This window comes from Neodiprion fabricii, chromosome 1 (genome assembly GCF_021155785.1).
Source record: "Neodiprion fabricii isolate iyNeoFabr1 chromosome 1, iyNeoFabr1.1, whole genome shotgun sequence".
NCBI lineage: Eukaryota > Metazoa > Arthropoda > Insecta > Hymenoptera > Diprionidae > Neodiprion > Neodiprion fabricii.
Genome location: NC_060239.1, coordinates 34,567,206 through 35,143,921, shown reverse-complemented (window position 1 = coordinate 35,143,921; position 576,716 = coordinate 34,567,206). Strand labels below are relative to the sequence as shown.

At 41.7% G+C, this 576,716-nt stretch overlaps 24 protein-coding genes, 2 long non-coding RNA genes and 1 other non-coding gene across 62 annotated transcripts; 14 read left to right on the top strand and 13 right to left on the bottom strand.

Annotated features, from left to right (window-relative positions):
• Window positions 1-11,923: 11,923 nt before the first annotated feature.
• LOC124177396 (sodium channel protein 60E-like) lies at window positions 11,924-87,585 on the top strand. 5 transcript variants are annotated; one of them, XM_046559741.1, is made up of 23 exons: window positions 11,924-12,217; window positions 12,519-12,639; window positions 13,498-17,066; window positions 55,121-55,329; window positions 60,924-61,144; window positions 67,195-67,375; window positions 69,922-69,999; window positions 70,316-70,457; window positions 70,677-70,811; window positions 71,980-72,194; window positions 73,656-74,140; window positions 75,043-75,131; window positions 75,497-76,836; window positions 76,970-77,285; window positions 78,066-78,182; window positions 78,318-78,479; window positions 78,777-79,073; window positions 80,105-80,259; window positions 80,462-80,948; window positions 81,054-81,373; window positions 81,453-81,812; window positions 82,663-83,037; window positions 85,037-87,585. In XM_046559741.1, the coding sequence occupies exons 3-23, from the start codon at window positions 15,807-15,809 to the stop codon at window positions 85,413-85,415; spliced, it is 7,323 nt and encodes a 2,440-aa protein (XP_046415697.1). In that variant the 5' UTR covers window positions 11,924-12,217; window positions 12,519-12,639; window positions 13,498-15,806; the 3' UTR covers window positions 85,416-87,585. The 5 variants fall into 5 exon arrangements, with proteins under 5 accessions (XP_046415697.1, XP_046415684.1, XP_046415703.1 ...); XM_046559728.1 differs by lacking the exon at window positions 12,519-12,639; XM_046559747.1 differs by lacking the exon at window positions 12,519-12,639 and having other exon boundaries at window positions 11,924-12,219; window positions 13,839-17,066.
• A 6,275-nt stretch (window positions 87,586-93,860) lies between these two features.
• On the bottom strand, window positions 93,861-95,063 carry LOC124180941 (NADH dehydrogenase [ubiquinone] iron-sulfur protein 4, mitochondrial). The gene is made up of 3 exons (XM_046566908.1): window positions 94,903-95,063; window positions 94,292-94,630; window positions 93,861-94,206 (listed from the first exon to the last, which is right to left on the bottom strand). Exons 1-3 carry the CDS (start codon window positions 94,962-94,964, stop codon window positions 94,029-94,031), a joined length of 579 nt encoding a protein of 192 aa, XP_046422864.1. The 5' UTR covers window positions 94,965-95,063; the 3' UTR covers window positions 93,861-94,028.
• A 1,218-nt stretch (window positions 95,064-96,281) lies between these two features.
• On the top strand, window positions 96,282-97,985 carry LOC124180073. The gene is made up of 3 exons (XM_046565111.1): window positions 96,282-96,466; window positions 96,865-96,993; window positions 97,073-97,985. The coding sequence occupies exons 1-3, from the start codon at window positions 96,431-96,433 to the stop codon at window positions 97,253-97,255; spliced, it is 348 nt and encodes a 115-aa protein (XP_046421067.1). The 5' UTR covers window positions 96,282-96,430; the 3' UTR covers window positions 97,256-97,985.
• Window positions 97,986-98,827: 842 nt separating this feature from the next.
• Window positions 98,828-102,287, top strand: LOC124180068 (peptidyl-alpha-hydroxyglycine alpha-amidating lyase 2-like). The gene is made up of 7 exons (XM_046565096.1): window positions 98,828-99,034; window positions 99,392-99,549; window positions 99,696-99,894; window positions 99,984-100,185; window positions 100,276-100,464; window positions 100,558-100,670; window positions 101,619-102,287. Exons 1-7 carry the CDS (start codon window positions 98,870-98,872, stop codon window positions 101,736-101,738), a joined length of 1,146 nt encoding a protein of 381 aa, XP_046421052.1. The 5' UTR covers window positions 98,828-98,869; the 3' UTR covers window positions 101,739-102,287.
• Window positions 102,288-129,713: 27,426 nt separating this feature from the next.
• LOC124184310 (growth arrest-specific protein 1-like) lies at window positions 129,714-143,406 on the top strand. 3 transcript variants are annotated; one of them, XM_046573864.1, is made up of 5 exons: window positions 129,714-130,096; window positions 139,529-139,795; window positions 139,906-140,117; window positions 140,328-140,629; window positions 143,077-143,406. In XM_046573864.1, exons 2-4 carry the CDS (start codon window positions 139,532-139,534, stop codon window positions 140,623-140,625), a joined length of 774 nt encoding a protein of 257 aa, XP_046429820.1. In that variant the 5' UTR covers window positions 129,714-130,096; window positions 139,529-139,531; the 3' UTR covers window positions 140,626-140,629; window positions 143,077-143,406. The 3 variants fall into 3 exon arrangements, with proteins under 3 accessions (XP_046429820.1, XP_046429837.1, XP_046429829.1); XM_046573881.1 differs by lacking the exon at window positions 129,714-130,096 and adding an exon at window positions 138,304-138,452; XM_046573873.1 differs by lacking the exon at window positions 129,714-130,096 and adding an exon at window positions 139,000-139,214.
• Window positions 143,407-148,793: 5,387 nt separating this feature from the next.
• Window positions 148,794-151,815, bottom strand: LOC124184288. The gene is made up of 5 exons (XM_046573831.1): window positions 151,630-151,815; window positions 151,401-151,526; window positions 150,159-151,291; window positions 149,907-150,078; window positions 148,794-149,761 (listed from the first exon to the last, which is right to left on the bottom strand). Exons 1-5 carry the CDS (start codon window positions 151,777-151,779, stop codon window positions 149,645-149,647), a joined length of 1,698 nt encoding a protein of 565 aa, XP_046429787.1. The 5' UTR covers window positions 151,780-151,815; the 3' UTR covers window positions 148,794-149,644.
• Window positions 151,816-152,408: 593 nt separating this feature from the next.
• Window positions 152,409-158,336, top strand: LOC124184274 (ubiquitin conjugation factor E4 B). Its single transcript, XM_046573806.1, has 8 exons — window positions 152,409-152,681; window positions 153,595-153,885; window positions 154,177-154,602; window positions 154,691-156,057; window positions 156,147-156,294; window positions 156,398-157,084; window positions 157,796-158,117; window positions 158,232-158,336. Exons 1-8 carry the CDS (start codon window positions 152,658-152,660, stop codon window positions 158,294-158,296), a joined length of 3,330 nt encoding a protein of 1,109 aa, XP_046429762.1. The 5' UTR covers window positions 152,409-152,657; the 3' UTR covers window positions 158,297-158,336.
• A 3,010-nt stretch (window positions 158,337-161,346) lies between these two features.
• On the bottom strand, window positions 161,347-165,857 carry LOC124184323 (gametocyte-specific factor 1-like). 2 transcript variants are annotated; one of them, XM_046573893.1, is made up of 5 exons: window positions 165,695-165,857; window positions 163,340-163,543; window positions 163,138-163,264; window positions 162,851-163,028; window positions 161,347-162,702 (listed from the first exon to the last, which is right to left on the bottom strand). In XM_046573893.1, the coding sequence occupies exons 2-5, from the start codon at window positions 163,445-163,447 to the stop codon at window positions 162,471-162,473; spliced, it is 645 nt and encodes a 214-aa protein (XP_046429849.1). In that variant the 5' UTR covers window positions 163,448-163,543; window positions 165,695-165,857; the 3' UTR covers window positions 161,347-162,470. The 2 variants fall into 2 exon arrangements, with proteins under 2 accessions (XP_046429849.1, XP_046429859.1); XM_046573903.1 differs by lacking the exon at window positions 165,695-165,857 and adding an exon at window positions 164,377-164,576.
• Window positions 165,858-168,563: 2,706 nt separating this feature from the next.
• LOC124184302 (ubiA prenyltransferase domain-containing protein 1 homolog) lies at window positions 168,564-170,386 on the bottom strand. Its single transcript, XM_046573854.1, has 2 exons — window positions 170,168-170,386; window positions 168,564-169,835 (listed from the first exon to the last, which is right to left on the bottom strand). Exon 2 carries the CDS (start codon window positions 169,812-169,814, stop codon window positions 168,816-168,818), a length of 999 nt encoding a protein of 332 aa, XP_046429810.1. The 5' UTR covers window positions 169,815-169,835; window positions 170,168-170,386; the 3' UTR covers window positions 168,564-168,815.
• A 698-nt stretch (window positions 170,387-171,084) lies between these two features.
• Window positions 171,085-171,987, top strand: LOC124184342. The gene is made up of 2 exons (XR_006871173.1): window positions 171,085-171,172; window positions 171,539-171,987. It is a non-coding gene; the product is annotated as an uncharacterized LOC124184342 (long non-coding RNA).
• A 1,295-nt stretch (window positions 171,988-173,282) lies between these two features.
• Window positions 173,283-178,139, bottom strand: LOC124184280 (RNA-binding protein spenito). Its single transcript, XM_046573820.1, has 2 exons — window positions 177,639-178,139; window positions 173,283-177,109 (listed from the first exon to the last, which is right to left on the bottom strand). The coding sequence occupies exons 1-2, from the start codon at window positions 177,761-177,763 to the stop codon at window positions 174,922-174,924; spliced, it is 2,313 nt and encodes a 770-aa protein (XP_046429776.1). The 5' UTR covers window positions 177,764-178,139; the 3' UTR covers window positions 173,283-174,921.
• A 1,161-nt stretch (window positions 178,140-179,300) lies between these two features.
• Window positions 179,301-181,650, top strand: LOC124184298 (tubulin beta chain-like). The gene is made up of 7 exons (XM_046573843.1): window positions 179,301-179,468; window positions 179,692-180,000; window positions 180,074-180,192; window positions 180,294-180,511; window positions 180,637-180,809; window positions 180,933-181,246; window positions 181,328-181,650. Exons 1-7 carry the CDS (start codon window positions 179,412-179,414, stop codon window positions 181,488-181,490), a joined length of 1,353 nt encoding a protein of 450 aa, XP_046429799.1. The 5' UTR covers window positions 179,301-179,411; the 3' UTR covers window positions 181,491-181,650.
• Window positions 181,651-182,872: 1,222 nt separating this feature from the next.
• Window positions 182,873-184,598, top strand: LOC124184332 (lysozyme-like). Of its 2 annotated transcripts, none has more exons than XM_046573924.1 (5): window positions 182,873-182,994; window positions 183,158-183,313; window positions 183,547-183,638; window positions 183,731-183,794; window positions 183,985-184,598. In XM_046573924.1, exons 2-5 carry the CDS (start codon window positions 183,181-183,183, stop codon window positions 184,122-184,124), a joined length of 429 nt encoding a protein of 142 aa, XP_046429880.1. In that variant the 5' UTR covers window positions 182,873-182,994; window positions 183,158-183,180; the 3' UTR covers window positions 184,125-184,598. The 2 variants fall into 2 exon arrangements, with proteins under 2 accessions (XP_046429880.1, XP_046429871.1); XM_046573915.1 differs by lacking the exon at window positions 182,873-182,994 and adding an exon at window positions 183,010-183,076.
• A 1,034-nt stretch (window positions 184,599-185,632) lies between these two features.
• On the bottom strand, window positions 185,633-272,302 carry LOC124184250. 4 transcript variants are annotated; one of them, XM_046573781.1, is made up of 18 exons: window positions 272,102-272,302; window positions 255,986-256,017; window positions 207,087-207,139; window positions 195,795-196,170; window positions 195,386-195,595; window positions 194,935-194,961; window positions 194,409-194,537; window positions 194,192-194,317; window positions 193,373-193,777; window positions 192,978-193,142; window positions 191,567-191,911; window positions 190,869-191,266; window positions 190,440-190,635; window positions 190,185-190,346; window positions 189,812-190,060; window positions 189,481-189,670; window positions 188,702-189,376; window positions 185,633-188,616 (listed from the first exon to the last, which is right to left on the bottom strand). In XM_046573781.1, exons 4-18 carry the CDS (start codon window positions 196,116-196,118, stop codon window positions 188,393-188,395), a joined length of 3,825 nt encoding a protein of 1,274 aa, XP_046429737.1. In that variant the 5' UTR covers window positions 196,119-196,170; window positions 207,087-207,139; window positions 255,986-256,017; window positions 272,102-272,302; the 3' UTR covers window positions 185,633-188,392. The 4 variants fall into 4 exon arrangements, with proteins under 4 accessions (XP_046429737.1, XP_046429729.1, XP_046429751.1 ...); XM_046573773.1 differs by lacking the exons at window positions 255,986-256,017; window positions 272,102-272,302 and adding an exon at window positions 232,623-232,977; XM_046573795.1 differs by lacking the exons at window positions 191,567-191,911; window positions 255,986-256,017; window positions 272,102-272,302 and adding an exon at window positions 232,623-232,974.
• A 1,430-nt stretch (window positions 272,303-273,732) lies between these two features.
• Window positions 273,733-363,736, top strand: LOC124178019 (mediator of RNA polymerase II transcription subunit 20). The gene is made up of 5 exons (XM_046561086.1): window positions 273,733-273,900; window positions 274,215-274,357; window positions 354,589-354,848; window positions 362,821-362,931; window positions 363,059-363,736. Exons 1-5 carry the CDS (start codon window positions 273,887-273,889, stop codon window positions 363,149-363,151), a joined length of 621 nt encoding a protein of 206 aa, XP_046417042.1. The 5' UTR covers window positions 273,733-273,886; the 3' UTR covers window positions 363,152-363,736.
• LOC124177964 (facilitated trehalose transporter Tret1-like) lies at window positions 278,156-345,875 on the bottom strand. Of its 13 annotated transcripts, none has more exons than XM_046560989.1 (10): window positions 345,043-345,875; window positions 344,641-344,720; window positions 339,221-341,016; window positions 290,346-290,450; window positions 282,271-282,380; window positions 281,495-281,741; window positions 280,378-280,662; window positions 280,034-280,286; window positions 279,434-279,777; window positions 278,156-279,340 (listed from the first exon to the last, which is right to left on the bottom strand). In XM_046560989.1, the coding sequence occupies exons 3-10, from the start codon at window positions 339,242-339,244 to the stop codon at window positions 279,203-279,205; spliced, it is 1,506 nt and encodes a 501-aa protein (XP_046416945.1). In that variant the 5' UTR covers window positions 339,245-341,016; window positions 344,641-344,720; window positions 345,043-345,875; the 3' UTR covers window positions 278,156-279,202. The 13 variants fall into 13 exon arrangements, with proteins under 13 accessions (XP_046416945.1, XP_046416960.1, XP_046416966.1 ...); XM_046561004.1 differs by having other exon boundaries at window positions 345,205-345,875; XM_046561010.1 differs by having other exon boundaries at window positions 345,764-345,875.
• A 386-nt stretch (window positions 363,737-364,122) lies between the features above and the next one.
• LOC124185077 (vacuolar fusion protein MON1 homolog A) lies at window positions 364,123-367,713 on the top strand. Its single transcript, XM_046575458.1, has 7 exons — window positions 364,123-364,523; window positions 364,600-364,922; window positions 365,123-365,366; window positions 365,666-365,950; window positions 366,026-366,216; window positions 366,288-366,390; window positions 366,531-367,713. The coding sequence occupies exons 1-7, from the start codon at window positions 364,254-364,256 to the stop codon at window positions 366,669-366,671; spliced, it is 1,557 nt and encodes a 518-aa protein (XP_046431414.1). The 5' UTR covers window positions 364,123-364,253; the 3' UTR covers window positions 366,672-367,713.
• On the bottom strand, window positions 366,761-369,328 carry LOC124185127 (pre-mRNA-splicing factor 38A). Its single transcript, XM_046575562.1, has 3 exons — window positions 368,884-369,328; window positions 368,348-368,715; window positions 366,761-368,238 (listed from the first exon to the last, which is right to left on the bottom strand). The coding sequence occupies exons 1-3, from the start codon at window positions 369,045-369,047 to the stop codon at window positions 367,874-367,876; spliced, it is 897 nt and encodes a 298-aa protein (XP_046431518.1). The 5' UTR covers window positions 369,048-369,328; the 3' UTR covers window positions 366,761-367,873.
• Window positions 369,329-371,352: 2,024 nt separating this feature from the next.
• LOC124185056 (SUN domain-containing protein 1-like) lies at window positions 371,353-384,746 on the top strand. 4 transcript variants are annotated; one of them, XM_046575415.1, is made up of 15 exons: window positions 371,353-371,668; window positions 372,018-372,127; window positions 373,394-373,591; window positions 374,374-374,742; window positions 376,186-376,420; window positions 376,545-376,699; window positions 376,808-377,088; window positions 377,328-377,513; window positions 381,197-381,513; window positions 381,625-381,708; window positions 381,789-382,137; window positions 382,310-382,513; window positions 382,599-382,885; window positions 382,972-383,064; window positions 383,193-384,746. In XM_046575415.1, exons 3-15 carry the CDS (start codon window positions 373,398-373,400, stop codon window positions 383,301-383,303), a joined length of 2,865 nt encoding a protein of 954 aa, XP_046431371.1. In that variant the 5' UTR covers window positions 371,353-371,668; window positions 372,018-372,127; window positions 373,394-373,397; the 3' UTR covers window positions 383,304-384,746. The 4 variants fall into 4 exon arrangements, with proteins under 4 accessions (XP_046431371.1, XP_046431367.1, XP_046431376.1 ...); XM_046575411.1 differs by lacking the exon at window positions 372,018-372,127; XM_046575401.1 differs by lacking the exons at window positions 371,353-371,668; window positions 372,018-372,127 and adding an exon at window positions 372,686-373,033.
• On the bottom strand, window positions 371,698-375,801 carry LOC124185155. Its single transcript, XR_006871345.1, has 3 exons — window positions 375,460-375,801; window positions 373,498-373,599; window positions 371,698-371,972 (listed from the first exon to the last, which is right to left on the bottom strand). It is a non-coding gene; the product is annotated as an uncharacterized LOC124185155 (long non-coding RNA).
• Window positions 384,747-386,999: 2,253 nt separating the features above from the next.
• Window positions 387,000-498,164, top strand: LOC124185070 (peroxisomal leader peptide-processing protease). Of its 2 annotated transcripts, XM_046575435.1 has the most exons (7): window positions 387,003-387,182; window positions 446,760-447,517; window positions 447,861-448,030; window positions 448,317-448,429; window positions 448,551-448,719; window positions 451,486-451,785; window positions 451,877-452,234. In XM_046575435.1, the coding sequence occupies exons 2-7, from the start codon at window positions 446,760-446,762 to the stop codon at window positions 451,963-451,965; spliced, it is 1,599 nt and encodes a 532-aa protein (XP_046431391.1). In that variant the 5' UTR covers window positions 387,003-387,182; the 3' UTR covers window positions 451,966-452,234. The 2 variants fall into 2 exon arrangements, with proteins under 2 accessions (XP_046431401.1, XP_046431391.1); XM_046575445.1 differs by lacking the exons at window positions 451,486-451,785; window positions 451,877-452,234 and adding an exon at window positions 497,953-498,164 and having other exon boundaries at window positions 387,000-387,182.
• LOC124185143 (ion transport peptide-like) lies at window positions 391,331-433,785 on the bottom strand. Of its 2 annotated transcripts, XM_046575598.1 has the most exons (4): window positions 433,652-433,785; window positions 394,906-395,195; window positions 393,088-393,208; window positions 391,331-392,020 (listed from the first exon to the last, which is right to left on the bottom strand). In XM_046575598.1, exons 2-3 carry the CDS (start codon window positions 395,193-395,195, stop codon window positions 393,088-393,090), a joined length of 411 nt encoding a protein of 136 aa, XP_046431554.1. In that variant the 5' UTR covers window positions 433,652-433,785; the 3' UTR covers window positions 391,331-392,020. The 2 variants fall into 2 exon arrangements, with proteins under 2 accessions (XP_046431554.1, XP_046431562.1); XM_046575606.1 differs by lacking the exons at window positions 393,088-393,208; window positions 433,652-433,785 and adding an exon at window positions 412,561-413,181.
• Trnap-agg lies at window positions 431,401-431,472 on the top strand. The gene has a single exon. It is a non-coding gene; the product is annotated as a tRNA-Pro (tRNA).
• Window positions 452,072-521,964, bottom strand: LOC124185090 (protein Wnt-2). 6 transcript variants are annotated; one of them, XM_046575512.1, is made up of 10 exons: window positions 511,593-511,769; window positions 511,067-511,437; window positions 507,798-508,236; window positions 479,910-480,130; window positions 457,328-457,442; window positions 456,529-456,600; window positions 455,983-456,070; window positions 454,031-454,210; window positions 453,444-453,759; window positions 452,072-453,305 (listed from the first exon to the last, which is right to left on the bottom strand). In XM_046575512.1, exons 3-10 carry the CDS (start codon window positions 507,872-507,874, stop codon window positions 453,154-453,156), a joined length of 1,221 nt encoding a protein of 406 aa, XP_046431468.1. In that variant the 5' UTR covers window positions 507,875-508,236; window positions 511,067-511,437; window positions 511,593-511,769; the 3' UTR covers window positions 452,072-453,153. The 6 variants fall into 6 exon arrangements, with proteins under 6 accessions (XP_046431468.1, XP_046431477.1, XP_046431452.1 ...); XM_046575521.1 differs by lacking the exons at window positions 511,067-511,437; window positions 511,593-511,769 and adding exons at window positions 508,316-508,400; window positions 510,479-511,058; XM_046575496.1 differs by having other exon boundaries at window positions 511,067-511,769.
• Window positions 521,965-526,870: 4,906 nt separating this feature from the next.
• LOC124185082 lies at window positions 526,871-532,216 on the bottom strand. Of its 2 annotated transcripts, XM_046575482.1 has the most exons (7): window positions 531,942-532,216; window positions 531,366-531,806; window positions 530,791-531,290; window positions 530,501-530,709; window positions 529,111-529,174; window positions 528,805-529,011; window positions 526,871-527,400 (listed from the first exon to the last, which is right to left on the bottom strand). In XM_046575482.1, the coding sequence occupies exons 1-6, from the start codon at window positions 532,043-532,045 to the stop codon at window positions 528,821-528,823; spliced, it is 1,509 nt and encodes a 502-aa protein (XP_046431438.1). In that variant the 5' UTR covers window positions 532,046-532,216; the 3' UTR covers window positions 526,871-527,400; window positions 528,805-528,820. The 2 variants fall into 2 exon arrangements, with proteins under 2 accessions (XP_046431438.1, XP_046431429.1); XM_046575473.1 differs by lacking the exon at window positions 526,871-527,400 and having other exon boundaries at window positions 528,495-529,011.
• Window positions 532,217-532,411: 195 nt separating this feature from the next.
• LOC124185136 (proteasome subunit alpha type-5) lies at window positions 532,412-534,954 on the top strand. Of its 2 annotated transcripts, XM_046575585.1 has the most exons (4): window positions 532,412-532,557; window positions 533,131-533,691; window positions 533,955-534,101; window positions 534,737-534,954. In XM_046575585.1, exons 2-4 carry the CDS (start codon window positions 533,131-533,133, stop codon window positions 534,833-534,835), a joined length of 807 nt encoding a protein of 268 aa, XP_046431541.1. In that variant the 5' UTR covers window positions 532,412-532,557; the 3' UTR covers window positions 534,836-534,954. The 2 variants fall into 2 exon arrangements, with proteins under 2 accessions (XP_046431541.1, XP_046431530.1); XM_046575574.1 differs by lacking the exons at window positions 532,412-532,557; window positions 534,737-534,954 and having other exon boundaries at window positions 533,955-534,332.
• Window positions 534,955-539,841: 4,887 nt separating this feature from the next.
• Window positions 539,842-542,513, bottom strand: LOC124185118 (skin secretory protein xP2). The gene is made up of 2 exons (XM_046575552.1): window positions 542,425-542,513; window positions 539,842-541,445 (listed from the first exon to the last, which is right to left on the bottom strand). The coding sequence occupies exons 1-2, from the start codon at window positions 542,434-542,436 to the stop codon at window positions 540,261-540,263; spliced, it is 1,197 nt and encodes a 398-aa protein (XP_046431508.1). The 5' UTR covers window positions 542,437-542,513; the 3' UTR covers window positions 539,842-540,260.
• Between the last annotated feature and the right edge of the window lie 34,203 nt (window positions 542,514-576,716).

Genomic DNA, 576,716 nt, shown 5'->3' with positions numbered 1-576,716 from the left:
AAATGAACAAATGTCAATAATTGCGATGTTTAGAGGTAAGAGTGTAGAAAAAAAACAAAAAACAAATTAACAAATTACCCTTCCAAGCTGTAAGTTTGTACTCGCTGCAACGCACGCTGTTGACCTTATGACTATAAGGGACAGCTTGTACAGGCGATGTACATTCACCGCGTCGCTTTTTCATCGGGAAAAACAAGAGACACAGCTAGTGAGCCTATTAAGAAGCGAAAGAAGAAAGGTAAAAAAGAACAGCTGGCACGCGATGCGGATGGCGAAATGGCCGAGGAGTCACGATTTCAGATGACCATATCACCTGGAATAGTATAACTACGCCTCGTCGGTATGCCTGCCCCAATTCCGAGGGTAGTGACGGGGTGAGACTTGAAACAGGAGGATGGAACGGCATAAAAATTTAGCGCATAAAAGATCGAATGGGGGTAAACATTGGATGCAAAATGGAGAATGTTACGGTAATTATCTAAGTAAGTGCGTTTCGATAGCTGCAGATTTTTTTATAGGCAGAATAATTCTAACAAACAAAATTGCTAGGTACGTTAAGAGGATAGGGCGAGTAGTTTCACCACGGCAAAATACGATCACGATGAACAAACGACCCAAGCTTTATTGCCGTTTGTTAGTACCGCACGCAGAGCGCCGACTAATTGCTCTACACTAATAGAAGAAAAAAATGCGGTACCATAGGTTTCGACAAAGAGATGCTGAGAGGAAAGCCGTACTTACAAAGGTTAGCGGCGTTGATACATTTTATACTATATCGTATACGCGACCTGTTCTACTTTGCTTGGTTCGTAATATACGTCTCTAAATGTGCAGTGTTGATTTTAACACAGTGCGAAGTGTAATGTTTTGAATAAATAAATTTACGGGAGGCCGCGTGTAAAGATTCGTGTGACCTCTAATTTTAAGCGGGATGTTTTTTTTTTCTTTTTTTCTTTCTTTTCTTTATTATTATTATTATTATTATTATTAATTTTTTTTTTCCTTCCGCTCCGTCTTTTCAACCGTTTGTCTTTGTCCCTTTTTGTCCCATTTCTCGTTTCTTTTTTTCTGCCCCCCCGTTTCCTTTTCATCCATCTATCCACTGTCTCTTTTTGCGCACGAGTTCTCTAATTCCACCATCATTTCCACCCACAGCCTTTAACCGCTTGCGGATTACGTATACTCTACTCGGTCTCGTTACGCGCTCCCTTCCCATTCCTGCAGGGTTAACAGACTTCGAGAAACTAGGCAAACGTAAAACGTCTTTTAGGGCAAAGTGAGAGCTTGGACAAATGCATTGCGACACTTTTCTACGTTTTCAATCGTCGGGACGTCGGCAATCTTCCTCGATGCTCTTGGCCTCAAGTTCAATCCATTTGTTCTTCGGCGGGTTCACCCTCAATACGTCACACTGAGGTGGGTTTATCAAAACTTTCAAGGCGAATGAAAATTTAAGACTTTCTGCGAGTGTTACGACCGACTTCACGTCCCCCGCGGCAGCTTTGATGACAGCAGAAGGAATCGATAATACAGACTTTCGTGACGTACGAGGAATACTTGAAAGCATTGAGAAATTTAACGAATTACTGACGGGTGTTAAACCCCGGCGTGTACGAATTATTGTTATAACATTATTTGAAAAATACTGAGCGTGTTACATATGCACCGGGGTAAAATTGTTCCTGGTCTCCCTGTCGGTACCCGCAAATTGCAGGGAAATATCCCGTGCCGTTAAAGTTCCTTTCCATAAATAATCTATGCGCACACGGTGCGGTGTGTCAATCGATCAACAGCGGAAACACTTGACAGTATAATTCAAGGCAGTGCCGATTTTCATCGACTGCGATGTTTTTCGGTTTGTTTATACGGTTTTCAAAGTCTTCGAGATCGAGATATTCACGATTTAAAATTGGAATTAGCTAAATTAATACGTGTTATTAATTGTAATATTAAAAATAAATTTCCCCATCCACCTGACCCCGAATTATTGCTATTTTTCCCTTATCTATCACCGTTCTCGAAATATTTGCGATTGAACATCCGAATCCTGGATTATTAATATGACGGCTTTCTGATTTGCATCGTATACTTCCCTTTTTATTAAACTCGCTAAAATTCAGTTAGTTCTGCCTTATCTCCTTCCGTTTTTGAGGAGGTGACCCCTGTGACAGAATAACAATTGAAATTATGAATTCGGATATTGATATTTGTATAGATTTGAGAATATGGAACTATCAACAAGTTTATAATACTGTGGAATTATTTTGTTCTCTAAGCATACCAATAAATTTGCTCACCTTTTGTTACATGAATTACAGTGTTATAAACAGAATCGATCAATACTGTTCGCATAGGGAGATACAATTGATATCCGTATCCCGAATCGTCATGTGTGATCGCGCAGCACGTCAATGCGATTTAAATACGTGACCGATCACAGCACGACCGCAATGGTGTAGAAATGTCGTAGGAAACTACATTACCGACGATGTCAATGGTTTTTTCGTATCAAAGAAACGCCAATGGTTTGTTCACTTTATTTTAGGATCATGACTTTTACGTGAAGTTGTAACAAAAAAGCGAAATTATTAAAGGGCTTTTATAATTTTTATTACAATATAACAGGCTTCACATATTGAAATATTTGTAATTTCATTATAGATGTAACAAATTTTTCCTATTTTATTATTAACATAGTACTTGCACATAATATTTTGCTATATGTATCTACTTTATACGTTTTTCAATTTTCCATGCGGCAGCAAGAATGGTCTCTGGAAATTTATAAACTTTCGCTACCGAATCGAATCTACCCCCACCCCATGGGAAGAGTAACAAAGAGGAAGGAAGAATTATTATCTTCCGTCATTCAGAGAATTGACGTAAGACTCTTCTGAGCGCCGTGCAGCATCAGTCGTTTCCGAGCAATCGGAGCGGAATCACGTGTTGTCAGTATCAGTTCGACATTAAAACCGTGTTGATCAAGTCGTGTCGCGTTGTTCGATCAGTGTGTTTTCACCATATTCATCTCTGAATGACACACCAGGGTCAGTGCGTAGCCTGAAGAAAATCCGAGTTACTGAAATAAAAACATTCTACGTACGGTGAAAGTGAATTTCGTGTCTCGAGTTTCCATTGTTTTGTATAACTTCAGATTTCAGTGAAGTCTACTTTTGTTTCGGTGAGTCGAGTGTCAATTTTATTATTTCTTTGGCTGATTTTCGGCAAATGCGCAGTTGCATTGTTAGCAGGCTTATGGCAGTCGGTCCAAACAGACATCAACAGTACAAAAAGTGAGTGTAGAATCGAGTGTTATTGCAGTGCGGATTTTTGGATTACAAGTGATTAGTGAAGATCCAAATGACGTGACAAGTGCGTCGTTTCACCAATAAACATGGGATGCTACAAGAACTACTACATGCGGAAGTGTGGAGCAGCCCCACGTCGAGGTAAAAATACTTATTTTAATTATTGATTGATAATCCAAGGTGCTACGTGTTAAGCCAAACCTTTGTTCTTGTATAACACGCTATATATTAATGAAAAATGAAAAAAAAACTGGACAACAGTGATAATTATATTGAAAACTAAGAAGGCAACTTCCTAAATTAATCCAAATGTTCTGTTTTGTTTTCCGAGTAATTTTTCCATTTCTCGGCAACATTGGTGAGTTTGCACCTTAGGAGTTTTCAAAATCATTAGGAATTATTATTTATAATGGATAAAATGATGTCCCCCCTCCAGGTGATCGCGAATTTTTGCTATTCTTGCCGCATCTATCACCGTTCTCGAGATATTCGCGATTCGAGATTCGAAGATTAGAATAAAATTAAAATTAAAAAATAAAAATCCAGGCAAGTCCTTATGACGGTCTAATTAACGGCCCGATTCAATTTCCCCTTTAGGGAAACTCCAAAATTTCGTTAGTTTTGACGTATCTATCACCGTTCTCGAGATGTTCACGATTTAAAATTGGAATCTCGAAAACAAAGACTTGTTTGCTTCAAGACGAAACTGCATGCTACTCAGACAACTAGATGTCGTGCTTTTGTTGGAGATCATCAGGCGTGTATAATTCAAATAGTGTTGAGATTCCGTCTGGTGCTTTGTTAGTTCGGTGCATCAGAATGGCGGTATTCTGCTTACAGCAGTTGCAGCGCAAGGAGTTTTTTTTCGAAAAGCATTGGAATTGGAAAAGATTTTCGGTCCACTATCGTTCGCTCCTGATTATTGCCCCGAAAAAATTAAAATACAAGTTGAAAAGCGGCTTCGAAAAGAGATTGCGAAACTTGGGGGTTGATTTTATCCGACGCCGAGGGGCGTGAAGGTCTGAGAACTTATAGTGGCTTCGATCGCACAACGGATACAACGAACTGCCCAAACCTGTGCAAAATCTATTTTTGGTAATGAGAGGAAAGTTTTTCGTGTTTATAAAATACGGAACGTAGGATTTATTGTTCACCCCCAGGGTGTTGCCTTATACATTCTCGATTAAGCGCTACTCGTAAGAGCCCTTTGGAATTCAAACCTGTTTTCACTCCTGACCAATTACCTTCACTTACGACAGGATGTGAATCTTGCCTTAAGGATCTTGTACGGGCGTTTAGTCTTCGCTGCTGATTAACCAGAGGATTTACAGAGGGCCAAGAGCCACGGTTGACTTAGTCCGCAGACAGGGGTCTGACGTTTCTGCCGCGCTGTTCTATTATGGATTCACATCGTGTGGCCCACCTTGTCGGCAATATCCAACAACGTGTTCTAGATCTGTGGGCAGTCCTTCCCCGGAATTGGCGGTGGCTAGTTTCACCCTGTTACCTCAAAGGAGCAACGTGATGCACGGGGAAATACAAGACGAGGAATACGAGGTACCCAATTCAAGCACCACGAGAATGAATGCAATATTGATGCAGCGTAAAGCCGTTTACTGTTACACTCCCAGAGTGTATCTCGTGATTTGGTTCAAGATGTTGCATGGAAATCATACATTGATTCACTACCGTTGACGGATAGGTTGTACAAGTCTTCACTTTCAGTGCTAAGAGCTTCCGGCCCCCAGATAGACCAGTGAAACCCAGAAGCCCAAATATTCGGCTATGATAAAGATCTCACATTTCAATGTCAGAGGATTGATCGTGACGAAAACCGCACTGTACTTTTCAGGCTGGTGTACAACAGTCGAGCTCCAGGCGTGATTGCGGCCTGTAATCCCCGACCAGAGCTCCCGCTGTCTGTCTGGCTGGCTGGCTGGCTGTCGGTGTCTTCCGCTTCGTGGAACCACCCACCTTTCCAACCCTCACAGCCCGAGGTTAGCTGTGCAATCAAAAATAGTTGGAGATTGAAGCGAAGCGTGTTTCGCCGTACCGGAAGACAGTATACATGTCGTCGTGAGTGTAGCCAGCCAGAGTATACACACCTGTTCTCCACCTCCGACGTGTGTGTGTGTGTGTGTCCGCGAGTCCGTCGTGCAGACACATCCACAACATCAGACGGTATAACGTACTCTGCACGTCAAAATGTACGTATCTATCGATATGTATCTCAGGTAGGTATACAATACATAAATCGGACCGCCCCGCTCCCACGTCAGGGCGATTATAGAGGCATTCTTCGTCCTCTGAGAAGTTCTTAAAAGGCACGCGATCACGACGGAGACCCCGAGGACTATTACTACGCGAGAGGGTAACGGCTTACGGAGACCTTCTTGCGGGTCGATACATCTCACGGTCGTTGCAGTAACCTAATTCACTTCCCGGAGGAGCTTCGATAGCGGAAATGGCCTGCAAGGTTGATTGACTGAGGAGTACACCGACCCGAAATTGTCTGGTTCAGAGTTCACGTCCCGCTGCGGGATGCCCGTGCCGCGTCTACAATGGAAACGTAAGTTTTTCATCTTTCCATATTGTTAGGAGTTTGAGTTTGAGCGGTTGCAGCAGATCCGCCACCGTATAGTTTCGTCTTGGCTTTTCTTTCAGAAAAATATTTTGTCGTCTGTGATCTTGAGGAATGTCACTAGCTGTGCGGTACATTTCTCCTGGGAAGGATTCATCTCAACATTCCGCACTGGCGCCCGTTCTAACCAAGGACATAAAACTAGACGTTTGATGAAAACGGCAATATCTGTTCTTCAGAAATGTGCAGCTACGCTTGTCTGCGGCCCAGAGCTCGAGACGTTGTCGACGTGAACTCATGTGGCACCCAGCGGTGAGCATTTTCGCATGAAAAACACATCACCCTCTTATGTCGGAACATTCTAGTTCCTTTGACTCATCCTACGTACGTAAAGTTTTCAATCCACGATCATACGAAAATAATAATCATCTAACATAGGTTTTGATTCTGCAAAGCTTCTCGCAAGAAAAGTACTTACTCGAGATGTAACTCACCGATTTTCTTTATTCAGCGATATGTCCTAGTAGGTAAATAAAAAAACCAAGACCCATACGGAAATCCGTCTTATAATAAATAAATACGATAATATGTGCAATATTTTCATCCTCAAGGGTTGCATCTCCTATTCTTGGGGCGTAAAAGACCTTATAAGCAGGAAAAAATTACGCGTAAAATGTTATTTGATGTACTTTTCTAATCGTATCAATAACTGGATAAACGAGGTTCATTTTTCATAGCATCGCGCGGGTTTTCGACATCCTCCATCGAATACCATAGATCACCATTCTCACGTCTCACTACCACCTTGGCGGCCGTTCCACTCGCCTAGCTCAGCCGGTGACCCTCTTCCGTCTGAAGTGGGTCCGAAGAGCCGCGCGGCGTGGCAGGAGACGTTGAAGTCTGAATGCGTCGCGTTTGAAGTTGGAATTCGAAAGCCCAACCGTCGGGCTGGAGGCAGTTGTCGCGTTGTGGAAGGGGGCAGCGCCGTTGCAGGAAATTCATTCGTTGTAGGTGGGAAGAAGAAGCCCAGGGTCGATCAATACGCGGGGTGACTTTGTGACGTAGAGAGATGACGCGGTTGAGGCTCTCGTGCCGGTTGAACGCGGGTCGCACGCTTCCGGATCATGGCTGTCAGGTTGTTGTCGTCGTTGTCGTCGAGGAACTGATGTATCTGCTGAAATCCTCGCGAGGACGCCTGCAGATAGAAAGCGAACGAAAGCGAAAAGGAGGGCGAGGACCGGAAGGCCCGGACCTCGCGGTTAACGCAGCCCATTCAGTCGGGATCTGTAATCGACCCCCGTCTTTATACGCTGCAATTTCCCGCAGCGTTTTTTTTTGCTTTGCTCAATTTTTTTTCTCTTTTTCTCTTCTATCAAAAAGAAACGTAAAACAATTTTTCTTATCGACTTTCCACAGCACGGTTCTCTCATCCTCCAGAAGGCTAGAAGCGTGCATCCATAGTGTCACGCTAAACTCCTTCCTTGATTGTTTCCAACTTTGACGAGATTTTGGTGGCAACTGTTGCTCTGCGATGTTTCCGAAGACCGATTCTTTCAACCAGAACCTGAATCAACCAAGTCGGTAACATCCCCTGTAGACTCGACGTGCGAGGGTCGAGGATTATGTTCACGCAGACGAACGGATGCAGGTGTGAAATTATAGCGTGGAAGAAAATCTAGAAACACAATTACGAAGTGGTAAGTCAAAGTTTTATTATGGTACTCCACGATCGACGTCGTGCAGTTCCTGTACGTATGGTGTCGAGTGAATCGGTCTTTCACGAAACGCGTGAAAATTGTGCTCGTTTAATTATAATACTTCATCTCTGCAGAGAAGTCTGAGAACAGTTACATAGAAGTAAGTTGTGATAGTAGAATACGAGGCGACGACGACGACGGGAGTTGGAAAATTCTCTATGGGAAACTACTCGTGGAAGTTTTGCAGCGTCTGAACAAACTCGAGGGGTGGGTACAACGCCCGGTGTTTGTAAGTTGCACGAGGGTAGCGAACGCGTCACTTTGTCTGGCCGATAACCGGCTGGGGAGGAAGTAGAAGGAAAAAAATAAAATAAAAATGCGCAAAGATCGCCGGTGGTACGGGGCAAGGGGCGAGATGTGTCAGACGGTAAGTAGATTACCGGGCAATTGAATTTCCCTCGTTTGTCGAAAATGAAGCGCGAAGAGAAGTCGGGATTATGGAAGATTAGGACCGATTAAGAACAAGTGCCGTTTTACGTTATACCTACCATCAGCAGCCGAACCGGCTGCTGCAGTGTGTGCCGGGAATATTCTGTCGGGAAACGTACAGCTGTCGTTGAGCCGTTGACAAATGAAAGCTTTCAAGGACGTTAATAACCCCCGTTTATGCCTTCGCACGAGCGACGACAACGACTGCAAACTCCCGGCATTACAACGTTTTTCATTTTGTTTTCGTATTGTGCTTTTTTTGCTTGTCTTTTCTTTATTTTATTTTTCTTTCTCTCTATTTTTCGTCCTTCTCAAACTTTCAACCCATCAACGTTGGACAAGGACCTTGTTGAGCGAACCGGTGTCACGGTCGTTTGACCAGAATAAAACTTGCGTAAAACTACAATCTAAGTGTAGGTGTACGTGGATAATATTACATGTATAATTCTGTATACGTGCTTTTGGTGTTCACGAACTTCACGGAAATTAACGACGCTGTACCGATTAAAATACACCAACATAAGTTTCGACGTACTCTTGAACCTTTTTTTTTTTTTTTTTTTACTAATACTCTCGCCGTTTTCGAAAAGAATTTTCTCTAAATCGATTCGATTTGTGTTTTCTGTACATACGTTGAATTGAATCTTGAATATAAGGTTCAATCTCACACCATAAAGTACGTATAATCACAGAATTTAGGCAGTATCGAGTTCAAACATATTATTTGAAAGTTTATCGTTGTAATGTATTTTATACTCACTTTCTTGCTGCGACAAATCCGAATTGATTTCCAAAGACGAGAGAACCGGGTTTCCGGTAACGCCACGCGACGCGAGCACAGGTCGGACTAATAAGTGGTCTTACTACTGCGAATGCGCCTGCAGCAATACGAATTTGCAAGCAGGACAATTGGGCTACAATTTTCCGTAACCACATGCCAATTTCTACTCGGTCTATGTATGGTAACGGTATCCGCATTGCTATAGTGGGACATTAAATGAAAATGTATGCGGAGTTATCGAGCGGTCATTGTAACAGTGCAAAGAAGTACAAGGCACACTGTCAGTAGTATGAGCATTGTTAGGTCAGCCGCTGGTGGCGTGAGACGACGCTCTGCATTTTTTATCGAGAAAAACCGTACATATAGTTTGTTATTGTAAAATGTAATTTTGCAAATCCTTTGAGCTTGAAAATCGGCGTATATTTTACGTCTTGAATAATTAATCGGCGAACGATAAACCTGTTGTAGGTATTATAATACATAGGGAATTTCATGCGAACCCAACGAACGTCAGATCCTCACCATTTTTGATTTTGTTTAAAATTTTTATTCACTTGGTTAATTGTTTATGAATATTGAGGGTTATTATTAAAAGGACCTTTTAAAATTGTCAAAAAATGTATTTTCTTTTCCAAAGATTTTAAGATGAGGCCCATAGATGGGCTGTTTTTTTTCTATTTTTGTTTAGTAGTGTTAATTCTCTTGATCAAATAAAACATTGTAACGGTCTGACAAATAAAAAAATAATCTCAAAGCTTTTATTTTTCACTTAGAACATTTCTAGAGTGGTTTCATTATAAAGTTCATCAAAAAATAAAGTTGAATATGCCGAAAAATAGACAAAAATCGCTCCATTATGGAACTGGTGGAGAAATGTTTAGATTAGAAAATACAGTTTATGAGATTTTTGTTTGGGAATCTTAAACAAGGTCCTTTTCAAAATCACTTAAAATATTTATAAATGATTGAGCAGTTGAACAAAAAATCTGAAAACATTCGTGGTACTGTTTCAGAATTGGGACAATTGCAGAAATTTTTTTAAACAAAATCAGAAACCTTGAGTGTCTGACGTTGGTCGGGTTCGCATGGAATTCCCCATATAACGTATTCTATAAATGCGATCCACCCGAAAGAGAAACGCGGTGCAGCTGTGCTCTGCAGCCCAAGGATCCTATTCTTTCACTCACAGGTACCGAGCGATATTCACCGAAGTACTTTTACGTGTATCGACTCGAGTACATACTCGATACTCCTGCAGGAATTCGCCCTGAAGTGGTTTCGCCGGTTAGAGGGGAAAAATCGAAGGGATAACGCCGTCAGATCATTTCCCGAGTTTCTCTCGCGGAGAGACTCCTTTCTCTACATTTTTGTAATGCCGGTTCCGCCTTCCCCGCATTCGACTAGAAACGATGCACCGTCCCGATGTTGGAGTGTTTGAATTCCCCAGGACTCTGCGGCCTTCACGTTTCGCCCCTCGCGTGTCACGTCCGACGATTCGCCTAAGTACATCCGTCGTTTCGGGGGTGGAGGGAAAGTCAAGGAGAAAGATACAGCCGCAGATACAGCCGCGAACCCTTTGCGCCATTCCTCTATCTAAGACACGCAATCGAAACTCGACTCGCCGACTGCACGCATAGTTTTTCATTAAATGCAATCTACAAAGTGCATTCGGCCCTGGCACGTATGTTGTAACGCCCTCGGATAAAATATTCCTCTGAAAGAATATCAAAATAGAGGGTTATTTTCTCATTAGTATCGTTTTTACTCCCTTCGTGAGGTGTAATTTAAAGCTTTGCTTGCATTCGCTAGACTCAACCGAGTATTTTCCCTTCGATTAGTTTTTACGGTGACCAATCTTTGAAAGTGGGAAATGTTTAACGTCGGTAGATTGTGTCGGTTCTGAACGTGTTTATTTTATACATCAAACTTTGCAGCTCTCTTCGCAGGTTTACTAACATTTTTATCGCTTGTGTTTAGATTATTGTCAAAAATCTGCTGTTGATTTGTAAAAAAATTAACTGGAACCATCGATCATTTCAATTTTCAGTACGAAGTATCCGAAAACATTAACATTTGTTAAATTAACTCTGCCACGCTTACGTACAATTTCAAGGTTCTGTTATAATATGAACTTGAAATTTTTAAATTTTCGGAGCTAGCAAAGGTTCGTAAACCTGACACGTCTTAGCCGGATCCCCCATACAGTGAATTTTCCTTCAATTTTCATGCGAATATACCAAACGTGCTTCGTATTCTAAGTGACGAGAAATTTGTTACGTTTTGATGTTCGATTTCTGAAGTAGTAAATCTATAAGGCATTATTCAGCCATGATTCGTGTGGACTTAACTGATACCTGAAGCATGTCCCACAACCCAAAACTGCAACATGATTTTCAATTTGGCAAACTGAGAGAGTGCAGGTAAGTTTTGAATCACGAATCATAAAGGCTTCTTACTTTCTTTCCTACAATAATTCATGGAAAAATATTGTCATACAAATCTCTAAATATCGAGATCCACGTGTCTCAAACGAGAAAAAAGGCTGGACACTCCCATTCTACGCACAATTCTAAAGAAACGGCACAAGCTCAACGTAATCGAAATATTAAATTCTTAGAATCCGTGCAATTTCCTTATTTCCACGTCAAATGAAAATACATTGTCGTCATTTTCTTCAGAATTGTCTACAAAACGGGTCCGTCGACCCCTTTTTCGCGTTTCGCATACGCGGACTCCGACATTTCGAGACTCGCGCACGTCAACGGTTTTTTTTCCCGGGACCGGGACGACGTGCCCCCAAAAATTTGTCGCTCAAACTGCTCGTCCAGCCGCAGGTGGAGGGATCAACGTCGCGTTTCTCGACCTACGAAGCTGTTTCGGCGTAGATAGCGATGAAAATCGGCAAAGTGGGGAGGGGGGCGGCGGAAGCTCTCCCCCCCCCTCCCCACCCACCTCGTCGAGTATCGGCGTCCCTTCGGCGGTCGGCGGTCGGCGGTCGGCGTCTCGGTCGTCGGGTCGCTTTCGGTGCGGGTCTGTCTGTCGGTCGGCGGCCGATTTGACGTGACTCCCCAGTCACAACGAGCGACCGCGCGCTCGATAGGCGCGCGCGCCCTGATGTCCCGTTTCTCGCGGACAGTGCCGTTGCGTTTCGGCGATCCCACCACCGGCAGCAGTGCCGTCAGTGCTCTCCGTAGAGGCACCCGTGCGTTTTCGCTTTGCTTGACCGGGTTCCGGAGCCGGCAGGAGGTCGCGGCTCGTTCGGTAACCCCGCCGAGATCTGGAGCCGTATAAACGCGGTCCCTGGAGTGATAAGAAAACATCTACGCCCAGTGATATATATTCTACGGCACATACCATTACCGTGTAATCATCGTTCGGAATTTAGCTTTCGCCTTTTTTTTTCTCCAAATCCTTTCTTTTACTTTTATTAACGTAGCGACTGAGGAGAGAGAGAGAGAGAGAGAGCGAGAAAAAGAAAGGAATACCCCCACGAAATAGAATCGTAAATTGCACGCTTTGTCACTGGCTCGAGAATTCGATATTTATCACTAATGTTCGGAATTCGATACGAAAAATGAAACGAAAAAAATTAAATCGACGAATTATTTTAATCAGTTTGAAAAAATTTATCACTGATCACGTTTCTGTTTTTACCATTCTAGAACTGATTTTTCTCATGTACTGCAGTAATCTTCACCGGTATTTGTCAATCTAATGTTCGGATTGGTTTTTCTTTGTACGATCGTGATGAAGAGAACGATAATATACTGGTCTAAATTCACGGTGAAAATTAGAGAAACAGTAATCAATACCTATATTTTTCATCATTAAAAATGATTTCAAGATATTGAAACTTTCTGTTCGCCAACTTCCGAAAGTTGCGATGCCGCGACCGGCATACCAAGCGTCAATTCTCGTTTCTTATATCAAAAGCATCGGTAGCTTTTTCCCAACACGATATTTGATAAAGTCCAGTGTTGGCCCTTTATTTTATTTTCATAGTTTGTCTCTTTTCTACAAGTTAACAATGAGCAGTTGATTGGCCGGGTTAGCCGGGTTCGCTTACCCGGCTCTCTACCATTTTCTCTCCGTCTCTCACTCACTCTCCATACGTTGAATAATGTTTAACACGCTGTCTGAGAGTGAATCTTTTGTCCGTATATAATGACCGAGCTTTCAAGTTATACTGTAATAAATATCTATAGAGCCAAGTCCTTATCACTCGTTTAAGAGATCCTTAATTTTGTTGTTGAGTTCTACACAATGACTCTCTACGTTTAAAATTGAACAAATTTTAATCCGTACACAATGACGGTGAGGTTTTGACTTAGAGTAATGGAGGGGACAGAGAGAGAAAGAAAGAGACAGGCATAGAGAGAGAGAGAGAGAGAGAGAGAGAGAGAGAGAAATTAGAAGCCATTTTGAAATTGACTGTATTCGATCGTTTCTCGAGCCACGCGACACTTGGCGAACAAGAGAGTTCGCGTTGACGTTGATATTGTTACTGTTGTTGTTGTTATTATTATTATTATTATTATTATTATTATTTTAACTTATATAATATATTTATATATAAGGACGAGGAATAATTTCGAAAATGGGGAATCCGTTGAAGTACAAATGAAAATGATTGACAAATAGGTGTACGTGACAAGAAGTCGTTTATGATCGAACCGCACGGAGCTGTACGGGGAGTATAGAGAGAGAGAGAGAGAGATAGAAAGAGAGAAAAATAGAAATAGAGATAGATAGAGAGAGAGAGAGAAAGAGAGAAAGTGGACGTGACGCGGTTCTTTATCGAGAAAGAATAAAATCGCAATGAGATGAAATACATGATATAGAAATAAAGAAAAAAGAAGGAAAGGAAAAACCAAAGGAAAAGTGTGAAACGTGCATTATGGTGTTCTGTTGAAAATTTTCGACTGGTGCAGTTTAAATTTTTAATACACCGACCTACCTTATACCTTTACCTCCTTACATAGACAGAAAACTCAATAGTTGTGGTCCTCGAGTGAATTATCATTTTGATTTTCCCTTCGGTATTTGTGTATGTGAATATAAAAAACAAAGAAACTACATTTACGTTACACCGCGTTGTGTCTCCGTATAATATGTAACGTAACGTTTGAATCACGCAATTGAAACGAAGAAAGTGAGTGAAAAAGATTGACAAAAAATTAAAGTAATAAATATTATACGACGGTGACAAGAAACAAAGCAAGGAATATATTAATAGTAAAAAGCAATTTAAATGAAATTAGGAAACGGGACGAATACTAAACAAACAAGCTAGTATAAAATTGATTGAAACATAAACAAAAAAAAATTTACCGAGTCACGTTGAATAATGTAATAATAAAATAAAAAAGAAAAAGAAAAAGAAAAAGAAAGCAAACGTGCGGTTAATATTGTATAGAATTAGCACAGATTATAAATAATATTGAGCTGCTTCGCGAACAAGTATAAAAAAACATTTCGTTTGTGAAGTGATGGAATGAAAAAAAAAAAAAAAAAATTTGTCTACGACTTGCGCTGTAAAGGCAACGTGTATATGAGAATGATGTAAATTTTTAACGAATTCAGCAAGCAATATATGTACGTCTACACGTATGTACATGTACGTGGTGATACGAATTAAATTTTTTATTTCCATGCGCCCCACGATGACGGTTGACGATAATAAAACATGTCGAGAAGAATAATAATGCTACGAAAATTCGAACATTCATCATGAAGTGAAAAACAGGTGCGACGTAGTTCAGTACATAGAACAGTATCAGTTTTTATTTTACCCAGGTACAAGAAAAGGGAGAGAAATATATATACATATATACATATGTATGTATTCATGTATATTATATGAATAGAGCACACCGTATGAAAGCTTCGCTGATCGAAACTGTTCACGTTTTCAATATCTAATAATGCGTAATATAAGTTGTACAATTCAAGGCACTTTTAACCGTCACCATTATAGGCATTACGCATACGCAAATGGAAAAGCAGCCCGGCAATTTAAATATCGCTGTTTAAATTCTCGGTTTTAAAAGGACACGTCTACGTTATATTATACGCGGCTGTTGAAGCAGGGGGCAGCGATCTTTTCGTAACTAATTAACATATACGCTCATCTCATGACTGTGACTCGTAGCTTGTAGCTTATAAGGATTGTTTATTTGAAAAGTTGAAAATTTAATAATTATAAATAATTCTGATAGTGAAAATTTAGTGAGAAATAAATAAGTAATTAAAAGCAAGCCAGTGAAATACGCCTGTGCGATGCGTTCGATCATCTTATTATTATAATCTACGGGTGGAGAAGATAAAATAGAAAGTGCAGTAAAACGGATACGAAGAAGGAGCTAAAATTAAAAATAATCAGCGAGTCGTTGGTTTTTATTGGTGGGAATTTGATTACTAATATTAGTATTGCCGAAATAATTAACGAATAGATAAACTTGAGAGTTTTTATAAATTGATAGTCACATGGTGCGTTATCTATAGGATATAAAGTTACGTTTGACTCGGAATCGTGAGGAATGAAATAATTTAAACAAAAGAGTAAAAAAAAAAAAAATAGAATCGAGATTATACCTACGAACAGAACAACATGGAAAATAATTTTCTGAAAATCGTTGAAATTCGACATAACTGAGTAAGGAGAAAATTACGGAAGAGAAGAGTATCGGCGAACAATCGAATCCCTGAAAATCGCGTAAAATAATTAAATCAAGTAATAAGAAAGTGAGAAGAAAAAAAATAATAATAATAATCGCAGGACAAGCAACGTTTCGCAGTGGCTGAACGACCGTAGGTCGAGGGTGTGAAAAATTTCGGTCAATAAGCGGCGCCGAAGGGGGTCACGGGGCGCACGTAAACGTGCATAAATAAAATATGTACGCGGGCAGCGGTGCCGAGACGGGTAAACGGGAGATGAAATCCGCGACCGAATGACATCTAGACAGGGTGGAGGCGGCCATGTGGGCTGCGGGGGCGGGGACCGGGCCCCGAGTTCGCCTAGCAGCGGCTCGGAGGAGAACGGATTCGTCCACCGGCCGCGGGTCGCCGGGCTCTACGCGAACTTGAGCAGAGAGGAACTGGACCGAGTCTCCGAGGAGGGGATATACGGGCCGAACGGGGACCCGAACGAGCGGCGAGATGCGTCGGGGAGCCAGCGCAGCCTGAACCTCCCCTCGATCGGAACGGGGGGCCACCCAAGGCCCCAAAGGATATCGCGGACCCCGCAGCCGCCGCGAAGATCGGCCGTCGGGGCGGGCAGACGGTCGGAAAAGCCGCGGAGGTCGTCGCCTGGGGGCCCGGGACGAGCGGGGCCCTCTGAGGGGGGGGCCTCACTGACCTCGCTAACATCGCCGAGGCCGCGCCGCGCGGAAAAGGGGTCCGCGTCCCGCCGCCCGACGGATTTCGGCTCGGCGGACAGCGTCGCGCATCAGTTTTACCGACCGAGCGCTGGGACCGCGCGGGAGTCACCCCCTACCTGCGGGGGCCTCAGTCCCCGCGATCACGAAATCGGCGACACGCTGTCGCCGCTGTTCCCGAGGTGCAGCGCGCGGCCCTATGCCAGCGCGTTCGGCGCTCGGTACCCCGAGGATTTGGGGCCTTGTTTCGCCGCCTACGATCCCAGGGAGCCGGGGCCCGCCGAAAGGGACGAGCGGTTTCTCAGCCCTCCGGAAGCCGCGGCATCTTGGGGAAACGGTGAGAAGAACCCCGCCGAGGGCACCTCGTCGGCCGAGGAAACCTCGCCTCGGAGGAAATTGGATCCCAAACCGCAGGACGGAACCCGGCTGCGACCCCCCCTCGCCGGCATCGCTGGGACCTCGGCAGATTCGGGAACCGGGGATTCGGGGAGCGCCGAGATCCAGGCTGAGGTTGTCGGATCGCCTCCACAGCCGGTGACGAGCTTCTCGGACAATTTGAGTGCGCGGAATGTCAATCCTGAGAAAAAGTCACCATGCGGTGGTAACGGCAAGGGTACCGGAAATACCGGGAAACAGACTGTAAAACCGTTTACCAAGGAGAGCTTGGATCGGTTGGAAAATCGGACTGTTCAACTTGTTCGCGAGTACGGATTTCAGCCTCGCAGGAAGACGTCCGTTGAAGATGGCGCTGTGCTTCCACACAAGTTCGAACCATTTCCAGCCGATCTCTACGGACGACCCTTGGAGGAAATTGACAATTTCATTTATGACGAGGTACGTTGAGACTGCGGTATATTTTCATAATTTCGATTCATTAGTATACTTTAGAAGGGAATTCTCCACTTTGTTCCAATTTGCCGTGATAAAAAATCTTATAGACAATTCGAAGCGAAAGATGATTGGAAATACGATTTAAAAAATTATTGACGGAGATGAATTTTTTCAAAAATAGCACTTATCGTACAATCGATTGTCTTCCGATTTGGATATTGTTCTATCAGGCCAAGAAAATATTTGGAACTATCTCTCGTTTGGTATTTTATACATGAACTTTTTTGGTCTCACAAAAAAAAAAAAAGCGAATGACGTTTTACCCGATTTTGAACCGTGAAGCCTCCTTTTTGAAGCTTGAGCGACTCGTGTTTACGGTAAAACAGTAGTTTTGATTCTAGTGCAGGTCCGTAAATGGAACCGAGTCTTTCTCTGCTGATTTTTTCAAAGCTTTATTTCTCTTTCGCTTTGCAATTAGCAAAACGGCGCAGTGGGTTAACTCACGTCTAGACGAGCAATTTTGTTTCCAACGAAACTGTGCATGTCATTTGGCTAGCTAGCAGTGACACCGACTTAGCTATGCATGTATAGTCGGACCCTGCGAAACTGTCGCTTCGTTTGGAACAGACAGCAAACGAGTTTTCCATACTTCTTTACTCTGTGCGTATTAAATTCTGCGTTTAGGTTGCCGATCGTTTATGCTTGCAAAAATGAGGAAGACGGACGTTAAAAAGAGGGATTCGAAATTGCTGTGATCCACACCTCAATTTATGCATCCATGTAACCTGGGGGGCGATGCAAAACACGTTTTCATTACTGTGTGAAGTTTTAAGCGAGCTTGTGCAAACTTCACTTACACGAAATGTAAATGAGGTTATACAAAGTCGAGCTGAGTAAACTCTAATGCGGTGGAGAAACACGTGGCTTTCATTGCTTCGGGTTTAACCGTGATCGTGAAAAGACAAAACCTCTGGTGCAATGGACGAGCTATAATCCAGTTATAGCTGAGAAAGTGAAACTATTGTCTGCGTATAGTGCTAAGGCTGCAAACCGGTGGATTCGATGAGCAGCCAAGCTTCGGCGTGAATAATAATTTCTATCCGCATTGTAATTCCATACTCGAAACACCGAAATTCTATTGGCTTTTTATCCATTTTCACCTAATTCTCATTCCGCAATTACGTAGGTCTTTCTGGTTAAGGAGAAAAGCACAAGGCTCGCGGTTTTCGGTAGCTTCGCCGACGCTAAAACGGCCGGAATGTTCTTCAGCGATCCATTCTGGATAAAATGCATAGAGGAAAAAGGACAACGGAAGTAGGGTGAAAGCGAGAGAGAGAGTGAGTGAGTGAGTGAGAGAGAAAGGCAAAGAGAGACGGAGGGAAGAACGCCGGGTGATAAGGTGGTTGTTTTGGTCTACGGAGGATAAAGAGTGCTGCAAACAAACTCTCGGGCGTTTGGATTTAATGGCTTGCGGAGTAACTTTTCGCGAATGGTAGTCACGGGGGCGAGGAAAGAGGACTCTCATAAATCTTTCATTACATTTCTATCGCGTTTCTGTACAAGAATGCGTACCTTCGTGTATTCGTGCGCAGTGTTGCAGACGAACACAGAGCAAGCTGCGAGTCTGTGTACGGAGAAACAAATAGCGAAAAAAGATTCCTGCTCGAGTAATACACGTACACATGTAGAAACATTCCAGATCATATACGTATAGGTATAGGTATCTATCGAGGTATATTAATTTTCGCCGAGTTGGAATTTATTTCCGCAAAAATTCAATCTAAACTTCCTCCCCGGGGGTTTCCTTCCCCGCTCGCGGATCACGGCATTAACAGCATCCGGTCTCGGGATGTGTGCGTATCTACATACGCTAAGGAAAGTTTTATTTTTTTTTGCCGATTAATTTGTCTCTGGGAACGAATTCGGTAAAGGTCAAAGCAGCACTAAGTATACTGATCGCGAATTCAACGTCGCGTCAAGAGGCTCGGTCCGTATTGACGAGACCTCGACAATCTTCCACAAAGTACGATAAAAATGAATGATCCGAGCGATAATCATAATTATTATACTTTTGCCAGTGGCATTGATAGCTACGTTCGATCAACGTGTACCCGTGTATGGTATATCCGATAAAAAGTTTCGCGCAGGTCAAGGAATACAACTTCGCTGCACACTTTCTAAGCAGCCTCGACGGTCGAGTTCCATGGCGAGCAGAATTGATGCTCGTTTAGTCGAGAACCCAAAATCGCATCAGCGTTACGGACGTTGAGAAGGGTTGCGGACTGTTCGACGGTGTTGCGTACACGGATATTAGAGATCGCTGAGGGTGGGCGGGCTTCTCGCCAAAGGAACTCCGTGTGAAAAGATTACTCTGCCTATAGAGTTTATCTTTTACCGACAACATAACAACACCGTAGAGATATGGAGAGTCAGTTTCGAGTCGGTATTAACGAAAAAATACATCTTCAGATCAAAAGTATCTCGTCAGAGGAAATTCTTATCTGTGCAGTGTCAGCCACTAAACTGAGATTATAATAATGTTAGTATACATACAATGCGTGCATTTTCCAGAGAACATTTAATTGTACATGTACTACCAAGAACCAGAGAATTCGTTTCAGTTTACTTAATATACTGACAATTAGTTTCGAAATATCATTTTTCGGTGATATATTACGTGTAGAGAAGAATGTTTTCAAAACTACTTTTTTTACGGATGAATTTTACACGAGCTGATCTCCGCTCTTCCTGCAGGATTCGTCAGAGCTATCCTGGATATAATCCGCAGTTCGTAATTAATATATCCTACTCCACCGCTCCACTGCGCGTTTTCTGCACTGTGAAATACAGTATGAAAGTTTTAGAACTAGCCAGGTTCGCGGACCATGAGAAAAGTTTTCTCACCGCTCAATCCGAAATTTTCCCTCGACGGATTTATATTCATAGCATCAACGAGACATTTATTATTTCGTTTCCCGTCGCCATTCATTATCCCGTTTCATGTCACTGGCAATAACCGATCGTTCATATGTCGCACGATGACTGACAAAACGTTACATCCGCGATCAACGATCTATTAATTACAATTCGTGTAGGTTTTGTGTTTTTGCGATCACCGCATTGCCGTTTCTTGATAGAAAGTTTGCTAACTTTTTTACAAACTCGTATTCCTGAGCTAATGGTCGGTAAAAATATATATATGTGACATATCAATTGTGGTTTACATACAATGTTATATCAAAATGTCGGAGAAAATCTGAAGAACGAGTCGTCAAAATATAAATCCTTGTACTCGAGAACGGGATGAAGAGCTAGAACACACGTAAAATATACGCTCGTAACAATATGCGATTGCATCGCACTCGATCTTCGAGACCTCCGCTAGAATATGCTACGTGAAATTTGTATGTCTTTAGCACCTGTCTTATTCCGCGAAGAAATCCTCTCGCCAGCTATATAGCTCGTTTTATTGTGATCCCATCTTCTCAATCCAATTTTTCTCCCCCTTTTTTTCGTAAAATCTTCGAGGAAAGAATGATTGATTCTCAGACATTTCTGCCCCGCCACTGATACGGGTACGGGCATTATGTATAATAAAGTCGGGCTGATTTTTCCCTTAAAAAAATCATCGCTGTCTGTACGTTATTTATTATGCGCTGTTCGATCGCAAATTGGACGTGCAGTGTACGCATAATGGGTATAAGATATACGACGCATTATCTATGTTTGTGCAGAACTGCATGTCTTCGAAAACTGGGATAATCTCAACCCCCAAAATCCGAGCGTGACAAATTGTGATAAATTTCCGTAGTGACGCATATCCTTATACCAAAGAATAAACAACGCGGTAATCTCGGATTAGAATATACGCAGCCTATGGAATATTTGATTCATGATATAGGGTGTTTTCACGTTTTGTATGAATAAAAGATACCCTCATATATGTGCTCAGAAACAAATCCATGGATTCCGATATTTGTTCGATATTCTTTCCACTTTTCCATACGCACAATTCTAGCGATTGTTTGATCAGCCGTCTTTTGACCCTCGAGCATCGTCGGCGTAGTTTGATATTGCAATGTTCGTTTCGTTTATTATTTCCATTCTAGAATTCCAATCGATCGCCAATCTACGATTGAGGGACGACGATGCAAAGTAAATACGCCGAGCAGGATTAGCGAACTTTCTTCCATTCCGCCTCTTTATTTTCCGAGTCTTGTACAGAGAGCTCATCTTTCGTAAGGATCTTTTTTCTATCAGACACTAAAAATTGATGGGGTAAGAACGGTTTTTTCAAACCGTACTTACCCTACCCTACTTAGCGTACTTTAATTTGGTATCGTCGTCTGCAGTCTAGACGCCATAGAAGCCAGGTAACGACTATCCGCGTAACTCTCCTGGTGGTTTCAGAGATAAAAACGGTATCGTCGTGCGCTGCGGTGTTAATCGTGTAAAAGAGTGTTCCTAACCTCCAATCTGCCTGCCCACCAGCGGCAGCAATCTATATCCTCAGTGTCGAATTTCCTCGGATGGACCAAGTTGAGGGAACGGTGTCTATACATACACGTATGTAGGTATCAGAGTGTAAAACCTGGAACGAATTTGCCAAAGTCTCGCCTCCCTTTTCCCCGAGTTTACCGCAGTTTTATCTCTTCTTTTCGCTTCTCGTCAAATCCTGTCTGATGGTATATAAATTGAAATCGCATCGAACAGAGAAAATAAACGATGAAGTTATACCGATCACGTGCATAAAGTTGAATACGATACTGGATTACTAAAAATGAACTCCCCTGTACAAGTTACCTTCATATCATGGCCGGTGTTAAAATTTTTCTTCTACAGATTAGAATTCCTGTAGTGCGAATGAAAACTCGGTGTGAGCCGTGAGAAAATTGTGAAATAACTGACGCGTGAGTCCAGACGTTGATGAAAAATGATCATGGCCGCCGTTGGTACACACTTGAGATTTTATTTCAGCCAGGGAACGAATTTCACACCTCGGAAGGTGTCAAACGGTGTTGCGGGTGAAAAAAGACGATGGCAAAAATATTTCGATCATAATTTCACCTTCGACGAAAGGCTGTAAGACCTCGGAATTCAGCTTGCAGTGAAAACAGCGCATAGCCTAGATATTGTGCAACGCGCCTAATTGCTCACGTGGTTTACGCCCGATTTTAACTTTTTCCTCGCATGTTTTTATACCCTGCAGCTATACAGGTATACTCATAACGTATATTGTAGTCAGGTAGGTCACACACTGTGCAGCAGCGACATGCAGTTCGTTTCAAGGAGGAAGCTGACGTGTATGGAGTTACCTACCTATAACCTCGTACCTGTGTATAAATATAACCTGCGTACAGAAATCCCACATATACATATGTGCACAGCTATACACGATGTGCAATGATACGATACACGTTACATGTACTCTGCTGCATACCCGTTTATGCATACGAAGACGAGTCTGCGCATCGGTGACGTAGTATGAGCAAGAGGGAGAAAAAAGCATGGAAAAACAACAACAAAAAAAAACAGTATTATAAATGTGATAAAAAAGCTGGCAAAAGAAGGAAAAAGGACGGTTCTTGGAGCGTTGGTAGGTTCTATGAGTACGTTATAGACTTGGAACAATATGTGAGCGAAAAATGTATACGGTGTACTGGTGTAATGCGGGAGTGGAGGCGGTATGAGCATTGTACATTATGCATACACATACACACACTTGTATTTTGTACAAGATATGTGTTATACACAATGCGGGGGGCATTTATGTTTGTCGGCTTGCCTAGCCAGCCTAGGGGAGCTGCGATAGAAATATATATCTATGGCTGCAGAAATGTGCGTGTTACCGCACTGCGCCTGCTGACACAATTCGCGCAGGTGAAAACAGAGGGAGCTATAGCACCTCGCCTAGCGTCCGAGCTCCTCTTCGCGGCTTACTAATTTGCTTTTGCAGCAACTAATTCAGAGTACATATTAATCTTGCAAATGGTTTGCAACCGCGGCGTCGTTTTATCGTTGTCAAAGTGTCGGGGTTAATCGGGCTTGAATAGCCCATCACGTCAACACCCCATAAAAACTTTTCCCGTTTTTCACCTGCGCTTCTTTCTCTATTGGATATCGAAACGATAATTTTACTTATCGAAATACGGAAGGAGAGCGCTACTGCATGCAATTTTTATGTCGGTATAGCGGAGCTTGCAACTAACCGGGTTGTTGAAGAGGACAAAAATCATTTTTCACCGTTTAATTCATCGGTTAAAAGATGTTTTCGTGGAGACTATAGAAAATGAAAGTTAAATTAAGACGAGGTGTTTTTTTCGGTGAAACTACGGACTGGAAATACGGCTGAGTACGTGTAAGATTACTTTTTTTTTATCGCCGAGGATAATTATATTTTTGCAAAGTGATGCCGCTCGAGGGCGGACAGTCGAATACCGCTGTTCTGTTTGGATTAAATTTTACTCTTGTGACGTGTACTTATCTCGGTAGGAGAAAAACAAATTTATAAGCACGGGGATATATTTTTCATCTTTCTTTTAATCAAGTTTCATACCGATCTCTTGTGGTGTATAAATGTTACCGTGTACCAACCACCCGGCGTATAATTTCGGGAGCCTGGAAGTAATTGCTCGAGGTTCGATAATCTGCACACGTTATTATAGATTGAATCCTCCCGCTGCCCTGTTTTCACTGAAAATTTCAAGTGCCTGGTAAGATTGAGGCTCAGCTTGATACCCGGTTGTTAAACATTTGCGGTTGATAAGGAACCAATTTATTTTCAGCCCCTGTAAGCCTTACTTGAAATCTTGCTGATCGGACAAAAGTGAGAAAATTTTTACCTATCGTCGTGACGAAGTGCCCACGTGTCGTATCTTGCAACAATCGTTGTTAGGAAAGTCAGTTATGGTTGAAAAAAATGTCCAAGATTAAAATCAGCCCCAAATGAATAACGTCAAACATTTTATGAATTTTTTTTATTTATATTAATTCAATCATTTCGAATATACGAAATACTTTTAGTTGCTACTGTTATTGAACATAAATCACGCGTCTTTTATTATTGCATACGGTCTGGAGTAACTAAATCACGGAACTAAATCCCTACGGCACTTTTTTTTTAAGAAAGAAAACGAGTTATAAATCTCTCATCCCACTGTCCGCGGATATGAATCTACGGAGAAAATATTCTTCGTGGTGGTTAAACGGGGGGCGCTGTATAAATTACCTTCCCTTGTTATACCCTGTGCGCGTGTCTGTGTATTTGCTCGTACCTTATATACCTTGGTTCCAGGTTATCATAGGTATACGAAAGGGCTGAAAGGGTCAATTGATCACGGCTTGTATGAAAAAAATACAACGAATATCGAAAATTTCAAAATTTTACTCGGCCGCTTAACGAAAATTATTTCCACCGGTGTCGTAAAGGGCTTATCTTTTAACACGGTGACCCTGCTTATCTCTATTTTCCAGCATCCAGCAGCGGGTTGGATTCGTTTTGATTCCTGGATCGTGGATCTTTACGTTTTGTCATAACGCGGTGCAAACATTGACAAGCCGGGCTTGTAAGGGGCAGCGTGAATACTTTAGAGGATGAACTGAAGCGGGGGAAAATGAAAAGGGAAAAAGAAGAAAGGGGCGGATTTAGAAGAGGTCGTGGGGGTGGGGGGTAGGTGTTTCTGTTTCAGGCACGAGTCGCGACCCCCGACCTTTCAAACTAGGTTCCTTACTCGCGAGCAGTGCCGCAGTGCAAGGGAAGGGTCCAATGGGGGGGGGGGGGGGTGGTGAAATCTCCGCATCTCCGGTTTCAGTTAATTTAAAATCATCGCGACAACTTCGCCCTGCAGATTGTGCATGATTATCCATTACCCAAAGTCTCGACGATCTTCGCCAAGATGTAACAAAAATGGAACGAGAATACTATCCGGTAAAAATAACGAAAATATACATATGTATATCATAAAATCACCACTACATGTGCGGACTTTTTTCATCCCGTTTCTCATTTCACGGACGGATGGAAAGTCCATATCGTCAGTTGAATTGTTTTTTCCTTGTTATGTACGACAATGCACCCAAAAATATTTGCTCGCTCGGGAGGAAAAGAAATAATTTTTTTTTTTGGTTGAAATAAATTTCGAACGAATCGAAATTGAATTTTCTCATTTACGAGAAGCTAAGCATTAATCAATAGGTTCATAATCAAATAAAATCTCTTCGTCCCAAAACAAATTCAGAAAAAAAATTTCCGACGTCGTCTGCTTGCCTGACTGATCAACCGTATTTACATACAACTTTCACCCTTAAATTTTAGCATTTCTCACGCGTAATCCGGGTTTCCTTGATTCACAAGCTTTTACGCGTTCTGCGCGATCTCTTTCGCTTTTTTTTTCAGGTCGGTTTTAAACACAGATTTCGATCTCTTCGAGCTCTGTTCAAATATCAGATCATTCCTGCACGGGCAAATATACGTAGACTTGGTAAACAAGGCTGGACGCCCCGTGTATACGAAGCAGGCAAGCGAGGGACAAGACAGTTTGAAAACAACAAGGAATATACAGAAAAACATTCCCAGAGTCTAGACTTGAACAGTCTTATTTATCTCCTACTTAGATATTTAAAAAGACTGTATTTTTCATTCTCACTAGAATTTTTTTGCACAACCTCCATTTCCCTCTCCGTAACACATTTACTTTAAGCTCCGCGCCTCGCCAACGGTAGAATACTTTTTTTTTTTTCTTATTCAATACACCACAGATGAAAATTGCATCCCTCTAACAGTTGTTTTTCTTCTTTTTACAGAGTTCTGAGGTATAAATCATTTATCCCGAATTCATGTGAAAATTCGTAAAAAATTTGAAACGTTAATCGCTGAGGGAATTTAATCAAACTTTTTCATATCCGCAGGGCATTTGCAGTCAAGTGGGCCGATAATTAATCGTCGTGGTAAATTGAATAGATCTGATTCTGCGAATTCGCTTTGAACCTATACATCTGTGGATGTTACGTTAAGTGAAATCTTCGTGCTGAACACGCGCGTCGCCATACCGTGATAATTTGTTCAGGGTTTCTTATTTCAAAATCATTTCTTCATTTTCCCTCTTTTTTTATGTTCCGTTCGCTTACTGCCAAGAAACACACGCACACACGGCGGACTGACAGAATCGCGTGGTTCCGAAGGTGTTTTAAGCCTCGTGTAATGGGCCTCTGTTTGTTCAGACGGAAGCTTCTCCGATGCAGAGGGAAAGAAAAGGGTATGTTTTCCTTGCCAATCCGTAGGCTTCACGTGGCACAAAGGAAGGAGATGGATATGTTGACTTAATATAATACAAGTTTGACTTGTCACGGTCACAGTTCGCGTCTTTCCTTGTCGATCTAACGTTTTGATTTTGTCGTTCGCTGATAACACGTCGTTCATTAGACAATATTATACGTATCCATAATACCGATGGAATTAAAGTTTTGTCATTTGACGAAAACTTTCGTTATCGTCAATTGTGTTTGACGTTTTTTTTTTCTTACTTCCTTTTTGTATGAAATTACTAAACGCTAGGACGATTAATGTTGAAAGGAAAAATTTATATTGCGCAGCGGAAGATGCACGGAGTTTTTATTATAATAAATTTGATAATAACCAGTCTCTGGTTTACAGTTCGAGCGGATGAATTCACTTTTCCACTTCGTTCCACTCAACTATTTTTTTTCGTCTCTTTCTAATTCACCGGAACAGTTTCAAACACAATTGAATTCTTCAGCTCAGCTCGTCCGCAGCAAAAACTTGAAACACGGTCGATGCAAATATGAAGAAAAAAAAAGAAGGAATTTGCATATTGGTGCAAACTAAAACTACTTAGATAAGCGATATAGTTGCAAAAAATCTTCTTAGTTATACAGCGAAAAGTTGAAGGGCTGTGGAGAAAAAGGGGGGGTTGAATATTTTCCCCGATGCAATGTCTGCGCCTGGAATCTCACCCCGTACACCTTATACTATACAGACGGTAAAACTTGCTCGTTTTATAAATGGCATTTCACATAACTAATAACGTTTACAGGACATTTCGCCACTTTATCCTCATTCTCAGTGATTTTTCATGTAATGTTGTAAAATGCGGAAAGGCGTGAGGGAAAATTTTGCACAGTCGATTCAACATCCCATGCGGAATAAAGACCGCGAAACGGCGGAGAATAAAATAAATGAATGAGAAGAACTAATTACTGTCGTGAAAAAAATGATTCGAGTATTTTTTAGTCATTGTTAAAATTGCACCGAGAAATCTTCATCTATGTAGTATTTGAAAAGAATTCATGCCACGTAACTCGGGTATAAAATTACGTTGTTACTGACCCGATGTTGAGATTCCTCAAGAAATTTCATGAATATTTTCAACATCGTGCCGAGAAGACGAAGCCGTTCAGATCTGCCTTTGCTGTTTTAGAAACTTGAAATTTGTTACAAACTGTGTGCCAAATTCCATTGCAAAAATTTTTTAAAAATTTAAAAAATTTATATTACTCATAGCCTGCAGAGTTTCGCAGCTTTAAGAAATCTACGAAGTTCGTCGGTTCGGGTTTTAAACACTTTATAAAAAATTTAATCAGCGTCTATACCTACATACAACAATATCTGCGAATCATGCAGGCGCCAAAGAGGCGCAGGTATGTTTCAAATTCACGATCGTAGTCGTTGATTCCCTTCTCTTACGTACTCGAGTCTGGAAGTTCTTATCGCGCCTGTGTACGAGAGATATTTAGCATTTTATGCGGCAGGCAGCGACTTCGTCGGTAGGGAATAAACTCTACGGTATACCTACACGAATGTCTCCATAATTTGCAAACTGCACCACGGCGTCTAACGGCGAGTCGAACGTACGTAAACCGTGCAGGGACGTCTGAGCTTTTGGTCGAGTTGGTGCTTAGGCATAAATACCTTGTTTATCTCGGGAAAGAGGTATTCAGAGGTCTGCCTGATACCCACCAGTAATGGAATAATGACCAATATCCACTCCAGGGGTCAATGTAGGAATGAAACGCCGCACCGTGTCGATGCTGCCGCTCCGCAGTGCCGCTTGTAGCTACCTAAAACCCGCAAGTAAAAACACCAGCGAACGAAAATGAAATGAAAATCACCAACGAAATTTACAAACTTTCCTCGCGCGACTCTGTCGCGTGTGTTGTTTTTTTTTTTATTTCATTTTATATTCTTTATTTTTTGCTTCAAATGAGCGCGTATTAGGTAGGAAACAAAATTACGCCGCCTGCAGTTTTCATACCGGTATTAGGTAGGCGAGAAAAGTTGGAAACTACCTTTGCACCGTTGGAGTAAATGGAACTGCTCGGGCTTTTCGCCGTCGTTGTAACTTGTTACGTTTGTTATGAATTTTTCCTTCGTTTATCAAAGCCTGACTATAAGGTACTGTAACGATTTTTTCACGTTTTTAACACGAGGGTGAGGTGGAAGCTTTTTTTGATGCTGGTTGATGGGAATTCGAATAACGGCGATACTTCGTACAAAGCGATGACCAGTCCGAAGCTCGTACGATAAAACCTTGTAAATTTAATATAACCGCACGGTTAACGGTCTTACAGGCATATCTAGATCATGCAGTTCAGGCTCGACGTCACGCAGAGCAATTTCGTGATCGTAGGTAATTGTGAAACTGCAGTGAGCTTTAAGGCCTCGTGTGGTCACAGTTTACATTTGAAAACCCGAGCTTTCATTCGCCGTGATTTATCACGGATACAATTGCGCGTGTCGTACAATATATAATAGTTGCAAATCCAACGGCGACGTTAGACGGAAGTTTCTCGTGTTATTGCGCGAATTTTCCGTTGCGATGAAAAATTTTTTCGACACGGGTGAAAAATCAAACAGGTTATCACCGTGAAAAGTAAATTTCATGGGTTTTCTTTGTAACCATGAAACGTGATGTTTATATTGAATCGTTTGCTGGTGTTTCATTTTTCCATTTTCTCCGCAGGCGACGATTTTTTACTTAAACACGTTGCTGATTCTTTTGTTTTCAATCAATTTTTTCGAACGGAAAATTGTGACCACGCAAATTTCAGGTTTGACTTCGGTCGAACGTTCCGTGACTGTAACTTGTGATGGAAATCGGGTCAACCGAAAAGGAATCCCAATTCTAAAAGGGACGGATAATTCTCCACGATTTACATTTTGCGGTATTCGTGTTAATCGAGGTGACGATCATCCGGTTAAGAGTTGTTCAAATACACCGAGAGAGAAACAGCAAGCGACTCGAGACGAGCGAACTTTCGAGTGGATATATTCTCGCATAATTTATACGCTTATAAAGTCATGCGAATTTGTTTAAAAGTTTTCAGGATCACGGACCTCGATTTCGGCTATAAATAACAACAATCGTGTAATAAAATAATTTCATTTAGACGGAGCTTAAATGGTGCTGTTAAGAAAGCGTGTAAAATTCCGCGAAGCAATTGCATATCAAAATCCGTAGCTGTGTTGCATGCAGAAGTAAATTGGAAGAAATGCAGTGCCGGTTATTTTATTCAGGGATCAGAAAAACGTTGGACGGGTGAATTGCGCGGAAATTTTATGGACCATCCGCCGACATTGCCGTACCTGTAACACCAGGCTGCACCGGAATCATCCACACGATAAAAGGAAGACCACGAACAAGAAAAGAACTTGAGGGCTGATTGTGCAGATCTCTCTCCCCCAATTTTACGCCCGTCTTATCGCGATTGTGTCCGTCAGTGTGGCTCGACACAGACACACGCGAGCGTATGTGTGCATGATTTCCAGATGGCCCTCCATAATTCAAATCTCATCTTTCTGCCCGGTTTTCGCCCCTCTTTGCGACGGAGCGGCGCAGACTCAAATCCCTCCCGTCTTCCACCGACTATCAACCCCGTACCCCAACTCATCCCTAACCTCGCCCTCTTTTGTCTCTTCGACGCTATTTTTATCCCCAGGGATCCCCGGCAGGCTGGTTCTTTTTTTTCTTCTCTCTTTCTCTCTCTCTCTCTCTCTCTTTTTTTTTTTCTATTTTTTATTTCATTCTACGAGCTGATTTTTAGACCTCGCGTAACGGCGAATACGTGACCGGATCACCCACTGAGATAAAAAGAATTTAGAGTTAGAGTTCCACGTTGGAACGAGCGCGTTATTCCGTACAAGAAAACACTGCTAAAATGCCTTGAGGAATAACCATTCGTCTTGTACTCGTGGCCGGGGACTTCGAAATCTGGGAAAATTGGGAGAACGATCAATCGGTAATATTGGACTTGAAAAGAGTGAAAGCCCGTAGGGCGCGGAAGAAAGTCTATTCAAGAAATTGAAGTTCGGAAGGGTGAAGTCGAGGCTCAATTGAACTACGGCCGGTGGATTTATCCTTGCACAAAGGAGGAGCCGAAGGATTAGAGTTTCTATCAGGTTGATATCGATCACTCGGAAAACTTTGCAAGTGGAATGTCTTATCGGTAATTTACATAATTAACCAAAAACAGAACAAGTATGCATCGGTATCTCAAACTCAACCCCGTTCCACCAACGAAACTTTCAGTCATAAGAGTCGGTCAATTAAGGACGGGCTTTCATTTCGACCATGTCCTCAATTTGAAGAGCAACCGAACGAAACGACTCGGCGTTCCTAAACAGATTATACTTTATAAGAGATATTCCTAGCTTGCCGACGTAATAATTTGAAAATACTCGGCTAATGAACCACTGTCTCGTAATGAAATTAATTGAAAGAATCGATTTTTAGTTGAGATAAAAAAAAAAAAAAAAATTACCCTTCGGAGGTGTGATCGTTAGAAAACTCTGGCCTCGATTCAATGCTCGAAACCAGTTTCCCTGTGTTTTCATTTTTATATTCCCTGATTAATCCATCAGATATACAATGAAACGTACTTAGGCCCTCTCTCATCAACGGGACGCGAACAACCGCCGGTTGGATTTTACTCCAGAACACAGTTCACGAGGCGCTTCACAGGAGCTTACAAGTTCGTCGGCGCGTCCAACGGGAATCGCAGTGACAGACGGGATCGCGTTTCTCCACCTCTGATTTTCACCTACCTTCGTCCATTTATCTTTTTCACACTATATTCTCGGTATAAAGTCAGAGAATTTTCCACTATACGCGCAGAGTTGATCAGGAGTATAATATTATAATTGTACAGTAGTGTATTTATTCCTTGAGCAGAAAATTTGTTGTACAAAAATCCTACCTCACTCACTATATCATTATAATCTTCTTCGTCAGCCCTTCGGGAGGACTGTAAGCTGCTGGTTCCTTCGAAAAAAAAAGGATGAAACTTTCACTCCGCCCTCCTCGGGTATTCAAATACTGCAGGGTTGTGGGATATCCGCGGCAATGAACCCTCGGGGTGAAAAATGACTCGGAATCAGTTGGTGGGCTTGGAAAGTCGCGACGACATTCAAAGATTTCCGAAACACGGGCTCCTCAGCTCGTGGATTTCAAGAGCCGCGGGGCTGTCTTAACCGGTTGACTAGTAATGGATTATACATGTACATTTTAGAAGAATTCTGATGTTTCTCAATGGATTTGGACGAAAATTGGTACATTTCCATTTTACGGGTCGATGAATTGAAATTTGTAAAATTGGGCAGTTGATCTGAAAATCATCACTCGAGGGTTTCTTGGGTCGCTGATTGCGAATCCAAAATTGGAGAATAAAAAAAAAGAAAAATGACTATAAAGTAATAAAAACTCAGCTCTAGTCTAAATAATACTAACCAGCCCTTTCAACAATGCCAGTCTGTTGCCAATATAAAATAAGGAGTGAAGTTAATTTAGGACTAGTCTCTTGATACGTTGGGGATCATGTGACCATGTAAAAGACGATAGCTGAAACCATGTAGTTAGGTGTCCATTTATTTTACAGAGCAATAAATTTGTAACAAAAAAAATTAACAATAAAACTGAAAGCTTACTCCGACTCACCGGTATTTTCACCCTCAGGGGTTGGCAAATTCAAAAACTTAGTTCTGAAATGAGGTCAGGCATCCCAAAAAAACCCGGGTACCAATTTTGGTGTAAGTTGGTCGGAATTGTAGGTGGCTACCAGTTCTGGCAGGAAAACTGGATAAACTCGTATCAACGAACCGGCTAAATTCCGGCGCCTATATCGGAGTTCGACTCGAGGCGTCGTGTGTCCTTGACGCTCCCTTTTCGTCCTTTTCATCCTCCGTTCTCGATCCGTCGGTCCGCCCCTCTTGCTCCCTTAAAAGAGTCGTAACAGACCAGGGAAAGTTACGAGGCCATATTTCTCACCTCGATATATATCGTAACACAGTTGGCACGTATGCAGTGTCTATGCAGTGCGTATGACGTACGTGATAAATATCGAGAGCTCAAAACCAAATGGGCGTAACCTACAGTTTTTCAGAATTCGATGATTTTACTGCCGTGAGGGCGTATGCAACGAAAATAAAAAGAGGCGGATTTATCTCGAAAATCGAAAAAAAAAAAAACAACGGGTTGCACCCCTTTTCGTTCTTATCCCTCGTACGTATAAGGAAAAGTTTTCTTCATCCCGATACATCCTCGGATCCTCGTCGATAGCTCGGCGAGCAAAACAACGGAATAAACTCCCCTGTCACGGACCTTTCCAACCGATTTCGTACACTCGGGGACAATTTTTCAAATGCTTGAATTTTGCCGGACTGACCATCTGGAAGATATCACATAATTTCGAACCGGCTTTCACCCGCGGGAGCCGAACACAAAAGGAATCAAATACCGGGGGTGGAGGACCATTCGGACAGAGGATCAGGGATGAAAATATCTAACCACCTGAATAGTTAGGGCTTATTTTTACCGGTCCAATGAACCGCTCTACAATCCGTCAACAGGACTTTCCATCGCGTCTGATCGTTCTTCTTTTATTCTTTTTTTTAAAAGAGGGGTACACGAATCAGGCAAGTGACACGTATTCAGCTTATTTGGAACACGGTACTTCTCAGTTACTTCTCAGTAGCCGGCGAGCTTTCTACTTGATCCGATTCCCACATTACAAATCCAAAAGTGTCGCGGTAGAGAATTTCCGCGTGCCAGCTTGACCCGGGAATCAAGGATCGAAGAATCTGGGCGATAGACAATTTTCTCATCGATCCACGGCGAAGTTTAACCGGACAGCGAATCGAGCACTAGACGCCATCAGCAGCGAGTTTGTGACCCGGACGCAATGGCCCGAAAGACCTGGACTTTGTCGAGGAAAAATATTGATATTTTATACGTAAGCGGTGGCTGTTTACGTGTGGAGATCTGACGTCACAGTCTCGTGCCGCATTAAGTATGGCGGCCATGGAACGGCCGGCATGGCCAATCGAGTACGAACCTCGGGTTGGGTATGCCTGCAGACGCGGGGAAGGGTACTCAATATTTTAACGTGTCTACCGCAGAAGGTGGATCAAGCCACTCGCCGGGGGCGGTGAATCAAAACCGGTGCAATTTCCAGCTAGGGATCTGTTAATCATATCGGATTCAGGATTTCCGGATGGACTTGCGTTACGCTGCGTATTGACTGCGTTCAGACTTCGATAGAACATCGATCCTCCGTCACTACGCAATTTGTACTTTGGCCTTGCCAAAGCCGAACTGCACAGGAACTCTTGGACTTGATTCAATTAGGTTTCGAATCTATCATCGCGGGCACTTGACGCGAGGCCAATTGTGTGAAAGGGACACCCGGATAGAACGAGGCTGGTGTCCTTGTCGAGTAACCGTTTGGGAGTTAACGTCTCACCAGTTTTCAATCGCTAATAAAACATGGAAAGAAGAATATTGCAAATATTACATCTCCTGTGGTGAATGTACGGACAGCACTTTTCTGGAGTTAAATCCATAACAGCAATTGTGGAAAAATTTACAAATTCAATAATGAAAGTTAGAAAAGCAATAGTAACAGTTACAACATGCTTGGCCAGATTCATCACAATTGGTGTAGATTTAACTCGAATAAAGTGCTGTCCGCGTATTCACTACGATAGATGTAAAATCTACGTTACATTTTTTACCGCCCACCTTCGCAACTATTATTTATCGATCTGCTTGCTCGTGGCCTCACGGCGCGACTTCGTGCGTGCCTGAGTATGAAAAAATTTCAGTACTTTGATTTTTACCAGCAACCACCGCTTTCTGGTTTACCACTCTGCTTCTGCATCATTTATAATTTCCATTTCACGTCATTATTCATCGCGTTCTCAATAATTTTACTCCGACTCTCGTGTCAACCAGATTCGGAAGATTCCTACAACCTCGTAACATTCCTAGATACAAAGTTTATTTTAACGGTTACCGATTATTCTTGATAAGCATGGAACAAGTAGAAAAACATCGTTGGTAAATTTTGGTTAACATGTTCTTGAAGATAGTATGCTAATTATCCTTGAAGCGTTTCATCGGGAAATCATTCCCGCTAGTCAAACGTCGTCTCGACTCGGAAACGTTTATCGTTAATCGATACCGTCATCAACTTGCCAGGTTGTATTTTATTTGTGTTTGCGTTGCGCCCATTAACGAGTTCGCCTTAGTTCGATTCGATTTTTTCCTCACATGGTCAAGTAAATAAAACGAGCTGCTGCTCCGAGTTCGAATGAAATCAAATGGACGGTCAGCGACGTTCGCAGGGTTCCGAATTGATCAAACCATTCGCGAGGATTTAGTTCAAGCTTTGTTCACACTGAAAGCCCATCATGTTGCTGCGGAAATAGACTGATCTGTTCAGTAGTAACTCGCAGCCACAACTTCTACCAAGTGTTACCAAACTTCGTACGAACGATGTCACGGGTTACCATGATGATACGGAACGAGGTTGAAGTCGGTAACGTCACTGTAACGACGCATTCTTACAAGAAATTGTTGCCTCGTAACTTTTCAGTGATTGTCTGAAATTTAGTAAACCGTAATAAACAAAACATAGTCGTAAAACATACTTTGTAAAGCCAACTCCTTGAAAGTCTTTCTAAAATTGCACAACAACAAATTGTCCCTCTGTCATCTTTCGTTACGTCAACGTTACCAATTTCGACTTTGTGATACGGATACCACCGCATCGACGCAACGTTCCATTATTTCCTTCTTTTTCTTGATGCGACGTCGCAACGTCAACTCCTGCTCTTCAATTAGGACCGTATTGACGGACCGGCGTTGATGACGGACCGCTAATACCTACTCTATTTACTCAGTACCTACACCCGGCATATCTCTGGCGCAGCACCAACCCTCGAGTCTGTCTTTGCCGCTGCTTACTGATCAGTATTAAACGATTCTCTGTCGCGCACAGTTGACCCGATCCATCGACGGTGTCTGGGGCCAATTCGCATTGCTCTAAACGCGTACATTATTGTTCTTGATCGTGTTTTTCTCCGGTTGATCATCGCTTGCGTTCCTTGCACTATCGACGCCAAGATCGACGCTGTGAAAGCGGCTTTACACACGCCAATCGTAGAACGTCACTTCCCTCAGTAGTAACGGCAGTGTACATCGGACGGAGTACAACTGCAAACTATTCGCAGGACGACATTTCGGTTCCTCTTCTGTGGATATTGTGAACAAACCGATAGTGGCATTCGTTGTTTGATTCATCAGGGTCCAATCAAGGACCTCAATGTTGACCTGGATTCGAATTCAGCTGAGTAAGTACGACAAGCTTGATTCAATTTCTTCATCTTCAGTCTCGTTGAAAAATTGGTGAATCTGTAAATCAATGACGTCCAATCGCCCACTTTCTAATAAAACTGCTTTCGAATTTAAACGATCAAATTACGACTCTCCCTAAACCAGATCCTACATGGTGAGCATGATCCAACCCAACCCAAACCAAACCGAACGAACCTGAACCGAGCAGTAGTAACGCGAGAGCTCGGTCAGACTGCCGAAAGAAATACCGCACGTGACAATCGCACGTCTATATTCTCGAATCCGCGATGCGGAATCGCGCGGCAGGAAACACGATCGAGTTTTCAGCCGGTGTCCTATCTTTGCTCCGCTAATTGCGCCTTGGTAGACGAACACGAGTACGGTGGTCATTTATTCAGCTCGAGGTTGTGTCCGCACGGCGTGGCAGGGGTGGAGAGAGCCTCGGTTTGCAGAGGAAGAAACGAATGCGTGCGCAGTAGTAACGCCAGAGTTTAATCGGACACTGCGGTAGGAGACGCGGGTGAAACGCGCGCCGTTTCGATCTGCATTTTCCTACCCCTTCGTCGATGCGGGGGGGGGGGGGGGGGGCGAAGAGGGGGTGGAGCGGGTGATAACGGCTCGCGGGGTTGACGTGGTCCCACCATCATCTCCGATCTCTGTCGAAGCGTGCCTGCACGGGGTGTCGATAGCTTCGGTCTGATTGACTCGAACAATGTTTTCATTTCTCTACGATTCACGGCTCAAGTTCCCGCACAACGTTCGTTTCGCGCAATTCGTAGATATAAGTACACTTTACGCCTGATCGTTAGTTGGTTGTATAGCTTTTATTAATAACTTATTATTATAACCAACGTGCCCTAGAAATAAACAAGAGCATCGTTCGATCGATAACCCCTTTCCATTGCATTGCAGTTATTTTATAACTTCGCGGTAGGTGAAAATTTTATAAATTTTTTGTACGTTGAGTTTGAAAATCAGTTTTATAAATAAATTTATTATTAAGGACTCTTTTTGATCGGAAAGATTTCAATTCACAGTAACGACATTTCTTGTAAGCTTTGAGAGCTGGTTAATTTTTTTAGTTCTTTATCGCTGTAGTTTCAGAAGAAATTTGGTATGCTTATCATCGTTAATTTTTTAATCTAAGCCCTTTGGATTGAGGCTTAAATAGAACTAGTTGAGCGAGGTATTCAGTCGAATTGAGTAAACGAGGCTTTCAACGTTGAGGATTAGTGCAGAACCATAGGTAATCGGCTGTATCGGGTATACATACATTACGGCGGGGTAAAAACCGTGAATTTCTTATCCACAATCTAAACGAGGCAATTCTGTTCACTTTTTCAAACGTCGTTGTGCATTGTGTGTTAAATATTGCACACCAGGTAAGCATGATAGCTGCACGACAGCTGCACCATTCTTACAGTCATTATACCTTGATTTATCGGTCGATAACACAACTTATACGAAAACTCGTCAACCCAAAGAAGTATGTAGCTACTTTTTAAAGACGATTTTTGGTCTTCTGATATGATCCACGAGTCCGTATACGGCGAGAGCTTGATACGTTTCCAGAGTGGACAAAAAGTCATAAGAAAAATCAATTCAAAGATATTCTTCCGCTGAAAAGCCAACGCTGTGTTTTTTCCACGACTCCATAAGCCCGGGGTAAATATTACTCAGTCCGTATGCGTGGAAATGATTGGCAGCTGTGTCTGTTCAGCCAAAGATTTCGGCATTGAAATGATCGTTGCGCCATTAGCGAATGTAGATTGAATGGATCCTCTTTGGGCAGCAAAGCTCTGGGGTAAAGACCGGGCAGGGTTGGGTTTCAAGCGTTGGTCAAACAATGCTTGCGGGTTGTACGGTTTACAGGGTGTTCTGTTAATTTTACCGCAAGGCCTTCGCAACAAAAGCTCGGGACCGGAGTGATTTATTATTCATTGAAAAGATTGTTGCACCCCTATTGTAAGCTCTAATTAACTCCCGCCTTCCCAAGACGCTCTGCATCAACCAACGACGACGACGACGATGGGAATTTGTTTTGGGTAAAGAGGATCGATTTGCCCAATCAACCTTTCGTTTTGATTACACTGTTAAACCGAGACGCGCACAGAAACATCTCTCATTCAAATGGTCCTACGCACCCTTTAATTAGGGACTCGACACTCCGACTTGATCAAGGACTCGTTTAACACCGCGAGGCCTACCTGCCAACTCGCCGACCATATTCTCTCCTCCCAGCAATTATCGATCCTGATGTCAGACCCGGCCTCTCTCCGACTTGGACGACAACCGCAGCGGAATTTTTCACCCCGAAAAATCTGCGGCTTCATTACCAGCCCCACCGAGATTCTTGACTTTGCACCGAACATCTTTCGAAACTCTTCGCATTTTTCTTCACCCTGGTCGAAATATTCGTCGGCTCGACGTGCAGCTCTGATTTATATTCTTCTTCTTCTTCTATTTCCAAACAGGCTATTCTTCGCCCTTGTAATCATTAGAACGACTCAAATTCCGGTGAAAATTTGCTTCAGTGATCATACATCAGAGACACAATTGATTCAATACCACTTCTCGTATCGAGGATCTATTGAGGGCGTCGTACTATTGGATCCAGTCGCTGGTGAGAACATTCCAATCGCTCAAGCCGAACCGAGTCGTTCTTGCCTTGTGAGATGTAATGTCGGGTATCAATCGATGGCACCAGGAACTGTTTTACTGCGAGTAGTTTGCAGCCGCTTTACAGTATTATAACAAATTTTCAAACGTGTGACAGATTTCGTTTTCAGAATCATTTCGTCTACACAACGATCCTTTCTCAGTTCGCTTACTTTACGAGGTTGGTTGGCCAAAAATGCGTTTCCACTTTTTAGTAATTTTATTAGTATATGGAATTTAGTACACTGAGTATTTATCTTAAATTATTATATTTCTAAGCTAAACAGATCTGTTTGCAAATATAAAGACGGAAAATACTGAAATTATAAAGAAAAGCTTGGGTATCGATAATCAATTTCAAATCTCTGCAAAATTGTTGAAAATTTAGTAGATTCGTTCGATTTCATTATAAAATGCCTCACTTTATTTAAAAAAATTCTTTTGCGTACACAGTAACTGAAAATGGATTTCTCTTCTCTCGGCAGTCGATACAATATTGCTTTTTGCTGATCACGATCAATATCGGCGCAACCTTGTAGAAAAACCTGTATCGTTGAATTTGAATAAAACAATCCGTCGTAGAATGTATTTGAAAAAATCGACTAGATTTTGAATCATTTTGAAGGGATTTCAAACGAACCATGCACCAATGTCTAAGCCTTTGCCTTAAAGTCACAGGATTTTCTATTCGTGTATTTTTGAAGAGATAGCTTCAGCGAACATAATAATTTGATAAGTTATACTCAACTTACAACCATCTCGTAATGAAATCACTAAAAAGCATCGATCTTCGGCCTGCCGAATTCCTTACGAAAAGTTCCGTTTTCAACCAAGAAACGCGAGCTGTCGTTCCTTTTCATTTTTCATCCATCATATATTTGCAGGGTGAAATCCGGGCTGAGCATGTTCGATTTCTCCAACAGGTAGATGATATTTAGAGCCAAGCTGTCGCAGTTGCAGGCGCACCGAGGGCGCGCGCCAATTCCGGCCAATTTGGAGCCTCGCTGATATTGGCAAACCGCTCTGCCTATACCATACCCACCTATACCTGTAACTCTCGCTCGACTGAACCGAGTCGTTGGTAAACGCAATCGTCAGCGGGCAATAACCGTGGTTAATGGAAAAATATCACGAGGAAACCATGCAGGAGGATTCGGGTTAAAAATGAATCTAACGCTGACTGGTTCATCGCCGATAGGCGGGAGGCGTTGCTTTCTACAACGAGCGTCTGGCTTGGGTCGAATTCTACCTTTTGACCATCGCGCAGCCAGTTCTCATACCCACGATTTCCTCCTATCGGATATTATCGCGATTATTGACGTCATTATAATGACGAGGGCATAATTCGCTGCTCGAGGTCTGAATGTGTCTGCTGCACGATCAATCTGTAACACGGATCGTTGTTTTATACATGTTACAATCGTCAGTCAGATATTGCTCGAATTTTCGCTCCTGGTTTGACCTCTGAGTGATTATTTACTTCCCGTTTTTTCTCATCGTCGATTATCTTTCATTGTCGGTTTTTAGGTTGGTTTTTTTTTTGTTTTCTTTTTTTTTTTTTTATACAGTCATTTCTGAGAAAGTGAATTTAGTGCCGGGCATTTTTGCAGGTTGATATTTTAGAAAGATAATAACTGAAACGGAAAGAAATAATTCATGTGTATGTGTACGCGGAATCGTCTCTGCAGCACTTGTACCTCGATCCATGCTGCTTGCTTGGTTTCCGTATTTCCCTGGAGATCGACAATTTTTAATAACGTGATGCGCCGCGTATACGCCAAGTGAAAGATATCGCTGTATACCAGAGAAATTCATTGCTTTGCGGAGAAGAAGACTTGAGGAGGCGATGTTCACCGTTAATACTAACTTGTATCGGGCATCTTTGAACCGCAGTCTCAACAACAATAACGCGATGTTGTTATTTTGTCGAACAGAAAATAATATTCAGCGTCATCGTTGCCTGCTAAAATGTCATGCTGGTAGGTAAAGCTCCGTTTCTTTCGTCTAAGGGATGAAACTTTCCGTTCGAGCAGCAGAAAACGAGGACTGAAAATTAAGACTTACTCAAGAGAACTCGAATTTCGATTGTGAATTTTCAGCAGCATGAAAATCGTGCCAAGAGGTGCGTTGTCTGCGACATCAATATTTTTGAATTATTCCGAACGGGTAGACGTAGAGGATATTTTTGAAGGGTGAATAAAAGATGTGTCGTAAGGCAGTCCCAGAAGGGCGGTAAGACGTAAGGTTATTACTCGACTTGCAAAGTATTGGTATATTGCATAGGCATGTACGTATATATATATATGTATGTTGGGAGAGAAAAATAAGAGTAATAATAAAACAAACGTTACACACATTCTTCGAGTATTCTTCAAAGCTGTCAGTAATATCGCATCCCCTGAAATTACTTCGGTGACCTGAAACGTAAAGTTTACCTGGAAAGGATCCCCCGAGGGCGCGTTCACACCGGGCGACAGAAAAGCAGGCAGCCCGGATCGCGAGCAAGCTCGAAAGCTCTTAGCCCCTTTAGGCAATGCCTGATCCGATGGAATTTCCACCTGCGCGCAGAAGGCCTATCGATCGGGTTTACCACTCGGCTGTTTAGCGGACAGATCCGCGTAAACACGACCCAAAGATGCGGCTCCGAGATCCCGGGGCATGATCAGCTCGCCACGTGCTCAACACCGGATCATCGTACCGCGTGTATATAATACATTTATCCCCATTCCGACAATGTACGATGCTTGAAACTTGAAAGGGTCGCAATGACGCGAGAAGCTTGACACACGCACGCTCTGCGAGCTTTTCGATAACGCGTATTTAAAGAATCGATGTGAAATCTGGCCTCTGTTTTTGATTCGTACCGAAGAATCCACACTATGACATAAGAAATACTTGTAAGAGAAGTTACAATGTGGAAGGAAGCGGGTCACAAATAACGATTGGAGGATTATTCTTTCAACTCAATGCAATGCAGGGCATGAAAGCGTCTCTGATAAAGCAGAGTAGCGTATACGAGATGAATGCGGTATATCAGGTTATAAGAACTTGAAAATCGGCTAAGTGATTGCGCAGTTCATCTCATTCCAGCAGCAGTAGCAATCTACCTCTAGATTCAGAGACGGCTCATGATATACCTGTATCTGAAAATTGTTATTTAAAGTTGAAGCGTAGCTCTGGGTTGCGCTCAGTCCTCCGGGAACTTTGAGAGACCAAGATTTATCGGTATAACAATTTATTAATCCCTTATTACTACAATCGCCAACGACCACGTTAAGCGGTGTCCTTATATTTCGTGTTATTGGATTTGGGCGAGCGTCTTTTTACGCATCTTTTCATGGTTTTACGCGTTCGTATAACCCGCCCTAATATCGCGACATTTGCAGACTTATTATACGAGGCCTCAGGATCCTTCATCGCGTTATCCGACGTAACGCGGAAAAAAAAAAAACAGACAACGCAATGAGACAAAGTAGTCACTAACTCATCGTCGTTACGCTTCAGGATGAGAGAAGATCGTAAAAAACGTGTGTGTTCACCCCCCCCCCCCCCCCCTCTGGATTAACTCTATCGTCAGAGGGTGCGGAGAAGGGGACCAACTGTTATTTCAAACCCTTTGCTCTCTGCAACGCGTCTCACGACTCATTCTCGATCCTTATCCTTTGGGGATGGGGCGGCGAATCCTTGGATAGAATCCACAGGATAGCTCGTCGAGGCAGCCTAATTCACCGCTGTACGAACCCCGCAAAAGCAAACCGAATTAACATGGGCCTCGGAAGTCTGAAGTACCGATCCCCTTTAGCTTTTGAAAACAGTGCACACCGCGACCCCTTCTCGTGCTTATCGTTAGCATACATTCCTAGCAATGTTCACTCGTACAGTCGTATTTGGCTAATACTAGTATCTCGGTTAATCCGACACACGTTATTACCCCGTATCTGACAATGTGAAAACACATATTGTGCACGGTGGTAATCGAATTTCATACTGCGGTGGGAGTGAAATTTGAATGAATGAAGTTTTCCGGTATTATATTGTACCCGGTGCACGGTCCGCGTGGTTACCAACAAACCGGCCATATTGTTTTCCAGATGTTAAACGGAGTTAATATCGTGCACCCGCAGTCTGCAGGGGTGGCAAAGTCTTATAATACCTCCCCTGATGTATGTAACTTTGACACGAACATACCGGCGGCGTATAACATTGGGCGGAAAAAAACGGTAAACAGAAAGCTTATACCTACTTTTCACGATACTGCTTGCAGCGAAAGGCACAGGCGTTGCTTTATCTTCAGCTTGCTCAATCAACGATCGAGTTTATCGAAGACTTCGCGCCACCAAATTATACATCCGCGGTCGAAGGGTTGAGAAGTATTCTCGAGGGTGACTCGGAGGCGATCCTACCCGTCATCTCCGGAGGTCCTGCAGGATATCAACCGCCTTGGAAGCTGGGCCAATCGGAAATAAATTTCTGAAACGGCGTTCTGCCCGCTGGAATACCTGATTTCCGCAGTGCGGATCAAGCCTCGTGACTGGGTGGTCGAATTTCCGCGTTTCCTCACGGCGCCCAATATTTCATAGACGAAACGAACGAAAGTTCGCGTTGTCCGCCGTATTTTCCGAGGATCGGATAAAGTACAGCACCGGCACCTTTGCCCGCGCGACTCTTCTTTCCATTGATTTTCACCCTCCGGATGGGTACCTAAGTACAACGTCGTGCACGTGCCACTTCTGCGAATTGTCAATTGCGAATCTTGTACACAACCCGCTGATTGAGACCCAGTCGGGCATTGTGATGTACATTTGCGGGTGGAGAGTTCCCGATCCTACTACCACGCCGAATTATTATTGCATTCTGTATTTTCGACCAGCTTTTACCAAGCAGATTATACCGGCCGTAAGCGTATCAAAGGGAGGCTTTCGCGTACCGGTTTGAAATTAAAAAAAAAAGCTGAACACCAACCGCGGTGAAAGTCGGTTTCCGTTAATAACGCGGTCGCTTTTTATACTTTGCGAAATGTCGCCCTTCCGCTGTTCCTGCTTTATTCATTTATACATCCACTTTTTTTTTTTTTTGAATTCATTTTACAACGATCGCATGGATTAATTTTACACGGTGTATATTTTTTTTTTTTGTCCACTGTTATTTAATATTTGATCAAACGGATCGGTGGAAGCAGGGTTAATCTCGACGAACCGAGAAAATACCATTGCAGAATTATTTGCCGATGAACGAGATTTTTTAAAAAGGTAAAAAATAACATGATTTTTCTCGTGGAGTTGGAAATTTTTCAATTAAATTTTCGGTTGTGTACAACTACGAACAGATCACTAATTTTTTTTTTTTTTCTATCAAAATAACTTCCAAGCTTATTTTAATAGTTTTGAATTCAATTTTTATACTGATATCGATTCGATTTTCGTTTTTATCTCATTTGGAGCATACGGTATGAAGAATTTAGTAAAATGGAAAAGTTCAAACAACGCTGAGAGAATATTTTGTCTAAAAAATTCATGCATTAAATTTCTACTTCCGTTTTTTCTATTATTCGTTTCAACCGAAGGGAAAGAAAACCCCAAGGTTCAGAACTGACACTCAACATATGTATAATATATAGGCTAAACTCTAAGCGTTGTAAGAAGTTGAATAGGTTCCAGTTACTTTATCCCTCGATTCTTCGACAGCCCGGCGTCCGTGTTGTAAAGTTGGAATAAAGCGTCGAAAGTTTACGAATTTCCCCTCCGGCGCACGTACGTTTGCCTGAACGTGCGGCGTTCAGATATGCAAGTCAAGATAAACGAGTATACAGCGGTGGTTTATACGCACAAGTACGTAGAAATCGCGTGGTAACAATCAGTGGAAATTGAATTGTCATAAGTTGTGAGTCCCGAGTGAAGCAATAATTGAATCCGATCGAGCGAGAGAGTGAGAGAGTGAGAGAATCCCTATAGAATCGGGTTTGCACGTCCGAATCGCAGAGTTACAGCCCCGAGAATTCCGAACGGCAAGCGCCGCGTAGATTTTCACAGAGTGTGCAGAATCGTGTGGGGTGGTCGAAAAACAACAAAAAAAAAAAAAAGAAGAAAAATTGGCTCGTCGTTTCGCACGTGAATATTTTAACACCGGATCGAGGAATGTAACGCCATTACGAAGGGCATCGAGAAATGTGTCTTGCGGTGCTGAAAAAGTAAATAAATATTGTTCAATTGGCGATAATGTTCATGTAATTAGCTTACCATTGCGGGAGAAGAACAATTTGATAAATTTCTCTCTGGCAGAACGAAGATAATTTTATTTGAAATCAATTTCGTAACACTTGCAGACGGAGTATGTACAAGCATTTTCAATTTACAGGATTAAGTATATCGGCTATTATAAGATTATTGGAACAAATAATTCCTTTCGAAGCTTTTACTCGCGATACTTTTTACTCTACGTATGTATATTTATACCTGTATTGTACAATATTTCACCTTCGTATGAAAAAATTCACACTTTATCGTGGTGCGCTTCACTTTCTAAGCGGGGGTTAAACTTCTGCTGCATCATACGGGCACGTTTAATCAGTTTTAATTAACTGCGTTGTTATTCGACCGTGCAGAGCTGCAATCTTTATACACTCACACCGACGGCGAAAACAAGCCAGACTAATTCTCGCAGCGAGCACATGCCGAGCGAATTCAACTCCTTTGAAAGTATTTCTAAGGAAGTTGATCCCCTTTTACACATGGGTATTTTACACCACCGGCTGGGCGAGATCGTGCTAGAACTTGGAAGTAATTCAATCGGCCAGGACGGGTGGACGTATTATAGGTATCTATTATTGCGGATGCATCTCAGCACTCTGGCTTATTTTTATACTTTAAATTAATTTTTTACTTGTATATGGACCGACATACCATCAATTTTGGTGCTCATTAGAACCGGAAACATCGGAATCCTGACTTCAGCGCAGTTTTGACATTCAAGTGAGATCTTTTTTATTCAGGATTTTTCTATCTACGAAGGTCTCATATTAAGCTTATCGTTAGAAAACCTCGAGATTTTTTTCAGGTTCAAAGAAGGTCTGAGTTTTCGTCTCGGGAAGATATCAGAAATGCAGCTTGATCGAAAATTTTATTCTAAAAAGTTTACAAAAAATCGATCGATTTTCTCATATATCGTAAGAAAGAAAGGTCCGCGTTTTTTATGGGGTAGGAAGACAGAAAATAACGATACTAGGATCCCCAGCGGAGAAATTTGTATACATTTTTTCATTACAGCGTGATGTATGCTTGTAGGCGTATTTTGAGATCGTATAAAATCCACCCCCGTTTCGACTCTCTTTGTGGTTCTTTTGGTCGAGTTCGAGGAGGAAAAGTCGAGTCGGAAGAGGATTTGCTGCCATTGACGAATGAGTAAGATTTAAGTACAGAGAAAAGACCGCTTCGGGTTAAATACAGGAGAAAGTTTTCTACTCTCCCCCACGGAGATTGTGGTATTCAACGGGTTTTGCGGGTGTTACAGTTCAACTTCGCACCGTGGCATGACGGCTTACGGCTCTGCAGGAACTCCCTTATGTAATCAGATTTTTCACCCCTGTCTGGCGGCCACGACGCTTCCTTTCCTTTCCTTTCCATTCCATTCCTTTTCTTTCCTCTCGGGTTCAGCGCAGTTATTTCGCAGAGGATTTATCCTGCGGTAAAATTCCTCTTCTGCAGCGAGGAAAAAGCTGCCTATAAATTGCCGAAAGAACGTAATGACGACGATATGTAAAAAGCGAAACGCGGCGCAGACTTTGCTCAGACTCGAACTAACGACACATTTTCATGACCTCCACCCTCGCATCCTCGACACGCAACGCTCAAAAGTAGCGTAGTGGACGACTTTTGTTTTTCCTATTTGCCATGTAGTGGTTGTATATAAATAAACATACGTATGCATATATTTATGTACACCGTCGGGCGGTAATTAAGGGTGACTAATCAATATCCGAGCTGAGCCAACGGTCCACAGGTTCGGGGTTAAACCTCGGAACGGATTCGGGAGATGAGAGGGAATTTAACCGCTCTTCTGGGTGTCTTAGACTTCTTTCGTTTACCATCGTGATCGCGATTCAATAAACGCAAACTGCAAATGATTTTTTGGGGGAAAATTTCACCCGGTTCACGTAACAACGAAATTTGTACAACCTTGCCGACCATGTTCATTCTGCAACGCGTCGCAGTATACAAAAAAAAACATTAGACACGTATTTTTGCGTGCTGATTCGGCTGTTTAAGCGGTAAAAACCGTGACCAAAATTTACCCGAAAAAAATAAGGGATGCAACCCCTAAGCGAAAACACACTGCGCATATCATTGGTTATTGATAGTGAATAATGTCAAAGTTGTTTTGTCAAATAGATCTGCGCCATTGACGAGAGATCCTCAGAAATTAATTTTTCGGGGTAAACTTTGAGGGTGCGTGCAAACTCCTAATCGCATCTTTTTTATCGCTTCAAAAAATGAAAGCTCGGTATTATCGAAATTTCACCGGAGTCCCTTCTCAAACGGCTGAATTGGCACGTAAAAAATACGTGTTCGATGTTTTTGATGCAGGCACTACAACACGTCGCGGGATCAAGAAAATCTGCGAAGTACATCTCGTGTACTTTCCTTGCGTTAATGGACATTCAAGCAAATGTATCAGCCACTCCACCATCTTAAATAGGCCATAGCTTACTTTCCGCCCGGGATGCGATACGCCTCGTATCTCTGCGTGCCCCGGCAAAGATGCGCAAATGGGACTTCTTTCTTCGGGTATAGAATGGATAGACGTGACCCGCCATCTTGAAAACTCCTCTAAGCACCATGGCAATTTGTTATCTTTTCGTCAGCTCTGCACGCGAGACGGCTCACTAGCTTTTATACGTATGGGAGAAGCGATGATAGTACAATTTCGTCTAGGATGCACATTCGCACGAGGGAGGAAAAGGGGCGAAAAAATCCGGTAATTGGATTGCCGGTGGAAACAGGAAGCTCGAAACCACGAGACGTTGCTCTCACGGGTCTCCGGGTTAACTCTGTTCGAGTGGATCATCGTTTCTGGAATGACGCCAATCGTCGTTTGGCATCTGCAGACTCTCCGCCAGGGTTGTTTGCAACGATCGCTCGACACTCGTGCGTGACGCTCGAGGAAATCAAGGTCCCGTTTCACGTTTCGCGATTCATGAATTTCGTAACAACCCTGGATTTTTTCACCCGCATAGAAAGTTACTCGAGCGCAGGTGTGTGAAGGGACGATACGAGTCTTTGATGTTTTGCTCAAAAATTCATCAACGCCGAGAGATTTGGGAGATCTTTCATTAACCCTGTTTCACCCGTTTGGCGGGTATGTCTATACCTATATGTCTATGCCTCGCGTATAGTAGTTGAGAACTTAGATTACTCGCGAGAAGCAATCCCTCAAGCCTCACCTCGTTTGGCTCCCTCGTTCACCCCGCGCCCTTCGAGTCTTCGGATATGTGACGGGGCGGTGAATCGTTTCAAGTGCCGGCAATCGAGCCCTTTTATTAAGCCCTCGGTTCAGTAGGATCGCAGTTTGGCTACTCCTGCAAGGTCTTCCGAATTTCTACTTACCGAAAATTCAAATCTTTTCCCAGTGCACGATTTATTTGTAAATACATTTATTCCAGCGCTGATTTACTCGCAGATAATTGCGATTGAGACGAGTTTCGCAAAGCTCCCGCATTATCTTTGGATATATTAAATTGTACGTTACATGTACTTGGCAACTCGAGACAAACGATCCAATGTCTTACCAACTTTAGTGCGAGAGGTGGAGAGCTCCTGTGATTCGGGCGAGGCATACCTTGTAATCTCAGTTGTTCGTACAAAGTCTTTGAAACGGTACCTCCAACGAATACAACCCCGTGGGGTTTAACGCGGAAAATTTCAGTCACGTTGTGCTCGCAATCCGTGATCGCACATCACGGTTATTTCGTTGAGCGTGCAAACGCGCGACACAAACGGGGAAAGTATAAAAATGCAGAAACGCGGGAAGGGGTTCGGTGTAAATTCCAAGAAGAAAAAAAGGGAGAAGAATAATTAAATACAACGGTGAGGGTAAAACGGTGAAAAAGGAGCTTTCAGCCTGGCTGAAGCTAGCGAGCGTTAAACAGGCGAGTGCCGAGGCATCCCAGGGCTTTTGTCTTACTTCCTGCAAGCTTCGCGCGGTGGGTTCTTGCATTCGGTGTTTGGAAGCTCGCGATTCGGACTGCCGGGGTACACACACGTCCTCACATGCACGCGGATCGTTGAGCTTGCGATTCACGCGACGAAAAAGCGGGTGGATACCACCTACCGCGAGTTTGCAAACGCGTTATGCTCCTTTCAAGGGAGCCTCGGAGCCCCCGCCTAATCTAAAGTCCTGGCAGTGCAAACAGCAATTTTCTAAAACGCTTCGAGCTCTCGGTCGACTCTGCTGCTCGCCTATCTGGGGCGCCTGCAACGCCTCTCGCTCCTCTCCTCTCCCCTTCTCTCCTCCTCCACACTTTTCCGCACTTCTCTACACGTATATCCATCTTTTCTCCCTTTTCTCTTTTCTCCTATGCCGAGCTGCCGCTGCTGCTGCTGCTGCTGCTGCTGCTGCAATATCAGCACGAGTATGTAAATAAAGTTCGTGCAGTGGCTGGTATGCGTCGAGTCTGCGCCTACGCCTACCTCGGTACTTCGTCATGCACGGATATTACGGGGTGGGTGTACACACTGCGGTATTTCATACCCGCACACCCCCCACCCCCCCCCCCCCCACCCCCCATTCTCTACCGGGTGTCGTCAAATATTCAAGATCCTACGTACAGACACACACGACGATATCAACGAAGGGCTATAAAAAGTCGCCAAATCTACGTACGTACCGTGTATGTGTGTGCATGGAGGAAGAGCGAATAACAGCGACAAGTTTCGGCATTCTACCATGCACGGATTTGGGTCGACACATACGTACCTACGTCTATGGATTGAGGACAATTTTTCCCGGTTTTCCATTTTCCGTTATACCCACTTCTTCTTCTTTTCAACGGGATTATAACATACATACATGGATATTTCGGAATCGGGGCACGGGGTGAAAAAAATTGTAACTTGCTGTTCTATTTCTTTTTTTTTTTTTTTTCTTTGGCTGTTCTTTCCCTACCCTTTGTTCGGTAAGTTGAGAAGTTTGCAAATTTTATTCACCTTTGTGTTGAAATTTTCTTGTAATCATCTTACGACGGAACTTTGAATTTTGTCGAAAGTAAGAAATTACGGGATAAAAGTTTGCGGGAATAATTCATAACGCTGTGCAAGCTCAGGTACGAATCAACGATACCCGTATAGGATAACGCTTGGTCATGATCGGTCTATCATCATGAAGTGTTGGTGCTTCAGCGGTTAACATGGTAATTAAAAAAAAGTGCTGTTTCACGGGTAATTACACCCAACGTAACTTTTCAAACTCTGTTCGCCTACAGCTGTATTCTTTGATTTAGGAATAATTGCCACAGGATTAAAGGATGAAAAAGAACGAGTCTTACAAAAGTAAAAAAAAGGTGCAGTGGGAGAGAGCCGTGTAATGTCGGGGAGAATATCGCGTGCAGGATTAACTCAGGGGGTGGTTTGTAATGGAACTGGAATTTTAAACTACCTTGTATACATATATTTTTGTACACACGTATAACGCGATATAGCGTCATGTGTATGCGTATGCATGTATTTTTATGATACGTATTATATGTAGGCACGTATACGTGACATGTGTCTGCGTATAATACAACCGGCGTAAGGCGAAAGAACGAACCCGCGCATATGCATATGTGCTCATAAAATATATTACCTACCTTTACACGCGGCGGTTGATGCGCCCCGCTGAAAAGGGGAACATTTAGAATATTCAAGTAAAAAGCTCTTCACCCGACTGATTAATGTACGAAATCGTTACGCTCGCAATCAGACGTCGTGTGTTTGTTCTTTCTACCCGTTTCTTTTCTAATTTTATGTCTCCTTTGTCCGTTTTTACACCCCCGTGTTTTTAGTGCGTGGAAAAAACCAATATTATGGAATAATTAACAACAATTTCCAACTCGTATGCGATTCGAAATCAGTCAAGCTCTGAGTTCTTATTTCATTCTTCTTGTCGCTGACGATTTGATTTTTCAGACTTCCGAGCAACGTAACATTTTTAATCGAATCAAAACTAAACCCGGATTAAGTTTCTACTTCGGTTAAGCCAGCTGCCGCAGACAATCAGTTATATTGATTCATTGTTCGACCGATTTCAGCCGTTCGGATTGAAGAGTTTTTCTGCCGGTGATAATGCGTGAAAGAGAAAGATATATTTTGTCAAGTTATTCATTTCCTTGCGTCAAATTTGAAAACAGATCGTTAATTGACAATAGAATTTCAGCACAATTTCGAAAATCAGCGCAATTTCAAACAAGTTCTCGTGTACAATATTCGCAAATTAAAACTGATCGTGAGCTCGAATTCCACGGACATGCGTCGATAACACGATAATTCATAAAAATTTCATGTGGATTTATCGAGTGATCGAAACCGTCGAAAATGAAAAAAGCCGGTTGAAACCGAAGCTAATTCCCGTTTAACGATGTCCCGAATCTCCCGCCAGCTATTCGAAGTATCGCATGTACGGGTTTCGTCGTTGTGCGTAATGCCTGCAGCAGGCCTCGCATGGTCAGATACGTGACCTGTTAGCCTGACAAATACAGACGTGGGTCGGCCCCTCACGTATCTGGATGATCCGATATGAGCCAGTATATAATATCAGCTGTCCGGCTAAACCGACTCTCCAGTCACCCTGCAGAGCGGGGCAAATTTGGGGATGGACAGTGACCGGCTCTTGGGACCCGAACGACCTTTTCTCTTTTTATTTACTTCTTTTTTTTTTTTTTTTATTTTTATTTTATTTTTTTCATTTTTATTTAGTTTCGTTCCCCGGCGAAACTTTCGCACGGTTTCCCACCGCGCAACCTTTTTCAGCACCCGTGGGATGCGCGTAATACTGGAGTTCGCGTCCACGTGACCAATTCCGGACTCGTGAAGAGTTCTCTTTCGGGGTCGGAGGGCGAGATACATTAACTGCGGGGATCCTGCGGCGGCCCAAAACCCCGCTAGCTTTGATAATAAATTAATTAATATCTCCGCTGCACTTAACGAAGCCATATAAATTACACACCCTCACCTTCCACGCGTGATACAAACGCGCGCGTGTGTGCGTGTTTTTGTTTGTGTGTCGTCGTTGTGCCCGCAGTGGGTTCATCAACGAGAAAATAAACACCGAGGGTTTTCGCGTGGGGTTTAATATACTCGGACGCCCTTCGTTATCAGGTTGAAAAACTTTTCGTCGTGATTTTTCCACATGAAATTCAATCGCTCGCTTTGTTCGTCAACGAATTGAAATAACTCAAGTTCTTCGGGAACGAGTGGTTCCATGTATAAGAAAGAAGCCTTGTCTCGACCGAATTTCATCAGAACTGCAGAAAAATCTTTATATTAGCTTCAATTTTTCTTCCTTCGTATTCAGAGGTACGTGTACCTACAACTTATGAACGAAACGATTCGAAGCGAATAAAAAAAAAAAGAAAAAAAATTCAGGAGTTTGAATCTGTAGAAAAAACGTGGGTATACAAATTCTCGATTTGTTATTTGAAATTTGCATTGAATTTGAAATCCGATTTGAATAAGAAAACAAGAGAAGAAAAAAAAAACTTGCTTCGTTACATTGTAAATCGACGTCGATCAAGAGAGAAGATGACGCGATATGTTTAGTATGCGAGGGGCGCTCGCTGACAGGGATGAAAAATACTTGCAGAGTGGGCAGAAAAAAAAAAAAGAAAAAAAGAAAAAGAAAATTTGCATCAAAAAACGACGGAGATGACTGCGTATACAATCCCGAACACGAGGAAGGAGCGGTAATATTTCGTGGAGCGTGGGTATAAGGTACAAGGTACACTCCCGGAGGCGTGGAATGGCTGACAGTTAATAAAATGTTACCGGATTGCCTTTCAGAGACGTCGCGTCGTCGTCTCTCTTCTGGTTCTAACAATACAGGTAGGCGTCTGGCTGCATTAGCGACGTATCCTCACCCACGTGCACCCAAACGTGTATCCGGGGATGTGTAGGGTGAGTTGGGATCTCTGGGTGAGCCGGGATACGCGAGTTCGACTCCATTTTCCACGAGCATCAAAGCTCTTTTGGGAAAGACGTCATTGAGTTACCTCTCGTTCAGAGTAGAGACGGAGTCCGTGGAGCTGTTTCGGAGCCTTAAAAGTGTCGCGGTACCCGCCATGAGTAGAATACTTACCTATCCTCCACCTATATCGCCAGACCTGCAAGCTCTGTGTTACCGAAACAGCAGCTAGACAGAAGTCGGAAGCACGCGGAGCACTCGATTATTTAGGTTCGTTGTATTTGCAGCCTCGTTTACCCTTAAGAGGGTGCCCTGGACCATTTCGACGTTGACGTTCGTGTCCTCAAATATCGACGTCGACGTATCTCAAAAGCGAAGAAGGGCACAACAGCCCCGTTCTGTACACAATTCTGAACAAAAACACTCCAACATATTTTCATTTGACGCAGGAATAAGGAAGTAGCATGAATTCTACAATTTACTATCGCGATTTCGTAGAATCCGTGCCATTTCTTTATTTCCTCGTCAAATGAAAATATATTGGAGTGTTTTTGTTCAGAATTGTGTATAAAATGGGGCTTTTGAGCCCTGTTTCGCGTTTGAGATACGCGGACATCGATATTTCTAGACATATACGTGAACGTCGAAATCGACCAGGTCACAGGATAAATGCATAGTCTGATTCGAAAGTGAGGGAAAAAAGCTATATTCAAACTTTGCGTCGTCGTCGAACTCTTTATATCTGATATCTATGCTCTACACAATATGAGAACTCTGATATGAACAATAATGCAGAAAAAATACCAGGTAGTTTCACTTCCTTTTACAGAGTCTGGAGTCGTGATTATCCCAATGCTTTCATTTGGATTTCCCAGTTCATCGTTAACACTGTCTAATCATCATCATCGTCGTCACCATCGTCGAAATTTACGAGAGACTTTCGTTCCGCGGAAATTGGCGAAATATCCAGAGGAGAGGGAACAACCGTTCCAAGCATTAGGCCTATCATCGGATTCTTATTATTTTTCGTTGGCTTCATGAACTGCGGCTTGGGTTGTAGAGGGTGGAGGGCGCAAAGTATGGAACGTGGAAAATCCATCGGGACGTTGCTTCGCCGCGCGCCGCCTCATTGTTTATAGGTGTCCTCGGCAACTTGCCTGACGCCTAGACGACGACGAAGAAAAAGTCGAACTTGAGATGCAAAATAGGGTTACATTAAAAGTTGAGTGTCTTGGGTTCCTTAACAAGAGATCTCTTTTTGTTTCGTCTTACTGTCGAATTGCCAAAATTCTAGAAAAGAATTTTCAGCTTCGTACAATTTTCGGAGGAGGTGATTACGGGATAAAATCGATGTGTTTGATAGTAAGGAGGTTCTTTTTTTAACGATCTAATTCTAACGACGATATTTTGTGAAAATAAAAATTCCGGATTTTGCCCAGCTCACCTTCGGAAAGTTGAATATATTACACTGTTGGCGTATAATTCAGTAAATATCGCGACGTATTTATACGCGGACAGTGATTATTTCTGCATAAGTTAGTGTTTTATTCCTCAACTGGAATCGAGATCCTCGCGTTGAGTTTATTCAAGCCGTTCGAATTATTCGGGGATAGCCGTACAGCTACGATGTTCGAAGTTTTGAATTTAAATTTTTAGTGCTCCGTTGAATAAGGATTGATGCAAAATTTCCGAAAGCTTTATATCTGTGCCTTAATTCGTTGCTCGAAGAAGGCACAATAATTATTGTATATTATCTCTGTAATTTATAAATTAAAAGAGCATCCTGAATTTGAGTGGTAATTAACAAATCCTCGAGCTATTTCTACCAGAAATAACAAATGACGTTGATCATCTTCGCCGCTGGTATAACGAGTCTTACGCCTCGGAACATCATCCCTCTTTTCTCGGAAAGGAGTTTAATTCTGTGAAAACTTTAGGCGCCGGAATGAGATCCTATCTTCCGGATCTCGATCTAACAAGTTAAACGAGTTAATTAAAAATAATATCGATATCTTCCGAACCAGCGTCTCCGTATTTCGAGGAGCTTGTTATAATATAATATATCCACGCTGATCAGCCCTCAGCGACATCGAAGCGAAAAAACGTCCGATTCAGGCATCTAAACTTTTCGTCTCACGCGCACAAATCTTTTGCGGTTTATTTTATTTTTTTTCAAGCAAAGAAAAATATTCCACAATTTATTACCAATATACCAATAATAATGTATGATAATTCTATGGTAGAAGTATCGAGTTTCTATTATTATGGTTGGTTGAATTATGTTTTTTAACAGTATTACATTCTTCTTCTTCCATCATCCTTTATACCGAGAAATCGAATCAACCGCTTCTAGAGTGACTTGCGATACAGATATTTTCGTCACTTGAAACGATTTCAATCTCCTGTTTTCGGAAACCACCTTTCCGATTGATTTCACATCCATTTTCAGCTGCAAAATTCAGGAGAAAAATTTACGATCGACGAGAAGTGGGATCAGTTTTTTTTTTTTTTTACCATTCAAGGTACAGGTTTTTCGCATTTTAATGCTTTGAGAAAATGGAGGATAATCAGTTTGTATTTTTTTTTTTCTTTCAATTGTTGCAGACGTTCTGCGTGGTGTCGAAAAGGTTTCGCAAGAATTACATTCATAGGTTCACGGCGACGAACAGTTGGTTCTTCTTCTCGCCTTGGAATCCTGTGAGACGGTGCTGTATCTTCCTGAGTACGAACCAGTACTTCGACTACGTTGTCATGGCCACAATTCTACTAAACTGCGTCTTCCTGGCCATGACTGAAACCGTGGAGGAAGCCGAGTGAGTATATTATGCAACACATTCACACTTCGTTTACACCAAGTTGATATGCACCAAGAGCGAAATTGAGAAAGATGGAAAACTTGCAGGGAGTTAAAATTATGCGAACAATTTTACCTGTCAACCACGGCAGAATTTTATTACATTTTTCCATCTCACCGGACCTGGTGAAACATGTTTTTATCTTTTTTTTTTTTTTTGTTTCTGTTTTTTTCTTTTGTCGCTCTAAAGCACGGCGTAAGAATCGCGGTTTGTACCGTTGAATTCCCGCCGGTATTTTCTGAGCTCGGTTAAGAAAGCTGCAGGGAAAATTTGCATCCTCACCTCTGGAGAAATTTCGTCGCATATCTCCGACGTTCCGAGCCACAGCATTTATCCGCAGTTCATCCGCTGCAGGTTCATTCTCGGGGTATTTTCGATCGCTTCTGCCAAAGGGGCGATCCAATGTCAAGCGTACGACGTCGGCGGCTCCGACAAAGCATCAATATCTACGAAAGTTGAAAATCTTTGAAAATTATTGGCTCCAATATCCGGCGGAGCTTTTACAAGGAAAAGCAGAAGCTGCTCGTACATCCGGTTGCCGTTTCGCTTCATCCGGGAATAATTTCAACGTTTGACAACGTGATGTGCGCAAGGTATCGACGAAGCGTGCTTGATTTGCGGGAACGAATATACTCGATTTGCAATTCCTTAGCTCTCTCTCTTTTTATCATCTCGTTGATAGGCGGGTCATTATTTTATCAGACAAATCAATTCCCTGGGGAAAATTCTTGCACCACCTTACCTTAGTCGAGAGAAATTTTGACAGCCAGGTGACAAATGTCTAAACGCGCGTGATCGCGGCGCGACAAATTTCCGGTGGAATTTTTTAGTAGTAGCTATAACGGAAGCCGCCAAATCCTCGAGGCTTATCGTTCAGGCTCTGAGAATTTCGTGCTCGGAGGACAATTCCCGCCGCGGGCATATTATACGTATGTAAGAAAAAACTAAGGCGATACTATCGCATCGGGTCAATTCGTCTGACATTTATGCTCAAGTCTCTGCGCTCAGCTGATGACGGTAATTTGAAAATATCATTCTTGCTCGGGGAATGATCCTTGAGTCCAATTTCCTCCTTCAGTTTTTAATACAAGGATACGGAAATTACCAGACTTCAGACTCAGTGACAATTCACACCTCGATGCGAACGATCGTCACGAAATCCGGTTGTAACAATTTTACTACTTGAATATATCCTGCCTCATACTGTTTGATCATTCGTACGTCTTTTGAAATGTGATTGTACGGTAAATTGGTCCGCATCAATTCTGTGCAAGCTCAACGGGGAGAATAATCTAAATTTCGAACACCCGACTTGAACGGAAAAAAATATCTGCTGTCGATTGGTTGACGGATGAAATTATTTACGGGGAGAAAAAAAATCGGCGTGTGTGGAAATATTTCGGTGAAGCTAAAAATGTAGAAAGATCGAGTTTTGAAAAACTTGGATATGAGTTTCCTACAATTTTCAACTGTATAAAGTCGAAGATTCGTTCGACGACGAAGAATTCTGACGATTCTATAATATTTCGGCTTTCTGTACTTCGATCTCACGTTTTGAAATTCTACGAAACGGATTATCGCGTCTCTGACAAATCGATACGGGGACCTTTCTCTCTAATCTTTCTTTCTAGCTTTCTATCCTTTCACCCTCACCTGAAATGTTTTATTGACTTTATTGCAGTGATCGAGTCCCGCACAGCAACGGAAATTCCGGTTCCGCGGGTCTGTAACGTGTAACATCTGTGACAGATCGATTTTTAAAAAGACTTTCGACTCTCCCGCGAACTCCTTTGAGCCTTCAGCCTCGCGTTGAATCCCCGATTTTCCCCGATTTGAATATCCGGTCGAGCATCCAGAAAATATAATTTCCTGTAAAATACCCGGAAAAAAAATACTTCACTGGGATATCCTCGAGATCTTTCGTCGAAACACAGACGATCCGTTTCACCGGGCAATCAATTTTCTGAAGGTGCAAAAATTGATTCGCAACTGCAGACGCGTCGATCTGTATAATACACATCTACAGCCCGGCAGCGTGTTTGTGGGTTAACTATAAATGCGGGTGGGTAAATCTTCCTCCGAACCTCCGGAGGGATCCCGGGTCCTTATAAGATATTTATAAGAATCGATTCCTGCAGCTTTCGCGCCGCGCTTTTGGCATCGAACATTAATTACTCCCTCGTATTCCCGCCTGTCTGCCTGCCAATCTTTTTCCTCGTTCCTTGCTACCTCTGCCGGCATATCTCAAAGCAGCTCGAACATCGTATGTGACCATCGGGATCAAAGTCGAGACAGCAGATGAGGGGAGGGAAAAAAAGGCGCACGGCTTACGGAATAGATACAAGAATCCAATCATCCGTGAACCTGAAGATTAGCTGATACGAACACCGATCGCGGCGATCGGTTTTGTCGCCTGTTTCCGGCCGTTAAACTTCCGGTCCGTTTATTTCGATAACGACAGTGGATGGCGAAGAGCAGTTGAAGCTCAAGCCTGACCCTGAGTCCGCCATAGTTTGACATCCACAGAACGTGACTATTTATGTTTAAAATTTAAAATTAAATAATTGCATTTCGATTCTAATGGCAATACTCTGCCACAAGTCTCAAGTGATTTGACGGATATCAGCCATCTCTTATTTCTCTTCACGGATGTGCGCATCCCTATTCAAGCATACATCCGCACATATAAAGGGATATTTATGATACTGTGCGAGAATTCCGGGTTCTTTTATCCTCTGAAAGGGAGAATAAGGGAAAAAAAAGAAGAAAGGATGTGGGAGGGGAAGATTGACAATCCTTGAGTGCCGAAGACGAATCACGTTCACTCCGCGAGTCAAGATAGCAATAAATTTATTGCACGTCAATATACAGCGCTGAGTGATAACGGAGGCAGCCAAATATCACAACACTTATTTCGTACCATTTGCAATGGCCGAACAGAGAGAAGCAGAAAGTTCTTGTTCAACACGACGAGCTTTCAGCGAATACTTGAACGAGGATAAGCTCTGAGGTCGCAAGTTTCGGGCCACCGCGCTCCAATTATCATCCACCCTGCAGAGAGAGGTGAACTTAGCGGAAGAAGCCTGCAGCGATGCAGATTTTGAGGGATAAATCGCTGCCTGTTGAGAAGCGTGAAATGATTATTCCAGGCGGGATTAACCCTGACGCAAAGGTGGAACAATTTCACGTGAGATTCGATCGGAGTTCAAATTAATTTTATTTACTTCAAAAACTACTTCTAAAGATGAGCTGTTGCAGCGGCTCCTCGTCCAGTCCATCAAGCTTCGGGCTAGTTTTTTTCTCGAAGCCAGAGTACGTGATTTCGAAGCAATTTGGCACTCGTCCATATACCCTGCACATCATTGACGTCGATCTCAGGAGAGGAATAAAGTCAGTCAAGCGACTCGACTTTTTCCCACTTGCAGACTCGAGGCAGTTTTGCCTGACCGGTCGCTGTATTCGGTGAAACGACACGGGGGTGAGAAGCGAGATTAGTGACTAGTCCTTTGCTCGGTGGGTATTCGTTTTGATCGCGTCGTGTTTTTGTAGAGCAAATAGATCGCGTGCCAATTTAGTACCCACAGGGCCGCGTTAGGGTAAAGTGGCAGTTGGTTAAGAGGGAAAAACACGTCCTCTGGTGATTATTCGGAAAAAGTCGTCGGTTCTTGAAACTTTTTCTTTTAAGAATACATTCGGACCGTCTGAATCGCAAGTTGTATCAGGAGAAAACACTGGTTGAAATGTCTTCAGTAACGTTGTTCGCGTCAATGATTTACGGTGAACATGAATGAAACATGCCTGCCATTCGAATGTTATATGAATTTACTCGGATTCAGTTCTATTAAACAATGATGCAGAGATGTTGTTTCTTTCGTACCATCGTTTTAAAAATAGCACGAATTTTTTGGTCTCCAATTTTTATCGTTTTTGTAAATCTCGATATTGCAAGACTCCGAAATTTGCGATTCTTAATATTCAGCAAATCGAATATAGTTACGATATTTTAATGTGTCACTAATTTTCTGCCTCAATTATCCCAAATTTTGAAACTTCTTTCTTCTATAAGATTACTCGAAGTTTACGGATTTCTAAACTCGTGAATAATTCTTGTCTCACTAATAATAAACTCCGTTATAAACTGGTATAGCAATTATCTCAAGGTTTGAAAACTTTTAAAACCTCCGCTGAGTTACTTGGTGACCAAAAAATTTCCGCCGTATAATAACATGATTAATAATAATCAGCGGTAATGCGTTCCGAACGAAGCGACAAAGATTCGTCAATATTATCGAACGTTATCCCCCGTCCTGTGTGCGTTGATAATAGCGTATAATAAAATAAGAGCACGCGGAGGCCGCTAAGCGCTCGGCTTATCTTTAAAATCCTCAATATTATTCAGCTCACGCCATATCACAATTTTTCCTACCATTCGGGGTGTAATATAGCGCAAGGTTTTCCCCAGCTATCAGATTCGTATCAACGCTGATCACATCAGCACCGCGGATTTCGATGCAACGTAAAACGAGCCGCGCTGCAGCGACGCGTTCCGTCATAAAATAAGGGCTCCGTAATTGGCGAGAAGTAAAAATACGCGTAAATACCAATTCGCATGATTTTTCAACGATTTATCGTCGAGGATAAATTTGACGACTTTACCTAAGCTGGCTTGACCGAAATTATCTCGGCACCTTGATACTGACGAGCTTTTTAACGCTTTTTACGCTAACGATTATCGTAAGGAATACGTGCATGTATTCGTGGTACAATTATCCATGGTACAAATGATCGTAATTTCTCTGGTTGAAAATTTTCTATTTCCGCCATATTGATTAGTCTTATTCACCCCCCCCCCCCCCCCCCACTCCTTCCACCCTCTGTCAAGCTTCGCTTTCCTTCATTTGGCATTCGCTCCGCTTTGATGCTCTGTTTCTATAGACGTGATTAAAAAGACTGATTGCTTCGCTGTTGTAAAAGAGAAGAAAAATAAGATTCTTTGTCATTAAAAGATTTTTACCCATTAATTAAGGTGTCTACGGTGTGATAAATTATTGAAGGCAATACATCGTTGTTACGCTGTAAAGTTCTTCGAGGAAAGTAATATTTTTTGTTCTTCAATACGGCTGGCTTTACTGGCCAGGATACGTATATCGTTTGCACTGATATTTGGCGAAGGGATCACGGAATTTTATGTACGGATATTGTACTTGAGCAACTTTGATTACAAGGTTTAATCTTTGACAAGGATAGCAAAGGCAGCGGGAAATCCGACGAGGAATAATTTATTAACGCTTGGAAAGAAGATGTATTATCATCCTCTTGGACAGATTAATTTTCCAAGAACAGAATGATCGAGAATACAGATATTGGAAATTTTTATTTCCAATCTAGATTGTACAATCAGCTTTCGGAAACTAAATTACTCGTTCAACTCGCGACTCAGCGCTTCCGTTCCGAATTTCTGTACGAATAGAAAACAAGAAAAAATAATTAAAACAGGAATGATCTTATAATGAATAACTAGTCTGAAATCGGAATATTTGTATTTTTCGCAGGTATATCTTCTTGGCGATTTATACGGCGGAAATGGTGATAAAGTCTATCGCCAAGGGGTTCATATTGAACAAATACACCTACTTGAGAAATCCTTGGAACTGGCTGGATTTTTTAGTAATAACCAGCGGCTACGCGACGATCGGTATGGAGGTGGGAAACCTGGCGGGATTGAGGACCTTCAGGGTGCTCAGGGCGTTGAAGACGGTCTCCATAATGCCTGGTGAGTACATATCGGATTCCCCCGAGGGAATTAAAATATCGAACAGATGCGCGGGTACGATTGAAGGTACGCGATGCAGAGAGACGCGCGTACCTGGTCATAAATAATCAGCGTCGATGGCTGTCAAAAAATGCCAATATACCTACCTAACTCCGCAAACTGCCGCGGGGCATAAATCTGTGAAAAAGTGTACGTAACAATAAAAAAAAAAAAAGAAAAAAAAAAGGAAAACTCTTCTATGGATTCGGGAAAATCCGACTCTGGGGAAAGGATTCTGCACCGACATCAGATTCGGTTTGTATGGGTAACGTTTGTTCCCCGTGTAAATACCTCTCTCCAGGTTCACAGAGTTTGGTGCTCTGTCACCGTGCCTGCGGGTATAATTGATGGAGCATTTCTCGTCCCAGCGGAGAAACCGAACCGCTACGTTATAATGGATTATACATGACGGCTGGGTCCTGCCGTTTTCCGCCTTTCTATGGGGCGTATTATATACATATAGAACCACGGACCGTGAAAATCCGACTACTACATTGGCTGCTCTGCAACCTGCTTGACTAAAGCTCCCGATAAACGCTTTTCAATTCTCCGCGCTGCTAGACGAGCGAACTTTAATTGTTTCAGTCGAATCGCACCGAGTTTTTTGTTTGCTCGTCAATTTACAACTAGGATTTTCAGTGAAACGGGGAATCATCGCGCAAACGATCGAGTTTCAACGCGGTTTTCCCTGAACTTGAATTATTTTTTTAACCATCACGCGAAACGTCAATCAGGTTCAATCATGTATTCATTTTTATTTTCGTACGACACGGCTTAAGGAATTAACAAAGTCGTTTTTCAAGCAATTGATATGCATATCGTATTTCGTATTTCGATGAAGTTTTCTTACTGAACCGCATAATTTTTTCACTATTGTAGATAAACTTGTAATAATGCGTGAAAATATGGGTGGTTACACGATGAGGTAAAACACGTGATCAGAATCGACGAGAAAACTTCTTTTCCAGTAAAATATTTTTGGATGCATTTCGACGTGATCAATCACAGCCCGCTATCCAAATATAACACATCGATTTCGTCAGTCTTATTATCGCAGAAATCTAGCGTTAGTTTACAATGAATCAGGCACGTGCTGTAGCGTGTAACCAATGCGAGAAATTCCAGGTATTTTTCAATCTGATACGTTGCGTAGTTTGGCATCAAGCAGACGAATATATCATTCGTGAAACAATTTTCATCAAGTTTTTAAATGAAGAGGAGCTTGAAAACCCGGGATCATCTGTGTATATGATACTCAATCTTCGTGTCATCCAACTATTTAAACAAAGTGAAAATTAATTATTGTGTAGAAAACTTTTGGTCGAGTGATAATTTTAGTCGATAATATAGATAAAAAGGGGTAAGTTATATACGTTATGCAGAAGCGAGCAGACGTAGATTATTCAAAATTCAAATCTGAGTGCGTGTACTTTGCAAGGCTTAAAAAATATTTGCCCGCACGATGAAAAATTGCTGTTTGCACGAAGCGCTCCGCGGCTTTGGGACTCTACATTGAACGTGTATAACCAAAGAGTTTGGATTCGAGGCTGAAATTATACAAGTTCGCCGGTGGTTTTCGGTACGATCCTAAGTGGTAGCGGCGTGAGTACCGATTATTATCAGGCTTCGAAGATATTTACCAACGGTAAGCCCGTACGGAGTGCCAACTCAAGCTGTATTTTAATTTTTATGAGAAAAGTTCTCGTGTATGTGTCAGAGTTTTGCGTTATAGCCAGCTTGGTATACAACGCGGTGTGGCTAGAGTATTTCTTCGAGCTGTTAATTAATTAAGGATTATTACAAGGTAATGGTGTAAGCGTAACAGCAAAGCGACTTTCATGTATATAATAACACAAACGTGCAGGCGTAGGCGCCCTGTGTTAAATAAATTATGTCACTTTAAGACCGTGGATGTGGGCTTAGTAACAAGACCAACATTTGTTCGATGTCGTCCTCGCGGCGAGACCTGCACCCGTATATACCGTATAAATACATATCTCCTTCCGCTTAGTGATATTTAAATTTCGCGGTCACGTAGTCTCGCCGCTGCTCGACCCTCGTTTCAGCCGACATTTCGCACGGTGAGAAATAATCCACGTCGATTTCAGCGATATTAACGCCTACGAAAATCATGAGCCGATTGTAACAGCTAGATATATTTATCATAATCGAACAAAGAGTTAAGGATGGTGGATTTGCCGAGAATCGATACGATTTATTAATTTTATTGCGAGATAGTCGTACATTGACTACTTATCAAATTATGATGTTCGTAAGCTGCGAAGATCTCTTCGAAAATATAAAAATAAGAAAAACTGAAATTACAAATAAAACATTTGTTATAGAATTATCAATGTCTTTATTTCAAATCGCTTAAAAACACTACTTTTTTTTCATCATGTTGGCATCGCTAAATATGTGATTTTACATAATTACACTTCACATAATTCGTAACGATCAACAAATGGAAATTTTGAATTGTGTGTGTTGAAAGAAACGTAAGTTCGTTTATGCAACTTCGTAGAAAATAGTTTTTTGAAAAAAATAAACCACCGTAGAGTGAATTCGAACAAATCTACTAAATTTTCCAACATTTTTAATCTTTTGAACGAAAAAATGTAATAAATACTGAATTTACGGCTGTCTCGTTAACAATTATTAAAAAGTATTCTTCCTCCGCCAACCAACTTCCTTGAGGAGAAATTTGGAATTTTTCAGCACGCCTCAGGCAATTCCTCACCGATCAACCGAGGGGCTGGTGTATATCGCGAATATATACCTTATCGCTAGACTGAGCTGGGAGGCCACGACAGGGTTGATTTAAAATTCATTCGACACATATATCGGTGCGACACTTGCCTGTTTTCGAGTCGCTATCGGTCCCCCTCCATCTTGCTGTGAAATAATTGAATGATAAGCGGAAAGCAAAATACCTGGCCATGCCGAAATTGAAGTGAAATTTAGTGTTCACAAAAACGGTCTCTGGACATTGATCTATTTTCTGCAGGTATTACCAATATATTTCAGGTCTTACCGCGTGCGATAAACAATAAAAGTGGCTCGAGAATACATTTCTTTTTTCGTTTCTCTCCCTCCCTCCTCAGCTAAAAGGTGCTACAATTCTAAATTTAGCTCACGCGGTGTGTTTTATAAAGGCATGAGAGTGTGAGAGCTTTGCGAAGCGTATAAAAAAAATTAGTCCGCGGCCTAAAACACGCTCGAGAGAAACGTTCGCGTCTAATAGTATTTCCACCCATTCTTGACCTTTGCCATTAAAGGGCCAGAATTATACTTGGAGGAAAACAATAGTCGGTCTTCGTCGTATGTATTCATTGGGCACGACGTTCCGTCGACCCTTACAAGTCTCGAGACCCGCACCCTCTTACACCAGAAACAACCATTCGCCGAGCCACGACGACCTCGAAGTTGGGGTCGATGACCCGAGAGCTTTTGCAGGGTGACGCGCACTCTGTGATCACCGCGTTCGAGCGAAAAAAGTAGGAATGAAACAGGGCAAAAACGAGGAGACGAAGGAACAGAGATGTAGAAAGGAAGGAGAATAAAAAAGAGAAGAAAAAAACACATCCGTCGAATAAAACTGCAGAAAAAAAAGACCGGCTAACCAGAGAAACTTCTCGCGCTTCTCTTTCCCTGTCTCTCTCTCTCTCTCTCTCTCTCTCTCTCTCTCTCTCTCTCTCTCTCTCTCTCTCTCTCTCTCTTCCTGCTACCCCTACTATACGCGCACATCTCTGCAAGTATCTTCCGTAGGTATAGAAAGGAGCGACGTTCATCCCTCGCCTCGGCCACGTACCAGGTGCACACGTTACCTATAGACGTATAGGTATATAAATGTATAGATCTTTTAGATAAGAAATAAATCACGCGAAGGGGGCAGAAACCGGGATCGTCGTGGTATATTTTTCCTCTTTCTCGTTGCTCTATTCCAATCGACAGGAATTATTCGCATGCATGTTATCTCTTCTTTTCGCACCGTATAAAATCGAATCCACACGTTTGTTTTCAAACGTGGATATTCCGAGCCACGCAGTCGCAAGCTTATCATCATGTGGCGTACATCAGGTTATTTCCACGTTGTGCCCCCATAAAGACCCCTAATTATAGGCAAATCAGGCTACAAGTCCATTCCGAGCAGCTCCGATGCTCATTTGTTAGGACGTGGATATGTACCTTGGTTTGCCTATAATCAGGGACCCCTATGGGGCGCATCACGGAAATAACCCGGTGCCTACAAGGTGTTCAGGCTGCTTGTGAGGAATTGGCGGTACAAAGGAAAAGGGAGGATTAAGGAAGGCGGGAATTGCACCGAGCGGGGATGTGCTATTGACCTAGTCACTCGCGTGACACCGGATTTGATGTCGAGCCGCTCGTCTTCTTGCCGAGAGTCCCTGTATCCACCCTTCCTCTGCTCTCCCCCCTTCCCTCGCACCTCTTTCCTCTTGGTTCCCGGCTCTTGTCCCTCCCTCGCGATTCTCTTGAACGGCATCGTTAGAGGGGCATTCATTCAGCCTCGGTTAAGACGCTCGCGAAATCGAACGTCGAGAGTTCTGCTTGTATTCTCTATTGTCCCTTCGAGTACCTTCCCATCCACCCATCCCCCGCTTTTTCACCAGCTTCCAACATTATCGACGATTCCAACTTCTCATTCGTATATATAATACGCTATGAAATGCGCACGTGGATTATATCGGATAACGGATTTGACTGGTTAAAGGAATTAATTTTTAACCACTCTGGAATCCAGCCGTATTTCTATGCTATGACTATGTCATTGTAGTACCGAAATCTGACACCCGATTTTTATGACATTTTCTCTTCCGAACCGTTCTGCTGGACGTTTTACAAATATTTATCTCGCGGAAATATGACACAGTCAATTCAACAGCTGAATTCATCCTGCATTTATGCAATTCCCGATACAATTCAACAAAATTCGCCTGCACTGCGACAACCAAGAGTACATATTTGTGAAATGTACCCTAAATTGCATGGGTGCAGGCGGATTATGGTAAAACGTATCCTGTATTATACAAATGCAGGCGAATTTTCTCTCGTTGAAAAGCCCAGTGACATCTCCACAAATTAACCCGACATATAATGTACTTAGTAAGAGGTTAAATATAAATAAAATATGAATTTTTTCAGATAATAAAAAATGAACGTGCATTCCTTTATAACTTGTCTGGAGCTGATGTGACGATGTTGTATTCTTCCCGGACGTTCATTTTGGCTCCCGTGGCTGCGTATATCCGGGAATTCATTATTCAGAATTCAATTTTGTTCAGGATTGCAGGTCAATTTCAGATCTCAAGGCGCAATGGCCTCGAAGATTCCCCGCGCGAAAGCTTTACTCTTGACGCATAAAAAAAGCACCTGGTACTCTCCTTTCCTACTCATTTTTATTTTATTTTTACTTCTTTTCTTTTGGAACGACGTAGTCCAAGCACGATTCGTGAGCAGTGCGACAGACTTTCGGAAGGTAAATTCGTGCAATAGTCGATCCCTCAATTTTCGTTGCTGTGTAATTTAGCAGCTGTAATACATCGTGTAAATGTAGTCGAAAAGACGATAGTTTAAACTTTTTCGGGCATCACTAATTGACGTTTTGTCACTTAATTATGTACCTGACTTTGTACTCTCTACAGGCGAACGAATCATAAAACTTGAAAACATTTTTCCTGCATCATTATATAATTAAAACTTGAGTCTTTCCGCACTAAATGCCTTAGCGGGGTTGTATATTTTGAATTCTGTATAAACTTGTAGCTTGCATGCAGGGTTATGGCTGTTATCATTTCATACCCTGCTCATGGATCATAATTTACGAGTATTTTTTATAATAACAGACCTGCAGGAAAGCTGTCATTATAACTCTGTACCGGTATAAAACAAATTCGTGTACCTTAATTTTTACTCGTGAAAAAGCTTTCGTGATAAACTTATGTATTTAATCATGTAAGAAGCTTGATATTGGAATGACTTCTGATCCGCAGGTTTGAAGACAATCATAAACGCGCTGCTCCACAGCTTCAAGCAGCTGGCGGAGGTCATGACGTTGACGATATTTTGTTTAATGGTCTTCGCCCTCTTCGCCCTTCAAGTTTACATGGGCGAATTGAGAAACAAGTGCGTCAGGCAGCAGGATCCGAACGATACCCAAGTGGACTGGTACGAGTAAGTATACCATAGAATTTAAAGAAGAAATCTTGAGCAACGGAACGAAGTCGCCCGCCGTATTGGGCGAATTGATTTTGCCCCCGGAGAGAAGAACACCGAATTTAGCACTCTTTATGTACGCGGTAATATAATAATAAATAAAACCGTCTGGAAGGTTGAAAGAATAAAAATGAAAGCATAATAAAATGAAAAATAATAATAATATAAATAAAAGGCAACCGGTGTTCCCGACGTTTCTGTGGATGAAATTCATTATTCTTCTAGCGTGCGAAAATAAGGGCGAACCTTGCAGACCGAGTTGTATACTCGCGGCGTAAACAAAGGGGAGACAAATCGCGAGGCTAACTGCGTATAATTATTTGAGAACCCCTCAAACATTACCAGCCGACAAAGTGCGGAATGGCAGCCCGCGACTCGACTTGATCATTTATCAGGTCTCAACACCCGGGCCTCGATGAATCTTCCTTAAAATTGAGCCTCAGATAATGCCCCTTAAACTTGTTGACGGTTGAACCTAGGCAGGGTGATGAATAATTTACAATATACCGGCTTCTTTCTTTACCCGCCCTTCTTCTCGCAACGCCTCGACCGGATATCACGTCGTGACGCTCGGGCACTTCCGTTGCTAATACGAATTCATCAGAATTTCCGCCCTAGCTCGACTTTCATTCCTGCAGACACTGAAAAGCCCAATTAAGAACGAGGCATACCCCGTTTGAACTTGGAGGCTAAAGCTTTTTTCCCCAAAGCTTTGTTGTAGATTATGTTATTTTCGTCGATAATTTTTCAACGATATTTTGTATTCAGCGAATTCTTCTATTCTTCGCTTGTTTGGCACTCTATTACATCATCAGGTGAAGTGGAAATTACTTCAAATTAATTAGAATTTTTCAATTACCAGTGGGACTGTTTAAGACAAGAATAATAATTACGCCACAAAAATCTGGAGGAGCCGTATTACATACAAACCTTTTCGGTTCCTAAAAATATTCCAAATTTTTGTCCATTCGATCTTAATTTACATACATTTCGCGTGATAATTTATACCCACGCACGATTAGTTTAGCCATAGATTCGTCGTGCCAAATGGGTATAGAGTGGATGAAATGTCTGTATAATAATACAATCCAAGAGAAACAAGCGCGTGCCTGTCCGGACGAAAACCGAGGGTGCGATAAATTCCTGGGGCAATAATTATTCGGCGCTCCGGTACGAAGCTTGCGAGATAGGTCTTTTAGGCCTTGTCTAGTGCCGGCGTTGTTCGTACAACGGTCACGCGATTATCCGTTCAAAAGCGCCCTCCACCGGTTGTCCGCAATTAATCAAACAACGCGTCAACGTCTGTTATGACCAGTCGAGTTGGCCGTCCAAAAACCGTCGTGCAATAAGCCAATTCCACCTGCAGCCCGGGAACAGTATCGTTAATCAAACGATTTGTTTATCGCGATTTTATTCTCACACTCCGACGATTCAATTTATCGATACAAATACGAATTTCCGGATTTTACACCCCGCGGTTTCGTGACACCGCAGCTGATGCAGGAGTGAAATGTTCACCACTTTGGCAATTGGTGGTATCCGATCATTCGTATCTTATGGCCCGTAATTTTCTTACACTTTACAGAGCAGCCCCACTTCTTCGCGCTTAAACAAGGAAGTTTATCGCCTAGACTCTGATCCCTCGTGCCGAGACACGTTACACGATATTATCCCAGTCCCACCGCTTATCCATTACTTTTTATGACAGTAAAATTCGCGCGAGCTGTCGTAAATGCAGGACGACGACTACGGCGTCTTTCGCAAATTGACTCCTCCACTCTCTAGGCATATTTATACGGACGTTAATCTCGCGAACGATACGGAGTAGACACTCTGAAATTTCGTGCAATAATTTTTTGAACAATCGATTCTCCGGCTTGCTGTCAAATTGATTTCGATCGCGTTGACAGCATGCGAGAAATGCATTTTTTTCCCCACGCGTTCGCAGTCTCGCTATCTGCTTCAAACATGGGGTGTTGAATTTACGTGACAGATTCTTTTAGCAATCTAAAGCATATTCTTCCCGAGCTGTCAAGGTCACTCTTACATCCTCAAAGTTTTGTATCGTGGATCGAGAAAGATTCAACGACCTGTGATAGAGCGCAGTTTTTTCTCCTCTTACACTTTCTGCTCGGTCATGAATTATTCACTCTTGAAACTCTGTGAACTCCAATTTGAAAGTAAACTTGTAGCGGTTGCCGCCTATAATATTCTTGAACGAAACGAATCGGGCGACAAAAAGGTAAACTCGACAAGTTCTGAGGGTAGTTGATAACTTAGATTTGACCAAAAGTACACAACTGTGATATACTGGATAATATTGTACGAATTTCCGGGTGTATTCGAACAATAAGCAATTCAGTATCGCGCATAAGAAAAAGAAAAGGAATAAGAATAAAAAAACCGCTAGACCCCGACCGACTGAAGTGTCGCAAATAATATTAACCCTTGGCTTCGCAGCTCTTCGGCAAGAACTAAAGAGCTTCTTCTTCTATCGCCAACAGGTGGAACTGGAACTCGTCCAATTGGGCCTTCAATGAAGCCGAAGAGCCCATCATTTGCGGCAACGTAACTGGTGCCAGGTTAGCTTTAGATTTAATTAGTCCTCGAGTCAAACTTTCTCCCTATATACACATTATACTACATACTTGTATGTACTAACTGTATAAATTGATGCGCCACTCTCCTCGAGCTCTGACGCACCGCGAGGCGATGCCCTCGTAAGTTGATGGATTAGGTGTAAGAGAGCCGAGTCTCGAACAAGCCGGAAAGAAAAATTACCCACCTTCTGTGATAATAATTTTCAAGAGATGGTTTTTTCTCCTCTACAATTTCTTTTCACGACTTTTTTCCGCTATCAGGAAGTGGTAGCAAATTATTTTAACGTTGTAATTTTAGACACTGCAACGAGAGCTACACGTGCCTGTGCGTCGGCCCAAATCCTAATCATGGATATACGAATTTTGACAACTTTCTGTGGTCGATGCTCACCACCTTTCAACTGATAACTCTCGACTACTGGGAGGATGTCTATAACAAGGTTTGATATCAATGATAGAATAGACCGAATTGATACATTGAAAAGCTGATTTACGTGTTGGTTGAAGGAGTGAATTTTCATGTTACATGTCCGTAAGTCACGATACATACAAATTGTATGCATATAATATTTTCATTTATCGCTTGGTTTGAAATCTATAAATACGTTTTGGGAATGGATTGAAATAAAAAAGCAAAACATGAACACAAATAAAAACAGGTATTGTCGGCGTGCGGACCTATCAGCGTCTCGTTCTTCACGGTGGTCGTGTTCTTCGGTTCGTTTTACCTCATCAACCTGATGCTTGCCGTCGTGGCGTTGAGCTACGAAGAGGAAGCCGAAATCACGAACGAGGTGAGTGCTGGCATTAAAACATCATCGTAATAACATTGAATGGATATTTATAGACATATGTTTCGCCCTGTAATCCCAAGGTCGTGTGAATTACCCGAGATGAAATTAATCTACGATTAAAACGACAATTACAATGACACACTGACACACTGTTACCAGATCTCTGTGAATCGCGAAATTTTTCATCGATTCAAAGTAGAATCTCCCATGCGCTTGATGCGACCTGCAGATATAGATGAAATTGCGGTTAATCGATGTGTCAAAACTGCTGCTCAAAGCCGCGGAAGATGGAAGGGTTGACATTTTAAAGGGCGAAAATACGTTGCTGTGGAAATTTAAATTACAATGTGTCAAAGTTCGATAAGTAGGAGAAAATAGGAATTAGTTTACACCGATCGCTGTTTTACATTGAAACGAAGCTAGCTAGGTACGATGAAAAAATCATCACACCGATGATAATAGATCTGATTCGGGTTTTCCGAAATTGAACCTCGCCTGTATCGGTGACTGCAGGATTATCGGACGAATAATTTTTAAAGGAAAGAAAAGTTTTCTAAAACTGGTGTCGACGTCGATTTTTCGACATCAGGTGGAAAACGATGCGAGGTATGGATCTGGAAGCGACGTGTATCCAACGTCTTCGTGCTTACCAGGCTTGTATCTTCTCCGGAAAGTGTCCTTCTCGCGAAAGTACAGCTAGCAGGCTTTAAGTCCTCGTAGTCACAACCCTTTTGCCACTTTTCGTCTGCGCGGACACGCAATAATTCGCAGGAGAAAAAAATATCTAACGCGTAGAAACGCGGGTCGCGTGTTTTACCGACAGGTGTACGAAATTGGTGAACGAATCAGCAGCTATCGGCTGAAGCATCGACGTCAGCGGGTTTTCGGGCTTTCTCTGGTATTCCCCAATTTTCTTCAACCACCCATTTCGCCACTCGTGTTTCTGCTTTTCCTCCGCGACCCGCTGCATAAGTTATCCGATCCGATCCATTTCGCTGAGAAGTTTGCGATAATGGTCGCAAATTGTAATTATAATCCCGCTCGGAAGGAAATTCAAAGTTATACGAACTGCAAGTTTGGATGAGAAATTAGGCGAGGCTTTATCGTATCGTCCATCGTTAATGAGCAGAATTTCGGATCGTCGTTATACTCTTCTATTCCGTCCCAGGAACGGAGAAAGGATCTTACCGACCACCGTGAGGACTCGACGTTTAGTTTCGACCCGACAAAGATCAACATCAAGACCCTCACCAAGGATAAACAGAAGAAAATTGACGCACGTAAAGGTGTTCTGCTGAGCAGCTACACGAGGAAGAAAACCCGTAGAAGAAAACGCGGCCGGAGTTCAGCTGGTCAGGAAAAAAACGGCGGCACCCGTAGCAGGTTCGTGATTGCTTTCTCTGTTTGCCCCAGAGAATAAAAACTTTCATTTTTACGTGTAAAAAAAAAAAAAAAAAAAAAAAAAAAATCATCCGCAATGGGCGGAAATGTTGTTTTTTCAGTGCCGCATGATTTTTGCTCGTTTATTATCCGCCAAAGTTTAACGTTGCAGAAATGCATACTGCCGTTCTGCATAATTGATTCGAATGCAGGGTTAATAGAGTTGGGAGTTAGAGCTTACTCGTAGATTTTCAAAGTTGAGACCTACCGCGAATTCATTAGTAAGTTTCAGTTTACGGGCCAAATATGATTTAAGGCGGGCTTATGAATTATAATGCAAACCGGAATCCGTCCCTGCAGCAGCTCCATGCTTCTATAGCTCGCACCCGTTTCCGCGGTTTAACTCTCTCCAAACCAACGCGCAACACATATCCTCCATAAATATCACTCTTAGCTATAGGCACACATGTATTGTATATTATACACACCATCCTATTCCGCGGTAGCGAAACTGCGCACGTACAGCTGTGCCGAGCTCTGTTCGGCGAAAATTTAATATGCTAATTTTTAGCGTTCTTAATCGTCCCGCAAGGTCGGGGCATAATTGCAGGTCAAAATTTTCCCCATTTTGTTGAGTTTAAAGTTGAGCGGGCTTCAGATGATTTGCACAACACGTGGCAAAAAAATCTGAGTGGCAAGTGATGTCATTTACTCGATTAAGTCGGCTCAACTAAGCGATTGAATTCAATTATTTTCTATTTATTAAACGGTCGTTCAAATTATTCGCATTGTAACTCTACTAGAATATTATTTTATAGATTGCGAAATGTTGGTTGATCAATTTCTATAACGGATGTTGAATTGACTAAAAAAATGTCATCGTGGATTGTAAGATTGATTTTCCAAAATTTCACGAACGCAGCCGAAATTTTTTTGTTTTTCAATTCACTGCCCGTGACTCTTCGGCTTTACAAAGTAATTTGAGTACTTTCATTTAACATGAAACAACTTCACTTAATGCAAAGAAATATCATACATCTGATACTTTCTCAAAGCTAGCTGCAATAAACAATCTTATCAGATTAAACAGAACTTTATCGATTAATTTACATAAAGTATGAAAATTTCACACGCATAACGTCAATTCTTTGACACCGTTGTACGAAGTTATTTCACAAAATCATTGAACCCCTATTGAGTTTAATAAAATTACTATTAATCTGTTATGAAATTTTTTTTTAACGGGGAACGAGTAAATAAGTTTTTCCAATCGAATGAAACCAAAGTACTTCCCATGATCGAAGAGTCACGCTTCCGGGTGTGGCTTGAGAAAAATTTTTCTCCGAGTACCGTGTCTCTGAAAAAACATTCTCAACGTCGGTAACCCTTCCCTAACGAATTACCCGCGAGCTTCGGTTGAAAAGTCCCCCTGGAACACCGCATCAAATGGCGTTTTTCCGTCAGGTCAGTGACACCGAGCCCGAGTCCGAGTCCTCGGCACTCGAGTGTTCGTCCGTCTCATCTCCCGCTGCAGGTCGTCGCCGCGACGCGAGCCGTGGACCCTGGGATAGTCCACCGGCTCGCGCCGCACCGAGGAATGTTGCACTCGCGACAGGCGAGCAGCAACAGCAACCAGCAGTCGTCCCTGGACGACTCCGGGGTCGTCGACGATCACGAGGGCGATCACGACGGCGACGACGTCACTTCCGCCGAGGAACACGAGCGGAGGGAGCATCGGGGCGACCGGCAGGAACGCCTCGCCCTCGAACAGCGTCGCCTGGAGGTAAACGAGCAGCAGGAGAGACAAACGTCGGCCGCTCCTCCCGTCACCGTCGCCGTCAGGACGACGAACCGGGAAATCCGGGTCCTCAAGTGCAACGGTATCAAAACGAAGAAACACAACATGTACACTCTGCCCCCGGATTACTTGTCGCATATCGTAGTTTTAGGTGAGTTGACGGAGTGGAGAAGTCGAAATATCGCTCGGAGAAATACTCGGACAATTATTGGCCAATGACCGTGAAACTGAATTTAATAAAAACTTTTACGGTATCTCTGTAACGTATGGAAAGAAAAATTCGAGACTCTGGAATTTCAAATTAAAAAGTTGTATCAGTGGTATAATTTTATAATTTCATATCGCAGGCTAATTGAATTGTGTGTTCTGTAATTTTTTGACGTGAGATTGAGAAAAGAACAAAAAAAAAAAAAATTCACTATCAAGTAAATCAAAACTGAACTTTCTTCGTTTGGATCTGCGATTTTTAACAATTTATTCGCACGTCAATTACGACAAATTCTGGGTGTGATGAAATTCAAGCGAATCGATCAACTTCGGTCTCACTCCTCAAATGCTGAGTTCTTAACTGGCATGAAATCCGTGGACAATACAATATCCCCTTGAATCGGTAACAGGCTGCTTTTATGCACGTACCGCATGGCTGCTTTCGTGGTTAATTTCACCAAAGCTTCGGAGCGAGCATTGCTTGTTTCACATAAAAGCTTTCACGGATGCGCTCCGGTAGATACGAACAACGCTTGTCATCCGACAAATGACGCATGCACCGGATTGGATGAACTTTAGGATGTGTTCGGCAGCGTTGGATGTAAAGCCGAGTAATCCGAGCGCCGCGTCTAACCGTCGATTTTACCACCGCGGACGTTCCAATTGGTTCGGCTGATTGGGGTTCGATGAATTTTGTCGCCAGTTCACTCAGGGTTTGAGAAGGAACCGCTGATTCGATAAAAAAAAAAATAAAAAAATATTGTACACCAGCTGTCGCTGGCAATATGTTATATGAATTCAATGCTGCGAATCGAATATAAATGAAATTTTATGACTGTTTCGCAGATGATCTTCCAGATAGAAATTGCGACAAGTGTATCCAGTGCTGTGTCGACTACGACGGGTGGCTCAGGTTTCAGAATTGCCTTTATAAGGTAGCTATAAAGTTACTCACCCCCGTTCGTCCCCCTCTTTCTTCTCCTCTATTTCATTCTACTCGTCCATAACCGTTCGTTTGTCCTCCACCCATACACACGCCCTCCACCAGCCAATAACTCGTATCCTTTTATTTCACGTATTCTCGAACAGTTATTCGCTCTCCACGTTCTATCACCCATCCATCGAAGGTTGTATCACCGTCTCTAGACGATCCCGATCACCTCCGTGTCTTTTCATCAATTTCTTTCACCCCTCAAGACGCGATACGTTCCTACGGTCAAATCGCTTTTCGATTAACTCCAACGTCGTCCGCGATCGCTTGACGCGAGATAATCAGACATCGACGTAATTTCATCGTCAGGTGGTGAGAGACCCGCTGTTTGAGCTGACCATCACGTTGTGCATCGTTTTGAACACCGGGTTTCTCGCAATGGAGCACCACGGGATGAGCGAGAGCATCCGGCAGGCGTTGAACATCGGCAACAAGGTGTTCACCAGCATATTCACGTTCGAGTGTTTTCTCAAGCTGCTCGCTCTCAGCAAGGATTTCTTCAACAACGGTTGGAACATATTCGACCTGATAATCGTCTCGGCCTCTCTAATCGATCTGACCTTCGAGCTGGTCGACGGACTCTCCGTGATAAGGGGCCTCCGGTTGCTGAGGGTACTCAAGCTCGCGCAGTCTTGGACCACGATGAAAGTGCTGCTGAGTATCATCATATCTACCATCGGGGCCCTGGGTAACCTGACCTTCGTGCTCGTCATCGTGATATACATATTCGCGGTGATCGGCATGCAGCTCTTCAGCAAGGACTACACCCTGGACAAGTTTTACCCCGACCCGGTGCCGCGGTGGAATTTCAACGACTTCTTTCACTCGTTCATGATGATATTCAGGATCCTGTGCGGGGAGTGGATCGAACCCCTCTGGGACTGCATGAGGGCGGAAAAGGACGAGGGACCCGAGACCTGCTTCGCGATATTCCTCCCGGCGTTGGTGATGGGAAATTTCATGGTCCTCAATCTCTTCTTGGCGTTGTTGCTCAACAGTTTTAACTCCGAGGAGCTGAAGCAGAAGAAGGAGGAGGTCGGGGAGGATTCGAAACTCGCGAGATCGTTCGATCGCATAAGATCGATCGTTAGGAAGAAGAAATACCGCAGGGAGAATTCCGAGAACGAGAAGAACACAAGACTCGAGCAAATCGTTCGGGAGGTTATGGACAAATCAGACAAGGAAAAGTACGCGATACAGGAGACGGTGCTCAGTCTGCCGAAGGAAAACATCTACAACCGATCCTACCAGGAGAGCCTTAACCAGCCGGTATTCACCTACGACCCCCTCTACCGTCAAGCGACGGTAACGACCTACAGTCAGAGCAGCCAGGAGACCGTCAGAGAGAATAAAAAAATTGAAGAAAAGGCGAATCCCGAGGAAAGCATAGAGCTCGAGGTCCTTAAGGACTCGAGCAAACCTGACGAGGAAGTCGCCATGCTGCCCGAGAAAGAACCCATTAGAATGGACGATCCACCCGAGAAAAGACCCTGGCACGCTCTCGTCAGCTACGTCGACGAATTGACGGTCGGGGGAAGGAGGGACAGCAAGGGAAGGTACGTCGACGGAATGGGATCCTTTCCCGGCTTTGGAAGAAACAAACAGCCAAAGACACCGCAGGATTGTTTTCCCCAGCACTGTTACCAGAAGTAAGTATCGCCGGTTTCTTCGTTTTAATACCGAGGACCGTTGTTCCCGACCGTAAGCCGCAGCCGTGCGGTTTTATCGCCACGAGGTCCGAGTCCGAAACAAGTGGTTGGTGATGATTGATTGTTTGTACAGATGTTCCTGTATCGATCGTTGCATCGCCACGGACCTCGGTAGAAAATGGGTCAAAGTTCGTACCGCAGTTTTGTCGGTGGTCGACACTCCAGCGTTCGAATGGATGGTCCTGGTTCTGATATTCGCATCTTCCATAACGCTCTGCTTCGAGGATATATACCTTGACGATAATCCCTTTTTGAAAAAGATACTCTACTGGACGAATTTGGGATTCTGCGCTCTGTTCAGTATAGAGATGCTCTTGAAGTGGCTCGCCCTTGGATTTTGTAAATACTTCACAAGCTTCTGGACAATATTGGATTTCATCATCGTTTTCGTAAGTAAAGGAATCCTTCGTTCGACAAAAAGAAAGAGAAGAACCTCTTAATTAAAAACCGCATATCGCTGTGGCATGCGTTTTTCTAGTAATTGTACGTACATATTTGTTACATCACATTATACCTGTGTATCTTTCATCATCTTATACCGTTACGTCTTACATATTGCTTAACGATCACATGGTTAAGTCTGTTCGGTTTAGGATATTATATGGCATTGTTGAGTGTGGTAATTCTTTGAATGTTGTTTCCGTGTTTTTTTCTATGTTTTATGTGTCGCCTCATGGACCCAGGTACGTGAGTTATATACGTTTTATCCGTAGGCGTCATCACTGTCATACCGCTGTTCTTATTTTACATTCAATTTTGCGTTACGCATGCGTTGAATATCTTTCATTGCAATTTCACTACTACCCAGATAACTCGCTCGAAAAATTTTACGTGCTGCTGTTTTTCGCCAAGTTGCGAACGTAAATTTCTATCATTCGACGCAAAAGCATTGATTTTTCGAACTTATTAGAATAGAATAGATTAGAATTAGGTATTGCGTAAACTATCATCGATATTCACGTACAAAAAAAAAAAAAAAAAAAAACGCGAGATTTTCCCAGCGAGATATCGCGGAAAGTTCATTCGTGGATCTTGCGTTGCAGATTAATTTACGAGGAATGTTTCGTACAGGGTGTTATGTTTATTTGTGAGTGCATATGAAGCGATGCTGTGCTCGATGACGTAGGCCAGTATTAACGGACGTACAATGACAGTTTACCCTTTGACAGGTGTCCATCTTTAGCCTTTTGATAGAGGAGAATGAGAATCTGAAAGTGCTGCGCTCGCTGAGGACTCTCAGGGCACTCAGGCCGTTGAGAGCAATCTCAAGATGGCAAGGCATGAGGGTACGTGTTTGTTGTGCCCGGATACCTATACATATACCTGTATCACGGTGCCGACGTATCGATGAAAAATATCAGACCTCGGGGCTCTGAACGGCTCATCTGTAAGCCTGACATGTTCTCTTCTCCATCCCTCAGATCGTAGTGAACGCGTTGATGTACGCCATACCTAGTATTTTCAACGTGCTCCTCGTCTGTCTCGTGTTCTGGCTCATTTTCTCCATAATGGGGGTGCAATTTTTTGGCGGTAAATTCTTCAAGTGCATCGACGATAACGGAGAGCTACTGCAGAATTTATCGGTGAGTATGTTATGTTTTTATGTTACACTCCTGCGGTGAAACTAAGGTAACTGGACCGGTTATTGATCCTTTTATTTTACAAAATTACAAACTTACGACACAAATTGTGAATTTCTCGACGACTAAAACCAGTTGCTAGATGGTTAGACATTGCGGATTTATTTTCTGGTAATCTCAGAATTAACGATCGAACGGATACGACCGAAAAAGGTCAGGGATTGGGACAGGGTCAATAACTGGTAGACTTATCTTGTAAGCGATTAGAAAACAGATATGATTTGTGAATTTGGGTTTCAGTTAGTAAATACGAAACAAGACTGCCTCAATCTTAACTATTCCTGGGAGAATAGTAAGATCACATTCGACCACGTGGGCATCGCCTACTTGGCTCTGTTTCAAGTCGCGACCTTCGAAGGGTGGATGGAAGTGATGGAAGACGCAGTTGACGCCCGAGGCGTCGATCTCCAGCCTCAGAGGGAGGCAAATTTGTACGCGTATCTTTATTTTGTCATTTTTATCGTATGCGGTTCGTTCTTCACGCTCAATCTGTTCATCGGAGTTATTATAGACAACTTCAACATGCTCAAAAAGAAGGTGAGACCGCCGGGAAACACGAGATCCAACACTCTGCACCTTCCTCTTCACGGCCGTCGGCTTTACTTCTTCACTGCGTCTTTTCTCTGTTAACGTTTCGCCACTATCAAACGGCATCCACAGCACCGGTTTATCATTCAAAGTTACGTCTCTTAATGAGAGTCCCTACCAAGATTCTTTTCTTTGCCTGTGACAATCGCTGATATCGAAAAATTCGTGAGGCTTACGTCAGTCAACCTGTTGCACTGCTCAATTTTTGCTCTTAAAATTTTTTTCACCGATTTTTCTGTAGAATTACACTGAAAGAATATTGTTTTTCCTTCAAAATGTGTCCCGCATTCTGTGAGATTAACCTTCCGGAATGTTAAATTCAGTTTTTTGAAAACCACTACGTTTCTCTCTAATCTTTGTCTGGTTTCTTTCTTGAAAATTTCTATCTCTCGTAAATTTTTCTCTACCTTCAATAGGTCTTGAAACATAGTATAGGTCAGCTTTCAACGTACGGAAACTCACGATAGTAATAATATCTGCGTAAAATTTACAAAATTTGCAGAATTGTTCAGAAACATGTGTAGAGAACAAGATAATGACGTTGAGAAAGGCAAAGAAATCATAAGATTTGTTGGAAAAATTACAGAGCTTATTAGAGAAGCTTGAAAATTCGTGACAAATGTCCTTGCCGGATTTTTTTTTTCCGCCAAAATATCAAATCACAGACATCTGCAAAGGTAAAGTATTTAAAAAAATTTCACCAAGGTGAACTGGACTCTAAGCAATATAAGGGTGTGAAAAAATCTCACGTTTCTAAAGTGTACGGGGTGTAACAGGATGAAATCGGAGATTCTTGATAAGGGCGGTCATCAAAGGTGAACGTTGAACGATAGAACCGCGTGCTTGTACACACAGATCAAGATTAACGAGGAGCTTTAATACGGTCATAAAAACACGTCTTCTCCGTATGCAGAAGCAACGCAACGCGCGGCAGCTCGAGAAGGGCGTATTAAATTATTTTCCCATTTTTCATTTTTCAGTACGAAGGTGGAGTGCTAGAAATGTTTCTGACCGAGAGTCAGAAGCACTACTACACTGCCATGAAAAAGCTCGGCCGCAAAAAGCCGCAGAAAGTGATTAAGCGACCGATGAATCAATTTCTCGCCATGTTCTACGACCTGTCCAACTCTAGAAGGTAATTACAACCATTGTTGTACACTGCTTACACATTTCTGGGGCAAATTACCAGCGCTCCAACTCTACACCGAAACAAAACAGCGACACTAATACCTACCCATTCGCAAAACACACAGGAGGATCAATTTTTGTGGTATATAGGCGTACAGGTAGTTGCGAAGAGCGTTGAAGACACGTTTTTTTATTTGTTTCTTTTGCAGATTTGAAATAGCAATTTTCGTATTGATATTTCTGAATATGCTGACGATGGGAATCGAGCACTACAGCCAACCGCACGCCGTCTTTTTCATCCTCGAAGTATCGAACGCATTTTTCACAACAGTCTTCGGGCTCGAAGCTATCGTTAAGATAATCGGGCTTCGATATCATTATTTCACGGTACCCTGGAACCTGTTTGACTTTTTGTTAGTGTTGGCCTCGATTCTCGGCATTCTAATGGAAGATATCATGATGGACTTTCCCGTGTCCCCGACGCTCCTGCGAGTCGTGAGGGTGTTCAGAATCGGAAGGATCTTAAGGCTCATTAAAGCTGCCAAGGGAATAAGAAAGCTACTTTTCGCGTTGGTCGTCAGTTTGCCGGCGTTGTTCAACATCGGCGCCCTTCTGGCCCTGATCACGTTCATATACGCGATCATCGGCATGTCCGTTTTTGGTCACGTAAGGAAACAGGGCGCTCTTGATGACATGGTGAGTGTTATCCTTGTTTCCATTGTACGATACGTCCAACACGCGAATTCAACGTCAGTGATTTTCCTTCCTGTTTACACGAATTTTTCTTTCCCACAATAAAAGGTAAATTTCGAGACTTTTGGACGAAGCATGCAGCTGCTGTTTCGACTGATGACTTCGGCTGGATGGAATGACGTCCTCGAGTCTCTGATGGTCCAACCACCGGACTGCGATCCAACGCCTAATAGCCGGCAGTCAAACGGCGACTGCGGTTATCCCCTCCTGGCGATAACGTACTTCACCTCGTTCATCATCATTAGCTACATGATCGTGATAAACATGTACATCGCGATAATACTTGAGAATTTCAATCAAGCGCATCAGGAGGAGGAGATCGGGATAGTCGAGGATGACTTGGAGATGTTTTACATCAGGTGGTCAAAGTGAGTGATGACGGACGTTGGTTCGAAGGATTGTTTTTGACGCGTATCGATTTACCCTCAATTTTATCATCCCGCACAGGTACGATCCGCACGCGACCCAGTTCATCCGGTTCTCGCAGCTGAGCGATTTTATCGCGAGTCTTGACCCGCCGCTGGGAATATCAAAGCCCAACGTTGTTGCGTTGGTAAGCTTTAATCTTCCCATTGCGAAGGGTAACAAGATCCATTGTCTGGACATCCTACATGCTCTCGTCAAGCACGTTCTTGGACACGTTGAGGAATCCGAGGATTTCAGAAAGTTACAGGAGCAGATGGACGTCAAGTTCAAAAAACAGTTCCCGACTAGGAAGGAACTCGAGATTGTGTCTTCCACCAGGATTTGGAAGCGCCAAGACAAGGCGGCCAGGCTGATACAAAACACATTCCGGGAATACGTCAGGTAGCCGTCGTTTCTCCGACATTTTATACTAAATCTTTCAATGTTCCAGTCAAAATAGGTCTGAATAAAAAATGTTCGTAGTATATGGCAGTATTTTTGTTTACAGGGGTTTTCGACCCTCGGTAGCTCAAATCTAGTCATTTTTGCGCTGCATAAATGTGTCGTTTTTTGCGTTTTCCTTATAAACTGCTATCGATAAATGAAAAATGACTCGACCAACGTGTAGAACGGACAATTCTATATCCAATTACGTCCTTATACGTCGGAAACGGAATCGGATTAAGATTAATTATTGAGAAATAAGAAATTATTTCACAAAAATTCCCCAGATGCCGTCCATAAGTAGAATTCCCTTTTTTCTTCTTAATTTGTTAACCCGACTCAGTTTCCGACGGATGAGGACATAATTCGATGTAGAATTTTCCGCTCTACGCGATCGTCGAGTCATATTTCACCTACCGACAGCAGTTTCCAAAGAAAATGCAAGAAATGTAATATTTTGTTGTTTCCTCAAAACTTGGGCTATATCGCAGCTGAAAAATGACTTCAGATACGATTTCCCGATGGTAGAAATTCCCTATGAACAAAAACGCAGCCACGTACGCCGCGACTATTCTTTAATTCAGACTGCCGTTTTGACTGCATCATCAAGCTCCGTTTGGCGTAAAATACTAACTACGATTAAACAGGATTCATCCCCACAATACCCCCATAATCATATAACTAAAAATCCGGGGTTGACGGGTCAATTCCGACGCTATTCTATGAAAATGTGAAAACGAACTATCAACACTAATTGTAAAAGTGAAACCGAAACTGACTCCTCCCTGTGGTGTCGAACCCCCCGCAGGATGAAGAAGGAGCGAGAACGCATCGCCCACGAGGTCGACTCTCAGACCCAAACCTCGAGTCCGGGCGGCGGAGGAAGCGAAGGTAGGGGCGGGGGTGGATGGGGCGGGAAGCTGTCGGCCCTGCTGCACGTGCACCGGGGCAGCCGGGCCAGCAGCCGCAAGTCCTCTCGGGCCAGCGACGCCAGCGATCTCAGCGAACTCGGGACCGCCTCTGCCTGGTTATTCCCGAATTTACCGCTGCTGCTACTCTCCGGCGCCGCCGGGACCCACGACGACCTGCAGCCCCCTGCCCTGACCGTGTCCCGCCCCTCGCCCACCACCGAGCAACCCTCGGCAGCGTCCAGCTCGGGATCCGACTCCCACGGCACCGTCAGGTCAGTCTCATCCCCCGATCCTCGACGTCCAACCTCCGGCTGGTGAACAATTTTCTCCACTCGTATCCGTAGGTATAGCGTTACCGTGATTTGTTTTTATTTTTATTTTTATTATTTTTTTTTCTTTTCAATAATTTATATCTATTCTTCAGGATTTTTTTTTATCCTTATTATATCTTCCCGCGGTACTTACCTTGTATTCGAATACCTGTACATGTACTCTAAGATTTGTTCCGATCCATTTTCCCCCGGTTATCGCGATTTTATGTGCCTGTATTCTTCCGTTTGGTTTGGCAATTCGTACATTTCAATGAGGTCAACTTTTTCAGTACTTTCTGGAAAAATCAATCTGATTTGTGGCAAAAAAATTTTCTCTGTTAACGTTCGATGCGATTCTTTATCGAAATTCTTTATTGAGCTGTACCGATTATGTCGAAAATCTTTATAACCTTTTCCTCTGAGGGTAGATTCTTCTTTTTCTTTCTCTCTTCAAGATTCTTACTCAAAAGGTAAATTAAAATTGATGAGAAATTAATTAATTATTTGTTTCATTTCTTTTGTTACAACTGTACGCCTGCACGTGTAATTGATACGATAATAAGATTTGCAGAAAATAATTTCGGCAAGGTGATCTACGCAGGTGGGAAATGAGACTGTTTTGCGACCATTGTAGCAAATTAATAATGCGCGTGAGCTGTATGATTTATTATTGAATTTTATTTTCTATTATTGGCTTGTGTATTAATTAATGATATTAAATTTTCTTCGTTTCAAACTGCCGAAGGCAAGGCAATAAATAGGTAAACGGTACAAAATACATATAAACGAGAATACATACATATTACATAGGTATATATGTTTTTTTGGTGGCTTACTCGCGTTACGACTAGTTGAGTAACCGCCGTTTATCGTACTGAAAACATACATAGATTATTTATTAGCGTATTCCATATACTTACAATTAGATTAGAAGCCTTTTAAGATACATAGTGAGTTCCCGCTGTACGAGTATAGAGTATATTATATCCTCATCTGTTAATAATTCTCTCCCATGTAACATAATCCCGTTTACACATCCATGTACGAAATATCGTATCGTTTAATGTGTATCGTAACATCATCCATCAGTGCTGTGGCTACTCGTATAAAAGAACTTCTATTGTATACACACGAGGTTTCATATTTCGTTTCTAAGGCAGGAGCTTTCACCCGAGCCATAGATCCTCCCTGTTTTCTTTTCCCCTCTAATCGTAATTTTCTTATACATGATACGCTGGTATCTCACCTACAATGAAGAGCTTGTTCTATATTTTCTTCATTATCTTCAAACGACGTTTCGGGAGATCTATGGAGCTTAGCTTTTGCACTCGGATTTTTATTCAATTTACGAACGAGCCACTATATGTTACTAGCGGGTTTATACTCAAGCGGCAACTTGACGAACTTGGGATCTTCCAGCCTCCGAATACAAAAACTTTTTTCCGGATTAGTGTCACAGGTCACACTCGCTTATCAGCTACCCCACGCTCGGCGGAAAATTCCGTATAAAACCCCACCATTGTCGCGAAAAATCGTAGCAGAGATATTCCGCAGAGAAATTCGCCTAATCCGACGCAGGTTTCACAATCGAAGTAATTCGAGCGATTGTTCCGGACAGAAAATTATAGAATTTCGATATAAAATATTACCGAAAAAATGTCCGACAATAATCGGAATCGCTTTGATGAAATCATTCGGAGAACCTGATCTCGATAAATTGGGATGCAGAATTCCTTTGCAAGAAAAAAACAAAAACATGCATGTTGTTGAAAGGTGGCACTAAATGATCATCCAGCTATGACGACTGTTCGTTGAAAAATGCTTTCATCATCCGTAAATTATACCCAATAAATCCTAGAACATCCCGATTAGACCAATTGTAAAACCGTACTGGACGAGTTAGAAATTAGACAATGAAACCGGATTTCCAATTCGCATAAAAACTTGTCGATTCCCGCAGATCGTCAGGGGCGATGTTAGGTCGTCAGGACGCCGTCGAGACCTACGCCGACGAAGATGTCCTGAGTCCGCCGACGTCGAAACGCGGTTCCTTACGTCCGAGTGGAACGGCTCTATCCTTGAACATGCTCCAGCGGGACATCAAGGAGGCGTTCAACAGACGCTGCGGGAGCCTGAGGCGACGTCCGGTTCCGGAACCGGTTCCGCTCCCGATCGCCGACGGAAGTGACGTGAGCATCCTGGTGACCGAACCAAGCCCGGAAAGCACAGCGCCGCCGAGCAGGCCGCCGCTTCTTCGACAGCAATCCGAGGCGACCGTCGTCCACGTCCTGGTCCACAGAGAGAGCGAGGAGTACCACGTTTCCGGCGACGATAGCTGATCCCTGCATAATGCGGAAGACGCGGTCACCCGCCCGGATTCTAAAGAGGCAATTTATCAAGACTTGAATCGTTGATAGAGTTATATTATACATAGGCGATCGTTTCTTCTCAAATTTGTAACTTATTATATTATATATTTGACTTTCAACATGTTGGAGAAGAACGAGAAGAGAGAGAGAAATAGTCGTAGACACGATGCGTAATGGGATCGTCTCTTGAAACGAATTGCGTTTTTTAATGGGGCATGTTTTTGTTCCCATTGCAATGCCGTTTTATTTACCACTTTTGTGTAATGAGAAGTCTTTACTTGCTACCAGGATTCTTCTGCTTGAACACCTTTTGGCTACTGGCAATTAATTCACTCTACTTTTAAGAAATTTTGGCAATAGAAATTTCAGGAGAGTCACAGAATTTTAGAACACAGTTTAGGATATACTTAGAACCAAAACCAAAGGACAAGAATAAACAATACGCGGATACCGTTTCAAGAGACATTCCTTGTACACTTACAGGATACCCAAAATAGAGCAGATACTATAATTTCATACAACACTCTGCTGTTCTTAATTACAATCTAGAGTCATAAATACTTACGTCAACTTTATGCCAATCTCAGTCAGTTAAATTTGCAGTTTAACATGCAATTTCATATAATTTTCATACATTATGTACTAATACGTTGCAGTTGAACTTGGCCCGTAGGTTTATTTATATTCATAGGGATTAAATATCGAAGAAGAGGAAAAAGGATAAAAATACTATTGTACAGTTTTACGGTCGTTTTTGGGGAATGTATTATACACTTTGGAAGATTTTCCATTTTTCCCTCCTCGTACACCATTTTTCAACTCTTCCCAGCTTCTACATTCAGCAAATCGTTTTGCATGTATGTATATTCGGGTGATTTAGAAAAACATTTCATAATTTTTGGGACTTTTTGTTCATCAAGTCGATTGTATGTTCCAAAATTTCTAAAAGAAAAAAAAACTAGATCAATACAGAGATCCCGATAGATGCATTCGGAAACACTATTAAGTTCAGAAATTATCTGTCAGTTCAGCAATGGGAATGAAAATTTGCACAAGCGTAACGTTAAAAATAAAAAATAAATGATGCAGATAAACACGTTTTTTTTTTTTTGGAGAACACCCTAATTTACATGCGCAGAAACGTATATTTGCACGGTTAACCTACTTTTCCAGCCTCTCTTTGCGAACCCAAATTTTACATTTTACAAACCAGAGTATTTGCCTTGGCTATAGTGTTACAACTTTAGCAAGTATTTACATCGCTTAAATTTTGTCGCAGTTAAACGTAGCGTGATGTTATTTATTGAGCAGAAGTGAAAAAAAAGTCCATAGCAGAATAATGAAATTAAAAAATAAAATCTACTGCCTCAATTACTCACGTAGCGTGTAGAGAAAGAGCGTGTGAATTTTTTCAAGAGAACAAGGTTTGAAACACATTTCCGCACACACCTTTTTGTGTTTTTACGTTCCATCGTTTACTTTCTGTTTTAGCGAATAACAGGCTGACAGATTTAAAATCGTTTGAAATTCAACTTTTCGAATTTACAACTTCAGCAATTGAAACTCGTCAAACTGCTAAATCTTTCTGTGAAGAATTGTTTAAATAAATTACAGTAAGTGACGGAAATAACTTACCGGATTTATATGTTACACGATTTTATAAGTTTACAGATCAGATAAGGCGTCGCTTATACGTACGAGATATAATATTAATATTATTATTGCTATTGGTATTACTATTATTATTATCACTATTATTAATTTTTTTTTTTATCTTCATTACTTAGGTGATGTATACAATACAGTTGTGAAATCTAGACGTTGAGAATGATGACGATTATATCTAGGCATGTATAAAAACACGCAGTTAAGTAGGTGTAGCTACGATACATTATTATTATTATTATTGTTATTATTATTATTATTACTTGTATAGATGAAGGACTGTTACAATCGCGGTTTATTATCGGCTGACCGAGTGACGTCACGGGAATAAAGGTAAAATAACAGAGCGGTAGTTCGCGGGACAACGAATTTTTCAAATCACATTAAGTGAAAAATAAGAAGATGTATAGGAAAAAAAAAAAACAAGAACAACAAAAACATTAAGAGATCGTTTTATCGGCTGGGTTCAAATAATTGTTACGTGTATGAGGCGGTACAAGCACTTTTCATGTATGATAATGTTCGCGATTGATAATTCTATGTTATTGTATAATTCTCGTTATAATTCGGAGTTTTACAACAAGAGTTATATAATTATATATATATATATATATATATATATAGACAGACTTGCGGGATGTGTCGAGTAGATTTTTTTATTCCTTGTGTAGTTGCGTATATTCATATGTGTAGAGAGAGAAAGAGAAAGCGGTTCATAAAGAGGATAATAAAATCCGCGACGTCCTTCGGCTAGCTTGGGATATTCACGAAGCATATATTAATGATAAAATATAAGTCAATTAATGGTATATATATATATATATATGTATATATATATAATAGGTATATATAGAATATACCTAAGGTATATATATAAATTAGGTATATATAGAATATACCTAACATGTTTCAAATCTTTACGCGGGAAACAATGAAACACGAGCAATTGCTTGCAAAAGCGATGGTATGTACATGTATATATACATATATAAATAATGTGAAACGAAAATGTCTCAAAGAAACTGTACAATCATGGAGGTGCTTCTAGAGTGCCGTTTAGAGCTGCGTTATACATATACATATATGTATTTACGTAAATACGTATACATATAAATAAATATTATGGGTGTATATTATATATATGTATATATATATATATATATATATATATATATAAATATAAATATATATATAAATATATGTTATTATTATTATGATACCTATTAGTATATAATAATGCATATTATAAATTGTAATGAAATCAGTAATAAATTACATAATTCTATTATATAAGAATAATTTATATTATATCATGTTATATATACGTATATAATACATGTATACATAAAAAGGTCACTATTGCGTATATATAACGTAGGATTATTGTTATAATAATAGAATTAATATCTTGCAGGATCAACTCTGAGTTTGGTTTTTGCGATTTATTAATATATATAGTTGGTACTCTCTCGTTCGAGATCGTTAAACGGCACGGTATTGAATTAATTTCGAATTCACTATTTCGATTTGCGTAAATTGCAAAGACAAAAATCAACGGAGAATTATAAGTGACGAAAGTATATTCGGTATAGGTAATCGGACTTGAAACTCGGGGTGATATATTCTCTCATTAAAATCCGAAAATAAAAGACACAACTACAGGTTAATTGTCGGCTTGCAGAGCCGCAAGGGTCCGGGCAGGTTGTATATTATCAGTCTTCCGTTCCATTTGAATAGGCGAGAGCGCGGCGCAATCTTCGTCTTTCATTCGGGGCAAGGGATCGAGGATATAATTCCTCCCTGGGCATCTGCCGTTCTACTTAACGACATGTCAATAAAATACAATAAGAAAAAGAAAACGCCACGTAAATACGTCTGGAGAGAGAAGCGCAGAAAACGATGAGCTTGGTAGAACAAGAGAATAAAAAAAAATAAAAAACGAAACAAAACACTAATAAACAAATCATAAAATAAAATAGTTGACGAGCGGTAATGATGTTACATCCCACAATCGGAAAACAAAAAGGAAACGGTAATGAAAAATGTTCGCACGACTATTATTCATGTATAATATTATAATTATCGAGGTATTATGGTAAAACATTATCAATTAACCAAATTATATAATAATAATAATAATAATAATAATAATAATAACAACAACAGTTATTGTAATTGTAACGACAAAATGATTGAATCGTAGAACGCATAAACATAATAGCATATCAACGAATGGAAATTATTACTCGAGCCTGTTGTTTACACGATATAAATATACGTATTCATCTTTTCACATTATGCGGGAGGAGTACGCGATCAAAATGTTACATCACGTTAGAAAGAAGTAAAATAGATTGATAAAAATGTAAGAAAAATAATCTTACTAGACGCAGATCTTCTGAGCTATAACATTCGTATTATTACGATTTTCACCTTTAAATACAAACTATATCTGTATACGTTAGAGAACAGAAAAGTACACACGCAAACACACACACGAGCACACACACACAAACGTACTTTCGTAGAATTTGTACCGGTTGAATGAAATTTGTGTGTACTATACTGACATAGAAATACAAAAATATTGATAGCATTTTCCAATTTTTAAAGAAAAACATAACGACAAAAAAAAAAAAATTAAAAATAACAAATACACAAATGCAAATGATATAATCATTCGTTTTCCTAATTGAGACAATGTATGTTTAAAAAATGCTAATTACTACATAAACTTTATACTGGATCTGCCTAAGTATAGTCATCAAGTTATATAGTTTATCGAATCTCAATTTTCTCCAATAATTCTATTTCTTCAATAATTGAACGGTGATAAAAATTAAATACGTAAAAAATTCATTAATACGTGCAAAGAAAGAGAAAAATCATAGACATATACATGTGAATGGAAATTTTTGTGACTGTGTACTCCTCAGTCTTCGCAATTTATCGCCTTTCTATACTGTCTTTATTTACAATGCATACAATTTTCATACACGTGGCATTTGCAGATATATATATATATATAATATATATTCATATATACTATGTATAAGCGCGTCAAATTCAAAAAGCGAAGGAATACAAAAAGTGAAGAAAATTTTAATGAAAAAAAAAACAGATAAAATTTAAAAGTTACGCAGGCTGATGACGCCGAAATTGCTTTATTCGATTCTAAGGAACCACATATTATACGCGTATATATTAACTCGTTTAAATTTAGAGTGGCACCAGAAATGTGATAGCACCCTTCGATCCGACGCTTTGGATTTCTGTCGTATTTCAGTTTTGTTTCGAAATAATCAACTATCACGGAATTACCGCTTGTTACCTCATTCTCGATATTTAATTCGTGAAAATCGTGGAATTACCGTATTAAAAATAAAGGGCGAAATAAGAAAAATAAAACTATAAAAATTGATTCGCCGCGTATAAAGAAACGCGGGGCGCCCTAACTACGAATAAGTTCTCATGTCGACCCCGGAATACGAGAGTAGCACGCAAATGTCATAAATTCACATTCCCAGCAATGGCACGCAAAGCCCGGATACCATGTAAAAGAATTCGAAAAGATACTTCACGGAAAGACCTTGTTGCTTTACGACATTTTTACTGACGTAATAAAAATCTTGAAATCGTTGCTTATGCATTGACGTCGCGCGTTTTGAACTCGATAATTCTCACTTGCAATTCCACCAGAGTTGCAATATTAAATTATAGCTGAGAAGTGTTCCAAATTTGAATTTAATTATAAGAATGAGATTGCCCCGACGGTGAATGACGTTATTCGCGAATATAGTTTTCACGGCAAAGAGGTTTAATACTCTCATCGATTCAGCCTGTGTTACATCATATATGTATATGTATAATATATCAAATTACGATCGTAATACTTAGTAAACATCCCATCCTTTTCCACCTATCCACTTTACTTTGAAACTAATTTCAACGGTGCGATCAATCTTTGGGTATATTTAGTAATAAAGCGAAGGGTGAAGGGTTAATTCGATTCGTTACGAAGCGGAGCTGCACGCGAGGTTCGCGCGTCGTGATATATAATAAAAAAAGAAAAAAAAAAAAGATTCTTAACGAAAAATTAAAAAAATTGTACATTACGCGATACATAATTTGATTAAAAGTTAATCATACCTTTGTTTAGCTTCGTACATTACGTATAATGTTAAGAGGTATAATGGCATTGACAATATTTACCACGCAAGATTATGAAATAGGAAGAACACAAAAATTAAGTAAAAATTAAACAAAACAAGAGAAGAAAAAAAAAAAAAAAATGAAAAAGAAAACACATGTAGAAAATGTGAAAAAAAAATTATGACAAAAAAATATAAAATTAATTCTAAATAAAGTTGTATGAAATCTACAATCAAAGGCCTATGTAACGTTAGCGGATGTGGCGTTAATTAATGTCTTCAATATTGTATAATTAAAATTGATTTACCATTAAGATTATCCGTTCTCATTGTATCGTTTACCCGTTATATTAGTTATACATGCGTATATCTAGGTATTATTGATGATATTCGTCGTGACTGAATATACGCATGTTTGACGAATAAAGAATAGTGAAATATTATTTATTGCAAATGAATTACGCGACGGAAATGCGTATATTTGTCACGGTCGCATGCACACACAGACACACACACACACGCATATAGCGAGTAAATAAAACGTAGATAGTGTAAAATTTAGTAGCCATAGAGTGGGGCTATGTCCGAAAGATCAATATATAATAATATAAATAATAAGTGCGTTTTCTCCGTGCTGAACGGGACTCAAGTTTCGTGATAAAATTAATTTTAAATAATTTAGTCATTAATTTGTACATGCAGATAATGATATAAACAATAGATATATGTTTACATGACAGGATATTTAAAGAAAAAAAGTCAAGTTTTAAAAAACTGCGCACGGTGTCTCAAGTTATGTTGTGCGACTACGATACATGCGGTTTTGGTAAAGCTGCGTTTTCGTTGTACTGAAGTAGAAATAAAATAAAGAACAGCAATTTTCTTAACAAGCCAAATTCATTTGTGAACAATTGAGTTTACTCTACGAATAGATTGAGTTTTGGACATTTTCACAGACTTGGAAATATTTTAGCGCTTCTACCGATTGAAGCTTGAATAGATCAAATTCGAACATTAGTTTTCTTATTTGAATCAACATTTAACAAATATCTATAGGTATCTAGGCGACCGTTGTGAAGGTATATAAATACTCTAATTAAGAAATAATAGTAATAACGATAACAATAATTTGACAGAATGAATAAAGTCGAGAATATTATACGGTTTGAAATCGTACATAGAGTAATATTGTAAATTTATTACCTACATTATAATTAAATTTATAATATAAATAATATATAATTACCTGTTTTTTTTTATGCTTTGAGGCAATCTGAATCGAGCATTAAACATACGCACACAATTTATCTTGGTATAATTATTATACATACATATGTATATACATATATACATGTGATATCTCTAAACGATACTTTGATAAATAGTCAGCTTTTGTTCGTTGTCTTGCAACAATTCCACTATAATTGCTGTACATACAAAGCAAAAGCAAAAAAACAAATCGTGCGTACGTTTGGCTCAAGCATGTGTAGATATATATATATATACATATATATATATATAGATAAAATATATATTGAATAATTAATTCTCGTTGGCTTGTGATATACATACAATATATACACACACATGACTTATATATATATTATATACATATATACACACACACGCATATATATACATACATGTATATTTAAATTACACTCGACAATTTGCGGACAGAAATCAGTGAGCGCGTTGATCGCTTTAATTATTATTGTTACTACTATTACTATTATCATTGACGCTGTTAATACTGTTAGACTGCATATAATCATTATGACAAAAGTCAAATATATACGTAAGCGCATAACTGCGTGTGTATCGTTATAAGCAGACAGTGACACCGCCTCGACTGTCCGTGAATCGTGAGAAGTTTCAATCCCCTTTTGGGCATCTCAGAGATGAAAAAACATAAATAAATATTAATAACATTACTATAATCGACACGTTCGACAAGTCATAGGATCCTCTGTCGTGTCAAGTTGTTTTCCTTACGGTAATTCGTTGGAAAGCATTACCTATACGTTACTTGTATGCAATTCAAGTAGATATGCGTGTAAATCTAACCGGCGTGGCGTGTTTGGAGTATTTTGATAAGCTCACAATCAGAGAACGTAAAGCTGGGATCTTGTGACGTTCGATTACGGATGTAATAATTATAGTAATAATAATAATAGGAATAATAATAATAATAATAATAATAATAATAATAATAAAAACAATAATAATGATAATTAAATCAGCAATATTATACGCGGAGTAGTTATTTAGTCAGATATTTTATTAAAAATTATTATTATTATCAACTCAGTACGAATAATTATAAATATTAAACGATGAGAATGATCAGTTAGAATTTATCATTATAGGTAAAATTTATGCTTGTTTTGAATAATGTTTAAATTATTATCACATTATAAAGAAAAAAAGTAAAAAGCAAAAACACAGAAAAAAGAGAAAAAATAAAAAAAAAAAAAATAAGAAATTATTATATAATCATTACTAAATAATAAATAATGGAGTTTATTGCTACATGGAAAACTTTGATTTTACCCTCAAGTTTTCCCTCCAGAGAAAAAAAGACAGTTTGAAAACAATATTCATGAACAATATTTATTCATCAATATAATATATGTCTATACATACTTTATACTTCACATCACTTAAACGCACGATCGATACACATGCCGATGGCATCGTGCGATATCGACTATTATAATATAGGTATATGATACAGAAATTAATTTAATGAAAATAAATTTCCACCTCACTTTGTAGAAACCCGAGTGCGCTTGTCCCAGGAAAAGTTTACTCCGTAGCTTCTAGGCTTTGGAGTTTTGGCATTGGGTTTCTGAATATAATATCGCCATCCCATTTTCTCACAATGAGCGATCGCCTCCTCCTTGGTAGCGAATTCAACCTTCAAGTTGGAATGTGGATCCCCGCTAGAAAGCAGCATGCATAAAAGTCAATAACTAATTATCGAAAGACTAACGATCCCAATCTTTACGACTTGTCGCTCTTCCCTACCTAGAAGTCCATCCCATCAACGGATTCTCCCATCGTTCGCGAGTGTCGAAATCCATCTGCCAGAAGTTGATATTGTTTGTTCCAGATTGCATCGCGTTTTTTGCAGGCTCGTATATACGAACGGTACGATTTTTTATGTGCTCTTCAGGCACACCGGAAAGTACTGCAACATTTTCAGGCCCCTCAATCGTGATATAGCCTTGCAGAGCTCGCTGCTTCTCATATTCCGTTGGATTCAACTCGATACTTGGGTCTTTCACGGCAGGTTCACGCACGCTCAGCGCCTTGTTAGGATCGTCTCCAAAGCGAACGCTACCTGTGGAGAGGCTCTTGGCGGTCCTACGATCCGAAAACAGTTTGTTCCGTGAAAACAGTGTTCACACATGTGTGTACATTTATTTTTCCACATTTACAACTAATTTCGCAATTCGCGTTGGCCATAGTTTTGTGCAGTTATGTGCCCCCTTGGTTATATACGTTATATATAACACGGGAGATTATTCAAAACAGAGTTGTATGTGCGATTACATAAAGTTTATAGGTTAGGTTTGGACGATAAGTGAAAACAAGGGACGGTGTCTGGTAGAAATTAAATAACACTATTTACTCACCATTGTTGATTACCGTTTTTAACAATGTTTGTACAGTTCCTTAGCAACAAACGAGTTGCCATTTTTTTACCAGTCAAATCTCACGACGAGTAACCAATATCCTGGTAGCAGAAGACGTTGCCAACACCGTGCAGTGTCAAATGCATATGCACAGCACACGGCACGCTAGCGCCTCGTGCAACTTTGGGATAACTACCAGATGCAGCATTGACTCAGAAGGTAAGATCGGCAACTGGCACATCGACTACCGCCAATTTTGATTTTCATTCGGATTACATGTCATCCTAAATTTGTTTTCTGCGCATCTATAATCGCGTATTCTGACTCTATTCATTTTTGTATCACCATGATCTTATACTTCGATTTCGTATCATATTTTATTTACAAGCATTTCTTTACGTCTTCTCCCTCGGAGTATCTTGGGACAAGAAAAATTCTACTTGTCTATAATTTAACAATGGCGTTCTTTAGAAATTCATAACATAGCGTTTGTGTTTACTGAGGAAAATTGTGATTCTGAAAAAATGGTATTCAAAAGTGGTATTTAAATTTATTTCATTATCCTTCACAATTCTCGCAATAGTGTTTACAACCGACAAGACGAATCCATGAATCTCTTGACTCTATTAAATCCAAGACCCTGAATCCTTGTCAAGTTCAACTTTCGTGTGATTCACAGAGACTGTATGATTTCTAATACCGCTAACAATTTACTCACTGAATAACAACGTACAATATTTTACGACTCGTTATGCGCATTTGAATATGTCCAATCCAATTTATTAACGTAGTTACACTTGCTCTTTCGTATGCGCATCTGTTTTGATGAAGTGGGTTTATTAGTCTGATGTTATTAAATTTAAATCACATACACGATCTTACTCAATGTAACGTAATGTACACTAATTTCAATTCTGATTGCGATTAATTTACAGTTATACTGCCCATTCTAAATAACCGTTCCTTTTCATTCCCACAGTGGAAAAATTTACTATTCAGCACAGCTAAATAGTTTGCAATAGGTTCAAGTTTCCGGAACTAATTTCTTCCGAAATATCGGAGCAAAACGTAAAAAAACTTAATTTAAAAATATTCTTGAATTTTTCTGAGAAAATTGAGAATTGGGTAAAGTACGAATGAGCCGACGTTTCACAAGCTCGGGCATCATTGCACGCGAAGCCAATATTAATAGATAATTCCACGGCGTCTCGGAGCAACTCCTCACCCTGAAATTCATTCGAAAATGAGTCTAGAACGAATTGAAATAAAAATTTGTCAGATCTGTTCCTTCCGTCGGTAAGTAGACCTATCCTAAATCAGTCAGCTAGATTCTGGGTATCGCAGCTTTTTAGTAAGCAGGACGCATGCTCGGAGGAACTCGTTGCGGCAATGTCGGCCGAGGTCGGATCATGTCGTTTTCCCTGAGTTTCCGTAATCGTAGGGCCATGCTTATCGAGTCTGTTCATATTTTTAGTTTCCACCCTCTGGCCTAAGCTCGCCTGTCAAACCTGCTAACAGGCACGCAATAATGAGCTCCAATAAACTGAACCGGATTTGTCAGGAAGTGAGTATTCGCTATCCCGATATCAGCTATCTTTACAATTTCATTTCACTCGATTTCACACCGCAATGGTATGGGCACAAATATCCCCCAGATGTACGGCCGATCGATCGCATGGAACTGTTGCTACACTAACAGCTGTTGCGCACTTTTTCCAAATGCGAAAAATATTAATGCTCCGTTTTTTCGGCAACTGCATCTCAAATTTTTACTCAATTTACATGATATTTTTCTTGCCCTTATTCTTCGTGTGCAATTCTTCGACCATTTAAAACATTGAAATATCAATTCCTGAATTCTTTATTGTGATTGGGAATTGTTGTGTTTACCAAAATTCATCTGTTCGTCGACGAGGAATTGTGTAGTTATAATTTTACGAATAATCTGACTTTTTGTTTCAGAATGGGATCAAGCTTTGCCTCCTTCTGCTGTTGGCGATTTGCACGCGAGTGATCTTCGCATCCCAGTCAAAGCACGTGATAACGAAGCGAAACTACAGTGACCAAAGCGTCAGAGGATATCTGGCGGAGGTAGGCGTTCCTCTTTCACTTCGTTTGTTTCTTTGATAGTCCGTAAATTAATTTGCGACTATTTTCAATTTTTTACCAGAGGACTTGCTGGTGGAACGAAGTTTGCAAGGAGGAATTTCACAGCAAGTTTCGTTGCCGATGTCCACGATGGTCGTACTGCAGGGCTCCGGGTCGCTACTACGACGCTCATTGCAGCATGACCAGGACCGGGTACATTTGGACCCAACCGGAGACTTCCTTGGCACGAGAAATTCAAAAATAGTCCATCAGGGCCGTGATGATAAACCGCAAAGACGCTCGGTTTAATTCATCCAGATTGACGGACTTCTAGCTAGTTGCATGGACACCTTTTCTGCACAACTTTTCGCGAATCTGACGGTTCACTTGGAGTAATCGTTGATAAAACTTTGGTATACCAGGGGAACAGAACCAACGTTGTAATTAGTTGGTTGAATGATGATTTGTAATTTATTTCGTATTGTTTTGCGATCATTGCACTTTTTGCGGTTGAGGGACTAATGGCTCGGGTGAACGATGATTTTGCAGAGAGAAGCAGGAGGAAGGATTGACATTGACGTTTATGAGCCACAATTTAGGTCGAACAATGATAGACTAAGGTTGAAAAAATTTTACATCGAGGATTGCGATGAAAAGAGTCGAACAAACTTATAACTTATTAAACGAACATGTGATGCAACGACTATCAGTAGGGAAAATAGATGAAAATATAAGATTGCGGTAGAGGATGAGATTATCAATTTTTCTTACAATTTTAGATGCGCAGGCATAACATGTGTGTACGTGTACTCATAGAATTTTAATCGTTACAATTATTGCCGCGATATTCGCGCAGTAGAAGGAGAAACAAGTTTACGACAATATTATTATACTGTAATACTATAATAACGTAGGTGATATATTAATGTTTATTCGTATATATCATTTTCTTATACCATCTCAATATTATACAAATAAAACGAAGAATTGGTCAATTTTGTGAATTATTGCGATTATGTAAGTTATTCGTTGCAAATGAATGCATCTACTACAGCTAACTCCAAATACTGCCGGATAGAATGGAAGAAAATTAAATGGAAAGTCAAGTCGAAATTGTCGAGTGTGTCTTGCACGAGGCGTGATCGGTCCTCGCCATCGGGGCTGCCAGCGACAATTCAGGTTTCGGAATTTGAGCCCCAAAGTCGATTTGTTATCGGGTAGAAACGCGCGTTGACCCTCGTCAAGCGCTTAGCAAAGCTAGAGATCCCATCCCGGCTCCCTGGGGCAGGGTGTTATTTCTTTCATTTTCCTCCTTTGAAATTTTTCGAAGCGAGAAAGACGCGGGGTGTCAGCAAGTGTTGGAAATAAATTTATCAGACGAACCGCCCGACCCGGGGAGATTTTTTTTTTTCTCTCCTTCTTTTTCTTCCTCTCCAAAAAACATCCCTTGCCCGAGATCGAACACTGTGAATGCAAGTTATACACAGACGTGTACATCAGTTTCCACCTGTCTTCGCTATAACTTTGAATACCATAAAGATGAGGCACCATGGTTCGATTCGTTACAGTGCGTTTTCATTCGGTTTAGCGAAGAAATAAAAGTACAATATTCGCTCTTTGTACGCAGCTTCAATTTGCTACTCGTAAAGTCTTTGAAAAAACATGCGCGATTTGGTGTCACTTTTCTAAACAGACGCGAGACGAATGCCGACGACGGGTCGTTGTAGGCGTCGCTGTCGTATTGTCACCTGTAAATTTCAATCCAATCGAGAACCGGACCGGATAAGTCGCGGAGCTCGATATCGTCGACGGTTGTTGCGCATGCCGCTATCGACCTGCTTCCAAACGTCCCACAAGCATCGCCAACGCAGAAGAGGCCATGACACTTTCGACGAGTTACTTGACGCTCTTCCTTCCCCTTCTGGTGCTCGTCGCCGTCCTTAGCGAGGCTCGAATCATCAGCAATTACGGTAGACCCCGTCTCGGCGAAACGTTCTATGAGGAGATAAGAGAACTTTTGCGACAACGACTCGACGAGATAGAGGTGAGTGCAGTTCAGCCCATTTAGCGGCAAAAATCCTACCTCTGTAACAAAAAAAAAAAAATTCGTCACTCTTGACGTTGGAATATCTCATTTTTTAAATCGAGGCCAAGGGAAACCAAAAACTTGTAGAATCATTCGATCTAATGTAAAGCCCAGATTACAAGAGACGAAGAAGTTCTTCTTGATACCGCAGATCTTATCGATCGTTTTGTTCGCTACGATACAACTTTGCCGCTAGCTGCAGATTACGTAGAATTACATACCTAAGCCTACTCGGCATCACGTTAGTATTCCCCGTTTTCACGACCTACAGCCCTTGCGTGTTATCGAGAATAAATCTTGCTACGCAATCGACAGAATGAAGTGTCAGTGTTCGAAGAGGAACAACCACCTCGTCCAGAGGAAAACCCGACTTGGCACGGGCCGGAGAGTTTGGGTCAAATATCCGGTGTCGCCGTGGATCGGAATGGAAGACCCGTGATTTTTCACCGTGGTCATCACACGTGGGAATATTCGTAAGTATTTTCATTTAAGGTAAAGCTTCGTGGTTTTCATAGATTCTCAACGCGAAGTTCCTCCATCCGCATCCTCCAAGCATCTTGCCGGCCATTAAATTTGGATCTTGCGTAACGTCTTGCAAACATCACTTTTCCGATCGCAGCACGTTCAACGCGAGTTATCACTACCAAGAGCTGACCCGAGGACCAATTCTTCAGAACACAGTGCTTACCCTCGACCCTGTAACCGGTGAGGTGATCGAAGGCTGGGGAAAGAGTCTCTTTTACATGCCTCACGGTCTGCATATTGATGTCTACGGCAACGTGTGGTTAACGGACGTCGCCCTCCACCAAGTGTTCAAGGTAAGATTGTAGAGAAGATGAGATCACCGACCAAGGGAAACCAGAGGATGAACAATTTTTATTCCAACGTTGTCTTCATTACATAACAGTTTCGGAGGAATGCCAGAAATCCGAGCCTCGTACTAGGGCAGAGGTTCCAACCCGGTAGCGACTCGGCCCACTTTTGCCAGCCAACAACAGTTGCCGTTGCACCAGCGGGAGAAATAATAGTCGCAGACGGCTACTGCAACAGCCGAATCCTGGTCTTCAATGCTGCGGGAGGTCTACTCGAAGTTATTCCTCAGCCCGGAGGTCAGTCTGCAGAAATGTTTTTCATCGTTGTTCCGGTGGTCGTGAAACGTCGCAAGTGGGATAATTGCTCTCGTTATATTCATTCCGCAGAATTCTTATCACTGCAAGTACCTCACGGCTTGGCTCTACTTCCGGAACTCGATGTCGTCTGCATTGCTGATCGAGAAAATATGAGAGTTACCTGTCCAAATGTCGGTCTTAAAAGATCGCGGACGCGAAGTCCACCCTTAACCATTCAGCAGCCCGATCTGGGAAGAGTGTTCGGTGTCGCATCGTACGGTGAGGGAGTTCAGGATTCAAAGAACTCAAAGGGTTTTTAGGATCGGATGATACGTTAGAATGAATTACTCAATCTTGTTTCCATACCGGCAGGTAATTACATCTACGCCGTGAACGGTCCAACGTCGCCGATGATTCCGGTGAGAGGTTTCACCCTGGATCCTAGAACGGAAAGAGTCGTTGATCACTGGTCACCGCTATCCAGCGTAAGGGAATTATGAAATTTTATTTCGTTTACTCGAGGTTTTATTCGGCGGAGCTTCAAAGACATCGAATCGATAGCGGTTTGTACATACATGCGTAGCAATTTAGCCACATCTGCAGAGCCATTAGGCTTTAACCGCTGGAGGAGCCGTTCCGTATTAGCGAGGTGATTAAAATTAGCGACGCTTTGTAAATGCAACTGGTTACCTAATTGAATTTTATTAAAACGCCAGCCACCTCGTGAGCAGCCAGGATATTTTTGCCTCGAGAGGTCCTGAGCATAGTTGATGGGTGAAAAAATAAAATTGCCCGGGCTCAGACCGCAGCTCACGATCGGGCCGCGCGGCTCTCGGGCCCCGTCTTTTAAAAATCGCGAACCCAAGCACCGACCGACTTCCGCCCATGTGGCGCAAGCTCACGATGAAGACATTAAGGGGGTTTAACGACGCCGCGCCGTCATTTTCCTCGGGAATGATTGCGCCCCGAGGCGAAAATGAATGGTTCTTTGTAGCTATATTCAAAAATACTGTAGTATATGTGTGTTCGGAATTACTAATTATGATTATACACTGGCAGACGCGAAAGATCGGTTTCGATGATTGCACCTGCACAACCTAACCGAAAGCTGAACAGCCCAGTTCGTAGAACTTAACTCGCGAGCTTCTTTCCTTCGTTCGAATGATTACTGTCATTTACTTTTTCTCACATAATAATATCATCCATGGCTCTTTTTCGTCGCCGTGCTCTATACCATGCCATCGAGTTCCGGAAACTGTCGGGAGTCTCTTTTCGCACGTCGCGTTTTCGCCCATTTTTGTTAATTGCATGATTGCCCGTGTCAGGAAGGTTTTTTGGGTTCGTTTATCAAGGGGGTAATAACACACGTATCACTGCCGCCTTTGCATCTTAATAAACCCATTTCCTTATACCTGTGTATACGTTTTTTTCAGAAATTTACACAGCCCCATGCCATCGCCGTTTGCCCGAACGAAACTGCTCTCTATGTCGTTGAAATTGAGCCTAACAAGGTTTGGAAGTTCGACCTCATCCGGCCCGATTCTAAGAAGTAACAACACAACCGACCGATGACTCTGCAATTTAATATTCCCACCGGAATATCTGAGCAACTCTGCATCTATCCTGAAAACAAATATCAATCCGCAACGAGAAGACGATCGTGTTATCTGTAATTTTTTTTTTTTTTTGTCATACCCGGGTATTACCGCAATTTCATTATGATTATGGGTAACGTACGCTGTTAGAATGCGTAGCGATTACCTGACCCTTTCTTCTTCGCCGGTGACGTCACTTCCGGACCACGATATACGCGACCAATATAATCCTATAAACGCCGATATCAATATATTCATATTTTAGCATTGAAAGTATAGTAACTGGAGGAAAATATTGAATATTTTTGTGACAACAAAGGTGTGTAATTGTATTCGATCACATAGAAACCTGTATATGTACAATTTGAATTCACTCGTAATATCGTCAACGGGTAATTCAGGTAATACATTGTGTACCTGTTATTTAGAAACCAACCAAATACGTGGTACCAGAACTCTAATCGAGCTTCATATCTCTGTGTAAGAAATATATCATTTTACCGATTACGTTGTCAAATGACGAAATGTGTAAAATACGAATACATTTAACATCCTTGCATGCATATAAGTTGTAAAGTCGTCTACGGAGCGTTCCGCGTTTTACGTTTCAACGAAAGAATCCAAATGTTTTTCGATTGTGTTCTCTGCGAGATGCGATCATGGGTGAAAACTTTACGATGTAAACAAAAGGAAAGAATCGATTTTTCTTCTTTGCCCTGCTTAATTCAACCTTCTCAGCGAGCATACCTAAAAATCGGGATTAAAATCGAAGGGGACGAAGATTGGACGTCCCTGCGGTAAAAACCGGGATGAAGGTTGTTTTTCTTCGCACCTCATTCTGCTTTACGGAGATGGGACAATTCCGTAAATTACATTAAACAAGAACGCGAAAAAACGAAGACGCAGCTCAATTCCGGCTCTCCTCCTGCGGATTCGACGTATATTTACAAGAAGCCTGCAGCTTTTCTCAAATATCATTAGTGGCTCGGTAGAAGCGTCACCGCCATCTGCTCTTTGTGTTCAAAGAAAAGAGAAGAGAGGCGAGGGAAAAAGAGTTCAGAAAAAGACGCCACTAAGCGAAGGAGAAATTTCACTGCTGTATATGCGGCTCCGCGTTTAACCGTCGAAGCATCTCCTCGTCGCGCGTCGCCTCGGTTCAAAAACTGCTCGAAACCCCTTTTCGTCTTCTTCCCTCCTCATCTCAGGTCGCTCTCCTTCTCATTCCTGTCAGCTTCCCGACGGCCTTTCAAAAGCGGAATACCGTGACAAAATTGCCGCAAAAAGTTCATCGAAGCGCGGCGGCTGCCGCGACGCGTAAGCTGTGTCTAAAAACTAAGTAAAATTTATAGAAAAACCGATATTACGTCGAGAGGGGGCATTACGCACCTCTCTGACACTAATTTCTTCTTCGCATTGGTCGAGAAAATCCGCTGTGTGAATAACATCAGTCGGCAGGATCTTCGGAGAAGCGTAATCCACTGTCTGTAGCAGGAGGATGACTGGAGCCGGTGTTATTACCCTAGTTTTTCGATAATTATTTTGACTTGTCGCAAACCTGACGCTTCCTACAGATTATTGGCGTGGTGGGGTTGAGGCATCAAAGAAAAGGGTTGAAGCGATGCCTGGATCGTATCATGTATTTACGGTTTTCACCGTGGAATCGTACAACGTTACTATGCCAGTTTACCGCAACTCGTGCTGGTGTAGAACGACGCGTAGTTACGATGATTTGTTAACGTGTTTCGGCTGCTTTGATCTCGCCTCCGGAGCGATGGGAACTCGAAGCAACGGCGTCAGAGTCGAGGAGCCGGGAGCCGCGAGTCGAACGCGACTTTCGAAGGGAATTTTTATCAGTTTTTCAACATCCGTCGATCACCGTACGCAGCGACGATGAGGACGTACACGTTGAGGTGGTAAAACTCTTTACCTACGTAATTCACGAAACGGGACAGGCGTAAAATTCCTATGTGCCCGCATTCACTTCCTCCTTTACTGCAACGCAGCGAGTCACATCCGGTGCTCGTTAAAATTGTCGAGATGAAGAATTCGATTCGCATCGACCTGTCAAGCCGAAAATTATCGAATCGCGGACATCGAGGCGCGCAGAAACCGTAATAATCGCAATAAATCGTACACCGGAAGTCGCGAGACGATCGTCCTGAGACGAGGACGATGTGTCTTATAATAATACCGGGTGTAATTGCTCCTCCGGCAAAAGACCTGAGGCGATAAACAAAAACCGATTAAATTTCGATCTCAATTGGTTCCTACGACACTGAAATTCGACGCCAATGTCAGGGTCGAGATGCTGGTCTAATGAAGACGTGCCGGACCAGTCGTCTCCCCTCTCTCTCTCTCTCACTCACTCCGAACCTCTCTCTCGTTCCCTCCGCCCTCCCATTTCCACTCTTAGACTCGCTCTTTCTCTTTCTCGTTCTCTATCTCTCTCCCTGTCTCTCCTCCCCACGCTGCATCTTTCATTTTATACCCCTCCGAGGATCTTTCTCTCTCCAAACATCTCTGAACTGGTTTTGATGCGAGGCTGCAGCGGCAACGCGAGATCGCGCGATGTCGAACCCCGAGAACCGGCCACGAGAACAACCTCATGGACAACGCGAAGGCACCGCCGAGCCTTTAGCCTCTGGCTGTGTGTAGATCGGACGGCGTACAACTCGAACCTTCTTCTTTACCTTGGATCAACCTATGTTAAATTCTATGTACAAAGTATGCAAGCTTATATATACTCTTCTCATTCCTCCTCGCAACGAAAGCTTTTTGCGGCTGTGCTATAGTTCTTTACCATTATATTTTACGATTTTAGCTGCGGAAGTATTGACCTCTAATTCCTGGTGCTTCGATACGTGGAACACTGTATATGTATCCAGATAAATTGCGGCTATGGGTGAACCGTCAAGGAAGTGGATATAACGCGCATTTAGTCAGAGTCCGATTTTTTTCTATCGACTTCGTTACGGATGATGACCGCAGCTCTGCCGCTAGAGGCGTACAAGGTCCGGTGACTTGAAACGAGCCCGTATTTTTAAAACAAAAACCGTGACAACACCTGCTACGTCGAGTGGCTTAATCCTGAAACTGCCCCGAACACCGGCTAGTCCCGCATCCAACGCGTCCGGTTTTCTTCTGCAAGGTTGGAATAGAACACCAACGAAGAACACACGGCATAATATCGGTGTCGGGGACAAAGATGCGCCGAATCAAATGGTCCGGCTTTAGCTGTCTGGTAATTATTCGGTACGTGCGTAATTTGAACTCGAAATCCGAATTACGTTGCGGTTCTCGAACACTGGAATATCTGGCGTAAATGATGTAATATACCCGACCCCGATACCACATAAATCGATTGATATCCTCACTGAATTCCACTCTCTCTTTATCGTAAGCCCGAAATGTAGCCGCGAGTGAAAAGGAACGAAAAGAGAAGCGGATGAGCGGCTGCGGCGGGACCAGGCGATGGAAGTGGAGGTGGAAGGGAGGCAAGAAGTAAAAGGTGAAAAAAAATTCGAGCGGCTCGCTCTATCGTCAGAAATTAAGTTGTTAAGATGCTGCCTTGAGCGTAGCGAACCCAAAGAGAACAGAGCGTCGCGTCGCTCGGCGAATGGCTGTGTAATGGCGGTCGACACAGCGGATGCTCTTTTCGTTCCCCGGAGGTCGCGACGATTGCTTCTTCTTCTTCTTCTACGACATCCGGTTGTTTCGCCTCTCCTAATCGCGAGCTAAGGTTAAATTGTTGCGCCGTTTTCGAACGTTCATCAGCCTGGTCAGATCGGGACTGTACCTTAATATATTCGAGAAATCTTTCCTCCCGGAGAGGATGAACGGAACACCTTTTTGACCTATTGTTATTTTCTCCTTCTCTCTCTCTCTCTTTCTCTTTCGCATTCACGCGCACTGCACGCCGTGCAATCTCTGTTTACAAACATATCACAAGATTAGAAAAGGGTGAAAATTTCCGAGAAATATTTTCAAACATGAATAACTCGCCAGTGTAATCTGGAGTTCAACGAACCGTCGGACATTTGACAACAAATCGTCGTGCCTCGTACGAGAGATAAGCAGCTGCGGTATTCGCGTGCCTCGCTAATCGTACAGCCGTCGTTCACTGCCAGATGAAGAGGTCCTCCGCCTCCGTCCTCGATTATTTACACTGGTAGATTCCTGGGAGTCGTGCCGTTTCATCAACCAGCTCGTATCTAATTGTCACCCTCGTACCGCGAACTGCAGACGAAACGCGGCGTCCATATGTTCCGCGAAATATCCATCAAAATTGCTACGTGCTACGTAATAATCGTTATTTAATGAGATCGTCTGTTATCCCGCGCCTCTTTAGTCCGCAGCAAAAACCCCGCCACCTGGCACAGTCTGCCTCTGCACCTTGATCCTTCTTTCACTTCTGATCACCAAACTCGAGATGAGATCGGGATTAATTCCCTCATCGACTCGCGGCTCGTACTTGCTGCATAAATAACTTGTATGTATACGTCTGTATTCTCGGCTTCTTATATACGTTACCTCTGAGAGGCTTTGATGAAAGATCGGGACCGGGGCCGATCAGGCGTTGCGCCGGCGAAAAAATCGCTGAGTTAAGTGGCCGTTCCGGAAGAAATATGGCTGACACCACGGCCAAAACTTCAAAGAGACCGACGGACAACGGCCGTGGTCCCGATGCGTCGGAACGGGATTGACCAAAGAATTGTGAACGGGAGAAGAAGAAGAAGATGGCGAAGTCTGAACAAGGAACGGCTGAATGGATAAGCGGACGAAAATCGGATCGCAAAGAAGAGGTGAAACGTATTTCAAACTGATCCTCGCGTGCGTTTCCAGTGAAGGCGCTCATACGCGTTCGGATGAACACCGATTATCAGCGGAAACATTTCATTCTTATCTTTGACCGTCCATGATCTCGGATACAGAGAATACACTGGCTCACCGGATGCAGATTAAGGGTGACGGATAAAAACTTTATAGTTTCATTTACATTTTACCACGTAATTACATACCCGTCATCTTATTAACGCGGTCCGTGGACGCGATGACCTCCCTTATCAGCTTGAAGTTGTGGCAATGAAATGTGAAGAGTGAAATTTATCATCGTTAAACAATCTTCCTCAAGCTTTTCTAGAAGTCGTAAAGAATTCGATGGGAGATCGAGTGAGTTTTTAACGAACAAGAAAATCTTCTCCGCGGTTCGGTCATTGCGGGTACGATAAACCGCAGGTTGCGGTCGACGGCGTGAAAATAAAAGGAAATAACGCAGGTAATGGAGGGTGAAAAAGGAGCGGAACGTTCGCGGTTTCGAGAGCTTGAAAGATTAAGGACGCGTATACCTAAGATGGTGTAACCGGACCTCTCTGCAGGACCGACCGATTCCAGAATCGAAAAAGTTAAAGGGGTTCATAAATTCGAATTATGAGAGAATGGGTTCCTCTTTAAGGGCGTGGCTGACTGCCGGACCGGCGTGAAAAGTGAAAGAGGGACGCCGCGCAGCGCATTGAAGATGTAAAATATGGCCGAGAGGCAGGTGCCAGAGGCTGGGATGCTGTGCCATGCGGCTGCGATGCGCAGCTTCGTAGGTACCTACATCGGTATCCGTGATATCGGAAGAGCGAATCGTTCGTTATATTAATACGCTCATATATCGCCTCTTTACACGGAGTACACGGCCCGTATAAAACCCGTATAAAACACTCGTAAGGCCGAGAATGGCCACAAAGCAAACCTCGATCTCTCTCTTTCTCTTTCTTTCTCTTTCGCTTGCTTTATACTTCTACACCGTAAGCTCTCGCGCGATCATTACGACTTACTTCTGCACGAGAAGCCCGATGAATGAGACTCGATCAATTAACTCACTGCAGCAATTACTCACGACTTCTTTCGAGATAATCCAGATAAAGAAGTCGATGAGAAGTTATACGCTTAACGGAAGGACCGTTAATATTGTACCGATAACTAATCACCGCCATGGATCTCTGCGAAATACTATAAATGGACAAAAAACGGAACTGCTATCGTTCAGAAGTTGGGAACCCAATTTCAAATACCTGCATCTCGATGCATTTAATGCAACACGGTTCAGGGTACAAACGAGAAAGAAAATTTAGTAATACATCAGTTTTTTTATGTTTTGTCCACTTAAAATTGTGATTTACCTACTTGAAGAAAGTTGTTAGAAAAAACGGAGAAACAATTGCGTTTCCTTATTGTCTGTTCCATTACTATCATTTATCTATTTTGAGCTTGACTTTCCCAGGTGTAATCGATGTACGGAAGCGCTTTCCCACACGTTAGTTTTTTGGCTAGATATATTGATCCACTGTTCGCAATGACTTTAGATTACGAGCAATCGTTTTGTTTTGTTTTTTTTTTTGCGAAATGACGACGTTTCTAATCTGCACGTCATGTCACGTTGTCATCAAACCCGATCAAAACCTTAACAAAAAATGAAAGGCGTTTGCCTTGGTTTTCGTTCTAGTTTTAGGGTCGAAAACCTCTATCAGTTTTGATGTCGACTCTCAACAGTCTCTTCTGACTAATTCGTACTTACGGTACTTAGAAAACACAGCTCACGCAAAATCGAACCAGCAATTTTTCGAAATCGACATCATTTGTACAAACAAAGAATACTCCGCCAAATCAGGTCACTAATTTTTACATTTTCAGCACCATTTTGAAGCGTGTTTCTCAACATTGTTAAAGTACCCGCTCGCCTGATGTGAGCGCAAAAGAAGCCAAATGATAATGATGACACCGATTAAGATGATTATGATGAAGGTGAGAATAAGAAACCGATTCGACAAAAAGATCGTGGTTTCGTTTTTTATTTTTCTGTACGTACATATCTCGTACTACAGAACTCACAACGTCACGTCGTTATCTCCGGAGCTCAAGCAATCAAGCCGAGAAGTTGAAGCCGGCTCAGGTCAACGTTTGAACACGATGAAGCCAATAGTTACGAAGAATGAAGAAGGCATTAACCGCTGCATGTACGTTCTCGCTCTCTGCTGTAAGAGAGTGGGGAGGTGTAGCTCTATGGGGAGGAGGGAGGTGCGAGAGGCGACGAAGTAGGAGCGAGAAACTGCGGAGGAACAAGGAAAGGTGCGGAATGGTCAGGAGAGAAGGAGCAGGAGGAGAGAAAAGGGGAAGAGGGACGTTGGAGCAGACTACACCAGACTACACTGACAGATACATCTTTATTGCAGCAAGAAGCAATCCGCACGAAGCTGAAATATTTCCAAGCCTTTATAACGCTGGTCGAAAAACTAGTTGGAAAAAAGTTACCGAATAATTTTTTGGTAGAAATTTTAGTTAACGTTCATCTCACTCGTTGGCAAGGATAATTTCCCACCTAGAAGGTGTCGGAACGTAATTTCTGGATCACACAGTGATGATGATGACCCAACGTCGGGACAATGAGCAGATCGAAGTTCGCTGAACGTTTAGTTTTGTCCTACGTATAGCCACTTAAATAAATACAAGCTCAAGCAGGAAATAATGGACACCACTTACGGGCCAGCTCTCTTAAGGACGTCACGTCTCACCCTCCTTAGCAAACGAAATCAGCTTTCACTCATATGCGGGCGTTTAATGAATTTATGACGCTCCGTGTTATATGTTACTACTATTTAGCCTTTGTTGGGTCAGGTTGGGATTAACGCCGGATCCTCGTGCAGCAGGCTCTATTTGCGTCATTGATTAGCATTTTTAAAACTCCCTCGTCGACAGCTGCTCGAAAAAGTTAACTTAACCACGTCGATTCGCTGCACGTATACGGTTATAGTGCCTCACGCCATAGGCCGAGGAGGCTGTAAATCTATAATCTTAGAGCTATAAAACCTCACGCTTATTATTACGGTCTGGGAAGAGTTTTGTCATTTTTTGCAAAACTTCACGCTGCGAAGTATTGCAGCATATGCACGTTGAAATGCTTGAAACCGGTTGATTTAAGCTTATAAAAATGAACGGAGGTTGGATGCAAATTCTTTGGCTGTTGAAGCCAGGTATACGCACAAACTTCGAATGCTGATCGTTTCGACGGGATAAGGGTTTTTTCGTTTTTCTTCTTCTCTTTTTCAGCTTTCTTCTGGCTAGGACGTAGGACTCACTGACGAAGACGAGGTCGAGGGCTGCGCGAAGGGTAAAATGTCTCTGGCAGGCACAAACTGCAGTCATTGCTTGACATCTTACTTTACGAGTTGGGAAGGAAAGGGACAAATCCTCTGATTTATATCCAGACAGGCATCGTCGAACCCCACCGGCCGCAGGTGCGTCCTTTGAATCCTTAAAAAGCCTGGAATGGAGATAAGCGGTAGATAAGTCGGCTTTTTCGTATAATTTTTCCTTCGAAAGGCATCGCCTGGCTCGCTAAGTAGCAGTCGACCAAAAAACCGCTTGTCCTCGACGCTCTGCACGGCGACTTGTCCACTCCGTCGCTTCCATATTAATTGTGTAACGAATAAACGGGATGATTTATGGGTCTCATTATCGAATTAATTTTCACTCATTGTCGGGGTAGACAGTTCTTACCGGAAACGCATGTCTCACGTACGAATTACCGAATAACGAACATCCTGTGAAAACGCTCCTGCATACTCATGATTCAAGAAAAGAATTAACAAGTTAAATCTACCTATGTATGACAAATTTTTTACAGTGTAATCCTGGTTTCAGCAATGATCATCTCACCTTGTGTAAATATCGTTTCTTATTCCCGGCTCACCGATGATTCCTTCAAGAAATAAATGGCCGTCATTAACCAGCCGGTGCATGAACTGGTCACTCCGTTGTTTTTCCCCGTGCATATGAGCTCTAGTCCAGGCAAAACATATGTCCGTTCTATCCAAGAATATGTTGGGACTGAAAATTTGTGGATCACCAGATTGGATGCCTAGGAAGAGATCCCTGGGTTTTCAAGGAGAATTGTGAAAGGTTTGGCCGCAAAGTATGATAAAGAATTAAAAAAGCTCAATTCGATGGAATTTTTTTTTAATGGGGTATGCTTTGTATGTCCTACAGTTTAGCAAAAATAACCGATTTCCTAAGATCCGAACTTGCCGGACCATTTCTCTGTGAATGTTTCAATTTATGTATTTGATGTCCGAACTTTCGGAATATAACATGAGATGTTGATTTTTTTGTGTCAAAAGTACATTTTTCGTGAAAAAAAAATCTTTCACGTCTAATCAAATAGTAATAACTTTGTCAATTCTCAAATCACCATGAATAATCTTGAAGGAACTGATGGTCTTTTTGAGACGCTTTTGTGAAGTGAATTGAATCGCTTTATCTCCGTTAGAAAAAGAGATACAAATAGTTCGACCTTTGATTTGTTTATAATTTTTGTAATTGACAGTTTCGGTTGGATCAGAAGCTATGGCAATTCCAGAACCATAAGGTGCGATATTTTTCGAACCAATTAAACTTCGGAGATCGTAAAAACGGGATTTCAAATATTGAAGGACGAACAGCTCAGAAAATACAGCGAAAACAGTAAGACATGAATTAATTATTGTATTCATTTCAATACAGATTACATGTAATGGTAACAACGTAATGTCATACGTATCGTTTTCTGCATAGAGATATTGCACCTGGACGCACGTTGGACCTTGAACTATACTCGCAGACGACTACAATAATTGTGTCACACAACATTCTGCTGAGTGTATGGCGCATTTTTTTACCTACATAGGAGGTGGATTTCTTACGAAACGTTTAATCATTCTTTTGCATTTCTGTGTGTCTATCACTTGAATACTATTTAGCACATAATTGAAATACTAAAATACACTGACACCAAAATAATTGTATCATGATTGAGCATTTTAAATAAACTAAAACTACGACTTTATGCCTATGTGTTTGCGATTTCTTTTCCTCTTCTCGTAGAAATGCTGGAGGAAATTGATTGATTTTGAGAGGTACCTTTTGACCTACTGCTCGCTGTGACTCTAGACCATATGCAATCACTTCCTCTTGCAAAATGACGTCAACATAGGGAGACAATACATTAACGTTATAATTTTTGAAAATCGGCCATTTGTCGGCGAAAAAAATCCAAAGGGGTTAGCCTTCCTTTTCCGACGATTTTATGGCCGAAAGCTTTTAGTCTTGGCATCGACTTATATGACCCTTTCTAGACTAATTGCGCCTCAAGGAAACCAGAAAAGATGATTAAAACCTCGTAGGAACAACAGCTGCAAAGGAACGAAGGAAATTTGTGATTTTTCGGCAGTAACTTTTCACCAGCAGTTCGCGGCGATTTGAAGCAATACGTGATCGATTCCTTTCCCAAAATTACGTCGGAATAGTGCATGACAGAATTGATTCCAGCACTTTTCAAAATGTCGAAAATTTTCGCCAAAAACACAAAGGGGTTAGCCTTACTTTTTTTTTGGGTAAAAAACTTTTGGTCTCAGATTTGATTTGTATGACCATTTTTCAACTGATTGGACCACCAGGAACTCAAAAAACGCAGCGAAAAGAGTGTGGGACCAACAGGAGAGAAATGGCGAGCGAAAAAGCACCTGCTGAAAAAGTCCTAAAATTCAGGTTCTGGTTTTCTGGCTGTAACTTTTAATGCGTTGATCGCAGCGTATTCCGACTGCGCCCAATCGATTTTTCTCGCAAAAATACGTCGGAATAGTGCATGAAAGAATTGATTCCAGCACTTTTCAAAATCACGAAAATTTTCGCCAAAAATGCAAAGAGGTTAGCCTTACTTTTTTTTTGGCCGAAAAACTTTTGGTCTCAGATTCGATTTAAATGACCCTCATCTGACCAATTGGACCCTCAGGAACTCAGAAATCGCAGCGAAACGAGCGTAGGACCAACAGGAGAGAAATGGCGAGCGAAAAAGCACCTGCTGAAAAAGTCCAAAAATTCAGGTTCTGGTTTTCTGGCTGTAACTTTTAATGCGTTGATCGCAGCGTATTCCGACTGCGCCCAATCGATTTTTCTCGCAAAAATACGTCGGAATAGTGCATAAAAGAATTGATTCCAGCACTTTTCAAAATCGCGAAAATTTTCACCAAAAATGCAAAGGGGTTAGCCTTACTTTTTTTTTGGGTAAAAAACTTTTGGTCTCAGATTTGATTTGTATGACCATTTTTCGACTGATTGGACCACCAGGAACTCAAAAAACGCAGCGAAAAGAGTGTGGGACCAACAGGAGAGAAATGGCGAGCGAAAAAGCACCTGCTGAAAAAGTCCAAAAATTCAGGTTCTGGTTTTCTGGCTGTAACTTTTAATGCGTTGATCGCAGCGTATTCCGACTGCGCCCAATCGATTTTTCTCGCAAAAATACGTCGGAATAGTGCATGAAAGAATTGATTCCAGCACTTTTCAAAATCACGAAAATTTTCGCCAAAAATGCAAAGGGGTTAGCCTTACTTTTTTTTTGGCCGAAAAACTTTTGGTCTCAGATTCGATTTAAATGACCCTCATCTGACCAATTGGACCCTCAGGAACTCAGAAATCGCAGCGAAACGAGCGTAGGACCAACAGGAGAGAAATGGCGAGCGAAAAAGCACCTGCTGAAAAAGTCCAAAAATTCAGGTTCTGGTTTTCTGGCTGTAACTTTTAATGCGTTGATCGCAGCGTATTCCGACTGCGCCCAATCGATTTTTCTCGCAAAAATACGTCGGAATAGTGCATGAAAGAATTGATTCCAGCACTTTTCAAAATCACGAAAATTTTCACTAAAAATGCAAAGGGGTTAGCCTTACTTTTTTTTTGGGTAAAAAACTTTTGGTCTCAGATTTGATTTGTATGACCATTTTTCGACTGATTGGACCACCAGGAACTCAAAAAACGCAGCGAAAAGAGCGTGGGACCAACAGGAGAGAAATGGCGAGCGAAAAAGCACCTGCTGAAAAAGTCCGAAAATTCAGGTTCTGGTTTTCTGGCTGTAACTTTTAATGCGTTGATCGCAGCGTATTTCGACTGCGCCCAATCGATTTTTCTCGCAAAAATACGTCGGAATAGTGCATGAAAGAATTGATTCCAGCACTTTTCAAAATCACGAAAATTTTCGCCAAAAATGCAAAGAGGTTAGCCTTACTTTTTTTTTGGCCGAAAAACTTTTGGTCTCAGATTTGATTTGCATGACCATTTTTCGACTGAGTGGACCACCAGGAACTCAAAAAACGCAGCGAAAAGAGCGTGGGACCAACAGCAGAGAAATGGCGAGCGAAAAAGCACCTGCTGAAAAAGTCCGAAAATTCATGTTCTGGTTTTCTGGCTGTAACTTTTGATGCGTTGATCGCAGCGTATTCCGACTGCGCCCAATCGATTTTTCTCGCAAAAATACGTCGGAATAGTGCATGAAAGAATTGATTCCAGCACTTTTCAAAATCACGAAAATTTTCGCCAAAAATGCAAAGAGGTTAGCCTTACTTTTTTTTTGGCCGAAAAACTTTTGGTCTCAGATTTGATTTGCATGACCATTTTTCGACTGAGTGGACCACCAGGAACTCAAAAAACGCAGCGAAAAGAGCGTGGGACCAACAGCAGAGAAATGGCGAGCGAAAAAGCACCTGCTGAAAAAGTCCGAAAATTCATGTTCTGGTTTTCTGGCTGTAACTTTTGATGCGTTGATCGCAGCGTATTCCGACTGCGCCCAATCGATTTTTCTCGCAAAAATACGTCGGAATAGTGCATGAAAGAATTGATTCCAGCACTTTTCAAAATCGCGAAAATTTTCACCAAAAGTGCAAAGGGTTTAGGTTACTTATATAACCCTTTCGAGACCAATCAGGCCTCAAGGAAACAGAAAAAGCATTCAAAACTTCGTAGATGTGATGGCTGAGGAGATGCGAAAAAAATACAAAGGAAATAAAGAATCAATTCATTTATTCTAGTACAGATTACATCAAATGGTCATAATACAATGCCATACATATTGTTTTTTGCATAGATATCCCACCTGCAATGGACGCAAGACGAACCTTAAACTCTACTCATAAACTACTACAATAACTGTGTCATACAACATTCTTTACATTTTGCCTCATGTTCGTTGCACTATTTTCCGTATATAATAGTCGGATTCCTTACGTCACGTCGAATCATTCTTTTACATTCACCTGTGTCCTTCAATTAAATACTATTTGGTCACTTGTTCAAGTACTACAATACACTCACACCAAAACACTTGTACTGCGATTAAGTAAACGTGAATAAACTGAAACTCCAACTTTGCATTTATGTGTTTGTTATTTCTTTCTCTTCCTCGTTGAAATGCTGGTGACAATTTCATGTCGTTCAGATGTAACTTTTGACTGCTTGCAGTGATTTATTAGTATGCGCAACGGATACCTATCGCAAAATTACGTGGATAAAGTACATCAAGGAATTAAAACTAGCATTATTTTAAATCAGCAAATCTGAGACTGCATAAAATCGAAGACAGTCCATTTTCTGCGATTTTCGGGCCAGAAATTTTTCATTTTGAATTTGATTCAAACGTCGCTTCTCAAAATAATTGAAACTAGAAAAGACATTGAAAACCTCGTGGGAGCAACAGCTAAGAAAATACGAAAATAATTTCATGTATATCATTGCGGGTCAGCAAAGTACTCTGGAAACGAACTGGTTCAGTCGATGTAACGCACTTATATGACAATCTTGGTAGGCCTGTGTCACCCTTCTACCCACCATGCTGCATCCTGAACATCTGCTTCCACAATCCAATTGCAGACCCACCTTCCATGGGCCCAATGCTCACATGCCTACAGTAATACTGAAACTGCCAATTGTTTGGACAGATCAATATCAATAGCAATTGGTTATCAACCCGTAACAGGCTGACATCTAATTCGTTATTATTTTAAGGGAGGGGAGGGATCGTATTTTTTAACTAAGCATTCTGATCATCGATGCGCTGAAACTAACAAGTACAAGATTTTTGGACGGGATTTATTCTCTAGAAGATGTCACGTTACGCAACTTTAATGTGAAAATTTCTCTCCAAACTTTATAGAAAAAAACTTACCTTGAAATGACGTGTTTTTGATTGTTCATAATTTTTTGTGGTCAAACACGTCGCCATATTTTTCTTTAACTCGATGATCCCTTTCTGGTCATCCAATTTTGCGAACAAAAACTTCTCAGCCATAACACGTTTTTGATAAAACTCTGCTAAATGACTAATATTCCGATCAGAAAACTCAGAGTCCGTCCACAGTCGTGTTACGCCATCGGTTGCATACGAATCCAGAAAGAATCTACAGTTCGGAATGGGAGCCGGTTACGTTCGACTTGTGGCTGTTCTCTATTTCTGAAATGCTCGAGTATCTAAGCATACTGGGAAAACTGGCTTAATAGGTACACAGCCAGGGAGAAAAAATTGCTCGAATGAAAAAAACAAAAAGTAGAGGCAACCGGCTACACAGGATTACCGGGAACAGCCTATCTCTGCATGAGTGGGGCGAGGAGGTGGAAGAAGTGGGTGTGGAAAAATGCAGATTAGCCAGATACCGAGCAACGCCAAGGCCCGCGATCTACACGGGTAGCAACGCCGCGGTATCGGCCTCTCGGCATCTTTCGAGCGAAACGCCGCGAGAGAAGCTGGACTACTAGCATCCTCAAGACGAGGCAAAAGCGTAAGACACGAAAGCGGGCAGGGAATTGGCTATAAACATACAGCCGCGAGGACGTGAAAAGAGTCGTGCAAACCAGAGCCGAGAAAGAAGATCTTTCTCACCCCATGAGCCGGCCAGCGGCGTAGACGTCGAGTTTTCATTTTAAGGAAAATTTTGCAAAAATTCCGGGGATTTTCATTCTTTCCATTTCCACGTTTTTCTAACCGATAGCCAGCACTGGAATTTCCTGGAAAAGAACCATCGGCTGACCCGGAGAACAACAGTTGCTTTTCAACGACTCCAAGGGGCAGCGAGACGAGGTCTTCATTCTTGCGACGCCCATGAAGCTCGCGCGAAACTTGTCACGAAATAAAGTACCTTCCCCGAGCAAAGGCCGAAGACAAGGCAGAACAAGAACAGCACGTGGCCTGGACATCAGACATTCAAAATGGCGGCGGTGCGGCCAACCGTGGGTGTCGACAGGTTTAGAGATCTCTTTTATCCGTTCGTGATTCATTCGTCTTCATTTTAACGCTCCGTAGTGTCGATATTAAACATTTAATGGCTGCTATTATACCTGGCACCGAAGACCTTCGATGTAATGAAATTAATTTCGGCCGCAAAAAGTGTCGCTTTTTTCGAGTTTACGAATCGAAGACAATTTTACGTATTATTAATACCGCTTCACGACTTGTTATCTGGTTTCACTATTTATGACGTCATGGAAATGTATGATTTCAAATTAGGATCGATGCGAGATTGACGGGGGTGAATGACGCCTGATTTATTAACTCGTTTCGAGCAGATTACGAGGGTCCTGTACAACCCATGCGCATAAATCATTTAGGGCCCGATATCAATTTTATTACCCTAATCACGCGCTCGTTAGGCTCGTAATCCCAGAAAGTGACGTGAACTGCGGTTATGATAGGAAAAAGTCAAATATACTTCTACTGACAACTAGCTGCGGTAAAATGCTTAAATTACGCATAAATAAGTATACGCTTATCAATTTCTACTGCTTGGTTAATTGAACTCTACTAATAAGAATATCGTCGGAAGCAATTTCATTTGATAACCGTCTATGATGTATAAATGGTGAAACAGCGTCAACGATATCAGTCTTGATTATAGTTGCTTTTTCTTGCTTTCGAAACTTCACGGTAGTCCGTCCAATGTCCAATTTTTTTCAGTGGTTTTTTGCTTGTTAAAATTTTGTTCCGGAAGTGTATACAGTGGCGTTCTGGAATTAGGCTTTCTAAAAACACCCTCATCATTGTTGCGAGTTTCGGACCCCCGTCGCCCTGCTCCCTGGCGTGACATATAGTGCAACAAAGAAATCGACATAGGCACTAAACTCCGAAAACGCTGAAGAATAGGCGCCGCTTTCGGTGAAAATCGCAAGGTAATGGGAAATGGCGCACGGTCACTTTGAACTTTTATCGGCAAATGTTGGCCGAGGCTTGGCCCCATTCCCTGTAATTTCAAAAGAGTAGTACGATTGTCAAGCGTAACATTCATTTTCAACGGGGATCATTGGACGGCAGGTTTGCTAGTAACATCGGTCAAAAAACCAACATTTGAAAAGGGAAAACGACCATGCCACGTCTATCGAATAAAGAAGATCTCAAAAAAAAAAACAACCAGAAAAAAACTGACATCGATTGTGAATTTCTTCTAAATACGCGTTTAGGATCACCTTACCATCTGCAGGTACAGGATCACAACACATTGTCGTCTCAAGGATTGAGTGATGAGTTTTGTGATTTTATACTTGAAAGGGCGGATCTCGATGCGCTCGATTACCTTCAGTGGTCTTTGCATCGACGCTGGTTCAAAGTTGTGCACGCGATGCGAGTTTTAAGGTTTCTCAATTTCTTTGTGGCAGGGATCTGGACCGATATTTCGTCCCCGGACAGAAGCTTGGTGCCAAATGGCGAAACCCAACTCGTTTTTAGGCCTTTACCGAAACAGTTTTCAAAGGCCCCTTATAGAAATTGCATTCGAACCTGAAACCCAATTCATCTTGAATTTCAAACGAAGCGAGCTGAAAGACGTCTTTGTTATTGTCTTTTGCGATCTGTTCGCTTAGCAGTCGTCGAAAAAGCAGGACTTCTCACCCGAGTACCCGACGGAGTGCAGACTCTTGCAGGAGGAGGAATTTTCAATGGCTGCGGCGAGTAGATCGTCGAGGGTGCACGTTCCCACCGAAGAGTATTACACGAACTGCCAAAGACCGTCAGAGGGCTGTTTTGTGTCAAAGACAAAGAATTTCTTCCTGCCAAAGAAACCCGTAATTGACTGTACTTGAAATCCACTCACCTGCCAGCTGACTATAACCTGCATCGCACGCAAGAAGAAAGCCTTCTCCAATTTACGTCTCACCAATTTCGTGGATGGCGAGTTGTGCCTACCATGCGCAGAAAAACACAGACATTATTAGCGATGATTAAGTTTTTATTATGTACATCAAATTTCTCTCACACATCTTTTCAAATTTTTCATACACAAGCGCTTTAATCGTAACAAAATTCTGGAAATGATAGAAATTTTTCGGACTCGTAAGAAAAAAAATATTACCCAGAAACTTACCGAATATTACGTGATTGATCCTAGCAAAATTACAACATGGCCGCCATCGGATCGCTGGCAATTTTATTTTAATCATACTGTTATTTCTATCACTCGTAAGTGGTCGAACGCTCTTTCACATTGGATAGAATTATGGCAAAAGCAGTTTATAGTTGTGGTTCCTCCTTCGATGAAAGCTGGTGAATTGAAAATTCTGCTTGAGAAATTAACGTGCTCACGCACACAAACACATACTTACGGTCAACTTTGAACCAGGTGCGTTCCTTCATCTGTTTCCACAAGGAGTTACGTAATCGGAGCGAAGAAAAAGGTTTGATTCTTCTTCCATTGGATTTGTCAAGGAAAGGATGATTTCATAGTCACGCGTGTTCCTTTCTTTTTCCATAACGGATAGAAAAATCTGAAAGGGATCTTCGAAGCCTGAGCTGCAGTATCCTTGGCGTTGAAACGTGACTGTCTGAAAGAACGTACGTCTCAGCTACGAAGGTCTGCCTACCGCGGTCGTAAAACAGACACGCGATATAAAAAGTCGTCAGCCAGCACTGCCTCAGGACGAATGACGTGATTATTTTTAACGACAACGTGGAGCCCAGCCGATGCAGATGATCTGCGACAGTTAGGGAGCCCCAGGAGGACTCATTCAGGGTTTTACTATAATTTCAGGCATCCTGGGACTCGGGGTCCTCGGAACAAGAACTCCTCAAACGGTATTATATTTTTATGGATTTAGTCGTTGGGATAATCGTTCGAAAGCCGCTCTAGCTTCACCAAACTGTAAATAATAATAGTATATTAATATTACTTCGAAGAAACGCGAGATTGAATTACATTATAAGCGGAAACCAGCATAGTTACCTTGAGGCGCTACCGAGAAACCAAAAATTATTAGCGGCCACTACTTGCATGGAATTACTCTAATAATTGAATTCAATCTAGGAGAAAAAAAGAAGAGAACGGCTGGTCAAACAAGTCGCATTACACCAGTCGCGTTCGCCGTTGAAATTATATCCGAACCCTTGCCGTGGTCATTTCATCTCACGAGTAACCGTTCTAGTTTTATTTCTTTCCCCTAGCATTTGTAACAGAGTTGAACACATTAACCACCTTTATCACTGTTACTTCCAGAGACTCGAGGCCATTCAACGGCTGTAAACCGACGAGAAACGATGCTTCAAACGTTTCTCGAGTCCTTTCGAGCTTTTAAGTCCAGCGAGCAAGAGAGAAAATACGGGATTACGACTATTCAAGCAGCCATCGCGCGTCCCTCGTGAATCGCGTCTACAGGCAACGATACGGTTTTCAAAGAAAGACTGCTTCGCGTTGAGGCAGCAAAGAAATTTGACTTCTTCTGACAATTGGAGTCTGAAGAACTCGCAAGTTATTGTTGATTAAACCCGTATCTTGCAAAGTTTGTACGGCACAGAAAGTCACTGAGATGATAAATTGGACCATGCCCGGACTCCGAGGCGTCGAAACGAGCCGTAGTCTTCGGAACATGAAGCAAATGGAAATAAAAATTTGTCTTTCGAGCTGCAGCTGCCACAGAACGCATCAGTACCATATCCAAGAGCGTACCTTGCTCAGCGGACGAAGCTGTCATCGCCTAGATCGGCTTCGAGATTAAATCGACGGGAGAGTAGAAGGCTTGAGGAGAAGAGGAGCTGAAGAACGAACGCAATCTTGGGGCCCAATATAACGGAGTGACTGGCTGCTCCACGGAATTAGAAACAGAGTCAGATAGGCTTTAGTCCGAACGGAATTGTCGGATACGTGGGCTTACAATGTCCATTCGACGTTGCGTGGTTCAAGTTCCTTTTCCCCCTCCTGCTCCTTTATCTTCGCCCCGCTGGAGCACAGTCCAAGGAACTTGACGGAATTACCACGTCGCGACGTCGCGGCGTCAAGTCGTCAAGGTGTCGAGCCGTCCGACTCGCAGTTCCTTGAAGAGTGGTCATACCTCCCGATGACAATCCCGCGGACTGCTACCAGCATTCGCATGGAGTGAAATTGCGATTCGCGCCGTATTCCGATCCATAAAACGGCGCGTTCCGAACGCTGTTCAATTTGCTGCGGATATCAGGATGTCGCCGCAGATTATCGGCCAGAGCTTGAAGGATTTTTGCACTCCTTATATATACGCGCGGCGTTACTTCCCGGAACGACTTCACCTTCATCGGCTGACCGGTCCACCGGTTTTCAACGGCGCTTGTGGTTACGAAACCTTTTCATGTTTGCCGAACAATTTCCGTTGATTGGAGGTGTTATAAGTTACAACCTAACGACTTAATGGACGCCTCGTATAATTTCCGAGATGTACGCTAGCTCCCTCCTTCGTCTCCTTTTTCATTCGGCCAAGTCCAGATGAAGTAAACAAGTCGGTGTACACAGAAACACGTCGCCGTTGCTGCTTCTACCTTTTCCATTTTTCTCAATTTATTACCCACGGATACTTTTCAAACCCGTTCCAAGACGTTATACCTTGAGAAGGACGCTGCGCTTGTAAATGCACGAATCCCAATTACGGTGGAAATTCGTATCAACGTCCGTTATACACGCCAAGTGGGTTCCCTGCCACGAATGCACGGCGGAGAATGGTCTTGGAGTTTAATAAGGGTCTAATAAGGCCGTCAATAAACGAGGCTGTTGGAGCAGTTTGGGTCATTTGAAAGGCTCGCCCGTTGCAGTAAGGTTGATCGGTCCTTATCTGTACGAGACTGCAGCACCGGCGTCCAAAGGTGTTTGGCTTCCTGATCTAAGCGTCGCCGACTAACGAAGTAAGATTTCTTTGTCCTACGCTCGGCTCTCCTCGTTGTCTTCATCTTCCTCTTTCACGGTACCGCTTTGTACGCGCCGACCGAACGCTCCCGCAACACATCTCGAATCCCCGGTGTATCCCGACTTCTCGATGCCCGTTGGCGTCTTAATGAAGCAATCATCAAGGCCCGTCGCTTCTACCTCGCGCAGGTACAAAGCTGTATATTGAACATCGAAAAGGAAACACGCACGGTCACCAGTCCCGTGTGTTGGTACCCTGCACAGGCAACCACTACCTGGCATTGAGAGGCATCGATCTGGGCGTGTCTGGGCTCCGCTATGTAGAACTCTGCTTGCACCGAACTGCATCCGCGTCTATCTGCCGACCCGACGCCTCTGACATCTCCATCTTCATCGTGCTCGAGCGGTCAAAGTGAGATGCATCGCGGTCTCAGAAGCCCGGACATCACAAAGGAAATCCTGGAAGCGGCTCTGGAGGCTTAACTAGACCAGCCGGCAATCTACGGGTTCACTTCTACCCGCCGTAGAATCGTTCTCGAGTACTGCATACGGTTCGGAAAGAAAAGTCGTTGGGAACGCGGTAATCATCGACGGAGATACGGGGAGACCATTTTCTTTAGTGTTTGAAGAAGAGGGGTCATTCTTTGGCCCGTTCCTATTCTTTTCCTGTCGATGTTATGTTCCTACGGTCGTCGTTAATGAACCAGAAAATGCAGGGACTCGAGCTGGAAGTCGCACGGAAATGAGAGGGTCACGAGATAAAAAGACACCACATTTGTACTCAATATCAATTCCATTAATTATCAGTGTTCTCGATCTGGGCCTATACGGATGCTATATTGTGCCGTCAATTAACTACGGTTTCATTCTTCCTCTTGCGACGGTTCAAATGAAAACCATCTACTCCGATATGCCGTGACTAAACCTACTTTTCCGATTGGCCGTCTAATCGTTATCCTCCATACTTATGTGCCGTACAGAATCCCCCCAGCTATACCTCTCGCATGCGGCGACTCTCTGGACCAATTATTTTTAATATCAGGCCAGTTTCTCCGACCGGTAATTTTATCCGGGATTTTACCTCGCCTCACCTCGGACTCATGCACCCAACTCGCCGATGCGTGTAGTTTAAAAAGACTTGCGCTTTCTCCGCTATTCATACACGTTATACGATTCGTGCAACAGTTACCATACGATTGTTACGCCATCCGTGTCACCTATTACAACATTACACCTACGTCACTTCCGTAACCACTTGTGACATTTGCACGTTTGATATAAATTCCAGTAAATATAATACATTACAGCACAAAATTATGTATAATGTGTAGACGCTGATATTGTGTGAGTCAAAAAGTCGGGTCAAAGAACAGCGAAAAATTCCCTCGCAGCTATAAAATCTTGCAGGCGTGACTGAGTTCGTGTTGTTGATTATTAGGCCGACGTCGATCGCACGTTTTCAGTAGTGTTATGATCGTGACTCGTCCACGCTCCGTTTAGCATTCAAATTTGCACCGCAGATGCACTTTGCAGAGTAATCCTCTAGAGAAAAGCGGGGGGCTGCAAGACTGCAAGATCGTGTGTCCCCGTTCGGTCTATTATTAATACGGTACCATAAATATTTCAGAGCTTGTGTACGTGTAACGATGTGATAACAGAAAGACCTGCTGGCTTAGCTCCAAAACTTGCACTTGTCGTATTACCGACTGCGGACAATAAGACCGCGTGAATAATCTCGTTGTATATGTAACGTGACTCGGAAGTCATTCGTCAAAACATCAGTGACATCATCTATCTTCGTGAGAAATTTTTTTCTGTTACCGTTTATGTGGATGTGATTTCAAAACTGAATAAAGAATGCATACCGTTCCGCGGTATCTTTCTTCAGAGATAATTTCACATGCAGGTAGAATAAAGCGTCAGACTGAAATTAGATGGCTCAGAACCTTTTATCTATGGACGAAGATCGATTTTTTTTTCCTATCGGTGAGTCCACCTTACCAACAAAGGTTAGGCTCTCGGCTCAATATCAAATTTTTTTTTTATCCATTTTGTCTTCGTCTCACGTCGGACGGGATTCGAGTTTTTTTTTTCTTTCTTCTTTTTCACTCGTCATTCTTTTTCATACGTCTATGGTGGAAGGTGAAGCCACGGCACGCTTTTATGTCTCAATTATACTTAGAGATTTCAGATAGGAGATTTATGGCCCGAAATTACAGCGTTGCTATGCAAATTACAGCTTCCTATAATCACATGGTGCATCCTGTAGCCACAGGAAATCGATAAAACAGTTAACTACTCACGAGTTACATGTTTTTCGTTTGTTCGTAATTGTATGGCTCGTACCTTCGAACTTGTTGCCCTGACGGAAAACAAAGTTTTATGTAATTCCACGCGGTTTGACAGCCTATAAGTAAACAAATTGTTCATTTTTTTCTTGCCTACTTTATTCCATGATCGTCTAAGAGTTCACTCACATCATGTATAAGTTCGGTTTAACAATCAAACCTGTTGCTTTACATAAAAATACACAGTCATAGAGGTCGTTTCAAAGCATCGCGAGCCTTATTTTTTCCCATGTTCGGTACAGGGAGAAACAAATAAGCGAACAAAAATTTTTCCCTAGTAGACTTATCCTGTCTTAGCCAACAAGGTGACAGCGGCCTGACATGTGTAGATCGTAAAATAAGATTTACAGGTACAATCGAATATCTTTGAGGTTTATTTAAATTTTTTTTCTTTTCAACCGGCACTACACGTTCAGCAGCACTTAATACCTGACAGAGGGTTCTAAATCGAGATTTCGGTGCTTGATTTTGCTTTACATTGATTTATCAACGAACGATTCCATTCTCGTGATTAAGAATTTATAGCGAAGATATAGGTATGATACGCGTGTGTTAGGCAGTAGCCGAAAGTATTAATCAGCCCTTTCCACTTTCCCACATCTTTCGTTTGAAATTTTAAATTGTTACTATACACGGACACCGAACGAACCCATGATCATTGCCCATGAAATATCGGGCTATCGAGCCGCATCCTGTAAGACAACTCAGATACGAAACACGGAGCAGACTTGTTTCACTTTTCTCTTTCTATTCCCGGAAGATTTGTTGCAGCCAGACTGAGGAGATGAACAGAATCGAAGAACACGGCGGTCTAACCAGGGTGAAAGAAACGTCCATACTTTTACGTCGAGGAAGGTTAAGCCAGTCGAGCGCCTCTAGGTGTGTCCGTTGGACACCTTCCCAGGAACACTGCGTCGCCACAGGGGTCCTCAGAATTCTGGCCATGGCTCCCGTTCGTCCCGATACACTCCACGAGCAATGGACCAGGATCCTTCCCCGAAAATCATGCAGAGTTAAATCACTCCTGTATGAAATAAACTTCTGTCGCAATTACATGAAATAAAAACATATTTTAAAAGCGTACAGATAATTTTTATAAAACTTCTTTGCCAATACACTGTCTATTCGATATGTAATTATAAAAACATTTGAAAAGAGCATCAAGATGTCGGAACAAGATGGCTGCCATTCACACGCTTCAAATTTCTATTCAGCTGCACAATTTGTTCCAGCACTCATCAATCGTCGTGCAGTATTCCACGTCAAACAGAATCACGGCAAGACTGGCTTAGGCATAATCTAACCTGTGATGGGGGCCTAGAATACAAGAATTTAGACCGTGAAATTTAGCAGTGTCTATGTACTTCCTGCGCATGAGTGTTCAACTTGTGCGTGCGGAATCTGTATCTATCGATTGTTCAAAAAAAGAAATCAGGCATCAGTGAAATTATTTGATTACCCTACCAACCGAGTGCAATCGCGTACCCAATGAACAAACCATGCGCAATTACAGTTGTTACAGCGGCGTACAATTATCGATTAGCCTGAGCAGTTTTCAGTGCAGACAATGAAGCTGTTCAGCACGTATGTGGTAATTGCCTGTAATTGCGCGATCAGCGCAAGGCTTGCGGTTCACGCACAATGCCTGTGCTGCACCGACGTGTGGCAGTGGGTCGAAGCTTCGTATTTCTGCACACGCTTTGGCAGTCCATACATGACGCGAACAGGGTATGAAGTCACAATCGCATGGCACTAAAGTTTAATTGTCTCATTATTGGTCGGCAGTGCGCCGGTACTCTCGGCATACGAATAAGCGTCAGTTGAACCGCGATGCCATTTCACCACGAATATATAGATATGGCAATTTGCTCCTGCACGTTCCTCCTCTGCTCTCTCCTCCGGTTCTCGGACCGTAAGCGGTTACCGGAAGTTAACATCACTCATCGCAGGCTGCATCAATCGCTGCATGGTGTCCATCATCGACTTGACACGTGCCACTCGACCGATCGTTGCATCTACGGACGGTGAATAAAATTTCCTTACCACCGCACGTTCTGGGGCCGAACAATTCATCGGACAAAACTCCCTTCCACGATGAATTCGGAATTACATTCCTTGGGAGGAACAGGCGATACGGTGCTTCGAGAACGGGCCGTAGAAGAGGCAGGCAGACGAACGGACGGACACTGGCTGTTCCATGCAGCGATTAAAAATGCACCGAGCGCGTTCGTTCGCTCTGTTGTTCGAATCGCTTAGCGAATCGGAGCACGCCAATCGTAACTTTGAATCGAGTGATTTACCGGCATTGACGCAAGACTGCAGCTTGTCGTGTGTAGACGTATCCATGTGCACCTGCTGCGGCTAGACGCGCATCCTAAGTAGTCAACGAGCCGGTCTCATACCGATGATGAGTTACGGTGAGACGGCGCCGTGATGCTTCCGAGAGAAAACCTAGAAACACGAACCCGAGAGAGAAAGAGAGAAAGAGAGACGCCAGAGAGAAGAGATGAGAGAAAATAAATAAAACAGACAACGTTCGACGCTCTAGTCGTTACATTACGTTTATTTTATCACACTCCTGCCTGCCAACCGTATTTCTTAACGATATTAGAGGCCTCGGAGCTCGGAAGAGCCAACTAATTTGCCAGTCTGTTCAGCAGGCTCAATAATTGTCACCCCGATTGTTCTTGGTGAGAAAATAAATAATTCTTTACGTCAAACTATATTTTCCTTCAGCTTTTACCCACACTTCACAAATGGAATAATAATTTAGTTTCAAAAGTTTCTCGAATTTCAATAATCCTCATGAATCCTGTATCCTAATAATTGTCACAACGCGCCGTATGATTTTTGTAACGCCCGAACCATCCATCCAGCTGCTGTCGTTACGTACCGCCATTATCACGATTACTCTACCAAATCAGACACAGGATACGCATGCAGATTTATCAGCAGCGACAGATGCTTAGATAAGGAGAAGAGCGGGCATCGAATATCTGCGATAAAATTTATTTAAGGTATCAAATGATACCTGACAGATCACGCGTTATCTGCAACGAAAAGAAGAAAGCCTGGATGTGATCTTGATCGCGGTGATAATGAACGGTCTGAAAAGCCCGAACGCATCCAATCTACAAAATCACCCTGTATCCGGTTCATGATATCAGTCGACAATTTGTTTTTTTGCTTTCGTCTTTTCTTTTACTCCACTCATATTATTTTCTCAAGTACTTCAGAAGCCGCTGGAGGATTAAGGATTGTTTGTTCAGTCCGTCCTACTCCAACACAACTCGGCAAGTATAGCCATATATATATACATCTTTTTCACTCAATCCCCCCCCCCCCTCTCTCTCTCTCTCTCTCTCACTGGTTATAATACTCAAATATTTCACACACAGTTGACACCATATCGTTAAGTATTTGTCAACTTCTTTCACCGGACAGTTTCGAAGTCCAACTTTATTGGTGGAAACAAATTAGCCGAATGATGATTTTTTCAAATATTTACTCGATTACATGCCGCAAGACCGCACCCCGCCTGACCAAAGTTAATATTCAACTACGAAGGACTTCCGAAGTGACCGCGGAAGAAAATAAATATAAAAATTAGGAAAAAAAACAACACTAATAATAAATATACACAGAGAAATGTATAGGCATGGCCGTTATGCGCGAACGAGAATATTTGAGGGAATGTTTGATCGTTGGCTTTAGGATGCGCGTGCCGCGGTTTGCTTAGGACACCTTTGCGTGAACGTTTTGCTCTTCGTTTTTCCTCTCGTCTCTCATCTCTCTCATCTCAGCCCCTCAGATCTCGGCTCTCTCTTCTTCCTCGACCACTTCCACCTCCATCCTCCTCAACTACTCAGTTCTACACGCTCTTCTGCTCAGACCTCCTCCTCCTCCTCCTCCTCCTCCTTCTTCTTATTCTGGTAAGATGAGGTTTGTTTCGCTTCAGCTTCGTCGGGTTGGGCCTGGGTCTGGGCCTGGGACCATTGTCCTGCCGAAGGCTCGAGCGCCCTACCAAAAAGAGATAGAACAGTCCCTTTCCTGGGGTTCTCAACCTGTGTACATTGCGTTTTAGACTATGCAGACCGCAGCGTCTTGAGTCGAAGTCTTTCCAAATTCTAATGCACAGACTGTTGACCCTGCGAGGTTTTTTTTTTCACCAGTCCGAGTCATTCACGCTAGTTTCTAAGTATACGTAAGCACGCACACGCATCGGTTTTGCTATATTCTTCTATCGTATCTTCCTTCGATGTAACTTGATACGATGGAAATAAAACACGCGGCGACACCTTGACTCCGTTAGAGAACCGATCAAGAAGAAGAGATTGGAGGACTCCGGGTTTTCATGTCAATCTCGATATTTTCTTCATACTTGAACGCCTTCATTTCGCTGCATCTGTACGTCAACCGTTCAAATTAAACATTAACAACCGAGTCGACAGTTCCGACTCGCTGTTATACCTTTCAACCATCAAACTACACAATTCACTCCGCGATGTCAGTTTTAGATACTACCAGAACTTGGCTTCATCCCTAGTCATCCGAAATATTTTGTAAGTTATTGTTTTTCGCATGAATATTCCAACGTCCAAACATCTCATTCTTAATTTCTTGCGTTTTACGATGATTTAGACTTGATAACCAGACCTCTGTTCAGGTACCGTTGACACCGTCTTTTCTAAGAAATACTACTAATGTTCCTCCGAGGCAGCTGAGGTGACTTGACTCTTGGCCAAATCGAACGGTTTATTCCGGACTTTAATGTGGATAAGAGAATTGACTCGTTACGTCGGGGATCAGAAGCTTGACAATGCGTTGAAATAAATTGAACCTATGTTACATATCATTACAAAATTTTGCGCTACTCTTTTTTCCGATGTACCGAAGCGAAAATGAGTGTGCTTACGTAACCATCGACAATCGGACAGATATGTTAATCGTTCGCTTCGTAGGTATTTCGTTCACTACAGATCTTCGCGCCACTGCAGTGTCAACGGACTCGAGTATTGCACGAGATTCAGATAACGTTTGAAAATAACTTTCACGAAGCCCGCATTACAGTAGGTATACGCTGACCTTAAGGAGAGTCGGTAGAGACGAATTTACGGGTAACGTACGTACGACACACGTATGTAGTTACACATAACGTACATGACACGCGGTTATTCACAGATTCATCGCTGACGTGAGCACGATGCAGGTAGATATAAATACCAACAAAAAAAATTCTGGCACCTTGTACGTAGGTTCATGGCTCGTAAAAGTAGGAATGGAAATAAATAAAAAACGAAAAAACGAAAAAAACTGAAGTTGAAAAATAAGAAGTAAAAAATGGGGCTGGGGGAAGCATAATTGAGAACCCCGGGACCCCGTTCCTTCGAAAAGAGGAGGGAAATGAGGGGATAAGAGGAGAGGGAGCTTCGTCCAAAGGCGGAGAGGCGGAGAGGCGGGTGGGCTGGGGCCCAAGCGCTGGTATCTCAATCAGGCAAGGGCCACAGGTTGGGGCCCATGGACTCCTGCGGGCGGAATGGCGGGGGACGAGGAGTACGAGGAGTACGAGGAGGCCTCGACTCGAGACCCGACATCAACTCACAACTCAATCTAGTCCGACAGAGTCCGCGGTGGAGTACGCACGCAAGATTTTTCTCCGCTCACCACGATGCGAATACCGCGCAGCTGCAGAGACGGGCGAACGGCTCTTTGATAGATTCTCGTGCGATTTAAATTTTCCCGCGCGAAGCCTCGCCTCGCACAACCGTTGAGCGTTTGAATATTTTCGAATTATTCAACGTCGGTGTTTCGGGGAAGCGTAATTCTACCGGTGTTTTCGGATTCAAAGAGAACGTTTTTTCTACGTTACCGCGGAGATCTCCGTTTTCTTAAACGACGCTTATGACAAAACCTTGATAATCGGTAACTCGGTGATGGTTTAACATTTGTGACAGTGTCCGAGGAAAACAATGTGATAGCGAACACTAGAAGTATATAATCCAAGGTAAGGGAAAGCTCCACTTGTTATGAAATAACTTGTAAAACTATACTTCAAGGTCTTTTTGAAATCGTTGATGGTTTCTCGGATCATGGTTTATGAATGGAGTTTGCGTCCATCGTCGGTATCAATTTCAGTTAGAGAGCCGATAATAGAGTTGGTTAAACACTTGCCGTACATATAAGCGGAGCAATAAGTACATATTTAATAAATTAGGCTTTACCTCGAGTAAATAAGGAGCAAGAATAGTGACTCCCATAATGGCATCTATATCTAAGAGATAGTTGTACAAACAATCGACGTTCCGAGCGTGTTTAATTAGGCATATTTACCAAACACTAAAGAAGCACGTATTCGGGTACGCGCAGTTCGACGTTAGCTGTCTTCGGGTCAACCCACGCATTACTTAATTAACTGTGAGATTAGTTACGATGCTTGAGCGTATAGTTTATTCAACAAGTTAATAAAGCGAACGTGTAACGGGCATAATGAATGAGCGGTGGGAGGAAGCTTGAAAAAAAAAGCACGTGGAGGGCGAAAACGAGTCTGACAAAAAGTTGAGAAGTTGTTCAGCGGCTATGATAATACTCACCGTGCGACTCGACAATTAAGAGAATCACAAAGGATGCATCGATTTAATTGTATCGATTTGTCACTGTCATCGAGGCTCGATCGATCGGTACAACCAAATATCATCCGATCGACAACCACGACTGGCTGATTTGCATAAGTTGTCTATAGCCGCAATGGCCGCTTCAGTGACCAAAATACGAACTGATTCGTGCTGCAATCACGTATCGAATATATCAACGAATCAGGCTGCAAACATATTAACTCAATTAGAGTTCCTTCCTTGGCACGAACCGATCATTCGTGGACAGCTTTCTGCGACGGTGAAGTCAATCGGTAATTGAAATTCGACAAGCGCTGCATCGGTCGGGAACTACGATTTCAAATGTTAATTTAGAATCACTGCACGTAGATGCCAAGGTCTCGAATCTCAAATCACCGGTAAAACGTCATCTTGAAAAACATCCTTTGTTGCACTGCTGTACATTTTTTTTTTTTTTTTGCGTTCTTGTTTTTGTTTTAAATAATTTTACCGACGCCTGTTAGTTCTGTTCAATGATTCCCCAAAGAAATGACCCCATAACGTATATTTTCTTTAACAGTGTACCATGCTACAGATAACACAAGTACAAGTAAATTTCACGAGTCAAATTTTCAGTTTTCGAACATTCATTGAAGATGCAATAATAAACAGATCATTCATGATGTAATTCTGTTTGGTATTAAACAGGACTCAATAACAGATGAATTTTAGAAATAATAGCAAACCCAAAACAAAATTGGAACCGTGTCGAGGATGTTCACCTTGATTTAGGGTTAACAATAATTCAATTGACTCGTAACTTTTTCCCATACCTCTACTTTAGTTCAGAGCTGAATATTTGTATTTTGAAAGTAGTTTCATCAACGTAGATTCGAGAGACATGTTCATTTTACTGTTACATGATTCACTCTTGGAAATGGGAGATATTAAGTTCCGTTTACGACAGGGTACGAACTGCGATTCCGGGGAGTAGCAGTATTAGCAGCGGTAGATATTATAGGTCCATTACGCGAAACCGGAGCTGCGGTTCAGAGCTTGGATCCATCGTTTACGTTATATTACGGTCCGAGGGGCGTTAGCGTCGAAACGTAAAGAAGTCAGCTCTTGTCCAACTCGAGTATGTGACCAGCCGCGTGGCACCTCGAGGTAGTTAAATGGCGAGTGGTTCAAGCCTGAACCGGATTACCTAGAGCTTCGTACCGCGTTCCTAGCATCGTGGGCGGGTTTGGAGTGACGGACCGAACGGTCCCTGATCGTTAAACCCGAGCGCGGGGAGCCCCCGACTTTCTCGAATATGTGTCGAACGAACCGCGCGGTCCATCCCGTACACATATACGATACGTCGCGGCGTGAAGTTGGAGTATTTCAGATAAATCTGTCGTAAATGGTAGCGGGACCGACAAGGAGGACGAGGACAGGCAGTCTCATACGGGGCGCAAGGTATAAGGTCGAGAGTGTGCCCAGTTCCAGGAGAGAGGTTGCAGTGTCTGCAACGAGCAACGCTCGTTAGCCGAGCGACGGGCGAGAATCGAGATAAATTTATGTGTTCTCGTGCTAATGAACTTGATCCACATCTCCGCTAACGTCCGTACTCACTCTTCGAGAGAGAGAGAGAGAGAGAGAGAGAGGGTGAGGGAGAAAGAGGGCAGCCTGCACCGCGAGTAAGAGAGCCGTTCCGTTCCGTGACTCTCGTGACTCCCGCGACTCGTGACTATCTGACTCGTGACAGCCTCCTCGTCGCAGCTCGGGTACTTGAGACATAACTTATGCCGGGTGACTCGTGGCTTCCTGGGCACACGCGTTATGCATACAACCCCGCTAAGTGCAGCCGTTTACCTTGCGTTTGTTTGTCTCCTTCACATCTCTTCGCGCATACCTACCCTGGTATGTGTTGGGTACGAAGTGTGTAGGTATAGAGGAGGTACGAGGTACCTGCCAGCCCGCCGCCTCCGGCCAGCTGTATAACCGTCACGGCGTTAAGGATTGCCCGCGATATTCCCGGACAGATAAACCCTTCGCGGTGCCACGGTACAGCGCCACTTCGTTCTCGGCTCGATTTCCCTTCACCTGAGCCTCTGCGGAGGTGGTGGAACGCCTGCAACGCGGATGTAGATAAGACCTAGAGAGTTACATTTTGCCTCGGCTAGACGAAGAGGCGAAGAGACGAAGAGCCGATCTCTTGTTGTTGCGTTTGTTTATCTGCGGGCGTATAATAACTCCGGCGATAAAGTATCTCGACGATCCTAACGCCTGCAGGGTACTTCGTTCGAGAACGCAATAATAAACCCCCCTCCTACAGCGACTTCCATCCCGAAGGCGAGATCCTGGAGCGGAGGCGTGGGCGCGATTCCGATTTGACGTCGTGAAAAAGGAAGGAAATCAACCCGGCTCATGCGGAGATGGTTGTCGAGTTCGGTCGTTTCCATCTAGATTCAATCTCCGCCCACGCGGTCCACTCTGTTTACGTTTAGGTGCTTCGACCACTGGAGCAACTGGTTGCCGCTACTCCGTGCTGAAACATGACCTCCGGGGGTGGTCGGCAGACCGCGAGCTGCAGCGATAATTCGCGCCTCGAGCCGAACGTCGTCGGGTCCATTACCCGCCTCAATAAAGTGCCAAACCAGACGACAAACTGGATCCCCTTCTCTAAACGTGAAAAAGTTGCCTGGCCAGAACCAGAATTCGAAAAAGTGTACCATGGAAATGAACGCTCAGACGAATTCGCGGTTTATTGATCATTGGAATTCGTTGTCAACCATCAGGGCATATTGTCTTGGATGTTTTTTCCTTCTCCGTAAACAACTGTATCCTGACGGTGAAATCGACGTGGTGAGATGTTACATTACGTACGGAAATGACAGTTTAAGCAGAGGAATCGGTATCGGAACGGCAGTCGATGCGGAGAAATGCAAACCTTCGTGACGTACCATCCGCAATCGTTGCATCCGCCGCGTGATGTTCGATGTACCTACACGTTCTCAGACGCCCCCGGAAACGACAATGTGCCACCGTGTAATTCCCATCTCTCACGACTTCCGACGTCTTGATTAATCATGGCTTCTTTCATGCGTTGAAAAATTTTCCAGTCCAACGTTTGCAGCTATATATTTTCCATCTAATACCTTTTTCCTTTTCCTTTTCTGGGGACCACTTCCTCCGTATGGTTCTGGCTGCTCCGCAGGTTAAGGTACAGGTGCTGATAATCCTTCACACTGACTTTCAGACACGACGCCATCTGTTTTTAATAATAAAACCCGAGGTTTCCTCGCTTTAGTCGCCATGTTGGCGAACTCCCCTTGATTCCTCTTCGGAATTATATGTCCCGCTTTGCAGCCGGCAGGATGCTGCGACACAGACTAAACCCCAGGCCTGACCGGGAATAAAATCCTTGTAAAAAGTTATAAATAGAAGGAAGTACAAAATAAACATACCTAAAAATTCTGTACAACGAAATTAATGTGGATCATTTTTTATCTTTAAATTTTTTCCATTTTGCCCTGACTTTCCAGCTACCCTCTGATAGTTCTTGATGTTTCACAACTTCGTGTCTATTATTCCTTGTTCACGTACGAATTCAGGCCAGCTGAAAATATTTTTCGGTGATTCACTTACTCGAGAGCGGGACTCTAGACGACCTTGAGTATCCTCTACAGTCGGCTCTTTGTGCAGCTCTAAAAAATATAGAACCTTAACAGAGAGACATCTTGGAAAGAGGCTTTGGGAGATCCGATGATTAATACTTTCCTCTACATCTCGAGGGCGTCGGTGATGATGAGCGGGACTTTGAAGAACCGGTGAGACAACGTTGGTCTTGTTCATGCGCCCCATCAATCTCTGGGGCAGAGGGAATTAATCGTAATACTTAACAATTCCAAACTCTGAGACAGAAATTCACCATCAAGATTACCCAATTGCCTATGACTGCTCCGTTTCACTGCTTAATACACGGGAATCGGGGAATCGAAAAGTCTGGATGAGAGGCAGGAAGGAAATGATATTTATTAGGCGGTCGTGAGAGATGTGACTCGGGGCCGTTGAAGCTTTCAAACAAACAGTGATATAAAAAACGGGCGAACTAGAGGGAGGACGCGGGATATATAGACCGGGGTAAAAATGTCGACAAAAATTTGTCAGGTGCACCGCAGAGACGTGAACGTGAAGAAGACGCCCTGCACGGGCTGGCCGCGTGCCAGGAGACGACGTCACGCGTGCAGACCGCAGCCTCGACGGTAGTCGGTGGCGTTTGAGGGGTCGGCAAGACAAACAGACGAACGGAACGATTTGTTTGCGTCCCAATGAGATTCATCACCGCTCGAGTAGTTAGTCGAGTAGCTAATTCCTCCTCCCCCCCCCCCCTCCCCCCCATCCATAATATACCCGCCATCCACCAAGCCACCGGTACTCTCCCTCCCTTCAGCCCTTCCTTCCTTCCTTTCTTCCTTCCTTTTCCATCCACTCGCTTAACTCGCCCCAGAGCTAATATTTACATGGCGCTAACGACTACCTCAAATATTGTAAAACACTCGACATACTCGAGGCGACGACGAGTTGCGGCGGTATATAAGACCGCTTGCGACGACGTTAACCGAATGAAGCAATATTTGAACAACCACTGTGCAAATTGGTCAAACAGAACGAGCCCCGTCGTGTGTGTGTGTGTGTGTGTGTGTGTGTGTGTGTGTGTGCAAGTTATATGGATCATATTGTCAGAGTAAACAACCCTCTCAACGTTTCTCAGACGAGCTATATAACCGCCTACAGCAGCGTGACTGCGATGAAGGTTTACGCCGATTGGCAAGACCCTGTGATGACCCCTCCATAGGCTACCGGGTATAGCAATTTAGACCCCGCAGGGCCGTTCATTGTTCGTCGAAGTCGTCCGTGAAGCTCGAGCATTACGGAACGAGTGACGTTGAGAAACTTCTCGGGGGTCCGTGGTTGGGCCTGCTGGACCCTCAGCCTCGGACCCTCGGATCGACCCACCGGAACGGCACAGACGTGGCAACGAGGGACAGATGGTCGGCTCGAAACTCCCAGTGATCTCCAACTCGGCTCTCTCTTCGCTATAACGAACCGCCAACACTTGTTGTTGCCATTAAGCTTTCGAAACCTCTGCACGCGCTCCGAGTAATCAATCTTCTCCTCTTCTGCGACGGTAATTACCTACCAGTCTCTCTAACTTTTCGTGCATGACATCGGAGAAGCCAGCTTGGAGGTTCCAAATAGCAAGGACCGCGTTTATACGGATCAACGAGATTTTCGTCGGATCCGAAAATATGACGAGATGATCATTTTTTTATTTTTAATTTATTTTTTTCTACTTCTTGTGACATTTCTGTAACAAATTGAATAAGATCCTACAAAATCCATACGGAAGGTATTAATGACAAGTCCTTAAATGCTATTTATTTTAAAATTTATGATTTTGGGCTACAAGGGGTCAAGAGACAAGGCTTGGATCCAAAGATCTCAACCAAGTGAAAATATTAAGTAACTCACAACCAGAGCCTCCCGGGCGAAGTCTCGACGAACTGTTCGGTTGAGACTTCACTGGAGGAACTGAAAGCCCTCAAGATGACCAAAAAATGGTCCGGTTTTATTCGACCGCGTCTGGTGCTGGCACTAAACAAGAGAGGCAGCTTCAGCCCCTTATGTGGTCCATCGGACACGTGGCCAAACGAAATAAAAGTCGTCGCGGTTGGAGCTCAGACATCGGAGCGAGTTCGTAGTCTGAAGCAATGGATAATCACATTGTCTGTTCGCTTTGTTTTTATTTTCCTTTTTTATCTATTACGTTTACCCTGCGTCGGAAAAAATGGGCTCAATTCTGCGGCGTGGTAACGTTTTATTTATTTTTTTAATTAGGCTCGTTCCAGTCAAGTATAAATTAAACGAGTATGGCGGTGAAAACTCGGGGGAATATAAAAGGAGAAAAAATTTGCTACGGGTAACCTGCAGGGCTCTTATTGCTTTGTCGTCAGGAACGTTCGACCCAATAAACTTAATCTTGATTTATTTTAGCTTGAGTGGTTGCGCCGGACTTGGGTATACAGCTACGTCAACCAGAAAAAAGCAGTAAATTGATCGCAAATATTTATGCCATAAGCCAACTCCCACGAAGGAGAAACTAATGAGCAATTTAGCCGCTTTGACTGAACGGCTTGAGGCACATTTATAGGAATTTCCTGAGCTGCAGTTCAATTATTACTAGTGCATATTTTCAAGCTTATACTGCTGCTCGGTCACATAGTTTGAGCCCGTCAAGAAGTATGAAAAAGCAACATTCGCGGATTTACTACAGATATTATTAACACATATGGTGAACTTGATGAATTTCTGGTTGTTGTTCTCTCATTTTTATAACGATAGGAAAGACCAATTTTGTTTCAATTACCTTTATAGTTGCGAAATTCAACGTCTGACTGATTAATTATTGGACTTCAGAGGACTAGTGAGCCGTCGTAATTGGGCTGTGGGTATAAAAAATATTCGTGAGTCAAACCAGTTATTCAACAATATAGTTATGAAGATAATCAAGTTGACAGGTCTTACAAATTATTTGGTCACCAATTCCGATACATTTTGTTCCCATTGAATTCAGGCAACGTTTAATAGATTAGGGTTGTGGTCGTACTCGTTAATCCTTGTGAACATTGCGTGAAGCGTCTTATATAGTGTCATCCTAACTATTTATAATATCTCCGGCGTCAACGTATTCCTAAAGTATTCAATTGAATTCAGCCGAAGAATATGAGATAATTACAACCCCTGACCCTCGTAACGTTTCCGTGGAAACGCGCACTGTGTCGTCCGTACGTCCGTAACTGAAAAATGAACCGACCCAAAGACGTACGAGGGTTATTTGAATTTTCGACATTATTCAAACCCCCTGACAACAAAGACTTCCTCTAACTCTCTCTCTGCCCGACTCCGACAGCTCACGAGACTCCCTTCTATTCGTGGATGACGTATTTTTAGCGTTTAACTTCCAAGTGCCGGTGCTTTCTGAGACTACGACTACCGACAGTCCGGGCTGCCGGAGCTTCTCGCCTATCGGAAGCTGTGCCAAGGAGCCGGAGCCTCAGTCCCAGACTCGATAAGACTCCTTCGACGTGCTGTACAAATACAAATTCATACGCGTGTTCCCAACTGCGGCACAAAGGGTGACACTACGTAGCGAACCCGGATCCACGTTGATGCGAACCGTAAACTCCACTCTTTGAATACCGGAGATTACATTAGGGTGGAGGGCACAACGACCAGATTAATTCTTCCGTATAGCTACAACGACCGTAATGAAGTGACCGAGAGGAAACGAAATCACGTGGCCGGTGCACTTTATCGTGGAAGAAACACGCACGCGTCGGTAGAGTCAGTCACCTCTATGAAGAAATAAAAATAAGAATACCTGAGACCGTTCGAAATTTTTACATTGACGACTACTTAGACTCAAGTTACAGGTCATCGTATGTGGCCGTAAATCTCGGATATTTCTGACGTGTGGCTGCATGGCGAGTTAAGTACGAGGATGAGACGCACACTCAACTGCGAACTTGAAACTCAAGACGCTTTGCCCATTGACCTAGAGGATTGATAACGCGGGATGATGTTGGAATCAACAAAACTCGGCCGTTTGATGCCAGTTCTGTCGAAGAAGCGATAAGTGGTTGGGTGTGTGTTGGTTACACGAGGTTACAATTATACACTGCCAAGTATTCCGCCGCGGTGATCGATTGGGACGCAAATCGGGTAGGGATTATATCAAATAAAAGGTTCAAAAAGTAACTTACGTCAGGTCAATAATGCTCATGATTCACCGACAAGGAAAGTATCTCACTGTAATTTCCATGACAAGCCGGATCTAAGCACACGGTAGAGAGTTCCAAAGCAGAGAAGCAACAGCGTCAAACTATGAATCGAGAGAGATTATTCCAATTACTCTCAGTTGTACATACGATTGGAAATAATTACTTGCATGATAAAACCAATTAGAGTTCTGTATTTGCTTGTCCGTAATCGATGTGTCAGACAGTCGGTTCATCCGTATCCGACTTGAGTTACAAGCGTCCAAACGTCGATCGTCACGTGCATAAATTAGTGAAAATTAAATTGTTGCCTCGCTTGGTAGTCGTATCATGTGAGAAACGGTGTTCACGTGATCAGTAAAAAATATGCGAGTCGTCGTGCAATGGCGTTATTACGTGAGTCGGTGCCGCGAAACACGTGACTACGCAAAATTCTTCGACGTAGGCCAATCACTGCGATGTGTACGCAGACATGCGTGTGTGTCGTCGCTGAGATTCATCAGTCTCTTTTGCGGTTCATTTTTTACGGCACAATCGTCGCGAGCTTCTCAAAGACGAAAGAGCTCAATTATCGCTAAAGATTAATTGGCAGTACCTTATACCGATACGACTTGTGCTCGTTTACGCCTTCGGCTAAAACAGATTGAGGGGAAAGTTGTATTCTCACTGACGTATAATTATTAAGTTATACCGCACGAGACTCAAGGTGAGATTAAATACCACTGAAATTACCGGTTTTTCAAAACTTTTCAAACATTCCTTCATCCGAATACGTACGTAAATTTATTCATCACTTTTAATTGTTGATAGTGAATCCTATCGTATACTGCACTCGGTGGTTACCAACACTATTATTGTGTCATATCGTACGCTCTGTAGATACCGCTGAATAACTAATTTACACCTTGGTATAACCATTAAATGTTCTTGGACTTGTGACATGTGGATGGTAATTTGTCCGAACATGTGAATATGTGAACGTACCCCAAAAATTCACAGATCCTTTTCGTTATCTTACAGGCTATGTTTCGCGGGGCGGGAAGGCTGCGTACAGCCCTGGTTTCTCTGATCCTGTTGGCCGTCTGTACCACAAGTACCTCCGCTGTGATGCGCTGCGAGGATGCGAGGCTTCGGTGCGCCTACAGAGCCGGGTGCGGGATGGCCCTCCAGCATTACGTGACCAGATGTTCCTCCGTCTTGGGAGGCGCCGGCGGTGGCTGCCCCGAGACATGTCTTCACGCCCTGATCGCCCTGACCAGTACCGATGAGGGCAAAGAATTGATGACTGTAAGTTCGAATCTCGGTTCTAGATACCAGAGATTACATCGGATGGTACAGCCGGTGACTGTCGATTCAATCATCGAATCTTAAGTCCTACCTCCGATTCCTACTTTCAGTGCAACTGTGCCCGGGACGATCGTCTCTGCGAACAGTCCAAGCAGAGGGTCGAGGTATGCAGGCCGTCCGTGATGATAGAGATGAACAACACAAGGGTGTCCTGCAGGATCGCTACCTCGATATGCAATGCCGATACTCTCTGTGCAAAGGCTCTGGAGTACTACAATGGCTTCTGCGGAAGCATGTTTCGCGGGAAGAAATGCACTAAAAGGTGACCCTCAGAATTTTGTCTGTCTTCAAGCGACGGCGATAAGTGTTTCACATTCTCTCTTGCAAGCTTCAAGCGACGAAAATCGCATTCTCATTTCGACTGTGTATTTTCGCGGCGAATATCACTCGGGATGAAGCTGGATTTGCAATTTGTTTTGCTTTTACTAGCGATCAAAGATCCCGTGAATAAAGTGCTTACTCAATTTCGCAGGTGTCGTAATTCGATCAACATCCTGAGGCGCCAGGACAAGGCCGCAAAGCTAATTACGTGTGTCTGCGACGGGGCTGAAGACTACGACTGTACAGGTATCCATCGGAATATGAACTGGCTATGCTTCGGAAAAATTCACCACGATTATCACGACACGAAGAAGATTTTGGGTGATACACGATCCAACGAGATCCTCAGGACCGACGCCCACAGTCGCGGCGCCGGCGTCGCAACGTCCGTCGGCCAAACATCGACGGCTTTGGTGCCAATCTTCCTGCTAGCTCTGCTAGTCAGATAATAAGGTGATTCATCAAAGATACTTATCTGGTCGCTCTTTGCCGCTAACTCTTAGTCTACTAGCAGGATGCAAAATGGAGTTGTATGTCCTGTAACAAGACTGATGATAACTATTTTCATCCTAGGACTCACCGTTAGGATGTTGCGAAAAACCCGTTCGTACCTGCCATTTTTTCAAGATCGCTATACCTTCGGAGGTGTTTCGATCTCGTAAAACTTGAGATTTTTCAGACTCTAAAACAATGTATCCAAAAATCAAAGGTAACAGACCTTTTGCCAGACAATACTATCCTGCTATTCTGAACTTTTAGCAAACGAAAAAGAAAACACACAACCGGAAACGGTATTTCTTTACTCTATTTTTTTATTCTTCACCTCGAGATCTTAACTTACTGGATCCTCCGATGTTTAGGGTTCATGTTAACGACCGACGATAGATTGTAATAGTAGTGTTATTCCACGTTCTCAAATATTTATCGCAGTTGTAAAATCGAAGTAAAATTTCGAGCCGTCGTTGACGAGAATAGACCATGACGAATATGTATGACTGTAGAGACTGGCTGTCCGAGAAGAGTTGTCCTGTACAATAAACCTGAAGAAGATTGTTTTTATTCTCTAATGTTTTCGGAACTAGAGCTTTGCCAGGGGGTTGACAAGGCACAAGACCATGCAGTCTCCGACTTAGTACCCCACGTACGTTCGCAAAGAATTAAAAAAGGATAGCAAAAGAAAAAAATATGGGTAAGAAAAATTCACAACGTGATATCGCGAGGACATTTTTAAAGTCGTAAACGCGCAAAACGGATACCGCAACAACCGTGCAACGGTCCAGAGAGACCGGGATACAGCGGCGTGTAGGTATACTTGTACGATGTGTGTAGGTGTAACCGAACGACGAGAAAGACATAAATCACCCGCGCAGATCCAGGGATTAAATATGCTTGCAGAGAAATCTTGACGACCAGCGGACGGACGGAAATAAGTACGCGTTTGTGCCGGCGTAACAGGCACGTGTGTGCGTGGCTACGCATGCATGCGTCCAACCGTAGGAGAAGAGACGAGAATGCGTTATACGGGCGCACGCTAAGGGATCCCCATATTCGTGATGCGGCGTGGGTTGCTGCCGCTTCTGGGTTTTCTCGACGAAATCGCGCCTCACACAGAGCTGAAAAAGTTTTGACCGTAGCGTGAATTACGTGTATTCCAAAAGACGACCACGGCTCTTCAACTTCCTGTTCGTATTTCGGCCGTGCCGCGGCTAAGTCTCAGCGGCCGCGTTCTTCGACTCCTTTTTCTCTAATTCGCTCTTTCCGGTAGGACACCTGCCCTCCTCAGAGCCCGTAAGCGTTCCTCTCAGTTCGGTCGAGGTTCTGCGTTTTTTATTTATTTATTTGTTTTTTTTTTTTCTTAAATCCTTTTCTTCTTCTTCTTTCTTCGTCATCCGCACTCACGCACACACGTACTCGATGGTTTTTGTTTGTTCTAAGAACGGACCGCACGAACACGCGCACGATTATTTATATGCGTAGGAACAATGCCCGCGTGAGCTTAATCTCTTTCGTCGGGGATAACCAGAGGATTTCGATAACGAGCTCGACCCGTTCACGCGCTGCAGGCTCGACGCGCGCTTGCGAAAGATGTTAAGACCCCGGTATTCTTCGCTCTTGAAAGATGCGGTGCCTGCAAGCTCCGCGAAGCCTACACCGACGGCTAATGGCTGCACGGGGCCAGGTGTTTTCTTAGGAGTAGAGCAGAGATCCGTCCTGCAGACACCGTGCCGCAAGAGTCGTTTGATAGCCGTGCCCTTTTTCCCTCTGCCTCCGCCTCTCCTCGTCTCACCTCTTTCATCGACAACGTCTCTCTACCGGCATTCAGTCGCTTACTAGGACTTGGACCAATCGAAGTTACCGTATCCTGCGGGATTATCTCTTCCAGGCCGGAACATCTACAAGATAATCACTTGGAAAGTCCATATCGGTGAACACCAAATCGTACCCAGACTAAAAGTGCGCGCGTTCGAACTTCCGAAAAGTTGCTGATGAGTATTTCTTCATATTCAGGCTATCGAAAGTTCCGTTCTTTCATTCTTCAGATCTATGATCTACCAAACGATACTATCGATTGTTTTCGTCATTTGCGAGGGCGAAAAACAGGTAACGTCGTCGAAAACTCGTTGCCAGTCGCATCGGTGCGACGTGCGCGAAATTCAGCATATTTTTAGACAAATGGATAATATATTATACATAGCTTGAAAAGTATGAAACTATAAAAAAAAATTTAATAAATCGTGTACATTTTCAAAGTATATCACTGATATTCGGTGTGTAAGGTATTCGAGGCGTATGATAGAGGGTGTCTAGTGAATAATTGCTGCAGTACTGCAACTGGCTAATTGTAAGTTTTACTTTGATCTCTCAAATAATCAAAGTATTTTCTATCTGTTATTTTACAGACGATCAAGGAGAAGGAAGCACAACGAGTTCTCAAACAGTATTCCGTGAGTGAAGACCAAAGACTCGAAAGATTACCAGTTATATAGTGCGTTTAGCAAGTAGGCGGGGCGGGAGAACCAATTTAACTTTACCGCCACGTGTTGGACGACGAATAGTATACGATGTAACTACCAATTGATTACGATTACACGCGCAAGAGGGTAGAAGAAAGTAAATGAAAAAATGTCATCGTCTACAGAAGGAGAAGAGAAAGAGAAATTCTTGAGCAGGATCGAAGCAAGGTTCATATTTCGCAACTGCGTCAGAATTTTTCTATCGTATGTATACTGTAAATTTCGATAAGTGTATCATAGAGTTTTAAATGATAATTATTATTTTAACTTAATTTATATCGAGTGATTTGCGAATGAGAGAGCTTGTGTATGTAAATAGATAGAATTACAACTACCTGTTAATTAAGCGCACTACAGTTGCTGATGTTTTGTATTGAAGGGAAATATAACAGGAAAACGAACAAAAAGAAATTCTACAAACCATGTAGATCAACGCAAAAACTCCCTCCGCGCATATAAATTATTGACAAATAATCCCGTGTCACGGATTATGAAACTGAACCGCTTAATTTATCAGTAATTATCATTGGATTTTTTTTTCCAAACAACTGTGGCAATTGTACACAATAAAGATAAGAACAACGACGGGAAAAACTTGGCAAGAAATGTTTATTAAGTTTTTTTTAAAGCTTTTACCATCATTGTATTCTATAAATACATTCACAAACCTGTGCGGTGGCAACTGATCAACAGGCTATGTGCGAAAAAAAAAAAAAAAAAAAAACCTGGCCGGAAAAAATGAGTAAAATTTAACGCGGGAAATGGGAACTTGTAACAAATTAGTTCATGGTTGCAAACCAATCGAGCTAGTCCATTTAAAACGAGGATGAGAGATCAGGTGAAAAAGAAAAAAAAATGTCAGCGGGAGAGAAGAGAAAAAAAGAACAAGGCGCTGGAATGATGGCGAAATTTTCTACACGACACGCGTTTAGCCTGACGTCCATTGTTGTCGTTGTCGATGTCGAGAACCGGGAGCTGCTCGGTTCTGCGGGTACGAAGCGAGATCCACCCTGCGGTTGAAATCGGCCACACACGTTGGTCCGACCGTCGGTTTTGGCTGCCGTCGCGGTAGTCGCCCTGGGCATCGTCGCGATGCACCTCGGAGTAGGTTGTTCCAGTTTCGAACGGTGGATTAGAGTAAATTAGGTGGTTCCGAGGTGGGGGAGGTGGATTGTTGGATGGGAGGGGGTACAGCCACGCGCGATATTTCATTCCACAGAACGAGGAATTCAAGGCGCGTATGCTTAATTGGTTTGTCTTCGAGTTAGGATGCAGGAACGCGTTACAATGTAGTGCGCGTACACGTAGAGCGGAAAGGAGACGCGAATGTTCTTCCTCTTCCGCTTCCTCTTCCTCCTCGCAACGCGTTGACCAACCGTCGTCATTGAAATTACACGACACGACGTCGTCAAACTGCAGTTTTCCATCGAAACAGGTTCGTATATACCTAATTTCCTCTCGGCTGAGGCGATGACGGCCCGCCTCTTTCCTCTCTTCTCCGCGTCTTCCGGGTAGACTGTCGAAACCTCCACGAAACCTCCTCCCACCCTGCAGGGGATGACAGTGCGGGGCGTAATTAGCGCTCACGTAGACGTGCCACGATGTACCCCGTGCCCGACCTCGCCGGGGATCGTCGAGGCCGCGTGGAACCGAGTCGGTCCATTCGTCCGAGAAGATCCAGCACTAGGAGCAGCGACGTCAAGAGCCGAGACTCCTCCGGTGGATGGAGAGCAGCCAGCATCAAGGTGGGTGGTCCAGCGCAGGGCCTCCGGCGCCCTCCCCGCGGCACCCCTCGTCCCTACGTTCGTCCTCGTCGCACCCGCGGGTCTCTTCGTTATTCCGGCGTGCCTACAACGTGTGTGGCCGACACTAGCGTCTCTCTTCCACACTCCTTCGGCGAGGAGGCCTTCTCTCGCCCGCCAGGAGTAGGGAAACGAGCCGAGTCTCGCCGTGTCGAGCTTCGACTAACCACGTGGTATCCACAAATTTAAAGTGTCCAAGACTGATTTCACCGACCTGCCAGCAATGCGGCAGACGTTTTCGCGGAGGCCTCGTTACGCGATCGAGGATATTGCAGGTTCAAATTCACCTATCACTCGAATACGTTTCGTCAAATTAAACTGCAGCGATAAAGCTTTACTGGTCAAACACCGTTCATCCTCGTCCTCAATGGACCGATTATCCATACTTGCGTGCATTGGTAAGTTCAGTTACTTTGAAGAATTTGCGATTGAAAATTATGAATTACTCAAAGAATGTGAAATATGGATACACCGGCACCAGCGCGGAGGTTCGAACTCCTCCCTATATTATCCTTATACGACCAGCATCGTTGAGTTTTACGCACAGAGTACGTCATTCACGCTGGTCGGAAGTTGAGAAATTGAATGGAAATACATGGTCCTGTCTACCAGCTGGCTTTCTCCTCCGGCTAATTACGTTAGCAGCTGTCGTTGCTTGACGCAGGATTTTTTCGAAAGTGAAAACCGATTTGACAATCTGTCGAAAGTTAGCGGATCGGAATCAACGATGAATCTCGGAGTATACGGCGAACCAAGCTTGAAGGACTAAGGCAGAGGACGAAGATGAAAAGAAGGAGAAGATGGAGAAGAAGGAGGAGAAGAAGAAGAAGAAGAAGAAGAAGAAGAAGCTGGGCATAAGGAACCCGCGGTAGCTTCGGCCGTATCATTAAGCCCGCCGCGCACCGCTGAGTTCGCCGCATTCAACTTCGTTAATCTTGATTTGATGTCGGACGAATGCGCCGCTTTGCCGAGCGGTGGTTGGTGGAGGTTGCCGCTGAGCTCAACATTTTATTATACGGTACATCCTTCACCTGTGAAAGAGTCGATTTCTCCGCGATCTTTCTGGATCCTCGCGATGCTCGCTTTTCACTCTTCTGTGCGAGCTTCCGAGAGGATGAGTCACAAGGATACGATACCCGGCAGAGTGAGTAAACTATGTTCCACCCTGACGTCGGTTTTTTTAAACCTAATTTATTTCATCGCCTGCTCATGGTATCCGTGGATACACACACTTGTACGTACATAGTATACTCTTTTGCGAGATATTTTTTCACATTTGTATATTCGCGTTTTTATGGCGATTTTACGCCAGCGATAAATCACCCGCGAAATACGTGTATTTCAGCTTCCCAAGAGAAAACAAATCTGTTTGCAAAAGAAACCCGCTTCCGTTGCAAACTTTTCCTCTCTTCCAACGCCCACTCGGTAACAATGCAGTTACGTCAACGGATGTTCTTCGACCTCCGAATAGAACCAGGAACCCGATCAGGACTCTCTCAACGTGCCAATCACTGATTTCCGCCGACTGCGGTAGGCGAATCGGTTCTGTGGTCCGCGGCGCAGGCGACCATCAACCCCCATCAAAGGCTGATGTCCTTTTTTGTGAGGTCGGAGCTAGGGCTATTCACCGTGACGAGCCAGTTGGGTGAAACGAGCGTTCTTACTTCTGTCCAAGTGGAAACCGCGCACCGGGTCCCGATTGAAGTACTGCACTGCTCTGTGCAGAGTATTTTGTAAAAACTCACCGTCACGAGGTCTGCTTTGAGCCTCTCTCGAACCTCTCAGATTACATGAGGGCCCATATATCCCGTGAATCGTTGCAGGATGGAACACACCGTGCATAGAGATACCGAGCCTGCAGTCCTTTTGTCCGTTCTCGAGTTGCAATTCCTCTATATCTTTCTCTCTCTAGTCGATCCCAGCTTTATGCTTATGCGGGTTTAGGGGCAGGTTGACGTCGTTGGGGGTTTCACGTAGCCAAACATCCCCAGACTCGATCAAGTCTCGTGTGTAACGCGCACGTTATCTCGCTTGTATAACACTGATACACAGTGGTTTTGTTGCCCTTGATATTTGAGTGGTCTTGGTAAGATTTAACGTCAATGACCCAAGGAGTAAGCGTGGTTTTTCGAAATTGGCTCTAATTGTTTATTTCGTCGATATTTTCATGTATAACTAAGAAAAGCAATATTTAGATAAAAAATTCAATTTTCTATTTCAATACATAAAGTTTATCAAAAAAATATTACACAGCCCACTAAAAAAAAGGGCAGCAAGATTCGTTTTTCTGTTTTTTTTTTTTTTTGTTTGTGCTACAACCGTTTTTTTCAATCGTCGATTATCAATCTGAGGTTGAGAATGTTCAAAATCTAGATAATGTATGCTGGTATCGGAAATGTAGAATTTTATAGCACCGACACACTTTTTAATCACTGAAGTAAAATAATTGTCAGGTTTTTTTCTCAATATACGGCGAAGTATAATGGTAATCCTTACAGCGATCAGGAGAAAACGAAGAGTCTTAAATACAAAGAAAATGGAGAGGGTAAATTATAATATAATAATAAAATGAACGAACCGTACAGCAAACGATATTGAAAGTGTGTTACATACGACTCGCTCCTAGCCGTATGATTAGCCATGCAAATATATCCTGTGATGTGGGACACGTATAAAGGTGTATTATTCAGTCTCTCGGTGTGGTTATACCGGTTAATAATGCTGTAATCACCGATCGCGGATGACGGCCGAAGTTTATACTAATGAAGCGTAAGTCCACGTGTCTCAAAAGCGAAAAAGGGCTCAACACTCCAACATGTTTTCATTTTATTTCAATTAAGATTTCGTAGATTCCGTGCCATTCCTTTATTTCTGCGTCGAATGAAAATGCATTGGAGTGTATTTGTTCAGAATTGTGTATAAAATGGGGCTGCTAAGCCCTTTTTCGCTTTTGAGATACGTGAATTTTGATATTTGGAGACGCATATGTCAATGTCGAAATCGACCAGTGCACCCCCTTAAGGGAGCCAAGAAATTATGAAAGAGCCTTGCGTCGTGATTCGCGCTGTTAGATGCAATAATAGAGCGAACTTGTCGGCTGTTTGCACGTGTTTGTGGTGAGGAGCTCGTCTACAGGATGAAGTTGTTGATTGCTTTTTACCCGGAGCCACGTACGTGAAGGCTGCGGCTATGTTACATGCGGAATTGAATCCGATTAGGACGTGGGGATCGACACCGATGGCACGGCCTTCGACAATTCCATCAAAGAGTATTTACACCGCCCAGCAACGGCGGAATCACAATTTCATATCGACAAAAGTGGTTTATAACACACGTGTAACTGGTAACAAATTATTGTTTTTTTTTTCGTTCCGCAATCCTGACATCGGTCCCGATCATTTTGAGACTGAATCTTTTAAGAATCTGGTTTCTGAAAAAAAATTTCAATGAGCCTTATTACAACCTCCCGTAAAAGGAATGTAATAACACGTACGTACCAATGTACGTACTCTATTGTATGTACTCTTTAATTTCCATAGCAAAGTATTATTGCCAATACAATAATAAAGAGAGGTATCAAAAAATGTTGAGCTTTTCCGATAATGGTTTGATCTCAGAATAAGGATCATAATTTTGAATAATCGGACAGTTGCGAAAAAAAATTATCATCTTATTTTGTAGCATCCCTATAATATAGGATTCAATAAAGTGCAGATGGTGTCTCTGTCGTTGAGAAGTAATGTCGGCGAAAATAATTAGTAAATACTTATTTAATGTTTATAAACAATAACGAATACTGAATAGTTGTATTTCAATTTAATATACATATCTACTGATTATTTCGTCTATGTTGACGCCCAACTTATTATTAACCTTATTATCGGCAACTGAGCAACTAATACATCCAGTTACTTAGGAAATACTATCACACTTCAGTTATGTTCACAGATTCGTAAATTGGGGGAGAAAATATTATCAATGTACAGAGATACAAACGTCGCGGAATAATGCAGATATAATGTGTAGGTAACAGGTATGTGTTACGTGATTATTCTTACCCACGGCCAAAGCTGGAAATATTTTTCAAACTCATATACATGATTGACGTGTTTAAAAGAAAGACGTGTTTTGAATATAAAGATACGTCTGATACATTAGTTAAAAATATATCACACGTATCGACCCTGTAGATTTTTTTAATCTTATTTTTTGTTTATTGATCAGTGATCATGTGATATTTTTATAGACTATTATCGTAGTCTAGTAACAAGCCCAATCGCGTTTTTCCGAGAAATCGTAATACCGGGACACATCGATTGGTACGAACAACAGAGAAGCGTTTTACTACATAAGAAACACGAGATTTTAGCGAATGGTCGCGGTATTATTCAAAGCTATGTTAGAAAATGAATATAACAGCAACAAGAATACCGATCGATATCTAATGAAAAATATAGCGACAATATTTTTATCATAGATAAATGACGACGAATATGGAAATCGTTATTTTGTATAAATTGTAAAAAAATATTTGAAATGATTAGAAACAAGATTGGTGCTGCCAGTCTGTAAAACCATATTTCAGATTAGATATATATATCATTAATTTTCCGTGAGTTTCTTCGAGACACGAATACATTCTACTTATCTAATTACGAAGGAGTCAGTACATCGTGCATTGCATATCTCCAGGTCCAGGCTCTGGCTACATCCTCAAACCTTTCACGATCTTTTAAATACATCTCACCCAATTCTGGCTCCATGCAAACCTGCGAATTGATAAATATTAATAAAACTTAAAGCTCTACAAGTATAACATGGGAAAAATATCAGACAAAATAATATCACAATTGTTGGTCAGGAATTGCAGACAAATCAAACAAACAATCGAATGATCTGTGAATCGGCACTTACTTCACAATATGGATCCGTGAGTAGACTCTGAACACTGATCAGTACCTTCGATATTGTGAGAGCTAAGGACCAGTTATGGTGAATAGAATCAATGCCGACGTCTCCATGTCGTGATACATTAGGATGCAAAATTTTTGTGAGAAATCTCACTACCGGCGGACACATTGGATAGCTGTAAAGGAAGGAGAGTCTCATAAGCTCAAGTTGAGAATTGACAAAAAAAAATGGTACAGTTTCGGGACATGAATTCACCTGTAAGGTACTTGTAAGTATAAGTAGAAGAGTCCACCCTCGTAAGGGCTGCCGACTGGTCCAGTGATAGTCGCTTGCCAATGACAACACATCTGATCCAACGGGGTAGCCTCAATTCCTTCCGGAGGATCGATTCTGAGGCTTTTTAATTCGCTCCTCAGTCTGTTTCTCCTCCAAGAGTTTTCCTCCATTCTCGGCAGTCTTGTCCTTAGAGACGTTTGAACCAGACAGGCTCTGCAGGGGGCGGAAGAAGCAAGGTAATCGTATACTCTGTACCAATTTCCAACGTGCCCAATTGGCCTGTACAAAGGCCAGCGTAGTTTGACGTACTGTTGCCACTGCTGAGGCGTTACATGTGTCGAGAGCAGGCCACACCATCTTCTACACACTTTGCTAGCCGACCATAAGCTCATGTCATCAAGATGAGAAAATACTGCGAAGAGAACTTCTGGCGGCAGCCTGTCCACCAGGCCAGGTTCATTTATACGCTCATGTTCCAGATGTTTGTGATTGGAGAGCAAATCCAGTCTCTCGGATAAGCTGGGGGGGCGTGACGGCTCCCCAATATCACCATGTATTTGAAAATTCCATCTGTACTGTCTATTCTGAACATCATTTCCAAAGTTCTCACCTTCTCCAAGTGGAACCAGGTCTTCTGGGCTGGGAAAATCATCTTCGGCAGGATCGTCTGCCCGGTTGTTTGGGATTTGAATGTTTGGAATTGGCGGTGGTGTATTTCTAAGATTATTTGGTGGGTTTGGTGGGTTAACGTTAACCGGGAACTGACATTGAGCTTGGTCGTTGCTTATGTTATTTTGCACAAATGGCCAATTCATTTGCGGATTTAAACTTGAACTGCTTTGAGGCACCAGATTTTTCATATGTACACCAAGATTGATACCTGTGCTACATCCGAGTGCATTGGGATGATTACATCTCAAAGCAGGAACATTTTGAAAGGGTGAATATGGTGATTGATTCAAATTCAATGCTGATATTGGGGCATTCTGATAATTTGCAGCTACTGGATTTGAATTCTGTGGAGAATTGTGTTGTTGCTGACTCGTGCGTCGCTCAGGGTTGTAATAAAGATCTGTAGGCTCGTCATTGCCAGAGTCTTCGTCGTCAGTTTTCTGTTAACAATAAGGGTGACGTCAAAATGATTCAACCCTGATAATTTTTCGCCATTTCCCACCTCACGTCACATAAAAGTAAAGAAATAGTTGTCATAGTAATACTGACCTCGCTAAATATCGGCACTTGAAGTAGCCCGATATCATCTGGGAATAAAAACGCGTGGCAGGTCGCACAAACAGGCTCTTCGAAACAAGGTCCGTAATACCCGTTGCAAATGTAACAGGTTGTTGTCTGCGAGATAAAAAGGAAAAATATTAGAGAATGCCCACCAGAATCCAACGAAGGACGCCTGACGAGCATTTGACAATGAAAAAAATTATTGAACCGAACTTACGGCAAACTGAAACTCCGGGTATGGTATATTTTCGATAGCGTCGAGATAATCATACTCCAGGTCGGTATTCAGCGCTGAATCACTGCTGTCACTCGTTCTATCACAATTTTTGACGTGCCGAGAACTGGAAGCAAACTTTTCGCCAGCCATGTTTAACTGACTATTAAAAAACGATAGTAGGTCAACAGTACATCGCTTGCTGGCGCTTCTTGCATGTACTTCAGAATTTCCGCGCGCCTTTCAAACTACGGATTCTGATTTATCGACGCCCCAATTTTCACAAATGGACCTTCTCGAACAACGAATAATGACAAATAAGCACTATACTGATCTTAGAGAGATCCCGAGAATGCTTACAGCTGCTATATCGAATACGTTTGCAAATTTCTATTATCTAAAATCGTTTTATCTGTTTTTGTCTACGTTTTTGGATTGATGAATAAGGTGTTTTCAATTAAATTCTCGAGATGGCGCACGTTGACTGATTCTGGACCAGGGATAACCTTAGATCATATACTACTGGGGGTAGCTGCTCATGACGTCAACCGCGCGAAAACTGTGACCGTGGTGACGGGAAGACAAGATTATGTATCCATGGCTTACCCTGGATACTTCGTCTCTCTCACTCTGCATGTTATTGGCTAAGAGAAAACGCATTGGCCAACCATTTTGTAGAGCGAGAGAGATAGGTTGTACATGGCTTGCGTGCTCTGTCTACTGCTCTATCAACCCCCCCCCGCCGATTATGCTTTTTGTACACGCGCGGCTACTTCCAGTGGTACATGCTCTAAGGGGATAGCTCAGCTGTTTCGAACAATTGACGTTGTGTCCGTGAACTGTAAAGAATCGCTAATCTACCGTCTAAACGCAAACAGATGTGGAGTGACTGTCCGAATTTCTGACACATCTCAACAGCTACGGATACGGATTTTGCGAAGCAGAGATTTTGTACATTTATATAAGTAGTAATTAGATTACGGCCTACGAGGTGTAGAGCGCGTTTCACCGGGAATAGAAGAGATATCGCCATGAGCGAATTAAGTCAAGAAGAGGTGAGTCCGATATTACGCTAGTTAATTTATCAACGATGATCTCGTGGAAAGTAAGCAATCCAAAGGGTTAGGAGGGGACAGTAGAACCAACCGATGTCTCCGCCACAGATTTTGTCGACCTTAAAATGAATATAATAATAAATAATAACAATACAACAACCATTTCGATTCCCATTAGTTTTACTGCTGAATAGCTAATCATGATTTTCTGTTAAAAAATAACGGTATCAAGTGATACCACGATTGATCTTGTATCTTAACACTCATCAAGTATGCAGGATCCTATAATTGTCACAAAAATGAGAGTCATTCGAAGACATGCTTGTTTGTTGTCAGTTTTTCATGCTTTTTTGTGTCTACCTACAAGAGTACTTCGACCAGATTTAGAGTCTAGAATTAAAGTGTGTAATTCAGTTATGTTAATCACATGCTTTTCAAACATACAAAAATTAATCCTGAAACATTTGATTACTGTGTAATAACTTTGCTTTCTTGGTTGGAATAACTAAACAACAGAAGCTAAATATAGATCTGGCAAAGCAACTCTTGTTTACTTGGCTCCCAAAAAAAAAAATCTGCGCAATATTATTTCCTCTCCTTTGTCAAGAACAAAAGATGACTGACCTGTATGTACAATACTACATGTTTGCCATACTTTGTGATTTACGTTTAATTATAACTTGAAAGACACTGCATAGCTTTTTTTGTAAAGTAATGCCAAGTATAATGATACTGATTTTTACAGCAATCAGTGTTCATTGCTTTTTTTTGCAATTCGATTCTATTAACTAAACTTTGTTTGACTGTAACGTTAGCTTTTGTGTTTTGTTTCGATTTATTGCAATGACTGATCTGTCATTTATTTTTTTTTTGACCAAAGTTCTATCAGGTATATGTGATAATTCTTTCTTAGATGAGGAAAAGGCGGTTAGCCCGCCTTGCAGGCCTGGAAACCAGTATTTCCACTAATAGTTCAAATAGTGGAACTGGATCCATTTCTCCTGGCACTCCGGGTCCCTCAAGATCGTCTTCTGGTCCAATAATGTCACCTCCAACACAGCAGTTACAGCATCCAGAACATCCTATGGAAGTTGAAGACAGCAGTGAAAAGCAGTGCAACACTTCTGGCGTCGATGTAGATTCTGGAATTGAAAATATGGAAGTAGAAGAATCTGATCGCAGAGAATTGGCACCACGCTCCAGGGTGTGTATTAGGATGCTCTGAAGAAAATGGACGTAATTCACTTAACAGACTAATATTTGTTTAGTGAAGTTCCATTTTTTTCCTTTCTTTGTTTACTAAGTGACTATAACATTGCACAAAAAGTAAACTATTCGGCTCAGTGAGTAGAAAATCAGTATTCTTTTCAGTTCTTAGAAACCTAGTTAAGAAATGCAATCTTGGGATTTGAGAAGAACAGTACAATATTGTTGCGTTGGAAAATTGGAAACAAATGTGCGACATCAATCATATGAATCATTTTTACCTTAACAGACAACGAGTTCCAGTACAGAGGTAACAGTTGACCAAATTCACACAGTGGTCTCACGCGTCCTCTGTGTTTCATGGAAAGAATCTACGGAAGGTGCAATATTTCTTCCTCAAACAGCAGCTAATGCCTTGGAGCATGAACTCTCAGATGTTACTGATATTGCTAATCAGGCCCTGATGGAAGTGCTCTGCATGTTCTCTCGAGGCGAAGATCCACTGAAAGAAATAACATCGGATGCTTCTTCCGATCGAGAAGGCAGTCCCAGCAGCCAAGCAAGCCCTTTGCTGAGCCCTGTTGTTACTCTACCTTCCTGTCCTGTACCCACACTACCTCTGCCCACTGCTGGCAAGTCTCAGCAGCCAAAAAGTCTTATTTATTTATTTGAATGCTACTCCAGAGTTGCTGTAGAAGAACGGAATCATCCTAAGGTAAAATCCTATTTACAACTTTGAAATAAATTCGCTAAGCAATGAATCTGCCTTACAGTTTCAATCTAATTGTGTTTCTAAATTGCAGAGATGTAGCACCCCTCCGCTTTCTGAAGTGTTAGCCACACTGCGGGCTCAGTGTGTGCAACATGCAAGTTTAGTTCTACAAGGCTTGGTTGGCATCTGCCAAAGTGTAATACCGTCAACGCCATCCCCGTCACTTCTCTATCCAGTGCTATCGCAAAACCTACCTAGAGGTTTCCTGCATGAACTTGTGGCTAGAACTCACTCTAATCCTCACGTGTTCACCAAGATTTTCACCCCGTTACTCCAAGGCTTCTTTCTCTCTATGCAGCAAGCAAGCCTGATTGGTAACACTCACCGCCGGCCAATCGAGGCCTTGGAAGAACTAATTGAGATACGCTGTGGATCCACTGGCAATATTCGTCCAATTTGTCAGTTGATAACGCACCAAACCCAGTTTTTACCTGACGTTTTGACGACTGCAGTTGGAAGAGAGCTTGCCAGAACATCATTCTTAGGGCCTTTCCTTTCCGTCTCCGTATTCGCGGAGGATCAACCCAAGGTTGCGGAAAAATTTTTCAGCGGAAATCCTGCAACAGATAAGTCAATAAATTTAACTCTACAGCAGGAGCTTGAAAGCACTAGATCGTCGCTTCACAAAATGTTCCATGCAATTCTTGCAAATAGTAGTAGCTGCCGAGAAGCTACACTGGCGTATCTGGCAGCTCTTCTTCGACACAATGAAAAACGTGCTCAAATTCAAACAGAAGAATTTGCCCTTGCAGGAGATGGTTTTATGCTCAATTTGTTGTCAGTTCTCCAGATGCTTGCTGTCAAGATTAAGCTCAACACGATAGATACGCTGTATCCGTTTCATCCTTCTAGTTATGTTGAAATAAAAAATGATACTAGATTAAAGCTCAACTCACAGGAAGTGACAGAGTGGCTTGCGAGCTTGGAGTCAACGCACAAATGGACAGAGGCAAAGTTTCCAACTCAATGCTGGTTTTTAACTCTTCACTGTCATCATCTGGCGCTTTTGCCAGCTTTGCAAAAATATCAAAGAAGATTGAGAGCTCTCAGGGAGCTACAGAAGATGCTGGATGAACTACAGGCAACTGAGCCGCAGTGGAAAGATGCTCCTTTTGCAGCGCACAACAAGGAGTTAATGAAACGATGGAAACAACAGTTGAAACGACTCGGTAGATCAAAATCTTCCGCAGATGCTGGATTGATAGACCAAGTTCTTTTAAGGCGATCTCTTCACTTTTATACGTCTGTTGCCGACGTTCTGCTCGGTCTTCTTACCCAGAGACCTGCTGGTAGTGAATTACCTTCCCTTCCGCTTCCTCAACACGTTCCACCTCAATTTACTGCCTTACCTGAATGGTATGTCGAAGACATTGCAGAATTTTTGCTCTTTGCACTTCAGTAAGTTTCCAATTTTGTCTATCTACCCCTGTCTTGTCTTGGGGAAATTTCTTCATTCACTGTTTTTTTTTTTTGTTTTTTCACAATAGATTCAGCCCCACAGTAGTGGCCAATAACATGGATAATTCGCTGATTACATGGCTACTAGTTGTGATATGTACGCCACACTGTATTCGCAATCCATACTTAATTGCTAAAATTATTGAAGTACTCTTTGTGATCAACCCCAGTGTTCAGGTACGCTCTAAGAGCTCTACCTCTTTATTACTTTATTATTGAACAAAAAAGTGCATATCTCGCTAAGGATGAAATATCGGTAAAAGTTTTTATTGTTTAACAGGGGAGAACAGAAACTCTACATGACCAAGTGATGGCACACGAGATATCAAAGACTTTCTTGGCATCTTACCTTATGAAGTTTTATACAGATGTAGAAACAACTGGTTCCAGCTCGGAATTCTATGACAAGTTTTCGATCCGTTACCATATTAGTTTGATATTGAAATCCATGTGGGAGAGTCCTGTTCATAGAGCTTCCATCGTCAACGAAAGTAGAAGTGGAAAGCAATTTGTCAAGTTTATAAATATGCTGATGAATGACACAACGTTTTTATTGGACGAAAGTTTGGAATCTTTAAAACGAATTCACGAAGTGCAGGAACTTATGTCCAACACTGCAGCATGGGCTGCACTACCTCAAGATCAGCAACAATCTAGATCAAGACAATTAACGGCCGACGAACGTCAGGCGAGATCTTACTTGACTCTTGCAAAGGAAACTGTTGCCATGTTCCATTACTTGACTGTAGATATCACAGAACCATTTTTACGTCCTGAATTGGTCGGTAGACTCAGTGCCATGTTGAACTTTAATTTGCAACAGCTTTGTGGGCCGAAGTGTAAAAATCTAAAAGTGAAAAAACCAGAAAAATATGGATGGGAACCAAGAACATTGTTAAGTCAATTAGCCGATATATACTTGCATCTAGACTGTGATAATTTTGCTGCTGCTCTGGCTGGGGATGAGGTAAGAGATACGAGTACATATGTACAACTTTGTTTTGGAATTGGGCAAATAAATTTTTCAACGTTTCTATTACAGTGGTTAGCTTTCAGTAACTCTGGCCTTCTTTCAGTGACATTTACCACTTGGAGTAAAAAAGTGAAAAAATAAATCTGTTAACTCATTAATACTACCCTAACAACACAAAACAGTGCAGAAACGATACCGATATATATATTTAATGTCCGTGCTCCTAGGAAAGCGAATGTCGTATTCATACACTTGACAGAAGAGCAGTTACAGTGAATAATGCAATTATCTTTCTTCTCTTTTGTATTGTTTGGTAAATCTTTTATCATATACATATTCAAAACCCAATAGAAACTGTTTGTTTCTCATTTTAATTGAATGAGAAAAACAGTGAGTCACCTGAAACATCTCTTCAAAATTTGTAATACAGCAAGGACTACCAATGTTGAATATTCTAATTTCAAAGATAGGAATGAATTGTTAAATAACAATTAATCGCAAAATATTTAATTCTTCGAATGTATTATATGAAGTTTAATGTGAAATTGATTAATATATATATTTGGCTATGCAGCAAACTTATAAATTAGAGACCTTAAAAATATTCGATACATCAGACTTCTGCTATTCACAATATGTGCAAGTTAATCGATATATCTAATGAATGTGACAGTTCACTCACCATTTGTGTTGAATATATTACAGCGCTCATTCTGCAAAGAGCTATTTAATGATGCTGCGGGTAGAATGGAAAGGACTGCAATTAAGACTGTGACTGAAATTGAGCGGTTTCGAGCTCTAGCAGAACGGGCAGCCGCTATTGCAAGGGATAATCAGGCACGTGATGAGGATTATGGGGATGCACCTGAAGAATTTCGTGATCCTCTCATGGACACGCTTATGGAAGAGCCTGTCAAACTTCCATCTGGTATCGTCATGGACAGAGCAGTGATCATTCGTCACCTACTCAATAGCGCTACAGATCCATTTAGCCGTCAGCCACTTAGTGAAGATATGCTGACACCTGGTCAGTAAAACTTCATCAGTCATGTCCTGAAAAAATAACGATCAAACATTTATTAATTATCATATTTTGTAATTAATGTGGCAATAAATAATTATTCACTCGTAATTTTCACAGTCCTGGACTTAAAAGAAAGGATCTCTGCATGGAAACAGGAGAAGAAAAAGTCTGCAAACATGTAAGTGCTACTAAGAACGTGATGAGTTATTTAAAATTTGAAGAGGAATTTGAAGAGGAATTTGAAGAGAAAAAAAAGACAGAAACAAAAAGATAGAAAAGAAAACTTTGTCACATTATTCGTGCAAATAAATACCAGGTGGTGCATTCCATCGGTTAAATAAATGCCGCCCTTTTACGTGAACGTGACTACAGTGCAATGATCTGTGCAGCTGTTGCGCTCAATGAAATTAACAGTTTTCATACGACAAAAACACTGACTGCAGCTAGGAAACTGCCAATATTAATCCAAGCGTGCGTTTATATTAGTTTGTAAATAAAGAAACAAATACTGGCTATGTTGTCAGTGTACAAAATTCAATTTTGTTCATAGGTTTAAGTGATTTTCTTCGTAAAATTCAAATACTATACATACGTGCGTACATACATATAATCTTTTAGTACCGAATAAATTCATAATACTTATCCGAATAAGACAACCAAGTCTTTGACACAGGGTGATATTGATTATGGCATTGTATACATTTGAAAATAGAACAAAATACCTACTTCGTTATATAAATTTATATAAAAAAATAAGAATTAGTTTCGGAAGATTCACCGTAATTGGCAGTAGACATTTTCGGCATGTGAAACACGTCAGTAATCTGTTTACGAAACCCTATTACTAATCTTTAAGAATAATTTGACGTACGAAAGACAGAGAAATGAAAGTATTAGTTCTAACTCCCAACTATTCGCATGGAGTAACTTCCTGCCGGTGATATTCAGTGACCATTTTTTTTTCTCCCAAGCTCTGCACTCACTGTATGAAAAATAGATTTATTGAACCTGTTGAACAATGAGATATCCGTCATTTGTCAATATAAATAACAAATAACGACCGATATAAGTAAAGAAGAAAAACTATTGACATACTCACAGGCTTTTATCAATAAATAATATGTGAATTTTTTCATTTCTATTGCATGAATCTAAGAAACTCTGTGAAAGGGGGAAAGCAATATAAATAATACAACTAAATTGTCGCTAAATAACGGAACATACAATGAAAGACAATTTTTAAAGTTACAATCAAATGTATATACTTTGGAAAGTTTTCGTTAATAATTTAGATCAATTATATTTGCTAATAAATTTTAAATAAAAATCAATATGTATTCGACTTAGGCAAATAAAGATCTCACTACCACTGATCATAACTGTTAGCACTTTGTTACATCTGTTATAATCTGAAGTGATACAAGTGGATCGTCAATATTTGTCTATACTAGCCAATCAATGCACGAAACAGAATAAACGATGTGTGCCAGCTGCAATTGGCATTGACTATTTACGATTTGATGACTGTGATGTTCCAATTCCCAGTATATTCCTTATTGTTTGCTTTTCATGAATAATTAAACCACGTATCTCTTTTACAGAGAGTGCAGAGTACAACTAATCTGGCGTCACATTAAACAAACCAAATCATATACATTCAGTTATTATTACGTATATTGATATGTGCATAAATTATACTTCTAATATTATAGTTATTTTAACGAATGACTGGCAATAAATTACTCAATAGCCAAATTCGTAATAGTACTATTTCATAGATTTTCACTCTGTCTTTGCAAGAAAATATAGCATTTCCAGCAGTAAAGTTCAGTGAACAAATGGTAACAGTGATCTCAAATCCATTATATTGATAATAGCTAATTATTATCCGCGTTCAATGACTACTATTCTCCCAACTCGGCACCAAGATAATCATTAGTATCTAGTTGAAACTTCATAGATACGATTTTATAATCTTATTTGCCTCGGTGGTGAATGCTGTATATCCTAACATGAAAAAAAACTGGGCGGGTCAAAGTCATAAACGGCAGAATTTTTAAACTACCTAACAATTTTATCGGAAAATGATAGGATACAATTTAATTTAAAGAATTTTAATTTCAATTAATCAAGATGTAAATAATCAGAATCTATTGTATTGTAATTAACATCGCTAAACTTGCTAAAAAAAAATATGATAATAATAATAATAATAAGTTAATAGAAATAAATGAATTTTGGATCTCTACACTTTATCTTCTCCACTTTATTATAGAACTCAATTAATTATTTCTCCTCGAAATCATCTTATCACATAATGCGATTTTGTCAAATATCTCTTATGTTTCTTCAAAGAGATATCTTCTCAAATTCAGTTTATCTGTAATTTAAAAATTTTTTTAGCATCATGGTAAACACGATTATTGTTTTTACGAATTGCATTCACCCTCAAATTTATATTTCATACGTGATATGTTATTTGTTGCAAAAAGTTGAGCTTATTCAAATCATTAGATAAAATTTATGGGTTGACAAAGTCAAGTTCTACTTCATATTTTGAGTAAAAATTCTTTTCCATTTGAACAATTATCAATTGCTTATTATCGGTCTACAGTAATTTTACTGAAACAAAGCTATCCAAATCTTAAATGGAACTGAATTAAATGTTTTACCAACAGTAAAATTACAATAGAAATGACTGTCAATATTTTATAATTGACAATAATTAACTTTAATCAACCAGACCTGTAGAAATACGGAATAGAAAATGTTAATACATACCTTGTACATTTAAGAGCGCAGCAGCTTTGCTATAGTTTAAAACAATGATTCATAAAATTGTAAGGTTGGTGTTGTATAAGGTATTGGATAAGAATAAACTCCGATTCTAGTTCTACTTATTCAAACAATTTGCAACAAAAAAGAAGCAGACTTTTTAGTTATTATTCAATTAGTGATAAATGGCAATCTTGAACAATTAATATATTTTTTCATATTAATTTTTTTTGTTACCCTGGAAACTCTACATACTCTCAGTTCAGCATATTTTAGATAGTTAAATACTTATTCATAAGGAGTCATGTTAAGAGTGTACAGAGTATAAAAAAAAACCGCACACTTATTTTAATTCTACGTTTCTGAGGATTAATAACGTTTTTAACATCCTAAGTGTTCTCATCTTATACAAATAATCTCTATGTTTCATCACGATCTTATAGTTTTTTCAAGGTTCATATATATAAATTCTTCAGATGCTACGAACGCAATAAACTTGACCTTGAATCTGCAATGCAACCCAACATTTAATAAACATGTATAGGTATATGTACTTACATACCTACATAAGTATATATTTATGTATTGCACGGTATTTGAAGAGTTAATTATTCAGCGGTTACCATGAATCTGCTGATACAATCTACAAATTTCTGTATGTCTAAGAAATTTCAGGAATGTAGTGAAATGAAAAAAGTAAATTCTCATTATTTTTCACTACACATTCTGTTGTCGGCTTGAAAAATATTTGCAGTAGTGACTCTGTTGATCAAATCCCGGAAACTAAATAAATTCGGTTTTGAAACCAGTCAGAACACTCATAATACATGGCAAACGTTAAGCTTCTCTAGAAATTATGAATATCCGTTATAATATCAGGTCGTTCAAGTTTCTGATAATTGGAATAGATAATGTGCAACGTTCACAGTAGTTGTGTAACATATTTTGATACTACTTATACGTGCTTTCTTTGATAGCATAGATTGTATGATCTTAATTTTAATTGTACATATCAGGGCAAATTTGAAATGAAGAAATAAGCTAAACTATTTGGAGATGCTGAAATAAAATAGACAGTGCTAACGATATTTATGTAAAACACTATCACTATAAGAATCTGTAAGTGAACTAAAATGACGAGTTAAATTTTGTTTGATGAATGATATTAATGAATATAAATTTAGAAATAACTGGAAATACACTATTCCATTGATCTAACAACGAATATTTTTATCTTTGCGGATTTGACAGATTTCTGCCAAATTACTGCTACTACAAGTGAATCACAATATGTGTATTCGCATTCAACTGAATGACGTACCACTTTTGATATTTTATGAATAAAAATAGATTATTTATTTGGTAGTTTTACCAGTACAATTTGCACGTATAAGCTAATTGTAAAACCAGAATGTAAGGCCATTATATAGGCTGATTGTTATCTTGCAGAATAAAATTGTACATTCAGGCCTATTAGTGACCAGGTTATCTGGAATACGCTAAATAATTATTAAAAAAAAAATGCTCAGCAAAAATATCACTCTTCACTTTATGATCTGTATCAAATTTGAATCGATGGCTCTAGTCATTTCTTGGCAGAGATATTCCTCTACCAAAGCTGAATGGTTTCTTTAGCCGCAGGTGCGCTGATGGATTCTTACCACGCCCAACACCCATCACACTGATAACTGATTCCATATCAGACGCGTCAGCTTTATCTGTTTCTCCTCCAACCAACATTGCCTCTGAGTAACCAAGAGGACGACGTAAGTCCTGATTAGGGTCAATGAATTTTTTGCATCTGGACTGATCCCTAGAATTAATAATTGTTAATTAGGAAGCAACGTCAAGGATACTAGAGTAAATATTATAGAAGATCGAAAATTACACAAAATAAGGGCAGAAACAATATCAAATGATCTACTTGTGTGTGATTTATAAATTTTTTGATTTTACATCACCTTGGTTGGTGAAAATTTGAAGTAGTGTTACTGTCTATTATATTAGATCGTCCATCAATTGAGGGAATCCAATCCCTGTTGGATTCTTCATCCCAAGATTCTCCATGATCTATAGTGCTTGTTACAGCCTCAGATCGATCCAAGAATTCGGTCATTGTGGACCCATGGTTCCTAATGACTAAAACAAATGATAGTATACAATAAGATTTATAAAATTGAAACCCAATGTGTGTGGCCAACAATAATTTTCTTTAAACCATTTTAGTCTACAAATTGAATAACCATACACTGATGCTTTTCAGGTTCTAGAACCATGCGCTGAGGACAGTTTTGAATATGATCGGTTAATTCGTGTTCAAACAATCTATGTGTTGCATCATACGGGCAAGTTTGTTTGTATCCTTTTGGATAGTTCTGTAAAAAAGACAAAGCAGGATGAAATTTAAAAAAATGCCATACTTGTTTACCTTGACTTTTGACTAAACTAACCTTCTCACATTTAACAATGTGCATTTGAATTTTTGACAACGCAATCCTGTGGTACTTGTCGTACGGGCAGGTGACAACGGGGTCCGAATATATTGATGCGGTATTCATGATTCGCAGCTTCAAGGAGCGGAGAATTAACCGACGTATGTAACCGCAAGTAAAATCGTGGATAACAGAGTTTAAGAACCTTACTTCAGTCGTTGCCTGAAAAATATACAGACAGTTGTTCTAATGGGCTTCGGTGTGACAACCGAAAACCGTCGTGCCCTTGCGCTGCCTAAGATGTTCCAACGGTAGAGTTGAAAACTTATTGCAGAACATCAGAGTTACCGATTTCGATATGGTGCTGGCTGCATTCACCTTCCGAGTAACACAGTCTACGCAATGGTAAGCCCAAGCTAGTACTTAGCCTGTGTGTATTTACCGACTTATCGGCGATACAAGAAATTAATAATGGGAATAAGTTTCTTCCAAAATTCGTAGCAAAACAGTGATTTAATTAAAGTTGGGGCTCCCGAGAGAATCAGATGTGATAATGATGCAGAGACAAAAGAATATATATGCATATGCGGTCAATGTACGGTATTAATATACATGATCCATTTACGATTAATATGTGACGCATACTATAAATTGTATAATTTTCCAGACGTTATTGTCATGTATTCCTATGTATACAATGCCAACCACTCAACAATTGCAATTTGTTGATCCTGGTCGTTCAGTGTTTTTTCCGATTCAAAAGGTTATCTGAAGCATGTATATTGGTTTGATAGTACAAAACATGACGTTTTCAATAATCAAACATGTAAACTTGAAAATTAGTCTTGAAGGTTAAAAGCAATCAGGTAAAGGACCTGGACAGCCAGAACTACGGAGCACATTTCCTGGATGTCAAAATCCACCAGGTGGCGGACCTGGACAGCCAGAGCTACGGAAAATTAGTCGTGAATGTCAAAAGTCATCAGGTCAAGGACCTGGACAGCCAGAACCACGGAGCGCTTGTTCTGGAAGTCGAGTTTCACCAGGTAGTAGACCTTGAGCGCAGAAACTACGGAGCGCTTGTCCTGGAAGTTGAGTTCCGGCAGGTAGAGGACCTTGAGCGCAGAATCCACGGAGAACTTGTCCTGGAAGTCGAGTTTCACCAGGTAGCGGACCTGGCGCGTAGAAATTACGGAGCGCTTGTCCTGGAAGTCGAGTTGCTCCAGGAAGTGGACCCGGAGCGCAGGATCCAAGAGGTAGAGAACTCAGTACTCAAAATCTGCGGAGCGCGATTCTCATACGTCCGCTCGACTGCGCGATTGTTTCCAGACTGAGGAATTTGGCTAGCTGAGTTTAGATCGATGACGTCAACAGAAAAAAAAAATTGGGTGACGTCACTTTCTGAATATCCGAACATCCAAACTTTGGTTTCGAACTTTAATACTATGTATGATGTATAATGTATGATGTATGATGTACGACATATGATGTATGATGTATGATGATTTTAGTTTTTACATTTCAGTCAAGAAATACGCACTTTATCTTTCCTGCCGATTCCAGACTCATGCGGCTAAGCCCTTCGATGGTCAGCCGTTGACTAAAGATGCATTCTTCAGTTAACGGGTCAGCTAATAACGCTGCTGTTCTGCGACAGTTGGATGATACAATCTTTTGCTCGTACCTTTCAAACGTGTGTCAAAATACGCTCAAAGTTTTATGAAGCATCGTTCTACTATCTCTCCCCATAAAAAAAAAAAATCGCCGACAATCACTTTCTTAGGTCTTTAAATCAGGACACTGCGTTAAATACAGTCTCGTATACGGAGCATTGATTTCATCTCGATCAAAATTAGCGCATCCGTGATGTATTATAGTTACTCTGAATTTGTTTCCATACGAACACTTTTCGAAAAACAATTCTGCTTCTCTACCTAACGTAGATACTTCACTTGCGACTAGCTAAAATAGCGTTTCGATTCTGTGCCTACGAAAATTCAAGATCGAGAGAGCAAATGAAAAGGTGTTCGAATATTTACGAATATTAATGTTATAGAATACATGGCGGAGCAAGGGGACGAAGAGGACAAAAGTGGTCGGAGGTGGTAGGGGGTGTTAGGGGGTGGTCGGAGGTGTTCGGAAATGGTAGAAGGTGGTAGGAGGTGGCAGAAAGTGTCTGGAGGTGCTCGGAAGTCATCGGCGGAGGTCGTGGAGGACGAAGGTACTTGGCGGCAGGGGGAGGTGGTTGATGGAGGTTGGCGGTGCTTGGAGGTTGTTGGGGTGGCTGGCGGTGGCCACGGTTACGCGTCTTCTCGGGAATGATCGAGCTGATCGACATTTTTAAATCGCAGTCAAGTAGTCGTACGTACTCACTTTGTGGTGACTCAATCTGAAGCTTTCATACCGACACTACTTTGGTTGCTACGAATGTCGGTGTTAGTCCGTTAGGTAGAGTCCATAGAGCAGAACCCTCCTACGCTCTCAGGCCCACCTGGGCCCAGTTGCCCGCCGAAAACTGGTCCCAGAAATTTACCCAGCGGTATGCATCTTTATATTCTTCAATCAACGCCGCTGTGGTTGAAAAATAGTGTTCAGAAATTTAATTGGTAGGAAATCAGGGCCATCTTTAATCCCTGAAAACAGAAACCAATTAGATCTATTTATCTCAGTTCCGCGAGAAATCAAAACATTTCTGCTTACACAGAACTCTCGAGCTCCACCCTCGCCACACGACACTGGTTCCTCTCCCAGGAAAACGAGCACTTGATATCTCCGCTTGGTTGATCAGAAAAAAACTAACATTCGAATGAACAGATGTATTAAAATTGTGACTACAGAAATTTTCGAGTATGTTTCATGTACTTGAATAAGATTTTATTTCTCAATCGAAACATTGATTGATAAGCGCCCATCACTATTTTAGAAACTTAATAATCTGCAAACTAAGACTACAAAAAAGCAATACAAAAAACTCAATCAAATATTGAAATATTGATAAACTAGTATTATTGAACTAATGATTACATCGTGTAGTAGGGAAATTCAGGCATTATCATTACTTTTCTGACATGTAAATTGATGATGTTATGTACAAAGTAGCAATTGCTTATTACATTAAGTGGGATATTAGTAATATGATAAATATCAGCCTGTATGCTTGAGTATGGTAGTTATGAAACATATGTGATTATTTTTTTTCAAAGAAACATAGTGTGATGTTTTTTTCCTTCTAAACTCAAAATCCATGCAAATTGTTCAATGCAAGAAGCTTCAATTTCTTGGATGTGTGAAATTACTCACATACATTTGCATTGACTATATATTCTTTGTCAATGACATTTGTTTAATTTATAACCTTGTTGATCATACTGTAACTTCAAATTTTTGATACATTCATAGTACAACTACTCGACAGTAAATTTCTGTCAGTGTCGCATTTTTGTTTTTTAATTACTGTTTATTGTTCGACACCAAATTGCGAATGGTAAAAAATATCATGAAACAAGGTTCGTGTGTATTATATAACCATTCTGTATAACATATCAATATTGCAAAAGCAATAGAAATGAAAAATTCTGTGTGATGTGAACGTTGATGATAAAATAGCCAATGAGACATAAACATGTCGACAGCAACCGTCGCAACACCTCTAAAAAAGTACAAAAATCAGTTGAGAATTCGATATTCTGGTTCGAATGGGTATATTAGTACGATTTTACACTACCAAACTGTTGTTATTGTCATTCACTTGGGCACGAGTATGAAAAATTTCATTATTATTTATTGTACTTTTGGTTCGCTAATAAAATAAGAATTGTAATAACAATTATTCATGTATGGTACCAGTTGTATATCATTAGCCTCAAGTAAACTTGTTAAATTTTCTCTCAAATTTTCTCCAAGGTTGTTCGAATAAAGACTGTACAGAATATGCAATAGCTATGGAGTCTAGAATGCAGACTCACTGACTATTTTCTTTCATTGCTTTAATATATGCGATTTGCGATTAATACAAAAAATAGTGCTGTTAGTTCCATCATTTCTATAATTATCAATTAAGCTGTCTACGATTTGAAATAAATAATCACTATTGTTCATACCTATTAAATATTTATTAAAGCTGTCAACCAGCGGTCAAAGCGGCTTTCTTGACCAATGTGAAGGGCTTCACATGAATATCAGGCAATCTTTCGAAACCCATATTATATATATATATATACACACACAAACACACACACGCCACAGATATATATATATATATATATATATATATATATATATATATATATATATATATATATATATATATGTATATATGTATATATATATATACATATATATATATATATATATACATGTACATACATATATACACACGCACACACACTATGCGACATATTAATAATGCATAAATAATTTCAAACGTAAAATAAATCATAATAAGCCTCTCCCTAGTTATATGAAGGAAAAAAGTATGTAATTAACAATAATTATGCAATGATAATATTAATAATAACAGCAATAAGAAATAATAAAAATTGATGCCAGTATTGGATCTGAATGTTCTGCAAGAAATGTCGAAAAATTAAGTTTAAGGTTACAACAAACTTGGACTTACAATTTATTCCTAATGTAAGCATAGCTCCTAGAAGATAAAATGATCAATTCTTTTGTTCGGTATTCACATATTTGCCGTGTTCCAATTTGCTTTGAATATAACGCAGACGTTCGATGCTAATATTCTCACTTGCCAATGTTGTGTAGAATTTAATTTTCTTACGTAACAAGAATAGCGAGCAAGTATTTTCATATCTTCTGCGGTGGTAAAGCGACAACAACTATGTTGTAACCTAATCTTGGATTTTCAATAACACGTATCAACAAACTGTAATTACACAACATTTACTTTTCTAAACAGGCAGCAATTGTTACATACCTATACGATAGTTGAAAAAAATAACCAATGTAATATAGTGTCAAGACTGGAGGGTTTGGACTAAAACTTTTTTGGTAATGGCATTGGTGCTACTTGCCTTTGTACTTTGGGCAGAGATTAGTAAGGCAGTAATATCGCACAATACTATTTACAGTAGTGAAAATATTAAGTCATATCAAATGTATTGAAAACATCGTTTGAAGACATAGCCCTTGCCTCTTACCATCTATTGTAATTCAATGATTAAATAATCATTAAATATCCATGAGCGACAGTCCAATTAAACTTCATAAGCATTGCTGTCGATTAGTTTATGATCAGTTTATTTTAGTACAACCGCATTTCAAATACTGACAATAGAATATAATATGCATGAGTGATTTTTCATTCATATGCATCTTGACAAGATCACTTGAGACATTGTTTCTACACATTTCAATTCACTTTATAACTCGATTGCATTTTGGGAGGCAATCTAAGCTGTCATTGCTTTACAATCATTCCTCACATATTGTATCAATATTTGCAAGTGCCTGTTAGCTGATAATTGAGTTACATTCAACGAAGGTAAGGAAGAGGGTCGATAAGTAGACAAGCTACAACGTACAATATTCCAAGAAACATATTTAGTCTAGCAGTTTGCTTTGGTACGCCCTGGATAGTTTCTGGAGATCTAAATTCTTTTTCTATTCGAAATGCTGCGGGCAATGTGACCAGCGGTAACAAAAACCACACCGAGTACCTCAATGCAAGTACAACGAACGTTATGTAGGGCGAGAACAGTAAAAAGGCATACAGAACGTGTGACGCTGTGTGACCAATCAAAATTGCTAAAGTTACTATTCCGACGCGTCTGTCACTCTCCAAATCCCTGGTATTGTTACTATGTAGAATAGCCTCTGTGTTTAAGGCCAAAGGTATGGCATAATACATTGTGCCCCATTCAACGTATCCAGTCTGTGCCATAAATGCAAATAAAACGGATATCGGGCCGAATATGACTAAGATCAAAACATCACCTAGAGCTATGTATTTCAGGCCGATACCACCGGTATACAAAAACGAGGATGACAAACCTCCGAAATAAACGAGAGCCAGATGCTCCATTTTAGCAGGTGAAATGGCAGTAAGTAAAATAAAGCCTAGGCACCCTGCGGCATATAAGATTGCACCCAAAGATACGAGCTCATCTTTAGATAAAATATGATCGACCAATATTCGGTCGTCGCTTTTTCGACTGTCCACACCTTTGACATAGTCAAAGTATGTGTTTACAACGTTACCCGCCCCGTGCACCGAGACGATCGTGAATAAAGTAAGTACAAGTGATATCCAATTAAAGCTCGTTAATCCTATTAATCGATAGGCAAGTGCCGATCCAAGGAGAGTTGGCATCAAAGAAGCACTTAATGACCATGGCCTAAGGGCCAAGACGTAAGAGGACAATTTCATTAAAGGAGAATCCAGCGTTGACGATGTGGAGCTGGCGCCATCGAAGCTGGGTGATGGAGGGGTTGGATCCATCTCCGCATGGGGATTTTCGACTCCACTCAACATTTTGCTCAACGTTCTGGTATCCTAATAATAACGGAAAATTAGCAACAGGTTAATCGGTGAAAAATTACTATTTGGAATTAGACGTTTTGTACATATCACCAGAAGACTATACCAGTAAAATAGTTGAAAACTGTTTATTTTCTTCAATTTTTCAAGTTGCGACAATAATTGTTGTCTTAAGAGAACTTTAAATCAGCTATAACCAATGATTCCTTACGGTACTTATATTTTTGATATACTACACATGCACATTACACGTCGTCCATAATGCGATTAATATTCATGTTAAGGTATTATGCGAATGATTTGTATAGTAAATATTTCATAGAAATATGTATGAAAATGCTATTCACCTGTGATACTTGAAGATCGGTAAAAGTTAGGTTACAGTGATGTCCATACTTCCGCTGCGAGCATTAAACATCCGTTTCAAAATACATCGGTATAATTTGATCTGTTATTCACATATGGGAACACATTTATCCCTCAGTCGTTTGACATTTCTGTGCGTACATTTAAAAAAAATTCAAGCAATGTCTAAGACTCGAACACACTGGTGACGTGTTGCGGCGTTTACCACGCAACCCCGTCTACCTGCCATACAACGAACTAATTATTTTCGGTTCTCTGGTTTTGGATCTCTTCCAGAGAGAAATCTCTTCTAGGCTCTGATGAAACGATGCCGCCAGCGCTCCATCGTTTCCTGTGCTTTCAGACAAACTAAACTCAAAGAACGGCTGTAAAGCGTATTTCCGGTCGGTAAGGGTAGTTGATCGGCAGATTGACGTCAGACTTTATATTTAAAACACGACTCAGCACTATTCGGGAGATTTTTAATGAAAATTACTGTATTTTTCGTATTCAACACGTGAAAAATGTCTCACCTCATTAAAATCAATTTGCAAAACTGTACAATGATTAACTTGCAATGTCACGTAAGGGGTCTTCTACTCAAGTAATCATGGTACTAATATGGTTCGAAATGATTTCATACTCTCCGAAATCACACTGAAATCAGCAATATTAAAATAAAATTCTACTTTGTAATGATTGGTAGTCATGAGAAAACGAAATTATATGAAATCTTAGAAAATGTAACTAATCATGAAATATTTTAATCATGGTGTCATTATTTTCTCAGTGAAACACGCCTTGATGTGACGAGTGTCGGCGATGATAATTCGTCAGTCAACGATACGTTTAGTCGACTTTAATGCGTAAATATGTCTCCGGCGGCAACGGTTCCATGTAATACGTCACCGTTTGCAGAGTACCGACGACTTTTCCTGTAGTAACGGCTTTCACGGAGGACTGACATATATTCTTCAATCAACGACTGACATCAATCGATACTAAAGGTATAAAATCATGCAAAATTCCAAAAATCTAAATTTCGGGAAAAAATAGTCATTTTGGAAAGTCATTTTAAATAATCGCGCAATCACATTTATTTAATCATGACGCAGTATTTTCAAGCAAAAAAACTATCAGCAAAATTCGACACATCGAACGATTGTTCAAATTGTCAATTTCCGTTAGATGTGGACGTATTCATTTTTTTTTCTACGAGTCAAATAGAACGTTCGGTACCGTCGATTTTTACAACCGATTTGATGGCATATTCTATGACAGCACAGAACATTAGTTACCGAAAATTGAACATAAATTAATACGTTCTTTTACACTTTTAAGTTCGTGTATAAAAAATCACGTTTCTATTTCAGATCTTTGTACAGAATTGAAAACAGAAACTCGAGAAATGGGTTTGCGTCATGAGTGTAAAAAATCGCTGAACTATTATAAGAAATGTTTACAATCATAATATAGCTGATAGTGTAAACATGTTCAACTTGTAGGTGCGTCATTTTATGTTAGCTTTTTCTGAATAACGATAACAGGATTAGTGGGTATTTTTGTTTATGTACATCAAAAAATGCTTTATTTATGCAAAGATTGTAGATCATACAACATCAATCTTCATTTGTAGTTCGAGCATTCATTAAAAGCTTCTGATGACATCTAAGTCCGCTGGATTTGGCAGCATTGTTTAGAAATCTGGAACATAAAAAAATATCTCCCGGCGACCCAACTTACCGTACAATCCAAAAAATCTGGCTGAACCATTATTAAGCTACGATCAGTATGTGGTTGAGGAACAAGATCCTCAAGTATCTCTGAGAGGCAAAAACCATAATACTTCTACGCTTCAGCACTATTAAAATTTCTGGTCTCATTTCAATCTTATTTTCTTTTATTTTTATGTGGAATTGAAAATCATGCGATGATTTCTGCCTCTGAAAGATGTTAAGGCCAGAATACCTGGAAAGCGGTCAAAAATCTGAAAAAGAGAACACCTCACCAACTTGCTATTGAACTAGAGAACCACTAAACTCACTTCACTAGTGCAACATGCAAATTTTCTGGACTTTCGTTTTATTTTGAGGAAGTTGTGCACTGAACTTCCAGACTTAATAACAATCGTGTCAATACGACGAACTAACAATAGTCAATCTTTTTCTCTCTCCTTTAGTCTTTCCTTTTTACAGTTTCATTTTCCTCAAAAATGAGTAAGGAAGAAAGCGTAAATTTTAAACAATATGATTTCTTTCACTATATTGATAACTTGGGTACTTGGAGAGCAGTGTCGAAAACTTTTTACTCGGAGAACTTAGCACCCAGAGTTCCAAAACTATGAAATTAGCAACGATCTTCGAAAAGCCAGTTTATAATATTTTCTTCTTTACCAATAGAAACTTTTTTATTTTAATGTAAATGATGGAAAAAAAAAAATAAACAAAAACTTGGACAAATTAATCACAAGCCACATGATCACTAAAGCACAATTATCTCTCTGGATTTGCAATATGATGACTCAGAACCAATATTTCGCAACTACTTTGTTTAGAACAAGAAATAAACTGGCACAAGCCACTGGTTACACTGAGATCATTAGTTTCTTTTTGTTTTTGACAAAACTCGTATTTTCTTTTTCCATCTGTCATTAGATTGAGATCGATCAGCGTATTAAAACATTGTCGAATAACAAACCACAACACCAACTTCACGACCACTGAACTAAAATCAAAGAAAAGCCGACAGAAAAAAAATGGAGATAAAAAAACGACCAAGGAACAACTATGTTCTTCTCTAAGCACAAGCATGCATTGTTTTATCAACCGAATAGTTTGTTAATTTTGGCGAACTCTGTTTTAAAACTTTGAATATCCTAGCATAACTCGAAACTTCCATTTCCTTCTTTCTTTCTTTCGCAAACTTGATTTTTTGTTTATGAACAAACAATCACAGACGTAACTCAGCTATTGATAATTTTCAACCACTAATTGAACTAAACTCATTTCAACTTGAACTTGATAGGTGGGCATATTTTTTTTTGACATATCTAAGAAATTAAACACAATCAATAGTTTTGTCTGCAATCGGCTCTATTTTTTCATTTCATTTCTTTTCTTTTCAACACCAGATACACTTTACCACCGCACCTTAGTTCGCCTCCGAGTGCGATTTGGACTTTCTCATATCTCAGATGTTCTGAGGGTTCGATTTCAAGATCGATGTTATTTTCATACCTTCATGATAACACCCTCGGAGGCGAGAACACAAGCACTGTTTTACATCACTGTACACAATTGGAGATTTCTGTAGTTTCTTTTTTTAATACCACCAAACACAGTCCTTTATGGTAAAGTTCACAGATTTCTTAACATGTTGCCAATGATTCTCGCGGCATTAGACGAAGTTTTTTTTTAGGGTTTTAGAAGAGATTTTGCTGTTCGTTTTTCCCCACGGCCACTCAATCACTGTCCATGTTAACGAAATTCAATATCATTTTCACAGATAATTTATAGCACAAACACTTAAATCTTATGCATCTAAAATCTAAATCATATAAAAGTAAATCAACTGAATTTAATATTTTCATTATACGATGTGACCGTTTGATATTCTTTAAATATAACAATAAACTAGTAGTTAGTTGTTGACCAGTCCTTTCGCATTTTGTATAAGAATAACAATGATCATTATTTACAGAAATCGCGATAAAGAAAAAAGTATATTAATGTGTGAGGTAAGAAATACTTTTGCCATTATTTCTCAGTTTGCAGACACCTTACTTTAAAAAATTTTCATCAATTAATGTAATTTGCAACTCTTCATAAGTATATGTATACATTTATATTTATATATACGCATGTATATATAAATCCTAAGACGTTTATGCACTGCAGCAAAATTCGTACAATCACAAATGTGAAAGAACTGTGTACATGATAATTAACTGAGTATGTATACTAATTAGAATAGGTTCACTACAATTAAGTTATGTAATAGATTATGATTCACCATTATATTATATGCCATAACGGTCCAACGTTTATGGCCCGGATTAAGAGAAAAAAAAGTTATGCAGAACATTACTAAAATAATGTTTCATCTTCATAAAAATAAGTATTCCATTTTTAAATCAATCTTCGGAAGAACTTTGCAACTTTTCAATGTACTGTTTTGTTATCAGAGCGCTTACCTCGTGAAGCTATATCTAACATTTCGTAACCATAAGTTATTATTTCCATGCTTAATACATGTACTTCTTCTATGAGCCTTGTCAGAACTTTCAATTCTTCTGACCACAGCAGTCACTTGATATCAACATATTATTATGTCCTGGTATTTGGCTATTGCATACCCCCTTGGACGTGGTTTCGTCAATTTTTACAATTTGGCTGATTCTAAAAATGAACCGATAAATTTTGGGCTTCTGAAAAATGAAGCTATACAAGTTCCAGATTTTGTTACTCATTAGTTGAATAATTAAAATCAAATAATTCTGCAAGAGCTTTGCTTTGAGAAAAAAAAAAAGATGTGCACAATCAGATGTAATATAGTGTGATTAATTTGAGACAATCTAGAAACACTGATCTGCTAAATACTCTGTGTATAGACCATCTGTACGTTAATCGTAATTAGTTACTTTCCTTAAAATTCAACCAGAAATTGAGGAAATCAGCCAAATTTTTGACCGAGTAATGTAATAGTATTGTAGTATTCAGCACGTTTACCTTTAATAAACCTTATGAGTAAGCGTAACTTAGGCACTGCCGCCTTTCACCACAACGATAACTAAGTGATCCTCTTTCAAACCCTCCTCGCTAAGGCTGGGACAAGTTCTTTTCAAAAGTTCGGTCGAAAAGGCGCACGGCGGGAAGGCATACAAGACTCCGGTTCCTTCTGTGTCTTTATTCAACAGAGATATTACTCCCGCAGCTTCTTTCTGCTTGAGATATGACACTAAGTTTCTTAGAGGTCGAGTTTGCACGTTTGCGTCATCGTTCGTGATGGTAGCGCTAGATCCGGCAAGACCTAAAAATATAGCATGTGAACTGGATGTTTGTATGCGTTTAGAAACGTCATCTAATTTTGGTTGGTCTAAACGAAGACGCTGCGTTATTCTCAGCATATGTTTCCCATCCTCATCCTTCATCAGCGCATCAATTATCTCTGTATCTCCATCTGTAAGGTGAAATTTAGCTGGAAATAAAGAATTTTTTAATATCAAAGCGCCTTGCCAAACTGCTATAGACTTTCGTGCAACTTCAGGAAGAGTTCGTGACGTAGACAGCATCCCCGTTCTAGCTGTTTCAGAATCGGAATCTGAATCCACAGGTCTTCTCCGCGGAGAACGTGATCTGGATCGATCTACACCTGGTTCCCGAGACAATGAGCGCCTCAAGCCCCTTGGTGATTCATATTCGAGCTCAGGTGGTGGCCGGCGGCTTGGCCAATCAGATTCTTCTCTCACATATCCCTCAGGATAAGCAGTTCCGCGGTATCCCCCTCTGCCTCCTCCTCGTCTATCGTGCCATGGGGCACTTCCACGACCCCTGAATCCCCTTGGAGCGTAAGCAAATTCACCTTCAGGAGCGTAAGGATCGTAAGGAGATTCGTATTCCACTGGTCTTGGTCGAAACTCAGCTGCGTCTTCTGGGTACGGTCTAGGTTTGAACCCAAACCCGGGAGTAACATCAGCAAAATCAACCCTCAGTCTCCTATCTGGTCCCCCAAGCGGAAATCCTCTCATTTCTTTCACAGCAGCTTGGGCTGCGTCGATGGAATCATATAAAATGTATGCATTGCTATCTCCCTTGATATAATCAATCTTTTTAATTGCCCCAAAACGATCAAACTCTCTCTCCAGCTGAGGCACGGATGTCCATGGCCCCAAACCGCCAACCCAGATACGAGTCGTTGGGGTAGCTTTACCATACCCAATTTTACATTGAAATTTACCAATGTATTGGCCAGATAATTCAACTTTGCATCTATGTGCCATATCCAAAGTCTGGAACCTGACAAAGGCATAAGCATTTCCAGTACCCGGTGGGGGTCTCTTGATATCGATGTCATCGACGATTCCATACTTGCTAAAGATTCTTCTCAGCTCTTCCTCGGTAATATTTATCTCCAAATTACCGGCAAACAAGGTTCGAGTCGCCAGTGGATCATCCTCAGGTGAAACATGATGCAAATAGTTTGGAAACTTGTCTTTCTTATTTTCAATTCTCTCAAAACCGTGAACAGGATGACGAATCATCATGTGTCTGGGTGGTCCATAATGATGCGGAGGACCAGGGTGAACATGTGGTGGTCCATGGTGTAGTGGTGGACGAACAAATTCGTGATGAGGAGGTGGAATTGTTTCTCTTCTGAGCTCCCTGTGAGGTGGAACTCCAACCGGTGGTCCGTAAACTCGTTCGTATCGTTCAATCGGTCTGTGCCTCTCTGTGGGCCCAGGTGACCTGGCATAGTAACGTTCGTAATCTGGGGGAGTGATGGATCTGGGTCGTCGGTAAGATTCGGGTCTTTCATAAACAGGTTCAACCAAGGCAAGCTTGTCGTATAAAATAATTCTTGGTTTTGCATGTTTCGCGTCTCTCGCATCCTCGGAACTTCTGAAGCAAACATAAGCAACTCGCTCGTCCAATTCATGAGAGATTCGTATGGAAAAGTCACCAAATTTCTTATACTCCCGGTAAAGGGTATCTTTTATTACTTCGTCGCTTGCTTTTGGATGTATCGAACTCACGCAGAGGACCTTGTAGCTGTACGGACGCTCAGGCGGTATCTCTCTGGGTGCTCGCATATACTCGTCCCTGTGAGAACTGGACTCAACGTATCTGGCATGAGAGGATGCTCTGGGAGGACTCGGACTCCGAGCCCCTCTAGAGCGCCGTCTGATTCGTTCCGGTGTAATCCTCTCATCGCTCGAATCATCGTATCTGAAAAAATGGGCAACATTTCTTGTCAAACAAGTAAAGAAACATAGTTTAGAAAGAACGAGAATATTTTAATTATCAGAAAATTACGAAACTAATCACATATCGGGAATTCATAAGAGGTTGAAAACAGCGCATGAGATTATACTCTTACTCGTGTAAGAAAAAAAAAACCGATGCTTCACATCAGCAGACCGCGAGTGGAGGTTATATTGACCATAAATACTGTGGTCAACAAGCAGTAAATACCGGATTTATGCCGCATTACCGTGAGATTAGGGCAATAAAATGTTGGTAAGGATTTCAGAGCAATGAACAGAAGTGTTGATTCCAGGGATAGTTGTGAATCATATTGGGTAGAAGCTTGATACTAAGAATTTAAAAACAGGCAAACCAGCGACTTCGTCGTGCGTAAGAAGTAAACTAGGGTCGTCGGACCGAATTGAAATTCAGTGAAACGTAGCAACTGACGACGAGTGTAAAAACAGTTTGGAATTTATGATACCCTGAGGTGGAACAGCATTTGGCATACCTTCCCATGGAGGATCTGGATCGCTTGACACGGGGCGGTGGAGTGTCCCGACTCGAGCTCCGTTTCATATTATTTCGGATTTTAACCGTTATTTTATGGCGGTCGTCGCGCGGAATCCCAATCATCAACGCTGCAGAAAACCGTAAATAACTGACAAATAATTAATAAAATTATCCGCGTTAACTAAACGCACTCCACTCAACAGACGCACAGCAAAATGGCGGTGATCATTCGTCTCCTGACCGTGCCTTGTCGCGTCTTCCTCTCCCCTCTTTAGCGACGGCACAATGAATGTCGGCTCGTTTGGAGCACCGCTACTTACCGCTTCCGTTTGTTTACGCTATGTTTTTAGATATAAGCGTGACACGTTAACGCTTAATTATTTTTTCATGACTATTTTAAAACTTGAAATTTTATTTCCCGCTCTTTGTTGCTTTAACAATCTTTGTAAATATCGCTAATAATTCTGATCTACTTGTCAACGCGTAGCCGTTCGTCGGCCGACGCCTTACTGGTTACTGGCCTTGCTAGCGTAAGATTACTAAGGAGTATAGTTGTACTGCATCGGTAACAATTCGATACCATTTTATGAATTCTAAAAGTTTATGATCTAAAATGTTTTTGGTAATGGGTAATTTTATCACCATGATACCATTTGAAAATCTAAGTCGGCGGATGAACGATCTTCTACGGAATTGTTAAGATGTCGGTAAGGTAGAATTACAATTAGCATTGACTAACATTAAATGAATCCTTGGTAAATACCTGTTAGACTGGTTGCAGCCTACAGAAGTACCTAGGCGTTTTCGGCGCTACCACGCATTTTCAAAAATAAGACTACGGTACTGCTTCAGTTGAAAATGAATGAAGAATCATTACTTGGATGAAGATGAGCCCAATGTGCTTACTTACTTCAGAATTATTACAGCACCTGCAAAAAAATGTCATTTAGAAATAACTGAACAATTGCCCATTTTGGGGTTCGCACGAATTTTTCTGAACCGAGGGACAAATGATACTTTACGGTATCCTCATACTCGCAAGAAATGCCCCTATTTTTGGGAGGCTTTTTGAATCGCCGATCGTATAACGTGTGACTATGTAACTCGTTCAAACCAAAAGAAAAAAAAAGAAAAAATTATCCACACATCTCATTGGTGCCTGAAGTTTGAATCGAACATTCAGATCTGTTCGAATACAGAATTATTTGAAAATTCATGGCCCTAGAAAAATAACACCAACTACTCGGTAACAAGACCTTTTATATCTGATATTACAGTGGTAGCGTTCATAGTTTTGTGTATCTACATACCTATAGGTGTATTATTGTATTACCCAATTCTGCTCACTGCCCAATGTTTTGATTGGTTTCAATAACGATGACCTTTCGAGCAGATATAATCCACGCTACAGGGACGGCCTATTATACGTTTCTAGGCTCTGGGTATTTTGTCCCGTTCTTCCCGATGAACAAAGAATTATCGGATAGACAAATTCTTTTGATTCAAGCCTAAAAATTTAAAGCAATGCGATGTACAACATTGAGCAATTGATTGAAAATTTGAGTCACGTAACAATTATGAGGAACCCTATTCACGTTGATCGAAATAATTATTAGACGGCCCTGTATTAGGTATACGAGAGGTAAGTGACCAATAATGACAGCAGGCGTCTTGCAGTGGCAAAAAATCAACTTTCGTGACGGTTTCAGTTCAGTCTGGCATCAGTTGATAACGAAAGTCATTCGAAGTATCATCGCCAAATTGAATCAAGATGAGAGAAATTGTTCACGTCCAGGTGGGCCAGTGTGGCAATCAAATCGGTGCACGAGTAAGTCTCTCTAATTCTAAGGGTTTTTTACTATTTTGATAAGATGAATTATATAAGGATCGTGCGAAAAATTTAGTCTCAGATCAAATTTCGTAGGACAAAATGGCTGATACGCGTTACATATAAGATTCGCACCTCGGTAAGATTCCAAAAAAAAGTGATGAGACTTTTGAGATATATGCAGCATATACATTATTTTTACTTTTTTCCAAACTTTGTGTAGTTTTGGCACATGATTTCGAACGAGCACGGAATAGATCAGACAGGAAAGTATGTTGGTAACGCGAGAGATCAATTGGATAGGATTAGTGTGTACTACAACGAAGCTGCAAAAAGCACATATGTTCCCAGGTCGATTCAAGTCGACCTGGAACCTGGAACCATGGACTCAGTGCGGTCGGGTGAATTTGGTAAAATTTTTCGGCCAGACAACTTTGTCTTCGGGCAAAGTGGTGCCGGTAACAACTGGGCTAAGGGTCACTACACAGAAGGGGCGGAGCTGGTTGACTCGGTTCTAGACGTCCTAAGAAAGGTAGGAAAATTATTGTCCGAACAATAGTCAAGCGAGTGATGATCGTAATACAGAAAATTACCTTGATATGCAGGAAGCTGAAGGATGCGACAGCCTTCAAGGCTTTCAACTGTGTCATTCCTTGGGGGGAGGAACCGGGTCCGGAATGGGAACCCTCATAATGTCGAAGGTCCGCGAAGACTTTCCCGACAGGTATGTTATACATATCTAAAAATGATCGAATTTTCTCGTCAAATATGCCGCTGCGGACATTGATATTTTTAGACACAATTTTACGGCACTTTGTTCAACAGGATCATGACGTCCTTCAGCGTAGTACCAAGTCCGAAAGTGTCGGACACCGTAGTCGAGCCATACAATGCCACTTTATCCGTTCACCAGCTCGTTGAAAATACGGATGAAACATTCTGCATTGATAACGAAGCACTGTACGATATTTGCTTCAGGACGCTGAAATTACCGTCGCCCACCTACTGTGACCTGAACCACCTTGTGTCCCTAACGATGTCTGGTGCGTAAGATATATTGTGGCAGCTGAGGGTACAATAATTACAGCGTTGACGAATAATGGGGTTCACTGTGTCTTTAGAACCATCGTTCGATATGTACAATATAAAGATTTGCACATGTTTGTAGGAATTACCACCAGTCTGAGATTTCCGGGACAGTTGAATGCTGATCTTCGAAAGCTGGCTGTTAACATGGTACCGTTTCCCAGGCTGCACTTCTTCGTTCCAGGGTTTGCTCCGTTGGTTGCGCGAAACAGTCAACAATACCAAGCTCTCTCCGTGCCTGAGTTAACGCAGCAGGTGAGGATATCTCCATTTGAATCATAGGCAAATCATACAATGCTAATCAAGGATGCAGCCAGCTATAAATGTTTACAATTTTACTATACTCAACCTTCGATACATTTTACGATCACATGAAAGATGTTCGACGCGAAGAACATGATGGCAGCTTGCGATCCTCGCCACGGTAGATATCTTACAGTGGCGGCTATCTTCCGTGGAAGAATGTCGATGAAGGAAGTCGATCAACAAATGACAAATATACAGAATAAGAATAGCTCGTATTTCGTCGATTGGATTCCGAATAATATAAAAACAGCCGTCTGCGACATACCGCCTTGTGGCATGAAGATGTCGGGTACTTTTCTCGGGAACACCACTGCGATTCAGGAACTCTTCAAACGCATATCTGAACAGTTCACTTCCATGTTCCGACGAAAAGCGTTTTTACATTGGTGAGTTTATAGCGCACGTAGCAACCGCATGCCTGCATCGTCCCAGCAATGATTTTATACGACTGATTTTCATCATTCCAGGTACACCGGAGAAGGTATGGACGAGATGGAGTTTACAGAAGCAGAATCAAATATGAATGACATGGTTTCGGAGTATCAACAGTACCAAGAAGTCTCTGCAGACGAGTCAGCGTTCGTGGACGACGAAGAGGTTGAAGGGGATGTAGAATTCAATGAAGACTAGTTTCATCCAGCGTGAAATTGATATGTAATTTTCGTTAAATTTTGATTACTTATTGTCTTTATTTTGCGGTGCAAATATAAACACATACCTGTATATGCCACTGATGGTGATGTATTGTAGTCGTACTCGTATTGTTCATGATATTTTGAATACGATTTCTCTGTTGCATGAAAAAGTGTCGATTGTTCAACAATAAAACGTCAAAAGCTCCTATTTTTGGTTCACCAAGAGACGATTAACCATTTTTGCTCTCATCTCCTCTCAATTTCTAAATTCCCATATCGATTTCAGATTGAAAGCTCGCGTGTGAGATGATTCTGAAAGTGTTTCTCAGAGATTAGTACTGCACTTGCATTACACATACTTACAAAATGTTAAAAGAAACAATGATTTGTCAATTGTTTCTCGCAAAATCAGTATGTTACGATTTAGTGTGATGAAATGAAATGTGAGTGTATAATTCACGATGCTACGAATAAATGTGACACGTGTATATACATCATGGTTTATATTAACTTTTGTAGCGTTTTCCCAATAATCAATCACTAAGCGTATCAATTATCACCACGATTTCCTTCGGCACAAGTGATTGCTCGGAAACGAAAGTGTTATGGAAGCTGCTACGTTACAGGTAAACATAAACTCTATCATTGTTTCTCACATATCAGAATTTAATTTTAATGCTGAATGCACCAAGTCTTTGTAAATTGACAAAAATAGAAATATGCTTGCCACGAAGGTGAATATTGAAAAAATCATGTGTGTTCAAATCCATTCAGCAAGAAGAAAACACATAGGTATAGATTTTTTCTAAAATGCAAATACGAAATGCACATCGAAAAATCATCTTTATGTAACACAGTATACATGGTTTACGCGTCTTTGCCTGCGTTCCGAACGTCAAGTGATCGTTCCAGTACTCTTTTCTGTGCTAGGCTATAATAAAATGTTTGTAAACCACCCTTTTGATATATAAAGTATCGACTGCACCATGGAGGCAACGTCTTTTTCGTCTTGCGTATTTTCAATATTCCTGCCGTATTTGCCTGCGACTCATATTGCAAACTTGCGCTCGGCGTAAAGAGACGTTGTTATACTTTACCTCCTTGGTACACAATCTACGATTATATATAAAAATTGTTTTTCACAGCTTTTAGACGTTGAAAAACAAATCATAAGATATTTTGTGCATATCATTTTGAAGACTTTTAGATTTACGCTATCTGTGACCCTGCACAGAGATTCTTTCGGTCAAGGACTTCAATATCAAAACGGGGAATTACAGTTAGATTAATGGGCTGGGGGAAGTACCAATAAACATAAACTGTAATCGAATTTTTGCGTATAAATGCATGAATGATAAATCGAGGCATTTCAGTAACATTTGTATGTGCCGCGGGTTAATCAGTCGGACCGTCTGAATCAAAATTCAGTTTTTTTATTCGCCACTTACGGCAATCTCGTTAACTTTAATTTTCAATCTTGGCTTATCTTCACGCATATAGTAAGTACGCAGGCATAAATAGCAACAGGGCAATGGAATATTATCTCAGTTTAAAATAAGCTGTTGAATTATCATCGCGTGGGTCAGTATTGACCGTCACAGCATCCGACATCGGATTAAAATACATATACTAAACTTTCATCCCGTTTTTATTTGAAATCAGTTGCCCGAGTAAGCTTGGACATCATGAAAGCTTCATTCGTTGTGTTGGCTCTACTTCTCGTCACTGTCTCTCACTGTACAGGAAAAACATTTACGCGGTGTGAATTAGCATTAGAATTAGACAGACAAGGCTTAGATCGTGGAAAAATGAATGACTGTGAGTATGACTGCCGTTTAATTACGTAACGGCATTTAACGCGTATTTCTATCACGTATTCATCTCTATCCTTAATATTTTATGCATAATATAACAGTTATTTAAGGAAAATTTCCGATGAAAAGTATGTGGTACCAAAAAGTTGCCATGGCTAAAGGAAAATCCATGTTGTGTATAATAAGAACAAAATCACATGGCGATCTGGTTATTAACAATTAACATCAATTAAACAGGGGTTTGCTTGGTGGAAAAGGAAAGCGCGAGAAATACGTCAGCTATTGGCGGGCCGAATCGTAATGGCAGCTACGACTACGGATTATTTCAAGTAAAAATATAAAAAAGTTGACGAATTACGCCGCAAAGTTTGTCGAAATTGGCCAAATAGTTAAAATCTTTCTCTTTTTCATAAAATTACAGATTAACGGAAACATTTGGTGTTCATTGGGTGTCGCAGGGGGTGATTGCAACATAAAATGCGAAGGTGAGGTATAACTGCATGCATTGTTTAAGATTGAAAGTGCAAAGTAGTACCGAAACAAATTTTGCAGTTTCGATGTTCTAATTTGAAAATTTATGCACGTTTCATTCATCCGTTGTGCCAACTATTCAGGATTCCTGATATTATTCTGATCCACATTCATCCGCACTGATAAATTGTTGTACAAACACAGATTTACTCGACGACGATATAACCGATGACGTACGATGCGCTAAAAAGATTTATAGAAGACATAAATTCTACGCGTGGAATGGCTGGAAGAATGGCTGTTTGAACAAAGTTATTCCGGATGTTCATTACTGTTTCAATTGAGTATTTAAATGAAATTTTTTTATTTCATATTCTTGTAGATCGGAAAAAAATATTTTGGACGTACTTTTTATTTTTTCGATTGACTCAAAATTGCCATTAATATAACAGATTGAAAACTATAACATTGTGACGTCACCCATGCTAAGATATATCTATATATATATATATTAAAATCAGTGAAATTCAATCACCTATAACATGAAAAACTATCATTTTTAACGAAAAACAAAAAATACGTCCTCATTATTTTGGCTTGCACTGCATTATGCACCCCTAAGATATGAAAAAAAATTTCATTCAAATACTCAATTGACCGATCGGAAATATGGCCGATATGTAAAACTGATGCGCAATCTATTTGTATAAGTAACATTGTGTACTCGTAGTAAATGGTGATTGCTATTTGGACCGATCGAAAATACAATATTTTGCATTAAGGTTCTGTCAAAATAATTCTATAATTATACATCAATATTTTGTAACTTATGTTAAGATTATTAATAAAATGAAATAAATAAATACGTCAGTATAGTTTTATGTATCTATAATTAATCTGTGAAATATAATATATTTGCGTAAGAGATTTAACGATCCTTTTTCTGTTACTAATAATACTAATTGTAAAAATAATATTTACCGTATCCAGAAGTCCAATACATATAATATTAACAGGATTTTGGAAATAATGCAAAAATATTTTTATACCCTAAAATGACTTTATTAACTCTTAACTTTACACGTGTTGAATATATATATATACTTGTCAGATCTATCTGTATACGTGTATGTATATTGTTTCAATATTTCACCATATATATTACCAACATCATATGATATAGCAGCAAAGTAAATTTGATAGATTGTCTACTTAAGATTTCATATTATAATTCCTTTAGCATTATATATAAGAAAAAATTTTAATTAGACACCCTATATAATCGATACAAAAGGTGCGTCTATACTTTTCTCAAGTATATTCATATACAATGTTGGTACTGACGAACGTATTACCGTGAAACCGTGTCATAAAAGCGTTTCCGAGAAACATAGGATTATTTTTAATAATTCCGGCCAATTATAGTATACAATTATATCATATACGCGATATCTTTATTCGTAATATATAATTTGTCGCGAAATTTCATATGCGAATTCATATACATATATGTCTTTGAATATCAATCGTAAGAATCGTTACAGCTCTGATATGACACAAAATAATTTCATACCAGCCTACATTATACAATTAGGAGACTGAGACATTTGTTCTATTGGCCAAAATCTACTATTGTCATTTATCCCAATGAGACAATTCGTTATTATATTGTATATAAAATTAGGCTACTAACCATAACATTGAAACTAGTTCACAAGACTACGTAACGTGTAAAGTCGTTAGCGGTAAAAAATGTCAAAAGAAAAAAAAAACTTCACATGAAATTCGTCGTTTGGTTTTTATGTAATTGTTCCTTTCTCTTTTCTTTGTCTTGTGAACCTCTGTAGTCCCCTTTGTTATATACGGACTTAGGATCAAACGGTGTTTTTGATCATTAGACCAAATATCTTTAGATCTGATTACTCAGATCAAGTATAGAAATACCACAATCACAATTTTTTTTTTTACAAATACAAGTTATGTCCTTCTATATTTTTAAAACGGCGATTCAAACACACCGACTCAAGTATTTTATGCACTTTTTGAAAGTTTAGTATATATATTTATATATACCATATATGTTTATATGATACGTAAGTTTTATTTAATATAATATGATGTGGCGTTTGATAGATATGCATAAAAAGATGATATGAAATAAGAAGCAATGATATGAGAGTAACGCTTGTCTATCGCAGATTTTCCGTTGCACTTCGAGTATAAATTTAAAAAAACATTCGCACCGTCAATGACGTGAGTAAAACTGAAATTAGCTGCCCAAATCAACGTGTTCCACACAAAAAAAAGTTGGAGAAAAAAGTATCAAATTTACATTGCTGATCAAAGTTCTTCCAAAGAATTTTAACATCAACTCAACAACAGATTACGATAATCGCAGATATTATCCTTCATTGCGACTTGAACAGACTAATATACAGATTCTAATGGAAAAGAAATTTCGTATAATCTTGAAAACTTGATGATACATAATTACAGGCAGGCGTTTCTGTGCGAACTGACGGCGATAAACAAGGTGTGATGAATAGTGCTGAGTTAGTATACATGATAGATTTCCTTAGTGTCTAAGTTACGAATGAATGAATTAATACATTATCGTGTTCATTATTAACCATAACAATATTTCATTCACGGACATATCCAAACATTTATTCATTAGTACGCATACATTCAACGGCATTTGTGCATGTATGTTTCACAAGTGGTGCCAATTCGCAAAAATTTTGCCACCCTAATTTTCACGAAGCAAACTTCGAGACACGGACACAAAGTGTTTCGTTTTATGTTTCTTTTCAAAAATATTGCTTTCAAAAACTGTTGTATGTCCATATTCGCACGGCCTGTACTTGCTGAGTAAATCTGCACTTTTATTAAAAACTCATTCAATAACATCGTATAGTTAAAAAACATTACGAAATTGTTATAAGATTAAAAAGGAATTTATCCAATAAGTACAGTACCACACTGTGTATGTACGGTTATCGTTTTACTATTTTATTTACCTTTTTATATTAGTTATTTTTTGGCTTGGTTACTATATAAAATCTAAATTAAATAGTTTTTTTTTTTTTTTTTGTTTTTCATATATTTTTTTTTTATTCCGTCGTTTTAATATTGATAAAGATGTTGCGTTTATATCAGGATTTTATATCTTAACTCTGATTCAAACTCGCCAATGTCACTAATCTTAATTTATAATTATCATTATCATTATTATTATTATTTTCGTAGCGATATAAAAATGATACAAAAATGATCAGTGTTGGTCAAAAACGAAATGGTGTAATAGATATAAAATCAACACCCCTGACAAAATTGTGCGCTGATAAAGATATAAAGAAATAGGGATGACAACGTAAAAAAAAAGAAAAGAAAAGTTAATAAGCTGTTCAAAAAGATTATTCTTCAGCAAACAACATAAATGCTAACATTGGTCTATCGTATTTAAATTTCTATCGCTTCAAATACTGTAGACAAAAGTAACAATTATTATCGAACGTAGACAAATGTACAAAAGATCTTGAGATATATGCCATCTCAATTATTGTATATACGTCACTACCCTTATTAGATCTTTGACGTTGTTCCTATCACTAATAAGTAGTGAAATGTTCCATTGTGTTAGTTTACCGTCATGTATCTGAAAATACCTTTATACATTATCATTTTATTTCACTCTTTTTATTGGCTCACACAGTGTTAATGGAAGCATTTTCTGTCACTCCAAAACGGTATTGTGTGAATAACACTTTGAGTCACATATTTTTTAGAAACTTTCCACATTCTGATAAAGGTATCAGTTTTCTAAATAAGAGCAATAATTCAACGAAATTTTACAATTTCCATCTGGCAGTGTTTTACATAGTAGTATATCAGTAGTGGTAGTATCAATAGTTTGCTGTTGTAGTAGTAGCTGTGGTAAGAGTGATAGTAATTGTAGTAGCAGTAGTATTAGGAGTAATAGCATTAGTGTTATAGATTTTAAGAGATTATCATTATACTTAGAGACTGCCTATCACGTAGTAAATGTTTATCAGATTTCGCAGTTATGTCTTATTATGATCTTACCTTTATTGCTTTCAGAAAATGGCACTGAATATTGAATGTGTACTTGAGATTTGAGTATTGTTCAATGTATGAATAATTTTCAACGGTACAAGAATACGTGTTATATAACAGGATTGAATCGATTCTGATTTTACATATAAACGACCACGCTGGAATTAAAACCGAATAACTTATCCAAGATTTTATTCTAGAAGAGTTCCGTTACAAAAGGCAACGCGTGAATTGTGTTGAGTATCCACTATAGAAATTTAATAATAATTAAAAACTTTTTCTTTCATAATACCTAATAACGAACATAACTGTACTTCAATTTAAATCGCCGTATGCATGGAGTGGGTTAAAGAAAGGTTGACTTAAATTTTCACTTCGATCGATTGTTATGAATATTATTATGGGTCTCATAGCTATCCGTATGATTATTAAAATGATTCTGGTTGTAAGCGTCTGTTTGATTTTGAACGTGCGTTGGGGAGTCTCCGAGCATTGCTAGCATGTACTTACGCGTTGGCGAATGCACCGTGTTTTGTTAGGGGGGTACATATGGAGGGGGTTTTCTGTATGTAGGAGTCGGTTTTGGTCTGTTTTGACGATTGTTGTCGCGATTTGTGGCAAAAGGTGGTGGCGGCTGGTACGGTTCTTCAGAATTTTCACTCTGCAGCATGGGCACGTCTGCCCCGTCTTCAGTCTTTTGATACTCGGGAGGTGGTAGCGGTGGTTTTTCTTCTTTGAGAATAACTGGCGACTTGTTACCTGAAGAGTAATATTACATGATAGTGTCTTTACAGAATGCTACAGCCCGAAATAAAGAGTTAGGTAATTAAACTCCAGCTTTTACCTGGGTCCGGTTTCTCATCCAATTCGTCTTGGAATATCACAGGGATTCCCTTATTCCTGAAACTCTGTCTTTCATCATCTTGTTCACTGACGCTCATCTTTCCACTACGCTTCCGTCTGTACAAAATGCAAGCAATAATAGCAGCCAAGATTAGCATAGCAGCGATTATTATCGCTGGTACTATGAATGTGATGATAACGTCATCGTGCGATTTTCCAACTGATGTCCCGCCTTCAACTGGAGGACCAGCACTTGGCGAATATACACTTGTAGATTCATCACCAAGGCACAGACCAGTCGGCGTAATAGTTATTTGTTTCACTGGAAACTCCGAACCCATAACGTCTCCCACGCGTTCAGTCAACATTTTTTCATCTTTGACAATCACCTCGCGTAACTGCGTTATCACGTTGTGCGGACAGGAGGACGTTACCAAAGTTTTATTGTGCCACGTGACAACTGTGCTTTCGGTAATATTATCTATAGATATGGCACTTGCGTCTTTGTCATGGAATAGCTCTCCCAGTTTCTCCATAAATTTACGCTTCTGAGCGGCAGAATGCACGAAGTTTTTGTAAGGAATTTCCAAAGTCATAGAAAATTCTACAATGTGCTGCGGTGGCGACGTGTTTGACGGATTTACGACAACGATAAGAGCGTCTGTTAGACTTGCGCCTGAAATACGCGTAAAGATTGTTCAGTGTTCATTTTCAGAAAACTTACTCATCAGTTATACGGAGCGGGAGTTGGGACTTTTGGATATTTTCACTATATTATACCTGCTGAATCTGTGACGATCAATTGGTATTCTTTACGCCCGATATCTTTTGGCATAGGTACTCCATAGAATTGGTGGTTATTGCTGTCAAATTGAAGCCAGTGATCATCTGGAATTGGCATTCTTTCGCTGGTCATCAATGACATCTTCATGTTGTGAGCTGAACCATCCTCAGCGTCAAAAGCCATATCCTGTGATAGAAATGATTTAAAAATTAATGAAAAATCGAATTTGTGAACTGATTGTGCTTGAAATTTTTTTTTCAGTGGAACAATTTTATTCAATTTTTTTCGTGAATAAAGTAGAAATTCGAATAAAATGTAAAACCTTACCTCGGGAACAGTGAATACAAGCAATTGTCCAACCGTTGCATTAATGCGGTCTACTTGATTCCTTGGCACTGGAGGTTGGTTTATCTTGGGTAGTAGAGGTTTCTCAGTCACAATTGCAGGCGGTTCAGGTTTTGGTTCCTCTTCACATTGTCCAATTTTATGCAGGGCGACGTGTCGAGCCTTTATTTCAGGTGCAAGAATTGTTTGCAATGCAGTACTGGGCAATCCATTTTCATTCTCCACCAAAACCTACAATATACAATGGAATTTGCTCAAAGAATCACATTGTATGTAATTAGCATAGAATGGCAATTTTTACAACCTGAAAAGAACTACAAGGAGATAAATTAAAACTTGGCGAGGTTTTACATACGTCAAATAATTTACTAATTTCTTCTTCGGGGCATTCGATGCTTCGAGGAAGACTGTCATTAGACCACGTAAAAGTAATATGGTCACCCACAATATTGATTTGTCGAACTGTTATTTTGGATGTATCTTCATCTCCGTAAAGTTTGGCAAGACCGCGAACGACCTGTAAAATATTTTTAACGTTAGCATCTCTAGCGAAAAGAACGATTGAAAAACCTTGTTAAAAGGGTGTCGTTGCATCACAAATTGTGTTTACCTTAAATTCCCAATCCACGTTCGTCGGAAATGCACTTCGTTTATCAATTCTCAAAGAAATATTAAATTCGTGATTAACGGATCGACTTTGCGGATGTTGTTGGACATGAACATCTAGAGTTGCATTCGCTCTTAGTCCTTCGCTATCTTCTGCCACAAGTTCATAATCCCAGACCGAAATGACATTTTCAAGTGGTCTGTTTGGATGAACAGAATTAATTTCATTAAAACAATGAAATACATATGTCTGTGAATCATAATAATGATAATTACGTCGGCTTTGGTAAATTCTTGTCACGAGTATATCGCGTTTTTGCTTTTATATGACTACCATAGAATCCCCAGCTTTCATAGTTGGTGAAAAAAAGCTCAGTTGCTTCGGCTTAATCATTTTAGTGAAATACTAAAAAAAAAAAAACAATATGCTTACAATCCATAAACTTCCTGCGTCTGATTGTTGAACTGAAGCCAGTGATTGTTCTTGATTGGATTGTGTTGCTTATACAAACTCAAGCGGAGATCCCTAGCATTTCCATCTTCCACATCGACAAAGGTGTCCTCAGGAATAAGAAAACTGAGAAGTTTTCCGGCTGTTACTTGTATCTTTTGCAATCGTCTATCTTCTCTGGGTGGGAAATTGAGCTGTTCGAGATCAATTTTATCCGTAATCTCTGGCGTTAATTGAGATGTAGTTCTCGGTTGTGTAGTCATCCGCTGGGTAGTCGATACAGAGAGTGGAGTAACCGTTGTAGTTGCCTGTGTTGTTGTGGTTGATACAGTTGTTGGTGATGGCATTACTATCGTGGACTGATTGCGTGCTCCAGTTATCTAAACGAAATTACACCACAGATGTGAGTTTAAATTGCCAACAATAAATACGCCGACAATACCTGTTTGAAAAAAAATTTAATAATCAACTACCCACTGAGTGTCAATCATGAAAACATACGATTATGAAAGATACAAGAATGATAATGTGAAGATTAGGAGTCTTGAGAAGAGCAGTAGATGTTTGTTCTTTTTTTCGATAGAAGAAATGAAATTTTTTTCAGCTTCATTACTAAGCCTGCACAGATATATGGATATGACTCAAACGACATTGAAAAGCGCTAAGCGAGTAAGCATTACCTCTTGCGGGATGGTTGTTTGATCATAGACCACTGTCGTCTCAGACACAGGTTTTATTGCTGAACCGCTAGTCGATATTACATTAGTTTCACTAGTTTGGAGAATGGTTGTTTTAGGGGGGATTGTCGTAGTTTCTGCAGGCACTGTGGGTACGGTTATAGAGATTGTATCAATTCTTTCAACTTTCTCTTTCGGCACTTCCACCGTTTCTAATTTCGAGGACTCTGTTGGCGGTACGGCTGTGGTGGTAGTAGTTGTGGTTGTGGTCGTTGATGATGTTGGTATTACTGTTGTTGGTGCCTGAGTTGTGGTCGATGACGAGATGGTTGTGGGAGGCACGCTTGTCTGTGGAATTGTTAGTAGTTTTGCGATGTATGCCATGAAACATTTGTTAGTCAACGTATAGTGAGGCAATATTATGGAATAATGTAGGAGATTTCGATCGTGGTAAAGATTCCAACGTTCATACTGTCTCTCAATAATAAGTCACATATAGTATTGAACCATCTTACAGAATTGGTGGTATGGTCAATTATGACCATTAAACCTCTAAAAACTAATATTTTTACTATTTCGAAGTATTTGCGAGCAGGCTCAACATTCATATCATTTATAATCACAGGAAAATATCTAATCAAAGGTATGAGACTATGTACATTTGGTGTCGAATATATGATGCTAATGTTTAGTTCGTCAGATAAGATGGTCAATGTTGCCATTCCAATACAATAAAATTAATATAAGGTTGCAATATGAAAAGTACGAGGCTGAAGCTAGCAGCCAGAATTACCAGCTAAACGTTTCAATGTTAATTTAAATAAGGTAGTGAAGTCCGAAACTCAAAATTTTGTGACATACCTTGAACCCCCGATACTTTTATAGAACTATGAAGATAAAACTGAACAGTTTTTTTCTATTTCCAAAAAGTTTGACACGTTTGGCTGCTAACTCTGGCTGACAGCTTCAGCTTTATATGAAGAGTGCAAATTTGCTCAGCTACACAGAAAGCCCGTAGAGACAGTATAGACAAATTGTTCTTAGAAATTAGTCAGTTTGGAAGTGTTACCCAACAATCTAAAATTGATTGAAACATATTGAATACTATTTGTAAATTCCGATCAGATGTCAATTACCCATAAAAATAGCAAAACACTAGAAAAATTCATTCATTTCGATTATTTAATTGGGATGAACGATATAAGCGAAGCTGTCCATAAAAGATATCAAAGATATTAAATGTGAATGATCAAACGGTGTGAGAGAAAATGATTTTAGATTTTTGGGTGAGAATAGGGAGAAGTAATGAAATATGTGATATATGTTTATGCCAATTTATAGAATTTACTGTACAAAAGATTTTGAATTCAATTAGATTAATCAGGTGAATTTTTTCGCGAGTAGGAAAACTTACCGGCGCAAGTGTCGGCACTGATGTTGTGGTATTTGTTGGAATTGATATTGGCAACATGCCTAGTACAGGTACTTGCTGAGGAGTTTCTCCAGCATTTTCGGCTGTAATCCCAATTTTGCTCAAGATACCCGGGTAAAGGTCTTCGGCATCGATTTCTTCTTCTAGCTATGATTCAAAAATAAATTTGCTAACATAGAAACAATATCTCATCCCCACTTGATGAGTTATAAGATATTTAATAACTATCGCTTAATCGGGTACTATTTGGCTGTATGCAGAAAGTATTTTGTGAATAAACTATTAAATTGTGTAGCTTACGAGGAAATATTCAGCGAATTTCTGACCCAAAATAATGTTCCGTTTATCAACTGGAGAAACAACAAAAATCCACTTACTTTTGGCTCGTTGGATTTTTCTCCATGATGATGTCTGTGTGGCCGACCAAATTCGTCGACAAGCATTTTGGATACTGCGATATTTGGCTGTTCCGTAATCGGTTCGTTGTCATCACCATCTTCGTCGTCACCTTCGACATCACCACCGTTTATGGGATTGTTCTCATCTACAATATCCTCTTCATCTTCGTAATCGTCATATTGCTCATAATAATCGGGATCAGTATTGTAATCCCCGGACCCTGTATCCCTACGATTTCTCAACAAAGAACTGGAATCTGTTTTCACCCGCCAAAGTAAAACTGGTTGTTCTAAAACTTCGGCTAAAGTACCATCTCTAGCCTGATCTCGCAGCTGATTTACCAAATCAGTTTGGTGATGCCAAAGACGACCATCGCAGCCCACCTGTTCAGATGTTGCAAACAATCATGATCAAACTCTACTTACATGCACACTATAAATCTGTAATCCTGTGCGTATTTCTCATGTATTTCTATTTATTCCTTGGACTAGTTAAACTATAACGTAGGAACAAGATTAATGAGCTTCCATTAGCTTTGCGTGAGCCTCTTGGATCGAACCTTGTTATTGAGAATCTAGTCGAACTTAATGACACCGCTTTCACATTTTAATAGGATTTATGTGTAGAGTTTTTGCGATGCTTTGAGAGGCACTCGACTATATACATGCTGCTTCTCTAAGTCAGTGAGTTTCCACGGTTTTATACGACCGCTAATTAATAAAAGTTAATTAAAACAATAACCACGTTTAATGAAAACGTCTACCGATCTGGAAAATAAGAAATGCGTTTTCACATACCTGCCATTGGATAGCCGTGGGGTGTTTTTCTCGACGCCGTTTGACATTGCCAGGTCCCGATAAAATCACTGACGCGTCTGGAGCTGAAGTTTCCTTGCTCACATGAGGGTGCATCGAAAAGGCACTCTAGAATAATAATTAATGGTGGAAACTAGTAAGTTTTATCAATCTATAAAACTCTTGAGAATCAATATATTTATCCAGTAACATAAATTACCGTGTGTAAACCCAAGAATCCAGCCAGATTTTCGATTGCATTTACTCTTGACGCCGGCTTCAAGTTCTCGAACCTGGTGTCTAAAACGATTGTCAGAAGAGTCTGGTCCTCAGATTCGTCGCAGTGCGTCTGAAAATGAATCGAATCATTGATTTTTGGAAAGTATATTCACGCAAACAATGAACAATGTGACGATAGCGAGATTTTTCATCCCAACTTCGCACTCTGGTTTGTTATTAGTAATCAGAATATCTAAAAGGCTACTCTTGCAATTACTCTGGCAACGCATTGTGTGTGAGAGACTTTCAGAAGGGCAATGACAGTCACGTTTACTGTTAGAAATTTATATACTTGATGGGACAGATTAACAGTGTGTGTGATACCAATTGGTATCAATAAGCAAAAGTCAAAGATCTAATTTATTTACGAGATCGCAATGTGACTGGATACATAAATTCGTCTCTGACTACAAATGAGCCAAGCTACAGCGAGATTTTTCTTGTATTCTTTTTCAGTTTCAACTTACAACGCATTCTTCAGACTCCAAGTCCATCTTGATAGCACAAAAGAAAATATGCTTTAATTAAAAAGATATTTCAAAGATCAAGACTGAGTTATGTCAATTTCAGAAACGGTGAAAAAACCAAATGAAAGTTTTCAACTTCAAGCGAAGATTATATTATAACTTTGAGATTCTGACCGCAAAGGTGTGTGTGTATATATATATATATGTATAGAAAGCTGTTTGACATCCTTTACAACAAAGTGATACGAATGATTTAAATTAATTTCTTTACGCAGAATCGTAAATATTTGTATTATATTTAGAAAACAAGCAAAAAGAAAAACATTTTGCAGGTTTGAAAAAGCACGCACACACACAGACACACTCTTCTTTTTCGTTTTCTTCTTCCTCAGGCAGAATAAAGTCAAGAAAGGTATATAAGTGCCGGGGGAGGTCGTCAAACTCGTCTTACCTTTCCATCTTTGTGCGTTATTTCGTGTTTCTTCTCGGGCACGACGTTTATGGAAAATACGTCTTTCGCGAAGTCGCCGTGCCTTCCGACGGCCTTGATCATCACGTTGTGGAGTCCCAGGTCCTTCCTCGAAGGGATGCCGACGAGCGTGGAAGCAGGTTCGTCCCAATCGAGCCAACGCGGTAAAGGATGCCCGTTTATACCCCGAGCCTGGTGAAAAATAATGAAAATTGTGATAGCTGCAGGTGTAGCCAAAGAGAGAACAAAAAAAAATTAAAAAACAATCAACAAAACAACATAATACCGAAATTAGTTTCAAAGAGAAATTTAAATTCAAGGAGTATCGAAATCCACCGATAAAGAGACAGTAGTTCTGGTGAATGGGGCAGAGGTATCAAATCCTATATACCTCGAAGTGATCGACGCTGCCGCTGAAGGCTTGCTTGAGAATTCTCATCTTAAATACGTGACCCACGACGACGAACGTGTTAGGAATCCCCCATAACCGTTCGACGTTGTGTTTCTTGCCATCCCTCGATCTGTCGCGTTTCCTTTCGTTATACTCCTGGTGTTCCTCGTTGCTGAATATCGAGGGACCCGAGGCTGAGGCGGAGGGCTCGCCGACGTCGTCGAAGACGAGATCGTCCTCTTGCAGGGTCAGGGTAAGGGTCAACGGGAAGACGAGGAGGAGGATCAGGAGGAGGGGGGAGAAAGCGAGGAGCAGAGGTTTCATTTTGGGGGTTCTTGAGATCAAGTCCTTATCATATCATGCTGCAGCCAAGGATCTGTAACGAGAATCGAAGAATCCTTCAAAATTACGTTTACACGTACGTAGGCATACGTAATCAGGTAAGACTGAAAGAGAAAAAAGACCGATCGTTTGTATTCGACGGATACGCGCGGATGAAGGGAGACGGGTTTATTCGGCAAATTGTGCAGGCTTTGCGCCTGCAAGCTCATCATGCTTCAACGAAGAAGCTCATACTCGGTAGGTATAATGTAGATGTAACAGCGAGTCAGGCGAAACCGAGGCTTTTAGCCAAATTAACCATTTGCAAAACGAAGATCGTGGAACGGAAGAAGATCTCGCAGTTTTCCCGGTTAGTCGGTGAGGTCTGTTTAAGGAAACTGTGGAAAGAAACACTTGGTTCGCCATTTCAGAGAACTCGATCGTGCTGAATGCACGCTCCAAAACGAGATAGCTGATTACAGATCAATGAACTCCAGTTTTTTATCGTAATTTTCTCTTACCGGAATTCGCAATTCAATTATTCACAGATAATCGGTATGAAAAAATTGCTATTGCTTTTGTTAACAGTGTTCAAAATAAAGTGTTGAAAGAAATTAAAAAAAAATAAATAAATTAATAACAAATAAAATCTCCAACATAAAATATTTGTGCCATGAGAAATAACTTGGATGGGTTTGGTTTCTCTGAATTTTTTTAAAATCTTATTTTATTCTTATTTTTTTTTTTTTTTGTTTTTAACTTAAAGGACGGATCGGAATGTCCCGGGGACAAGGCTTAAGTCAAAGACGTTTTCAGTGGACAATGAACACACGTACAAACGTACGCGGTACGGCTTTCAGACCGCAGGTAAAAGATAATATGTATACCTATATCCCTTGGGAGTAAAGTACCGGCGGAAGATTGTGGGCGCGTTCGAGATGCATGCATTATTCATTGCATATAGCAAGCGTGGAGAATTTTCTTCGCTAGGCGCAAAGGGACTTTACAGCTAATGTTTCAGACTTAGCGGCGGGGCGGCGGAATGCAAAACGAATTATAAGAAACAAACGCGGTATATGAGTATTATTGTACGTATGTATGTGCGAGGCGTATCGCCTCGATCACTATTGTCCAACAGCGTAACAGGTACTACTTTAACACTCGCGTAACAAAACGCCGAATGGAGGGACGATGGGGTGATCAGAGTACGTCGGTTATAATACATTTTACACATGCCTACTCGAGGTAACAAGCTCTCTGTGCAACGGTGCGAATCGATCGATTTGTACGTCAGGAAGAAAAATAAACTTTCCTACAAACGTTGCGAGAACGCAAGTTTATATTTCACTCTCATTGGACGAAAGATAGTGAAAGTAACCGGGACGATCACCTCGTGTCAAATTTTCAAACTCCTGTAGAATAACGTAAAGATTAAATTTAAATTATTCGTAGTTTTACGTATAGATATTTCCACATCGACGATTGTTATTTGTAAAACAAGTGTCATTTCGGGTACTAGACGCGAAGTTACGAATTGACGAAATCGAGGCTTTCACGAGCAAGAAACAGAGTTCAAGCTCATGCAAGAAAATTCCGTCGAGTTATTTTCTGGAAAGCCAGTAAAAACACAATTCGACGTACGCGGTGTAATTAAGTCCGCGTGACGACGCGTCGCGACGTGTGCGGTTTCGTTGAAAATACTTGAAAATATCTCGGCAACAATCAGGTTTGCCGTGGTTATATTTACGAGTCAAGGTGCAAAGTCGCCTTCCGCAAGATATTCCGTGCAATTTTAATAACCGGACACACGCGTGCGGTGTCAAGTCTTACATTAAAGCCGGAGTCTCCGAGTCACCAGAAGTGTGCACGCAGGAGTGGAAATATCTACGTACGCCATAACGCAATCATACTCGAGGCAGAGAGGCAGAGGTTGTAGCGATGGAACAGAAATACCCAGGCACAAGTAAAGGGGCATCGCAGCTGCGCGACTTGCTCGCCGATGGATGTTCTTATAACCCCTATTGACGCCAATAAACTCGGGTTTGCGTGCAACGCACTCCGTCACGTCGCGACGTCGACGTCGACGTCGACGAGCCCCTCCCATTCGAGTTCATCACTCTCCTCGATTCGCCTCAACTTTATACAGACGGTAAAGTAGCCTAATGAACGGCTCTGTTTCTTGGGTCTGGTTAGGCGCACTGAGAGAAATTTTTAATTCCGGTTACCGCTCAGTCCTCGACTATATTCATTTTTTACCGCAATCGAAAAATATAGTTCTAGGTAGAAATTGAAATTTATTTTCCTAGCTGTTACCGGAAAGTCTGGTATCCGTTACTGTTCTTTTTCATTACGATCGCTGTTGCTGTATTTTCTTGCAACTGTTGCAAAAATTTAATGCTCGTGCAACGATAAATTGACGTCAAAGCCTTGTTTGACTAAAAAAACTTGAGTAATCCGAACAAACTGACTTTGCGTTGCATTTACCAAAAAAGGATCGACGATAGCGCAAAATTGTTAGGCGTACCTCGTTTTTCGTAATTCCAACAATATTCAAACAGTTTTTTTTAACGATACCTATTTTACTTTTATAGTTGCTGTAACAAATAAAATTTTTCCCAGTGTGTGTCTTTTTCTTTTTCTCTCTCCCGACAGACGGTATGAGCGTTAGTTTTTGCCGACGTAAAATTTGCTACGGCAAAAAATTATCAACAAGAACAAAGAGAAAGAAATAAATAAACGATAAGAAGGTCCGGAGTTTCGGTAATTACGGAAATAGCAACACGCGAGCGAGCCGCAGCAATCAGTGGAACGAGTTACGTTATTCGCATGTGTGCGATTACGTATTTATTTCCGCGTTACGAATCAGTACGGTATAATAGGTCTATAGTTGGATTAGATAAGCGTGTACGCAGTCGTTCGGAGAGGGAATTCTAGTAGCGTGTGCCAATGAATGAATTGAAACCAACTGACTAGACGTAGGTACGTACGTACATACCTATCTATATGTATACCTGCAAGTGTAAAGCGGTCAGTCAACTTTTAGATTCGAGATTTCTATCATCGCACTGCACGTTACATGTACCTACGTGAGAATTTTAGGTCACGCGTTGATTGCTTCTCACCTACATTTCAAGCATCCTTGAGAATTTGCGCTCTTGGTTAATGGTAATACAAGCTAACAATGGAAACTGTAGACATTTTGCCAAATCGCAAATATCTCTTCAGTTTATAAACATTCAGGATATAAAGAAGTGTAAAACAAGCATCATGAACCTTTGCTTATTATTACAACGCTGCGAAATATTTTAACACACTAGCACGATATAATATACTTTCAACATCGTAAATCATCTGTCTTGGCCACCACTTGTCACGTAGCGCTCGTAAAATTTTAGACACAAGTATGTGCCTAGTCATTTTTTCGTTTACCAAAATGATGATGTTATACTATAAGCGTATCTATCAGGCATATTTATAATACATAAGAAGCAAAAAGTTTATATATGTATAACCCAGATCCATCGCTTCGATAAATATTAATCAACCACTTATAACCAGTTCAATTTTAATTTTTTTCCCCCTTTCTTTTATAACGTAAGCATATATTCTCTCATAAAGTTTCTCAATTTGTTATTCGAGGTTTGATCCATCGAGTAAGAAGACCTCTGCTGTACTAACAAGGATTATCAGACCCTCGGATCCTGCTGAAACTTTTAGAGGGGTGTTCCTTTGTCCTGAAATATTGAGCTTCCGACGTGTAGTTTAATCCATTAGGCTCTGCTTCGTCCAGGTTGTAATAGATTAAATTAGGATTTTAACGGGTGAAATGCCTTGTCAAACGGAACCTCTTTTATATTATTGCCTGAGATATTAACTTTCATTATTTCATCTCAAAGTTTTGATCACAGGTCCCCGCATAGATTCAAGTGTAAAGTCGAAAGAAGAAAGGCCAAATACATTCCTACAAGCATCGGCAGAATCTGTGACACTCTCCTTGTAAGTTATAAATGTAATCGCATGTAAGACAGCGTATAAAGAATTAACGCGATCGGCTTTTCACGATTTCGTTAGTGTAAAATGTGTGTGGTTAATTACTTTCGAGGCCACGAATGGCAGAGATATACGGCTTAAATATCCGCCGTTAAATCGCGTCAGCGGCTTGCGTTGAGAGCCCTGCCATGAAGTAGGGAAAGACGTGTCTAAAAACGCTATTGCAGCACATCATCGCCGTGTCTCAAAGACCGCGGGCACTGAACAAACATTGTTTTTTCAATCAATTTTTGCCCTCCATTTTTTTGTTCCTCTCTTCTTGCACTTTAAAAAATTACGCCGTGTTTAAGCACATTACATGACTTGTGCTACATGTGTGCTGTATTAAATAAACAAAAAAATGAAAAGGGTTTAAATTTCGACGGTGCATCGCTCCATTGTAGCGGAATTAAGGAAAGTTACTTGTATCTGTAAAAACGTCCAAAAAAATGTGTGGTTCTTTGACACGTTTTACTATTTCCACATTTACCGCATTTCAGGGACCAAAAAGTGCATAGCTGAGATACATTTTGGTATTCCGGAAAGAATGAGGATTAAAATGAGCCATCGTGAGACTGTTTTCATGCAATATTGAGGTCGCTGGACGCGACTTAAGAATTATTTATATTTATATTATATTTATAATTATATTGAATATAGGAAGAAAAAGGGTGAAACTCAGTTTGCTCGGTCGGTAAAGGTGCAACAGCCACATGCTCTTAATTCTAATCAGCCAAGGTCATTCGTTGCGGCTATCCTGCGCGTAATCGACATCGTGTTCTTTTTTTTCCATATCGTAACATTAATTATCTGTATACGCCGGTTCCAGGGTTTGATTACAGAGAGTCAATCGACTTATCTAAAATTTGACATACGGTTATAATTCATGCCGCAGGGCTGCAGGCTGCTGTCAAAAAATCCAAACTCAAGATGTTTGAATGAAAAAGTGATTGATATACTCTTTTAAATAACGAAACATCGGTGTGTGGATTTAATAAAATCACATGAATGAATATGACGGTCTGATGAAAGGATGACCGTGATATACTTTAAACAGTGACTTGGCATGTGCCAGTCTTTCCGACTATCAGTTTAATGAACGTGAAAAATGATTTCGAAGATAGACAAGAGATCTATGAAAAAAACAAAAAGAAATAAAAAAATAACGCATCTTCACACGTTGCGTTTGATTGATAAATAATTCTCGTTAAAGTTGTAACAAGTTAACGATTTCGTGTAAAAATTAAATTCTTATCAATTACATTTACGCTTCAAGTGTAAATTAAGTTGGAACCGGCAAATCGTACATGCAGCAACAAAGTGTTTATCTATAAAGTAAATCCCGCGTGATGACGGTAATCGACGTCGGATTGAATTAATAATCGAAATACCGAATTAATCATCGGAATCATCATTATAAAAGCGTAGTTTTTCATTGCATCAGTATGCGATTAAACGCATTCCGAACGATCGTAACGAGGATCAGCCGCCGAGATTGAGACACTGTCACGCCTTTGAATGGTGACTGAGAGTAACGCTCGTTACAATTAATCGTCGAGTTGGTGCTCGAAGCCAAGATCAGAAGCCTGCGACAAGAAACAAAAAAAAAAACCCACGCAGACACCAAAAAACCCGATCACAAGAGCTCGGAGTTGAAATTCTGATCGTGAAACTCGGACGGATCATGAGGATGTAAAAGTTCATAAGTTACGAACGGCGGTGAAGCTTCGCGCCGCTTTGCTCTTTGCTGCACGTGGCTCGTCGTCACGTAAAACTGTGTCATTTATTTTTCCCGGTCTGCAGTAGAAGAGCTGCAAGCAGTTCGGTCTGACCCGGAACAAAGCTTCATTCATTATATTGAGCGAGATTGAGAGAGTGGGAGAAAACGGAAGAGAGAAGTGGTAGAAATATAAATGAAGAGAGAAAGAGAGAGAAATTTATTTTAATCCCTTGCACCGAGTCGTTTCATAGTATCATTTCCACGCGCACACACGTACACAGTTATCTTTAGTTATCTTTTAGCATACGTGTCGTTATCATCTCGTTCCAACATAGATACCTATATACGATACATACAGATTTCGCTGACGCGATGATTGCTGATTTTATCGCACAATTCTAGTCTCTCTTACGATTACTTTACCGAATGTAATCTATATTTTATCTAGATTTTAATATATATTTTAATTCCGCGTGACGTGTTATAAAGTCAATTTCTCTGTATAAATTTGTCACAAAATTTAGCGATCACGCGGGATTTGCTTGTAGTTGAAAAATTTGCACATTTTTCATTACTTCTACGCACTAACTCTACTCAAGTTCAACTCGGTCGATTCTACATCACTCGCCATTTTTTTTTTTTTTTTTTTCGCTTTTACCTCGCACTGACACTTGCGCTTATGTCATATCACGACATGTCGATTAGGATAAGATCGATTTCAAGACGCATTGCGTCAATGTAGCTCGACAATTTAGTCCGAATGGCAAATCGCGTTAGATCTCACCGTCGGTTCATCTCTGACGCACGATAGTCGATTGGATTGGATTTAAAAGCCAGATCTGATCCGGGCGATATCTGTGTATTAGGTACAGATATTCTAAAGAGAAAAAATCTCATCATCTCGATTCAAATGTGAGATAACAATAAGAGAGACAGAGAGAGAGAGAGGAAGAGAGAAAAAATTAAAGGAAAAATTACAAACGATCGGAAAAATCGTGAAGTGAATAAAACTTCATTTTTCCTCATTAAAGTTTCAATCCGCTCAATGATCGTAAATTATACTTGGCAAACCTATACACGTATATAACAATCATAAATTTTACTACGGGTAGAATGCGCGTTCGTCCAGAGTTTCTGTAAACTTAAGTAGGTGGATATTCAGGCACTAAGGTGACTCACACAAGTTTATAAATGAATTGTTGCATGTATATGCGTATGACGTACGTGTGTATTATACGAGAGAGTTGAAATAGAATTTATGTAATTTCGTGCCATAAATTAGCAGCGAATTGAAAAGGATGCTCGTAAATCTAGGCGGTCAGTTTGACTCGAGCCATACACGTAACACGTTTGTGAACACGAATCTCCATACCGAGAATTACGGGGTACGTTTTACGGGTTAGGAAAAAGACGTTCATCTCGCTCCCACGCTCTACGATTTCAGAATAAAAACGTCTCATCGACGTAGAGTTTCTTAGCGCTCGATTCAGGTACAAAAATAAAAAATTTGTAAATGGTTCAGCCGAGGGATCGATACATATACATATATGTGTGTGTGGGTGTAACTTTGATATCGTGTTGGAATACTTTGGAAAGCATTCTTTTTTTTCCAACATCAGTCAAAAGTTGGAGTATGGAAATATTTGAATTTCATTTAGGCGCAATGTTAATTTTTGACCAATTTTACGGTTCTTCAAACCAGAAAAATAAAATGTCGAAACAGAACCTGCTTTGTCCGTAAGCCAAAATGAAAAATGAACTTTCTTATCCGTAAATATATATATGTATACATGCAAAGTTTTTTTTTTTTGAGTTTTCTTACCACCCGAAACAATATCGGCGAGATGATATTTCAGAGTATAAAAGAAGGAAAATTGTTAGAATTAATATTTTCTATCCGGTATTGGACTCGTTTAAATTCGGCGCCAGCTCGTTACGACGCTGGTAAAAACGAACGTCAAATTCGTTCGTTCGGAATTCTAATTCTTATTCCGTTTGTATATCGCTCGTAAAGCGTCGTCAGTATTATCCGCTATGACATAGTGCCGATTGTTACCTATCGGAATGTAAATCAGTTCACTGTCCGATCGTGTCTAGTGACATAATAATTAAATTTATGTACCTCGTTCAAGGTTTGTCAATTTCTATTGTCCCTGCGCCCATCCAACTATATTCGATGCACGTAGATTAAAACGATACAGCGTCGATGCGCGTGATATAAAATGTTAATAAAACCGCAATTAACTTACGTCTTTAGGCAGTGCGTAAAAAATGTTACACAGAAAATAATCATATCATTATATGTTATACCTGGGATAGTATCGTAAATTCATCGGTGAATTATAACTATAGAATCGACACCGAGAAATTATATTATTTTCCTTTCGGGTAATACAGCGAGGTTCGATACTTTCGAATACGAAATGCGACAGTCAATAGTCTGAAACTGAATTGAAAGGCGGTGAAATAAATAAGACTAAATATTCTTTCTTCACTCCACCGAGTCCCTTTATCCAATATTTAAAAGAGGCCTTCTTCTCAGTTGGCTAGAACACGATAGTTCCCCCAATATATATACATACATATATATACACACCATATACGATGAATATATATACAAACATGCATTGCAGGGTTATCTTTTTTACCCTAGCGAGTTTTGGACGTCGTCTTGATGCATCGGAGAAGGGTACCGTAGACGTGAAACAAACTCGAAATCCTTTACAAGGACATCGTTAAAGTTTCATCAGTACCTCAGTAACCCACGATAATACAACGGGGCTTTGAAAAAGGATATTGGATATATACACACAGAAAAATTCTTACACTCCCACGGTTGTTCACTTCTAATTCTCGTCCCACGCATCGGGGATAGATCGACTGTCTGACTGACTGACTTACTCACTTATCGACTGAGCGACTACCGAAGGGATTGTTTATTTTTCTTTCGTATAGGCATTATTTCCTTCCCACGTAACTTATTGATCACCTTCTACAAGTACGTGCATACCAACGCGCCGAAGACTCGAATAGAACACTTTCGTCAGGTCGTTATATATCGAGGATTAGCTTTTCGGTGTGCAAGGGAGGGCGTTTTCCTTAAAGCAGGCGGGAAGGTAACAAATAGCTACCTCGATATATGCCCCTTGCATAAGTTTAATATCGACAAATGACGTTTGAACGTTAAGGGAAAGCGAAACAGGCAATTGCAGAGAAGAGGAGAGAAAAACGTGCTTTGCAGACACTTTTGAGGAAATAAATTACACTGCCATTATCGTTATATAATATACTACACTAATGCTGCAAGAAAAATTCACGTAATTTCCACTTTTGTCACACAATATATATATATATATATATGCAATTAAACTAAAGCTTTATACTCGCGGGCAGCGAGCCAATATGGCTTAATCCCGTTGTAACTGAAGGTATAATGCAGAAAATTCAGACTATATTTGTACGCCCGCTTCGTACGAATATATTATGCTTACTTAGGGAGGTTTTTGCTTCTGTAACTAATGCAGTAGGAAAGAGGTAAAAAAAAAAACATTTTTTTCATTTTACAAATTAAAACCAAAAGTCGTAGAGGGGAGAGGTCAAGTGTACGAAAAATCGCGGAATATGATGTTATAAATCGTGCAATTGTGTACGTCACAAAAAAAAAAAAAAAAAATCTCACCCAACTTGACGCGTGATATGAAGAGATAAAAATATCGTTGAAATGGAAATAATTTGCAAAGCTGGACACCCCGTATATACGTAATATGCCTACGTATATACATACATAGATATATATATGAATGACAAGAAGAAAACAAAAAGGGCGAATCTGATCTCGCGCAGTGACAAAGATGGCGTGACTGGCCCGCGGCAAAGATCTCTCTTTACATACTACGTGTTACATATGAAGAAGGTATACGCGTTGCGTGTATGCATGTGTTTGTAAATGCAGATTGTATATGGCGGATAGTGACGCATCCACATACGGGAAAGGAAACGTTTTCAGTCTATACTAAGAATTGCCAAGGCAGCACGAAATCTCCGCGTGTCTGCAGCCAAGGGACCACCATAGAATAAATAATCGGGTTTACGTACGTATGGTGAATACGTACGCTGCTCGCTCGGTATGTATAACAAGTTAGACAAGAGAGATCATACATCACCTACACGGTGGAATGACGAGACGGGAATACGAGATAAATTAACACCTTTATTTACGTAAACAATGCTACGCACTACGCGCATACGGCAAGAGTTCAATTTTGTTTCCGAAATTTCATTTTTTTTTTTTTTCTTCCTTTACTTGCAAGTCATGTATCTTCGAATACGTCATACAATGACGGGAGGAACCAAGAATGCAGTCTTCTACCTTTCATCTTTTTCAATTACCTGCAGTCTACGTAATTTCATTGCTATGCAGTAGAAATAAAAGGGAGCTTATACGGAGGAGAAGAAATTAGTTACTCTTCTCTCTTGTACTGTATACATACTTATATATATACAATATAATATAACCTTAGAGCCAAGAAGGAGAAAAATCCTGCAGGCGATATTACGCTTCAGACTTGTACACTTTTCAAATGTTTGTTCTACCGGTAAGGAAGCGAGCTGGCAAGCAGGGCTGTATAATATTAATCGTAACTGTTTCGACGTAGTTCGAGAAAAAGAAAAAGTTTCATTATATACGTGTAATCCGGCAACTTTGCAGCCGCTCCGTAGAATGTAAAAAAAAAAAAAGCACAAAAGTCCGTTTTAATTTTACTTTTAATATTTTATATTATAAGTCGAGTGACAAGCCGGTTTCACGGTCTTTGTATCTGTTCAGGATTAGTCTAGCCTCGTTTCGCGATATAAACGTGACTAAATGTCAACTCGTGCAGGACTTGGACGATCTTGGATTCGTCCAACTTCCGGTGTAAGAAACACATGCGGGCCATGTATATACATACATGTATGTATACATGTATATATTTAGATAATGTGTATTATAGGTAGAGGGGACGAGGCGCAGTTCCAAGAATGATAAACGGAAACCGAGTCGCTGTATCCAGCGAGCCAGACCAGCCTTGGTAAATCTTTACGGATAAAAATTTGCACGCGTTGTGAAAATTAATAATAATCAAGTGACAGAGTGGATTTTAAGGAGATTGCAATCATCGTTAGTTAGATGTTATTCAATAATGAGGCAAAGCGAAAATCAAGATGAAAATTGCGAGACTCACCGTTACTGGTACAGCATCCTCAATCACAAAGGTATTGCAGTAGTGAATGAAATCTGCAAAAAGAAAATAGAGAAGATATAAAATTTATGACATGCTTTTGGCGAAATAATAGCCTGAAAATAATTCATAACGAATGTAATTAAACGAAGGGTCTTTACACACAGCTGTTCTCTGCAAAAAAAAAAAAACAAATAAATAAATAAAGGAATTAAAAAAAAATCACATCGTGTAAATACATAAAGCAGAGCGGGTGCAGAGTTTGAGAAATTCCACAGTTAAACGCTATGAAATCTAGTCTGGCCTCTCGATTGATTAGCGAGTTAATTAATTCGGCGCCGAGTCTATATCCAGAGAAAAATAGTTAACCCACCCAAAGCCATAAGCTGCACACCGATTACTGTTATTAGGTCGATTTCGCGTAGCGATTTCACGGTATGATAGGTAGGTAATACAGAAATCGCGTGTCGATTCGAAACAACCGAAATTCCGGACTGTGCCAGCCTATCGTGCGTGCGATATAGGTGAGTCTCTGCAGGATACGTTCTCGTCCTTACCTTATTGTATTATTGTTCGAGCGCACGCAGGCGCCTTGGAAAACTATTAGTTTTACTATAAATACAGCTAGCTAATGCACGGAGTCGTGGAGAGCGGTTCGAAAGCGACGCCTTTGACTCTGCCTAATTTTGTACACCTCAATACACGACTCGTCGTTTTTGCTTCATTTGCACCGGCAACCCAACTTCAATTTTATATCGGTATTTCGAATCAGTTTCGCTTGGCTTTCAAAGTCTGAACATGGATATAACGTATTAGCAGAACCACGTGAAAAATACCAATGACGAGTTGTAGATTTAAAAATTTTTTTAACAATTATCATTAATTGGGATAAACAAATCAAGCGCCAACATTTTCAACGTGGTATAAAAAAGAAACGCTGAATTATGGCGTTGATGCATTTTCAAAATTGCTATGAAGTCAAAGTTCACAGCGTTGATGTAACGATGCAAAAAATTGCCCCAAAAAGAGAAAATCGTGATTTTTTAATTTTAGTATGTAATTCTGAAATAATTGATTAGTGATCCGTAATAAAACAAAATATATGTTACGCACATTCTGTGTAGTCTTGACCCATTCAGAGTCGTTGTATAGTTGAAAAGGAATGATTTTTTCTTTTTCAATCTCTCGTCGCGCCAACGTTGTTACTACGTCATTATTAATATTATCATTACGGTTATTTTTGCTCCTGGTATCGCTAAAATTATGTGATAAAAACCAAATGTTTTAGTATCAGAAACCGCCTAATTAAGGATAAGTTTTGATTATAAAGTACGTATATATAATTATCACACAACGGTCAAACTAATTAAGGAGCTGTAAGTTTCGTTTTTGGCACATGCACGTTCAATCTTATCGATATAGCTCGGTGGCGTGAAACACTTCGTTTAAATGCAAAGAGCAAACCTTGCATGATCGTTTTTCAAGGAAGCATTGGAGCACAGACAAATTAGAAACTGAAGATACTAATAAAAAACGAATATCATGGAGTGAAAAATTTCCTCGATAGAGAAGAGACACTTCAAGATACCCATAGAGATACCAGCAATTTGTCAGAGTCTTCGCAGATCGGGACCGATCAAATCCGAGGATAAGAAGAAAAGAAGACGGTAACGAACAAAAAAAAAAATAAAAAAGAAATTTGACGGGGGTAAAAATTGTGACAATCTCGACAGCCGCGCGAGTCTCTCTATACCAACCCTTAATCCCGTCTGTATGAAAAATGATGAAGAGGATACCAGAATCTATGAGGATTTGGTCGTCGTCTATATTCGGCAGAGACCTTTTTACTCTCCTTATTTTCCCTCCCGTTGTCAGAAGGTAGTAGTAGTATGTAGTAGGAATAGGTTATACGCACACTTGATTCGAGGCTCGAGATATGATAGTTGCTCGGATGGAAGGGGCACGCCTAAAAGGCATTGCTCGTTTTGCTCGATGGAGTCGACGGAAAGGGCCGGACGAGAGGGAAGAAGGTGAGTATTTCAGCCCTGGCAGGCAAGCAGTCAGTCTTTTATCCTCGAGTTGTCGCAGTTGGCTGCGGGGGGACCGAATATTGACAGGCACGCACTGCCCTGGCTGGCTGTTTGCCTGCCTCACACCCTTCCGACCTTACAGAAGCCAGTCCAGCCAAGGCTGCGAACCACCGTTCGGTACGAAGAATCGAGCAAAAGCGCCGGCTCTCGTTATGAGAACATGCGCGGGGCTGTCGCCTGAGCGCCCTCGCAACAATGCGCAGAGCGGATGCGCGCGCATCGACTTCTGCTATCATTTAACCCTTTCGGTAACACATTTTTCAACTCAATATTTTGCCCTGAAATTTTTTACTCCAGGATTTTTGAGGTTATGCGAAGTAACAAAGATCATTTCTAGTAGTAAATTGACTGCGACAAGGCTGGGGTATAGACATTTCTGAGGTTGGTCACCGAGCATCCCACTGTGACTGAAAGTTTCGAGCCGCAGTCTCGTCGGGAATAACGATGCGTGTTTATTTGACCAGTTTTTTCCCTTTTTTTTCCACTGCGTTCGAGGCACCGTTTCCTTATCTTTTTTTATTTCTGTTTTTGCTTCTCCTTTTTTGCTTATTTCTTTTTCTTCTTTTTACACAAGCCCGGGAAGGTTTGTGGGTCGAAGCTTTCGTTGATGCAAAGAAGCGGGAGAATCCAAGGCCCCAACTCAGCTGGCGTAATGCTCGAACACTAAAATACCCTTTGAACTCATTACAGTTTTGTACGCGGTTAGCAGACCTCGGGGTTTCTGTGGTTTGTGCAACGCATTGAGTGCACCGAAAATACACTTCGTTATTTTCACACCTCGTTAATTGACTTTCAGCGTCACCCGTTGCACCCGTATTATATTACCAACATAATATCGTTTCGTTCCATTCGACGTGATTTCCTTGACAAGATTCGTTGTCTCGCGCCTCTGGTATAATACATTCGATATTTTAAAATAACAAGAGAACCATCACGCTAAGGTATATATAACACCTTATACCCATATTTCATAGTAAACTTAATCATTTCACGAACTACAGTCAACGCACAATTTTTTAAACTCTAGGTAATAATCTTTTTACAAAATCAATTGGTTGGAATTGTGGGAGAAATTTCGCTTCGCTAAGTATTATCACCTTGTAAGAAAAGAACTATGCGATTGAGGGAGGAAAGTTAATTTTGTTTGAATTCAATTCCACAAGCACCGACAGAAAATTGAGCAACGATCTTATAATTTCATTTGAATTTATCTCACAAAGTGGGCGGTCCGGCTCTTGAGATAATAAAACAATGAAGATAACTTCAATTCCCGTGATGGAAACACCGATATTTTTCATTTCCTTAGTGGCTATCGAAACACGTTATATACAGTGGGTTTGAGTTGTACAAAAAACAAAAAAAAAAAAAAAAATCAATCAAGTAAATCCATCTCATTTGGGCAGCGGGCATAAGAGGTACAAGAATATTTTACGTTCAAATCGAGGATGCCGTGTGTACTTGTGTAATCTTAAGAGAACTCTATACATAGACCCTCTTATTAACTAATTAGGTCGCCGGGGAACAAGCTAGACTTGAAGATAAATCGGTCAACTTTTAATCACTGTAACCAGAAACGAAGCGACGAGTCGTTATAACGCAACAAGACGAATAAGGAGCGGAGTGGAGATTGACACGAATTCTTTTCACTGGAAGTAAGTGATGCCGTGAAGGATGAAAAAAAAATGAAAAAAAAAGAAATAAAAATTCATCATCTATACTACGGAGGCTGTATCAAACAAGTTGTGGAAAAAAAAATGGATGAATGAAATGAAATAAAAAATAAGAAAAAGTCGAAAAAAAAATTTGATAATTCACGATGCGCGATTGGTGAACGAGACGGGCATCACGGAGGCGTTAAACGTCAAACCGACCAATTAGTCCAAAGTTTAATCAACCGAACCGTGAGATGAACGCAGCCAGACGACGAGCAGCCCTTCTACAACGCCTACGCCAGACACGAGCACCTCCGATAAAACGATAGATTAGCTAATCCCAGACTCTGTTGATCTTGCCCTCGGCTCGAACAGTCCTCGAGGTCGATGACCCGTCATTCCCGCACCTCGGCTGACAACGAGCGTCGTCTAGCTTCGACTTATTATTTTGATAGGTTCGCGGCGTCGTGCAAGACGTGCGAAGGCATTGTTTATGCATGCTTGAAATTCGGTAAGTTCCAAATTAACTCTCCGTTGATTCGCGAGGCGGATGTGACTGGAGGCAGAGATGTTGTGAGACCACCTCTGACGTTTTCCTTCCGGTAAAATACATGCTTACTTTTTTCAAATTCGTTAGGTTTCTGTAACACGATTAGGTACAGCTCCTCGATGTTTACCGCGTGAGAAAATTCATTGTCACAACAACGACGACCGACTGACGAGGAGTAGGAGGAGGAGGAGGAGGAAGAAACGTTTATAAACGACTCAACTGCACGCACCAAACTCTCGTCTTTGCTGCAGTAAGACGAACGGTATTCACGCTTGGATTTCCAAGAGCTGTACGATGAATAGAGAGCCAGAGAGAATCACTAATTGCAAGTAACGTACTAATTAGCAGCGTTGAGACTTTCGAAGGGATTATTCACGGTGTCCAGTAAAAAATCCGTAACAAGTTCAACAATATTTCCAGGAGATATCCAGGATATCCAAGGACATTGAAAATAGAATATTTCCAGGACACAAGAAAGATTCAAGGATAGTTTCCAGGTATTTTAAAGTACAAGCAAAATTCAAGGACCTTTCCAGGACCACTGGACACCACGATGATTTTCCCACTTATTTTTCGTCTCCTTCTCTCGCTTCTTTTTCTTCCTCCTATCACGTCAAGTCTCCGCTCTTCCACGCGGTGTCTGGTTCCGACCCTCGCATCGAGGCAATGCGATACCGCATTCGTAATTCGAATTCTCCACCTTACACCAAGTTATCGATTAACGCGTCTATCGCGAGATCGAAGGGCCGTAGAGGTTGTTCCTCCTCGATTTTACACCGTCGTCACGGTCGTCTTCTTCGTCGGCCGAAATCGTCGGCCCGATCTTTATCGCCCACGCTTGCCCGTTCCTGCCTAGAAGCGAAGCTCAACCGACTCGAGCTTCACTTCCTGTTTGTTCGTTCACCTCGGTAAATACCTGCCTCCACGATTTTACACTCGGACTATAAATATCCGGAACACCTTGTTCAAGGCTTTGCTCCTGGCGCTGCAGGAACGATTTTTTCCAAACCCTTTACCAATTCATGAGTTTCGTCGGTTCTGGAGCTTTCGTTAAACATGCGAAGTGTTATATCGGAGAGAGCCGGTGGTTGGTCTCTTAAAGTTCCTCGTATCCCGATAGTGGTTCTTGTGCTTCTTATTGTGTTCTACAGGCATCAGGCGTCGCGGGTTTTCTCAATGGTTCTATTGTGCGAGTCGATGACCCGATGGTGTACACAGCCGCAGTCTATACACGTATCTCGTCCATTTATGGGAGAACCTTGGCCACGGTAGGCATTACATACTTGCCAACTTGTTTCCCGGCTTCTGTTGCCGCGCTGTCGACTGACCGCAGTGCGATGCAGTTTTGCGTTGCCGTTAAGAGATCACGATCGGCAGTGCAACTAGAATTCCGAATACAACAATTACCGTCGATGTTTCCTTCGGCGTTTCTTCGTTACCGTATTGTTGAAATCAAGGTCCTTTTGTCGTAGAAACACTAGGTAAGTGTAACGAAGTTTCCATACACGATCCACCTTGCCGTCTTTAGAAGCCAACGTCTCTTCGCTCCTGACACTTTTCCATTACCTTCACCATTATGAATTCACGAGGGAGGATCTCTCCGGGACGCGATATGAATTTATGCGGAAAAAAATATATAAAAAAAACGAATAAGAATAGATATGAGAAAAGTTGCAGGAGATGGGCGTTCAAGTTTTACGACTCGAACCTTGGCCTGGTGTATTTGCGTCGAGTGCTGATGCACAAAGGACGAAGCATCGTTCGGTAGGATGTTTGCATGTTTGCAGTATTCCAAATTTAAACAAGTGTAACGTAACGGAAGTCGTCATATTTTGAAATTTGGTAAAACAACCTTACGAACAATGTCGCAAAAACTTATGTCGCGTTATTTTTCGGAATATCTTGAAAGAGATGTGTAGAGAGAGAAAGAGAAAGTTCCGCGCGATCAACTGTCCAGTGTAACGAGACCAGCCTTGAGGGGTATCTGATCGCAGTATCAGCTGGAAGAAAGTCAATAAGCTAAAAATTGTGGTTATGATTCTACCGTACGTACGCCAACTAAAACCGATGTAATCTTGCGGTACCGTACACGGTCAGCGAGAGGGTATCGAAACCTTGGATCGCGAGTATGAAACGCCACGAAAACGTCTAATGGAGCATGGAGAATACCGAGTTTACGAGACCACCTTTATTCAGGTAGCTAGGTAGTATTAAACCCATGACAACACAGACGGAGGCAAAGAGATTCGAGATAAGGACACGTGGCACGATAAAGCAATTAGTGTAATTACCGTTGGGGATAATTAATGGCCAATTGAACGAGAATCGTCGCATGGAGAGCGTTGCGTGTCTCTCTCGAGATGCGTGTAATCTAAATTCACCGCGTACAATGTATTTGTACACCTATAAAATACGCTTGCTATATGTATGTGCATATATACATATATGTATATATATATATATACATAGCTAAGCGTGCGAAAAAAATCGTTTTGCACTGTCGCGTGAATTCGCTGCGGGGGGATGAAAACGACGAAAGGGAGAAAACAAGAGGATATCATGCGATCTGGATTTCAAAGGCTTTTCGTTTGTCAAACTTGATCTGTTCTCGCAACATTCGAAAACGATTATCGGGACGTTGTTTCCAACTCTCACGATCTCGAGCTGTTGTTCCGAAAAAGAATTACCTTCATCGTTACGTGAAGAGAGAAAATTTTCATTCGAAATTGATACCCCATCGAAGTAAGGTTTGTCTCTCTCTCTCTCTCTTTACTACATTATATAGATTAATTACCCATGGTGCAAAAAAAGCAGCAAAACTTTTCACTTCTCTCCTTGATAAATTGAAGATTTTTATTTATTAAAGAAATATCGTCACGAATCTCTATCACTCCCCGTCCATTTCACAGAGTCCGGTTTCCTCGTAAGTGATCAATACCACCGAACCCCATGGATACAACGAGGAGCCCCATGAATATCGTGTTACCTGTGTCGAAAGACCCGAGCTTGCAGAGGGTCGGTGGGGAGTGAAGATTGATGAAATCAAGAGATTTTTCGTGTGAAAGTGAGGGGGGCAAGGCAGGGGGGAGAGGGGGGGGGGGGGGGCGATAAACTCGGTAGAGTACGAGTTGCTCTCTCGCTCTCTCTCTCCCTCTCTCCCTCTCTCCCTCTCTCCCCTCCGCTCTCTCTCTCTCTCTCTCTCTCTTCTCTCTTTGGTTCTAGCTTCTTTCGCCGTTTCGTACCTGCAAGAGAGCGGACAAACGATGTGTCGTCGAGTGGAGAGCATTGCAGCAACAGCCTTAACGACTCGGGAACCGCGCGTGCAACGCAGAGACGTGATTTGTCTAACGAGTGCGAAGATTAAAACGCATAATTCGTCGCCGCGGTTCAATTTGCAGTAACGAACCAGCGTAAGTTACAAAAATAGCGACATTACTCATCTTTCATTTAAAGCACACATCGCCGCTGCTGTTACTCTCGTATACGTGCAACGAAAGTATAAAAGCCGCGTCGCGTGTGAATGTGTATAGAATTTCTTTATCGCCGTCGCTTATTATCTCCTCTTCTTCTCTTATATAAACTTGATTGTCAACCCGTGCACAGACAGCGCCATAAGTCGGATATTATCTTATCGAAAGAGAAAAAAAAAAAAAAAGAAAATAAAAAAAGGAAGCGTATAGAAGTCGTAATTCAAATGACCGTAAGAACGATGTTTAACCCGGTAAAGAAAAACCTGTGCGCCAACCAATGAAGTCCGTATCCTTTCTTATCAAAACTCTTTTGTGTACATATACAATATGGTACAGAAATATACGTTAACATCGAATCGCCAGAGTGGGCGGTAAACGAAAGAGAAGAAGAAAGTAAGGAATAAATACTACAAGATGAAATCCGATTTGGAGAAAATCGCGAAAGTAACACTTGAATTTTAATACTTTGCACTATAAAAAAAAAAATATATATAAATATAAAAAATTAATATTTCGATGGTACGTATATAATTGACACAATGATGTAATATAAAATAGAGTAAATTTTTACGAATATCGTGTAACGAAAAAAGTTACTGATTCTATAATTCGTTGTTCATACATTTATATACTTTTTTTCACCTTGTATTACATGCATCCTGTAACGTATCAACTAATTGATTAAATAGTCTCGAAACGAAGATCTAATAAATTCTAATTCAAACCTTATTCTCAAAAGGCTTTCTTTTTACAAGAATCTCTGTTCTCTCCACCTCTCCACCTCTCTACCTTTGTATCTGTTATTCCCACACATGCCGCAGTAATACAACACAACATCCGTAACATATCGACGCGTACACAACACAGGACCGCTCCCACCAAATTTTCACCTAATCAAACAGGCGGTTTTCATCCTGTGTAATATTCTTCGATAAAACAGAGGAAAGGTATTCGTTATTTGAATATCAATCTCGACCTCGCCTCGTACAGAGCCGGATATCAAGGATGTTAGGTACAACAGCGTATAGATACCGGGTCGCGAAGCAGAGCGTTGGGAATAATCGTAGATCCGGTCGACAAGAGCCCGGTGAACTCTCCCAAGTCGATTTAAATATATTCAAATTGACTCGCGCGTGTGTGTCTGTGTCACGTGAAAAGTATTACACACGCACACACATACTCCATATGTACCTATATGCAGGTTACGTAGGTACACACATACAAGTATAAAGTATGGGTCGGGTGAGGTCTCTGGATTTACATTGTACGATGTAGGACGAGGAAATTGAATTTTTTAATATCAAATTTGACATTCGCTCCTCCTCGGCAGCACGCGTGGCGCACACCTTATGCGACGAATGGTTGAAAATTGTATCATTACTATATATATATATATACATATATATATGTACATATATTATATACCTATATATACGCAAACGACTGGCCATTAATCGAGCGGCGCCAGCTGTAACGGATTGCGAAATCTGGCCAACTCATTTCCTTGTATGATTTGAATTTCGTTTCGCGGCTTTTTTTTTCTTTCATTCGTTACCATTATTTTCATTATCATGCAGATGAATAGATGTGTAAGCGTTCCTTGTTTCTCAGATAAATTCGTTATCGCATCACGACGGAGCAGCCTGTAAGTCGCGACTTGTAATAAAAACGGGAATCTTCCGATATAAAAGAGAAATAAACCAAGCCTGGGCGTAATAAGAAAAGTTTTCGAAGGGTCGACGAATTTTAGAAGGGATTAGGCGCCGTCGAAGAATAACGCCCCCGAAAATAGTAGCCAGCTCCGAATATTTTTCCAACCACATTCCATCTTTTAACAATGTTTTTAACAAGTTTCCAAGTTTCGAAAGATCCTTCTTTACTTCGTGCGACTTAATAATTGTTTTCACCGATCAAATTTGGTCCAACAGAGTTTCGATACGGTTATCGAACAGGCACGTACTCTGATTTAATATTTAACGATAATATAACCAGTTTGCGTACTCAAAGGTTGACTGATCACGTCTTGTTCAACTGAATACTGGCGGTAATTTGAAGTTCGATAAAGCTTACAATTAGATCGATCGAAATTCTGGTTGTAACATCTTTCTTTCCGTTCTCATACAATCGAAGTTTCATGACCTCAAGCTCAAAGCTCAGAATAAATTTGGTGGGTTTGTATAAGATGTGATTAAGTAAACATTGAGATTACCTATGCACGGCAATATATGTGAGATAAAAGGCATCGAAATAGTGTCAAATAAAATTGTGCCCAATCGTAAAAATCAGGGAAAGAAAACCAAGCGTTTGAAAAATTGGGTGAGCGGAAAGAAATGGCGGTCGGAAAATATAAAAATGCCTCTGGATCATCAGCGGCAGCGGCAGCAGCATGATGAGGTTGTCCAAGATTAAAGCCAATTAAAATATTTTCTCAGTTAGTTGCGTGGTGGCGTTATCATATGTAATGTCGTTGGCCTGGCAATAGAGTTAATCAAAAGTAATAGAGCCAGCGTGCCCATCTATTAATAGGGGCACACTGACACACACACGCACACATCGGGGAGAAAGACGCCCTCCTTCTCATCCCACGGCATCGCATTGCTACAACACCAGCATCGATCAGTCCGATTGTAAGACAGATCAATAACAACCGAACTCTCGGAGTTCTCTACGTCTTCAACTTGTGCTGCGGAGCCTAATGTACGCATACGTGTATCCATACACATGTATACATGTATGTATATTAACGTGGTGTTTTTTTTTAACTTTTTTTTCCACCTACGCACTCTTGGGAAAGTTAGTTTTTAGCCCAAAACAAAGGCTCGTGAAACCGGAACTCGGTAGCGAAATTCTAAAAGGTGCCTCATCCGGTTTGAATATTTCAAACACACTTAACCGAAATATCTCGAAAATTATGCAAGTCGGAAAGCTGTTCTTGGTTTCATTTTGTAGATAATTAAATGTTCCTCAAAAACTGTCGAGACTACTATACAACTAAATGTTCATCTTGTATTCGATACGAACGTTTATAGGTGAGTGCATTGAATCAACGAATGAAGATGCTTATCACTTTGTATATTTTTATCTCACCCGTGTTCTAAGCCGATACAAATAATGTCACGTAATAGTAACGACATTTTTCAAAAGAACATTTATTTATCTAAAAAAAATAAAACCGAGAACAGCTTCCTAACTTGTACAGTTTTCGAGATATTTCAGTTCAATTCTGCTCCAAGTTTTCTTTTTCTTTTGATTACCGTCACCTTTACGATACCTGTAGACATACGATTCTTTCTAGTGGAGTATTTTTTTGCTAAGAAATTCCGCAGAACAAAGATGAGTAAAATCGATAAGTTGAACAATATACAATATATTTTTGTACGTAACGAACATTTGAAAAGCTGCGAATACATTCGATCTAGTAATTGCGAAGTAGGTACGTTCGCTGGGTGAACAAAATTCAAGATTAAGAATCCACGGAACAGTTGATAGACGAGAATAGTGCTATTTGTTTATCTATCCAACTTCGATGACCAGTACGAATGATGCACGCTTAAAAATACGCACGTTATATTTGCCCGGTATAAACATGAGGATATTTTCAGACGAGATCAGATCCGCGAACGTTGCAGAATAAAAAGAATTTCGCAGAACGCGGTAAAAAGAATGATAAAAAAACGTGGATTACTTTCTTCTAAATTTATACAATGTACTTTAATACGTAAAACGATAAGCTCTGATTCGTAAGAATTTTCAAGAATTTTATTTACTCGCATCTCATTGTCAGACCTTTCAGCTTTAATCTCTAAACAAACGGTTCTAGACTCTGAAAATCCAAATGAAATAAAGATTGTTAAATGTTCCGAAAAAACTGTAAAAAAAAACGTGTCAAAAAAAAAAAAAAAACAAAGAAAAGCAGAGCGATTCCCAAAATACACTTGTGCATTGGTATATGTATAATATTCGACATCACGACGAACTTTGTTCACCTGGCGACAATTATAATAGAGTATATACGTGAGTATATGTAAAGATATAATAATATATAGTGTGTCGTTTCAAGTGTGCCACTCTCTGCATTTATTTATTCCTTGTGCCTCGAAATACGTGTGTCTCTTTTTTTTTTTATCTACCCCTTTTTTCCTCCTCGTCCTCCCCTCCGACGAGATGCGGAGGAGGAACAGCGCAGATGTTTTTTGTGGGTACAGTGACCGTGGGGTGATCGAACTGCTGATCAAATGTTAAACATTGCGTCTTCGACAGGGCTACGCGGAATTTAAACGCGTTACATCGCAACGATAGAACGTTTTAATCAGTCTTTTTTAACGGTGAAACAATCGACGCCCGCCAGTGCATTTCGGGGCCCTTAATTTGGGCCCAGAAACACGCGTGCAGGAGACAATCATCGACGAAACGGCGAAATAACCCTGGCAGGCAATATTTCTCTCGATGCCGATGGCTTCCGGTGCAAACAGACAAAGTAAAATATCTCGATGAGTAAGTCAGCGTACGCGTGTGCCTTCATTCAAATATCAAGGATGTTCAATTTTTCGTGACACAGGTCTACTGTACAACAATTTTTGGCCAAATTTTTAAAAGACTTGCGACTAGAAAAATCCTAAGCTTTGTATAATTGTGATTCGATTAACGACGCGGTCAAAATGAACGCATGCTTGTTTTACATTTTTATTTTTCTTTATTTTAATTTATTGCCATGTAAGTGAAATAATTGAACGATTAAATCTGACGACCTTCCCGTGTCCAATTTATTAACTTCTTTTTTACCCTACTAATTTTCACTCGTCATTCTTCGAGAAGGTAAATTTAATAAACTTGGACCCTCGAATCATCCGTCAATTATTCCCATGAAATTCTCCGAGAGATAAATTAACATCTCTTTGATCGCGTCCGTCAGTCCGATACTGTATAAACGGTTCCGAGAGAGAAGAAAAAGATTGATGAAAAAGAAAAAAGAAAAAATTGAATCGAAAAAGAAAACTCTCCCGGCTTATTATCCCGTCGCGATCGTTTCATTCGACAACTCGAGAGAGAGGAAGAGAGAGAGAGTGTAAAGTACCTCCTTGTGTTACGGATATTTATTTTTATTATCGTTAGGAGCGATCAGTAATAACGTTAATTAACAATTGGCTTTTCAAGAGGCTGTTTGAGGCATTTTTATTCCAGACGTGCAGGATCATGCTCGACGGTGCTTTTTCGTGTATAAACTAACGGAGATAAAAATCTTTCGACCCTGTTGCGCGGCTCGCTTGAATTGACGGAGGATCGTCGAGGACTTGGTTCGTTAGGCGCGAGATTGCGGTTCAAGTGTGTTCCTACACAACTTTTACACGTGCCTAGACGATTCAACATTTATATTACATGGATATATGCACCATGTTTCATACATCCGACTACGTGTAAGTGTGGGTGGTATCGTATCGCCTCGATATCAGCTGTCGAACCCGAAGGAGATATTTATAGGAAAGGTATGGTCGATAAGACGGCGCCACTTTGACCTCTTGAAATTTTGAATAGGTACCAGAGTCGTTGTTCACGGTTCAATTCAGGCGTCAATTTGACGCCAAAATTAATTCGTCCGAATTTCTGGATCAGCTTTTTATTTCATTCCGATTGTTTGAATCGCTTTTCACTTTTCTCATTAAAGGTACGTAAATATATGAATATGTAGTTAATATGTATTAGATATGTAATTATACAACAGGCGAGAAACTAAGAAGAACGGTTTTTTATTTATTTTTTAATATCGTTTTTCAAAGGCGAACGCGTCTGTTTCTTTGATTCAATGAAAGTAAAGGGAATCCCGATATTTTCTTTTCATGATCGTAAAGTCAATTTAGAGCAACACTTCAGAAACAAGTTACGTACGGAATTACAGTATGTGACGTTAAATTTCATTTCAATTTATTTTACCTGAATTAATGACATAATATTATATTGACTAAGGCGATTTATTGACAAATTTGTAGAATACAGAGAAAGAGAGAAAGAAAGAGAGAGAGAGAAAGAAGGAAGGAGAGAGAAAAAAACACGTTCTTGATAAACGGCAGCTTTTCCCCCACGATTTCCTCTTTTTTACGTTTGTCTTTCTTTTCCCTTCTTTTCCTTCCTACGTTAAGAGCACATTTCCGTGCTCTCCGGATTCGCAATATCACCTGCCTCCCGAATAAAACGGATAACGCGTGAGTCGTTAAAGTTTCGTTAGTTTTCGAAGAAGGAAACAACGTCCTTGTCCTCGTCGTAATGATGGCAAGTCGTAACCCGGTCGACCTATTTAACACTTAACACTTAACACCAGTAATATACCTGCTCACTACTTACATGCGAAACGAGAGAGAGAGAGAGAGAAAGATAAAGAGAAGAAAAGGAGACTCAGGCCGAAGGCTTAGCACGTTCTCGCGAAAAGTATCGACCTCGTCGAAAGAAAATGACGATTTTCAAACTACAAGTTGACAAATTGTCGCGGCACATTGTGTAGAATTTTCAGAAGTTCTAACTAGCACTGTGCGATTAATCGATCGATCGGTAGCTTCGCTTGATCGTTTTTCCAATTAATCGATCAACTGATAGTTGCGATTTACATACCGACTGATTTGCGGAATTATTATGAGTCAACTTCGATTAACCGATGAATCAAAGTTACCGATTACTCGATTAATCGTGCAGCACTGTTTTCTAGAAACTCTATACGAGACACTCAAGTTCCCAAGAAATTCCACATACTCGGTACAAAAATGTCCCGATAGGTTCAATTTAAATCGCAGACGACCGGAATTCCTCGCGAAATCGAATTCTTGGTGAAGATTTCTCTTCCCCCAGATGAATTTGTACACGGATTAATTTGTCGGATCGGTGTTCCAGGGTGTTATGTTTACAAGGAATCACGCGAGTTTTGAAACCTTAATAGTTGGGTGGCCGGCGGGTGTCGAGGATAAATGAGAACCGCAAGACACGGTGGCTTAGGAGGAGTATGCGATACGTTAGCTCTTGTCGCGGTAAAGAGATCGAGTTTCCGAAGCCTAGACGTCGTCGAACCGAGGGTTGGGTTCCCTCCTGGTGATCCATTCCAGCGTGGATCGACGAGTTGCTCTATTGCGAGCTTTTCGATCCCCGCATAAAATGAAAATCAAAAGACCCGAGGGCGCGGGGGGAATAAAAAACGGTCCGAGTAAAAGGAGAGAGATCGCCTTGTGAACCAACGATGATCGTTATCTGACGTATCTGACGTATCTGACGTATCTTGCGTTATACACCGCCTGCACATTACTTCATGCGTAAGTTAAACATGCAGCCTGAATCGCCAAAGTAGATTATAATATTATACTTGCAGCAGCTTGTAATATTTTGTAATAGGATATATTTATCACCTTGTTATACAGATTTAAAAGATTTTTGGATACTTTATACAGAGGATGACATTATCGTGAACGCTTTCGACTCGATTTCGCAAAGGCGAATCAATGTTTATAAATTTAAAACGCCTCAACATAGCTACGCGCATAAGGCAGTATCGGTTTCGTGCGTAGGACACAATATCGCGTACCTCCAATAAAATGTTACAGTAACTTGTTTTTTGAGAAATCGAAACCGGGAATTCTAACGATTTATACTAATATATATGGGAATAATCGGGGTTTAATAATTCCGTTTTATTATTATTTTATTTTTATTTTTTAGTAGATAACAAAAATTAGTTATTCACGAACGAAGGTGAACGGATTCTTCATAATTCATTCAACGTCATCGATGAGAGTGGACAATTCGTCATCGTTATTACCATAAATAAATATGCATGAATTTCAAGATTATAGAAAGATTTGCGTACCTTCAAAAAATAGTGACGTTTAAAAATTGGAAATAATTCAATTATTTGAAAAAAAAAATTCGGCGAAACAATTTTTTGCCAACTTTTTTTTCGGAGATACGATAGCGCAAAATTTAGAAGACAACAAAATTAAAAAAAAAAATTGTCTACATTTTTATAACTCTTGACACGGTGTAATATGTACGTAAAGTTTGTTATTTCTGTGACAATCAGCATTGCCAATTACAGCGAGATAACAAGATAAATTCTTCTCTTCTCCGTTTGCAGAAAATGAATATCCTAAAATATTCTTCCTAGAATTGTTTACATTCTCGCTTGCGTTCACGTTATTCCATTTATTTTTTCACAGATGGATAAATATATTTTTTATAAAAAGCCGGTATACGCACGCATAGACACACGACGAAAGTTTCTCTCTTGCTTTACGTATTTTTCAACGATTCTTCAGCTCATCTCTTCAGCGTTAAAGATATTTTGCGTGCGAGCTACGTACACTTGGTGACAATGAATCTGAGACCGCTAATTTTTTACCCTAGACAGGTTACGTTGGCAACACAGAGCAACCTACAGCGCCACAGTCGGCCGAACGCGAAACAAACTCAATCTCAATAAACGTAACGTAACCCATGACCGTAGAATCTAACCTTATTGTTAGAATACCGCAGGGATAATGACTTGTTGGATTGACACGTCAATTCTAAGGTTAGATTCGACGGTCGGGGGTTACGTTATGTTCATTGAGATTGAGTTTTTTTCGCGCTCATCCGACTGTGGCGCTGTAGGCTTCTCTGTGTCGCCAACACAACTGTCCGGAGTAAAAAGTTAGCCGTCTCAGATTCATTGTCTCCAAGTGTACATACCTATACATACGTATACATATTATATATACAAGCGATCGCTGAGTGATTCACTCGCTCTTCTTTCGTCTTTCGATATCTCGACCGATGAATGCTGATTTTTAACGCTACGCAATAGCCGGTGGCGATTTTTTAGCGCTTACTCAGCATTGGGCGTGCATGCGAATGTGTGTATACAGACACCCTGGATCTATCTATAAATAGATTACCGTTTATCGCCACGACGGCGCTTCGACGTGTTAGAGACTTCGTATCAATGATTCATGGCGTGTGAGGTTCCCGCCAAGGCGCCAGCCTAACCCAAACAATTATTATTAAATGATATAAAACTGGTATCTCGAGCCCCCCTCGTTTCTTCGCCACTTTACGTGTCTTTTTTTTTCGATTTTCTTTTGTTCCGGCTGTTGTTTATTCTTTATTATTTTTCATTTCACTTCGTAAAGAAACTTGTAATTAGCTGAATTAACGAGCTACTCGTTTATTACAAGTCCGAAGACTAACAAGAAGCTGCCCTTTCAGTTTTACAACCTGCAGCGTTCGTTAATTGAGGTTCGGAGGGAGAAAAAGGGAACAGAAAGAAAAAAAAGAGAGAAAACGATATAATATATTATAGGTGCAGTAAAAAATCTCCCTCCTTCGAACGTAAACTTTGCTCCAACTTTACATGCATTTTTACGAACCAAAAAAAAAAAAAAAAAAAATCGTATTCAAGCATTTCTGGGCACTTTCGCTATGTATTATACAAATTTACGACATACATATATGATATACGTATAACTATAAAAAATAATGAATCGTCAAGAATATATCATCAGACATCAAATGTAATAATTATGCTGCGATTAACATTCGGCAAATTCAAGTTATAAACGAGAGAAAACAAAAAAAAAAAAAAGAAGAAATTGACCGTTAGATTTCTCTGACAATGAGTTACTAGATCGATGACAATTCAAATATAAGAGAATACGGGAGTCTCAAGTTACTCGACGTTCAAGTATCTATGAAAGCTCGACAGAATAGTTAGATAGGTACAATGAATGAGAAAACCGAATCGAATAAGAGGCGGAATGCACAGCGTATTATAACCGATACAGATTGAGGATAAGCAATAACAGCGCGCACTGCGCATTACGAGGAGGCAGAAGAAGAAGAAGAAGAAGAAGAAGTAGCAGAAGAAGAAGAAGAAGAAGATGAAGCAGCAGCAGCTCCATTCATAAATCCTCAAACACTGTACTCGATTCACAGACGTTTCACGGATCAAGTGGCGACTGTATTAAATATAGTCAGCGAGTGGTCGGAGGTTCGCGGTGAAAGACAACACACCGCATTTACGAGTAAAATCCGCATCTGCGGTGGCGGTAAATTTTTATCAAATCACGTAGTTTGAATGCAGTGAATCTGCCGTCTGTATGTGGTTCAATATCACGGCGCTTAACGACCGTCTACTGCATAAACCGAAGGAAGATACACGCGTTGTAAACGTCGAGACGTATATATATATATATATATATATACGAGGTATAATATAACGGCAGAGCGTATAATAAATTAGGCATATATACTGCTGCACGATTTCTGCACGTGAGGGAGTTTCGAGAATTCTTGTACGACGCGCTATCGCCGCCCTTCATTTTCCCTCATTACTGTATCTCCCCCAGTAAGCATTTACGTGACGCCCCTGCCGAATTCGCGATGTGGGATGCTTGATGGAAAACGACGAGAATTTGGTGCGCAATTTTGTTTTTCGTCATGAAAAGATGATTCTTCGTTTCCTTTTACGTAGGTTTTTTTTCAACTTTCCGTTTTTACGTTCTCAGAGGAAAAAGGTAGTTATTGTGATCAGCCCGATAGTCATAATTTGAGTTTTCGCTAGATTTCCACGTATTGAAGTTTGGAGAATCATCTCTAATCAATTTCAAATTGACATCTGGATTTCAATTATTTTCGACTCGATCCACGCGACTTTTCCAAATTTAGAACTTACTAGATTTTGACTTTAAACGGTTCGGTACTATTTGAATTATTTTAATAACAAACTTCCAAAATATGAAATAAAAATTATATCTTGAGAATGGCTGAATGGATTTGAATTAAAATTGATACCGTGAGATTTTCTGGGTCGCTAATCACGATTTTAAGGTCAGATTTGCGAAATTTAAATTTGGCATGCTCGATAAACTGGAAAAAAAAAAACCAAAAACATTTGGATTTTTATGAAAATTAGTACTCGTCGATGCGTTAGGTGGCTGATGACGAATCTGAAGTCGGATTGCGACATCCAAAATGGCGATCCAATATGGTGGAAGAAAGTCTAAAAATATTCCGATTTTGGTAGAAATTGGTAGGCGGAGGTTTTTTGGGTCGCCGATATCGAATCCAAGGTCAGACTTTCAAAATTTGTAACGGTGGATCCGTTACAGTGATTCAAAATAAAAAAAATTTGTAATAATTTCATGTAATATGGTATCCGAGGGCTTTAAAATCGTTAATCACGAATCTGAATTTGCAGTTCGAAATTTGAATTGGACATTGTTCTTTTTTTTCTCTATAAACTTGGAACCTGCAGTGTGAGAACGTGGATTTCGAGGGTTGGTTTATGCTCAGTCGAATGCCGCCTGTTTTTTGTGTTTCTTTTTTTTCCTTCTTTCCCCCTCTCTCGGACTGTTAAAGACCGTACGTCGTTGTTTTCTCTCCCATTTATTTTTCTTCCCTTTCTCCCCACCGAAAGTGTATAACAATTTGGAAAAACGGTCACGTCGACCAGACTTATATAAGTATCACTGCTGGGCATTCGTTCGTCTCTCCCCGTAAATCATTCGCTCAAATCGCTCGACCTCGCCCCGCGAGTTCCCAAAGGCACGAAAGACTTACGACGTCGTTTGAATATTAAAAATCATCCGAGATTTTCCTTGATTACATTATTTTTCCTGTGGTTAAACACCCTCTTTTCGTATTATCATTTTTACTTCAACGCAGGAGATGAAGCATAATTCTTATCTTACGCGCGATTTTGAAATCCTCTCTTATACAGTCGTGAGGATTATCCAAGAACTTGGAAAACCTCCTCGCAGAATCTTCGTCGAATTTGCGAGAGACTTGAAATTTGATACTCAAACTCTTGTAACGTTCAATCAGATATTACAATTTCATCGAAACACATTACAACGCACCTGTGTGTATGAAACATGAGCTTTTTAATGAAAAATTCGACAGATTTATAAGTGATAAGAAGTGCGAAGGCTTTAAAATAAGACTAAAAATACATTTCGTAAAGGTTGAAAAATATATATATATATTGTTTTTCTTGCTTCATTAATTATTTCAATTTCATCGGACACAAAAAGTGTCTAAAAATGACAATTTTGGATAAGCGGCAAAGCAGGGAAAAGTCCGGAAATTATACAACAAAAAATCAGTCGCAATGTACCTTGAGAATAATTCTACTCTTACGTAGAAATTTGCCAATTTCAATACACGTCGAAAATAATCAAGATAACTGCACGATTATCATATTTCATCTCGATAGTAAAAAGCGCATGTCAAAGATGCAAGGCAAAGTAGCCCCGAGTAACCATCGTTGTTCACTGTATTTAATACAGGCGGCAAGGCTGCTGTTCTTTCATTGTTGTATATTATCTTACAAATTTAGACGAACAAACCCTGGACGTTAATACACGTTGGTACTAAGGACGGGCTGAATCAGGGGAAAGATACGGGGGGGATGGAGGGCGGTTGTTTATTTTTAAAAAGGCGTATTTTATTTCGGGTTTAAGGGCAGCAGCAGCAGCGGCAGCAGGAAACGGAAGTAGCGATAGAGGTTGTCTGTACATCGCGACCCTCCGTGACCTTTGGCAAGTGCATGCTCCAAGAGCAGGAGGATTTCTACAGTTTTCAACGTCTTAGGTGAAAAAACACTGCCGCTATGCAGGCATTGGCCTCTTCGCTGTTATAAATAGGCAACTTATACATTTATCTAACGTCTCCGTTTCTATGTTTTTACTCAAACAATGGAGAAATATCGGGCATGAGAAGAGAAAAAAAAAAAAAAGAAAAATTTAAATAAAATATAAATACAATAATCGTATGTGTATACATGTATTCGCTCCTGCCAATCAGTTCACGATTAATGAGCCTAGACTCGATAAGGACCAATTTATGAATTGTTATTACGTGTTAATTATGCGCTATACTTTCAATTTTCAATTGATAGCGTCCAACAATAGCAGGATCCTTTGTGCTTTGACGCTGTCAGTTCAAGATATAATGTCATTTTTTGAACATGCGTTTCTGCAGCTTCGTAGCAATTACGAGGGAAAAAATTTTCAGTATCACCGATATTATATCATTGTGATGAGATATCACAGAAAAGTTGTACGAAAGGCGTAAAAGTTGACAAATTTTGTTTCTATTCTCAGACCTGTGCAATCATTTTGCATATGAATAAAAAATCTCCCTTTGAATCTACACGCAGTGTATATTATTGTTGTTTATTCAAACTGTATTCTCCTCCGTCTTAATTTACGCATATTGTACGTAATTGAAACAAAATTACACAGCCGTGTGATGTTTGAGATATTATCGTACAAGGGTTTTTTTTTCCTTTCCTTTTTACATTCGGACATACCTAATTACAGGTTATACAACAATTACACTCCCATTTCCGAAAATTCTCTTCCAATTATCGAGTTTTCCTCGTCTAGCGAAAATGCTCACGTAATAATAAACTGCTGCGAAAGATACCGCACCAAGTAGCGAAGCTATAATTTAAGGAAATGGTAAAACGGCAGAGAATTATAATGACAATAAAAGCGGTAAATGTCGTTCAAATGTCAATTACTACTTAGGGAATAAAAGGGTCGATTGTTTCTCGAGTTCGCTCGTGACAATTGTAAGCCTTAACGAAGAATTTGCAATTCGAACAATCAGTAACCAATTGTTAAATTAATTTACGATCAGTACGATTCGAATTACACGATGCTGCAGGTACACCATCGTCAATATTTTGAATTTCGGTGTATCAAACCGACTGCCCGATTCCCCCTTCGATTCTCCGTCACTCTCTCTTTCGCTTTCTCTCTTTCTCTCTCTCTCCCAACCTCTCACCTACCTCTTGGTTACATAAAATGCAGAGGATTGATTCAGGCCGCAAAAAATCCTGCATTCGTAATACGAGACGCGACAGGTTAATTTCAGTTCCGATATTTACACGGTATTTCGATCCGTTCCCGATAAAAGGATTCGTTTGATCTTCGGCCCGACCATTCAATTATCTACACGGTGTTTCGAACATTAGCGAAGCAGGAAAATGAAACACATTTCGCAGTATTTGTCCGAATAAATTTCAATCCCGTTTCTCACTTCGTGACTGTAAATTGGTGGGTTTTTGGAGGGCGGAGGATTCGGAATTGATTAGTCACGTAACAGGCATCAGGGAAGCGTCGCATAGGGGTAATAAATTTCAAAGACTCTTAAAGCGCAGTTAAAACTTACCCCAAACTATGAACGGTTTACCGTATAGAACAGTAACGGCCTGTCTAAGCTGGCGGACAATCGTTTGGGGGGGGATCCAACTTCCGCACGCGTATAATACATATAATCTCGTTATACCCGCATCCCGATAAATTAGCTGCTTTTCAAAGCCTCGATTACCTACACGTATAACCTCACCTAATTTTCCGAACAATCGTGTCGGACGATTTATTACGATCTTCCTTTTTCCGTTTTCCATTATAATGTATTATAGGTGACAAAGAAAAAAAAAAAATTCCCTTGTTTTAATTTCGGTGAAAAAGCGTCAATTGTAGCAACAATTAATCCGAAATTTTTTTCCAACAAGTTTAACACAATACAAGATAATATGATAACGGAAACCATAAGCGGTGGAATAGAGTTGTTCAACGAATGTTCAGCTGTCCTCATAGAATTATTTTGTGCAAAGTGGCATTTTCCCACATCAGCTGGCGCGGCTAGTAGTTTACGGGGCTGGTGGGAGGGTGTTTAATTTATTATCGGTTAAAGCCGCGACAGCACCCCGTGTAACGAGCGGATGGCGTTGCACACACAATCCCACGTCCTCGCACGACAAAGGCGTTGAATTTACGCATTTGCGTCCTTTCAACTGCAGACTGACGTATTACAATAATAGACAGGGTGGGATAATACCGTTAGTATAATAGAAGCATATGGTTCGGCTTGAAACCACTTTCGCTGTTGATTCGTGATACGCCCGTCTATTCGAGGTGCGCGGATAACGCACGCTTCAATCCCACTCGTTGTCAAAGGCGATATGCGCGGGGGAGGAAATCGAAAACAAAAGGAAAATTTCCTTGGTGTGTTATTAAACGATTCCGGTATCGAAGAAACGAACGGAAAATAAACAAATGAATAAATAAAAGCAGAGGAAAAGCGAGACAATTTTTTGCACGACGTTTCAATAAGTCATTCGTGCATTTTCAAATACAATTGCAAATTCACCGTCTCTCCCTCTCTCGTTGTTTCTCTCTTTTCGTTCTCTCGACACAATTACTCAATTCGTTTTTACGATCGATTCGCCGATCGATATGTCTTGATCGATGTAAGTACGATCGGTTATTTGCTCACACCGATCACGTCTTTAGTTGGAACTACTGGATTAATCAATAAACGAATGTTCTGTACCGAGTATTTACCAAATCAAACAACATGATCGATAATGTCAATAGATCAATATTAACCAGATAAGAATGCACGTCCAAGTGTGCTTTCTTTTTTACCCAGATCACGTTAAATTAGTCAATAACCAACGAAATCGAACGTCACGCAGAATCTAGCTGAAAATCGGTCATGGACTGTCTAAACTTTGACGAAAAAAATGAATAAATAAACAGAAATTACAGACAATCTTTATGCAGTACGGTAAAACAGTAATTTAATTTTTCATTTCACCGTAGTCAGCGTTAGCAAAACACGCGCTACTGCATTCGTCGGCGATATCGGACACGCAACAAGTATCTCATGAGGTGTATAAGAGAGGTGTACAAACTGTGTTCCGCGATGCATCGAGGGGTATTTTTTTAAAACGGAGCAGATGTTTCTCCGGGCGTTTATGGAACAGCAGGCAATATCTACGTGGGCAGAGGGTAACGACAAACGTTCGGCATGATTTTCAATGCAGCGAATGCACCGTAGAGGGATCGGCAGATTGCTCCGGAAACCGTAGGAAATCTGGCGTAGGAGTTCACGTTCTATGGGAAATTTTTGTTTACCTATAATACGAGGATCCAGCGAGCGTCTTTCTTTGGAACCCGGCGGTCAGACCCGGATTTCACCCTCCAAGCTTCCTAGCTCTTGACAAAGGACCAGCGATTTTGGAGAATCGATGAGCGTAGAATAGCAAATAAAATAATATACATAAAAATGGAAAGTGAAAAAAGTGCAACGAAATTTATACATAATTTGGGCTTGAAAAATTTTTGTATTTTTAATAATGCATCTTTAAAAAGACTCGTTACTTTGTAACTTTGGGATTACTTGGAATTTAGTAAACCGTTAATAAATTATCAACAAACTCAGATTTCATAAATTTAACTTCTTCGGTAACCCTCAAGGTTCGGAGTACGAATTTTTATTTCAACATTTCGATGAGTTAACGCTGCTAACTTCAGCCTCGTTAGGATAATCTTATTTCCGCTTAGATTACGCATATCCGTTGCGTAAAATGATTTACATTATTTCGACAAAATGATAGAAAAAGAGAGAAAAGAGAGACTTGAACTCTGTTGAACAATATACCTGTGATATGTAATAATTCATCGACATTTCCATAATTAAAGAGCGATTTCGCCACCGTTTTTCGAGACTCACCCAGAATAGTGAGGGACGATTCGTTCGCATGTAGGAACGCTGTTTACTAATGGGGGTCGTGCCCTTTAGTTGGACATTAACCGTAAGTGAATTTAATTGAAAAGTTCCCTTTCAATTGGCGTGAGAGAGAGAAAGACAAGGCGGAGAAGATACGTTGAAGCTGCAGAGAACTCGCACTGTTCGAGAAGTTAAAATATAACCGCTATTACACCAGCTTCTAAACTGCATCTCAACTTACATGATGATGAGCATGTGTGGCAGACGTTACGTGAACAATTGGTCTCCGACTTTTCGGAGTAGGTGTCGAATTTTTCACGAATCTCTTCTACCGGCTATATATTATATTGTTTCCACAAAAATACTCCACCATATAATGTAAGATATAACGTAATTTTGTTGTTAACTTTGTTTCAACTCTTTAAAAATCGATATTCTTCGTCAGACATTGATTCAAGACTTCGAAGTTTTCGAAATATTTTCTCGGATGCTTATGGTAAAAAATTTCGTCACGCCACAATTACTTCGACAATTGTGAAAACCTCGTATAATAACGATATTGGTAAATAATATTAATATTACGCGTGGAATATGCAATCAACAGTTTCCTCCCACAGTTATTGTTGCACCTACGGTGCATATTAAACAAACATCGTACACAAGTATCACCTCGACTACTTTCGAAAGTGGGTCACAGTCAGTAAGTCTTACAGAGTTGCAACGCATTCATTAAACGAGCAACAACAACAACAGCAGCAGCAGCAGCAGCCCTTTATTTATTAAACAGATGCAAACGTTTTCATTGAACTTAACTAACCGAACCGCGTCTGACAATGAGGACTTTTTAAGTGTCTTGGGTAATTGAACCTGCTGCTCGCTGCGCCCTTCGAGATGCGTCGCGTCGACGATTCCATTGTCTGAATTAACATTCACAATTCAAACTCATTTTTGCGACTTATAATTTTGGGTAGTCCCGCCTAAGGAAAGTATTAAATACACAAATATGACAACATTTTTCACATACTCCTCCATATTTCTTGTCTCGAAATACGAGGTAATTGACATCAGGATCGGATACGTACGTGGGTATGTACACGTACACAAACCAGCTGACAGCGTGGCGATATCGTTACGTTGTAATCGTGGGAGATTGAAGAATTGCAACGTAAACAAGTTTGAGATACGACAAGTTGAACGACTGAGTAAAATAAGAAAAGTTTAAAACCGTTTTACATGCTCACCCTCTGACACTCCCTTTTCGAAAATCCTCTGCCTCTGTCACTTGTAACTTAATACGTGAGTGTATATATATATACATACACAATATACAGAATCACGCACAACGTTTTTTGCACACTATCACTTAACGTTGTAATTTACAACCCGAATAGTCTCCAAAGAAAGGAGAATGTAAAAAACAATAGTATAAAAAAAAAGTAATAATAATAAAAATAACGAGGGACCGGCGGAGTCGGAGGAGAGAAATGGGGAAAAAAGAAAAGGATGATGGAACGACGAAACGAATTCCCGATATGTTGTCGCAAAACCGCGCTGAATCAACGCTCGCTCTTCGAACGCTGCTCGCGTACTGTTGGCGTGCAGCGAATGCCAGTATGGCGACCGACTCGACGAGGCGCCCCCGGATAGATGCCTTTGTCCTCAGTTTTTACCCCCACTCGGATTTCCGTTGGAACCGAGCGCTCCGATTGGCGGATGGCCGCGTTTGTTTCCGGTGGATCGGAGCGATTCGAGCCGGCAGCCGAGCCGCGCTTTTATCTCCTCTCGATGGAAGCTCCGAGGAATAGCTCGATAAATTTCACGGTTATATTTGCATTTTAATCGTCACGAGGTGTCGCGGCTCCGATGACGTCGTAGAACGATAGCGAGCAGATCCGAGGAGGTGTTCGAATCGTGGCCCGGTCGATGTGCGAAAAAAAGAACACCCGAAGTTGAAGTTTCAAGATGAAACAGTTTTGTTTTTTTTTGTTTTCGCTCTTATAATCGCTAGGAGGGGTCATCGGTTTTATGAATTCAGAATTACGACCAGATGCTACAATTGCTTCGGTCGCTGTCTTTAATTCGCACGGTTTAATTGCAAGTTAGAAGATATCGGTTGTGGAAAAAATAAATAAGTAGTTGTTACGAACAAAGATATACAGTAGCGGGATTACATTTTCTACAGTTTTAGTTACGATAGTCCTCGGGAAAAATTTGAAAACCGACGAGTTGTTTGACAAAATAAACAAATTCCTGCATAAATTCAAGATGGTGGTCGAAGAAGCTGCTGTTTGAATTTGGTCGAAATTCAGGATTCAGATTATCAATGTGATAATCCCCCCCCCCAGCGATGGGAAAAATGAAAATTGTGACATCGCAAAATTCTTGCAGAATTGATGAGGCTGTAATATCAAGTGCGTAACTTAATTTGCGCGGTTCTTCGAGTATCTAAACGCGTTGTCGTACGACGTCTATAAGGCAATTTTTCTAACCGAGAGTCCAAGGTAGGTACTCAAGACTCTACGGATTCTCTTTCCCACCGTGAGCCAGCACCTATCCTCATACCTCTGGAGGAAATTTGATATTTATTCCGAGTGTTGACGAGGTAGAATTCGAAGCGGAAAGCCTAACCGGCCAGCCAGCCGTGAATCAAGACACTAAGGCAGCGTGATGACCGAATAACTGGCCCTCTTATAACACTAGGGGAAATAAAAATCCGCTTTTTGTTCACGCAACCGATGAATTTCGCACACCGTTCGGCGACCAGGAGAAATTATTGTTCGTCACGAGCAATTTCTTGTCTTCTGAGTCATTCTGAAATTGTTGAGCAATTATTTATCTACCTGATTTAGAAGTGCCAATTTTGAGAAAAATTACTTTACCGAGAAATGTCGAGTTTCGGTACATTCGATCATGTAAGCACCGAATCTAAAATCCAAGTTTTTGTTACACGATATACAACTTTAGGTTGAATTCACAATTCCACACTTGAACTTTGTTCGTACATACATGCGACAAAATTTAGATATTTAACACTGATTTACGAATTCAAGTGATGAGTTTTGTTTTTCATATTATTTTGGTCAAAGAGACTGCTGCCCGAATCTCGTTTTCAAGAACGTTTGACAGCTATTGTCAATGGATCTGTCAAGTTTATAACATTTTTTTCTATTTTCCATTTCGTTTCAGTATGAACTTGAACTCGCGACTAGTACAAAATTCTTTTCGTCCAACAATTGACACTTGCAAGAGTCATATTTCTCTTTAAGGAAACAAAAGAAAAGAAGAGAGAGAGAGAGAGAGAGAGAGAGAGAGAGAGAGAGAGAGAGAGAGAGAGAGAGAGAGAAAAGAATAGAACCAAAAACCAAGAAATACTTTTTACTCAGACTTTTCCTCATATCAGTATATAACCTCAAGCCTCCTCCAAAAAATCCTCACATCCCCCTGACCGTTTAGATATTACATCAACGCTATATATATATAAAAATATCGAGTATACGAGAGAGAAGAAAAAAAAAGTAAATAAGAAAGAAATGAAAGCGAGACGGGGGATAAACCCTGAACAAGTTTTTAGCAATAGAGGAAAGAAAAGAAGGAAGGAAGGACGGAAGGAAGGAAGGAAGGAATAAACTTTTGGCCGAGGCGTTTTTCGTTCTGATTTTGATGGCTCCGAGGAGCAGAGGCTTCGCAAAGTCTCGCGAACGGAGATCGCAAGGAGAAAAAGAGAGAGAGAGAGAGAGAGAGAGAGGGAGACTCGGTGGACCAAGGCGGGTCGCTTTCATCTCGGATGATGCTGGGCCGGGGTTCTCAATTCGATAACTCTGCAGCCGCGGGCGGAATTATGCCTATACAGGCGAGTACCGTCAGCTTCGCAGAGCGTGTGGGTGAGTTATACCTTCGGCACACAGGTAGGTGCATACATTCGGGGTATTTACATAATTTATTCCGCCGCTTGGATGTGCCGCTTCTGATGCACACGTGCCTGCTGCAGTGTTCGTCATCACTGTGGGAACGAACGATTTTTCCGATCTTCGAACGCCCCGCACTCCCCTCGGTGATGAATTACTGTCCTCTTCTTCTCACCGGGTCCATTCTATAAATTCTCTATTCAGATTTCTAGCCTCGCACGATCGCGCCGCTTCTTGCAGCAGACGCGGCTGCGGGAACAGACCAGAAATTCGTTTCGATTAGAACGTTTTTTTTTCTTCTACTTTATGCTTTACACACTCCCTCCTCTCGATCGCTTCTTCTTCTTCCTCCTCCTCTTCTTACGGTTTCTTTTTCTCTTCTCTGATGTGTATATATATATACATATATATGTATATATATATATACCTATTTCTTCAACGTCGATAATGTATATCCGTCAGAGTTAGATGAAACATTCGACGGCATGTTCGATTAGCTGGCTCGTATATAATCGAACAATGTCAACTATTGTACGTTGTTTACACTTCTGAATAACGCAATACAAAAATTTTTCGTCCAATTTGACAATCGGAGCAAAAATTTTTTATTTCGTATTGAGGATGAGTAGCTATACGCGACGGTCAGTCCTCCTCCCGTTTCGCAGAAAAATCGTATTGGTTTTTCGTTCTGCCAAATTTGTTACAAAATTTCTCGATTACCCGATTAAGAATTGCATAAAAAGCATGACGTAATCATTTCTGGACAAGTTAGCGAACGTAACGTTTAGTTGAGATCAGAATGATGACGGACTTGGACGGAACGCTTTTGATAATATGGCCGATCATCGTTGAAACGAATAGAAAACTAATTCTTGACCTCACAATATTCTCGAACTCGTAAAGTTTTCTTTTAGTGGTATTCAGAAATCAAAGAACTTGACTAACACATTTTTTGGATCTCGTTGTTAGACAGTAAAATTACCTGCGAAATTACGAGAATGAATTTAGCAATGTAACCGGAACGATGAATATTTAAGAAAAACCGCTAGTCCGCACCTTTGTGACTTTTCGATATTTAGTAAATCATTACAAACAAAATAAGCCCTAATTTTAAAAATTCAATCCTTGTAAGTCATCTTAAAATGCCCAACAATGATTCCTTCTCCTGACGTATTCCTACGTTAACGTCAGTAACTTCAGCCTCGTGCAAAATCGACTTCCAGTCAACACAGTTATTTCCAGCACGATGTAACTCAAGGCTGTTTCATTAGCTCCAGGTTATTTTATTCAAGGTACGATACGAGCCGTACGCACATCCACATCCACCTTGTCAAAACTTCCAAAGTTCTGATCTCTGACCTGTTTAATTTTCCGTGACAGCTCTTGAACCTACCATAAGGTTTGCCCCTGCAGAGCGAACAATTCGACGCGAATGAGAAGAGAAGTAGTCTCGGGATGCACTCACTCGGCTGTACTTGCATAGGTGTAGTAACATACATCATCCTCCTCCGCCGCTTTCTCCTCACTCTGCTTCACCGGCGTCCACATCGTCTCTTCAAATTTGATTTCACCCGTGAAATGGGGGCGAGCCATGAAACAACACATCGACGTGTAGAGTTTCCACCCTTGTCTCGCACGTCGGAGTATTTGGTCGTAATTGGTGTAACGTATATGTAAGTACGTACCTATGTAACGTACGCGTTCGTTGTGCAAGCAGCGTTTAACGGTAGGTAATTACCGAAATTTCCAGACGAGGACTTGCCGCAATGTTACAACGGAGAGTGCAGACGAATGGGAAGAGAGAGGAAGGCATCGGGTGTAATACCGGTTGCCTTGGAGACGGCTTCTGGCATGTGACGTCACACCGCAGCCCCCTCGTGATCGCGAATACACCCCATCCAGGACTACCATGCTATATTACCACTCTGCTCGCCCTTCTCGCCATCCTCTTTATACCGACTCCTCTCACTTTCTCCGCATCCCCGAATGTCCAGGCGACTCGTGTAGGTGCCAATTTTTGTCCTTTTTCACGTTGTGACAACCGATATGAACGACCTTCGTTGTTTCGGTTTATAAAAATTCTTGCCATCTTGACACTTTGTTGGAGGGTACAACGAATACTCGTGCGATCGTTAAGTACCCGTAGATATGTACATACGTACGTACGTACGTAACTAAAAATGACAAGACATAACGTGAGACCAATGAATGGAAGAAATATGAAAGGTCAATAATATGGTTGAAGGTAACCGGACGTTGTAAAACGAATCAATTGGGTCATCGAACAAAAACTGTACACGTTATAATTCACGTGAAGGTAAGTGTACCGGATATTGATTGACGCGTTTACAACCAATTACCGACCCTTTTATTTTACAAAATCGTAAACTTACGGCAGAAATTGTGAATTTCTCGACTACTCGAACCAATTACTACAGGATTAGACACTACAGATCTATTTTTTGGTAATTTTAGGACCAACGATCAAACATATACAACCAAAAAAGGTGTCCCAATAATTGGGACAGGGTCGATAACTGGTACACTTACCTTATACCTACGACAGCAATGAGCAGAAAACGTGAAATAAGGAAACCCATTTTTGCAGTAGCGACCCAGTTGTAAGTTAGTGAGAAGGTCAATTAGGTCTGGGAGAGGTCGATAATTGTCTGTCAAATCAACAACAGAACGAGACGAATTATCGCAGTACAACGATACAGTTGAACGTAATTTCTGCAGGGTTGAAAATTGGCAAATCAGTTGGGTATTGTTCCTCCGCGAAGTGTCGGTGGTGGCAAATTTGCTGGGAGTTTGCGCGGATCTCCGGAGACAGCGATCGTCCACCAGCGTCCAGAAGTTGTTCGCGGAACAACTGGAAGCGATATTCCCCTGACAAACGAGGGGAAAATTGAAATTTCGGGGACCTTTATCGGCCGCGGGATCTCATCCGCCCCTGTAGGATGATATCTTCATGCCCTCGCACCCTTGTGCGGTTTTCCGCCGCTGCTCAGGCGACGAAATGAAAAATATTCTTCACCACGCATGCGATAAGGCTGCACGGAGTATAAACCACATACGTGCTCTACTCGATAAATAGACTACGGTGCAGCAAGTGCGCAGCTCGGTTATAAGGTATAAATACGATCGGTTTATTTCCTTCGTTATTTCGTCGGAATATCGAAGCCGAGGCTCTTCTGCGTTATAATAAACTCGGTGAATTATACGCATGGAAGTCAAACTACGCACGCTGCGAATAGGTTAAAGATTTCCTGTTTGAAATTATGAAATTTTCTCTGTGCTCATTCGCGGAATTTAGACAGCTTCGGGCGACGTTTCGAAAGTCCAGAATATTTCGACATGATTCGACTTTGGAAAGACACGATTCTAAAACAAGCTTCCGGAGGTATTAATTCGTATAAAACTTTGTTCGGAAGTTTGTTGCTTGGGTAAAATTGGAACTGAAGTTGGAATTGGAATTGCGTGAAAGTATTTACCAGTTAATTTGTTTACCGAGTAAGAACATAATTATATCCTGGAAAATATTTATATTACAAGTACAAATATGAAAAAGTTGTATAAAAATCGTATTTGCCGACTGTGAAATATACGAAACTTTATTGTTTCTTTTTTTTTTTTTTACAACAGTCAAGGTAAATAAGCATTTCGGAGCATCAAATATATGAAATATTTGCCAAATATCATACTATTGAAATAAATATTTGATTGTGTGTTTTTATTTTGGTAACTCAATGTTTTACACAGACAGCGAATGGTCGGGAGATTTTTTCTCCTTTCTCTGCACTTGGTGAAAATCAATGTACGAACGGTAAAACCGGAGAACAAGAAAATTGATGAATAACGTTGATCGCAACGATTTTTATCAGAGTTTGGTATGCAGAGGAATGAAATTTACTCGAATATAGTGTGCATATAAGCTTTACGATGATAACGAACTAATTAATCCTTTCATTCTCTTAAAATTTTGCATTCACTGGCTTTTGGGGTCGCTGATTACGAATCTGAACTCGAAATTCAAAAATTCAAAATGGTGGGTCCAATATGGCGGACATAAATTCAAAAATATATTTCACTTTGATAAAACTTTATTTTGAATGGTTTTTGGGTTCGCTGATTACAAATCTGCACTCGAAATTTGAAAATTCAAAATGGCGGATCCAATATTGCAGGACAAACAAAAACAGCAAGAGGAGAAACATTTTTTGGCGTGTATTTAGCCGGTGCAAAAATTGCAGAAAGCAGATTGCAGAGTAGCACAAAATACTTTTAGCAAAAAAAAAAAAAAAAACTCGGCATTCGTGACAAAAAAAATAGTTAAATAAATAAAAAATAAATAAAGGGTTAAATACCAGTCCACCTCTACAAGCTTCAATATCATACTGTGTGTATACATGTAACATTGTTTTAAGCCGATAGCAGGAAAATAAATTAACCATAAATACCAAATAAAATATGTTATCTATTCGAGATGACATAATTAGCCGAGATTGGTCAGCGGTCGTGTATTTATGTAATGGATCGTTGGCTTATCGGGAGCAATGCGCGCACATGCATAACTGCAGTTGCAGATAGGATGGGAGGGCTAATCAAAAATTTATCCCGGGGAATATATTTTATAATTTCTAATTACTTGCGCGCTCTCTTCAGAGTTCGAACATCGGAGCGTGGAACCTCTTAACTTTATTGCTCGCAACCATGTGCGTGCGAGTTTTCACCCATGAATATAGAATGCGCGTGCGTTTGAGCGTGTGTGTGTGTGTGTGTGTGTGTGTGTGTGTGTGTGAAGAGTAAAATATTCTCCGGGAAATGTATTTGCTGTATCACATGTGTGTGGCTTTACGCTTGTATCTGGTTCACATACGTTCAAACCCTTTCGGGGAAATGAAAATCGGGGTGGGCCAAAACAAAGGGTCGTTTTAACTTTTACTTCTAGTTCGTTTTTTTTTTTTTTCCTTTTTTTTTTACCTGACTCATATCTATAAAACCGACCCTGCCTCAATTTTCTTGTTAAACCCTGCTATTTACGGAAAATTCATCACCGTTGTAGAAGTTACTCTGTTTATTGGTAAACAGCTCGAGAGAATTTAATAAAACTGGTATTCGGAGGTGAAAACAAACACGAGTCAAAAGCTTTTTGGAAAATTATTGGTTTCCGACGTTTTTCTTTCAGCTCTCATTTATATTCGTTCTTTGTTAATATATTGTTAGAAATGGTGAATTCACCTGTTTTGCCACCCCTTCCAATGGTCCAGTAGTCATCGTAGATAAAAAAAAAGCTTAAGCTTTCATGTATCATAAAATGAATATGGTGGCTACGTCAAACAGCGTTATTGTAAAAACAGTCCTGTTTCAGACTTTCGGCCGTAAACACGAATTGCCAATAAAGCATTTTTTCTCGTCTTTTAATTTCGCTGCCTGTTTATTCGGAACTTGTTCTTTTTATCCTGTATCGCCTAGTTCGTTACAATATAATCCATAGCATTCCAATTCGGAGCCTCATCGACGAGTGTCGTGAAATTTTGAAAGATCAAAAAATCAATGTATAATTTTCAAGTATGAAATTTTATCAAACATTTATAAAATCAATCGTTTGCGATTATCAATTTCGTCACGGGTCGAGAAGTATTTTCAAATGAGAAGACTTAAAAACTTTGCGTACTGATAAAAGTAAACGAAAAACCAGTTGATATATTTTTACTATCGACATTCGAAAAAGGGCAGAAAGTTATCTAATTAAAATATCCGCAAGTACCACGAATTTAGCATTTTTTACAAATATAATTTCGAAGCAAAAATGAAAAAAACATTCTTTAAAGTACAAGGTACAAAGTATGTAGACCCGATTTAACGCCAATGGTTACGATCACGCTTTCCCTAATCGCAGAATTTTTTAAATAACGCGAAATAAAGTGGAACGAGTGAAAAAATAGTGCAACCTGTTCCGTACACACGCCGAGAAGTTTCTCCTCATCATCTCATCTCGTTACGTCGTCTAACTTTTGCGGCGAAGCTGTTCTCGGGAGCCCTTGGATTCCTTCGAGTGGTACCGCACGATCCCATGCCCCGAGTTTCTCCCCCATAAGAGGACCGGAAGTGGGTACGAGCCCTGGGGGTGAAATCTCGCCGCGAGTAAACCGTCGTATACGTGCGCGTTGACAAGACCGAGGACGCAACCGACAACAAATACAAACCCGTATACGCAGCCAGCTTGCATTCCATTCCATTCCATCCCATTCCGATCCCAGCAAATCGACGTTATATGTAGGAATTCAACCCTCGCGGCGTAACACGTGCAAAACTTCAATCTCCCGTCTAGCCGTTCAATTTTTACTCGGTAATTGGCGACGATCGTCCCGTAATAACGCTGATTACATATCCTTAAATACACGCGAGTTTTCCGATTATTCATTTAAATTTATATTATTTAATATCATTTATACAATTCCGGTCCGGTCGTTGTTACAAAAATTTCGGACTGTCAAAATTAACGCCTCGAGAACATTTTTCGTGGATAATTAATCAGAATCGTTCGAAATTTTGAGTTTGCGGCAGTTTCTACTGCACCTTATACCGCAGACGAGATTCGATGCGATTAATTTCTCATACGATTATGATACATCGATAATTAATTGCATTGGGTTAACGCACTGAAAGAAGATTCATTTTGTCAGTAAAATAATTATCTTCGCAACTTAAACTTGGATTACAAATTATTGTTAGAGTTACAAGAAAATATTATAAAAATAACAGTCAATTAACACAAGCTTTAAATTCCCCGATCACAACTACCGGTATAATTTTCATATTGTCCTCGGCGTGACGATATGTTTATTTTATTTGTTTCTGCTCACCGTAAGAATCGAAAATGTCAAGGATCGTGAAGTTCGTTAGAATTAGGAATTTCTTCCCGTAGCGGTACGAACAACATAATTACAGTGACGAGAAAGTGGAACAGGAAATTCGACTTTCTACACCACTGATAACGACTGCGTCAAGTATGAAAGCCCCGAACGCATCGTTGAAGTACGTAAGTAAGGCAGACAATTTGCGAGAGACCGTAATCAAGCGGGTTGCTCGTGTTGAACCCGCAGGGTTAAAATATCCCGCCGACCTTCCGGAGTAAATTTATTTGGGCTTTTCGGCCCGGAGAATCTGCATATTTCAACGCCTGCAGAGGCGAGAGAAAGACGGAGGACGGAGATCTCCCGAGTCGATTCGAGGTATCGCAGTGACGGTGCACGTCAGTGACCCTCGAGCCTCTTAACCTCGAGAAACCCTTTGCCGAACCCTTGGAGGTAAACAGGACGCTGATGTCACTCGAGCGCTTCTCGTTATCTTCAACATAGTCTCTCTCTCTCTCTCTCTCTCTCTCTCTCTCTCTCTCTCTCTCTCTCTCGAGTCGCCGAAGACACCGAGCATCGATTCGTCGTGGGATCTGGAAAGCCATCGAGTGGTCCAAAAAGCGAGACGTCGTCGTCGCGTCTGAAGCAAAGTCAGCCGTTTGGTTACACGTATACCACTTTTCTCCAATTTGTAAACCCCGGCTTGAACGAGCTCGCTCCTTTAAAGTTACGCGCGATGATAAATCAAGCTTCGAAAGCACTCAAAGTCTCGTCTGTTTGACCAGATATAAAGACAAACATGCAGCCCGTCAAGTAACCTTGAAGGAGGCGAATGACTCAGGAGGATGTTCGTCGCAGGCTGCGGTTTCCAGTCGTCTTTTCGACCCTACGGATGTGCGTTCTCGTTGTACCGAGAAAAGTATGAGCTCGTCTCGCGCCGTTTCACTTGCAAACAGAGCAGAGCGCATGTACGGAATACCGATTTATTATTGCGCTCACGATAAGATACGCGAATAACGAAACTATGCATAATCGAGAGGCGGTTTCATCGGACTGGCGTCTTTGTCCGCGGGATGACGGAAGGAAGTTAGAATTTCGGTGATGGTTTGTAAGGACATCTCGAGAATTACGATCGATTAACGGATCTGTACAGGATTGAATTTGAACGAAGATCATACGAGTGCGATTTGTTGGGATCCGAACGCTCGTTCAAACGGCGAACGCAACGATCGGTTGATGGGTTCGATTATCCGGAATTCGATCGTCTCCTTTGATCCGACGAGGAGGGCGTCTACGGCGGTGAGTAATAAGCTTCGAGTACCGAATGCGATCGGCGATTCCGTTTGATCCTTGGACTGCCTCGATCTCTAATCTTGCGAGGAGGGTAACGATGCACTCCCGAAGTGCACGGTACCTGCCGATTGCGGGTGCATCGAGAACGTCGTCGTTGGTTGCATCGCGCGTTAAAACGCACCCTGGGTTACGGTATAAATAGCTTCGAGGCTTTGGTTCGTTATACTGGCTTGAAGCCAGAGATTCCTCACAAGAGATGGACGACTCGTTGCTCTGCGGCGTATAGTTTTCGGCGCGACATAAACGAGGTTGAAGTTGGTAACGTTGTCGTAACGAAACGTCGGGGAAAAAGTCGCTGTTTTCTTAATTTTGGAATGATTTTCAAGGGGATGAGATTTCGAAATACAAGCGTGTCTAGTTTTATTACGGTTCACTGAATTTCGGACGATTCGAAAATCGCGAAATAACGTTTTTCCTCAGCATGAATCGTTACGGTAACCTTACTAACTCCGATACGTGGTTAGAAAAAAAATGTCCCGGCAGGTCCTCTAGAAGTCTTGGGTTGATTTAACTATTTTTTAATGCATTACCAAGTCAAAAGAAAACTCAAAATTAGAAATTAAATGTTGATATGACTATTTAAATGTCAAAATTGCAATAATTTGTGTCATATTTATCGACAGAAGTGTAACAAGTAACTCCAACACAAAGTGAACCTTTTGGGACATCACGTTTAGTTACCTTTTTCCAACAATGTACGATCGAAGTTTTCGTTCGCTTTTTAGAATGTGAAATCTTTTATTATCAGCAACATCCGCGTGAGCGGCGATGATTGAACGATTGATTGAGATGGATACATCAAACCATAAATGAGTTACGATTTCAACTCTCTCTCTCTCATCGTCAGTCAGCGGTGCTGCAGCCCGCGTTTGTGCCGATGATGATGCGATATTTCAAATTTAGAACCCAAGAGGCTGAAACTAAGACGCTTAATTATAGACCAGGATTTACCCTGCATCTTGACTCTTCATTTTCACCTTTCTCTTTTGTACGTTGCGAGCCTTGCTCGTTTCCTCAACTTCCAGTGCGATCGAACATCATCTGCATCATCGAACCGTTCGAAAACCTCGTACAATTATATCACGACGGTACCTCGTCTCGATCTCTGACGTCACTGGGGGATGGTTAAAATACCGGGAGAGTAACGATCCTCATCGAATCTAGATCGCGATTTGGCGTAATTATCTAGTAGCATACCCGCTGCCTGTCAAACTTCCTCGCAGGCGAACTAGGCAAGCTTTGTTCAGCTCTTATACAATCACCCGATTATTTGAGCATACGGAACAGGTATGTGGAGAGGTGTAAAAAAGATAGAGGGCACGGTGCAGGCGCGTGACGAAATTAAAGATGCGTTTAGAGTATATAGAGTGTGTGATGAGGACAAGCGATAAGGTAAATCGTGCGTAAACATATACACGATAAATTTTAGTGACGGTTCGTCGCTCGTTATCTTCGGTACGTACACGAACTGTGAAAGAGATGCATTTTTGCCAAAATAAAAAAAGGTAATGATTGAAAAAAAAAAAAAAAAAACAGTAACTTGAGGGTGTTGTACGCGGTGGCGCGAAAATTGCGGCAGAAAAACAATGCCGATGCCATTTTCGCTGATTCAATTTTCACCGCCAATATCACCCCGCTTATAATCTTTTTTCGATAAAACAACAACGAGGTATAATTGTACGACTAATAAGCCAACGTATTTATTCTGCACTCGTTTCGAGTTTAATTGAATTAAGTACCTGCTGGGTAGTTTGTTACGATCGATATATATTTTTCAGGGTGAATGATGATGTCGATTAAGCGTCTGATCGTCGTTTGACAGTGTGGTAAAGAAAGAGGTGGAGGGAAAAAATGAATTAAAAAAGTAGAAAAATGTTAAGATCTTGGGTTAATCGAATTGAATCTAATGATAAAGTGGAATTTATGTGAATTGGCCCAATTGCGGCTGATACAGAATTAAGGAAAAGAACGGCAATACTGTGGGAGAAAAAGAATCATAAGCCCGCGATGCATAAGGGCGTTACAATACCCACCTACTTTAATATAGGAAACCGGAAGTAAGCCATAAACATCACGCACTCGCACGGGTCACTAAGCTATTATTTACTCGAAGTAGTTCTCGGACTATGACCCGTGTGAAATTGCCTACTTTTCCTTCTCAACTTTTGTTCGACCAATTTTCATCCAATCTCACACATTCTCGATAAATTAGTCGAGCCAAATGATTTATGGTGATGCTACGAAGGTTGACGAAGAAGAGAAACAGAGTGAAAGAAAATTTTGCTCGCCAATTATCTTTCAAATTATTATTATTTCATTCGGCAAAGAGCGACTCGGAAGAGTCGCAACATATAACGAGGAGTATTCCCAACGCAGACGTCGAGGGCAATGAAATTATTCGAGCTATCAGGGCGAAAAAGGCGCACCTATGGCAAACGGTTGCAATTAAGCGTTGCTGCGCCTACTTCGATTGTCTGAATCGTAATGTGTGCTGAGCCGACGAACGGAGAGACCGCATGCAATATGCGTACGCTAGTACGTGGGTGTGCGTTACACGTATCCACGCGACGCGTTATGCCACCTAACGTTGTACGTACATACGTCCCGATTTGAAAGTTCAAACACGCAACACCCGCCCAAACGCAAAAGTATTCATGGACACGTATGAATGTCTATTAAGCCTCGTGTACGATGCAGCTTGCAGTGCGGTGTACGCGTACACATTTGTGCGGCAAAAAAGGGCAGATGTAACCAGAAGCAGAGGGAGGGAGGGAGAGAGAGAGAGAGAGAGAGAGAGAGGAGAATGCACGAATGAACGCGCGATGCAGCAACGCACGTACCGGGTGGTCGAGTTCAATAATGTCTTCGAATAATCGCGACTGGAGGTGCTTGTCGGGAATAAAGAAAATCCATATTTCAACCTCCGATCGTACCTCTGGGAAATAATCTCTGTATCTCTGTAGATTTCGAAGAAAGTGAAATTTCTGATTTTCATCGACGGTTCGATATCCAAGTTTTCACCGTTGACTCGCATCTTGTACTTTAATCGTGATACGAGATGTATAATAAACTGTTCAATCAAATCGTCGAATGAATTCTTGACTCAGAGTCACGCGTTGTTGAACACGTCGGTTTTTTCTTCCTCTATTACAGAGCTGTCAAAGCTTTATCATCGGTGCTAGAGCTAAATTGTATGCGAGGAGGATAAATCTTTCCACCCGAGGCATCGTGCCTGGCTATCATCAACTAATCAAACGTATAATCATGCTTAGAAATTATCATGGCTATGCCAGATTACTCATTCATACGGAGTTACACTTTAACCCGCGCAACCGAGATTCAAAGTAGGACAGTTTACGTAACAATGACAAAAGTACTCGATTATTTTTTCCCGATCATTTTTCCTCACAAACGGTTTTCGTTTTTTTACTACCATGAACGAAGCGATACAATATCAATTTATGTGATTAGAGTATCAATTATTATCGTTGTCTTGCTTAGGAAGTACCCATTTGATACAATAAGTGAAAGATAAATTAATATTTTTACCTCAAGTTGAAAAATATTTTGAATGAAACTATAATTCATCGCAAAACTTTTCCGCTATTAATACTATATTACTGAAATTTACGAAATTTTGGTTTCACATGGATTCCAAAAATACGAAATAATCGATTAATTTTTATCGATTCAATCGAGTCATGTTCGATTATTTTTTGGACTCTATTAAGCGATGCATCAATTATGTTTAGCTTAGCAGCCATTGCTACGTTTTAGAATAAAACAGTTCGTAGTCGTTGAGGAATTCACGAATTTTGGATAAACGTAAAAGCTTATCTCTACAGCTTTCAGTTGGAAGTTTACTCGACGGTAAAAATCAGCAGCGTTTCATTTCAACCGACCTCAATCCTCTCCTAAAATATGACGTGATATTCCCAAATATATTGAGTTCACTATTTACTCGTAATTATTTGAACAAATATTGGCTTAATAGTTCAGGAATATTCTCGCTCGGTGCAGGTAACCGCAAAATAAACTTTCGTTCAAATAACTGGGCGCAATATTAGATAAAAAAGAAAAGAATAAAACCACCGCGCTGTTTCGTATCTCGTAAGCAAGGGGCGAAATTTTTTAACACCTATTGCAGAAAATATGTCATCGACGGTAAAAAAAAAAAAAAAACAAAAACAAACTATAATATCTACATCACGAGTGTATAATAATTATGAAAAATTATTAGAAGAACTATGATAAAATTCCGATAGTTTTCAAAGGTAAAAAATGGAATAGAACAATGAAATATTTTCCCGCTCTCTCCGAACGACCACGATTATATTTCACAGGAATTTCATGTTCTAACTTTGTTGATTCAAAATAACTTGATTCTGGATATTTTATGTACGATTTATTGCCCGAATTCACTTTTCAAGGAACAGTTTCTAGATCCTCTCGTTTCGAAAACACAAAAAGTATTTACAACGATACTTTAAACGTTAGTTATTCGCGCCTCTATTTCCCGTTGGTTTCAGCGAACCGACCAATTCCTGATAAAATTTTTAATTTTTATTTTTCTTCAATTTCAATCGCGTTGAAAATATACGTACCAAACGCAAAATCGTTTTCCTCCTTCCTAGTAGTTCGCGTATCTCGGCCGAGTGACGAAAGTCACAATTATAACGCATCTGTTCCAAAGAAACCAGCAAGCATGTGATCCAGCATAGAAACGCGGAGCGAGGAGAACGTCAGCGATCCACTTTTAGCTGATTCTCAGCAATGTGTTCGGTCAGCGCCTTACGCGTGACTCACGCTGCTCCATCATTTCTCCCTGCAGAGTTCAACCAATTTACCGTTTAATTTCGACTTTTTCACTTTCTGTACACCAAGCATGGAAGAAAAAACTCATTCGTACTTGTTGGAGTTTCGTATAAATTGAATAGACTCGTTAAAATTACCTCGCTTAGTATATTTAGTAAAAATATTACTGCAACAATTATGTAGTCACTGGTCTGGTTTTCCCACGAGTGTGAGGAGAAAGAGAAAAAAAAATTGAAAAAAAAAAAAAAAATAATCACGCACCAGTTTACCTGAAAATGAATTTAATCTCCGGTGTGAATTTGCTCGCGACGTAGTTTGAAATAATTAAATTTCGTCGAGAACTAGTGCGAGAAACACGTGAAGATAAAAAAATATAAAATAAAATAAAATGAACGAATAAGACGCGCTTCGCATAGTCAAGTGGTTTCACTTGCAAAAACGAGTACGCGTAAACGACAACACAAAAAACATAGAAGCGTAAATAATTAGACGACAGAAGAAGCATTGAGGGGCGGCGAATGCAGCAATCTTGGTGTAAAGAAAAAAAAAAAAAGGAAATTAAATGAAACAACGACGGTTTTACATTCGCAGTTTATCTCGGAGACTTTTGCCACTGAAATACTGCAGAGAGATTTTGTTAATACTATAATTAACTCTCTCGCACTTGCTAGCGAGGATGAGATGAGTCAATTTTACGTGCAGCACGAGTTATTCCAGTCAAACGGCGAATCGACGCTTTGTTCAACTTTCTAGCTCTGGATGTCCTCATACCAAAAGAATTCCAACGTAGTAACGCGAGATTTTCCTCCGATCGTCTAGCTTATGCCAAGATTGAATATTTGTTCCAAAGAATTTGGTGATTTTTTACCCAAAGAATGATCCGTCGATCAGTATAGTTCTTGGTAAAAGAGATTTTACCAAGTTATGTTTTAATTCTGCGACACGAAGGGAAAACCGTCAACGATCGTAATTTACTGTGCGATAACAATAATATGTAATTGAATCTCGTTCCGCACCTGCTGTAGTAGGCATATTAACATATATCCATAGTCAAGTTTTGATCATAGCGGCAGAAGCCGCGCGGTAAAAAATAAGCGAAGAATGCTTTTCCCTGGGCCAAGAAAAAACGAGAACGAAAGAAAAATGTCCTACGGGTTCAAGATTAAAGTTCCGTCTCTTGCAACGCGGTAGCTCGGTTCATATTTTACGAGAAAGAATCCCTAACTGTACACATAAAACAGTAACGAGTACGCAACAGCGTCTGGGAAGTCGCAGAGTCGAGATAAATCGATCGATGCTTTACCGAGGAAAAAAATTGGACGACGCAATTTAGTCGGGGAATCCGTAATCATCGGTGATTGGAATGAGACAGTTCCTTTCTTGGTAATTAATCGGCCGACCTCTGATACACAAAGCAAAAATCCACGAGTCTTTCACGATTTTTCCGTATTCTAAAAATTGTTCAGAAGTATTCAGATCTTCCAGATTCATTCGTTGCGTATATGCCAACTCGGTCCTCAAGTCGATGCCCGAGAAGTTTGTTCGGCAGCAACAGACCGATCGTTAAAACTCGTCAGAAGTTAAACGTTAAAAATTCAAAGTGAAAAGTTTTCCCGCGGGTTTACGCAGCTCCCTTTCTCTCAACTCATACAGAGCGCCTTTTTCCAGCCCGACAAATTGCCGCGAGTTCAAAAACTTCTCCTCGTACTAAAAACTTGTCAACTTTTAGTGGCTTGCCGGTCCTCACAGCTGAGCTACCCTCGTTATCCACGCCCTGCTCCAATCCTCCTGCACGCGTTTTAAAAACCGGAGATAACCTGGCCTAGGCGTCAAAAAGATAGAGAGAGGAAGAGAAAAAAAAAAAAAAAAACGAACAAAATTCTGTATACACACATCCCGATCAGCAAAGAAAGCCTCGTGCGGTTCCTCCTCAGGATATTCCGGAACAAATACGACGCGTGAATCTTCTCGAGGAGGATTTAAAACCGTAAGGACGGGAGATAAATGCGTCTAGAGTCTGAGAGTCTGTGCAGATCCTTGCGTGAGATTGCAGGATATCTCTCCACTTCGAGCCATCGGATATCTAGCATTATTTCTTTGCCTCCTATTCCAACGATTTGCAGAACTTTCTCGTTTCATATTCAAACCCAGGAGCTGGTTTGATCGGTATCAATTCGGTGTATCGAATCGCGGTGATGTCATGGAAATTTACAGTTTTCACAATTTTCTACATCGCGACATACAGCGCTTTTTCACTGATCCTGATCATTCTTGTCGGTACTTTTCCGAAGGATATATTTTCCACCAGAGAATTTCCAGTGGGCTCTCCTGTCGTTGGCAGTGATAACGGACTCGCCTGATCGAGGTCTGACCCTTAAGGTGCCCTGCACAAGGCCACATGTCGTTTCTCCCCGGTACATCCATTTTTACCAATAATACATGGTAATTTCTGGTGGATGGAATACTCCTCCATGATTAAACTCCAGGAACAACCTTGTACTCCCGATAATCGTGGAGTCGTCGGCCAAGGCGCTCCCGCGGACCCCGATGAATATTTAAATGGGTAATACGATCATGTATCCTGCATGCGTCCGATGCACGAGGCACATCGTGGACATGGTCGCGACTACCGTGAACCGCGAACATGGCATCGGGTAGTACAAGACAGAGAATCGAGGTATAGAGGAGAGTAGGTAATACCTATCCGTGTAGCGAGGTGGTCGAGGTGAGGTTTGGCGGCGGATGCACCAGGTTAACAAACCCATAAATTCATAACGGGTCCCTAGGGACTTTCGACTGCTTGGCGACGCGACGCGCCTCCGCACGTACCCGTCCTCACATACCTATTACCAGTTTGCTGTACGCGTGTCCTGCGCTGGGAAGAGAGTAAAATTAGAATACCGATCGAACCGTATTTTCGCTACTTGCGAGAGTGACGTCAGGTTTATTTTTGCCAGTTACTTTGAATTTCTGCCTGTATGACAATCACAAGCCCACGGGTATCACCGCAAAGATGGATTACAGCACGTTTCGCAGAAACTCTCCAACGAGTCCGGCTTGAGCTCGCAACGTTTCGCGAATTATTCACCGCAAACGAGCTGGTCTGATGTTGACTCGTTATAAAAACGGTATTTGCATCGCTATTTTCAAGCATACTCTAATGGAGTAGACCGAGTTTATCGCTTTTTCTTTATTCCTCTATCTGACGTCACTGACGCAACGACGTACCTCCTCAACATTCCAGACTCGGCACATGAGGGTATTCCGGGTATCGCAGCTGGGTGCCAGGGTACGCAACCGGCTCCTGAGATATTGAAATTCTTCTCGATTCTGCATCAAGTGCAGTCGATTGAATACTGGAAATGAATTTTCCACTACGATTCGTCGTCTTGTATGCGAGTTTCTACATGTCCTCATCTTTTCCAAAGCATATCGATGTCGTTCGTGTAGCTAGAAACGATTCTCAAGTGCTGTAAAAATGATCTCCACAAACGTAACGTTGATATACCAACACATATTTTCACAGCGCAATATCGTTATCTGAAAATGATAAGATTACTTCGTTCTTACTACATTACATTGTGTCACAACGTATCGTCATCGAGCAGAGAAGAACGTTTGTCCCTCTTGTTTAGCGACGACATTTGACGTGTGCAGGTGAAACGGTCATCGGGTCTAATTCTCTGTCAGAGAAGGAAGTTGAGTCTGAGTAGAAACTGGCCGTTCACCCCGGGTGTCTGAGAATAACTGATGCCATGAGGCCACACCGCGGTTCTATACCTATTTGCCTATTTGTCCTGAGTGCAGAGGGCAGTGGTGCTTTACCAGTTTCAGACGCACCAAGAGCCGTCAGGATCAGCCGAAGGGTGAAGTACTCGATGGTGAAAAGCGTAGTTGAGCGTCCATGGAAGTCTCGTACGGTTCCGCTTGTTGTGCTTTGGCGAGCGAGACGAGGACTAGGATGTCCATTAATTGAGGTGACTTGGCGTCCATGTGAAAACTGGAAAAGCGACGAGAGTCGAGTGCCGATGTTACCGCTTTTCCATTTTCCCGTGTCTTCTTCAACGCGGTCAGTTTCCGAGATGAATTAATATTCAGCCAGCGATCGAGACGGTGGGTGGGTGGAAAGAAAGGATGGTCTGACCCGGTTAGCGGTGCATTCATCGTTTCAACTCTCGACGGATGCGGTGATGTCACGATGAAGCTTCGGTGCAGAGGAAGCCGCGCACACACATGTAATTGCGCAATTGCGGCGCGTGTCACGACCGATTCGGACAACCGGAGTGTTTGTGAAACGCGATTCCGAAGATGAACAATTTGATAAGCAAACGACAATAACAGCTCTCGCATTAGCCCGACAAACTCGAACCGCTGCATGACCACGTTTCGAGTTTAATTCTATGGCGGTGCAGACACCCGCGATTCGTTGAACAATACTCGACTCTTGGCGGAAATCAAAACGCGGTCACGGAACCCTGAAGCTCCAGAACGGCCATAAATTTACCGGCTGTCTCGGCCACAGCCTGGTTGTTGAATCCGAAATTCAAACGGTCCTTTGTTTCACAGCGGTATCTAGACGCGAATAGTTCCGGCAATGGCTAATTGTCTGGATAGTTCGGTAGTGGGTCAACCCGTTAGGCGACTGCCGCAAACAAAAACACCACCTTTCATAACTGACTCGGAACAAAGTACAGGTATCTGATTTAAAATAACGCCAAACATGGTGCGCTGCTGATGTGAAGGGTTGAAAGAATGTCATGTTTCACCTTTCGTTGGCTTTGTTCGCCGGTATTCCAACCGAAACTGTTGAAACGTAGCATCGGGTAATCAGCTCTGTTCTGTCGCAATTGATAGTAGGAACAAGCGGTGACTTTCAGCAATGGAGAACAAGGGAATAAGGAAGCTGCAAAACTTGATCTTTACAATGCAAAATTGGACTGAATTCGACTCAAAGATGTTGAATACTGACCGGTTTCGATTGAGTAGTGGAGACGGCACGAAGCCACGATTCACGTATGTGAAATGGTTTCATCTACCATCAGACTACGTGTGAATCATCGTCTGTGGTCACTGTTTAAAGTAATCTTGCGAATTTTAAGTCTACTCATATTACAGGTAGGTGAGGTAATTCGGTTGGGTTATTTTGACGGGAAAAAAGTCAGAAGACTCTGACCGACGTTCGTTTTAACGTAAAAAATATGAAGCTAACCATAAAAGGATGTATCGTAGATACGGAAACTGATTTCTATGTAATTTTCGTCTAGACATTACTCAGGGTTCGGTAAGCGCTTTGAGGTTAAAAGATTCTCGGAAGCGATGGATCTCGCAGCTTGCAAAGAATTACACTTGTAAGGCATGTCAGCTGCTTTTCCGAAAATTCGATTTCTCTGAGCAGCACTGTTAACACATACGTTGAACGTCGTTTCAAATCACCGCCTCTTTCCAGCTAATCTACCCAATTATTGACGTTGAATAAGAGCATAGTTGCTGCTCTCTAGGTTGTAATCAACTGTCCTGATCTCAAGATTTAGGTTTCAGATTTGCGCAAAAATTTTGAGCTGTTCAGCAAAACACCGGAATAAGTTGTTTCTTTCGCCATGTTAATGCGCGTTTCTTCAGAGAAAGCGACCGCGATCAGTCCCAAGTCGATCAGGCGACGCATAAAACGTTACCGCCGAAAATTCCCAGTGAATTCCTGTACGTTTCTTAGTGTGAGAAATATCAAGTTCGTGGAAAGGGCAGAGAAACGGAAGACAAATAATAATGACACGAAGAGAAATCCTCAATCAGCATCTAAAGAGCATCTAATTATACCGTACCCATCGCCATGGTCGATTATCCTGACATGGCTTTGCTGCTGATATTACGCCCGTGAATTATAGAGTATGAATTAAAATAAATGAAAAGCAGGCTGAACAAGAAGAGAGGACCATCAATAATCGATATGAAATGTACATTTCTCTTGCAGGTGGTCCTTCAAGTGTCGAGCAATAACTCTGCGTCGCTTGGCACCGATAAAAACTGCATCTACATATGACATCCTCTTGGATTCTGGCAAGACGTTCAGTATCGATACGATGCTTGAGAGTGCATCCACAACAGCGGTGAACGAAGAAGAAGCTTCGCAGAGAATAATATCAATGGCGTCTGGTCGGTGATGAGTGCAGCTCCTGCGACTCCAATGACTCTCTGACTCACAATCAACGTACTCTACAGAGTCAGTCTTACGGTTTCCAGCTGCAGAAGCAGCAGTTCTTTGCATCCGTCGCGTTTCGCGTCGTCGGATGCAGGCTTCAATTTTACATACATGCGCATACACGCATAAAACGTACATATGTGCACATAATATATCTGTATCGCAAAGCGCGATTCTCTGAAACGCGTGCTCCCCCTACGCAATGCGTTTGTACATCATCAACACGCACGCGTTTCTCCCTTTCCTCCAACACCCGGATACCCCGGTTCCCTTCCCTCCAGCTGCAGTCTGCGTCGTTGCCGAGAACAAATGTTCGTTAGCTCTGGCTGGATTAAGGTAGCTTTTACAAGCCTTTCGACGTGGTTTAAAAAAATGAAATAAAAATAAAATGGTTCAAATTAATCGTACAGGATTATGCGAGCAGCCTCTTGTTATTCGTCAGAATCAGAACCGGTTTGTTTTTTTCTTGCTGTCTTCAATTTTTGGACGAAAAAAACCAGCAATCAATTTACCAGAATATTTATAAATATGCTGAAAATATTTTCCACGCGCAACTTTGGAATCTGCGCCTAAGATTTGACCCAAATAACAATTACCATAGTATTTTCGAGGTGTCAGAATTAACAATTTCAAATTGCAGAGTAATTGATCACAGCTGTTTCTACCGAATAAAATGACAAACACCAAAATGGACTGTACCGTACATTAGCGGTTGATCACAGAAAAGAGATGGTAAATGCGGTATTTCTAAAGGAACGAATAGCAGCTGTAGTAGTAGCGATCAATTTTGCAGTCCAGAGCAACGACTCGTAAATATTGAACGAGTATCGATGCTCGTTTCATACACACATGGAGGTTCAATCTCGCAGCATACGCCCGATGGTAGGACAAACGCGGCGAGTAACGAGAACGCGGTTAGTAATTAAAAGCGGCGGTCATGCGGTCGCTTGTTTTTGAACATCGTCCCGAACAACGGCGGATAACGAACTCATTGTTCCGAATCATTCGAATCTTCGATTGCGAAACTCGACATACCACGCCGCGAAGTTGCGTGTGTGTTTGAAAACCGCGGCGTCGCAATTGATCGAGAAGTTGCGCAATGTCGAAGATCTCATCTTGTTAGGGAAATCGTAGACGTTGGTATGAGCGAAAATCTGTTGATGTGAACATCCGGATGCGCGCGAATAAACTCTTGCAAGCTCAGCGAGAGGAAAGGAAATCCTTCGTGATGGTTTACTCGAGGGTACAAGCAAAACAGCCGCAGTTGACTTAAAACTGCAGCATTGCCGGACCTTGAGTCACGTTTAAAAATAGTTTTACTCCTAATAATAACGCGATGAAGGGGTGAACAAAGCAAGTTTCGAATCGTCACACATCTCACGAATCATGTAACCACAATGAAATTTGTACTTGCGATCGAAATGGAAGAAAAAACGAATGGATAGCAGACGTTGCATTGATTTTTGGCTGCTTACCGTTGTGCGCTTCGGTTGACCAAGAACGGCGTCTGAAATATAAAAAACGATTCAATGACAATAGGTACGTTATCACGATAAAGCGGGTTTTGGTAAGAACAGATTAACAGGGTGGGTGGGTACAGCTTGGATTTTTTTTAATCAAACCTATTTTTAGGAGTTCTTTTTGAAGATTACAAAAACAGTTAGAGCAATTTGAGTACGAGGGTTTTGTTATTTATAGTTTCGACAACAGTTTCGAATTTGTTCATCGAAATTAATAACAAAATAGCGTTATTTAAAAAAAAAAAAAACTCCTAAAAATAATCCAAGCTGCCCCACCTCCCCAAACTAACCACCATAACCGCAGTTTGACCCATGCATCCATTTTTGATGATGCTGAACTGTTCAGTTTATACATTTTTTCTTTTCAATTTAAAATCCATTTCTAATCAAGCTAAAAATCTGAAACATCCAACATACTGTTTTTTCGTCATTATCAGTAGATTCCAGGGTCGAGAAGCAGATGCTAGAAATTAACGAGCACCCTACAATGCACCTAAAATCTATGTATCTGTGCAGGTAAAATTTCGTACTACATTGTTAGGCGAAGCACGGAACTGAGACGCTGATAATTTTTGTATTTATTACAGCTGTGCACCTGATACTCGTGCGCTCCATAATCGGCGGCAATTTAATGATTTAATTCCTCCATTTGTTCATGTTTGTTTTCAAATTTTAACGAGTTGTATATATATGCGTGCGATACAAAGGGGTTCAGCCTCGTTGAAAATCCCCTAAACACCGACACATTACGCGTCGTAGGGTGAAGAAAATTTGATCGATTCTTTCACGTGTTCACGTTCAACCGTGTAGGCCAGTTCCTGAGCTTCCGGTTCTGCGGATTCTTTCCGACAAAGCGATTTCCGGTGATCGTTAGTCGCACGATCCTCTGTATAACAACCCCGTGTTTTCATCCCGGGAAAACGTTGCGCAGTCACGCATTAACGGACACCTAATTGTTCTTTTGACACAGTCCATCGCTGCACACGTCATGCGTTATACATCAAACATCGCGATGGAGAGAAACGTTGCGGCGAGAAAAAGAGAAAAGAAGCGCGAACTCCGGTGGAAATTCTTCAAAGACTTCGCGTCCGCGAGTATGCAGATTGCAGATATGAAGTGCCCGTTTAATGTACTTGGTAGTTGTACATATATACATATATTTATATACGCGAACATGATTCATCGCGAATGCGACGTTTCCGGTGATAATTCTGACACACTTTTGCACATGCGCCCGATGCGAGACAACGAGGCAACAGTGCGAAACGGTTTTGGACACGTCCGTATAAAGCGATCGTAGCGTTTCTTTGTTCGCTGACCACATCGAAGGATGTAAAACACGGGAAATCTTCGAAGAAAATTTGCTAAACGATTGACGAGAGTCGTCTGCGTTCGGGATGGAAACGATTAAGATCTACTAGGAATTTCGTTGCCTGACCTTCTCTCGACCTCTACTATCGTTGCGGTACCAGAAAAAAGTGTGTCGCGTAATGGGTTATTAGAAAAAAAGAAAGAAATCTCGTTGATAACGCCGAGTTTAATGTGGTACGGAAAACAACACATCGCATCGATTTCGTTAGCTTTTAACGACCCGCTACTGATCCTTACAGTGTGTTTTAAATAGGGAAGCTTGCAGCAACGAGCGCGGTCGTTTATATGCCCATAAAAATCTTTGCGGGATATTTGTCACGTAAATAATGGCCGATTCATCAGCGTCGGTTCAGGGTTCACGAGAACGACGACGACTATGATGAAGAGGTTGAGGGGGGGAGGAGGAGGTGACGTCACCGTGAAAGAATTGGTCCATCGCTTCTCTAAAGAAGCGTTCATCGTCTACGTTCTGTAGTATTATCTTCTTCTTCTTCTTCTTCTTCTTCTTCTTCTCCTTCTTGCATTTTGTCAAGTGTCCGTGAGTTGAACGACGCGATGGTCGAACCCTCGAAGAATGTTTATAGGCATGCCAGATGTTCTCGCATATTCTCCCCTCTCCTCCCCCTCAAACAGCTATGGCGTTTTTTTCAACCTATTTCTTTTATTCGACAAACCGTCAGAAACTAATATTCTCTCTCTCTCTCTCGGTCACGATATGGTTAGCTTTATGAAAACTATGTTTCGTACTTTTTTCCCACAAGGAAAGAGATCGTTTATTTTATAATCAACGACGAGTGAAGCGGAGGCTACGATCATTAGGATGAAACAAAGTTGTTGGTATGATTCACACTGGCACTCGGTGAACGCATGATCATGCATTACGCGGAGCTGAATATTTCATAATATGTGGAAATAATAAAAAAAAAGGAAATATAAAAAAAAAAAATACACACGCACACACACGATATTTTGCCGTATTTTCTTCCTGCCTCCTTCATTATATTTCTCTTTTGTTATGGGACTTTATCAGCATTGCAACAGTCGGAGAGCAATAAACTCGTCGCAGCTGGGCTGTTTCCGAAGTCTTTTAATATACTTTGAACGTTGCGCTGTCGATGATGAATATAGGGGCGATACAGGTGCCGTAAACGTATCGTTCTTACTTGTACGAATGTGACGAGAGGTTGGAAAGAGTGAAACCGACGTTATGCGGTTTCCGGCCCCGGTTTATGCGCATCCAAACAACGCGGTCTGCGGGTCTGCAGTCATTGTTATCTAATTCTGCGTCACGTATTTCTCCTGCACAATCTCTAATTCTTCGTAATAAATGAATTACTCACAGCATACAGACCACAAAAGATGAGCCTCGTACAGTGAGATAAATATTTACATTTGTATTCGTCGGTTTGCATAAACATATAACTATTTACAAAGTATATTTATACAAAAGTTGTTAACAACGTTGATTGCCGCGTGACCAACGACGATGCGCAGGAAGAAAGTGAAAGTAAAAAAGTTGAACGCAGTTTTCGATCTCTTTCAACACTCGACGCTATTTTCTCGCTTCGAATTATTTTTAGCCTGAAAATTTCTTTTTCCGTTTACCCTTCTCTCTCTTCTCGATCTTCCTCCAGGTTGCCCGGTCGCACGTTTCGACGTTCCGGGTTTCATCTTCCTTCTCGCGAGTCAAGTGTCGCCCTAATTTCCAGCCCTCCGCCGCCTTCGTGATTTGTCGCCAAATCAGTTCACCGTGAAATCCAAGCACGGATTCTTCGCCTGTGCGTAAACTTCTTGCAAGTTTCTCCGTACAGCTGTAACTCTCGTACGCTACTGCATCCGCGATACGCGGTTATGGACGACGACCCCGTTCGTGCTCCGCACACTCTTCTCTGATTCTAAAGCAGTGAAATATATTCTGGTAAACGGTCGCAGACGTAGGTGCATAACTGTCGCCGCGTCGACCCGTATAACGTGCGATGCGCATTCACCGTTGGTCCCGACTGCATAAAATATCTCCCTGCTGAACACTCTTCGTCACCTCGATCATCGACCATTCGTCAACAACGCCGCAACCAACAATTTAACAATTTCATCGGTATAGAAATAAAGCGGATACATATGAATAGGACAGGACCACTGCTGGTATCGTTGAATTTCTTTGAGGACGGAAGGACAAATTATAACTAACAAAAATCGCGCAGAAGACTGAATGTATAAACCATTTTCATCTTCACTGAGAGAAATTTTTAGTCTCGTTTACCGCTCAGTCCTAATCTGTTTTCATTTTTTACCACAATCGAAAAATACAGTTCTAGGTAAAAAATGAAAATTAGTTTTCTAGCTGTTACCGGAAACTCTGTAATAGTATCCGTTACTATTCTTTCTCATTACGATCACTGTTACTAGATTTTCTTGCAACTGTTACGAAAATTATTAGGCGTACCCCGTTTTTCGTAATTCCGACAATAACCAGACAGTTTTTTTTAACAATACCTGTTTTACCAAATTCTTCTAGTTACCGTAACAAATGAAATTTTTCTCAGTGTTCCTGTTATTTCCGCGATATTATAACATTTTTCGATGTTAAAGTTTGTTTTACTTGAACATATGCACGTGCCCAGCGAGGTTCTGGGTTCAGGTCATGTATCAGCTGTTGCCTCCAGATAACAGAACTTGGGGGCAACGCTGTTGTGCACGTATGCATGCGAGGGTATAATTACCAGCAGGTTGAGAGACATTGACGGTGTAACCACACACGCGACGTGCTTGCTTTCTGTTTAAACCATGTGCGTCATGGTGTTGGTTATTACACCCGCGAGGGTGGGCCACGTATCCGACGCCACTGTTCCATTATGTTTGGAATTTCGTTCTACCAGCATCCGCGAGACTTGCAATAACATTCACGTTCGTACAGCAACAGCGTGTGTATAGGTACCGTATTGTACTTTGTTCGCGATAACAAGAATGTTGCATCACCTTCACGCGGCGTCTTCCGATCGGAATTTTTATACACACATACAGCGATGCGGTCAGTGCATCGGCATTCAACATTCTGATGCAGTCAATCGTTGAAACAACGCTTCGACGCAACTGTGTCAACATTAGTGCTCGCACGTGGATCCAAACTGTTCTACACTATCCGGATATCCGAATCGCTCGAATCCGTCTGTCGTGAAACTTCAGACCCGGTAATTTGAATATCCGGATAGTTGGTATATTCGTATATAAAACGGGTGTATATTTTTGCAATACAGTTTTACAAGATTGCGAGTTAGCTGCTGAATTCACAGGGAATGTATATACATATAGGTATAGGTATGCCGATTCCACTTTGCTGTACGGAAATATTGTATAACTCTTGTTCTACTTTTGCGTAGAAAATCTGCAGCGAATTGGCAAAAATTTTCGCGAGTATGTACACGTTGTAGTAGTTATAATACCCTGGGCGGCAAACCGAACTATTCGCATTATTCGGATAGTTATAGTACCCAAATAAATTAAGTGCTCTTACTATTCGAATAGTTCGGATTTGAAGCGTTGGATCCGGTGGATCAGCGTTGTTCGGATAATCTGGATACCTGCCCGAAAAAGTAGTGGCTCTATAATTGACCCTCTGAATCGTAGTGTCAAGTATTCTTACCACCTATTTTATATCAATTTTATGTATATTTAGAGAACTGTTCGATACATTTCTTCGCGGTTTTTTGCTATTTCTGATAGTATACTAGTAGATTTTCATTACTCGAGAGAAATTATTGCGATATAATGTAAATTATTGTTGCGAGAAACAAATTGATTGGAAGAAAAAAATTGTGAAAATTGAAGGGATAATTCATTTTTGACAAAGTTACCCCTTTATGCATGTTCACGTTTTACATGAATTATGAATTTTTGGGGTCGCTGATTACGAATTCGATATTGGATTTCATAAATTCAAGATGGCGGATATAACACGACGTACTATAATTACAAAATCGATCGAATCCGGAGAAGAAACTATTGTCCAGGGGTTTTTATGGTCGCTGATTACGAAGCGGAAAGCAGATTTTGAAAATTCAGTATGCCGAACGCAATCAGCGACTCCGAAAACTCCCGCACATAGTTTTTCGACCGTATTTGATTGAATTTTAAATTTTCGCCCATCGTATTGAATCCGCCACCTTGAATTTTTGAAATTTGATTTCAGATCTGTAATCATCGACCCCAGAAACCATGGATTATCATTCATCAATCATTAAAAAATCGCCGAAAGATCGTGCTGGATGGATTCGCGCTACCACGATGTAATTAAAATCCAACTGTACAATCATCATCGTCATTCTTGCATCCTTTATAGATATATTTGTTACTTCGTTTTAGAATCGCTCACAAAGTTGTACAGGTACGGTAAAGAACGAGCCCCGGCTCTGCGAGGTACGCTGCAGGTGTTCCTTCCCATTTTGATATAAACTTTCCTCGTCCTGGTCTATATATATTATATATATATACATATATATAATATTATGTAGACATAGCGGAGCGCATATATGTGTAATACCAACAAATGGAATTTAATTCGTACCGGCGTAGGTATTATCGAAACTTGAGCGGTGTGTAACTTATACCCTCAAATACGTATGTACGTACATACGTACCTGGCGGATACTGCGGAATATCCACGTCAACCTCTGCGCAGGTACCTGGTATAGTTGCCGAGAGCTAACAATGAGGTTCGTATGTAAGACGGTCGATATAATTCTTGTTCGCCGGGCTTTCAAGCCCCAGACGGGTTTGTTTATTTATTCAAATCATCACTGGACATCAAAGCGTTCTAGACTATAGACGCTGACGTACCAGATTCAGGCTTGGATGGAGGGAGTCGATACCTGTGCAGCATCTCTAAAATTACCCTCCCATGTATATAATGTAATGGCTACATACATTTTTTATACGTTTCTCAACGTTTACGGAGCTATCATGTGCGATACACACGCTTACATCCAATACGTGACCAAAGCCACGCGATTCTCCTCCTCCTCCTCCTCCTCCTTCTCCTCCTCCTCAGTTTCAGTTTTGCGACAGCTTTCGGCAACGTCGACTGGGTAAATAGCTGTGCCGATGACGAGATATTTTCATGGGCCAAAAATAAAGAAGGTAGAGAAAGAAAGAGGGGAAAATAAGTAAACATTAGCGCAGAGAGAAGGAATTACAGTATAACGTAGTATCCAACGATGTTTTTACACCACGACGAACGCCGGATGCAGATGGTCGGGAAATTCGAATTCCCTCTCGGTCGTTTTACCTAACCCAGATAACAAGATACGGCATTATCAACGTGGCTTGCTCGCACCTCGACCATGGATCCATCCCGCGGGCAATGCGAGGCAAGAACGCCTTTTGTCCACGGTTATATGCATTTTTTTTTTTTTTTTTTTTCAGAATATACGCCCGCCATTGGATTACGAGCGTTTCTCTCTCCCCTTGCTCTTCCTGCCGCCCGTTAGAAACCTTCCGCCATTATGAGAGTTTAATTCCTTTCAACTCCATTCTTCCCCCCTGTAATCCGGAGCTCGAATTCGTCGGCCTTCGGGCCATCTTCTGTATCCTCGAGGCTTGAGAAGAGGCAAATTTTACTTTCGCACGTCCGAGATGGTCCAGTTATACAGATTGAAGCGTCAGTTACTCACCCGCGAAACGAGGGGAACACTCGGACAGACGAGTAATTAGACAGGGCTCGGTTTTGTTTGACTCGGATACGTAATTACTCCGAGTCGGAAGAAGATATCGGTGAAACGAACGAGGGTTGGTTCTTACGGAAATCATGATCATCGACAAATCGTAGACGTGGAGTGTTTTGCCAAATCTCTACACTTCCAAAGTAGTCATTTGCCTCGAATATCGATTCGAGGGCGAGGTTGAAGTTCCAAATTTGGAAAGCTCTGCAAAGCGCCTAATTTCGAATTATTTGGTGGCGAAACTTGAAGTAAAGAAATCAAACTGTTACGAAACAACAAAGTTTTGAGCGATCGGAAAGCTGACGGCTTAAGATTCGGAATTGCAAGATTTCAAAAATTCAAGTTAGGATAAAGCAAAGTTCCGAAAAGTTGATTGCCGATATAGCAAAATTCCGAAAATTAAAATATACCCACACGTCGTAGTTGACTCAACGAGTGGTTGCAAAAAATCAGGAAAACCGAAAATCAGAATTACCTACCAAGATTCTAAACGTAAAAATATCGAAAATCCAAAACAGAGAAATATTCAAATGGTAAAATTTCACCAAGCCGGAAATTCGCCGAACCGAAAATCTCCGATCATTTAAAATTTCTCATCTTCGCACTTCCGGAACTTTGACTTGTCGGAGTTACGCCCTTTCCGAACTTTGAGCGTCGGGTTTCGGACCATTAGAAACTTTGATATTTCGTCAAAGTTCGGTATCCTGACTTCAAGTTTCGCCACGAAAAGATTCGTAATTCGGCGCACTCGGATATCTTCGAATTCGGAATTTGAACCCCGTCCCCAGTTTCGCCTGGCTGTGAAACAACGTAATATTTCCTCGGACCTACGAATCTCGCCTCGGGAATTTACAATTTCATTTATTATACAGGATTGCATCGGACAATACGCCGAAGCTGTAACACGCCGTAGGCGTTAAACGAGCAGCGGGCATTGCGGGGCGAGGCGAATACAGCAGCTAAGTAAGTGAAATTGGTAGCAGCTGCTGCCGTGCCACCGAGCTTCAACAGTGTAAATCAGTTTTTACTCGTGCATACACGTACAGAAAATATCTCGACTAGTCGCGAGTTGGCCGAGAGATACGTGCAAGTCGATGCATCGACGTGTGCGCGACACACGCGCCGGTCGCTTGGTACAAAAACGGTTATTATCGTAAGGTCAGAGACTACAGAGCGGACATTCATCTTCCACGCTTTAATAATAAAGAGCAAACAGCGTCACGCCACCTCGGACGTTGCTTCGTATGCCCCGAGTTTTCGCTTTTCAACGCCGCGCATAGACGGGACTAATTTTAAGTCAATTTACACCATTATGCGGCACAGATTTCAAGCCCATTCAGCTCGACCGGACAGATCAACGCACAAGGACTCGAGTATCTCGATCTCTTTCTTTCCCTCGCTCAAGGCCGTCTCTTACACATTATTTTTTATCACAGCCTCGTTTACTCCGTTTCACTTATAAAGCGCGGGTTTTGAATTCGAGTCAGTTGAGAGAATCTGCGCGTTAAGACCGTGGTAAAAATTATTTTTGTTTGAGAAGGAGACCGTTACGGTGGCTCCTGTCCGCGTGATCGAACCAAGTTCTGCCCACGGTATTTTTGCTGATTTTTATACCGCTCTATATTTTCTCCAGACGTTGAACTTTGTAATAATCGAATCGTGCGGCGGCGGTAAACTTAGGCGATAAAATCGCCTTGCAAATAAAAAACAACTCGGGCGACATCTCGACGCGTCTTCTGACAATCATCGTATCACCTCATCGTCCTTTGTGCAACGTTCAATGTGCAAAAAGAAGCTGAGTTTCGCAGGTGGAAAATTTCCGCATCGATTATCCCGTTATAGGTGTACATGGAATATACATACATTACGTATCCCTATTTTCATCTCTTGTTATAGAAGGCGAATTGTATATATACAGGTTATACGATTGTACAACTATGTAGGCATACGCCGATAAAGAATCCTATATTTCATCCAAGGTAGTCACGCGGTCGGGCCGTTTGTTACGTGGCAGCAGGTAGGTTCGACGGATTCGATATACCTTATATAACTCTGTGTATACCCATGCTACCGTCTTATAAAGCCAACCATCTGGCATCACCGGGATGAGAGGAAGGAAGGAAGGAAGGAAGGAAGGAAGGAAGGATGAAAGCGATAATCTCGGCAATACGCAGCCAAGTGCGCGGCAGGCGACGAGCAAATGTGCTTCTGGGTACCTAAAATGTATAAACCCGTCAATCGCACGGTGAAAACGGTTCTGCTTCTGGCAGACGTCCTCCTCGACTAGCAGTCAGTCAGTCAGTCAGTCAGTCAGTAAGTCGTATTTCTTTCCCTACATTTTCCACCTCTCTGGCCAATACGAAAAAATGTCGAAAACTGTTCGCCGTTTTATCACATGCAATAATCTAGTTGTCAGATTTCATGCGACGATCTGAAAGTCAGCGAACCTGTCGATGATTTTGTTCAAACATTAATTTCGATTCCAAATTTGCCTGTAAATATTTCCTAATGCATGCGGATTCCGGTTCAATATCTCGATGGATGTTTCAGAGTAAATCGATTGATTTTATTTCTATAACTAGATAAACAATTCGTACAATCGCGACAACAATCGCGGACGAACCAGGAGCGCAAGAGCTGATACTCGGTCCTTTATGGTACAGATTTTGAGTAAAGATAGTTGAATCTTCTCGGACGCAGCAGTTTCTCCAGGAATTTGTGGCTGTAAGATCCTGCTTAATTTCGCAAGTGCGGTATGAACGTTCATTCCGCGCAGTGCAGCCGCAATGCGGAGGAAGAGGAGGTAAGAATTTTCCGTTGTACACGTAACGCGACTTATATGCATGCATAACCGACGCCTTCGCGCGGACTGAGAATTTCCGTACGTTTCTGGAGAATTTGTGTCAAGAGAGGTTTCGCCTCCTACGGTCGTTACTCGGTTCTTGCATACTCGTCGATGCGTGTAGAACGAAAAAGAAACTCGGGCGTGAAGAAGTATGAGTAATGAGGAAGTGGAAAATCGTATAATGTTAATGAAATTGGGTTCGTTACGTCTTTTATTTCCACGTGAAATGTTTAGCGATGAGTCTGAGATGAATCTAATAATTAGATATACTCGTATCAAGCAGGCAAGTATATGATAGGACGTATCTCGAAATCGTGATCTTTAAAGACGGAGATCTAAACAGAAGATATTTGTGGAAATTTCATTTTGGCAGACGACCTCTTTGAAAGGCTGCTGGATTCTGACATGAAATTTACAATTTATAGAAAAACGCAGTACAGTTTTATCCTCGTAATTCTATAAAAGTGTTGGGGTTTAATTTTCTACCAATCTTTTGAAATTTCAAAGATGAAATCGATCAGGTTTACACCGCTTCATGACCGAAATATCACTGCAACTTGTTCAAAATTTCGAATTTATGATTATTCGATCGCTCTTCAAGTTTTCAACGTTTCATTAGCTGACATAAAAATTCACTGAAATTTCTTTGATTTTCCTTATTTTCAAGGAAAATCTGACCGATACAGCCAGTTCAATTCAGGCGAACTTTGGCACCTGTCTGAAAATATATCCTCAATCATACGCGATGCAATCGCACGTACGCAGCATCGCTGGTATTTGCTATGAGAGATTTGGCGCACCCGAAGGGAAATCGAAATATGTACCTCGGATGCTGCAGGCTCCGGGCTTCACCTCGCTCGGATTTAGTTGAAAATATTCAGCGGTCGTGCTGGCCAATTTCTAGGAATAAGGATATTGCCAGGATTTCGCCCAAGGATCTCTCCGATCGATAACGCCAGACGCTTGCTATCAACATTCAAAGTTCAGGCGTTTCTCTATCCGCCGACCCGAGTTCACGCAATTCTTCCAACTCACGCGAATTCCCAACGATCATCGAAATTTGTTTCAATCAACGATCCGCAGCGCAGATTCGAAACCGAACAAAAGGGATGGAGTTTATTTTTTATCACTTTATTCGAAGCTCAATGAATCAAGTTGTGAACAATTACCGACCGACGAGTGTGATAATAAAGTCAGGCGAAAGAAAATTTGCACAATGATACACTAAGTGACATAAGTCTGTTGTAACAAGTGATTATTGTAACATGAGAATTAATTTGAGATGGTTCTTGAATGAAAAGTTTCAAAAACTCTCGTTGGAATATCGCGAACACCTGAATTTTCACGAAACCGTGGCGACCTTCCTCAACCACTTTGAAACGAGTTTCGAATTCGATTCACTTGCAAACGAGCTAAAATTTCGAGAGTAAAGTGTCGTTACTAAACTAATTGTATACGTGAGGATTAGCGAACAGAAGATATTTTTAGGGAAATTTCGCCATCTTTTCACCTTCCTCACAACGAGGATTACACAAGGACACGTTCAACAATATATGGCATTGCATTGCAAAATTAAGTTTCGAGTTATCCGTGTAACATGCCAGACAATTTCTAATTACAAGGGTTGGCAAAAAAAATTATTTGTTTTTTGAGTTTCTATTGAGATAATAAATCGAATAATAACCAAAACCTTTATTTATTACTTATAGAGTTTGCTTTTGTCTTTTTTACGTTGATAAATAAGTCTTGGAGTTTTTTGTTGATAGCTAATATGGATGTCTATTCAGAAGAAAAGGGACAACGTTTTTACCAAGATGCGTTGAACTTTATCGTTATTAACGTTATCAGTGGCAGTATAATGAGAGCATGATGGGAGATTACGTTTGGAATTTGATACGAGAAAGTTCATACAAAAACGGAAGAAGTACGAAATATATTCATTTTTAAATTTTGTTTATCAATCCTTTATTTCCTTATTCTTTATGTTTTAATAAGATTAATTTAAATGCAAAACTGAATTTTTTTTAATTGTTATTTACGGTAAAAGTTTAAGAAAATATGCAATTTTTCTTAAAATTGGAACTATCGTTCCGGTTTCTACGAAAACTAACTTTATCTAAGAAAAAACTATTATTTCACTCATCGGTTACGTATAAAAAGAAATCAAAATTTGACATCCAGAAACCAGACTGAAAATTCGCGCTAACCGATATTATCAGCTACAGCGCCGAGTTCGCGTATCGCGAAAAGGACCTGAAATCCGACCCTTGACGATCCGGTTTCCGGTGGATATTGCTGATTTGCAGCTGTATGTACGATTATGCACATATCGGCAGAGGTGTGTAGGGGGGGCGTTTCGAATGGTAGGTGGTAGTCGGATTGTAGGTGGTGCAGGAGGATAGACGACCGGAAACGCGGCCGATACACGTGTGCAATTACCAGCTACAATACGAGTATACCGTATGATCCGAGTGGTATCGTGTGGCGAACGATCGTTTTAGCGAGTGCAATTGCAGAAGAGAGATGCAAAGAGGCCAGGGGGACAGGCCGATTCATTATACTCTCAAACCCTGATACCTGCTGGCGAACGTGAAAATTATAAACGATTACGGTGTTCGGACAGCATGTTAATTACACCGAGTTTCTTAGGTTCGAACGCTTCCCTGGCGGCGACGACGATACAAGAAGACGCCTTTCAGATTTTCCTCACGTTACCGCGTGTGTATCGGTGCTAGCAACATCCGGTCGCATCTTCCGGTCTTCGTGCCCTCCGCTTAATGATGCATTATCTTTCGTTTTTCGATCCTTAATTTTTTTCCGTAAATTTAAGACGTTACTCGTCCGTCTGGCCCAAATATAATCCTACGGGAGTTCGTATTGCAATGAATAGTATTTATTAATGAATAAGCAGGCCTTTGCATATCTTCACATTACGCGTATCATTAAAAACTGACGCCGGTTGTCGTCGGCCATATAATGTTGGTCATTTAGAGAGGAAGCATCGCGTACACTTATGTGTGTCTAACTTGTCGATCGGAACTTGGTCTCTAACTATTTTGCATTCAATCTACGACACATTTAGCACGCAGACTCGAACGGCAGATCGAAAATCCGAACGATCCTTAAACGGGCGCGCGCCAATATAACAACTAATTATTCAAACGGCGAATGATGCGCGTGTGCTTTTTGTCTGACTCACGTTAACGGTACGCGTCGTTATTCATCGTTTCTACAACGGTTCAAAATACCGCTAATTTTTTTGTTTTTTTTCTATTCTTCCCAATTTTTGGCGGCTAAGATTGTTTCGAATTTCTCACGTGAGAAAGCATTCAATTTTATAGAAAAATTTCAAGACTAGTGTCGGAAGTAAGCTGTAATAATGATGAAAAATTATCAAATACAGTCATTTTTCGCCAAGCTGTGTAAGCTCCGTGGTTCCGTCAATGCGTCGTTAGTGTAGTATAAAAGCATAGATACAATCGTGTCTTGAATTACCGGTCGGATCGATGCAATCGAGAGTTATTTCCCTACGCTCGTCGCCCTTTCGTCGAACCGCGATCCTTTAAAACAATGTTCCATTGTTCAGAGGGAACGCGTTTGTACTGGTTTCATACGTTTCGCGGTGTATTTGCGCGCTCAATTAAGGAATATCGAGATCAAAAACCGAGAGAGCAAAACTTATTGCAAAAGAAATATGAAGTGGTTGTCTATAACGAATCGTGTACGTAAAATATGCACAATAATGTGCAAAAGATGCGTAACAACGCCGCGTTTTGGCAATGACAACGGAAAGACAAAAGTATTCGCGGTCCCGACAAGTGGAAAACCTTGTCACAATTCCGAATCTGCGGATTATATACGTGCACTGTCACCCGGCACGAACACCGAGGCAAAACCTTTTCGTGGCAAATCGAGCGAGCGACACGTGCAGCAGCAGCAGCAGCTTTGTATGTTTGGCCGCATTGTCTGCAGCCGGTGTTCTGCAAATTGCCTCCGCAATTTTTTTCTTTCGTTCCTCCTCTCTTCTCGCCTTCAACCAGCTATCGTTTTCAGTTGACTGGCCTTGTGAACGAGCCGCAGGCGCGGCTTTCCAGTTGCAGCTACTGTTGTTATAAGTGAATATACTCGAGAACTAATTTTACTCTAATTTTTACGGTTGTACCGCGAGCTTTCAGCCGCAAAGAAACCCGCAATAATCTTATGGGAACTGGGTCTCGCAATCAGTGAAATCGTCTGGATTTTTTTCTATGGGTCCATTTTTCCATAGAAGTACTGAAAATATCTATTTGCACCAGGTAACGTCGTCTACAGGTAAAATCATTGAGGTTGGAGGAGGGTATGAGTCCATAGACTTCGAGTCATCATGTCCGATACGTGGAAATGTTTTATTTATTAGAAATAGCTAATTATTCTTTTCTTAGTTTATCTTGAACGCTTTTCTAGCGCCCAAACTATTCGTAACTTAGGATTTGTTTAAAATTCCACGATCTACAACGTATAAAAAAACGAGACGATATCACCGAAACCCAATTCCCATAAGATTATCGCGGGGTTCTTTACCCACAATTTTCCGCCCGCCAAGTCTCGCTCTTCCTTTGAGCACGAATTTTTTGAGAAGCTGCGACGGGTCGAAGACTGTTAAAGGAAATGCTTTGTCGCAGTGAAGTTAATGCGCTTCGGAATGCGAATTTAAAGAACCAATTTTTTCGATGAAAAAGCCTCATTTTTCCAAAATCCCTCTAACGAGGATAGTATCAATCTTTCGGGTCACAGATTTTGCTGAAACTAAGGATGTTTCTTTGCCCCAAAATATCTAGCTTCTGATGTGTAGTGTAATCCACGTCAAATCGTTCTTCACTCCGATTGAAATTAAAAGTATCAGCAGTTTAAGGAGTGGAATGCCCTCATTAACGAAAGCTGTTTAATATTTTTGCCTGGAATATTAATTTTCATTATCTTCACTGGGAGTTTCGATAACAAGTTTTTATAGACTTATTTGTGAGTGTAGCCGGATATATTATTATTTCATAGCTATGGTGAAGTGTAATCTGCGAACATTCAACAACCCAATGTATTGTGAATCAAACGAAGAAAGGTCCAATGGTTGAAACTACGCATTAGAAGCTCCGTATTTCGGGCTAAACAAACATCCTTAGATGTTTTAGCAGGATCTCTGATCCGTCGGTTTCATGCCCTCCTTATACTTGAGTGAATTCTTACTCCAGTGTATTTCTCGTTTGTGCAATACGAAGTCTCGTTAGATACATCGAGAAATGAAGAGCTGAGCAACTCTGCAGGATACTTTTCACTCCGAATCGTAAACGTCGCGCGTTGATGAAATAAAACGCGAGGCGTGATTTCGAAATATTATTTATTATTGTAGGCAGTTCCAAAGGATTCCGCCGCTTTAATAATAATCAGTACATCACGATGGTTACTTTCGTCGAAATTTTATTATAAGCGAAACGCCGACTGAAGGTTTCGGTCATTAATTTATAACGGTATTGCCGATGTACAGGGTCGCTTTTCGGACCGTAATTCAGCCTCATCTTCTCACACTTGAATCCATTAGGAGAGTTGGCCGAATAAAAAGCCACGAAATTACACCTAGTCCTTAATCCTGTCCGCGATAGCTACTCCCAGTTGTCACGTGTTTAATTGACCGATTAAACAGTTCGTCAATCTCATTAGTCCGAACCAAGCAGTCAATTCTAATGTAAGCTGAGCCAAATGCCAGCCGAAGCGGTGTTTCCTACGAGTTTTTCGTCCGTCGTCGGGGTTTCCGTACAATTTCTCGGAGCGACTCTCTCGGGAAAAGAGAGAGAGAGAGAGAGAGAGAGAGAGAGAGAGAGAGAGAACGAAAGGCGTGCGCGGCGTCAACCGGGAATGACAGCCGTCTTGTTGTCGAACGACCCTACGAGGCTGGGCGCCGGTCGCGGGTCAATTAAAATTGCCAGGATGCGAATACGAGAGAAAACCGCGAGCGGCAGAACCGAGCCGAAGAACGAGCAGGCATAGGCGAAAGGTGAGAGAGGCGGCAGCCTTGATCAACGCCTAATACGGATAAAGGTCTCTTCCGAATCGAACGCCGCTAGAGTGATAAACCTGATCTTGATTCCCGGCTGAAATGAGAACTCTCACCTTGGTCGAGGATCCCCTTGTCACTCGGTTGCCACTCTGTAAGCCTCGCCTCACTCACTGATATGCTCGGATTGTTAAGGCCGACTTCGCACACTCGGCCCATCCACGCCTAGGCCTTGCAAATCACTGACAGCTAGTTCGACTCAACAAATCTCACAATTCTATGTATACATGATTGGAATTCCGAGATGAGCTCGGAAGATTGTTCACCTCGTGGCCCCTTGGCACGGTTCGTATCGTTCGATTTTGGTCACCGCGCTCCGCGCGGACCTGCGTCTAACTATTTTGGTTCACCTACCCCGCGCCAGGTGGTGACACCTCTCTGAGCTTGCGCGGGGATTCCCGGGGTGAGTTTTGTAATCTGTCAAGGTCCAAGGTCCGTAGATAGACGAGCGGACAAGGAACGGTCTTTGCCTGGTCACCATTTGTGTTCCAATCTGTCTATAGTGTGTAGGTTTTATACTGCAGTTTGACAATGCAGTCGTTGTTTTTGTTCCTACGGAAAATTCGTCATGCAAAGAACTTAATTCCCTTGTCCGCCCGTCTATTTGTGGACCTTGTCACTGCTCGCTCTGCAGCCGCGAAGCGTTTCACGAATTTCGCGGTTTGGACATGTTCTCTGTGACATTTGCTTGAAGCATATACACTGCTCTAAGATTACTCGAGTGCTCGGAGAAATAACAAAATTTAGATTCGCAATTGAAGCAAAACCGCGTGTCGAAATACCCTGTACTTTCTAATATCCAACGATATTACATTATTTTGACTGGACCGACTGGACGAACAGGGTACAGAAAATCGGGGATTTAATCCATTATTATTTATTTCGTATTTTATTCCATTTCAAACCATAAAGAACGTTGACTGTACATCTTCGGTCAACGCGATGAATGAAAATTAAACCGGTAATATTTATCGGCACAATTACGTTCGCTGTATAAGCCTACCGAATTACAGATAGCAACGTACAGCTTGTGAATTTAGCCACGCATTAAATTGCATAGATATGTATACAAAATAAAATATCTGCGGGCAATTCATACTATTTAAGGGTACGGGCAGCAATGCAAATGGTCGGTGGTCGAACTGCCGTGATTTTTGTGAGAGGATGAGGTGAAGCTGAATTTTCAATAAGACAAGGTACATTAAAATACCGGTCGGTAACCGACTTGCATAAACTGTCCAGACACCTCGAAAATTAAATTGAAAAAACCGCAAATGTAGGCTTCTTCAGGCTCTTTCTGACCTTGCTTTCCAAAAACCGCAGAATGACTGTAGCTATGATTTCATGGCTGAAAAATTGCAGGCATTGGCTATAGACTTCAGCGTGCCGCTAAGGAAAACTACGCAGCATTCTGCTGTACCGCCACGATCCTACATTGAGATCCCATAAGACGAGTCGGTAAGTGCAAGGTAGTGGAATTTCCCTCAAACCCGTCTGAATCCGGCAATCCATTTCGAAAAATAACACAACAACCCAAAGCAGTCCTCATACCAACTCATATGAACTATATTTTCAGTCAACGTCAAGGGAAACTAAAACGGAAACTGTACGTAGCGACATCTAGCCGATGGATTGCATAGCTGCGTTGAAGCATCAGAGGAATATCCATCTAAGCCGTCGAGTTTCGAACTGGCGGAGCTTCATTGTCACTGTCAGGAATAGTCTAGATTGTAAACACAGAGTTGCCTACTCATCTCTGGTAAACAAGTGTCTCGTTTCTATCAGTTGTGTGACTTGAGTGCTTTTTTTCAGTTCGATTATTTGTTGACAGAAAAGAAACAATGGGTGTGACAGTGTGAGTATCACGTAAATAGCCTCACAAACAGGTTTGCTGTCACACTTGTCACGGCATGCTTCGCATCAAATAATCCTCAACCTCGCGTTTGTTGAACGATTTTAGGTTATGCGGCTTTTACGATTACCGGCTATTGCCGTTGAAATGTACCACACCTTGATATTCTGCTACTTCAATCTGTCGCGCAATCGTATTGCGGTTATAATCGTCTTAATCTCAAAATCGAGGCCCTAGCGGAGCTTCTAACTTCGAATTATTCTTTGTTCAAGATTGATTGAGCAATGTTTCTAACTTCGTGAAACCTAATATTTCAGGCTACAGCAATTTCCCATGTCGGAGAACCGGACTGGCCCCCAGACGATCGAATTCCTCACAAAGCGAGTCGTCGCCCTCGGAGCTGTTCAGACAGGGCAGTTTCTGGTCGATTGCGAAACTTACCAATCGGTGCCTCAGTTAGGTGAGTGGCTGTTCGATTTTGTTTTAAATTTGCCTTAAGTTCAGTGACTCGTTGGAAAATATACATGAGCAACACATTGATATTGTTGATTGAGAAAACTTGAAAAGGATTGTTAAAAGAGAAGGGGATCCTTTTCCGTTAGAATTCAGTGTAGTTCGTGTGATTTCGTAGAGATGGCGCCACTACGAGCTCTTGCTGATGAATTTTCAACTGTGGGAAACATGGGGATTTCTTCAAATCTATTGATCCGAAATTGCCAGGGAATTTAAATTGCTGGTTGTGTTCTATTGAACCTGCAATTGAGATAGGTTTACCATACCAAGTAGAGGCTGACGTTCGCTTTTAGTTCATCTTCTTTATTCTATTTAAATAACTTTCTGCTATTTGGCTGCAACATAGTATACACATCTCTATACAAACATACAATTTCTTTCGCATTAGTTTGACACTCTAGATTAGGCATATGTATATGCGCTTTCATCACTTTCTACAGAGGTACAGACATAAAATGGGCAATTATTCTTCCTCTTAACCTGCATCTGTCAAAGTTTAATTAAGTACTGCGATATATTGAGCTTTTTAGCTTGGAGCAACAAACTGATATTTATTTCGGCAGGACTATTCATTTTTTAATTATTCAATTTGTGCTACGCATTATCCATCATCTTCACGTCGATCTACCGTACATAGAATTTATATGATCTACGTTACATGCCTGACAAGTAAATGGCAACCTTTACTTGATTTCTGTAGTGTAGTTTTTGATATTTTACAACAGTCAGGTACCATGAAATCTTCCCGGCAGCATTACACTGGGAATTTTTCTAGTGTCAGCGTAAATTCGTTCGGTTGTTTACGATTGAATTTCGCGACACGTGATACATACAAGATACGATACAGTATTCAGACAAATACTTCCTTCTATTAATTACTGGTACATTTAACGAGCAAATTTCTTCTCTTTTCCCTTTCTTTTTCGCATCACGCGCACAACTTATTTAATTTCTTAAGCTTAACAACAGATGGTTTTATTATTGTCTAGTTAGCGAATAGGCGTATATTATTGGAAACATGGCTACATCCTAGGCGTTTTTACAAAAATATTAAATCTAGCAAGCGAAGCTAGAGAAGTATTTTATTTATCTGATTTTTCTTAAGTCGTTGCACATTTTTGAAAATACATTTTGATATTTCTTTTTTGATAGATAGAATTTATGATTTTAATAATGTTTTATTCATTTTTTTACTCACATGGCCAGCATTGATCGTATATATATATATGTGTGTGTGTGTGTGTGTGTACGTATAATACGATATATTTTTGAATATATAGTTTTTATTGTCGCGTAATATTTTATATTTAATTGTATATACGTATATACGTTATCTCAATATAGAAGGATTGTTAGAAATTCGTAAAATACTACAAGCATCTCTGACGTATAATATTCATGTTTTTTTTTTTTTACGATAAAAAAGTGGCACGCTTCAATCGTTATCTGACGGTTGATTTAGTTAAAGTTTTAAAGTACAATTACACACGCGCTATCGCACAGAATATATAATTTAAATATACCCTTGTATATGATATTTGTACAATTTTCAATATTGTCAACTGGGTATAATAGATGATAATAATAAGAATAATAGATCTTCAATTCACAGAAGTGCATACTGCAGATTTTTTTTCCCTCCCGTCAACTTATTAGTTATACAACTACGGACATTCTTTTTTCATTCGATTATTATTGGAAATGTAACGTCTTGCTGGAACATGTTGGTTCGGTGTTGTTTTTTCAAAGCGTTCTCCAATTTAACAGTATTTTATAAAAATTATATATAGATCCTCGGGAACGATAAGGTTTTCGAAAAATTATACATTGTTTGATATGAGTGTAAATAACTCAAATTTACGATAGCAATTGTTTGAAGCATTTTTAATTTTGATAATTCACTTCGTACGGTTTCATATTTTTTTTTATCCCACTTTCTTCGTGAGAATTATTGAGCGAAATTTTAATAGTTTTACAATTATCATTCCTCGAGTATGAACAATATTTGCGTATTTGAAAGAAAAATTTGTTGAAATTATTTGTATTATTGATTGCAGAGATCTACACCGTATAGATATTGCCCTATCGCTACACATCTTAAGTACATTTTTCTTGCTCTTTTTCTATAGCTTCGTACATACGGATTCGAAAACGCTACTTAATTTTATCAATCAAGTATTCAGATATGGCAGGGATATGATTCACGGATTCAGAAAAAAATATATCATACATACTGCAATAACGAGACGCGATAATTTCACGTATCATAATCATCGTGGCTCTTGTTGCAGTACCGCTATACGTTATTAATTATACAAGTAATAAGCTAGTTAGCCCGTGATTACTTTTACTATCAACTATATAAAAATACAAAATTTCAAATGCAAATCTCGCGAGATTTTTCTCTACAAACTGCAAAGGAAGGCTTAGAACCTTTTTTTTTCTTTTCTTTTTACCAGTTGCACATGGTTATTTTGATGCGATATATGTATACGTTTGTATACTTATTATATATATTTCTATATAATAATTTATTCTTTCTCTGTTTATTATCCTTGCACGATCTGCATTTAAGTATATATATATTTGTTATTTCTATATACGTGAATTTTTTAAGTATATATCGGGGGGGGGGGGGGGATTTTCCTAATTTTTATATTTACAAAGTTTGGCAATATAGTCTGTATTGTCATATGTTAATTCTATTGTTTCCTTTTCCTCTTCTTGTCTTCTTAAAAATAATACGTGATATAGGCTTCACATATATACTTACAATCTAAATATATCGTATAGTATAATATTATTTATATCAAATACACCGTACTACAGTATTGTCAAGATTTCCGAAGTCAATTATGCTCGTCATTTCGCGCGTACGATCAAGAGACAGACAAGAAATTTTATTTATGCTTCATTTCTGTTGCACGCTAATAAAAAGTCCATGCAATCGTACGTATATGTTTCATACTTATATCTATATCAGGGTAATACATCGTTTTCTTTCGACACAAATATTTTTCGCTTCGCTCCAAAAATGTAGCAAATAAAAACAATGTTTTTATACTTTTCTTTTTGCTAGAAATATTGGTCGAGAGGTTTTAATTATCAATTGAAATTACCGTAAATTCTGATGAACTAAAAATTAGTTTTTTGACAAATCAAGGTTATCGATTGTTGGAAATTCACGATTAGTATTGGTGTTTTTTTTTCCTTCTTATAAATCTAGAATTTTGAGATAGTAGAAAATATTGCATCAATCAGGAGCAAATAACTCAACGACCCTAATATAGACGTACAGCCATATTTTAATACCTATGTGTCTACCAATAAATATAGATCCATAGGCAACTCTATTAACGCAATCTAAGAATAAACATGTTCACGAAGTACATATTATTATATATATCTTTCTAAATACTTATCTCTCCGCGTATACATATATATTAAATATTTAATTATATTTAATAATATATATGATACGTAATATTGTCGTGGTTTTTATAGGAAGGCACGATGTATGGAAGTTCTGCCTATACAAATAGTCGCTTTTTAGTCTACAAGATCAAAATTAAGATCCATAATATAGAAATTATAGAAGTTTGAAAAATTCCTTTTTTTTTTTCTTCTTAATTCAGGCTAAATACAACTGAGCATAAAAATATTTTTCCCCAAATAATGTCGTTAACTTCTTCAGATTTGCGTTTTTTTACACATATAACTGCCGAAAAATACGCGAAACGATATATTTACGTATTTTTTTTTTTTTTTTGTTATTTTTTTTTTTTGTTTTTTCGGGTTGTATCCTAACCGAGGATAAAAATTTGCCGATACAGCGACATCACAAGTAGCAAGTTTTATAGTAAATAAGCGCGACCGTGTCCTTACCGTATATCCTGTACTCTCTCTCGTAGTGAACCCGACCGGGTGCATAGTTACCGATTTCTCTCGACAAGCTTTTGTTCAGTCTTGCCAGAGTGCGATGAATCCTCTCGTTGTTTTCGGCCTCGTCGCGATTCCCGCGCCTGGAATTCCTTCTGCAGGAAGAGTTCCTCCTCGTCATGTACGGAGGATAAGTGCCCTGAGTCAGTATCCTGTCGATTTCCAACGCGGTCAGGTTCTGCACGCTCCTCGGATGCAGCCGTCTGCAGTTGAGATCCATACTCGGCGTCCTGGCCGAGTACAAGAGTTCCTCGAATCCGTTGCTCCTGCTCCTCCTGGGGATCGTGGCCGAACGAATTCCGTCAGCGTCGACGTCGCCCCGGAAGTTGCTCAAAAAATACTCCTGCGGGTCGTCGTACCGACGTTGAGGCGTCTTCCTCGGGGTGGTTCTGCAGGCCACCTGATTCCCGCAGCTCCTCGACGTCTGCGGGCGAATATTAGCGTCGATTTCCTTTGAGGCAAATCTCTGACGTTGAATTTCTTCGAGGATTCGGAGATTCTGGGGTATGTTCGAGGCGCGAGTGGCCCGTCTCAAGGCCGCGTCAACCTCGAGAGGTTCGTTTCTGCGGTAAAATCGTCGACCCTGCGACTGCAGGTAGCTGCCAAAATCACGGGCGAATTTACCGGTCTTCTCGGTTACGAAGCCGCAGTAATCGGACAGCTTGCGATTTCGCTCCGGGAATATCGTCGAGTAGCTCAAAGCCGCCGTCCGCGTTTCGACGCCGCCTTCTTCCGACGGCCGACTTACGTCGTACAAACCCTGGGGGTGGTGCATGTTCGGATACGCGCAACCCGGCAGCGGTTTTCCCGTCTTTTCAAGGTTCGACAGACCTCCCGTAAGGGAGGCCTTATACTACCGGGCTTGAGCGTAGTCGGGATTCATCTCGTCCAGCTGCTTGCCCTTCGTCTCGGGCACGCAGCAGACCACGAAGCACAAACCGCACACCGCCATCGCTGAGTAGAGCCAAAACGCACCGTGAAGTCCGAGGTCCTGCGGGTAGTCGAGAGAAGGAAAGATGACGTTAGAAGATCCTCGGAGAGGGAAGCGAGTTCGGGGGATAAGATAGAATTAGGTATGCTGTACCTCTTGGAAATCGACGAACAGCTTGACTCCCAGAAAGGCACAAGCGTAGCTGAAGCTCGTACTCAGGCTGGAGCCCAGGCCTCGATACTCGAGGGGGAACAGCTCCCCAATCAATAGCCAAGATATTGGCGAGATGCCCAAAGCCAGGGCCGTCGTGAAGACGAGGACGCAGAGCAGAGGTATCCAGTCGTACTGTCCCGTAGGCACCACCTCGACCTGCGTCAAGTGGGATAGTTGTACCTTGTCGTAGTACGCGAAGCTTCCAAAACCGGCCAGCGCCAAGGACATGAACACCGTGCTCGCTATCAGCAACGGCAACCTGCCGACTATGTCGATGAGGAAACCTGGAAGTTGAGAGGGTGGGTCTTTGGATTAGAGAAACCCTGTGAACACTCGGAAGTATTGCGGTGCAGACTTCCAAAGACTAGAATTTGGCGTCGATCTAACATCATCCAAAAATTTAATACCCAATCGGTATCTGATCTCAGTCCAACATCATCCGATGTCAAAGCAACACTACCAGATGCTATGAAACCGAGCTCATCACAAAAATTGTCCTATAGTATAGTTGATTTGTTAAGAAGTGCAAATCCATTTTACCTGAAAGCAACGACGCGAGTAGCTGAACAATTCCGATGGCGATTGCTGCCCAGTGTGGGTTCATGCCTCCGAGTGTTTGACGGAATATTGTCACCGCGTAGAAGGTGAACGCGTTGGCTCCGGAAAACCGTTGGAAGAACATCAGGCCGCAGGTTATGGCAATGGGTTTGTAGAGGCGTGGGTTTCTTATGCTCCTGCTGAGAGTGAGGCCGTACTGCGTTGCCCTCGCTGCCGAAACGTTCGTCTTGATGATCTGCGTGGAGGTGGGAAACAAACAAGTAGGTAAACCCTGCACTCGAACCTTTTTTTACCATCGGACACAAGATCGAATGACGCTCGTTTACCTGCAGCTCGTAGCTGATGTCGACGTGCGGTCCGCGCAGCCATTGCAGGCTTCTGGCCGCCTCTTCATCCCTGCCGTTTAACACCAGGTAAGATGGTGTTTCGGGGATGAAAAGAGCCGAGATGAACAGCATAAGCGGCGCCACTGCCACCAGCATTGCGCTTTGTCTCCAATTCAAATACGCCCCTGCGATGTAAGTCAGTAACATTCCGACGTGACCGACAACCTTCAACACCGCCGAAAGACAGCCTCGGATTCCCGGGGTAGAAATTTCGGATATGTAGACCTGGAATGACGAGAGGAAACTTTGTCTGGGTTGCAGGTCGATGAGAGATCGACGAACGTTTTCGCTGTCTCTTGACATTCGAAATTTCCTACCCCCAAATCTGTGTTCAGAAACGTTTCTTAATACGGCTTAGAACTTACTTCTACCCTCAGTGATAAACGTGACTTTGATGGCTTAAAGACGGACTTGTCTTTCAGAGACTTTTTATTGAAAAGACTGTACCCGTCTGCGATTCGCAACAAATGCTCATTTTGGGAGGAAAACGTTATTTGTTCGTTCTTTTTTTCTTCTTTCCTTTGGATTACAACCAATTAGGGGAACGACATTTAGCGCTGCTTCAAGTCTCTCGTGAGGGGTTGAAAAAAGAAACAGGGGATTAAAAAAATAACGAAGAGGATAAAAAAAAAAGTCGGGGATGAAAAGATCCGAGATCACTGCAGTGGAGACAATGAGGCCTCTTCTCCACTGGCTTTTATCTTCAATTTGTTGTTTTTACCGTACCTCAGATCTCAGTCTACTTTGTTCATCCACTTTCTCGATTTCGTTACATTTATTTAATATTATCCTTCATTTTCGATTTATTATTACAAACACTGCCCGCGCACCGAAGAAATGCAAAAATCGAAGGAGCCGTGAATACAAATTTACCCCGAACGTAGATAATATATCTTTGTGAAAAAGAGCTTCCGCTTCGCGATATTTTATCATCGAGCTTATCAGCGACTCCTCGGAGAAGGAAGATCGAGGAGCCCCTTGGGTCTATTCTCGTTCCCCGCGTTTCTTCAGCGGCGAAATTTTGAATGACTCTGACTTGAAAGAGACTCTTTCTTACCTGCGTCACCATCATGATGATAGAGCAGCAAAGGCCCCCGATCAAGCTGGTAGTGTATATCAGCTTGACCGTCGGCGCTACCACCGTCAGGACCCAACTTGCTGTCAGGGGCAGAGACGTTACCAGCAAAGCGAGGCGTCTTCCTCGTCTCAGTATCCACCCGCCGATAATGGCGCCGAAAAAAGCGCCCAACATCGAAAGCGAAGCCACCCATGACGCCTGTTGTTTCGTTACGGTGAAACCGGGCCTTGCAACATAATACGTGACCAGATTTGTTTCTTTTTCTTCCATGCGTGTTTCTCGTTTTCACGAATTCTCTCACGTCCTAGGGTCAGAGAGCTTTTTGTCGGTGCCGCGCTCGCTCGTCGTATATGAACTATCGGGGAAAATGTCTCTCGAATTTCTCCGAACATCCACTTTGAAAAGTCTTGAGAAACGTTGACGACTACGCGATTCTCGATAAGAGAAATCACTCGAATTTACGCGTGAATGTCTAATTTGTATTTCGATTCAAGTACAGTAACAGGAACTCGTCCGAAGTTCTACTTGAAGCCCATTTAGTCAAGCCAAAAGAAATTACGTGTGAATTTACATTACGCCACTCTGGTTCCTCCTCGAGTCTTGAATTTGCCGAACCCCAACAAAATACATTTCAGAGAATTGCCACCGCGAGTAAAAATTGTAGAATAAATTTCTCGCCTGGGTTGAATTTTCAACTTTGATTTACAGAAACTATTCGTTCAACTTTATAATACATTGAAGTGCAGCGTACTCACCATGTTTGATTGTGATGCTCCTCTTGGAGAGAAGCTATCGCCGGTGAGGTGTAACCTTTTGCTAAACCAGCAGCGAACGATCCCATGGAAACTGCCAGCGTTGCCCATACCTGAAACGAGTATGGTCCACAGTTTTATATTCACACGTCAAGCGTTACAACGCTCGTTAAATTTTATGGATATTGGCGCTTTCCGTTTTTATCAGCGAAACGGAAGAGGACGTTAAAAAAAACATTTAAAAAAAAATGAACGGGTTCTGTTGCTTCCCGAACGACGACATTAACGAAGTTTAATCTTTTACACCAGGGCCCGTTCAATGGAAAAAATTGAAACCATTGAATTCAGCGCCGAATGCCGACTGTTTTGTGACTTCTTAAAACGGAAAAAGGAGAAGATGGGTAGAAGGGGGATATTTTTTTTTTTCGTTTGCGTTCAGTGAAAATACTTTTGATTTCTTTATTTCTTTTTATTTATTCATTTCTCTTGTTTCGCTGTTTTGGAGTAGCCAATTTTACCGCCACGTCTTGTCGATGTACGACCGAAACGACGTTCTGAACTGTTTCTATTGGCCCTTCGCGTCTCGCCCTTCATCCGAACGTGTCTCGTGAAATTGTATCGGGGTTTCGCCGTCCGCCGACAAATTGCATCTCACAAATTGAAAGCCCATACATTCATACCGTGTTTCCATACATATGTATTATACACAACTCCGGACAAAACCTCTGGAATACTAAATAAACATTCCTCAACGCCTCTTGCTTAGCTGCGGTCGGTTTTAACCCGCAATTTTCAGAAACATTTTCCTCTCCACCCTCGTCATTTATCACGGGTATTATATTTCGGAAAAATTGAGACACATTCTCGGAAGTAAATCCGAGACTTGAATAATAACGGTTGTATTCGTACGAAATCGAAAGATTGAAATAATTTATATCGCGACTTTTATGTCGCGTTTTAAAAGTATTTTCGTCAATTCCTTTTTGCGCTTTTCACCGGAAATTTTCTGCCTTTTCTTTTCGCATTTCTCTGCGACTCTTTCATAAAATCGTTTCTCGGTATGTACTTGGACGAGGGAAAGGGAGAGAAAGAGGAGATTCGCCGTATGGTGCCGGGAAATTTACAATGTTGGATATGGAACGGGGGAACGACGTGGCTCTTTCGGCCGGATTTCATGGCTCGAGTCACGCCGGAAATTTTCTATTGAGACACGACAGGTCTTTTGTTACGTTGGTCGCATTTTGTTCGAGACTTGACTCAAATTGAAAAGCGACCCGGGGGTATTAAGGCACCGGTCCTTTTAAACGCAGATTCCCCGAGTCAGTCTCATTCACGACGAGCTTCAGGATCATCTCGTATTAAATTATAGGGCCGATATTATCACCGATAACATTGTCCTAGATCTGGGAAACGAATTGGGCGTGCTTTCATCGAAATACAATGATGGTCCGTTTAAATTTCGGATTTATTATACTATATACATTATACATATATGTCATAGAACAATAGTCGAGAGGAGTTTGCGATTTGGGAAGCTGTAATACTTGGGGAAGAAATCTTGGGACATAATCGCAGATGGTTGTAAATTTCGTTCAGAATTTCGCGAAACTTTGATCAAAGTGTAACTTAATTTTCACAAGCAATTCGCAGCTATGTTTTTAGCGAATTGATATTGCGCGAAGAGGCTTGATTCACAAGTCTGAGAACGAATCTTGACCGGAATTTATACAAGAAAGGTATTCTCGTCCAATCTGTGATTTTGCACGAATCTGAGATCCATTCACGTATTCGAGAAATGGTAGGAAATTAGTATAGAATTAAATTGGGGCAATATATTTTGAGAATTTCTTTTCATACCCAACTCCAAAGATGATGATCATCTTTGAGCCTCGCCTACGTTCAGATATACGTCGGGAGTGTATATTTTATACGGTGAGAATAAAAGAATCGAGGATATCTTGACGATGACATCTGTGAAGCAGATGGCTGGAGAGAGGGGGGGATTTGTACCGAACGATGGAGTCGGAGAAGCGGCTGCGAGGTGCCGGTCTTTTCACACACGCGCATGCGCATATGTGAGCACGTGTATCAAAATGTAAGAGAGCCAATCTGTAAAAGGATGTCAATTGCACCTGCTATAAATTCTGCCAATATTTCCTGATAAATTTCTATAAAGGACGAGATAGAATCGAACGTGCCCCACCTCATCGCGTATTATACACAAAGCACATTGAATTTACAAGCGCGCGATTTGGTCTTGGGATTAGAAAAAGAACGTATCCATTTCTCATACGAGTGTATGAAAATCAGAGAAACGCAAAACAATCAGGTAAGATTTTTTCCCTTTGATGTTACAAAAGTAGCAATTTAATTTCACTGATTTTCAAATACGCGTATCTACCATATTCAGATTACAAATGGATGACGTCATAACTGTCCAAGTTTCCAATCCACCGTTTATTTGCTTCAATTTTTGTTGACAATTATCTAAAGGAGAAGAAAAAGTGTGATCCAATTATTTTTAGCCCCCTTCCAGTGTAATAATCGTATAAATTTTTTTTTCTTCCCCACGTATATAGACCCGTTTCAGCGTTCAGTTATCGTATAATATGTGGAATAAAAATTGTGCACAATTACTACCGTGGTGTGTGCACGCCTGCATTCCACCCCGTTGAAGAATTTTAGACACTCGTTTCATTGTCATTCCTCGCGACGTTCACCAAGTTTGCGTTGCGCAACATGCACACCGTGATATACAAACATTCGGAGGTACGTAAAAAAAAAAAAAAAAAATCGAGGTATCATTTCTCACCGATTTGCATTATATGTAAATTTGTATTGCTCACGCGTGTTACATATGTATATAAATTACGTGATGCGATCGTACATTTATGAAGATATGGGTACAACAGACGTTCTTCCCATGGTGGCACGTGCTTGCGTAGCTACATGTGGGACATAATTACAAAATTGCCGTGTGAAACAGCGTACTTTTTCACCCCGTTCGTTCACCTCTCCGTATTTTTCTCCATCCCCATCACCGGCATTAACTTACAATCAGCCCCCGACCAGGGCTAATGTGTAATTTTCCAAAGGTCACGCGAGTTCAGATTCTTGTGTAGGTAGATTACATGAACAGCTGTTCACTTCTGTCGAATGGAGAAAAGGATTTTTTTTTTTCCTAAGAGTTATAAAATATCTGATAGCACTCGTAACGCTCGAGGAGATCTTGAAAATCTGCCATGGTATATCGAAAGAAGGGGAAACTCGATAACAAGAAAGAAAAAATTTTAGCAAACTTTAGAGTTTCTTACAAATATCAATTTCCTTTTATTTTTACGTAACAAATGTTACGCTATTCCCCTTGATAAGCGTAATTATCGAATATTCTTTTCTGGAAAGTGGAATGAAAATTAAAAAATTGAAATCAACCGATTTTTTTCTTCTTGATATGATATGATAACAATAATACTGAATTTCCAATCCGAGAACATCGTGCGCACGAATAATGCGTGTCGGTTTTCATTGCCGAGTTCCCGGGGTCCTTTCGGAATTCCGTCGGAGGTCCTGCAGGACTGCCTGGCGAGTGCAGGATGGTAAATTGTGATTTACGTTGGGCCTCGGATCGGAGCGGGTCGTCGTCTCCGGGTATAATTCATCCTCGGCGATCTTCTCAAAGGTGTTATTTTCAGATGGAAAAATTCAGATAAAAACCTCGAGGTATTATAACTGCTCCGGCGTGGCCGACGAAGAGGCTTTGGAGGGATCGCGGAGCCGGTGGGTGTTTAATGCGGCTCTGATAATATAATCGATTACAAATATGTGCGAGTAAACATCGTTGAACGGATTACGGTGAATATGGATATACGTACAATATATCTATACAGTGGACGGCAAATATTTATAGATCGTGTCGCGCGTATTCCGCAGTTAGGTGTGTATATATATATATATATATATGTGTGTGTTTGTGTACGTATTGTATAAGCTGCGAGGAGGAGCTAGAAGCGCATTATCATTAGTATTGAATAACGTTAAATATAGCGCGATATCTTTATCCCGAGGAAATTATTACAGTTCTATGGATATTAGGGTGTTTGAGAAAAAAATTAATTACGATTTTCCCCGTGGCACACCCTAGAAAGTTTTTTTAGGTTAAAAGAAAGATTCACTTTTTTCACATTTTCATTTTTGAATTTGTGAAGAAACACGTTGCAGCATTTCAATTGTTATGTCTTTTCAAACATTTACATCCAACCCAATAATCACGATTCATAACGCAACGATATATCGTCCGGGAATCTCATTCTCCTAAATTAAAAGTTCATATTGAACTACAACTATTTTATAAGATCGAATTAATAATGAAAAAGTCGTCACGTACGCTTCTGAAAAATCAAAAGGAGACTTGATATTACAACTGTGGGTCTTCTTTGTGAAGTAAATTGATATTATGATTGATGTAAGCAATAAAAAAAAATCTTATTAACGATACTTGATAAACTTAAAAAATTGTATAGAAACGAAAAATCAACTGAGCGCGATCTTCCACTTAAGAGGTAAAACGCTCATCTTTTCTTTGCTGCCGCATCGTTGCAGCCTTAACTTGACGGCCTTTCATACACGCTTTTCTCTTTCACTCGATAAGGGTGAAGCAACGCCTCTGCAAAATAATGAAATATATATCATCCACCTCCGATCGTTAGGCGTTAAATTCAATCGATGATTACCGTGCTACAAAACATCAGTTCCCTTCAGCGACATGCTCGACAACTTGTCATCCAAGAGATAGATACCTTCCACTTCCGTCTCTCTCTTTTCACCTCTCGAATCGATTAGCGGTATTTAATACGCTCCGGGGGAAGTTAAAGGATAACATACACGAGAACGCGGTGCGACTTGTTTTTTTTTTTTTTTTTCTAATTAAACATGTTATACTCGGTGCCAAAAGTGCTCTGTGTGTGTGTGTTTGTATTTTTGTTTGAACCGTTTTTTACGAAAGAAACAAACGTAACAAAGTGCCGAATGTGTGATATTTGTAAGAATAAACGCTGAATAAAAGATGCTTACGATTTAGTTTTTGGTTCCAGCATTATTGATTTGATGAAATTCAATTTGATACTTATTTTTCCACATTCTAAACTGTGTTTATTTCACTATTTTTCTACTTGTCTCCAATATTTCTATTATGCGAAACTACTGTACAGCACCCGATATGTTTTTAGCGAAAGTTGTTGGTTCGATCGACCCGATAAAGAACGAAGAATTCATTCGAATGGTAGTTGTAAAAAATATATGCGCGCGTGTGTGTGTGTGTGTGTATATGTATATATGTATGTACTTATATTATAGATACAACCATCCCTCGACGGGCGGAAAATTATTTTTGATTCATATCCGGCGACCCTTTTGCGCTCTGCAAAAATATCGCGCACAAAGCGTGAGCGGCATCCTCCATTATTAACTGGTTTACAGTGGTGATAATATTCCGCAACGACGCGGTGTTGCAAAATATATATGAACTAAGAAAAAAAAGAAATAAAAAATAAGATACGAAATTAAACGAATATCCAATTTAGGCGAAATTTTTCGCTCTATATCGACTTGGGACGACGACGAGCTTTTCAGAGGCGGTGCTTTTATACCTTCGATCTATCTGACGAGTGACGCCTTGTCAATTTTTCCCGGGCTCTTCCGCAGTGTCGCGATCAAATCGAAAAGTAACGAAATCAAGTTCTACCCGGAGATGAATGCAGAATGACCGATATTCGAATTGACAATGTGAGATTGACGAATATACGTATTACATCGTCAGTTTGAGGTAAAACTTCGAACGGTGAGAACTCGTGAGGCTGAAGTTAGTAACGTTAACGTACCGGAAATATCAGGGAAGAAATCATTATTGCACGAGTATGTTTCGTTTATCATGCATAGTTGACTAAATTTCAAAATTTCAGACAATCCGCAAGGCGCGAAGTAACGATTTTTTCTAAACATGCATCGTTGCAGTAACGTTACTGTAAACTTCATTCTCGTGAAAACTCCGAACATACGATGGCTCTGATTACCGGATGTATCAACTTTCGAAAAAACTTTCGAGAGTTGAAGTATGATTTTCGAGCCTTACTGCAGCGAAAGCTCGAGCTTCTGTTTATTCCGTCAACAAGTTCGAGACATGTGAGAGATTCTGTTTCGGACAGGGTCGAAGTCACGGTTTCCGAGCTGTTATTTTTCACGCGAAAAGTGAAGTAGAAGAATAATAATAAGAATAAGAATAAGAAGAAGAGCGAGCTGCCTGTTTTCCTACACGCGTTTTCCGCGGACGGCTTCCTCCTCCAAACAACGATCCCTCGTCCCCGGTTCCTGGCCCCTGTCAACGAGCTTGCAGCGAGGCTCCTCGTGCCCCAAGAGCTTGTAATTTCCGGCGACATTTACCCGCCACCTCCACCAACCCTTTTTATACGACGCAGAGTGTTTGCCACGCGAGTCTCGCCTGCCTTCCTGCAATGTCACTTAGCGATAGCTGCAGGCAGCACCGCGATACGTTGTTAGTCGTACGCGATTTAACATGCAACGCGTGTCGCTTATCTCAAAATGATGCGTGTTTTTCTTTTTTGCCTTTCATCGTCGTTTATCATCATCGTAATACAACATGGTGTGACGTGTGTGGACGTGGTAATAAAAAAATTCATCTATTATATACACATATTATATAGGTATGTATATTTGCAATCGGAGAAAGTTCAATGAAATTAAAAAGTGAATAAATATTGTTAATTATAGGTACACGAGCGCGTCTAATCAATTATGTGCTTGATTATATACGTTGGTACTTCACATGCTCCATTTCCGGTGACAGTTTATCTGATTTATTTACCAACCGGTTCACATATCTTGAAACTAGCTTGAAATTATTCACATTAAATCACATGACTGTCGATTTGATTTGACATTTTATTCTTGTTTTCCGAGTATAATAATTATTTATTCAACTGTAGTGTCCACCTTTTTTTGTGTCTTTAAATATATAACCTTAATCTCCAAATAAATCCGGTATATATACTAAAAAATAATCGATTTAACCAACATTTCGGTATATCGTTCAGTTACCGTATCATTGTATTTTATCATGCAGACCGCTTTCTTTAAGCTTTATTGCTTACTAATATTTTAACAGCTTGAAAAATTCGGTACGAGTTTTCATCGTCGTTGGTGTGAAAAAGCAAGTCGTTAGTTTTCGTGTAAAAGAATATCAGTTCGGAAAAGAAGGGTTTCGAAGGAAAAAGCTTTGAAAAAAAAAAACAAAAAAATCCATCGGATTATGGAAATGCCGGGCGGTTGACGAGGATGGCAGACAGCTACAGAGGATAGGATATAGACGATGGTTCGAGTGGTTTATAGAGCACGAAGCTGGAGGTCCGAGCCAGCTTTCCGAGGTTCCTTCGCAGTTTAAGTACGGGCCACTCAATTAACTCGGTATCTTTGGTATTTGCATTTCAATATGGCCGCGAGCCAAAGGCTCCGCGGTAGAAAATTCAATGAAACCTTCAGCCGGTCCGCCTATTAGCTTATAAGGTACGTTATATATCCATAGATAAGTGTATCCGCCATAGATAGGTATATACGTATATCCATCCAACCACCCCCAAGCTAACCGCGTACCTATATTATGCCGGGGAGCTCTCAGATTGAATTCCCGCTGCAACCAAGTTTCATTCTATCCTATTTTCATCCTTCTCTCGACTCTCCTCCTCTCGGTTTTTAACTCCAATTTCAAACCACCGGATTGGATGAGACGCGGGTAAAGTCAATTCGCGATTTTCTATACTCACAATCGATCATTCGTCATCATCATCTCGACCAGTTTCAATCGACTCGTAGTATATTTTTTTCCACCTTCAAATTTAATCTCGTTACAAATGAAAGGGACAAAACGTTTCTACGCATGTACCAATTATTTTCTCGCGCGACGAATGGTCTTTAAAGTCCGATGAAAGATCGATTCGGAGTTGTTAAAAAATGACTTTTGAACGCAGTCCGCGTCCGGTTTACAACGCGTATCAGATTCAAAGACATACCTGAGCCATGTTGCGTGGTCTCCTCACGGATGTTGTTACGTGGACAACGGATGCTCGTGGCATTTTGTAGCCGTTCCGATTGTGGTCCGCCGGCACAGCAGTAACCTGGAAACAGAAAGCAGACTATGAGCGAATTGTCGCCGATCGACGTATCGCTGATCGGGTAATCAATCGGGATCCCGTCGAGTTTTTAAAGGCTGTCGAAGCTAGAGGAGCCGGGAATGGATAAGGTTAAGAGCTTTCCATTTGGAAGTGGGGTCTGTTGGAATTCCTCTTCGTGCAGTCAGTCCATCGAGCGTCAAGGGTTTCTTGACTTGGTTTCGGTGAACTACGTTTACCAGTGATTTCCACCCGGTATTTCGCTCTCCTTAAAACTCCCTCCTCACTTCTCGGTTTTCGGACTCGACTTCGGCTTCTGTTCGTCTTTTCATCCGAGGGTCGAGACACAAAATAAAAAGGACCGAGGCTGACAAAGGACTACGGCGAAAACTCCTCCCTCCTTAATTGGCTTCCTATCGTTCAACCGAGTGGCCAGTCTGCCCTTTTACCCGACTTTCTTTTTCTCACTCGCGTCTGATCTCTCGGACCGTTTGTCACCACCAGACGAAATGCACTTCCAATCTGCTCACCATCGGCAATATTAACCACCCATTTCGTTCCTGAGTGGCTCATCCGTCATCTTCCATTTCTCCTCGGCGCATCGCCCCGGCGATACAACTTTCCGAGATCATAGGTGTCCCTTTAGTTTCGTACTGTATTTATATCTTTATCTCCTACAACAGCCCCCTTGTTAAGGTTTAAGACGTTCCAACCGCTGGGTTCGTTTGAAAGACGAACACGCTCTCCGAAGTGGTCAGTCCCTTTGCTCTCCTCCGCTTTCGTTTCACATATCACGAAAGAGAATGGACCTAAATTTATACATTGTAGAAGGGCAAGAGGGATGGTCAGAGGTTCAATCCCTTCCACCCGGATGAACCGTATCACCAGGGATAAAATAATATGGACACAGATATAAATTCTACCTTTCCGATGCTTGGAATGAGGGTAAAAAATGAGAGAAATTCCTGATCCTCAACGGAGACATTCCTTGGTCTCTCTTTCCGCGTCGTTAGACACACCGCGGTTCAATCTACGAAATATATATCATATGAAAACTTGGAGGAAGACCCGCAAGATTGAGCCCATCAAGGTAACTGATCTGCTACTGTTTCATTTACGTCCGTAACTTGTAGGTCAGATACCGTGACCGTATGTAAATATCCTGCTATACTCGTACTTGCGGTGTCAACCATTATAAGTACACGCTCGTGGTTTTCACTCTCACGCTTCATTTTACCTTTTTACATAATTTTTCGTCACCGACATCGATGCAGGCTTGATCATAATACCCGCATACTTCTGACCATACGATCCACGAACGAGCCCACGAACTTCCTCGTCCGCATTCCCTCATGGTAGGAAAAACTTTTCGTGCATAGATTTTTTTTATTACCTTTTTACTCGCGAGTTCTATATCGTTGAGAGTGTCTTTCTCCTCTTTCTCATCGCTCCTTTTGAATTTTACCCGGCTCGGATCGCGTTTGTTTTAAACTTTTAAGAAGTTTTTTTTTTTTTTTTTTTTATCCCCTCCTACTTGAAGGGAGAACGGAGAACGTCGGAGTTGTAGTATAGGAAAAAGTTACTCAAGAAGGTTCAAGCTGTAGGTAGAGGCTGAGCCGAGCCTCAACCTAGCTCCGATCTGCGCCAGCCAACGTCTCTCACACTTTTAGCCAAAAATGTTATTTCGCATTCCCAAGGGCGGGAGGGAGGAGAGTAATGCCTGGGTACAGAGCCACCTTCCTGACATCCTTCGTGCGATAAGTCACACCCGGCGACGCGAGGAACGCGGGATACTTGATACCAGAGACGATGCTTCGTCGTCCAAAGGGCAGAGACGACTTTATTCGAAAATTGAGTGTAATCTTGCCGTGCAGATATTCTCTACCGCGTCAAAGAGAACCCTCGGCTGCATCGAGTATGCAAATTTGACTGATTGAACAATGAATAATCAAACCTACAGGCGGAGGATGAAGCCGCTCGAGTATATCCGGCTGGATAATTGATGATCGTCGTGTTCTGAGCCCAGCTTGTAAGTTGTGTCCATGTGTAAATAAATAATGAATAGCATCGATCACTCCGCCTGAAACATTTCGGACACTGCGCAGGGATACCGCGGAGGTGTAAACTCGGTGTAAATAATCAAGTCGAACATTTCACCCCGCAGTGGCCATAACTCGAATTTCTCCCTATGCCGCGGTGGCTTGTTTACGCGGTTAGATAGACGTATATATATATGTATGCATGCCGTAGGAGGAACGTCCCAAGTTTGTTTTTGGAATTCTCCTACGGAGTAATAATTAGAATAAAGCTGTTACTTTTAAATGTTAGCTTTCTCTTGGCGCTCAGTCGGGGTGGAACTGCGGCTTGGCCAGCACCGATTTAGCCCAGAAGTATCCGATACAAGAAAATTAGTGCCGGAGAGCTTGTTGTTTCTATTACTCGAGAAATTCCAAAAGAATTTCGATGTAGGTCCTTACCTACGGATAATTCTATCCAAAAATGTGAAAAAGTGACAATTGTCATTGGAGTCGAGTAGATGAACCATGTTCATATGGGACATTTTTCAGGTCTCGATATTCCGCGACCGTTTCTCACATTAGGTAAATCCTTTCCACGCCTGTCGAAAGTCCGCAGAGAGGTCTACAAGTATTTCGCGTAGCTGGTCTCGAGCCGGCTAAATGATCCCTCGAACCTCGGCTAAGCATGGTTAAATTAATTGCACGCCGGGTGTACGCGCAGGTATCGACGAAGCAGCTCCCCTCGTCTCGTCAGATCGTTGTTTTCCTTACAAATTGCTCCGGCAAGCGGAAACTTGGCGCCGCGTTCGTTTGCCCAGAGGGTAGTTTCTGACGGACGAGGAGAACGACCTTTTCGCTCACCCATTTTCATCCCCACGGTTTTTATCAAATTGATCTTCTTCAAGCTCGCTGAGAGCGCGAGCGGCAGAGAGGACCGCGTGTATATAATAAATATTTTCCATATTACAATATCGTGCATATAACATAGCGCGAACGGCGGCGAACTCGAATCCAATTATCGGGTTTTCCCCGTTTTGTTTGCGTAACAGATTTGGTTACGTGTCGTGGGTGCCGGAATATGCGTATATGATGTGGTAATGGAGAATTTCGACCAAGATGCGATAGCCCGAAGAGTGATCGACCGGATTTCATAACGTCGTGCAAACTAATCTCGCCTGCGGGGTCATTTAAGAACAGCTGAAACGGCGATGATTTCTGCTTTGTTCGGATCCGATTCGTATCGTATTGTCTTCGAAAATGCGACGCGATCAAGATCACCGTTTACGTCAGGGTGGTTCTTATTTAGGGTGTAGACGAATTTTTTCCGCCCCACCCCCGAAATCAATTTCAAATAATTCAAAAACAATTGCCTATTTTTTTTCAGATCTTTACCTCATCTTACTGAGATAGTTTGCACGGTGATCGAAGTTTCTTATGGAAATAACATGCAAAAAACTGTGATTTTTTTTCTCGATAGTAGCACTAATACCCACTAAAACCTCGCAATTATAGATTATTTGTAACATTATAACTTTTAAAATAAAATATATACCGAGAAAAAAAGTTTTTCTCATATTATTTCCATAAAGAAACTACGGTCACAATGCAAACTATCTTAGAGTTGAGGTAAAGATCTGAAGAAATTAGGCCATTGTTTTTGAATTATTTGAAGTTGATTTGGGGGGTGGGGTGGAAAAAATCCGTCAACACCATAAATAAGGGCCACCTTGATATATATGTATGGATATGCAGTCGCAGATTTGCTCGCACCTCGCGAGCTTTTGAACTAACAATGAGAAAGACTGAAAAGCTGCTGAATAAATGAATCGAGGAAACTCGGCTGCAACTTATTCGACGAAAATTGTTGAATTAACCCTGGAAAATTCACCTCGTTTTTAACCTCGTTCTTTTTGCGAACATTCGGGTCAGGTGCCTCAGCTATGAATATCCGTCCATGTCACGTGACGGCTGTCTAGTGCAACTGCTCTCTACTGTTATTAATGTCCCCCCGGGGGCTTTTACTTTCGTCTTTTATTTCCTACCAGAGTATAATACGATGGGTGAAACGGTATGTGTGTCGGTGGATTTTTCTCCTTCTCTCTAGTTTAGAAAATGGAGGACTTGCGGAGTTTTTACTTGAGACTTACGCGGCGTATCCAGAGATGTCTAGTCTGGCCAATTAAACGAGCAGCACTCGAGCTACACCGGGTTAAGAAACACCTGATGCCTTTTCTCGATTTAGTATATCTCCGTTTTATCCCAGTCCAATTAAATTCTTGTCGAATTTCATTCCATTTATATTATTATTACGAGATTGAAAAATAAGTATTGAAAAAGAACACAAGATAAATATCAACAACGCCTGCGGCAAAATTTCATCTGCTCTTTCATATTTCTTCGACATGAAAAGAACCGACTCTCTTCTACCCTGTATAATCGCGAGAATTTTTCTTGGTCTAGATGCATACGAGAAAAGTATACAAATAGACGAAGATGAGGAGAAAAGGCGTCGTACAAAGAGACGAGTAATAAAGGTGCAATGATTCAGCTGGCTGGTGAACTTCCTTGGTTGTTTCGGTGACTTCGGCAGACGTAAGCAGCACGCTATGAAAGTTGAGTCCTCTTTTGCCCTTAGAAGAAAAGAACTCTTACTTACGTACTTTTGCTTTCGTTATACCAGCTGAGCTAGACGATTTTTATTTTTTTCACCGTCTCGTTTATTTCGGTATACCTACGTGCATACCTACGTTCGTTCGACTTTGTCCCGCGACCCGAGAGAGAAAAGGTGTCAATGACTGGCTGCGGATCCCGCACCACGTTTCCTTCTCCTCCTCCTCCTCGTACCATTTCCTACCCCGTGCATTACTATTTCACGTTAGCGAATACAGGGTGTGTAGGAAAGGCTTGTTCATTGGTTTATAGTTCGTAAATTAGTTTTAAGTTAATCTAGAGTGATTTTTAAATGTTTGATTGGTAGAAAACAAGTTCAAGTTTGATAAGCAACTCTTTTTTTCACGGGATTGTTGCGGAAAGAGAGGACAAGGGATTCGGTAAAGTATGTTGGAATAACGGAGACGTTTTGTGAATAGCGAACAAAGTTATTTACGAATTTCGTATCGCTGGTATCATCAAGTGCGCTGGAATAGTTTATGCGAATTCATTATTCAATTTAAGTCGTTCCATCTCTGTTGTAAAAGTTCATCGGAGAGATTCTGGCAACTTTAGTTTACCCAAAAGGAAAAGTCTTCCGGAGAACTAAAGACCAGAATTTAACCACCAGCTATCGATTTCAAAACTCGCAAAAATTTAAAAGCAAAAACCTCAAACACATTACCAATTTATCTTGAGATGAATCGATGAAACTTCTCGCAACGAACCAAATAATTAATTAACCGTAATAAGATAAAGTGGAATGTAGAAATTCGAGAGACGACATCTTCCCTTTGCTCGGTACTTTCGTTTTGTTCACAACTAATTTCCTTATCGTTTCATTTGTTTCACACACAACCACACCGATTTTTCCTTGATCTATTCGTCGACATTGACAATTCGCAACGTTAAGACGTCAAACAACCCACTCGTCAAGGTATCGCGTCACCTCGTCGATAAATATCCCACGAGCGTGGGATGTTACAAGAGTCGGTGCCCGATTTGGCCGGACGTTTAATCGGAGGCGGTCACCCGTTTCTCAATCGACCCTTTGTTTCCGACCTTTCGCTCTGATAACAATTCGACCGTTCGTTTCCTTTCGTTTTGACGGCTGCTGGTCGCTCCTCGACGCTGCACTGAAAACGTGCTGCAGGGGATCGGCACGTGTTCGGAGCGGGTTTCTAAGTGTGTTATAGGTGCGGCATGCTCTACACACGTGAGAAACGCTTCGCGATCCACCCACCGCCACCCCCCTTCCCCCATCTCCCTCTCTCTCTCTCTCTTTTTCTCTCTTATTCTCGGTCACACCGCTACAGTATTATAGGTACGTGGGTGAAATAAACGCGTTCCCGGCACAGACGGATCACCGGAACAGCAAGAAGAGAGTTATGTACTGCGGGACAGGAAGGGGAGTGAGAAATGAGCCCGGTAGCTAGAAATTGCGCAACTTTTGTACGTGTACATATATTATGCGGTACTCCGGGGGAAATGATCCGCGTAATTGTTGCGTTTTGTATGTTATTTAGGGTGATGCGATTCCCTTCTTTTTCTTACACCATCTTTATCCCTATCGGCCGGAGGCATTCTTCATTCGGTCAGATTCATCCCCCCCCGTAAGTGATATGTTCAAATATCAGTTTTGGCTTTCTTTGTCGCTTCACCTTTGCGTGATATTTTATTTGTCGTTTGTGTGTCGCGCGTTTCAACTCGTAAAGAATCATCGTACGAAATATCGTACGCGGAAGTTGCAAAGTCGAAGAGGATACGGGAATAAACGCGTGTCGCATTAACCGCGATGGTTCCGAAGCGCAATTAACGAATCAGCGATTAGCCGCGTTTCTCTGTCGAGCGAATCTCTGCAAACGTGAGAGATTTCAGACACGCGATAATACCTACTCGAGAGACGACGCACTTTGTACGCACCTCGTAGTAATTTACTTCTCATTTTGCGCAGGAAATTTAACATGCGTTGAAATTGACCAGATTTTAGAAACGATCTCGGTCAGTGATTTACTTTATTTGATGCTTATATTCACTCAATTATATTCGCTGCATGCACGATCAATTTTCATAAATCAACCAAGTCGTTGAACGAAACGCGAGGTTTAATCGAATCAAAAATTCCAACTATCGCTATTCCGTTTACAACAAGCATAGCACGGCAGTGAGACATCGCGGTTATTGTCAACGGTAAAAATTTGCTCCCGCAAGCAAGAGTAATTTCTTCGAGACGCAATTCGGCGTGCATTCGCGTGTAATAAACTATATTTATTACAACCGTCTCTGGGAGTGCAGAGAACTCGTAAATATACTCTTAAGGAGACTTGAGTCTGACGTTTCGGTGTATAAGTGCAGGCCAGCTGGAGCCGCGAAGACGCCACTGGAGGAGATCGGCATTGGTACGTAATTGTAATTCCCGAGTTCAGTGGCCAATTAAGAGTGAATTTTCAGCAGTTTCGCCGCTTTGAAGGAGAAGAAAAATGAAAGGCAATCGTCTCTCGTTATAAGGCCGGTCACGGGGCTGTACCGACATCGCGACGGTGTCAATTTTTTATTGTAATTTTTTTCTTTTGGTCTTTTTTAACTCTTCAACGCCTCAACGCGTCCGGAATTCGCACCGCATTGGTTCAAGCGCGTCGGATATCGGAATGCACTTTATATCGTTGATGCCAGTCACCCCGCGTGCTGAGTATATACAAGATGTTTGTTTTATTGCGAAACTAATTACACGCCGTAGAGTCACGCCCTCGCATATATCGTAGGAGTTAATCCGACGTTTGCTGCAGCGGTTGTCTGTCCTGCAACACGTGTGGATATACTATTTCTTCTATTCGCTGCAATCCATCGATAGGTATAAATGCAGTTTGATACGGCGCGTCTTTATCACGGTTCAGTTTGTGATATTTGCTGCTGCTGCTACTGGTGCTTCGGGAAAAGTGTCAACCGGAGAAAGCGATTTCACCATTTTTCAACCCTTGCTCAACGCTCGTATGACTTCTCTTAGTGCATTCATGAGACCTTCGTCATTTCCGTATTAATTATCGAGAGTGTCGTGTGTACCTTACGCGTGTTTCAAAACAGCGAGTATGCGACTCAAAGAAAAAGAAAAAAACCTATCTCAGGAGTAAATTCTCACCCACAACTAATCTGTGATAATGCTAAATTCTCTTGAGAAAAAAGTTGAGGGTTTGTTTTTTCGTTAGGGCAGAATCGTTAGTCATGGGAGCGAAATAGAAATAGAAAGAGAAGAGTTGTAATTTTCCGTTCCATGTTCACCGTGCGTGTTTTCTTTCTTTTTTTTCATTTGCAAATTTTACCCGCCTAATTTACGACCGCGTGTAAAATTCGCGCCGCAGGGAAATTTCCTACTGCTCATTTTCTACCGTGCAAATATTCCGTGGTTGGTCAGTGTAGGGGGTGTTTCTTTTTTTTTTTTCTTCTCCTTCCTTCCTACTGCGAATCTGGTCTATCTACATCGGTCTCGTCGTAAACTTGCAGTCGCAGTATAAACCTCAACCAGAGTGACTTGTGCACATGTCGCATGGAGCGCGTATTTTACATACTCCGCAAAGTGTAACGTATAACGGTCTATATTCACGTGTTTGCTGACTATTCTTTATCCGGGTTAGCACAAACTACTTGTATTATCTACGCAAAACGTCCACTTGAACATTATACGACGAACGAATGGGGGGGGAGGAATAATTGCGGGTTACACTTATTATTATACGTACATTTAGCTCGGCTTTCACGCTCGTGTAGCGTTTACTACATATCGTGCGAAAATCTACCGACTGCCAAGATATATTCATTTGCTTTCTTACACACTCGCTTAATCTACGATACTCGTTTAACGACGTAATACCCGCTATCGGTATAACTTACAGCTTTTATTATATACGCACAGTTGTACCTATGAGGTTAACGTCTACTGCTAAACTTGTCTTACGGTTATTAACCACTCGTTAAATATCATCAATATATCACCGAGGATCTTTGGTATTTGCTCAGCTGCGTCTTTTCACAATTTCTTCAACCCAAACACCTCGGGAATTTCATTCGGTGAAAAGTTTTTCGTTTTTTTACTTCTTTTCTTACTTTTCGAAAATAAGTCGACGACACGACGAGCATAAAGGATCATTTTCTTTTTTTATCTTGCAACCTTTTTTTTTATTATCTTTATCGGTTACTCAGTTCATCCTGCGACTGTAACGAGTTGGACACCAAATCTTCTTTCTCCAATTAGTTCCGTAGGATTTAACCACGTTGTGCGAGTTTCTGTAGCGAACCTCATTTGTCTCCTTCAGTATAAACTTGGAATTTCGTTTCTGGGTACTCGGACTTGTTTCAAATTGAATTCACATGGGGAACGAATTGTGCACGTGTTGAGAAACGGAGGCGAGAAACTGAGTGGGAAAATATAAATGTTATTGCAACTGTCTTCATACAAGATAGCCTCGACAATTTCGTGAAATTTCATAAAAATCTTTCAACGCGGTTTCAAATTTTCTTACCCGATTTCGAATCCGACTTAAAATAGTCTGTGAATTTTTTGTTCAAAAAATCATATCGAATTTCCCGAGAACGATTTCTCGAAGAAGTGAAATACCTTCTCCGATAAATAATATAAATACAACGTGATAAGTCGTCTTCCATCAAGAAGATTCAAAGAATTATCAACATCTCTAGTGCCACTCGTGGCTATCGACAAGATATAACCGATGACGAGGTAAATGAGATGTTTTCATCGCGAGACGAGACGAGTCCGAGGACCCTAATTCAATCTTTACGCACATCAATCCCTCGATAAGGAAACGAGCTTATCTCGCGACTCCGAAAAAGACAACAAGCACGCATGTGAGAAAAAGGAAAACATATCCGCAGTCAGCCAGGGCGACTCCAACACTTTCTCCTCCTCTTTTTCGGGGTAAATATTTGTCCGACTTCTCGATCGGTTTACCCGTATATGTATACCTACGTGAGGAAAATCCTTGGAGCAAACACGGGCTTCTTTGCCGAGCACTTTCTCGCCCCTGTGCAGCAAGCGTCCGCAGCCGAAGGCGAACTGACAAGTTTACGTTTGCTTCTTATACGAGGGAAATTATCGTCGAACGAACGAGTCGAGCAGTGGCGATTTTGGGAAAATGGCTTGAACTTACGGAAACGACGTGATACTTGCAATTACATATCAGGGTGCTTCACTTTTCAACGTTTTTCTTTTGTTTTTTACGGTGCCACGGAAAAAATTTGAGATAAATACCGACAAATAAAAAATTGTCGCAACGTCTGGAGGAGGGAGAAAATATTTTTTTTTTCTTATCGTGGTCCAATTAATCGTTCACCAATCAACAGCAAACTGCGCTTAACAATTCCGCAGTTGGCTGTCCTCGCCCTTCATCCGAAAGATTAATCGACTCGGAGAAATTTGGACAACAGTTTTTGTTACCGAAATAGTCGTATCCGCCTCATTTTAACGTCCCTATCTCGTTTTCTGTACTGATTTTTACCAACAATGATTAATCGGACCACGATGCGAAAAAAATAAACTAATATATATATATATATATACATACAAGTTCGTAAGGTGTACACATAAAATTGAATAAAAAATATAAAAATAATTGCTAGTGACCTACAAATATTTTCCTACTGCCTACAGGCTTTACGACAATTATTTTTTCACTGTTTGTGATGAATTTTTCATATCGCACTTCGAAATAAAATAAAAGCTTAACATTTAAAAATGAACCACCCTATTGTGTATGTATAATACACGTATGTAAGTTCAATACATGGCAACTTTTTTTTCATCCCGATTCGGAGGTAGGGGATTACTTGTTTTCCGTTAGTAGTAAAAGGGCCGGATCGCGAATTACTATCGGAAACCGAGATCACGGGTGACTTCTCCTCCGAGTCTCTGTTTAGACGTAATCGTATTATTCGGGATTACCTCGGAACGCCAGAAGCTGCGTGTATGACTTGTGTACATATATATATATATATATGCATACACACACACACACACATACATACTATAGATAGATATACACCATGTACCTAGCCATTAGGGATTCTCAATGCAAGGCATCGCTAAGAATTTACAGGATTTTTCGATCACGGATATTGTTTAAATATACCGCGCAAAATGTTCTCCGTTATGAAAATTATCGGAAAAGTTTCGTTCTCTCGATTTCCTCCTTCAAGTACGCGTACATATTTTGAAATCCTGATCGCACCGCTGCAGTTTGCGTAGAGAAATTTTATAAAAACGTGCCGGTGGTTATTAAAATATCACTCGAATGATTTTCAGATAATCTTTTTCGGATGGTCGAGCTTATTGATAAGCCTCATAGCTGCGAAATTGACGTACTTCAATGCCAATAACTATATATCCTGATCGGCTTATCCGTAATATCGGATGGAGGTTTATACGGATATCGCTGCTCCCGGAATATTCATCCTATTCGCAATCGTGGTAATAACATTAATAGTGAAAATAATGGCGGTGGTAGTTGTGAAAGGAATCAATAATTGATGATTGAAGTTGACGGAAGGGAAACAGGAAGTGAGAAATAATACAAAACAAAATAATATATGGTTTAAAAATTGTCTCTGAAATTGATTGTAACGAATAATTCATCGAAATTTACTGCATCGACTCTGACTAAAAATATACGCTAGAGACATAAAATTTGTGTTTACTCGCGTCCATTTTTTTTTTCTTTTTTTTATTTATCTCTTTTCACACCATGTGCTTCATTCTTTTTTTTCTTTTTTTTTTTTTTCACCAACATTTTTACTCGCCACATGTTACAAGTCGCCGATCGTTCGGTCGATTTTACGACGAGTTTAACGACTTGTTTGACTGACTCACAAGACACATCTTACGGTGATAGTAGTAGCCTCAATTCGATTCCATTCTAAAAGACGACGCGTTGTATTACAACGAATATAACCGCATGGTTCCAATTGCTAAATTCGTCTCCTGTAAGTTATTACCATAACCGTAAGTAAAACGCAACGTAATCGATGGGAACATAAATGTCACCGTTGGAGGAACATCCGATTTGTTAATTACGAAGATGGTAATTTTTCAATGTCATATCTCTCCGTACACACTATAAGCCATTCACCGTATATCGGAAGGTGAACTGATTAGAATTCGTGAACGTCAGATCCGTAAAGAAACACGGATGAAACCCAATCTCTGCTTTGCAATATTTTCAAGTTAGTCAGTAGAGATTGAAACTGCGAAATATTGTAACTAAACCTTTTCCAATTATTGAAGCCACTAATTAATTTACAGTATACTGTATTGAAACACGGCGATTTTTGCATTTTTAGGTAGCGTTTTCACTACGTCTGCCCGTGATTTGCGGGGTTGATTTGAAAGGCGGAGAAGGGTGGCAGCCTTCTCTTCGAGCCCTTTCATTAGCACGTCAGCCACGCGACTCACGGTCCGAAAACTCGAAACGCACGCACGCACTGAGATTCACGTATATCGGAACAAAAGTTCCTTTATCTATTGTCCGCATTTGGCGTACGAGTATAGACGACGCAACGCCACGTGCTAAACCTCCCGAAATCATCCCGCCGTTTTTTGCACACACTTTATATATATATATGTACGTAAATTTGCGCGAAAATTTTTCACCGCTGAACAGCTTGTCGTAGCTTTGTTGTATGTAACTAATTGTAAGCAAATTTGTTCGTCGAGTTTGGACATGATAGATATTTTTATTCAAAGTTATTTGTCTTTGCGATGTTTCGGCCGGAACCAGCCGAGCATCGTGAGGCTATCATTAATTAAAAAAGAAAAAAAAAAATTATCGTTTGACAGGACATTTTGTTTTTCTTGTTAACGCTGTCTTGTAATTAGTTTATAATATTCTTAAACTGCATTACGAATCGTATCATGTTTGTAGACGCGTTGTTTGAATCTTGACACTGAGATTAAGTTGCGTGTGTAATGTATGACTTTTACATAGAAAATACGGGTTTGATATGGATATTAAATTGAAAAAAAAAAACGAAGAGAGAAATTGGCTAAATTATAGAACAAGTGTATTAAAGAGTAGAATGTACACGGATTACTTACAATTTTTTACTACCTCGAGGACGCGATGGTGTTAGTTTGCCATTTTTTTAATTTCATAACGACAATGACTTTTATTCCTGAACATGTTTTGACGGGGGTTTTTGCTCCGTCTCAACGACACGACGTTTTGCTTTCACGTAAATACCGCGTCGCGACGTTCAACGTCCAGTTGTCATCGGCCCAGAAAGACACGGACTAGATCCTTGTTTGGCTTCGTTCCGATTCATCCCGATTTGTTCCTAGGCGGAAGATGATGAGAAAGAAAAGTAGGTTTCTTCAACCAATTTGCTAGCTGCCACTCGAGCTGTCGTAATTTATCAATCTTGTGACAGACGTATGGAAGAATACGTCGGGGAAATAGTTGAGAAAATTTGTTAAAAAAAAAAAAAAGGAAAAAAAATTACACACGTGTACAATATTCGCGTTTGTTCAGCTGTCTGTAATCTTGTAACTTCAATTTGTTCAAGACGAATGTTATCCACCTTTGAAAACATCAAACAAATAAAAAAAATAAATAAATAAACATGATACGTTGAAAAGCGTTACGTACACAATTGCAATATCGAATCGTGAAGTAGGTATTGAACTCCTTCAATGCGTTTCGAAGTTAAAGTTCAATTTTCACTCTCATAAGTCAGACAAGAAAGGCGGACAATTTTTTCTGTGAAAAATAAAACACCGACTAGTTCCACAAAATTCCAGTCACACGTTTCGATCCTAATTAAGAAGATCTAAAGAAGAATCTAGATAAAAAAAATACGCCTTTGCATACATTTCGAGCAATCCTGCACGTGTAATTATTTGTCCCGTCCTCTTTTTTTTTCATTTGTTTGCTTTTGGCAAAAACGAATCCTTGCCTCGGTTTTTTGAAAATTCCACGACAACGACAACGACCGGCACGCTGCTTAGCTGTTGTACAGAATCGCGTTGCAACTAACGGTGGCTCATTGTGAAAATGGAGCACGTTCCAGATTTTTTTTCCCTGAATATTTAAGAGGAGCTTACTACCAAACACCAAACATCGAGCTACAATGGTTAGGGATTTTTGCATATTCATCCCGTCGCGGTCAGGGCACCCTTTGCTTGCAGGAGATTAAAGGTCCCAGTTCCCTCTGTCGGAATTTCTCTCCTCCTTTTTCTCCCTCTCTCTCTCTCTCTCTTTTCCAGGCCAAAGTGGAAACGCAGACTGCTCGCGGTCTTCTTGCAGTTCTTCTTTGAACCGCGTGTAATACATACGTACCGTATACGTACACGTGTTTATATACGTGCGGGATTCTGCACATTGTTTCGTAACTCTGCACGTTTCGTTTCCATGACTGATTCAGGAGGCTAAAACGGATATCAAAGTCATAGTGGATCTCGGTCGAGACAGCGATGCTGCTCGTATCGTGTATATCATACCTAACCTTTTGCGGTTTAGCGATATAATAAAAAAAATTTCTAGTAAAAGACACTCTTATTCGTCGAACTTGCGGTTAATGCGAGGAACATATTTTACCGCTTATTCTCGATCCGTGTGCGTGGAAAAACGATGACTGACGAGTATTGTGATGGATAAATAAAAAAAAAATTGAAGTCTGTGAACGAACAACGTGCGATTATAGCATTGTGCGCAAGTGATTGCGCAGTTACGCGAGTACTGAGAGCGAGATTGAAACGTTGATAGCGTATTTATTTTTCCTTTAACACGTGCCAGTCTGAGTCCTCGGTTTTTCACTTTGCCTTCCATTTCACGCCTCTGTGTTTTTACTACGATATTTCGTCACTTTGAAATCCCTAAATTTCGGTCATCTTCGGTGAGTGAAAGTCGACCGAGGATAAAGAAGAAATAGAAAGAGAGAGAGAGAGAGAGAGAGCGAGAGGAATGAAAATTGAGAAGTTAGAGAGGATGAGAGCCGTCGAAGTTCTGCCTTTGAAGTTTCAATAGCTACCCATTCCGCAGAATATTTGTCGAAGATGCAGGGTCGCTTATCAATCCTTGAATCTCTAATCTCCGGATTTCCCGCCCTCCCAACTCTCTAATGCTCCGTTTCAACTATACTCGAACATTCGTATTCGGTTGGATTCTCATCGTTCGTTTTATCAAGTAATCAAACTTTACATCCAAGTATCTAAGTTTAAACGCCGCGTTAGCTGTCTTGGAAGTATGTATATGTGTTTACATTTTATTACGCTCATAATGATCGTTAATTATTATGAAAAAAAAAAAATTGTAATAACATTAATAAAAGTATACAACGAAATCTAAGAAACGAATGAGTAATTAATGTGAATTCTCAACATCTTTATAAAGTTACTTCTCAAGTATAATCTCAACTTGTTGCAAGTTACAAGAAAATAGGCTGCACTAATTATCGTTTAAATTTATTATATCAGTGGATTCTGTCTCGTAATTGCAACTAAGCCGAACTTCCTGTTCAGACCGAATAAGTACAAGTACACGATATCTTGTCGCACGATCAGCGTAACTTGCGACAAAATCAAACTCATCCAATACGCCAAAGTTCCGTAATAATTTTGACACAGGAAAAAATCTCGCCACAGATGATTCCTCCTACATTCTGACGCATATGAATATGTTTCGAAAAGTTAACGTCATCGGGTATCCGAGCCTGCGTAACGAAGTGCAGCTCGAAGAGAAGGTGCAACAACGGGGTCAGTTTAAGGCCAAGAGAACAACGATGATCTATTTCAGTTGCTAACCTTGTCGGAAGTCTCACTCGACGTTCTTTTCCTGCACCGATAAAGACCTGCACACTGCACTGTTTGTTTACCAGTATATTTAGAAACACTGTAACCCTGTGGCAAACTCGAGTTGCCAGTCACGATGCGCTCGAATTTTCGCGGGCGATTTTTAACTCGGGATCAAGATCGATACCGGCAAGTGATAGGATTCAGTAACAGCTTCGCATGATCTATTCGTATATTCCCGTCATATTCACTGCTCCAGCTCTGATGAAGACCAAACCCCGTGAGTACATGTATTTTTAGGCCCCCGGACCGAAAAAAGCTGCAACAAGTTTCACCATAAATATTATTCACGCGTACTTATCGTTAGGTTTGATCTATAAACTGCGAAACTTCTTGGGTGGATTTCACTCTCTGATTTATTATATAATCCGATGGATCTATGAATCCTGATGCAACGATCGTGTAACAGATTCCACCGTTTATAGTCGAGGTCTACAAACCTGACGCGCGAAACGTGAAAGCATCATTGATAGCTATTTTCGTATATCGTCCCAGGAAATACGCCGAATACCACAATTCGGTCTCCGTTAGCTCTTTCCCTGATCACGACCTTGCGAAATATTTTGGAATTCGTGCCGATTCTCTCTGGCCCTGGACAAAACCGACGCCAAGTCGTGAGAATCTACATCCGCTTACTCGCGACAGAAAGTTACAGGAAAAAAAGCTTTTGATTAAATACTTCTTTCACTGCGTAAAATTCATTCAGTTTTCCCAGCTTTAGATAAAAATTGACGATTTCGGTAAATCTCTGGTGGATTTTATTTACTTTCTTACTCTGTCAATTCCTCTCTCTCTCTCTCTTTCTCTCCGTCTTTCTCTCTTTTTTTTCCGCACTTATCGCTGCCCAGAATCGTAAACGTAGCGACGATTTGCGGTTGAATTAATTAATTTATCTCCCTTTTCAAATGTAGTTCACGTGCGATTGTGTTAGTTATACGTTCACGTATATCAATTAGCGTTGCTGCGAGGGTTCTGTTGTCCTGATAATTTCCGCTCGCACGTATGCAGCCTCACGCGTTTTCGCTGCAGTTATTATATCACCGAGAGACGATAAAAATTCTTTCGAAATCCATTTTTCACTCCACGCTTATATGACGCCGGAATCACGCGTATCTCTCCCAACTCGCTGCTGCTTCAGTCGTGTGCCTAGATTTGTTACTTTTAGACAAACATTTCGGCTGGTATTTCATCCACTCCGACTGCACTTCCACGTTCCTTTACACGCATGCAGTTCTGTATACACGAAGGCTGGGGCATATAAACCTAATCTTGAGTTGAATCAGGGATTAGAACACGCCGCTTTTTCTAACACCCCGATTATGTCTGTGTGTAAGTATATAAGTTATTCCATCCGTGGCTACCATGCGATAAGCGCTTATAGACAAACAGTTTTAAGTCCCACTCGTATATCTAATAGGCCTCGTCTTCGCTTGGATTCAGGGAACTGCAGTTGTGCAACGAATAGTTATTCTTTTCAGAAAACAAAACTTTACGAATATTATAGTGAAAGTTTTGCGTTTGTTTTGTTTTATCGATTTATTTTTACAATTCCCCTTGAGAGATATGTGCTGAAAGAATTTTTCTAGCACGGTTCCTATTTCTTTGGCATCTTATCAAGTACCGTTTTTGCGGTTAAGTTGAAATTTTCTCCGGCGCAAACAAGGCTCACGTGCTACGTGGATAGATATCGAGGAAACAGCAATTCGTGTGTGAAATGTTATATACGGAAAATACATGCTGTTGAGTTGAGTTAATAATTCTACATTCGGAAAAACATATATTTATGTGGTGTTAAAAAACTAGAATGGCCGATCGATAGAAGGATTTTTCAAAGACGCGAAAATCTAAACCGTAGAAAGTTCATGTATAGAAAATTGAAAATGTAGAAAGATCGCAAGATAGAATGGCAAAACCTAGAATCTGTGTACGATTATATATTATTGAGTAGAATTTTGATAAATCTACATTTTGGCATTCTATATTCTGACCTTTCCATATTTTCACCTGTATGTATTTGATCCTACGTTGAGAAAAAACGATTGATTACGACCAGGAGTAATTCCGGATCGTGACCGAATGACTGCAGATTATAGATATACTCACATGAAAGCACATTTGACGCGCGTCTCCACGTGCTCGGTTATTCGCACTAAACTTTCTTCTCTCCTTACGGCACGCGCAAATGTTTACGTTCGGTACAATCGTACAATCGTTGGGTATTGTAACGCGAGCATAAACGAGAGATCGCTACGAACAGACGGTGAAAAGCTTCGATTTATCGGTTAATAAACGTTCCCTCACGCACACCGATATTCGAGGTCGAGTAGAATACGAGCTGTCATTGGGAATAATTTGACACGACATTAAAGAACCGTTGACACGACACGGCAGTCGAACATTGAAATTAAGGATTCCACTATTAACAACGACTGTTTCCGCAATCAATTCACAAAACTGTTTATATCGCACACTTTTCTAATCACACCGACGAAACGATTCGAAATGACCGAGGTCTGCAGGATACGGAGGTAAGCACGACGACGGGAAGAAGGATCGGCCGAATCGACAGGAGATGCGAGATAACAATAAAGCGATTTGCGATTGAAACGCGAGGCTGATGGAAGGTGGAAGGGGGATAATACCGAGATTAGCAATTAAGGCAAAAGCCGAGAAGAGGGAGTCCCAGAGCTTTGAATCGAGAGAAAGACAGAGAGAGTTTTGTGGAGGAACGCGACGAACCGACTCGCACGCTCTCTGGACGAGGCTGACAGTCTCTGACTAGTCCGCAGTCGGGTGACCATCGCTGCACTGACGGTGGCTTTGCCTCCGAGAGAGCTCTGCTTATAGGGTTTCGTTCCCGCTCGGCACGTTTCACGGTACTGCTCTCTCACCCATACACCCGCCTATCATCACGCAGTCACGCACACGGAGATTAATCTAAAATACCCCGGAGTGGAAGAGGTGGGACGACGACGACGGTCCATCGACGAGGAGAGCGGGGAAAAGATGCTGGGAGGGAGGGGGATGAGAGGAGACGGGAAGACGACCAGGTACTCCTTGCCCATTCGAAACAGACTCACTCGCCCGCTAGTCGGACGAAAGATTTTTTTAATCAAACCAGTTATGAACCGTGACCCCCCTCGTCATTTGTCCTCGCCCCTCCCCCTCTTAGTTTTAGGCGTAAAAAAATTATTGACACATGGGTAGGTACGTCTGTTCGTAGAGTGGTCAAATGGAGGTTTGCTCAATCTGTAGACAGAACTTGGAGTTGATCAGTTTTTTCTCATTTGTACACACACACACACATATAGGCATGTATTCACTTTTTTACTCTATTCTTTCGTACTTGTCGAATCGGAGGCTTGGCTTTCTTTCGTTGATATGTTGTTTTATTTATTTATTTTTTTTTTATTCTTAACCTCAGTTCGAGTTCCCTTTTTCTTCGAATAGACAGGAAAAGATGGAAAAAATTAAGCGTTTGATTTCAATCTTTGCGGAGGATTCTTTCAATGGTTTTCTAAGGCTTTCTTTTACCAGAATTGACAGTTGAGATTAGATTATATCGAAACCTTTACTTCCGTTCGTCAGGCATTTTCGACAGGTCACCGGTATATAATCCCTCACCGTGATTCAACTGATTACAATTAGTCACACTTAAGATAGCCTGATGTGTTTGGTTTTGATTTATGACCGTAGAATATCCAATTTGGTGAGTCGTTTTGTTTCGACATAGAAATTGAGTCAACAGTTTTCAAATTTTCTTGTCGACAAGGTCTTTTCCAAGGTCGCATCGAATTTATCTTTTAGAGGTTTAGAAACTTGTCGAAATTTAACACTAAAAATGGTATTCTTGGTATTCGGCTCGCTTCTTTTCGTTGAATAAAAAAGCGGCCTGGTATTAAAATTCGATGTAAATTCATGTTTTGTAGAATACTCTCTAATCCGTTCGTCGAAAATAAAGAATCAATGAAACTATAAGCAGAACTCGTAATACAAGAAACCCTTCACGCCCGTCCACGAGAATCAAACAGTAATTACCTATCTCGATTTTTCCTACATTCCATGATTTTGATACGCTAGCTCCAAAGTTCTAATCCCTTCTTACAGTCTCATCCCTCGCCAGTTGATCCTGCATAGGTTGTCGGAAGGGGGTGAATCAGACTAGACGTATAATATGATCTACATTACGCCTCGCCTAGCGGTATGTAATTGCTCGAGTACGGCAATGAATTATATATAAATGCAAATTTCCGAGCTGTGTCAGTCGTGTAAGATAGTGATTCGGATTCACGTACCGTTACAGAGTAATGGATACCTTAGGTGTATAACGCGTCTTAGGTACTTATAGCACAGGGGCTCGGCTCTGACTTGCATATCTTGAAAATGCGTTCTAATACCCGATGTGGGCATTTATACGTGATACTTAGAAAGCATCTAGGAATTTGAATAAACTTCGAAAGCCCTTCTCTCCGAATCAATTCTCATTCATCGGACCTCCCTTCCTCGCTTCACTTCTGGCAGCCTGCGTTGCCTGCCTCGGTGGACTTCAAGTGGCCGTTTTATTGCTGAAAGTAACCAGACGAGTCACTTTTAACTATAAATCTTTTTTAAAAAATCCCAAAGCGTTTTGTGAACAGATAATGTGTCGCTGGGAAAATACAGAGGAACTATCTAATCTCGTCGAAATATGACGATTATCTCTGAATCCTTTTGAGAAAAGTCTCCCGTGGACAGAAAGAAAAGTGAACTGTCAGATAAGCAAAATACACTCATATTTTGCAAACTCAGTCGCTCGAAAGTCATTCCCAAGTTGAAAAATGCTGAACTTTTCGTAACTTTAACGTTACTAACTGAGAGAAACCGGAGGTATCAAGACTTTTTTTCAAATAACGTAAGAAAAAACTGTTTCATTTTTTCCCGTAACAAATGGCAAGAAGAATTGTAACGAAATATTGATATCAGCACTTGTTAATCGCCAAGCATTTCAAAATGGTCCTCTTTACAATTCATTAGATCCCATCGAGAAATGATGCGGTACATTTTTGGGTACAAGAAACCACCATAAGGAGCTCTTTGACCTCCGCAGGTTGAACGACCAATGTCGGCCAATTATCATTCGCTTTAAGTTCATCCATGATTTTGTTATAATACGTGCCCGAAGAGTCAGGGACGCAATCCTCGGAAATGACATATTCGTGCGCAGGGTTGAAAAGCAAGCTTAAGAACCGGATATGTACAAGTGACCAATGCGTACCTGTTATAAGTACCTGCATCCTCAACGAGGATCTACGTGTAAGTCACCCCCCCTCCAAGATCGATCCCTATCTAATTTCTTATTAAAGCTGGGACTTCCACCTAAGATCATACTCGGGATTACATTCCTACGGGACATTTTATTCCATTCTTATTTTTCCCTCCGCAGCAGCATATAATCGGGTTGTTAACAACTGCGTGAGAAGATTTTTTCAAACTTTATTATAGCCTCGAGCTTAAGAAGAAGGAATTTTTATATCTCTTCGTCATTGTGCCTTTGGTTTTTGATTAGAAAATTGTTTCGATTAATTCTGTTTAGGATTCCTACAACACTTGACTGTGGCAACGTACAATTGAGAGAGGCTCTTTCATCCTCCTAATTTAGCTCTCTTTCTTTCGTTCTCGCTCTTTCTCTCTCTCTCTCTTCCGTTGGTTCTTTCACGGTTTCGGATTACTCCCGAGGGGGTGCACCATCACGAAGCGGTACAAAGTTCGGAATATTCGGCATGTGGAAAAATACAAGGCTTGGATTGCCTTTCAGGTGGAACCGCCCATCGCACATGCCGAGCCGTCTGTCATTTCGCTCGAGTCAAGCTTCGGAGGGGGAGTTAAAATAAGGGGGGTGGGGGTGAGGCCTGCAAGGTAGCGGTCCCGCAGTATACCTATACATAGCATAAAATGGCCCTAAAACGTACTCGTGTCTGGTTTTCCAACACTAGCAACCGAGCTGCGGGTGGTCGTTACGTCACGTAGACAGAGATAATTTCGTTTTGGTTTATTTTTTTCTTTCTCTATTTCTACACGCGCATCCACGTTAACCGGCCGGCGACTCGCTGGAAATTACATAGACGTCGGCGGTTTTACATGGAAAATCATAAGACTCGCAGCCCCCGAGCGATGGCCAAACATTTGTTCGTTTCAATCTACGCGGCGTATGACGTATTGTTTGTATTATCAATGGGGCGAGCCAATTGGCTTAGAATTCTTCGAAACCACGTCGGTATTCAGTTTTGCTAATCACGCTGGACGGACACACTTTGGTACGAAGGTTTACACTCGTTGAGAATTCAGTGTTAAATTGCACGGTTTTTGTGGGCGTTTTACCATCGTGCGGTGCGATTGATCAAGTGGTCGGGTTTATAATACAATTGTCTATATTTTTCTGTCTTCGCGTCGTGTAAGTCGCATATAACGGCTACAATTTTATTTTCTTTTGCTTTTACCCTCGGGGTTTTCCCTCTCTTCACTTTCTTTCTCTTTCTTTTTGTTTTTATTCTTCTTTTTAAACTCATCAATTCGTTTTGTCGAGCCGATAGTGGATGGGGTAAAATAATAAACTCGTAACTTTTGTTTATTCTGAAATCTGGTTTACTTTTAACGATGGCTGATATTGAGGTTTGTGAGTGAAAAAAAAAGAAAAAAACTTTTCAGAGATGGGTGGGGAGGAGAAAGACAGGAACACCGTCTTACGACCCATGAAATCCTCCTCTCGGGTTTCTCATTAACATCAGTCTTGGTATGTGAAATGTCTTTGGAAAAAAAAATTTTACTTCACATCTCCATGTTTAGTTTAATGTCTATCTCCCGCCCTAAACTCTTATGGTGGCGTCGAAAAGTTAGGAGGAGCTTTCAAAATTCTATCCGTTAACGTACTTTGTTTCCATTCAATTTGTGCACGAGACTTGCCCTGTATTGGAAAAAAAAGTCTCCCTCCCACCCGCGAGTGGCACGGAATAAGATTCAAATTGCAAGAAGCACGTTGAACAAAATTAACGAGTCTTTGTAACTGAGCTGACAATAGGATACGTGGTTACAGATCTACGTATATCACAAACAAGCATATATTTCGCTGTCTCGACGTGTGTTGCGGCAAAGGCTGACAGCGGTATCCATCATTTTGGCGAAATGATTAAAATTCCACCGGGCGTAGATAATTGACAGCGAGTAATTTCACTCTGCAATCACTTTCTCTCTCTCTCTCTCTCTCTCTTTCTCTGGCTCTACAACTCTGTCTTTTCTTTATGTCTCTTTCTCTCGCGTGTATTGAACTCCACCGAGGTGTGTAACAAACAGTTTGGAAATTACTTGGATCTGGACTGATCAAGCTGTGCAAACATGCACGCAGTACTGTATGTTCAGTTCAATGTCTTATCACTATTATATGTGTACGTTGCAGAATGATAAACCGACCAACTCGTCATGTATTTTACCCGTCTGGCTCGTTAGTCCATCTCACATTATTTTAGGAAAAACCTAAAAATCCGAGAACTCGCAGGTTGTAAGGGAGGTTGTCAACTCATTGTCAGTCGCTTCACGTCACTTTTCTTTGTACGATTGGTCTGGAAATTTGTATCTTTGGTTATCTAAGCGCAGGTTACTTTGTTCCGTCAATTTTGGAATGTGGATTTGAAGGTTTTTTCCCTACCGCATCCACATACCTTGAATGGTTTCCGGTAGTTGGATGATTATGAAAGCGGAGTAAAATGCGTCTGAACATTGAACTAAAACACTGAGTAAAATACGGGTGTAGTTTCAACGTCAAAGAGGTTAGAAACCGGGTATTCCACAGCCGGAAGCCGAGAGGGGAGTTCGAATTCAACACTAACAAACACTTTGAAATCCATTCTTTACTTAGCCGAGGTAAGTGTTACCGGACAACCCCTCGTACAAGAGAGCGCGTAGAGTTATTTTTGAGGAATGAAGGAAAAAAAAAAAACACAGGGAATGAAAGTGGAAGAAGGAAAGAATTATGAAAGGAAGAAAAGGCTACAAATACCGTGTATAATACGTTGTACACGCTTCTGCGTATAATCTAGCGACTGTTTACCACCTTCAAATCATCGCCCAAGAGTCAAGGACCTGAGGAAAGGCTTTGAAATAATATTTGGCCTGACAACGATGAGGCTGACCTCAGACCATGCGACGATGAAATGAATCCTGAAGTTCCGAGGGTGCAGGCGACAACGTCGAGGGATACGCTATCTGAAATAGTCACTTATGGTCGACGGCATGACGGGCTTCAACATTCGTTGAAAAAAGTAATCGTAGGCTAGATTTACTGGTTAAATGACGCGTTGGCAGGCGCAAGTTCTCCTGAATTCGCTTGTATTTTCTCAGTATTTGTCTGTGAATTAAACCAAGATTTAACAGACGACGTAATTTATTTAAAATCTGGTAACATCACAAATATGGTTCACACGAGCTTTGAATTATTAGATACAAGTGGATCTAATAAACCGGTTAATTACTGACGCATAGCTAAACGTGAATTCAAACAAAGCAAAGTAACTAATTGTCGGTTAAAAAATAATATAAGAGAGTAAAAATGTACTCAATGAGTTGCATCGTTATTACCGTGGTCGAAAGTTCACGTACTCGATGATGACGGACCACTTTGCTTCAGTAATGTATGCATCAGGCTATGCAGTCATTAGTTGGAAAAACCCAAAAACACTGACGTCACACTCGCGAGACCCACTGCTCAGTCCTACATAGCCCAGGTGCACCTTAGCTATATCTGAGTAATATTTATAAAGTTTTGGATAACCGTTAAACTGATTCATAGAATCTTTCGCACCACGAGGGCAACGCAATTCTAGGCCAGGTTTGACCCTACGGATTTATCACGTGCCTGAAATTCACGTCATTCAAATGCACGTTAATTCACGCGTCAGGACACATTCGGTAAATTTTGGACCTCGAACTTTCCTCGTTTATGGAGTTCATCCGGTGCCGGGCGCATCGCCATGGGTTGCCGTTTCGTTCCCACGCCGATAGCCTCGCGAATGTGATGTAGGCGTCTTTGGGTTTTCTCAACTCCAACCGGATCGCGCATGGAGGTAGCTGGTATTGCCTCCCATCCTTATGGGTTCAGTCTTTACTGCCTGATGGATAACATTTTGTTTCCACCATCAAGGAGGTTGCCAGAGAACCATCGTAAAGTGGACTTCTACTCCGGTTCTTTCGGTGCAATTCCCTCAGTGGCACTACGGTATGTTGTACAGTTTAGTAATGATCAGTCAGAATCAGCTTTACGAATATTCGGTAATTTTAACTGGTAACCTAACACAAACTTTCATGTAGTCTTAGTCGAATCATGTAGTCTTAGGAGAACCTGCTCTTGCTAACGCGTAATTCCAACATGCTCGGCTTGGGATCCTTAGCGGGAAACTTAAACTGGAAAAGCTCGATGTCTGAAATTCGTAGAACGTCAAGAGGCGCAAAACGTGTCCCGGCTTTTGTTTCTTCTGGGTAATTTTCCAGGCATGGTTATTCCTTTAAATAATTGTTGTGCCTTCTTTATGGCACTTGCAAAACTCGAAGGGTTAGACCCTGCCGTGGGACTCGATCCGTTGTTGCGCCAAGCGTTGCTGCCAAGTCATTTTTCACTACCAAGCACCACTCGAGCTACTAAATAGTCGGAAATTTATTATTTCCCGAGAACTAACGAATCCGTTTGCGCTTTACTGTACTTCTGGTTAATGGTCGGCATATACACGGAAATAAAACCTCGTTTCGTTTCGTTAACGTAACGCTTTGACGTTGTGACGAATACCTCATCAAATTGTCGCGTGAAGATGTCCAGGTATTTGACAGATAATGGTTCCCCGGAAATGACAAAAGGGAAATAAAATCCGCCGTTTGAAGTTGCAGTCGCGCGTTTTATTTGCGTCGATCGTCGTTGAGGCGCCGTCCTGGATCGACAGTGCAGTTTTAACGATCCTCATTACTGCAGTTCGAGTGTGAGTCGGATGATATAACAGCGAGCACGTGAACGGCTCGACGGTTTCCTATCGTACCAGAGATCGTAAACATTATCCACAGGATAGGTATCTACGCGTTCTTGTCGATAGGTATGGTGCACTCGTATCTGATATTTATAAACAATGTCCAGTCTCCGGGACATCCGACGCCGCTTGAATACTAATGGTCGTCTATCGGAAAGGGGTGCGTTGGTCGAATACCTCTGGAAATATGCGCAGGCTCCAAACCGTTGCTCAGAATTTAATGAAGAAATTATTCCCCGTCAATTTATTCATGCGTAAAAAGATTTTCAGATAAAAAAAGATCACTTCTGACGGTGAACACCTAGGCTTGAAGTAATTGGGTTACGTTAGACGAAATTGCTCCTAAAATGTTTAGTGCCAACGCACTCAGCTCTGGCGGGTTCTCCTTTCAAACAAATGAGTTTACGATTCGAAGGTTTCAAGAAGAGAGTGAGACTCCTTCAAACGGCGACCGCATTAAATGCACAAGTTATAGGGGCCTGTCTGTATACCATTTCTAAGTAAGAGTGTCTATTACGGTTAGAGCTTCACGGTGGCTCGGTCTTCGTAGGTACCTAACTTCGCTCTGCACGTAGGACATAAATGGGCAAGTATTCTATACTGCGCGTAGAATTTCATTTGTAGGATAAAGCGAGCCGCTAGTAGTATCTTTAAATCCATCCCACTACTCTCGAGACTTGTGGAATTGAATGACGTAAACCAGCCGATCAACGATATGAAATTGATTTGACGAGAATAAATCGTGTCTCCAAGTTCCACTTCGTACGTCTGAAATTATCGTTTAAATTCGATTCTTCAACTCCTTGGAAGAACCACGGTCTTACATAATTGGTAAATGCAGAATCGGTCAAAATCGGTAATTCCGCATGCCGTTTACAACTTGAAAAAATTTCAAGGAATTTACTTATTGTTTTGAAAGTTTCTTTTTTCTCCTTGCGCTAGAGTAAAAAAGCACTGTGCACACAAAAATTTGTCAATTTGTCCGTTTTCAAATCACCAATTCTAAGTATAATATAAATGTCTCGTTAAACTTTGACTAACTATGATTTGTGATTGTGACATAATCCTTGCACGTATTCCTATCAATTTGGGAAACAGAATGTTTTGCTGAATTTCGTCACTTGAAATTCAAAAACAGTAACCTGACTCGCAGATCACGCCGACCGAAGCAAAGTTTACTAATAACGAACAGACAAACACTCAGAGATTTCACCTCGTGCATGTGTTGAAGCAACTGGAACGTTCACCGAAGGCATGCCTCCACACTTACCGACTATAATTTTAATTTTATGCCCGTCATTGACTCTCGGAGTTCCTTCATGTCGCGTTTTTGTCGGTGTATATAATATAACATGCGGAGGACTCCCCGCCGCGGTGGAAACGAGCCTGTATGAAGATGAAAATAAGAAGAACAAAAAAAAAAGATGAAAGAAAAAAAATGAAAACAAGTACAAGCCGAGGAAAGAAAAAGGAAAAATGTGAACAAAAATAAAAAAACCGACAACGGTAAAAAAGGCTTTGTTTTCCGATCTTCGCTTTCTGGACCCCGATCCACCGGAAACTCGCGATAGCCCTTCCTGCTGATTACCCTACATTATCGCGGCTGTTTTTCCCCGTTTCCCAACCGCGTATCTCGGGACTCTGTGAACGCTTCGCACGTTTGGTTGAATCGCTAGCCAAAGAACAAAGAGGAAATTGGAAATTCACGGGCCCATCTATAGAGTGGGTTGAATAATATCTGCGGTAAATCCTCCAACACGGTGTAAAACGAGTTTACGACGGTACCTTCGTTGCGGCATATGTTACACGTGTTGGATCAACGGTTACGGTATCTGTGTTTACCCCCTTTTTTCGGGACATCGCGATAAGAATCGAAGAATGGAAGCTGGAAATGAACGAGGGACCGATTGTAAAGTCAAGATCCGGCGGTATGTTACAGAGGGACCAGACGTAAGACGGAATGAACGAGTGGGTTAAAAATACGCAGGTAAAGGAATGATTGAGACGTCTACACCGGCTCCCTGCTGTTTCAGTTGACTTTTCGTATTATTCTTCGGGTAAACTTGTTCCCAGAAACAGATAAACCAGATGCAACGCGTCCATTTTACCAGGATTCTAGATCCCCAATCCTTGCTTCCCACGGCGGGACGCCACGGCGACGATTCTCTTTTAGGCAGCGCTACGTCCCGTTTGATCACTGCGCCAACTGACACCACGAAACGCTGACCCTTTCACTCGCGTTGCTCCTTGTGATCAAGCCGGCGAAGATCAGATTGGGTTAATAACAGTAGTTTTCAATCAACGTTCTCACATGTAACATTAACGATCATTTACTGTGGCGGCACTCATCGTTGTCTGATCTGGATAATTGAACGTGTCCAAGAACGTTAGGAGCCACTCGCAGAAGTACTCGTGGAGCAAACATTTTGAAGAACAGTCGTAAACTAGGTTTGGGAATAACATTGAAAAATTATTTGAAACGTTGTAAAACGGTCGAAAGACGGCCTCTTTGTAAGTTATATGCAACGGAAACTAATTATCAATGTGAACGAACGATAGAGAAAGATACGAGCTGGAAATCATAAAACCGAATCGTCCGGTGCGATTGAAATTTACGTTTTGTATGGATCGGTGACCCAAAAACTCGTAACCTAACTAAGCACCTCACCGATCCATATTATACCTGCCTCTCTGTATTCTATTAGGAAGATCATCGTAAAAGCTAGCTGTATATTTCAACCGGCCTGTGCAGCGCACGAAACCCTTTAGAGGGAACTTGTGAATAGGCTGATTTTTTGTTTTCTCATTCATTTCTGTGCCTAGGTACATAATGCTCCCTCGCTTCTATACCGCACGCGGCTTCAGAGACGTTCATGGAGGAATCCAGTTTAGGTCCTTGGAACGTACGGAATATATTTGCACACGTTACGGCAGAGGAAGATCAAAGTCACGTTTACTGGGCAAAGTGAATGAACAAATCCTGCTGCATTTACATTTGCCAATCGCCAATACTTCGAATCGAACCACATTCGACAATAACTGCAATGTTACAGACACGTTGAGAAACTATGAAATGAAGAACGGTGGTCTCGAATCCTTTTCCGAAGTAAAATTGACTACCGCCCGCTTCAAACGCCTGATAAAATGAACAGTGAGATGCAGACGAGGTTTGCAACCAGACATCTGCACCCATCAATTGACGTTGAAAGCATTCCAAAGTCTTAAACTCGCTAAACTCCACTCTGGAATAGAGTTCGATCAAATGTTTATGAATACACAGTCATAATAGTGCGCACATGCATTAAATCTGCACGTGGGATAGAAGCGTCGACTGAATCGGCGATTAAGATTCGAGGGCTGTTTATTTTATTACTATATTCATGTAACTCCCAGTGAGTCTGGAGTCAAAGTAAGGCGCGAGCCAGTTTTGCGCTGTTGAAATTGTCCAGCCTCCGGGGACTGTGGCTCTCATCTTTTCTTGTGTGCGAGAACTGCTTTTTGTGCCTGCACCCGGTGCAGTGTATCAGTAATCTCTGGGGCCTCATACTCGGCGCCCGACTTGTTTCAGAGTGCAGAATTCGCATGCAGGCGTGAGTTGGACGTGTTATATCGGCGCGACCGTACGTTCTGAAACCCTGCGAAAGCCCTCGGGCGTTTCCCTTCGTGGCACGCAGACATCTTCTGGAATTCGTGCAAATATCTTTGAGAGCTTTTTTTCTGCTGTTCTCTTCTTCTTTTAGCTCCGTCTCTTTCTACTCTCTTTGACAGATTCGATTCGATCACGCCCAGCGTGACTGAATATATCTCGCAGCGTGTGGGAAATTCTCATTACCAAATTTCACACCCTCTCGCAACACAGCCGTACATCTAAAGCGGGGTATTAAAACGGTCCCTCGTCGCCTAATTCACGTGAAAACCAGATCGATGCTCACGGGTTCTCTGCACTCGCTGGACACAATCACGACGGTTGGAATTTCGATCCTTGAGCAGCATGCTCGGTCCGCAAAGAAACTCGAAAGGAGCAGCTACGAATATTCACTCGAAATCTCGAATTTCAACCTTCCCAGGCCTCCACGTTCTTCTAGGTTTTATTTTTTGACCTGCACTCTCTCCTTGTGGATATACCAGACGTGACCGTTACGCGATATGGCGCTTCGCGAGTCCGGGAAAATCCCGGCCCGAAGATTCTTCGAGTTATTACCTAACCTTGTGCTCGTTACAAGGGCCTTAACACGCTGCCCGCAATGACTACAATTTTTTAGAGGTTCTCGGTATCGTAACAGGAACATTCTATGTAGGATCTTAAACTACAGTCCTGGTTGAGCGAAAGTTGGCAAAAGTATTTTTCGCGCAGTAGCTGTGTCAAAGTTTCTTCGATACGTGGAGGTTTACCGGTCAGGGTCAAGTTATGTCATCGTCAAGAAAAAATGACCCATTCCAATATGCAGTTTCTAAAATTCAACACTTGACGTAGGCTCGAGAATTCCGAATAGTTGATGAAAAAGTCGGTCGAGTCCCGATATTATTTGAAAGACCGTTTGGATTTCAAAGTGTTCAGTTTTGACAAGATCCCAAATGGTTAACGGACTCTCGGATGCATGCCTATGAAGCATGAGGGTATTCGGTACATCTCAAAAGCCTCGACACGTTCGGAAGTTTTATCTTAATTAAGTAGTACTAGTAATTAATGCTCTTCGGATGCTACGGTGTGATGAAATTGGGTGTGGTTCCGCTAAGGGGGTTTTATTGCTGTTCAATTAAAATCGAGAGAAGACTAAAACGACGCGTAAGCAGGAAGGAAAAAGGAGGAAGAAAATGAACGGATTACCTACCCGTACCTACGCACGTGCAGTGCAGTCCAGGAGGGCCCTCAACGTCCAACTACGACACAAGTGTGAAGATGCGAGTGTTGAAAAAAGGCAAATAGGTAGGTATAGTCATTTTAACGAGATTTCATCGAGGCCTAAACTTTCTCCGAGTCAAAAAGTCCGGCTCGTTGGTCCGTCGGATGTTTGGCTTGTCCTCCGTTCGTCGTTAGGTCGGTCCACTAGAATTATTAATTGAAGAATGCATTTCCTGACGCTTCGAGTGGACTGCGTCGACACTCATCACGCAACCCTGGCGCAACGGAAGCCGGCGAGCCCGGCGAGGCTTGAATTCAATTTAAGATTCTATGCGGATGAGAAGATGTCTCTGCTTCAGGCAGGCCTGTTCATGAGCCCGGGTGACAGCTGCCTCGATTTGTTTGCCAAGCTGTACGCTACAGAAGCGTCTGAAGAACGTCGACGACGTTGTCGGTAGTCCGTCAGAGCTGTTCGTAATTCCTGAGTTGACGACGACGATGATGCCCTTAATGGGAACGACACTTCCCGGCGAATGGTAGAGTCATTTTTTAACGTCGTGCCACACGCACGACGACGCGTGACACGTGCCGTCTTTGTTGTGTGCGTGACACGCGACAACGGGAACCGTGAAAATTCATCATCGTAAATTAACATCGACGTTCAAATTGCCCAAGGAATTACCATTCGGTGACCATGCGTTGGTGGGAGCTGTTAATTACCCATCTTGACACATTCGAGTTTCGGTTTCACGTCGACGCTCGCAAATCCGCCGCGGCTGTAGACGATCCGTGGTCGAGCATTAATCACAGCTCTCTTCAACTCCGATACATACGCGCATACGCACGTCAAAGAGAGAAGGAACTTTTTCCCTTGGATGTCGATTCGCCTCTGGCACAGCGCTCGTACTTCTACAAATGAAAATCCTCGATTCTCACACGAAGCGGTGTTGATAATTCAAATTTCTCAACGCTGTACCAACACTGGATGTACTTGTTATTGATCTTCACGATTTTCAAACTTTTCCTCAATTTGTACCACATAGTTGTCAAGTGATCAGTGTGCTTCTTTTAAAATCACATGACGAATTTCCATCCATCCGAGCCTTTCCAAAGAACGGACGTGCAACGTTAACACTTCTAAAATTGTTAGCTGCGAGGTACGGAGAGGATAAATAATCTGCTAGATGTCATAAAAGGCGGGTGTTGTTAAGCGGAATTGGTTACAACGAGAACGGGAAAGAAGTTTCATTCAGAGTTCGAGCAACACAGCCATTATGCTAAATGCCTTCAATTAAGTCGAGGGTTCTCAACCGGCCGACATTCGTTCCTCGACCTTATCTCCCGAGGGAATTGCTTCTTCCTCGTAATATCTCGCCCGTTTCATCACAGGCAATTCACACGCGCTAGTAATGAAGGTACTATGGAATTGGGAACCGTTTATTCTAATTGACGCACACCGAGAATACGTCTAAAACGAACGGGTATTTCTCACGCCTAAATTCCGACCGAAAAGTTCTTCTTCGAGAGCCGGATACTGGACATTTTCGGTACCGGTTGTCCCGCATGTCATGTGCGTGCAGCCTTCCAATTCCTTTCACATCGTTACACGAATTTTGACAGGAACTACTCATCGAACGTTGCGAAACGGCAATTATAGCTGTCAAATTATAGCTAAATTCGCGTTTCGGCGTGACGCATATTGTCAATACAGTCGTACAGTCTGCCATGTTTTTTTTTCTTTCCTTCCGTAACCTTCCGAGGATTGAGAGGCCTTGCTTTGTCCCTGACCATCATCCAGGAAATAAATCAGTCGGCGTTTATTTGTTTTTGCAATAAATATACTACTACTAAGCTGTGTCGAGCGGACTTGTAATCGTTCCGCCGAAAGACCGACTCACAGACCCTCGTCTTTTTTCCACGCGAGGGTTTAGCGCCAAAAAAGATCTGTTTTGCGTCAAGCGCTAAATAAATATAAATCGGTCGGAGAAGATTCATGGAAGTCGTAAAAATTTGTAAACTCGTAGCAGCAGCGTTACACAATATATATACTTATGCATACATATACGCATGTGTGTGTATATCTCTCTGTACGTATATCGCCAAGTGCCGGTTCAGAGTAGGTATTTCTCGTATTCAGTTCTGTTTTTTTTCCTCCCCGCCCTTCTCTTTTTACGAGGGATTCTCTGTCTTTCAACAGCTTTTAAGAAACTGTAAAAAAAAATCCGTTCCGCTCGAACTACCCGCGTTTACGGTTCCGTGAAGAGTCGAACGTTCTTGACTCCTTGAAGAGGACGTCCTTTCTGTTTACCCAATCCTTCCACATAAATCGAACGGTAACTTCGATATTGCGAGAAAAATACGAAACATGCGCTATTCTCGCACCGCGCGGTGCATGATCGAGTGCAGCGGAACGGAAAACGGAAGGGGTTTCCATATCCCCTCTTTCTATCCTTTCGTACGTCTGCCTACGAAGCACGGTTATATTTCAATACAAAAGCAATTCTGAGGCTACATTATTCCAGCCCCTTATCTCGAGGGTTGAAATAAATTTGAGGAGTGGCCCTTAAGGGTGAATTTATCAGACCTTCAACCCTCCGGGTAAATAAGCACCTATACATCAAAATATATATCTCATTCCGGTTTTTGGCTCGAGTCGTCGAAAACTTCCGCTATCAATATTTATAAGCGTCGTATATTAGGTACGTATGTATACACGAGTAAAAAATTCTTAATTATAGCTTTTGCGATAATCCCTGAACCCTGTGTTCGCGGTATTCCTGCGACGATAGGATGTATACAACATTCCCCTGGGAATCGTGCTCCCTGGAGTACCGCCGTTGATTTCTGCCACCGTATCACTTCCTGATTGGATTTTATAGCAGGGAATATAACCAGGGTGAAGCTGGCTGGTTACCTGCGGATACATCCGCCGTTGCAATTACGATACGCCGGTACGGCCTGCCCTTTGCGCTCCGTTCCGAATGAGTAACAAGAACGTTCGAACGATACAGTTTACTTCGCGAGACGTGGGCACAGAAACGGGCTCCTCCAGTGAGGCCCGGATAAGTCTCTCAGGGTTGGCCGTGGTTTATTGCCTAGGAGCGTTTACTCTCCCGGCTATCGGCCCGTTGTCCAGCTGTAATCTTGAAACGATAATTATTGCGCTCGAGAGAAAGAGAGAAAAGAGAAAAGAGAATACGAAAGAGGGAAAGACAGAGAGAGAGAGAAAGAGAGGGGGGGGGAGGGAGATTTACGAGCCTCTTTAATTGATTAAAATTAAGAAGCATCTCCTTGCGAGCTTCGCTCCAGGCCTCGTAATCGACGGCTCGAACTTTTTGTCGGTATAATTTGTGCGGCGTATACGTCATACGCTTCGTACACAATTCCGGCATCGAGGGATGTTGGGATTGAAGAAGCTATCGTGATCCAACCGATGATAACGTAATGATCATTAAGGGGCTAATACGAATCGTTACGTGACGCTTATTGAGCTTACGTGAGTAATAGAAAATTACGTAGCTTTACGATACGGAGTAATGATCGTCATTTTCTGATCATGTCAATTCTGACACGTCAATCAAACATCTCCATAATTTCTCCGCACCTACGATATCCAGAATAAATCGTCTACAATCCATTGTGAGTAATCGCTCACTGATTTGCGCCTAACCGAACCTCGCAGGGATTAAGGTGATGTCGCTACATTTACATTTGCGATTAAGATTAGATTCAAATAAACTCCCGCACGTATTACACAAATACAATTTCTCCGTCTTGTCTCTCTTGTTGGTAATCGTTTCAACTACAATTAGTGGCTCTACAAAGGTACTTGGAAAATTGTTACTTATTATAATTGTTCTTCTCAATTCCTGAATTTAATTCCGAGAAACTATACGCTATTCGTGCAATATTGTACGTGAAGTTTGGAGAGGAATTCGGGGTCCATCCTGTCGTTTTTCACTACATCCTCGCGGCTTGGAAGGAATTTTTCAATTTCGCTAGGGCAAGGGCGAGAGCCCGTACCTACCTTGATTCGTTCGTCCGACAGCTAAGAATGACTGAGACTGATTTAAACTCAGGCCGCGGGCGGGACACCCACGATTTTGTACCGCAACGGCCCTCAACCATACTAATCACTGTAATTCTTGGCGCCCTGGGCCTTCATAGCCGGGAGATAAGCGCCAAAGCTGACCAATACTATCGCTTATTTAAGTAAATTGACCAATCAGAGACCGGCTTAGAACCCCCGGATTATCGCCGTGGGTGGCAATTGTTGAATTAGCTCGCTATTTACGATCGACTTATCATTACTGATTTTTCTATCGCTCGTTCGTTGGCCTCGTATGCCACTCCTTGTACCCCGGGAGAGAAAAAGTGGCTACATCGATATGCCTAATTTTATAGTTGTGATAAATAATTTTATTGGGGAATAAACTATAGTAATCTTACGCCTTTAGTTCATACTCACTTACACCACTTACTCAGTTTTAAATTTTTGAATCAACGCCGTTATACCTAGTCGGATAAAATCGCGAACGAATATTTTCACGAATCATTAAGACGTGGACGAAGGGTTTGCTCCTAATACAGACTATCCTTACCGTTTTTTTTTCCACTCCTTTCCTTTACTCGACTACAACGGCCGAGGCTTGAGAAACACTCGAGTCGAGCGGTGCGGGAGGCTGGATTGAATTTAATATAATTTCGTAAAGACGGGGTGGAAGATTTTCAGAGGATCGTAGTCTGGCGGCAGGCAGTCGACTTGACGACCAAGAAAACTCGTTAGTATGAAATTAGGTCACTCTTGTGATTTTATCAATGTGTTGAAATTAATTAAAACAATTTCCGCACAGCTTGAAGAATCGTTATAAGCGGTGTATTGTCATAAAACGCTTTTAACCCTTTCAGTCACTGTAGTGGTACCTTTTTTTTTTCCCGTTTTGTCATTGCTTTTATATTCCATGCAAAATCCTGATGTTTTTCACACTGTCATGTAAACAAAAATTAAACCTTGGAATTATTAGGATCTTTTGTGAATCTGTAATTATTTATTGTTATAAATGAAAGTATGCAGAAAGAAAAAAAAACGTATTCTCATGAATGCAATTCGTTAACGGAGAAATTTGATAATAAACGTTTACTAAGAACGCTTGGAATTCATTGGTTGACAAACAGAGATATCAGAATCCCCATTAGATTTACAAAATTCAATACATCGGGGCAGTTTTCACCCTCCTTAGGGTGCATATAGATAGTATTGGGGGTTGCACCTATTCTCGGTCTAAAGTCGTAATGTCTCAAAATAAATATTCATATAAATGTCATTCGAGAACATTCTCTAAAACAATGTTGATAATCCATTCCTTTTCACCCCATTTTAGGGGTTGTTTCTGGTTTTATTAAATTATTTACATCAAATTCGCATGCAGGATATTCGCGGCGTAATTGTTGAGACAATTCTGTAATAACTCGCGAGTTCCTCAACTGTTGAAACAGAGTTTCAGTCTCTCCTGAAACACCGATCGGCGGATCAAATTTAGGTGGCTTCCCTCGACTTGGGGCATTTAATTCTTAAGCTTCTTCCTACGCGATAATTTTCTTTTTTTCTCCGCATCTGAAACATGCACACGGGCGTTATTAGAAGTACCGAACTTTCTTATTAACTTTAAATCCTCGCCTTTCGCAATCGGGCAAACACCTGGTCCGTATTTTTAAACCTCTATGAATAATATGTCTGTGCAATATTCCCCTTTCATTCATTCATTACTCAACATTCATTGATTAAATTTGTTCGTGTTCATTCACCGGTTGATCCTTGTCTAAAGTTGCCGGGAAAAGTTTCGACGCCTTTGATTGAAACAAATTTGTTTCCAGTAGCCCTGGAAGAAATCGATGCCACAGTCACGATGGCGGAATTTGACGGGCACCTACGCGTATAGCGATGATGGTCGGACATTGTTCGATATGTGTTGAGAGTTCATCCCGCCCTGGGAGGGAAACGTTTTAAAGGATCAGGTCTCGTTCCTCGACTCCGGCATATCTCGCTGTCGCACGCTCGCCGTTTTGAAAGGAAAATCACGGGGAAAATTCAACCCGTAATGCATTAATTTCATCAAGGCTTCATCAAGGCATTAATTCCGTCATTCTCTTCCAGCGAAATGCCGAAAAAAGGAACGCAAAACGACGGTTGTCTCTCCTAATGTACTCTCGACTTTGAAATACCTACACCTCGAGCTTAATTGGCAGTCATAACTCGTTGCCAGGTGAAGAATAAGCACAATCGAGCGTAATAACCTCGACTCAAGAAAGACGATCTCACTCGGATTTCGTCGCTGTTCCTTCCTGTGTATTATTTCACAATTGAACAGTGTCAGTGTTCTTCCCGGCATTGGCAGAAGTTTCACATATCATTCCACGAGGTACAAACGCTGCTGGATAAACAGAAGCGCTGATATACTTCGACCAACTTCCGCAGCAATTGAGAGAAATTTGCAACAGATACATCAAGTTCGTACGTAATTTAATTTGTGACGAGAACTGAGTTTCTTATCATTTCAGGAGAGCTACTTTCGTTGTTCTTGCATCTGTCTGGTGTATAATATCAGAGGTTTGGAACGAAACTGGTGTAACTCAGTTTGACCTAATTTTCTGATTACTAGCAATTCCGGCGTCAGGAAAATTGTATTATTTTATCTTGTTCCATGTCTTAACAATTGCAATTGTTCAAAATTACTGCTGCTAGAATATCAAGTTTATATTGAAATCAGACCCGATTACCGAGGTCCCGAATGATTTACACCACTTCCATTCTCACCCCCTCATGTTATACACAATATATTGTTGAAGCTTGTAGTTTTCTCAGATACGAATTACGACCGATTCCACGTTTACGAGAGTTTGAATAAAAGGAAGGTTAAACCGAAGTTGGCACAAGGATGAATAAGCCGGGAAAAATGATAAAGGAAACTGTAAATCATATCTGAAAATAGCCAGCCGGCTAGGTAGCTCATTAATAAAGAGTCCGGTAGTTCTCGGTTGGCGTTGCCTCGGACGATTACTATGGAACTGGCAAGACACCAAGTCACGAACAATGTACACGGCACAGGGCTCGAGGCGTGCCTCCACGATCGCTATTCAACTAAGACTCGAGTCTTCGGTAGAAGAGACTCGTGGAAGGAGGTAGAAAGAGTTTTCGAAACGAGGGTGGGACGGTGAAAAATGTTTCCTCCGTGCCGGGTACGCTTCTCCTCCTTGGTTCATCCTCTTATTAAATATTCGCGAGAAGTTCGCCCCCCACCCCCTTATAATTTCCAGTCTGCGGGTGGGGGCGGAGGAGGCGAAACGTGACAAAAGTATTTACACGTAATTACGCCACGCGGCAGTCTTCCTCCCACCGCCACGTGATTCCGTTCGAGGCTGCACGCCGCCTCCTGTTGTCTTCCGTTTTCCTACGCTTTTCTTCGCCTTCTTTCGAGACCCTCCCCTTTCCACTCCTCGGCTCTTTTTACCTCACTTTTGTAAATCCGCTCAGGGATTTTTTGTGGTTTCTCTTCTTCTGTTTTGTTTTTACCACCTCGAAACCCACGGCGCAACTTTTTCGTTCGTTTGTTTGTTTTTGCTTTTTTTTGTTTTTTTTTTTTTTACACCTCGCGCCAACCTCCGACACCCTTATCACCGGCCAGTCGCTATGCCGGGACTGCTTAATTATCCCGCAGGCGTTAAAACGCCTCGGAAGATCGCACGGTTAAAGTCAGGGAAAACGTGTATTATCATTATCGCGCTGTTTTCACCGTACCCGATTAAATTTTTCCAATATATTTTTACCTCCGACAAATCACGCATGAACATCGCCCCGAACTTTGCAAAGCCCTCGTTTTAAGCACAGGGTGCGCGTAACGACGCGCTATAAGCCGCAAGCTTTGACCGTTTATCGGTCGAAGTATAATCTATATATCGGTAATAATTCTCTACCCCGGGCTACGTAATACCCGGTAAGAATCGGTGAAGAGAAACAATTTTACGAAATATTCAACAATCTCGAAAATTCAAGGTATTCTTTGCTCGCCTTTCCGCTCTCGTAAACTTCCGGCGATCCCTGATTTCGAAATATTTTTGTTACAATTTAATATCCCTGTCAAGAATTGTAAATAAAGGAGTGGAAGGATGAAAATAAAATTATCTGAAAAAAATAACTGAGAAAATTTATTTATTAGAGCACGTCTCGGAAAGTTGGATGATTGTTTAGGATTCTGGGAAGGGATGAAAATAATCTTCTTTAGGCCTTGAAAATTCTCGGCGTCGTCTTGTGGCTCCTGTGAGCAGATTGGTGCCGGATGAACATCGTGGAAACTGGTAGCAAGCAACGGTTTGCGTGCGAAAATCTGTTATACAGCTTATCTAACCCAGCGTTGTCTCTTGATACGGAAACGTATAAGCGAGGTAATTTTCTCTTCCTGGCACAAATTTCAGCCGGTGTTAAAGTCTGCTTTCCACGTGGGACTGATAAAATCTTCACGGGTGTTTACCACGCGTGTGTATAATGCTTCGGCATATCCGCAAATTAGAAGTCGACTAACCGCGAAAATTTCCACGACCGTGGCAATCGATGACGGTGAAATATTTTCACGAATCATAGGACTTGAACTTTGGTCTGTTTTTTCCGCTGCGGGAAATTTCCCGTCCGAGTTTATGTATCGTCAGTTTGTTCCGCGCACCGGAAATTGAAATCAACGAATAAACGAACGCGACTAAAGCGTAGCGTCGAATTTACCCAACGGAATAAAATAATAACAACAAACGGAACTCGATCACCGTTTTATTTAGGTCAGTTGAACGAGGTGCCGCCCCACGCGGCCAGACGCCTGCCGTTGATCAATCGATCGATTGCTATTGAAATATCGATTTGATTATCTGTATTTAGCCAGCGGTTCCCCTCGGCAATGGCCTGGAAGTTGCGTCGGAATCGAATCACTGACTTTCCGCTTTCTTCCCCTCTCTCCCTGTCTCCACGCCTTGCATCATTTCCTGCGCAAACACAGAGCGCTTGTCTCCTAACGAAATTTAAAATCGATTTTTAGTCGAAATTCTCGAACTGCCGGCGGATGATTTCTTGGGACCGTGGTTAACTTTCCTCGTAAACTCCACCGAGGTCACAACCCTTCCCCTAAAGCATAACCGAAAGATTTGTTCTCATAAAAGAAGAAAAAAGCAATCGATTACCGGCTTGCATAGTAGGTAAAAAAACAAAAATTCCACAACTGCATGGAAAAGAGCAGTAAGTATTTGAGGAAATACGTCTTGGGGCTTGGGGTTGGAACAATGAAATGCAGGCAACGTCGAGGGTCACCGTTCAGACGAAGTTCGGGGCAAGAAGGGGTGGCACCCCCGTATAAACCAGGCCATGATTCTGTTTAAGTACTTTCGCCTCCAGGGGGTGGGGGGTTCCTTCCCCGGCGTAACAGGAAAGCCCGCATCTCGGTCGGTCAAAGTTTCTTTAAGGTGAGTTAAACTCCGGTTGAGTAAAACGGGACCTGAACTCCGGCCGTAAGGACGAAACGTGCAGGATGCAGGATGTGTGTCCCTCGGTTATACCGGGACGCAGTTCTGCGAGGAAAGGGACAAGTAGTTATCGAATGGTCGATGAGAGCCAAGTTTGGAACGTGGGATAGGATAGAGAGTCCCGGTTCGTGCCGTCCTGCAGGACCAACACCGCGAGTCCTTCCGACCTTCGGCTGCGTTCGATCGATCTACTACGCTGGGGAATTGCTGCCGCATTTGGCATGAAAAGTTCGGAAACTTGGGACTCCGCACACAAATGTATCTAGACGTGAAAAATGTGATCCTTTATCTTTTCGTATATCCGCGTGCCTAACGCCCTCAAACGTCACAGCTGAATATTTCACCTTCAGTCTCCTATCAAGATACCGTAAGGACGAGAGGATAAATAAAAGTCGACCCTGAAGACCAGAAATTGTTCGGTTTTAGAACGGAGTAGGAGACTCGATGTTCTCTCTATTTCCTGTCAAATGAATTTTTAAATGGGAATCGTTCTCAATGCTCTCCGTTGTTCGTTTCGGACGTTCTTTGATCTTTACCGACCAATATTTATCCATCATCTTTGAGCGTCACTGACCCACTTGTGGCGGCAGGAAGTCAAGGTAAGGACTCCTACCCTCCCATATATGAGCCATGGAGTCGGGAAATAGTACCATAAATCAAAATTTCCGATGCCGATCGGTGTGCCTTCGGGTTTCGAATGCCCCGAGGCCTTCTTCTCTAGCCGTAACTCCATCTTTCCGAAATTTTATGCCCTCGTATACCGGTTCTCTCAGTCGATATCGACGGCATATGTGCATCGGCTAAAAAGCGTCAGAGAATTACGGCCGAAAACAAAGTACCAATTCCTTTCAGCCCGGATCTTAACTCTCGAGATAAAGCCGTCATCTCGGGCAATACCCGAGGCTCGTATAAACACTTTGATCGTGGTAATTAATTCCGGACAAATCTTGTCTGTCCAACTTGAATAACTCCCAACCATCCTCGAAAGTCAGGTGTAAACTCCTGGCGAGAAGTTGTTTCCCTTCACTCGAAGTCGCGTCAAGTAACGCGAAGGCACTTGAAGTCAGGTGTACTCTCGTCGCAGAATGTTAAGTAAAACCTCTTGAAGAATTTCGTTCCGCTCAACTACTGTCCCTGTCCACCACGAAGAGTCATTTTCCGAACAATCATTCGTCGGTTTTGTTACCGACCCAGTGTCAGTCGGTTCATTTCTGACCCGACTCCACGTCTCCTTCTCCTTCGGCGGTCTCTAGGTGCTTGACCAAACCTCATCTCACCTTGCAGCTTAGCCCTTTGCCTTCTCGTCTCGCCTCCATTTGCTCCCCTCCCCTCCTCAAGTCACGTTGTTCCACTGACCGCACACTCCGGCGAGTTAATGCATTTAGTTAGGTGTTAGAGGGTCGGAGCTTCGCCGAGGATGGGGTCAGCACGCAATCTTGAACTTTGTTATAATGCTGTTATATGTACCTTTTATGAAAGATGAAGTCCTATGTAACCCACGTTCCGTGTCACCCCTGGATCAGTAATATGCATAAACGGATTGTCCCACTAACTTGTAAGGGTTAAGTTTACCACCGCCCTTGTTGTCGTTGCCCGCGTAATTGTCATTCGCGTTTCACCGACGTTATTACCGCCCGCTACTCGCATTTTCAACGTCCATCGTTTGCTACAACATTATTTCAAATCCACAGAATGTGCGTTGAACCAGGGATACAGGAAGGGGCATCATTGAATCGTTGGAATTGCATCACTTGAGACTTGACCCATTAACGATATTCCTCTTTCCTTGATGCACGTGAGGTTTCGGACGTACGTGGGGGAGCACTAAGAGAGTGTTACCGCTAGACGATGAAGGGGGTCGTCGACGTCGTCGTCGTCGGAGGGAACCGTGCTCAGAGCCGCTCTCCGAACGCTGACTGGCTAATACTTTGAAGTTTTCCCACTCCCCAAGCCGCGTTAAATTGTTAAGTAAGCACTTTGCGCTCAGCTTCTCAAGCGTGAAGTTAAGAATATACTCGTGGCTTTCTGCAAACCTGCCCGAGCTTCTGCACTTTTTGTATTGTCGTTTAATCACGAGGCCCGTGATTAGTAGGCGTATTGCGATAGCCCCGATGTGTTTCGACTTTGTATTTCGTGGTTCGAAGAAACGAAGCCTTCTCATCCTATCGCTGTCACAATTTCAACTGTCACGGCTCCAAATCTGAATTTCAAAACTCCGCAGGTTGCAAATTCGAGCGTTCGCGGATCACGTTGTTTCGCTCACTGGTTACGGTAACAATGCAGTTAATTGCCTACAGCTTAAAACTTCGCACAAACAATTCCCATTCAAACTACACACCTCCCCAATCTATATACGATACACTTCTATTCGTTGGATTTCACGCTGCCTTATAGCTCGCCAATATTGCAGTTGAATGGCTCAATCAATGTGAGAATTTCATCACCATTTTCATTGAAGTTCAGATACCTCGGAATCGTCGAGGCTTTTTCTGCAATTTTCACGATGCTGTGCAGGAAAAGAAATTCACGTCTTGTTGCCAACTTTGGCGTTCGCTACGAATAATTGACTGCATGCACAACGTGACGTCAACATCGTACGTACAGTTACCCAGGTAAACAGTAGTGCCGGTTTTATCGTCTGGCCGTATGACGGATACACCTGATGACATAAAAGTTGAGTTGATACCAGCGAAAAGCTGACAAACATGGCAGAGGAGTTTACTGATCCCACTTCGAAGCTCTCCGAGCAGATTGTCCGTGGTAACAACGCTTAATCGCCTACCACTTGTTTGTCAATGCGGGAGGTTACCGGCCTGGATTAACGAGCTCATTCCCCAAACGCAACTTTCCTAATTAAGGTGTAATCTCCAAGTCGTAAATCCGTTATCGTTCTACACGAGCATTTGAAATATCGAACTTCCTTCGATTTCCCGTTGCGTAATCCAGACTGACATACGGCCCGCAATAACCAGCTAGCCTATCTCATTTTCCCGTTCACCGACCGTACAGCTCAGAAGTCATTGACAAAAATTCGATACCTCGTTGCGATCAGCCGGTTCAAAGGCGGGCTTAATTATTTTTTCCAGGCTAAGCTCAGGGGTTCGGAGTGCCGAAATAGCACTGTCTAATTTATGGGCATCCCCCTGAAAGAAGAACGGGCAGCGCCTGCTCCAGACGGCCGCCGCGGCTGAGCCCGGTGATGTTTTAGCGCCGGCACTCAAGGGTGAAGGATTGGGGCGAAGGGAGAAGGACGCGGAAACATTGACCTTCCGATCCGCAAGCGGCCCTCGGCTCAAGGCGCGGGTCGGCCGCCATTGAATTCATTTATATTCATCAGATTAACGTTAACTTTAGATTAAATTAGTTTCGAACCTGCGGGTTTTCGCGTTTGAATATATATTTCTCTCGCCTACGGACAGATTCTCCAAGTCTGTTGCCTCTTCTCATGGCCACTGGCCATTGGCCACTTGCGCAACCGCCTGAATAATTACACGGAAGTCCTCACGTCCGGTTATTCCGACGACACATTCCAACTGCGACTTCTCTACACCAGACAAACTGGCGTCCTTAGATCCGTGAAACAGGTTGAACCGTCGCCTCCAGGCCCGAAATCAAGTTTCGGGAAACACGATTCGATGGCCGAAGTTGCACCTGTGCTCTCATCGAAGAAAAAGGTTGGGAGAGAGTAGGCATTTATTGTAATTTCTTGGAGGAAATCTAACGGTGCTTTTCTATTCGTTGAATGAAAATCGAATTGTAAATTACTGAATTCGACGCAGTGCCTAAATCTTGTCGACGTGATTCGGACTTTTTTTGTCTGTATTTAAACTGCGTATAAATTATTGACATATACGTTCGAACACCTGACGCGAATCACCACATTTTTACCCTTGTTATAAAGAGTCACAATTTACCATAATGAGTTGAAACAGGCACGCCCAAAGACGTTTCGTAATTGGCACCGAAATCGGAAGTAATTTATCGACAAATTCATAATTGGTTCGTTCGATTTCAACATTGGAAACCAACTGCAGCTTAATATCCTCAGAGGTTGACTTCAAGGGTTTCCGAGATTAGAGTACCGCGGATTTCACTGTCTTCGAGAACCGGTGTGTTCTGGTTGATCTTCTTTCATCGTACGGAACCCCGCGAATGACGGAACCTGCATAGACGAACAGAGAACGGAACCGAGTAGTCAGCTATTATTCTCTTTGCTCCGATGCAAGCGCCGTCCCGTTGCCGGTGGTTGATAACCCCAAACGTACAACGAAGAAGACCGCTATACGGCGGTTGTAATTGTAAGTGCACTTTAGGCGGGGTGATGCATCGAAGCGTATGGAGCAGGCCGCTGCCGAGGGCAGAAGGAGGCGAACCTATCGTCCTCCGAGTTCCCTCCGGGTCGGTCGGAGGAGCAGCAGCGGTGGGTCGATCCGTATCTGGGTCGCGGGTTTTGGCAGTAGACCCGCACGACTCGGTTTTTCCTCTCCTCGCCCCGCCTCGCGTTCCCTTTTTGCCCCGTTGTACTCAGTTTTTTCATTTTTCATTCTCTTTTTTAATCTCTTTCGTGGCTTAGCGGGGTGGATCTCGGTGCTTTTTGCGCTCCGGCTTCGCACACGCCTCGCCTCGGCTCGGCGCAGTGCCGAGCTTTTCGTTCTCGTACGAGTTAAATACTCGCCAACATGTTACCGAGTAATTTACTCCTAATGCGCGCAACGACCGGCATTTACGGATTACGGGGGGTTCTTCATCGGCGGATAAATCTGATGACAAACTTTCCTTGCGGTTGTATTTCGTTAAGTAGGATCAGCCGTGGGAATGAGACGCCCCATTGGACAAGCCCCAGCTGCAGACTCCGCTCGGGATCTGGATTCGGTCCTCAGCGTTCCTGGCCAGTTTCCTCCTCCGTAATAACTGTTCCTCTTATAATCCACTGGATTTCGTCAGACGGTGTGCTTGACGTTTATTAATCGTACCCTTGTCCAAACTGCCTGCCGACCACCGCCTCCTCGCCTACGGGGCGTTGACGCGTGTTTTCCTTTGTTCCTTGCAGCCACTTTGTTTTCATCGAGGCACTGGCTGGTTCTTGACGATGTTTCCTCGTACCTTCGATTCAAATACGAACCAAATATTGATCGCTCGCCACTTTACTTCTCCAACCGCGTGATAGCTACGTGTTACGAAATGATGTACGGCAGAAGGCACGCATGTACGCTTTAATCGAGATTCCCATCTGGACTAAAAATGTAACGGAAAATTAGCTCGATGATTAACAACTCTTCACGCTCAGAGATAAACCCGGGAGATACGATATTTTTAGTCAATTACTCTCGATGCTCGGGGCTCCTCTTCCTGTCTGATCCCATAAATTTTTAGGTGAAGGACTCTCTTTCGACGATCGTTAGAAACGATCTACGATACCTGCATTCGTTCTATTTGAATACGCCTATTTCTTTTTTCAAAGTTTTTATCCTTTCAACTTATTTAATGTACTTATACGACAGTCACTTTATCATACGTCTTAAAATTTCGAAGCTTTTTACAAATTTTGACTATCCTCTGAACACGATGAAATTCGTTCAACCCCGAACCATTCTTCCGAAATATTTTATTTTTTATCGAAAAATTTGATCCGTGTCACGAACTTCGTAGACTTCGCCACGGTTTATGATCTTTGATCACGTGCAATATGGATCTGAACTTGTTCGTTTGAGACACGTTCGGCTGCTCCTTGGTTCGAGCCAACTTTCTAATACTTTTTTTGCGCGCCATATGGTTCTGGGTGAATCAGGTGGCGGATGAATTAAGTCGTTTTATACACATATACATGTATATAGAAAAGTTGTTGGCAACGATTCCCGGGATAGAAATTGAGGGAATGTACGGTGAGTGAGAACGATTGGCGCATCCGGGCTGCCGGCCGCAAACCAATTTGTAAAAAAATTTTTATCTGGCACGCACAAAGCCACTAACCCTTTTATGTACGATGCAATGTTATCATAAACCAGCGTGGAATATCGCCGGCCAAACAGCCTGCCAGTCGGTTTGGGCACGGATGGCGGGTTCATGTTTTATTTTTCGTCCGACTCTGTAACGCCCGCACCACCCGAATTTCGAACTCACCCGGACGGGCTTTCCGTTTTACGTCGGTTTTACGCTGGTTTTACGCCGTGGAATACAGACGTATTACCTGCCGCCTGCTCGCCGGGGCTTATAGTATTTTACGACGAGGTGGTAGCTCGCTGAAGGGGGTTTCCCATTTTTCCCTGCCTCTTTCACTGCTTTGTTCGATCGCGTGGAAAACTTGAAAACTAGGCAAAACCTCGTGACGATTTTACAACCCTCCGTGGCGTAAAACGGAAGGATCATGTGTACCATCGGGTTTCATCCTACACGGTTTTCTCTCTCTCTCTCTCTTTTTTCACAGACTATAAAGTTTTAAACACGACTAAAACAATCGACACGCTGTACCGTGCAAGAGATTTGAACAAGTAAGGAAAAAAAAAAAGAAGTACCGAAGAATAAATCAGAGGAATAATTCACCGAACTTTCGTCGCGAGTTCATCTTTCCTGAATAAGTTTAGGCGCGAGTGTCCACTACAACGTTTCGTCGCTCTGTCCCTCGACCCGGACCTGCGACAACTGGTACTAAATTTGTTAAATATATCCTCTCACTCGGCGCGTGGAGATCGCGCTATATTCAGAACCGCAAAAGCGCGGTAGCGATTTATCACAGTATATAATGAATCGTTATTTGAAACACTTGCGCGGTGCTAATTTGTGGTTAGAAATTATACAGACGCGCCTGTTCTCGGAAAGCAGACATCTTAGTTTATGTCTCAGCCCAAGTTGACATCGCTTTGATCGGTGTTTCGTGTGCAAAGATACAAATATCGAGAAGCTTACGCATTATCTATCATCGCTGGGTGCTCAAAAGCAACCTCGAAAAGTTCATTGTATACTCAAACGCGTCGTAGTTTCGGTAATTTTGTCGCCCCTCCTGATAACAGCGTCGCAAGTTCATAGCGCGGATCGTAAGAAGCGAGTCTTAAAAGAAAAGCGGTGACAGCGGTGGGATCAGCAACAGCAATCGCCTTTCGCGCGAAGATATGCTTCATAAAAATTTAACCAATCTCTTATCGGAAAACTAGGGGGGAGCTTCCACGATCTTCACCACGGGGAAATCTCCGGGGACCTTGACAGAGGCGATTCCCGAACGATGACTTGACGCGAGTTCGGTCAGGGCCTCTTTAACTACTCGACGAGGCGTGCGGTGGAAGGAAGCAACGAGGAAAGAAGGCGGACGGGCAGCTGGAGGCCACGCGGGCTCTGGAACCAGGGTCGTCTCCGGTCGATATCTCGTACAACCACAAGGAAGAGGTCGTGCCTCGCAGGCGACGCAGCGTCGCGACGCTCCGGCTAATCGCAAACACTTCTCAAGGGATTTTGCCCACTGGCCAAGCCGCGTTTCGCTCTGTGATACACCTGCCTTATTATTCGACCGTCGTACGGCCGCGACGCTTTGCTTGTCACCGAAAGCTTTTTCAACAACTCTCGTCGACTGCCTAATCGAGGACGACGATATCGATTGGCTCTTGGCCCGCAGACCGAGTCGATTAAAGCTACCTTCTCTTACGATGATCAAAGGATTTCACGTTACACTGGCCCACCATTTTTTACAGCCTTCAATTAATTCTTCCCGAGGAGCTATTTAGTTTTTGAAATCGAAAAATCACCCTGTCTGAAACCATTCCGGTGAAATCCGTTGAAAATTGTCTTAACACACTGAAAATTGTTTTAAATCGTTTAAGCTCAGGCATAAATCGTTTAGAATTTGATCGAAAATCGCTTGGAATCATCTAAAATCGTTTAAAATCGCACGAAACTGGTAGTCTAATTATTGGGAATCGCATAAAATCATAGAAATCTTGACATCACTTGTGATCTAACCCATAAGCGATTAGCCCTTTGTTTTTCCTCCCCACCGCAAATTGGACGTAAACAGTGTTTCAGCGGTTTTTAGCTGCGAAAATTACCGCGAAGAAGCTGAGGAATTTTTCCAGAGTCTGGAATCCAGAGTGGGAAATTACCATATGTTTCATTAATGACCCAGGTGTTGCGACAAAGTGTTTTTCTTCAGGTTGGACTTCGCTTAGTGCTGTGATTTACGTTCCGAGTGGTCAGGCAAGCTATTGGGCAATTAACGGGCCGAAGAATCACCTCCTCACAAGATTCGCCAGTATTTTACGATCGGGGACGACTTATATGTTTAATTTCATAACGGAGGGTAAAATTTCCTCTCCCAACGAATCACGGCTTGTTACAACGTTGCAAAAACAAACCCAACCCTGCGGTCAAAGAATGCGAATAAACGGTAAAGCCGTAACATATTGCTACGTCATAAAAGCGGACTGCCTACGCTGGATATGTTCCGAGTTCCGCTTGCGCAGCACGCGACGAAACGGATATCGCCCATAGATACGATATAACTGGTATCTATGTACGTACAAGCATTCCTCTCGTCAAGATTCTCGATCGATTTCGAAGAGTTTTAGGTCCGCTCGCAAGCATCCGATCCAACCACTTTCCAAAGATGCTTATAACCGATAGTCCCAACTACGCCCTGCAGGCAATAAGCCTCGCAACTTCAAGGGGTCCTCTGCTTTCCCCTAATTAATCGTATAATTGCTCCCAAGGAAATACATGGGCCGGGAAACGCGGCACGACGCAGATGAGTTATCGCTGCAACTAAACTCGGCCGGGTCCAATGGGTCTAATGGATATGTTCGCAAGTTATTGCAGGAGGCCGCGGAAATACTTACGTAATACTGATGGTGCAGCGACATCTCTTCGGCTCTCTCTCTCTCTCCCTCTCCCCGGTTTCCCCCTTTCTCTTTCTCCTCCCTGCTCTGTGTCGATGTTTCACCCCGTAAGGACGTCGAGTCTTCTCTTCTTCCTCTTCTTTTTCTTCCTCCCTTTTTATTCTCCCTCTTCCTGCCCTCGCTGCTCTTTACAACTTGCCTGTAAAGTACACTCGCATGATCGCGTAAATCGCCTATCGTTCAAGCCAGGAATACTTCTACGTATGCTGCACATCTGCACCTGGTTACGTAACACGTGCTTGTTTTCCTCCTCCGAGTCAGCGCACGGAAACCGTTCTCTTCTTCCCCCGCACGAAGATTCCTCGGTTCCGTGCATCGGCGTTACTGCAACGCGTCATATCTGTTGGTTCACACGTGGATTACTGGTTAGAAATGTCGTTTCTTACGCTCTCTTGACGATAAATCTTTATAATAAAGAAGTCGGCGAACTTCGATTACATATCGGACCGCATAGAATTCCGTTATCGTATATTCGCGTCGATGTCGCGAATCGGTTTGCTTGTTGTCGAACGGGTAAGTTCGTTGCTTTGATTGCAAGTATAATCCTGCCTTATCGCTTCGCGTCAAAGTCGTTGTTTCTCCTTCTTCGCGACCCTGCGATACGGCTTGCTCGTTAATTACTCGTAACTCGACGTACAGTCATATATCAATCCACAATAGAATTGTTGAACAGTTGAACCATAAAATCTTTCATCCGACAATAAATCACGAACGTGTGTATTATCATATCTTCTTTTCACCGGCGTTCCACTTACTCCGCGTCCCTGCGTCTTCGTTCGGATTTCTTATCCCAGGTATTTCATTTCCAAGAAAGTTATTCCCTCACGAAGCAATTTCACTAATGTGTCGCACACCACGTGACGGACGTTTAAATTAGGAATCTCTTATTATACCTCCCTCTGCCTGCCGCGTTTCAGCCGTGGTCTATAACCGGTACAAGTTTAACGTTTACATATAAATTCAGCCATTATGCACTTTCACAACGTTATTTATATCGCATTTTAAACTTGCGGGAATTGGTGCTTATTTCGATTTATTTTTTAAACTTACACACGGCCTTGGTTTATTTATTATCGTATTTATTTTATTCTCTTCTTTCCGCCTGTATAGTCGCGAGTCACAGGCTCGTTTTGTACATTTACCTTTTACATTTAAGTGCAAGCGGTGGATCGTCTTATTTATACTTGTCCCTCCAATTTGACTAATCTCCGTAGTTTATACAAGGTGTAAATAATTCTTAGTATAGAATGCTCGTTCATCTGAGAGATTTTCAAGACTCTTTAAATAGTTTGAATCGTTAGTTTTAGGCCGTGGATTTCAACGTCTTCTTCGTTTCAGAAATTCATTCGTTTCGTTGCCGATTCGCACGAGATTCGTTAATTACCAGTAATTGTGGTGAGATTTTTTCGGTCGTTTAAGATAATGCTTTTAACTTAAAAAATTATGAGCACGCGACTCGCCCTCGTGCAGTATCGGTATAATTTATTATTGTCATGAGATATTTTATTCGAAAACAGTTGCGTTCAAATCCATACTGCCGATATTTATTTTCGTTTTACATTTTATTTTCAACTTTTCATTTTGTATTTCCCCGTCTCTTCTTCACTCTGAAACGTTTCACTTCTCTCTTGCTTCGTTTGCTATGCTCATTAGCGGCAGGGTGGTTTGTTTTTTATTTTCCCTCCGGCGCGCGGTTTTACTACGCGAGGAATTAACGCTGACCGATTAATTAAACCCTGGAAAAAGTCCTTCGTTAACTCGCGTAATCGAATCAGTCACAAAAAACGACATCCAAACAAAAAAAAAAAAAATAAATAAAATAAAAATAAAGAGACAGAAGAAAGAATAAATCACCAAGGCCAAAAACTCGACCTCGATAAACAAAGAAAGACGGAGCTTCTGTCGCTGGCAAGGAATCAATTCGAAAGGGTCACTCGCTGTCGGAGCTTTCGAGTGCGGTCAGTGGAGCAATTGAAAACGCGATAAAGACGCGTGAACGATTTTCATCGCTTCGCGGTGGTCGGTGAAAAACAATTCGCGTCGTTCTTTCACAGGATTTCATCGTCGACGGATAAAACGTGATTTCCTCCGCTCTCCCCTCTCCGCCTGCATGATACGCGAATCGTCATTTGTCGTTAGTCGTTGATTGTTTATTGATGCGAAGATGTGAACGGCGCTCCCTTTCCCATAGAACACTCTCGTTCACCGATGCGTTTTCCATTCTATTACAATATCGTCGTCACGCTGCCGCTATTTATCGAACTTCCACGCTGATATAACCGGCCAATAAAGAGGTCACCGAATCGTGTCGACGACAAACCGACGCGCCTACCTATAACCTACACTTCTTGTCTCGGACAGAATGACGGAGAGGATGAATGGCACCGATATCTGTTTACCCCGTACCTTTTCCTCCGATTCTCCTATCAGACCTTCCGCGTTCTGTGTTCGATAATCATTGTCTTTGGTACAGCGACGAAGTTACAAACTCCGGACTTGTACAGCTTGTCGATTTCACTTTTTCTCGAATTAACAATTAAATGAGTCGACGAACGACTAAGAATGTTTTTAAAAATCGCTCCCGCTTTGAAAGCAAAAAAATTGTAGGAATTGTTTATTTTTTCAGCTAAAATTGAAAGAAAAAACTCACAATCAGCGTCCGAAATCGGATAAATTGAAAGGGTTACTTCTCCATTTCGGTAAATTCGATTTCATATTACGAATGGCTGAAATGACTATCAAAAAATCTCGAACCGCCTATTCGTCGACGTCATATTATTCTATAAGTTTCTTTACTGTGCTAAAAAAATTTCAGTTCACTCCTCGGACAATAACATCGTGACCGACGCTGTATTTTCCCAATTTGTCAAAGCTGCCCGTCCGGATCCTCCCGCGAGATATCCGGTTCACCGAAATAGCTAATAGGGGTGAATTTGTCGATAGTGAGAGTGAATAGAGCGTTAAATCCGATCGGCTGCTAGTTACCACGGCAGTTAGTAATGCACTTTTTACCGAGAGTGACAGGCGGCGGCAACACGCCCACCCGGTTTTTAACCACGTCCGGAATGTTGCACCGTGGTAATTGAGACGTATCGATCGTTCGACGACCGGGGCTTAAAGTCGGGATCCCGTCGATTCTATTCCGAGCTTAATGGTTCGGTGCATTTCTTCAACCTTCGTTAATCCCGATGTTATTTTCATCACTACCGCGCGATTAACCTGCACGCCCGCCGGGAATTTGATTATCGATAGATCCCATCCTGCGGACAAAAGGAATTCTCGGACCTCGAACCCGGTTATTTGCTTTTTTTTTTCTTTTTTTTTCCTTCTTTTAAATTTTCTTTCGTAAACTTCGATAGTTCGTCGGCGCGCATAAAAATATCATAACAAGTTTGCCTTCTTATGTGCGGTAACGCGCGGAAAGTCTCCATCGGAGAAACCAAAATCCCGAAAGATGGATTCATAAATCCCAAATATCAAGCTACGAAATGGTAAAGAGCCGCGGTTTATAGCCAAAGGTGGTGTTCTTTTTTCCTTTGAAGTTTATGCTGACCACGCAGTGCCGATTATACGCGGTCCGAATATTTTCCTCGCTTTTTAAAAGCCTGCTTGAACGGTGCAATACTGCCGAGGCGTATCGATCGAGAGCACCCAAAGTTGGGTTGACTGAATTTGACGGGTAATTCTATGCCTACTGATCAGCGAAAATTCAGCGGTCTCGTTCAGCGGGCACATTAATTACAAATCGTTCAATCGATTATCCGAACTGTGTGCACAGTTGTTGTTAATCTTTATTCGCAACACGAGCTTATGTACGTATTTTGAATGAGAACCTATCAGGTGAATGTTTATTCCAGTAGAAAACACATTTTCCGGTAAAGCATTGACGGGAATTATCGGACGTTGTGAAATTTTAATGGACACGTTATTCGCGGTACAAAGTAACTGGCGCTGTTCGGTATGCCGAATAATTCCACCTACAAAGTCGCTTCGAGTCGTTGACCGAAAAGTTGATGATTGATAATCGATGCAAATAAGCAGATTTCAGGAGGGTCGAAGTGTGCGGAACTATTTAGCAATGCGTGAGTTTGATTCGCGCTTGATGCAAGTAATAATCGGGTACGATCGAAGCGGTGTTTCGCGTCATTCGGCAGCACGCTGACTGCCGATGTTTTGCTCTTACAGTCCGATGATAACGGGTAAAGTCCGTGAACCGAAAGCAGGTAGGCGGTAATCGTATTATCACTGCTCAACAGTGGTTTTGTTGCCCTTCATATTTGTTTAGTCTTGAAAAGGTTTGATGTCAACGACCCCAGGAGCAAACGTATTTCATCAAAATTGGCTCTAGTTATTTATCTTATCAACATTTTCTTGTATGACTCAAAAAGACAATATTTAGATGAAAAATTCGATTTTTAATATGTAATATTTAACAAAAAATAAATACATTTTTTTTTTTATTTTAGTTGCTCCGATTTTTTCCGTGACTTTTACTGTTTGGGAACGTAAAATTTACGATTAAAATCATGATTATACTAGAAACCACAATCTTCTCCAATACAATACTACAATGTTTTTTTTCCTGAGCTGTATTATTGCAAAACCTAGCTTCATAAAAAAATATTTAAAAAAGGAAGAAACAAAAACAACGTGAGGTCGGGAGGCGATAAATCAAGCGTTACGTTGCGCCGTGCACGATTTACAACGAGCCTAAATCAGGATGGATGTTTAAATTCGCGCGTATTGTACCCGGTTGACACTTGAATCTGAATAAATTGGTTGCAATTCACCGGAGGGAACAAGCAGCCGTCCGTTTTTCCGTCGCACCGTTCCTCGAAGTTTTTTCTATTTTCTCTATTCTCTCCGCTGTTACGTCGAGACGAGAATTCGTAAATAGGTGAATCGCATTAGCTGATTGGACCTTCCGGTACCAACCACGAACCGCAAAATGAATCGAGCCCGCAACTTCATCGGCCGCAATTCACGCCACGCGGAGCGCGAAGAGCGGAAATTAATTTCAATATCAAACTGGGATTGTCTCGAGTGACATTTAAATCGGGATAAATTGCACGCCGTTCACCAGGAGCGATAGTTACTCTCTATTCATTTTTTCGGTCTTCCCTTTTTCTATTCCTACTATACAGCGCTGCTCTTGCGGCGAATAATCAGCTGATTCTTTCTTTGGATCGTGTTGTCGGAATGTTGGATGGGGTAGTTGACCTTGGCCTAGCGAATGAATCCTGCCGCGTAAAGAGAGCGTCCGATTTTCTTTTGCACAAATTACAACGATGTGAAGAATGAATGTAATACAAAAAAATCACGATCGTGATTAATTTCTGTAGATTGTAATTTGAATTCACCCCGTCGGAATTTGTCGTCAATCATTTACCTCCCAGCAATCACTCGAACTCGTTTCCCTCGTTTTCTGGTTTCGTAAATTCTGTATCGCATTAACGAAACATAATCCAAGAATATAATATTTGCATCCCGACGGTGTCGAGCAGCAGAAATTGTAGCGAATAAAGCGACGCGTTGGGTAGTTCGGAACTTTAAAGGGTTGACTCGATAGCGGGTTTAGGTGTTTTCTCCAATTCTTCACACCCCCGGCCAATCAATCGCCGCTCGTTAATAATTGAGAGCCGCTTTACCGCGGTGATTGACTGCCGACGAACTTCATTCACTAGCGTATCAATCATAACCGCGGAGAGTAAAAAACCTCTTTCCCCATTGCCTCTCTACCCATCTCCATCGAAATTGCATACGAATACTCAGCGAGTCGACAACCGCAGTGCACTGGCTTCGTGCCCACGATTCTCACACAACGGGCACAGAAATTGCACGTACTAGGTTACTAGATACGCGATCATTTTGCACCGCGGCGTTATCCCCCGCTGTCGCGAGACATTTAAATCGTAATAAATTACCGCCTATTCACCGGCCGATGAGGGAGGCTCTCTCTGCTATTTCAAATTTATTTCCCTCCCCTGTATCGTTGTTAAGAAATTTCCCTCTTGTTTATCATTGGTAAAGTACCAGTTTAAAATTCCGAAAACCGAGATCTAACTTGCCCGATAAAATAAAAGAACAAAAAAATTAAAAACCGTATGCACGGGGTGAAAAGAAGAAGAAAAAAAAAGAACAACAACAAACGAGAATCAAATTTTTCTCGTTGACGAAAAACGCCGTGTGACCGATTCGAAGTTTGCGAAAATTGAAACGTTTCCCACCGCGGTGGGTTTCGACCTATCCACGTCAACCGCGACCCGATAACTGAACTGAAAACGTAACTAATTTTCGCGCCTCCCTCTCCCCCTTCAACGGGGGCTGCAGTTTCGGGACTCGAGGCTCAGCGCAGCCTTTGTTTGCCCGTCCTCCGAGTGTTAAGATAGGCCATGACTAGGTCGGGACGGGCGAGACTAGGCCACGCTGAGCGAGAGCCTCCAGGGTGCAGGAGGGTCAGGGCAGGGCTGCAGGGTGACCGACCGATCGCTGTTTCAAACCAACGACAGCTGAGAGGGGGTCCGGGTTTCCCCCACGCGGATTCGCGGCCGACTGAACTACCCCGGCGACGCCGAGGTTGGACCGCTCCGTCGACACCGCGGTGTGGGCAATGCGCTAGCCTGCGCAAAACTACCCCTCGACGGGCGCCACCCTCCCCGACTCCCTCGCCCACCTCCTCGCCCTCGCCCTCACTCCCATTGGCTGCCCTAACCTTTGCTAAGTCCCGGTGGTAGTGACACCGGTTCCTCGTCGACGGGGGTGCGGAGGTAGAAAAAATTGTGCGGAAAGAGGTGTCGGCTTGTCGTTGGCATAGGTCGGAGTTCTAGGGAGGGGGGTGGAAGGTGATTGAAATTTTCGTTAATTTCTTACGTAAGGATTACGAGAGGGGTGGAGATTGGCGCGTGGCTGGGAGATGGATTTTTTATGTCTATTATCTGCGTTCAATGGGTCAGGATTCATCTGTACCCAACTACCTGCACACCGTGTACGTGTGTGCGAAGTCAGGGTTTCGTTGGGCACGGTAAGCCGCGAGGCGGGGAAATTATTGCCGTACACTAACGGAGACACAATGGAGATCGGATTTTTGTCGATAAATAAGGGACGCGAAGGTATTAATTGATTTTGAGATGCGGTGGACAAATATTTTGGTTTATTAAATCGAGGGCCGCTCGTGTCGTTATTCGGTGCTGTAAAGCGAATCGGGATTACCGTATGCGCTGTTTAACGCGGGTTGTATGACCCCGAATGCGTCAGAGACGTCGAGCCAACTACCGAGTATGACAGTGACGATTATTTCTCGGAGACCCGACGTTGTGACCCAGACAATGTAACTACTGCTGCTTGTACCTCGTTGATTCTGAACATTCTGAGGTCTTTTACTCGTCTTCGTGCCGTAGAAAGAAATTGTTGAGGTAATATAGCTAACAATAAGGTTTTGTCCGCAAAAGTTTCTACACTTGAGTATAATAATTAACACATTTTTTTTACTACGTTCCGTGGTGTTATCTGTAGATGGGAAACGGCTCGGAAATTTTTCGTTTGACGGAATTTTTTCGTTGGTAGAAAATTAAGGAGAAATAAAAAGTTTTCAGAGTAAATTTTTTTTTAACCATATAATTAACGCGCGGTAACTGATTCTCATCAGTCACTTTTCGGTTAATTTTTAAAGTCGAGTTTTACGGTTTTCTACTTTTTCTTTTAAGATGTTAATCCAACCCCTTCGCGGGCTGCGTGATGATGCTACAAATCGCTGGGGTTTATAATATTCATTCCATTAGAATCGACGATGATATGATAAATTCTACGTATAATAAAATACGCGGATAATCCCGTATTGTATGCATTACACCGACGCGACGTGAGAATGCATTTTTTCCATCTCTATCTGCCGCGAGGATGTTCCGGCATAGGAATCTATTAAAGTTTGACGAGTGACAGGCACCGGATCGTCCCTTCGTCGCGTCGGACGGTCCTGCGTGTACCGAAGGGGGCGTCGAAGCTTTTTTATAACATGCCTTCGTCGAAGGGGTATGAATACGAATTAAATTACACGACAATAAAATCTCATTTGAAGCACCGCGTGTGTGCTTGCGGTCGTTCCGCACCGGGGCTCCACCCCTCCTTCCTCCACTTCAGAAACTCCCCCAGCGGGGGGTGCCATCCGGGAAATGCGCCAGGTACGTACGATAAACGCGGAGAAGACCCATAATGCACCCTCTGCGTTTTTGACTAGGTATATGGGTTTGGACCAGTCAAAAACTTCTCTGTATTATGGACACAATAGAGGGAAAACGACGAGGGGGTGAAAAATAAATAGAGGGGTTGACCCAGTGTGGTTTTCGACAATTGTGTCTTTTTTATTCATTTTTTTTTTTTTTTTCTTCATCCCCTCTGCTTCAGGGTGAACGGATACACCCTTTTAACCCTCCGTACTTTGCGCCCTCTGCAACGACTATGAGAAGAATACAGACAGAGAAATACGTGCGTATAAGTATAGAAACTGTGTATATATCGAGATACACAGCATTCAATTTTTGCCAAAAATCGGCCAATTTTCCGCCCCATTTAGAACACGATAGCTTCCGAAGCCGAGCGTGTTTCGATCTTACACCATTCGACCGTGTAAACAGCCCTTGGCCTTCCGCAGTTTCGCAAAGCATCGGGGCTGTGCGCGAAGCGTTGCTGCACGACCGAATTGGCGTTCGTTCAAATCCTTTTTTTCACAAGTTAATTTTATTTTTCACAGGGTCGGCTTTTTCCTCTGTTTGCAATTTCGTCTTATTTTATTTTCGAAAACGGCTCGGTATTATAAACTCTTGCATCCAGGGCGGATAGTCGCACGACGGTAGCAGCTGCAGGAACTTTTAATAAAGTGATCGCAAATCTCCTCAAATAGGAAATTCTCCCTCGACCCGGAGGTCGGCGTACCCTCAGGTTCCAGCGAACCTTACGAGATTCCGGTTGTAGTTTTTGGGGATTCTATGGGGACCCCGAACACCGTGGTGAACCCTCGCGCAATATTATCATTAGCCAGGAAATAGTTATCGAACAGCAATTTCGTCGCGGATAATAGCCCTCAGCGATATGGAATCCCGTACTCGTGGTCGAGGAAACAGAGACCCCGGAATGTACTTGATTCGTCATTCGTTGGCCACAGACGATAAACTGGATTTTGTTTCGTCGAATTCGCTGTCTGGCATCCCTTAGTGATAAGCAAATGGACTTACCGGACAAATATAAGAACCGGGGGTTCATGAATCAGCCTGATCAAAGCTGTCATAATCGCCAAGTCACCGGTAGTCGTAAAAGTCACGTGTCTCATGGCACGCCAGGTTTGTCCGTCGACGTTGAAGGCAGCGGCGCGATGAATGAAAACGAAATCTCGTCCGTCGCGGCGCGCGGCGCCCCGGTTCTTTGAACCTGGAGTTTAAATATAATTTTGTAAAAGGCCTGAAGCACACGGAATGAAAGAGCCTGGAGTATCAGGACGGAAGGATGCTGTTGCTGCATTAGCTGTGTTTCTCTTCCACGTCTTACGCCGCAGCACTCGTTCCAGACCTTCCTTTACTTCGCGTTAACCACCATCAGTCGGGGATCACCAGACGGAATTAAAAACGACACCCGTCACACATCTGCTCTTCGTACATACACCTTTTCACTCTTAGTTAGACACAACGCACCCTGCAATGGCCCGAAGTCACGATGCTCGGATCCAGTCATCGTCCAAGCATTGGCTCAGGATCCTGGTGTTCTCGCTTATAACATTCCTGCTGGTCCGGTAAAGCCTTTGCTGCCTCGTCAACTGCCACTCTGTCCGAAAGGCTTGTTGTTTCAAACCATTGGAGAGCAAATTTATGTAAGTGTATGTGAAGTGGAGTCGTTGAACGCGGGAAATTTATTCCCATTAGCAACGCACGCGCGTTTTGCCCTTGCGGCATCAGGGGATGTTATTCCGCCGGAAGGACGCTCGGCTCGAGTTACGTCCAAAGTTATTTGGGGCGAGTCGGAGAAGGAGAGAGAGAGAGAGAGAGAGAGAGAGCGACGCTAGGCTTCGAGGTTCGAACCCGGGCTCAAGTAGGTAGACCTCTGCAAGCCAGGGTTGGTACATCGTCAGTAACTCATTAAGACAGCAAATCGCTCCGGCGTGGAGAGAGGCCTTCTGGTGCCAGGGTCGATAGCGAAGAATCGTACCCACCACCTTCCTACGTGTTATCAGAGTCTTATTACGGCCTGGCTTGAGGCCCCCTTTTCGAGGGGTGCCTGAGGCGGAAAAGGGGATCGCAGACGAGGCCTCCGTATAGTGAGAATAATCGAGAAGAGGGAGGGAGGGAAGATGCTGCGGGGTTCTCGAAAAATACTGCCTAAAAATACTTGCGCGACCTCCTCCAAATGAAAACTGTCTGGCTATGGGCTCAGGGGAATGAAAAGAGGCTGACACGAATTCTACATATATACCTTTCAACGTGCAGGGGGGAGAAAAAAACTTGTATTAAAAGGGAGCGACGCTTGGACTACATGCCGCATCCTGCATACTCCTCTCGAACGGTCCGATGGCCCGTGAAGATTCTTGGTTTCTTCACTTCTCGGAATCCAGTCTGCGATTCGGGTATTTTTGCTTTCGAGCGGAAATTCTTCATCCACCATACTTCAGCTATCGTACGAGAATCCAGCGAGTAAAGTTGGTGACTTTTAGACGAAGGTTGTATTTTTTTCGGTATATTTTAAACGCGTTTAACCGATTGAGAAATTTTTTCAAACTTCGTAACGAGCACCTAAACAGCATCTCGATATATTGCCACCCATTATTCGGTTTTCCGCCATGGCTCTACCAGTATTATCCACATTATCGCATTTCTTTACCTGCTCTCTTTTCTTTCTGCCTCTTTGTCAGCAATCGTATTAATCCCATGCTCCGGAATCTCGCACCTCTCGCAAGACAAAATCGTTCAACTAACTCACATGTTTACAATCTAGACCTCTCACTTGGGCCACGAACCAAAGACTCCACTGTACGGTAAAACAAGAGGAAGAAAGCCCGCCGTAAGAAGCTTTGTCCACAAAGTAAACCTCTGAGTGCGGAATAAGAGCTTTAACGCGAATTGGATGATCACTGTTGGAAATACATGCAGGGCCTTCCGAGGTCGTATACAGCATATTGGAACACGCCTAATTCTTTCACGAATAAATGGTGCAGTGGGTTAAGTTCGTCGCTTATGTTCTGAATCGCCTGTGAATGAGAGATACAGCAAAGAGTGACGTGCTCTAACAGCATCAATTGCTATCTCCTGATCTGTGTGCAATGCACTCTCCCTCTTAGCGAGTAAAGCGTATCTACTTAGCGATACCCTTTGCAACAGCTTACGCGGGAACCATAGCAACACGTGTAGGAGCTCTGCTCACGTTTCAATTTGCCGTTTGATCGGCGTGCTTTATTCCATCAGCCGCAAGATCGCACCTAGCATTTCATTCTAGCACACACTCGTTGAACAAAGCCCGTCTCATTCCAGCTTCTAAATTATCGTTTCCAGGGCTCGGACCCAATCGCACTGTCCACCTCAGTGTTTATAAGCTCTCGAAAAGCGCCAGCATGCAGAGACTGAGAGATAGAGAGAGAGAGAGAGAGAGAGAGAGAGAGAGAGAGAGAGAGAGAGAGTGAAGGAAGGAAGGGGAGGGATAGAGACTCCCCCGCAATGCGCATGCATATCTGAATCTGCATTGCATCGAGGGATGCATTGTACCGCTGGCTCGCTCCTGGTGTAAGCTCGTGATTTAGCGCGTAATTGGCTTGGTACTTGGTTCCGCGTTGTCCTATAACCGCACTTACACAAGCGAATCTACTTGCACGAATACCGACGTCTCCAAATAGGGGAAAGTCGGCTAAGTTGTATTCCGGCCGGTTAGTCCTACCATTTTAATATCTCGAAAAGTATGGCAAATAACTACCGTATCGTGAATCGAAATTGAAGTCTGAGTGAAATGAAACACCGATCGAAATGAAGAGGCGCGTCGAACAACTTTTCGCGAATGCACTTTTAATTGTTTATTTACCTGGTACTTGATGTGGTTTTTGGAGGTCACCAGTCAAGCCACTGCGATCATAAGAAACCAAATAATACATTGTAGCATTAATAGTATGCAAGTTTAGTTTCCTCCGGTTACTTTGATGCTTTAACATTCAGGTTATGATCGCCGAATGCGAAGTAAGGAAAGTTTATAGGAAACAGTGCGTAATCGGATAACTCGTACCACTTTCAGTCTCTCTAGTGAGACTCAGTCTTACATTGGTGGGGCTTTATAAAAAAAATTATTCATATTTTCGTGAATTTTACGGTGGTACGACTTACCCTACCAGTCTTTGCAGAGATTAAAAAAAAATGTCTTCCTTCCTTTATTTTCAATTTGAAACTACGCTAATTTTTATAGTTATTCCTAAAGAAGTGTAGAGTATGAAAATTATTGGATCAGTGTCGTTTGAGAGATGGGAAAAATTTTTAAAATCGGAAAATCCACAATGGTACTACTTAGCCAACTTTCTCCTACTATACATGTACATTGTCAACGTACCTATTTACTCATGTGGCGTAGGCATGAAGACCCGCAGGTTAACGGACGAAACGTATTGTTATATCGTTCGAAATAACGTCGCGCTAATTTTCCGGTTCTTCTTGTCAAATTGATACAGTTTTATCTTTTCATTATTTCTACATTTCCTGCTTGTGATGATTTCTGATCTATAGAGCCGATCACCTTTTTTTTCAACTGTGAAAACTGGCTTTCTTCTTTAAGAAGCCGTCAAATGTCTGGAATCATGATCCACTGTTTAGGCGAGACGAAATGAAATCTTTCGTGGATAGCCGACCGTCTCCGAAGTGAAAGACGATTTCGAGTTATACTCTCCCTACGCAAAGGCAACGTCAAAGTCAAACTCCAAGTTACACACAAAGCCCACAATCGTATAACCGCATGTCTGTTTGCCTGTGACCAACGATGCAACTTAAACGTTACGGCTCCAGGCTGTGATAGATATGAAAACTAGAAATTATTACGCATATCTCAAGCTTATCCTACGGTTTGATGATCGTGAAAATTACCACCCGCGAAGACTTGTAAATACAAGAAAATTTCCTTGAATCCAAGTATCATCTTTTTCTTCAATCGCGGAATAATATCGATTTCAATCTCAAAAATAAACTGAAACGATTTTATTTTACTCGGTGATTGAAAATGCGTCCAGTATCAGAGAATTTGTTCTATAAATTTTTCCCTCTTCGGCGGTATTCGTGTAATGACAAGAAAGCCTCACGAGGGGCTGCGGTAACCTAATGGTGCATGCGTTATCGGGGCGTTTAGTGACCTGGAAAACTGAAAAAATCTCCGGAATCTTTACACGCAGGAATTTCTTATGAAATTTTGAACATGTTTCTGAATATTTCAAGTGATTCCGACTATTTTTATTATTCAATTCGACAAGAAAAAGGTCTTGAAACGGTTCTCTGCTCTCCCTTCCGTTTCCGGCCGTATCTGCCGCATACATTTTGTACTTCCAGAACAGTTCCTCATACGCTTTCAAACTCGTCGCTGGCATTTGAATACATAGGTATATAACAAACATACGTTACGTGAGTATTTTAATACTCCAGTGAAAAACTGGTATTGAAGACGAATACGTTTACCTTGGATAAAATCGAGCTTTTGCCCCAGAAAATTCTTGACTTCGATGAAAAGCATGAACAAAGGACATAGTCGAGTCGAAATTCAAATCAGCCGATAGCCAGTGCGCGGATTTATTATCAGCTCGCTTTTGTTGTTAGTTGCAGATACTTGAAACAGACACCCTGCATAGCAAGGGAAATCATATCGAGATACCCTGAACGGCCGAGTTCGTCACTGCACCGTTATTCGATTCCCTGAAGAATCGTTGTAACCACGATCACCGGGGCATAAAACGAAAGAAAAACGAATCAAATAAAAACAAAACGACGGTATAAAATTGCGGTGAAGAACCTCAAATTAGGGGTTATAAAATGTCCATGACTCGGCTCCGAGACCCGTAGTTGTAAGGATTTTGTCACTCGATGCAGCCTCGCCTTTACCAACACCGAATCCGCGCGCATAACCATCGTGCCTACGGAACGGCGAATCTTGCCCTCTGACTCTTGGGGCACAGGCATAAATAATTCATACCACGAGCTACCTGCGTATACCAGGTTCCGTGCACCCACACTACCAACCCAAATCCATGTGCATCGAGACGGGACGTCTTTGCAGGGTGTGTATGGCGTGTATAAACGGGGGCGGGTCTCCGCGCCCCATCGCGACCCTCTATTAAGCAGAGGGTTTATGAATATTCAGGGCATTTCGCACGTACGTTCTTCGTTTATCCCCGTGCAACGTGTGTAGGCGATCTGCGTCTCCCAAGCCCTGCCGAACCGCACCAAGACCCGGATCCATCACTGCAGTTATTAACTTTACTCGCAATTTTCTTCCGTCGAAGGTTGTAACTACTCGTTTACCATCAGTTTCGTCGTCAATTGAGGATACGTCGAGAATCAGAATCGAAGGGATGGACGAAGAAGAATGATATGTAAAAGGGCCCGACAGGTTTTAAAATCGTCGAAAGTCAGCGACGTTTCATGAAAATATGTTTGGTGTTTCTTAACCCAACATCTTTGATAAAACATACCCTTCCTTTTATGAAGTTTCACCAACTTCTTCGGGGTGACTTTTGGACCAATATGGATTTGGCGAGTAATTTCGTGCGGAGAATGGACAGCCGTCACGGCGTTGTAGCAAACAGCGAGAGAGATGAGCGGAGAGACTAGACTTGATTAACTTAAGCTTGTCAGGAAGCGCTGTCGCGAAGTTCCGTAACAGTTGAAGATCACCCTCGAAGGGACGTCGCTGACTCGTATCCGCGTTATCCTTCATATTCCAACATACGCGGAGAGTGGCATCGCTGCATTGCAATTGGCACAGCTTTCTCGTTAGACATTGAATTCGGTAGCTGAAATTTTTTGGACTGGGAAAACTGGCTCTGTTTTAAAGTTCGGAGCTGTGATATAAAACGACAAAAGAGACACGAGGTCTGGTGAAGAGAAAAGCGGTGCAGTTCGACCTTTGCTCGGATATCGCGTCCAAGTTTTCATCGCTCTTTATTTCTTTACACCTTTTTCCACTCGGAGAATATCTCCGCTGGAGATTCTAGTAAGCCCGATAAAAGCTCTGGGAACTGAATTAAAATATACATTGCAATTAGCGGGTGTATGTAAGTGGGTAATTAGCTTCTAAGATCCAATTTCCATTTTCAGGTTCCCCGAAGACCGTCCACGTCCTGCACAACTCCGAACAGCCGGCCTCCGTTTTCGCCGTACTCGAGTCGGGGACCAAGGTGGTTCCTCTTATCGCGGACGGTCTCTTTGACCTTCTCATGCTGAAGATGACCAGCATATACACGAGTAAAAAGCAGACCAAGGTCGAGGCCAAGGGACCGAGATTCGAAATCGGCGACTTCTGCGTTAAACTCGGAAGCGTCACGATGAGCCAGAACTTCAAGGGCGTTCTTGTCGAGGTATGACTTGTCAAAAATCTCTCATTTAAAAATTCGCGAGGCGTTGTGCTTTCGCGCGACTTCCCTGCTGTTTTTCATTCCCTGCTACCCCAAAATCCCTCAACGTTTTTTCTCCCGCGCTTGATTGATTTCTTGTGCCGATCCGTTTCCCCGCCAGTCTAGGTTCGCGACTCCTGATTCCAACTGTCGCGTCGGCTTGTGAACGGAACAAGGACGCGGCAATGAACGCCTTGCATTGCGATGAGTCTAACGAGATACCGAATCGGCGATTGCTCGACGCTTCTCGACTTTTTCTTTCTCGCTTGAGAACCAAGGGTGGCTTTTGCACACGTAGAGCAGCCGTTCTGCTCCCCAAAATCGATAATTCGGCGTCAACGCCTGGACCAAAATTAGGTACCTCAATGCTTCACAAACTCCACTTTTCACTGAATCTTAATGTAGCTGTACGTACTGCACAGGGTGAAAGTAATGTTTTCTAACGCATCTTATGTTCGAGATCGACGCTGGGGAGAGGTTTGATTTTTATTCCTGGTGTGTTTTTCTCTGCGGTCGTGAAAAGAGTCGCCGCAAAGTTCCGCCCGGGATGTAAACGTAATGAATTCAACCCTCGAGAGACGCTCTGCAGAGACAGTCATATTACCACGAAGGCCTGGGAATTGTATTTTTTGATAAATTGGAAAAATTCTCCCTGGTCTTGTGCCGGGGGTTTATTAACGCAGCAACTTCAAAGAAGGAAGACCCAAATGCGAAATGAGAAAAAAATGGTAATTGAACAAAAATATTATAAATATAATATCCTGACTTTAAATACATGAATAATTCATTAACTGTCGTCGTAGATTAACCTTTCATTAACGTTATAAAATATGAAAGGACCAAGTCAACTCTTTCATACAGCATGATTTCGGTGTCGCTTAAGGGGTAACCACACTCTAACGGTCGAAAAAAAAGGCCCAACTTTGATGACTTATTTTAGGAGTATAGAGAAAGAAATAAGGTTTTTTTTTCGATGGTTTATTTAACACATTATTGAAGTATGGGAAAAAAAATTGTTTATTATCATTTCCATACAAAATGATGGTGACAGAGCCAATTTTTGAAATCACCTTTTTTTAAAACTCCGTCACGGGAGAACGGATTCCTCGTAAAGTATTAAACTTGGCACAAGAAACCAAAAAATTTTGTGATCTATGTACGATTGCCTATGGAAATACGTAAGGTTTTTTTTTATTTTTTTATCAAATTTTGTAGAAATGAAAATAAGCACTAGATTTGACATTAAATTTTAAAAGAAGCGGCTACGTCATTCCATAGAAAATGTAATTGTGAAGCTACTGTCAAAATTTCAAATCGATCCACGCAACGGTGTTCAAGTAATCTATCGTCCTAGTTTTAAAAAAGTGATTTCGAGGAAAATGCGTTTTAAGTTTTACGAGCATTCAACGCGCGATCCGAGGCAATGTCGCAAAATCGTAAATCGAACCTTTCAAAATTTATTTTTTCACTTTTGGACCAACTGGATATTGTTTTTATGACCCTAAAATATATTGTTTAAGCCAAGAGGAGAAAAACGAATTTTCTAAAATCCTGGAGTGCGCGTTTACCCCTTAAATACGATAATAACCCGAGATATTCAATTTTCAGCCGCACGCCTCGCGGAGAACGTGTTTGGAACTTTGATCTTAAATTTAACAGAGCAGCCGGTTGCTTTCACTTGAATAATTTGAATACCATCGTTTGTCCGTGAACCGTTGAATTATTATTTCCATTACCTACCGCTGTACCAAATTTCCTACCGATGGATTTTCCACTACTAACAATAATTGATCGTTAAACTTATGTAACTATGTGATCCTCTGTTTACCACGGAGATTAATTACGTCTGAAATTATTTAGTCACATTTACATCAGAGTCTCGCCGGTTACATGAACTTTGAAATTTCACAACTCACCATATGCTTTCATCTTTTAATCAATTTTTTGCCTCCGGCAACCTCAGTTTTCCAATATTTTCATCGTATGTCAAAGAACCTCCGAAGTTCCTATGTCTTTAATGCGGCTACAAAATATTTACACTTTTGATAAAAAGAAATACGGAAATTTCACTTCAGTTACCTAATAATTCAAATAAACAGTTTATTTTCAGAATTAGAGATTAATTGAGGTTGAAAAATCGTTTGATGGTATAAATCATCGCAATCTTTCTTTTCATCCGCCCACCCAATCTTGATTATTTGTGCAAAAGTTTGCTTTTCTCGACCGCGTGACGATGCTCACGCAATGTTCCGACAATAAACGAAGCGAAGATATCTGTAACAAACTTACAAACCGGATGAATAATTCGGCAATCGTTTTGCAATTTTTTTTTTCTTTTTTTGCTAAATTAACTATTCAACTGTCGTCTTGTCTGGAGAACCGGAATAAAAACGAGAAACCTCTCAACTGTGATAAAATCTGAAGTACGATCGCTTGTCGAAATCAGTTCTAAATTCACGATGATCATTTCCAGAGAAGACTTTACGAGACTAAATACGAGTCCTATGCTAAATCAATGACAGCATTGACTTAAGTATCGGGGCAAACGCCTTGTTCCTTCTATATTCAAACTTTTCGACATGCATGCCGTGTAGCGAAGGATGGGGTTTGCGGGTATCTAAGATAACTACACGTTATCGATCGATCGCAGACTTTACCCACTTGGGGGGTGGTGGTTGACACCCTCTCTGCGTCGTAGGTGTTGCATGCATCGCCTATTTCCAGCGACAAATCTTCCTCCGACGACACAAATAGCCGCCCCTCAACCCGACTTAAGTCATGTCCGCTTAAGGGGATGCTAGGAATACTGAGGCAGGAGTTTGCACCACCTTAGGGCGATTCGCGTCGTACCAAAGTCAAGAAAACGTTATTCGGAATTTGGTCGTCAGAAAGATATCGAAATCACTGACGAACCGCACTTTTATCCTGCAAGAAAATACCTCATCATCGGATATCAAAAGCTTGAAGCCATTAGTAACGTTAACGTCACGAAATATCAGGAAGAAATTCATTATTTTGCGATTTTAGAACGACTTTCAAGATGTTGACTTTTCAAGAATATGGGTATATTTGGTTCGGTATGGTTTACTCAATTTCAGACAATTCTAATGATTCGAAGCAAATATTTTTCTTGAACATGCATCGTTACAGTAACGTTACCAACTTCAGTCACATCGGATGTCCCTTGTAAAGACGCTGACTGTGAATCTGGGAAGAAACACGTGGATTATTGATACATGCCTGCGGAACAGCCTCAGAAACTGTATGGCCGTGGTTGCAGATGGGTATCGGAGGACCTGTAATACCTCGGTTCGCCTCCCTGTGTTAATGTACACGCGTATAACCGACCTGTATTATACTACACAACTACGTATCTATTATACGTATTCATGCGCGTTTACAGATGGCGTACCCACCCCGTCTATGTACATACATATATATATATATACATATATATATATATATATACGTTTATACATATACATATATGCGTGTAAGCCTCCGGGGACCCCGTTACAATTTGTCGCTTCCCAATCCACCTGGGACGTTCGTTTCGTCCTTCGTCTATAAGTACGGAACATGTTTGTTCTCCCTGCAGCGTATATATGGGCGCATCGTGTGTCGGCTCGAATGCAAGCGCAGCTTACTTGCACAAGTTCAATATGGATTCAGGGATGCAATTCGGGGCAGGTGTACGTATACGTGTGCCTGGTATTCGAGTCTGCACATAACGCGTTAAAAATCATAGCGTATTATGCCGAAGATTTGAATCTTTGAAACTTTTAGGTATGCAATAGGGTTTAAGGTATAAGGTATATATATGTGTATATATATATACATATACATATACGTATATGTATAGCGGGAGACGGAAAAGTTTTTAGAAGTTATTCAATAATTTTACTGCCCGTGCGGCGGCTCAATTTGTACGTTAAACGTTTTCGGTGAATAACGTAACGCCGGTGAGACTCCATATAAATAATTCACTTTTTACCAAGATTCACCCCCAGAGAGATCTGGCGAGGTTTTACTGCGCGCCGTTTCTCCCCCTCAAAGAAAACAGTTTCCCTGATCCTACAACCTTTCTTTTCTCTTCTCTGCACTTCTGTTATTTTGGGTTTGACGAGGTCAGGCTGGGCTCAGCTTCATCATCTTCCTCGGATGAAGAAACCAACTTTATCCACCATAAGTAAGCCAAGGAACGACGGGGTGCAGTAAGGACGTTAAAAAAAAACTCTTCGTTTCCGTTTAGTCGCAGGAAGAGGAAAACTCGGGGAAAGAAAAATATAACCGCTGTCGTTGGATGGTTTAAATTTTCACCCCGATTCATGTATGAAATTCTTGACTTTTCGAAATAGATTTCATATTTTACTGCGCCGCTTTTCACCTTCCTTTTTCATTCTAATATCATTTTCTCTTTAGCTCCTTACGGCAATGTCAATACGCTGACTAATCAGCGTTTTATCATATCATTAATACCGAAATAAACAATCTGTACGGCTCGGCAAATATTGTATGTACCAATTTTAATTCTTTCTACGTCGTTATGGTTTCGCGATTTTTTTGGTTTCAATCCAATCCTGCTGATTTAAAAAGAAAAAACAAAAAAATGAAAGAGAAGAATTAATTCTCCGCGCGAATGAAAAGCCCACGAGGCAGAATCGATTAATACAACTACGGACTGCCTCCGGTGCTGCTTCAAAAGTCGGTCGTTGTTCGGCGAATCGAGGATAAAGGGAACCTGTATAGCTTATATGCGAATTTTCATTCGTCAATTTTCCATCCCCATCCAGGATAAAAAGTATTGTCTATTGCAGAACAGACCTGAATTGAAATCTCCCAACTTTTGCAACTGCACAATTTTTCGGCTCCGGAACAGTACAGACATTTTTACAAAATCATATACGTACATTCGTTCCATTATCAGTTTCATTTTCGATTGCACCCGGTAATGGATTAAAAGAATAAAAAACACTTTACGACACCGAGCAATCAATTGACGATCACGTCGATAATTTACACGTTTTCAATATAATTTCATGTCGGTAATTTGGTCAAATAAATGTCCACATTTTTTACGAATTATTCACACGTAAATCGTTTATAGGAATTTTTCATCATTGATTTACCTAGTTGGTGCATGGTAGCGTTGACTAATGTTTTCAAAAACGCGAAGCGCTGCAAAATCGGTCTTTTCTTGCCCCAATAGCGCTTCAATTTACGTATCCTTAGCTTCGGCATCATGCTGAGACTTGGAATTAGGCATATACATGGCTGATGTCACATAATTTTTCCGATATGTTCCGCATACCGATCATTGTTATCTTCTAAGACTTCCGATGCAGCGTTGCGACGTTCGTAACGATCTTTTAGCCGAGCGTATTTGAAACGAAATTTTACTTTAAGGAGACTGTGAAAGAAGGTGTGCGTCTGATACTTGCACAGGTAATAAATCCCGTGTGAATAGAACCGCTTCAAAGCCTTAATGAAAAGAAAAGATGAACGAGGAGAGAAAAAGTGGAAGAAGGGGGGAAAAAATTCAAGCACCTCTAATCCGAAAAGTTTCCCCCTAAAAAGTTGCGAGACCCTCCACGCAGTAGCGCTCTTAATCAATCCGGATTAAATTCGTCGCTTTGTTTCCATCCCGGATCCGTGGAATTCGCGACTCCCAACGTTCAGCAGACCGCAAAGATAATTGAGCTTATCCGCGCGTTATAGATTTTAAAATATTACTTCCACCCGCAGAACGTTGGCATTGCAGCTTTTACCCCGAGCCTTCGGTCTGCGAAACAATCTTGTGAACTTAGTTCAGATCTAAGGTAGAATATCGCCAATCGCCATTGAAAGATTATAAGCGTTTAATAACGCTCTAATACTCTGCGCGAGACTCAACCGAGACTCTTTGTTACACGTTATTACTATGATCCTTCTTTCACTTCACTTTTTCAACGTTATATTCTGATGATGCTCCGGAAAGAAAAGGGGTTTTATCCACCCAACTATTATACCTCGTTTATCGGAGGTTCCTAGTCGATCTATCGCCCCTCTAAAAGCCGTCATTTTTAATATAACATTGCGTTCGGTCGACTGGCCGCTTCGGTTGAGGATTTGACACACCGAACTACGCTGCAAAAATTTCTAATAACTTTCGGTAAACAAAATTTATGTCACGTACTCCTGCATGCGAATTTTTTCCTCATGATCCTGGATCTGCGGCCAGATATAAGCTCGAGAGGAAAAAGTTTTTCGCTGTGCGATATCCCTTAAGCTCGTGTGTAAAAAATAATATTACTTCTTGGTTCCGGTTGCCGAGTTATAATCCTGAGGTTGACATTATTTTTTATTTTTTTTTGCTTTTTCTCTTCTTCAATTTCTTCTCTTTTTATTTCTCCTCCCCGCAAGCTGCCGAGCGATATTACAGCGGTAAAAGAAACATCCAAATCTTGCTATGAAACATCTCTTGTTATGGGCTTAGAAGAATGAAGAAAAACATGTAGGAAATAAAACATTAGGGGGAAAAAACGGAGGTGAGCAGAGGAAAAAATCTCATTATCTCTGATACCCCGGATTTCTTGTTCCCTGCATATTTTCGTGCTCGCGTGATTTTTGCTTACCAAAAAGCTCGTAGCTGCGGCGCTGAATAATCGGCAAATGGTATGAGGTTCGAAATGGAAGCTGTCGAGATCAGGTCGATGTATGTGTACAGAACCAGCCCGCGTGCACACAGATATGAAAAATAAAAGGGGGAACATGCCGAAGAATACACGAAGCCCTGAACTCCTCGATCTAAAAAATTATTGCATTTTCATGCTTTATTTGAATCGCGAGATCGTTCTACGCATATAATTCGTAAATTGAGTTGCGGAAAAACGTAGATTTCATAGGTATAATAAGGTGGGACGTACTTTTTTATCGTACAGAAATTTCCCAGTAGTGGAGTAAAACGATGAAAAATAAGGTACCGTCGGTGAGACAATGCGAAGAGCTGGGTGAAGACGAGTACTTCAAAAAATACCGCGGCGGAAATGGAATTTTTTCAATGTCGGATTCTCGCGTCTCTGCTATCCTGTATTATTACACATTTCGCACAACTTTCCGCGAGGCTTCACGGTGAAAAAACGTTTGTAGCGTGTGTAAGTAAATTTTAACCGCAATGCGTGCACGTACCTATTTAGATATGTAATTGCATGCTGACCTTACAAATGTCTTAGGCTGATTGTATTTGCGGTACGCGAGAAAGAAGAAGGACAGTGTGATGATCTCTGTTTGCGATGAACTTTGGAATCTATGTTAGTACAATTATGTACATATCAGATTTCTTCGAAAGCCTGTCGCGAAATGTCGTCACGTTCATATCAAGCCGATGAAAAGTCCGCGAGCTTTAATCTCTCTACGTGGAATTCTACAACGCGGTTACGCAGCTCCCTGGGTGTTATACTAATCAGCAGATTGGCGGTTAAACCGAGGTTCATAACAGAAATCTTCTTTAAATCTAAATATTTAGTCCCATTGACGTCTCTGCGTCGTAGGATAAATTTTCAAGCCTCTAAACAACGTTGAGCATTCATTTGGCTAAATCAATATTTCTGCATTACACACAACCGGCGAATTACGCCAACGCTATGAAGGTTCTGTTGATTTAAGAATAAGTTAGAAACGAAGTCAAAAGGTGCGCGAATATCATTGTTTTCTTCAAGCTGACGTAATAACATTTCTCCTGTAATAAATTTCTATCATACGGTTCATCGAACCCCATTTATCGATCGCCTTCTATGTATATTTATAAAATAATTTCTTTTGATCGAAACATTACGCTTCGGGGGGATTTTTCTTCACTTTTTTTTTTTGCCCAATGGTTCGCTTCATCTTAAAAAATGATCGTGTCATCCTGAGAAATAATTCATAATAACAGATTTGAATAAACAATCTTTCACAGGTCGAATATCGGCCCTGCGTCATTCCGGGTAGCTCGTGGGAGTTGATGAGAGAATTTCTACAAGGTTTCCTCGGATCAGCTGTACCGAATCAAGCTCCTCAGTATTTACAAGTAAGATAAACGAAGATAATATATATACGACTCTCCTTTTTACGACTGAAATTTGAAAATAAACCCCTGGCAATTTATAACTACGGGATAAAGTGAATTGTTGTAATTTGTTTAAAATATGTTACAGAATCGAATGAATGAGATTTATCAACCTATGGATACCATACAGCAATATTTGGAGCATTTTGGACAGTACAGAAAATCTACCAGCGTCATATAAGCTACAGTCACTTATCGTCAAATACAGTGTTACAACATCCCAAAAAGACTTAATCTCTGTGTCTTATTCAACTTTATGATACTTGTAATCGGGAGATTAAATAGAAATCCAAAAATCTTACCCGTCTTGTATGAATTTTTAACATAGACAATTATGCTCAGTATTAAAATCTATTGGTATGTCATCGCATTCACGAATAAAGAGTTTCGATCGGCATGTAAAAGCTTCATTGAATTAATAAGAAGAATTTATGAATGCTCAAGGCGTCTTCCAAGTTTTATTTTTAGGCAGGGGAACCTTGAAGAATAGATCCAAAACTTTTGAAACGAGATTATGTTTCTTCCTAATCACACTGAAGTTGACAAATATATGTAACATTTATATACGAATTGATATTGTGATAAATAAGTAAGTTCCAGAAATTCCTGTCACATGCCTACAAGTTGTTTTCGATAATTTTTTGCATGTAATATATTTGACTTGTGCATACATAGTGATAATCAGCAGGTTATGATTAATCAGTTTCAGACACAGTAATTTCAAAAGTTTCTGATAACTCTTCTGAAAACGCGATTGAAAATAAAAATATCCATATGCATACTGATAATGTAGGTGCGTGTTTTTTTGTAATTTTTCGTCCGCACATTACGCAATTTTCAGTCAAGGATATTGTGTACGAATCATCGATATAACGGCTATTGTATGTCAAAGAATTTCCCGCACGCATGCAAATGACTGAAGTGAGAATTGAGTGACCGAATTCTTTATTCGATCCATACGTTTCAAATATTTGTTTGACAATTATACGTAATTGAATTTTAATTTTGCGTTGGACACAGCTTTTGCTCCAAGGACGGAGTTCGAACCGATTGATATATTCCCGCTGATAATCTAGGGATATTTTGTCAAGTCGTTGCATGGCGTTGGCAGCGGTGCGCAATAGCAGGGGCTCCCAGTGGGCGACGTGCATAAAGATAACAGCGACGACGTGATGTTGGTCGCAACATGTTGGCCGCGCTGTCATGGCCGGCTGATGATTGACAAACGTCAATTTTGTAGGAAAAGTGTGAACCGTGAGTCGACTAATTAAATTAGCGTAAAAATGGCCAATCCCGAGGCACCTGGTGTCGACGACGTTATAGCCGAGCCAGGAATCGAGCCTGGGGCTTCGGCCGAGACGATGCTAGTGACGACTGATAGTTTCGAGGAATACGAGCAGGAAATGAGCAACAGCATAGACGACAGGCAAATGAAGGAAAGCACGACTAGCACGATATCCGAACTCCAGGAGGACATTCGAGAGGCCCCGCCGACGCCAACGGCGGTCAGCCCCACGGAGCCAAAGCCTGAACCTCCCGACGATTTGGAGCTCGTGAGTCTCCTAACCTCTAACCTGACAGGAGGGGTCGAATTCAAATTGCTCAGTACGCAGATTTCCCATTTTTTAGGAGGACAACACGCAGCAGCTCAGTTTGAATAGTCTGGAAATTGACCCACTGAGGAACACGACGTGGCTAGCACAGAGAAAGCATATATTCATACTGAGCCAGGCGGGAAAACCCATTTACTCGAGGCACAGCTCCGAGGATAAACTCGTCACACTTATGGGCGTTATGCAGGCGTTAGTTTCATTCGTTCAAGCTGGTAACGACATGATCAGATCGGTCCACGCGGGCGATACTAATTTCGTTTTCGTTGTCAAAGGTCCACTTATCTTAGTCACTGTATCTAAAACACTGGAAAGTGTGCCGCAGCTAGTTTTACAGCTAACGTGAGTTTATTGCAGAATTCATTCTTACAATATGCAATTCTTTATTACAGAGTCATGATACTTATTTTCCTCAAGATATCGGTATTTCTAATTATGTGTGAAAATAGAAATAAGTTTAGTTTCTTTTTAATATCTTTGTTCATATTGTTCACTGACTATTTTCATTGAACCCATTCAATAGACCTAAATTTTGCTTACAGATATGTGTATAATCAAATAGTTTGCGTCCTCACACAATCTCATATGACGAGGGTTTACGAACAGAGGCGAAACTTTGATTTGCGAAGATTATTGACAGGCAGCGAGAGGTTAATCGATCATTTGTTGAATTTTATGGATAAAGAGCCAGCCTTTTTTCTAGGTGCTATTAAGTGCTTGCCTTTGTTGCCCTCCATGAGGGATGCTATTAGTCAAACCATTGTTCAAACTTGTGGCAAAATTAAGGTGAGGAAGCACAGTGTTTGTGTACCTTGAGTGATTCAATAACGTAACGTTCTATATTTGTCTCTCTTATCAAGCCTGTCTTTTATTATTATTTTGTTTGTAGTACTCCCTGTGTTGTAAATCTTCATTTCATTTCTTCTTCATTGTGTCACGTATACTTGCTTTGATTCACCATCTTATCCAGCATTGCTATGGATAAAATAAAAATATCTATTTATCTACCTGTCTTATAGCAAAATTTATATAAAACTTACATGGGATAAAAATAACAATGAGCTCACTGATAAAAAAAATTTCAGAATCTGGTGTTTGCGATACTACTGGCTGATAATCAGCTGGTAACATTGGTCAGAATGAAAAAATATTTCATACACCCTGCTGACTTGCATTTGATCCAAAATTTGGTCGCCAGCTCGGAGTCGTTCAAAACGGTAGAAAGCTGGACGCCAATATGTTTACCCAAGTTTGATCCCAATGGGTTTATGCACGGTCATGTTTCGTACCTGGCAGAGGATTGCCAAGCTTGTTTATTACTTCTGACTGTTGACAAAGACGTGTTCTATTCTCTATCGGATGCCAAGCAAGTAAGCAAACTCTTATGAATTCATTGAAGAAGATGATCTATTATTGATTATCATATCTTGCTAATTTCTCATCAGAAAATAGTTGAGAAATTACGAAGGACAAATTGTTTGGAAGCCATCAATGAGTCAATGAACAAAGCATCCATCACAACAGCAGAAATTGGTTTACCTGAGATGCGACATGTCTTGTACAAATGTAAAAGTACGGCACAATTCTGGAGTCCTGGTTTTCAACCGCCATATACAACAGATGAAGAAATCGAACGGTAAATTTTTGTATTAAAAAAAAATAATATGATTTTTAGCAGTGCATTAATATTTTTATTATAAATTTCAGACTATTGGGACTCTATCAGTGCCTTCATCACAGACTACATGCCCCAAATCGACCACTGAAGTTGATATTCCAACAATTGGACAAAGAAACAATGTTAGCATGGGTAAGGTGTAGAATAATTTGTTTAAAGTATTTAAAACATTTGCTTCGATGATTACTAGTATCAATAACGCACTAGTATTAGTATGAATATTCATATTTCATTTGTGACAAGATTTGCAATTCAGCTTTGATTTTTTTCAGGTAACGTCAGGTTTCGAATTGTATTTGACTTTTGAACCACTGGTGACTAAACCAGATGCGATAAATTCTGTAAGCAAATTGCTGAAATGGATAAAGAAGGAAGAAGAAAGATTATTTATATTGAATTCACCAACGTTCTAGCAAGAATTTGAAATTATGGACAAAAAAGGCTCAAATGTCTCAGCTGTTGCACTGTAGTAACTGTGAATGTGCTGCAAGAAATTTTGTTACAAAGTTTTGGTATCGACGATGTATGAAAATTGTAAAAATTGGGAAGGAAGAAAGGTAATATAACGTAGAATGTATAATTTCAAAAGGCTATGACTAGGTACGTTAAGATTTAAGAAATGCAGCAAATCATGTTCAATTTGATTTCGGTTGATGGAAATATTTATTTTTGAGATGATTTCCTCCATCCGTATATTTGCGATCGAAAAACCTATTTTTGACGCATCCGAGAATTGTATTCCCTAGAAGCTCCCTAAATATAGGAGTCTTATACGTGACTAATTGCACGACTAATCGCCCATTCCTTCGTATCTTTAAGTGTATATTGTATACTATATTTTGCTCACTATTTATAATTATGAAATTTGAGATTTGGTAGTTACTTTATTACAAAGTAATATAATACAAACTTAAAATATGTAAATATCGCATAAAATAGATGAAATATCGGTTATTTAGATATTACCGACTTACGCAGTTCAGTGGCATTATGGCCATGTTAAGAAAATATTCTTTTATGATTATGCACTGTTTTTACCTTTGATATCTCGAAAATCCAAAAAGAATTTGCAATGCTACTGCAATGTTTTGAACCAATCTGTACATTCTAAAAAATGTATGAAACCGAATTTTTCAATGTCGGTTATTCGTATACAGGCATAAAACATGAAATGATCCACAATCTGTAATACTAAATAGCTTTCCCAATTAATTCGATACCCGAGTATCGTGGATACTCACACTCCACTGAAACAATGTTCGGGTAAGCTACTATGTAGCAGTTAGTTAAAAAAATTATGTAATTTTAATATTATTAAACTGTAATTAGCTAAGTACAGTTATCGTTTTATTTTAAGCTCTGGCAACTTGAGAACAAAGATATAACAAAAAACATATGTATGAAATGATGTATTTCAAATCATTTTTATGCTAATTACAGAATCTTTCGCTAGAATGATGAATCCCTTTTCAATATTGTTATGACACAGAATTCTTTTAATGATCAAGGTGTACAAGTTGATCTCGTTAGTCATACAAATATGAAGTTACTTACAGAAATGACAATTGGTATTAATTTTTCATTGTAAATTTGTATTCTCTCATAGTGAGGTGTGTTAGTGCCTAGGCCGCTCTCGTTCTCTCCGACGATCTCGATCTCTTTCTTTCTCCCTGTCGTCCCTTCTGTGCCTATCCTTATCACGATCTTTATCTTTGTGTGATGATGAGGAATACAGTTTAGGAGATTTGCTTCGTTTACGTTCTCTCCTGTCTCTTTCCCGCTCCCTACTTCTGGACCGCCGTTTCTCCCTTTCTACTTTTTTCTCGGGGCGAGCATGTCTCTTTTCTCGATCCCTGTGACGCTCTCTTTCAAAGTCTTCTGTACGTTTGCGAACTTCCTCCTTTACTACGGGCACATCTTCGTCATCTGAAGACTCAATTCCCTCATCCATGTCGTCCTCGAGTGCGGATATTTTTCCCTCTGAAACAATTAAATCATTTGTTTATCACTTCCAATTAATGGTAATATAGATGAGGGAATTATAAACGCCTTAAGTTTGAATAAAATTAAGTGTTCATAAAGTAGTAACCTATTTCATTATTTTCTTCTAGAACATGGCGCTTCTGTATTCTGGGTAAAATAACATCGCACGATCTTTCCTCTCTGAGTAGCTCATCAATGAATTCGTCCATATGGATCAATTCATATTGACCCTGCTTATTCTGTCGTCTCAATTTTCTATTGTCGTTGAATAAAGGTTCCAAATATTTGTAGCAATCAACAGAGGTGCCAGTTAGTCGCATATACAAAGCTCCTAAGGCACGTACATACTTAAATTCTTCATTTTTGATGAATTCGACTATGATATCCTTTTCTGGTTGGATTTGAAGCATTTTCAGAATCAAACAGAGGAATGGCGTTGGCTTTACATTGCCGCCAAACACTCCCCCGATATATCTAAAACAGAAAAATAAGTAGTTAATTCATGTGTTGTCTATAAAAGTTTTGATTCTTTTTCATATAATTAAGCCAAATTAGGAGACGCGTGAACCTTATGATTCAACAAATATAAACAAACAAGACCTGTTGTGTCAAAATGTAGGTTAGAAATGTAACTGCACTCACTTCAACTCCATCGCTTTGTCGACCAAAAGTTCGGCGGTTAACGCAAAACATTCTTCTTTCCAATATTTTGAATCGTATATTCGTGATCTGATTATTTTTTCTACTAAATACTGTGGATTTGTACCGCGAATAGACTTCGCGTCTTTTACCGTGCGGTTCGCCATTTTTGAAGTTCAGAATTTACATTTGTCACTAGGACGAGGAACTAGGACTGTAACTTACCATTGGAAATAATATGGAATTCATCTATTAGAATTGAGTATGAAAAAACGAATTGGAAAAAGTTTACACATGTATGTTTTCACTGAAATGATATCCTTATCAATTCGTAAATCCTTACAAAATTTTATTAATTGTCAGAACAAATTTATATCATCACCGCAGAAGTCTACACGTTCGGTTTCGACGAATCGACGGTCGCGGCGCTGAGCCAAAGTATTTCTTTCTCGTTTCCCTTTCCGGTGAGTGAGATGTCTGTTTTGACAATAATAAATAATTTTATATCGATCATCCGTGCAATCCTAAGAATTGGTGCAAGAATATGATCAATAAATATCACGATTACTTTAATGGAGGCCTTAGAGCTACTCTTCATTTTTTATTTATTCGAAGTTCGACATTTTATGACGATTTCAGTCGCGGCTAACCTTAAAACTTCCAGGCCCTAGCTGCTCAGTCAGGTAACATTATTTTTCTTTTACAGGTACACGTGAGAATACCCAGAAATGGCAAAGTCAAAGAATCACACAAATCACAATCAGAGTAAGTAGATTCTTTTAATATCAGAAATACTCTATAAATAAATCTTACATAGCTGGATCAAAGATTCAAATGCAGGTTAATATTTCCCTTTATCTGTGCTAACCGTGTCAAGACATTAGGTTAATGAAGTTCGAATTATCCACTTTAATCTTATCATTTAACCAATTACCTTAGGCACTTGAAAGAATTCTGGGATTATTGATTTCTAAAATCTGGTGGATTTAAAAAATTTGTCTATGCAAGTGTTAATATCTCATCGTGTGTTTGCGTCAAACAGGGGTAATTTTTTATATATCCTATGCGTCAATTACAGGCAGAAAAGCTCATCGCAATGGAATTAAAAAGCCAAAGAAGTACAGACACGAATCTACCCTTGGTGTAAGTTACATTTATTCTCTACACCCATATACTTTCAATTTAGTTTCCTCGATTTATATTTCCATCGGCTTCTATTATGAGTTGACTACGATTGTCTACTCCTAATTATAGCTGTATCATCATTCATATCACTGTGGATTTATGAATTGTGTATTAGCCGTATGATGCACAAAATATGTATAATCGTAAACTTCAATAACCAGTCATTCTATGTATGACATATACGTACAGACAACTATCAGTGAATGTGTTGATAAATAGTAAAGAGCAATATTAAATTTAAACTGTAGATGATAGATGAGATGTTATCACACAAAAATTTCACTGAAAGCCGCTAATTGTATTCATTTCAAACATTGCAGATGGATTTGAAATTCCTGCGTAACCAGCGTTTTGCTAAGAAGCACAATTTGAAGCCTAAGGCACAGCTCAAGAGAGCAGCTGAACGCAAGGCTGTCCGTGAAGCCAAGAAATAAACTTCTGTCTATTCTCATGTACTTCTTAAAATAAAAATTTTAAACTAATTTACTTTGCATATACATTTTTAGTTTCAATATTATAAATAAATTAGGAAATTTAATGTGGTGTAGTGCTATACGTAGCGGATTTGAAAAGCTTAACATGGCAATGAAATTTTTGTCCCATAAAAAATATGAATGGGTGTGTAAGAGCTGTGCTAGTGATAAAATGATTTGATAGGTTCAAGTGAAGAATGTCGGGTTAAAATGAATTCAAAAAGAAATTATTCATCAATGATGCGTGATTGAATACATTAATAGTATCACTGAATACTGTTAGGAAATCAAATTGGAAATTCTAATTTAATTCCATCCACAAACTCCTCATTCAGAGCGAAAGTTCAGTGTCAACCAAGGTTTCTTTTTTTCCAATTACTGATTTGGATGTGAAAAGCTTCTGAAAGTTGAAAAAATTGAATATCCCAGAATGTATTGTGATCCCGTGAGTTTGAAATCAATAAAATCAATTCTCTATTATAATCTTTTTCAATAAAACTGCACCAAGTTGTGGCGACGGTATTTTCACAGCTGCCAAATTGCGCGTGAGCAACAATCAACAACGCATTTCAACCAACGGTTGCGACGACTTACATGGAGCGCGGGGGACGGGATGCTTCGAACAGTTCGAATCGACCGCCATAACGATTGACACGCGGCATGCATGAGCCAATGAAATTCCTTGTCTTGAAAAACTTTCATATTGTAGGCGTTCTGATTGGTTGTTGTTCTAAGGTTATGTCGACGCCGCGCGGTTCCTGCGGCACAGATTTGAACCTTAAACTTTCTATTCCCCTCCCCCCCAAATCGGGGAGCGGAGCTCCGACGCATTATTAGTAGAATGACGTCATCAGTGTTGTGCGTGTAAAAGGCACGTATCGTATCGCTAGCGTGAATCGTACATCTAGTGGCGGTTGTTTGATAGCTGACCAGTATTTTTCTACCTATGAAGTAAACTAATGGGATTAGATGTGTTCGTTATTCTGTACATACTGTAGCTTATGTACTCGTGTTATTTAAGTTTAATTTATGTGAACATTTTTTCTGTGAAGTACACGCGATAATACGGTGTTTTATGTACCCGTAATACCAGCGACACCGCGACTCTCCTGCACTTCGGGATAAGCTTGGTAAGTTGTCTATTTTTAGATATTCTGTAGTCGATTTACGTGGAACTCTTAGTAGTATTACGGGTGGCGGGCAGCTGCTGTTGTTCGTCGCTGCATACGTATATGTACACGCTATTCTTCCCCTTCGTTTGAATTCAGTCATGTCTTACGCATCTGCCTACCGTACCTACTTCCTCGGAGTATAAGAAATATCCTTAATATTTCCGAGACCGTTCCACACCTTTCACTCCGAGCGTGTTGTAATTTCTTACGTTTATGTTATGTCTGAGATTTTTTCGAATACCACGAAAATTTACTGCGTCTACTGTAAAAGAAAATAAATGAATGCATGAAATTTTATTCGTTGTAGGTATTATCACCGTCTAAATGAGAAAAAAAAGATTTGAAAAATTGAACAGTAACAATGAAATAAAATTCTTCTTGATTGACAACATTGTCGGTCATTTCCATTTTCCACAGGTATTTTTTATGCCTAATTGTTGCAACCTTTACTAGACCTTAATTCTAAATCTGAGCGGTATTTTTGTTTTCCTCATAAACAAATACCCAGTTGATGACTAAGTGGCAGAACCAAAGTACAGTGCTTTATAATGTTATCTGGTGTCACTTAGAAATTTCATCAAACCCACTTAGCATGGCTGGAGACATGAATGAGAAAATGAGAATTTTGCATGCATGCTTTATCAATACATATACGAAGGGGTATGTGAGTATCAATTGCTAAGCCAGTGAAGCGAGCTTGTTTAATATCCCTCTGGGGTGTTCAGTATTATTTTGTATTTTTATGCTTCTTATGATCTAATAATAACTCGAGAAGTGAAATAACTTAATTATTGATAGCTAATAAAGTAGTAGTAATTATTATTTATCGCCTTTCACCGCGATAGAAATAACAATGGGGAAACGAAGGGTCATGCATAATTGCCATGTTATTGAAAGTTCTGAACGTAATTTTTGTAGCCAAGAAACTCGTGAGAAGCAAGCAAAACCCTAACGCTCCTAGAGAAGCCAGTAATAGAAATCATTACGTAAAAGAGAAGCGGACCTTAGAGTCAGACACTCTTAGCATGTGGTAGGACATCCTTATTATAGGTCTAAAAAATTCAGAGTCAATGTGGAGGCTGGGCTTGGAGGGTTCCTTTGGGGAGGCAGCTATTTTTACACCACATTTCAAGCACAGACTAAGGAAAAACCCTAAAGAGGATCAGAATTCTCTTTGAGCCTGTAGATCTTAGGGTCTTACGTACAATTAGTTTGGGCACGTATGGCACCGTCTCTGGTTCTCTTGCTTACGTTCCATTAACTCCTCAAAAATTCAATGGGAACTATCGTTATCAATCTTGAATAAACAATGCCGAGAACTAGGTAAATTTACTTATCTTATTAATGATATCGTTACTAGGGTACAATAGTGGTATAATAGTATTCTGTGTCAATGAAGTCAGCCAAACTTTAGGGTATCATCTATCATAGAAAACACTGTTTCAGGATTGCGTTTAAAGATTTTAATTTTTCAAAATAGGATCTGTGAAGCTAGTATAACTCAAGTAACTAACATATTCTCATTACAAAATTAACACAACTGAATTTTAGTCAGCACAAATTGCTTCAAAATGTATCTGATTTTGAATGGAGTACTCAGGAACATTTTTATAGTCTCACATATTTTCATCATTTTTATATTATCGCGATACGAACTCAACATATCTCCATTAAATATTTAAGAAAAATGGAAGGTGAGCAACATCACTACGAACTCCGTAGTAGGAGTCGGTCCCGATCGCAGACACCTCAGGTTTTGAACCGTAGTTTAAATGACATCGAATTACCTGAACATCATTATGATTTGCGAAGCCGTAGCCGGGAGAGGTCTCATACACCAGGGGAAGTGACCAGCAGCCGTCGATCAGGGTCTAGATCATTGTGAGTTGCTATAAAATGAAGTTATCTTTACCTTTCTATTAAAGTTTCGGCTTTCAGAAGTCATATTCAAAGTTCATAATACTATGTAAGCAACAACGCAAGAAAATATAACGGGCTGTAAAGAAAGATTGAAGTATTAACAAAATTATTTGCCTCGTGTCAGTCAAGGCATTGCAGCTACAAAATTTAATCAGGATTCGGCAAAGGTTATCACTAGTATATCTAGCGACGAGTAAATAATTGTCAGCTAACTAAAATTAAAATTACGATCCGAACGCCTATCTACGTGGATATTTTGGCAGTCATTCAGATCCTAGGTTCTTGAATTGTGTAAGATTGTAAGCTGTTAACCTCGATGGATAACTAATAATAATTCCTTTCCACCTCGGTTTTAAATTTATTATATTATTTGCCATCCATTCCAATTATTTTATATAATATTTGCGCCGTTTCTTTGCATTAAAATATATATGCATATTACTATCCTAACTTTGTTAAGTCGTTCGTGTCTTTGCGGTAATGCAAGATTTTATACTCTCTACTCTTGTGATAAGGACTTTTATCAAAGTTACTCCAGATTACCATTGTGGTCAATTATTAACATACGTTTTCATTAACAAGCATTGGTTTGAATTTAATTACTCTGTAGGCGTTAATTTTACATTAGAAATTTGCTTCTCGCACGACCTACACAAGTTTTTGAATTGTGTAATGCATAAAGTTTTAACGTAGAAACAAGACCTCAGCAAATGGATAATAAACTTTTTGTGAACTTGATACAGACCTGGCAGTATTGGTAAATCTCCTGAGAAAAGTATGGAGACTATAACAGAACAGAAGGAGGAAGTTGAGAACCAGAATCAACAAAATCAAACGACGAAGTCATCGCTGAGCGTAAAGAAAGTCGAGCGTCGTTCAGAGCGTCAAAAAGCTAAGAGACAGATATTCTCAAATGGACAAAGCGAGACAAATGAAAATAGAAACAACTCGAAAGCAGAAAGGGAAAGACAGAGTTTGACGCCAAGGCGAATATTCACCAGTGATTATTCTTCCGAAGAAGGCGATCAAGAAGATAGAGAGGAGAGAGAAGACCCTCCAAGTAGACCTGGTTCAGCTTATGAAATCTACAAGCAAGCTGGGGATTGGTGGAAGTAAGTGTACCCTCTCAAAGTTTTGTATTTACTGTGACTATGTTCTCCATATCAATGAGTTAAAAATCAAGAAATTAACAAGCAGTAATTGATGTAAATCAATCTGGGTGTGGTCGAACCCTACTTCTAATTATACTTCTTCACGGGCCACCTGTTAGAGTAAATATGTGCATTGTACCATTTAGTTTGGTAGCTGCAGGAAATCGTATGTTTATGCATTCGAGGCACACCCACAGTACAGTCGTAGGGAAAAAAAGGAAGCATGAAATTAAAGTGTTTAGAGAAGGTACTGCGGTGCGAGGGTTCAATAGGTCTATTTATCGAAACCCCTTTCTTTTGGCATTTCTAAACTTTAACTACTCATCGATTTTTATATCAATTTATTTCTGTTTACTTCCCTATTTCTTACTGAACGAATCGAAACTTATTTTGTCAAGGTTTTATGATAAATACCTAATCCTTGTGTACTGTGAAAGAATCAACTTTACGATTATGCTAGTTATATTTAGTGTTCCTTCTATGTTATGTTTGAAAAAGTATGAAGGAATCTCTCATCTCGAGCACATTAAAATTACATTTGTTTGGCAAAATTTATGTTTAATTTGGTTTTATAAGCTTTTGAAAATTTATATTCACGTTCTGTAGTAGAGGCATGTGTTATTTTTGAACTAGCACATCGACACTGTGAGAGTACCTGCTATACACACCGACACATACCATTCCATCTTAATCCCATGAGTCCCACATGTTTTCATAATAGTTCCCTTAATTCGGCCTTTAAGTTGACATTTGAATACCAAGTCAGTGGGATTTTTCAGAAGCATATGATTGCATCGATCAATTTTCGAAGCTCATCATCTAAAATTTCACAATTTAGCTGAAATTGTTGACCAATAAAAACTAAGTCTTGAACAGTAGTAAAGAATCACTTAAATGTAGTGTTATGTATCTTGTAACTTGGTACCGTCACCTTGGTTACTGTGCTACTTGATCCAGAGCCTGAAGGTGCACAGGTAACAGAATAGTAATACATAATACAATGTTTTGTTCACTGGTACAGAATGTTGAAAAGAGAAGAATAAAAAGAGATTACGTATAAATGGTCAAGGTCTCAACGTGAGATCATTATTTATTGTTAATCTGAGTTTCTATTTACTTATTCAGAATTATATATCATGCTAATTTTAATATTGTGTAACTCCATCCAGACTTTTACACATGGATTCTCAAGGTTACAAAATATTGCATCACTTTTACTACTAGGTTGTTTCACGTGTAAATTCAACCTGACTATGACCTAATCGTATAGCTTCACATGTATTAACTGAACATTTTTTCTATTTATTTTATGATCTTTTCAAGGTTTTCAATTTGTGTAAACTATTCAATTTGTGTATACTAAAAATCTATTTCACTAATTGACAAGATTTTTTTCAATTCCAGTGTATTCCCAAAAACTGATTACACCTATTCCCAAAAATCGCAATTCCGATACGAAATTGCCCCAGGCGTTATGGCCATGCCTAACATGTCGCGTCGGTCAATTCACTCCGACACAAGCAGCACTCATGGTAGTATACCATCAACGAGTCAACAAAATCTCAGTCAATCGTCAACCCAGTTACTAGGAGACACAATGAGCCAAGTAAGCAGAGAAAGTGTTGGCAAGGAATTGTCGGTAAGTAAAAATTGTATAAAGTATTCTTCAAATAAAATACTCGAATATGTATCGATCAAGTTTAATTCAAGCATGTCATGGTCGATTGCAAGCTGTAGTGTATCACTTTTCTTCTCTTCAAAAGTCTGCAGATGATCTGTTCTTGCGTACTCGGCAATCGGATTCAATAGCTAGAGCCAAGCTGTACAAAACTACGCATGTAGAGCAGTACAGTAGTCGCAGGGAAGTGATTTACTCCAATTCTGGAGAGACAAAGCCGGTACTCGGTTTACGCGATAGGTATGTTTGATAAAATATTAATGCTAAGATCAATGCTCTTCGATAATCACACGTTATTGTATCATACTTATAGCCACCATTTGTATGCATGATATTATTTTATTTCAGATACTGGGATGACTCTTTTGCATCGTCACCGGTGTCACGCAGATACGAACCTCTCTTACATGCTGATTCTGATGTAGATATAGATGATACCATATCTTCAGTTGATGGACACAGAAGATTATACATGGAACGGCAACAAAAGGAGTTGAATATATTTATGAAAATCTACACCAGCGTTATTACTTTTATGCTTACAAGCTACACCAGTCTTAAGAATTACGTTGGGCTTGGTGAAAACCGAAGGTTGTACTCACCCTCTTACAGTTACAGACAGCAAAGTGGTAAGTTTTACGAACGATTTGCCAAGATATTTCATTATGTTATCAACTGTTTGATTATCGCTGATATAATATTTTGATGAAAAAAAGTTAACTTCTATAAAAACACAAAAGTTTTCCGTGTGAGGGCAGTAATTTTCAGTTTATCAGAGGCAGAAAGAATTTCTATTACGTGTAGCGAATGTGTTATTGTGTCTGGCACGTGTTCATATGAACTCAATAATACTGTTATGTCATTCTAGAATCGAGATGGACCAAAGCGTGGCGTTCAATTGATAGCGTGTTACAAAATTTGTATTCGTTATGCGTGCACTTTTTATTCCTGGATACATGGCTTCTGAATCGCACCGCCCCAGTAACACAGCGGATTCCGGATCGTCGTAGAAAACTATTCTGGATTATACTACTACCGCTACTTCTTCTGGGTGGTGAGTGACGTTTCATTGTTACTGTAGGAAATAATTTACGTGCGAAATATGTTCCCTTATGAAAGTGATAGTCAGATAAATGCAGTTCAAAATGACTGCACAACTGTTCTATTCATTTTTTACTTCTTGGGACATTTCTTGACAACTTGATAAACTTGTTTTATTTATGTTTTAATTACCAAAACAGGTAACTGTTTAGTGATCTCTGATTAAATCTTCCGGTAATATCGCGAATCTCATAATGAGAAATAATGCGACAGGGTAGTAATTTAGAGCGGTTTCGAAAGAGGTCTATGGTTGTTGGCTATATATAGCATTCGCCGATTTTATGTTTCAGGAGCTTACATCATGCACAAATATACCTTTCCCTATCTGGAACCCCTGTACAATGTTCAGTCAAACATTGTCGATACCACTTACTATTACATTAATGATATAACCAACGTGACATTTGTAGACTACGACTTATTTGTCAAATATCTCAAAGGTCTACAGAACTTTTCGCTACCTACCCCAGACATTTCATTGCCTGCCATGCCTAACATTGGCTGGAACATTACCTGGTCATAATTTCACACAATCAAATTTTCCATATCATATTGTCTTTCCCTTGTTCTAACTCAGGTTTAGGGTTAAGAAAAAAGAGCAAAGTCCTGAGCACTGCGGCTTTTTCAGGGCCCTTCTTGGTAACTTTTGCAATTGACTATTTATCTGACAGGGATGATGATAATTTGGCTTTTATAACCATCTAATTTGCTTGTCTGATAGTAAGGCAGGATTTTCACATATTTTGAATACTCTCCTAATGTTCTTATCAGTGCATTTTGATTCTTGTATCGATTGAAGTTATCTAGTTCTTTGATTGGTGTTATAAGTAACGTCAAGATGAGAAACAAGTTGAAGATCTCTATTTTCGTTTTTGACAACTCCCGAGTGAGCAACCTTTTTTTTCTTAGTTATCTTCTTAACTAATGTGCACGATATAATGATAATAACGTACTAACATTTGCACTAGTTAGTCACCGATAGGTACGTAGACTCTTACAGCATTCATTTGGTGTTTCACTATCCAGCAATATAATTTATTTTTAAGTAAGGACTAACAAATCTGGCGTTTGCGTATCACCCATAAAAGATATGATGTCAACCAAATCGTCACTTAGTAATATTTGCAAATGTCCAGTAGCCATTTTTAATGATCAAACATTAGCAATATCTATATTTGGGTATTGGTAAATTGAGGATTGATTGTTCATTTCATTTCGTTTTATTCTATTATTTAATAATTATGCTATAAATCAGAGTAAAACAACCGTTATGGAAAAAAAAATAATATATTGATTAATATATTTATGAAAGATGAATAAAGATTAAAGTATATTATTAGAGGTATATACAGAGAAAAATATTTATGTTCAAAAATTTATTTCGAATTCCACACAAATAATTTGTGAGATAACTTATTCATATAATCACTTCATATACGGATTGATTCATAAGTGTTTCCATTTAGCGAAAGGTTAGATTTCCCTTGAAAAAATGAAAACATTGGTTTCCGAAATTACAAGTATTCCAGATAACAAGAACACTGTAAGTGAATATTGAACAGTCGGCGAATTGTCTTCGTAGGCCTTATCTAGAAGATTATTATTGCTTCGGGTTTCTGTCAAGCGAACATAATCCCGAATTTTTTTTTCTCAAAAAATCTAGCCCTTGGTTGAATGTTTGCTGTGATAAGTCACCCTTTATACACTTACGTACATACATACGTAAGTTGTAATTTAATTTGAAACACTTTATAACGTATCTTGAATCTATTTTTAATTTATTTTGACTGAAGTGAATTGAATACACTTCTTACGTAACATTTCGGTACCAATTTTTCTACGGGACATTTCATCGTAATTTTTATAAGCAAATTTATCAATTTTTCAAAAAACAGTGCTAATCACAATTCGCGAACGGTTTTTTTTTTTCATAATAATTAGGTTATGGTTTTATGCGTTGACTTAACATTTGTTCGTACTAACAATATGATATGACAAGAAAAAAAAGAAAAAGAAACTGAAAACTTGAAGTTTGTAGTTGAACAAAAATACTTAATCTAATATTATTCGTATCTCAATTTCAAGTTGTTGCTAACATTTTTTTTATCATTAATATTCGCTGCATTTTTATTACTTTAATAACACGCATGCGTTAACTAACAAACACACACGAGTATTATGGCATTACTTTTCTTTGCGTGCACATATTATTTGGTTTTTGAATTAATTCTATACACAGTATGTATATTTACATTTTATTTTTAATATCATGGTCAATCGTATAATTATGGGTTGAAAATTAACTATCTTTAAGGAAAAACAGTTTTCAAACTGCGATAAAATAAATTTCTACAATCTTTGTAGATATAACACAATAACTAACTAACACGCAGTTGGTATTTGTAATTCTCCAATGAAATTGAGTTTTGAGGGAACTTGAACTTTCTCTATAGATTAATTGAAATGGATTCTGGAATCGTGCTCAATTTTTAAAATATCAACAATCATATTTACTGACAAATGAGAAATGTACAATTTACAAGTGGCTTGCCAGCATTTAAAATGTCTGATATATTTCGATTGAATTACTTAAATGGAATAGTTGATGAATGGTACAAATTTCTTCTGACAAACCCACCGTTGTTAGTTATTTTTTACTTTATCGGTAGTTGTAGATTGTGGTAAAATGTCATATGTTGTCGTACCGTGAGGTACAATACATACATAATTATGCATGACATTAATATGCAGTACAATACTGATTTCGTGTAGGATTTATACGTTTTTACAATACACATGAACCTTGGACTGACCCCAGGTGTTTACATACATTTTTTTCTATAAAAATCCATATTAACATGTATCAGTGTTTGAACCAATAAAAGTATTTTCAATACGGCACGAATTGGTTTGAAGTTTACAACACTTTCTGAATTATTTTTTAAATGGTAAGTGTATCTCCTTTCTAGGATACCGTCGGAATTTTTCAACAAACTGTAAGGAAAGGTTCTAGCAGGAATTGATTTCCAAATTTACCAAATCAAAGTTTATCAAAGCCCAGATAGTGAATTTAGCATGTTACTTTCTCATGTATTTTACTGTCTGGTCGTGTATGGTAATGATGATTAGAAAAAATTAAACTATTATGTATACGAATGGCATATTTATTTTTTTATTTAATGCTAATCACTTGTGGGAGAAGGATAGAGAAAGGGTAATATCATTGCGGACGATCTCTAAGGGTTTGGACTTGAAGGACATCGGAATATTTCAAATATTATTATATCAATTGATGCAATCAAAAGTCGGGAAATGAATTTTCGATCGACGGATGGCATCTAAATGGTGAGTTCCTTTGTCTATCCTTCTCTCGGTTACCGTATTGGCTCTAAAATAAAAAAAAAATGTCATGTTACAAACTATAACGCCACTTACCGAATTCGTTCATCTCGATGATCCCAATACGGTAACTTAGGAAGGATGCAACGGTTTATGACACATTACACTTTAAGATGTTTTATTGAATTTCATGAATCTGCTACTGTACCATGTTATCAATAGACTGCAAACATCTATCGCACATTTGATCAATCATATTCAAAATAATTGATATTCACTTCAATTCCATTGTTACAGGTCTATGGCTATTGTCATACAGTTTTTCAAACTTAAGCTCCGCGCTGCCACTGGTCACTTACCCGATGTCAATTTTATCATCGATATTTTATTCTATGTCAAGCAGCAATCAAATCACAGATGGTTCTAGAAATCAAGCAATCGTGACACCAGTGAAAATATCATCTTCTGCTGACTCTTTGAAATTAAGCGATACACAAAATTATGGGTGGAATGAAAAAATTGTGGTTTCACCCGTTGCCAGTAGTCTAGGATTTGATAAAGAGAAAGAAAAAGAATTGGATTCTATTATTTCACTACTGGTTGAAAGAGTCAATGTGAGTTAAATTTTCAAATTAAGTCAAGTTTAAGTTCATTAAATATCTCATTTTTCTGCTGCACGGCTTGATTTTACAATCATTTCAATTGAACAATTGTGTTGCTTGCAGGATGCTTTGACCAACATCAAACAAGACCAAGATGTCATTGTATCTCAGATCGGCAGCTATGTAGACTTAAGAAAAGAATATGAAGTAAGTTTTAGCCAATCTTAAGTTTGTGAATTTTCCTTTACAGTTACGCCATTTAACATTATATCCCATTTCCATTCCAGGAAAAGTTGGCTGCTATAGAGAAAAAACTGGAAGAGAAGGAACAACTGCTACTCGCATCTAGTGCAAACGATATAAATGCTATTAAAATTGAACTACATTCATTGCGTGAATTACAATCAGAGTTAAAATCATGCTGCGATAAAGCAGCCGTAGTGCCTGAAATCGAAGTCGAGAAGCATGTTAGCAATATTTTAGCTGGATATTTTGGTACCGAAAATGAAGGTGGAACAGTAAAACTGTCGAAAGAAGATCTTGCCAACACCATAAAGAACCTATTTATTGCTAAAAATGATTTAGAAGCAAGAATAGCCAGCATCAATTCAACTCTCGAAATTAACACACGAGACGGTGAGTGCAAAATGACCATTTTCTATAAAAAGTTGGATTAGAGAAACTAATTATACTATTTTTCTTTTATTTACTTATTCTATTTGTTTTAAATACAGCTTAAGTCCATTTCTGTCGTTCATATTTCATCATACTTCCTTAGGACTATTTTCTTATTTACTTTATTTTTTAGTTCAAGACTTGGCTGACAAAGTAATGTCCGAAATTACCAACAAAATAAATACGAGATACTTAATACGTAATGATGGCGGTGGTGACGAGGGTGATAGTAATGGAGGTTTAACGGAAAGGGATGTTCGTAAAATTGTGACAAATGCTTTGAAAATCTATGATGCTGATAAAACTGGAAGAGTAGATTATGCCCTGGAATCAGCTGGTGAGTAATCTACCGAAATTGCGTTAAATTGTTCACCATTGCAATTCTCATTCACCTTAAAATACTTGCAATGTAACATTTTTAGGAGGGCAGATCCTCAGCACACGGTGCACCCAGAAATACAATTTGGACACAAGGGCGTACACAATTTACGGATACATATTATTTTACCAAAACACAAATCCGCAAACCGTTATACAAGGAGATCCTATACAGCCTGGAAAGTGTTGGGTATTCCAAGATTTCCCGGGATATTTGCTTATTAAATTGCGAACCATGATAAACGTGACAGGTTTCACCATAGAACATGCACCGAGATCTATTCTTCCAAATAGTGACATGAGAAGCGCTCCACGAAAGTTCAACGTTTGGGTGGGTTTTAGATTTCACAAACTAATGCAGAGATTGCTTTTCAATACAGCCTATTTGTATCAATTTATTTTTATACTTGGGTTTAGGGATACAACAATGAGAGTGACAAGGAACCGGTACAATTCGGTGATTACGAGTTCAAGGATTCCGACGAAAGTTTACAGTATTTTCCTGTTCAGGTAAGTTGCTAACATTAACTTCCGATGAATTTGTGAGTCAGGTTACAGCACGAAACAATTAATTCATAGAAAATTAAATAGTAAGGCAATTCCTGATATTTGTTATTAACTCAATTTCTTTTCCGCAGACTACACTAAACAAGTCTTACGAAATTGTGGAATTGAGAATTCACAGTAATCATGGACAGATACATTACACCAGTCTCTACAGATTCAGGGTGCATGGCATACCTGCATAATTATTTTAAAACGATATAAATAATGCATAACTACCTGGAATTGCGTGAGTGCTTTTGTAATATAATATGAATATACAGTTGGCCTTATATGTTTTTCGTCATACAACCGGGCTGATACATTGTGATCTTTGATGGCATGGTCAGCATTTGGCCAGGTTGGTATTGTTGAAAAGCATACAATTCTATGAATACATTGTAATTATTATGATATTTGACAGCCACATTGAATTCATATGATTGTAATGCAGGCCTGTGTACAAACAAATTACTTGTTAAAGAAACGTGATGGAAATCTGCTACAACAAATAATACACGCTGCCTGTTCGAATTAGTTTAGTTATTTTAACCAATCGTGACATCAATTTATCTAATGTTTTGTAGTCGTATTCGTTCATCATCAGCATCATCAATGTGCGGTACTATGGTCATAGTTTTACCAAAATGAAAGCAATAATTTTTCGAGCAATTTCATACATGTAGGATCGTTTATTATGATAAATTTCTGAGTACAATAGGAACGTGGAATTTTATGAAACATTCTGTTACCAAGGCGGCTATGTCTGGCGAATATGTAACATGCTTGCAGATAACGTGAGACAAAGAAAAAACAGTAAGAAAGGATACAAATGTCTTGAATATAAAACATAACTTGCAATTCAATTTTCGAATAATTTTTATTCTCTACTGTTGAGTCGTTATCAATGTTTTTGTTTCACCTCACATTTTTCTTAAATGACTCCTGAATCATTCGAATAAATAGACTTGACACATCATGGTTACGAAATGACAATAAAAGAGGCATACTATTAATTCATTTCTAAGATGGCAAATTTAAAGAGCATCTATTTAGAAACGACTCAATATTTACACAGATTTGTATATTTTTAATTTGGATTACGGATATTTATGATTCGAATAGGGTACTCTGATTTATTAACTATTTAAGAACCTAGTCATAAGTAGTGCTTGCTAGAATTAAAATTAGTATACCGCGTTATTTAAATACTTGCATAAAACTTGGTGTCGCATAATTATTCGTTTTTTTTCCTTTTTTTTTCGTGCTGATTCTAATTATTTCACACGCTCAATTGTTTGAAATATCTTTAAATGTGAGGAAATAATCACATGATAAAGCATAGTCTGTAAACTGATAAGTATGTAATTTTAAGGGCCAAAAATTAGGTTAAGAACCATTCTTAGTAGTTTCGAAATATTAGCATTCGATTAAAACTATCTTACTTAAGGGGGTGTCCTAGTGGATTTAGATGTCATATACATCTTGAATTATCCAAGTCCTCGTATCTCAAACGTAAAAAAGACATAACTAAGCTAAGGACATGACTAAGCTAAGAATGACCAAAAATAATCGATAATTTTTTCCTCGCAATTGGTTTTTATTTTTTGACTCCCATGAACGATGCAATACAATATCAATTTATGTGATTACAGTATCAATTATTATCATTTTTTTTACCGACTAAGTACCTATTTGATATAATAAGTGAAAGATAAATGAACATTTTCACCTGAAATTGAAAAATATTTTTAATAAAACTATAAATTATCAACAAACTTTTCCGCTATTAAGAACATATACTGAAATTTACGGAATTTTGGTTTCATATGCATTGTTTCAAAAAAATACGAAATAATCGAGTCGTGTTCGAATCGATGCATCAATTACTTTTAGCTTAGTGGCCATCGCTACAGCGATAACAGCTTCAATCGACATGCAATTCTGAACAAAATCGTTCCAACACATTTTCATTTCACGCGAAAATAAAGAAATGGCATGTCGTAGAAATCATGTTATTTGTTTATTTTATCGTTAAATGAAAATGTGTTGTAGTGGTTTTGTTCAGAATTGCATGTAGAATGGGTCTATTATGCCTTTTTTCCGTTTGAGGTACGTGGACTTGATTCATTCGAGATATATGCAACACCGAAATCGACTACGTCCCTCCTTTAATCTTTGATGATGAGTGCAGTAAACTACGGACAGAAGTATTGAATATGAAATACCATGCAAATCGAATATGGCGTGACGTTGAAGTTAGATCATAAAACGTTTTATTGAATAACAAATAGGATATATATATATTAATTTTAGAATCACAAAGCACTTTGTTTGCTATGTGTATGTATAAGGATATAACAGATCTATTTATTAAGCGTGAAGCTACAATGAATCAAATGAAACTTTTTATACATTTTACGAATTTTATCTTTATTTTTGAATGCAAACATGATAGAAGAATTAGCTTGACACTATATTTTTGTACATTTTAATGAAAACGCAGTTCTTAATGTCTGACGAGTAACGACCACGCTGGAAATATCGACCCCAAAAACAAGCTGTCTTGAATCAAAACAATATGCCTTTTCAAAATTTTTGTACGCATAGTGTAGCTAAAAATATACTAGTGATAGTTACTGATTTCTAAAGTTACCCAAAGTTAAGAGTGTAGAATAATTTATTTTCAACGCCAGCTAACATTAAAAATCATAATACTTAAAACAGTACAAATAATAAGAAAAATATTACAAAACAAATAAAAGACTATTACAAGCAGATACTTTTTTATAAACTGTAATTGAATTCTGTTCGAACATTATTTTATGCAAAAGCTGTATGATATACATGTGGAATTTGGATTGTTTTTTTTTTTTTTTCTATACGTGCACTTTTAGCACCAGAACATATAAATTGAGTGAAAGTATACATATGAAATTTATATAAAATAGAATTATATTTAATAATGTATTATATTCTCTATGAGAAATAACATTTTATCATTCGTATATATATATATATTATATCACATAAATCTTATGCACATGGCATTATACATTATATATTATATTAGTAACAACTTCACTCAGACACACGGTGTCAAGAAAACATATTTGCATAACATTAAAATAAGTATCGAATGTACATACTTCACAACCTTGAAATTGTAAGACGAAAGATGATATCGGCTATCGAAATAAAATCCGGAGTTCAAACTAGCGATACATATGTATCAAAATTAGCAATATTTGAGGTTCTTTTTTCAATTAGTTAGAAGTTAGTACTCAATTGTTCGATACAAACTCCTGAACTTTTGTAATAACATTAGTGATTTTCATTAGTATCTAATGTTTTAAAAATAACATTACTATAATTATTCACGTAAAAGATTTTAATTTTGTGAATAAAGAGTATAAGAGAGAACTTTTACCGCTTACTCCAATCTTGATTACGCAAAAAATGCTATTTAATCTAATAAGAACTGGTCGTTGTTGGTTTGCGATTTTCATTTATTTTTCAAGTATCCGTCGTGAAGAAAAAAAAAGTGACTAGTATCCGACTGGACGTTTCAGTCATAAACACGTGGTCATCTATAGTCGGTTTTAAGAATAACTATCAACGAGATTAAAAATGTTTCTCATCTCCTGGTCTTTAGCAACTAGTTCTACGTGGAAGTATCACGTTCATAGTACTTGTCGCGATTAGGCGTTGCGAGAAATTTCATGCCCTTGATTTCGCCCTTGGGTTCGAGATAATAAACAATCGTTACGTGATACGACGCTAACTTGACATTGTCGCAGTAATTCTGATCTGTTGTTTTGACTTTGCTCGGTGTCGCAACGCGTATGACGTACAGATAAGCCGGTTTTTGCATGTTTGCAGAATCAGCAGTTCAGGTATTTCGAGTCGTGCGCACGCGTCCTCGCAGTGTGTTCACGTTTTCAGACTCTACGAGTTGAACGTCGTCGCGCAGCGCGGTTTGTTACTTATCGAAATAAATACGCTCGGGCAAAGTGATTTCAGGTGTCAAGTTTTCAGTTTGTTTATCAGGTACCAGCGCAGCACCCGACGTCGTAATTTCAGAGGTAAGCGGCTTTTTTCGTTTAATATAATGCAATTCATTTTTGTTTTGCTCGGTAATCTGTCGGGGGCATGGCGTCACATTAGTTTCTCTCTTACTCGACAGATGGGTTTCATAGTTTGAATCATCGTCATCGTCGTCACGTGTTTCGTTTACGGTTCGCAAATAATAGCCGCCACTTTCTAATTTTTATTGACATAAAAATTCTTGAACAACCGATCGACACTTTGTATAATCAAACCACCAACGGAATTAATTTCTGATGGTCGAAATTGACACAAGGTTGTTTTGCTGTGTCGAGAAAAAATTAAAGGTATTTTCTCTCAACGACTGAACCCTGAATTACAGAAATTGGTGTAACTCTATCGTTTTGAAATAGTCGATAATTGCGATAATTTAATGCATTGTGTAACGAGACTGTGCACGTCGCTTATTGCGAAATGATGGGTGTTGTTGTCTTGTGCGAAAGGTCACGAGGTCGACTGCGGTCATGCTGTTTTCCGTTCGCTCCGTTAATTTCCATCGTTGCGAATGCTTATTAGATACGCTGAGATTCAAATAATACGCCGGTACAGCAGGACGTTGCTCTGATTGGACAATGATGCAAAAATAGAATCTGAAAAGGAAAAAAAAATTCACCTCGATACCCACACTTTTGTACGCGAAGCAATACGAAAATGTGTACTTCTTAAAATTGTTCGTATTAAGAGGATGCCATAGTCAGTCCTCACCGATCGAGTAAAATGTCACTGATTGTGGCTATTATCAAAATGCCGTGGATAGCGTGATTCCACATTTAACGCCGAATAAGGAGACAAAAAAATATTTTTATTTACATTTGCATCAATGGTAATTGAATTACACCAATAGATGTTCTAGCATTAATTGTTGCATAATTTAAATACTTTTTCGGGTACTTATATTCAGCAATGCATGTAGAATATTGCCTTAATCGCAACTTTCGTTTTACAATTTACAGAACAAGTGACGTTTTATTTGGTTGATAAAGCATGACTATAAATACCTTGCAACTGGATAAAGCAGGTCGTTGACAATTCGTTTATTACGATTTATCGTATCTTACTTTGCGGGGTTGCTTTGCTTTTTGTTTTTTCCCCCCCTTCATTAATTCCTTTGCGTTGTAAGACATTGAGTCATATTTAAGCGCTTAATGTTAATGATTTGATTTGACTTTTGAACTCTGCAATTGATTACCGCACTCACTTACATCTAACGGATCTGTTGGTTTTTTTTTTTTTTTTATCAGATTCATGTATACAATAAGCGTAGTGCATTCAAATGTATTTTGTTGCTGTAGGTCAGAGATTGTAATGTATTACGATTTACTTAAATTAGTCTGTATTTCTAATGCGACTATAATCAGACCCATAAAAAATTAAAAATTCATTTTCATGCCCATAGTGTAACTTTTCAATACATACTACAGAGTAATAATAAATAAGTTCAGGTAAAATAAATTGGACAAGGTCGGTCAGGCACATAAAAAACTTACGAAATCGAGTTACTTGATTCGCTCGTTTATTCGTTTAAACAAGTATGTGTATATGTTTATACCATAATTGTTATAAGATATACACACATATAATGGGTAAGATATATTCATATATCGTACATAAATAATAATAATTTTTCCTTCGTCGAATAGTTATTTTATTTTATGAATTTAATTTTTTCTCTCGTTCATTTCACTCAATATACTCAATACAATGTCTATACATCTATAATAAACGAAATATAATAACCATTACTATATTATATCAATGCAGTATAAATTAACCTTCGTGAAAAAAAAATAGGAAAAAAAAATAAAAAAATAAAATGATGTAAAAATAAACTACGTACATGTTTATAAATAAATAAAAGCTACGCACGAATATTAGTCTACCTATAGTGCATTATACTTATTCACGAACTAACAAAACGATCAGCGTATGATGCTTAATAAGTAAATTATATTATTATATATTTATAAAGAAAAGTAATACAATCGTGTGTTTAATAATATTCGTACGTCGTATAGTAAAGTTGTTGGCTCGATTTGTTTGTTTAAAATAATAATAATGATATTAATAATAAATAAATTTATCCGGGCTAAATAAGTTTGCTTAAACGATCTTAACGCACTGGTAGATAATTGTGGGGTCAAGTGGTTGCATGGAATTATTTTCGTTGAAGAATACATGTCAAAATGATCGATAATGGTATTCACACGTATAGTTACGTATGAACACACCGATTGGCAATATACAGGTTGCAATTATTTTTACTAGTAGGTATACAATTGCATACGTGTATTACTTGTAGGAAATGAATTTTGAACATCATTTTAAAAATATACACTCATTTTCTGCAAAGCACATCCAAAGTATATTCTTGAAATTCTGTCCAACATACATTCAAACTACAACTAATAAGAATACGGATTATCAATACTGACGTTGGAATGATTCAGATCTCTTTCGCTGTGAATGTTTCTATTACGAATATTATGGTTTAAGATTGGCTGACTCATGTCGTGTGTACTGTACGTCTTTTTAAAATTACGCGGATTTCCAACTGTTGAAATGATACTAATGCCTAATGATATTACACGGTGCGAAGTAAAAGATTCAATTTGCGAATGTGTGCAAGCATAGAACAAGAAGGTAGATACTTTACAAGAATTTAAATCCAGCCAACAATTTTATAATAAAAACAGAGATTTAAAAAAATCTTTCTCCTCTATTGCATTGGGGGACAAGTATTTTCAGATTCGGTGAAATATATTCTAGCAGAATAATATGATAACTTGTGAAAATTTTGCAATTTATAGAATCCTTTTCCCAGTTATAATTAATATACATGCACTTTTAATTCGCGGTAGAATAAAATTTTCTTCGCATAATATCAGTATATACATATACACACACATACATGATGCAAACACACACGAACACATCCGTCACACACGCGCCCATAAATATCTATACATACCGTATATAATATGCATTCACCTAATACTTTAATCAGTAATTTTTTTATTTCTCTTTATTAAGGGTGAAAAAATAAATAAATATTACACAATGCTAGTATATACTTAACAAAAAATTAACCATAATTCAACTCGTGATGCTACTCAGTAAATATTCTCAAACGGTATGTACCTTTTTTTTCACCTCAACTGTTTTCAAATTTTTTTTCAAATTTTTGCTCTATGTTTCTGTCAACGTATCGGATCTAGATTTTTGACCGGGTTAGCTGAACACGTGTATCGCCACCGCAAAATATGCCAATGTTATTCTGATTTTTTTACCGTATGTCACATACAGGCTATAAATTCCGTATTAGTATGCGTCAATTTCATTTATATATTAACCATTATAGTTACGTGATATAAACACAACATAATGTATCTTATTTATAATATATCGTTTTAATATTTGATCAAATTATGAAAATAATCGCAATGATGACGTGATTATTAATAGTATAATAATATTAGTAGTAGTAATAATAATATTAATAATAATAATAATATAATATAATATAATAATATATCGCGTAGATATCTGTGGACTAGAATTCGTGTGAAACCTATTATGGGTCTCGCGCTATACCTATATTATAGTTTCGTTTCCGTATCGGGTAATTCAGTAGTCGTCGGGTTGTAAATTTTTTTGTTTTTAATTGTTTTCTCCTGTATAAGTTACATTTACTGCTTGTCTTGTGTTTTTCTTCAATTTTTCCGTGTTGAATTGATCATGTGAAGTCTTGATCGTAATGCATCCCTATTAACTGCTCTCTATTTTTCACTCAAACATGCCAATGACTAACGTCGTAGAAAAAGAAATTAGATTAAAAACAAATTGTAGCTACCTGCAGGTTTATTCATCTATCTGGAGATATAAAACCAGTAATGAAATATTCCTAATTCCTATCTCAATACCTTGTTCGGCGAATGAATATTTTATCACTGCTTTTGTTGATGTGCAGTCGATATAAGGTATTTTATATTGTTCGCGAATCATCAGGCGATGAATTTTATGCAACCCTCGATTCGCTACACTATTTTGCGGTGTTCATTTGATTTTTGATATTAAATTCGTGAAAAATTTCATTCGCTTACTGTTTAGATAATTTTTACTATTTTCATAATTATTTGCTTTTTTTGTTTTTTCCTTCCAGAAGATCACTTTTAGTGCAGATTTTTTCGGCAAAATAATTATTTCCGTAGCATCACACGTTTTATACCATAAAAGAAGGGGTAAAAAACAAATTAAAAAAAAAAAAGAACACCAACATTATATATAATTGTAGAAAATAAATAGGTGGAGATTGGTGGTGAAAATTGACGTGTGGAAACGATTGAATCTTTTCGAAGAGAAAAGCGAAACATGAAATGAAAATATCAATGTATAAAAACGGAACATGAATTAGACAAATATATATATATGTATATGTATATATTTTGATATTCGGCTAACAATAAGCGAGGTGTTGAAAAGACAGTATATAGGGTATGTGTATAATAATATTGTATAATTTTTGCTAAAATTTCGGTTTGTAAGTAGGTGGTAGGTAGGCTGGTACGTCGAGCGGCACAGCACTCGCGGAATTAAGGCCGCGTTCACGCCGCCGCGATTATTTTCAAAATACGATGTTATACTGCATGTGTGCACGACGACGCGTTGCCTCCCTCTACGTACGGCAAGCTTCCTTTACCTTTGACCTTACTTCTTGCGTCCCAGGTACTCGACCATCTCCTGGAACTTGTCTTTTTCGTCTTCAAGCAGCAGCACCTGGATACAGCTCGTGAAGTATTGTGTGCTGAAGCAGTCTTGTCTATAAAAACACACGAATAACGGGTTGAAAATTGCGAAATTTTACGCACGTTTATCGGCGGTACGCCTTTCAAAAATACCGAGCTTTCGTCACACGTTGACGCGTCGTATCAAAAAGTGAAATTTGCAGCTTCGTTAACTAGTCGCTTACGATATAAACGTTTACTTTACGACCATACGTAGATATAAATTATATATATTCACACGTATGTATAAATATATGTGGTATGAATTTACTGCAAATCTCTTTTACGATCGTGAGACGGAAGCTTGTCAAGTTATTGTGCATCAAAAATACATTATTGCGCAATTTGGTACGTGTCGTGGAAAAATATCGGTGTTAGTTGTTGTGCAGTGCCTCAAAAAAACAACAGCTGCCGTAGGTTAAAAATTCGGTTCTGAAAACGACGTATCCTGTAAGGTGTGCAAAAACTCGTGCAGTGGCTGATAAAATTTCTCCAAAAAATGAAACGGTAAAAAGAGAACGTGACGTTGCCTGCGAACGTCGATAAGGAAAATGCAAAAAATAGCGTCGTATCAAAAATGATTTGCAGCGACGAAAATCGACGGATTAAAAATTTCAAACAAGTTCAAAATTAAAAATTATTGTCAGTCGTGGAAGAATACAAAAAAAAAAAAAAAAAAAAATTACGAGCGATGAATAAGCATTGGACTATAATTGTCATTTGTATATTTGAAGATTTTGAATATCAAATTACCTAAGCTTTTTCTTTTTGAAAGGCCGCGATGTGGTGTATTGTATTGCAACGTTCAGCGAAGAGTAATTAACATACAATTTCATTATAGAATTATATAATATTTGGGTGTAATAATTGCGGCAAAGAGAGCTTTATAGATTTCCGTTAGCTTGAAGCAAAAATCTCGACGGGAAAGAATAATCGTTAATCACGATAAGTGTATTAGTAATAATAAATAATATTGGAACGAAGCGATAAAAATTAAATACCAGAGAAACAACCGGTGAAAAAGAAAAAAAAAAAATGAAAAATCAGAACATATAGAAATAAGATTAAAGGGACAAATCATAAACTCAAAATAAAAAGCTACCTAAACCCCGGGGTCAGCGCCGTGGAGTTGTTTGATCCAAGTTTGTATTTCTTCCATCTCGTCTTGAAGAAGTAGAACGTCGAGGCATCCCTTGAAGTAGTCGGACGTGAAACAGTTCTTGCTGTAAATGGTTAAGAAGAATGTGGTTTGTTGTTTTTATTTTTTATTTATTTATTTTTTTTTTTTGTTCTTTTTTTTTCTTTCGCTCATTATTCTTGTTGTATAGTAGGCGTGTAAAAATCTCGTGACATTCTTAAAATAGCCGTTTCCAGCTCTGCCGCAGTATACACAGAACACCACATCCTTTCCCCCCACCCCCCCATCGCGTCTGCGATTGCGGTTGCCCTGCACTTGGAATACCCGGACCATTTCCACCGATACTAGGCGAGTGTATGAAAACTAGAGTTGCAGTTTCAGCTGCACCTCCAGGCTTACTATGTCCGACCAATATCGTTGTTGTAATCAATGCTCACTCGTTGCATAACTCCGCCTCTGACCAACTACGTTATTAAACATAATGTAACCAAGTCGCTTGCATGATCGTTTCTTCCGCGGTTGTTTCAGACTGTAAAGCTTCTGTAAAATCGCGGAATTTATCCATGGCAGTTGAAAATTTTCAGAGATATAGGTACGGGTGTTTCTCGATCGAAAAAACATCTTTTGATTTGAAACAGAGTGACGAAGTTTGGCCCTCAGATTAAACTACGGTCGAATGATACAGACCGCGCGTACTTAGTGATTGATGAAAAAATTGAACGCTGAAGAGTCTGAAAACAACATCCGGAGGGCGTTACGTTGACTTAATAATTCGAATCAATAATATCTTAATGTAAATTTACACACTTTCAACATCTTCTATCTAATTCCCGCCATGATGTTACCGAGCTCCATCCGGAACAGGCAAATCCGTTCGAAACGCGCTGAGACTTTAATGCGTCTCGTGAGAGATTCGAGTCGCGAGGTGACACTGGAGCAACCATTTATACTCCAATTCTCCGAACAATGAAAGCATCGAGTTGTTACCGGATCGAACCGGGAACATCTGACACGTTTCAATCGCATCACCTAGGTCACGTGCCAGCGGCGGCACGTTTGGTTCTCTTTCGAATACATGTCACGGTCAAAGGTCATAGGTTAAATACAATATCCTCTGCCAAGCCCACCGAAAAATTGAAACCGATCGTAGCAAGGCCGTGAGAAAACTATGAGGACGAGACTGAGGATGGTCGGAATGATTATCCCACATCGCGGGTTAGCAAAAGCTACGTGCGGATACGACCGAGGTACAAATCTTCGCGCATTGTGCATTTAACATGTACCTAGGTTGGTGTACCGGAGTTTCTACGACGATGCGGCGCACTCGCGAGTGCATGAACGATTATATTATAGTGCCGCCGAGTAGTCTCCGTAGGTACCCACGATCGTGGAGCGCGGTTCATGCCATGCAATAAACATCAAACGAGTGAGTAATGGTGTGTACACACGGGTGTACGCGTTCTACTATATAGGATGCTGGTTGGCATTCGCTCGTAAGTTATAAATAGAAGAGAAATCTCATTCGTTTCGATACGCGTGCCGACGTCGCTTTTGCAACAAATTACGATCAGACTCAACGCCCTCTCGCGATACGCCAGCCAGCCAGCCAGCCACCATGGACTTTGTTGTGGCTTTCGCGTCTCGGTGGAATTTTGACGATTTTACTATCGATGGTGGAAAATGGTTTGAATAAATTTGGTTGGTCCGGCGTCGCGCCACGTGGATGCAGGATGCATCGTGTACAGCGGGTGAGACGTCGTCATCGAGGAACGGGTGTTGTACCTGCAGAGCGAATGCAGCTGGGGCTCACGGAACAGATTGTAGCAGTCCTCGCAGATGCGGTCAAGGCGCGCGAAGAGGCTTCTGTCGTAGACTCCCTTGCAGTGAATGTCCAGGAATGACCTTTTGCCTAACGGGTGTCCCATTAGGACTCCGGCGTCGGCCAGACCCAGACTCGAGGACAAAAGAAATACGGCCGCTGCTATCGCCAGCGTTCTACCGGGCAGGGACCTCGTGAAGCTTGATCCCTGAGCGCTGCAGGAGGAGGATGATCGCCTTTGCTGATGATGCATCTGCAACAGGAAGCGTCAAGATTTATTAGCGATGCATCGGTTGGAAAACTGCGTGGGAAGCGTGAAGACGCACGAACAATGACACCGGAAAAGAGGATTGAACCATTCGCCGATGCGGTGTAAGGCGTGGATGGATCTTGGTGACCAATCTAGAGCGTAATGGATCCACCCAGTACGGCGGGGATATTATTAGCCCTACCAGATCGTTGGATCTTGAAATGTTTTCAATTAACGTGGCAGCGAGTACGACGACATGCAATAAATCTGCAGGTTGTATCCCGATGAACCAGCCTCGGGTTTTTGCTCGAGGATAATAAAAATGCGTGACGTCAGGTGCCCGCGGTCCGCACCGTTGCCAGTGGTGCGTTTGCGTCGTGGAAAAAATCGAAACTGGTTGCAAAAAGAAAGTTTACTCGAGCAGTTAAGAGAACCGAGTGAAGTGAAGTGCATTCTGACCAAAGAAAGATTCGCTTCCAGCAGCATCTGGATCTTGCGGCTTAACCGAACCACCGTCGTTCCCGGACTTGACGAAAGCCTCGTTAACCTTTGCCCACTTTGATTTTATGTCGTTGTATAATTTTGCTTATCTCGCCGTCTAAGACCATGTGGAGTATAATGGACCGATGAACCGACCGACGACGGAAATGCTACCGAAGACTGTACGCGAGGTGCACTTATAGTTGTGCGGTCAAGTTGTGTTAGCTGATGGTTGGTGATCTTGTGGGATGGTCAGCGGAGCACGAAAGATAATTGGACCGGCGTTGAGATGAAAGTGCGGCCACCGAGCTCAGTGAAGTTAGCTGATCGTGAGATGCTGTGAGAGGTCTCAGCTCCTCCGCCAAGTGAGCGAACCTCGCTCCAGGGTGGAGTTCTTCTCGAGATCCTTGTTAGGCTGCAGGGATGGATTCGTTCTTTTCACGGGTCAAAATTAATTCGCCCCCCCTTCCCAAAGAGCCTCGTCACGGTCCGTTAAGCCGCGGTTGTGCCTTAACGATTCAGCGGTCGCGACTTCCGGTACGTTTGGACAATAAATCAGGATGCACCAGCGTTGCTTATGACCTCGGGAAGTCAATTTCTATGAAGATGAAGGTAACGGAACGGCGTCAAGAGGCTGGAGTTAATCCGTATCCAAGGACGGCGCATCGATGAAGCAGCACCGAGATTTCTCTCGCATCAACTCGACGTGCGTCGGTTTCTATCGTCCACGTGGCTTTTGGGTGTTAAAAGTCAAGGGAACCAATATGGCTGCTGGGACCCGTAGTATTTCTCGCCACATCGGTGTTCCTCGTTAAGCGAAGATTTACCGGCGTCGCCCGGTGTTTTATCAATGAATCTTGCTTTCGTTCTACCCTGCAGGTTTCGTGAGTCCAGACCGCGTCCGGTTTCCTCACTGTCCATTCAATATTCCAGGAACTTCTGCCGCCTCTCCCGGTCCTCTCACGGATACCTTCTCGAGCTCGTCTATAATGCAGAAACCTCGTGCTGCTCCGATGCAACCTCTCGCCGATGAAGAAAGGCCCACCGTTTTTAATGGGACCGAGTCGAAGACTTTCGAACGGTTTTCTAGATAGGAACTGAAACCACCTCTCTCATTTCTCATCGCTCAAAGACAACTCCGGATTATAACAGCCTCGCCAGACCGCCGCACGGCACCGCGTAGGAAAGGGGACAAGATGTAGGAGATGTAAAGCAACTCTTAACCAGTCCTGGATCCTGTGAATGGACCACACGCAGGTGGTCCCTCCTTCCTCGTCCCCGTTTCTCCCCTCACCCAAGCCCCACCCCCAACTGTAAACGTTCTCAACCGACAACTTCATTAACCAGACCCCGCGACGTTCCCGCGTTCCCTTGGCTCGTTCCTTTTTTCGGGACATAATCGCTGCTCCCGGGTGGGATTTTATTTTTAGACGGGGCAGTTCTCAGAATTTTTGCACCAGCTATCGACCTGGCCGGTTTGTCGTAATTGGCTCGCGGCGATAATTTGCCTCGAGTGGTCGCGATCGTTAACCGTCAGATGGACCGTCTTACGATTGCTCGATTTTTAACCGACGTATGGCAAGACAGTCACGGGACATCGAGGGTCGAATTTTCTTCAATTCCAGCTTGGATCGCGTTACTCCAATAGTCGCCAAAACCCAAAAGAACCGAACAACGACCGTTTTTCTTCAACCTATCACGGTCAACCGTGATCGCGATTTACTCCAACAGTCGACCAACGGTATCTTCGCGTGCGTTCTTCACCCTGTGACATGTGCAGTGATCGCGTGTCGTTGAACAGTCAAAAGGCTATCCACGTCGCGGTGAACGGTTTAGCCGGGAATCGCACGATAATGGAAGCGAATAATGAAATTCGGCAAATCGTAGCAAAAAATTAGCGTAACACGATCGGTCCGCGATCTTCGTCGCGTCCACGAAACGAGAAGATGTAACGAAAAATACATTGGAGAAGAGACAGAGTCCCAAGGGGCCGTTGAAACGAAGGGCCCACCCTGACCGAGCATGATATTTCATCCAGCATCGCCACCGCCTTATAATTTCACGCAGTTATCCACCTATCGAACGATGCGTTGAAAGCAGTCCTCTTTGCCTTTAGGTTATATCATAAGATCACAGGATAGCTGCCGTCTTTCGTACATATACCGTAGGTCGCATACCGTGGTTCATACCCGACGTCCCTCTCAAGGAGGTCCGACTCTCTGCCATTATCGACGCACACGCTACGAATCTCCATGCGACGAGTTTCTACTTTTACGGATCACCGCCGCGCTATCTCGTTATCTGCATGATTCTACGTCCGTGGAGTGCGTGCATTGGCTCTTCAGCTTTGTCCCGGACTAGAATTTCTCACGTTCGAAAGTCCCCCACCTCTACCATTCGGCTTGCACACATAAGCAGGAGCGGAGTGTGTCCGTGAAAATCGCGGACAGACTTCAATCGGACGAGAGTAGCCGGAGGAAAACGCTTCGCCATTTATCAGTCGATTCGATATAAATTACCGGTGGACTCTTAACCGTGAAGGTTGCCGCACGCTATATTTAGCACACACGACGGTGGCGCACGGTTAGCTGCCGGGCACGCACACTTCCAACACTCGGAAAAAACAGACACCCGTCTACGTTCACCCATACGCGGACACATGCGGGCGTGGAAAGCCTACGGCGCGATAGTGAAGCGGGGAACTCCTTTTTCCTTACCAGCCTGGAGCATGTCTTACGAGATACGCTTGCGGCAAGCAAGGAGGGCGCTCGACGGAGAGAGGAGGAATAAAAATAAAGTCAATGGGGACCGGTTGGTCAACAGGTGGGGTCCTTTCTGAGGTTGCAGCAGCCCACCGCCGCGCCACGTCGTCGAGCACAGGTGTGCAATCTGAAAATTCTCGAGCAAAAACGGACCGACCACCGTTCGCGAGACGCGTAGGCCATAGGTGTAATATACCTAAAAGTTGGTACGCTCGAACGAGTACGTACGACGTTTGTCGGTAGGAACAGGGGAATGTTTCAGGAGTAGTCAGAGACGACGATCGTCATCGTCGTCTTCGTCGGCGTATTTACCGCGTCGTTCTGGTTCCCCCGTGAGGATAATGGCGCGAATCCGAGAGGTGGATTTGCCTGGATGGAATCTCCACGTGAATTCGTGGGTATCTTGGGTTTCCTTCTTTCTGGGTGGTGCCGGGTGAAAGGAACATCGTCGGCGTTAAGAGATATTCCCAGAGTGTGTCTTCGGATCGTTAATGGGTTTCGTGATGTCCTAATCGTCTAATGGGAAGATCGGTCCGAGGTGATTCTTCTTTCATTTGGCCCGGGGACTGCGCGAGGATTTATCTCGTCACTCTCGGAGGACGGTCCTCGTATTCGGGTAGGATCAAACGGAGAGAAACTTTCTTTCCCGCGAACCATTTTATACTCTTTGCCTTGTGTGTAAGTACTCGCCTTACTCGTAGAGATACGAAATGATCGATGTCCTGACGATTATCGGGTCAAAATACACCTTCCCGAGCACAATGTCAGCAGGCGGCAGGTTATTTCTTCGCGGCGGCGTGACAAACGCCGCGCCACCATTACAAGCCTAATTTATGAATGGACCATCCCGTGACGGCTCCACAGCCACCGTGGGAGTCGGTGGTCCCTGGACCGATAATCCGGGACCCACACGAACTTGGCGCTTAAACCTCGTCCACCGTGAGACCGGTTTCGCCGTCGTCGCGCGGTCACCAAGGTGGGCGAGCTAATGCTTCGACGACGTCAAACCACCCGCCTCTATATTCGGTCAAATTTCTCGCTCCATCGGTTCACTGGAGCACCAAGCATGGCCTTGATCGACGCGGGAGGCGGGCTAACTTCGAGGCGGAAAAACGCGGTGAAGGCACATTTCGAACGGTCATCATCCACGATGCCAACGAGGGCGAGTGTTCCTGTTATACCTGTACACTATAGTTTTTTACCTCGGTGGTGGAGATGGCCTATGTACAATGTACGTATAGTTGCAACGGTAGGAGAAATATACAACGTGGTCAACGTCGTCGTCGTCGTCGGGGATATGGGAACCGGTGTGGCGGGAGGTCTCGGCCGCATAACCGGTGCACAGCAACATCGGCAGCACCAGCAACAGCACCAGCACACGTGCACCGCTGCCGAGAGATCCGGATATATACCTGAAGTAAGGGAGAGGAGAGGAGAGCCGGGCGGACCGTGGTGCAGGTATCGTTAGATCGATCAACGCTTGCCAGGTGGTCCCCGCGGTGGATGACTCAATCGTGAGAAGGAGGCAAGACGCAGGGCGCATCAAAGAACTAAAAGACAAGACAAGCACGCGAGCTCGGATATACGCGGAGGAGCTTTGAACGCCGAGGAGGAGGTGGAGGTGGAGGTGGAGGTGGAGGTGGAGGTGGAGGAACGGGTATATAGACGAGGATCGAGGTAGTTACCGGGCCCCTCTAATTAGGCACTCGGCCGCCTGAGCGGGCCCCCCGGGCCTCGTTGGGCCCGCTGTATGCGTATACGGGTGGAGAGATAGAGAGAGAGAAAGAGAAAAAGGAAAGAAACGACAGGGTTGTAACTCAAACTACCAACGAGAGACCCGGGGCCAGGGTACCGCCCAAGTCACGTACGGGGTTCGCCAAAGAAAGTATAACACGCGAATTATTGACTCGCGACTTTTATTCCTGCCCCCCGCATCCCCCTGCAGACGGGAGGCACTGTATGTAGGATACGCGTTGTTTGCCACGCCGATTCACGTACACACCTACTTTTGCTTATACCCGGGACGGTGTGGCCATGCTTAACCGGGCTAAACGCGTTTCCTTATCTAGCCTTATCTGTAACGAGGCGGATGCCCTTATTTACACTGCTGAACGGTAGTGCCGTTTTGCATATTGTCATACGCTGGCAAGGTACGCACGTCATATCTACGTGGCTGGAGAGCAAAACGTTTATACGGATCTCTCTGTACGTTATATTTTTTGTAGCACCACGCTTCGGCAGGTATACCCTGCGCACCAAAATTGAAAATATATTTACAAATAAAAGTCTCTTTGGTCACATTTGCTTTCATACGTTTGGCGATAGTCGTAGGTAGTACAGTGAGAATCGTTATGAATTTGATGCAGGTACTTGTGCGCGTGAAAAGAAAATCTCAAATCTTCCAACACTGCTCGAACAGTTTTCTAAAATATACGGCATATGAGGTGAACGTTTTTGGTGTACGTTCGACGACTAACGCCAAGATCAGGAAGTGTCGGTTTAACGCTTTCCGTACCACATGTAACCTTCCTGCAGTGCAAACGCTGCGTTTTGCCTGAATCATTCGATGTCCACAAAAACAGGACCACGTCAACAATATTATTGAAAGTGATGTAATGTTTTCAAGACTAATTCTTATTCGAGGCGTTCCTTGAGATTTTTAAGTTGTACGAAGTGGCTGGAGATCGAGCGAGATTAAGAATCGACTATAACGCTCTGAGCTGTACCGCCGTGATAACTCGGACTTTGCCGTGTAATAATCTCAGCCGGAGAATGTTGCACCGTGAATTTTTATAACTGTCACGGCGGTGCGCAAACCCGTGGAGTTAATCTAGCGTAGATAGATTGATCAGATTGCGCGGGTTGTAAAAATGTCGGCTGATTAATAAAACGAGCCTTGGCACAAGCGGCAGCGTTTATAATTAGAGGCTGTGCGGTAGATCTCTGATCATCTTTCTTCCCCCGGTTGTGTTGCACTTGCGCGCACCGTCTCTGCAACTTGTGTATAATATGTATATACGTAGACGCTCACATTTAAAAGCTCGCGAGTCGACCGTAGCTGAAACGAAGTGTGCCGGAGGTTCTACAGCAGGGCTGACGAAACAACAAGACCAAAGTGCAAAAAATAAAAGCGAATCTTTTCGCGAGAGATTCAACCGGCCGCCCATCCTCTCCTTCCTCTCCTTCCTCCCTTCCCTCTCCTCACCTCTCATCTCCTCCGAGGTACAGCATCTGTACACGTCACACGGCGCACCTGGGTGGCACATCTCGTGTGCGTTAAATTATCTTCATGTCGGATCTCGCGAGTATGAGCCAAGAGACGTTACTTTCGCACTCGCGAGTTGGATGCATTTGCGATCTTTCTCGGAGATACTCGCACGGTACGTTTTGCCGATCGATCGATAAATACACCGAAGAGACGACGCTCGTGCGAAAAACCATTTCCTCCGATGCACCTGGATCTACTCGATACTCCGGAAGATCGACGAAGAAAAAAACGTTTCGACGATGTAAGGCTGTAAATCATGGTCGATTTCTCAGTGCTGACGCGCACCCGACGTTCGGACACTGGTTGTGAAAATCGCCAGGATTAATGGAGCCGATTCGTTTAGCATTCGATGAAAAAGCAATTCCCCTCGTGCAGGTTGGGAAGCTTGTCGTGCAATTATCGCTTCATCTATTGACGTCAAACCGCGGTAGATAGGTGCTGCAGTGTTTTCGTTTTATCCACTTTTTACACACGGTAAAGCAGCCGAGTTTTTTACAAACTTGGACTTCGTTTTTTACCTCAGCAGTACGGTGACGTCACGCTGCGACGGTTCGTTGTGCAATCTTTATATATATATATATACATTTAATATATAATATATAGTATATTGTATATACATACATAATATACATACCTATATATATATATATATGTATATATATATAATTCTAGCCTTTTGTAACAATTGCGGTACGGTGCGCTGCACATGTAACTAATCCCCAGTCGGTACATGCATATATTTTGTTATGTAATACTCGATGTGATTACGATGGGCGGTCTATTGCGGCAATCCTGCGTCACATGTCGCTGCACATGTGTCCATGCATAGGCATGTATCGACGTATTAACGTACAACGTCGTTGCATCGAGAGATGCGGGAGCTCCACTTCGCTCCGCTCCGACCCGGTCACGCGGTCTTTCCCCGTATCCCATTGATAAATATTTACCGACCCAACAGCCGGAAGTCAAGGGATCATCGATAACAAACACTCGAGGCCTTACCGATCTTTATCGCCCTCCCATTCTCCCTGCATGAGAATCGGAAGGGATATCATCGACCGCGTGTGAAAGAATGTCGCGTGATAAATTTAATCTTGCGGTTTGAAAAAACGAAGGCGAAACCTGTCGCGAAGGTCGAGATTTTACCGTCAAGGTATCTGTAGATATTAGCGATCTACTTTGTATTATCGAGGTATCGCTGAATTTCAAACACACATCTCGCGAAAGAAAATGAATATTCTGCAAGCCCGATGTAAGTTTATTGACATCACGGAGAGAATGAAGCGCGTATTCAACGGACTCGCGATTGAGAAATTGGCTGCAACTGGCTCAGCAATTTCACGTGCAAATGCTTAATCGTATTAACGCGACTCGTGTATAACACGCTTAAATGCCGTATGCGTATCCGTTTTATTAATAGAACTGCGACGATTGTCATTTCCAACTCACAAGAGCGTGAACCGGAGATTTCAACGCCGGTTTTAAACCCTGACGAAACGAGCCTTACCTTATACATACTATTTGTATCCAGCTCTCGGGCCATAACCTGAGTCTACAAACCCACTAGATCTGGAACTTGCGCACCTTTTATGGAAAAATCACTTCGGATTGCGCTGATGTCTTTGTGTACCAAGATGGTGGTATCAGTGATGAATATAAATTTCCGTATGCGTTTACTGGAATGAATTTCAAACGATCTTTATTTATCGCAAGTCTTTTCTCTGCGTGAAGTATCCGTTTTATGCTGGGAATGTTTGAGACAATTTCATACCGATAAAAATAATACACAACGTGCCGAAAATTGTTCTCGATAAATTCTTAACGCTCTGTAAGTATTGTTTGAACTCGGTATTCGCGCGTTGGAACAAATTTTTAGCAGCGATATGCGGTTGCAATCTCCAGAAGTCGCGAACAACGTGGTTAAGATTTGTTAAGTAATTAAGTAGTGTTTTGCAAGTTAATGTCGTTTGAGAATAGATCACCGAATTTGAATTTGAATCTCGTTCGTCGAATGAAAAAGGTAAAGATAAAAGAAAGGAAACCGATACTCTGGTTTGGCATTACGCATTGCCCATGGAATACAATTGCATGTGAATCACGAAATGTTTTCACGGTCGCGTTTCGGTTCATCGATGTGTGTGTGTGTGTGTGTGTAAATCATAGACGCATACGTTTACGAGTAACCCGCTTATCCTATATGCCACATGTAATTCGCGTAGTTGGCTCTCTGTAACTATATCCGTGAAGGAATGTTCAACAGGTGCGCCTCTACTCGTGGTATAACCATAGTCTCTGTGCCGCTCGTTGAAAGTTAATTCAAGAACTCAGCGCGTATATAAACGGTGTTAAAATAAGTAACGACGACTACGAATAAGTCCGTATACATGTAAAGCAAGCTGTGTTTATACGCACTCAACGAGAGCCCGGGTATTTAAACACTTTTATCGTTCGCGGTCTGGTATTACAGGGTTTCAATTATTCTCAGGCAGTATTAGGCGTACCCACAATGATACGAACGTTGAAATATTTGCGGTAGAAATTTTTACAAGCCTCTAATCCTACACCTCGCGTCTAAGATAATATTGATTCGCCGAGTATATCTCTGCATCCTGTGTTCACAACCTTCCAAGAAGACGCAGCGTTGCACTCATCTGCCAAAGTAAGAAAAATAAACACGTGTACGAGGGAGGAATATCGGCGAGAAAAACCCGATCCGCTTGTATTATATCGTCGAAAGAAAAATTTTGCACTTCAGGGCAAGGGGGAGGGAGGGAAGTAAAAAATTTCAGGGTATAATACCTACGCCATTACGTGTCAGCTGTGAACAGGGAACGGATGCTGTCGCGATGTTTACACGATGCTCGAGGGACTGTAAACAGTGTAAAATACGATATGGCGAAAGAGAGGAAAGAAATTTTTCCCACGAGTGCCGTGGGCGAAATAACCGCAGTTTCCGAGAAATCGTGGAAGAGTTTCGAGAATCGTTGAGCGCGATTCTTCGATCAACGCACTTGGCACGATACTTTACCGGTTGTGATTATCCTCGCGGAATCTCTGGACGACGGAGAGTTTAGTCGTTAATTCTTAGTGAGTGAAAAATGGCGGAGTGACGGGAAGATTGAAAAGTGAAACGTCATCGTTTTCCATGCATTTATTTTCCTCGTCTCCAACCCAGCGGAGCGTACAACAGAAGATCCTCTGTCTCGTACGTGAGTACCTAACACCTATGCGTCTACGTACGTAACGTTGCACACGTAGGTATATTCGTAATCCTAATGAACGTAACTCTTATCTTCTGGCTGGGGATTAAAACGTGGACGGAGTGAAATTGAATTCCCTAGTTAGCTTGCGCGATGTATAGGATGCGTTAGCGAGTTATATCCAACAAGGCCTGCCTCTGTGCTCTCGAGTGGGGGAAGAGAGGAGAGGAGGTTCGTTCTGGCAGACAGCTTGGCGTCTCTCGTACGGCTTCGCGTTACAAGACGTAATAATGAACTCTCGGTCAGACGCCATCTTCCGTCTTGTTTCACGGTTGTATTAAAAGCGCGTTCAACGCTACACGTTATGCCCACGAATGCCAGCGTAACGCGTGCGAGCATCGAGTAGGTATTTTATCATATTCCACTAATTATCTTGCTCCACATTTTAATCGCCTTACTTTTTTACACTCGGCTTTTGTAATAATATAGTCTGCTTACTTTCTGGCCACCGGTGCTCTTCCGACACCGCGTATATTAATTATCGAGTCCCAGCTTTGAGAAAAAATAATAGAGTGTTGCAGAGAGCGAGCGGTCTGTTACTGAATCTACGTTCCCTCATCGTCGGTTCTATGTTATTCCAATAGTAATTACGAATATTTTTCACCAATTTTTCTTCCACGTTCAGTTTTTCATCGCGATGCGGGAAGTAAGTGTATCGGTTGGTGACACGTTTAGACCCGGTTATTTGACCTTTTATTTTTTAGAATTATAAATTTACGGCACAAATTTTCAATTTCTCGATGACTAGAACCAATTGCTAGAGGGTCGTACAGTAGGACTTTACTTTTAAACAGATACAACCAAAAAAGGTCAATAACCGGTACACTCGTCTTACAATGCGGATAACTTCCGCATTCCTCGCGTCGTCCGAATAATAAACCGGATCCGATCTTTTGGTTGCAAATCGTATTTAAGAACATCGGTAAAGTCTCGCGTTTGGTACTCGAATTTAAACGGTGCGTTAAACAATTTGGCGTGAAAATATTTAGATAACGGTCTACGGCGTTGCGATGCTGTCTGTTAATTCGAGCGAGCATGTAAACTATTAATCGACTTGAAGCTGCACTCGTTTTCCCGAGACGCTGGTGAACCTCTTGAAGACGTAACCTCAGGGGAATTATCATTCGGGCTTAAACGACTACGCGTATTAACCAAAAGTTTCACACAGTAGCCGCACAGTGCGACCCTTTGTCATTGGGTTTACGGAGTTTAAGGCGCGATATATTATACTCGATTCCGAGTGGCTTGATAAACATTTTTCTTTACACTCATTTCATTTTTCATTTCAAATTTTTCTGTCCACAAGAACACCAAGTGAGGCCGACAGAGATTACAGTCTTGATCAATACGGTCAATGCATTAATTACAATCGATCCCAACCAAGGATTCATCGGATATGAATGTAAAATGAAAGAATGATCATTTTGACTTTGTCGCGATTCCCATGAAGCCAGGTCCAATGGCAACGTGTGAAGTAGAAGGTTCGAGAGCCTCGTGGCGTTGTATTGGTAATTTTTAACTTTGAAATTGAAATAACTCGCCAGAGGGAGAGAGACAGAGAGAGGGAGAGAGCGTAGTCAGACGCGTTCAATTTAACCAGAAGAATAACGCCCTTTTAATTAGCCAACTGCACGTCTGAAAATACACACACTCGTCTTAAACTTCAACTGTTTGAAATTAGTGCCAATTGACGTGTCCCTGTATAGTTTTTATAACGCGTGTACGGCATGCTGTGTGTATTGTGTATACGACAAAAGTATGTTCTTATCTCTCGCGGCTTGAAACGGCTACGCTGCAGGCTGCGTATTACATACGAGCAGGATTCAAGTCCCTCTCTCTTGTCTCACAGGTTATATATTGCAGCGAATGTATAAATAAATATATCAAATTAACAAACAGCGTACCGGTTGCATAATTCATTATAGCTCATGGACAGAATTACACGGTCACAAATATGTTTCCGTCATTCAATACCGCGATAACGTTCGTAGCTCACATGCCGCACAGTCGTTGACCCCTTGGGGCTTGAGCCGTCATTCAAAGTCCTCGAAATCGATCCTCGAGGTCAGTTTTTCCATATTTTTCGTACAACAAAGTCACGACCGCGGATCAATGCCGTAAATTAAAGTTGGTAAAGTGAAAATATACGCAACGTGATATAACAATAAACGATATCTTTAACCGAATGATTCCAAATACGCCGACACGGCACGTGAAGTACGCAAAACGAATTCGGGCGGAAACTTGGAAGGCTGGACATTGCAATCCTTAACGGCGATACAAAAGTCCGATGTCAGTTTGCGATAAGGTCTCGCTGGGCTTTCTTTCCTCCGTAGTACAACTAATTGTAAAAGGCCCTGGCTCCAGCAGCTGTGCATAGGTTTCGGTTGAGTAATCCAACTTTAAGGTCAAGGCGGTAGTCGCGGGTACGTACGGAATACTGACTTTCATGAGTCCATGTATACCTAAACCCACATCCCGCCTCATTGCCTGCCCATGAATAAGAATCTGTAGGAATATACGTGTCACAACGAAATGCCGAGGTGATTTTTCATCCTGGTTTTACCGTCATGGCGGGACAGCAGAGTCGTGGAATATACACTGACTGCATGAATATGCAAAGTAAAAGTGAGAGTCGCTCGGAAACGCTGTTGCAGTTTGGCTAGCCAAGCGTAAAGGGCTTCGGGGATCGCTGTACCGTGAATTGGACTATACCTACTGTCGCGAATTTTATTCAAGGTACCATACATTGAAATCACCGACGAGTGGTGACTTTGATCGATCGATCGATCGAACTTCGCTTGGCGATAAGCGATTGAGGGTGAACCTGGGAAAGCTGCTGTCTTTTCTAACGAACCTGTCTCGGTTCAACGTCTGAAAAGTGTTACTATTAGGTATCCTACGTGCGTGAACTACGGACAACGTCGAGTGCGGCGGATGTATTACCGAACAGTGTGAACCACCGTAATGACCCGTTATTTCATTCTCAAATTAACGATAACATTTCTCATTGTCTGTCCCGAGTTGGCAAGGCCATTCACACCGGGTGTCTGACTTTTGGACAGTCATAAAATGATGTTCGTTACAAGCTTTGGCCCGCTTTAACTAACTGTCCGTAGGAACGGTACAAATGAGCTCTGGCAAAGCGAGCGGAGAGTCGGTCGGTTATCAGCCGCCGACCTCGAGTTATCACTCGGAGATTTTGGCTAGTTTGGAATTCTTGAAAGACATTTTCAACGGCGTATCGCCGGAAGAATGCCGCGCCACTTGTCGAAGGTGGGACGTACGTACAAGGAAAAGTCTAAGCCTTGAAGCTCGTTTCCAGCCTCGAGACTAACTCACGTATTTTCCGCGTTATAGAACCTGGACACTCGCCCCGTGATTCGGAGTAAGTGTTGCTGGAAACTGATCGTGAAGTTGGCGTGAGATTTAGAATTGGCGGATGCTTTGCGTTTTTAGATTTTTATGAAGAATTTTTCTGTGAATCCAAACAATCCCGATTTCTCATTTCGCATGTAAGTTGAACTCCGGTCGCTGTAATCGAACCGGCGCAACGGATCTGATCGACATTTTAAACCCCCGACGTTGAGACGGTTACAGTAGCACAAATCGGATTGCAGGATAAAACATCTCTGTATCAATTTCGAAGAGTTGAAGAAAAAAAAGTAGAAGATTCTTTCACACCGTATAAATTTCGCGCTAATGGGCCAGACCGTGAACGAGTAGGTACAAGGTTATGGGGGTGATTTCAGTGGCGAGGCAAAGAACGTTTTAGCGTCGAAGGAGATTATTGTGTATAATGAAATTGAGGATAGCCAGAGCTTCGAACCGCGCTGCGGACAGTTGAATTGAATTAATTAATCAGACGGTCCGGCATCTGCGGGCTCGAAAAAGATAGAGCAATAAGGGCGGAGCACACGTGACGTATAAACGAGACTCTGAATCACCTCGACAACATGAAAATTCGTAAAAAGAAAAATCGTAGAAATTCACCACGCAGGGCGCATTTTCTTTTCAAGATCAAACCTGCCATTCGCTTCTATCTGGGGTTTACACGGTGTAAGGCGGCTCGTCGACGTAGCATATTGCCAATTTGTGATGACGGAAGTTGGCCACGAAACGGAAACTCTAAGACTTCACAAGAACCGTAAGGCGCAGTTTTTCCAAGCTTTCATTAGAAAATTTCTATGTATAACGTATATGCATATTAAATTTAGAGTATACTGCACCGTATCGTTTGAGTTTATAGATTTGTTGTTCGCGAAACTTTCATTGTAAGGTCCAATTTCGTTTTTTTTTTTCTCCTACGGATTTCCCCACGCCTTATAGTTTATTTAAAATTTCATTTTCACCCACATTAAATCAATCCTCTTTCTCTCTCCTTCTTGAAATCCATTCGATCGAATGAAAGCGCGAGCGACGAAAGTCCCTGGCACTGTGTGCAGGCCTGAGGCCCGTACGTCCGCACTCAAGATTTGGGACCGATCCTGCCGAGATACGGAGTAGTAGATACGAGATCACGGTCTGCCGGTTTTTGGCTATGAAAAAACGGAAAAGGAGGCTTGACGAGGGCGTGACCCGCCCCCTTTCTCGTCCCCACCCCCCTCCCCCCTTATGCGTTCGGTTATTTCGAGAAATAATTAAGACGGACCCCCCGACCATTTCGGCTCGTCAGCCCGTCAGTCCGTTGGACCAAGAGAGGGGAAGAGAGAGAGAGGGAAAAGAAAGGCTGGGAGCCGTAGTTCCTAGAACACTTGTAAGACTCTACGGATATTTTCGGAGCTTCTTAGCTCCTTTGCCCTCCTCCTCGTAGCTGCAGTCAGACGGCTCTTATGCTTCTTAGGTTCTATTACACTAACGAAGTATCGCGCGCGTGTGTAGAGACAGAGAGAGAGACAGAGAGAGAGAGAGAGAGAGAGAGAGAGAGGCGATATCGTGTGCTCTTGGTATCTTCTAGCCACCGCGTGGCCCCGAACCCCCTTTGTACTATTTTAGTTATCTTCGCTTCTTTACCCGCGCTTTCCGAAATAATAGTTACAACCGCGGGTGCGAACGTGAGAGTTATGCCCGCCTCAACGAGGTATAGATCTTACTCCGTATCAGGGGGAGGGAGAGACTGACTGTGGAACACGAAAAAGCCAAGCCGTAAAACGAGAGATAAATAACGATTTCTCGTCTACCGCGCGTGTGGGAGAAACTTTGAGACAACTCGTCCGCTGCCGATTGTTATAAGAGACAAATAAATACCTGTAGGACAGGCGCATTTACAGCAAAGCTCTTTTTTTTAATTATCCTAACGGTATACCCAAAAAACAGCCCTGTCTCGTTATGAGATCGCTGGAGGGGCTGGAGGGGAGGAAATTCGGACCCCAGCCCAACTTAAATCGTTCCTAAGCCCCGGACAAGAAATGGACGGTTTGTTCCGTCGAAACGAAAGCCGGATGACTCGAGTTCTCGTCGAGTCAGAGTGCCACAGGTGGTTATAAGTGACACGCTGCATGCGAGGCAAGACTCCGCCGAGAGGCTCGGCAACCCGCGTACACCGACGAAAGTTTCTTTTTTTTTTTTTTTTATTATATCTTTGTTATCAACATTTAATGGATCTTAATTATACGCTGGGATTTTTACCCATTGAAAAATAAAAATTAACATCGTACAGATGTTTTTCAAATTTTTGCCTATTAAAATTTATTACAATCTATACTGTTTCAATAAATATCTGTCACTATTGTCACAGGCATATTTAATGAAATGAAATTTTTCTCATTGTCAGTGTAACGTGTGTAAGAAATAGGAAAATGGTATATTTCAAACGGTTTTCTCTATTTTTTTTTTTTTTTCTCACTTTTACCCGATGTTCAGTAAATTTTCAATTTTTCACGTTTTTGTTTTCTTACCTGCGTCTGATTGCGCGGCCGTCAAAGAAAATCGTGAGCAATATATGCGCGATGACGTGTTTTTGGGGAAAATGCAATGAATGAAAGTGCATTACTGAATATATATCTATATATATAGATTTTACGCACAGCTGCGGAATTTAAAGGCGGGGTTCGCCGAATTTTTTCTGTGCGAACCCTGCAGTAACAGAGGGATGACGCAAGGTATATATATATATATACATATATATATATATATATATGTACTGCACTGATCTTCGTGACGCAATTGATGCACGTTGTCTGATAAAAAAGGACTAGTCGGCAGAAATATTTTTAGCTTCTGCAACAGCGTGCTCGCTTTCTTTCTTTCTCTCTCTTTCTACTCGTTTATCTCTGTCCGTTCGTTCTAGTTCCTCTTTTTTTTTTATCCATTTCTGTTCTCATTCAATTCACGAGATAGCTCTCCGCATCATCGTCTATAATCCACACGATCTGTGTTAAAATTCTTTAAAAAGAGTTTGTTGAAGAAAAATAAAAAAAAAAAAAATGCGCAATTTTTAAATCGAGGATAAAAATTAACGACGCGTGACACAGTTTGACGGGAGTGGAGATCTCTCGGTGGTTTTACGGTGGTGAGGTTAGTTGGGTCCCATGGGAGTGTCATCCAACACCATCGGTTCTATTTTTACCGAAAAACCCCCACCCTGCAATAACGCCAGTGACCCTATATGCTTTACAAATGTGTGGGTGTATGTATAACGAAGTTGTATTATATCTCAGTGTTTAGAAGAGGGGCGAAGGGCTTAATTTTGCGTATTACCTGCGTAATTTCATCGGCAAGTTTTCCCTCCCAGTTAAACTCAGCTCGTTCCTTTCCGCCGCTTCGTACCTAATCTTCAAGACAGTGTTTTATGAATCGCGTGTCGGAGGAATGTGTTTATGTTAATTTATTTTTTTCACCATCAGGCTACCCAAACGACGTGCTCGTTATCGTTTTCTCGAAATTCCATATCGGCGCCGCTTTTGTCTCAGAATCACGACACGTGTGCCTAAGTAAAAAATTTTTCCAACGACAAAACGGAACCACTTACCAAGGCGTTAGAGATCTTTCCTCATTGTCAATCGAGAATCGAAAGGTCGAACAAACTGCGAGATTTTCAAATCCAAAGTTCCCGTGTTCAATCACGCGAAGCTAAACTCTAAATCTTCTACGATATTCAAGTGCTTTTCCAAAGGGTTTCAATTCGTATTCCGCACGCGGAATCCACGCGCATTCAGGCGGCGTAGACGCTGCCTGGCACCCGATATTCTCGATGCGTTGTGTCACATGTCGTCGGGGTTTAAAAGAGACGCGTGTGACGGACGCGGTAGAATTCTCCGCAGCCTTGTTGCCCACGCCACGTGAATTATCACAGATACGACGATTCGGGAATCAGGCGTGAACCGAAGACTCGCCGATAAAATTATACAACTTTTTCGATGATATTTGAAGAGCAATTTTCACCGAGTGACAAACATTTTTAACTTATTCGTACGATCCTTACTGATTTTCGGCTCGTTGTCAGCTGTCAAGTTGCTCGAGCCGCGACGGATTCGAGACCGAATCTCGTTCACCCGTCGTTTTACTTCCCGCCAAATTTCACTCGAGCTTCAAATATCAACCGCACGTGGATCGTTAACGATGTTTACCATATCAGTTTTAAACTTGAATCAACTTACGTTTTCTCCGTCTAGCGTCGCGTGTTTCTTCGATTATCTTCCCTCTCCGCACTTGCGACTCGTCAGAGTTCGGGTTTCACTGCAGGTGATGGATATATATCGTTTCTCTCTTTAGATATCTTCGAATTATACAGTGCGTGAATCGGCGAGTAAACTGGATGAGACAATCGTTGGAAAATTTCACTCGGATCTATCGGCCGCGATCTCACAAATAAATTCAAATATCCAATAAAACGAGTGAAAATAACAAAGAAAAAGAATAATACAAATACAACTGTTACCGGACGAGGAAAAATTTATAAAATAAATTCACTTCACCGACACTTTGAGAATCGATATTATACGTTTACCGTATAATTGAAAGAATTATTATCCGCGATACGTCGCCGATCGAATGATTATATTACGTACACGTGATGATGTGCGGTGATAAAAACAGTCAGCAGCTGCAGAATATCGTCTCTAACGCGACTCGTACGTACGGCTCGTCTTCTCAGAGTCGTTTAATATTTTCTCAACCAACGATATTTTTTCCCTCCTTTGCGGATCGGTTAAGGATTGACAATTAAGTAGCGATTATTTGGATGCTGGGTCGGAGATGTGCGTCTTGTGGAAGTATAGCCAACATTGCCGCGCTGGGTGCGCGCTGCTTGGAATATGGCTGAGCTGTCGTCCAATCAGAGCTCGCGGTCCCCCCACTCCCTCAACCGTTCGTATATTATTGTTAACGATTGTTACTTTTTTTTTTTCCCTCTACCACTTCTTCCTTTTTACTCGCCTTCGTCTTCTCCCTCTGCCTCTTCCTCTTATATTTCCCTTTTCTTCTTATTTTTATTTATTTACTTTTTTCCTCTCTTCCGAATCGGTAATTAATAGGCGCGACTCCGCTAGTCGACCGAAGACAAACTTATGCACACACTCGCGCGCGCACACATATATATATATATATATATATATATAAATATATATACATTTCTCACGCGTTATATACACACGGCTAATTTATTACCGTCTCTCTCGACTTTCCTATAATACAATTTACATTATATTCTACCGATTTTCTTCCAATTTTTCTTCATTCTCCTTCCATAGCCCGCAGTTTCAAATATCTACGGGATTTTTTCGAAACATTTCACAAATTTTTATAAAAATTGACCCTACCTCACGTACCTCATAAAATCGATTATCATTAAAACTTATTTTAATTCTCTGACCAATTTTTTACTCTCTCTCTCTCTCTCTCTCCCTCAATATTCATTCGTTTACAACGGTGCAAGCTTGGACTGCGATTGCGTCATTGTCGCTATTCTGTCAAAAAAGAAAGAAAAGAAAACAGTAGTCTCGGTGAAATACCTTGAGTTAAATCCGATTAATGGAAATGCTCGCCCACCTTCTTGAGCATATTTTTTTTTCTTTTCTGGAAAATCGCGTACTTTTCCGTGAATTTCCCCTATCCGAAAGTTTCGCTTTACGGAATCTAGATAGACGCCCCCCCCCCCCCCGCCGCCCCGCGTCCGTTTCGCTCGCGCCCGGCCGTTCCAATTATCCGTTCCGCTGCAGAATGACGCAAATCTGTAAAGACGGATCGTCAGCCTGCCGCATGCCGCCACAGATCGTCGTCGTACCTGGAAGGTGGTAGCGAAGGCTGGCGTTTTTGCACGTATCTCCCGAGTGCATGATATACGTTATAGCGCGGTCGGTTGGTCGGAGAGAAAGTTCAAATTCTTAAGTTAAACGCGCGTCCGTCGAAGGTGTATGCGTGGTTCCTCAACGTTATACGTTATTGCATACAATCGCAGAATATTCCGTTACACACGCACTTCCGCGAGGCGTTATAAGTCGAAAATCGAACGATCGCAAAGAGTCCGAAAGTATCGAGGATTTTGTTTTTAGCTTTTCTTTTTTCAATCTCTCTTTATTTTTCTAGGATTTTTCTATCTTCGATGAAACTTGTCGAACTTGTTGTATTACGGATTTTTAGAAGCAAAATATACGGTAAATTTTCTCCGCACGCGCTGCTTCGGCGTTTCACGGTATACCGGAAATGTATACGTAACTATTCATAACACATGCAGAAACATGAGAAAAATCGTTCCGCGAATCAGCCGTTAATTCGGCAAATATTCGACGTTTATAAATCATTTATATAGATCGGTTTGAAAGTTTCGACAGAATTATCGGAACGGCTTAAAATCTCTCTCAACCATCGGGCACTAGAGCTACGAAACTTGAAAGTTTAATTTTGTATTACCGCTGTATAAGCGTGAGAGCTGCGTCTAGGATATCTTTTAACGACTCTGAAAGGCTGCTGGTTTTTATTTATTTTATTTATTTTTTTTATTTAGTGTAAAAGATATGTAAGGTAGCGACTTTGAAAGCGGTTCATTCACCGTGAGATCGTCGTAGGTAATTCGTGCAGGTCTGATCTTCTCGCCGCAGTTGCGAAGCGAATTATCGTGATAATATTTGTTACGCGATAATTAGACTCGTGGTACAATCGATTCGGAGATTGGTTGTACGAGTTTATCATGAATAAATGAAAATTTCGCGATTCCCGGGAAACCGGCCGACGTTCGTCAAATTTATTGAAAAATATTGATCATCGACCGGATATCCGGTCGAATTGGGTACAGTTACTTACATACGTGCGGCAAACTACGTACAACAAATTCAACTTAAATATCGCGCGTCACGTTTCTGGTTCGGAAATCTAGTTGTAATTTATTGCAGTGCTCATTGACCTTTGGGGAAACCCTGGCCATGCCGTGGAGTACATCTGCGGCCGAAATTAGCTCATCTGGTTCGCTGCTTTGGTTATTCTCACGCAGACGGCGGGCTAAGCTCTAATAAAAGAAGAGCGAGTCGGGGGCGAGGGGTGAAAAGAACCGATCGCATTCCTGGATCCAAGGAAATTTTCGGGTTCAGGGAAGAGCGACGTGACGTGTCGGTCCTTCGACTTATACGGACGGACGAAGCTCCGTGAAATTCGTCCTTCTTTCCAATGCGTCAAAGACCCGGCAGCCGGTGGTCCATTCCTTGACGGGGAACGATGTCGAGCCCAGTTTTGCCTCTCGGATGCTGCAGGGATCCTGTCCGCTCCGTTTCGCCGTAACCTCAGGGACCCTGATCCTCGGACCCCGATAGAAAGGATCGAGTCACGTGACCCGGAGGTCTCCAAATTTCGGCCGATTGATTGTCCCCAGGCATTCGGCTTCGCCGATTTCTACGCTTCTCTCTCCGATCCCTCTTTTCCGTACCCTTGATTATTTATAATTCCGCCCCGCTGCCCGGGCTCTCGTTTCTTTCGCTCTCTTAGCCGATGTCATTTTTCACTCGGATTCGGTCACCCCGCCGATCGGCCGATGTCGATTCGGGATTAATGCGGCGACCGTGAATTAATCGTGCACTCGAGCTGATGAAAACGAATGAATCGCAACTCTCGGCGAATATGTTTTGCCGAAATATTCACCTTCTTTCGCCGAGTCTTCGATACCGTGACATGTACTTGTTACACTTGTGCGATTTCGGTTATTTACCGATTCGATAGTGAAGAATCTCGCACGTAAAAGTCTCGGTAACTTGTCGTGCGTGAAATCTGACGTCATTCGCGAAAAAACCTCGTAGAATCGTGAGAAACTCCTTTCACAAAATTCGCAATCTCATAGTGATTAGATTGGCGCCATTTCCAAGTCTCGATTCTCGGTATAAATACTACGCGGAAAAGTTAAAGCCAGAAAGGAAATTGTAATGATTCAATTATTCTTTATACATGCCAATAATAGATGGACGCTGTTATTTTCTAAGAGCTTTAAATAACCGTCGCGTTTGTATATATAATTGCCTCATTGATTTAATGGTGACGTCATATGTAGTACGAGCGTCGCTTAACGATTCCGATATATCGCTTTGCTGAGAATTGTGGAAAGCTGCTGTTTGCGGACGGTGATTTTTTTCCTTCGTTTTTTTTTTGTGTGTAATTACTATTTCATTTTTTTTCTTCCTCTCTTTTTTTACCGAAGTAGAACCTTGAGTATAACGTTTCTCTCTATACCGAGGAATTTGTCGGATGTTGTGAGGTTAATTGGAGTGTTTTTCAAATATGGAAAATAGCCGATAGAAAATAACTCTGTACCTTTGTACATATACATATATATATACATATATATATATATATATATATATATATATATATATATATATATATATATGTGTGTATATATATATATATATATACATACATGTATATATAGGTATTCGAGAAACACTCAATTTCCGTCTCTCTTATCTTATCCGGCCAAACGCCGCCTTGATTTTGACGTAACTTATCACTTTTTACCACTCGGTATTGTGTCGCAAAAAAAATTGTAAGCAAAATTTTGGCCGTTGGTTGGACGTCTGCAGTTATTAAGAAACTCTGCACGTCCAGAACTCAAAACGAAATGGAGAGACGGAGATGAAGAAAAAACAAATGATAAGAAAAAAGAAGAATAAAAAAAAAAAAAAAAGAAAAATATTGACGGGAAAATCCGTTCGTCGTAATGTTTTGCACACCTGCGCCAAAAACTAGAGTTTCAAGCATGTGAAAATAAGTATAGCCACGCATAGATAATTCTGTCGTTAAAAGTAACTTGTTTCGATTTGGCAAGCGTGTTGTAACTTAGTCGCGTTTTGCACATCTGGGAATAATCAATTTTCCCTATTTTGCTCTGATTCAAGATCAATTTTCGTATACGTACGTTTTTTTTTATTTTCTTTTTTCTTTTTTCTAATCTCGCCACGCCGCCTATCGCAATATAATAAAAGTTGCCTTGATTCGAGCTCTGAGGATGACAGATATTGCCCAACTGTTCTCCGTACCCTGGTTTCAATTACCCATGATTTATCATTATCGACGGTTTTTCCTCCTCGTTATTTTATTTACATGACAAATTCTTGGCGCCACTGACGTATTTGTTATTTTGTGCTAAGGTTTTTCCTTTTCATCTCAAGCGCCGTTTTGCGGTTTGGAACAAGTTTCCAAACTTCTGGTCTATGACATTGATCGGAGCAAAACAAGATGACGTAAGAATTTAAAAAACGCAAATTTTTGTTCACCTTCATCGTCACAATTTACCCGTTACGTTCCCAATTACTTGACGTTGTGCATTTTCACTGGTAAATCAAATTTCTCATCATTAGAGTTATTGAAATTCCGAAACGAACCTTTAGTTACACTTGACTTTATGAAACGAAGCGCGTAAAGACAGAATTAACATGTTGTCGAGAGAATTTTATGCAAAAAAGTATTTATACCGTGACGAAAAAACGTGGCGCCAAGAGTTGACGACACTTATGTTTCGTTTATTTATTTTCTTTCGCGTCTTCCTTTCGTTTCCTTTTATTTCCTGCCTTTGTTCGTTTAATTTTTCTCGACGAATATTACAGTATCGAGTGACTCGTATTTTTTAACGTAACAATTTGGCTTCATCTTTTCTTTCGTCATATATCTGCGTCAGTGGCTACATCGGTCTGTGATATTCCATTTAAACAGAATTCTCTGGACAAATTGACCGACCATTCTATTATGTAATATAATGCTATACGTTTACAAGAATAGATGAATGCACCTTGAAGCCAAGCTCACCTGTGACGGTGGAATGAATGGAAACGTGTCTTGTAGATCATAGATACGCGTATATCTGTCTGTCAATATTGCACATTTCGCATTGTAATTATACACGTGCTGACGGTTAGTAATTACAACCAATTTCAAAGATAACGATCCATTTCTCACATTTGTCTATAATTCCGTTGTGCGGGCTACAAGCTTTTACAAATGTTTCAAGTAATAAATTGTTTGGAAAATTTCAAGCCTACCAACAGCTAGTTGCTCGAAATAAAAATTTTTGTCATCGGTGTAAATGGTAAAAAATAAACAAGAGTGATAATTTGACTTTAAATTACCAGAAAATTACAGGAAAAGAAATTCTAAATCTCAAGTGTAACAAATAATTTCCAACCTCTCGTACTAAATTTGAGAGCTGAAGCTTGTTCGAGGGAATTAAAATTGCCCTTTTCTCTACCTTATTCGTATTTGTATTTTTATTTTTTCTCATTTATACTTTTTATTTTACCCATCTCCCTAACCACACGGAATGTGGGCTTAAATCGTGGCGGAATTCCGCGTCGACGGGAATGCCGGTTTGTCGAAGCATTAAGATCGGCGGTTGAAGAAACGAAAGAATGACGCTTGCATCCGGCTGACAATGAGTCGTTGAGATGCCGGCTATATCGGTACACGTACCCGATGTATATGATCTATACCCACATGCCTAAATGTTACTCGGTATATGAACACAGAACCTCGTGGCATTGCGGCTTGGGTATAATTAATGGCAATATACCTTCTTGGTATATAAATTGTGTCTATTTGAAAGAGGCGTCCCGTCCTATTATAAAATTCTCGATGTATTTTTGTCGGACGTTAATAATAACGTACGTTTCCATTCGTGTCGTCTACGCCATACGCGTCTAGTACATTGCACGGCTACGAAACGTCGATACAATTGTAAATGCCACTGTTGTGCGAATGAAAATCTTTGCCCGCTTGTTCGCTATCAGGAAACGTTTTATAGCGGTGTAAGAATTTGCGAAGAAGAAAAAGGCGTGTTTTAACTCGGAACGCCAATTGTCAATTATCTGTTCTCTATTATTTCGATTTCGTTGGAATTGCCACGGTTAAAGATGAGAAAGACGAACCAGGTATAGATATAATTATTCGGTGATTTCACATCACTTGTCATTCCAACTTTTCCCCAATGTGTTTTCGTTCTAATTACTTATTTTTAGAAATGTTCGACGACTTATCTCTTATACTCGTAATAAGAATGGTCTGTATAAATAGAAAAACGATGTCCCACGGCCAATCTTATCAAACTGGGTCAGCCGTGATCTATTTTTCGAACGGACAGGTAACCGCAACGCACGGGAAGTGGGTACCTAAGGGTACAGTCATTCGGTACACGCAAACCGGAAACTGAAAATTTGAACGTGACGAATGTGTGTGCTGTTATAGTTTTGAAATTTCTTCGAAGTTATGCCTCACCTTGCAGAGCTTCTCCGAATATACATCTCACAGTGTGTTATGTGTCGTTTTAAACGTGCACACGACTGATTATATACTTTTAAAAAAGCGTGCAAATGACGCGAATTATCGTCAGACGAATATTTGAAAAATCGAAGAACCAGTAAACGATAGTTGGTACGAAGTTTCCTCTTTTCACACCGATACACCTATGTGTACGAATATACGGTTAAAAACAAAATAAGAATATTATGAGAAAAACCGAAATCTAAGGTAAAAAAGTAAACGGCTGAAAAAGTTGTATCATGCCTACGACAAACAACAGGCAACGAACTCTCCTGAGCCTAACCTCGGCTTATTTGTTGGCGTGAAATCGTGCCGGCTGTATAGCCGAGGGTTTATATCGATATATACGTATATCTATATGATATGTTTTAATTTTTTTTTATTGCCTATCCATTGGCGACCTTCGCACCGTGTCGACGCTGGCCAATTTTCATACGGCGTACGGACGCTAATAGACCCACCAGAAGCAGATTACCTACGGGGTGTTGAAATTGTATAATACTAAAACCGACACGGTGTCGAAAGGCTTGATAGGTCGAACTCCAAGTCGGGGAATATTTGGAGACAAGAACGATGGATAAATGGATTGAAAAAGGGGGCGATCGGGTAAGAATTGGAATACCAATAATGATCTCAAACCTCTACGATCATTATAAATTCGGTGTTTACAGTCAAGAAGAGTAACTGATTGATGAATGTTTCGATTTTTCACGACCGTGGAAACCCCGCCAATGATCCATCCAAGTTTGAAATTCTAAATCATCTTGTCAAAAGTTGTATTTGCATTTGGACATTTTACTAGAATTATTATAGTCAGCTGGAGGAACTGGACACGCGACTTTGGCAGTGACAGTGTTTCGTCCCGATTAGGTTCGGCCTTGTGTTAGTGGCGCGTTGCATCAACGACTCATCAAAGTTCCCACAGGGCTATTTTATTTCGCACTAACGAGGACGAGGACGAAGGAAGAGCTTTCGATGTACGTTGGTACACATCGCCTACCCGCGGCGAATGGATCGGTATGAAATTGAGGCCTCTTGTGCAGTCTGAAGAGGATATCGTCGTCGAGTCGAGTGGTGCGTGCATGTCGTCATTCGTTGCCGAAATTCGCTCATTCCATCAGTTCTGCTATAATTTTGGCGATTCGGGAATCTCGAAGCTGCGAGGTGCGTGATTTAGGATTTGCCATTTGAAACACAAATTTTGCGTAAAGGTAAAAGCAGGTTTATGCGTTTTTTGCAGAAACCTAACACGGATAATAGAATATTTCGATAAGCACTTGTATCGAAAAGGTTTGGATTCCAATTTATATCCGCGACGTTTTCGTCGCGTGTCGAAACTCAGCGGTTTCCAAATTGAAAATTTCGATAAACTCATACTGCAAGTGTAACTACGACTTATCCAAGAGAGTTTAAAATAACTTTTTCAGTGTTGTTTCTGGTCTCCTCACCTTGGGTAAAAGAAGCTGCAAAGGAAGCAGGCGCGCGCAGATCCTTCACCGTCGGTTAAATATCAAATATAGTATCAGAGGGGCGAAGATATTGCGTATGAGATTGATTGAAATCACTGGACACTCGAACGGCACTGTACGCACTGAATATCGAATGTAGTTTATACAGTTGCACAGCGCTCCGGAGTTCAGCTTTTTGCACAATTTAATAAAAAAAAAAACAGTCCCGAGACGGGATTTTTCGCTCAACCGTTTTCACTTTCAAAACTGACGTAGCAGATCATAAATTTCGGTCTCGATTTCATAATCACCCTGTAGAATCGCTCCATCGTGTATTTCGCATACACCGTTCACCGTTATTCCACCATGTTTGCCGGACACGATGATGCTCGTTATCAGCTCCTCACTGTCGGATAATATTTCCCGCGGTTCAATTTTCACTTCGGTTTTACGCCTCGCTAGCTGCGCCGGCGCGTTCGACTTTCGTCTAAAAAGTAGCAGCTTCTTTCGGTTCTTCTTATTTTCCGTCCGTCGATCCCCTCGCTTCCGATCAATTGTTCATCTCGACTTTTTCCCCCCACTTGAGAGTCCGCGCAACTTGTCATCCAAGCAATTAGCAACAACGCGCGCTTTTTGTCAACCCCTGTTTTCAAAAACCGTATCGCGGGTCTCTCTTCGGCGTTCCGTAAGAACAGGTTGCCCCCTCGCGTCAGTCCGACACAGTGTGAAGAACTTTGGTATTGGGGACTGTATACCGTACACACTGATGGGTTAATGTCTGTATCCGTACCAGTCGTCGGCGTTCAATTTACGTAGCCAATTTTCTCACGCCTTTATATCCGACTGCAGCAGTTCAATACGTATTATTCAATTAAAACTAATCAAACAAGATAAATTGAAGATTGACAATTGCGCGTCGGAAGTTTCTTGCCTATCGATGCGAACGACGATCAATTCAATATCCGGTGTATGATAAATAATTCCTCTCGGCATTGCCGTTACTTCGTTCTACTTCGCCACGGTTTTCGACGTGACAAAAGGTCCGAAATTCATGTCAGGGTTCAAAATTTCACTTCGCGACTCGTCGGCGTGATTCTCGACTGTACCTTTGCTTCCGCGATAATCATCACTCGACTCTTTCATACTTGGATTTCTCTCAATCGGCACAGGCAGTTTCACCCTTTAAAAAATTTCTTCCCCTCCTCGAAAAAACAGGCACTTTTCTCAGGACGTAGGAAGCCTTCGACGCACAACGCCGGTTTGTCGTTCAGAGATTCCTCCACGTTCGCTTGTACCGAATCATTCCCGATCGCCTTGCTTTCGAAACGAAACTTTATCGTCTCGACGTCGCACAAGCTTTTCCGGCACAGTGTCTACCTGCAATTCTGAGTCTCGGGAAAGGAGAATAACAATCGAGACAAGCGGTGGAACGAAGTCAAAAATAGCTACGCGAAGCCTGCTGATAACCGTCCGAATCACTGATAGCCGGTATCTGTTGTTTTTGGCTTCTGTTTTTCGATAGTCAGCGTGTCTCAAAAATGACCGACAGATTTCCCGACCACAGAGTCGTTAATAGCGCGTTCGTCCACCAGCATCCTGATAAAAACCGCACATTGGTCTACGATCAAGACGAATATTTATAACGGGGTGAAAAAAAATCAGCTGTCTCTCTTTTGATGCGTTGGGCAACCGACGTTGCTGAACTGAAGTGATGCTACGGACGGCAGCCTAGACCCTAACCGCATACATGCGGTACGGAGTAGGCTACGTGTAATGAGCTGAGAGTGGCCCTAACTGAAGCACTACATACACTCCTACGCTCCCGTCCTACGTTCGTCGTGTTGAATCGTAGGTACGCGACGTACGTGAACGTATGCGGAGAGTGTGCGAACCGATAGAATTGCCGGGAGAGCTGGGATCTTCGGCACATGTGTCGGTGTGCTTGTCGACTCGGAGTTACAACTAGAATTGCTCGAAAATATAAAATATTCCTGAAACGGATATTACGTCGGGGTTTTAATGGAATTGGTCGTCAGGGTGAGGTCACTGCGATTTTATCGATGACTGCAGGAAAAGTCGGAGCAATTTTTACGGTCGTGGCGTTGAAATCGTGAGAAGATTATACAAAGATACCGGTACGATGTGTTTAAGTTAGGCGGTCTGGATTGTTCTTATTCGATTTTCGTACCGTCGTTTTGTTGCTGCCAGGAGAGGAAGTAATGTGCTAAATTTTAAGTGGTTAATATCGTCAAACTTTTGTCGCGACGCTTCGTGCATTTTTTAAACTGACGATTAATGCGACGACTGCCAAAACACTGAGATCATCGTATGAAATTACAGTAATATTTTATTCTATCTTGCTTCGGAGTGTTGACGGAATAAACATTAATTTTTGCATAGAATTGAATTCCACGAGAAAATCAAATCCGTGAACAAAAATGGATTTCGAATTTAGCTAATTTAAATTCGCCGTTATTTTTTTCTTTTTTTTTTACGATACTTCTCAAAGTCAAAATAATAACTAAACTTAACTTTTGCCATCACTTTCTTTGGCACCGATTATTAAGGCTGGACAACTAACGCTTACCGGAAATAATCGTGTATAGTTGACATGAAATCGCAACCGAGTCAACGGTCGTCATGTTGACATTGTGATAGCGTCTTAATTGGTCCGAAATTGAGTTTTTTTACATTGCGCCGTTTCCGTCGAGATGCGGTTATTTTTTACGATAGCTTGAAATTTGTTTTTTGCGAATCTCATCCTGCTTATATATCGATGAAACATTGTAGGTAGAATGCCGGAAGGAATTTGGAGCCGCGTTAAAACATCCCATCGAAAGGGCAGAGCCAATCGCAAAATGAGAAGAACTCGATCGTCATGCTGAATTCCTTCGTTTAAACGAATCTGACGCGCAAGTGCAAGTTGGAAAAAAATCGTGTAAAACCGAACTCCGTACAGGATGATGCATAGAGAAATGCAGAACAAGGCCGAACGACGTCGAGCTCAACGAAAATGTTACGTGACGATTAAAAATTCGTCCCGGTTGTTTCGCGGTTCGTCGCTGCACGCCAGGCGATGAAATTGACGGGCGGACAAAATATGTTACAGTTTCGCATTACGCTTAATCATCGATCGCCACGTCGTAGTCTATTAATAGAACGATCACTCGAATGCTTCTCTCTTCGCGATGATTATTTTCCTCTTGCGAAACGCCGCTGCTACTCTCGTTACGTCGAGGTCGTTATTTTGGCCTTCTTTCTTCGTTTACCCACGGCCAATTTATGGTTTTAAGAGGTAAACCGACCGCCGACCTCGTACGCTCGATCTCGCATGCACGAGTCGCTTGCAATTCACCGATACTTTTATTCGAAAGTTGTGAAAGGGGGAAAAAAATATGCTCCAGGAAATCATCGCTAAGCGTATAGAGTAATGGATATTCCCAATTTTTGCACAACATTTTCCTGTACGACGTAAAACTGAGATCTGAGAACTGAGTGGGTTTCATTTCATTCATGACTGTATATACCGCACGACGATTTTCCTACCAACTGGCAACGAGCCCAAGTGATTTCGCGTCCTCCGTTTCCTGCTGGCGCAATAAACAATTTTTGTGTATACAACATTGGCTGGTATCAGTTATTTATCTCGCCGAGAACTGAGAAGAAGTGGCCGAGTCTAGACTGATATAGACGAATGTCAAATCCGGTGGGGTCCACGAACCCCTTCGGCAGCAATCCCACGAATAGGCATCTCATGACCCTGCGATCGGCAGGCTCTACAAATTGACTCTGTATTATAACGCGAGGCGGCGCGTCGTTGGATGAAAATTTAATCGCACGTCAAACATCGGGTATACCTAACATATTGACTATATAGGAATTTTTGCGATCAATTTTTGTCCTTAGTATCGTCGAGAGCAGATCGTAAAGATTTCTTTACGCGCGTTCTACGTACGAGATTGCAGCTTCCGGCTCGATTGTCCTCTTATTTCCGTTTCCTCAAGCCTGCAGGCTTATACTTAGAACTCGTCGGTACATCGCACCGTAATTGTCAGAGTTCGATGGAAAAACAGCTGCCATTGAGACGGTGATAAAATCTGTGTCGTTGGAATTGCCAGCCTAGCTCTCAGGCTTTGACATATGTAATTACTACGTGCTAATCTGTCTGATTGTTGGAGGATGCGAGATGAGCCTTTTAATTTTCACGTCGCAACGAAACCATCGATGCTTATAGCTCGATGTTCGGGAAGTGAACGATTCGTAGAGAGAGGTTGCAATTTTTTTTCTTTCTTAAAATGGTTCGACTTGAAGGAAACATCTCCTTTTTGACCGTGTCCAGGACCTGGACAGTAATTGACCAATCGTCTGCAACTTGCATTCGAATCGCACTTGATTCGGTACGTAATACTCGCGTTAGATTTTTCGAGTGGGCAAAGTAAAGATGCGACCAATTATTTGAAAAATCTTGATTGCACAGGTAAGGCGAATAGAAACACACGCAGTATATGTCTAATTGAGTTCCGCGACACGAGATCAAGTGGTACATTACTTTTAATGACGGCAAACGAGTCAATTAGGGAAACTTCAATAAGAGATCTTTCTTCGCCGAGAGGTGATCGAGGTGCATTCGTAAAACTGGTTTCTTAACTTCTTCTCGCACCTATGAACGAGGATGTATAGGACCACCAAATGGCTTGACCCGAGGTCGTCATTCGTACATTGACCTAGACCTGTGCGGACTCTTGAAAAATAATAAATACTCTCGTCGTGGTTCAGACTGATAATAATCAAATGTACCTTTCTATCCATATTCCGAGTTTCAGTCTATCAATTGTTCTCTCAACTGGAATGCTTAAGAAGATTTTTGTCGGAGTGTATGTGATTCTTAAAAGCTTTCGAGAAAGAACTTGAAATGGGTTGAAATAAGTTTTCGCCAAGTATTCACCGGAAGCTTTACTGTGAACAGAGAAAAGTCGAATCTGCGAATTGGGCCCGTATGCAGAAGAGATTTGACCCAGGGTCGATCATGGCGTATATGGGTCAAGCCCTGGAAGAGCTTATACGCGAGATCAGAGAGTGTAGATATATATACAAGTTCAGCGACGCGATATATTACTCGGTAGAAATTCTTGGCTGTGCTACAACGTTGTGGAAATCGTTTGGTTCATATGTGATGTACATGCACGTGTGTATGCGTGTGAAGAAATGCCGTGTGTCTGATGTGTATGTGGCGATAAAGGTGCCGCACACGCTGGGATGCTTTGTCATGTTAGCTGTTGCGCACACGCACCGATTATCCATGGTATTTGCATAAAACACCTCGTTTCTATGTGTGTATAACACGCCTTTGCTGTCGACGAAGTTCTACAGTACGAAACACGTGGCCGGTCACGTAGACCCAGTTTTCTGCGCATGCGTGCGCGCGTACGAAGTGCAACGAGGCGCGAAGATCACGCCGAATAACGTGCGCGCGAGAGATAAAACCGATTTCATTCATAATACTCTTATCTTCCGAGAAACGAAACGCTAACGTATGATGATATTTTGAGAACGACATACCTTGTACATTGAGCCCTGCTACGATAACGAATCAAAGTATTGTGCCACCGAATTAAGTCGCGTTGCATCTGCTGTATACTCGTTACCGGTCTTATAATCTTTGGAACACGCGCAAACGGGTGTCGAGGAGGACGCTGAGGAAAAAAAGTTTGAAATAAACGCTCACGTATAATCGTGATACCGGTAGGAGAGGAGGAACATCTACTGCGCACCGACGCTCAATTTTACGTTGTAAAAATATACCAGACGATGAAGTAGAAATCACGATTTGGTATATTGATCAGCAAGTGCCAAAGTCTTTGGGGATTTCAATAGTCTTTTCACGGAATTTGGTTCTGTATTAAAATTGTGTTGGATGCGTTGATGTTACGAACCGAGAGGAAGAATCTAAGAACTGTAAAAATTTCAGATTTCTGTCGAAAATGAAAAGTGTCCGGCCTTTTTCGAAACGCGACTTGACTCGCTGCTTCGACCGCGGTGCATTAGTGTAAAGAATTTGTCACGTAATGAATTATCGGAATTGTTGTTCGGAGCGGTCGTATTTTTAGATCATCGTTTGAAAATTCTGAGAAGACAAACAACGAGGTAAATCAAAATTCATGATTAGCAGAATAAGAAGATATAGAGAAAGAAAATAATGATGAAAAAATAAAATAAAAAATATGGACTAAAAACACGTGAAATTGGGTGGTTATACACGTGACAGTATCACGTTGTAGGTGCCGGCCGTATGCCGAGGGATACTTGAAATCAATTAACCATCGGTGGGAATAAAAATAAAACCGGTAGATTTATGTTCACTAATCGCGATATCGCTTCCGTTTCGCGTTGGGAAAAAAGGTCTTGTCGAAAATTGACTTGAGAAACTCGGATCGATCGTGAAAGTCTGCAGAAGCGTTATAAGACTTTCACTGCTTTTGCGTGTGGACGCGTTTTTACGCTCCGTTCTGACAACGGTTCTAATTATTGAGTAATTTAACGAGCACGGTCGTCTTGGAAAATTTTTTCGTATAACATCCGGATCGAGTCTCCGTGTTTCTCGATCACTGCGAATGATAAATCGGTCCCGACACGCCGCGAAAGTCTTCTCCGAATCCTTCCCGGATGATCCTCTTCCATTCGGTATAATCCTGGACCCGGAACCTGCACGTATGCTAATAAACGAGCTGGCCTCTCATACAATACGTGTCTGCGAATTACGTTAAACCGTTTTTTGCTCGAAGCCAATTAATGACTTGTCAGCAATAAAATGACACAACGCTGTACAAAGTGCACACAACCGTTCTTCGAAGTGTTCAAAATTATCACTACTTTTAAACCGTCAACGCGGGTTTCTCCCGTGTTTTCTTTTTCTAGACATGAAATATTCGAAAATATTTTTTCGCGTGTAGCAGCCAGCCATTGGATCGTTATTCGTGTATCTTATCTCATACCCATTCCATTCATAAACATCTTATTACTCAGAATCGCTAACGTAACTCCATTCAAGGAAACGCGCAGGCTAGCACGGCTGGGGTGGAGGATGATTAGGCGTTGGTAATTATCCTTGACTTGACCTTATTTTACGGCAAAATCCACCAGCCCGAGTCACGTATTCATCAAACGTTGATCTGGAAGTGCACCAGCTGGTACGTGGATCGTTGTCGACTGTGCGATAATTGAATGTCTCTCGGTGTGAAATTAATAACCCTCTATCACAGAATGTTGGTAATACGAACTCACGAGCGTGACAAAAAAATTTCAGAGCTTGTGCCAAAGCCTAGTTTCACTAATTGGGAGAACGCAAGTTCGGTCACGATTCGTGTTTAAAAATGAGTTTCGGACGAACAACATTGATGATCGGTAATTGAGGATGGAGGAAATACTTCCAAAGTATAACAGCCCCGTTTCCGAGGAGGCATTCGAAAAGAGACCGACGTCTGGACCTGCGATTTCGTCACGACCGGGTAATTCGGTTGCGTAACAGCGACTTCGAAGCGAACGCCAATTCCCGAAGACCAGTGAAAACTGGTCCCGCATGCGTCATTTCCGCCTTCGGGATGTTGTACACTATGTTGCAAACCTGGACGAGGAATCGGGCAAAGAAGAGGCGCGGACAAAGGTTGAGTAAGAAATGGTCGATGCGAACGCTCGCCGGTGTAACCAAGAATCGAATCGCACACCGTGCATATTTGGCATTCTTTCTCATCGAACAAGACGCTCCAGCGATGCTCTTCACAGAGACGAAGGGGGCGGAGGTTCCACGTCGCATGGTGGAGCTTCGTGTCGTCAGCCTCAAAGTCATGAGGATATTTTTCACTGGATACCACCTGCGCCTGGATATATATAGCGCAATACTACGGAGCACAAGACGAGTACGGTCATGGTGTGTGAGCATGTGTGAGCATGTGCGAGCATGTGCGAGAGTGAGGGACTCGCTTCCCGATTGGCTGATCGTGGGTCGCGCGAGTTCTACTTTACTCCCATATGAACAACGGCCCTAAGCTGTATGAGGTTCGTGTGTGCCTCTGCACCGATTTCCACGCAGACATATCCGGAGGGACGTTCGCCATGGGTTCACCGATGCGTCAATTTTTCTACATGTGCAGGGGACTTACCGCGGCGCCGCGCCGTGTGTGGTGCCCCATCGCTTGGTAGGGTATAAGGTCGAAACCGTCCGGCCAGGCTCATCGAAACGCTCGTTTTGTTGCCCGACTGAACAGGTGATCGAAATACACGAACACCATTCCGTCACATCGCCCCTCCTCGTTCCTCTTCATCCCATATTCGACTATCGCGACAGGTATATTATGCACGCTGATCCCGTGATATTCTACGGTCATTCTATAATAACGGATAACCTGGACACGAGATGTGGTGTCCACTTGGTATCGTCCTCGTCGTCGTCGTCGTCGTCGTCTCGACGTATCTGATAACAACCTGATCTTACCCTGCGAATATCCTGTCAGGGAATCGCGCGGGCGGAAGTTACCGACAGATGTATGATGATGTTACATGTTTTCTATGTGCTACGGTTTTCTCAAGCTCACAAGTGCGAAGGTGGAATCTCGATTTGATTGGGATAAGGTAATATGCCGAATGATGAGAACTTTTCTTTGAATTTTAGCGTAAGAAGATCGCTGAAAGACGATGCGATTGTAAGGAGTGCAGAGATTTGTTATTCATGCACCGTGTCAATGATTGGGCAAATTTTGAAACGCCTAGTCTTGATTTCGTGTGAATTTTCAAGTATATGTTAATGAGATGCGAGTAAAAAAGTGTTGAACGGTACAATAATGAATGCAAATTACGTGGTATCCGATATTGAAACAATTCGGTAATTAATTATTCATAGGTTATGCCTGTACTGGATTGGTGCAAATTTTTTCTCTCCAAAGTTTGCGGTTATTACATGGGATCTTAACCTGTCGTGTATCTGGAGCCGAATGAATTGAGAGACGACAAATAATTACGAGGAAGTGTGAGAAAAACAGGAGGACAGAAGACAGGGACTCGATCAGTTCTGTATCTTGTATAGACGGTCAATCAGCCGGAACGAGTAATGCGGTGCGTCACACACGCAGACACACACGCACGCACGTTAATATACAGCAATAAATAGTTGAACTACATCTATTAATATCGGTGATATCACCCGGGTTAACTGATGTTTGGTACAGCCAACCAATGGCTTAATTATTATGTCCAAGACAATAGAACAAGCCTGGTTGGTAATATTTCTGATCGATTGTAACACGGTCTGTCGATTAAGGACACACGATGTTATATGTTATACCGTGGCTTCGACTGATCAGAGAATCTGCGAAACCGCTAACAGAGAAAAAAAAAAAAGACAAAAAGAGATACGAAACAGTAAGTTGTACAGTCGTTTTGTTTTTCTCTCTTAGGTATTTCCAAGTTTCAATCGCTCGAAGAACCGTAGTGTCCAGTTTTACAAAGCTTTGCTCCGCAAGCACGCGGAAGTTTTAATAGTAAATATTTGAATCTCGAGTGTTATTCCGACGAATAATTCGCGGAAGCTTTCATTGCGTGGAATAATTATTTTCAGGATCAAAGAACCTTGCGGTTTGTATAAATGTTTACGAGCCTTGAATGAGCTGACCGACGAGTAAGACTAAACGCTGCATTACGTCCTATCATTAATCACAGATCCCTAATTTTTTCGAAACTGAATGTTTCACCAAACGCTTCACCTCAGAAACTATCACATGGAATTTCCGTAAAATGACGTGGCCAGTTTTGGTCAATCATCTTCTGGAAGAAGCATGGAAAACTTTTCTCCTCTTCTTAAATCACATCGCCAGTCGAGATTCCACTTATCAATTCGTTAAGCCCCGTATCTTTTAGCTCTTCTCCAGTGCAGCGTCGCAAACTCGGATGAGGGTAAGCGACGATGGGGTGACGTGTTTACAGTCACGTAGTCCTTAAGGAAGACGTCAAAGTCCAGAGAAATACGGTAGTCGCGTTTAGTCATACTAAAGTTATAGCACTAATCTTTTTTCTCCTAGACGTTACAGGGATGTGACCAGATTCCAAACTAACACTTCCTAGCTTTGGTTCCATTTTATTTTATTTATTTTTTTGTTTTTTCAACTGTATTTTTTACCCTTCTTCTTCGACAATTTTATGAACGCCATGACTTTGGACCGAAAGTATGTCAGGCCACTTCATCGGCGTGAAAGGCAATGGTCAACCGATATACGCGGCTCGTTGGTCTAGGGGTATGATTCTCGCTTAGGGTGCGAGAGGTCCCGGGTTCAAATCCCGGACGAGCCCAATTTTTTTTATTCAGTATTTTTACAGCGGTCATAATTTTTCAGCACTTAATATCCATTTCGGTTTGATTTTAAAGACATTAAGACTGGATTGCCACGGTTTGTCATTCCATTCTGCCTATTTACGTCCTCGTGTTTCTTAAGATCCAATGCGCGAGTTGAGTTGAGTTGAGATACGAATCAAACGAGATCCGGAATTTTGTAATTTAAACAATTTTTTTACCGAATTAAATACAACGCGAGTGAAGGGCAATTCCTCGTTGTACGTAAAGCGTGACGCGCGGTCTCGTTAGGAGGTCCGACGAACGGGTGTTGCGGATGACATGTCTGTGATATCACGCATCTGTGGAGGAGTGACAAGAAACAATTGAGATAAATTAAAGTTATAATTAACGCAGTGAACCCTATGCTGCAGTCACAGACTGTTGGACGCTGCACGATTAAACGCCCGCATTTCCAATGCTTATTTTATATTTTACTGTAAAGCGAACTAACCGATTCATGCTTCACTCGGTGAACGTTTTGATACTCAAACACGATTCCGCGTGAAGTACAATAGAGGCGAATCACTTTTGGATCCAGCAAAACGATTTTAGTTAATTTGAGAAGCTATCGGTCGAGACAATCTGCTTATTGAACAACTTAAACGAATCAATTAATATCGAATGAATCGTGGTTGACAAAATTATGAATTAGATTGATGAGACGGTAAGGTTTCTCAAATTAAAAAATTCTCCACGGTCAACGGTGTGTTTTGCGTGTTAGATTGAACGATATTCTCAGTTGAAAAGGCTAACCGCGGTAATAAAGAGAGCGATATATGTATTTTCGAATTTTGCTTAGGTAAGACCGAGACTAAAAGACGATTGATCGTCAGTGTCCAGTGTAATCGGAGACTTGACAGCCCATTGGAGAAACACTCGGGACTATATAGCGCGATGATCAGAGTTCGACGATAAATTGAGATCTTTTAGTGGAAGTTCCCGGAGCTCCAAAAATGAATTCCTTATCAATTTCGTGCAGATTTATTGTGCCATTTCATCACCGAGCAACGGCGCTCGGCGACGAGCAGTTTAGCTCGGTCGGGATCGATCTATCAAGCATCGATCTGCATCTTGTTTATAAACACGAATGGTTTATCATCTGGGTCAACGGTATAAACTAGACACGGACTAGATGCTCCTTCTTGAGATCCGGTTTTATCTCAATTGCAGAACCGTGCACAGTGTGCAGGTTCTGCGGCGCGGTACAAGGTATAGAAGTACAAGGAGCCGGATGAAAAGATAAGGTTGAAAAGCTCTCGAAAAGCAACATCAAAGAATCGGCAAAGTCACGTGGCGCGGCCGAGTCGGATCCCCGTATCAAGGCCTCAAGTGCCCATCGTAAGCCTGTATTGGCACCAGACCCGCAGACGGAGAAACCGATATCGCGCATCGTCCACCATATTCGCCGATTTATTTTTGAACCGATGATTCGCGAGTTCCCTCTGCAGCCCGGCTGTTAAAACGAACAGGAGGAAGAAGAAGAAGAAGAAGAAGAAGAAGAAGAAGAAGAATTAGTAACAGAAGGACTTGTGTCTGGGGTATATTTAGCCGTGGGACAGAACTTTCCTCGGTCACGATCCTTCCTTTCCTCCTTTCGAACTCGTTACGGGACATCAATATTAAACCGCGTGAAAAAATCGAATCTCGAAGCGATAAAATCGAGCTCCGATCCCCGGGCGTTGCGGTACAAAGAGATAGAGCAGCTCGCGGCGCAAGAAACAACAAGTAAACAAGTCCGGTCAACTTCTGGGTGATCCAACTGGATCTGCAGGTTTCCGATTCGATTATAACGCACGCCAGTCTTATTATATCTTATACGCAGGTGGTTCGCGTGTATCGGGATCAATTTATATTTAGAGTAAAGATCGTTTGTTAAATCGTTGCTCCGAGCCATTTCGCGTTTCGTCTTTCAGCGAGCAACGGGATTCTCCCCCCAATTGCAAGGACCACCCTTGGCCCCCATTCGCACCTCTTCCATCTCGGATCGATCGGCACTGGCGAAATTTCACTGACGATACGTAAACCGAGATGGAACGGTTCGAAACAAGGTCGGAAACCGATTTCAATGTCACTTGGTTAATGGTTGTTTCTTTTCTTCTTTTTTTTCCCCCTTTCCTTTTCTAACTGATATCTCACCTTGACGTTGACTCGTTGTTGGCGGATTCGGCGAGGAAAAGATGCTGCGGAGGGCCGATGGCTTGGATGGTCTTGGATGACGGTGCACGGGGTTGTGATGGAAGCCTGGAGACGTCCTGCCTCTAATATACCTCGCGGTGGGCGACCACGTCCTTACGACAACCACCCCCTGCACGAGCTTGCAATTGTGTTGGTTATACGCCGTCGATTCGTGCCTACACAAACTTACGGCTGATGAACTTGCGCCTGTGTTTATTACGTCGGTGTGTGTCCGCTTCGCTGTACTTATCAGCATCTTCGCGTATCTTCGACTCTTCATCCCTCTCTCTCTCTCTCTCCCTCTCGAGGAGCTTCACAGAGGCGTATAATCACCCGCAGATGTACTTACCCAATTCCCGTACAGGTCAACTCTTTAATTATTTTACTAACGATAGACGTAGAAATGGAATGGATACGCGTGCATGCAGCCATCCCAAAGTCTGCAACAAAGCTTGCGTGGAGCAGAAACAAATTTCTAGATTTTTTTCTTTTCAAATTTCATTAAGCTACTCGCATTCCGAACGATTTAATACATCTTCAGCTGTATAATTGCGGTAGGGTTCGGTCTATCTTATAGTATAGTTTATACTTAAATTCGAAAATTATTTTTATTCTATTTTCGGCTTGCAAATATTGCTGTCCTTTGAAATCTATTTGCTATTTTCAGGCTGCCGTTTTACGGTGAGTGTTCTTTTCCACGCGTCGCAATCACCATTTATTATAGAAATTGGAGAACTGTACATTAGGTATTATATGAGAAAATATCGTTTCAACAGGTAAACTCTTTACTCGTACTGCAGATATAGAATGTTTAAAAGCTATTATATTGAAAAATGTACTAATAAAATCTGTATATTTTCATTCCTACTTGTAAAAATGGTTTTATTTCCACCAACGACAAGCAATTGCTCAGTACTTTTCTCGTTATTATTTCAGAAAATTTTCACGATTCATTCGTATATAAATTTTCCAACAGCTTCGTACATCGAAATTAATAATTTTTCAGGATGTGTTTGGCACAAAGTTAAGTCATCTTAATAAGAATTTTCACTGTGAGTTTGTTTTTTTAACTTACATAAAATATTCTCGCAATTTTTAATCATTTACCTGCGTTCACAAGAATTTTCTCGTGTAACCATCGATGCACGTGGTTTCGTATACTCACGCATGCCTATAATTTTGCAACTCACTCTGCTGAGAAGAATCGTCTCTCCAAAAATAAAGTACGAGTGTCGTAATAATGATGATACTTCCTGCGCAGGTGAACGCCAGGATTATACATACACCACTACAACGAATAAAAAGATAAAGTGGAAATAATAAAAATTAAGCGTTTATCCCTCGATGTAGGGCGGCTCCTCCTCCTCCCGCCACCCCCCCCCCCCCCTCTCCATCTTTCTCTTTCTTTCTTTCTTTCTTCAATTCGCCTGCCATCACGTAAGCTTGCAGCGAAAAGAAAAGAGAGTAAGAAAATTGTGTAAAAAAAACGTGTAATTTGAAAAGCATTCGCGAAGTAATTCTGCAAATTCCCCGCGATGCTCGCCCCACGCATATAACGGTAATAACGGCATCGTGTACACGTGGATTTTTTTTCACCCTTCTCCGTTTTTGAAGGATCGAGTAGCTCCACGTGGCCTGAGAAATGAAAGAAAGATTTCCCGGTTACGACGTATCTAAGAACGACACGTGCTCGAACACGCGCGCCTCATCCTCTCTCACGGCTAATCAGTTTCATCCTGGAAGTAGATCCTAATTGCAAAATAGACCCAAATAGAGCCGAGGTACCCACGTCGTCTAGGCGGCCGGAGACGTTACATCGGCTGCCACGTCACGCGAATGTACGTTTGGAAAACAAACAAATTATACCTACCGATTCGCAACACGTGGCGCGTATACCTCTAATACTTACCCACTGTAACAGGCAGATTAAATAGTTTCGGGTATACACGTTATTCGCGTCTGTCTGATTATTCCACTGCCTGGAAACTCGCTGGCGCGTCAATTTATCCGTACGAATATCTAATATGATAATCTTTTTGCCAGAAATTACGGCCCATATTTCAATCTCGCAGCGTTTCGGCTTTACAATGCGCACTGGCTTATTTATACTCTGTACGAGATGTTAACAGGGTAATTTCGCTAACTTTGTTTGCCAATTTTTTAGCATAACAAGTTGATGGGTTGGATGAAATTTGGAAAATTTCAAATCCCCAGTAGCGTGTTCGTTTTAGTGTATACTGATGTTGATCCGCATCTGTATCGAAAGTAATTACAACAGTGACTGAATCTGTACTTTCCTGATTAGTCGGAGTTAATTCAACAACCTTGGCCTTACGCGTCATTATACGGTGCACGAGCGACTTGACGAATGAATCGAAGTCTATTTTTAAAGAAGCTACGTAGTTAGATCGGAAAATCATCTACGTACGCTGGGAGGCGCGAGATCAAAGGGGAAAAAGAAAGGGGTTCGAAAATTGTAGAAAGGAAGAAAAACAAAGAGAAGGGGGGAATAAGAGGGTCAATAACGAAGTTGATTTGATGAAAAGCTGTAAAACGACGGGCTGCCGTGTTCCTCGGGTTCTAATCATCCGGCAATGACGAAGTGTCGCCATTTACCTGATTAAAGAGACATAACCCGACGTCAGAGGCAATGTGGAACGTGGGCCGTTCCCACATCATGAATGGGTTTCAAATAAGAAGTGGGCGATTCCGCTTGATTGCAAGAACCCGCGACATATTTTAGCTCAACGGGGGTGAAACCGATACCCGTGTCGCTGCCCGCAACTCCGGCTTTGCGACGCGGATGTCTATCTTATCGGTATAAACACGAGCGGCATCCACCCCTCACAGATCTCGCCGAATGCCATTAGGACATATATGTGAATAAACAAAACCTGTGTAATCAGCGTCGAGTCGAAGCAGGAAGGAGCAATCAGGACTTCGTTGGTTCTCAGTTATTTTTTTTTTTTTTTACATTTCCAAGTAACTCGATCTCACACTCTAACCCAAATACTTGAGACGAAATGTAGCAGGTATTGAAACAAGAGCATGAAGTCTACGATTGTCAAAATTGACCGGGAATTTTTTCTGATAATAGCCAATTTTCATTACCCCGATTTGTTTTTTCTTCCCGATTCACAGGAGGTACATAATTATTGGATGTTATTATTTTCTATAATGGGTTTTAAAAGTCTTGTAACACGTATGACAGATTTGTTGCGATTCATTGAAAATGTTGTCATTGAGTAAAAATTTTCATTTCAATATCTCTCGGAAGATCTTACTCTATTTAAATACCTGCCGCTCAATAATCAATTCGTAATTGTTGATTATATTCAAATGTTGACTTTATGACTCAGCTCACATTTTACTCTACAACTTCGCCGTATTGACACTGATATTATGCATGAATAGACATCCAGGCACGTCTGCATGTTATGCACATTGTTTCGATTTTCTTGTTATAATTATTTTTTCAGTCAACATTTTTGTTTGCTTGTCTGATCATTCATCGCGTCATTTTCAGCACGTTATGCTTCTGCATCTATGGAATTATTCTAAGAATCGTTGAACGTATAATTTCTGTATTACGTGCCTTTTTTTTTTAAATTTCATATCCTCAAGTACACACGTGCAATTTTTATACGTATTCAGGCGATACGCGTGTGTAAAAAATACTACATGTTATACAATATCGTATCAACGAACAGCAAAATCGGCATCTCGTATTGTCCAAATCTCGAATGAACGCTGATGAAATAGCGGAAATAATACGCGTGCAACTCGACGTATTTCACAAGGTATTCAGATAGAAATAATAACCTGGCTGTTTTTCACATGACGCTGCGGAGCACGTTAAGCTTTATAAAAAAAATGACTCAGGTATAACAACCATTTCAACGAATATTTATACATCTCCATTGTATCGCATAGTATAAAAAGACGCTCGTACAAACTGCGTCATACGTTTGCAAAAAATTAGGTGATTTTTACCATATCTTTTTGGCAAGTCTCGCACGTAACTCTGTAATTATCCGAACCGTCTTCATGCTATGCGACGTGGTTACTCATCGCAGTTGCGTTGCTACAAAATGAAGTACTTTAAAGGCGAATTTAAATGTGCTTTTTATACTTTCGTAGCTACTGATGAAAAATTTATGAAAGACTTGATCACAATACACGATGCACAAAACTATTTCCGTGGTGGTACAGATCAGCTTTGATTGTTTTATAATCGAATATCAAAATGTTGTTTCGATAATACTCACATATTTTCCGATGTACCAATAAATGTCGAACAAATGCGATATGATTTTCTGGCTGAAAGAGTAAGGGTTGTGCTCAGGATTTTAGAACTTGCGATTTCGAGATAACTATTTGTTCGAAAATATAGACGTGTACGATGTAATGTACCGATTAACCATCGTAACAAGTAAATTTGTAACAATGACGAACAAGAACCGCACAAAGTGAAGTATATTCTTATTCGCTTTTAAGAATCAGTAGAATCATTTGAATCGAAATTTAATAATTCTACCATTACGGAAGAGAATTCGCTCGTCGTTAGCAAGTATAAATATTAAATGTACAGATCTTAAAACAGACATCGCAATCTCGACGCATATCGAAATTATAAGCAGCAATCAACGGGGAGATCTCTGTGGGAATAATCGGAGGGTTTTGCGCACCGCATTACACGGACTTTCCCTTTTCAGCCCGTTCATTTGGCATGCGGCGCGACTCGTTTCTGCGGACGTTGGAAAAGCGAGCTGCTGCAACAGGTGAATTCATTCGAGGATCGCGCGGCGTCCGCCTTCGCGTATAACAGCGAGATATTACAGAAATGCAGGCGACATGAACACGAGTCCACGTTTTGCGAGAGGATCGAGTATAAGGCTCGCTGAAAGTGCATCAGAGGCGTCAAATGCATGTGCACCGTGCAGTGTGCGCAGCGAAGCTCGACGATGATTTCCTCATTCGTCCCACCGCTTGCGGGAAGGCAGGCAACGTCGATTTCAAACGGATTGGAAAGGCTGCCAAGTAAGACGGAATCGGACGGTAATACGTTGTTGAAGAAATCCCGCGACGGGCAGACAGCAAGGAGCCAATACGGGGTAATAATATCCACCAGAGGCCTCAACCGCGTTACCAGCGTTTAAGATCCAGAGCTGTCTCGAATACAGACTAACGATCAGAGACCGGCTCGTGTTTTAGACGGGGATATATTTATTGGAGGAGACGAGAACCGAGATGGGAGACTCGAGCCGCCCGCGAGGTTATCGCACGATGCTGTTGCTTTTGCCGCCTCAGAAATCTGTGGAAAAATACGGGAAAACTTGGACGACTGTGAATCGTTGAAATCGCACATTTTTTTCGTTTTACATGCCGTATTATTCCAAAATTAAGCAATTTTTTTTTTTTTTTTTGTACACACGATACCGCACTTGAAGAGTCAGCGAATTCTGCGAGAAGCAGAAGATGTATTTAGTTTGTTGTAACTCACGAAGATTTAAAAACTAAATTTTAACTGGATCTGGCGCGTATAATACCTGTAATAGTACAAAGTTGCCGAAATATTGCGTAGTTTTTACTTCGTTTGAAAGAAAAAAACAAATCCTTTCTGATAAAGTATCGAAACTTTCGCACCATAAGATCGTAAAAGAATGTAACATATTTCATTTACAATATATAAGAAAATAATTGATTCGAAATAATAATAATAATACTCTAGTGTCAGAAATCTGATTCTATAAATTGAGGCGAAACATAATTTTTGTTAGAAACAGATATATTTACGCAGCATCTTAGTCCCTCGACTTTCGTTGTCTTCGATTTTTTAACGCGGCCCGTAGCTTCGGGGTCAAGAATCGGTCCGTTCATCGAGCGGATGGTTGAATTTTATTCAACGGAAGAGACTCTGACATCCGCACGAGGAACCGAAGACGGGATTTAAAAAAGGTAGGAAGGGTAATAAAAAAAATGTCGAGAAAAAACAAAGAAGCAAGGAAAAACATTAAAAACGGTTCAAAAGAAAGGGAAGAATAAGAATAAAAGGGAAATGTGTCGACAGGGGAAGAAGCGCGGCGTGCACTTTTCTCGACGGCAATCGTGCGGCAGCTGTAGCTCACACATCTGCACTCCTGCATCATATCGTGGGTGTGTTACACCGCGTACGTACGTGCGTATGCTGCTCATATATATTTACATGGTGAAAGAGACTACGGGAGCACGTGTCTCTGTATTCTCACCCGAGAGGAACGAGAGGTTTTTATAACCAAGAGGGGAGACGACGGCATTTCGGTTACACTTTGGGTGCGAACAGTGGCATGGCGAGCTCAAAAGTGGCCCTGGTGAAGAAGCATCGAGTTGCCCTCTTCGAATCCGACTGTTATTTATACACCCGGACGAAACTTATTTTTATAATTTAATTTTATTCGGTTCACCGGGTCTCGGTGTCAACTCCAACAGGAATTACAAGAAATCGCGCCCAAATACTTATAATAAACCGTCTGCACTATTCTATGAATATCCTCTGATCCGATTCCCATAGCTCGATCCTAGGGTGGCTCTCCCACGCTTAAAAAAATCTTCACACTTTTCTCGAGGCTCACGCGACACGTGCGGTCTGGTAGATTTTCAATCCGGTTTAAGGATGATCGAATCCGCTTCGTCCGAGTCAAAAGTTGAGGAAAGAAAAATAACCGTATCTCCGGCATTGCGGACGAATGAAACGACATCGCTACCGTACGTATCGTGCAATAAGTCTTACAGTGATACAAAACTCCACAATTTTAAAATGTTCATAATTTGAGGGACGGTTTCGTAATTTGAACGTTCAAAATGATCTCGTCGTTTTCACCCGACTGTGATATGTTTCATTTTGTCAGATGTTCGCCAAAAATTACATTTCGGCGTTAAAACTGTACACTAAAATTTAAGGTCAATAGAATGTTTTTTTTAGGAAATTTGCGGGGATCTCGTTAGCGGACAAAAACACTAAAACTTGATGACTTTGACGTCGATTGTGAAACATCTTTTCCAACCGTTGATACGATCCTACGTACAAGCTTGCGTCATTCAAATTCATTCGTGTTCACTATCATTTTTGGAACTGTTTTTACCGTTTTCCCAACTTTTATCTCAAACAGCTTTCGCCCCCAAACACTTTTATCGCGTGATTAAATGCGTTTTAAATTCCAGTATCGAACAGCACTGCTGCCCGCAGGCGTTTCTATCTGGCCAACGGAAATACGACCTTGTAACGCCGTTTACGAAGGCATTTTACACGCTGTTAGCCCGCAGGAGACTCCTTGTAACGACATTCCTGCATCCTCCGCAGGAGTGCATAGGCATCGCGTATCCTAGTCGACCCGAAATAGTCGGACCTTCGTAAGCTAGCCACTGTTATCCTCTGCGGCTATTCATAGGCTGGGGGCTCGCACTCGGTTGCCGACAATCCGTGTCCGTGTCAAAGTTCAACGTAGAGAGTGATATCGATAGCGGTGATAACTAGAAATGACAATCAGCGAGTGCCTTGGAGCGAGAAGTTGAATCAAAAATAAATTTCATTTCATCCGCATTGTTCGAATAATATCTTGGAATTAATGATATACTTGAAAACGTGCATCGATTATTTGCATTTGCGATACTCTCCGGTCTTCGTGCCATGTATACATATAACCGAGTAAAATGAGTTGGAAATACCAGCGAACGATTGGAATCAGTACCTATCGTCAATTTTGGTCAGTTGATGAAAGGATGTGCGTGATCCTAGTTGTCTGAAACCGACTTGCAGCAACGCGCAAACATCGACAGGTACGCCGGGGCGATAAGCGTGAGCAATAAATAAACAGAAGTTGAATCATTATCGGGATCGGTATAAGGTGCAGTTTAGGGAGATTTGCCGATGGCGCAGGTGCGAGGCCGAGGATTGTAATAACATAAAAAGCTCGACGGAGGGAGAGAGGGAGGGAGGGCGATCGGCGGTGTTCGAGTCGTTGCGAACCGCGATGCGGTTATCTTACCGAGAAATCTCGAACGCGGCATCTTAACGAAGGGAAAACAAAGACAGCGCCAAGGATGGAACACGCTGGCAGGCAGCGCCCGTTGCTGCAGACAGCGTGGCACCGCGGACCGAGATCCTCTCTCCGGGCCGACGACGTCGAGCTAGTCGTTCCGCTCCGGCTAGGCGGCTCCGCGTGAGGAACCGGGTGCCGATGTCCGATCAGGGCGGCAGCCGCAGCACGCCGGTTTCGCACTCGATTTCCCCTCGATGTGATTTTTATCTCGATTCTCGTCGTTTGCCCCAGGCATTAAGCCGAGTCGCGGGGCGTAACGGTACGCATGCCGACGTTGCTCGATTTCGAGCCTGGCTAGGATCGCTCCGCGATCGGCGATTCGATCGAATAGTAAAATTGAAACTATCCCAGTCCGGTTAGAAACTCGTCGGCCGTGATTAAAGGATCGATTTACCATTTGATATCGTTACGGCATCCTTATACTTGTCTCTCGACCTGTACGCTGCTTCAGGCACCATGCACCTGGTCCCGGACTCGGATCTTGCGACACTATCGGGTGGCCCAGCCCAGACCGATCATTCGAGCCTGCTGACCGCCGCGATTTTATCTTCTCTTCTGGTCCAATTATACAGTCGAGACGGTAATTATGCCCAGTACCAATTAAGCCCAACTTTAAACGCGAAATTCCGTTTCGCGTATTACAGTCGTGCGCGTAACGATTACTGCGGGAATAGCGAAGCGGACTTTCTAATACCGCTAGCATGTAATTATTGCGCCTACTCAGCGCGGTTGGCACGTCACGTATACTTGGGGGTTTGTTTTTTTTTTTTTTTTCGCATACGCAATACTCAGATTTGGTAAATCAATTCGTACGGTATCACCGGATGAATCTCGGGTTGAACTCTTTCTTTTTCAACTCAGCTTCGTTAGGGCGGAACCGAGCTACCGATCTCCCATTGAGAAACGCCGGTGGAGGGTGTTTTCGGTTAACGGGTTCAAAAGTTACGATCAATGGATATTGTTCCAAGAATTTCTACCGCCGCTCCACGGTCACACGATGAGGGCGCGATTCTTGCCCTGGTACACAAAAAGAATAAAGAAGAAAAAGAAGAAGAAGAAGAAGAAGAAGAAAAAGAAGAAGAAGAAGAAGAAGCAGAAGCAAAAGAAGAATAAGAAGTGGACGCGGCCGGGCGAGGCGTGGCTATTTAAAAACAAAAGGTTATAAAAGAGATCGCGAGAAGGGCGAAAGGTAAGAACAAAATGCGCACACCACGGCACAAGAAATAAGCGCAAGAAGAGATCGCAACGAGAAAAATTGTATCGGTCGAAGAGCCTCGGAGAGGCTGTTCCGAGTTATACGTGTAGTATGCCAGTCTAGATCTATAGATCTACGATGCCGAGTTGTCTGACCGGTTTTTGCAGGGCATACGTAGACTGCTTGGCACCGGCGGGCGCCATTATGTTTTATCTAGTTTTTAACTCGCCACCGTTCCAACACGCTATCTATCGGCCTTTCAAAGGCCCATCGCATCAGCCTGCCTCTGCGCCTCGTATACGCAACGGATCCACGGGGCGAATGTCTCTCGATCCAAGCTCGAGTAAATTATTTTACGCTTTATGGTTCACGATTTTCTCGATTATCGAATTTTCATCACTGTAATCGCTGGCCGAATTTGCAACGCCACGGGTAACTTATTAACCCAAGTTTCACGGAACGTGGAACCTGCGTGTCGGGTTTCTACCAACATGAGATCAGCCCTGGCTCGAGGCTAGTTTGTCCTCTTTGCCCCGGAATGAGATTGCCTTTGTTACACTCCCTGTTAAAACTTTTTATGGAATGACGTAAGGCCCCGCAGCGTGTGACCGACCCCTCACCCTTTTTTTTTTACACCTCGAAACCTAAGGTAAGCTCTATTTATAGACGGTGATTTAATGGACCTGGGCATTACATTGTAACGGCTTTCTCATTCTGACAGGATCCGTCCAATGATCCCGTTCTGATCCCAATTGGACCTCGATAAAGTGCAGATCTTATCCAAGCACCGGGTACAATACCCGAAGGGCATGTTTCTCAATTTCTCTCGTGTCTTGCGAGAGTGCCGCCTTTCATCTGCCGCCCGATACGTACAGCCATAGTGATTAAAATTCAAAAAGCTTCGTGGCACACCTTCACCGATCAATCGATTTGCCAATCAGACTTCCTCTGGATGTAAGTAGTTTCTTTGCAATTCTGCTGGTCCATCAGGCGAATGACTCTTCTGACCAACAATAAGTACATTTTGTGAAATCAGAGAATTCGTTCTAATCGGGATACCTGAATGCAGTATTATAAGCAGTGAATGACATTTGGTCCCATACTTGAACCATGCTTCTCCCTTTAGATTTGAAAACTAAGTTTAGCTCCAAAGTGTACTCTTATCATACTTTGCGTATCCTTGATCTTGACCTATGCAGCTTAGCCGCCCATTCAGTGACAAGATTATTTGTGATTAAGTGTCGTTTTTAGTGTCACCGATAAGTTGTCGAGTTACTCCTTGGTACAATGGTTATCGCTGGTTATTCTTGGATTCAATGATCTAATTTTGTTAACAGCTGCAAGTGATAGGGCACCCAATATACCTATCTCATCATCCCCCAAGTGCCGTAGATCGTCCTTCGATGCAGTTAACCGTAGCTGAAACAGCCTGCGGAGCTGCCTTCGGTGCTTGCTTACATTGCTGCAGGAATTAATTTGACCTGAATTACCGCGTCTAATACGTAGTTATACGTTTCGAGTGGTACAGAAAATTGTTCGAATGTCGAATATTACATGTCTGCGATCTTAATCAGTCGCTCTGACAATATGCATACGGTCTCAACTCCAAAGTGAACGGACTGCGGTTCCGTCTCGTTAACCACCGGATCAATTTCCCTTCTAAATAACAACCAGTAATTAACAGCGGATGCAACGTACCCATGTAGCGGAGTTCTGGTTCAAACCACTTCAGAATTACGGGTTTTGCTGGACTCTAAACTCCGCTACAGGATATTATGCATGTAGAAGTAACCGGATTTTCCTTGTGCACACTAACGATTTAATATGCTGGATGCTTTGCGCGGCTTGACAGGCTTCAGATCTAATCACGAACGAGTCACTGACGGTTTGACAGAGGTGAACACATATCCAAATCCAAGAACCTTCGAATGCCTATTTTCTATCGCCGCTTCTAAGTCACCTTGGATAATCGCGAATGACAAATCTGAAGGTTTCGTTTTCGCCTGTGCCTCAGGAATCAGGGTGAGCAGTGGTCAGCTCGTTCCGAGCGACGGAGGCTGGTGAATTTCCGTCGCAAAGATGACCATCGCGAATAATCAGCGTACGATCGCATTGTGTGGAATTGACGTCACTGCGGCAGAACACTCCGGGATACTGCCGTATAAACAAAAGAACGTCACCGATTTATTCTGTAACGAAATTAATGATGATTGTCGTAAGAGGATGACGAAGGATTCTCGAGATCGGCATGTCTGCAGAATAAGACAATTGCGATTTAAGTAAGTTCCTAGGGTATGAGATAATGTCCGAGATTATATACTCAGATTCCATTCGAGGAACGCGATGGATACAGTGTAATAATGCCGGCAGATCCACGGCCCGCGGGAGCCATGATCTCTCTGGAATATTCTATAACAGCTCGAGGATTCAACCGAGGTGAGTCATAGGCGCTGTTGAAATTCATACACCATACACGTGCGTGTTAATACGGATCGAACTTCTAGAAGCGTGGAACTACGAATGACTTGCAAATGTCTGATCAAAGTAATCGTGAGTCACGGGTGTGTTATGCATCACGTGGTCCGTAATGATTGAAGTTGTAATTAAAGGTTCCAAACGGGTTAATGCCAATCTCGGCGTGCCTGGTTCTCAAGCGAAAGGAACGTTCCCACTTCAAACAGCCGACGATCAAAAAAGATGGAATTAAAAAAACCGTTCATGGAGTACGAGAGCGTTTTTTGTTACAAAAAGAATTCCGATCTTGTTACTACACCGTTGAGAAGCCCGCCAATTACCATAATTTTCCCATATTTCGATCGTGCAAAGTCTTCCTCGTGTTACGTAAGGGAATTTCATTTCGACCCCAAGTGTCAAGAACCGCGTGTTCTGAATATGACAATGAGGTGACAGTGGTCATTCCGAACGGAATTGGCCTACGACGTACGAACGACCTCGAAGAGTTCATCACAAGGTTAGAAGTTAAGGATATTCTTGGGAAGCATCGTGAGCCGAGCCCAGACTCCTCATCAAGTGCCCGTTGTAGAGCGTTGGAGTAGCTCGTCAGCAGATTCTCTGGAATTTGTTGACTGTTTTTTTTTTTTTTTTATGTTCGTGTGCGCCGTTGCGGAGTCGGAGGAACGGAATACGGCTCTTACCGCTCTTCGTCAGACGCTGACTTTGATCCCCGGAGGCGACGAGATCATTTTAGAGATTGATTGGAATATCTGATTGATAAGTGACGAGCGTTATTCGCTTCTACGGAATCCATGACGCCCCGCATGAGGTCCCCATCAATTCATCCTATTGCCAATGCCATTGCAATTGGATGATTAATAATACACTAATGGCCTGGAGTTTGCGGTGTGAGCTCGCTCCCTCAACAGACTCGTTCTAATTTGATGTGGATTCTTTCCCTTGTTTACCGCAATTGTTATGGCCGCCGCCAATTACCCCATCTTGATACGAAACTCGCTGTATTACCGCTGCTGTTAGTCCTCGAGAAGACGTCGACGAAGGTCGAGCTGCAGAAAAAGCATCTCCTTGATTCTCGTTTTACGCTCTAATTATCAAGCTCGAGACTCATGCTTCAAAGTGTAATCGCAGAACGATGATCAAGTAATGAGTCTTCCCGCAATGTATAAATGAGTACCCCACTGTTGAACCGCATCGCAAAGAATCTCTTGGGATTTATCGACTAAAGCCACGCTGGCGATTATATTACTCTTTTGCAAAAATCGCTAATCTTTCCAAATTATGAAATTGGTATTTAAGAACTTTCTTTCTTTCTATGTTTCAGATGGAGCCTACGAGTGTTCTGATATCCTATATAGTACATTCCCGGGAGGATACGAAGAATATTTTCGGCTCCTCAGGCACGTTGATTTCGGAGAACTGGGTATTGGCCCATGGAAGTCTGCTAGAGCCATGGACGTTGCAAAGTAACCAGTTGCGCTCGATCGCTAAAGACTTGAAGGCTGGAGTGCTGACTAAAAGCTCGGACAGAAAGCCTTTCATCGAGTTTTCGGTATCTTGGGAAGTCAAAGACACCGGAACCGGGTCACCGCCATGTTGCGGCGCAAAAGTAATTCCGAAAATGAGCAGGATCTCGTTGTCGGACGAAACGTGCGATCGACCCGTGCTGACTTTTAGGACCAAAAAGGCTCGCCTAGCTGCGGTATGGAAATGTCCACTGCTCGCAGACGCTTTCGAAGGAATCCTCTCCTCCTGGAGGTTCTGCGAAAACGTCGCCGTTGCTGACAACGAGTTATTCCCACTGCTACTGCTCCTCAGGATACAAAACGGTGACGCGGCCAGCTCGAATCCCATCGTCGAACTGCGGGACGTTCTCAGAAATTTCGTCAAAGTCTTGGCACTCCCACAGAGAGGTCAGGAGGTCGAGATCGAATCGACGCCCTTCGGGAATCCTGTCTTCATAAATTCCGTATCTACCGGCGTCGTCAGCAACGTTTTAGGACCCTCCAAATCTCTTCTGCTGACCGACACTAACGCTGTCATCGGCTGCGAAGGCGGGCCGATTTTCATCAAATATAAAAGGTATGTATACTTGCTATAACAATATCTATCTACTTCTTCCAGCAACCTGTAAAAAGCCGCCAGGCGTGAGATTTTCTTCACCACGGTCTGATCTGATTCGACATTCGACGGAAAAAAAGGTCGTCGTTATATTTATAACGCCAATGTTGACACGTTTCTCGTGATAATTGACCTTGGTGTTCGATTCGCTAACCGATTAGACAAGGTCGTAGAGCGAATTGGTCTGATCGTGTAATGAATTGTGTAACGTTTCGCTGCGGACTCTCAAATGCCCACCTAGCAGGCTTGAAAAATGATTCTTTACAATACCTCATCTGATGCTTTTTCAACTACCCTTTAATAGCGGGCACAGAGCCGTTTCTGGCATCGTGATCGCCCCGCTGAGTTGGTGTCGGGGTGAATGGGTCGGCTATACTCTAGGGGTGAGTTTGATCCCGTGTTTACACCGCATCCTGGATATTTCTGGCACAAACATCATTCTCAGATCACCTATTTTAGGCCCCAGCACAGTCAGTAAGTAACTTGCACGTAAGGACAAGTGCAGGGGTGTAAAATTAACCGTTTGCGCTTGATTATGATCCCTGCTACTGCAAAAATTGAATAAAATATCACAGACATCCTCCGTATCTTAATATGTATACAATAAACTTAATTTTCTGTTCGTAAATTGTTATCTCACACACTTTAAGCATCCTATTTACCGGTTCACGATCTTAGCGCAAGGGGAAAAATCTGAAAATCTGAAAATTTCATTCACTTTGTTATCTCATTTTTCCGACGCTATTCGCAACCTATGAAGGAATGCTGGATAGAAGTGTGGTCGTTGTGAGCTGCGGATCAGTCTGGGGATCAGGTGTTTTAGTTGATAAGGCGACTGGGACGTTTTTGACCTGCTCTCACGTGGTGAAAGAGGTAAATATTTTCATCACTTTTTTGTATCTCTCTAATGATCCATCGTGGTGGCTGCAAGGCTGTGTGTGATATTTGTCCAACAATTCATGTGCCAATTATGAATTATCGCAATTTGTTCAAGGCGCCGAACAGCAGGATAACAATATCCAATGTAAATTTCTCCGCGCGAGGTGAACTGGTCTACAAAACGCCAAACGAGAAATCCTACGACTTGGCAATCGTACGTGTAGAGCCACAGGAAGTGGTCTCTTTGCAGAACGTCTCTATGGCCACCACGCTCATCCGAAAAAGTGAGTTTTTAATAGCCATTTCACGTTTATGCTTGATGCTATTTACAGAGTATCGTTAACACGCCTCTTCACATGCTTTTGTTTTTATTTTACACCCATCGTTCAATTTTCTGTAAAATATTTACTTTTATTTCACTTCTCGGACAATGTATAACAAGTTACGAATCTATTGATGCAGGCTTTGTTATTGCTATTCTTTGTAGACGCCGTACAAACCGATGGAAAAACAATGCTTGATCTCATCCCCTCATTGTTTGTGACAAATATTTTGAAAGTCTTGCGTCTGCAAAGTGTTTTTTCAGTGCAGCGTCTATCGCGATCGTTAGCCAACGAATTTATATAAGACCATGAAACATCGATTTTTGAATCATCCAGCAATTGTTCTACATCGCGTAAAAACCTAACCGCAAATTAGATATGCCACGAATGAATTGTGTGTGTGTGTTTTTTAAATAAAAATCGCACCGTTGCCCTCTTCTTGATTTTACGAGAAATCACTGATTTCTGAGATGTCTAACAGGCAATTATTCCATATTCAATTACTATAATTTATCCGCTACGTAAACAAACGGGATAACACAATTCTCGAGACGTTGAAGCAGTCGTCAATTGCAGTAATTTGCGTGTCCTAACTCAACGATTAAACAACCCCCAGAAGTTTTGCTATTCATTTCGGTCGTTCTCAGGTCGTTATACCACAAAATAAATTCTATTCATCGAACATAATTATGTGAGAGATGGAAAAATTGGGTTTTCGAGCGTTTTCAAAATGATCTCACAAACACAAAAATACGTATGTTCTAAATGGCATATAATTGTGATGCATGATTTGCAGGTTTTGGTAAGATGTTTATGCGGTTACATGGTACCATGGTTATACAAACATCTCTGATTCCGCGTTACTAACTATAGGACAGTGATGCAGAATACCCTCAGCCATAGCAAGAAACTTTTATCATTCGTATTGGGTCTCTCTTATTTTTTTTCTGGGAAATAAGTTCACCAAAGCAATGTTCAGATGACGCTTCTTGTTGCGTCAGTTTGTGGTTTCATCTCGCCAAACGATCAAGAAGAAAATGATAAATCCCTATCACTCGTGGTACACGGGTTGCTTGCGATTAGGTGCAGGTTTTTGCTAAACTTTTCGTTGGTTTTTTAAACAACACGATTTGTTGTATCCGTAAAGTTCAGTGGTCAAAGTTCAAAGGTTACGCGATTGCCACTTTTTTTCCGTAGTCACAATTATAGTGAAACAAGTCTGAAATGTCACATTGCGTACGTGATTTATTACGGTTTTGAAATGTTTTTTCGAAGCTCACCCGTTACTTGCCCATCAATTCTTAGTCCTACCAATAAGACAAGGCGAAATGAGTTTTTGGACCTCGAGAATGTAGTATTCAAACTGTATTGAAGTGCGTTTGAGTACATAATACACGAAAAATGCACTGGGATTCTAGAATTCTGTACTCGTTAGGTATTTGATAAAAAACTATACGCCTGATATTCATTAACAAAAATGGTTTTAATGATGTGTTATTGATACCATTGGATTAATTAGAGTCACCTACCTTGATAGCTGATAATTCGTATTTACGGAATAAGATATCACGTATTATCACAAAGTACAGAAATTCTGAAAATATGTCTCTAATTTTCTCTCGCGTCCCAGAGATTGTCGATTAAAAATGTATGTCCATTAATTTTAGACGATATATTATCCTCTTGCAAATATTAATTTCTACGCAATCTCACAGTTTTCTTGGTAATAATTCAACGGTGTAACCCATTTTCTCCAAGGCGTCTGAAAATAATGACGAAATTTCAACTTCATCAATTAATATTCCCTGTATACACATTATTCATCGTCAACCAGTTTCACATTCATTTGTATTTTTGCTTTTCAATGGTTTGGATGGTTTTCAAGTTCCGAGTAACATATATTGCCTACGCAGCGAATAAACAGACTAATCGTAAGTTTTCAAGTCAATCATTAATAAATTTTCAACACTGAAATTGAAATTACATGTATAGTGGGTTCGATTATTACCCACGACATATTTCAGTGGTTGAATTCGATGCCAAAGAATTCCCCAAGAAACGTAAGGATCGTAATAGATTTTTACGTATACCTTGATCCCTTTGCAGTCGACGCCACAAGTACAATCTATCATTTCATGATTACTGGGCATGATAGGTCAGCCCTATTCAATATTCAATATTCTTCTCGATCGTCTAGATTTTACGTACTCCTCACAGAAAATGAAATAATCTTCATTGATACTTGATTTTTCATTTAATCAAAAATACTAACAAATCATATGTTTGAATATATTTTAAATTTAAAAATCACTATCTTAAGGTCGGATTTCCGCAGATTTTCTTTGATGCCGTTAATAAAACATATTTACAAATTATTCATTTCGAAAATCAGAAGAATAATAGTACACGGTTCCCAGAAAACCACGCTATTCGTCATAAATTTGAATCATGCACACCGATGCGTCAGTGATCAATAATATTGCAAACATTCACTTGATGCATTGCATTACAAATCTTTCCCAGTCTCATTCCATTCAATCTCACGTGAGTTTTATCCGGCAGAGCTCGTGATTTCCAATGTTTTACAAATCTGTTACTTACACATCGGAGCAAATTATCGGAAATTTTCAGTATATGTAATAACAGTATGTTCAACCAATCAATTGACATTGGTAGAAGATCCGACAATAGCTGAAGTAAATTACACAATGCAATTCAATACTCCAGGAGATGAAGTTGTATGCGCCGGTTTCCCGCTATTCTCAACTCGCGACCAGCCGCAAATCCTCCCAACGGTTACACGCGGAAGAGTGTCTCACGTGTCGGTCGGAATGTTGCAAACATCGTGCTGCATCCAGAGCGGCGCAAGTGGTGGACCGGTTGCCACTTGGCCAGGAGGTGAGCTGGTAGGAATCGTTGTTTGCAATGCGACCTCAGCCGGTAACAAAGCGCTCTTTCCCCACGTCAATATGGCAGTTCCCGCTACAATTTTCGAAGGACCGATCCGCGAGTATCTTCGAACGCAAGGTAAGCGGAGGTGCATGGATATACGCTCTCTTACCAGCTGTTGCCTTTTGGTTTTGAATATCAAACAGGCAAAATCCTTTATCTGTTTCAGACGTAAAATGTTTAAGCAAGTTGGAGAACAATGATATTATTATTCAGCAAAGGTGGAAATTGAATCCAGCGCCGTTAGCTCATTTATAAAACGTGAAATATCGTAATTAGGATAAATATTTAAAAAATCAATTTCAAATATTTTCACCGAGGTTTTAAATTTCTGTTAGCTTTTCTCAAGAATTTTGTTGAATAAGCAAGTCTGTCGATACTTTAAAAGACGTGTGCGCGCGTGTGCGTGTATACAATAAATATGTAAAACGAATGATGTGGTAATCGACGGGGAGACATTACATTACAATTACTTGCATGCATGTACATTGAGTATAATCTATTCGCGTTCTGTTTACTTTTATTTTTATGTTTTGTGTATCTTTTTTTAATAAATAATAATTTACGTAGTACGCCGCTATTAAACATGAATTAGGTTCTATATAACGCTTTCACTATCATCATTATTACAATTAAAATTATCGTTATTTCTACCATTACGTAACGTCTAATCGCTGGTATAATCTTATTTACGGACTTTTCTGTAAAATTATTATTCTCATATATTATACAGCCTAGTGTCATGTTGTCTATGGTCACAGGTTAAGTACATTTATATTAAAATTACATAGTCATTACTGCGCTGATTATTATTAACGTATAACTTATATAAATATACATTATAAAGTTAATCATTCAGATCGAGTCAATTATCGTAAGTACAATCGATTACGGAAAATGTTGCAGTCCCTGAGATCCGGTGTCGACGAGACTGTGTAAAAAATTAATTCGCGGTTTTTTATTTGTTTCGTTTTCTACGCCATAAAATATTTTGGGTGATTAGAAACCTATGAAATTTCATACAACTGTTATAAGTATTCGTATACGACTATAGCTATACACGTACTAATGACATTCATATGTCTATCGAACAGATCTATAAGTTTTTGGTTCGTGTTTCAATTACATAAATTTAATAAAAACTTGCCGCAATTTTCCGAAACAACTTGTACTTATGTACATTATAAAACAAGGTAAATATGATACTGAAACCAACGATCAATTGCGGTGAAGTAATTTGTCTAAATTGGTTGAAGGGGCGGTGTTTTCTATGTATAATTACGAGTTACAATCATTATGCGAACGCGACTCTTGTCGCGCTTATACGTACCTATATAATATATTACACATAATTGTGATTTGAGAAACAAAACGAGCGCAATTGTACTTTCTCTTACATTACATAATATGTATATAGGTGTGAGTTTACGCGTATAATGTAACGCGTTACTTGCACGTGTATTCCTCGATCCGATCCGTACACGTGTCGCACTTGACGAGACAGCACCAGTGGAACTTGCAACGGCATTGGAAGACTTTCGTGTACTGGTGAGTATTGTAACCCCGGCCGCAACACATCAGATCGCATCCGTCTGTATCTAGAAATATGAGAGCATGAAAGAATAGTCGTCGTTACTCTGGTTAAAACGAGTTTCCGTCACTCGGCGTATCTCCCTCGCGAAACGCGAATTCGCAATATTCCGATGCCCTTCTTCGAGCGAATCGTCGACCCTCACCTCGGCTAGTGCGATTGCAGGTGCGGCCTTGCGTGCCAAAGCTGCCGTGGGCCAAGTCCGGCTCGCAGTAATTGGGGGACGGCTGGAGAAACACGAGTTCACTTCGTTTCGGGATCCGTTTTGGTCCGTGGCCGGGTCCGCTGCTGGGTCTGGGCCTCTTCAAGACCAAATGCGGCCTTCGTGGTTTGTTGCCTTTTTTCCTTGGCCTACGTTCGCGCCGCGATTTTGCCGGATCGTTCGCGGTTTTGCCTTGCGTTTTCGCGTCGTTGCCCAAAATCGGCGTCGTATCCGACGGCGGGGAATCGCCGGCGAAGCTCTGAAGAGTGCCATCGTTATACAATTATTTCTTTGGGCTAATTGAACGGAGGGAAGTTGAAAACGGCTGTGAAACCGATTTTTTTTTTTTTAATCAATTCTACAAACGAATTCAAGCATTGAATAACTATGCGAATGAAAAACGGTTTTTCTTCGTTTTTTTTTTTGGTTTTCAATTTACTATTGCAGGTACGTACAGAGTTTTTTTTTTTTTTAAACTTTTGTCTTCGATTATAAAAGACGAGAAGTCAACGATTGGAAAAATTTCCTACCTGTACGGTTGGTGGCAGAACTGGCGTAATCGCCAGTACTGGACGTGCACGGTGATATTTTTTCATCAGGGCGTCGCCGATTTGCCGGAAGCTGGGCAGCTTTCGCCAGCATGTTCTTACCGTGCAGGAACCGGAAATACCGTGGCACTTGCATTCCGTTTGTAGAAGGGCCTTCACCATCTCAAATCAGAGAGAAAATTTGATCAATTATCATATCATTTTTTCGGGGACGATTTAAATTTTACTCGATACACAGGGATCATTCGAAATCTGCGAAATTCTCCCTGACCGAAGGCGTTTTTTTTTTTTGGAAACCGAATACCTATGTACTTGGTGCCAATAACGAATAACGCAATGCATACCAATGGCTGGAGATGGCTACCATAAATTCTGATAAGAAACGGCCCCGTGCAACGCGTCTATACCGATGTTATTCAAGGTGAAGGGACAGCGGTGATGTTTTAATTGGAATGGTTAGGCGCGGTGATAATTACGACTCGAGATACGCGCCGAGGAACGGACGGACATTGTCTCCCGGTCGTGATTGGCCCGTGGTTATATTGGTCAGTAAATCAGTATTGATGGAGTTCGAAGAGGGACTGAGTAAGCGATATCCGTGCTGACCCATCGACGGACGGTTCCTGAGCTCCTTCTCGTTAATATTCACGACTCGGTCTGCATTACGTTCGGCCGGATCGCGTCGCGCTTCGACTTCGCTCGCGCATGTTCATCGGAGATCAAATAAGTCCGACGGGCGATCGGTCGACGGAGTTCCCGGTGCACTTTGAACTTCCTCGACTATGGAAGATACCCACTCAAGACACTTGTCGTGACTTCGAGTTAAGATTGCTGCGCGTAGCTGTAGCGTAGCAGGCATGCGGTCTCACTTCCAAAGTGGTTAAGTAGGTACGTACGTGTATGATTGCACGCATCCAGACGTACTATACGGCGGAAGAAGGTCTTCGGGTGGAAAGTGATTTATCACCCGGTTATAGGATGAAATTTTTACTGCCCATAAAGCGCAATGAGCTAAATACGTAAAACAACTATAATGGGACGATGCAGCCGAGCTGCGGTTAATTGCATTATCGGCTCATCTCCGCGCATCGCGAGTTTATACTTTTATTTTTCATTCTTTGGGTCTTGTTCGAAGGTACGGTCTTTAAATCCCGATATATACTCGAGGGTAACTGGTTTTCTAATTCCGTCACCTCCTACGATTCGAAAAGCATAACGTATTGCAATATTGCATTATCGCGATAAACTCTGTTGTCGAGCATTAAAGTTTAGTTACAATTTACGTTTGTGCACATTCGCAGACACGCGCACGCACGGCTTTCAATTCACTCGTTTGCCTTCGATATCCTATAAGGCAACTTAACGCGTCTGCGTTCACGGAACTCGAGATCAAAAAGCGCGAGAGAGACTTGAATTCAATACTCTCGTGACCTGTACCACCGTAAAACTCCAATGAACTCCTGACCGCATGTTCTCAAGTGGTTGTAAAGCGGACTAGCCGAACCATTAAATTTATCTGTACAACGGCTACTCCTTCACGCGCTTCTTCGCTTTACTGCCTCACTAACTGGCCCTAATACCGAAACCAAAACGTTAACTTTCACGGGAATGAGAAGCACGAAACCGAAGCTTAATTGTATTCGGAATGCAGAACCAATCTTATTTACGGTTTAGTTTTCTTACGAGATCTGAAATCTAGTCTTTTATCACATTCACGTTGCTTCGTTACCGCAATGCGGTCAAAAGTTCGTGAACTTACTCATTCTTTACACGTACTATAACCTTTCGGAGTAAAGTGGTTCGAAAATTGAAATTCTCTGAAACAGCGATTAAGGAAAGAATTGCAAATGCAGATTGAATTTTTTCTCGGCACAATCTGTTTACACTTAAATAATACTGAAAAGTCTACGTAAAATGGCGTATAAAATTCTTACCTTTCGTCCTGCCTTGTTGTTGTGAAGATTCATCAGACTTCGAGCGTCTCCCTCGATCTCCCTCGCGTCGAGAAACCTACGCGCGAACCTACCGTTAAAAGTATTCGTTTAAAACAAGACGTATGGACATAAAGTTTAAATTAATCGAACGATTACGACGTGTTACGTATGATAATCACGGAATACATCCACGTTATCTCTATAGGCGAATTGCGGCATAAGATAACTGTAAAAAAAAAAAAGTAAGCCGCGCACACCCAAAGATGATAAATACCGAGATGATCTTACGTCGAGAAAATTCGAACGCCCCTTAGCCAGAAATATCGCCTTAACTCATTCGCCAGATAAACATGATTGCAGCACCTTCGCGCGAGCTGAGGATCAGCTAAGGACGTACAATGTACGTGCAGATGCTCACGTTCAGATTTAGCACATGCTCGGGAGACCGCGTACGCTGGCTGTAGATCTGCCCTCTGATATTGCGGTATGATCTTCCGCCGTGCACGGAAGATAACAAGACGGTGAAAAGAGAATAAAACCACTCACCTCATGCCGTACGTAACGTCAGCGCTGCAGCCGCCCCATTGCCAGCCGCTAGGAACTAGTTCTTTGCTGGTTCTGCGACAAACGTGTAACACAAGATGTAGCTAGGCTCCCAACAATCGTATTGCTACAAGAAACTTGTATTCCGTATCTTTCATTTAAACGCGTAGACTCTCTAAAGCCGTACAATCGTCTTATGGTAGTTTAAATAAAACAAAACCAATCCAATGTTATCGAGCAGAAATCGGTTACATGCAGGTGATACGATTACACGGTATCTGTAAAATGTCGCTAAGGGATCGATTTGATAAATCTATGTTTATTCGAATGTTCTGATTACGGTTTTACCCAGGACGACAGGAAAGTAACAAAGTATCAAAGAGAAGAAAGTATCCTTGAACCCCTTTGAATGTAGAATTGACGATGTAGGCAATCTGTTAGAATGTTGACGATTTTTTATCCTGATAAAATATGTTTATATAGTTGTTGAACGAGGAAAAAAAGAAGAAAAATCTGAAATTCCACTGTTGAAATAAAAATTCCGCTGAAAGTAGACCACTGAATTTTATCGCATCTTTAAAAGTGATGCGAAGAACTTTTTTTCCTTCAAGCGATGTATATTGTATAGTGTAAGAAATTCCAGCCTTCAGAAGTAAAAAAAATTATACACTGTTTTCCGATTTTATATTTGCAACGGTCTTCCCCCCCCCCCCCCCCCCTCCCCTCCAACCATAATAAAATTTCATGATAATCTTACAACGACTGCAAGACACGTCGATAAATGTAAAATCTCTGTGCGTACCTTACAGCCGATTCACAACCGCAAGCCGTAATGTTGCCTCTACTGCACGCAGCTGTGACAGTGTACGTAACACCAGCCGAGCTGATGGCGTAGGTGAACGCAGCCTCTCTGCTTCCTGCGAAAAAAGAAAGAAAAATTAAGAAACAATGGAAAATTCGAAAACCGAAACGGTACGAGGAAAATTACAACGAGCCGCATCGCGGAATTCGTTGGCGGGGAGAAGCTGGACCAGAATTTATTCGACCGCGATTCGTTTCCGCGGGGATCAAAGCTCTGTCTGGAAAATAAACTGCGGTTTCATGTAAAGCTCGCCGGTTGCGATTAGTTCCCGCGAACCTTTCAGACCCACGCGTATATAGCGACCTTCATTCTACCCAAGACCGTATAAAGATCTCCTCTTTATCTCTACCGAGTGTCCCTGACATTTTGCGTTATCGCAATTCACCCGTTTTCAGCTCTCTCCCACGCCATATGCGGGTCCCATTGTTCCCTAATCTGTTCGGAGTCAAGTCCAGTAATCAGCTTTTAACGGATCCTTTCTCTTCCTTTCTCTCTATCGGTGAATCGTGAATCGGGCTTCCATATTCACCGGGCTGAAATACTCAGCAATTGAACCGACTTCGAATACGCCGCTAATTCATTCGCGAATCAATTTTTTCACCGCATAATTCATCGTCTTTTCCAACGCCGGTTCAATCCTCGGTATATATTGAGGTGGTTCACCGCCCACGAAAATGTTTTGCTCGTCGTACCGTTTATTCGATTTGATATAAAACTGCAATCCTATGAAACTTGAACATCTCTCCAATTGAAGATTAGCCATTTTACGTAATGGAAAACAGTTTAATCACGGAGTGGGCTGGTAATAGATGAATGATTTTTAAAAAGTGGTTATAAAATAATGGAAACGCGTGTTATAGTTGGACACCGATAAGGTTGGATCTGTATAAGTCGAAACGTGTGGGCCCACCTGACATCACGAGCGCACAGTATAAACGTGGCGACTGCAGCGCGAAGCGAGTCTTTCTATCATATTAATTTACGGCTGGCCGAGTGTAGCAAAGCGTGAGTGCAATTAATTGCTCAGCTCGTTCCTCGTGTTTCTTCGTGTATTCTATTGCGTCCCTGCCTCGCGACTCAGTCTCTGCGATGCAAGCTGCGCCACCGCAATGAGTTACTGTTCGCTTGAAATTTTACTCTCTCTCTCTCTCTCTCTCTCTCTCTCCCTCCCCCTTCTTATTCAATCTTTTCCTCTGTTTCTTTTATTATTTATTATTATGAATTCCCGCCTACGCGAGAGCCTGTCTCATCGTCTTGATCCACATCTCTCCTCTCCGGCACTGCAATGGCCTGCTGATGGTGCTGCTGCAGCCACGCACCTCAGCCATGATCACGCACCGGCTATAACATCAACTTGAAAACGATGTCGAGTCGACGAAGCTCACGCTTCAAAGGATCCATTAATATCTTGTACGCGTTCCTTCTATATATGTATACATCTACGTACGTAGGCATCGTGATCGTGTGTCTGTCTTCGGATACTCGGACCCACGCCCTCGGTGTCTAACACTAATAGCTACAAACGTACGTAATTCCCGTAGTCCGGTGGAAGGATTTCTGCCCTTTTTTACCGCTCTCGGTTTGATCGAACAGCTAATTTCTTTGTCGTATCTAATTTCCCAAAGGAGATTAATTTTCCAGAGCTAACATTTTTTTTTTCAAACCAATTCGCTTGTATAGTCTTCACGAGGAAGGTAAAGAAAAGACAGATTCTTAAAAAGATATACGTTGACAGTGAAACGTCCAGTTTAGAAGTGCAAGACAACTGGTTATAAAATCGTTTCCCTTGAGCCAAAGGAAAAAATGTAAAAAGGGAATAAAAATTCATTTACTGCGAATAAGAGGTATACGTGTGTAGGTATACAACAATACACAGATGCGAAAGTAAAACCAGAAGCTGTAAAAGTTCTTTTCCCTTAACGGCGTCGTCGCGTGCCGGTTAAATTGACGTAGCGTCACAACAGCGTGCACGCAAACTTCTGCCCTGCAACTGTACCATATTATAACTTCTGCAGCTGAGGCAAAGACGCAGCATCGCCAAGGAGAGACGAAGGGACGGAGATGATACCAATCTCGAGGCGCCTTATAAATCAACGATCCGATCTCACGATCAGATATCGATCTTGCGCGCGTTCTGCGTTGAGGATTATGGCGTCGAGTCTCGATCGCTCGATCTTTCAGCTTCGGGATACCTACTCAAACCCACCGTCTCGATTTTCCTCGGCTGCTGTAGCGGGGTAAAATTGCATCGAGATCACGGAACACGTACATAAGGACCACGAGCACTTCGAAATCGTTTACTTAAGTGGTTCACGTGGGCAGAGCATGGCACGCAATGATTTTTACCCAAGGGATGCGAGGCTTAGGACATTTTTCCTGTAAATTTCAGGTGCAGTTATAGGTTAAAAAAACCATCAAGATGGTGCGACTCGTTAATAGACACGTGACGCGAAAATTGGACAGATCAAATTTTCATGAGATCTGAAATGTCAGCGGAATAGATATTGCACGATATATAATAACAGACACGATGGTTGAAAGACTGAAATTGCCGGAAGGACAAACGGAACGTAAGATCGGTATAATCATTAGCGAATCGGGGCTGGATTTATGCTGAACATTTACGTCGGGTGTTCATGTGCACAGGGCGGGCGCTCCGTCGTTTGCTGTCGAGGGACAGTAACGGGAAAATTTATCGTTTCGTTGGCGGGCGCCTCGTTTTATGAGCCAAACTTTCTATAAATTCATTTCAGCTGTAAATTGCACCGGCTCGGTTAGCACTAGTCGCCTCCCAAGGGCCAGGCCATATTTGGTCCGGCACTGCGCACCACCTCGACTCGATCCTCGCTAACGCCATCTCGTTTGCTAAAATTTTTCGACGAGTAGAGCGGTAGAAAGAACAGAAAAAGAAACAACACAGCGAAGTTCACAATACAACACCAATTTGTATATTAGTGGAAATTTTGCAAGTCTGAATATACTAGGCTTGACGATCATCCCATTTTATAACTCGTCACTTTACGAAATTCATGTCCAAGCGCATTCTTGGTTGCATTTTTATTATTTTATTAAAAGCGATCCAAAGTGTCGCGAGACAAATCCGGCGAACCTGATACGAACGTCTACATTAATCCCGGAGTGAAGAGATATCGGTAAGTTTCTGGAGCGTTGAGAGAATATCACTGGAGGGTGAATATACGCCGACGTACGTTTGCATGCATGCGTATGAGTGGAAGGCGAAACCGCGAGACTCACAGTAAATCAACACTGGTCGGAAAGTTCTCGATTTTCTCAGTGGTTCTCGGTATCGGTAACGAGGCGATCGTCCACACCGGGGTTCGAGACAAGAGGAGATAATTACGCGGGCGGTCAGACCGGTCACCACTGGCTAAAATCCCTCGGGGGCAATAAGCGGCGGCTGTGGTCCAGGCGAAGGGAGACACTCGATCTCGCGATAACAAGATACTTGCGGCTGAATAGTACAAGGTACTGTACTCACTAAGAGAAATTTCATTTGTAGTAACTAGAAAAATTGAGTAAAACAGGTATCGTTAAAAAACACTGTTTGAATATTGTTGGAATTACGAAAAACGAGGTGCGGGTAACCATTTTGCGCTATTGTCGATCCTTTTTTGGTTGCGAAAAAATTTCTCTCAGTGCTCTACCGAAAGACGGTGAGCCGCAGGCAGAGGGCGATACCTTTCAGCGACGGGGACTTTTCCGAGGTGAGAAAATTTGCGGTAACGAGTCGAGGACGGATCTGTATCATTGAACGAAAGAATCGCATGCGCCGCCTGCACGAGTTGTGGGCTGACCGAGGCATAAATAGCGGTGGGAGAGTGTCTGATCGAGGCCAAAACTGTTCGATTATAAATGGGAAGACGGTCGAAGTGAGTTTCTGACGCGTAAAAAAGCGCCCGATAGCCGAAAATGGGCCGGGCGGATCTCGATCGCAATCGATCGGATAACGAATCCCTCCTAATTTATATCATCGTGTTTTAAGTGACTCTTTTAATGGGGCTTCGATATTTATAAGCCGGCGATAGCCGCCGCCATTATAACATATTTATACGTACATTGTGCGGTGTATATCTGTATACGTATACATTGAAGCGTGGGCGATTATTTATGGTGATTGGCCGATATGCTCAAATTCAATAATTAATTCGATTCGCTGTGTGCATTATTTTTATCTCGGTATGTGTTTTCGTTTATCATTATTTTATGTATTTTCATCTTTATTCTCCTCCTATTATTATTCATTCATTTTTTATCATCATCGACCCCCTTCACTCATCTTTCTCCTGCTCCGATGAAACGGACGTCAATAAACAAATTGCCCTGACAATGTCACGCTGTGTATGATCATATTCGTTCCGCGGCGGTCGGGCAAATCAGGACACGCGTTAGGAGGTTACGTTGATGTTAGTTCGTGATATAGAGACTAGAGCTAAAGTGGTAATAAAACTCTTCACATCGGCAACCGGTAAGCGTTATAATTTTATGGCCCGTTTATGGCAGGATCCGAATATTCCGCGCGCACGAATGAAACAACATAAAATGTCTGTATCGATTTCGTTTTCAATCTATAATACAGGTATTTGAATTTCAATCGTTCTTTAGAGTTTATCTGTTTTTCACGTCGCAAATGCGCGAGGTGACCGGAAAGCAAAACGAACATTTTTACCCCTCGGACAATTAAGCATTAATAATTTTTTGCTCCCGGCATAGATCGGACGAGGGAATTCCGACGAAAATATGAGCTGCAGACGTGGGACGATCAAGAGGACTCGTAAATCGCCAGTTGGAAGAAAGAGAAACACAGCTGGCTGCTTGGCCGTGCGGTTATAATTCCCGCTTTACACGATATACACAATTCCCCGGCAATCCGTATATTTCGAATGATTTATCGCGCGTCTCTCGTTTCAGCGAAATTGTAATGAGCGAATTAATAACAACTTGTCTCGGACGTTGTCTCGAATGTTCAACGATCATTAGTGCGATCCGAATGCTTCATTTTTATATTCAAACCTTCGTCCTTGCGATGCGTGCACTCGATTAACTTCAACTTCGCGTTACATCTCGTTTACAATTTGATTTTATTCTTCCTTATTTCACTTTAATTCATTAGTTACTCCGTATTTTTCTACCCCTAATTCAATTACAGACTTCCTGTCGACGCTTACGTCCTCGCCTTTATTTACTATACCTTGTACGTACCTATTTATACAATTCGTTAAACTTTTCATCAACCTAATGGAACCGTAAGGTGGTTCTGGGATAAATTTGCATCCGACACCGTAGTCGAGTGTAACCGAGAATATGATAAATTCACGGTGAAGTTTGATCATTTTTTTCACAAAAGCTTCCGCGATCTGATTTAGCATCGGACCAGGCAACGAATCTATGGTTTTTCAAAATTTCCGAGTAAAATCTTTGGCTCGAATTCTCGGTGTTCCGTATCGCACCCATACGCTTGAGTAACAGGTCGTAAATGTTGGAGCTGCAGGGCACGAGGATGAAGGGGGCCGCAGAGGTTCTCGGTTGACTTTCGAGCGCGGCGAAGAGAATAATAAATACAAATTGACCAATAAATCTGGGGTTTATTCAGGGGCAAGTATATCACCGTCGCCTCAGCTAGCTGGCTGCAGCAGACGATGCACTTTCCGCCGACCCACGCGGCCGCGGCTCGAGTTCCGGTTGAATTACGATTCGTCAGACGTGCAGGCGTCGCGGCGACGGCGGCGTGACGGGAAATCCCCGCAAGCTCTTCCCAAAGACGTCAGACGTCAGGGATCCACGCGCCGTTAATTGAGCCGAGACTTGTCCGCGGGTAGAAATTTCATCGCGGCACGTTGCGCGTGTGGTGGATGATTATTATGCTTGCTACTCCGTGATTCGGAGACACGGGGTATAACGCAGAGGAGGTGCGATAGCCGTAATTCAAAGGGAGGATGCGTCACACCGATCCACCTACAACGCGTCGCCACCATGCGACTGCCATCTTTCATCCTCTTTTATGCGCGATATTCTCTCCGGCTCTTCGCAGGATGGATTTTAGCGCTTTATAGGCGACCTTATTAAAAATAATGAGCCGGATCGTATCGCGCGACTCTTCCCGTCACTGTAATAAAATCCTTCACCTGTGTACCTACACGGATTTTTTCGCGCCTCTATTATTCCCGGCATTTTCAACACGCCTCACTGCGGTTTACCCACCACCGTATGTACCACCAGCCATGGATCCTAAAATTAAAAAATCCTAACGCGCGTATGTGTCTGTGATTTCGTAATTTTATAGAAGATTCGTCATCGCCAGTTTCGAAATGACGCGCAGTATAAGAGTTTCCATAACTTCTTTCCCTCGGGATTCTGCAGAGGGTTACAAAGATTTACATGGAAATCGAATCTCTCTACTGCTGTAACCGAGTGAGAATTGCTATCGTGCAAGAAGTTAAATAATGAAGAGTCTTCACCGCACCGTCTACCTGGCTTTTATAATCAGCGGCACGAATCTAGACCAGGGACAAAACACCCGGTGAATTATAAACGCCTTCGTGACGTTTCTGCCGAAGAAAAGATCCGAACCACACCCCGCAATGTGCGATACGTAGGTATTACGGTGGTGGACATTCATAAACTGTGCAAGAAACGTGCACGTACAGTCACCGCAGCCTCTATTTCACCGAGCATTCGCAGTTGCGGAATATATGTATACAGTAAAAAAACTCGAGAAGGTTTCTATGGTGGGTGGAAAATGTAATTGAGATTGTAGAAGAAGCGGTTGAACGGGCTAGAAAGCTGCCGACGACGACACAAACATGTATAAGGCAAATGGTATGCTCGTGCAATTACCGTTCCTCGGTTAATCCGACATTTCTTCGTTTTGTAAACGAGGCTGAATCATCGTTGTGTTACCGCGAACGGAAATGCCACTAATCATTAATTGCGCGGAAATACCAGACATCGCTGTGGGATGTACGGCAGTGTCCATCGCGAATCGAAGGAGAAGCAAAGTCCTTTTGAACGAATGTGAAAGGGAGAAATCGACTACGGTCAAACCTGTATACGTATTACGATTTTGGCAAACCTTGATGGACCGCGTTGCGTTTCAGGTTTTTAGGCACCTTTCAATCGCAATTCGAGTTACCATGGTTCGGATCAGACGCAACGACATTCCCAGCTGGAGGGGGAAGCAAACTTCCGAGCTCAAACAACCTCCGGTACAATGAGTTTAGATAGGTCCGTCAAGAGTTCAAATATATTTCAAGTTTAAACACCGGAGTGTGTGCTCATTGCCAATAGATGAGCCGGTGAGCATCGAGCCCAAAATGTTCAAACAAGGCAAATCGCGGGTACGTTAACGCGCGGAGACAAAACGCGGCCTATGGTTGGCACTTTCCCTCGTGCTTGTTGCCGTCGAATTACGCAAGATATGCAAGGAACGAAACAAACGGAGCGATATCAACGGCGGTAAACTTATCGCGCCGTTAGGATGCCGGAAGAACAGTAAGACCGACAAGATGAGGATGAACGCAAACGCTCCGAACGCACCTGACGCACGCGTGCTGCGGCGGGAACTTGGAGGGAAAAAGACAGGAGTGAATTAATGGTGAAGAAATGTTTAGCTAACAGATTCCAATTGCAACATACGAGCCAATCGTCGAACCTCTTGCTACATCCATGATCGCGGGATCGGAACTCTGGAGGCATCGCTGCTTTCATTAACGCACTCAGCGGGCCCTCGTGTTCAACGTCGTAATCCCCCTGTACCTACGTAATAAATTCATAACTGGTATGTACTGTGGGGTACACGAAGTGTCGCTCCGCGTCTCGTACACGTATTACCGCAAGCCGTCATCCATGGGGACCCGCTGTTACCGCCGGCTAGGTTTCTGGGGTGCCATTAGCCGTTGCTGTCGGGTTACCAGTCATCGGGGGACTCTTCTCCCGGACTGCACGTCGCTGGTTTGGCCGTACAAATAGAAACTATAGAAACTCGACACAGCGTGATCGTCAATTACCGATAATTGGTCGATTGAAATGAGCTGCGGTGCTGGAATCTTCGTTGTTAGCATCACCGATCCGTACGTACTTCGTTGGTTTATAAAACTTGGGTCCTTAAGAAAATGCGTTATAGAATGTCACCGAACTATGGCCAAGGTTACGATGAAGACAAACATTAAACGACGCTGAATTTTTAGTTATTTGTCGTTAGGTTGAGGCTAAAATTCTTCATCGCCTCCATCATCGTGAGTGTTAATTTTAACGACTGGCAGGATAATTGGCTGTTGTAATATCCCATATTATACAACGGAAAACTGAACGTCGTCAAAATGACGTTTCGAAGGTGCTTGATAGTATCTCAAAATCCAAAAACTTTTATCGTACCTTTCCAACGCCAAAGAACGGCTTATGAGGCATCATTTAGATGCCCAAGGGGTTAACCGCTAAGGCAGTCACTGAAATCACGTTGTAATCATGAAAACGTCTGCAATCTATCAGTAATTTTTTTTATTGTAATCATTCGCAATCGTATCGTCGTCATTGTGATTACAGTAATCATAAAATCTGCAGAACCCTAATAATATGAAATGACTTCTACTTGATTTATTTTTAATATGAAAAATTATAAAAATAATAATAACCTACACCAAAAACGTGTATAATATTAAGAGCATATAACGACTGAATTCAGAATAGAGAGTGCTACTAATTTTCTTATTTCGCTTTCCATTGCCAGTTGGACGAAAAGAGTATGCACTATATTTTGGTGTGCACTATTCAACCTATAATCGCACTGATGATTACATACGATTGCCTTTGTTTTATTAACACGGTAGTCATGAAATTTTTCTGTAGTTGTATGTAATCAAATTTTGGGAAATCTTCTGCGATCATAAGAAATATTATGTAGTCTTCGTAGTCTGCAATCAGTATGTCACTTTCTTCCGAATTGTCAACTACTTGCAGACATCTAGAGATGAATTTTAGTTTTGAGCTGTTTCGTATACTTTTGACGTCGATATTGACATAGATTGCACAGCGCAATGGTTCCTTATTGGTTAGAACCTTACCAGCAACATCCGGAAGTGGCCACTTTTGGAAAATGTTACAATCAGATCAAACTCCAGTTTCATTACACGTATCTCGAATTCTCGTTACACACTTCCAAGCCAAACTCGATCTTCGTAAGTACTTCGTATTCCAGGGCATGTCGTTATTTAGAATCAAACAGCGATAATAACTGTGTAACCGAAAGTCGCTGCTTATCGTCGAATTGAAATAGTCTCGTATCCATCCACGGCAGAATCCCAATGGAACAGGGTCCGAGGCCTGGAACGAGCGGCATCGTCGTCGGCCGAGGAAGAGTTAATGAATTTGTCGGTGTCGCCTGACGGAGACGCGCTTGTAACTTAACCGCGGTTTGGTTCTAGAGTTTCCCATCGCCTTCTTGCACCTTCGCCGCACCATCGCCTTGGTTTTCAAGGGTTCCGTTTGAGCTCCTCCTTATTCCTCTCCGCCGTTCTTTCTTTCTCTTTGTACAATCCTTGAGCCTCCTCACGTCCCGTGTGGGTGCGAAATGGACGGACGGACAGCCGAGAGGGCGGACATGTGTACAATACTTACACCTACACCGAACATACACACGTCTTACATGTTCGTTCAAATTTACACATGCTCATACACATTGTATCGAGCGTAGTGCCATCTCGACGTCAGGCACGAGCACGCGTTGTAACCTGAGGTTATCTCGCGAACATGCGTTAGTCCTCGTGCCACCACGCAGCGTGTTTCCATCTTGTATTCTTGTCCGACAAGATCTTTATTTCGAGGTGCGAAATATTTATTTACCTCCAAACTACGTGGCTTTGCGTTATAGCTCGTGACGCTTGTGCATTATCATGCCGCATGTGAGTATAATACACATGTTCGTTCCTCTCGTCCAACGAATTATCGGACTTTGTGCAACTTGATTCCTCTCTATGAAGAAAAAAAAAAGCCCGACCGTGATTCGTAATTGCAATTGAAACGTTTACAGATAAGCCGGACAAATTTATTCGGGAATAATCAACGGTAAAGGAGTACTCAGGTTCACAGCATCATCGTATCTAAACGTACCTGGTGGCCGTCCTTTTAAAAAGAAAGGAAACTTACGCATTTTTACGTGGGAGTTAACCGTGGCTAATAGAAAGAGAAATATTTCTGGGAGATATAGAATAAAGGTGCTAGGATGTGGTGAGGTGAGCCAGCTAGCTAGCGATACGTTATTAAATTCAAATTTCAAATGGGGTTTAATCCGGTTTGAAGAAAATCAAAGAAGAAAAAAAAAAAATCAAAAAACGAGTATGAAGAGAAAACGAAAGAAAAAAAAAGCAACTGACAAAAAGCAACAACAAGCCCAATCCTTTTCCCACGCTATAAATCCCATTGCGCACGCGATAGGAATTATGGCTTGCTGCGGTCCTGAGACGCCTGCAGGACAAAAAGATGGTCATTCCCGCTGGTACTGAAACAGCTGCATCTGTAAAGTTCGAGTCGAAAAAAAAACTTCGCATTGATGAATGGCTAATCGGACTTTCGGCCAGGCGTTTTGAGAAGATTGTCTTTCAGAACACGGCAACATCTATAGATAACGATCATCATCTTCCTAATCACATGTCGAAAGTTCGCCGCGTTCGCAAATTACAGTTTCCATAATTTTGCATGCGAAAAAATAAGTAAAAGAAAAAAAGAAGACTAAACTTATTCGTTTCTCCGAGATGGGAACTAAAAATTTGCAGGTAGTAACTGGATTTTTTCCTTTCATCGTCGAAGATTACCGAAATGTGTGCATATTTTTCACATCGAACTGATTCGAGTTTTGGTCGTCACGTTGACGCGATCACAGACTGTAAATGAGCATTGCAGCCTTCGTTTCATTTATCGTGAAATATTTCTTCGGCAGCATCACTCGCGGCTACCGAACTGTCGTTTAATTTGATTTACGCCGCTCTCGGTGCAATTAATTACTAGAAGCAACAGGTATCTCTCTCTCTCTCTCTCTCTCTCTCTCTCTCTCTCTCTCTCGTTAAGGTTCGCGTCGAGCTCCGGCCCTCGGGCTTCGGCCTTCTTATACCGCTGCACATGTGCAGAGATGAAGGCGATGCTGCCTCGGTCGCCCTCGTCTTTATTCTCTCCGCTGTCCAATTTCGCGAGTCCGAATCGCGACCGTCGAAAATCTCGTTAAATAGCCTCTCGTTAAGCGCAGGCGAATCGATGACGTAACTGCAGAAATCGGCGATGCGCGTCTCCTAGGACTTGTGACGTTGGAGTGACGTTTAAGTGGGTGTGGTCACGTTTAAGAAGAAGAACTTCAGACATGCCCGTCAAAGACTTATTTTACTCCGAGTGAAAGTAATACGCCTGCAGTCCGTCGGCTAAGACCCGCCTTCGACGCTTTGCTCGGCCTATAGGCAATAACGAGCTGCCTCTGCGCACTTTCGAACAAATATGAGTACGTATTTTTTCCTTGCACTCGGCTTGTCCCCCGCTTTTAAACGCGACGCTACGCGGATCGCTTCGTTTTCGATTCACCTCGGCTACTCGATCGCTGCACGGTGGGAAAAGCATTTTAAGCATTCATTCCACTTTCGCAATCTGCAGGTGCGATGAATAATTATTATTCAATCATAGCGATATTCGCATGGAGCGACTGAGTTTGCGGAATAAGAAACGTTCGCGAGGCAAGAAACGAGCCTCTTCAGTACCATTTTTCAACCACTTAGACAGACAATTATGGTTCGATCTCTTTCACCCAAACCTGCTGCTCGGTTGAATGAAATATTACAGGTACGATAACTCTAACGCTGATTCTACGTGCTCGAGTAGGTTTGAGTTCGGAAGCTGAAACGCCGATCCTCTACAAGAGCGTATAATTTTTCAATGTTTACCAATAAAACGTGCTAAAGAGTTTGGGACAAATTCAATACTCCGTTTGTGTAATGAAACGACACATTTTGCTATTTCTATCGACAGTTTCATAGTAATTTCTGAGTTTGCCGTTCATCTTTTCTGAGACTAAACAGTTGAAACCGAAAATTCTCTTCTACGCGTCGTGAAATTTTTAAAATCGTTGACGATCGAATAGCGACGATAAACAGCCAACCACTCCATCAAACAGAAACGAAGTCAAGGTTTAACGGCTCCGTTTGTATAATTAACCATTATTTTTCCGCCGCGGTACGTATAATTGCACGAGTTTATACTCGGTGGTTAATTTTACTCTCGGAAACGAAGATCGAGACGACTTTATACCGCGTTACTCGTATACACTACACACACATCTAAGTCGTGACTTCGGTACCTACCACTAATCGGTTACGATTAGTCGACGATGGTAACCAGTCTCTATTAAACCGACGTTCCGAGTCAATCGGCGTTGCGCATGCACGCGCAAACGGATAGCACGACTGTTGTACTAACGGAAAATTAACGAGAAGATCTCGCCTACGCCCGTTTCATCGTATAATCCAACTCGATCAGATAGAGAAACAATTAACCAATTAGGTGCAACGTAATTGAACGGCGCCCGCTGAAGCTTGACTGCAGCTACTTAGTATCCATATCGATCTGAATTGGAACGACCCATTTGCATTTTATTTCAACTGGCTGTACGGCGCTCCGAATTTAACATCGAGGTAGTTTTTCTTCCTGCCGATTAGCTCACCGGCTAATGAACAACCATTAACTTTTTTCTCTTTCTCAGTACTGGCTGCAGCGTTTTTCGTTAAATCTCGAAGGATTCGGTATCGGTAAAAACAAAATGGCGTCCGACCAAGACATCAGCTGATCGTACTTTCGCACGAATAACGCCAGTATAAAATCACGAAATACTTCGCGCAGCCTGTCAGCGCTTCATTTCTTTGCGACAAATCGTTACAGAGTAAATTTCATTACAAAAAACAACTTTTATAATTAAATACGAAGTCACATTTGAGGTTTCCGCCACCAGATGCCGCTATTCGATACATTCGAGTCCTGCAGTACTGATCGGGAGTTAATATTCGTTCTTCGGTCAAGATAAATTGATTTTCTCATTCCAACATATAATTTTTAGGGTCTTCCTTTTTTCAATTATCGTATCTTCGGCGCTGGCGTAATTCACTCCCTGCACGTAATGGTCTTGAACGGGATATAATGCAAGGCTCAGATACGCACGCGCGGATCGGCGCGAGGAGGCGATTTCGCGTAGGTGGTTGAGGTGCGCGAAGGTGGTGACGTGTGATACGAAGAGGGAGGAGAAAGACGGGAGGGGGGGGGGGGGGGAGGGCGCCATGAGACTGACCCCGCGGCGCGTCTTGTTAAACGCGTCTGTCGAGTGGCCCGCGCCATTCCGCACAATAAACAGAAGGTGCAATGGTGTAATTTACATTCCCAAGTGTGTATACATAAAGTTGCACAATATTATAACCACAGACTGCAGTGGCCGACGTTGCGCAAACATATGGGGAAAACAAGTTCATACAAGCACGTGCATATGTATATATATGTATAATATATATGATATAATTATAGAAAGGTTTCTAATTAAAAACTGGGAGTTCATACGGCGATTATAATTCAGAATTCATTTTTGGTCCATCTCCTCGATGATTGCGGATTGCGGATCGTGCATCCGCGGTAATAATATTGTAGGGTATAAAAGATCGCGACGCGTTATGCGACCGAACCAATACACGCGTGTAATTAGCTTCGTTCGTTTGTAGCAATTACGGGACGATTTACACAGACGCATGTATGTATACGGTAGTTTAAAATCTCGCTTCTTGAAATCGCGGCATTACCCTTAATTACAAACGGAGTTTAAAACCGCACGAGCAGATCTCCGTTTCACATTTAGGTCGATCCGTGAAATGCGGTGCAGCGTCATTTGGATGCGGGAATTCTTTTGATGAGTGAAAATCGGTCCTCCATTTATGCGCAAGTATCATGATCAGATGTACTTGAAAAGCAAACCGCAGTTATCTCGAGTTAAATATATAATAGATACCCACTCGGGTTCGGTTAAATTCTCTCTCTTTAAATAAAAAATGTAATATAATTTTCAACAAAAATATCTTGATCACCGGCAGCCAGTCCGCGGCTTCGAAAGTGACTCGAGATGATAAGGATACCTGCGGCGTGACGTATTAATTTATTATATACTTTATTTATACAGCTTAAAGGGGCTTATACCCATAATCTGTGGACCCTTACAGTTCGGTACAGCTTAATCTGTGGATCTTTGAGCCGCCCTTGATGCGCGCGTAACGTCCTCAACCGCACGCTTTTACCAGATACCATACGCGTACAATATAACAGATCAGTTCCAGAGGCGAGATTTTATCCTCTATAACGAGTCTTGTACGAGTTGTAAATGCCGGACGGATCGACTCGGTTACACAGCGACGATAATCGTAATAATGAAACGTTTATACATATAACATAAGGAACGGCACGAAACGCAGATGAAAATCGTTAAACGAAATTTTAACCGGTACTTGTATATTATACAAACGTACCTTTCGGTCGTTGAACGATAAAATATGATTCTACATCCCTTTATTATGCTTATGCGTCGTAAATATTGGATCGATCGAGACGATCAGATTATGCGACGCGTCGACGAAACGGCGCGCGGTGCGATACAATTTTCCAATTTTTCACGCTACGTACGATGCGCACGATCGCGTTGTAACCGACCAACCAACCTACCGTCGAAACGACGATCCTCACCGGGCAAGGCTTTCCGATCAAAGCCTGCGAGCAATGAATCACGGAGGCTGCTGTTCTCCGTTCTGCTCGGCGCCCATGTACGTATGCCCCAAGGATCCGGCGGAGGATCCGATCGATAAATCATCATTTCCCCCGGGGTATCGTGGGCATTGTAAATGAGATTCGGTCATAGATCTTCGCGCTGGTCAAGAGCCTAGGATATCCCTCCTCCTCTCCCCCCCTTGACGTATCTCTCGGTCAGCTCCTACGGAACCTCCCGTGGCGTTTGTGTAGATTTAGCTTCAAACATGTGTAACTATGTTACGTTAGGGCTAAAAGCCCCCAGCTGTCGTATCTTTACCGCACGATTTGCCTCCTCCGATCGTTACTATTCAAGCATCTTCGTTTAGTCCCGCTCCGGCACCTGCCGGTTTCACACACTTTGACCGAATCAAGGCTCTTTTTATTTCTTAAAACGGTCCACGTCAAGAGGAAAACATCTAATTTACCAAATTTTGTCGGACGATAATTGTGTTTACCGTTTTAAGTCCACAAGAAATTACTTTTTCAGAATTGTTTGTCAAGTCGTTGGACGTTATGATCAGGCTATCTAGTTCTGCTTGTTCGAGTCTATCACAACTTACCGATCGTTGTCGATTCGAGTTCCGATTGCCACGGAAAGAAGGTTATTCAAAGCAGGTATGCCAAACTTTTTATCTACCGTCGGAAGTTTCACGATCGCATCCCCGATCGGTAGCGATCTACAAATCCAAGAAGATAATCTGGCGCGGCTCGTTTTAATAAATCGAGAGGTTGAATGAAATTAAAAAGGGCATAAATCTCGGCAGCGTGTACAAGCGAGTATCAAGCGAATGGGCTTGGCTTTCTCCTGGAATAAAGAGAAGGAGCGTACGTAATATGAAAGATCGTTGACGAGGCGGAATCGGATCCTTTAGATCGGAAGATCTCGAGTCGTGAGGCAGTGACGTGGAGCACGTGACGTTTAATAAATATTGCATATCCCGGAGAACACACGTGGACTCGCGTACACGCTTACTTATATCGGCTAGTTTCATTGATGAATGAAAGATAGCGGGCTCGACGGGACGCGCTATCGTACAAATTAGCAGTAAGATAAACCCCGACGGAGACAGATTGCCCGACACAGTATGTAAGATACAATTATCTTTTACACACACTCGGCTAGTGTACACCAAGTTTAAAACTGGTATCTGGTTAAAACTGGTAGAGTTGCCACCTGTAGAGGCACGAGAGGCGTTAGCCTCGCCGATTCAGGGGAATACACGACGAGACACGCCGCAGCGGAATATTCATCATCGCTCACGCGGATCCGCGAGGCCCGAGGATCCCGTCCTCGCGATTTGCTAGACTCGAGGCTTAATTGAAACACGCAATTTGATAGTAAGATATTTATGACCACCGATGTTTATGTCGTTGGAAAAAAGATGGATACATTGAGAGACGAAGAAAAGGAAGAATCAAAGGTTTGTCGAAGCTGTCCGTGGTCGTTTTATTTTATTTATTTATTTATTTTTTCTTTCCTTTTTTTCATACTTATTTTTAGAATTTTCAAGTAATCGAATGTGAGGAAGAGAAGAGTGATTCGCGTTTGTTTTTTTTTTTTTCACACACGTGTGGCAAATAATTACTTGTTGCGGTTCCAAATTTAAGTATATGTAATTTAATGCTAGTGCTGTATATCAATGTTGCTACATTGGCTATTAAAGCTCAATTTTGGCCAGCGGATGCTCGCGGTAATAATTTCAAATCGCATGAGGCGTGATTGAGAGATAAAATATGGGATAAAAAGAGCGAGAAGAAGAGACGGAATAGAAACGTGAAAGACGCAACGCGATAAATTGCGTGCGTTATACTACTCGGCGATCGTATAATAATATTAAGATTCGAGCTACGTATGGAGGGTTTTTAATTAATGTTAAAATTAAGGAAGACAAATTTTATTTCGCTTCTTACTTTTTGTTCTTTTATCATTCTTCTTCTTCCTTCCCACATGAAATTTGAATAACCAATCAAGCCCGGGGATATCAGGCGCGTGCATGCTGCTCGTGTATCTTGCGCGTATAAGCGCTGGTAAAATTCAAAAGTGCGTATCTACGTACCGACATCGACGCGTGTGCGTACAAAACGCATCGTACGTAAGCCGGCCGAATTCCGCGTGTGGGTCGTTCCAGTTACGCGAGACGACGAAAGTGCGAGCAACTCGACGACGAAGAAATGGACCGAAAGTTGTGTCTGAGAGAGGGAGATGGAAAAAAATGAACGGACCGAAAAACGATAACTCGCTTCTTCTCCGCACAGGCTGCGCGTATATGTACAAAAAGGAAAGGGGAAAAACACGAGAATTCTTGAATAACGAAATTGATAAGGGCCCAGACGTTATCCTCAGTTCTGGTTGAATTAAGGACTGCGACGTGTATTATTACATACCGCGAGTATAATTCCTGGAGGCTGCTCAACCCGGAGGTCCTTGAATCTTTTATCGACGGCTCCTCTCTCCAATGCACACCATTACGCCCAGCTCGATAGTTGAGTGGAAAATTATCGCATTTCTGTGCTTTTATTTAAACGAATTCAATCTATTGGATAACTTGCGCCGAATCGAAGTGTCCCAAAGATTGCGCGATGCGAATTTCGTTCGCTGTTGATTTCAACGGTGTGACTGCGAAAGACAAGTTTCTCGGATGCAGGTTTTCATCGTTAAGGTTGAACGACGAATGTACAGATCGATTAAAAATTAAATAAAAACCTGCTCCATCGGTTTTCAGAAGCTGTTCAATCTCGTGTCTCCATACGTCGAATTTACATATCGAGAACACAATGGGTTTCGGTTGCCAGACGTTTGTTATGTATATACATGTATGTATGGTTGACCAAAGTAAGCGTATTCATCTCCAAGTAAGATAATCAGCCTGACTGGTCTTGATGTTCGTGGTAATGGATAGCTTAATCACGTTAATTAATTTAGACAATTAGAAGCGAAGGCCCACGCAAGCTCTGCAGCTCGGAAATAATCGAACCGCAGCTTTAACCGGCTGGCCCGGCGACCGCGGGTCTCGCCTGCAAAGCAGTCATTCACCGTATACACATTAGGTATAATTTATTAATTTATTCTTTGTGAATTGGTGAATCATCAATGTGGTCCTGTGGTTCGGTACACACGGTGCCTGTAATACACACATCCCGAGGTTCGGCTGGGTATGACAAGCGACTCGCCTCTCTCTCTCTCTCTCTCTTTCTCTCTTTCTCTTTCTTTGATAGCTGATTTCTTAAACATGCAGATATACATCAGCGCGACCATGTAATATGCGAATTTAAATCGTTGAGGATTTTCAAGTGGTCGTTGTAGAATCAATTACTTCTTTTTGGCTCGGGCTGCGGTATGATGCGGAGAGAAAAGGAAAAGCTTGGGGAAAAAATGAGTCTTTGCCGGTGGTGAATTTTCGCGAATTGCCACTGCGGCGCGGCCTCGTCGAGTGATTCATGCTCGTGTCTCTGATTGATCGTGAAAAAAAAATTCAAACTCCAAACGGATTTCATTCCGTAAATTCGGCGGGATGAAAAAAAAGTGGGATTTTTAAAGATGCGAAAATGTGTGGAATAGATTTTCGAAATGTACAAAAAATTCAAAAGATTTCCATACAAGTTTTCTGTACTACTACCTTTCTACAATTGTTTGCGGCTTTTTAACATACTGCGCTTTTCTCAATATTGTTAAATTTTATGAATCAGATTTTCGACTCGTTGAAAACTCGACATTTCGAACCTTCTATCGCGTAGTCATTATACTTTTTGACCCCCGTTCCAAAAATAGGCTCACCCTTGACAATTGCGAAATTATTTCGCTACCAGATTTTACGGCACGAGATTATCGTTCAACACGTACAGTTAAATTGATCGTACATTTGCTTATAGTAATCAGAGTATAAAGAGGCTCTCGCGGAAGGATAAATACACTTAATAGGCAACTCGTGGCGAAACAAGATTAGCAAGAACGGATTAAGGATGTACTTTATACAAAGAACCGCACGCGAACGAACGCCTGCAATCGCCGTTTTCCCTGCACCGCAATATCCTGCAGGATGAATAACACCGACGTTTTAAACGAGGGGTAAAAATATCAAGCACGTATACCACATACCTGCATTATGGCACTTAGCGATGCTGCATCGTTAATTTCGCTAATTAAGTTAGCACCGAACGCCTCTGCCTTCCTTTGTCCTTCTTAATATCGCATTTTTACCTCCGACTCTGCAGCTCGTTCGCGTCTCTTATTCGGATGATATATTGCACCAGCTCAGATTTCGACGAGAGTTTTATTAGCAAGCTTGAATTTATACATGTATACCAGTTTTTTATATCTGGTTTCACTATCGCAGCTAGTTCTATGGGAATCCGGTAGGTTATAATTCACGGTAAAATAAGTACATGAAAGTTGCACGAAATAAATTAATTTTTTTCATCTCGTATCCTCTTTTTTCCTTTCGATTTATTTTTTGATTTCTGCGTCGCCACGGCCCACTTAATCCCCTTAATCGTGAAAAATCACCGGCAACTTATCCCGCGCAGGATCTGTTTCATCGCGTAGCCAAGGATTTAATACACTGGGACTTAATATCGAGATGACAAATTCGCGTATTTAGTGATATTTATGCACAAGGATCACGTCCGACTCCACTCACAACATCCAGATAATCCTGGCTTAAATCGCTACCATACGTTTCATCTCGCTGTACAACCGGCATCGAATCAATATCTGCGCATCGATGCGTATAATAATAACAACAACAACAACAACAAAAAAGTGCGCGCAAAAATCGGCCGCGCAAGAAATACCAGTTAACAAACTAGTTAAATTATCTATATATATTATCTTTACGTTCCGTACGGAACTACTCCTAGCTCACACTGTAAAAACACACCGAACAAACTAGAAATCTGAAATAAATTTGGAACACCAAGTCTGCGCGATATCCGAGGGTCCAATTTGTTGAAAATCACGTTTCGGAGTCGCGCTACGAGTCGGAGTGAAGATATGAAATTATCTCAGATTTCCGTGGACATTGTGGGAGCGCGGCTTGTTAACGCGAGAGTCAAAAGATAAGCGTGGGTGCTGTTACAGTGGCGGCAAAACATTGGAATACCTATCCGTGATTCGGCTTGTTATTTTCTTTGTTTTACCGGTGATTTTTTTCCCTAGCTGATGCGTTGAATATATATATATATATATTTTTTTTTTTACTTTACAGCCTTTTCTCTTTCTTCGCTTCTTTACCCCCCTGAAACGATTTTTTTTTCTCTCTTTACACACTTGTATTCAAATGTTGAAAACGTTCGGACACGGTGAGATTCTTGAGCGTTAAGCGTAAGTTACGCGCGTATTATGTGGCTGCTGAAGAGGCGACGGCATAAACGGTAACACGAGAACCGGGGAGATTCGGTCGAGTCAGCGTCGCCGTCAGGACCTCGTGCTCAGAGAATAAGAAGGAAAAAGATTACACATATACACTTAGTTGATTCCAACCTCGATAAAGAATCACGCCGAGGACAGAGCCGGGCTCCCGATTATCCCAAGACTCCGTCTCGAGCTACTCGAATTTTGCTCATATTATTCACGGCTCGAGATTTTCCGTTTTCGTTCTTTCTTCACTGTTTTCCTTCGTCCTTTCGGCTATGATGGTCAGCGGGAAAGCCGATATTTTTTGACGCTCTCGAACTCGACTGTCGAATCTCAGCTAGGTGCACGAATGTTATGTTAATATACCGAGGTAGTGTTCACAGGTATTTACGGTAGGTATCATCGACGAAATGCGATACGTTCTCCGATCTCTGTGTGTACGGCGTATAAAGCGATTTCCTAGCTATCGCGTTACCGGCACAAACCCAACGAATACGTATGCGGCACTCCCTCGACCGTGAAAGTATACATTACTGTTTCACTGTGGATAAATTGAACCGTTCCAGCCAGCTCGTTACATCCGGAGTTTCGACGAAATGTACACGGAAATTATTTTTACCCTTTTTGTGCACTGTTGTTTTCGTCCGTTTTCGATCGTTCGCTTTGTCGTGGAAATCGATTTTTCATTCATCAGAAATCACTCGAATTAATTTAATCGGAAGATGAGACCGGCAGAAAAGATGAAAAAAAAAAAAAATACCGGAAAGCATTTCGATCGAATAAAATAAGTAATCACTTAAAATCGTGAACAGACGTGGTGTAAATTTTGAAGGTGGATAAAAAAACGGTCCGAGTTAACAAAAACTTGGAAAGCACTTCGAAAAAATCCCCGTCACCGGTTCTGAGCAACCCTCTCAACGCTCGAATTATTCCACCTTAGGAGCGTGACGAAAGCTCGTTGCGATGGGAAAAGTCTAGAGGTACTTGTAACGGATGCCGCATCGAAGAAGCTTAGCCGATCCATATTTGGAAGCGTGGAGATCGAGCTGCCGCGGTGTGGCATTGTAACGAAACTGGTTTAAGCGGTGTAAATAGTTACGTTTCGTAGGTTAGTTAACGATTCAATAGACCGGGAGGCTCTCTTCTTTCCCTCCATCCTTTCCTTTCTGCTCTCCGAGTCCCTGCACTTCGGCCCGGTCGCTGCAGCTCTTTTCAGGTCGAAGATAAATTACGAGGGGTGAGAGCGCCCTGTGGCGATCCCTTCGAATTCTTCGGTATAAGGTACCGGAGAACCTTACACCGGCACCCTAACCTTCCTCAACCTAACCCACATCCGTATTTTCGGATTCTTTCAAGCGTTACGCCGCTCCTGCACATCCACCCCACACCAAGGCAGAAACTACCCTACAGCGTCCGTGACTGGTCCGTTTTTACGGCGTACCTGTCGCCCCGAAAAACCGGTGGCTAAACCGATTTATTCCACTAGATCTGTTTCACCACTGTGCTTTCGCTCAAACTTTTGTTCGACTGAAAGTGCGAAGGAGCTTCCGCGTTTCGACTCATTCCTTATTTCGGGTACAATGCGCGACCTTAAAGTGTTGTGATGAACGCAATTGCGACGTTGAGGAACTGCGGGTGGAGTTGACGGGATAACGTCAATAGTACTTTACAAGGCAAGGTTGAATTCGGGTTTGAAGTCTGTTGTGTGTATATAACCTCGTGAAGTTTTCAAGCCATGGTTAAAACCCCACGACTAGAATATTAATCGTTGCTTGTATAACTGCGTTCTTTCGAACGATGTTACCTTTTGACTCTTGAGTGGAATACTACGTTGAAAATTATAGTCGAAAATGCACAGAACCGAGTTTGAGCTTTGGTGAAGACGTTTAATGGGGTGTTGGACAGGTGGATACGAGTTGTTATGGTGCATAGTGTAAATCCTCGGCGTGGTGAAGATTCGAGCAGAGATACCTGCATAGCTAACTCGGTGATAAACCGTTAAAACCCGTAAAACTGCCTACTGATTAATTAATTAGTTAGCAATAAATGTCAACCAGTCGAAGAGCACCGGCTGGACGACGAAGCTCAATGACGTTCGAAGCCGTGCGGTGGACTCGGTTGCGTCCACCGTATGAATTGACAGCTAAGGCTAATCCACCGGCGTTACGTCACGTAGAGAAACGGACAGTCCATCTCTCTCTCTCTCTCTCTCTCTCTCTCTCTCTCTCTCATGAATCTAAGTACGGAACTACCTTCACGCCTAATTAAAATACGGATCAACAAGCGATGGATTTTCGCTTAGGAGTGGATTTGCGGTAGAAATGATGAAGCGGGAAATTGTTATCTCACCGACAACGACGACGTGCCCGAAGACCTGGTCGCTGGCCACGTGGGAACAGTTCCAACGGTGGTGTCTGAACTGGTGCCGACATTCGCGCAGCCCCAGAGCGGCGCCTTCCCCGACAGCTGGCATGGCGTGTGGTGCGGCTCTACACTGGTCTCGTTGACCCTTGGCCAGGCCTGGTATCCGGCCGCAAACAGCCGCGCCAACGACAACGGCACCCACCACCCTGCGACAGATAGGAGAAGAAGAGAAAAAAAATAAAAATAACGGTCGATTAATGAGTTACCAAATGGTCGGTGGACTAGGATCGGCTGAAAGGGTATACGATTCTCGAAATCTTGCTGTCCGCGGCTCGGAAACGCCGAGACAAAGGAGTTACGGGGGCCACCGATGGATTGTCTAGAATTCTGTACGGTTGAAATGGGAGAAAAAACATCGCCGTGCGTTCGGAGGGGGGCACATTAGTCAGGGTATTGAGGTGAAATTTATACCGATCAGTGAGGAGAAAGGTTAAAGAATTTCCTAACGGGGAGGAAAGAATTAGGTGCCCACGACGTACCTTTATACCTTTTCTATAAATTGGAATCTTTCACGGTATCTTTGGAAGCAGATAAAGCGGAAGAGTTCGATAAATTTGTACAGTGGACAGGCTAACGCGGTTCACCGATCAAATGAAAAAGGTGGCTAACGAAATATTTATACAGCCAGGCTCGCCAGCTACGGACTTTAGCTGCAGATCCGGCCGGTGGAGTACATGGTGGATTTTTCAACTAAACGTCGATAAATTAGTCGACGGCGTGAAAGTTTTTTTTTTTTTTTTAGGTGTGCGTGTGATATACAAACGTATGGATATTGAATGAAAATTAACAAGCTTGTGGATATCAACGTCAGTCTGTTTTGCCCGCCACCTCTGTCACGCCGTGTCTCTTATTTTTCCATTGGTCTTTACTCCCTGAGTTACTCACTGCATCGGGAGTATTAGAATCTGATTTGAATTTCAAATTTTCATTTAATTCTCACTCATCCGCTATCGCCACGCTCTTCTTCCTTTTCTTTTTCATTTTCTTCTTCTTTTGCTGCTGGTGCTGCAGATAAGCCGGACACCTTAATGATCGTAAGTAATCAAGGACCGAACGGCGCCCGGTTGGGCAGGGATTTAAGTGGTCGCAAGTCGCAGCGGGTGCCTCGACGTCCCCTTCAATACCGAGTCCGTGCAGTCATCCAGTGACACATTGGCGAGAAGGTGGCCGCAGCGAGTTCCTTCCTCCATTGTGTCTGGCGCTAACGAAGTTGACCATCTTCGATCCGAGGCTATTATGTACCCTGGATTATCACCTTTGGAAATTACCATAAAACCGCATCGTTCACCGGATTAAAATCCCTAAACGGCGAGGACCCTCGGCTCTTCCCAGTTTGCATGGTCGAGTTTTGCCTCCTTCTTTGCCTCTTGGCCGCGGGAGCGATGGGAAGTCTCAAAATTTCTTCCCAATGTCACCTTCGCCGTCTCGACATCCGTTCGACCATGAGGTCGAAACGATTTTGGCAAGAAACGTGAAAGCTGCCGGATCACGGGGACGAAGAGTTTTACCGAGAAGCAAATTTTCGCTGCCCTTTGTGCTTCTCGGATCCTTTCGACACCCACCGAGACGATTCGCAAGGCTTCGTTGCTCTTCGACAAACGCTCTGAAGCAGGAATTCGTCGATGCGGAAGCGGATGGAACGGGCGTTGGTTCTCAAGAAGACGAGGAATCCTCCTCGGCCGGTGCTCGCTGCTTGTAGACGCGTCATCGAGCCTTCGTTCGGTTCGTAGTTTGGGCCACCGCGCGTCCGCGTTCGGCTTGCATTCCGATGCAAATAACGCGCCCCAGGGACGTAACGTAATCGTTGCAATTTCATGCTTCTCAGAAATTCGCTCCTTCCTCACCCCGCCTTGCCCATGGCCATGGATCTTTTTCCTTGTTTTCGTTTTTCCATTTTTTCAGACAAAGAAAAAAAAAAAAAAAAAACTCGTGCCTGCTGGCTGTAATCATTTCTGATACGTCAGCGGGTCCTTTTCAGAACCCTCATTATGTACATACCTACTCTCCACTTGCCGGAATTTCATTTTTCAACATCACTAATGAACAATACTTTGTAGCAGTTGGCGTATATTTTCTTTCGCGATCTATTCGACACCTTGATTAGCCAAAAAAAAAGTTGAAAACATGGAATTTCGACCGTGGCGACGTGCCTTTTGTTGTCCGTCAAACGCGGAACATAACTCGTGTCGGTTAACTAGAACCGAAGGCTGGACGAGCGAGGTGGAAGGTTGGTGGATATGCGCGGAGTCTCTTTAATTATCGCTCACACCGTCAGTCGTTAATCTAATTAGACACGCTTAGCCAAGAGCCACGAGCATTGAAGATGTACAACGTCACGCGTTCGCGTCGGGTTTGCGCGAGGCATCGTTCACTCACCAATTACTCATTTGTTTTACTTTACGGGATGGCAATTATGCAGGCTAATGTCGCGCGTCGACCCATTTGAAACGACAGGCGACAGGAACCGGCCGTGTGTCGGTCGCTCCGCTTCCACAACCTACGCTTCTTCTTCACCAACCGACTTCGAAGTACGCAGCAACTACGTACAAATACGGTGGAATGTTTGTCAGCTGTCGAACATTGGGCAGGATACAGATTTTTATCGTACCATTGAACAGACCCGGAATTCGATCGATGGATGGATGCAGAATTGAAAAAAGACAATATGTAATTGGTTGAATTTAAGGTTCCCTTTTTATTTGTTTTTTTATTTAGTAACGTGCGAGACAATTGATTCACTCCTGGGAGTAGAAATTTTCTTCAATACCGAGGTATATCGTCGCATTAGAAGTGAATTATACGTTGGGAACGAGTTATTGTAAGGCTGTCAGTGTTTTCTCTTTCGTGCCTGGATACAGCTTCTGGAAATATGCCGCATGAAAGGTTCAATTTCAACACTGACATGCCCCTCTAATTCCTGAATTATGCGATAATATTTCATTCCTGCATCAAAAGACCGCGCGCAGCGCTAAGCTCTGTGAAATATGTTGTTTCACGAATGTGATTTTGTACCAAAAAGTACCATGTAAAATGCTTGTAACATTACAAACCGGAAGCTTGACGGTATGGTAAAATGTTGAAACGATTGTTTCCGGATTTTTGCAAGTACTAAAAGATAAAAAATTCTTATCTAGATTCCAGTATCAAAAGAAAACGTTGACAGATATTTTAGGGATGTCAGAAAATTCGATAAGCTTTCAAACGATTCTAATATTCCAACATTGCAAAGACTCGAAGCGACTCGAAAACATTTCGCCAAACGAAGCACGCCCAAGTATGAAAATGACTTCAACTTGGAACAAGGTACGAATTACCGACCCCTTGGTTTTTTTTTTCTCTTTCTTCAAGCGTAATAAATTTAATTTCCGTTATTCCGTTTAAGCCTGATGTTTCAGCCGGTACATCGCGTTGCATCGATGCAACAAGGGTGTACTGCTGCGTTCAAGACGACGCATAGTTCGTATGTAGATATTCAGAAGCGGAGCAGAGGTGGGTATCACCGTGTAATACATGACATTAAGTCCAACTGGCTCGCAAACGCATTGAAACACACACTCGCACACGTGGCGCGTAGGGTAATAACGCGTTATTCGCTTCGAGTACTTCGCCGCCACAGACGCATCCGCGGTAGGTGAATGCGCACGGTAATAATACGACCAAGATTCCGTCAGCGATAAAAGCACCCTGAATACTTTGAGAGGAAATCAATAACTATAGGTATACGGAAGTGTGGCCGGAGGGCTGAAAAGCCTCGGCGGCGTAATGATTCTGTAAAATTGAAGATCATACTTATTCATCATGCGCGCAGGCTCTCGAGCAGCCCGGGAATATGATTTCAGCGCAAAAATCACCGTCATTTCAGCCCGTTAGATCGCGAATAATTATCGTTTGAATCGTTTTGTATATCGGATCGTTCGACGTCAATTTACAGCGGTGACAAATGACTGTGTAATAATATTCTTTGGTTATTGCTTTTCCAACATCGAGATTGGATTCCGTACGGAAATTGGTCTCAAGCCGACCCATCCATTTCATCGATATTTTCCCTCCTTACCACCCATGCGGCAACTGTTGTATATTAATGCAAATTATAATTACCGCATGGACGAGAAGGTTGTGCATCGAATCCACCCTGTTCCGGCCAGACAACAATGCGAGCGCATGGTTACCGCAATTGCATTCCACGGGGTCACCATAGACACTCCCTAAAGAGTCAGGAGTTTCGAGGAGCTCAACTGTGTCCATGAATTTTTTCATTTGCTGTTCCTGTTAGACTTGGACGAAGTCAGGATCGCGGGTCGCACGGACTAAATCTCTCAAAGTAGCAGTTACAAGGCTATCGAAGACGCCTGAACCTATCGATCCTGATCAATGCGGAAGACAAAAGTAGACCGCACGACTGAACGTTACGTACGAGGCTTCTGCGGTACAATAACACAACTCGTAGCACAGTGAAATGAATATCCATGCGAGTTCGTAGTGACAATGGGAGCTGTTGCGGAGCAAAGACACCCTCTTCCACTTGGCAGGTCCTTTCCTCCTGTACCGACGTGACACAAATCCTTTCGGATAATCCCCCGTCACGTGGGTTACAGATCAGAGTCGTAAGTAGGTATGGAGTAGCGGCTCGTCGGTGCACCCGAAACGTTCTACATTACAGATCGTTATACGACGTCCGTGTCTCGTCGTGGCATGAGTGCACGGTCTGCGATACAGAGATTCCGAACCGATTCACGTGGGTGTGTTACGCGTGTACCTGGGCAAGGCCTCCGTCTATTACGGGCCGAGAGTCATCGTCTACACTTTAGCACTTTATTTCGATGATATCTCGAACGAGCCGCGGCCTGCACGCGGGCCCCGTGGGGGTCCACTGTGAGAACCCAGCTACGTCTTGTCGCTTCTTAATTCTTTCGGAATAACTGTACACAAACAGTGTAATACTGGCTGGTCGGCCAGCGACAGTGTGACAAAAATCTAGTATGACGAGTGAGAGGAAACGGAGTTGAGGAGGCAAACCTCGACGGATGACGATGCGATAGGGGAATTAAAGCGATGGTTACTAATTGAGTCGGACGAAATCGCGTTCTTCGTTCCTGATTCATTTCCTCCTCCCCGGCAACGATCGATCCTTCTTCGGAATATTAGCATCCTCGTAAATTCTGTTTCGTTACTCGGATCGCAGATCTTCGGAAGTCAGGACCGTAACCGTTTCTGAATAGGTATATTTCACAAGCTCGGCTCGACCTCGGAGAAGAACGGTAGACGGTTTTTACCGGGTTCACTGGTAGCCGTGACTCCTGCAGAGGCTGTCGGAGACTCAGACTGTGCGATCGTGGTGAGGATTCGACTGGCGTGCAGGGGAAGGAATGCGAAAACGAGCCAAAAACGCGCTGCGGCATTCGCGAGGATTTTGCCACGGTGGCAGCGGGGATCGGTAGGTATATAACAAATAATTACAGACTGGACGTCGGAGGCATGGAGTAGGTATAATGGTGAAATCACCGTGGGCACAGATGAGATGGCCAAATCGTAGGTGCGTCGTCGCCGGAGTCCGGAGGATCGTGCGAGGCTAATTAAAACTTTTCATTACCGGGTAACTAACTAAAGCAGCGTTTTATTATCAGCGATTAAGGCGATTTTACAACCGACCGAGAGGAGTTCGAGTTTCAGGGATTCGCGAGAGCCGAGGAAGCGTGATCAGGATCCCGGCTGTAATTACGCCGGCTCCGCCATTTTAAGAACGATTATAACCGGCTGGTTACAGCTACTCTTCTCTAATTGCTACTAACTTGCGTTGCAGTTGCAGGATACGCGATGTTAACAGTTGAATTTTTGTAAGACGTAATAAGTAAAATCGTTTTTACGATAATAGTTCCGAGCCACAAACGAGGCGGAGGCTCGGGTCAGGCATAACGCGTACTAGCAGACGTGGTAATTTCGTAAACGGTGATAGCCGTTAGCGCAACATTTTCAACCGGCGTGAACGATCAAGCGCGCGCGTTTAATTCCCTAACGAAATTTTTTGTACACGCGCCCACCGAGTGGTAAAACTTTTTAATCACCCGGACCGCGTATGGGACTACAAGCAAAGTCCGGTAATATCGTATAGTGACAAAATCACGATTATGGTATCCTGTACACCCACATTCGACGCGTTGTACCTCGTGAAAATAAAACTCACCAACAACCGGCCGGACTCGCGAGATCAACGTCTGCGAGTCGATCGGGTGTTTTGTTGCCACCGATATCTTACAGGTCCGCCGATGATCGGGAATGACGAGTAGAAAGGTGCCTCCTGGCCTGCCTCGGACAAACCCAACCCAACCTCGAGTCGATCCGGCCGCAATGGGAACTCGAAACCCATCGCATAACGCGGTGATTCACACGGTAGCATTCCGCCTGACAATCCCGGTCGAGAAAACCAGATTTGCGATTAGCCGTAGACGTTGTCCAGGGTTTACCGTCACCTGACGACTCACCGAACAGCTGAACATGGACAGGCTGTGAAATCAAATTTCACACGCGGTGATTTGCGCTCTGTGTAGCTGCTTGACCGTCGGTCTAGACAGTGGCAATCGCATACGAAGATTCGCTTCGGTGTCCCGGTGATCGTCCTTCGAAAATCGGCGCTGCTGTTGAAGAGAAGAACAAGAAGATTCTACCAGAAGGAAATTGTCATTCGTAATAATGAACCATTGGTAACAGCTTTTGGGCGTTCCACGTCAATCGCGAAGAAACGTAGATTCCGATTTTATCCAGCATTATTCCCGAAGAAGAAGATGACGCTGTCCACGAATCGCGTCGTTCTCGAGACACGTGTAAAGGAACCTGAATATTTATGGTCGTCATTGTGCCCGTAACGCGAGTATTCGAGTCCGACCGAAAGATTTTCCCTATCGTTTCGGTCGTAGCGTCGGGGATGATTCGTCACGATAAAACAGCGTAGAGGATTCCGGCTTCGCCACGCTTGTCAAGGTGGCTGACGGCTGAAGCCTCGAGTTGAAAGTTTTTCCGGTAGAAAATTCGAATCCCGAATGGGGTAGACGAGCAAGGGAGTTAATATCTCAGCGCGCGGAATCGGCGGCGATCGTTACGTTACAGTCGGCGCAAACCCAACGTCGAGGAGCGACGACTATCCATGCGAGCATTCGTCCTCAGGTTGCATTGCAGCGGCTCGCCGCGGACAACGAGAGAAAAAATCCCCCGAAGATCTGGACCTCAGATACGTAAGCTACCAGACCTCCCAGTCGGTTTCTCCCGACCGGGAAATAACTCTCCTCGACTGTATCTCGGTGCGAGGTTTCTTCTCCCCTTCCAGTCACCAACTGCAGAATAGCGCGCATGTCGTACACAGGATCGAGGTACCCACGGATGATCCATCACGAGGCTAACTTACATCGTCGGCGAATGTGAAAGAGCGCAAAGTTTCTCCGTCAAACCTATGATAAGGTTTACAACCGGTAGCCACAGCTGTCGGACTCTACGCACTTGTCGGGATAACTTTTAGCGTTGAAAATTGTTGTTAACGCGAATGTGATTTAGCTGCGAAACGCCCGAGGGTGACGCAACGGATGGATGGACATCCTGCACCTCCTGCAACATTCGCGATATTTCAACAGCTCTGTAGCTCAGTGATACGCGTTAATGTGTAGGATAAATACCGCGTTCGAACGAGCGTATAACCGCAGGTACGTACTAAGTTCGCCTTACGACGCATACTCGTATACGTGCTCGTGGTGGTAAAGTGTTACGCTTTACGCGAGCTGCACACCGGCTATTAAATTATCCCGATGAGGCTGACCCACGTTATGCGGATCTCCGGCCACTTAGTACATCTTTAATCCTTATCTATACGCGTATCGCGTAACGTATGCGATGCAAAGTAGGCATGCGCAACAAGCCTACACAGGCCAGCCTCGCCAATCCCGCAAGCTTTTTCACCGCTGCTTCGTACCGCTTACTTAGATACTATACGTATGAATGATCCCCCAGCAGTTCACGTTCCAGCCGAGAGTTGGACTTTGGTGCTTCTGGATATCCGCAATATTGAAGTTGGAGAGTTCTGCTTTTTCTTCATTTACTTCCAAGCTCCAAACTCAATTTGTCAACGTTTCGTTTGAGTTGTGAGAAGGTCCGGACAACGGGTAATTCAAACACCTCATCAGCGTTTGATTTATCGTCCATGTTTCTTCACACCGCAACTTTCCATAGAACATCGACGAGGAATGTTGTGTAGGTAATTCACGCCGTCATCGTGTGTTTATTGCAAATGACTCACTGCGGCCTGTAGGTTACGCGTATATTCGTCTAGAAGATCATACTTTCGAGTTGAGCAACAGCGGTGGCTCGAAGCGTTTACCGTATTGACTGTAACATTGTGTTCCTGACGGAAGGTCTTAGCCACCATTCGACAAAGTGTAGTTCTCGAGAGGTAATAAAACCTCGACTACCAGCTGCGGCTGAGACCTGCGGGAGGTTCAAGGAGTGAAAAAACAAAGATCAAGCAAACGTCGACACGACTCTTTACAATTGAAAACTGCACTCCGTTGAAGCTTCTACCTCGATCGATTACGGATTAAAAGTTGACGGAAAATCTCGCGAAAAATATGCGTAAGTGAGAATTCCGAGGTGTCGCGAGTCTTCCGTTTCGGACTCGCAGCTCCCGAGACGTGGGACGAAAAAGGCGCCGATACACCTCCTGGCGTCAATGCCGATCTTATCTGATCCGTCGAGCCCCGTTGCGGGAGAGGATCCTTTTAATTAGTCTCAGCTGAGTACAAACAGTGGTCGCCAGGATCAGTTAACTCTCGGGGAAGGAGCGTCGCGTCCTGTCTCGCCTATACACACGTATACTCGAGTTTGTCTCCGACTCGGTCGAAGATAGCGAGAAATGTCTCCTCGTAATACCGAGGATTTGTTGCTATTGTCCGGCGACGCTGACGCTTGACAACTTTCAGTCTTGTACCGGATTTTCGTGACCGACTCGCGCCTCGTCCTGACCACCCACAAGGCTCCGCAACCCCCGATATCGACTCTCGTTTTTAGGAAAGGAAACTCCGATCGTCGAGGAGTAAGTAAGCGGAAATTCAATAATTTCAAAATCCCAGACGATAGTCTAATCACCGTTCTAAAAAACGGTCGATTCTTCGCCTCGTTTTATCGAGTCAGGTTGAACATCTTGATACAATCGTCGAACGAATCGTCGTGTTTAAGCTGACTCGACGCCTTTCGACGAAACTGGTTCCCTTTACCCGACTAAAACACGCATTAGACGCTTGAACAAGGCATAATTATGCATCGGAGGCGACGTTGTTAACACCGTAGAATTCGGTCGAGTACGAGGCATAAAAAGCTGGATGGAAAGGTGGCGATTAATCACGCCGGCGGTGAGCACAGCGGGGAAAAAAGGATCGCTCCTTCAATTTGGACCCTCGGCTATCCTGACCTGTGCAATCACGCCGCGGTGTCTCGCACCGTATCGCATATATTGGTATAGTTGTTGTGCGAGGTTACGTTCGGCTGGGTCGGGCTAAATGTTAACACACAAATTATGTAAATCAGACATTTGTCTTCGAGCGGATACTCGAAACGCCCGGAGCTGCAGGCGGCTGATCCCTCCTCCGCAACTCTAGCGAAGCATCCTTCGGGGTTTGGTTCAGAGTTATGACGACTAGATAGGCGGACCTGGATAGGAGGAAGAAGGAGAGAGTGAGAGAGGGGGGAGGAGAGATGAGCAGCGAACAAAAACGGGGAATAACGACATCGACAAGCCTTTTACCGGAAAAGATGAGGAAGAAAAAAAAATATTTGAAAGTATAATTTTACGATTTTTGCCCGACGCGGTCGCGTCCCGGTGCTTTACACATAATTTGTCGAGAAAACATAATTTCCGTGTCTTCCTCGAGATATTTATTATCGAGTCTGTCGGAGATTTCGCTCTTTGTTCTTCTCGATAAAATACATTTTCGAAACTCGAATGGCCATGCGTCAGATACATTCTAGCCACCTTACTGCCGGTCTTTCGAAATTATTTACGAACTCGTCTTGAGTCGGCGAGCTGCAAGGTTACGGGCTGGGCTTTCTTCCAGGATCCTCTCGATCGATTCGATCATTGCTCGAAACGCGACGCGGTTTTCGGATCGTTACACACGCGTCTCTCGCGTGGGTGGTTCAGCTACGGTCCGCGATAATTCGACTCGCGATTATGTCGGATGGTCGTAACTTCGGATTAACGAATATTGCGAATTTAACAATTTCAACGCTCATGTGTGCGCTACGGAAGCGAAACTGAATTTCTAGAAATTTTAAGAAGTATTTTATCGCCGCGTGGGAACGCTCCAGGATCAGCTTTTGCACAGATACAAACGAACGTCTTTTTTGTCGCGTAATTAGGAGGATATTTTGAAATGAAAACCGTTGCTAAAATTCAAAGAGGTGTTATTGCTACTCGATCAGCTGCAGGGGAACGTAACCGAGTATAAAATTGAAATGAATGAATCACCAATTCTTATCGACACATTCTTTCAAGATTGCCATTTTTGGAATCCATTTCATTTTTTACATTCATCCACACCGTTCTCATAACTATTTTCACACGGTATATTTCGCATCGAGTGTAGGCATAGAAATTTCGCGAATTCTCAACACATTGAGTGGTGTTTCAAGTTAATCGTTTGTAATACTGTATTAACTTCCAGAAACTGATTTTCGAATTTACCATCGCAATTTGGTAGAATCCGTGCAATTTTCTTAGTTCTGCGTCAGATGAAAATGCTGTGGAATGTTTTTGGTCAAAATTGCGAATAGAATTCCGCGTTTTAGGTACTACACGGAATTGGATACTTCGAGATACATACGTCAAGGTCGAAATCGAGCAGGGCACCCCCTTAACACACCATAAAGTATCCCTATTTTACTTTCTGAAAAGCGCTTAAGCGCCATGCCTTGGCATGCGTGCAGATGTGGGCGTCCCGGAGCCGTGTCTCTTCCTCGGCGCAGTTCGTTCTCCCGAAGCATCTCTCGAGGGAAGAAGAAGGGCGAAGAGCAAGCGATTCAATTTATGTACCGACAATGTGGCTTTGTCTCGCCAAATTATCATACGAGAACCAACATGCATAATTTAAGTCCGAGCTACGGCATAACAGTTTCCCCATTATCATATCATAGACCCCGTGGAGGCGATTCGTCGCACGCACACTGGCGGGCCTTTATTCCTCACCGATGCCCGTCGAGGGATACAAACGCGAGTGTATCGTGCGTGTCTCGATCGATCGATCGATTTCAGCGAAGCTCCAAGCCCTGCAAGCCTCGGGCTCGTAAGTCTTGCTTCGCGTAGGTATGCACCTACTCGGGAACGAAGCGTAGCTGAAGGTTGTACGCGGTGCAAGTATCTTTACTCGCGGAAGGTTTAAACCCGGACAAGCGCTTTCACGGCGCGAAGGCGTTCAATGAAATATGCACTTCGAGTTGTACGATTTCTCGCATTTATTTCACTGTGCGTACACACTGTGCCTACCTGTACTGCCTGCTCCAAACCAGAATCGAATTCCCAGCCGCCATAAGGACGACGTTACGTAGGTACGTACCTCCGATCGAGGTACACCCTCTACTGCGATCTCGCGGCGCCGAGCGCCGATTCGATCAGCTTTGTTCCAAACCGAACCACCGATAACGAGAAAACGGGTCTAGCTACGTGGGAAAAAACATTGCGATTTTCTTATTGCTCGTTTTAATTAGTCTACTTGGATTTAGACAGAAAATTGAATTTGGACATTGTTTTTTTTTTTCTCGGTAATGAGTGACTTAATTGGTAGTAATCGATTATTTAAAGAAACTCGTCGGGGAAACTTGGAGCTTTTTTGATTGACGTGAAGTTTTCAACCATCACGAAACACGTGTAATGTAGGAATTTTCCGGTCTATTTCAAAGAAATTTATCTGACCATTACCAATTGCATGGAAGCGACATAATAAATTGATCGCTTATCATCGGTATGCAAATTCGATGCTGAATCATCATACATCATACCTACGTCATACATCATACATTATACATCATACATAGTATTAAAGTTCGAAACCAAAGTTTGGATGTTCAGAAAGTGACGTCACCCAAAATTTTTTTTCTCTTGACCTCATCGATCTGTAGTAACCGAAAATCGGCTAGCCGAATTCCTCAGTCTGGAAACAACCGCGTAGTCGAGCGGACGTATGAGAATCGCGCTCCGCAGATTTTGAGTACCGAGTTCTCTACCTCTTGGATCCTGCGCTCCGGGTCCGCTTCCTGGAGCAACTCGACTTCCAGGACAAGCGCTCCGTAGTTTTGGCTGTCCAGGTCCTTGACCTGGTAACTTTTGACCTTCACGACTAATTTTCCGTAGTTCTGGCTGTCCAGGTCCTCCACCTGGTGGATCTTGACATCCAAGGAAAGCACGCCGTAGTTCCGCGCTCCAGGTCGGTTACCTGGTGAAACTCGACTTCCAGGACAAGCGCTCCGTAGTTCTGGCTGTCCAGGTCCTTGACCTGGTAACTTTCGACCTTCCGGACTAATTTTCCATAAATTTGGCTGCCCAGGTCCTCCACCTGGTGGATTTTGACATCCAGGAAATGCACTCCGTAGTTCTGGCTGTCCAGGTCCTTGACCTGATTACTTTTAACCTTCAGAACCAATTTTCAAGTTTGCATGTCTGATTATTGAAAACGTCATGTTTTGTACCATCAAACCAATATACATGCTTCAGATAACCTTTTGAATCGGAAAAAAAACCGAACGACCAGGATCAACAAATTGCGATTGTTGAGTGGTTGGCAGTGTATACATAGGAATACATGACAATAACGTCGTTCAATTAGAGCTAAAATCGCTGTGCTTATTTGACGAAATTTATGGTCACAAAATCACAATACCTTGTACTTACATGCATGTGTAAACGTGATTTGTGGCATTATATAGAAAAAATCTTACGGGCAACAATCGCGATGCAAAATAATGCCAATTAAAACGTTCGTCTCTGACTGCACGATGATAGGTAGAAATGCAGGTTTGTTATATTGTATTCATCGTCGCATCTGAGTCATCGACAGGATAATTATACATGGACGAAGGTATAATATAGTCAGAGAGCTCGTTCGTTCGTTGGTACGTCGGTAGCAAAGAACTACCGTGTTTGGGCCACCCACTTCGCGATTACATACCCGCTCGTTCGATCGACGTGTACCTACATATACGCACATGCATGCCCTGCGCGGTATGTACGATTATAACATATATATATACAATATATATACATATATAGGACGAACTAACCCTAAGGATATCTTATATTTGCCGGATCTGCATAATGGATCCATACCGCGGGCATGCATTATACCCGTGCCCGAGAGTGTACATATATATTATATATAATATATACGTGTATATACAACGCGTATCGAGTGAGTTGGTTTTAAACCCGACCGCGTCCAAGATTACGGGAGAATCGATTTACCGGTTATATACACGATTCGGGATGCAGCGGCCGCTGCTACCGTTGCGAAAATATACCTTATCGCGTTGTATTTAAAAAAGCTACGCAAATCGACGCGGTTCTCCTTTAGCCATATTATACATGTACCCACTCAATTCGCGGAGACAAATTTCATCCTAAGATTTTATTCCAGTATCGAAAACTTCGTCTGTAATTCTTAAGAGGTAAGAATGAGGCGGAGTTGAAATTCCGAATTTAATAAGTTTTGAAAGTGACAAATTTCGAATTTTTTGGTGGGGACGGTTGAAGCAAAGAGATCAAACTTTGACGAAACGTTGAGGTTTTGAAAGTGCGAAAATGAGAAAATTTTAAAATCTGCAACATCGAGATTCTGAATGATCGAAGATTTTCGGTTCTATGAATTTCTCGCTTGGTGAAATTTCACCACTTTCATCTTTCTTTGTTTTGGATTTTCGATATTTTTACGTTCGGAATCCTGGTAATTCTGATTTTTTACACCCACTCGTAGAGTAAACTGCGCTGCGAGAGTATATTTCAACTTTCGGAATCTTACTCCATCTCAACTTTGTTTTCGGAATTTTGCTCTGTCGGAACTTTACTTTTCGAAACTTTGTTGTATCGTAAAAGTTTGATTTCCGTACTTAAAGTTTCGCCACAAATGAATTCGAAACTAGGCGCTTTCGGAACTTTTAAAATTCGGACCTCCAATCGCGCTCCGTAAAAATACTATCTTGCACTTTTAAAAATGTGCAAGCGTCGTAAAACAGAATCTGAGATTTCTGTAAACGCAATGCTTATGTCGCAATAAAAAAAAATATTTTCACCTCGAAACGGAAGAATTATTTGGTTTCACGGCGGAGCGAGCACTCCTTTCCTGTATCGTTCAAAGGGAACGGACGTTAAGCCCTTGCCCGAACAGTCGTTGGGTATTTCATAAACGAGTTCGAAGGATTCTGATTCGTACGTAGGTAGGTACACACAATGAGATTCGGCCAAGCGGTGGTCCCTCGCGATTTTTGTGTACCGGTCCCTCGGACGGGTTGTTCGAGAGTTGTACGAGAATCGCGAACACCGCTCGAAGCCTAACCATTAGCTATAAATACGTACTAAATATTCCCATAAATCAGACCAATAGTCACATTACATGCCGGGGTCCTTGCCTTAAGAATATAACCAGCTTGGCTTCTACAACTCACTGCCGAAATTTTCTTTTTTACCATATTATATACACGGTCGCGGGGATTCGGTGCGGCTGAACATTTTTTAATTTTTTTTTTTTTTTTTATCTTCACGATCAGTTGTTTCCTCCTTTTTTCATTTCCTCGTACAAAGTCTTGAAAATATATGTCGGAGTAAAAGCTGTACCTGCTTCTTTGACGTTACACTGTATTATCTTGGAGTTATCCGTTGTGAGTTGATTTATTATGCGCAGGGCTGTATACGGAATTGGGTGTTACGGGATAAACACCAAACGGCTAGGTGGTCTAGTGGAGTAAGGCTCCGGTAAAGCATCGCTAGATACCAGGTTCGATTCCTGGCTCCGTCGTTAATTTTTCGAATTTACCAGTTTTTCAAATTTATATCTTCAACAATGAAAAGGCCTCGTGATTAATGTTAAATATTGATAATGCATATCCGCATTTCAATTATTAGACGGTCATTGACTGTCTTACGGGCTTCGCATCAGAAGCGTAAGATTCCAAAATGTAAACACACTTACAGACATTCTTACAGTTGTGCTCAAGAGGAAGAACACTTTCTATTCATAAACACCAAACGTAGTCGCAAACACGGGATTAAGGGAAACTTGTTGATAAGCAAGAGGGGTACCGATTACGGGAGCGGAGAGAAACGGCAGTCGGAGCCGAGCCTCCGGACAAATCGGTCTTGATCCCGGATATTGTGAATTCGTTGATTCCGCGATAATATTGACGACGTCACGAACGATGGGACGAACGAGTCTCCATTGACTCCGACATACAGGTATGTGTATACACATGTATGTATATGTATATATATATATGTATTGGACCGAGATATTGTGTTATTTAGTTATAACCAGTCGCTGCAATGCGGATCTTTATTCGTCGTTTCAAAATTGTACGATTTTCTTGAGTCACTTTAAAGTTGAACGTAAATCACCCGAAAGCCGCGATACACGTTTACTTGAACCGCAAACTCAATTAACGAGTGTTTTCAAATAAAATAATTTGGAACATTAATTACTGCTCTGTAATATACGATGTTAATTTAAATTCGCAGTCAAGTGTTGAAAGAATTGGAGTAAAATATGTTCACGTAATCTTTTTGGTTATACACGATTTTACGTAAACACAGATACAGAGATGAATCACTCCAAAGAAATATCAGTTCCACTACATGATAATCTGAATATCGCAGCTCGTACCTAACGTAAAACATTCGTCGCGTTCTGATCGTATCTGCAGGTTTATTCGTCGTTAAACTCCAGTCAGAGACGTCCTTCGTTCGTCTTAATAACGTTTAAGCCACCGGAATTGCGGTCGTTTGTGTTTATCAGATTTAATAATAAGATTCAGCCTAACAAGCGAGCCATTAATTTCGGCAAAAGTATTCTCTTATCCGCAATTCTTCCTTCGACAACAAGAAAATAAATTATGAAAACGGTGAAAAGAAAAAAAAAAAAAAATGCGACCGCAGCGATTAAAAACCGGGTAATTGAAAATGCAAACCCGACGGAGTCAAGAAGACTCCAGTTTGAGAAATGAAAAATACCCGCGAGTGACGTCGCGCGAAAACCTGCGTCATCGGAGAAGAAGTTGAAATGAAAAAAAAAGTGTACAAAAAAATATTTTGACAAGTATGAAAAATAAAAAGCCAAGCCTTAGTAAAAACTGGGAATGTGCAGCGTTTCCCGTGTCAGCTCTCACGGTACGAGTCACTGATTCATAAATGACCCATGTGAAACACTGAGCGCCGATAGTCATCAGCTTGTTAAGTTCCGCTGTATTTTCCGTCTGAAACGCGACAGCGCATCCGAGCAATGCGATGCTGCAAGAAAAGGAGACAGGGAGTTGGAAAAAAAAATTCGAAAAAAAAGCAAAAAACGAAATGACAATAAGTATGATAATAATTTTTCGTAACTCGCGAGAGATCGCGCAGTGTCTGCGTCCAGGCATAAAATAAAGACGCGGGTCGCACAGGTCCGACATTTCGGCGTGCGATCTCCTCCCCCAGGCTAAGCGAGTCGCTTTATGTCTGGCAGATTTAGATAGCGGGAGAAAATCAGGGAATCTGCTCCTACAAATTTTCAGCTCAGACGCGAAGAGGCCCTCAGGTTTTCGCACGAGGGTCACGCGCTGAGTTAACTCCAAAATTCACGACCTTTTCAGGAAAGTGCTGCTTTGTCCAACGGTCTCGTTTCGCGTACTTCGCTCTGCATGCATCCGCGATTTAACGCGTTATATACCCGAAACCAAGTACGCGAGGAAGCGGGGAAATTCTGATTTTGAGCAGCGAGAATCGTTTCACATTTTTTTTTTTTTTGTAGGATTCTGATTAGCAGCTGATTATTTAATTCATGAAAAACATTGTTTTTTTTTTCTTGTATCGATGCGCAAAATATTCCACTGTCTTTAAGTTCGTGTAAGTTCTTGAAAATTTCATACCAAAGTTCAATATAGTATGGAGTTAAATTTGCACGAACTCAAATTGTTGATGATGTAGCGCATTTTGTGGAAGTTTTACTTGAATTTCCTTGATATTTATCGATGTGGATTTAAAAAAAAAAGTAGAAATCAGAAGTTTGTCAAATTACCGATGTCATTTTTGAACAGGTCTTGAAAAGCTTAAAAAAATTCGATGTACCTAGTATTTTTTCTGCCCACCCTCAATGTTCGGTGATAAGGTTATTGATATCGAACAATACGTGTAAAAATCTACTAAAATCGATTCTATTCTCCGTATCTTTCAGCTCTTCAATTTTGACCATGCGTATGAGTTTATAATTGAGAGATATAAAATCGAGTATATCAGAGGCTAATCAGTGCTGACGTGTATAATAACGGTGATTATTCATATGCATATATATATATGTATACGTACAGTTTTCCGAAATATCTTTCATCACTTCTTGCTCTGCTCCTATATTTCGCAACAAAGTCGCGGTAATAAATAAATTTAACAAAAAAAGAAGAAGAAAACATCTGGTCCAGGTACGTGAAACGTTTTATCGTACAACAGCCTCTCACATATTGACTAATATCAAACGACGGTACGGTGCGAAGTGAATTTGAGTTTGGGTACCGGTATATCATATCCGTGTAGGTACATAGATTGGATTATAGTAGGTGAAGCTGCTGTCCGAGTCGTGGGCGGAACTCAATCATTTCTCGAGTCTCCAGCATTTCGAGCGAAAGATAGTTTCGGGTCCCAGGTATAGCGCAGAGGTGTTACTAATTGTACTGATAAAACCTTCACGCCTACCTACGATATTGTCCGCAGGTCCTCAACCCGTGATCCCGAGAAAACCGGCGGCGCCGTGGCGTCGAGACGCCGTTCAAGCTGAGAATCGCTGAGGCCATTCTGGGGCACGGACACTCGGAGAAGAGAGAGAGAAGGACGCCGTGAGAGCGAAAGATCGTTTGAAGCCGGTCGAGGCGTCCGACTGAGAAGAGGCTGTGGAAAGGATGGAAAGTCAACCCGGCCTCAGGCTCGCGGGAAAATCTTGGACGATTGGCGCATGCGGCCAAAACACTTCGGCATCAGTTCTTTGCGTGAGTATTCGAGAAAGTATACTGAGAAAAAATTTCATTTGTTACGTATATACTAGAAAAATTGAGTAAAACAGGTGTTGTTAAAAAAACTGTTTGAATATTGTTGGAATTACGGAAAACGAGGTACGCGTAACCATTTTGCGCTATTGTCGATCCTTTTTTGATAATCGCAACGCAAAATCAGTTTGCGAGGTTTACTCTACTTTTTTAGTTAAATAAGGCTTCAACGTCGATTTATCGTTGCACAAGCGTTAAATTTTCGCAACAGTTGCTAGAAAATATAGTAACAGCGATCGTAATGAGAAAGAGTAGTAACGGATACCAGACTTTCTGGTAACAGCTAGAAAACTAATCTTCATTTTCTACCTAGAACTATATTTTTCGATTGTGGTAAAAAATGAAAATAGCTAAGGACTGAGCGGTAACCGGAACTAAAAATTTCTCTCAGTGTATAACAATCGGTATCGATGATTTGTAACATACGCCGAGCTATGTAGTGATCGGAATTGCTCCAGCGTGAAATTATTCAGTGCCAAACAGGAATTTTGGCGATTTGGAGAGACGGATCGCTATCGCGATGATGGAGCTGAAAAATTGAGGAAATAACATGGAACAGACGAAGCTGTCTGCGGGGGCAAATTACGGTTTGAAACCGACGCCGAGACGCGACCGGAATTATTTACTGCGATCAACAGCCGACGGATCGGTTCAGACCGACACGCAGAAGCTTTTAGCAGAGAATTCTCGGGTGGAGCTAAAATATCAGAGGGCGAAAGACGCCCCGGGATTTCGGCTTGTCTTTGGGATCTGATCTTCGATAGGGTCGCAGGTATCACCTACTCGGTGCGAGAAAATCCCACCTCGACGATACTAGGCGACAAGAAAAGGTGGTGAAAATGTTAGCCCTGGCGCCTCAAGATCTCAGATACGATCCTTCGCGCACGTTGGGATCCATTTCCGGGGTCTTAAAGACTCCCTTGCTGCGAAATTAGTCAGCTGTCGAATAAGTGTCGATGCGTTTGCGAAATTTTGTGGTTTTGAAGCGGATCATCCGTTTTTGAAGCGCGTTGAATCAACGTCCTTGTTGAAGCTACCAGTTGAGAGTTGAGAATCGGCTTTCCCGATCGACGCGATGAAAGCCCGTTGATCAAATTAGACGGAATTAAAGTTAATTAGATTTAGGTTGCGGTTTGTTGAGGCTGCGGGAGCTTCTGGTTTCCAACGATCGCGGAACAGCTCGTAATTGTAATGAAGGTTAATAGTTTAAGCAAAGATTACAGTTATTATCCTCGCCGGACTGCCGTGCTTAACAATTCCTAATTGGTACGGACCGTGTCGACGCGGTTAGCCGTCGCGCTATTTGAATACATTATAGCATCCCTTTTTAGCACCTAGTTCATAGATTTTTGCGGAAACCAGATGCTCCTGATGTTGCGGTAAATTGCACGGAAATCGTTCGCGGAAAAGTCAAGATAGTCAGCTCAATTTTTCGCGAGTTATAAAATCCAGCTTCACATTTTCAAAAAAGTTATTCGTGCGATTATATCCAAGAAGTTTTTCATCAACGATTTTGGTTATAATCTCCAACAATCAAATTTGGGAATAAACTCGTAGGCATGTAGTCGATAATTGGAATATATTTTTGTGGAGTCACTGCGAATTAAACGGAATAACAAAGTGCATCGAAGCAGCAAAGCACCTACTCCAGTTTTTCATTGGTTGGCCAAACTCCTTCAGGAAAGTGATTGGCAAATGAAAAGTGAGGAATTCGACGCTCGCGATTCTGAGCTGAAACAATGATTTTTTTTACCGTTGTATTAAGGGAGCATCCATTAATCACGTGATGCTTTTATAATCAATTTTAGACCCCCCCCCCCCCCCCCTCTCCCTCCGTGGTCACACATGAGGTTTTGGTTAAACTCCCCCCCCCCCCCTTGCCCGTTATAACGTGATTTTTCTCGCCGATCGATTACTCGCGTGCATGGGTTAAAAATGTTATAAAACCAATAAAAATCTCTAAATATACTCGGTGTTTTTAGAAAAAATGCACCAAAAAATAAACGTGATATCGCCCGAGACCCCTCCCTCCCCCCGTGTGATCAATCGTGATATTTTCAAGCACCCCTCCCCCCTCTCCCCCCCCCCCCCCCCCCTCGTGAGTCTCACGTTATTAATGGACTGTTGTAATTAAAAGTAAGTCATTCGAAGGTACATTGGGAGTAGGTGAAATTCACCAAAGGGTATGTCTCAGTCCGCTGTTTGCGGGACGACGAATACTTGGTGAGAAAAAATACCCCACAGAATCATACGCGCAAGATGAAAACAACACGTAAAAACGTTACGATAAGTCGTCGTTACGCAGCGAGGGCTGCGGGAGCGGAGAGAGATCGTAGGTAACTAAATACCAGAAACTTCTTGAAGCGCATTCCTCGCTAATAAAGACATATTTCACAAGGCTGGACATCCCTTGGCGCGTGTATGCGTGCCTGCTTGCGTGCTTTATACCGCCGCAAGTCCCACGGCTCGAGGAGGGTTCCCAGATATGAGATTGTAAATTGCCGCAACTTCTTGCGCGCATCTCTCGGGTTCGAGGCGCGCGGAATCTCGGGCAAAAGTGCGGTCCAAGTGTGTAACATTATATGTGTATATATACCTGTAGATGCATCGTATGCGCGTAAACAGCTTCGAGTCGACGTAACGCGGCGAGCCCTCGGGATACCTGGACAAAGAGTAATTCCCAACGCGGCTACTTATATTCCCTGTAAAGCGAAGCGGTGCGGTTCTAGTCCCGAAGAAAATTCTTTACACGCTGAAATAACTCGCGATGTGTATTTTATTTTCTGCCGCGTTTCGATTTTTCGAATTCCTGTAGAGCTGTGCGAGCTTGGAAACGGCAAGATTATTCGCAGGCGCGCGTCGATCGTTCGTTCCTAGCGATTTTTCTTAGGGATCCAAAATGGCGGACGAGACGCCGCTACCCGTATATAAACCCTCCAGCCCGCAGGCCTATAGAGCTATTTTAATGACGCTTTGTTCCTGCGCGTCCCCGGGAGATTTGTTATTTATATATTTATTTATTTATATATATTTATTTAGCAACGCGCGCTGCAACTCGACTGCAGCCTTTTGTTTTCCCGCGGCTCGTTATCCTCGGTTTTAACCCGGACCGCAAAGATCTCGTCTGATCTCCCGACCACCGCGCGGTTATTTTAATTGGATATTTGCCGAAAGTTTGCCGTTCACCGCGTCGTCGTCGTCGTCACCGGATCACGCCGACTTCGGATACCAAACCCGGAATATACGTGTACCTGTATAACTTGTCTGTATAAAGAAACAACGTCTTTGTCCCAAGTTTTTCTCCCGCCTAAATCCCTCCCTTCCATTGTCTATACGGAATTCAAAATGGCGATCAATTATCCACGAATTCCGGATCATCCAGGAGGTTGTGATTTGCGCAGTGACTTCACCGCGGTCACGTGATCCTCCCTTTGTTCCTTTTCCAGTTTTCGATATTTCTTTTCTCACGCGGTAAATTGCGCCCGGCAATTTTTCAACCGCCACAAAATCTCGACGGAAGAATCGGAGTCCCGGTAATCTGAGTTCCGCAGGGAGTGAGATTCCAGTGTCTTTTTGCATCGCGCTTCCATGCTTCGCACGTTCGTTCTTTACGGACGAGTTAATGGAAGGAAACAAATGCCTGATGGTGATGGCGCAGTTATGGTTCGTTACGCCCATCCAGTCCACGAAGGCGGCCCCGTGCCCAAACCCATGGGAACGGTTTACCCCTCGGGACCTTAAATCAATTATCTTTAGACAATCTATTAACCACCGGAACGCGAGGTGCCAGCCAGCTCTATTGTCTAGCTTAAGACTAAACACCATTTTCAAATATAACCGCGGCTCTAGGTGTTTTTACTCCTTTTATTGCGCCCATGAAACGACCTCGAGAAGGGACGAACCTCGGGAGAACTCACCGCCGGAAAGTACGTGAGGTTATTACAATGGGAGAAAAAGAAAAAGATGAAGAAAAGAAAAGAAGATTAAGATTATGACGATCATGATGACGAAAAAAAAAAAAACGACGAGAACCCACGGTTATGCTAAGGTAAGCTGCGAGGTTATATACGGGGCTGTAAAACGAACCTGGGATTAGTGCTTTTCAAGTACGGTGTATGCTTGTAGAGTTTCGACCGTTGAAATCCACAAATAAAAATCGCTTCGAAGCACGGTTCGAAATTCCTCCGCGTAACCTTCACGGTATTTCATCGTATCAAAAATGTCCGTAAGAGGCGCTGTCTCGGCGTGACGTCATCGACCTGCAGCAAATGGCAGCTCGCACTGGAAAAGCGCGGGAACGTGTAGAAATTTGAATTCCAATTTAAGAAAAATGTGAGAAAAATATTGAATAATACTACAAAACGAATACATAGATATTATAATGACATATATATAGTCAGGGTCGAATCTTTGAAATCAATCGTTAACATCTTCATTTCGCGGTTGATTATCCGCGGTAGCCGATACGCTGGTTAAGCAGGGTGGCTCATTTTTATGGTCGTAATATAAATACGCCAAGGTATACGAACCGCGATGATCGGTAGGACTGCCGAGCGCAGCGGGAGGTCCGACACCAGTTTATTTCATACCGTTGAGATTGAATTTAGCGAGGAGATTTCACGCGGCGTAAGTGTCAGAGTCAATATTCGTCGATGAGTTGATGCAGAAGACTGTCGTAAGCCGAGCGAAGGTGCCCGAGATGATCTATACCCAGGTGAAATTAGTCTTTCCGACGAATCGCTTCGACGCTCATTACACGAAAGCTCGCTGGTGACGACCGTGAAGTCGGTCCTTGCCCTTGAGGCTTCTCGATCGTTTCGGAGCGCAGGTTTTGTCTCTCCTCTGAGAAGCGAGAGACGTCGTCTTTTCCGGAGCAAAATTCCCCCATTACGTGCACAGGGACCGACAATAATACCGGAGAAATTTCTTTCCCGACAACGATTTGTACGACGTCTCGGTCTCCGTGTGAAGAGCATTCAAGTGACACTGCGACGCCTCGCAGCAACAGGACTCGAAAAGAGGCCCGCGGCTCGAACTGCGGAGGTGCGAGAGACTCTGAAACGTTTTGAAAGATCGCATTCTCTGTGCTCGCGTCGCTCGAGAGGCACCGTGATGGATGAGGCTTCCGCTCGCCTGTAATCTGACAGTCTCTGGACTGTACGGACCTTCTCGACCTCCGACAGGGCGCGAGAGGAGAAAATCGTAATTTAGATTAATACATGTAATTTTTTACCCATTAGACCCAGCACTGTTCGTACTCGGAAAACTTCATTAATCGACGCGTCCCTGGCTTCCTAAGATCTCTCATTCGGTTTCGAAGGCTGATGCGATCTTCCTTGACAGTTATACCTCGGGGTCAAAATTCATCCTCAAAACACAAGTAATTTAGATACGGAGTTTTATCGAGACGAGTGTGCGACAAGTTGTTTTAAAGAATCTCAGAAATTTCTTCCAAGAAATTCAAAGTCGCCGGTGCGCAAAATTGGACTAATATATAGATTTTGGATTTTGAAAATTTCTCAGATATGACCCCATTTTTCGAGAACCCATATAATATCGATTTTCAAGGAATTTGGCTGCAAGGAAAAACGTACGCTTCAAAGAGTCAAAGAATGAAGCGGGTTTCTTTTTGCCCGAAGGTGTGAAATCAGATCTAGTGTCTCGTGTCCCTCTCGTATGCGTACGCGCGCATTACCGCCAACGCACAGATCATGGATCACGGATCGGGGATCAGGGACGGTGAGTTGCGACGCGGTGATAACCGATGGGCCCGAATCGAAGATCGATAGAGAGGCAGAGAGGAAGAGGGAGAGAAGCGAGGGTTCCAAGTCGATACCGATATCCATGGGAAGAGAATTCGGATGGACCACGGCTACATTTCGAGGATGGATTTAAAGCCCCGGAATATATTTAAGCGTGGGTAATTGGATCGCGTCTCGTCCCTCACGTCGCGCCCATCGATATTCCTCCACGTCTCGGCTCCACCTTCGGATATCTTCTTTCTAATTTCTTGATTTTAACAGAAATTTTATACGCCGCATAGCTGCAGCCTCACTTACCTTGGTACCGTAATTATTACCCAACGATGATATATATATATATATGATGTCGTAATGCGCAGGACGGAAGGTCGGTGTGGGCCAATTCTTTCGCCCAAGTGTATCTGAATCTCGGAAACGCAGCTACATTCCTATATTTTATACTCCGTATCCCGGTTATCGATTCTCCGTTTTCATACTAACCGGTCCATTATACCGGTGCGGATATCGTTAAGTGAAATACGATGAATATTCTCTGCAGGCGGGCCGAGTCAGTCATTATCAAAGCAGTAAAATGGCCGTATAGTAGCCGGCGATGCAACGCTAAGTCAATTTGCAGGCAATTTGTTTTGACGTGGTAATTCGCTTCGCCGCCGTATTAATATTCAATCCTAACTTCACCGCTTCGCTCACGACTCCGTCAAACTACGAAGACCACCTAGTCAGTCGCACGCTTTAATCTCTCCTTGTCTCAATTTTGACCTCATCGCAACCCTGCAGGCCTCACAAAATTTGGAAAGAACGTCGAGGCGAAGAAATTTTTCCTGTTATAATCGTTCGTCGCGGTAGATAATATTCAATGCGTCAAGCAGTAAAGTTTTGTGTCTGAAGAATTTTTTGTGATTTGGAAACACTTTCGCTTCGATGTAATTAAAAAAATAAAAAATCCTTAACACGATTGAATTTTCATGAATTTCGTGCATCCCTCTCTGCTGCAGAGACATGTAAACGATCCTATCTTGAAGTTTCATTCGCCGCGAGTACAAATTCCAAGGTCGGAGTGAAACGACGTCTCATACCAATTAATTCGTTATCGCAATGTAGTTTATCTTTGTAACGAGTTGTCACGGACCGACATGGCTCTGCGTATAGATATATAAGAAAAGTCGGGCACCGGATAATTTCGTTGCCAGAGACCTTTGTACCGTATAAAGCGAGAAGGCAAGTGTTCTCGATCACAATGTCCTTAATCAAACCACGGTCGAATAGACCGCGTGCGTTTTTTATCCGAGACAATGACCGAGGCGAATAGTTGACATCTTTTTACAGATATGTACAGGTATAACACTCAGGCACATTATTTATTCTCCATACGATGTCATTAGTAAGTCAAGATTTCAAGTGCACGTTGTTTAACGATACACGAATTCAGACAGTGCGAAGTTTTTACACAAGAATGAAACAAATGTTTGATACAAATTATGCGACATTTGTTTTTATATGCAAGATTCGAAGCCGCGACTTACGACCTTCCTCGTGAATTATTTCTCAACTAGAATAAATCCTGGCAGCAATTTGGAAAAACATGTTGAGAGATGAACAAAACGAAACCGATGAAAAAGAATTACAGAGAGAAACTTTAGCAATATTTTTTCACGGAAACTGCAGGGTATTCCGTGACGTTTACGCGGCCGATAATGCGGAACGAAGGGTGTGGAGCCTTCCAAGAGGAGCTGACTAATAAGGATCGACATTTGATTTTGACTCGGTGTGACGAGGCTCGGACACGCGTTCACTGCAGGTATACAAGGTATATCCGTACCGATATATGTATACGCCACGACGCCGCGACGCCTCGGGGAGAGTGAAACGTCTTGACCCCAGAGATGAATCTCTCACTGCCGATAACGCCCGAGACAATACCCATTACTAAGGCAATCTACTATCGAGTTTAAGGCCCTCCGCTGCCTTATTCGTTTTTCCCCTCAACCTCTCAGCTGTGAGTTGCGTTTTTTCGGTCACTTCATTCTCGTCAGAGGATACGTGTACAGGTTCGAGAAACTCTCACTTTTTTTTTAAGAAATAAACCAAAGTAACGCGTGTAGCGTGTTGAAAAAAAAAAAAAAAAAATTAACCTTCTTCCGTCAGTTATGAGATTACCGAAGGTTCTAAACGGCAAGTTGTTGATAATCGAACACTCGGAATGTGAGATATGATTAATCTTTAGGCTTTAAGTCGAAAATTTTTCAGACACCGGTTTTAAGGTGCTGATCGATTCTCCAGCATTCGGTACTTCGAATTATTTTATTTAGAGTTATATCTTCGAACGATCGAAGAAGAATCTTGAATTTCTCAAAGTGCAGATCTACGGTAACGAAGAAAATTGATACGATATAGGGAAAACGATTTCTTACATCTTCGCCAAAGACGTATATTCGATTTTAATCCGCTGTCACGCAGTGTCCAATTTTCCATCATATTTCCAGAGGTGAAACGAGCGATTACAACGAAAAAAAGAAATATCGTGGGCACACGCAGCGGGCTTGTTCGTTCTTGTGATATATTTACCATTAGTCTGAACTGTGGAGAATACACTATATACCTTTCCTTTCCTTTCCTTTCCTATCCCTTCCGTTCCTCTCTTTCACTCTCTACAAAGCGAGTGTACAGGTTCATAAATATACAAGAGATTCAGCGGAGTGGTGACTTTTGTCATCCGGATGACTTGTCGTTCGGGTGAACAACGGCGATGACAACTCGAGCCAAAGCGATCCGGTCTCTGGCAAAAGAAAGATGGCGTTTCTGTCATCCGGCAAAAAATACGGACACCTCGTTCGAAGAGGATGAACCGGAGGGAATCACGCACTCCGAAGAATAAATTGAGAGGCGATTATCGACACTCGTCAACGGCGATACCTTACACTCGATCGTCTAGCGGTCCTCGGTCATTAGCCAGAAATTAAGACGTCAGTAGCGAGCCACACGCACACTGACAAACTGGCACGGACATACTTAGAGAGAGGGATCGGAGTTCGCGGTTCGAGCCGATTCGGCATCCCGAAGTGTCTAATTAAGCCCAATTATTACTACGGAAGCAGCTTAGAGAGCCGGCGAGCCGCGACTCGGGGGTAATTGAGTGATCAAATTAAAAGGGATACACCGGCGTTAATGCGCCTTTGGGGTTGGGGGTGAAGGGTTAGAGCCGAATTTTGCCTGAGCAATCTCCGACCTTTGAGGTTCTATCAGGCGTACAGTCTGGGCGAAAAATTTATTCTACAAATGGAATGAGAGGATCAAGTTTTACCGAGTTATACTCAACCAGTGATCGGTTTCAATTACAACAAAAGAATCCCTCTTCAAGTACTACGAATAAAAGATTCGAAACTGAGGACTTTAACTATAACGAAAGTTCACTTGCCGGTAACTTATATTTTAGAAAAAACGGACTTTTAATTAATCGATAAAGAATGATTGCTGCATGTATTTTGTACTGAGAAACTAACGCAATCGTGTGATTTACATAAAATAGTTAGTAATATGGCTGTCTGTTAATTGAAATTCACATAGGCTTAAAATATGCCGCCGCCGCGTAAAAGCGATATTGTTTCAATCGGATTCGATTTGATTGACTTCCAGTCGCAGTTCCGGAGTCTCTGTTCAGAGATAGAGAGAAAATTTTGTTCGGACTGTACGTCGGATATATAGATCGTTGAAATTACAACTAACGAAGGTTAATTAAAGAAGATTTATCTCTCACCTGACTTGACGAGGACCCGGGACTTGCCCGAGAACCAAAAGGGCTATCGCGATTACCGCGACTTCGCCACGACGCATCTCTCACATTATAATATTAAAATTACTTCATTAATCGATTTCGTTCTCAATTACACGCGTCCTTCACTCCCACTTTCTTCAGCACAATCTTATTTATAACATTTACACAAGGACCAAAAAGATATATCCAGCACTCCGAAACGACACACGCTGCAAATTGACAGCGAACTTTCGAATTGTTACACACTTCACTATTCGTGCGATTACTTGTCGATAATTTTATAACCAAGTCTCGTACTTCTCATTATAATTATAATATAAAATACGCAAAAAATCACACCGAGAATTTTTCCGCACTTGATCCAAAAATCTGTGTATCTTCACTGTGATTCACTTTTTCACTGCTTCATCTTTTCTCACGACTTTCAAGAGTAAAAAGAAATTGTGTCATTAGTAAAGTTTAAAAGTGACAAAAAAAAATAATATAAAAATAAATATTACATTGGGAAGGAATCTCCCGTTCGATAAAGTCGCGTAGGGTCTGGTGTATGGTCAGGCTCGAAGTGCAGTTAGTACGGAGTTATACCTGAATTTATACACATATACACCTATCCATATATATATACACATGTATGTACATCTGTGCAGGACGAGGGGAGAGTCGAGAGAAGTTTTTAGCCGAAGGTATAGAGAGGCGGATGTACCCAAATGAGTCAGATTACAACAGACATCTAGTTTGCCCGTATATCATACCCATATACATGCGGAATAGACAGCGGCCGCGTAGTTTTTCGTATCTACCGCAAAAATCTGCGAGGCGAATTTTCTCGCATGTTAATACGAATCAGGCCGCACGTAATCAAATTTGTAGAAATTCAACCGAGTCATATTGTCGACGATAAAAATACGAAACTTATTTCATCCCGCTATATAAGTATAATATTTCGTTACAACTGCTTAGTATACGCGCAAGATTTTATTTCAAAATAATGTCCGAATTCAAATATCAAATATTTAAACGATTGTTTGACCCTCGTAAAGACCCGTAAAAATTACACACTTTATATGTATAACTATATGTATAAACGTACACGGTATACCTACACGGAATCGTCTATGAGCACAGAAAGAAAGAAATGGGAAAGAATGAGAGAAGAAACTCGTGCGAACCATCGAGTGAAATGACTCATGCCTGAAATAACTCTGAGAATATATTTATAATATAATTAGGTGTAACAAACGCGTGACTAAACTTCAGATTATTTCTATTTTTTTATTCATTCATTTATTTTTTTTTTTTTTTGCAACGGCGATAGTCAGAGACGAGGTTCAATTCAGACGATTCGTTTGCGGTATCGAAGTGTCTCTACAAGTTGACAAATTTTTATAAAATTTCCCCGTGTGGTTAATTCGATGGATGTGTATGTACGTTCATTCAAGGAGATACGCGGTAGCTGCAGTATAGTTACGGTACGGCAAGTGTGCAAGAACTGCAGGGAGATCGAATAGTTATACATATATATACATATATATTATATATCTACAGTATGCCGCGTGCGAAACCGGATTGGTCGTGGAGTCCGGATGATATCGGCCAATCGGATCGCTCCTTAGGGACTATCGCGGTATCGCGGAGTTGAGCGTAGGTGCGAATTCATTCCCCGTGGGAGCCGAGACATGCGATTAGCATCACCGATGTACTGACAATGGGATTTTAAACTGTTGAATAAAGCGCGATGCGCGACGATATGAAAAAAATGGGAAACCGAAAGATGAAATCAAAAAGACGGAGAGAAACGCCTCGTCAATTTTACCGTTAGGCGCTCGAATTATTGGGACAAGGAATACAGGCGCGTATAACGCGATTCCTGCGGGGAGAAAATCAGGATTGAAAGAATCTACGGGAAGCGATCAGCGCGTAACTTGGGATTCCATGGACCTACTCTGATAAGAAATCGACGGGAGGTAAATTAGTGCGTTTTATCGCCTCACTTAATTGAGGTACACGGTTCACCTGTGGATGGAAATTTTTCAACCGTGACTTCTATCTGCGGTATGTTTACTCTGGGATATAGTTATTCCACGGTTCGAATCACAATCGTTGGAAGTTGGAAGTCAGTGGTAATTGCCTTGCGAGAATTTGGTCGGACATAGTTGAAAATTAATGAAAACTGATGGGCAATGATTGGCACATATTAATATTGAATGAGAAGAATAACTGAGGGAGTTTTGAATTCATGTATATCGTTCTCAGGGTTTGTTTGACATTGCGTCAATTTTCAAATTTCTGTGGAGAAACTTGCGAAAATCTACGATCGTGAAGTTCGCAACGTTATCGTAACGAATTATTGGGAAAAAGTTCACTATTTTCTTAGTTTTGCGATGACTGAAGGAACTAAAATTTCCAAATATGAGTACGTCTTGTTTTATTACGGTTTACTGAATTTCAAACAATTCCAAAGTAGCGAAATAAGGCTTTTTCCCCATCATAATTCGTTATAATAACGTTGCCAACTTCGCCATGATGAAAATCTAAGAAAACGAATGTGTCGATTTCCTGGAATAATCTCGCAACTAAGCAAACTATGGGTAGAAAAAAAGAAGAAATCTCAGTGCAGTTCAACGTTATAGAAAGTCTGTGCAATCGTTTGGTATATTACATACCGTAATCGTTATCTCAACTAATGGGTATCTAAGCATACCGCGCTTTGTATCTAGCAATACGCAAAGTAACTGATTTATATTTGTCGAGGAGCCGGAAGGTGATCCAATTAGCAAACGGAGCACCGCAATCAACCAGATTATGTAAACTAATCCGCACAAGTTGAATACAAGAAGCACAGGCAGGTGCAGATTATAAATTATACTCGATACGCGACATGAATCGGCTGCACTCGAAAGTTTATAAAATCGACATGCGCAAACACGGGAATTATTTGTACGCGGATTGATGATATTGCGGGGGGATGCTAAAAAGATTTTGACATTGTACAGGAAATTGTAATTATCGATGCACCGTTACGGCGTACATGTTTTGTACCATATTTTGACGCGCGCGCGGTTTATTCGAAATACGCGGAGCGCAAACTTTGCCAACGCTCAAATTGTGTCTTATTATAAAATACCGACGGCATGTTTGCACACTGGAATGGACCGATGAACTCGTCGGTTTGTATGTATAAATACTAAATTTTAAACTCCGCGAATATGGTTAAATCAACAAAGTTGTACAAATGTATGTAGTTGGTATACCTGTATAAATATTTGCCAACGTTGTGTACAACAATGAATAGCAGGGACAAACTGCGATCTCGAGTTTTGATATTATAATTACACTATTACGTATGTACACGTTAGAAAAAGAATCCTCATCTTCCATATCATGCGCGCACGTATAAAAACCCATATCGTAACATCTCCGTATCTTCGATTACATCCGTTACATTTCTCAACACGCACACAATTTACAACGTTGTACAATGACTATTAACCGCGACACCACCGACGTCGTTTTAACCGGCAAAACTACAAGCGACGCGTTCGATCATAATCCGGATCCGATCGTCATCCTCTCGATCCACACTGTCAAATTTTCGTACATGGATCGAAGCCGTAAGATTTTCCTGCGCAAAAAGCAAAAATAAACAAAAAATTAAAACGAACCGTAATTGCAGGATCGTTTACTATATCTTTGCAAGAAACGTCAACCCTTCCGGGTTAATTCTGGGTGCCCGTTGCGGTTTTCGCCAATGATCGAATCGGTCGTATTTCTGGTTACAATTGTTTATCTCGTATTATCGATTATCCCGATTCCTCGGTTTCGGTGAAATTGCGGAAAGGCGAATCTTCTCGCCGATTCCAGCGGCGGGTCTCGCTTGTCGGAGGTTCGATCGAGCCGCGGATCACATGGAGACACGAACGCGCGGACAAGATGTACGGGGCGACGTTCGGTCGTGCACAGGTCCCACGATGGACTGGCTCCTGGCTTTGGGATCAGGTCTCGTCCACGGACTCGCCGCTTCGCCTCTATACACCGATATTGCTTGCTCGCTACAAACTAACCCATGCCATGCCCACCTGTACGCATTGCAGGTATATACTTATAGCTATACTATATCTGTACACACAACCACGCGCTTCTCGCTTCGTCGTTCCGTTCCGTTCCGTTCCGACCGCCCGTGTCCCTCGATGTCTCTCTCTTTCCCTCTCCCTCTCTCTCTCTGACTCTCTCTCTCTCTCTCTCTCTGTTTTTTGTCTCCAATACCCTCAGATCGTACGTTCGTTTCGTCGTTTCCTTTATTATATACCTACCTGCAGGAGACCGACGACGACGAAACGACGTCGCGACGGTTCGTGTTGAAATCCGAGATCCGGCGTCGCGACGTCGAAAATCAAGTCACTTCAGGTGTGCAGATGCCTTAGGGAAGATGCAAACTGCGCTACCGGAACTTTGAGTGCTGAATGAAACAGGCTTGGTTTGTCGTGTGAGAATTCAAGTTCACCGAAGAACGTACCTACACGGGGAAATTTTATTGCAGGCTGAATTCTCATTTTCTGAGCTTGTATCGGAGGTCAAATTACGAATAAAATACTCTTGCCGTCAGGCTGTTTCACCTTATACGGTGTTTGACGAACGGACAGTGATTGAAATGATTTTATAGTCGAAATAAAATCCGAAGCGTACGTCGATGGCGGCCATTTTAAGTTTGCGGTATAACAGAGCTTCTTCAACGTATGTCAATACGTTATTCTAAGAGGAGATTTTTCTATAATACGTAAGCTTGATTATGGAACTTTAAAACGATACCGATGTACGTTATACGTATATACATAAGTCGGGTCTGATTAAAACAAAAATAAACAAGGGTTACGAATCGACAAGATTCCCCACAAAGTACAATAACTTTAATTGCAGCGTGTTCCGATAACGGACAAACGACCTTATCGCCGAATTCCAAGAAATGCAACAAAAGAAAACAACGCGGTTTCCCTCCCTCTGGCTTCTCGCCGGAAACCGAATGGCACGCAATCGCAATTGTCGTATGAAAAATCGATGCCGCAACAGGGTGTACGGCAACCGCATACGCCTATAATTTCAATCGCCGGTACTTTATTCCGCGAAACGATTATTGAAAAAAGAGGAAAGCCCTGACGTACCCGTAAGTCACAGGAATACCTGCGTCGACTTCGCCGTGTCATCTCACTTCGTGACCACTCGCCTTGCGAGCGAAGGAGGGTAGCAGGGGCGCCTATTTAATAACACGTAATTACCTTCCATATGTTTTGGCCTGCGAAGCGGGCGACGAGGGTTGGTAAAACGCCATGCGGTCCCTGCATCACCACCACACTCCAGGATTATGACTGCATCGCGTGAATGCGCGACGTGCGCAAACGCGTGCGATATCGTTATATACCGACTTCGTGTGTGCTTTATACGTGGTATTACATTATATAGCGTGCATATGCTATCCGCGTGTTAAACTCCGTGAAAACTTTATCAACGCGATATTATAATATAATATCCAGGGTGTCTGAATGATGCACATCATGTTTTCACTCTACGCTCTCTGGTTGTCGTGCATTGTGCAGCCGATTAACATTCGTGGCGCGCGTGGGCAATTCGAACAAGTAGCGTAAAATCTTTTATTTATCATCTACACGGACGTATTAACGGACCGACATTTTTTTTTTACATCCTTCCGTGACGCTGCAGTCGTCAGTTTCAGGGTGATCACAAAATCTGGAATTTAATTAAATAACGCCTAAGAAATTCACCCGCTTTTTACCCTGTTAAAAAATCAATTCCTTTCTCGACCGTTTCCCAAGAACCAGAGCCAAGTGAAATTTATTGAATAAGAATCAATCGCTCCCAAGTTTTACCGCTTTTACGTTCTTTTTCTCGTTTTCGGAAACATTACCAAAGCTTTTTCAAAATCTCAACCTTCGTAGCACCCCGAGTTCGACTCGTTCATTAATCTTTCGTTGAACGTCACGCGCTCTTTTATTCGAACTTTCGGACCACCGCTAGCATGGGACGTGGTGCATCAGCCGCGATATAAAGCCCTGTATGATTTGATTGCGATGACTTGAACAAACAACAGGAATTGTGTCTCGGTGCGCACAGCACCCGGCTCTCGGTAATGCAGCGTCGAGTTTAAAATTGACAAGAACGGTCCGCGTCCGCCCTGCACTTCCACGCATCCAGCAGGACATGTGGGATATATACGGATATAACGCTACTTTCTACATCCGTATTAATTCGAAAAATGTATACGTACGCGATACGTGTTTCCGTATTGTTCGCGTGGCTGGGTGTGTATAAAAACGACGCAGCTGGTAACGAGCGGGTTCGTACCGTACCGTAATATAATGACGAGGAGGGATAACGCGTATTTTGAACTTTAGGAACAATGGGTATCTATAATGGAGGGACAGGAGAGGATATTGCGTAATAACCTGAACACGGCTCTTGTAGTTAACAAACATTGTAAAACCATTGTGGACTATATTTTACGACCACACAGCCTGTGTATAAATACATGTAATATACGTATACGATGTCTATATATCAACCTGTCAGAGTTCAGTTTTGAATATTCATTTTCGCTATCCCGGTGTTTGTTTGTTTCCCTAATTTCTCTGGTTTTTTCTTTTCATTTCCTTCCATCTTCGAATCCTCCGGGGAAGATTGTAAAGATTTTTACGACTAGACGTGTAATAATGCGTTCCCGATTTTCGGGATGTGATCACCTCGCGTCCGCTGCCATTGGCTGTATTTTTTTCTTTATGCCCTTACACACGCACGCTGCGCTTCTCTTTACGCGTCATGAGGGGGGGCAGATGGGCGTTATTACAGTTTTATGCGCTTTCATTGTTTATATGACGTCCGATTACAGCTCAAGGTTTACGGTCCTTAATTACAAAAATATGTACCGTTGCGTTTAACTGCGCTTTGCAATCAGGGTAGGTACGTACTTCGTGTAATAAAAACAAATAGGAATTAGACGGAATAAAAATTCTTCGAAGCTTGTAAGGGCCGGATTAACCGTCCTCGCCCAACTGTGTATAATAACCTATGTTGCCAGTAATTTATGTGAAACATCCGTGAAACGATGATACGAACTAGCAAGATTTGTTGAGACAGATGCAGGGGGAAGGGAGAGAAGGCAGTAAAAACAATCATTTCTCGCTAATATCATGGTTATTTCACAGGAGTAATTGAGGCAGCTAGGGAAACAGTAAATACTTCTGGATTAAAAATTTTGAAAACAAACTCAGCAGCGTTCGCTGCACTGTTTTTCAAATAAACTTATAAACTTCGCCGAATGTCGGGAATAAATCTGCGCGGAAGCGAAAGCGTGTCTGTGTTAGAGAGAGAGGGAAAGGTTACACTCTCGAATATCAAACACAGGTTAATCTAAATAAGGATGTTGAAAAATATACCTGACGAACATTTCTTTTTTTCTTTTTGCTCCGGAAGTTGATGGCAAGTTATGTATTTGAAAAAAGAAAATTTCATTTTCATTGTATTAATCGGTTGCTTTGAAAAATAAGATTGAATTCGCACTCTTGGACGGTAATTATGTCACCTGAAAGGAGTTATCCAGAATTAATATAACACGACATTCAGGGGATGTTTAGAAAACGTGGACGCTGCAGGTACACTCCAGCCTGTATGTCAAAAATAAAAAGGGGGAATCTTTTTTGCCCGAGGATCAGGAGGTGGTAACAGCTACCTTGACCCAGTAACGAATTTTAAATTCAAATACAATTGGACCCTCTTAAAAGCAGCCGACCCTCGGCGCCCTTAAATAAGCCGTCTCTCTATCTCGAAATCCCAGCTCCTTTCACAGCCGTACGATATACCTAATAAACTTCTCGCCGTGTGTATTAGACAGAGGCTTAGAACCCTATGGGTGTAAGTACGCGAACGAGTTTCGGATCGAATGAACACAGAGCTATTTTACATTGGTTGACGAATTTTTTTAGGGTGAAACGGTCAGGTTTTTCACGTACAAAAAAGTACAAATTTTCACTTCCAGTGAGTACATGTATGATTGTATATTTATTTTTTCCAACTACGATTTATCGCTTGAAAATTTATTCACACCCTTCAACGTCGCGTTTTTTCATCGTTTTCGAGCACTCGCAAAAACCGCCCTTACGATTCCCAGTCGTTATCGAAAGCCGAACCTACCCCAATCTTTTATGTCGTGACGCAACAATGGCATATGAGTCCTGTAACAGGGCAGCCCTTGTAAAATGCATTATGCGGGACAGACATCTGCCTGTGAAATATAAGCCGCCAATAAAAACATGTATAATAACAATATTGGCAGAACGAGAGAAGAAGAATGAAATAAAAAAAAAAAGGTCTTCGTCGAGGCGTTCGTCAAGCTGCACCGTTGCGGAGGGAATGTACGAAGCGATGAGAAGAGGAATAAAAGGGGCGCCGACTGGGTGCCGTTAGATGAACAATAAGAATAACAACGAAAAAATCTAATCAAAGGTGGTAAAAAAAAAAAAAAAAAAACTTAAAAAAATACATACACGCGCGGGAAAAGAAAAACAGTCGCGATATTAAACGATCTTTACCAAAGAGAATCCAAAATTTTCGGAAATTAATTTACGTGCAAGTTATTACATTCATTCATGACGTGTTCTACCTGAACTTGAATCTATGACTTTACTCACTTGATCATTTATTCGTCTCCTGATTTTTAACACGATTTCATTCATGCGACGAAAATTCCTTAAGGTATTGAACTTTGAACTTTTAATACGTAAAGTCAGAAAGAAAATTTTCAATTCATTGAACTTTAAAGAAACGTAACCAAAATTCGCGGGTGAACAGTTAACAGTTCCTGTTAGCATGACATTAAGTTTTGAAGGAGTAAAAAAATTTAAGAATTCGATAACTTTCGCGGATTTCGTTGTTCAGACTAAAATGCGATTTAGAAAGGTTACACAGGTTCTAAACTGGTTTGCCCCTTGGGCAGTAAAACCTCGTTGTTATCAACATGAGGCCCGAGTGATTATGACAACTTATATACTCCGAGGATTTCTGGTCGTTCTTTATTTTTCTCCTTTCTTTCCCCCTCGTGCATCGGAAGAGGCGTTTATACATGTAAGATAATTACTGTTCGAGTGGGAGGAATAATTAGTGGAGGGGGCTCTCGACCCGCATGCGAGACGGTAAACAGCGTGTTAGTAGCGAGGTATTATACAGTGGACTTGAGCTGAGCTGAAAAAGAATTAAACGAAAGGCGGAGGAATGTGTGTCGGGATATATAAGAGATAGCCAAGTTTGAGGAGGTGGCGATGGGGAATCAGCCCGAAAGAAATGGCCATTAAGCTGTACTTCTAATCTCGGTGCGGATTCCCGAACCTGCTTCATCGATTTATCCCTCCGGTTCGTTATCTCCCCGGGTCCATTACGCTCAGCTGCATTCGGAAGAGACGCTCTCGGATTCTCCCCGGATCGAGAGCTCAGCTATCCGAAGACTTTATCGTCTATAAACAATTATTTTTCTCGCGGTTAATTTAATTACAAAGCCAGCCGTCCGGGAGCCGTTCCAAAGACTGTCGATTAGAATTTTATGGGGTTTACTTGACGCGCGTTCATCTCCACGTCCGGCCGAATATCACATCGGGGAGATCGATTTTATATAACGTCATCCGTTTTATTTCGGAATTATCTCGCGTTATATCTTTCCGCTGATTCACTCTCGAAATAAAATTTTCAATCAAATCACCGCTCCCTCCAAATTCCAACCTGTAGAAAAAGGTGTGCAATGCATTTTTTAAGGCCTGGACTCCGATCGAATCTCTGATTCGTTCTTTACGCCTTGAAACCTCGGAGCGATTCATTTTTATCTTCTTTTTAAAAATTGTTTACAATCTGACTGGATCCATCCTCGTCACATTTGTCAAAGTATAAACTCAGCCCTTCGCTCGAAGTCGGTAGATTTATCACAATTAATACACAATTCCGTCACGAATCTTACAAACGGTCTGTCGATATTCTCTGATCAACTCGGCGCGCAGACCGAACTTTCGGAAGGATTCGTGAGTGAGGAAAAGCATGAGTGTAAAAAAAAATATACATATATATATATATATATATGAGAGAAGAAAAACGGCGTTGGACATCGGAGGGTTGTTTGAAAAATGCGTTTTCTCGACGGACGTGCGGGAACCTTTGAATAATAAGAACCCATTATCCACGCCTGGGAGAAAACCCAACTTGCAAAAGGGGCGTAACCACCTTTTCACCCTTACTGCTTCGAGTCCTGAGAAGCGCAGCGCGAATGATCGATTTATTCGGTGTTATCAGGAATTCAGTTTCTCATTACGATGATAAATTTACCATTCGGCGAAAATCGAGCCATCAGTCCAGGACACTCCAATCATAGTACGGTTTTAAATCGTTTTCGGAACCAAGTTTAAGTTGATGATGCTGACAAATTGGACGGGTTTTACTTTTACCCCGTGTGGGAGATATTCGTATCAGCTGTAATCATTCGATTCAAATTCACAGGTGCTGATCAAAACTCTAAATAATGATAATTCAGTTTGACGAACATGTCGCGTATCGTCAGGAACGAAGATTCAAAAAATTCGAATAGTCAGCATTTCGGAATGGTGAAGTCAAACCTCCATAAAGTTTCGACTCTTAACCCTGCAGATTCCGAATAAATTTCATTCTTGAGTTTCGACTGTTCGGACAATTGACCCAGCTTTTATCGTATAACATTAGACGCAACGATGCTTTGACTGTGATCTCGAATGAATTCCGTATCGAAGTGCGGAGTGCAGACGAAGTTACCGGCCTGATTCGTCCCATTCGATACAGCGGAATAACGAGGTGAAATTACGCTGAGAGAAAACGGCCGACGCGCTTCTTTTTACGTACATGATCCTCGGAGTTTCGAAGCTCCGGGAGTACGAAGGTAAGGCTACGGAACAGGATACAGATATGTATACACAAGGCACGAGTATGTGTACACATGCCGATGTCAGATGTGGGCCTTAGGCCTATAAGTTCCGATATATTCCGGCCGTCTCTTGACTTCTTTCGTATTCAAGTGAGCCGGCGAGTGGTTCCCTCTTTTCGGTTTAAATCATACCGCAGCTATACGATGGGCTTCGGCCAACCTCGAGAGCTTTCTAGTATTAATCAAATTAATTAGATACCTTTTAAACCTAATATGAAAATGAAATGACAAAACTTAAGGATACACTCGCGACTGAGAAACGTGTCGTACCTACCTGCGCTACGTAGTGTACGTAATATGCGACCAAGTGATTATCGCCGCCACAGCAGCTCAGCTCCCTCGACTCGCGTTTACCCCGTCGATTTAATTGGGCTTATCTATAAACCGATCGACGTGTATTTTTCCTTTTCTTCTCGCATAGTTATCTTTTTTCATCCATACCCGATACGTGAATCCCGTCCAGCCTGAGCTATTTTATCCTTACCTAGATCTGAGTTACACCGCGTTTATAAATCCTTTTATCGATGTTGGTACCTACGCTAAATGTTAGGGAATTTTTCCCTCGTTTTTACAATAATTTTCATTCGATCGTCGATCTTAGTCAGTCGCACCTGCCGGAGTAGCAGCGATGCTGGCCAAAGAGGAAAGAAAAACTTTGGTCTTCTTCTCTTTTGACAACGAATGGCGCGCGTAATCTTTGTCATCGATGCCGTCGTCGGAGGTTGAAAGTTCGTCTCAAGCGTGAAACGCCATCGTGGCATTTGAAGGACCGTTACTACCGTAAGGTCGCGACATTTCAACACCGTCTGGCTGATGACTGCAAGTGTGCAACGCGTGTAAGAGTCGATAAATTACCCAAGAAAGAGAGAATTTATCAGGCACTTTGTGCGGGGCTTGAGAAAAGATGAAGGCAAAAAATCCCAGGGGCTTTTTTCTCCAAAAGTGAACCTGCAACTTTAAATCTCAAGGACCTTCCGAACGTTCTGCGAAACGGATGCGGCCATAGAATCCAAGGCGGTGCATTGCCGTGTGAAAGAAGAGATTTTCTGCGACCGACGAATCGAAAAACAATCGTCTTTTGGCTCTGCCCTTCAAGGAGGGGAGGAAGAAAGGAAGGAAGGTTTCAAGACGACTGGAAAAGGTACATACGTTACCTCTTCGAAATCCGTGGTCAGGCCGCAGGGCGAGATAACCTTGGGAGTCTTTGGAAGGTAGGACGATCTTAAAGTGCTGCGGTCTCCGGATAATTAGAGGGTACCATTGATAGGAGAGAGGGAGGGGGTGATAGGTGGACGAATATGACGGGGAATAAGCCAAGTTTTAAGGATGTAAAGCTTTCGAAGTGGGATAAAAGCGCGTTTAGAACGTACAGTGAAATAATTCAAAGAGATTCGTAGACACGCGTGAGCGTGAAATTTCTAAAAGAGAGAAAGTCGCGCTTATTCGCGAGTCGAGCGGGGTGGTGGCAGGGCAAAAAGTAACCCAAAAATACACCGTCTAATCCTTGAGGCGCGGACCATTACTGTCATAAGAACGTTATGCCCCCCTCTGAGCACGGACATTTTTACAAGCTGCAATTTAGGACCAACACGCCCTGCAGCGTGATATCCTAATATAACTTGAGAATTATCGGGTACCTATGCTCGGTATACACACACAGCTGACAAACGTGTTTTGAGAATTCAATTCAACTGAATTATTCCACCAGCGAGAGATCAGAGAGGGAAAAGAGTTGAAGAGGCGAGAGACAAAAATGAGTTAAGCTTATGAGAATACTCTTTGTAAAGGTGTGTCAGTCGTATGCGCGCGTGCGTGTGTGTGTGTGTTTGTGTGTTGTGTGCTGCACGATTTAGGGAATATCCGTATAATTCCTGCGAGCTGACGCGCTTTATGGGATTGTGGATATAATTCAGGACGTCGATCGGCGACAGCTGCGCCAATCGACGCGTGGCTAATCGGTGGTAATGGATTTTTCACATCGGTCAATTAATATTATTCCCGTATAACGCGAGACGTGGACAGTCGTAGAATCGGTATAATTTTATTGCCCACCGTACCACGTGATTTGAGTAATAAAAGAATACGTAAGCGGCTTGTTTGTACGTCTCGAGGATGTACGTGTAATATCGAACTTACACCCGTAACGATACGCGATTTAAATCGAACATTGTTATACGTATATAAATATTTTCTCCAGGCATTCCAGATTCCCCGGGGCTATCGATTCGAGGCTCGTTAAAGATTTTTCTTACAACAAACATACGTACGCGATAAATCATATCTGGTGTAAAATATAATAATGGTAAATTCATTATAACGCTAAAAATCCCGGGCTGGTAATGAGCAGAATCGTACGGACATGCCTGAGCAGCCGCGTGTACACCCCTACACTCTACCTAATCGAAGAGGCATACATAAATTGTCGGATAAATTGGGCGTGGTTAGTTTTTGATTAGGATTAGTTGGCTTCGGGTGTAGTTCGGCATCGGCGCTACACACGCTCGGGGTTTCCGAGGAGAAAGACGGCTCTCATCGTCGGACCAGCCGAGATTCTCGGGTTTGAGGTTGAGGTCGAGGTCGAGGTTCGGAGAACGCGTCTACTTTACACAAGCTGCGTTATACGTTAACGCTCTGCGGTAGAATCCGGAGTGAAGTGTAAAGGCTACGTCTATGGAAGAGCTTAGAAAATTATAGGGGAGAAAATCTCACTCTGTATGAATAAGTTATATAATCTCGTTAATGTTTTGAATATTAGACTCTATTGTCTGTCCCGACAAAAGCTTGACTTAAGCCACCGGATTTCATCTATCTTTGCACTTAATCCGCTGATTGACTTTCGGTTTTTTTAAATACGTGTTCGCTTCGTGAGTCTGGTATCAATTTCCAACCTCTCTGGAAATCCTCGGATGGAAGAGGTGGTGAGAAAATAAAGAGGGATGTGTGTACCAAATTTTGTTGGAAATGTTATAATATAGAGAACCAAATTCAGGGGATGACAATTGAGGCAATAGTTTATTTGTTATAGAAAATTACTTACCGAAAAAGTAGACTTCGTAGTTCCAGCATGCTCCGATCGGGTGTTCGAACGATGATATTACATTATTCGTCAAATTTCCGAGTCAACGCACTTTGCAATTTTTTAATCACCATTCACAGTCATGCGCATCATATTTTTACCATTCACGATTTATTCGACATTTTATAAATTTCTTGTACGTACGTAAAACCATTTGATTTAGGCTAAGAAGTGGGGAGAAAAATGTGTATTTTCGTTTGAATTCGGTTTAAAATCAGTCAAATCTCTGCACTCGAAGATTTTAATTCTGGACAATCTAATCGGTTCGTGGTTCGTTCGAATCAAGTTGGGCAAGGCTTAAATATATCCGAGTACAAGTAATAAATCCAAGTGTAGATAGATGAGCACAAATATATCTATAATACGATACGAAAGATATTTCGGTGATAAAAAATGGATACTGTTGGCCCTAATAGGATTTTAATCCTCTCAATGACTACGGTGAACTGATTGCGGGCGGGAAACCTGCGCGTACGGTACTCGAGAGCTTCGTTTCTGAATCGCAAAATTCGAAAACTCGAAAATAAAAACGGCGACAGGAAAACCGTCGATAATGAAAATGTGCAACACGTGTTTCCTTGCGATCAACTCAACGACGACAATTCATCAACCACGAAATTTCCCTTCGTTCATAAATATTTCTGTATATTATTTTCGAGTGTAAATTAGTGGTAGGCATACGAAACTGATGCGAGAAGATGAGAGATGCACAGGTATAAAGTTTCTTATCAAGCGTATAATATATTACAATATGTGGAGATATAGAAACGCAACTTACGGAGTCTCGTTTACTTTCTAGTCTTGGAAAAAAAATTTATTAATCAAAGTCATGCGACGAGCGTACGTATACGTATATGTGGTATATACACGATCGAAGTAATTGCTCGTGAAGACACGCTGCACTCTGGGAGGATTACCGAAAATTTTTAATTGCCTAAAAATTTCGTGATACGTCGCGATTAGTTATAAATACGAAATCCAAGTTCACGAGGAAAGCTTTTATACCCGATTATTATTTGGAATAAAGCGAAGAAGCAGGAGATGAAGATGAAGACGAAGGAAGCTGTATCCACGCATCCCGAATATTAATGTATTATAATTGATGCAGGTAGAGCTACTGAGAGCTCTGATAAGAACTCCTGCTGTTTCTGGGCATAAACTCAACGCATGCGCTCTCCCCACCAGAACTTTGGGATCGTAAAGATAAAGCCCATATTACACCACTCTGCGGTATATACTCTTCGTCCACACTTTGGATCAACCGAGAACCGTGATTACACGAGTAGAATAAACCGAGAAGATCTCGAATTTCGGAAAAATCGAGCAGTTACGGAATGAAGAAATGCAGGAAAAATCGCGTGATTGGAATTTAAAAATTCATACGTCGAGAGAGATGTTTTACTTTTTATAACCGGCCTGTTTTGATCCGCCGGATTAGTTTTGGTACATAAATTTGACACGCGCGTAGGATATAGGATATACTGTATAAATAGGCGTGGGTGGGATCGCATTAGGGACGGGAAGAGATGTGATTTTTTTTTTAAGTATAATATCTGCGGTGGCTGAGTTATTGCGGAAGACGATGGCAGAACATTATTACATGTGTATAATACCTCGGGTAATTAGCGGTATTCTCAATTTATTAGACGTTTCGTAATCAGATACTAATTAATAACTGTTTATTTATATTGCACGATCGAATATGTTCATCGATTAGTTCCGCGGATGGTACGGAATGAGTCAGTAGAGATGATCTTATATATACTAACAATAAAAGAAATATTTGATACGAAGATGGAGAATGAAATGATTAATGTCAAATGATATTCAAATTTTGGGTAGATGAATTCTGTTCCGAAAGAAAATATTCAACAGAATTTTAACTTTGCTAAAACATCGGTAGAAAACGATATAAAAAAAAAGATCGTATTCGAATAAAAATTTCACCGTTGTTTTAGTTTGTCAGTTTGAAATTCTTTTGTTCTTCCTTTTCTTTTACGTAAGTTATTAATTTTCTCTACATAATTCCACTTTCAACCGAATGCGAACTAAGGTTTATTGATTTCCGCTTTGTAAGTCTTCAAATATTGAATAAATAACGTGAAATAATGTATCGTTTTTTTCGAATAGAAAAGAAATCGTCGAAATAATACGATGCGATCAAAGATTTGAAAAAAAAAATCAATTGCCTGGTCTGACCAGCGTCAGATTATAAAATAATCGACGTGATTCTCGCGGTAATCGGAAAATATTAATTATCAAAACGTAATTGACGCCTCACGATTTTGGTGCATCGAAAAAAAAGGTATAACCGGATATTGCAAATTCTATCGATAGGAAAAAATTTCTTCCAACGCGATGTTTCCGCTTCTCTATAAATACACCGATCCAAGCGTTAATTATTTATGATTATTGTATACAACCGTCGGCGTACGCGGACGATGAATGAGCCCAGTTTCAATGTTTGTAAACGTAGAGCAGGTTATATGTTTGAAAAAAAAGGAGTAACAAAAATTCATCCCATGCAGCGGAAGTTTCGTTCGGATACCCTGCAGTGGGTTTGTTTTTAACCGGACGGAAACGATCAGCTTTGACCGCCCACGCATCGAGGAGGAGTCACGGGACTTTCAACGATTAATTATCATCGGTTCCCTAATGAGACTAAATAATTGAGCTGCGGGCCAGGCCAAACAATTTTCATCATACGTGTAATCTTTGAATGATCGCGTGTGTTGAGGCAGACATGCTGCATAAACACGAACATGGAACGCGTAAAAACGAACAAGAAATAAAAATGAGAATAAGACGAGAATATTATTATCAAAAGGAAGATTGTTTACTGATTAGTAATTACCTAGCGACCGTCAATTAGCGTCACACCAACACCTATAGCTTACTTTTCTCCTCTACGATTATACAACGTACTGTTATACCTCACGTACCATAATTTCACGCGCAATCCGCGGTAAAATTACCTCTATCAACAAACGATAATAGGTAAAAATAAAATCAGCAAACTCGAACCGTCGATGGTTTTCCGTCTTTATTTCTTCTATTGGTTTTTGAGGTACAAAAAAAAAAAAAAATTCTGCCACGCGTGGGTGAAAGTGTGAAATTTGCGAAAACTTGTACATTTATTTCTTATTCTTTTGTCAATAATTTTCGGTCGGCAATAATTATATATATAGGTATGTATATAATATGTATTGTACATATTTTTGTTTTTTTAACCAAAGGCAGAGTTGCGGTACAAGTTAGGAAATAATCCGAGAGTAAATAGGAAATATATTACCGGTACGGCGGCACTTTGAGAGAGCAACACGCGAGCAAAACGTAGGCGTTCAGCATTGAAATCTCGCGTTACCGTCCCGCAAGACGCAAGTCGCAAGAAGCAAGACTTATTAGGTACCGACTTTGGCTCGTTTCCTCCCAGCCTCTGTTAATACAAGATCTCGTTAATTCTATCCGGTCCAACGTCAGATGTTATTAATTAACCGAATCGAAGAAGCGGTCTAGTTTGCCTGTACGGTACTTTTCTTTTTCCCGCTTGATGATCCATTTAAATGATTGTTCAAACGCTCCATGCAGCTGTCTCAATCATAGAGAACGACAATCAATTTTACTCAGACATCCGACGAGCTTCTTTCAGTTTTTTTATCGGATCGTTCGCCCGATTCGAATATTTCGAGTCGTTTAATAACCACGATTTTCCTTTGTCTTGGCTTTTCACCCTGCAGAAAATTATGAATAGCACCAAATCAAAGCCAGCGCAACTTATAAGCTCGCAGAAGCTTTAGCGAGAAGTTGAACATTTTTTTAAAAATATGCTGGTTTGGCTATTTGAATATGTCTTGTCATTTTCGAGTGATACATCGTACCAAAGAAAATTTCTAAACACCTCAGTATCCCTTCATTCCATATCTCTTTTTTTTAATTTTCATTGCCTTTGGCGATGAAAGAAAAGTATTAGTTTCGGTCGAAGATCACTTTTTTTAATTTCAACGAATCTTCACGTTTTCACACATTTGGAATCCGAATAACAAGTTTTTACAAAAATGCCGATCTATCGGACTGTCTGACGAAACTCTCGCGATTATGTCGGAAACGGCTTGATGAAAAATTTTAAACTTACAGAATTTTACAACGAAATGATACTGGAAATAAATTGCTATCAAATGCCTTACCGACAAACATATACCTTTTCCTCCTTGTTACTTTTTCTGGATTTCTTTAAAGGATTATGTTTTTCGCAGTTTGTATATAATTTTTTTGATTTTTCAAAAAAAAAAAAAATTGCTAATTTTCTTTACAAACTCTTATCCTTGGTTGCCAAGTCCTGTTGGTTTCAGATTTTTCACAAGTATCGCGAAAAAACTGTCTTCCCGACGTGCTTTTTTTGTGTTCTGTGAAAAACAAAAAAAAAAATCGAATTTTTCACAGACAATAATCACGTCTTGGCTGCATCTGTGCGTGATATGAGCTTCGGAATTTTCGTAATTAGAAGTGATACTTGTTACAGACGACGTGCCGTTTATGCAAGCGGTATAATGGTCGCTGATCTTCGACGAGTATGCTATATAATCGATACACATGCATAAAATAGCATGTATGTACCAACGTATGCATTTATATTATATAGGTGCTAAAGTAACTTGCGATCCGATGCCAGAGTTATGTTGGTAACACGCGTTGCATGAATATTGATGAAGTTAAAACGCGAGTAATTAAACTCTTAAATCTCGTAAAAGCACTTACGCAACTAATTTATCGATATTTTTCGGTAACACTTTGACTCACTCTCTCCCTCCCTCTCTCTCTCTCTCACACACATCGCGTACAAACGGCGCTTCTTACTGTCCGGTATTTTGCATCGGGTAAAAATCCAAGTCGACTCGTACAAGCTGATTACATAAAAAAATGGGACAGAAAAATGCAGGTGGTAAAAATTTTTTGTACACAAATGTTACCAAAATTCGTGACGTGTTTATTGATGTTTTGAAATTTGAAACAACTTTGCGATACAGAATATATCGACAATTTTCAAAGCGCCAAACGGAAATTAAATTGTTGCAAATTTCGTACTCGAGGATTAATTCGCAGGTGTTATAATTAAAACGAGTAATTATCGACGCGGCTATCAAATCAGACGGTGAAATTTAACGTTAATCGCTTGTAATAATGCCTCGAGTACAAGATTGATGGCGTAAAATGTAATGCAACGCATTAATATTCAAATTGAATGTACAACTTGACACGATAAGATTACTTGAAGCGCGTGTTCATTGAAGGCGTGTGAGAAAGTTGGAAATAAAAAAAATAACTTCGGTCGCCTATATATATAATATTTGCAACTTTCTCACGGCATCGTGCCAAATATGGAAACCCTGTTACATATAACGAATGCGGCATTGTGAGAGAAGAAGGCATAAAACACGTTCCTTCCTTCTTGGCGAATCGGCGAGGAGCGTTTATCCGAGCGCATGGCACGAGGCTTTGGTCTACTGGACTAGAACCTAGAACATAAAGCACCGTCAGTTTAAGCCGATTTGCGATGCCGATTAGAGGGAACGGTAGGCATATAAACCGCGTTACACGTTGCATTAGAACCGCTTCTTGTGTAAGTACATACTTCTTGTTATATATCTTTATGTACTCAGGTACCTTTCTTAGAGAATAATAAAATTCTGCCGAAGGTGTGTTGTGAACGTAATACGCGATACGAGATGAGCTGGAAGTTGGCGAAACTTGTACACGTCCAGATGTGATTCGATTGTACGTCTAGTCAGGCAACTCGAGCTCGTGAATTCACATCGCTTCGGTGTATTAAGTATATCTGATTTCGTCGTAACCGAAGAGCCGAGTCGCTGCTGCTTTAGCCACACGTTGCTACGGCTACATAGTTGGGAATTGAATTTATTATACGAGGAATAACTCTTTCCCGCTGCAGTAAACGAAATATACCGTATAATTTCCACTTCTAATATTTCAAGTCCGAGATATTTATGAGGCGATAAACGGCGAATGAAAAAGTAAGATTTTTCCCCTCTTTTATATTTACTCAATTTTTCCCTATTTCTTTATCATTTTAATTTCTTTATTTATTTCCTCAATATAGCTTCCGATGTTTCACCGATTGAAAATTATTATTCTACCTGTCGCTCGCTTCCTCTTCTCGTGTTTCTTTTTCTTCGCGGTTCCCATCTCACTTTGGATATTCCTATCTCCTGGAGTTAATTCCTCAACTTCGGAGTTATGCATACGACGTTAGAAAATGACGGGGGGAAAATAAAACGAGAGACTAACAGAAATGACAAAGATTTGTAGCACGATAGTTCCGAGTGATTTTCTACCTCCTTGTAAACGCGCAAGCTTGTAGAAATTATTTCTATTCATAAATCAGCCGAAAGAAACTTGTACCGTTAAAAAATACCTATACTACACATAAAAATCTTACGTAACTGTCATTATACACCTTTTTATATATTGTAGACCCGTATGGTACAAACAACGCGTTTCGCACGATTATATACATCGCTGGGCAAATGTGTGATGTAATTGCCGAATTATAGGTGTAATAGGATTTTACAATCAAGAATTATACTCCAGCGACATGTTTATGATCGATTTATTCATACGCTAAATATATTTAAGCGATATATTACAAGCCTAATACATTATATGTACCTATACACTTTTTCGCGATCGTCGATTTCCTGTATCAGTCATCATATATATCGACAGCTCAAAAGAATCAGAACCGGTGATTAAATCATCACAAAATGGAAATTCATCATTCGATAATGTGTTAGAATTGGGCGGATTACCAAATCGTTACGCAATAGGACCTGTGCATTTTTTTTCATACGGATGAATGTAGTTATTCACTTATACTTATACAACGCAGTTGTTCAATTTACCTCAAACTTCAACAAGTTAATTTCGTTTTAAAGGAACAATTCCAACAGCTTTGCCAGGTTTTCCTTCGTCGTGTAAAATTAATCCCATTTCATGAAGTACAGCGCTGTCAGCCACACCGATTTTGTTCAAACCTCGAACGACGTCTTGATTAGATTGATTATTCTCGCAGACATTTCTCATGGCAAGAATCGTCCACTGCATGATTACTGAATTTTCAAGCGTTAAGAAAAATTTGGCATTTAATTGAAGGATAGAAAGAAAAGAATCTTAAATCATGCGCCAATCCGATGATTTGTCAAGGATACGTGGATTTCTTGCGTCCATGTTACAACAATCTAAGAGCAACGGAATTCCGTCAGTTTCTCGAAGCTGCAACAAATTTATAATGATACTGGGCGCTCAAGTTAGCCATTTTCCTGCAGGGACAAATCAGCGTTAGGAGTTCAAGAATAGCTGTTACAAAATTATGAAACCATTTTTGCGATGTTTCCACATCTCCACGAAATGTTTAAAACAATTTTCAACACACTGCCACCATGTTTTCCTAAATTTCTTTTCGAATAAACACTGAAATATAAATTTAAGTCCACGTCCTGTGTCGGAAAAAAATACTGTTCTAAATTCGAACACTTTTCATAAATCATATAAAATTAAAATGGCCGCCATTGGCAGGCTTGCGATTTAATTTCGACTGTACAATAAATTCCGGCACTCCTCAGTAATCGAGCGACATTACGCGGGACTCGAAACGATGGCAAGAATAGCTGAGCTATGACTTCGAATTCGATCAATGCTAAAAACTCGAGAAATCACCTTGCCGAATTCACTCGCATAAAACTGTGTACACGTATTGCCTGTCGCTCGCTGTTAAGGGGTAGCTATGTGGGTATGTGAGAGGGAACGGGTTAGCAGTAATCTTGACCGGTTCTCCGAAACTTGAGAACGATTGATCGGTACGTAACGTGTACGATCACATTCGTACATGACAGAACATCGTGAGCATTTACACAGCCAGGTTGCAGTCGCGTTGTACGGCGTATATACCAATGAATTACCGCAGTCATTGCGATCGTGCTACGGTGTACTGTAAATTCCTAATGAAGTATCGGATTGTAACTAATGACCGTGTCGAATAGCTGGGCTAAAGCAGTTAATTCTCTCTTTGTTCGTTACCAAGCGTAATAAAACGATAAACGAATCGATTTTTCATCGCGAACACCATCGATTTCCATACCCTGTTTATTGTTGATCTGCGTTACAGCGGTGACAAAATTTAGCGGCATTTTGAATTTACGGTTCTCGTTATGTTATGTTCTAATTTGTACTTTTAACATGTCTCGATACTATAGATCGCTGATAGAATAGAAATATGTTGTCTCTGTATCGACAATAATAACGAGGCTAGCCGACTGTCGGTTAGATAGAGAATCTCCGATTCAAGTCAGGAACAAGAATATCGATAACCCGGGGATGCCATCACTGCCAATACGAATAAGCAGACGATAAAGCAAACAGAGCTAACTACTGATGAGCTCGTATAGCGAACGTTGGTAAAAACAAAATTTGCATTGATTGAGGCAAGGCTTATTTTTAAAATTGCTTCAGACTCATGATTCCGTGACAAGATAAATTATTTGACTCTATGATACCGAAATCGACCAACGATGATTCGGTGATCAAGTTCCTTTCACTCACCAACTCCTGATTAGCCTTATGTTTGTGTACCATGTTTCCAATAACTCGAATCAGTCCAGCTTTAAATCCGAAAGCGGGATGAGACTGAATATCGTTGGTTTTGTGGCCGGAAGAATTTTCTCCACTCGGTGCGAGCTCGCTGAGTTTTTGCACAGGTGTGAAGAAATTGTCAGATTCCCTGCCAACCATGTGCAACGACTTCAATAAGACTGAAAATATTGCAAATCTTTTTAATTTTAATGAGATCATACTTCTTTTTCCGATAATAGACAGTGATCAGGCATACTCACATATACAGTTGATTAGCAGGCTTTTGTCTTCTTGAAGATTATTAGAATAGTTACTGGACGATGTTCTCGACGTAACAACTCCAAGTATATCCAAAAGTATTGTGATCTCCATTGGCTCAGTGCCGTCCAAATACGAGTTTACCGTTTTCAGTACCAAATCACTCTTTTTCTTGAAGCGTTCTGATAAAAAAGATATAACCTCTTGGGAAAGATTAAGCTCAGAGTTACGCAACTCCTGCAGGAGAAATTCCAGCAAATAAAGCCTGTCCTCGATCAATATTTTGTCGTAAACGTTTTGAAGCCTCCCAGGATTTTCCAATAAGTACTTTAGAGCATCGGTTGCTGATGGAATTCCCAATTTGACTGGCTTGATTAACAATATCGTCAACTCGTTCTTTGCTGTTTCAGAGTAATAGTTTTCCTCACAAACAGTGAGAACGTTATGAATGAAAGCGCAGGCTGCCCTCAAGACTGGAAAATGATCGTGCCGAATGAGCATCCTGTGTAAAAATACATACATCAATATGCAGGAAAAAATTTAGTCAGACTCTCATCTAAATAATCTAACGTCTTACATCGTTGCTTCCTTAAAGCGTTCGTCGTGAATGGCAGGTGGTGAATATTTACAAAGATTACATAGAAACTGTACACATAGTCTGAGAAGTTCGAGTTCGTCATCAGATAATTTTCTCACATCTAATAAATGTTGCACAACGTAGTCGGCAGCCCACTCGGCCACACCGTTGTAAGGAAAATGAGTAAGGAAAGGATAACCATGTTCGTCTGTTGAGTCGCCAATGGAAACCTTAGCGTAATTTCTCCCAAGAGCTGCGTAAAAATCCTCACTTTCCATAGGTGTTAATGTGTTCGCATCATATTCTTTGGGAGTATAGCCGTTCACACATGAATTCATCAAGCATTTTATCAGCATTATCTTTACCCTCATAGGCACATTCCTGGGAGAGTTTGTCAGGGCGTCAGATATCCTGGCGACAATGAGTGGATTCACTAATTTTCTGGAAAATAAACGAAGGTTGAAATTAACAGGTAGAACATAATGTAAGTTTGAGGTTATGATACCATCTTTTGTAAATATACCGTTGTCAGGATCTGAAATTTCGCGACTCGTTACGCACGACTTATTAACATACCCATTTTCAGCCCTCGGAAAAAACTTGGGCTTCAGAATGCTCAATAACGTTTCCCAATCCTCTGTTTGGATACACGATTCTAACCTCGCTTCATTTGTATCCATTATTACACTTCAAACCGAGAACAGCATCGAAGATTGAATCTGCAGCGACTTGTTTTTCGACCAAATTATAGATACAAACTCATAACTCTTCCACCAAAGATTTTACTCTGACATTTCTCATCACTCAGCACTTTGACAGATTCCAGCGCCGGGCACGTGCGTCAAACCTTGCGTCAAACTCCGTTGAGATGATTCAACAACGAAAGTCAAAATAATTACGAATTTTTCTTGGTATAAGTCATTTAATTCCGTATTAAAATAGATTAATTTATCCTTATATTCACCATAAATACTTTTAATAACTGGGTTGCGTTTTTTTTGCCGTACTTTTGCGACACCGTTGAATAATGGCTAAAATTGTGAGCGAAATCAAAGCGTCGTTTGACTCTGTAGTAACTACAACGCCAATCTGCTGTCGTGACTGGCGCGTTTCTAACGAGCTAGTGCAGTCGGTCCGTAACGTTGTCGTATATTCAGAATTACTTTGACCCTACACTACCCGGAATAAGACGGTAAGACGTGAATTTTACATATTATAATTCAGAGATCAAATAAATTCGAATGCCGTTTCAATCCTGGCGTAATAGTGACCGGTGTAACGCCGTAATGTTTTGCAATGTCATCATGCATAACCTGCATGAAGAATGCGATGAACGTTTTGTCTGTAAATAAGTTCGTATATTTCTCCAAAAATAATATATTGAAGTCCGATAAACAATACGGTTTACAATATTCGATGCAATTTCATGTATGAATTATGAAATTTGTCAGCAGCGGTGATAACATAACCTCAATTTCAATGTACTAATATTTTATTGACGGCTGCTGCTTATCCGCTTGATTTGCAGTTAGACGCTTTGTATTGAGATAAAATCGAAATTGCAAGCTAGATCAGTGGTTGTATACACTTCAATAGATACACCAGTAATTCGAATTTAATTCTCAGTTGTGTAATTTGAGATGGCTCGGTATTGATTCTGAAGTCGACTGTAATATAAAGAAACAATTCTGTGATTGCACGTAAGAAAATTGGAGAAAGTGATGAAAGAAGTATATCACCTTACCCATTTTTGTTTTCGTTTCAGATGTTTCTAACACGTTCCGAATACGATCGCGGTGTGAATACTTTTTCACCGGAAGGTCGTTTGCTGCAATTGGAATATGCCAACCAAGCGATCAAGCTGGGATGTACAGCAATTGGTATATCGACATCAGAAGGTGTTGTCCTGGCGGTAGAGAAGCGTGTGACGTCGCCATTGATGGAGCCGACAACAATAGAAAAGATAGTTGAAATCGACAAGCACATTGGCTGTGCGTCTTCTGGTTTCATGGCGGACTCAAGGACTCTAATTGACAGAGCTAGAGTCGAATGCCAGAACCACTGGTTCATTTATAATGAAAAAATGACCGTAGAATCCGCCGCCCAAGCCGTATCTAATTTAGCCATCCAATTCGGGGATAGCGACGACGATGGTAGCGCGATGTCAAGACCCTTTGGCGTCGCAATTTTGTTTGCTGGAATTGACGAACATGGACCACAACTGTTTCACATGGATCCATCTGGTACTTTCGTTCAATTCGACGCCATGGCTATTGGTTCGGGGAGCGAAGGGGCTCAACAATCGCTTCAAGAAGTTTACCATAAGGTTTGTATAAATTAGTTATATTTCACAATTGCATTGTAGTTTTGCATTGAAGAGGAGACAGAAAATGTTAATATGCCAATGACCACTGATCCGGGAGTGTAACAAATCCCTGGTAATACTCGCAGGGAATGGTGCAATTTTCAAGTGAAGCCTAATTCTCTGAAGATGGCTTTACAAGCTTCAAAGACAATGCAGCGTGGATATTTGTATTCATTTCGATTTTACAATATGTCGACGATGGTGGTTTTCATTTGTTTGTGCAGTCTATGACTCTGAAGGAGGCCATAACGTCTGTCCTGACGATTTTGAAGCAAGTAATGGAGGAAAAGTTAAGCGACACTAACATCGAGGTCATGACAATGACGCCCGGGAAAATGTTCTATATGTTTACAAAGGAGGAGCTACAGGAGGTGATCAAAGACATTGCTTAAATCAAATTTTCACACGATTTTGGTTGAAAGTATGAAATTGAACATTATAGGTAAAATCGTGGGTCAAAGTAACATACTTACGTGAATGAAATTACTGTGAATTACCTATACTTAATTTCGGAAGCTGAGAAATCATGTTATAACTTTATCGTCTTTTTTAATCTAACGGTTTACAAAATCGGTAGGAAAATATAAAAATTCTACAATTAATACTTACGTTGACTCTCCTAGCTGAGAGAAACACCTTTGATCCGAAACATCCCAATCAAGTATTCGATACTTCCCGATTTTTTGAATCTTTGTGTCAAATTCCTGCTACCATAAACATCAGAAATGATGGGTGTGTTATTATAGATTTCTTACATCTTTTCAAAACGAACGTCCATCTTCGATCATTCTTCAATTTCAGAACCATGCCCTCGTGGGCTCGACATTAGGTAATATTTGTCCACAGTGACACAGCAGTGAATGCGAAGTTGTGTAGTTATTTACTGTTTTCGTACATTCACTGCTACTGATCGCCATATTATATCAACGTATTGACCAGTCGCAACAGAAGAATAATCTTAGCCTTTTGTTTCTTTAACCCCTTTTTCTGGAATGCTTTTGCATAGATCATAAAAAACCAGCCGTCATTGAAGGAAGAACAGTCAAAACCAAAGTCAGATAATCGCGCGGTACTGCCAGGAGCCGCATCTACCTCTAGCGCCTGAAGAGATCTATCAAATTCATACGTATTCTCTAAATCGAACTTTCCCTATTCTATTATGCTAACTTCATTCCGTGTCGCACTTATTAACCTTTTATAGAATAAAAATTTCTCAAATGAAAATATCTCTCCTAATTTTATTGTCCGCTGTGCATGATTCGTGCCGTTGCTTACTTTTTGAACTAAGCATGTATATCTCTCTAACGTTTTTAATGTAATATGTGTTTCAGGGAATTTTCTAATATATAATGGCGTCAAACTCGATGAAAATCTTATCGCGACTCGCTGTCGTCTATGGTCAATTAGATATAAATGATCGAGACGGCTCTTTACTCTATCGAAGCCGAAAATGTGACGAAAATTTATATGACCGTAAAATTGTGGACTACTTAGTCAACCGCTTATGTCGAAGTTGCGAGGTGGGCCAAGCGTTGAGACATATGGCGGATATTTGCAATCGGTGTTGCAATTTCGTGATAAATTGGCGGTGTTTTTAGTACCGCAAGAAAAAAATAAAAAGTACATCGTATCGACGGAAATATGTGGACTGATTTGATCGTATTCTTGTTAATAAGCCGTATCCTCGTATAGTTGAATTTCGAGTTTGATTAAAAAACCTGTTTCAGAAATCAATACGGACCGGATCAATAGAGGTGAAAAGTTTGAAAGCCTTCGAGAGTCACGCGGTACATAGACTCGGAACAAAATGTATAGTGGGAAGTTCCGCGTCTATGTGTATATACGTTATAGCCACGGTTTAATTTCAATTAAAACGTTCTGAATGCTGGTATCCGAAATCAATAATTAATTTCGCCCGGGATTCTGTAAAACCGAGCCGCGATGCTTCCGTCCGTTGGTCGTTGGGGATTGGCGATGAGAACGGTCCTGGTTGGCTGACGGTGACTGGGAAATCGCGATAAAACGTCCCTTTTTATCCCTCCTGCCCCGGCTCCCTGACCCGCGAGATTATTGGATATTATTACGTTTCAACCGTTCAAACCTGGCTCGATTCGCCGGCTTAAAGCCTTCGCGTTTCGCTCACTCGGCTCTCGCTGGCACTCGCTGATTGTGGAAGGCGTTTAAACCGTATTCACCCGGGATCGAAGCGACACTCGTCACATCCCGCATCATAACTTCCATTAAATTCAACGAAAAGTGAACGCGCGTTAGAGCGAGAAGAAAAAAAAGAAATTCGGCGAAAGGAGAAGGTCCGCGTCTCGATAAATCATTTCTTGCAACGAGTTAATCGACAGTTGCGCAACACTTAAGGGGATGCTATAGTCTGTCCTTACCGACTGCGTTAGATGTACTCTATTTTCGCTGTCATCAGAGGCGGCCGAATTCTATATGCAATTCTGTACAAAAAACCAGGAATGCAGTATGCTTTTACGAAAAAATAAAGTAATGATATAGAGAATAAGAAATCACGATCACGGTTTCGTATTCTTTACGCTATATCTTTATTTTTGCGTAAAATCAAAATGAGTTAGAGTGGTTTTGTTGAGAATTGCGCGATGTTTATTCTCCGATAGTAGCCCCAATAGACGAGTTTTATCGCTGTCGGTAACACGAATCACTTATAGCATTCTCATAACTTTATAAGGTGAGCATGAAATTTGAGTACATATTCAAGCTGCAGCGACGACGTCTGTTACTTCACTATCTACACCTGTGTATTTCGAAAGCGGAAACGGTTCTATTCCGTTCCATATACTAAACGGTAACCACGTGGTTACGCAACGTTTAAGTACCCATGGCTACTACCCGATCATTACACCGTGATTAATTATAACATTACGAACTTGTGGACAAGTAAATGTACCACGGCTGGATAATTATCTAACGTAATAAACCTACATACGCTTACTTCGGGGAATAATAAAGTTTATTTGTTTTCTTTTCCTACGAATTGAATTATTATTCCGCGAGTATGGGTATATTATCGCAAAACTCGATCTGCGAAAGTGGCAAAGCTCGGCGATATATCTCGCGACTCGCCTCGTGTTCTTTTAAAAGACGTCGCGTCACGGGCGACGGGCCTAAGAACCTGCGACCCTGATGAACCCGAGTGACGCGGGGGTGTTGGAAAATGGCGGAGACTCCACCTCCTCGGGGTGAAACCCCCGCGGCATATAACGGGCGAGGGTGCTGCCTGGGAGAATGGCTCGAGACTCTCGGTTCGTAATTAACCGAGTGTGATGGGAGACGGGATAGTCCCTGTAGTCCCTAGTCCCGTTTGAGTCTCGGAACTCCCCGGGGAACCCAGTCGTCCTATCAGACGCCAACACTCGCTCCTATACCATCAAAACGCCCTGCCATTCGGAGGCATTGCCCGTCGGATAATTGCCTCCCGCAAGTAACAGCCTCGACGTTTCCACGAACTCGAACAAACCGAGATCGTACCGACACCTTGCTCTAACCTTTTCAGGAGCATCGCCGAGACGTAGACTTTTTTTAAACGATATCTGGTGACGGGAGATATTCATCTTCGATAATTTCTTCGAGAAATCCGAACGGAGCTTTTTACCGTTGATTTTGTTCAAGATCGCCTTGCAATCTATCGAAATAATGACCTGGTAGACTGAACGACGTTTTCTTTATATCTCGAATTTCCGTATAATCTGGTAAAATCGATCAGCTGATTGTACTCTTCGCCGCCATTTTGTAAAGGTTTGGACGATCGTAATACAGAGAAAGTACCGCGAATGTTTGCAAAGAATTTCGAGAATCTCGACAGTTGTCATTCGAGTGGTCAAAAACTCGGTTGCCAACAATGCAAATATCGTTTCTCTCGAAACGTCGTTTCAAAAATCCGGGTCAATGGTGCATCAACTTGGTTTTCGAGAGTTGAGCATTCTGGACAATCAGCATCGTGGCTCTGCAAGATGACGAAAAAAAGTGAATAATGAACTGGAATAAAAGAGAAAAATCGTACCTGAACCCGATACGCGCGTTTTTTACCGTCGACAGACCAGTTCTCGCGTTCGCGGTGTAATAAAATGAAAAGGAAAGGACGAGAAACGGAACGGCGAGCGCGCAATGATGATACAGTACTTCGTACCTACACGTAGATACGTACCGGTGTTATTATCGTGACGCATCGTTATAGAAAACCGGAAATGTATCGTGAATGCGGTAAAAGGGGAAGGTTCCCGTGTGTCCAGTACCTTATACCCTCCTCCGTACAAGTATCTGCCATATATATATATACATTTATACGTTATGTATATTTGCCGGACCACGGAGCCAACAGTGTGTCGCTGCATGCGTTATGCCTGACCGATTTCTGCGTCTTCTTTTCACTTTCACGAAACTCGCCAGCATTGTACACAGCATAGGTAATAACATGTATGTACATACATACGTACACGCGTTTTACCATATATACATATTCACCTTCCGCGTCGATATTGCGTGAAAATAGACGCGAGCCAACGACTGCCCAACTCGCTGTGACGAACATCATCAATCCCAAGTATCTACCGTGTAAATAACGAGTCGAAATGCTTCATTGATCTCAGATCGGACCAGTCAACATCTTGTTTCTTCCGTAGATTTGTATACTAAATGCGTATTTTGATCGGATTTCTTTCACCTTAAGAATATAAAAAAAAAAAAAACCGTGATCGTTTTTGAAAAACTTTTTTTGTTGCAATCTTTGAGTCCAGCCAGAGATAACCGAACAACTCAAAGTGTACAGTTTTTTAGTATGATCATATGTACGTTCTGATCACAGCAGCAAAGTTTAAGCAAAGTATGGAATACCAAAGTAAAGAAAATACTAATCGTTTCAACTTGGGCACAAAGACAAATTTGAAGATTTGATTTATTGACCGATGTTATCCGCAATGAACATCCTGCAGCGTTTCACGTTTGCGTTGTTACGAATGCATGCTTTTTCTTGAACCCGATGCTGGGAGCAGATGCACGAAAGGCAATTGCATCTACTTAGAAATTGCAGAGAAAGTAGAACTTTCCTACTGTGTCCTCGGAAGCGGCCGGTTTGTCTATGATACGCTGTTTGTATATAATGCCGCTGCTGCAGCAACAGCTTATCGTTTCTGAACCTAATTAAATTTCGCTTCTCTCCTAATAAGGTATAAAGAATAACGAAGAGCGTCGATTATCTCCCCGCGCTTTCCAATTAGTTTTCAAGAAACAGTTTTGCATTGGTTATAGGAAAAATTCTTCACCTCTTAATCGCGATTGTTATACGTTGCAGGTATAAAACAGGTGCGAATGTGCGACGACATCAGCTGCTTTCGTAACAGTTAAAAGCAATAGATTGTTATCTGTAACGAAAAAGGAAAATAGTTTTCCCATTCCCTATCTCAGAGATCGGTCGAGCTCGCCGGCTTTGAGTTCGTTGCGAGATTATCAACGTGCCCAAATTGGAATTAGAAATTCACGCAAGCTAATTAACTCCACGTTTGCGCAATCCAACCGCGTGTCGTGCCAATTTTCTTTTCGCGATTTTCGCAAGGATTCTAATTACGACGCTATTGTAATGCGCAGGAATGTTCACGGTGAAAAATTTGCGCCCATCTTGCAACTTCCAACGAAGGTCTAAAATCCGAAGACCCGTGGCGCTGCGCGTTCATTTTTTGCTCGAGTGCAGCCCAAAGAAGCATGCATCAAACACTGAATTAACTTTATGTATACGGTGAATTTTTGGCGCATCAATTATTGCCACTTAAGCAGCCCGCTGGTCCGCCGCTGCCGTTGAGCTCGCCTCCAGAACCGTAATTAAAATCGAATTTGTTATGGTTTTTTAGCCCAATAATCATCCAGGGATTTTCCTCATTAAAACTGTATTAAAACGCCGTAGCAGAAGCCTGTATATGCAACGGAAACCGGTTCACGTATACGTATACATATAGTCATATTTATAGCATATAGGGATGTATAACGTATTCCGAAGAGAAGTCGGGAATAAAGCTGATGTAAAGATCGAGTGTGAAACGAACTCGTGTGAGATTCGATGTAACAAGTAATAAACTATAAATAATATAATATTGTAAATATATTTATTAAAATCTTTGATACACAAGAAGCATTTCTCTTATATCATGCAGGTAATCCTCGTCTTATCTATATAATATCATGTATACATAAAATGTATATTACATACTATAAGGTACTCGTGATAGTTTCAGTTCGTCGCGATGCCTCTGAGAAATCTGCCGTACGTACACGGGGAGAGGAAAATTTAAAAAAAATATGGTAAAAAAAAAAAAAAAAGTAATCACATATCGCCAAGATAACCGAAAGTACAGACGTTACACGAATCGAATCATACGGCAAAAATTGGAAATATATATATATATGGTATAAGACGGTGTGAAAAATAGTGAGAAAAAATAAAGATCAAGTCAAATCACGACGTTGTAGCCTCGGAAGTATCTCCTCATTATTCGATAATTGGCGAATCAGTGATGGGAGTACGAAGAGCTGTCGTAGCTGCCGTAATCCTCGGCGCCGTCGGCGTGCCCGCCACCGTAAGACGAGGCCGAGTAATCGCCGCCCCCGAATCCTTGGGAACCGTGGGAGTGTTCCTCGTGATGATGCTTCACGTGAACGGGAACGTGAACCGGGACCTTGACGGGCACGGGGACCTCCTTCTCGACGGGATAGGGCACCTCCTTCTCAACGACGTAGGGCCTGTCGACGGGGACCTTGACGTGCACGGGATAGGGCTTCTCCACGGTGTACGGAACGTGCTTTGTGACGTGGTAGGGCTGAGGCACTGGGACCTTGACGTGGACGGGATAGGGCTTGGGTACGTGGACGTGGTAGGGCCTGTCGACGGGGACCTTAACCTCGTAGGGCACGGGCTTGTCGACGGCGACCGGATAGGGCTTCTCCACCGTCACGGGGTAGGGCTTGGGCACGTGGACGTGGTAGGGCCTGTCGACCGGGACCTTGACTTCGTAGGGCACGGGCTTCTCGACCGGATAGGGCTGCGGTACCGGGATCTTGACCTTTACCGGGTAGGGAACTCGCTTCTCAACGGTGTACGGCTGGGGAACGCCGACCTTAACGGGCACGGGGACGTGCTTCTCGACGGTGTAGGGCTGCGGGACGTAGACCTTGACCTCGTAGGGCTTGTCGACGGGGACCTTGACCTCGTAGGGGATCTTCTTCTCTACCGTGTAGGGCTGCGGCACGTGAACCGGCACCTTGACGAACACCTTCACCGGGTAAGGTACGTGCTTCTCGACGGTGTAGGGCTGCGGCACTCCGACCTTCACCTCGTACGGTACGTGCTTCTCCACCGTGTAGGGCACGTGCTTCGCCACCTCGTAGGGCACGTGTACCTTCTTCACCACCGTTATCGTCTTGACGTGCTCCTGGTGGTCGTAGCCGTTCCCTCCCGGCAAGTAACCGCCACCTCCACCGCCGCCGCCACCGCCCCCGAAGTCGCCGTAGCCGCCGCCTCCGTAGCTTCCGTAGCTACCGTGCAGACCGCGTTTCTCCGTCTTTTTATCACTCCCCGAACCCTCCGCGGCGCTCTCTTCCGACTTTACGGACCTTTTTTCAGCCTCCGATGTTTCCTTAATTGACTCATCAGAGCACCGAGCCAACGCGGCCAACGCCACCAGGGCCGTTAAAACCTGGGGACGAGAGAAGGGGCATTGAAAAAAAAATACGTTACCTGTTATTTAAACAGGTGTCTGCCCGCCTGCCTGCTCGCACGCCTCACCGACGACCGTTAAATTTCACATTTTTCGGAAAGTTGAATTACGATCTCGAGTTTTCGTACTTTTGTTTGAACTTTTTTTTTTTTTTTTTTTCTTTTTGCCATTTTTTCGTCGTTTTATCATTACGCTCGATTTGCATCAGGGGGAGGTGAAAATAAAATCGGTTAAAAGGAGAAAAAAAGAGAACACACGTTGTTTTATGGCAGCGAAAAAATTCACCAGGAATAAAAAAGAAAAGATCCGGCACGCGCGCTGACCACGCTGACAGAATTGCCGCGATAAGCTGTCCCCGGTTGTAGCGATCTTAATGAACCCGAAAATCGTAACCCGAATCTCTTCCTCTTGTCTAATTTATGCTCGCCATTTATCATCGCGGCGTCCTTTCGGCTCGATAATACGTAAGTATACGTATACTTACGTGGACTAATACCTTGGTCTTATCCTTTGTCACGTTTAACGGAGATATTCTTAATCCTTTGCGATATACGCGCTTACCTAGAATTATATCCGACTTGACGGATTAGAAAATGAAAAAACAGAAAAAAAATAAAAAATAAAAAATAAACGTGAATACGTAAGTAAATCTGTTAACGGTTCTAACCGCGTTAATTCGAATGAATCCGACTGGTCTTAATTCACGATTTATTATCTTATTCGTTACGGAGCCTAAGTATACACTGATTAATGAACGGGGATAATTATTCTCCATCGATGGTATCGTGGAATGAATTTTCACCATAATCGGCGAACGGAGGCGAGAGTGAAAGTCCGGGTGTTTCGATCAGTCTCGTTCCTTGTATTTTTTCTTCCCCCCCCCCCCCCCCCCCCCCCCCCTTGCACTTGAGTCTTATCGTCTATAATCTATATACGCAAAATCGGTAAAAAAACTCACCTGGATTTTCATCTCGCAAGTTTTGCCTGCTGCAGAGTGGTGCTTCACCACTAAACTGAACCACAGCAGCTACCAACTCGCCGTTTATATACCTGAAAACCGAGCAGCGTATAGGTGCTTGAACAAGGAGTCACACTTTCCCTGCAGCAACAGCAGCGGCAGCAACGCTGCTACCTTTCATGTGTTCGTACCTACCCATATACAAAACGTATTTATATTACTCTTCGATAACTTACCTTGCAAAAACTCATCCGTGTACATACGCGTGTTAAAAATCAACGACGTGTATAGCTGAACGCACAAACGCGACACACTCGTACGGTAGAAATTATTATGTCATCCCCTGTATTCATAATTCCTTCGTTCTTGTCATTCTTTGTAACCTTTGTATTATTGCAATCTTTTCGCATTGTTCAAATTTTGATTTATTCCGACGTTTAATTATACATCGCATATTCCTTCGCTTAGGCCTCATTTAGCTGCACCGATTTTACGTCGCGGTTCGAAAGGTGTTGAGTAACAGTATACAGGAAAGTCGGACTTGTCAAATTCGACCGGATGCCTGTACGCGGCTTGTTAAAGATGCGAGTCTGCGCGCGCGCGTGTGCGTGGGTAATTTACGATACCGAGATTTTATTCCCTATGAAATCGTTACCTAATTACGGCGCGATTAATGTATTTTGTGCAGAATTTTGCCTCTCGGTCCGCAGACTGGGTTATTCTAACAGAAACTTTAATGGAAAGTAACGAAAATAATCATTGCCAGAGATAAATCTTATTCGTTAATAACTGTAGTTTAATAAGTGGCTGACATAATTTATGCGCCGAGGATTCGTCCAAGTTTGCCGTTTGATTTGAAACTCGTTCCTTGTTTCAGGTTTTTTTTAAGCGATAACTGATTTTCATGTAGCAATTTATTTGACGCGGAGTCACAGGACACATGCTCGGGTATCCTGAATACCTAAGAAAAAGCCGATTTCTCTTGTATTCATACTTACATATTTCGCACTGAATTAGGATATACTTAGCATAGTTTCAAGTTCAAGATTTATTGTGTAATTCTTACAGTGTTCGCTGTTTCTCATCCGTGATGTTTGCATAATTATTAAAAATTCACACGCTGCCAAAAAGCATGACGCGGTATCAAGTTACTGGACTATTATTAATCCGATACCGTTACGCGTACATCGAGTGATAAAAGAAAGGAAGAAAAATCCAATCTCCGACAGATTTCCCGCGGTGATCACGCGTGTCAAATAATAAAATATTAGAAAACGGATACGTGTATAATATAATTTCAATTATTCGAATAGTCGTAGGTAAAATAACGCAGGACTTTCAAAGACCCCGACAATCGGATATACCTAACAGGTTTCCGTGTACAACGTATAACTAAATAAAACTAATGCAAGGCATGAGTGCGGACCGTATATCTCTGGGTTTTTTTCACCATAGAATCCATGAATACGGTAATGAAGTTGGAGCATAAAAGAAAAAAAAACTCATGAAAAAATAAAAGAAAATAAAAATGGTGAGAACGGAGTGGAAGTAAGTTTAGGAAACGGATGAAACTAGTCCGAGGCTCGGCCGTAATAGAACGAGACCTACACGCGATATCGAGAGTGGATATCGTCGTAAGGGAGGCGTATAAAATTATAACAGAGTGGTTAAATGACGACGAAAAGAAATCCCGCCAGCGGGTAGAGGTATACCCACAACGCGGCAACGACGAAGAAGCCAATAAGCTGAATGCGGTAACATTAGAGCCGCACGGTCGGGTTCGCATGCGGAAAAAGTAACGGCATTGTCGTATGTTAATTCGGTTGCATGCGTCGTCCCCATTCCGATTCGAGGGCTAGATAGGCCGGGTACTTTTTAACGTTTAATCGTTGCTCAAGCATCAATTGCTCCCTCGGTTCTGCGCCTGCCCCAAAACACCCCCGCCTATAGCAGACCTCTGTCTTCGCCGAGGCGATCAACGCTGCTTTCCGAATTTACATTTATCGATTCAAAACGCCACCGAGCTCCTATCCGGACGAGAATCGCAGCCGGAGCTCTAATTTTTGTACACCTCGTTCGTCGGTTCGACCGCGATAACTTCGCCTTTGCTTCGCCGGTTCGTCCCTGATTGGGAGTCCAGGAGCGCTCGACTGATCCTAGATTTCCGGTTTGCTTCACGTTTTTTTTTTTTTTTTGTGATTTTTCTTTCATTCTTTTTTTCTTACCACTACCATGAAAGTTTCTCGTTGCACCGTAGCTCAATGCCCAGAGGTGTTGCTGCTCGCCGCTGCTGTTACTGCTCGTCGAAACCATCGCTTGATGGACTTGGGAAAGTTTCTGCAATCCACGCGTCCGAACGTTCGACGTGTACCTATAATACATACACAAGGTGTATCTCGCTTATTCTTCACTCACTTCTCAGCTTTAGATTCCTCTGTGAGAATGCAACTCGTGCGTATTCTGTAATATTTTTTCACACGGTTTTCTTCCCATCGCAATTTGTTTGTCAGTCATTCTTCGTTTACATCCAACGTTTTCATATTTTCGCAATATTATACTTTCACGTCGTATTGGATCGCACATATCAGGGTACTTGTAATTGATAAAGAACTTTTTCAACTTCAAAATGGAATATTAATTTTAGTTTTTCTTCAATTGTAGACAATTTTAAGTTCTGAAAAGCTTTTTGCACGATATACTGCACAAATTTTACACGAATTCTTAGGAAATCAAATACGATGTAAGAAAATACGGATTTCTCAGTCATTGTAAAAAGGAGACGATACAAAATTTTCTAGTTAAAAAAATCAGTAAAAGTTTCAGGCTTTTCAATCTATTGAAAAATTGACACTTCGTGTCGTGGCATCCAATCATTGGCCAGAAATTAAAAATTCACTTGCAACATACGCTGGATAATGTAATCCTGCCGGGTTTTTTTTTTCATTGTAAGAAGCATCGGAAGGTCAGGTACACACGAAATATTCTTTAAATTCATGAAATTACCGTTGAACGTAACGCGGTTAATTATAATTCTTCGTACTTCTGTACAATCTCTGAATGTGTAATACACGCGGGTGCAGTTCTAGCTCGAAGGAATGTAGAATATTATAATTCGAAACTTTGTACATAAATGGCGTGTTCGGGTATCGCACGCAAACCCAGCCGAACGTATCTATTCGAGAGAATTTTCTACCCGAGTCACTTGTCCGTATCGACACGTTTCAAACTCATACCTGGATGCTCATCAGCTACATTATATTAGTTTAACGCGTCAATCTACGAATTAAGTGTGTAAGCATCGGGGATTCGTGCCGTACGAAACGCTCTCGAAACCCGAGAGATCCGCGTCACGTTCGACACTCGGAAGAATCTGCATAAGTATACCTACACATACATACGTATGTAATGGTTCGCAAAGAAAGTGGTCCATTTTCTCCTCTCACCCGTGTTTCAGCCGCGTCAACGTGCTCAGGATGTGCAGTGCAGCGTGTTACAGTTTCGAGACCCAAGAGGAAAGAATCTCCGACTTGATCGTTGACCGGTTTTTTATTTAACCTCGCAGATATCACGAGACGAAGACGTCAAATTTTTTACGCGCCGGACTTACAATTACTTCCTATTTGTTGTCCTGATGAATTTTTTCACCGCGTGTTACGACTCCTCTTTTTCCGATCCATGGGAAATATTCCTTCAACCCTTGCGCACACACCTGACCATAGGTGTGAATTAATCAAGGGTCAATTAACCCTGCACGACGGTTTATATACGCGTCGAGGAAGAGTGTGTAAAAGGAACGAACAAACGAACGGAGGATATTAGATTAGGGTGTATCAAGTCCCGCGTACCGCCTCGAAACATCTTTATTAATTCCTTATGCGCGGCCGAGAGTGCACGTTATCTAGTTGCTTAATTAAAAGGTGATCATTACTATATCTAATGGTCCATAAGCACGAAACTCCGGGTGAAAACGCATCGATGCGCGTCTCAGGTCGGCGTCTCGTCCTTCGCGGAGCGGATGGACTCGGAGGATCCGAGGAGCGAAGCTAATCGGAGGCACAGCCGCGCAGTTGATGGGATATTTTGTAGATTAGATTTTATTTCGGTAGCGAAGCTGCAGCAGGCGGAAGAACCCGTATATCGCAATAAAACCGATCCCAGATTCGGATCTTATCCTTCGGATGATCGACACCCGGCGTCGAAGGTGGCCTGCGAGTCCTGACCGAGCCGAAACTGTAACGTCCTGCGGTAAAGAGCGAAAGAGAGGAAAGAGAGAGAAAGGGAGAGGGAGAGGAAAAAGGATCCTCGCCGTTTGTCGCGTGCTGCTAAATGGCTTTATCTATCGCGAAGGGACGGAGGAAGCAGCTCGCCGCGTACCTTCGAGGTTTGAAAAAAGAGAAGCGAAGAATAAGAAAGGGCGAAAGAAGATAACCGCTTCTTTTCATCGGGAGGCCGCATCTCCGTGTGCGGTAATTTTCTCGATTTCAATGGAATACTCAAACCCATTGGCGTAAAAAGTTGGGTAAAAAAAGAGGAAACAATATTCGCATGTAATTTAGCACGAAACTTCGCGGTGGTCTGTTTTATTCTTTACCAACAGTTATTATTATGGTATACCTTCAGTTGCAATTTACTTGCTGGACGTCCTGTCGATATGCTTTGCGTATCTCTTAGAGACATTTCGCCTCGAGATGAACCAGCCTTCTATTATACATCCCTCAACGGTTCGTTCTCGTTTTTTATTACTTTGGTTTTCTTTGCTTGCTTCCTTTTTAACGTATATCCTATATAGGGAATAAAACTTCAGCTCGCATTTTCGAATTCAGCCAAAAGTGAACTCGACCTTTTAGTCTTGACATTTGGCAGATGTAAATACTTTTGTTATTTATGTAAAAGGTGAAATTCAGGATAAATGATAAAAATTAATGCCGATAGATTCGAGGTTTTCAATTTTAACAAGAAACACAAATTTGCTCAAATAATGTGCATGAAAGATTTGTACTATCCATTTTTTTTTTTTTTTTTTAAGTATGCTTCTACGGAAAAAAAAATCAAGCTTCAATGTTTGACAAACAAATTCATAAAACTGGAACAACTCCGACACAGTGCATACAATGTTTACAAAAAATTCTTTACAAATGGCCGTGAAACGTATAAGGTAATACAATGAGAAAAAATTTCGTGAAAAACGAAGGAATCTTTCGTGAAACAAAGGAATTTTACGCAAGGACTACGTCCAGTTATTGGATTGATTTGTACAATGATAAAAATTACTTGAAAAAATATTATTTTTGCGGCTTCTATTTTATTCAAACACGTTGAAATTGTCGATGAAAGATTCAGAAACATTCTATGATATAAACATATTATAATTCTGAATAATTTCGCTACCAAGTTCAACGATCCTAATAAAAACAAAGGTCGCTAAAAAGAGTCACGCGTGACTTGTCCAGCGATAGAAAATCCGATGGACAACTGGTAACATATTTATTTTCCGTCAAGTTGGTGCAATCGAAATCAATCTTGTCAAACGCCCAATTAACACGCGTACGTACACTCCGGTTGTTAAAAACATGCGAAGAAACATCGAGTATCATTAACACCCAATATACGACGATAATCGATAGCCCATAAAGCACCGAGGCGAAGCTCGACACATTTGCATATAATTATAATTATACCCATGAAATATGATAATTTCTTAGTTCCCGCCATGTTGGCTTCCGAGTGTCGATACATCAGCGTCTTTCGAAATCCTGTTCGCCTCGGATGAGAGAGAAAAAGGTAAAGAGAGGGAGAGAGAGGGAAACTTAAGACCCTCGTGACACTTAAGACGTATCCTGCTACTTTTCCACTTCGCAGCGCCGCAGGATCAGTGGAAAACTCCGCGGCACCTGCGGAGCTAGATCATTTTTAGGGAAACCAGACGGCAATCTCCGGCGAAGTTTCTGCCTCGGTGGACCTGGTGCACCTGCTTCGGCACGCGAATAGTTCTACTCGCCGAGGAACGATAGGCGATGCCGATGGCTGATGGTTCTCCACGTTGACGGCTGGAATCCGCCCGTGGAAAAGGGGCTTTCCTTAATTTTGAACACATCTTTGCGGTCCTCGCGAGAGTTTCACGCTGCCGTAACGACGGAAGTCAAGCGTCTAAGCGTCGACAGCTTAGGCTTAGGAACTTGAGAGCGACGGAAGTAGCCTCGGTTTTCTAACAAATTTTTTTTTACCGCGTGCATTAATGTTCGACCCTAATAAAGAAACCGGCAAAACGTGAGGAATGTGGTTTGAAACCGAAATGATTGGTACAGGTTCCGAAAAAATTTGTAGAAAAATTTAACGTTTTTCCAAAGATGTCGAAGATACATTTTCAACATTTTCTTTCACCTACAGACCAACGCTCGCTAATTCCTTCCAAAAATGCGTCTAAATATTTTTCATAAAGTCATCGAGATGGACGTGCGCCTCGGTGTAAAACGACGACCAAATCCACGTATCGTATCACATGTATAACGGGTACCGACGAATAGGGGGGTTCAATTTGAAGGCAACCCGAAGCATAAAATCAGGCGTTTAATGCCTCGGTACCGAGGCCTAATGGGTCCGATCAATATCACGAGGTACCAACAATAATTGACCCAAAGAGAACCGCTCAGGGCTGCCGTCCTTATAAATGCCGCTGCACCGACGATGAGAGCTCTGCCTATTTGCGAAGGATATTATTATCGGTTTCGGATTGATGTAATTTGGCGGGGACCCCGCGGATCCCCGGGATTCACCGTCACTCCGGTCTTTGGGAGGGAAGGAGGAGGGGAGGGGGGGCCCTTGATCGACGTGCCGTAATTATGTAATGCACTCCGTGTAACGCGCCGCGGTACTCACTCCTCGTATGGTGTAGGAATACCCTATACGTATACCTACAACTGCAGCGAACGATAGGCAGACCCGCTTGTCCGAATGTATATCTGATCCATTAACCAATTACCCAGGACATGCTATGTAACCACCTGATTCTCGGCTCTGCATTTACCCGACGATGCACATACCTGGTGTCGGTGTGTATATACATATATACAATCATTACCACTGATCACGTTATGTGTCCTATATACGTGTACCTACACCGAGGATCACCGGGTTATTTGTCAACGTTCATTACATGCATTCTTGACACCATTTTACCAGTCAGTTTTTTGATTTTACGAATTTTTTTTACGATTGAGTGTCTTGTAACTGGTTTGAATGAAACTTGAACTTGATTGAACAGTCTAATTAATTATCGAAAAATTGAGATACAGCTGCATCGAAGGAGGCATCTAGGCGGACGTATCAGACTTTGCAGAGTTAAAATCTCGGCGAAGTGATTCACGTGCAGTTACTTGGCGACGATAATTAAGAACCGCAAGAAACTACTCTCGAAATTTTCAGTGGCAGCTGCGAGAATACATGCGCGTTACGTAGGATCAATCAGAGCAGGTATAGGTTCGAGTATTGGCGAGAACGCGTTGTTTCGAAATCTTTGATCGGTAATAAAATCGTTAAGCCACCAAATTGTTTCCCGTTGCGAAATATCGAGTTTAATTAAAAAAAGATTCTGCTCGTGTTTGCAATATAGTAATTAACGAAATGTGCGTTATGAAAGATATTAGAAGGTACAACTATAAGATCGATCGAATACAGTGATGCGGAATTTGGACTATAATTTTCTCTGCAGAATTGCAGCTTGTCAGCTCGCGTCGCGCCTAATCCAGCCTATATATCAAGGCACGGATATTCGAGGAGTCTATACTATGCGGGAATAAGAGGATCGTGTACGTCTGCATCAGATATAAAATAAGTTCGGAAATTGGGCCACCTTTGCGTGCAGGTCGATGATAAAATTTCGCACATCATCAGATTCGGGCTTGAGCATTTTGAACTGGTGCAGCGCATTGATACTGAAAAAATAACCGTGCCTGCAGCTAATTGGAAGAACAGCGAGTTGTGAAAAAGATCGCGTGGATTTTCCGTGAAACGGTTTAAACGTAACAAAAATCGCGAATTGACATTCATTCGATTTATCGTATTTAAATAAATGGCAAACACTTTTTACGTGTGATATTTGCAAATCGATTTCGCCTGTGATAGTTTTTATTTACTTTAAAATCCATCCACGAGAGTGGATCATTAATATACGCGTCAATTTGATCCCGGAGATTATCCGATCGGTGTTCGAAGAAAGTGAACGCGGTCTTTCTAATCGACCGCAGGGGATGAACGGATGAACGTAAAGTAATCCGTAAGTATAGGCGCCAGGTAAGAAACGCAGCCGATCGTTTTTAACGCAGACAACGTAACTCGGGAACGAGTTTATTATTTCTTACTCGGGCGTAACGCCGAATGCCTTGCTGTTCACAATTAATGGCCGGTAGGCGGCGGGTGTATATAGGTATTAATTAACGATCGTTAACGAACTAATTTCCCATTGTCCAATCGAGTTCAATTTGTTTTAATCGCAATGAGCGACCCCCTCAAATCCCCCGGAGGATAATTTTCTATAATAAGATATCCCCGCGGCCCCGGATCCTCGCCTCCACACGTCTCTGTTACAAATGTAGGTATTCGGGGGTGAATTCTCCCGAGATTCAAGCCACGATTCCAACTTACTCGAACCCAAAAAAAAAAAACCACAAAATTTCTCCGTGAAAATTGCGGAATATCTCTACAATTGCGCACATTTTTTTTACAGCTCTCAATATGCTGAATATAATTACGTAACGATTTGAATATTATTGGAATCGTAAGTAAATATGGTACGAGTAACTGTATGACGTATTCAGTTCTCAATGCTCCGTTAAATCAGTTTCCTTAGTTGACTAAAATTTTTCAGTTAAACGTACCCTTAACTTTAATTCATTGTTGCATCAGCATCAAATTTATCGAAATAACGAATAGGAAGTACATGTGAACATAATCTGAAAGAATAGTTAGGCAAGTGTACCAGTTACTGACCCTGTCCCGATTATTGTCCTTTTTTGGTCGTATCTGTTTGACCCTTGGTTATAAAATTACCAAAAAATTAATTTGCAGTATCTAACCGTCCAAGCACTTGGTTTTAGTCATCGAAGAATTCACATTTTGTCCCGTAAATTTATAGTTTTGAAAAATAAAAGGGTCAATAATTGGGTCTAAACGTGCCAATAACCGCTACACTTACCTCGACACCTATCATACCTATGTATAGATTTTCTGGTTAACGGCCACAGTTCCAATTTTCATTTTGTACCCAGAACCGTGTTCTTCGGTTATGCTAAAAAAATGATAATAATTGAGGACTGTATAGAGTAACAGTGAGTGCACAACTATTATTTAAATTTCTCTCGGCTCGGTGATCGGAAAATAAATCATATACAACGGACGGAGAGCGACACAGAAAAAGGAAGAATCCGCGTCGGGACGACGAGGCTGCCCGTGGATGAGGGTCCTTTTTGTTTTTTGAATCTTATTTAATTTCGCCGCCGCCTCGTCTTTTTGGACGTCCATCTCCCCGCTCGACATCGGCACGTGCTGCTTTTGCCTCGTGCTGTCGAGACACCTTTAAGCTCTGTGCCTAAGGTGCATGCGGGTTCCCTGCAACGATCGATGGACCGACTGACTCCCGGCACACGAGGCGATGGATAAAATATCCCTGGCAATTAGCCCCACCGATGATTTAAAGTCCCAAACCACAGCCTCGGGCCTTTATACACATTTCTCAGCTTTCGGGAGTCTCGCAACTAATTCATCTCGCAAAGATTTCGCGTCTCGCGTTGTGCATGGATTTCAGCAATAGTCTTTTCCAATTTTTACCCGCTTCTCGATTTTTCCAAATTCGCAGCAGCAGTCATTATTTTGTGAAAGTAAAAAATCTGTGCAATGTAAAATCTAAGCACTTTTCAATATTCTACATCCAGTGCCAGAGAAAAAAATGTTTTTTTTTTATTTTATTTTTTTTAATTCAACAAACAGATATCAGAAGAATAATTTCAATCGTTTAGTAAAATCATATTTATTACCTAAATCGACTGCTGATCACTTCTATCGTTGATTTTTTCGCGCTTCTTATCCTGATTATATTTACGGTGCGAACAGAGTAAACCTCGTACAATTAACCGATACAACTCTGTAAAATTTTATAATTACCACCTAATTTGTTCCGTGCAGGTTATTTTATAGCTTCCGCACGCGGACTTTATTGTCTGACAAAAAGTGCATTATCAGAAGGATCGTTTGCGTACGGTATGTCGAATCGCCGCGTTGCGGTACGTAAAAACAATTTCAAAGAAAAAGAAAAATAAATGTATAAAGTAATAAAAAGAAGAGGCATATAGGTTTGAGGGGGAATAGCGGAGGGTCGGTAAAGCCAGCCGTTAAATGCGCAACCACCTTGCGTCAACTTGGAAGAGAGAAAGAGAGAGACAGAGAGCTGGAGGCGCGCGATTAAATTCCGTGGAATCGACGAAGGACTGCAGCGGCGTTGAAATTATTAACTTCGGAATTTTCGGATTAATGCTCTGTGCCTTTTAAAATCAAGGGTTACACGCGACATCTATCATTTTATATTTCGGGGTCCCCCTTACGCTCGGCTATAGGTACGTTGAAAACACGCGACCCGACCCCGATGGGAAGGGAAGGAAAGGGAACGAAAGGGAAAGGAAGGGAAGGGAAGGGAAGGGTGCCTATGCATCTGCCAATATACGATCGGCACTCTGAAGAAGATAGAGAGCTGGTGGCGGGCTCGAGAGCGTCTTTTAATCCGGTATATAACCCTTGCTCGGAGGGGTTGCGTCTAATTAATCCCACCTGCACTTGCCTATCGGTAGATTGAACTTTTTATTTCAATTTTATTTCATTTTATTTTATTTCTTATCTCTCTTTCTTTCTTTCTTCCGTATACATTCGACCCATGAATTTCGTTGGTGAGAGAAAAAAAAAAAAAAAAAAAAAAAAAGAAAACGTTATACATCAATCGTACGGAAAATAAAATGTAATTTAGAAACAGACACACTCACAAACGCACACGTGAATGTACGTATCCGAGTCGCGGTAGGTCGGCGTCATAGATTAACCCTTTAATTAACCGCTGTCAATTAATTGCCCAATCTTGTCTTCATAAATCGTTCCCTCGCAGGCCAGAAGAAGGCATACACGCGCCCCTAAAATGTGTCGTAAAAAATTAGAAAACGATGAAGTGAACCCTTCGAGCAGCGCCGCACGGTTTATAACCTCAATGATTAGGCTCTTTGGCTGCTCCTGGGGCAACGGATTTTGGCGTGAATTACACGGTGCGCAACGAAAAACCGTATTGACATTAAAATTTCGTAGTCTTGTTCCACTTGCAAACGAAACTCAGCCGAACGCCATCGAAATTAGTAACTGGTCCCCTTCGTTGCCTCAGTTTGTAGACATCAATCTTCGCAATCGGATTTTCGAACGGGGAAGAAGATGATCTTTAAAAGAAACGAAGTACACAGACCGCGTGAAAAGGACCTTCATCGGGGTTCTAAATTCTAAACTCTTACGGGTTGATTACAAACACAGTTGATATGACAAGTCTGGTTATTAACGCCCTGGATTCGTTCGAGTCAAGTGCTGGATTTGAATAATTCAAGCAGAGGGGTTCCTCTTACCGATTCAGAGCCGCCATGCATCGTCGGTATCAAGTGATACAGGTGCGCGTTAATCTCGAGTTATTGGATATCGTTTTATACGTGCACCATCCACCTGGTTACAGTTGTCGTGATGCCAGCAGCGACGCTAACAAGGAGAGTTACTTGCGAGCGATCATTCCGAGCATTCTGATGAAAACTGTACCCACACATACGTGACACTCGATATACTGATCGGGATTACGTGTGAAGAATTCTGTTCCTCAAAGTGAAAAACATCTACTACGAAAAAGAAAAAAAAAATTAGTCTATTTTACATGAAACGAACCGATGATAACAATGACGATAGTTGAGTAACTCTATCGTCATGGAACGAGAGCAAAACCTTGAAATTGTACGCGTACAATTGCATCGTTGCGATTTAAAATAATCTCCGAAGAAGCCAGAACTTGATTGGTTGGTTTTTCAGTATTTCCAGGCTCTCCATCCGTGTAACGACTCGCGTAGTAAAAATATTTCCAGATTCCTTGGTACTTGGAGGTTTCCATTCGTTTCCCCGACCGCTGTTAGATCCTTACTGTCCGAATCGCATACGTATCTACCGATGTGTAAAATTTCACCAGAATCAAAGTGCCCGCTCGGTGTGTAACTCTCCTTTTAACCGCTGCAGTGACCAACAGACATCCAGGGCCGAGAGCCGCCCAGGGTACGCATGTAACGCGACGCGAAGATGACGTTGGAACCAGTCAATTTTCGTCGCATCTGCCTAAACGCCGGGGGCCCGTGATTAGCCGGAGCTGAAGGTCCAACACACACGGACACAGGCACGAAACACGCCGCGCATGATCGGCATAGACCTGCCTTAACTCGGAATCTCAAGTGCATCGAGATCCGAGCTTAAATACTTGAACCCCCGGGCACTCGACTCTCGAGTACCTCTCTATTACCTAGGCATTTTGACCCGAATCAACCACTTGGTACCTCGTATGGATACCATGCTTTGCGTACCCTCGCAATGCGTCTCCGGCTAACGAGGTATACTCTCGAAGGACAGCCTTTCGAACGAAAGTTTTGTCAGGAATGGAGTTCCATATGTCCTTGGAATTCCTTCAATTATTACGACATTGTTTCAAAATGTTGCGTGAAATCGCAAGTCCGGAAAATCTTACGTGTTATGAGGTGAAATTTTTTTTAAATCCGTGTCAACTTCTACGATGTACCCACAGCTGTCCCTGAAATCTGATGAAAGCTTCCAAGTTGCGTGAAAAACTGCAAAGTGTTTTGGAACCGTCAGAAATCTTGTATGGATTGCGTTTATCCGAAGTATCTCAAAGTCTTTAACGAAGTCTTTTCAAGTCCCATGAAACCTTGGTAAAATTTTTAAAAGTGTCAATTGTGAAATCTTCGAAAATGCGTCAAGTTCGATGAGTAACCATAATCGGTGGGGTACGAATTCTTGTCTTGCGAAAGACCAGCCCACCGAAACGCAAGGTATAAAATTCGCTTTTAAAATTGTTCAAGACGTTCACAAATGAGACCCTAAGCAGTAATTTTCGTTCGTGATTTCGCGTGATTAGATGCGTACGAGGACAGGTGATCGAGGATCGAGCGAGGATATGCGCCCGAAGGAAGAGCGACTGTCCCCTCGGAGGCAAAATCTAATTTCTTGGGTGGAGTCGCATGCAATACCTAGAATGAAAAAGAACTCGCCGAGCTTCGGGAATCGAAATATCACAAGCTGCGTTGTAAGCAGATGACGCAGTTGCTGATCGAAAAAAAGTCATCTTCAAAATCGCGCGTAAGGCAAAAAGCACTTGCTGCGGCTCGTGTAATTAGGAGTTTATAATTACTCGGCTGTACAAACATACATGTGTTATATATGCGTGAAATTGAGACCGGAAATAATCGATTCTTTACTCCTCGTACGCGTAACCTCCATCAAGTATGACTAAACTGCTGTCGGTTTTGCAGCTTGGGAAGAATATAAAGATTAAAGATGCAGAATTTTTAGGCAAACTAAAATTGACCTGTAAATAAATTCCTTTTTTTCTCAGTCAGCCAATTTTTAATTCTCTTTCGAAGACCTTTTTCACGGCACATTGGCATTGAATTCCTCGAGAATTTTTTTTTTTTTTTTTTTACCAGCTTGTCATTTCTGATAAAAATTTTGGAATCAAACTAAGTACGAAAAACCGAGATGTCCGTAAGACGAAAATTCGAAGGAAGCCGAATGCCTTGTAGAACTTTGAATCGGGTAATTAAGGCTCTGCGCGCGTGTCATTTCGAGCTGGTTTTGAGTTTGTGCCGCGTGCCCGAAGGGCCGGACAATTTTTTCGAGGCTAAACGACCGGAGCACGAAATATCATTTGGAACGAATACAGAGCTGGTTTGATGGAGTGAAAGAAGCGTGCGGGATCGGGGAGAGAGAGGTGAAAAAGCCTTCGTTAATACCGAAGAAAACAATCAAGTATATTCACTAAAAGTAACGCAACAGAGTTTCGACCTCCGATTTCGCGAAGCAGGTAAAAGTTCCCTCCCATTATAATACAATGTATTTCAATCGTTGTACTTACCGAGTCGAGTAAATTTCGCACGGACGTGAGAATCTCGCGTGTCTCTTGCGCACACGCTAATGTTACCACCACAACTAATAATACGTATATACGCGCGGATAATGCACGGTTTTATAATGTTGTATACAACGCATCCAGGTATACAATATGTTATAAACCAACGAGCGTAATTGCACGCTGCAGGGGAATTTTTATTTTTACGATGATCTCGCCTGAAGCGATAATTACAATCAATGTGCGTAAGTTGATTTGGATAAATTTTAGCAGCGTTATACAGGTGGAAAATAATTCGCACGGTGTGTGCAACGGTATAGAAATAATAATAATAATAATATACTCGTGAAGTAGAACAAGAAAAGATAGATCGATGTGATTTGGTCTTGTGATCGGGTGCTTTGAAGATTATAACGAGATCTCTCCGACGCGAGACAATTTTTGATAACTTCCAATTACGGTTAAACGATCGCTCTTGAACGTTTCGATACATTACGCGTGTATCGAGAGAGCGAATCGACGATGATATATGCCGACTTTGATGCGGCGATATTATTCCGAAGGTGATGCAGGGGGTTGGAAGAAGAGAGATGAAGAGGTGGTCAGATGTCGGGGAGAATCTGTGGGCGAGAATAAGGGGGATGAATTTTGTGTATTACAATAGGAAATATCGCAGTGTAGCGTAGTAATAACGGGGTGGAGTTTTTGACCTGTTGTAAAAGGGTCCGCGGCAGCTGTAAAGATTACAGGTGAATTATGGAAATTTCGGTATAATTTAGGGTAAAACAAATACAGAAAGTGAGGGAGTGGGGCTGGGTATGGTAGTTTAGTTTTCGAAAATTTTCAACCACACGCAGGGTGTTGCCGGGATTATACGTTATTTCGTTGGAAAATATCGGGAATTAAAAAGCAACCCTTTTTTCCAAATCGCGTAGATGCCACGATTTCGATCGATCGATCGGGTGGAACGGATTTCAAAGAAACGTCGGCCCGACGATCGCCGCTTTGAAAACTTAATTTCTATTGTTTCCCCGGCTGTGAGTATAAATTACGGTTTTATATACCCCGCATCGCAGACAACTCCCGACTAATTTCCCCCTAAAACAAACACCCGGGCGCCCCTTTCATTTTCTACGGGCCAACCGAGCCCCCGTCGAACCCTCTGCAACGGATCCTCGACCTACCTGACCGCAGACGGCCCTTCGAACCAGCCCAAATAATAATAATCATATCGATTCCTCAATTGAAACCAAACCTTTACTCAAATCCGTGATACCTGCCGCGTCTGTGATTTTTCGAACAAAAAATTCCGTCGAACGCGTGAGAAAGTATACTTTTTCTTTTACTTCTTTCTTTCGATATTCCGGATCGGTTGACGTATTCGACAGTTTTTTTTTTTTTTTTCGTACTCGTCAAAACGCTGATGCTTATTGCTTCATTTTCGTTTTTTAGTCGTTTCAAGAAACGAGGAGAATAATTTTTGTAACTTGAGTGAATAAAGTTAGGGGTTAATCGACCGTTTTATGTAATTTTGTAAGATTTAGAAACAACAAATCGTTTTCAACGTTATACTTGCGACGTGTAAACGCGTGGAGTGAAAATAATTCAGCCGAGGATGCGGAGCGAATGATAAAAGCGTTGTGTGTTACGCGATGTGCTTGTTATCGTTTTCGTAAGATGGAGAAAAGAGTCGCTGCCCTCCAGGTATTATTAATCTTTAACCTATCCCGAACGGAAAGTCGTATTAACGCGGTAGTAAATTTAATTAATAAGCAATTAAATCCGCGGCACAATAGACCGGTTGACAAGCAAAGTGGATTTTAAATATTTCCAACGATTCTTATAATCTCCAATTACCCGTGTCTTAATGACCTCTGCTCCGTAGGTAAGAAAGGTGGTAGCTCGGCTATTCGGAATTTTTAATTCAATAAACACGGTGCCATTCGTTTTAGACTACGTAATTAGACAGTGGACACGGCGGGCATCAGGGATCAGGTTCGTTGACCTGCCCTTTTCCATCTGGCCTTACACACAACCAGCCATCGACTCTCCGTCTAGCCTCCACAATTGTCATCGGAATCCAGGCTCCTCTTTATTCTCTTATTTTATTATTGCCTCGGACGAGAGTGACGACCAAGAAAAACCAAAAATCAAATCCGTCGCGTCGACGGTCAAAGATTTACAACCTCTGTCGGGCGTCAATCAATTTGTCCTTTTTCGATATTCAAGTGCATTAACGCTGCGGTCATTCGACGCCCTCCTTTTTTCGATCGTAAATAACTCGACGTCAACAAAAAATAAATAAATAAATAAATAAATCGTAGAAACGATGGTGAAATCAAAGAACTGCGGAGGAACGCTGTCGACGCATCTTATTCCTCGAATTTCTTTACTCCTCGATGCAAGTGCTTTGGGAGAACAAAAACATATCGCCATAAAATCAATTGTTTCAAATTTTAGATCTTACTTCGGTACTTCAACCTTCGGATTTGAGAAAACATCGTCGAAGCACTCGGGAGGTTCGAAATGACAATACGGAACCGCGTTGAAAACGGTCGAGTGAAATGGCAGAGTGACCCCGGTTGTTCTCGAGTGGGTTCCGTGTGTGCCGAGGGTAGATATTACGCAGCGGGTACTCGGCTGGTGTCTGGTGTAAACACCCTTGACATATTTCGAATCCCCTTAGCGCCGACACGCGCCGATTCTCTCGCCCGGGTATAAACGCAACAGGCCTCCCCTTCCGACCCTCGATCCCCATTGTTGCCGGGCTACTGTGCCAACAATAAGTTAAACGCGATGGTGTCTAACCGACGTAACCGTTCCGACGAGAATCCCAATTCCGACACCAGTTTTTCTTTGCTTGTTCGATCGTTGATCGGAAATGTTGCTTCGCCAAAAATCGATGCTCATTGTCAATTTTATTCCGATGTTATCGTTGCGTTGAGGATTTATCAAATTTCTATATCCCTGAACTGCGGAAATATCTTCGAAGAAAAGTTCGATAAACGGTTTTAAACCTGAGCTGTAGCATTAGAATTTGAGACTTGAAATATTGGGGATAAATATGACGTCCAAGAAATGCAAATATCTGTAATTAAATCGGTATAGCTTATGTCTATAAAAGGAGAATATACTGATCTATAATCTCTGTCAACATCGAATTACATGGAAGGATAATTCGCTTGATCGTGCCAGGTGTAGAATCGATTTTTCGACAAAACCACATTTAGGCTTATGCGGAGAATTCATGTAACTATGAATAACGATTAAAGACCAAGAAAACATTCGAATCGAGTTACGGTGAAAACAACTTTTTGAGCGTACGTCCGGGCCTCGCGTAGAAAATCCCATAAAAAATTGATTTTACGCCATGGACTTGGGTTACCTCGATCGTATAAGAAGCTGTTACCGCACGCTGCGGCCGCGTTAAAACCTGCGGTGTATCGTGTGTCAGAAGTCGCGTGATCCACGCTTAGCACGCGCTTACAGCCGAGCTTAGAGAGGTATTACAAGAGGGAATAGTTGGGGATCAGCGATGTACGCTGGTGCGACCAGATAACACTGTGTACCTTGTCAACCCGTGCTGATCGCCGAGTTATAATTCCCCCGCCTATCTGCATCGCGCCCTTTTCCGTGTACTTCGAGCGGAAGATCGCAGATTTGACGATATATGCACGACCCTCGAATCTCTGACACGTCGCTCGGGCCGCGAGCTAATTGGATAATTTTCACGGTTAAATGACGACGTGGGAATCGGTTTGCTGATACTGAAATTCTTCGCAGAATTTACAACGCAAACTCGCCAACACTGTGAAACGTTAGAACGCCTGTTTGATAAAGGACCAAAGTAATGAATTTTTTTAAGATGTGAAAATCTGATTCGTTGTATAATTATCAAAATATGGAAAGCCCGAGTAAAGAGAATCGAACATATGGAAAGGTCGAAACCGTAGAATCTGTATAAACGATTCCATGTCATCAATACGAATTCTGATGAATGACTCTACATTTGATGTTCTATATTCTAACCGTTCTACTTTCTTACATCTCGATACTTGAAAATTCTGCATTTTTGAATTCTATATCGTGGCCCTTCTATTTTTTGATCTTTCTATATTTTTACTCCCACCCAAAACTCGCCTTAGAATTTTGACTTTTTTCGTGCAAGATTTCGCGGTGCTAGTGCCGAAAGAGCGTATAATTTTTGTTTTCATAGTCAATGGTTCGGTAAACTTATTTTCGAACTAAATATTGAAAAAAATTAAATTTTAAAGCCATAGGACGTATATTATTTTTCAATATTTAGCTTGAAAATAAGTCTACGGAACGGTTGGCTATGAAAAAAAAATTCTACGACATTTTGGCGTTAGCAGCGCAATTTTTTTTACAATTTCCTCGAAAACGTGATTTCTCGAGTAGAAAAATGAATCCTAACCGCAACACAATTGCGCCCTTATAATACCTGTAAGAATAAAAATCCAACTAGTGAAAAATACCGAGCAGTAAAATATGAGAATTGCGACGGTACGCTTCACCTCGTTCAAGGATAAGTTTGAACAATTTTAATTCCTCAATCGGGCGAGCCGAGCTGAGCTGATGCCGTTCGTTCGGATCGCGCAAATAATTGGACAAAACTGCAGGTTCTGGCGAATAATTACTTGAATGATTGAAGGCTGGCTGCAGGAGATCGGTGTCTAACAAAAGACCAACCAAATCCGAGAAATAAACGACGGTAAAAAAATGGCAATACACTTGCTGGTCGCTACACTAGCGATGGCTATAAGAGCGAAATCGGTGCAAGTTTCCGAGGTTTTCACGCACCTCGTCTTGTAGGAAGCAGAAAACATTTTTATTGTAAAAAAAAATTCTTCCCACTTTGAGAGTACAATTAAAACAAAAATGAAACTCGAAGCTTTCCTCTCTCATTATTAATCAGTTCCACATTTTCTTGTCATAAAATAATTGCAACAAGCGACGTACGAGTGGGAGGTGAAATTCTTTGGATAATTGAGGAGATTTTTAATTTGCCGGTGAGAAAATCCGCGACAGAAATATTTTCCTACGAGTCAAAATTCGCAACTTGTTCGATTCCATCGCGCGGAATTCGAGTCGCAGTGCTTCGTTCTCGAGATCTGACAAGTGGGTGAGTTTTTGCGCAGGGAGGAAAGTTGTCGTCGTCGAGAAGGAGAAGGAAGAAGGATGAGGAGGTGGATCGGGGACAGAGGGGGGCAAAGACGCCCCGAAGAGGTCTTGCCGGCCCCAATGTATTTAATTGATATTGCCGGCCGGGGATTTTTAATTCTGTAATAAATTTCGATCTTGCGCTGTATAAGATTTATGAAGTTAAACGCAATCCCTCAAAGAGACAGACGTCCATTTTTTTAACCGCCCCCCCTTCCCCCCCACCCCTTTCCCTCGTACAAGCCAGCTTAGAATCGGGCTCAGTTTTACAAGGGCACTGTCGATATACGGCCGATAATTTACGACTCGAATCTATACAATCTGTACACCGAACTCTTAATGGCTTTGAACGGGGAACGAAAATAGCTTTGATTAATTGCTGCCTTCTCAGTGACAAACCCGAATTCTGCAGGACGGATAGTCGAATAATAAATTTGCAACTTTGTTTTATAATCGTGCGTGTATCGATGTGAGAAACGTCGGTGATTGTAACTGCAGAGGATAGTACGATAGACGTCATCTATACCGAGAGAATTCTCAGGAAATGAAAAAAGTGCGAGTGTCACACGGTCGTTCATCGATAAAACGTTGACGTCGTCGATACGAGCTTACAACGGTCAGTAAGGACGAGTGCCTAATCAGGTTAACGCGGGTACTAATTGTGAGACATACTTTAATTGTATATAATTTCTGCGGCGTAAAGGACTCGAGTCTTTCACACGACGCACGGTATATATCGTAAAAAGTTAACCCATTACGGAGCCGCTTGTAACGCGTGTGCTTTTTAGAAATACATACTTCCGAGATTGCGATCTGCTAGTAATGATAATTTTTTTACTTTCATATACACGCGATTCTAGTAATTTTACAAATGTGAATGTCTGCCAGTAATATAACAAAGAGAGTTCTGCGCACAGACCCCGATACTGATATTTTATCAAAATGTTCGCATCGGGATATGTACGCAAAACTCTACTTCCGTCCGAGCCTTTGAATCCGACAAACTCATTGACGAAGATCGAAAATTTGTTCGTACGCGTTAGGCAAGAAAAATGTCAAAGGTTAGCGGATTTTCTCATGTGAGATAACGGCACGTGATTTTTTTTCATTGTTCCAATCGAAGGTGTAAAATTTTTGCTACTAGTTTTTAACGTATTGATCAATTTGCACATTTTTTTCCAAAAACTTGGAACCAATTTTTTCCCCGTTAAATCGCAGCATTCTCATCGACCCGATCGATGTGTATAATTTTTGCAGTTTCTGCAATGTCGACGAATTCTGCGCGACGGTATCGAGGTTTCAAGGAGGTATAAAAGAGGTACAAGGCTCGAGGAATCCGTCGTCGAATTCAGGAATTTCAAGACTTTCGAATGTTTCAAATACATTTCTCGATATCTTATGGCTGCCATACATTCCGGGACAAATTATGGATGCGTTTCTTTGCTGCACCTCCGACTCCGTCGATCGATTCCTCCTTTTTTTTTATCCGTGACCTTTTTATCCGCAAATGTGCTTCACGTACGACATGCTTTTTGGAGAACGAGATCGGCGTGTTCGCGAGTCGGGAAAGGAGATCCAGATTTTTACCCAAAATGGTTCGATCGGAAATTTAAGGAGGTTTTAGTTGGACGAAAATCGATACTTTTTACTGATTTTATTACTAGATAGTCCTACATTGAGCATTCAACAAATTATTATGCTCATAAGCTGTGGAAATTCTCTTTACAAAACATAAAAATTGAAAATAAATGCTGGAATTATAAACGAACGTTTGGATATCGATGTTTCAATTTGTTACTTCGAAACGTTCATCATCTAGTCGTAGATTCGTTCGATTTCAATCTTTATAACGCTTCGTGCGAACACCTGTTTACGTCTTTTATCCGCAAACTTTTTCGAAGTGTTTTAGGCTTTCAAGAAATCAGGAAAAAATTCAGAATTTCTTCTCAAAGTGTTAACTACACTATCCAAAAGTTGGTCGACTCAAATCTTTCGAAGTATTCTTCGTAAAAATTGATATTTAGAAAATGACTGTTCCCTAAAAGATCACACTCAGGGTTAATTCGATATTGCCATTCGCTGATGACAACCAACATCGGTACAAATGTGTCGTAGAATCAAGAGTAAAATCTAGCGAATTTATTAGATTTTCAACAATTTTCAAGCGATTTGCGATGAATTCACAATTCCGTTACTCTCCACTGTTCTGTTTCATTACGGACATAATAATTCGGTAAAGTCTAAACGTAAGATCGTCCGGTAATAAAATAAATAAAAACCACACGTCCACTCGGATCGGGGCCTCCACATCGCTCGATTTCCCCTCCAGGCGCGTTACGGGGAACCCTCTTGGTCTCCTTCGGGGCCCCGTCGGCTTTTCTCCACCGAGTTACGCACCATAATCATAACGTATGGGTTGCCGGCGATTCATGAACTGTGACATTGCCGCATCTGGCTGCGAATGCTCCTGCGGAGCACCGAACATCCGCGTACGTCTGTCGTCGTTTCAGCTCTTGGCTTCGCCGACACTTTACACGTGTCAGCCATAAAATTGATGACAATTTATCGCCGCGCACCGCGACGCGAACGATTATTATACCTTATATGCACTTGCAGGAAGTAAAGGAACCACCCAACGAGTCGTGTTCTACCTATAAAAGATCAAACGAGCCTTATATTATAATGTATCCTTGACACTGGCTGCAGGAAACTTGAGACATTTTTTGCTTCTTGAACGATCATCTTTTAAGCTTCTCTATAGCCCGTTGAGCACAAATACTGATAATTAGTTTTTAATTGTAATTGAGAACTCGTCGATACCGGGCAGGAAAACGTAACTTTGAAGTTGAAAATGAATCCTCTACGTGCATCTGGTGATTTAACCGTCAGAAATCGTTAGAAATGTGTTTTTTGACTGATATAGAATTGTTTCAAATTTTTTTTTTCACTCGCATCAAAGTTCTTACGAATTTTACACCGTGATTAAGTGAAAAACGATGTAAATGAAAGATTCGTGGATCGTGATAAGTAAACAAGAAAAAAGAAACATTTCTCTGACCTAGTACAAAAAATAATAAGAAAATAAATGAAAACGGTATTTATTTGCTAATCTCGTTTGGTAAGCTGATAGTAATCGCGAAAAATTTGACTACTTGACACAGCAATAATTAAGTTTCGTACATATAACGAACATTTTTCGCTGCCCGTGCAAGCATGAAGTCAATTACAGTTGGACACAGAGCGTATCCGCGATCCATTACACAATTGACAAAACATTACGCAAGATATTGCGTAATGACGAAGATCCATTTGAGCCCATCTGCACCCGATATCGTCAATAAAACTGACGGTCACATTTTATAAAATACTTTATTATACCTACAACCTATACATTAAACCGTATACCTGTAACATAAATATATATATATATGTTTCGTGTCGCAGCCGTCTTCGCCAATGGCGGTAATTCGATACTGCTTACACGTCGTTTGTGTAACTTATACAATCATTCGGTTGTATCTCCGTTACCCGAAGACGACTAGAAAAATGTCAGGTGTACAAGCGTACAGAGAGTCGTGTGTGACAGGTGGATATGTGCTACCAAAAAAGTAAAAAAGAAAAATACATTAAAATAATGAAGAAAATTAATAGAAAGGCGAGTAAATTGATAAAAGTAAAAAATAAAAATAGGTACGCGCAGTACGCGAGGCGAAGGCGAAGGGTTGGACGCGACGCGCGTGTTTCCCTTCCATCCGAGCCGTGCAGGAATCGGGGAATTAAATCAGCAGGTGGGATGCATACACCGACAGCGGTGAACTGGCTGCACCTCCAGTATAACGTATGTCCTGCTCACTGAAGGCGGGGGGTTCACTCCTTCGGTAATCACGCGAGTCCTTGTCTTCCTGCGGGCGTCGAGAAGGCACCGGGTTCGGGTTATGTCGTCGCCTTGACCGCGGCCCGCGGTACCGACAAAAAAGCTCGAGGAACGGTCAGGGGGGGGGGGGGGGAGAAAACCCCTCGCTCCGCGCTAAAGACCGACTTAATTGCGTGTTATTGCATTTCAGTCACTCACTTACATGTATACCTACAAGTAGCGTATACCTGGTTCGCGGGGACCGAAATGGAGTCGATTTAGCACGGATATTTTAGACGTTCGCCGATCACCTGAGACTTATACCTACTTGATAAAAAATAAAAAAAAAATAAAAAATGCAATTTCTCCCAAAAAAAAAGTCCCTCGTACAGTAATAAGCTCAAATTGTTATCGTCTACGGTTGAAAATAAAACCTGAAGTAAATAATGTAATCCATCGAGACACCGCGCCGAACCTTTAAAAGACTTCGGTTTTTCAAGGTGCGCCATGCGGCCTCTTGACGATAAAAAGAATTCGTGGTCATGAGACGACATGCAGGCTAGGTGAGTAGTATGTATGGGCCGGAGGTACGGCGACGACTCCGAAGACAGATGTTCCGAACCTACGGATTGAAATAAATAAAGCCAACGGATACCGTGATTCCGGGTAAAAGAGAGACGAGGAGATTAAATAAAATCGAATTTAAGAGAAGCGGCGCAACACGCTGCGGGTACATGTCGAAGAGCCGTATCGCGGGTAATTGGAAGTCGTCACTTGACGGTATCAACCGCACGCACCTGTCGACGAACGGATGCGTCGAGCCGCGGCCGCGGATCGTCGATCGCTTAATTCCACTTGTGCTCACCTATTCCGTTTCAACTCTTTTTCCCCCGAGAAATTTAAAACCGGCCTGAACTCGATCGTGTCGTGTCTCCTCGAGGGGATCGCTTAACGACCCCGGCCCGAAATCCATTCCGTTAGATTCGTGTAGAATCATTTCCGTTCGTGTCTAATTGAGCACGAAACGGTAGATGAAAATCGGTCCGGCTGTACGGGCTTGGGCCGGGGGGATATAACACTTGTTGAAATCGCGAACCACTTTGTACGGAGTGATGTTTGTGAGAAATCAGTTGAAAATCAGCGGAAATCGGGTCGAGTCCCAAGTACAGAAATCGCGGAAAAACGTAAACCTGCTTGTGCAAAATTTTCCTAAGAACTTTCCATGAAATCGGTCGAGAATCTCTTAAATTTGTTGAAAATTTATTGAAATCACTCAATCATCCGATCGAACATCATTCCGAGTCAAACCTGAAATCGTTTGACGTCGTCAAAAATTGCAAGCGTAGAAATAACTTGTGTTATGTGAGAAATCGATTCGAAGTCTCTTAAAATAATTTGAAATCACAGTACGTATCTTTGAAATTGAAACCATTTGAAACTGCTCGATTGGCATACGATCGATCTAAATAATTCAGAATCGCGCGAAAGTGTCGTAATCTTTGAATGACTCGTCACCCAATCTGCGAGTGAACAGCCGCTCGATTTTGGTGATTCGGCCGATCGATCGATCGATCAAACTCCGATTTTCGGTCAGTCCGCAGCAAGTCCGAGGTGTAAATCCGTTCATGATATCATAATTAAAGCCAGCCGTGCAGTTTTCGTACCCATTGCGATTTCAATTAGCATAACTCACGTGTCGTACCCTCGCGTAACGAAGGCTCCGCAGTCTCGGCGGGCAAAAAGCTCGGCCGCGAAGCTTCTTAGCGATGAACGAGGCTGCCGGACATTAAACCGGGCAAGGCTGCACGCACCGCAACTCGCTCAGCAAGAAGCGAATGAGCCGCGCTACCGGAGACCGAGACTCTCGTTATTATACCTACTCGGGCTAATGAAGCCGAATAATTGTGCGCGGAGGGAAAAGTTCGGAACGATATAAGGGAGGAGGCGGGGAGGGCGCGAATCGTCGCCGGGTGTTAAACCGCTGTTCACACACGCGCGGACAATTAGCCGCGTAAAAATCGGCCCAACCTTCTGTCCACACGTCCCGGCCTGACATCGTGCAATTAAAATCCCGGACACCTCGAGGTGCCGCGAGGCGAAAGCGAAGGTGGAGGACGAGGAGGACGAGGAGGAGGCCGAACCTATGCATCGGTAATGCAATCCAATCCAGGGACGACGCGCTTCTGCGGCCGAAGCGAAACGCATCGCGGAGCTTCCGATGGTGGCTGCAGAGTGAGCGAAAGGAGTGAGCCATCTCGTCTTGGTCTCGGGACGCCGACTATAAAACGAAACTCACTTGACGTATGTAATTACTGCAAAAGTAACTGCTGCTTACCGCACTCGGGTACCTGCATACGGTTAGGGGTCACTTTGGAGGGCCCTGATTGGCCACCTCGGACTGCACCCTCCGAGCGCAAATCGCCTCCGTCGACTATAGTCGCGTATTTCATTACACGCGTCCGAGCAAAAAGCATCCGAGGAATATTACTGTCGGGTACAGGGTTCGTATGCGGTTATCATTGCTAGTCGAGACGCCGGTCGGACTAGTTTTACGATTCGAAGTCAACGGTGCAGTAAAAGGGCGGAAGGTTCGCAACATCGAATTATCGAACTGTTTGACGGAATTTCAAACCGTATAAGAAAGGTTGGAGTAGAGGCGACACGACGTGGATTAGTCTTCCTCTGTTGTTATTATTTTCGCTACGATATTCCATTTCTCGTAATCACAAAATATCTACAATAGCAGTGAAGTCTTAGGCCTGTCGAAGCTTGAGCATTAAGTTAATACAATTAGTCCGCACTCACGCCGTCAGTGGCAATAATCAGATGCTTCTTACAGGTTTATAAATACCAAAAAGACCGGTGATGTCGATGAAAAATCCTGTGCGAACATCGGAGATTTGTAAATTATTGGCAATAATGACGACAAAAGTTCAATTGAATTATTTCGGACGGCTTTCGCTTTTCAGAACGTGATCTTCTCTACACGCCCTCCTGCCATTACGCCCCTGAATTATATTCGAGGGTTAGACCCCGGCTGAGTAGGATCCATTCCCCCGTGCAGAAATAAAGATTTCAATATCGTAGACTCGTTTGAGACGGGAATGAGATTTGTAGAGAAAATAAGGGCACGTAAATTTTTAGGTTAACGAGAAGTGGAGTTTCGGTTTGATTTACGATTATATTCGAGTTTTTAAAACGATCAAACGCGCGATATATCTATCCTAAAAGGTAGGTGGAATTGCAAATGTGAGAGAACAGCTTGAGGGATTTTTATCTGACGAAGGGACTTCTCTATTCCTACGGGTCGGTAGGCGTGTTATGTTAGGCAAGATGAAGACGTAGCTGGTATATCTAAAATCGCATCTATATGCGTTATAAGCCTACCCGAAGCATTATAATATACAGAAACACAAACGCACACACGCGTCCGTCTATACGCCGTTCGGAAATCGTTAAGAATTGCATAATTAACGCGCATTGCAGGCCGAATTTACGATCGAGCGGTATTTGGAAAGAAGAAGAAGAATGATAATAACAATAATAAAGATAGAAAATAAAATGAAAGCTACGAACGCCTGCAGACAAGCGTTTAACATCTGCCCGCAATCGTAAAGTCTGCAACACCGCGTCGCGCATGCGGGGATCAAAGTGACGAGAACCTGGATCCTAAATAAAGCCGTACGAACGAGTCGGACGTTCGTCCGTGATTTATCGCTTTATTGGTCACCGTGCCGTACACCGCGTTATATAATTAACACGTAAGAACTAATGGCGAGCTGCCGGTGCCCGGCGTGTCCCTCGATTCGCAAGGGAATCGCGCCGGCGAGACGCACTCGGAAAGACTTCGTTCAAATTCAGGCAGGACGGGTACAAGGTTTCGTTTTTCAAGTGTGAGGGATAATTTTATAATCAATTCACCCGTCGCCTTCGGCCGTGCCTCCTGATTTTCAATTTTCAATTCCACTTCCTCGACACTCTCGAAACCCTCATTAGGGTTGTAACCTTTAGCGACAGTCTTGATTGAGTTTAAATTACCCGCCTTTGCGCTAATGAGTGCGATTCGGGTCGAAGGAAACTGCGATTCATTAATAAAAATTTTCACAGCTTTCAGAACGAACGTTCTTCTTCTCTGATGTTCGTTACGAAACTAACGCGAGTAGTAACATTTTTCGAATCTGTGCTGTGGAAGTAATGTCGTAGATCCAAAATGGCCGCCGCTTCCCCACCTGCGATTTTAATTCAACTCTCCGATCGCTCGCAGCACTTGTAAACTATCGAGGTTTGTTTCACGCGAAACGGAACGTTGGCAAGAACGTTTCGGGCATTGTTTCACCTCAGGTGAGGGCCAAGAAGCGATCGTGCAAGCTTGCGAAATTCAAAGCGTACATGCATCGCGTACGCTTTACCCCGAAGCGCAGATTATCCGACGGCAGATAATAAGTACTGTTGAAACATTTCTCGCAAGACAAGGCGAGGAAAAAAGAAAAAGAAAAAAATTTCAACACTCCGTATATGCAAATCGCTGACTGAACACACATATCTGCTCGGTTGTAAATATAATTGGACATTTTTTCCAACAATCCCAACGCGCACGTGCAGCGATACAGACGTTCGTGCCTCGGCGGCTTTTGCTTATAGTTTAGCAAAATTCGAGCCTAACTCGGTGGGTAATTTTGACACTTTAGCAAAGCGATAACCAGGCGCGAGCAATAAGCGCGAGGATTTCATCGCCCGGTTATAATTCTAAGGTTCGGACTCTGTCCATTCCAGCTTATCGTTAGACGCCGCGCTTCGCTCCGCCGTTACACTTATATACGCGGATAATTCCGTGTCGGTGGATTTTTACGATCCGCAGGCTCGCTGGAGGGCAGAAGACCCTGAGATCGGCATGATTTCGCGTCCCCCGGGGGCGGATTTACGGTACGAGTGAAACAAACCGTCGACAAATATTTGTACAGCAATACGTCGGGTTCCTCGCACACCCCGAGCGTAAAATCGTTCGGGGCAGCTGCCCGCTGCTGTAATGAAGCAATTTCACAATTACCGAAATGACGGGCGAGCTTCAAGCCCCGAGAATTGTCTCTCGGGCATCCCGGTACGCGTCGGCCGGGCTCTGAACCCTTTTTCGCGTAATAGCGTGTATACTTAACACCTCCGCTCGCCGCCTTCATTTCGCCTTCATTTCGCCAGCAATTCGCCCCTTCGCAAACCGAGGTGCGAGCGAGTCATTGCCCGGGAGACGACTTATTTTCTTCCTTAATTTTTTCCCAATTTCCGTCCTTTTTTCCTCGGTATATTATTACATGCATATAATTGTAAGAGTTCAAACTCTAACGATATTCGCCCAAGGTCGGTACAGTACAAACAGACAGACCAGCGGTAACGAGTTCTAATTGTACACCTAGTTCCGTACGCTTATTGACCTTTACTGGCGTGTCAGAGAGACATATATCATTCCTCAGTTAAGGCTACACGTAAGCGCGAACAGTTCAAACAACCGAAGGAAAAGAAGGTCGGGAAGAAGACACGAAAATTATCCTTCGGATCTTCGTGTCGTTACGAGACGTCGACCCTTAAGTGGTCCCTCCTACGTTTTCCCAGTTCAATGATCTCGGGGAAATGTTCCTCCGGTTGTAAAATTCCAGATGGGTTCGGAAGCAACAGGCATCGAACGTAAACTCACGGTGGCCGACCTCTTGACCTGGCCAATCAAGTGCCACTGACTGTGAATAAAAGGGACCGTGCAATGCGTAATTGGTATTGCATGACCGGACGCCTCGACGCCTCGACGTAGGTACTTTACGGCGGTGCGAAGAGGCGAATCTAGCGAATGCGCGCGGTGCTTATGTCGGCATTTATGCAGTACCTATGGGTACATCGCGGCAGCGACAAACCGGCGCAGGTCGGGCTAACAGTCCATGCGGAGACTCCGGGCGTATTATACGCATGTCCCAACAGCTGCGCATCCTTCCTGGGCGTTACGAAGGGAGGAAAAGACCAATCGGAGGGCAGGCTAATATCATCGGGCAGTGTTCATCAGCCAGTGAAACCGTAGCATCGTATCTGCGCGGGGGTGTCTGGCCAATAAGAATTCGAGATTTTATCACGCCAAGACCCATCATTGATCCCACATGGGAATTGACACTTGTCGCGTTTAACCGACGTTGCGTAGTGAGCCTCGCTCTGCGATGGTCAACCTGCTTATGTCTTCTTTTTTTTTTTTTTTTTTGTTTTAATTCTTTACTTTTTTCGACTTTCTCACCTAGCGATTGTCGTTGTTCCGAGGCGTTTTGTGTACCATCTATTTTGCGCTTCCACGATCGATTTTCAGACCTTACATTCCGGCCGTCTTTTATCGACGATGAAGCTTCAGGGTCAAAATGGCGGCGGAGTACCGGGTTTCAATTTTCCACTACCTACCCCGATTTTCTGAACCCTAATTTTTAACCTCGATATTCAACCAAACCCACCCCAAATGATCCTGGTAATTAATGTTTCAAATTCGATGACCCGTAAAATAGTGTAGCGTGCTTATGGGGAAAATACTTAAATAAAATCGCTCCACGGTTATGCATTGTGGTTGATAGAAGCAAAAGAAGAAACAAAAAATGGAAAAAATGACCCAAAAATTCTGTGAAACGGATACACGAGCCGCGCGTTTATACGTCGGCATGTGTATATCTATAGTAGCTGCCAGCCAGTGCAGGGCAGGTGCGTTGTAGAATATTTACCCGCAGAAATTGGTAAGGGAAAATTACGCCAAGACGGGATTTGGTATAAGGTATTATAGAAAATTGTTTCTTCTTCGTTCCGTGGCAATATTAATTGTATATAATGGCTCATCGCTCCCGTCGGTGTATTTCGAAGGTTCCTTTTCACGCCCGTGCGGCTAAATCGGTTGGTTTTAGAAGCTCCCCATGAAAATTGCAACAGTTCAGCCGGATAATTTCATGGGAGGAACTATGCGGTCTTCGGCTCTGATCCTAAAGCCGTTCCATGTCTTCTTCACACTGCGGTTTTCACCCTCTACGCTCGTTATAAATTATACAACCACAAATTAAATTAACGGAGAGGTGTGTTCGCCATAAAAGCTATGAGTAAATTTTCGCACCGCTCTATACATATATTTACAGACGCGGACAACGTGTTGGTTTTTTTCTTTTTTCTTTTTTTTTGTATTCTTTCTTCGAATTGAAGAATTAACGCGAGTTTAACCGTCTAATTGCCATCTACGGTGTGGTGGAAAAAGTGTCCTAATTTTCAGTACACGCATAGCGATTAAAAAATAAAAAGAAAAAAACAAGCAACATCACGAAAACTAAATTACGTTGAATTATACAGGGGTATAAATTACAAGCGAGTCCAATTAGGCCATGTGAAACTTACATACAATGGCTAGAGTCGTATTTAATGAATATAAAAAGGAGATTGAAGAATTAGAAAAGAGATAAACAACATCAGGCCGCACAGTGTAAACCTTATTTCACGGTGTTAAGCTAATCAATATGCCACGTAGAACTGGATTTCGATGGATTCTCTATAAAGTAGCTTCGTCCCGATTTTTCAACCTGGTTCACTCGCCCGGGAGAATCCTTCTTGGCGAAAACGAACCAACCTTTCGGCACAGCAAAGCTGTGAGAACGATTCCCGAAGAAGCTACGTTTTGTACTAGGTATTCGATACGATGTAGATCATTAACAGGCTGATCGTTACTCGGAGAGGAACGACATTAGAAAATGGGGCGATTCACCTGTCGTGACTCGTGTCGCGGCGTTATTGGAAGCGCCGAGTGACCCCTCGAGGCATGCCGAAGAGCGGCTCCGAGGCCGCCATAAATTAATCCGCCCGATCTAATCCACTCGTTAGGGGTTGTAGAACCACGCTGTTATGACCCTCGGTGTCCCTCCGAGCTCCCCGAGGCATCTGATAACCCAAAATGCGGCGCTCCTCTGCAACCCCCCCCGTCACCTATGGGGGCATCGGGGGTCGAGGTGTTACACCCACGAGGCTTAAATGCGAGCTTGCGCCGGGCGCGCCTTATGGATCCGAATTTACGCTTCTCTACACGTAAGCACGTGTGTAGCTAATATACGTATACAGACTAACGCGGCGCGGGAAACGCGATTTAATCGGGCCAGTTATTAACAAAGAACCTCGTAAACATTCGAGTAATTGAACAATGGGCTTTGTCACGTGAGTAAACCCAGAAACGTAACCGATGGCCCCTTTTTCCGGTACCGCTTAATTTTTCACTCTACGCTGGTATCTTTTTTTTTTTTATTTTTACGGAGTGACGCCCTGCATGCTATTATTGTACTTGTGTATTATTTTCTATTTTTTTTTTTTTTTTTTTTAAATATATATTTATATAATTATGTATCGGAAAATATTGCTGTATTAGGACGGTTGATTGGTTGTACGGGAAATAGTATAAACAAATTCACAAAGGGTAGTAAATTCTTGACATGGTTTTGTTCAGTTTTTATTTTACCACAACGCAGATGCCGATGTAAGAAATTTAATTCCAAGTGGATGATCGATCGCGTGAAACACATAAATGTGTTTCGTTCGATCGGTTTCATTAGCCGAAGAAGATGGAAGAAGAAAAAGGGTAAAGAACGGTTAAAGTGAAATACAAAGAATATCCTGAACGTAAAAACAGTTTCATCCGAGAATCGTTACACGGTGCAGTAACAGTTTCGTGAGTTGTCAGAATTTTCTATATAATATACAAGCACCGTGGTTGTATTTCAACTTCGTTCTGTAAAATTGGCCGTATAATCAATTTTTATGGAAACGTAATAAGTTTAATACGCCGCAAGATTCAATTATCCTAGTGCAAGTGTGTCTGCAAGTTACACTTATTAATGTTATTTTGAAAAATACGTTTGTAAATACATTGACAGTGATCTTGTAACGTTCAAGTTGATAATTGTCTTTGAATAATTAATGGTAGAAAACATCCGAATTCGTTCGAAGATTCGCTGCTTTTCAACGAACGGTTGAAAGCCTTTGTCGCCAGGTATCATCTACAGGCTGCAGGAACTGTTGCCCTACAAGTAACGTGAAGTCATAAATTCGGGGAATAATGAACCCGCAGATAGAAAATAGGAAAGGCAGCGAAGCATCTCTTGTAATCTTGTCAACGCGGAAGGCACCGCGACAGGATGTCATTATACGGGATAAAATGGTGAGTGTGAGGTGTCAACAATATAGGAAAAACTTGTCGCCGAGCTCGTAACAAATTTACGAGCCATATCATGAGCCAGGACTCGAAAACTCGAACGCCGCGTCTCATATCAAGGATACTCACGATAAAATTTGAGTAAAATATCCCCCGATCGCTCCCTCCCCCTCTTCCCTGATCCTCGGATCCTGCATTTGAAAAGACTCGCGGCAGGTGAAGAGTTAAGAATTTTATAAACCAGACGCGGAGCTCGAATCGCCCTCGACGATACAACACGCGTGGTTCTCGTCGCGTCGTCACGATCCGATGATCCGTAAAACGATTTATGGGCCTCAACCTGTTAGTCCCGTCAACGAAAGCAAACCGAAAAACAGGCCGAAATAGTCATCGTCGCCTCGATATGCGGAGAATAATTACACCGCAGGGGGTAGTTTGCGGTGCGGTGCGGCATCGATGCGCACAGACGCCCAAATCCGGGTCCCGAGGGACCCCCTTCGGTCCCATCGGACCCCGCCGGGCCTCGTGTATACCGTGTCTGTTTGTTACGTGATACAGCTAATCGGTGTACAAACAGACTGCACGGCTTCACCCCGAGTCTTCGTAGTTTCGGGGGCGAGGATGCGATATCAATAGTGCGGTGCCATTTTCAACGAGGGGGGGAGGAGGCTGGTTAGCTGGTCACAAATGGACGATTTTTCATACATTTTATCAGCGGACAGTCGTACGTTGAGTATCCGTCAAATTATTGTTTGCTTAAGTTGCCTTTGAGATTTGTTTGAATATACAAAAATGAAAATTATCTACTGTAATGATAGACGAGAGCTGAGATATTGATGCTTCGTTTGAAATCGATACTTGTAACCGATATTTGTAATCTACGATTTCTGATTTTATTCAGAAGATTAAGTTTCACGAATTCACTGTAACAGATTTATTTATTTTTTTTTTTTTGAAATCATTTTATCAAAATCGATAACGGTGCGATTTTGCAAAAATAAATATCCAACGATCCCAACATGAGCAAGAAGAACTGAATTTGTACAGAAAATATTCCTCTGAATATATTGAAGAAATTTGAAACAAAGCATCGATTTCTAAACTTTTCTTCACTATTCCGGTATTCGATAAATACTCGATACATTTGCAGTCTTAAAAAATTCTGATAATTTTTATACCTGGCAGAAAATTAGAAGCGTATAAAATATTGGTTCTGGTCATTTAATCAAAGGCGAATCTTCAACTTTGTTGCGCTTAGCCGAGTTTCGACCATGTGACAAATTAGGCGAGTGGCCATCGCGCAAGTGCCGTGAGATGATTTGAGACTGATTTCACAACGGTGAAAAAAATATCGGCACTTTCAAAGGAAAAATAAGCGGCGGGGGCGAAAGGCGGTGTTTGCCGAACGCAGGGTCCGAGGCAGCCGCGTTATGTACATATATACAACGTGTGTGGATATATGTGTTATATACCTAAACACGCGCAGGCGAGAAGCAGAGATGAAATGGAAAAAAAAGAAGCAGGAGATCCGGCACGCTTCAGGCCTCCGACTACCTGACATAATGCATCCGAACCGCCGTTACAGCGAACACGACTCGTCCAGGTCCCGCATCCTTTCAGGACTTTTGCTTATGCGCTCCATATTCATCTTCCAAATCAAAGTGCAGAACTACCCTTAAATCGGGGGCTTGTTCAATTAACGTAAGTCACAGCTTAGGCGAAACTTTGCATTAACGAGCTTTGATTAAAAAATTTTCTCATTCATTACGCTTTTGCTTCGACTATTGCGTGCATATTTGATGTAGACTTTGAGAATAATGAAGTTTTATTAGTTGTGAGATACAACAAGGATCGAAAAATAATTCTACAATTATTTTTACGGA

Coding starts and splice junctions, on each gene's coding strand:
- LOC124180073 (XM_046565111.1), top strand. CDS start 96,431: ATGAGCTCCAATAAACTGAACCGGATTTGTCAGGAA. Junction 96,467..96,864: donor TGAACCGGATTTGTCAGGAA/GTGAGTATTCGC, acceptor TTTTTGTTTCAG/AATGGGATCAAGCTTTGCCT. Junction 96,994..97,072: donor TCAGAGGATATCTGGCGGAG/GTAGGCGTTCCT, acceptor ATTTTTTACCAG/AGGACTTGCTGGTGGAACGA.
- LOC124178019 (XM_046561086.1), top strand. Junction 274,358..354,588: donor CCAATCGGTGCCTCAGTTAG/GTGAGTGGCTGT, acceptor TTCCATTTTCAG/GTTCCCCGAAGACCGTCCAC. Junction 362,932..363,058: donor AAGCTCCTCAGTATTTACAA/GTAAGATAAACG, acceptor AATATGTTACAG/AATCGAATGAATGAGATTTA.
- LOC124177964 (XM_046560981.1), bottom strand. CDS start 339,244: ATGTCGCTGCACCATCAGTATTAC. Junction 290,451..339,220: donor CGCTGCACCATCAGTATTAC/GTAAGTATTTCC, acceptor TTCTGTTTCCAG/GTTACTGCTGTGCCGGCGGA. Junction 280,663..281,494: donor TCATCATGATGGTGACGCAG/GTAAGAAAGAGT, acceptor TCGTCATTCCAG/GTCTACATATCCGAAATTTC.
- LOC124184302 (XM_046573854.1), bottom strand. CDS start 169,814: ATGTTGAGTGGAGTCGAAAATCCCCATGCGGAGATGGATCCAACCCCT.
- LOC124185090 (XM_046575496.1), bottom strand. CDS start 507,874: ATGCGTCGTGGCGAAGTCGCGGTAATCGCGATAGCCCTTTTGGTTCTC. Junction 454,211..455,982: donor ACAACAAGGCAGGACGAAAG/GTAAGAATTTTA, acceptor CTCTGATTTGAG/ATGGTGAAGGCCCTTCTACA. Junction 453,306..453,443: donor CTGCAATCGCACTAGCCGAG/GTGAGGGTCGAC, acceptor TCATATTTCTAG/ATACAGACGGATGCGATCTG.
- LOC124177396 (XM_046559728.1), top strand. CDS start 15,807: ATGACATCTAGACAGGGTGGAGGCGGCCATGTGGGCTGCGGGGGCGGG. Junction 61,145..67,194: donor GACGGTCTCCATAATGCCTG/GTGAGTACATAT, acceptor TCTGATCCGCAG/GTTTGAAGACAATCATAAAC. Junction 76,837..76,969: donor CCCCAGCACTGTTACCAGAA/GTAAGTATCGCC, acceptor TTGTTTGTACAG/ATGTTCCTGTATCGATCGTT.
- LOC124184332 (XM_046573924.1), top strand. CDS start 183,181: ATGAAAGCTTCATTCGTTGTGTTGGCTCTACTTCTCGTCACTGTCTCT. Junction 183,314..183,546: donor TCGTGGAAAAATGAATGACT/GTGAGTATGACT, acceptor TCAATTAAACAG/GGGTTTGCTTGGTGGAAAAG. Junction 183,639..183,730: donor ACGACTACGGATTATTTCAA/GTAAAAATATAA, acceptor ATAAAATTACAG/ATTAACGGAAACATTTGGTG.
- LOC124184250 (XM_046573781.1), bottom strand. CDS start 196,118: ATGAAACCTCTGCTCCTCGCTTTCTCCCCCCTCCTCCTGATCCTCCTC. Junction 195,596..195,794: donor GCAGCGTCGATCACTTCGAG/GTATATAGGATT, acceptor ATTTTTCACCAG/GCTCGGGGTATAAACGGGCA. Junction 189,377..189,480: donor GATCGTCACAGATTCAGCAG/GTATAATATAGT, acceptor CGCGTATTTCAG/GCGCAAGTCTAACAGACGCT.
- LOC124180941 (XM_046566908.1), bottom strand. CDS start 94,964: ATGGCAACTCGTTTGTTGCTAAGGAACTGTACAAACATTGTTAAAAAC. Junction 94,631..94,902: donor AAAAACGGTAATCAACAATG/GTGAGTAAATAG, acceptor TTCGGATCGTAG/GACCGCCAAGAGCCTCTCCA. Junction 94,207..94,291: donor TTGATGGGATGGACTTCTAG/GTAGGGAAGAGC, acceptor GCTGCTTTCTAG/CGGGGATCCACATTCCAACT.
- LOC124185127 (XM_046575562.1), bottom strand. CDS start 369,047: ATGGCGAACCGCACGGTAAAAGACGCGAAGTCTATTCGCGGTACAAAT. Junction 368,716..368,883: donor GACAAAGCGATGGAGTTGAA/GTGAGTGCAGTT, acceptor TTTCTGTTTTAG/ATATATCGGGGGAGTGTTTG. Junction 368,239..368,347: donor AGAAGAAAATAATGAAATAG/GTTACTACTTTA, acceptor TAATTGTTTCAG/AGGGAAAAATATCCGCACTC.
- LOC124185077 (XM_046575458.1), top strand. CDS start 364,254: ATGGCCAATCCCGAGGCACCTGGTGTCGACGACGTTATAGCCGAGCCA. Junction 364,524..364,599: donor CTCCCGACGATTTGGAGCTC/GTGAGTCTCCTA, acceptor CCCATTTTTTAG/GAGGACAACACGCAGCAGCT. Junction 365,367..365,665: donor AAACTTGTGGCAAAATTAAG/GTGAGGAAGCAC, acceptor AAAAAATTTCAG/AATCTGGTGTTTGCGATACT.
- LOC124184323 (XM_046573893.1), bottom strand. CDS start 163,447: ATGAATACCGCATCAATATATTCGGACCCCGTTGTCACCTGCCCGTAC. Junction 163,265..163,339: donor ACATTGTTAAATGTGAGAAG/GTTAGTTTAGTC, acceptor TCTTTTTTACAG/AACTATCCAAAAGGATACAA. Junction 163,029..163,137: donor AGAACCTGAAAAGCATCAGT/GTATGGTTATTC, acceptor CATTTGTTTTAG/TCATTAGGAACCATGGGTCC.
- LOC124184274 (XM_046573806.1), top strand. CDS start 152,658: ATGAGCGAATTAAGTCAAGAAGAG. Junction 156,058..156,146: donor TTTTTGCTCTTTGCACTTCA/GTAAGTTTCCAA, acceptor TTTTCACAATAG/ATTCAGCCCCACAGTAGTGG. Junction 157,085..157,795: donor CTGCTCTGGCTGGGGATGAG/GTAAGAGATACG, acceptor AATATATTACAG/CGCTCATTCTGCAAAGAGCT.
- LOC124185143 (XM_046575598.1), bottom strand. CDS start 395,195: ATGCATCATCAGCAAAGGCGATCATCCTCCTCCTGCAGCGCTCAGGGA. Junction 393,209..394,905: donor CAGCTGCATTCGCTCTGCAG/GTACAACACCCG, acceptor AACCATTTACAG/CAAGAACTGTTTCACGTCCG.
- LOC124184288 (XM_046573831.1), bottom strand. CDS start 151,779: ATGGCTGGCGAAAAGTTTGCTTCCAGTTCTCGGCACGTCAAAAATTGT. Junction 151,292..151,400: donor AAGTGCCGATATTTAGCGAG/GTCAGTATTACT, acceptor TATTGTTAACAG/AAAACTGACGACGAAGACTC. Junction 149,762..149,906: donor TCACGGATCCATATTGTGAA/GTAAGTGCCGAT, acceptor ATCAATTCGCAG/GTTTGCATGGAGCCAGAATT.
- LOC124185070 (XM_046575435.1), top strand. CDS start 446,760: ATGGAGCCTACGAGTGTTCTGATATCCTATATAGTACATTCCCGGGAG. Junction 447,518..447,860: donor ATTTTCATCAAATATAAAAG/GTATGTATACTT, acceptor ACCCTTTAATAG/CGGGCACAGAGCCGTTTCTG. Junction 448,720..451,485: donor CACCACGCTCATCCGAAAAA/GTGAGTTTTTAA, acceptor TCAATACTCCAG/GAGATGAAGTTGTATGCGCC.
- LOC124185082 (XM_046575482.1), bottom strand. CDS start 532,045: ATGGATACAAATGAAGCGAGGTTAGAATCGTGTATCCAAACAGAGGAT. Junction 529,175..530,500: donor ATAAGGCTAATCAGGAGTTG/GTGAGTGAAAGG, acceptor AATTTGTTGCAG/CTTCGAGAAACTGACGGAAT. Junction 529,012..529,110: donor CATGGACGCAAGAAATCCAC/GTATCCTTGACA, acceptor TTGAAAATTCAG/TAATCATGCAGTGGACGATT.
- LOC124184298 (XM_046573843.1), top strand. CDS start 179,412: ATGAGAGAAATTGTTCACGTCCAGGTGGGCCAGTGTGGCAATCAAATC. Junction 179,469..179,691: donor GCAATCAAATCGGTGCACGA/GTAAGTCTCTCT, acceptor AACTTTGTGTAG/TTTTGGCACATGATTTCGAA. Junction 180,001..180,073: donor TTCTAGACGTCCTAAGAAAG/GTAGGAAAATTA, acceptor CTTGATATGCAG/GAAGCTGAAGGATGCGACAG.
- LOC124180068 (XM_046565096.1), top strand. CDS start 98,870: ATGACACTTTCGACGAGTTACTTGACGCTCTTCCTTCCCCTTCTGGTG. Junction 99,035..99,391: donor AACGACTCGACGAGATAGAG/GTGAGTGCAGTT, acceptor CGCAATCGACAG/AATGAAGTGTCAGTGTTCGA. Junction 100,465..100,557: donor GTTCGGTGTCGCATCGTACG/GTGAGGGAGTTC, acceptor CCATACCGGCAG/GTAATTACATCTACGCCGTG.
- LOC124184280 (XM_046573820.1), bottom strand. CDS start 177,763: ATGATTGGGATTCCGCGCGACGACCGCCATAAAATAACGGTTAAAATC. Junction 177,110..177,638: donor TCCAGATCCTCCATGGGAAG/GTATGCCAAATG, acceptor CCATTTTTTCAG/ATACGATGATTCGAGCGATG.
- LOC124185056 (XM_046575401.1), top strand. Junction 376,700..376,807: donor GTACTCGGTTTACGCGATAG/GTATGTTTGATA, acceptor ATTTTATTTCAG/ATACTGGGATGACTCTTTTG. Junction 382,514..382,598: donor TTATGCCCTGGAATCAGCTG/GTGAGTAATCTA, acceptor TAACATTTTTAG/GAGGGCAGATCCTCAGCACA.
- LOC124185136 (XM_046575585.1), top strand. CDS start 533,131: ATGTTTCTAACACGTTCCGAATACGATCGCGGTGTGAATACTTTTTCA. Junction 533,692..533,954: donor TTCAAGAAGTTTACCATAAG/GTTTGTATAAAT, acceptor TTGTTTGTGCAG/TCTATGACTCTGAAGGAGGC. Junction 534,102..534,736: donor CAAAGGAGGAGCTACAGGAG/GTGATCAAAGAC, acceptor GCTTTTGCATAG/ATCATAAAAAACCAGCCGTC.
- LOC124184310 (XM_046573864.1), top strand. CDS start 139,532: ATGTTTCGCGGGGCGGGAAGGCTGCGTACAGCCCTGGTTTCTCTGATC. Junction 139,796..139,905: donor AGGGCAAAGAATTGATGACT/GTAAGTTCGAAT, acceptor TCCTACTTTCAG/TGCAACTGTGCCCGGGACGA. Junction 140,118..140,327: donor GGGAAGAAATGCACTAAAAG/GTGACCCTCAGA, acceptor TCAATTTCGCAG/GTGTCGTAATTCGATCAACA.